This window comes from Sciurus carolinensis, chromosome 14, assembly GCF_902686445.1.
Source record: "Sciurus carolinensis chromosome 14, mSciCar1.2, whole genome shotgun sequence".
NCBI lineage: Eukaryota > Metazoa > Chordata > Mammalia > Rodentia > Sciuridae > Sciurus > Sciurus carolinensis.
Window position 1 is genome coordinate 54,596,672 of NC_062226.1, and position 491,490 is coordinate 55,088,161.

The 491,490-nt window shown below is 35.7% G+C and overlaps 1 protein-coding gene, 2 non-coding genes and 1 pseudogene across 3 annotated transcripts; 1 reads left to right on the top strand and 3 right to left on the bottom strand.

The window, feature by feature from the left end:
* Nucleotides 1-81,241: 81,241 nt before the first annotated feature.
* Ccdc171 (coiled-coil domain containing 171) lies at nucleotides 81,242-451,791 on the bottom strand. The gene is given in 29 exon segments (XM_047523648.1): nucleotides 81,242-83,650; nucleotides 144,189-144,341; nucleotides 176,626-176,757; nucleotides 199,967-200,021; nucleotides 202,488-202,633; nucleotides 244,921-245,106; nucleotides 250,745-250,927; nucleotides 251,535-251,761; nucleotides 287,518-287,634; nucleotides 288,367-288,871; nucleotides 301,631-301,819; nucleotides 303,374-303,541; nucleotides 306,764-306,964; nucleotides 307,887-307,976; nucleotides 309,703-309,809; nucleotides 343,968-344,070; nucleotides 355,538-355,676; nucleotides 372,334-372,494; nucleotides 381,491-381,583; nucleotides 400,722-400,868; nucleotides 423,193-423,255; nucleotides 423,257-423,325; nucleotides 425,388-425,428; nucleotides 425,431-425,505; nucleotides 425,508-425,576; nucleotides 433,654-433,828; nucleotides 436,660-436,795; nucleotides 443,769-443,928; nucleotides 451,596-451,791. Coding segments are annotated over 28 exon segments (4,005 nt in total). The 5' UTR covers nucleotides 443,813-443,928; nucleotides 451,596-451,791; the 3' UTR covers nucleotides 81,242-83,419.
* Nucleotides 385,467-385,540, top strand: Trnaa-cgc (transfer RNA alanine (anticodon CGC)). Its single transcript has one exon. It is a non-coding gene; the product is annotated as a tRNA-Ala (tRNA).
* LOC124963921 (rRNA-processing protein FCF1 homolog) lies at nucleotides 427,588-428,191 on the bottom strand (annotated as a pseudogene).
* On the bottom strand, nucleotides 435,437-435,510 carry Trnas-cga (transfer RNA serine (anticodon CGA)). Its single transcript has one exon. It is a non-coding gene; the product is annotated as a tRNA-Ser (tRNA).
* Nucleotides 451,792-491,490: the final 39,699 nt, after the last annotated feature.

Here is a 491,490-nt window from a genome sequence, read left to right on the forward strand (position 1 = left end):
ATGAGTTTCCACAGAGTTTGAAAAACTCGTTGCTTTTCTCAAAGAAGGATCCTGAATAAAGTTGTGGATGGATGGAAAGACAAAAAATCAGGGTGCTGAGGGGGATGGGATAAAAGAATCAGGGTGGTGGGCTTCAGTTGTGTGGGGTGTGCAGATTTAAGCCTGGGTGTTTACCCTGCCTCTCTTCTCAGAGTGGGGCTTGAGCCCCTCTGTTAATATCAATACCCTACCACAGTTGCTGCCACCCCTGAAGGAACCTGAGTTCACAGGCCAAAGGCCTGAATTGTTCAACCATCAGGAAGGAAAGATAAAATGAACAACTTGTATCACATGAAGCAGATTTAACATAACAGACAGATCAAGATTTACAAATAGGTATAAGAAATAGCCTCAAAGAGGAAATGTCAGTAATATGAAGAAGAAACAGGAAATCAAGAAAGAAAAGAGTAATGGTTTTAGTTATGAACAATACAACAGTTGATAGAAAGAAAAATAACAGGAAAGATATAGTCAAAGAATGAATTAGAGTGCAGTAATATGAGAATCTCTTTAGAAAGATGTAGGAAGAAACAAAGATGAAATATCAGAAAAAAACAAGGAGACATGCCAACACCTGGATAAAAGAAGTCTAAGAAGGAATAGAGGAAACAATCATGGAGGAGATATTTGGAGAAGTAATGGCAATGTATTTCTCATCATTAAAGATTAAAAGAGCTAAGAAAGCTTCAAACAAGACAGATGAGGAAATCAATACTTTAACACATTAAAATGAAATTGAAGAACGTCAATGATGAAGAAAAATTCTAGAAGCTTCCAGAGGGAAAGAACATATACCTGACTTCAGACTTCTTGACAGCAGCTATGAGTACAAGAGAATAAAGTGCAAAAGCCACAGAAATATGATGAGCACAGAAACAATGAAGAAAACAACTTTAACATAGAATTCTATATTCAACCAAATCATGATTTAAATTTGGGGGTTCAATAGATAACATTCCCAAGCAGGCAAAGCTTTAGCAAGTCTGCCATACAAATAACTATTTAGAAAGCTCAGGTAAGAAGTAAATCCTGGAGATTGCTAGAAGAACTATGGAAAATAAGTAGATTCAAATAAGTTAGTAGAGTTTATTATCATCTGGAAAATCGAGACACCAAGGGGTAAAAAACAAAACAAAATAAAACAAAACAAAAAAATCACCAGAACAGAAGCTGTAAACAGAATCAACAAGAGTGTGGGGAAGGATATCAAGGAGACATGAGAATGGGGCACTAGGTTGCCTTGTTCAGGGAAAGATTAGGGATGGATGACAGATAATGCATGATAGATGGATAGATGGATGAATGGGCAGATGGATGTGTGGATGGATGGATAGATAGGTGGATGACTGATCTAACGTACTATAGCATATATAAATATAAGCATAGTAGAAACAGTCTGCTAATCATTATTTTTACAAATATATGAACAATATGTGGTTTATGAGAGAAACAGAAAACAGAGACAAAATGATAAAAAAAAGAGTCAAGGTAATTATGAATCAAAGGATCTGATAAAATGGAATATAAAACAAATAAGAACATCAAGAATAATAAATAAGAACCTTATAGCCATCATTGGAATACATGAACCTCGAAATATAGATTCAATATGTATAAAATAAAAATAACAACAAATCTGGGAGAAATAGGAAACAAGTCAACACCCCCATCCGATCCCAGAAAGCACAAGTGATTCAGGCAATTTTGCATTTATAGCATCCAGTGGCTTCCTACTGCCCTGAGAATAAGGTCTAATATAGGGCTTTATATGTTGGGTCAATATTAGGCCCCAAATACTCTTGTCCCCTTTAACTTCCCCTCTCCATTTTTCAGGCTTTCAGAAACTTTTGGGAACTTATTTTTGTTCTTCATATATGCTATTTCTCTTTCCTCCAAACCTTAACAATTGTTCTTCTACCTAGAACATCTTTCTCCACCTCCTTACATGAAGAACTACTACATAACCAAAGCATCTTAGATTAGATGTTACTTCTTGCACAAAACCATGAATGTATTTGTCCTTTCCAACACCCCTCTTACTTGCAAATTTCCTATTCGATCAGCTGTCTCCCCAACTAGAGTTGTTGTGTACATGAAACAGACTTGACTAGATGCAATGCATTGTTTGGAGAGGTGAAATAACTGATCCAAAGCAATGTGAATAAGGACAAAGGCACTAAATGCTGAGTCTTCTGATACCTCTTATTTGTTTATTAATTTATTCACTTAAGAAACATAGAAGGAATGACAAAAATGTTCATTCCTGCATTTAAGGGCCTCCCTATCTGATGAGCAGAGAAGGAGGTGGGCAGAATTGTCCCAATCCGTGCAAAGATGGAGCTCAGGAGTGATGGCCAAGAAGAATTGTGCCTGAGCTGAGTCTTAATGGGTGAAGACAGGAGGAGAAGGGAATGGAGAGCACAAGACAGACATAAGAATGACCACCATGATTTGGGAGTGTTGCTATGTTTTAGGGACCTGTACAGCAAAGACCAAGGGGCAGTCACAGGAAGAGTTGAGGCTGCAGCATTAGGCAGGGACCAGATCATCAAAGAGCCAGTGTACCATGGCACGGAGCCTGGACCACATCCAACAGCAAGAGAAGAGGCAGAGTTTTGAGCAGGAGAGTGACTCTTGTCCAGTTTATAATCCATTTATTGATGCAGAATCCAAGGGCTACTCAAAGTATAGGGGAAAGGAGAGGGAGATCATCTGGAAAAGGAAATCACAGCGAGACTGGATTGGGAATGATAGCACTGAGTTTAAGGAATAGCTAGAAGAGCCCTTGACCTTCGGGAAATAACAGGAGTCAAGGAAGAAGGTAGGAACGATAGGACCAGTTGAGGCAGACACCAAATGGAGGAGCCTATACTGGACTCACAATGCCAGTGCTTCGCCACACTTTCTACCCAAAGTAAGAGGGAAGGAAATCCAGAACTCTTGGGTGGTAGTGAAAAAAGGATTTCTGCAACCTCAGAACTTCCTTCAAATCTGTGTAATTCATATCTTCAGAATTCATGAGTTTTGTGATCTGCTTTGTACAATTGGTCTGTTCTAACATAAATATACTGTTTAAAATTACTTCCTAGTGATTTCTAGTAAATATGCTAACTTTTCACACCTCAAGGAATCTTGCAGTCAACATCATTACTCTATATACCTGTATGATTACACGAATGGTATGAATCTACATCATGTACAACCATAGAAACAAAATGATGTACCCCATTTGTGTACAATGAATCAAAATGCAGTCTATAAAAAAATATAAATAAATAAATAATTTTCAAAAAATGTACTCCAGAAAGATGTTCTTTTGGCTTCCCATGCCTCATGAACCGCCATATAATGGGCATAGGAATGCACATTAGTAAAGAATCTGGTTTCTTTAGGCAAACTGTGGTGTGAAGGGAGTTTTTAGGGAAGTTAAATAAGCAGGAGATATGGTGGGTGGGAGAGTATGAAATAGGTATAAGGGGATTTGCAAATAATCATGATAAGATTATAGAGCAGAGGATGGCAACACATGGAGAAAAAAATACATAAATGTTTGAAGACTTGGCAGATGATTCAATGGAAGGGGCCAAAAGAAGAAGAAGGAAACAAAGATAATTCTGGCATTGAACTCTGGGGACCAGATGAGGGTTGAAGAGAAGAAAGTTGAGAAGAGGGGTGCTCCCCTCCCAAGGGATCAGGAGTAGCATGTTGGCGTCAGCCAGCTGTGCCTGTGCATGCGCATGATGCAGATGTGAAAATGTGTTTCAGATGACCGGATGCTGGTGGTGGACAAGGAACTCTTAGATACAAACACAAATGTGGAAGTGGGGGACATTCTCACAGAGGTCCTAGTTGACACCACAGGAACAGGCAGGAAGTCTGAGGGGGGCAGAGAAGAGGAAACTGAGAAGTTGGAAGCCTCAGCTTTGGAAGAAACACACAGATCATCAGTGGCAAGGGTTGGGGCACTCCATGCAATAAAGACAGAAAGGCATATTAACCTTACGCACAGATGTAGTGCAGTCAGTACAAGAAGAAGAAAAATTCAAACTTGAAGAAGAAAACAGGAGGGAAACTTCTTGAAGCACCCAGGGGTAGATCCTGACCACAGCATGATTAGATCCCAATGTTTAAATGACACCATCAGAAACCATCACTGCCCCCCATCTCCCTCAGCTTCTCTTTCCAGTGACTTCACCTGCAAACAGACTTTGTCATCATGATGGGCCCTGGAAGCTCTGGGCTTTTATCCTTTCATCTCATCAACCCCAGATGAAATAGAACTTCTCTGTTCAAAAGTTCCAAGGGAAAAAAAAAAAGTTCCAAGGAAGTTTCCAATAGAAGTTGTTCCAGGGCTGGCGTTGCAGCTCAGTAGTAAAGCACTTGCCTGGCACGTGTGAGGCACTGGGTTTGATTCTCAGCACCAAATAAAAACAAATAAATAAAATAAAGGTTAATTTTTTTTTTAAAAGAAGTTGTTCCAGATTTGGCTCTGATTGGAACAATTTGGCTCACAGGCCTATCAACCAATTTCTCAGGCCAGGCCTGGGTCATACGCCCCAAGTCTCCCCACCAGACTTGCCTTAACCAAGCATTTAGGGGTTTCCCTAAATCAAAGTTTAGGCAGCTTTCATGAGAAGAGGGAATGAGTGCTGTCGGAGAAGAAGAGAGAGAGGTCTAGGAAAAGAGGGTAACCTTCTGAGAAGGTGGAGTGGAGATAGGTTGTCCAAAGTTGTTAAATATCACACAAAAGCCAAAGTGGGGCTCAAAGAGGTTCCACTGCTCTTGGCTGGAGAGGAACAGGGCAGCTCCTGCTCCCTGCTCTGTGTCTCCCTCCTGCATTGGAAAGCGAGACCCAGGACAGTTATGGCCCCTCTGGGCTTCCCTCCCTCCTCATACCAGCCTGACATCCACAGCCTTGGCTCTCAGCCCTCACCACCACGCCCTTCCAGAGCCGTGCCTCTGGAAAGAGCCAATGCCTCTTTTGCTGGGGACCTCAGGCCCCTCACGCAATAAAAAGTCCCTCTGGCTTCTGAAAGCACCTGTAACATAGGAGCCAGGTCCTCCCTGCCTGGACTTCCCCACCACACACATCATACGATTCCTTCTTTCCCAGCAGGTAATTTTTCCAGTGAAAGAACCACCCCTCCCCTGTCCTTTGCCTCTGACCCAGCAACTGTTTGCTGAAACAGGACCAGTAACGTTCCTTGGCTGGACTTCAGAGTTCCAGTTCAGCCGGGGGTGCTAGGATGGGATTTAACCAAGGACCCCGAGGGGTTCATGTTATATGAATCATCTCCCCAGTGCACCAAGACATCAAACCAGACTGCACCCCCACTCTTTCTTTCCCAGCCGCTTCAGCTCATTGGAGTTTAAAGCAACATCGCTGGCAGCAGCTCATCTGGAACATCTTGGCGGCTTCCCTTTTCACAATAGCAAACACCATTTACCTTGGAGAGTGAGGTAGAGTCAGACAGACAGATGGACAGATGGACAGGGAAAGGGGAGTCTGGCAGAGAGACAGGATGAATATGGATTTCGTGCCGGTGCTCTGGGAGAGGAAGCCCAGCACTCGTATCCAATGTTAAAATCCATCCTGGGATGGATGGACAGCAACTCCCCCTAGGAATCTGAGAGGGTTCTTTTGTGTGCTGTTTTGAAGCACGTCAGCATTCCTGGGCACTGTCAGCCTCCTCCAAACGACCTGCATGGGGGTGTGACAAACTAGCTCACTGCCTTGGGCTGTGCAGAAGGAAAGACTGGGAATACCGTTCCAGAGGTTTCCTCTTGCTGTAAAAATCAAGGCAGAAATGCTTCATCCTCAGCTCCCCAAATACCCTTGAAGATCAAGGGGCAGATAAGCTAATCTATTATAAATTCTAATGTAGCACGGTTCCCTGACCAGAGCCTCTTCTCCTTCAGCGCCCCGAGCATTAGCCAATATTTCATCAAAACCAGCTCCCTTCCACGGCCCCCATCTGCTCCTCCTGCTCCACCCGTGAGGCTCCCACACTGACACCTCCGTGCATGTGCTCTCCACATGCACACACACATGCACGGGCACACTCACACATGCATGCACACGCGCATGGGTGGGCACACATATACACACAGTCACAGTACTAGACCCAGGTCTTCCTTCCTGCCCTCTGGAAGGAAAAGGCCCAGTGTGGTTTGAAATGGTCATTTTTCACTCTCAGCATGTTTGATCCTATAAAAGGGTACACATTCACATGGAGACTCCCAGTACCTTCCATGAGGGGCCTTTTTTCTGGGAATTTGTCTCTTTTCCTGATTTTACTTTTACTCCTCACTACACAGACCTAAATCTCCAGCATAATAAAGGCATATCCCAAGCCCAAGAGTGACTCAGTCACTTATATGGACTGGACCATTCTTTACTTGGCAGTCAGGATGTCTACCACACCTGTGTGGAGACTTCATGCAACCATGTCAGTACCTGCCGTCTTAATTCTCCTTTCTGTAAAATGAATTTAACAACCCTCTCCAGAATCAGCCTATTGGAATTTGTGGTTAATGTCTATCAAACCCTTCAGAAGATGAAGATGTGATTACCACCATTCAGCTCTAGCACGCTGAACTAAGGGGTGGCAGGGCTTCACCAGGCTTTGAGACCCTGTTTCGGGGCACAGTTCAAGAATGCATGTTGCTGTCCAGGCATACTGGCACATACCTGAAATCCCAGCAGCTCAGGAGGCTGAGGCAGGAGGATGGTAAGTTCAAAACCCGCCTCAGCAACTTAGTGAGGCCCTAAGCAACTTAGCAAAAGCAACTCAGCAACCCTGTCTCAAAATAAAAAATTAAAAGGACTGGGGATGTGGTTCAGTGGTTAAGTGCCCCTGGGTTCAATTCCTGGTGCCAAAAAAAAAAAAAAGAGAGAGAGAGAATGCATTATAGAGTAACAGCCCAGTGTTAGCGAAGAAGAAACTGGTCTCACCTTGAACAGAATATATCATATGATCCCAGGTTTCTACTGTATATAATAATAATCCAAAAGGAAAATCTTACATGGTGTTTGCGTGCCAGACACTGACTCTGCTCACTCGTCTGCTTGTCTTAACCTCCACTGAAGGTGCTATTATGAAGCCCACATTTACAGATGAGGAAACAGGATAGAAGAGTTAAATAACTTGCTGTAGTGGTGGAGCCAGAATGTGAACCCAGACTGGTTCCAGAGTCTGTGCCTTTGAACACTATAATATACTGCAGAGAGCAAGTGAGTCAACAGGGAGCATCAGCATACATCTGCAGAGCTGGGAGGAAAACACTGCACCTTATCTCAGTTACAGGTGGGGTTACAGATGACTTTTTCCTTTTTATTACAGGGTCTATGTTTTATCCAGATTTTCTAATGTTCACAATGAACCTGTATTGCTTTCATAACAATAATTTTAAAATATTCTCTTGAAAGAGCACCTCCTGTTTCTGCTTCTCTGACCGTCAAGCTTCATCGCCCACAGCAGCAGGCAGGTGAGGCAACATACACCGTCAGACCCAGCTCCTCACACGCGGCCCCCACACAAGGCAGAATGACCTGGAAGAGTTAGTCTGCGGTCAAGAAATCCTGTAATCAATAAAGCAGAAGTAGCCTTGTGCACCCCAAACCCACCCAAGCTCCCATGACCATGGAGAGAGACATCAAGGAGAAAATGGGAAGATTGGAAAGAGATCTGGATTGAGTTGGGATTCCAGAGACAAAGTTTCTAGACGTATCTCTTCCTGTTTCTTTCTCATCTTGGGGCATCCAGATGATTTCTCCACCCTCTGAACCAGGTTCTTCTGAACCAGTTTCCTCACTTTGGCCTCTGAGAACCTGCAGGATTCTAAGGCAGTGCAAGAGATGCTGTTGATGTGTCAGGTGTGCTCTAGGCTCGTTGTGTGTGTCGCTTCATTTAATCGTCATGGAAAGCCCACCAAGGAAGTCAGCATTGATATTCTCACTTCCCAGATGCTAAAAGTGAAGCTCTTAGACTCCATCTGGTCCAGTCCACAAAGCAGGTTAGCCACCAAGGTCAAATGCAGACCCAGGCACTTCTGACCCCAGATTCTGAATTTCTTTTTGAGTGAATAATATTTTCAGGTTTCTAAAGCCAATATTTCAGAGACAAATACCTGCCAAATCCTCTCACTCAAGCTGTGTCAGAGTGGTGTCAGCAGGATGTTCCTGCTTTTGGTGGTTATTTTGCTTTGTTTTGTTACCACAGAGGGGATTGAACCCAGGGGCACTTTACCACTTAACTACCTGCCCAGATCTTCTGAATTTTTTTTTTTTTTTTAATTTTGAGACAGGGTCTCACAATGCAAGACTGGCCTTGGACTTGCAATCATCCTGCCTCAGCTTATGTGTGCTGTTTTAAGTAAAGTGCTCTGTAACTCTCGCTCTACTTTGGCCTGCCCCTCGCTTCTTCCTCTCTCATTATTCTGCTCAACAACGTCCTTCAGAGCCCCAGAGCTTTCCACAGTGAAAGAGGGCCAGCTCATCAGGAAGAGAGTTCAGTTCCCAGGCACCCACAGAGAGACCATCTCCCATTAGCCCCTAGGTGCTGGCCCACAGGCTTTTCCCAGAACGGACCAGAAGTGGATGGGAGGGAGGGAGCAAGACTGCACCCAGTCAGTTAGCTCTTCGGGCAGGCAGCAATAATGGAGAATGTGATAAGCTGTCACTAGAAGCCAGCTCAGTTCTCCAAGACTTAATGGTAGAATAACACAATAGGGTCAGACTAAAAAGGTTCCCTTATGAAAATTTTATCAGCAACTTTGGTAAATGGCTATGGGAAAGGTGCTTTGCTCCCAGGCAGACCTGGGACCCGATTTTACAAGGTACAGGCGGCCTGCATTGCATCACCCCCACAAGATATTAAGGGCACTCAAATTGAATTAACACCAAATCAAGCCGGTGCACTTAACAATACAAATGCACTTAAGGGATGCCTCAGGATGATTTGTGACTAAAGAAAGCAAAGAAGAAAACGGACTGCAAGCCACAAGGGTGGTGTTGTGTGTCATATACAGGAAAGGCCATAAGTAGAACTTAGAATACCGGAAAACCATGAACTTCAGGGGCTCTCAAATACCTTAGACCCAGCCGTAAAGTAGAAGGCCGCTTTTGTGGTATGCAGAAACAATTGATAAATAAATTACAGCCAATTTTCTTAGTGGCATGGTCTCCATTACCTCTGACAGCGGCGTAACTACTCTACTGAGATGATAAGAGGCAAATAATGGTGTATCGGGTAGCGCCCCAGGAAATTCTTTACCAGTGGCTGGGTCTCTTCATGACAGTGATGACACGGAGATCCTCAGTGAGAGTCAAGTGATGAGAAATGACAGGTAGACCTTGACAGGCCCTACAAAGGCTCAGCGGAAAATGTCCCTGGCAGATGGGACCCCAGAGTCAGGCCCCGCCCTTTGGTTTCTTTCCTTCGTCCGTCAACATTTGTCTGCACATATTTTCTCCTCGTGTGTCTCACTCCTTGGATCTCCGTCTCCCTCAGCCTCTCCCCACATCTCTAGTCTGGCCCCCTCACCTTCTCTCTCTCACACGCCCTGCCTACTGAGCTGGAAGACAATTCGTCCATCTTCATAGATGAATGGCTCTTCTGAGACAATCTTGGAAACTTGGAGACATTCTGGAGTTGGGAGAATTCAGGGGGAAGAAATGGCCTCACTGGGGATTCCTTTCCATCAAGTGAAATACACACAAAAGCATGCTTTTGTTATCCTTTCAGGAAACGAGCTGCCTCCACGCAGGGTCTCACTCTGAAAACGGGCTCCATTAGGTTGAAGGTGGCCTAATTTTGTCAGAGTTAAAGCAATTGCTCGTCGAGTCATGAGGTGGCAGGGAAACTGGGGCAGGCAGATTCAGTTGTTCACTGCAGATAAAGAAGTTCTCAAATAGGACCGTTTCTGGCCCTGTTGTATCTCAGGAAAGACTTACTCGCTCCAGGAGGCAGGTATTATCATAAAGGGAAGGGAGGATCAGAAAGCCTCTACACTTAGATTTAACCATCTTGGACCTTCTCTGCTAGAAGTTAGCTGTCCGACTTCAGGTGAGTGACTTGTCTACCTTGAGATGCACTTTTTCCTTTGGTAAAATTGAGACATTTGCATCTCTTTTAACATCCCCAAGGGATTGTAGGAGGATGTAGCAAAGTAATTATGGAAAAAGTCCTTGGAAACTAGGAACCATTCACAAACATAAGACATTATCAGGAGGAAAATTGTATCCCAAATTCACCTGCAGATCCATTTCTTGTAGAAACAGTCTTAAGTGCCAGGGAGGAGTATTCAAATTATTCCTGATTTTCCTTAACAGCAACCTCCTCTCAGACAATGGAAAGAAGAGCAAATAAATGCAAATGAAATCCATTTAAACCCCAACTTCAGCCTGTACCGATTAGTTTTTAGCTTCTCCTATACTGAACATGTAAAGGAAAACAATGAATTATGTAATTCCTGGCATTCCCAAGCTCACTCTGACATGACTTGTCCCTTGTCAGTTGGAGTCTGAGAATCACCACTGGTGCTCATCCTTAGCAAGGTTATATCCTGCCCGCCAGTCAGGTGGCACCATTCCGGGACACCAACTAGAGTACTTTACCCAAGTCCAGGCATCAGGAGTCCCTGCCCATGTTCTGTCTTGCTCACTCAGAATCTTCCCTTGTATGCTTAGGGATCACAACTTAGATGACTTCTGTTCCTACTGTTGCCGGTCCCCTTGCCTCAAACAGCCTTCTCTGTAGTTCATAAGTCATTATTTATCAATGATTCATCTAGGCAACAAATATTTACTGACTGTCAAGCCTATGCCCAAGACAGGTATCAGGAATACAGGGGTGAGTCAGACAACATTCTTAACTCCAAGGAGACTACTTTCTGCATCATTGTCTCCTTCATGGCCCTATCTTTGATTTCTCTGCCTAGTTCTAAAATGTGGGAAGCTAAGCTGAACATACCTCTCTAGTGAAGAAAGCACCTCCACAAATTAGAAAGAAAGCAAAATGTGTGTTACCTGGAACTCAGTCCTTCAAGGGCCACCAGAATTAAGTCCTCCCTCACGGAGGTTCCCACAGACCCTTGTACATGCTTGTGTTACATGATGTGCTCTCTCACCCCAGCACTCTGGACTCTGTAGGCGTGGGCACCTGCTCATCTTTCTCATGTCTGCCTCCTGAGCACTTATCACAGGTGCTGGGCTTCACTGGTGCTCACTAAGCCCCTGGGAAATTAATGCGGGAGTGCTTGACTGAATGAATGAACACATGGATGGATTTGACGTCTCTGTACCTTCTCTGTCCAGGACCACCTCTCCTTTCTTATTTCTTTCTTCTCATCCCCATCCCTAGCCTATCATCCACAGAGGCAGGGGAGCCTAGGGGTGATCAACACAGGTTCTCTCTGGAATGTGTTGGGTTGGCTCCTACTGTTTTTCAAGAACAGATTGTTAAATACTCTGGAATTTTTTGAACTGGTTTTAAAGTTGGTAACTTCAGTATTCACATAGTGGAAATCAGTGAGTTCTTCAAATCAGGGATTTGGGAATTTGTTTTTGCTTTTGCCCACATACTACTGCTTTGAGTTAGCCAGACTTGAACATGTGGCTCAGCCCTGCCACTGATTAGTTGTGTGAGCTTGGACAAGTTGCTTGATACTCTAAGACTCAGTTTCCCCATCTATAAAATGGAGATCATAATTATGGCTTCTCAGGTTTACTAAGAGGATTGTATGACCTAATATAAAATGTTCGAAAAGGGCTCAGCACAGTTCTTTTCATACAGTAAGTATTTAATAAAAACAGTTATTGTGATTACTAGTAGTAATAGTGTTATCATTTTCTAGCTTTTCAACAAATGCATTCTTTCATCCAGCTAGTTATGTTCTTTTCTTTTTCCACAAAGAATTTGAGACAACTTGAACGAACAAAAGCCATATAATGGAAAATGTAAATTTAAAAATCAGGAAGACAAAAAAAAGTTATAATACAAAATCAAAATCACTATGCTATTATAATTGCATGGGATCTAATAGATCAAAACCCACTGGAGTGTCAAGATGCTGCCAATAGAATTGCATAGGGCTAGAAGGGACCTCAGAGATGGTCTAGCTCAGCCTCATCCTACAGAAGGAAGCGAAGGCAGGCAGGCGGAAACGTTTCTCAAGCACGATGGCTGGTACTTTGTCGTTTGGCATCCTTGTGGCATTCCTTTCTATAGGACCATTACTGAGACCTGGGAAATGAAAGGACTTGCCTAGAGTCACCCCACTGGTAATAGTAGAACTTAAATTGAGACCAGAGTCCCATCTCCTAGTCCACTCTGCTCCTCTGTTGGGGTACTCTGTGGTCTCAACCCCAGGAAGATCCATTTTGTGATAATAAAAATAAATATTTCAAGATTTAACAGAATCACACTCAAATGGAAAAACTGCAGGCGTTGTGATAGAGGGGATTTCCTGGGGAATTTCCTAGGTCTAACTGTGACACATGAAAGAATGACAAGCATAAGCCCAGTGGTGAGAATAGCTGCTCTGGCAAAACACACACACACATACACACACACACACACACACACACACACACACACACACATCTTCATTTTGTGTTGGCTTTTGAAAAGAGATCTCTGTTATTTATTCACATTCATTTGTGGTCCAGTCTAAAGTTCAGATCTTTTCAGCTGTTCTTACACCTAAAAAATTTTTTCTGAACCTCTACCAACATCTTGGACTTCTTCACAAAACTTTCTGTTGAAGTGATCAATAGGCACAGAAATCAAACTTCTTCATCTGAGAAATAGTACAAAGGAAAGTGGTTAAAAAGCAATCAATGGGACCTACACATAAGGGCAAGGAAGAGGCTATAATAACACAGAGGCTGAATGAATCCACCATTTACAGAGAGTTGACAGCAAGGTCTCATTTATTAGGCAGCAAGCAGGCGGGGTCCAGCCTGGGGGGTCTGTTTTATGGGGATCGTGTTATTGCTCTCAGAGCTGTAGCTGACCTCACACCAAATAAACACGTCAGCCAGTTCCAAAGTCACCATTCCCAGGTGTGGCATGGAGGCACCACACAGAGACCCTCCTGGCCATTGCTCCACTTTTCCTCACCTCCACTGAGCACTACTCTCAGGGTCCCAGCATCTGTGCTAACAATGCTTTCCCTGTCTCTTTCCCTAAATCATCTGTCACAATCATCTGTCAAGATCTCATGAACTGGACCCACAACTTAGTGGCAGGACCAGCCACTAAGCTTCAGAGAAACATTACTGAAAAGGAGGAAAACTACATATAATTAAATACGTATATCTAATACACACATACTCACACAAACAGGCATGCACACATGTGTATTTATATGTACATCTCCCTCAAAATTAGGGAAGGAGTTTGGGCACTGTTGTTGTTGTTTGTTTATTTGTTGTTTTGGTTCTGGGGATTGAACTCAGGGGCACTATACCACTGTTTTAGTCAGCTTTTTCATCACTGTGATCAAAAGACTTGACAACAATGTAGAGAAGGAAAAGTTTATTTGGGGTTTACAGTTTCAGAGGTCTCTTAGAGTTTCAGAGGTCTCTGTCCGTAGCTAACCAACTCCATTGCTCTGGGCTCCAGGTGAGGCAGAGCATCATAACAGAAGGGTGTGAAGGAGGAAAGCAGCTCAGGACATCAAAAGTTGAGAAAGACCTTTGCTCACCAGAAAGAAAATATAAATCCCAAAGGTATGCCCCAGTGACCTACCTCCTCCAGCTACAACCTACCTGCCTACAATTACCAACCAATTAATTCATCAGAGGATAATCCAGTGATTAGGTTCAGGTTCTCCTAATTTAACCTTTTTAAAAACATTTTTTAGATGTTGATGGACCTTTATTTTATTCATTTATTTATATCTGGAGCTAAGAACTGAACCCATTGCCTCACCCACACTAGGCAAGCACTCCACTACTGAGCCACATCCCAGCCACTCATAATTTAATCTCTGTACCTCTGAACTTTCTTGCATTGTCTCACATATGAGCTTTTGGGGGACACCACATACCCAAACCATAACACCACTGAGTTACATGCCCAGTCCTTTCATTTTTCATTTTGATACAGGGACTTGCTAAGTTACTGAGGCTTGCCTTGAACTTGCAATCCTCCTGCCTCTGTCTCCCAAGTTGCTGGGATTACAGATGTGCAACACCAGGCCCAGATGGACACATTTTTTAAAAAAATATTTCTTTTTCTCTTTTCTCTTTGAATTAAAAAAATACCTTTATTATTTGTTTTTCACACAGCGGAATTAGCTGTTACAAACACTTAATCCCAGTTTCCTCCACCAGATGCATAATTCTGACCTCTATCACTGTGCCACCTGTTTGAGTAAGCTTGGGTGATGCTGACTCACTTTTAAGTCTTTAAATGAGACAGACATGACAAAAAAAGAATCTGCTACCCCAAATCTTCCTCTCTTGACTCTGGTTGCTGATGTTCATTTAGGGAAATCCGTAGTTGGATGTGGTTCCTAGAGAAGATTCACGTGGATTCCAGCTCCACCATTCCCTCCTTTATGTGACCTAAGGTAAGCCATGTTGACCTTAGTCCTTTAAGTGTAAAACAGGAATAATAACACCTGTCTTATGCACTTTACCTCTGGACTACAAACACACTTTGGAAACAATAAAGTGGGGGAAAAATGGCAGCTGTTATTATTGTGAATGAGGTTAAAAGTAGGAGAAGTATATGTTTCATCTGGCAAAAATCTGGAATGCTTAGTTCTGAAAGCATTTCTTTTGGAGTCAGCAGTGAGAACACTGTGAAGAGAGAAACAAACTGACCTGCCTCCATGTTTGTGGATGAAGGCACCATCTTGGGATGGAGGACAGTGATGCATTGTGGGAAACCCCACAGTTTGACCACTGGAGAACAGAATTGAAAGCAAACGCCTCAGAAAGTACTGCCTGTACCCCCTGAACACAAAGAACTCAAACAGAGGCTCACACTGGGATTGTTTTCCCAAGGTCAATCCTGCCTTAGAACTTTGCTGAGGAATTTACTTTCCTTGTTACTTCAGGGAAATAAGAAGCTCAGTTGAGACAATTATAACTCTATTCTGGAGGCGAAACAACAGCTCCAGTTTGGCCTATGTTTTATTCCCACTCCTCCTTCAGGCTTTACCTGAAGCATCCCAAGGGAAACACAGCTGGGAATTGGTATCTTTGCGGGTCTATTACAAGGTCTTTCTGTGTTCTGTGTCTCAAGTTTCTGAATCTGTAACTTGTGAAATACAACTTGCAAAGTGCCTCTTTAGGCACAAGTACCACTGAAATTCATTACTTCTAAGAACCAGGGGGAGGAGCCCCCACACTTCTGGACACGTCTGGACGGGACTAGGGTGACTTGGACAGGCCAGTAAGGAACCTCGACATGCCAGGCTGTCACTGCAGGGCAACAGGCAAGGGGCTGAAAGATAAAGGGAGGCAAGAGGCAGACATGAGTTCTCATGGTGGATGGCGAGGGGAGAGTGGAAGGATGTGGTCACCGGGAGAGAGGAGAGAAAGATGAATGGGGCCTGAGTCAGTCATCAGGCTAAAGCAAACAGGAAGGTTTTAAAGTGAGATTTGAGGAGAGGAAGTGGTATTGAGCAAGGGAAGGAGTGAGTTCCAGAGATCTGTCTTGAAAAAGAGCTGCTCCTCACTTTTTTGGATGGTCTTGCCCATGTGAATATTTCTTGGCAATACTGACAGACGGGTGAACCAATTTATTATTATTATTTTTTTAATCACAACTGATTCCAACCTTTCCCTAGAACTTGAACCAAAAAAGATTCAGAGTTTAGGTTTGAAAACATTCAGGGGATTCAGTGGTGCGAAATGCGCTGCCGCCTGCTACTCCCAGCTCACACTCACGGCCACCCGGTGAAGGCCACCCAGCCCTGCTCAACATCAAGCGGTGTTCTGTGGCCGCCTCCCTAGTGCTGCGTCCACTGAGCCTCAGTGGAGCAGGGAACATCAGCAGCAGGGAGCTCAGCCCCTTTAAGTCTTCTAAATTGCCAGATGTGGAATTAGGGTTGGCCACCTCCCCACCTGACAAGAGGGGAGGACGGCAGTGGAGCTGTGGGGCCAGGGGCCCAGAGTGAGCTCACATGAAAAGACAAGGGGTTTTTGCTTGGCATTTCCAGGGAAAGCATAAAGACAGATCCAACCACATCAAGGGCAATCTTTGATAGATGCACAGTACCTCACCTTCTGAGGACTAAAGACTGTTCTAGAAGCCAAGAAAAAAAGAAGCAACAGCCTAGCAAAAGCAAACTGCGTTTAAAGGACTTAGCCAAAACCAGCAAATCTTAAATCATTCCAATTCCTTGGGGACATCCCCTTCCCATGACAGTCTGTCAGAAATTGCTCTTGCCACATTACAAAGGATGATTAAAATCCTCAAGGCATCAAGAACTAAGAGGTTTTGCTGTGTTCCTTGTTTTGTGACTGTGGGAATTGAATCTTCACCATGCTCATTTTTCTCCTCTATAAAATGGGCACAGTAAATTTTGTTCCTTCCTCAAAAGATATTACATGCTTCGAACCATTTGAATAAAGCTCAAGTCGCATGTGTAAAACAAGAGCACTCAGAATAGCATAATTTGTTACAGAACAACAACTAATAACATCAAGGTTATTGTCTATTTCTTTATAGTTTAAAATTGAACTCAGGCATGAACAAGCCTAATACCAGATCACTTTTTATTGCATCAGACTATAAGCTATTTAAATAAAAACTCCAATATTCTCTTGGACTGTGTCCATATTCTCTATTATAGTCCAAACTCACTCCCACATTACAAAGCCTGATACAGTGAACACACTTTTAATGCTTATATTATTTAAAGGTGATTCACATTCCTCTATATTGTTTTTTGCAATTTAAAACTCCATTGTCAAATATGATAGTCACTAGCATGATGTAGGTACTCAAATGTAAATTTATATAAACAATGATGGAGTACAACTAAAAACTCAGTGATATTAGTACATAACATTTTAAGTGCTCAATACCCACATGTGGCTAGTGGCTGTAGATTAAATAGTACAAATATGGATTATTACCAATATACACTATCATTCCAGATATAGACTATTGTAGAGAGTTTGCTTGCACAGTTCTAAAATAATATATACTCATTACAAATATTTAGAAAATACATAAGTTTAGGAAAAGGAAATTGCTTATTTTTCCACCACCCAATGAAAACCACTATTAATATTTGGCAGATTCTTAACCAGGTTTGTTGTTTTCCAATCTTATTTTGTTTAGATGACACAATTGTGATCTATTGAATATGCAGTGTTACAGTCTTCCTTTTTAACTTGAAAAACTAAACACTCTTGCATGTTATTACCTACTTTTTAGAAACATCAATTTTGATGGATGCAAAATATTTCATTATCACATTGTTAAGCACATAAAGAGGAGATACTTGAAATTTTTACAAAAGAAAATAAAGGTAAAACTTCTGTATGATTGCATTGGCTGGCTTAGGAAAGAGGCAAAGAAGTTGCCCCATTCCAGTGTAGCTCCTAGTCAACTGTATTTGGTGACTAGAAACATATACAAAAGCAGGATCCTCAGATTAATATCCCGGAAGGACCCACTTGAGCCAGTGGCGGCTCCCTCCCCATCCTGAGCTCCTGAACTTGGTGCTACACGTGTGTCATCATGCACCATAACACCCGTCTCCCGCCACTTTAGGGTTGTGCTCAGCAGATGCTAAGTAGGGACAGCATGCTGCAAAACGAGGATCATCATCATGAAATTACACATTCCATTTGCCAGAGCTTAAAGTAGGGGGATCATCTCTCGCAGAGCCTTCTTTCTGCAGCTCAGAAAGGAGCCTCCCAGGGTTGATGGAGTAGCTGATGGGGCACTTTGCTTGAAAGGGCCCCACACCAAGCTGGCACACTCTCAGCAGAAAGCTTCCAGAGCTGGTTCTCCTTGTGTGGCACTGGCTGCTCCTTCTGTCTCCTTTGCTGCACTTCCTCCCTTCATTCTGGGTGTTGAGACCCTCTCCGCCTTCACACTGGCTCTGGGCACATTCACTCCATCTCAGCCAGCCCCATGACTTTTACCGTCATGAGGACCCCCAAATCCCCCTGAGCTCTTTCTGAATTGCATATTCATATACCTGCCTGAACATTTCCTCCAGCTGTCTCAAAACTAAAAGGTAATTTAATTTTGTTCTCCCCATCAAAAAAAAAAAAAAACAGTAAAAAAACTTCACCCCTCTTAGATTCCCCATGTCTGTAAATAACACTGCCATTTTTCTAAATGCGCAAGTTAAAAACCTGGAATCCTTCTTGCCCTTCTCTTTTTCTAATTCCTCATTTATCATTAAACCACATAAATTGTACCTGCCTCTCCTCCATCACCCCAGCAAAGCACCTGTCCTCTCTTGCCAGGACCACTGCAGTAGACTCTAAACTGGTCTCAGCTTCCATTCTTGCCCATTGCCCGCCAGACCACTCCCGGTTCACTATATTCTCCCACACGGAAAACACTCGACAGCGCCACCAGGAAGCCAGGAGACGGAAACAAATGCACAATGCATCAAGAAGGTGCTGGGTGCTGCTTGGGGGTCTGTGAGTCTGGGCTCTGGTCCAGTTTCAAGTTGGTGGGTGGCTTTGGATGATTCCTCTGAGCTCTCGGGTTTTGGATTCCTCGTCTCTCTGGAGTGGAGCCGCCTATTGACCTTTCAGACGTCTTCCAGCTCTAACATTCTACAATCTTAGGAACTTACACCCAACGGGAAGGATTTGTCCAGGTACCACTCTGAAAAGAATTATTCTTAAGAATATGAGACTTGGAATGTTAAGGCTTTGCATAAGTTATCATTCCAGAAACAATGTGTGCATAGAATATTCTGGTCAGGAGAGTTACATTAGGAAAGAGTGGAAGTCCGTCTGTCAGCAATGGGCTTAAACGTGACTGAGTGGCAGGCTAGTGATGGCAGAAGGGAATCTGGAAAGGCTCATAGCCTGTTTGAAAAGAAGGGTTTTCAAGGGATACGCTGGCTCACACTGGATTTTAATGATTTCGCAAAGTGTAATGAGGGTGGTGAGTGGGAGAAGCAGGGAAGAGGATTTGTGGCATGAACAGAGTAAAGAAAGAGACAGTGATAAAAACAGCAGAGTCAGTGCAGGGGCCGCTGAAGTTATCAAATAGAGGGGAGCATTGACAATAGACCCAGCCCTGGGCAGGGTCCAGAGTTCACTCTTAAGGATTTTGAGCACCAGAAAGTAGGTTCAAGCAGCAAATTTCATTGTAAAAACTGAAAAGCTCTAATATATGTGATGCAGGTCGGTAAGTAAACTTGTTAGGTTGTTTCCTCATTTCTCTCGTATAGAAAAGTTCTTACCTCATAAGGATTTTGTGAGAATAAAATGAGACAGCACATGTACAGCCTAGTTGACTGTGCTGTCACTCATTCAGTGTCAGCAAACCGTCCTGATGAGCAGAAGCCTCCTGGCAGACAGAAGGCCTGCTGCCACATGCTGCAGAAACAGCCCTCCTTGGAGCCTCTCCTCCTCCTGTTGGGTGGCCTTTGGAAGCCCTTGTGCACTGAGACACAGTTCAGAGGGATGGAGGAGCTCCCACAGAAGCTCAGGGCTTCCCGCCACCGCAATATAGGGGGGGCTTGCCCCAGTCTCTTTGTGCTGTTATAACAAAACACTACAGACCAAGCAATTTACAAAGACAAGGAATTTAGTTTTTTACAGTTGCAGAGACTGAGAAGTCTAAGATCAAGATACCGCAGATTTGGTTGTCTGGTGAAAGCTGCTCTCTGCTTTCAAGATGGCAGAGAGCCATCTTTCTCTGCTTTGTTGTGCTGTTCTCACATGGCAGAAGGCAGAAGGGCAAGGGAACTGGGTTTAAGACCAAGAACAAGGAATGTGGCGGTTCCCAAAGCTGGTCACACCAGGGAGGTGTTCCCACTCTAGGCCCCAGGGGTCAAGTAGACCCCTGAGAGGCAGCTTTCTATAGAAGAGGGAACCAAAGAAAATGACTCTAAGTCTTTGGGAATGGAGGATGAAGACAGATGGCAGGGAGAGAAGGGACGGCAGCGTAGGATAGGCTACAAAACCCAGGCCTGGGAGGAAGTACATTATCCAAATCTGTTTGCTGGTAAAGAAACTAAGGTCAGAGGGCTAAGCAAGGTAGACCATTAGAGACGCAGTCGAGACCAGAACCATCACTTCTGTGTCTCAGCCTACAGCTGTGGTCTAAATGCCTCCTTGAAATCATTGCTGATTCTATCTGTCAGCAGCACTCACCATGTGCCCAGCACTGTTCTAACCACTCATTTAAATCCTCACGACAGTTCCACAAGGGGGGCACTATTATTATCATCCCTAATTTACAGATGAGGAAACTGAGCCACAGAGAGGTAGTCGTTTGCTTAAACTCACACTGGCTAGAAAATGGCAGAACTGGGATTCAAATCCTGAGAATTTTGCCCCCAAACCTAAACCTCTAAGGAATAAATATCAGAGTAAGACTCTTGAAAAAAACTAAGGGGGACTGTCATTGATACTGAAAGTGCTAACTTGATTGCTGTGATGTGGCATTCACTGTTCCCACCTCAACCAGGCCTCCAGCTCACTTATATTTTTTTCCAGTACTTGAGATCAAACCCAGGGCCTTCTGTATGCTAGGCAAGCACTCTACCACTGTGCTACATCCCTGTCCTTCCTTTAAATTTTATTTTGAGACAGGGTCTTGCTAAGTTGCTGATGCTGGCCTTGAACTTGGGATCCTCCTGCCTCAGCCTCCTAAGTAGCTGAGATTACAGGCGTGCCCACCACAGCCCACAGATTCCAGCTTACTCTTCAAGGTGGACCCCTCCAAGGGGACCTGCCACCCTCCCTCCCACAGTCACAGCTGCTCTCCTCTCTGAGAGAGGTCCACCACCCTCATCGTCCCTACCCAGTCCCACTGCCAAGTTGCATATAATAAAGGTTCTCACATTTCCCACCGATTCAGCCCTCAGGCAGCACACGCTGGGAACACTCTAGATGCCATAACTGTGTTCCCGAGGAGGTTCACAGGACAGTCATACATTCTTGGACAAGAGGCAATCTGAGCTCAGCAGTCAATTTCAAAACTGGGTAAGTCAAAAGGTGCTTTGAGCGACCTCAAGAGCTCATGGCCAGGCACAGCAGACTCAAACTGCTCCTCCTCAAACTCCCTCCTCCTATCCTTTTCCACTGGGGCCCCCACCTTGAAACAGGCTTGCCAATGCTGGCGATGTGCTAATCCTTCCTGTGTCCCTAGTCCGTACCCAGCCCAGAGCCAGCAAGTCTGTCACAGTCAAGGGAATGGGGTACAATACTGAGAGGACCTGTAGCAGACGGAGCTTTCCATATCACCCACCTTGAAAATCAGGCCACAGTGACAACAGAGGACATTCACTCATCTCTTAATGCAGTCCAGGCTCTGATCAAGTGCCTTTTATAGATTTTATACAGCAGTCTCCCCTTATCTGAGAAGGATATGTTCCCAGACCCCCAGGGGATGCTCAAAACCACAGAGAGTAGGGGCCCCATGTACATTCTGTGTTTTCCTATACAGCCTATGATGAGGTTTAATTTATTAAGACACTAAGAGATTAAAAATAATAACTGATAATAAAATAGAAGCAAAAATAATGTATTGTAATAAAAATGACGTGAATATGGTTTCTCAAAATATCTTGCTTTCTCATTGCAATATAGTGATATTTTCAGATCACGGTTGACCACAAGTAACTGAAACTTCAGAAAGTGAAGCAGTGGATAAAGGGAGACGACTGAACACAAGTACTGCAATCTCTATTTTAGTGTAGAGGAAATGGGCTGAGAGGGTGCAAGTCATTTCCCCAAGTTACCAGGATTTGAATCCAAGCAGTATTGACTCTTAACTGATATTGGAATTCCTCAGGTAGTGAAGGGTTTGGTATGTTTCATTAAACTCTGTGAATTTCATTCTGAAAATGATGGAACTTCTTTTTAAACTTTCAAATGAAATATGGCAATAGTCATATTTCTTAGAAAGAATGGCCAGAGGTGGATAATTGAGGAGTAGGAGGTCTAGAGACAAGAAAGGCCAGTTTGGAGGCTATGATGATAGCCAAGGATAAGTGACAAAGATCACTGAATGGAAGCAACAGCAAGGTGTAGTGAGGATGATGTAGAACTAAGAGATATTGGAGGTGGAATGAGACCTGTGGGGTGGCAGGTGGGTGAAAGAGTGCTCAATGAAAGGGGGAAGCTTAGTGTCACTTCCACATTTCTCAAGAAGCTATATAGGTAAATGTATCACCAGTGGGAAAGAGATTGTAGGAAGAGAGCAGAGTTAAGGACATTCGGAGGGACCTACTGAGTTCAAGATACCCATAGGACATTCAATTAAAAATGCACCCTTGGCAGGGCATGGCGATGCATGCCTGTAATCCCAGCAGCTCAAGATGCTGAGGCAGGAGGATCACAAGTTCAAAGTCATCCTCAGCAACTCAGCAAGGCTCTGCCCAAAATAAAATATATAAAAGGGCTGGGGATTTGGCTCAGTGGTTAAGTGCCCCTAGGTTCAATCTCTGGTACCAAAAAAAAAAAAAAAAAAAAAGGAAGAAAGAAAGAAAGGAAAAGTGTCCCCTCATCCCCAAAGTCTGATTTGGAGATCAGACTTGAAAGTGGTCAATCTTAAATTCAGGAACTAAACCTATAGGATCATCCAGGAAAACTGTGAGTGATGAAATAAATCAGACCAAGGTTGTAGTCTTTGGAGTCCATGCTTAAAGGTGAGCTGTGAGAGGAGAACAGCTGAAGAGACAAGAAAAAAGGTCAGAAAAAGGGAAAAGAAAAGAGAGTAAGGATGTCCACAGAACAAATGAAAATTATTTCCAGAAGGTCAAGTGGAGGAAGACCGGAATTTGTCCATTGGACTTGGCTACTTTGAGAATCTTTGCCAGAGCTCTGATAGAATAATATCAGTAGAGTGGTGAAGGAGAGAGATCACCCCACGGGAAGCTCCTGGGGTCTAACATATTCACAGCTCTGGGTGTGAGTAATGAATCCAGGCTTGGGCCTTGGAGGAGGCTGAAGGGCCACTGACGGCTCGCACACACCATGCTCCTGTGAAACCCTCAGTTCTCCAGAATGAAGACCCATTTCTCTTCTCAGTTGGCTTCCTCAGCATCCATCCATGCATGAGAGTCACCCTAAAACATTTCTCTTTCTAAAATATCACAGCCCCACCCTCACCAACCTGTTAGGAGAACAGAAAATCCACCCTTTTATTAGCTGCAGAGAGAGCACAGATCAAATCTGAACTTTGCCCCTCTCCAAGCTGTGTGTCTGTGGGCAGTGACCCAACCAGTGTGCAAAACAGGTTACTAAGAGCTTTGTTGCAGGGTTGATTTGAGAAATGAATAAGCTAGCCCATGGGGGAAACCGCCTCCTCCCAACAGGCTCAAGAAAGGCTGTTTTCCTTTAGCTCAAGTTCTCTCCAGGTCCTGAAACTGTCTCCAGCCCAGGGAAGGAGAGCTGGGTTTATCTAACCTTTGCTTGGAGAGGATTTTATGGGAGTGAAGGATGAGAGGACACCAGGTTAATGGGAGCTCACAGCCTTAGGAAGGAGTCACCCGAAACAACTATTTCTGTTGGTTTTAACCCAGCTCCGGAAGAGGATGCAGCAGACATGCCTGTGCTCACTTGGTCTTTACCATCTCTGTGCATGCCAGCCAGACTGCCACACCACAGTCCCCTGGCTCCCGTGGCTCTACACCATGGACAGTTTTGTGGCCTGGGAGTTTAAGGCAAGGTCTGGGGATATTTTTGTCTATCACAATTGATGAATTGGGAAGAGGTACCAGCACCGCGGGGGTAGAGGCCAGGAGTGCTACTAAACCTCCTGCAATTCACAGCACAGCATCCCCTCCAAAAAAGAACTATCTAGCTCTAACCAGCAAGAGTGCCAAGCACTATTAAGTTCCAGTTGCTCACAGTGGCCTCCATCCCTCCCCTGTCCCATAGTCCCGTAGCCCCACTGGAAACCTTCCCACATGAGCCATTTGCACTCAAATCATTGTCTCCAGCTGTGCTTCTCAGGACTCCCTAATAAGACACCACTCAAGCTGTTTCATGAGGTTAAATATGTTTTTTACATTTTTACAGAGAAAAGGTAAAAGTTCAAATGCATGTAACACTAACAGTAACCTCATAACACATACTGACAGCGAGCCCCAGCAAGAGCAGCGACTGCATTTGGACAGTCAACCTCAGCACGTGTCCTGAGGCTGGAAGCAATGTGGGGGGCCAAAGTGCTCCAGGAAGGAGAAAGAACTTTCTGAGATCCAACCCCAGATTCCAACCCCAGGCTGCCACACCCTGGGTTTCTTTCCCTTCCAAGGTCAAGCTCACAGGGTAGCATGGGAATTGTAAAAAGTGATTATGGAGCATGGCAGGGCATGCACATGGCCCAGAGTGGCCCCCTTTCTTCCTGTGCACTACCTCCAGGTGGGAGGGAACAAAATGGCTGCCGATGCCTCCAATGCAAAGGGAAATCTTTGCTGGTGTCACGGCTCAGGGATTACATCTGCCTACAGTTACAGGATGTATCACTTGCAGAGAATTCCTTCCACAACATACTCAAAGAACCAAAAAAAAAAAAAAAAAAAAAAAAAAGTATTAAATAACTGGCTATATTTGATCTATATTTTTCAATCTTTCTTTTTACTCCTGGGGTTTTTCACCATAGTCCACTTTGACATGCCATTAAAAGAAAACCCTATGTATATGAGCAATAGATTTAAAAAGAAAAAAAAAATCTAATATATTGAACAACGCAATGTATACAATTTGGAAGAAGTAACCGGATCCTCTGCTCTGGCAGGCTGTAAACTGGGCTAGGGAGGGACATTGTTTTTCTTTTGGTCATTCTGCCAAGTTAAAAAGGAAGTTGGAGATTAGAACAAAATATTTAAATCAAAAATGAATCCTTCAATGAAAGTTGCTTGATCCCCTTTACTACCACCCCCAACCCCCCTTCCCCCTTATTGGAAGCATATTTCTCTGTGAAAAGAAGTAGTGTATTGTTGCTGAATAGAAGGGGGACAGCCCACTGGGGAGGCACATCGATCTCATCATTTTAAAAGTGAGAGATAAATGACCTAAGGCCTCTTCCCAATCAAATGCTGTTTCTGCACATTCTCAGGATAAATGGCACCATTTTCCCTGGTGAGCAGTGAGCTCGCTCTCCTTGCCTAGCATTGCCCAGGCTGGCCATGCAGCCCAGATCCTGGAACAAAGGTAAGTACAACTAGAATGGACACATCTGCAATGCCAGGGCACCATATTGTTCTTTGAAACTCAAGCAAGATCTTGATTCTTCCTAATGTCCCCGAATTAAGATTCAGTATTTTAATTTATTGAAATTGCCTTCAAATTCACTATCAGAGATGGATTGATGGCTTATGTTCTACAAGTACTGTTGAACAAGAAGGTCTAAGAAAGGAGAAGAAGGAACAGAGCCACATCTGATGTCCATGGAGCTCCTCCCGCACGCAGTGCAAGCTACAAGGGTTCCATTTTGGCCTTTGAAGTGGCAGGAGTCGATGTGACCCTGTGATGCTGAGCCCACCTACTCCAAGCCTAAAAGAACAATGCAAAATAAGTAAATGGTGGGACTTTCTGACACCAGGTCCTGCTTCTTAGAAGCATGGTACAAGAATTCATGATGGAAAAATTCATGTGATCTTGGAAGAAATCAAGCAAACAGGGCAACCAAGAATGGTTTTATTAAACCTGCTCTCATCTTCATAGCTGGCCTGGTTCTACACGCTTCAGTAGCCATTCCCATGATTCTGTGGTTTTGCAAAGTCAATTCCTCTATCACTCTTTAACACCCTAAATAAATGTTTGGTAATATATCTCCCCAATATAAATCATACAGTCATAATAAATTAACGACAGAACCAGCCAAGATATAAAACATAAGGATACAGTGATGGCATTAATAATAGCACAGAAATACATAATAATGACTTCGTTCTCCAGAGGCAAGAATGAACTGTATTTCACAATGGATTTTACAGTAAACATTTGCAAATAATATGTATTTTGATAGTGAGCAATTACACAGAATCCATATGTATCCTGACTTTTCTCCCCAACTTCTCTGGCATTCCCACCTGTGAACTCAGACATATAACGCTGATCCGGTACCAGAAATGACTTGGGTCATAGTACTTCCCTGGCTTCATCTTCACCAATATCTGGGCAAACAACCTGGAAGTTTGGCATCCCTTTTGCAAACATAGTATATTTTAGGAGATTCTAAAAGGGGAAAATTGCATCAGCATCTAGTGATCTCTGATAGGCTCCCATGTGGACACCTGCCAGTGGGTGCCTTTTCTTGGGAGTACTTGGCTCACCTTCAACAGGAGGAAGCACCTCAGTTTTACTTGGGGTGTGTGTGTGTGTGTGTGTGTGTGTGTGTGTGTGTGTGTGTGTTTCTTCTCCACAATTCAAAATTATGACAAAAAAAGAGTTATTTTCTAAAACACTTGCCCTTGGAGCCTCTCTTTTATTCTTAGACATACACCCCATTCTCACCCTTACCTAGGGAATGTAGGTCTCCATATTATTGCTAACTCATCTGCTTGACAGTTCTTGATGGCCCTTATGCAAAACGTCTGTATTGAAGTCATACAAGGACCAGGCACTGGGATAAGTGATTCTCACTTAATCCCCTTAACACCTCACCCTCTGGGGGCCATAATTCACTTTATTTAACATAGAAAGAAACAAACTCAGAAAAATCCCTGGGCAGCTAAGAGTCTTCCACTCCTAGTGTCTCTGCCTTGTCCTGCCCAGAAACCCCACTGCCAGCTGGCCTGCAGAGGTTGTCATTTAAGTTCATGGTGCCCCTGCTCTTGGTCAGTACCCTCTGGACTCTCCATACCACAGTTTTCTCTTTCTTACCTCATTACCAGTCATCTTGTCACTACCTCACACCTGCAGGGCTGAGACAGGCTGTCTCATCCAATGTGGTTGCTTCCTTGACTTGCATATGTCTGTGCCTCTGATCATGGGAGCCTGCCCGCTGCCAGCTCACAGTTCCAAAGACATTGCCTGGACCCCTCCAGTCTCCCAAAAGCCCCGCTCCACCACAACTACCTAAGTGCGTCTGGGACCTTCATTAAATCACTTCAACAGTCACTTCACAATTATAGTAGGCATAACAATGGCATCTCTATCTCTGCAAGAAAGCTTAAGTTTTTAAAGATCAGATGAGACCCAGAAAATGAACTTTTGGAGAAAAAATTTTGTGCCTGAGTTTTTCTCTAAAATCACTCCAAATCAAATTTTCATCCTTACTTGCCCAAAATGTACTGTTTCTAAAACTGAATTCAATGCCAAATCTACCCCCTACCACCAAATTTTTCCTTCTGCTCACAAAGAGTAAAATTGGTTAATCAACTTCTCCCTGTGAAGCCTAAGTTCATATTCTTTTTTCTAGAAGATGTGGCCAAGAATTATGCCTCAATAATAAACTCTGCATTTCTCATTTGTGAAATCATCAATGAGGAAATTTCAATAAGGAGTCTTATTTTTAATACCCAAACATTATGTTTAATCCAATTTTGGTTTAAACATATCCACCAAAAGAGCCCAGCCGCTCAGCCTAACTTTCCCAGTCCACTCCAGCCTCAGTCTACCTTTCTCAAACAAATTCCTTTTCCTCCACATGAACCATTTGTTCTAGACAACCTGGATCATTTGCTTTCTTCTTGGCCTTTTCATTTTCTTTCCTCTGCATTTTCCCTCAGCCCTTTTCCTGGCACCCAGAATGCCTCCCCAGCTCCTGTTGACCTAGTTTGCCAAATCCGACCAGTTCAAATATCCACTTCTCCCACGACATCTGTTCTGAACACATCAATCGGAACAGGTTTCTCTTTCCTCCAAGTGCCCAAGGTGAGCTCAGGTGCTTACTTGCCATGTGCCGCCTTCTGATACTTCTAGTATCATCTTGAATGTCCATTAAGCTTCTTTCCTTGTCATATTATAACATTTGGTGCTCCATTCTGTCCCTGAACCCCAGGGCTAGCTACATGTACAGTGGCCACTCATTCAAAACTTGATACATAGATTTGACCCACACACTTTCAAACTACTCTCCTCACAAGAAATATTTCTCATACATAAAGCAATGGAATTGTATAAATTCATCCCCATCCAATATTTTTGGCTAAAAAGAAAGGAGTATCTTTCCACAGTCTCAACGGAAACTGTGCGTGCGATTATGTGTTTGGGGCACAGAAGTAGAGAGAGGCTTGTTAATTTTAAAGCCACATAGCATGTTTGGCTAAGACTGTGACTCCATTTGTGTATTTCAACCACGTAAAATACACCCTGGGATTCTGGACTGAGAAAAATAGCCATATAAGGAGAAAACAAGGCATTCCCTATAGCTGCTCTTGTAAAACACTCTATGATTTAACCCTCTGCTCGGACAGATCCAAGCTCCTGCACTTTACAACTGCAAACAATCAAATTCCCGGGAGGAGTTCTGCATGTGACCTGTAGCACTGGGCACAAATGATCACAAACAAAACCTGACAGGTCACACATGGGGCAGCATGACCAGAGCTTTGCAGCTGCCTGTCTTTCTCTTTGTGGTGGACCTTCCTGGCCAGAGCAGGCACCAAGATGAGCTCCAGCTCAGAGACAACTCTGAGGGCCTCATTAATCCTTTTCTCCTTCAAGAACATGGGGATTTGGGGTCTGCCTTCACGTTCCAGGTGACAGTCCATCAATCTACAAAATCCCTCCATTGGGGAGGAACAGGAGGGAGACTGGGAACTCAGGAGAAAGAGGGGCTCCAGAAACTGCAGCCAGAGGCAGAATCAGGCCAACTGTTGGCCCACCTCCAATACAGTTCCAGTGCCCCTGCAGTGAACTGAGGGTCTGGTCAGGGACCTCCGCTCTGTGCATAGGAGGGATTGCAGAGTAAGGGGCTAAAAGAGAACTCAGCTGGCCCACACTGTTCTCTCTTCATCTTGATTGCTATTAATAATAGTTCTGTGAAATACACTCTAAATGGTGAAACTGAAGTTCTGGGAGGTTCCAATGCCCCTAACTTGTAATGAGTCAAAGTTTATGCTGAGCAGATCCTGAGCATTTCCTCCTGACATAGTCTATGACACCTCCCCTACACACACACACACACACACACACACACACACACAAACCCTGAGGTACAAGGAAGATGGCTGTCCAGTTAGAGACAATATTTCCCAGACTCCCATGTGGCTCAGAGTGGTCATGTTATTGATTTCCAAAGAATGGACATAAGTGAAAGTAATGTGTGCAAATCCAGGTTCCTATCTTTTATAAAAGTAGCTGCTTACCCTTCTCATGGGCTGGAATGCAAATATGGGAATCAAGATGAGGACAGCCCTGGTGGACAGTGCAACAGAAGGAAACTGGATGGCTTTGTGGAACAGCGCCACCTACCTGCACTCTAGTACCAGCCAGCTACTGGACTGTTGGTGAAGAGAAATAAGCAACCTCATCTGAGTCACTGTATTTTTCAGTGTCATTGTGACAGCAGTTTAGCCTGCATCCTAACTAATGCATGTGACTTTCTGCTGCCTCAGCTGTGTGCAGAGAATCTTAAGGCCATACTAGCTTGCACTAATTTAAAAAGCAGAAGGAAAAAAACATCATAGCCAAGTTACATGGAGTCAGCAGTATTCCCACGCCAAAATCACCCCCTCCCTGAATCCTGAACAGGTGAGAGTGAAGGTCAGCGAATTCAGCTCCCTCCTCCCCACAAAAGAGCATCGTACAGGAAGTTTGCCTTTGCAAATGAATTTCAGATACAAGGACCCCAAATATCGCACTGCTGGAACCAGAAACACCATTTGAAAACACAATTGTTATCTTTTCTCAAATTGTTATCTTACTCAAATTGTCTTCTTCACTTATTTTTAAAATCTTGTTCTGCCTCCTGAAGATAGATGTGTTAAAACATCTGACACTGTGATTGCAATTTGACAGTTTCTCCTGGGAATTCAAATTTGCTTTTGATTTGAGGCTATGATATTGCATATATATTATTAGATTGTTATACTTTTATAACAATCTCTGTCCATAATCATGATATGCTTTAAGTCTGGTATATAGTCAGCCTTTTCTTCTTTTTTGTTGGGGGGGGGTTCGATAGGTCTTTTTCCCTTCTTATGTTTTGGGTTCTTTCCTCTGTCCTTATGTTTTACATGCTTCTACTATAAACCACATAGATTTTTATTTTTCATCAGAGTTAACAATTTCAATGTTTTAACTGGCACAGTCAGTCTACTTTTATCTAGGATTTATTTCTGGTATCGTACTTTAGGCTTTATATTTACCTTGCTATTTGAGCTTTGCTATCTCTTTTCCAAACTTTTAGTAAATTGATCAAGTTCATTATTTCATCTTTCCCTGTTTAAGTGAGTTGGTAATGATACATCTCATCTATACATTTGTATATACATAACGACCTTTTTAGATGTTGCCTTTACATTTTTGACACACATACTTTGAAAATTGTAACTCATTTCTGCTCACCTATCAATCTTCAGAATGCCAATCATTTCCCACCTCTCTTACACATTATTGCTATATAATATTTCATTTCTGCTTTGTTTTATACTCTTAAATTTTGTTGGCAGTATTATTATGTCCTACAGACAATGCTTTTTTATATTTAATTTTTCATCTTGAATCTCACTCATTCCTTTTTTAGTTCAATTTTCTAAATAAATCCTTTAACAATTCCTTCATGAGAGTCGTCACACATACACACCATCTTAATTTTATCTTTGTTGTTGAATAACAGCTTAGTTTTGCTATACACAGAATTGCAAGTTGGCATTGATTTCCTTTTAGTGTTTTGAATTTACTTGGCTTTTCATTTCCGTTGTTCCTATTGAGAAGTCTGCTGCCTGTCTAATAATATTTCCTACACAGAAAATTTTCTCTGTAGTTGTTTTAAGAAGCTTTTAGTTTTCTGGTTCTCCAATTTCATTATGGTGGAATTAAATTTTGAATTTGTGCTTATTTATTTAGTGCATATGCTGTGCTTTTGGAATCTTATGATCTTTATCTTTTAATGACTAAAAATTTCTTAGTCTTTTTCTCCTTGAACATTTCTTCTTCATTGTCTATTCTTCTTCATTCTATCTTTCACATCTTTATCTACCCACTCATAAGTTTTTGTGATAAATTCTGAATTGGAATTAGGTCTCTTCCAGTTCACTACTTTTTTCTTTAGCCATGTCTAATTCATTAAAATTGATGACTATAGTTATTACTTCTAGAAGTTTTATTTTATTTTGAATCTGTACTTTCTTTTGCATGGTATCTTATTCATTTATTCTGATTATGTTTTCAATTCCTTATTTTATGTTTCTAATCATTTTAAGCATACTAACAGTCTTTACATACTATAACTATCATCTGAAGTTCTTGGGGATCTGATCCTAATATGTGTTCTGTCTGTTGATTCTCATGCTTCCTATTGTGACTTTCTGCTGCCTCAGCATAATTTGGGAAGGTGAGCTCATCTTCAGCATGACTTTATCAAAAGGAATTTTGTGTGACCTCTGTTTGAAGCTTACTAGAGAATTTTGTGTTTAGTTCATGATTGTATGACATCATGACCTAGAATCACTTTTTAAATTTTAATAGCCCATCTCAGATATCCCCGAACCACCTATGTAGCATAAACTCAAATGGCAAACACAAATAAGGCAGTAGGCTCTAGGTTCAGAACTCTTAACTGATAGTTGAGAGACATTTTTGTTTGTACCTAAAACTCTAATTAAGGTAAAAATAATTTTGTTTTGTCTCTCTGTGATGATGAATTTCTTGGCCCACTTTTGGCTCATCATGGAGACTTCAAAAATGTAGATGTCAGTATTTATAATCACTTGCCTTTCCAATTCAAGTTCTCAAGAAAAATAATATAGTTTTTGTGTTTCTGGACTAAATGTGTCACCTTGGGGCAAGAATCCATGTCCAATGCAATCATCTGTAGACAGAGACAGGGTTTAATACCACTTAACAAAATCACTCTTGTTTGTGAAGAAAGATAGCTAGAGGGTCTAGAGAAAGAGAAGAAACGACCATTAGGGGAAATCATTAGTATATTAGAAAACAGTAATTTTTCTTGTTTACCTCTCTTATGTAGAGTTTTGCCCTTGGTGACTGTGTAGCCCCAACTGTGGGCATAAAATTATTAAAGTAGGAGTCAGCTAGTGTACCAGAAAGGGTGTTGATGGTGTCTCACAGCCAAGACCAAAGTGAGCATGTTTCTGTATAGTGGTAGAATTCATTCAAATCAAATTTGGAAGTTACTCTTCCACATGACATCTAGTCCAGTGACTGACCTAGTAGGTATTGAATAAATATTTGTTGAAAAAATATCAAACACTCCTCCAGCCTGCAGTAGGGGAGATTGCAGCACACAGAGATAGCAGACAGAAAACGTTCAAAAGCAGAGAGAAAGCCGCAAGGCTATGCCAAAAGAAAGAAATCCTCTCCAGAGAAATAAGAAACTCAAGGCAGGCAGGCAACAAAGAACACTGGAGGAAAGTGCCCTCTTTTAAAAGTCATCATAAAGTTTCAGAACTTGGATGAACTTTGAATTAGATAGACAATTTGGTTTATAAATAAGAGCCCTGTCACAGATGGTGACATCCCCCACAGACCCTCCTGGCAGGGCTCATCTGTGAACCTGGGTGTTGCATTAGATGAAACATACCCCCTGGGCACATATTAATGCCCATATTAATTGTGTGTTAAAATATATGAAGTTTAAGTCATCCTGTAGATTTTTCATAGTATGTCCTTTTTGTTTTTGCTTTTAAGACTTATGTCAAAGTGTTTTGGTTTGGATGTGTTGTCCCCCAAAAGCTCATTGTAAGACAATGCAAGAAGGTTTAGAGGACAAATGATCAGGTTATGAGAACCTTAACCCAATTAGTGAATGAATCCCCTGGTGGGATTAGCTGAGTGGTAACTGAAGGCAAGTAGGGTATGGTTGGAGGAGGGAGCATGGGGCTGTGCCTTTGGGGTACATATTTTGTTTCTGACAATTAGAGTCTCTTTCTGCTTTCTGATCAATATGTGAGCCACTTCCCTCTGCCACACTCCTCTGACATGATGTTCAGACTCACCATAGGCCCCCAGGAATGGAGTCAGCTATCTATAGACTGAGACCTCTGAAATTGTGAGCCCTCAAATAAACTTCCTCTTCTACAATTGTTCTGGATGGGTCTTCTAGTCACAGCAGTAAAAAAGCTCACTAAAACACAAAGGATCTCTCCAAATGCTATTATAAATTATCTGGATTAGCTGACAGCTGTAGTCAGAATTTGGGAACCAAGAAAGCAGTTTCCCTTACAAAATACTGTCTTGTCCAGGATTTCTTTATCGTAAATGTATAATTCATGAGATTCAGCCTTGGAATATCCAAAATTTCTTTAAAAAAAAGTCTTAAGAGTGGCCACCTAACTGAAAGATGGAGATCAGCAGACTTGATTTGGAACTGGGTTTGCATATCAAGTAAGCTATGTTTCTGCTCAAATTGTATATTTATGAAATCTGGCTTGGGCAAGGGGGAGGTTGCACTCCTTTTCCAAGCTAACCCTTGGCCCCATGGAACTTGGAAACTGATTGGAGAACTCCATTTGTAAAAACTCTGAAGAACAAAAAGCCAACATGAAAAAGATGATTGTAGAGTCAACCCGAGGTCTGGGGGAAGCTTTGTTAGGCAGAGTTTCAGGCTGTTTTTGGCTCTTCAAAACACTCAAGCTACCTGTCCCCCCAGGGTTGAGGTAGTCTCCATCATGGTGTCAGAATGCTGTTCCCTGCACATTTTGATGGGCAGAACTCTCGACAGGAGGCTTTCTTAATGAGTTCAAAAGAACTCAGCTCTATCATGGGCCCTGAGACATCTCATACCAAGAATGACCTCAACAGGGAACCTGAAGTTGCATTCTGAACAGTAGCTCCTGCAGTTGTTCTGAGACGAGGAAATCAAATTACTGTGGAAAAATGTGTGAGATCTCCCTTCCCAAGAAGAGGTTTAAAAAAAAAAAAGGGCAGTTTACCACCCATTCAAAACACCATCACCAGCTACAGGTGGTGTTATTCGAGCTCGAGTATGTGTGGAATGTGTCAAATGTGTGTGTCAAATGTGTGTCAAATTAGGTAGCCTCTCTCTTTAAACCGTTAAATCTTTGCCTCTCATCTTAATGGGGGCTCATCATCGGTGGGAACTCAGCAACTGAAGCTACCCATCTTGTTGCAGAAAACAAGGAGGCAGCCCACAGGGGCCCAAAGGGAGTGTCAGAGTCTAGCACCTGTTAGTGTACATTGTACCCTCCTTTCTACAGGTAATTCTTGCTGGAAATGCTACCAGTTGACACATTTCCCCTCTTCCACCATTGTTGAAAAGATCTAAGATATGGAATAAGCACTCATTTCATATTTATATTAATAAACTAAGTGGAAAAATTCCATTGTGCATATAGCAAGCATTCAAATGTCTGCAGCAGCATCAGGCTAGAAAATACCATGGCACTGCCCTCCATGCTTGGTCTCCCTGTGTGGGCACCACAGATAACCAGGAGGCACATTTGCTGTGGGCCCCATGGCAGATCATGAGAACCCAGACGATTTCCTGAGCCTTTCTGCCTGTCCTCATTTCTCAGGGTGTAAATGCAGTACTGCATACAGAGCAGCAGCAGCAGACACACACTAACCCCTTCCTGTCCACGATGCCATGACCCTGAGATAATGAATGCCTACTGGAGCTTTCTTTCTAACCTTGGGTAGCAAACACTGGTACTCTTGATTGTCCAGCTCCAGTTCCCTCTTTCTCTGATAACAGCACCTCAATTTTCTTCTGGGGAACCTCTCTTCTGTTGCTCAGGGTTTGGGTGCCCTCCTCTGGCCAACAGCTGGGAAGGTGACCCAAGTGAGGCCAACTGGAATTGCTCTTCTGAGAACGTGGACCTTGGGGCAGGGGTGGCATTAAGACAGAAAACTTTTGGAGCTGATTAAACTTGTAATCCAGGCCCTAAAAAGCCTGCTATCTGTTCTGTTTTGCCCTATCCCTGTAGATGTCCTGACTCTTACCTCTTGCTTGAGTTCTGATAGCTCCTCCTCACCTGACATTGAATACCCTGTCTGCTTTCTGGAGCCAGCATAGACTTCTATGCCTTTCAACAATGTGTCTCAGTTCCCCTTCTCTGCAGAGAGGAGAAAACCAATACCTAGGAACTAATGTGGAAGCCAAGCCCCCAGCCTGGCAGCCTGTGTTTTCTCCACTGCACTCTCCCTGGAACTTTCTGGGCCTCTCACTGATGACCAGTGGCCTTCTCCTCCCTGCCGCTTCTCCACATCATGCTCTCGTGTTCCGTGCCATCTGAACTTGTAAACCATCATCTACTTCAACTTTCAAATTCTTCCTATTCTTCTGGTACCAGAGTATTTTCATTTTAAAATAAATCTTGGTGTCACATTCACCACAACATTTCTAAAATTCATTCCTTTGCCCCATTCCTCTGCCAACATGTTCATTCCAGTGGAGGGCCCTTCCCACTTGAATGTTGGCAGCGTCCTGCCCTCTTGGCTGCTTCTCCTGCCACCTTCCTCTCTCCCAGAGAGAAAATGAGGTTTGGACTTGGGTGGGTTGAAAGTCCATCCATGCATGCCATGCATAACATTCCCTTCCTCAGCACTGATGCATTCCTAGACAAAAAGGTCTTTGAAAATGTTTCTCTTGGGGCCCATTTGACGCCATATTTTGAATTGAGTGGCACTGGCCATGCTGGAGAACAAGCAATGGTAACTGATGAGGGGTGAGCTCATTCCCTGCCTGCCCCTATGGGGCTGCCTTCCCAGCTCAGCCCTGTGAGCTGTCACATCCTCACAGAGCCCCCCGGATAAGGGCAAGCTTCTGGTGTATCATATCTGTTCCACCTCAACCTGTTCCACCTAGCTGAGCCTCATCAAAAATGCCATGCTGCCTGGGATTATGCTCAGCCTTCAGGAAGTGGTTAAATATTAGAATTCAGGGTATCTCTTCCAGCTGGGACACATTCTCTGTGCTGTCCTCAGGAGGCCCATAAGGAATTCACACCTGTGATTAACTTAACTGGCCATCCAATTTCCCTAAAGCCCTGTACAGATCCAGTTGAGAGAACAGCTCTCTGGCAATGAGAAAAATTGAGTTTTGAGAGAGAAATCAGGGTGCAACAGATTTCGGTAATTTAACATATAGACACTGTGACTATAGCTAGGATAGATTGCTCCTGACATCAACAATGAAGCCTGGGTCTGCTGGTCAGTATACACACATCATAACACATATTATTAAAGTTATACTGAAAATTTTTTAAAGTTTTTCTGGTGTGAAATATTAAATTTCTATGCACTGGAAATTTCCCATGCTACTTAAAATTAGATTAATAATTTACTTTTTTTGTGTGGTATTCAGAAGTAGCATTTATCCAATAGAATGACCACATATGTGGAACATGTGTTTGTGTTTCAGTTGGGAGGTTATTTTTATAAATGCAGACTGGAGAGCCTGTTTTTCAATGACTACAAATACTTTTAACTGCAGAATTCATTCTAAAACTAAATCCACGACCACTATCAAGAAAGAGAATGTGGACACAATTCAATGATTAATTTCATGGCCATTGCATAGGATGAATTCACTACTTGAGCGCTTAAGCCCACGGCTCTGGCCACAGAACTACCTTTGATTCTTCTGGTCCTCATCTCTGGTATCCTCTTGTGCCCTGGAAAGCTGAATCTTGGGCACAGGCTTCCGGTGTTTCCATTCTCTCCCTGCTTTGAGGTCCATTAATCTTCCTTTGATTTTCCTTCTTCCCTCTTGGGGGAAAAACAAAAAAAGTGTGTGTCCCACAACAGAAAGCTCAGAACTGGCATCTTGGTCAGAGATCACATGGAGTGGAGATGGTAGGAAAGTCGAGCCCCTGACCAGAGTGGTGAGCCACCACCACAAACCATGGCCGACAGCTCAGGAAGGGAAGTGAGTCAGGTCCTCTGGGTCCTGTGGTAACAAACTCAGAGCCTGTCACCCTCTTCCCTCTCGGTGGGTGCACACCAGATCAAGTGTGGAGTCCCTGGTGCGGGGCAAGGCCAGACTGATGTTCTTTGGTCTTCAGCACACCACACCAACTGCTAATCTCAGGTATCAAGTGTCATTCACATTCTTAGTCTAAACCCACTTAAATCAACACATTCTTTTCCCAGGAAAGATAAATTGAATCATGTACATCTATAGTAGACCATATAATGAAATTTTTGAAGTGCTGTAGAACAGATGAAACAGCTATATTCATTTTAAAATATGACAAATATGCTTAAGACAAACCACAAATTCATGCATTGATCCATTCGTCCAAATATCCCACCCATACAAAAACAGACATATTAGTAAAATGGCTGTAGAGAGTCATACTGACGATGGCCACTGCAGCTATTGGTATATAAAAAGTAACTCAAATGTCCACTCTGCTCTCCTCTGAACATTTGCGCCCAGCCTGTCTATCCCCACTTCATACATTGAACCCTAATCACTGAAGTGACGGGGTTAGAAGGTCAGGCCTTTGGGAGCTGTTTAGGTCAGGACGGCTCTGCCCTCCTCTAGTGCCCTTACAAAAGAGGCCCCAGAGAGCTGCTTTGCCCTATAGACAAATAAGGACACATAGATGGCACCACCCAGGAAGAATGGACCTCATCACATCTGCCCGCTCCTTGATCCTGGACTCGGCAACCTCGAGAACTGTGAGAAATACATTTTTGTCATTAATCAATTATCCAGTCCAGAATATTTTGTTATTGCAACCTGAGCTAAGATGTAGTCCTGGCTGGCAAGGAGCTTACAGTTTGATTAGTTGAAAACACACACGCACGCACACACATATACACACACACACACACACACACGCACACACACACGCTTCATTCACTGAAACCTCAGAATCTTATCTGACTATCTCACCTCCTGCTTTTTTCCCAGACTACACCAATAACCTTCCAGGCACAGGATGTTGGCTTTAAAGTCACCGACAAGGGCAGGGCTGACAAATACATAGCACTCGTACTACTACCCTATACTTTCTGAGCCGTAACAGACCCTGCTAATCAATCCCAGTGCTCTTTCCCCTGAACCCAGACATGGCCACACGGCTCTTCTCAGCACAGCCTTCCAAGATCATTACTATTTTATCAGAGTTCCCCTTGAAACAAATTGTATTTACCACTCCTGACTTAGCTACTTTAAAATGGTTTTTTAACCAGGAGTATCAGAATCACAGATACCTGGACTATGTCTAAGATCTGAATCAGAGTTTTTGTGGGCATGAAATATGGGCACTTTTAATACATTATGCATTATTTTATGTGCATTTTTCATTGAGGATTGATTAAGTAAAACCAACCCAAATTAGAAAATTTTGTCCTCTATAAATTGTCTCTTTTCTCTCCTTTTGCCACCTCCTGCCTTATTCCCCTCACTGGGTTCTATTCCACAACTAAAACTCTTAAATCTTCCTGACCAGCTCCTGACATCTTCTATTTGGATACCAGATACATTTGTCCAGGTTTACCAGAAGCAGACATTAAGTTGGGATTAGCCTTCACAAGGCCTTCCTAGCATGGGTGCTCAGAGGGAAAATGTGGATGGAGCCAGGGGAGGCTGGGAAAGCTGTCATTTGCAATGTGGGTCTAACCCCACGAAAAGGAGACAGGGCAGGAAGGAAGGTTCGGTAGAAGGATCTTAGCCGCAGTGCAATACTACGGCAGGTTCAGCAAGGCTGTTGGGAAATCTTGGAGCCAAAGTCACTCATGTTTAGCGTACCTGCCATGTGGAGTCACTCGGAGGAACAGTCAAGGGAAGAATGGGTTGGCACAGATGCGGTATCTCAGAGTACAGCTGGTGAGGCCTTGGGCAGCGAATGGTTCTCCCTGCAGCTGGGGATATGAGAGGTTCGTTCTAATGGCTGACAAACCACGTAACTCAAGACATCTAGGCTGCTGGATTGAACAAATAAAAATATTGGCAAGAAGTTATGGGCTGGGGAGATAGCTCAGTCAGTAGAGTGCTTGCCTTGCAAGCACAAGACCCTGGGTTCGATCCCCAGCACCGCAAAAAAAAAAAAAAAGAAGTTATTCCTGGGATTTCAGATAAACAACAAATAATTATTTGTATAACTATGTCCCAAATACAGGTGTTTCAAATATGGGTGTCCCAAATACAGGTGTACCCAATTGTAGTTTTCTTTGTGTCAGGCTTTATTCGAGTGACAACATTTTCTCCTTTGAAATGGGTAGGTTCTTTGGCTGCTGTTCTTTAGCACCCCATCACTGGCTACCATCTTAATGGGTAGGTCTCTCTCCTGGTTGGGCTCTCTCCACTTCCCCTCCCCACTCCTCCACATCAGCCTCCTGGGAACACTATGGGGGTCATGCCACCTACCCACCACTCAGACACTCCGTGGCTTTCAGATGAACCTCAAACCCTGGCATCCAGTCTTATCTTTGCATTCCCTCTGAATTTATAGTCCCTTGGGTCCGATCTGACCAAAACTCATGGTTACCAAGATACCTCCTACAGCCACAGGCATCCTGCCTTTGCTCATGCTGGGCCTCCTCCCTGGCATGCCCTTTCCAGAATGGCCTTCCCCAGATGCCAAATTTGACCTGTGCTTCAAGGCTAGCTCAAATGCTGCTTTCTCCTTGAAGAGATAAGCTATGCACATCATTGCCTTGCCCAGAATCCCTGACACCTAGTGACACTGGAGAAACTGAAATAATATAGAAAGACATAACTTGATATGCCCTGAATGCCAAGCTTGCCATACAGAGCAGATTTTAGCAAACAGCGTTTTCCCGTTCCACGTGTGGCATTAATATCAATAGCTCTTGTACAACCAACAGGGTAAGTCTTGCTTTTAGCCCCGGTACAGATGTTTAATTAATCAGGGCTGCCGTCCTTGTTTGCCCTTGACTGGGTTTCCCTGATGATTACCCACTGGAAAACTCAGCCCTTTAATGCAAACAATGTCCTGATTAATGTTTTGTGCCGCGCACCAGGTTTGGGGAGTAGGACCTTCATTAGCTAGTCAGCCGGTACTGCCACGTTCAGGCCAGGAACTCAAGCCTGATTTCACAGACAACTGGCTTTCCACTTTCTTGTGTGTCAAGCCTTCCCTTAACGCCTCTTCTTTTCTCCCAACTTTGATTTTGGGGAGGGAAGTTTGCATCCAGTGAATATAAAATATTAAATTATTCTGACTTCAGCACAGTTTGGAGCCTGCCTGGATTGTGCAAATGCCCTCCACCCAGCCCTCTACAGGCATCAGCTTAGCTTAGCCTTCCTTCCTCCTTCCATTCCTGCGTGGACGCAGGTTTTCATGCGGTCAGTCTCCTTCTCTCTCCCCTACTAGAGAAGGGGGGAGAGGGGGAATCAGATGATGAAATGAAAACCTTTAAATAAAATATCATTCACACAAAGGAAAAGAATTTTCCTCTGGGTCATTATCAGTGGAAGCCCAGTGAAAAGATAATAAGCACAAGATTCCTGATTAATTAAACATTTGTGCTCATTGTATGCAATTATTCTGGGGAAAATCAACTCCGGGACATCTGTTTACTCAACCTTGGGCTGAGAAACCACGAAACTACCTCTGCCCTGTATCTCCAGGCACAATGTCAAGGCATAGAACGGATAGCTCCGTAAGACTGGGAAATAGGCTCACTAATTTTCTAGACTGGAAACAGATGACCATGCTACACGGGCAATAAATTATGAAGGATGCATAAACTAGTAGAGAGTTAATTGGGGAAATCTAAAGTGACAATATACTAATATAATACATATTTACCAATATAAATAATCATTTTATACTATAGGGCAATTAAATAGAGATGATAAACTTTTTCACGAACTCATCAATTATGTTTTATTTTTACCCAGTGAAATCACATTTCTGACTCTTCCCTTTTTACCCAGTTAGGTCTAGTTTCAGTGATTTCTCTAATACCATTAACCCCTAAAATGCCATCCCTATCTCACGACCTTCCCCTGGCAATTTGGGTCAGGAAACATCAACACCCAGTTTGTGCAAGCCCAGAAATGAGCAGAAGTGGATGCTTTTCTCCTTGTCCCTTGATGAGCAGAGCCCAAGTTGCTTATTGAAGAGGATGAAGTCCCAAGAGCCCGTCAAACAGAAAATGAAACTGAGGTCCCCAAGGTCAAATGAGAAAAGGTACCAGGAAACAGAAGAGCAATTACTGAGGTGACTTGAAGACTCATAAACTGGAATCCAGTTGTTTGTGACAGCTTCCTGTGAATCTCCTACCTCAAACCTGGCGATCCCAGGGAGAGATAGTCTGAACTCTCAACCACAGAATTTTCATGATGTTTGAGGAATTGCTAATGACTGGTCAGTTCTCCCTGACTATCCAACACCACATGCATCTGTTGAGTCTCTGACTCCAGTGAGGTAGGGTTTTGATGTCCCCAGATCCACCACGTAGAGGACTTCAAACGTTTAGTTTCCATAAGAAGGGAGAGATGAGTTCCCACATGTACCCCCTCCGACCCAGGGTTTCTCTGAAAAAAACATGGAGCTTGGTCTCATGTCCCTGGGAATCCTGATCTCCCCTCACCACACAGGTGAGCCTGGCTGCCTGAGCTGCAGGTAGATGATAGCCACAGGGTGGCCAACTCTCCTCCCATGCTGCCTGGCACTTTCCTATGGTAATTTAATCTGGTGAAATTCACTGTTTTAACATTCACAATTCAGTACCTCTTAGTACATTTACAATGTTGTTTGAAGATCACCCTCATCTAGTTCCAGAACATTTTTATCACCCCTGAAAGAGATCCTGTACCTAGTAGCAATCATTCTCTACTCCCTCTCCACCAGATTCCAGGAACTACCAATCTGCTTTCTGTCTCTATGAATTTCCTGACACTGGAAATCTCATATACATGGAATCATACAATAAGTAACCTTTGGTGACTGGCTCCTTTCACTCAGCATATTGTCTTCAAGGTTCATCTATGTTGTAGTATTTATCAGTTCTTCATTCTTTGTTTTAAAATTGTTTAATATTTTTTAAAGGACACAATGCCTTTATTTATGTATTTTTATGTGGTGCTGAGGCTCAAACCCAGTGCCTCACACATGCTAGGCAAGTGCTCAACCACTGAACTACAACCCCAGCCCCTTCATTCTTTTTATGACTGAATAATATTCCATTGTATGGGCATACCACATTTTGTTTATCAACTTGGTGATATTGAGTTCCTTCCACCTTTTAGCCATTGCTAATAGTGATACTCTGAACATTTTGATTTGAGTTTTTAAGTAGATATATGTGTCCATTTCTTTTGGGTATATCCCTAGAAGTAGAATTGAGGGCTACATGGTAACTCTATGTTTAGCTTTTGAGGAACTGTCAAACTGTTCTCCAAAGTGTCTACATCATTTTACATTTTCACTAGAAATGTATGAAGGAACTATCTGGCCTTAAAGCTAAAAGTCCATAATCTGGAAATTGCCTTAGTCCCAAACATCTGGGATATTCAGTCATTATAATAGAGGTTCTCAGTGAGCTCAAAGCAATATAGAAAAACAAAAATCAAAACTAGGGAGCAATTGGCATGTGGATGCCATTGGGGGGTCAGCCTCCAATACTGTGCAGGCCCATGCAGATGGCATCCACCTGTCACAGGATCCGACCTCCCACATGGCTTTCTTCCCACTACATGATTCCAGATTAACGTTCTATATAAGTACTCCCCACACTTTAGTGTCTACACCTGTCACCTGAAAGTCTTATTAAAATCCAGATTCTCATTCAGTAGGTGTGAGGGGGGGCTAAGAGTCTACATTTCTTGGAAGCTCTTAGGTGATTCTGTTGATGCTGGTGAACCACATTTCACAAAACGAAATAAATGAATGAGTAACTCTGTCTTAGGAAGAACAGCAGCAAATATGTGGCTAGAACCTGCTTGAGGCTCTCTGATCATAAACTGTGGGAAGAAGAGGGTGGACAGGTAAACATTATTATAAAGGTTTTGAAAAGCATCTTCAAATACCAGAATGTCCATGAAGGGATGAAATGAAAAAAGCAAACAAAGCTCTCCTACTCTTGCCCAAAGGAATCTAACAAACAATAAGGAAACAAGAAGTAGCTTGGGAGTCCAGGAAGGTAAATGATTTTCTTTGAAAAGACTGTAACTGATACAGATGGACGGGGCGGAAATTAAAATTTTCATGAGGTTGTCTGTGAAGTGTCAAATTCTAAGGGGCGAGACATCCCAACCTGTGAGGCTTCTCAGGAATATCTGAGTGTTCCTAGATCTCAGGTGCCACCTACGTAGTTCTCCCCTCTGTGGAGATGGTCTTGTCATGTTTCTGTTTGTGGTGTCCAAGATGCATGGTCACAATTTTCAGTGGTCACACAACTTCCACTGGTCACATAACTTCCTCAAGTTACACAACTTTTCCATTCCTAGAATAAGGTCACCTCTTGACATGTGCTCTAGTTTTCAGGATAAGAGGAACTTCTTGGAGGTGCTGGCTACAAGGTCTGCAGCAGGAGGTAAAATCAAATCTATTAAGGAAAGTAGCCCCAGATCCCATTCCAGACCTACACTGTCAAGTCTCTCTCTTGCTTCTGGCATCGGGTGCATGCCTATGAAGTGTCCTTCTTTGCCTGGAGGCAGCCATGATAAAATTCTTACTCCCATTTGGCATAACTAGACAGGGAATCCAAACTCAGGGGGTGGACAGAAAGGACGAAATTTTAGCTCCTTCCAGATCAGAATAATCTCCCCTAAAATAGATGCTCTAAGTTTGATGACATGGGCTGGGGCAGGTTTGACATAAGACAGGATTAAGGCATTGTACCAGTTTCCTGTTGCTGCTGTAACCAATGACCAGAAAATTTCTGGCTTAAAACAACAAAAATTTATTGTCATATATTTATGAATGTCAGAAGTCCAAAGTAAGTTTTACAAGGTTAAAATCGAAGTACAGTCAGGGCTGTGCTCCTCCTGGAGGATCTAGGGAGAATCTTCAAAGTGTATCACTCCATCCTCTGCTTCCCTCATTACATCTCCTTTTACTATTTTTGACCCTCTTAGCTCCCTTCTATGAACCCGTGATTACATTAGACTCTCAGGTAATCCAGGATAATCTTCCCATCTCAAAATCCTTAATTTAACTACATTTGCAAAGTCTCTTTTACCATGTAAGGTGGCAGGTTCACAGATTCCAGGAAGAAGAATGTGAACAGATGGATTTGAACAAAATGAAACCTCAGTTGTGACAGTGACCAGGTGAATTCCTTATTGATCTTTAATCACTTATTAGAGTATTAGGGGTAAAATAATAAATGAATAATTAGCAAAGCCCAATGAACCTCATACATTTATGAACATTTTTGCTTATTTTGGAGGTCTCCCAGTTGAAAAGGGCTAACCCCTAAAGGAAATTCAGGCAAACATCTTGGATGGACCTAAGATGGTCCATGACTAGCCTCACAAACATTTCTTTGGACAAGGACAGAGGTAGTGCTTGCTGCTCCAAGTCAGTGTCAAGGCCCTAATTTCTCAGGTGGTTAATCATTGCACCCTTCACATAAATTTAAAATACATAGAGTCCAACCTCACTAAACCTATTTGAGTCAAAGAGATTTTGTACTTGAGGACCTGACAATATTTTTAATGTGCCACCTATCCATTCAAATTGCCAAAGGGAAAATAGAATACTATATACTCCCAAAGGCTGTGACCTCAGAACCCCTTAGTAACATGCTGTGTATGTATATCTTTCAGAACTTGGGTTTTGTGGAACAGAGTTTGGGAAACACTGAATCAGTATTGAACTATTTTGATGATGACATTCTGTCCAGGTTTTGATCAGGGTACTGATAATTCAATGTGTGGAAAGTTGTTTACTGCTTACTGACCTCAGGCTACTGACTCAGACAAGATGACTAAGGCAGACATTGCCCTCTATTAGAAGGACATCCCATTTCTCTTAAAAAAAAAAAAAAAAAAAAAAAATGGCCTGCAAAGTGAGATAAAGGGGGCAGTGAAGTTTACCACAAAGTTCATGTTTTTCTATTTGCAAAAAATCTCAATATCAGATTCACAAAATGGCACACCTAGAATACAAAGCAGACGGAGCTGGACATGGCGGACCATGCCTATAATCCCAGCAACTTGGAAGGCTGAGGCAGGAAGATTGCAAGATCAAGGCCAGCCTGTGCAACTCAGTGAAATCCTGTCTCAAAATAAAAAATAAAAAGAGGTAGGGATGTAGCTCAGTGGTAAAGCACCTCTGGGTACCAAAGAAAGAGAGAGACAGAGAGAGAGAGAGAATACAGAGCTGTTACTTTGTTTTGGGATCTGAAAATACCTCCCAAGAGACAACATATCTGTCCAGAGACTCAGACACAGGACAGCAGTAAGTGACCCTCTGGGGAATTTCTAGCTGAATCTAAAGGTCACGTAAAGTTAAGGGGTGAACATCTTCCACCAGCCACTTACCTCTCCATAGACAGGACAAAGGATCCTGATGGGCAGGAAACCTTTCCTGGGCCTCAGGGCACACAGTCACCTGACCTGTGGTCCCTTCTCCATAGACATTAATGTGACATTTCCATCCTATTTTGGCAGGGAAGGAAGACAGCAGCTATAAAAAAACATGTGGGAGGTCTCCAGACCTCTTTAACCTCCCTTGAGCCTTTCCTGGAACTGAGCCAGTAAATCCACTACCATTCCAACTGAACAATATTTTCCTTGTCTCTGCGTCAGGCAGGGTATGGAGGTCCCTGACACAGTACTCCAGTGCCCACTGCTGGAGTACCCATTGCCTCCCTTAAGGCACGGCCACTCCACTTGCCCCTGGCCCTGTGCATCTTCCTAAGCCTCCTGTCCTCTCCTGCATCAGTCAGGGGGAGCTGCTCGGCTGCAGTAACAAACAACTCCACATCTCCATGGCTTAGACAAGCAACAGCACACTTCTCAATCTGCATGTCCCTTGCTCAGCAGCAGGGGCCTCTACTTTGTCCTTCTAAAAGATCCTGTACCATCTCAAACACAGTCACATTGTAGGAGAAGCGGGAAAAGGCCAAATCTTGTACTGATTCTCAAAAAATTGGCTTACATTCTTTTATTAGTAGTAGTTTTCATAGTAGGTATCATTTGTTGAAGACCTACTCTGGGTCAATTCAGTTTATTGAATTCCAGTTCTGGGTTGAAAACCTTACAAACATTAGCTTATTTAATCTCCACAACAACAAAATTTAAGACATTTATTTTCCCCATTTTTGCAAGTAAGAGACCAGAGTCTTTGAGAGATTCAGTAATTTATTGCAAATCTGGCAAGTGGTAAATGGCCTTGATTCTTAAGCCCAGCTAACAACCAAGTCCCTGATTGACTTCCTCTCTTGATAACTTTCTCTGATTATCTGAACTTATTTGTGTGAAAAAAATCTTAGAAAAATACAGCAATTAAATTATAGTTTTATATTTTTAATTGTCTTATTGAAAGGAGAAATTAATTAAAAATTAAAAAGCAGTAAAAATCACATATCAGTGCATTATTTGCATTCATCTTCATTATTCCTCTGTTGGTGAAATTACCAGCATATTTTCCTACTGGTGAGAAGAACTTCATTTATCCAGTAATTGTTTATATTCCTTTTTTTCCCCAAACATCTTTTGACATGTTTCTGAATAATTAATTTACATTTTAAAAGAGAATTTTCAGTGCCAGAGTCCATTGATAACTTCGCTGCTGTCCAGAAGAGACTAATCAGTGACATCAGCTTTCTGTTTAAGATCCTTGAATTTGTGCTCAGAACCAACAGAATGAATTTACACCTTTGAAATACTCAATGATCCATTCACTTACCACTTGTCAAATTTTTGCACTTACAGAATATTTTAATGTTTTATAGGAATAATGAAAGCAAATATTTAAAATACAGACTGTTCTGGAAAATCTAGAATATATGGAAATTGTAAATTATAGACTTTTAAAACTACCCTAGTGCTAAAAATGAAGGGGACCGTCCCTGGGGTGTGGCTCGGTGGTAGAGTGCTTGCCTAGCACGCTAGCAGCCCTGCATTTGATCCCCGACACTGCTAAAGGGAAAAGAATAAAAAAGAAAGAAAGAAAATCTCTTCCCTTGTAAGTCAACCCTTGCCCTTGCATATGCCTATGGGAAAACCAGAAGCAATGACTGAAAACACCTCAAGTCTGGCATCCTTCTGTCTTTCTAACAACAGGATTTGAAAGTCTCTCCCACCAGGAATTAGACTTTCCCTGGAATGGCCCCTCATCCAGTCACTCACACAGGTCACCCAATTTAATTCCAGCAGACACTTGATGTTCCCATCAATTGTTTTAGATTTGTCCCCACCAGTCATGAATCAAGAACCACCTGGGTTCTCAATTGCATCTGAAGGCTATTAGCCTCTGGTTCTTGGGAGATGCTAGAAAAAAGTAGCTCAGAATGCTTTCTCTAGGGGCGTAAGGCTATATGGTACAAGTCCATTTCTTAAACATTTGTAAAAGTCATGGGTTCAATATCAGCTCCAAAGTCAAAGACTGGAAAGGGACTTTGAAAGGAAGCCATTAATGGTTTTCCTTTGCAACCAATCTGTTGCTGGTTTCTTAAATTAACCCACTACTTTTCTGAAATTAAAAACCTTATTATTCCAAGGCAAAATCCATTCAATCTTGGATGCTAATTTCAAATGACAGAAAAGCATGACTAGAAAGGGATTTCTTTGGAAAAAAAAATTGTTATGTTAGTGGGCATGGGTGATCCCTTCTGAGTTTATATCATCCTTTTAAAAAAGGGCATTCTAAGTTATCTAAGTTATCTCCATAATCCTCTGTAGTTCCCCTGGCTACCAGCATATAATATGTTTCTAAAAAGCATTCAAAGAAGAAAAAGTGGAATCAATCCTCCAATGAATTGAGGAAATTGACAAGATTACTGCATTGGGGCACAACTCCTGAGTGCCATTTATATTATAATCTAGATAAAGGGTGATCCCTGAAATTATACGACATGGCAGCCCTAGAAGGTGAACCAAAAGTGATGGAGGATTCTTTGGTTCATGTTGGTTATTCTAAAATGATCCTAATTTATTCAATAAAGACACAAATTGCTTAAGAAGTTAACGAATAAATAAGGTTCAGGTATTATCAGGAATGGAAAATTTGAATTACTATATTGCTGTATTAGACACAAAAATTATCTTTTTAATGCTTTTACTGAGATGTGTTCAAGGAAACCTACCTTAGACCTTGGGAATCCCCTGTTGAGAAAGAACCAAGGGAATAGTCTCCTGCCCTTTCTCACTTTCATCCAGCCTCCAGTTTTGCTAAGGACAATGCTATAAACTTCTTAGAACAATGACATCATGTCTTTCCCATAACTGGCAACTTCTTTTACAAGTTAGCCCAGAAAGGGTTAAAAATCGACAATTCATTTAAGAGGCAATACACCGGATCAGTAGCACATGAACTTACACTGCAAACGTGAACAAGGCTGTAGGCGGGGGAGATTAGCACCTAACATTCATTCCACCCACCTTCTGGTGGGTCTTAAACTGTAGAAGCTGAAATTCCCAAAACCACATTTATTGGATTCCCTTGCAGCAGGGTTCCAGATGTTTTTTAAACTGGAAGGTGGGAGTGAGATAAAGCCATGTTTTGTGCTTCCTCTGCCATTTCCACAGTAAACATTATGTGGGGCTTTCTGAGTTTTCCAGTAGTGGCTTCCCCATCTGTGGTGGCTTCATGAGGGACAAGCAGTTTCTTTCTGTGACCCAGTTCTGTGCAGCTCTCAAAGTCATATCTCTAAGCTCAACCTAGACCTGTTTCTTCTACAAAGCATATAATGAAATAAAATCTCCATAAACTAGATCAGGTGAATTCCATTCCCTGTTATTGAGCCTGACTGATTCCAAGTTCATTCAACCTCAGTTAAAATCAAAGAAATGAAATTTTACTCATAAGCTAGCAAACTGCTTTAATAATACTGAATAATTTTAGTCAGTGCTATTGCAATGAAACAGGTGTTTTCAGCATTGTAGGTTGAAAACAAAGTACAAGCTATTTGGAAAGCAATTAGGTAATGAGAATCAAGAATCTTGAAAAGTTTATTTCTCTTCTCCAGGAATTCTTTTTCTAAATCCTAATTTTGAAATATAGAAAAGATTTATATGGACTATGAAGTCCACCAAAATATTATTTTTAATAGTTAAAGAGTGGAAACAAACTAAAACTATAACCATAGGGAATTTAAAATAATTATGTGCTATCTAGGTGATTTGGTCATATCTTATTCATTTTAAAATCAAAATAGAAAAAGTTTTGTGCAGTGTGAACAAAACTATGATAAAACTTCTAAACACACATGGAAAATAAAGTTTGTACATCAAAATTTAAAAATAGCATTTTCTGGATGAAGAGTCTAGATAACATTTTTTATATCTTTCACTTTTCTGGGTTTCCCTGATGATTTCTTAAATTAAAATGTGCATTTTAAAATAGAATAACAAACTTTTTTTTTAAAAAAGTTATCTTTAACCCATCAGCATAAAAACTTCTGTGGTTAAGTTTCTACAGCTTAAATTCATCATTCACCCTCCCCCATCATCCAATATTTATGGAGCAGGCCCTTTAACGTCACAAGACTCTAGTGCCATGCATTGATTTTTACAATCTTACTGGAAAACTGCTAGGTGCATAGAAAGGTATTTGTGCATGATGTCTGCATGCACATCATATATCATTTTGAATTGCCAGACAGCCAAAGAAGAACACCATAAACACTAATTTTTACTCCTAGATGGCTTAGTAATTTGCTAAATTTCCTTGTAATTGCTTCTAATTATTCATTACATTAAAGTAGAAGGTGGCTGCTATAAATTTTCAATGAAAACAAAATTTAAATACAATGCATCCAAAATGTCTCCATAGACCCAAGTGGCAACCTGTTTTCTATACTAGCGAAACCTGACAGACGCTGGCAACACATGCTGCTTCTTAATGTGACAGAGGAGAGTGAGCCAGCAAGCTGTACTCAGAGTTTAATGCTAGCTTTGTGAGGATACTGCAGAAGTAACTCACCAACTCCTTCCTTGGATGAAAGCATTTTGGGAATTGACCCCTCCTGTGGTGGGAAGTTTTCAGAAATCCCTAACACCCTCTGCTGTGAGGTGTCAGTGTCTTCCAGTTAATCAGAACAAGGCTGGTCATTACTTCATGCAACCATTCTTTCTTTCACTAGATATTATTGCTTACATAGCTCTGAGGGAAGCAGCATGGGAAATAAAGATGACTCCCCTAAGAGACACTGAGAGAAGGTAATACACAGTGGAACTCCATAACCCCAGGCAATGGCTCATGCCTCTGAAGTGAATTTACACTGCAAACAGAAGCAAGGCATGGGCATGAGGGATTGGCATCTAGCATTCATTTTCCTTCTGGTGGGTCTTAAACTGTAGAAGCTGAAATTTTGTCTAGCTACCCGCTTCTAGATAGAAATCTCTTCCCAGAAGTTTGGTTTCATGATGATTGTGATATAACCAGACTTCTGCGAAGAGATTTCTATCTGGAAGGGCATCTAAAAAATTTCTGCATGGAAAAGGTAACAACAGAACTGGATCTTGAAGGACACTTAAAATTTGATAGTGTAAGCAGCCACTGTGGCTAACAGAATGGCAGCCACTCACTAAACTGAGCATAGAATGACCCTGTGATCCAGCAATCCCACTTCTAGGTATGTGCCCCAAAGAAGTGAATGCAGGGACACAAATGGATATATTTATACACCCATGCTCACATATAGTAGAATATTATTCACCTTTTAAAAGAAATGGAATTTGGATATATGCTACAACATAGGTGAACCTTGAACAAGTGAGGTAAGCTAAGTGAAATAAGCCAGACACAAAAGGATAAATAATGTGCAATTCCACTTGTTTGAAGTACCTAAAAGAGTAAAATACAGAGAGACAGAAAGAAGGAAGGTGGCTTCCAGGACCTTGGAAGACATTATGGGTGTTCGTATGGGCTGAATACAGAGTTTCCCTTGGGAAAAGTTCTGGAACTGGATGGTAGTTTTGGTTGCACAACAGTGTGAACATGCTTAATGTCACTTAATGACACACTTAAAAATGCTTAAGATTGTCTATTTTGTGTTGTGTATATATCACCACAACAAAAAAAGGATTAAACAAATTTGACAGTATTCAGAGAGGAGGAACAGTGCTGGAGGCAGAGAAACAGTCTGAGCCAGCACTCGGAAGCAGGAAATTATGGGCTCTAGTTAGAAAACAGGAAGGAGACCAGTTTGGCTGAAACATATTGGATTTGCGATGTGAATAACAATAATAATAACAATACTAATAACTGTAAATATAACCTTTAAGTAGTGTTTACTACATATCAGGACCTATGCTACTTCTTTTGAAAGTATTATCTCATTGTCTTAATAATTCCAAAACTAGGGACTTCCATTATCCTAAAGTCAGAGCTGACAAATCTATGGCTCAGAAAGGGCAGATAATTTGCATTGTCCATTTCAGATTCTGGACCTGACTGTGTCCACCTGCTCAGAGCCCACGCTGCTTGCTCCTGTTTCCTCTGAGCAAGGTGGGGGGGTGGGTTGGGCCTTGGAGTATCAGATTAAGAAGGTGAGCCTGCATGGGTAAGCGGAAGAGATCCAGGATAGGCTTGCACTGTAGAATGGTATGAGGAGAGTTCATTTAGGAAATGTACATCTGGCATCCTAGTGTGGAGGTTTTGGAGTCAGGAGGCTCCAGGGAAATACAGGATATTTCCAGGGAAAAATAATGATGGAGAGTCTGGGATAGGAAGAGGGAGAATGGACAGAGACAGGAGGCATCTTCAAGGACTCAGGAACAGATTAAATAATGAGAGTAATATCCATTCAGATATATTCTTCTGTGTTTTTTAGCATAGGAATCAGAAATAGGAATTTCAGAGAGAGAAATGGACTTGTGAAGTGAGAAAGTACATTGTATTGGGGACTCCGGACTTGGAAATGCTAGCAGATCAGATTAGTGAAAACATCCTGTGTCAGACTTCACCTTGAGGAGTCCAAGTACACAGGAAGGAGAACTATGGCATCCAGGGTGCCAGTTGCATTCCTGGGCAGAAATCCACAGACCTGAGATCTAGGAGTCCCCAGGATGCTGGCTGGTTCCCTGCCTGCTCATCCAGCCTGTCAACACACTCCTCCCAAGGACACCGATTCTACCAATCGTCCATGGAAGACAACAAAAGGACATCAGACATTTGAGGCCATCTCAAACAAATAAGAACAATCAAGGTGAACAGACAGACACAAATGACCCAAAGAACTAGAGATGGTACAATGAACCAAAATTATTCTCAGTCATTTTCTATAAGAGTTTGAGACAAAATTATATCCACAAAAGGAGAGAATGTTACTATTCTAAAAGAACAACTAGAAATTCCATAAGGAATTCTTCAAAACAAAAATTATCAGCATCCTAATAAAATTTCAATAGAAAACTTGGTGATAAAATCAGGGGATGATCCCAGAAACCTGACCCACTAGTAAACAAGATCTAAAACCCACTAAGAACAAAAGAGACCCATACAATAAATCCAGCAGGGCCAACTCCTGACCAATCAAAGAAATAAAACAAGAGCAAAAACTCATGCCTCACATGTTAAATGAATTCATCAGGTTCCAGCACAAGGAATTTAAAAAACCATAATCAAATTTATCCTTGCAAGACTTCCACACCAAAAATAAGGAAATCATAGAGACATCCAGAGTGTCCGTGGATGCTACAACCGTGGGATCAAAACAGACAGCAAGAGCCACATGAGAGATGCGCACACATAAAGGTTTTAGTTTCAAAGGGCCTTCCTTGGCAGTAAAGAGGAAATTCCTCCTGGAATCTATTTCCTCCTATGTTTGCCTTGACCTTCAAGAGAGAACTTCCTATTTGCAGATCAGCCCACAAGTGGCTGTCAGAAGGACAAAATGATGGAATGGAAGGAAGAGTCCGTTCCCCTCTCATTATTTCCTCAGGCCCCAAAGAGAATGGACACTTATTCGCTGGGGACAAGGCTCTGGGTCCCATAATATTTCAGTGCCATAATGTGGTGAGCAATCCTTAAGAAGGTAAGGTCCAAGACTCCTGATGGGCAGGAGGGGAGAATTTCCCCTCCTGAATTTCTCACATACTGCGGAAATTTCCTGCTGTCATTTCAACTAACTGCGTAAGTTCTGGGAGACTAAAGGCCTATATCTTAGCATTTTTATCCTGCACTTAACCACCCTAGTGTATAACAGGAGCTCAGTAAACATTGAATGACTGTACAGACAGATGGAGGAATGTGTGAATTTCCTCTTCTGTTACCTAGAAAGGGTGACAGTGGCTGCCGACCCTGACTCTGTAAAGTATGCACATTCTGCTCCATTATTAAAAGAAACTCTGCATAATTGGGCTCTGTTGTCACTCCTAACAACAGAGAAGACCATTTTGCCTGTCATTCTTCAAAAAAATTGTGAATAATAAGTTCATATGGATTATTAAAACTTCATCTCTAGGAGAATTACGCTGCAAAAAAATGTAAAACACAGCATTTTTCATACCACTACTGTTCCTCAGATTGCATCTCTCATTTCTGCTTCCAGAACTGTCTTTCTGCAATTGTTCCTCAATGTCTTTGTTAAAATTTGTCTTCCTTGCCTGTCACTTTTATAACACTGGTCTCCCATGAGGCTTCCTCATAGGTATGGGCCCTATGTCCCTGCTATAGAGGTCAGCAGGCTTTGCCTCTGAGGAACCCACTCCCATCATTGAGAGGGATCTGACCACCCCTCTTGCTCATCACTGATATGCTCTGGTTCTACCTCAGAACATGTCCTACACCAAATGGGCAGGGGTTTCCTCACATCAAGAGTTAGTTCTCCAAATCTCCAGGCACCAGCTAGGTGTCCTACCCCTCAATTCAATTCTGAGACTATCTACCAGAATTAGTGTCAGATCCCACAAGTTCAGAGCTCAGTCATACTAGACTGCTCTCACTTCAGATGCCACTCTCAAATCCCAAGTTGCTTCCCAGGCCTTTCCACCAACCAGCTATAAAGCAAGATCCCTTCTTCATGTTGGGTAATTTACTGAGAGCAGATCTTAGAATTCAGGAAAACAGTGTACTTACTATTACCAGTTTATTTTATAAAGGATAAAGCAAGAGCAGCCAAACCAAAGAGATGCAGAGAGCAAAGTATGATAGAAGAGACATGCAGCTTTCCTGCCCGCTCTGGGTGTACCACCCTGCCAGTACCTCCATGTGCCCCCCAATCTGGAAGTTTAACCATTTAAGATTTTATGGAGTTCCACCACGCACGCATGAAGGAATAAATCATAGACCACTGGTGGTTAACTCAATCTTTAACTCCTCTACTTTCCATGGAGGAGGGGAGGTGGGGTTGCAAGTTCCAACCCTCTCATCATATGGTTGGTTTCACAGTGGAACACCGTCTCAGTGTTTCCCTGAATAACATCTGCCTTGAGGTGAGGAGACCAAATGATTTCTAAAGTCCCTTCCAACTCTACAAGGATTGTATGCCTAAGATCAGTGTTCCTCTCTTTCAAAAAGAAAAATCAACTGATAATTTAACAATGGCTCCCTCTCATTTCCTGGGCACACAGAAAGTGAACATTTGCTCTGAAATTGTTTGGAGATGTTAGAAAAAGAGCAGTGAAGAAATGTGGAGGCATTAAGAAGAGTCCAGGAACAATTTCCTGGACTCAACTGCATGTCTTACTTAGGTCCCAAGTTGGTCTCCTTTGCCTACAAAGAAGCTATTAGTGGTGGTGGACAGAGGAGTATATTTTATGAATCTCAAAGGCGGCTTTTAATACTTGGTTGAAACACAGCTTTAAGAACTACATACTCTAGATGGGCCTTCACTGTCTCATTATTTGACAGTGAAACTATTGCTGCTGATCTCCAGATCTAGGTGAATTGAGAAAGAGTAGCAGGTTCAGATAAAACCCAAGCATTCACCCTTGACCATTAGGAGGTGTTGTGCATGCATATGAGAATTGAGGTGTCCTACTTTTCCTTTGCTGTGAAGTGTCCCCTTGGTGCTCATATTTCAACTCCCCAAATGCACTTTGCTAAAATGTTTACTGTGGAGCCAGGTGCTGTGGAGGGAGCTGAAGAGGCTGCGCTGTGTGCAAACACACCGCGGGGAGTCTGGATGGGTTTACAGTAAGCACAAGCGCCCCACTGGGACTCCAGCCTTTTACCTCTCACTGGGGGTGGGGGCATTGACCGGTGATGCAGCCTCAGAAATCGATTCAACACTAATGAGGACTGCCGCTGGGAACACAGAGGAGCAAGTGGGAACTTGTGGATGATACAGCCAGGTTATCTGGAGACACAATGGAAACCCAGCAATGGCTAGCCACCATATCTGTGCATGTTGCCTTTGCACACAGCACATTCAAAGGTGGGGTCACATGAGCCTATAGCCAAGGCCCAAAGCAGAAGTCTGGACACAAGAGGCTCTCCTGGTTGAAAAGGAAATTTTAACTAACTTGTTGGCCAAGGGCAAAACCAGCATCAGAGGTAACAAGTGAAAGAAAGATGATTTTTTTAAGACAACATGCTCTTGAGAAAGTTGAAAAATTCAACCAAGGAAAAGGAAAAGTTACAAACTTTCAGCTACTACTCATCTCTTCTAGACCAAAAGATCTTAACTGGAGATCCATGGGAGAAATCTTGTCAGTGACAAGCTTTCTTGCTTGAACTAGTATTAGTTTTCTGCAGTTTCCTTCTCCTTCGTTTTAATTTCAAATGTCTTTGGTGAGTCGTCAAGGCCCACACTTTGTGTGACTTCAGGTGCCTGTTCTAAAATGCAAAGCTGCCCAGTTCACCACTGACCCTGACAGAATCACAGCCACACATTTCTGATACCTACCTTGTCCCTATAAATGTCTCAATGTGAGAACTCTCATGTAGAATAAGATTCTTAGTAAAGTAAGCAAAGTGTCTAGGGAATAAAGAATTGCTATTTCTAGTTTTGAAGGACAAGCGTTGTACCTTCTGGGATGTTTGAAGCCAAGAGTTGCAAGACATGGTAGATCTCATTTACCTAGGTGCCCTTGACATTACCAGAGTCTGGCCTTAGAAAGATGAGCTACCCAATTATCTCTTAGGTGGAAGGAAAAATAGGTGTATTATAGAGATAGATAACATAATATCTGTAATTAATATAGGTTATATATTTAAGGTAATACATGATCTGTCATATATGCATACTGTTATACATTAAATATCTATTATGTATTTCAGCTTTATTGAGATATTAATAACTTTGGATAATTTGCCCATTTAATGTGTACAGTTCACTGGTGTCTGGTATATTCATGGATATATACAACTGTCATTACAATTTCAGAACTTTATCAATTCAAAAAAACCTTGTATCCTTCAGTAGACTCTGCCTTCCACTCACACTAGGCAGCCATTGTTCTGTGTTCTGTCTCCGCAGATTTGCCTATTTTGTATATCTCACACAAATAGAATCACAATTGTACAATCTTTGGTAAGTGGCTTCTTTCACTTAGCATAACGTTTTAAAGGTTCTTCCATGTTGTAGAATGAATCAATATTTCATTCCTTTTTGTGACCAAATAATATTTTGATAGGGATATACACCACATTTTGTTTATCTCTTAATCAGTTGATGGTCATTTGGGTTGCTTCTGTCTTTTGATCATTGTGAACGGTGTTACTATGAACATTTCTGTGGATGTTTTTGTGTGAACGTGCTTTCATTTGTCTTGGGTATACACTTAAGAGTGGAATTACTGGGTCATATAGTGACTATGTTTAACCATTTAAGAAACTGCCAAACTATTTTCAAAAGTGGTTATAACATCTCATATCCCCACTTGCAATGTGTGAGGTTCCAATTTCCCAAATCCTGTTTAACACTTGTTGCTATCCAACTTTCTGATTATATCTATACCTGTGTGTGGGAAGTGATATCTCAGTGGTTTGATTTGCATTTCCTTCTGTTGAACGATGTTGAACATCTTTTCATGCATTTATATGCCAGATAAAGGTCTATGCAGATCTTTTGCCCATTTTTTAATTGGGTTATTTCCCTTTTATTATGGAGTAGTAATAGTTCTTTATATATTCTGGGGATAAGACCTTTATCAGATATATGATTGCAAATTTTCTTCCATTCTGTGGATCCTCTTTTCTCTTTCTTGAGAGTATTCTTTGAATCACAGACATTTCCAATTATAACATCCAGTTGCTCATTTTTTTTTGATTCATCATACACAAATGGCATACAACTTTCATTTCTCTGGTTGTACACAAAGTAGAGTCACACCATTTGTGTAATCATACATGTACATAGGGTAATGATGTCATGTTTTGTGTCACATTTAATTGATCCACTTTGAGATACTTTTTCTATAAGGTTACATGAGGTAAGGATTCAGTTTCATTCCTTTGCACGTGGCTATCCAGTTGTTCCAACATTTTTTGTTGCTGTTTTTTTTTTTTTTTTTTTTTTTTTTTTTTGTGGTGCTGGGGATTAAACCCAGGGCCTTGTACTTGACAGGCAAGCACTCTACCAACTGAGCTATATCCCTAGCCCTGTCCCAGCATTTTTGTAAAAACTACTTTATTTCCCCCATTGAATGGTCTTGGCACCCTTACTAGGTCTCTATGTCAAAGAATATCACTTTTTTTGTTGTTTTTATTTTAACCAGGGTTTGAACCCAGGGGCACTTAATCCTGATCCACATCCCCAGCTTAGGGCCTCACTAAGTTGCTGAGGCTGGCTTTGAATTCATGATCCTCCTGCCTCAGCCTCCCCAGGTGCTGGGATTACAGGTGTGCCCCACAGGGTCCAGCTTATCTCCACATTTTTAACCTTGGGAACCATCACTCCTTTTAATCTCCTCTTCTATAGCCAGAGTTCCCACCTTTCCTTAGTACAGACATGTTCCTCTTTTGCCAGCTTCTCCAACTCTTCCTGAGAGTCCTAAGAAACATTTAGGTGTCTCACAGGTCTGTCCTAGTGGTCACTGGTCCTGAAATGCAGCCCCCACTCCCCACAGAGTCCCCTGCTGTTGATACAGACTGCTGCCTCTTTCCTCGGATGGCTAAGCCCCAAGCATGGTCGAAAACCTCACTCCCGATTCCCAGAACACACATAACTAAGACTATGCAGTTACTTCCAATACAATTTACTGAAGCACAGGGTAAGCAGAAGGGAATGACAGGAGACAATTACACAAAATTGAACCCAGGATCGCTGCTCTGGTTCTACCCTCCACATCCATTCTGCATAAGGCAGCAACTGGGTACTCCCACCTTAGTCCTCTGCTCATCCTCTCCTAGATGACCTTAACCAGTCCAGGGCCCCAACTCTCCCTTTGCCTGAGGGACAAAAAAATATCTTCTTTCCCTGACCATCACTATAATTTTGCAAAGATGTTACTGTGCTCATTGCAAGGATATATACATATATTTAATTATGAAGAACACTTTAAATCCTCTTTATCTTAAACACTTTATCCCAGAAATTGATCTGGATTTAACTTTGCAGAACTAAACATCTCATAGAAATGTCTTTCTCAAATCAAAAGAGTTGTCTGCCCAAAGGAGGAAAGTCATTGTCTACTTTTAGCTAAAAAGGAAATGTCTGGCCATTTTGAAATAGCAGATACTCATCCATCCCTATTCTGGACGTCAAAAAAGGCATCATATGTTGGGATTGGTCTTTGGGAACTCTGCTACTGAATCTGATGTTATCACAAGTGTTTTTGATTAGTTTTATTGTTGGTTCTCCAATTAGAAATAGTCTCACTAAAAGATTTTTTTTTTTTTTTTTTCCCAGAAGAAGAAGAAATATCTTATTTCCAATCTGGGCTTCAAGAAGATGTGTTCTTATCTTGGATGTGTTATCTTTATGCTTTAGATCATTTCCCTTATGGTTTTTTCTGGTAAGTAAATGAGAATCACTTAGTAGTTCTAATATTGCCCTACCAAAACAGAAAGACAACCACATACATCAATAGTCAACTTGGTAGAAAACTGAGAACACCCAAATGCCTTTAACAAGAATGATGTGAATATAAGCGGCATGCATTAGTTTTTTTCTTTAATTCAGATAAACTTCTGAGTTATTTAGTCCAATATTATTTGGAAAGGAAATGGAACTAATTTTTAACAAAACATATTTTATTTGGGCTGCTATAAAAATAAATTTGAGGAAAAAATAAATCACGAAAGCAGACAGTTAATGGTAATAATCTCTGAGATCTAAAAAATACATTACAGGCAAATTGAATGCTTGCAACTCTGTTAAAAATAAATAATGTTCTTTTTATTCCAAAACAAGAATTGATTCTCCTCAATTCTTCATTATTAAAATTCAGAAAAAAAAAACAGAACTATTTCCTAGTCTGAGTAATTTATATTCTTGTATCCCAAGTGCCTTAACAGTGTATCCAATGCAAAGTAGAAACTTAAACAAGATATTGTTGAATTAAGTGAAGTGGAAATGTGAATGTTCTCAAGTCCTTGTGTGTGTGTGTGTGTGTGTGTGTGTGTGTGTGTGTTTTGTGGAGTCAGGTTTTTGCCCCACACTATCTCATCCCACTCTTCTACAGAATAGACTTTACCCTCTTCCTGTTGATTTTATGTAAATGGTTCTCATCACCCAAACTTCATATTATCATTCTATAATTCTCAATAAAATAAAAAATTCTTGGACTGAATATTTTTAATACCCAGATTGCTCACAAGATTCCTCAGGCTAGCCAACATTTTGCAGGGATGTACATAACAGATGTGTAACTAGGGAATGAACAAGCTGACGCAGGGCCTGTGAAGACGACCATGTGTCTCTCCCTGGAATCGGTAAAGGAGATGGAAGCAGGGCAGCTCAGCCCACATCTGCCTCAGTGCTCCTACAGATCTCCAACACAGAGGCTGCATCACAGGAAATGACCACATGACCATCTTCCTTTGTATGCTTTCTCAGTTTCCTCAAAACTGACAGGAGTCTGATTCGAACATGATTTCCTGAACTCCAGGCTCTGCCCCAGATGAGGGATACACCTAGGTCCAAGTGCCACATCACAGTGTGGTGCTCATTCAGGAGGCCAAAACCAACAGTCTAATTAAATAAACAAACAAACCTTTTGGCCAAGGGAGCATGGAGTAGTGAAAAAAGATGGGTTTGAATGCAGTGGGAAATCATGATATTAAAAGCATAGACATGAGTTAGTTTCCCTAAAAAGAGAAAAAAAGGGTTTTTGGTTGAGGTCCCCAGGAACACCCATTATCTGATTGCCTAGAGAAAGCCTGATTAGCTGACCAATATCCATCCTCTCCTTCTTCTTTAGTAATGGGGTCCTGATATATTCAAAAGACACTATTTCTCAACATCTGTTACAGCTGGAAGGATAATGGAATGCAAAGCAAGGGGTCATATGGGTATATGGGTTTTACAAGTAGCCTTTTTAATGACTCATGTGAGAAGTACAACATTTTGCCATTCCTCCCTTCCTTTTGTATGATGCCATCTTTGACCATGAGGTGTCCATCAAGTGACCTTGAGAATGCTAGGATGCTGAAACAGAGAGTTATGGAGCCTTAGAGGGACTGCCTTCAGACTTCCTTGGTTCATTAGAGAATTACAATTTTATCTTATTTAAGCTACTATTATTTCTTCTTGTTGTTTTGTTCAATGTATCCAAACTCCATTCTATCTGAAAAACTAAGACAGAAAAGAACAAGCCAAGAGTGAAGAAAATGAAGGAACAGTTACTTAGGTAGGAGGGAAAACTATGAGAATTTTTTTTTTTTATTACAGAAATCAAAGTGGGTAGGGAGTATTCTACAGAAGAGTGAATAGTCAAAATTGACAAAATCTCTTGAGAAATTAAAAAGATAACACAAAAAAGTGTCCCAAAATATACACTGGACTTATAGCCTAGAAGTCACAGGTGATTTTTCTGAGACTGTACAGGCCACAAATGAGGCAGAATCCATTTTGAAGGGTTGAGGGGTGAGAGGTGAGGATATAGAGACCACAGGTATAGATAAACCTTTTGAGGAAGATTGCCTGTTAAGAGGCAAGAGATAGAGAAGCTAGGAGACATGAGTAGAGTCAAGAAAAAATTATTTGTAAGAGTGGAATGGCTTGAGCTAGTCTTAGGAGAAACCAGGTGACCAGGAGATCTTGAATATAGAAAGTGGAAAGAACATTAATCTTTGTCCAGACAAAGTGCTACAACTCTGCAATATAACCACCTCTCCACAAATGCCCTCAACTCCCTTTCCTGTCTCTCCTTTCCCCCTTGTGTTTGGGATAAACCCCATTCCTCAATGAACTCAACGCTCTCCACAGCTTCACCTGAGGAGCCCCTGGAGGTGCGCCCACAGCCAAGCTGACAGGCTCTATCCGGGAAGCTTCCTTCCACTCTCCCCCAGGAGTGTTTCACGTCTTCTCTCCTCCCATTTAGGCAATTCAGGAGACACAAATTGCCTCAAAGGGAGTTGTGGCAAAACATGGCAAGCCAAAAAGTCAATCCCTTGTTTTGAAACTTATTTTACAGAGAATAATCTGGAGAGCAAAGACTTTTGGTTTTTACTTTCATGCACTTCAGGGTTTTATAGGTTTTAGCCAGAAAATATGTGGAAATGTGTATGCTTATTTTATTTTTCCCAATGATGAGTCTTGGGAGGACATGGTGGGGTGGGGAGAGAGTCATGCAATGTGATTCTTACACCATGAGGAATTATCCTGCCTCCAAAGCCAACAGTGTCCAGTTAAGAAATGCTTCTTTGAAGTCTTAAAGGCCCCAGGGCATTATTAAGCTTCCACCACAAATATCAGATTTGGCAGCATAGTTGCAGATCTTGACTACCTTTCCTCAAAATTACATAATATAAAAATCTCATAGGATGGATGGATATAGAGAAAGAAGAGGAGAAGAGATTTTAGGTATCAGTGTCCTGAGAAAAAGCCTGGGGTCTTGTTCCCAGACTAATACTCAGGAGCAGAAAGCAGTATTAAGTTCCCTTACTCACCCCCAGATAAATGATGGGATCCAAGAGCAGAGAAGTAGACTGTGCCTCAGTCCAGGGTAGAGCCCAGGAGTGGGATGGAAAGACACAAGGAGGAGGAGATAGTGTAGGAGCAGGACTTGAAAATGACTGCATGGAGTCTCAGATGGGGACCTGGAAAAGACTCCCAGATGGAGTCTCTGTGCAGTCCTTGCTCTGGGTGCAACATCTGGTTGCTTTCACGTGCCGTGAGAACAATGGAGACCCTGCACGTGGGGCTAACAGACCTGGGAGGGCTTAGATAAAGACAAGGATGCTCAGACTGGCTAGCAGGGCCTGAACTGCAGGTGCCCCACCCCGTTCCAATGGTACCATATGAAATTTAAATACAAGCCTGGGCCCTGTAAACACAGAACCCTGAATAATGGAAATACATTATAAATACACTGGTGTTGAAATACAGGGTCAAAACAGAACTTAATTCTACTTTTAGAAAAGCAGTCATAGACTGGGGTTGTAACCCACTGGTAGAGCACTTGCCTAGCATGCCTGAGACACTGGGTTCAATCCTCAGCACCACATAAAATAAATAAATAAAATAAAGATATTGAGTCCATCTACAAGTAAAATATATTTTTTAAAAAAGAAAGAAAAGAATTAGTGCAGCCACTCTGGAAAGCAGTATGGAGATTTCTCAGAAAGCTTGGAATGGAACCACCATTTGACCCAGCTATCCCACTCCTTGGCCTATACCCAAAGGACTTAAAATCAGCATACTACAGAGATACAGCCACATCAACGTTCATTGCTGCTCAATTCACCATAGCCAGATTGTGGAACCAACCTAGATGCACTTCAGTTGATGAATGGATAAAGAAACTGTGGCATATACATACAATGGAATATTACTCCGCAATGAAGAATGATAAAATTATGGCAATTGCAGGCAAATGGATGAAATTGGAGAATATCATGCTGAGTGAGATAAGCCAATCTCAAAAAACTAAAGGACGAATGATCTCACTGATAAGCGGATGAGGACATATAATGGTGGGTGGGAGGGGTTAGCGTTAGGATTAGGGTTAGGTTTAGGGTTAGGGATAAGGAGGGTGGTAAGAATGGAGGAAAGAAGGACTGTATAGAGGGAAAAGAGGGGTAAGAGGGGTGGGGGGGAAGGGAAAAAAATAATGAATCAAACATCATTGCCCTATGTAAATTTATGATTACACAAATGGTGACTCCATGTACAAATAGAGAAACAACATGTATCCCATTTGTATACAATAATAAAAAAAAAAAAAAGAAAAGCAGTCATGTCTTCTGCACATGTGACTTTGGAGAATGAAAAATTCAAGCTTCTACAGTACAGACCCATCCAATCCACACCTTCTTTTCTTACTTTCCTGTTACAATAGAGGAGGACTTTAGTTCAGCAGTAGGGAGCACTGAATAACTTCCTCTCTTCATGTTTTCAAAGGGGGAAAGGAGCTGGCCACAGTAATGCACGCCTATAATTCCATCAACTTGGGAGGTTGAGGCAGGAGGGTCATGAGTTCAAGGTCTGCCTAGGCAACTTAGTGAAACTCCACCTCAAAATAAAAGTTAAAAGGAGTCAAATACTGGAGAATGATATTGGCAAAATTATAAGGTTATATTATGTGCATACATGAATATGTAACAATTCTCACCATTATATACAACTATAATGAAAAAATTAAAAATATGAAAAAAGGGGTCATGGTTTATCTCTCATTGGGTCTATGGGTCCTGCTGCAAAATCTTCTGTGTGTCCCCAAATTCCTTAAAATCAAAGCTAAACACTGCGCCCTGCTGGTATACAAGATCTGCATGAGCTCTCAGAATATCACATGTGTGGGTGAGGATGGCCCTTACGTGAGTCCCAGCCACATTGGTCCTCTATCAGCTCCTTGAACATGCAACCCCCTCCAAACAATTAGTTCCCCTTAGCCCTCCACGACACAGCTGAAATATGACATCCTCTGAGAAGCCTTCCCCAGTCACCTGTCTGAACGAGTCCCCTCTACTATTTTTGTTTCCTTTATTTCTTGCTGTCCCAACTTGTAATTACTCATTTACTTTTTTATTTGTATTCTCCAACAGAAGGTAATCTCCCTGAGAGTTGGGTCCCTTCTTGTCAGAAGGACAACGTGTCAGGTCACGTTTATATCCCCCCATGCCTCTTAAATAGTAGTCCCTCTATAAACAATTGATAAGTAAACGAACAGTAGGGCAACCACAGACAAGCACCATATGGACTGTCCATCAAGAAAGAATTTGCTATTATCAGTGGTTGAGTGCCCCTGAGTTCAATTCCTGGTATGAAAAAAAAAAAAAAAAAAAGAATTTACTATTATATATGAAGGGGACTTTAGTTGGCAGCTGTTGATTGTAGCACCTTTGCAAGCTGTTTCAGCTAAAGTTCTTCTGCCCTCTGGGGCAGCTCTCAGTTCCCAGTACTAGTAACTGTGCATGTTGGGGATATTGGGGCCTAACCATTGTGACCAGTATCACATTCAAGTAGGTAATTTCTACTCATATGTCCCCTGTTGAGTTTAGCAAGATGTCAGGTCATGGTCTAATAGAATTATGCCCATTCTATTAGACTTATGCAGCCATAAAGTTGGGTAGTCCCAGTCATGAAAAGGAAATTGTATATTGAGTACTGAACCTAAGACCAGAAAATAAGATCAATGTGAATAAGCAGGTAGCTATGTCCTTATAATACTGTGCACAGTCACACCAGTGTGTTTAGTTCATACTTAATAATCCTAAGAAGAAGGAGGAAAAACTCAGGACTTGGTCTGAGTATAGGTCAATTCAGCATGTGGATACATGCCTAAAATGAATGGTGGTTACATTCAGGTGTGGCCTTAACAGTCGGTGGTGATGGGAAAATCTTCTGAATAGGAGGAGTTTCGAAAAGAGTACCTGGGATTATAATCACCTTGTGCAGAAGAGAAAGTAGTCCAAAATACACATGTAGTAATGGATGGTGGTGAATGAACTGGCTGCATGTTGAGAGGTTTGAAGGGGAACATATGATACGGGAAGATTTTTGTATCACAAGCGAAATCCAAGAACCACCACATGGAGAGAGCACTGAACAACTGAACAGATGAAATAACTCAGTCAAATGACATTATTCCATTTTTATCACCAGCCACTGCAGAACTGGCACAGTGGCACATAGAGTGGCCATCGTAGCAGACAAGAAGGCTATGATTGGGCTCAATTGCATGAACTACCACTTGCCAAGACTCGTCTAGTTACCATAGCTTCTGAAGGTCCAATGTATCAGTAATGGAGACTACCAAAGAGGCACTAATTGCCACTTGGTGACAAATTGATTAGATTGGTCCCTGCTATTGGAAAAACTAGTGATTAGTCTGAAAAGAATCAGGGTGTGGATTTGACTTTCCTGCATCTTGCCTCAGCCAGTCTCATTTTCTGGGAACTAGTTAAATGTTAATCCACAGCCATTGAACTCCATACAACCCCAGCATCTAGCCAGGAGGCTCACTTTCCAGTGAAGGAGGGGTGGGATCTACTGGTTTTATCTCCCATTGTTCCATCCAGAAACAACCAGTCTGACTGTGATAGGAAAACCTGCTGATGATCAAGCTGAGAGGAAATACTTTGCAAGGATGAGGTACTACACTCTAGATGCAGTGTACACACACAATCAGAGGACTCTGTATGGCCCTGAGTCACAAAAGGAAGAACACATGGGTCGGGGAACCAAGGGGTGAAGCTGGTGTGGCTCATTTGTTATTAATCTGGGGACTCTGAGTTCTGCAATGTTAGAGACACTGGTTTCTGAAGGGAGCACACCTTGCCAAGGGATGTATTAAAGTCCCTATTGAACTAAAAGCTATAGCTACCACCTGAGCACTTTAAATTCCTTGTATCCACAGCAGCAGGCAAGAAGAGTCATCACCTTGACAAATTTTATACTCCTCTATGCAGTCCCAGCCAATGCTGTGTATGGTGGAGACACAAGCATGTGTCAATTTCTGTCCCTAACAGGACTCCCCTAATGGGTGATCTTTGCTCTAGAGTTCCATATTGGACTGGCTATGTCTCATCTACATTGTGGTTGGAAAGTATCTCCCTGACCTATTTTTTTTCTTTCTTTGTCTTTTATAGATGTCAATCAGCACAATAATCTGAAGACTTTTCCTCCCCAGACTTCATTTCTTCCCATTTATCTTTTATAGGCACTACTCCTTTTATACTTCTTGCACTCCTGTCTCAGCATCTGTTTTCCAAATGACCCAAACTGACACAGATGGTAAAATAATATGGGATCCAGGACACAAGGGACAACCCCTTACCTCATACAAATACAGGGCAAAGCCCTGTTGATTTTTCTTTCTCAATGCATGAGGCATCTGTCTTTATTGTCTTCATTGCCTAGTTTGAACCTTTACTATAACTTATCTTCATATTTACTTAACTAGCATTTTAAATAATTATGAAAATAATACACTGTAAAATTTGAATAGTACAGACCTAAAATCATACTTTAAGACTTTAGTCCCAATATACAGAGCTAATTATTAATAACCATAATTAATAATCATTAATAATAGTTTCTCATATATCCCTCCAGATTGCCAGGTATTTCTGTAGACAATGAGATAATATTGCTATGCAAACCTGCTGTATGTTTTTAACCTTTAAAAGTATTACTTTAGACATATGAACATCTTTCCATATCAATATATATTCTTTTTTAACAGCTGTTATAATTTGATTAACAAGTCATATCACTAAAAACATTTATTTCCAGGATTTGTCTACTATAAACGAAGCTACAGTGAATGTCCTTGAGAACTGGTGTTCCTTGATTTCATCTACTTTTTATTGGAATGTTTACCTTTTTCAGAGCAGTTCTTTAAATCTTAAAGAAATTAGTTCGTTTTCTGAGGTATATGTTTCAAATAGTTTACTGTTTCTTTTGACACTGGTATGTTTTTCTATAAAAGTTTAAAGTCTGTCTGTACCAAATTTATAAGTATTTTGTTAGGGATTTTAGGTTTGGAATGTTGCCTACAAACGCCTTCTCTATGCAATTGTTATAAAAAATAAATCATTTAGGTATATTTCTAGTACATTTGGAGTTTTCATCTTTAAGAACTTAAATCTCTTATTTTTTGGAGTTTATTTCAGTCTTTTAAATAAGATTTTTATTTATTTATTTTTGTATTCTTGAGAACTGAACTCAGGGCCTCACTCACACTAGGTAGGTGTTCTACCACTGAGAACCATGGAGTTTATTTCAGGATAAGCAATCTAGTTTAATTTTTTTCCCAAATGCTACCAGTAATACCAATGCCATGTATTAAGGGATTCATCTTTCCCCACTGATTTGAAATACCACACTTTGAATTCTGAGAGTATTTCTTAAATATTATGTTTTGCTGTCAGTTAGGATCTTATAGAACCTGTGAAAGACAAATGTGAAATGTGAAAGACAAATGTGAAAGACAAATGAAATAAACAATGGAATGGAAATATGCACTTAAATGTTTCCTAAGTAAGTAGGAAAGTTCATCAAAGTCCCAGTCACTTTTATAGGGTGCTTTGTACACAAGTTCAGTAAGATGGTCCACACCTCCATCAGTCACTGTGCAACCGAGAAGGCAAGGATCTGGGGCAATCTGGGGTTTTGTTGCCCTCTTAATATAAAATCCTTCCCATTAGAGTTCTTGGATTTTACGAGAACATGGTAGTTTTTAATGAGTGCATAACCAAAGGAAGGCTTTGCACTTCAAAGCCTGTTGCTACTACACCCGCTGCATTAGTAACATAAGTCAGGGGATCAGTTGCAAGGAGAACTTTAAGTGTCTTATGGCATCCCTCTGCAGCAAACAGTCTTTCTGAAGGTGATTGCAGAAAGACATTGTCCTACATCTTTGAAGTATACTCAATGCAGAATCAATTCAGGAACTTACAGATACTAGTTATCAACTTGTGTTTATTCACATCCCTGAGAAGGGTTTAATTAACGTAATACATATTGGTCAATTCTTTGCTTTTAAACTTTACCTTTTGCCCATCAGTGGATCAATATGTATTTTAATCTTCTCTGTTTTAGAACTAGTTTTAAGACTTATGGCAAAGAGGCACAGATTTCACAATCTTTAATTGCTATTATCAGACCCTTTCATTTCCTAAACATCAGCAGTTTCTTAAAATTCTGCTTTCATTCCTTCACTAAGTTATTCCTTCTTGTACAGCACTTGGTGCTGTTGTGTCTTTCAACCAAATACAGAGTTTACAACTAACCTATAATGGGAAGAAAAAGAATGCCCTGAAATTCTGTATTGATTAACCAATCTGACTTCATCAACAGCTACACACATACTGTAAATTGTCCACTTCTTGTTGAATGCTATCAAGTACTTCCAAAGCTCCAGGCAGGTCTGCCAAGGTAGATGACCCATATTATTTCTCTCTTTTATATTAATTATTATCTTTGAATGGCCAATTATTATACATATCACACACAAAAACCTTAGTCTATATTGCCAGTTATTTCCTCAGGAAAGAATTCTAGAAATTGAATCAAAGGTAATGAACTTCATTTAAGGATTATGAGATAGATAGACAGAGAGATACTATGAAATCTTCTGAAAAGATTCTCTCTATATATTAAAATCTTCTGCAGAGATTCTTTCTACATATGTGTATGTATGGGTATACACATGTGTGCATGTGTGTAATATGTATGTATATATACATATGTGTATGTGTACATATGTACATATGAGCATATATGCATAAGAAAGCTCCTCATTTTTCCTGATAATCAGGCTCTATGCAAAACGCATTGTTCAAATTATCTAATAATTTCCAAAAATGCCCTATTGTTATTTTATTTTACAGATAAGAATACTATAAAGATAGATAGATAGATAGATAGATAGATAGATAGATAGATAGATCTCCAAGTGCTTTCTGAAATTATATTTATTTATATACCTACCCACAGTGGCACTATTACGGACATAAAGTTATTATAATTTTAAGTACTCTCTAGATAGACATGAAACTGTATCTACCCACTATAAGGGGTTTTCTGTGCTGTTCTGGCTGGGAGAACTTTGGTCCCTTTTCAAATAATCCCAACTATTTAATCCATACCTTTAGGAAGTCATGCTGAGTATATGGAAAAGAGACAGACAGAGTCAGCAAAGTGGGATGGGGAAGAGAGAGGGTTAGCAAGAAGGGTTCAGTGTTCCTGAAAGTCTGTATGTTCTTATTGACCACAGGTCTTAGGGCCCATGGCTTAACTGACTTTGCCTTCTTTCTTGTCCTATTGCCACCTGGGATCTAATATTCCAAAGTCATTCTGACCAGTTTTGTTTGAGGTAAAACTATATTGCAGTCTAAACTAAATATACAGAGCCCTTTCTGTTGTATATTGATAAAGGATATTCAGTGACTCTGAACAGGAAGATGGTTTCTGAGCTAACTTTCTGGTTTCCCTCTTTGTATTTCCTCCTTATTTTCCAGTTGGAAGTAAAGCTGACACAATGGTACTTAGTTTCCAGTGGCCAGTATACATGTACACATACATTTCAGTTCTTGCCTCCCTACCTTGGGGTAAATAAACAAAGTGATTATTCTCTTCCAGACAATCAGATTCATCCCACCGAGTACATTATTACACGATTATCTGGTATCACACAAAGAGATTTCACACAAAGAGACACAACTATTTAACCTGGAACAATTTTCTGTGGGGTTTTGGAAACAGAACTGAGGACCCCTTAAAAAGGTGCTAAGAACCTACAAGTTGCTTTCCAAAATATTCTACATATACTTTAGAGAATCAATCAAGCAATCAATCTCATCCCTAATCACAAAATTCCTAATACAACTGCATAAAATATAGGAAATATTGTACATTTCCAAGTCTGAAACCATTTAGAAGAGAGTCTGGAAAATAAGCTAAAATAGTAATAATATCAAGTTATACACAAGATATATTACTAGAAAATGAAAGATAGGAAAAAAAAGAGAAACAAAGAGGATTGAATTTCCTCCTTATCTTCCAGTTGGAAGTAAAGCTGACACAATGGTGCTTAGTTTCCAATGTTCAGTATACATGTACACATACATTTTAGTTCTTGCCTCCCTACCTCGGGGTGACTGAACAAAGTGATTATTTTAGACTATTCTCATTGCAGACAATCAGAGTGGTTGAGATGACCAAGGGATAGAGAGCTGGGGGAAAGACAGTAGACAGGGAGGTGCAACCTGGAAAATTGTTTATTATTGAAGAGAACGATGGAAAATGAATCAGAAAAGCTCTAGAGAAGAATCTATCAAAGGAGAATCATATTTTTGTGGAAGCTAGAATAGGAGCTTCAACAAGTACATAGTTAAATGCTGCACAAGAATTCCAGGGTAAGAATTCCCATGATTAGGTGAGATGTATGTATAGGAGGTGACCTCTAAAAAAACATAGGAGTGAATGTCTCCTGAGTGACTCCTCTGTAGATTTCCACTATTTCCCTCTCAACCCATTATCACTCTCTTATAGAATTATGTCTCCTCAGTCTCTTCTCCATGTGTCTGCTGAGCAGGTAACAACCCATAAGTCCCTTTCTTATAGGGAAGTGGACCATGATGACTCAAGAGTCTAAAACTCCTTCAGGTTCTTGAACTGGAAATCCATGTGAGTAGGAGTAGGGGCCACGCCTGGGCCATGTGGAACTGGTGTTGAGAGAGCTGGTCAGTAGAGAAAGGAGACAGGAAGCAGAAGAAGTGAGAGCAAAAACCATGAGAAAAGAGGCAGCCTCAGAAACACAGAAGGCCATGTCACAAGAAAGAGACCCTTTGCTACAGCTGATGCTGGGCTGTACTCCTTGGCCTGAGGTTCCTTTAATTAACTCTCTTTTCTTCCAATAATTTTCAAGTGTGATTGGTGCCCGCTAACCAAATTACCCCTATCTGGGACAGTGACTACTGTGTGTCATTTAGCTCTCTCACATCATGCTCATGAGAACTCAGCAAAGAAAGCATCATTATCTCCCTTTCCCCTGAGAAGAATCTGAGGTTCATGAGGTTTAATAACTTGCCTAAGGTCACACAGCTGGTGAGTGAATTTGGTTCTAAATTCTCATACTCCCTTTCTGGGCTATAAACACTAAAGAAGCTCAATCACTGCTGATTGCTAAGAAGTCCTTAGAAGTGCAGGAAGGCTAGCCAGTCTCTTCCTTGACATTAAATTAAAAATGCGGCATGTTAATTTGCATTACTCATACATCAGTATTCAACGTGCTCCATAGGAGAGGAAGTGTGTCTGAGAAAGTCAGAATCTTCTCAAAAGAAGTTTGCATTCTCCCAGTTCATGGAATAAACTACAACTATAATATGAACTTTATCAGAAGTTCTTAGAGACTCTAACAGAAGTATAAGCCTTTTCAGTTATTAAAAGAATTGAAAGCTTTTTATTGTTCATGAAAAAGACAAACTCCTCCCTTTCAAATTATTCTACGTTTAAAGTACAATTCCTTCTGGCTGGGAGGAGAACTTCAGACACTTTTTCAAATAACCCCAACCATTTAATCTGTACCTTTAGGAAGTCATGCTGAGAGTATATGGAAAAGAGACAGACAGAGCCAGCAAAGGGGGGTGGGGAAGGGAGAGGGTTAGGGAGAAGAAAAGGTAAGACACTGTTTCTGAAGTAGTAAGAATCTCCCAGTTTTTCTGGCCTACTTTAAAATGAGCTAGGTATTTCTACCCACAAAGAACACCTAACATTGTTTAGGTGTTTACAATTCAAAAGCCTACATGCTTACTCCAAACAGGTCTTTCAACCTATGTTCATCCCCTCCTATACAAATCAGGACTTTTTGCATTAATAAGACACTTTCCCTGGAAATTAGGGTGCTATCTTAGTCACTTCGGGCCGCAATAACAAAACAACAGAGATTGGATGGCTTAAACAACAAACACTTTTTCTCACAGTTCTGGATACTGGGAAGTTCAAAACCAAGGTTCTAGCTGATTTTCTTTCTGACAAGAGCTCTCTTCCTGGCTTGAAGGTGTCTTCTCATCCTGTCCTTACATGGTGGCAGAAAGAGAGCATGTTAGTCAGATTTGTGTTTATAACAAATACCCTAGAGATACTTATAAGAAGAAAGGATTTATTCTGGCTCAAAGTTTTGTAGGTTTCATTCCATGATCAGTTGGTCTGGTTGCTTTTGCACCTATAGTGAGAGAGCACATAATTTCCTATGCCAGGAAGTAAAAGACAGAAAGGAAGGAACCAGGGTCTTATAGTCCCCTTTACAAGCATACCCAATGACCTAAGGACCTCCCACTAGGCCCCATATCTTACAGGTTTCACTGTCTCCCAATATTATCAAGGTAGGAACCAAAACTTTATTTAACACATAGGACTTTGGAGGACATTCCAGATCCAAACTATAGTAAAGATCAATTTCTTTTTCTGTCCCTTCTTATAAAGCTACTAGTCCCATCATTCGGGCCCCACCCTCATACTTTTTCCAAACAGCCTATCTCCACATGTCATTGCATTTTAACATAGGAATTTGTTAAAATGGACACAATTCAGTTAATAGAAAAAAGGTTTTGAACTATTCATTAAAACAATAATAACCACAATAACAACTATATGTACCACACCCAAGAATATCAACCATGACATTATAACAGGATGTCTACACACAAGTAGAATGGTAAATCTTGGACAAGTGTCAAGGAGCTTTTATAATTATAGAAGGCTGGGAAAATGTCCTTAGAGATGGTTTCAGACCATGAGAGATGGCTGGTAGGAAACAGTTTTGGAAGGTCTCCACTGAAAAAGAATCAGACTGGAAAACAGGGGAATGGGGGAGCAGAGAAAACTTACATGTAGGCCACTGGCTCAGGAATAGATATTGGATGCTCAGATCACTGAGGCGGAAGGTCCTGCTGAGCCCCTCCTTGAGCCATGTGCTGGTGAGACTGCTGGGGTTAGAGAAAGCTCAAGAACTTTGACTTGAAACCAGTTTAAGAATTGGTTCTAGAAACTTTGAACTCCTGAAAATAACATGTATTTTCAGAAACTGTTGCTTGAATTCACTTTTAGGGAGATGATTACTATGTTTTTGGAAAACAACCTCAATAAGCCTTTTGGTTCTATAAAACTAAACCCAAGGTTTAATTTAAAATTGAAAAGTCTCAGAAAATATTAGCTGTTTTGTATAGTTATTATCTAAAACTGTCCAAATTATGTGTGCAGTTTTCTGTCAGTAGACTATAGATAGGAAGTAAGTTAGAGGGAAAGGTGAGATTTTTCTACCACTGCTCCTTTTAGGACTTATAATATGAGTGTCCAGACTCTTAAGTAAAGAAGAGATACTACAGAGCATACCCACATGGGAAGGAAATTTGGCCTATGAAACATGGCAGTAGACCATAGAAGTTCACTTTGTGGAACAGCTTTGCCTGAGAACTTTAGAAGTCTATACATGTCTTTACATTCCAGTTTTATAATTTTTATCTTCTTGATAAAATTTCCTTTACTTACACTACAGTGCAATCTAAATAGACTGAATAAATTGAATAATTTTAAAATGGTAAATTTTATGCTATGTGTATTTTACTACAATTTAAAAAAACTTTAATAATACAAAAATTTGATGATTTCACTACCAAATTCTACTAATAGTTACCTTCAGTACCAATCTTCCAGAACAGAAGAGGGGGGGGGATTTTCCAATTCAATCTACGAACCCACTATTAGCATAATACTAGATAAGACATTACAAGAAAAGAAAACTTTAAACCAACATTCCTTATTAATGGAGATGTAAAATCTTCAATAAGAAAGCAAAACTGAACCCAGCAATATTAAAAAAAAAAAAAAGACTATATATCATTCCACAATCAAGTGGAATCTATCCCAGGAATGTTGGTAATGAGTGGAAAGAAACAAAAACAAAACGAAACCCCCCCCCAAAAAAAACCAGTGTAACACATACTAATATAATAAAGACAAAAATGCATGATCATCTCAAAAGATGAAGAAAAAGCATTTTACAAAAGCAAATACTCACCCACATTAAAAACACTCACCAAGTAGGAATACAAGGGAACTTCATCAACCTTATAAAGAGCACCTATGAAAACCTCACAGTTAAAATCATATTTACTGGTAGAACTCCTTATATCTCCCCCATAAAATCAATACAAGTGAAGTACATCCCTCTCTAACACTACTATTCTACACTGTACTGAAGGTTATAACTGAGGCAATCTGGCAAGAATAATTGGATAGGAATAGATAAAACTACCTCTATTTTCAGATGATACCACCTATGTTTAAAAAAAATCCAAAGGAATTCACATAAAAACTATCAGAATTTCTTAAAAGTAATTTTTAAAAAAGTTAAGAAAGGTTGCAGGAAATAAGACCAATACACAGAAATCAATTATATTTCTAGATACTTTGCAATGAGCAACCCAAAAAATAAAATTAGCAATTTCATGCACAACAGCATCAAAAAGAATAAAATGTTTGGGAATAAATTTAACAAAAGAAGTATAAGACTTGCACACTGAAAAATAAAAGAACATTTGTGAAAGAAATTAAAGAAGACCTAAGTAAATGATAAGATATCACTTGTCCATGACTTGAAAGACAAAATATTGTTAAGATGATAATTCTCTACCAATTGATCTACCAATTCAAAACAATATGCATCAAGATCTCAGTGGTGGCTTTTAGAGAAATTAACAAGCTGATTCTAAAATTCATATAGAAATGCAAATAATCCCCAATAGCCAAAACTAGATTGAGAAGAAAAAAAAAAAAGATTATGGGCCTCACACTACTCAAACTCTAATCTCACACTAATAATCAAGACAGTGTGTACTAGCTAATAATAGTTACATAGATAAACAAAATAGAATTGAGAGTCCAGAACAAAGTCCTTATTTACCTTTACAGTTTTGAAAAGGCACCAAGATAACTTAATGAGGGACAAACAATCTTTTAACAAATAGTATTTGGTCAACTGGATATCACAGGAAAAAAGAACAAAGTTAGATCTCTACTTTACACCATGTACAAAAATTTACTCAGAATGTATCATTGATCTAAATGTAAAAGCTAAAACTATCAAGGAAACCATCAATATCTGTGACCTTGGCTTAGGAAATGTTTTCTTAGATACTACACCAAAAGTATAAGTAACAAAAGGAAAAAAAATAGGTGAGTTAAACTTCATCAAAATTTAAAAATGTATGTGCTTCAAAGAATGCAATTAAATAAGTAAAAGGACAACCCACAGAATGGGAGAAAATGTTTGTAAATCTCATATATGATAAAGGTCTTGTATCTACAATACATAAAGAACTCTTAAAACCCAAGAACAAAAAGACAAATTGCCCAATTAAAAAACAGGCAAGGGACATAAACAGACATCCCTCCAAAGAAGATCTATAAATGCTCAGTTAATACATTCAGAGATGTTCAACATCATTATTCATTAGTAAAATGCAAATAAAAACCACAATAAGATGCCACTTCATACCTACTTGAATGGCTATTACTAAAGGTCTGGACAACAAAAGTGCTGTCAAGGATATGGAGAAATTAGAAATCTCATAAATTGCTGGTGGAAATTTTTAAGTGGGGTAGTCAATTTGGAAAATGGTCTGACAATTCCTCAAAAATTTACAGTTCCCATATGATCCAGTAATTCCACTAGGTATAGAGCCCAAGAGGAATGAAAAAATATGCCACAAAAACTATGCATGAATATTCTTGATACTGTTTTCAGAGCATATATTTAGAATATGTCTTCTCAGTATTCTTCATAATAATCTTCTTCCCAAATAGAAAAAAATCACATGTCAATCAACTGATCAATGGTTAAACAAGATGTGGTATAATGGGTTATTATTTCTTTTAAAAAGGAATGAAGCACTGATTGATGCATGGTGCAATATGACAAAACTTTGAATAAACTGTTCAGTCTGAATAAACTCACATTCAACAAAAGAAACCAGATACAAAAGGCAATATATATGATTCTATACATATATGAAATAGATTAGGCAAATCCAAGAAATAGGAATAGATTATGGTCCCTAGGGAATGGAGTAATGGGGAATGGAAAGTGACTGCCAATGGGTAGAGTTTCTTCCTCATTAGGGTAATGAAAATGTTCTGGAATTAGACAGTGATGATGGTTGTACATCCTTGTGAATATTCTAACAACTATGAATTGTAAATGTTAAAAGGGTGGGTTGTGTGTGAATTTATCTCAATAAAACTGCAAATTTTTTTGGAAAAAAGATACATATATGCTCTAGGTGTTTGAGCTTTTTTTGAATAGACCCAGTGAATGAGTGATTACCTATTGCAAAAATTATTTTAAAATAAAGTTATTTGGGGTTTTCTGCTCTGATTACCTTGATATTCAGAAAAGGCTGTGCAGGAATTCCTCAAGAGTATCTCTGAGGGAGAACCCAGATTCTGGTTCCCCACAGATGAAAGGAAGGATGAAGCCTGCAGATTATTAAATAGCACTGCTGCTGACCAGTCACAGACTGTGATGCATATGGCATCCTCCAGCCTCCACACACCTGTCAGTGAGGACACATCCTTGGTGATTCGTTTTCAGAAAGCATTTTAACTGTAGCTGGGAATGTGAACTCTGTTTCATAGTTTTTCTTGGTACTGTTTTCAGAGTGCATATTTAGAATGTTCTCCATAGGCCTGAGGAAGGCTGAAGTGTATTCACAGGTGGTACTGCTATAACCATAGGAGCTCTGACAATGAGTTCACTAGTGGGCTATATATATCAAGGTCACCAGAATGAACTGCTGCCTTTGAACGTCAGGTTCTAAACAGTTTGCAGGGAGTGTCCACATTCCAGAACTTTCCAAGGGCAGTTTTGTTGTGGAAGCCTCTTCCTTTTAGACCAGAAATGAGCTTAGAAAAAGTAAAACTATATTTTGCCCATTGTTTAAATAAAAGGGCATAAATAAGATATCCTATTATGCAAACTACATTTGTTTCTCTTATGGTTCTTTCTACTAGGCTTCCAATATGATTTCATTCATTCTGGATTGCATTTAAGAATTTTCCTTTTCCTTTATATTGATACCCAAAACAGAAGAGATCCATTGAAGACAGATAGCTCACCTTATATTCTTGTCATTAGTGAATATTTATGAATATCTGATAGCTCTTAACCTGTCAAATAAGTCTTCTTCAGATCTAAATAAGGCTTTGTTTCACTTAGTTTCCTACAGCAGCACAACATTTCTGGGGCTGCTTCACTAGTAGGACTCTGTCAACAATCAGCATTTCATTGGCATTAACATGTAATAAAAGACAATGAAGCATGACTCAATTAAATCACAAAAAGACTGTCTTCAGATAATATAAACCCAGTAGTTTTCAAAGCCTTAGGTGGGGAATCTGCTGCATGAGTAACATTAAGGTCAGTGCTTTGAAAACATTCACCTAAGCATCTAACCCATCTACCGAGAAGATGATTTAAAAGAAAGAGCAAAACTGTTTTATTTCCTTCTCATGCTGTATCCACAGATTTTACAACCTAGAGTATGCAATATCAATTAGGTATCAGTACTGCAAAAATGAAGAACAAATTCCCCCATTATGACGTCAATGGAAATGTAATTTGCACACAAGATACAGTTAGTTCTGTTTAAAACAACATCTAAAACAAGATTACACAGGGTGTGGTTCAGAAAAATTAGGTAAGCAATCATATTATGAACTCACAGGATGTCTGGCATCTGATTATGCCAATCAACACATTCCATAGCCAGAAAAAGAATCTTATAATAAAATTGCTAAGGTTTAAGAGAAAAAAATGGAGCTCTTCTACCAATATGTAAACTTACCCATTTATATGTGACTTAAGTCTCAACCAGGATTGGATGTGTTCCTTACAGAACCAGACACTTGTCTTTTCCGTCTCTCCCTCTTTTTTTTTTTTTTTTTTTTTTTTGGCTATACTTAAAATACTTAACATTTTAGGTTTAGATCTTCAATATTTAGGGTTTGGTTATTTTGAATGTAGTCATTTCAGTTAAAATAGCTTTCATTTCTCTCACCAATTGGGAAAAAATTATATGAATTCACCAAAGTAAGAACAAAATGGCTTCAAATATATACAATAAAAATTTCTAAATATCTCATTATTAGGGCATTAAAATTCTTTCACTTTAGTTGTAAAAAAAATGTATGAATAAATAGCCATGGATATGTGTAACTCATGGGCAAATACTAAAGGCAAATGCTCTGGCACACTTAAGATGTGCCCTCAAAATTCCAAACTGTTATATTAAGCTATAGTTAATATAAATTATTTCAATGTTAAATTTTTTGGAAGAAAACTATAAATATATGCCAACAAAACAGAATAAAATAAAAACAATCATTTAAGATAGATCTTCAAGATAAATTGAATACATAGCATGATACCTTTAAAAACTGTAGAAATTAAAATGCATATTAAAATCTCAGGTTAATTAAATTATCATCAAAAATGATGATCATAGAGTATGACTTTATATGTGGGTCCAATATAGACAGTAACTTTTTATATTCAGAAGCCAGGAACATAAAACAAACACTAAAAACAAATTTGGAAATTCAAGTTATAAAAACAACTGATCTGGATCATTTTAAAGGAGGAACAATTTTTGTTTACTAATATTGTCATTAATATATAATCTTTTTAAAAACATCCAAAATTTCTGATTGTATTAGTTTCCCATGATTTTTCTAATGAGTTACCATAAACTTGTGGCTTAACAAATCAAATGTAACCTCTTAAATTCTGGAGCCTCTCAGAGGAGAATTCGTCTCCTTTTCTTTTTCAGCTTCTAGCAGCTTCTGAATTCCTTAATCTTGGCCCCTTTCTCCATCTTCAAAGTATACACTTCCCTTTCAAACACCCCCACCTCCAGTCTTTGCATCCATGACCACATCACCTACTCCTCTCTTTAGTCAAACCATCTCTGCCTCCTTCTTTGAAAGATAATTTTTATTGCATTTTGGGGCTCACTCAGATAATCCAGGATAATTTCCCCATTCTTTTACTAAATAAGGTACTATTCACCAGTTCCATGGATTAGAATGTGGTTATCTTTTGGGCCATGATTCAGTCCAGAAAAAAAAATTTTCAAATCTTTATCATAGGAGTTTCATAGTGAATGCCCTCTTGATCAGCTATACTCAGCATATGTCATTATTTTCCATTGCAATGGAAGTGATAGACTGGTAGGCAGGCCAGGCACCTGCATCTTTTGAGAGGGTCTGTTTCTGGCAGTACATATGTGATCTCTGTCTCAGGCCAAGTTAGAGACACTGAGCAGCATATTGAGGGTGTTGGATCCTTTCAAAGATAGGCAGAAATTAACAAGATCCTATTTCAAAAGTAAAAATAAAAAAATTTTAAAAGGGCTGGAGATGTGGCTCAGTGGTTAAGCTCCTTTGGGTTCAATCCCCAGTACCAAAAAAAAAAAAAAAAGGTAGAAACTTCACTATTCTTTCAGTTATACACACATACACACACTATTTGCATGTATATGTTTTGTAGTGTCTAAATGGATAAGTCATCTGGATTTCAAACCAAAACATGCTTCTCAAAATTATTACTAATGGATCAGAACAATTCTTTTTTGTTCTTCTTTTCTTTAAAAGGTGTTCATTATTTTTGGAAGGCAGGCCTGACAAAGTAGAAATAATTTGGACTTTGGAGTTACAGATCAAGGCTTACTACTACTATTTTATATGTGACCTTAGGTTGCTTAACATTTTGAATTCTCAGTTATTCATGTATAAAATGATGATATAATAAATATCTATTCCAGATGTTTGTTGTGAGGGCATTAGTTTTGCTATAATAGCTGTAATACAGCAGTTGCTCAATAAGTATTAGTTACCTGTGAACTTCTTCTATTTTAGAAAACTTGTTTATAAAATGCACACAGTGAAATAGGATCAACTTACCACTGTTCAGTATGGTCTATAGACTGAATTAAGATATAACTGGTAAATAAAGTAATATGAAAATAGTAATTATTTCATTAAGTGTTCAATAATGCCATACATTATGTCAAATAAGAAATAGTTTCATAAGATATAAGATTAACAAAAGTCAGGGATTTCATAAAATAAAGTGGTCCTCTATGAGGTAAAAAGTTATTTACCTATGTTGTTAAGTTATCATCGAATTGGCAATTCTAGGAATTTCCTAAACCTCTTTGCTTTTGTGTTATGTCATTCCAAAACATTTATATTCAAAATAATAGCAAAACTTCAATAAATGTGGCTTAGATATCAGCACAATAACTTTAAGAATCCCTTTGATATGATGGGTGATAGAGGTATTTTTCTAGATCACAGAAGGTTAGTAAGAAAATCCACATACTGAGATGTAAAGTAAAACTTCCTTTCCCCTACAAAAATATTTGAAGTCATTCTCCTGAGAAATGTCTAGTCTATACATCATTCTTAAGGAGGTAAAGAAGCTCATAGAGCAACTGTCCTTGCCAATGCAACACAGATCTCAAATATGCAGCAATTGGCCACTGAGGCACTCAGACGCAGTCTAGAGTTTCTCAGATCTCCATAGGATATGTCATTAAATCTTCTCCTCCTGCTGGGTCTGACTTCTGGGAAAAAAGCATATGGTATAAATATTACTATATTCGGTAGTGAATACTAATGATCACTCAGGAAGCTCGTCCTTCAGCTTCTATGGCCTTTAGCATCGAGTTGCTTTAAAATGTAACATGCTTTGATTTGATTTAATAATCTTTTTGAATTTATGGTTCAGAATTTTCTGTAAGAAATCTATCTGTAAGATCAGAGACACATGTACATGGAAAGACATACACATTTATTTTGGGAGTTATCCCATTAATGGATTATAATATTAAGGCAAGAAGACCAAAACCTGTCCAAGGCACATTTTACAAAGGAGCTTACTCCTCTTAAATCAGTAGCATCTGGAAAAAAGATCCAACCCAAACATACACACATACACAGAGGCAAGTAAGTTACACAGGGTAACACTGCTTTTCTTTCATGAGAGAATTGGAAGTTCATTGATATCAAGAGAACTAAAAAACTATCAGTTTCTATATGGAGAATATTCTAATCATTGAATGGAATGACAGAACAAAGTGTTTTGAAGTGTGCAGATATTATTCTACGATCTACATAAAAACAATCAATAGCACATTCTGTGTTATAATACATTTCAAAGTTGAATTTCATAAGATTACAATACACAGGCTATATTAAAAGAATTCCAAGGACCCAATTAAAAGCAATTTGGTTAAAAATACAATTTTACTCCACATCAAAAGCTTTCTAAAGTTTTATTCAAAGCTAATTATACTAGCTCCCTAGTATAAGAGATGGTATTACACAGTATGACAGCATTGCTACCTAGGACAGCATAAATCACTTGGGTAATTTGGCTAATAACATTAATAGTGTACAAATTTTATTCATTGGGACCAATAAAAAATTCTCAGAAGTTGGATATATTTGAATCAAATGTCATTGTAAACACAATATAGATTCCACAATACATGCCATTATTTTCTATTGTGTCCATAATGAAAAATTCCATAATGAAAATTATATAAAATATAGATTTTGTATCAAAATTCTTTGTCAAAAACTACAGTTCACATCAGAAGTTAATATCACTGGGGAGTCAAATGATTAATACAAAAACAAATACATATTACAAATATTCTTTTGTTCTTCACTTACCATGATGCAAACTGCAAGGATTTAACCTTTAAGGGTTAAAGAGTTTAATCAATGTCAATGTCTGATCTTCTGAAGGCGATAAAGAACAGTCTGTCTAGCGATACCCAACAGAACATCACTTTGTCAAGCCACAAAGCGCCCAAAAGCTTGTCAAGTAAGTTACCAGAAACCTCTTTGTGGTTAGAACTCAGCTCCTTCCTGCTTGACCTATTATTTGATATTTGACCACTTGGTTGCAAGACACTTGCTCTTTCTAGCTGAAATGTCACTGGGGCATCTTGTCAGCTCCCCGACATCTCGGCCTGACATACAATTTTACTTTTGTGTGCTACAAGGCAGAAAATGCAGGGCAATGGCCTTGTTTTAAATTCTGTCAGCATCAAAGATGGGCGTCACTCCTGGGTCCTACCAACAACAAAAACAAAAAAGGAGTCTATTTTGAAGGTCAAAACAGCCATTACCTTGAAGTTTTTTAGCTTATACTAAATATATTACCTGCTATACTGTTGTGGGAACTGTCCTTATAAAGTGCCTAAACACACCACAGAAATCCTCTCAGTACAATTGCTCTACTCTCTTATCAAATGCAGACTTGATAAAAGGATGAGTTTTCAATGCCTGCAGGGACCAGATTCAGCAGTTAACTTAACTTGTTCAAATGGGCAAGTGGTATCATGTAGCTTTACAAGGAGCAACCTGACCTTCTCACATTGACCAGGAGTGACATTATTGTGCAGGAGGAGAAGCAGTCACATCATTTCTGTTTTGCACAACCTGCTTAAAGTTTGCAACTAAATGCTTGTCTTCAGTTGAGCTGACAAGAGAGAAGAGGGGCTCAGTGAACCATGGCAGGGCTGCCATGAAATGACAGGAATCATTGGCATACATTTCAAATAGCTCTCTCAATCCTATTAAAGTATTGCAGTCCTGCTTTAAAATAGACAAGTATGAAACAACTTTGATAGATAGAGACTAAAATGGCTTATTGATTTTTTAAGTCCGAGGGAAATTACCCAAAATGTGTCATTCTTTAACATTTAAAAATATGTTACATAAAAATGAGCATCTGTGATAATAAATAAAACTTAAGACAGAAAAAAGTGGGTTATTTCGTTATTCAAGGAGACAGATACCTGCACACATCATGATATCACACAATTTTTAAAAAACCCACCCCAACTTGTGCTGAAACAAAATTCCACTGTAAGAAAATTCCCCTTCAAAACAATTTAATTGTAGTTAATTCTTCCTCCATTTTTTTATTTCATAAAGTCATAATCCAATCTGAGGTGGTCTTTTGGCATTAGCAGACATAGCCACTGGAGAGGAATGAGATGATGGTACTAGAGCATGAGGCACAGTATTTGAAAATGCCTCCTTTAAGAAAGTATAAGTTGTATCAAGTTCAGCTTGCAATGGCAAAATATCCCTAACACCAACTGTGTCAGCAGGATAAGCAGCTCTTGAAGGAATGGAGAGATTTGAATGGTCTCGGGATCCCATCTGTGACACACAAAAGAAAAACATAATAAACATTGAGCTGAAAATTCTCAGAGTCTAAAACCATAAGCAAGAAAGTAGACTAATAATCACTGTAATGTAAAATGGGGAGGAAATTACCATTTTAAAAATCTGGATGACAATTTATAAATACTAAATTATTTTCCAAGTGTGGTTGAATCCATATATCCTATGTCATAAACTTTTAAGGACAATAGAAGAAACACCAAAACTTTTTATACAACTTTTTATAGAGTCACTGTTCATACATTCAAGCATTTTCTCCTCAGCATCAATGTATTGGCAATTTCCAGAAATCAATGCTAATAGTATTTATTTCATTATGCTTATAATATGTAATATATAATATGGAAGATTAGACTGCCAAGAAAATGAACTATAGGTATTTGTTTTATAAATCTATCATCTTAAGTGACAAATATATAGCACAAAGAAAAGTAAGTAAGAAAAGTAAGAAAAGAATTACTTTTTTTCCCTGTGACTTCTAAAACATACTGAGATATAAAATTCCAGTGAGAATTTTCTGTTTTTACGTTTAGTGATAATGCCACTACTCTTTTGATAGACTATTCTACTGTATTTGAAAAAGGGATTGCAACATGAAAACAATTCACAATATATTTTAAAAATTGCTAGTATCCATAGTCTAACTTGAGAAATGTCACATGCTCATGAAGTACTTGAAAACAAAATTAACATTTTAATAAAGCTATATATTTAAAACTTAAGTAACATTAGTAATTAGTAGATCATATTCAATGTGAATGAAGTCTTAGCAATAAAGCAGGTATTGTTTTATGACATTAAAAAAGAGTAGAAAAATAGCAATTTTTATGTCAGAATTTTCCAGATTCCCAGCAAATACATGAATGTTGCTGAGATAACGTCTAGTTACAAGTGTAATCATAAATATTTCTGTAAAAATCATATTCTATATTATAGAGTTTTTAAAATCACCTTTTTGGTAGATACTCTTAAGAGTTTTGATAACAAAATAATGAAAAATATGAGGGGCTTCTTTATTATGTCATGTTTTACAAAACTGTTTCTACATGTAGTAACAAGAAAGCAGCTATTTCTGGCTTTAGGAAGGTATTAGAAATTCAACTGTTGTATGCGTTACCATTTTTGTAGATTTTTTTAAAACTACAACTGGAGAAAAATCAATGTCTGCATCTAACACCTAGTTCAGCAATTTTCTTTGATCTCTGTTCTTTTGATTTCTTGATACTCCACTGCAAGCCTATCGCTGACGGAAATCATCTCCTTTTATGCTGGAAGTTAAAAAACACCTAAAATGGCCACTTGGACAGCTCTATGAAGGAGAGGGTTTATCTTATCTCTTGGAAGGCAAAGAATTTCCAAAATCATGTGTTGGCCCTCATTAGCAGCACTAATGAGGTTTTACTCACAGAGCCTCAATCCTGGGAGAGACAGAACCTGGACAGAGGTGCCCCTTTACCTCAGAGGCTGGCTGTGTGGAGTCCCGTACTCTTTCTGACTTAACCACGTTTTCTAATATCTTTCCAGCTGTTTGACTGAATTGACAGCATTATCTGATTGGTCTTGCTGCAAAGAATACTGTAATGCCATCTCCTAACTTCTCATTCTGCCTGGCCTAGGGGTAAGGAGAATGCTGGAAGAGCAAGAGATGGTGGGCTTGACATTCATTTTAGTAAAACAGTTATGGCAATAACTGATGGCAATAACACAATCTTCACTGTGATAAAAAAATATTGTTAGGCAAGGTCTCAAAAGTTTGTTTATACATCTTTTTTTGTATATTTCCAAATTAAAACTTTATATATTTATGGGCTATATAAAGTGATATCATTTTTAATACAATGTGGAATGATTAAATAAGTTAAGTAACCTATCCATCACCTCAAATATTTGACGTTGTGATGAGAACATGTGAGATTTACTCTATTAGCAATTTAAAAATGTACAGTACTCAATTATTAGTTCTATTCACTACACTAAAAAAAAAAAAAAAAAATAGACTTTAAAAAAGACAAATAGTCCTCCAATCTAACTGAGGCTTTGTATCCTTTGATTTTCATCTCTCCAATCCCCCGACTCCCAAGCCTCTGGTAAACACAATTCTACTTTCTGCTTTTATGAGTTCAATTGTTTTAGATTCCACATTGAGACCATATGGTATCTGTCTTTGTGTTTTCACTTAGCATAATTGTCTCTAATTCTATTAATGTCACAAATGACAGAACTTCTTCCTTTTTTAAAGGCTGAATTCTATGGTGCATATATTCCACATTATCTTTGTCTATGAATTCATTGATAGACACTGAGGTTAACTCCATAGATTGGCTACTATTAACAGTGCTACAATGAACATGGGCAGGCAGACATCTCTACCAACATACTGATTTCCAGTCTTTTGGGTAAAAGCCCAGATGTGGGACTGCTGGATCATGGGGTAATTCTAATTTTTCCATTTCTTTGAGGACATTTTTACATCTTTATACTTCAGTTTTGGTTTATGAAAACTATGTGTGAAAGGAGGTGGGTTCATAGACTCAGACGGAGGAAGATCAGGTATCTTTCAATGATACTTTCTTCTTGATGTTGTAGACTCGAGAAAGGTAACTGTGCAGCACTCCTGTTTTGTAACTATCAGTGATACACATAATTTCCTCAAACCTATAAACTATGCTTGAAGTTTCTCTTTTTCGTTCTTGTGAGTTCATCAACCTAACATATTACAGAATTGGAAGGTGTCCTTCAAGGAAGGTCTCTACAAATTGCTCATTTCTCTCTTATATTCTACAAATCTTGGCATTCTACAAAAAGACCTCTTGTATGCCTTTTCTCATCCTACTTTTCAACATTCCTATTTTCCACCATGTGTGAAACCGACCTTTTATCGAATATGACCTTTTTTTTAACTAAATAACCTTGAAATGGGGTGTTGAGTATTTCTCTAGTATTTCAACTCAATCTTAGTTTTTATACATTAGCTCTGGCTTTGTGTCCTAAATATGGAAAATAACTTAAAAACATTGAGGGTGAAGGGGTGGAGGAGAAACAGACAGATAAACAGAGAGAGATTGATTTCCTTAAAGATTTTTACACCCAAAAGGTATCATTTCCAGCAAGTAAACATGCTTATTTTTTTATAAATGAAGGAAGGACTGTATAGAGGGAAAAGAGGGGTGGGAGGGGTGGGAGTGGTGGGGGGGAAGGGAAAAAATAACAGAATGAATCAAACAACATTACCCTATGTAAATTTATGATTACACAAATGGTATGCCTTTACGCCATGTACAAACAGAGAAACAACATGTATCCCATTTGTTTACAATAAAAAAAAGAAAAAAAAAGAAAATAAATGATGCTAGTAGGATCAAATGTCATACTGCTAGTAAATAATTTTTCTAAGAATTAGGATAAAATCTGATTTTTAAATCATTTAACTTAAAAGAACCCAGCAAAAATTCTGGTGAGATTTTGAATTGAGAATGTGATGTTAAAATAACAAGTAAATGTTAATTATTTTTCTTGTACAAATTATACCCAGAAATATATCATAACATTTTAAAAATATAACACAGGGAGTAAAAAGACAGCTAAATAACTGTAAATAACTGTTTGGCAGAGACCATTAAAAGTTAATATTCACCACCTGATCTTACATTTTAAATCTGTTAAGTCCACGGTCATTTAAACTGCTTTTTAAACTGCTAAGGTGTTCTGGAAGTCTTTTATGTAAATCTTAATTTGGGCAATCTTTCAGAAAGAAATTAGTTACCTGAAATAAAAGCTAGGTGTCATGCGAATCTTTATGGAAACACTTTTATTTACTCAATAAGCTATAAATGATTCTATTTGAACTGTTATAGTCCATCAGCTAAATACATATTCACAATACAAAATGTGTCTGCTAAATTTCTCCATTTAAAAAATCTTAAGGAATACAGTAATTGGACGTATTCAGTAGTCATTTTTCAAGGCTTTAATATCTTTATTTTCTAAGACTGTTTTCCAAACAACAAAAATAAAGCATTAGTCTAATAATAAAATTATCACTCAACAAATTATCTGTAAATCAAAGCCATTTTGCCAACTGAGACTTCCGAAACAATGACACCAAGCCATTTGTCTCCTGTATAACATTTATGAGTGAGTTAAGTCTTCCAGATTTGATATTATAAGAATTGTGAGGGAAGGCATACTTTAGAAAGCTTGGGCAGTACTGTGTGGCAATTATGCTAAGCACATAGTGTGGTGAAGAGAATTCTAGACGGAAGTACCACAGACTGAAGTCCCTTCTCCCAGTTCTATTACAATCTAAATGGGACATTGTAAGGGGGTCAATTAATCACCCATGTCTCACTTTCTTTGCCTGGACTTTTTCCAGCTCTGAAATTGTACAAGTATACTCTAATACCATGTGTGATGACATATGAAATAATATTAACACCCAACTACTGTGGGTGACATTAACCTAGAAATCAGCTTCCTAAATATTATACGTAAGATTTGAAGAAGCTATACGTAGGCCATTTTAAGAAGAAATACATATTGCATGTGGTTCTTTAAAATAGCCAAAGAGATAAGAAGATTAGCCACAGGTGAGATGATGTGGCTTCATTCAATCACATTCTGTAATGCACTTTTCATCATTTTGACCTCCATATCCATGTCTTAAGCCCTACTGACTGGTTTGAAGTAGAGTGGGACAGCTCCACACAAACTGAAAAAGAAATCAAAGCAACCACAAGAGGGTGTCACAATTAGGCTGTCCTGCTATGTCTACTTTAGCTGCAGCATGTTCTTTCTACTAGAGTCTCAATACTTGGTAATATAGTTTTCTTCCTTCCTAATGCTATACTTTGAGCTAGCTAACTGAATTTCACCTGTCCATTCTCCAGTTTGGCCATGCTGTTTACACAGACAATCACAGTGGGCAATAATCACATATATAATTTTCCCCTTTGGAATACCTGATCACATCCCTCAGATAACATATACATGCACATATACATTCACCGTAAACACAAACACACATTCACACATATATATACACTTAATATGTGCTTCCACACATGTATGTGCTCACAACACATCTGATATTACACCATTAAATATTTTGTATAGTTACCAATTCTAATTTTTAGTTACCAGTACCAAACCTGTTGGGATATTTTATTCATTCCTGTCCCTATCAAGTCACTAAACCTTAGTACAAACTAGCTGTCTCTTTCACTCACTGATATCATGATGTGGGGTTAGAGGAATGTGAGTCAATGGAGCATTGTATCAATAGGAAACATCCTAAAAGTCCTGTGTACCTGGAGATTAAGAAGGAAGGACAATCACAAACTTAGAAATAAATCAGAAAATAAAGGTATAAGAAATAACAACAAATCTGATAATTTTCTCCTCAAGCAGAACCAGCTCTTGAACCAATCTATGTGGTTCAAATTCAACCTCTCCTGCTTGGTTGATAAGGAAGATTGACTGGATTACTGGTTTTGATTCTTTGTGCTTCCCTGTAGCCACACCTTTTGCCAGGTGACTTTGCAGCTCTTGACTTCCCTGTCCAGTCTCAACCCACTTCCTCACTGATACTGTGTAGTCCAGTCAGTCCCTAAATAGGTTCTCCGTAGTTCACACTAGCCTCCTGTCTACCCACTCTTGCCCTTTGTGGGTTGAATTCTCTACCTTTCAAATTTGGGTCAAGGATTAGCTTTTTGGTAAGACCTTTCCAGAACCTCTTCCCACCTTTCCCCAGTTACAACATCCAATCATACTCTTACATTCCCTCATTAGCATTTATTTTACTATTTTTACTTATTTGTATACCCTTATGTTCTTCCTATAAAATTCAGTATGATGAAATCATGACTGTACTCCTAGCACTTAGCAGCAGGGCGAGGATTAAGTAAGATTCCCAACGTATGAGTGACTGAACAAACCACTCACTATTACTTCATGGTTTTGGTCTTTTATTGCTGTTTGGTTATTTTATGCACATACAGATTACATTTCACATAGAAGTAGCATAGTTTAGTAGAAAGGACATGGACTTAGAAGCTATGGAGACCTCAGGTTTCAAATTTTGTTCTGCCATATATTAACTATGTGATCCTTGACAAGTTGCTTAGCCTACATGAGCCTGTATCCTTACCCATGAGATAGGAAGAATAATGTCATAGCGCTGTTATAAAGATTAAATGTAATAGCATACAAAAATGAATAATATATAATAACTCCCCTTCTTTGCTTCTCTTTCTGTTCTCAAGTGAAAGAAATTCCATTTTTATCATTACAGCTAATATGCATCGAGCATATATATCAGGCACTGTGCTAGGCTTAGCTTTATAAGCAATTACATGAATTCTCAGGACTCAAGAAGAAAGTACTGCTGTCACCCTCATTTTACAGTTGAAGAAACTGAGGCTCAGAAGAGTCTTGATTTGACTCTTGATCTGATTCACTTACTCACACATTTACCATGATCTATCTTCCCATGCCTCCCGAAAGAAGATGCAGTCTCAGGCTTGTTTTATTTCATTTTATTTTAATACTAGGGATTGAACCCAAGGGTGCTTTACCACTGAGTGAGCTACATTCCCAGTCATTTTTATTTTTTATTTTGAGATAGGGTTTTGCTAAGTTTCTGATGCTGGACTTGAACTTGCAATCTTCCTGATTCAGCCTCCTGAGTCATTGGGATTACAGGCATGAGCCACTGGGCCTGGCTCAGGCTTATTTTATATGTACAACTACTCCATAAATATAGCAAGGGTTCAACAAATCTTTGTGACTAGAAAATGAAAGTACAGAGATTGTACTAGAGGCTAAAAATAAATGTTTATATTTTTGACAGTATATTTTATTATAGTCCAACATTTGAATATCCATGGTATTAGAGTAAATAAATACATTTTATGGCACTTACATAAAAAGCCCCTTCACCAAAAGAGTTTATATGTTGCTATATTCAGAGGTAAAATTCAGCACTGAGGTTTTAAATTACACTAGAACATTTAAACTTTAATTTTAAATTACTTTAAAGATTTCTTGTGCCTGACAAGATAACAATTCCCATTTTCTTCTCTTGGATATTTAAGCATCCTGACGTGATTTAGATTGGAAGAAGAGATGAAGAATTTTCCCTGATGGCTTTTGTTCTTTCTTTTCCTAGTTTCCTTCACACGCTTGTGCTCCTAGCCTACTCCTATGCTGCCAATCCCAGCACACCTGATGATAGAGTGCCTGAGATGGACAGAAATGCAAAGGAAACATTCTTTCCCTGTGCTCTGGAAACATATGCTCTCAAAAAACTCAATGAATTTGAAATGTAAATATGTCCATATACTCAATTCTATAAAAATTGAACCAATAAATACTTGAGCATACTATATAAGAAAATGCCACTGAAAAATGGAAATGGTAAACTATTACTAATTACCTTATTACCTTATGACTAATCATAATGGTGACTTTATTTATTTATTTATTTTGGTACCAGGAATTGAACCCAGGCGCTCCCTAAACCACTGAGCCATATCCCCTCTCCTTTTTTTAATTTTTATTTTGAGACAGGGTCTCACTAAGTTGCTCAGGGCCTTGCTAAGTTGCTGAGGTGGGTTTTGAACCTGTGATCTTCCTGCCTTCACCTCCTGAACTGTTTAGAATTATAGTCGTGCATTACTGTGCCTGGCTATAATAGTGACTTTCTTAAAGTCTTAGGCAAATTAATTAGAAGAACCACCTAATTAGAAAATAGGCTAAGGGTAGTATAATTATTATGACTGAATTCACTTGTAACAGACACCCAAAATACCACTGGCTTAAATAAGGTATGAGTTTATTTCTAATAGGACTAAGTGAAATAACAGAAAAGGAGGCTGCTTCTACCTTGGGCTCTGCAGCTCAGTATGTAGTATCTACCTCATGACCAAAAATGGCTGCTCAAGTTCCAGCTATTATGTTTGCATTGTAGTCAGAAGAGGACAAAGAAAGAGGCATTGTTCCCTTTAAAGACACTTTCTAAAATGAAACATTTTTGCTTACACCCCAAGACCAGAACCCAAGCCAAATGACTAACTTAGTTTCAGAGGAGTGAAGAATGTAGCTTTTTTTTCCTCCCCAGAGCATCCCAGGTAATATTCAAAGTCTTTAGAACTAGGAAAGAAAGAACAAACACATACCAGAACCCTGACAGCATCTGTCTTAGGTACAAATTGCCTGTTTGGTTGGGGTAGGAGTCCAATACCTAATAAATACGTGAAAAGTTGCTAAACTTTATTGATAATTTTAAAAATGCAACACAAACATATCAAAGAAAGATTATTTTTCACCAATCAGACAGGAAAAAGAAGGTATCTGGTGATAGCCAGTGTGGAGAAGAGGGAAATAAGTAAACTCATGCCACATAGCTAGGGATGAAAGCTGGTGCTAATTTTCTGAATGACAAAATCTTATGCGTATTTACCTTCTGAATTTATCAATTCTATTGTCAGGCATATCTTCTGTGGGTATACAAACAAGGTAAGCACAGATCTGTGTTCATTGCAACATTTTGAAATAGACAAACATGTTTTAAATGAAACTAGAAATCTTTCAAGAGAGAACTCTAATACAATGCAATCATTTTAAGAAACTGAGGTAAATATGTAAATGCTGGTGTTGAAGTATATGCAAGGGTGGGAAAAAGTTCAAAAAGTATTATGTAGATACACACACATACATAAGCACAGATGCTCCTTGCTTTACAGTGGGGTTACATCCCAATACACCCATCATAAGTTGAAAATGCTGTTAAGTTGAAAATGCATTTAATCTATCTACTGATTATCACAGCTTGGCAACACAGCACACTCTACAATACCAGCTGTTTACCCTTATGATCACAGGGCTGACTGGGAGTTGTGGCTCGCTGCTACCACTCAACATCACAAGAGAGTATCACAGGGCATATGGCTAGCCCAGGAAAAGATCAAAATTCAAAATTTGAAGTATGATTTCTACTGCATGCATATCATTTTCGTGCCACTGTAAAATGGAAAAATCATAACAATGGAAACTTGAGGACTGACTGTACATATATATCTAGATATACATATACTATATATATATATTTGTATTTTTTAAAGAAGCATAAACATGCGTCTACTTATACATAGTCCTATTTTCTTCTGAAAAAAAGAATTATACAAAAATTATCTTTGGAAAAAGGGAGTGTAGGTTACGAATAGAAGCTTTGAAATTTAAATTTTTCTTCTAATGATGTTTTATCTTTAAAATTATTTGAATCATGAGAAAACATTATGAACTAACAGTTCACAAAAGTGGAAATACAACTGATTAACAAGTGAAGAAAAACAGTAATCTCCACTAGCAGTCAAAAATAAAACATAAATGAGATATTGCAAATGAAATCTGAACTTTAAAAATATGGTACTAAATGTCAGCAAAAGCCATTGTAAAACAAGCATTCATAAATTGCTACTAATTGTGTAAAATGATAGAACCATTTGGACTACAATTGGACAACTATCTTAAATGGTTAATACTGTTTAATCCAACAATTCCATTTATTATTAGGGTCCTTATATTAATAGCAGACAAAAATTGGAAACCATCCAATATTTAACCACAGAAGTAGGAATAAGTAAGCTACAACCACTTGATAGGATGTTATGAATCTATAAATTTATGGTTATACATTTTTTTTATAACATGGACAAATGCCTAGGCCTAACCAAGGGTCAGGAATTTTTTTCTGAAAATGACCAAATAATAAATATTTTATGCATTTTAGGCTATATATTCTCTGTTATAACTATTAAACCCTGCTGTTGTAGTACACAAGCATCCACATACAATATGTAAATGAATTATCATGGCTATGTTCCAGTAAAAGTTTACCTATAGACACAAATTTGAATTTCACGTAATTTTCATATGTCATGAAATATTAATCCTCTTTTGCTGTTTTTCCCAGCGACTTAAAATGTAAAACACATTCTTCGTTCATAAGCCACACAAAAACAGGCAGAAGGTGAATTTAGCCTAGAGGCAGTACTTGGCTATAGACTATGTAAAGGAAAAAGTGGTAATTATGTAGGGTACTTGTTTTGAGGTACAAGGAATTTCTGGAATTTTTTCCTCTATTCTTCTGTATTTTCCAAATTGTCTACACTAAAGTATATTTTACATTTATAACTAAAAATCTTTTATTAAAAAAGACTAAGTTTATATATATTGAAACTATATATTTTTATATATACTTAAAAATATATATGTATATATATATTAAATAGTTATGACTGAAATGTGTGGCCAAAATGAAAATGTAATTAGGTAAAGGTCTCAGAGGATAGGTTTTAAACAAAGTATTTTGCAAGTTTCAAAGGGATTTTGATTTAGTAGAGAAAATTCTTTTCAACATTTTCAGTTTCTAACTCATTCACAATCTAACATTGAGCAAATGCGTACATAAATAATTATACTGAATAACTGGTACCTCTACTCAGTACAAATGTGACTCCTTATGCAGAGTGGCTACTTACAACTTGTGAGCCTTCATTTTACTCCAAATACCACTTCCAGCTGCCAAATTACAACTTTTGTGGTCAAAATGTACACATGTCACACTCTCTCTGGGAACTATTAGGCAAAAGTTTTCTGACCACTTTTTCATTACTGAAGAATTTCCGCTTAAAGTTATAAACCCTTTTTAACTCAATGTCAAAAATTTAGCAATAATCTGAAAGCTATAAACTGGAACCTCTTAATAGTATGTTTTTCTCTGAATGGAATTACTGACCAGGCTCTCAGGTAAAGAGGAGCAGAGCAAGAAAAGAATCACCTACAATCAAAAGTTGTTCAAAAAAATATGACTTTCCTAAACCTTATGAGTCATATAAATTTCTGTCAATCATTCACCTCAACAAACTTAGCAATAAATTTACATTTTACAATTTGAAATCTGTTTTTTGTGCCCCTCCCTTCCATAGCTATTTTTAGGACACATTCCCTCATTATTTTATTATATCACATTCAAAATTCCTAGCCATTCTTCAGGGATGCTGCAAATGGTCTTTATTTCCCTGCTGGCCATTCACTGTTTAAGTTCTATATTCCCTAGTACTGTGGGTCTCTTGACTGGTCCTTTCCGGAGGAACTTCCTATCTTCTATTAAAAGGTGTGGTCTATTTATCAGTTAGAGAAAGGCACTTCAGATGTAAGATTAATCATGCAACTTGGGGGTTACATCTATGGAATGCCTTCAAATCACAATAAGCACTAGAGAGAATAATCAAAAAACAAAAAATCAGCTAGCAATGACATTTCTTTTACATGATACACAGGAATGTTGTTTCTGATAGAACCAGGCCATTTTCAGGAGTCTCAAACCTGAAAATGCAAGAAGGGGAGTGAGGGGGAAGTGCTGGAAAAGGATTTTGGCCATATTACATTGTTATATTGTATGCATATAGTAATATGTAACAACAAATCCCACATTATGTACAACCATAGTGCAATTTTTAAAAATACCCAGAAGTGGGATTGCTCGATCACGTGGTAATTCCGTTTTTGTTTCTTTGCAGAACCTCTATACTGTTTACCAAAATGGCCGTACTCATTTGCATTTCTACCAACAGGGTACAAAGGTTCCCTTTTCCCCACATTCTGGCCAACACTTATCTTTCATCTTCTTGGTAATAGCCATTCTAAATATGAAGTGATATCTTATTGTGATTTTAAATCACATTAAAATGCCAAGCATTTTTTCATATAAGTTAGACTTTTATATGTGTTAAAAAATATCTATTCAGGTCCTCCGTTCACTTTCAAATAGTTATTTTATTGTTATTATTTGAATTTCTTATATATTTTGGATGTGAGTTCCTTCTTTGATGTACAATTAATTTGCCAATATTTAGTTATAATCTCTGAGTTTTCTCTTTATTCTGTTGTTTCCTTTGCTGTGCAGAAGCTATCAAGTATCTATAATGTTTCAGATACTATGTTAGAAACTGAGATACAGCAGTAAATTGAACACACAAAAATCCCCTGTTCTTAGAATTAGTTACTATTCTTTAATCTACATCCTCAGTCAGTTTGCCTGCAATTACTATGTATCCACACAACTCCTCTCTTCATAGTATAAGCTTTGAGGCACAAAGACACTGAAAGCTTTCCAGACTCAGTTATGTGGATACAGACATGGTCCCAGGTTCTGGTTCTTTCCTGACCTGCTTACACCAGATTCCCCATGGTCCTGTGGAGTCCCCATAATGAGTTACTGGGTATCTGCAATCTCTCCACCAGGTCCTGGCTCCAATGCACTAGCAGGCTCACTGGGCTATATGGACAATATCTCCACCCAGTTTGGGCCATAAGCCCATCCTTCATTCTCTCACCTGGAAACTGTGGCAACTCCCACTAGAACCTATTGTCTAGCAGAGTCTGTCACAAAACATTTCTTTCAGCTTTACCTGTAGGCCCTTTGCACAAGAGCCCAGATGCCAATCCCTAGACATGGAGGAAAGCCACTAGGCAGGTCTCTCCATTTCCTCTCCTCTCACTACCTGTCCAGTAGTCTTTCTTCACCAATCATCTGAGCCCCTATTCAAATTAACTCCTCCCTAGAGTCTGCAAGCCAGTTTTTCAAAAATGTCTAGACTTGTTTGACATGTACTTTCAGAGTAGGGTGTACTCTAGACATTATCTTTGATGAAGGTTTCAAAGCTCTTCACTAAAATTTCTTCATCAGTTTTTCAAATGCCTCTTCATGCTCTCCAACCTATGTGCGCTTTTAAATTTTGGTAAATAAGTCATCCTTTTAGACTTTATTTCCTACTCCAACTTTTATTTATTGTATATTTGATTATTATTTGGAATACTCAACTTTTGTTAATGAAGACAAAAAAAAATTAGGGTGGATGAAACACAGAATTAGTGTTCAGCACAGATCATGAATCAGCAAGCAGTTTGCAAGACAGAAGAATCTATGTTAAGAATAGATAGTACCTATAAGACATAGTATTTTGTAGATAAAAAGGGATAGAAAGACCACAGGTAGAGAAGTGCCACCTCTAGGCTAATGGCACCCTTAAATTGGTCCTTAAAGCTGTTCAGCAGCCTAGGTAGCAAACGATAGCTGTTTGCCAGGCAGGTTTGTCCCTGTATCTGTCCTAGACAGCAAGTGTGTTTAAATAACCCCAGGCACTGTCTGTCTCCCAAGCTCTCTTTTTCAAACCTCAGCTCTGGTCCTGATAAAGAGTGGGAAAAGCTGATGCATGAAGGAACAACATATCCTATGAACAATGCATAGCCAAAAAGTCGAGTACTATGGTCCTTCTGCCTCCTCGCTCCCTACCATATCTCTCCTTCCTTTTCACCATACTTTAACTCATTCAATAAACCATGTGATTTGAGTATCTTATTTGGGCCTGTGAAGCCTTCTGTTTATGATGTCTGAGATCATCTGTTTGGTAGCTTACACAGCTGTGATAACTTCCCATAAAATATCTTTGCTCTCCAGTACTAATTCAAGTGCTGATCCTGAAGCATGCCCTGCTTTCCCTGTCTCAGAGCATATTTTGTACATTGCTTTTTCTGTTTAGAGAGGCTAGATTGTTAGGCTAAGTCCTACTGTTTTGTAAGACTCGCTTGGGTATCACTTTTCCCCAGGCTTTCCCTGCCATCCATCACTTCATATTAGGGTTAAATGTCTCTCCTCTGTGTTATAACACCTCTCAAACACTTTTATAATAGCACAGTATGACTGTCCTCTGTTTGCTTAGACCCACACTATCTCAATGTGGTAGTCACATGTAGTTAATATTTTTAAATTAATTAAAATTTAACTTAATATAACATTAAGGTTCAGTTCTTCCTCAGTCACACTAGCCACATTCCAAGTGCTCAAAAGCCACATTTCAATCATCACATTAAGTTCTATGGAAGAATGCTGGCTTACAGTGTTCATTTCTTGAAGGCGCAGGCTACTTTGTTTATTTCTGTATTACCAGTGACCTGCATAGTGACAGGTACTCTACCTGCCTGCCTACTGTTGGAAGAATGGACTTCTTCTAACCCATATTCTAAAGAAAGCCAACAAAGGGCATGTTTTGATATTAAATGCTTCTCTTTCTGAAAATATTTTTATTTCATGGAGTTTAATTTCATTTTCTTTAAATCCAACTTTCTTGAATTCCTCCTTTTTAAGTATCTAAAGTTTCAGAAGGGACCTAAATAGTCTTTTCTATGCTTATCTTTCTTGACCTTCAGGTGGTTATCATTATGGCATTTTTACACCTTAGGCAACTCAGAAAAAGAAGAAGCCTGTAACAAAGACAAGAGGAAAGTCATCTTGGCAAGTGTCCTTTCTCAAGACATGCAGCAGGAATCCTAACATTATAAAGCTAGATTTTCTGTATCAGAGAAAAAGGCACTGCTTATTCTACTGCTTTAATTGTAATTTTCATACTCTCTTGAGAAAAAGATTCTATTATAAGCTAAATTTGGAGGCAATCTAATTGTTTGATGTAAACCTTCAAAGTTTCCTTTGAGTTGAATGTCTATCTGCTTGGGCAGAAAAGGGGAAAAGAGGGAATTTACATTCACTTTGCTAAACATTAGCATCTTCTGTTCAATCATTTGAATGCAGGACAGTTAGGAGGAAATAGCTTAGAGAACAAGAGTTGACACATACAGTGTAAAATCTTTTAAGGTGCTTGGATTCAATGAGGGAGAAAGTGAGACGGAACCATATTTCAGCTTCCTAACTGTGTTCCAGTCAGCGGGAACTTTGTGACAGGTCTCTGTCTCTCAGCTACACTTGACTGGCTTTTGCTGACATTCAGCTGTCAGACAGCAACCCTTTACCAGGCCCCTAACATGCTCCACAGCTTCACCCAATTAACTCGCTTTCACTTGACACGGCAGCAAAAAGCTTCATAATAGGTGGTCAAGGTGCACGGTGTCTGCCTGCCCTCGAACTGCTCACACACAGCAAGATGTTTAACTACTTTTCTTCTTGCCTGTGTGCTCAGAGTGAGTATGACTACAATTTAGTCATTCCATGTATTGAATTGGACAGGAATCTAGGAAATACTATAGTGATACATTAAGTGCACAAAAATAGGACTCCAGATGACTAAAGTTAAATTTCAAGTCAGTTTTTTAAGCCAACTGAGAGGAAGATTTGATTTTTAGGTTACTAAAATTTAATATTGACTAACAATCAATTCATAGTTTTTCCACTAGGTCATTAATCACAGTATCGTATAAAGATTACCTGGCAAAGGAAAACAGCATTTGACAAGTAAGGGCAGAAAGGTCTAGGCACAATTCAAGAATATGGAATTCAGCCTTTGCCCATAAAAACTCACCAATTTTTCTGTAAATTTTTGTCATACTACTCAGCCTTTCAGATGAAATACTTAAAAATATGTCTGCCTAAGAAATAAAATTTTATACTAATTTTTTAAAAATTAGTATATCAGAAAAATATCAGAATAATTTTCATATTTTCTCTATGTCCCAATATATTCATATCTCAGCATATAATCAGTTTTCATTTGTTTGTACTTTGAAAATCTGGAAATTATGAAAAAACTCAGTGCTGTACAAAGAAAAAGAAAAGTGATATAAATTGTACTGCCTTACAAAACCTACTATATTTGTAAAGCTATATGTTGAAGGGGCCACAAATAAAAGTCTCTTTTAGATAGTAGTCCTTCTTATTGACATTCAAATGCAGGTCCTTAGAGTAATTAGATTAGAGTTATGATTTCAACTGTAAGTATCCTAAACACATTCAAACCTGTAAATCTAATCCAAGACAGGGAATTCTAGTCTCCTCCACTGGGAACTAATACCTGCAGAGATGTACTACTACTTCACACCCACAAAGCAGACTGACTATAACTTCCTGTCCAATGAGTTTGAGAAGACTCTAAGCTTCTGGAGGCAAGTCTTCAAGTAGGAATGTTTTTATGACATGCCTTCAAATTGAAGGAAACCTTCTGTACATAAAATGCAGATTTGTTGCACAAAACACAAAGAACACCAGAAGCTCAAGGCAGCACACAATCTTGAGTGGTTTACTAGGCAATTAAGAAACTACCCAGCATCTCTTTTATTCATTAAGTACAGCCAGATTTTCCATCTACATCTATCTATAATACAATCCTCCATCTCCACTTTTACTATCCCAACACAGATAATTCTCACTTCTCACATGTTCTTTAATACTACTTATCATCAGTAATTGTAAGTATTCATATACGTGTATCTCCTCCCCCAAACTATCAGATCCTTGAGAGAAAGCATCTAATCTCATCTTATTAATGATGTAATATAGTGCTTAAGAATAAAGATTTGAGAGGGTTCTGGAAAGAGGAGAGAGTATAAAGGGCCAGAAGAACCTAGATAACTACCACACTTGCACAGAAAATTGTGGTGAACTTCAATTTCAACTATTACAACAGAGGCAGCACACTGGCCTCCAAATACCAGGATCTGTGCTCTGCTGCTTCTGATCACAAAAGTCAGGACAAAGAGGCAGGTTGTTATTGCACCTTCCACAAGCCACCCACTTCAGGTGAAGTGAAAAGCAGGTGATTTAAAGGTTTGTTATCCTTTCTTCCCCATCCACTTCATTTTACTCTTTTTACACTTTTGATAGCCAGACATTAAGGACTAGGACAGTCAAAAACAACTTCATACATGTGATCACACAAGTGCAGAGAAAAATGCAGGCTCAGAATAGACTTAAGAAGATTACACATTTGCCCCTTAGGGTGATCCTTGACATAGCTACAAAAGTAAAATAAATAAAATAAAATAAAAACTGTGAATACCAGGGAAAAGAATGGCAGTCTAACTTCTACGGTTTACCACATTATTAAATTCAAATGTCCAGTTTTCTACAACAACAACAACAAAAAATCAAAAGGCATACAAAGTAACAGGAATATATGGCCCATTCAAAGGAAAAAAAAAATCAATAGAAAATGCCCCTAAAAAAGAGTTAATGGCAAGTCTATGAGATGAAGACTTTAAAACAGATATCTCAAAGATAATGCAAAAATTAAAGGAAGATGTGAAGAACTTCAAGAAAATGATGTCTGAACGAAATGGAAATATCAATAAAGAAAGAGAAAACCTAGTGGAATTTCCAGGTTCCTCTAAATATATAATCATGTCATCAGCGAACAGGGATAGTTTGAGTTCTTCTTTTCCTATTCGTATCCCTTTAATTTCTTTGGTTTGTCTGATTGCTCTGGCTAGAGTCTTTAGAACTCATAAGTGAATTCAGTAAAGTAGCAGATTACAAGATCAATGCTCATAAACCCAATGCATTTTTATACATAAGTGATGAATCTTCAGAAAGAGAAATTAGGAAAACTACCCCATTCACAATAGCATCGAAAAAAATAAAATACTTGGGAATCAATCTCACAAAAGAGGTGAAAGATCTCTACAATGAGAACTACAGAACACTAAAGAAAGAAATTAAAGAAAACCTTAGAAGATGGAAAGATCTCCCATGTTCCTGGATAGGCAGAATTAATATTGTCAAAATGGCTATACTACCTAAAGTGCTATACAGATTCAATGCAATTCCAATTAAAATCCCAATGATGTACCTTGCAGAAATAGAGCAAGCAATTATGAAATTCATCTGGAAGAATAAAAAACCTAGAATAGCTAAAGCAATCCTCAGTAGCAAGAGCGAAGCAGGGGGTATTGCAATACCAGATCTTCAACTCTACTACAAAGCAATAGTAACAAAAATGGCATGGTATTGGTACCAAAATAGACAGGTAGATCAATGGTACAGAATAGAGGACATGGACACAAACCCAAATAAATACAATTTTCTCATACTAGACAAAGGTTCCAAAAATATGCAATGGAGGAAAGATAGCCTCTTCAACAAATGGTGCTGGGAAAACTGGAAAACCATATGCAATAGAATGAAATTAAACCCCTATCTCTCACCCTACACAAAACTCAACTCAAAATGGATCAAGGACCTCGGAATCAGACCAGAGACCCTGCATCTTATAGAAGAAAAAGTAGGTCCAAATCTTCAACTTGTTGGCTTAGGATCAGACTTCCTTAACAGGACTCCCATAGCACAAGAAATAAAAGCAAGAATCAACAAGTGGGATAGATTCAAACTAAAAAGCTTTCTCTCAGCAAAGGAAACTATCAGAAATGTGAAGAGAGAGCCTACGGAGTGGGAGAATATCTTTGCCAACCATACCTCAGATAGAGCGCTAATTTCCAGAATCTATAAAGAACTCAAAAAACTCTACACGAAGAATACAAATAATCCAATCAACAAATGGTCTAAGGAATGAACAGACACTTCACAGAAGAAGATGTACAAGTAATCAACAGATATATGAAGAAATGTTCAACATCCCTAGTAATAAGGGAAATGCAAATCAAAACTACCCTAAGATTTCATCTCACCCCAATTAGAATGGCGATTATCAAGAACACAAGCAACAATAGGTGTTGGCGAGGATGTGGTGAAAAAGGAACACTCATACATTGCTGGTGGGGTTGCAAATTAGTGCAGCCACTCTGGAAAGCAGTGTGGAGATTCCTCAGAAAGCTTGGAATGGAAACACCATTTGACCCAGCTATCCCACTCCTTGGCCTATACCCAAAGGACTTAAAATCAGCATACTTCAGAGATACAGCCACATCAATGTTCATTGCTGCTCAATTCACCATAGCCAGATTGTGGAACCAACCTAGATGCCCTTCAGTTGATGAATGGATAAAGAAACTGTGGCATATTTATACAATGGAATATTACTCCGCAATGAAGAATGATAAAATTATGGCATTTGTAGGCAAATGGACGAAATTGGAGAATATCATGCTAAGTGAGATAAGCCAATCTCAAAAAACTAAAGGACTAATGATCTCGCTGATAAGCGGATGAGGACATATAATGGGGGGTGGGAGGGTTTAGCATTAGGTTTAGGGTTAGGGATAAGGAGAGCGGTAAGAATGAAGGAAAGAAGGACTGTATAGAGGGAAAAGAGGGGTGGGAGGGGTGGGGGGGAAGGGGAAAAAAAAATAAACATCATTGCCCTATGTAAACGTATGATTACACAAATGGTATGCCTTGACTCTATGTACAAATAGAGAAACAACATGTATCCCATTTGTATACAATTAAAAATAAAAAATAAAAAAAAAAGAAAGAGAAAACCTAAAAGGAAACAAAGAAAATCTGGAGCTGAAAAAGTATAATAACTGAAATGAAAAACTACAAATATTCAAAGGCATATGTGAGCAGGCAGAAGAAACATTGAACAAGAAGATAGGACAATGGAGATCACTGATCCTGAAGAATAGAAAGAAAAATGACTTAAGAAAATTGAACTGACTTAAGAGATCAGGGAGATATCAACAAGTGGACCAACATATAAACTGTGGAGTTGGAGGAGGGGAAGACAGAGAGAAAGCGACAGGGAGAACATTTGAAGAAATAATAGATGAAAACTTCCTGAATTTGATGAAATGCTTGAATATAAATGCCCAAGAAGCTCAACAAACTCCAAGTAGGTTGAATTCAAAGACTGCTACACCAAAACACATAATTAGACTGTCAAAAGACATACAGAGAATCTTGAAATCCGCAAAAATAACTGACTTGGCACATACAAGGCATCCTCAGTAAGACCATCAACAGATTTTTCATTAGAAACTTCCGAGGCCAGGGGAAGAGAGCCAATAAATTCAATGTCTAAAAGAAAAGAACCCTGTGAATTAAATATCCTAGATCTGGCAAAACTTTCCTTTAGAATTGTTGGAAAAATTAAGATATTCCCAGATAAACAGAAGGTGAAGAAGTCTGTTACTACTAGAACTTCCCTGAAAGAAATGTTCCAGGGAATCCTGGAGGATGCAGTAAAAGAATATTAAGTAGTGACAAAACTAGAAACTATAGAAATAAATAAAGATTTTAAGAAAGGTAAATACATGGGCAATTATAAATCCTCGTATTAAACTCAGTATGGTGACACTTGCCTATAATCCCAGCTACTCAGAGATGGTGGAAGGAAAATTGCTAGCCTCAGCAACTTAGCAAGACCCTGACACAAAGTAAAAAATTAAAAAGGGCTAGAGATGTGGCTTTATGGTAAAATGCCCCTGGATTCAATTCTAAATACTTAAAAAATAAAAATTAAGGGGCGATCCAAGATGGCGGCCTAGAGGGAGACTGCACCCCCGGTCGCTCCAGAACCCAGGAGTTAAGAAGGGGAGGCATTGAGAGACTCGGACTGAAGTGGAGCCACGGGTGAGTCTGCCCACTGGGTAAAGCTCGGCCCGGGGGGCAGGCCCAGATAGAGGTGGCTTATCGGAGCCGGGCAGGGCAGCTAGAGTCATCCACAGGCAGTCCTGCGCACTCCGGCGGTGGGCCCCACCCACACAGCCAGCTTCTCCAGGTTCTCGGAACGGAACTGGCCCGCTAGTGAGAGCCTGTCTGAACAGAGCACACTCCGAGTCCCGGAGCCCCTGCAGTGCAGTGTACTCCTGCAAAGAACCAGCGGAGAGGCTCGATCTGCAATCAGCCTCAGGGATAAGGACAGGGCAGCCGGAGACCTCTTCAGGCGGCTCTGCCCACTCCGGCTGCGGGCTCTCTTCACGGGGCGATCCAAGATGGCGGCCTAGAGGGAGACTGCACCCCCGGTCGCTCCAGAACCCAGGAGTTAAGAAGGGGAGGCATTGAGAGACTCGGACTGAAGTGGAGCCACGGGTGAGTCTGCCCACTGGGTAAAGCTCAGCCCGAGTGGCAGGCCCAGATAGAGGTGGCTTAGCAGAGCCGGGCAGGGCAGCTTGAGTCTTCCCAAGGTAGTCTTCCACACTCCGGCAGTGGGCTCTTCCCACACGGCCAGCTGCACGGTGCAGGCCCACAGTGAGAGCATTTCCGCACAGAGCCAGTTCCAAAACGTGGAACCAGTAGGGGGCTAGGGGCAGTATTCTTCGAATGAGCTGCTTTATCAGATTCCTCCAAGACATCAGGCTACTGAAGGCGGGGAGATGATACACTGGAAATCTACTGGGACACTATAAGCCAATAGTGGAAAACTGCAATATCTCAGGGTCCCACTGACAACTGACCATTATGAGAAAACAAGGGAAGAAAATGTCCCAAACAAACCTAGATACTACATCAATAAAACCCAATGACAGCAGAGCAGAAGAAATGTCAGAAAGGGAGTTCAGAATGTACGTAATTAAAACGATCAGGGAAGCTAATGAGGAGATGAAAGAGCAAATGCAGGCATTGAAGGAGGAGATGAAAGAGCAAATGCAGGCATTAAATGATCGCACCAATCAACAGTTAAAAGACCAAATACGGGAAGCAAGAGATCATTTCAATAAAGAGTTAGAGATACTGAAAAAAAACCAAACTGAAATCCTTGAAATGAAGGAAACAATAAACCAAGTTAAAAACTCCATAGAAAGCATAACCAATAGGATAGAACACCTGGAAGACAGAACCTCAGACATTGAAGACAAAATATTTAACCTTGAAAACAAAGTGGAACAAACAGAGAAGATGGTAAGAAATCATGAACAGAATCTCCAAGAACTATGGGATATCATGAAAAGGCCAAATTTGAGAATTATTGGGATTGAGGAAGGCTTAGAGAAACAAACCAAAGGAATGAACAATCTATTCAATGAAATAATAACAGAAAATTTCCCAAATCTGAAGAACGAAATGGAAAACCAAGTACAAGAGGCTTATAGAACTCCAAACATACAAAATTACAACAGACCCACACCAAGGCACATTATTATGAAAATACCTAACATACAAAATAAAGACAGAATTTTAAAGGCCGCGAGAGAAAAGAATCAAATTACATTCAGAGGGAAACCAATAAGAATATCAGCAGATTTTTCAATCCAGACCCTAAAAGCTAGAAGGGCCTGGAACAACATATACCAAGCCCTGAAAGAAAATGGATGCCAACCAAGAATCTTATACCCAGCAAAACTTACCTTCAAATTTGACGATGAAATAAGATCCTTCCATGATAAACAAAAGCTAAAGGAATTTACAAAAAGAAAGCCAGCATTACAGAACATTCTCAGCAAAATATTCCATGAGGAAGAGATGAAAAACAACGATGCAAATCAGCAACAGGAGGCGCTAGCCTAAAGGAATAGCCAAATAAAGGAGAAACCAAATCATGTCAAAAACAAATATGAGTCAATTGACTGGGAATACAAATCATATCACAATAATAACCCTGAATGTTAATGGCCTGAATTCATCAATCAAAAGACACAGACTGGCAGATTGGATTAAAAAGAAAAATCCAACAATATGCTGCCTGCAAGAGACACATCTCATAGAAAGAGACACCCATAGACTAAAGGTGAAAGGATGGGGAAAAACATACCATGCACACGGACACAGCAAAAAAGCTGGAGTATCCATCCTCATCTCAGATAATGTGGACTTCAAACCAAAACTAGTCAGAAGGGATAAAGAAGGACATTACATGCTGCTTAAGGGAAGCATAAATCAGCAAGACATAACAATCATAAATATCTATGCCCCGAACATTGGCTCATCCACGTACGTCAAAAAAATCCTTCTCAATTCCAGAAATCAAATAGACCACAACACAATAATACTAGGCGATTTTAACACACCTCTCTCACCACTGGATAGATCGTCCAAACAAAAATTGAATAAAGAAACTATAGATCTCAACAACACAATCAGCAATTTAGACTTAACGGACATATATAGAATATACCATCCAACAAAGAATGAATACACTTTCTTCTCAGCAGCACATGGATCCTTCTCTAAAATAGACCATATTTTATGCCACAAAGCTACTGTTAGTAAATACAAGAAGATAGAGATACTACCTTGTACTCTATCAGATCATAATGGATTGAAATTAGAAATAAATGACAGAATAAAAAACAGAAACTTCTCCAATACCTGGAGACTAAATAATACACTATTATATGATGAATGGATAACAGAAGACATCAGGAGGGAAATAAAAAAATTCTTAGAAGTAAACGAGAACAAAGACACATCATATCAAAATCTCTGGGACACTATGAAAGCAGTACTTAGAGGAAGATTTATTTCATGGGGTGCATTCAAAAAAAGAAGTAGAAATCAACAAATAAACGAGTTAACACTACAGCTCAAAGCACTAGAAAAAGAAGAGCAGACCAATACCAAAAGTAGTAGAAGACAGGAAATAGTTAAAATCAGAGCCGAAATCAATGAAATCGAAACAAAAGAAACAATCGGAAAAATTAATAAAATAAATAGTTGGTTCTTTGAAAAAATAAATAAAATTGATAAACCCTTAGCCACACTAACAAAGAGAAAGAGGGAGAAAACTCAAATTACTAAAATTCGGAATGAACAAGGAAACATCACAACAGACACGAGTGAAATACAAAACATAATTAGAAGCTATTTCGAAAATCTATACTCCAACAAAACAGAAAACCTTGAAGATATCAACAAATTTCTAGAGACATATGAACTACCTAAACTGAACGAGGAGGACATACACAACTTAAATAAACCAATTTCAAGCAATGAAATAGAAGAGGTCATCAAAAGCCTACCAACAAAGAAAAGTCCAGGACCAGATGGGTTCTCAGCCGAGTTCTATAAAACCTTTAAAGAAGAGCTCATTCCAATACTCCTCAAACTATTCCATGAAATAGAAGAGGAGGGAACCCTACCAAACTCGTTCTATGAAGCCATTATCACCCTGATACCTAAACCAGACAGAGACACATCAAGGAAAGAAAATTTCAGACCAATATCCTTAATGAACATCGATGCAAAAATTCTCAACAAAATTTTAGCAAATCGCATACAAATATATATTAAAAAGATAGTGCACCACGATCAAGTGGGTTTTATCCCAGGGATGCAAGGTTGGTTCAACATTCGGAAATCAATAAATGTCATTCACCATATCAACAGACTTAAAGTTAAGAATCACATGATTATTTCAATAGATGCAGAAAAAGCATTTGATAAAATACAGCATCCCTTCATGCTCAAAACACTAGAAAAAATTGGGGTAATGGGAACATTCCTAAACATTATAAAGGCCATCTACGCTAAGCCCATGGCTAATATCATTCTAAATGGTGAAAAACTGAAAGCGTTCCCCCTAAAAACTGGAACAAGGCAGGGATGCCCTCTTTCACCGCTTCTATTCAACATCGTCCTTGAGACTCTAGCCAGAGCAATCAGACAAACCAAAGAAATTAAAGGGATACGAATAGGAAAAGAAGAACTCAAACTATCCCTGTTCGCTGATGACATGATTATATATTTAGAGGAACCTGGAAATTCCACCAGAAAACTTTTAGAACTCATAAGTGAATTCAGTAAAGTAGCAGGTTACAAGATCAATGCTCATAAATCCAATGCATTTTTATACATAAGTGATGAATCTTCAGAAAGAGAAATTAGGAAAACTACTCCATTCACAATAGCATCGAAAAAAATAAAATACTTGGGAATCAATCTCACAAAAGAGGTGAAAGACCTCTACAATGAGAACTACAGAACACTAAAGAAAGAAATTCAAGAAAACCTTAGAAGATGGAAAGATCTCCCATGTTCCTGGATAGGCAGAATTAATATCGTCAAAATGGCTATACTACCTAAAGTTCTATACAGATTCAATGCAATTCCAATTAAAATCCCAATGATGTACCTCGCAGAAATAGAGCAAGCAATTATGAAATTCATCTGGAAGAATAAAAAACCTAGAATAGCTAAAGCAATCCTCAGTAGCAAGAGCGAAGCAGGGGGTATTGCAATACCAGATCTTCAACTCTACTACAAAGCAATAGTAACAAAAACGGCATGGTATTGGTACCAAAATAGACAGGTAGATCAATGGTACAGAATAGAGGACATGGACACAAACCCAAATAAATACAATTTTCTCATACTAGACAAAGGTTCCAACAATATGCAATGGAGAAAAGATAGCCTCTTCAACAAATGGTGCTGGGAAAACTGGAAAACTATATGCAATAGAATGAAACTAAACCCCTATCTCTCACCCTACACAAAACTCAACTCAAAATGGATCAAGGACCTCGGAATCAGACCAGAGACCCTGCATCTTATAGAAGAAAAAGTAGGTCCAAATCTTCAACTTGTTGGCTCAGGATCAGATTTCCTTAACAGGACTCCCATAGCACAAGAAATAAAAGCAAGAATAAACAACTGGGATAGATTCAAACTAAAAAGCTTTCTCTCAGCAAAGGAAACTATCAGAAATGTGAAGAGAGAGCCTACAGAGTGGGAGAATATCTTTGCCAACCATACCTCAGATAGAGCGCTAATTTCCAGAATCTATAAAGAACTCAAAAAACTCTACACGAAGAATACAAATAATCCAATCAACCAATGGGCTAAGGAAATGAACAGACACTTCACAGAAGAAGATGTACAAGTAATCACCAGATATATGAAAAAATGTTCAACATCCCTAGTAATAAGGGAAATGCAAATCAAAACCACCCTAAGATTTCATCTCACCCCAATTAGAATGGCGATTATCAAGAATACAAGCAACAATAGGTGTTGGCGAGGATGTGGTGAAAAAGGAACACTCATACATTGCTGGTGGGGCTGCAAATTAGTGCAACCACTCTGGAAAGCAGTGTGGAGATTCCTCAGAAAGCTTGGAATGGAAACACCATTTGACCCAGCTATCCCACTCCTTGGCCTATACCCAAAGGACTTAAAATCAGCATACTACAGAGATACAGCCACATCAATGTTCATTGCTGCTCAATTCACCATAGCCAGATTGTGGAACCAACCTAGATGCCCTTCAGTTGATGAATGGATAAAGAAACTGTGGCATATTTATGCAATGGAATATTACTCCGCAATGAAGAATGATAAAATTATGGCATTTGTAGGCAAATGGTCGAAATTGGAGAATATCATGCTAAGTGAGATAAGCCAATCTCAAAAAACTAAAGGACAAATGATCTCGCTGATAAGCGGATGAGGACATATAATGGGGGGTGGGAGGGGCTAGCATTAGGTTTAGGGTTAGGTTTAGAGTTAGGCTAAGGAGAGCAGTAAGAATGAAAGAAGGACTGTGTAGAGGGAAAAGAGGGGTGGGAGGGGTGGGAGGGGTGGGGGGGAGGGGAAAAATATAATAAACATCATTACCCTATGTAAACGTAAAAAAAATAAATAAATTAAAAAAAAAAAAAATAAAAATAAAAATTAAAAATAAGACCTGGAATTATTGATCCTGTAATTCCAGTTCTGGGCATATACCCAAAAGAATTGAAAACAAGGTCTGAGAATAGATATTTGTATCCCAATGTTATTCAGCAGCATTCTTCACAATAGCTAAAACAAGGAAACCCAAGCCCATCAATGAATAGAAAAGCAAAATGTGCTATACTTACACTGGAATACATTCAGCCTGGCATATGCTACAACATATATGAACTTTGAGGACATTATGCTAAGTCAGCCATGAAAAGACAAATACTACATGATTCCATTTTATAAGGTACTTAATAGTAGTCCAAATCATAGATACAGAAAATAGAATGGTGTTCAGAGGCTGGGGGATGGAGGGAAGGGAGAGTTGCAAAGTCATTGTTTGATGTGTATAGAGTTTCAGTTTTACAAAAGTAAAAGAGTTATGGAGATGGAGCATGGTAAGGGTTATACACATTATGAATGTGTCTAATACTGCTGAGCTATACACTTAAAATAGTTGATGATAAATTTTATGGTATGTGTTTTACCACAACTTAAAACATTGGAAAAAATATAAGAATTCAGGGTTTACAATGCCTCCTTCAAATCTTGAATAGTTTCTTCACCTGAAAGGAAGAAATAATTACCTGCCTGAGTAAAGATTAATGAGAATTAAATGAGTTATACTATATACCATACCTGGTATATAGTAAACATTCAATAAATATTTGTGGTGGTGGTTATTATCATTCCTACTATTATATTCTCAATACTTAACAGAGTATATAGTCCATAGTAGGTAGTAAATAAATGCTTAGAAAAGAAGTAATTAAGTACTTCTATGATTATTGCTTCATTTCAGGATAATAAAAATTATCCATGAAAAATATGAATGATGGACTAACATCATTGAGTTGATGTTCTGACAGCATTTTTATAGACAGATGATTTTAAAATACCATTGACATATGAATAGATTAAAACATGTAATAGGTAGATAGAAACTACTTAGCTTAAGAAAAGAAGAAACTTGCCATTTGTGACAACATAGATGAACTGTAAGATACTATGCTAAGGGAAATAAACAAGACACAGATAGTCAAAAACCATGATCTCACTTATATAGAGAACCTTAAAAAAAGTCAATCTCATAGAAATGGAGTGGAAAGTTGAATACTTGGGGTGGGTTGGGAGAAATGGCAATGTTGGTCAGAGGGTATAAACTTGTGGTTATAAGACAAATAAGCTCTGGGAGACCTAATGTACAGCATGGCAACATAGTTAATAATGTATTATATAGTTGAAATTTGCTAAGAGAGTAGATCTTAAGTATTTTATCACAAAGAAAAGGTAACTGAAGTGAGGGTTATGTTAATTAGCCTGATTGTAGTAAGCATTTCACAATGTATATCACATTGTACATCTGAAATATATATAATTTTTGTTAATTATATACTGATAAAAGTTGAAAAATATCAGGAAGAATTTGAGAAATTTCTTAGATTTTGGGTTTTTTTTTTTTTAACAGATAACAAAACAAGCATAAAGAAAAAACCCAAGTTCTTTATAGTTCCACAGGCATTTTTATGTATGCGTCCATTTTAAGGAGTCAAAGGCTTAATCTAATTTGAGAAATATTATTTTTACATAAGTAATGTTAATAAGTGGATCATTTGAAATGAAGATTCTACTTAAATATTATTCTCAAAAATTTTACTTACTTTTATCCCCTGAAAATTATTTTATATTTTTCTATCTCAAACAATTGAACACCTTAACCAGATGAAGAATTTGGACTGATAAAATACAGGAGTGCTTCCTGGGCTGAAATGCACCCAGAATGGAAGATCATGCTCAGTTTATACGTTGCATGTCCTAAAAATAAGGACAAATCAGAAAACCAAATTACACCTTAGAACTTAAAAAAAAATGAGTGAATTTTGGAATATGAATAAAAATCTGACAAAAATTTTCTATTTATAGTAATAATTGCCTTTTAAAAAAATAAATACTAAACGCATTCAACCATATTAGTTTCCTAATACTGCCATAACAGACAACAACAAACTGGGTGAGTAACCATCTACTTGTTATTTGTTCTGGAGGCTGGAAGTCTGAAATCGAGGTGCTGACAGGGCCATGCTCCCCTGCCTTACCAGGGCACTCCCCTCTCTACTTCTCCATGTCTCTATATTCTCCTCATAAGAATATCAATCTTCCTATATTCTAATCCAGTATAATTTAAACTTAATTTAATTAATTCCATCTGCAAAAACCCTGTTTCCAAATAAGATCATATTCTGAGTTCTAGGTAAACATGAATTTTCTGGGGCACTCTATTAAGCTTATTACATTGGTTATTAACATAAGAAGGAATGAGTTAAAGATATTATAATTTGGGGTTCAGAGCATCTATCAAGTTCTACTCCAGAATGATAGTTTAAATATTACTTAAGCAAAGCTTTGTGGACTTTCTAAGCCAAGTTAACTTTTAACACTTTTGCTAGTGAACATCATTTCTGGTGAAGTTACATATTTGACCCTTAAATGATACCAACAAAATAGAGTAAACATTCTTTTGATGCCTAGTTACATCTCAAAGTGAACTAACCACTTTTTCCTTCATTTCCATTTGCTGAATATTTTACTTTCATTATAAAGCAAGTATGTTCAGAAATAAGTAGGGTATTTTCAAAGTTTGATGCCATAATAGACATAAACTTTCATCCAAAATTTTCATAAACACCCTACAAAATTTTAATGTCTATAAATGTTAAAATATTAGAATTTCTAAAAATATATAGGCAACTATAATTTTCTAATAGGGATATGCATAAATGGTTTATAACAAGGGTTATTCACATCACTGATTGTTCCATTATCCTAATTCATGTTAAAGCAATTTGTTTTGTTTCCCAAATCCCAAAGTAGTTTGATTTGCTAGGATCACGCTTTTAGTTTTTAAATGATCATAATTTTATTATAATAGATTTTATTGATGTAATAAAATTGAGACAGATTAAGATGCTAATTGTACAACCTAAAAAAAAAAAAAAAAAAACCCAAATGCCAATCAGTATTCTAATTCAAAGCTATAAGAATTTTAACCCAACTAAAATGCTCTGCCTAGAAGAAAGGAGTTACTTTGAGGTCTTAGTAGTTCCTACTTTGAGAACAAATAAAAATTATAATTCTATCCTTAATTGATCAGAACATTCTGGAAATGGCATTAATAATAATAGGGACTTTACAGGCATCCTTTAATTTAATCTTCATAGAGGCCTAGAGAGAGGAGCTATTATTACCCTCAATTTTTACACATGAGGAAACTGCAGCAGTCTTGAAGAGACTATTAAGTGAACCAGGAGCACAAGTTAGTAGGCAAAACCAGATTTGAATAACAGCACTCCAGAGCCCACATGGCTGGCCACCATGAATTAGCTTTTGAGCTGGACCAACTGTGTTCAAATTCTTGCTTCATACCGGACAAGGGATATATAGGGCTAATAACAGTACTCGGGAGTAATACATTCCCATAGAGGTGTTGCAAGTACTGAATAAGTTAACATACGGAAGGTCATGACATCATTGCTTGATACAGGCGAAGCACCAGAAAAATTAATCCTCCTCATTCTCCTCTTCCTGCTCTTTACCCACCCTCTGGTTTGAAAATCATTTATATCAATAAGTTTGTTTCTGTTTCATGTTCAGAAGCATGTTCTGTTTCATGTTCATAAACTTACCTGGAAAATACTTTACCTCAATCACAGGGAGCTTTGAGAGGAATGTATAAATGACTTGGGCCAAACATAAGAGTGGTGGCCATAGTGGTTTGCAAAGAGACAAGAGACAAGTGTCTCAGTTCTTTGACTTACTAACTGGATGATACTGAGAAACCATCTGACTTTACTGAATTTCACAAACACCCTTATCACACACAACAAAAGTTATGAGGGTACATCCTGGGATATTTTTTAAAAACTGTAAAGAACTGCAGAAGCAAAGTAAAACGTCATATTACTGGGGACCAAAAAAAAAAAAAAAAAAAAAAGCAATTCATCATTTGACCTTAATTTCTTATAGGCCAGTGGCATTCTGTTTCTGTTCACATTATTCTTGCTACCTGGAATTCTACGTTCTAATCCTATCATTCCTTCAAAATCAAGCTCAAATACTTCTCAAAACTGTGGCCTAAACATCCCATTCCAAATTATCTTTTCAAACCCATGAGCATTTATCTCCTTATTACATTATATGAGTCTGTCCTGACTCACCAACCAGATTATAAATTCCATCAAATCAGCAACTCCTTAATATACCTCTTTGTATTCAACCCATGTGCTGATATAACTATCTTTTTTGCATAAAACATGGGAAGAGATAAAGCTCTAAAAGATTATAGAACTCTTCAAAAGGAAGTAGAATTCTCTGATTGCTAATACAAACTTTTGTTGGGTACTTAGTAATGAGTCAGGGACAGCACAATTGTCAAGGTTGTGAAGACAGATAAAACACAATACCTGACTTCTAGACCCTGAGCTTCACAAAAATCAAAACTGTACTTAGGACTGCAGGCCTTGATTTTCATCTTGTTCTAGATAAGCAGGTCTGATCTGAACAAATAGCAGTTATCTGTCAAATACTCTGAAGATGGTAAATTGATCTTTTTTATCCCTTTTCTACACTGAAGAATTACTAAAGAAGAGGATTGACTAAATCTTCCACCAACTCCTAAAAACCAAGAACAGTCTTTGGACCAAGTTGGAACCTCTGAAGAAACCAAAGTGGAAAAATGAATATTCTGAGAATTCCAAGATTGAGTTTTACTTCCAAATGCATAATAAATCTCATAAGAAATAATTTCGGATGAAAGCAGTACTTAGAGGAAAATTTATTTCATGGAGCACATTTAATAAAAGAAGTAAAACTCAACAAATAAACGACCTAACACTACAGCTCAAAGCCCTAGAAAAAGAAGAACAGACCAACACCAAAAGTAGTAGAAGACAGGAAATAGTTAAACTCAGAGCTGAAATCAACGAAATTGAAACAAAAGAAACAATACAAAAAATTCACAAAATAAATAGTTGGTTCTTCGAAAAAATAAACAAAATTGATAAACCTTTAGCCACACTAACAAAGAGAAGACCAGAGAAAACCCAAATCACTAAAATTCGGAATGAACAAGGAAATACCACAACAGACACGATTGAAATACAAAACATAATTAGAAGCTATTTTGAAAATCTATACTCCAACAAAATAGAAAATTTCGAAGACATCAACAGGTTTCTAGAGACATATGAATTGCCTAAACTGAACGAGGAGGACATACACAATTTAAATAGACCAATTTCAAGTAATGAAATAGAAGAAGTCATCAAAAGCCTACCAACAAAGAAAAGTCCAGGACCAGATGGGTTCTCAGCCGAGTTCTAAAAAACCTTTAAAGAAGAGCTCATTCCAATACTTCTCAAAGTATTCCACAAAATAGAAGAGGAGGGAACCCTCCCAAACTCATTCTATGAAGCCAATATTACCCTGATACCTAAACCAGACAGAGACACATGGAGGAAAGAAAATTTCAGAACAATATCCTTAATGAACATCGACGCAAAAATTCTCAACAAAATTTTAGCAAATCACATACAAAAATGTATTAATAAGATAGTGCACCATGATCAAGTGGGTTTCATCCCAGGGATGCAAGGTTGGTTCAACATCAGGAAATCAATAAATGTAATTCACCATATCAATAGACTTAAAGTCAAGAATCACATGATTATTTCAATAGATGCAGAGAAAGCATTTGATAAAATACAGCACCCCTTCATGCTCAAAACATAGAAAAAATTGGGGTAGTGGGAACATTCCTTAACATTGTAAAGGCCATCTATGCTAAGCGCATGGCTAATATCATTCTAAATGGTGAAAAACTGAAAGCATTCCCCCTAAAAACTGGAACAAGGCAGGGATGCCCTCTTTCACCTTGAAACTCTAGCCAGAGCAATTAGACAGACCAAAGAAATTAAAGGGATACGAATAGGAAAAGAAGAACTCAAACTATCCCTATTTGCTGATGATATGATTGTATACTTAGAGGAACCAGGAAATTCCACCAGAAAACTTTTAGATCTCATTAGTGAATTCAGTAAAGTAGCGGGATATAAGATCAATGCACATAAATCTAAGGCATTTTTATACATAAGTGATGAATCTTCAGAAAGAGAAATTAGGAAAACTACCCCATTCACAATAGCATCGAAAAAAATAAAATACTTGGGAATCAATCTCACAAAAGAGGTGAAAGACCTCTACAATGAGAACTACAGAACACTAAAGAAAAAAATTAAAGAAAACCTTAGAAGATAGAAAGATCTCCCATGTTCTTGGATAGGAAGAATTAATATTGTCAAAATGGCCATACTACCAAAAGTGCTATACAGATTCAATGCAATTCCAATTAAAATCCCAACGATGTACCTTACAGAAATAGAGCAAGCAATTATGAAATTCATCTGGAAGAATAAAAAACCCAGAATAGCTAAAGCAATCCTCAATAGAAAGAGTGAAGCAGGGGGTATCGCAATACCAGATCTTCAACTCTACTACAAAGAAATAGTAACAAAAACGGCATGGTTTTGGTACCAAAATAGAAAGGTGGATCAATGGTACAGAATAGAGGACACGGATACAAACCCAAATAAATACAATTTTCTCATACTAGACAAAGGGGCCAAAAATATGCAATGGAGAAAAGATAGCCTCTTCAACAAATGGTGCTGGGAGAATTGGAAATCCATATGCAACAGAATGAAACTAAACCCATATCTCTCACCACGAAACTAAACTGGAGATAAGCCAATCTCAAAAAACCAAAGGACGAATGATATCGCTAATAAGTGGATGATGACACATAATGGGGGGTGGGAGGGGTTAGTGTTAGGGTTAGAGTTAGGGTTAGGGAGGGGGGCAAGAATGGAGGAAGGAAGGACTGTATAGAGAGAAAAGAGGGGTGGGAGGGGTAGGGGGGAAGGGAAAAAATAACAGAATGAATCAAACATTACCCTATGTAAATTTATGATTACACAAATGGTATGCCTTTACGCCATGTACAAACAGAGAAACAACATGTATCCCATTTGTTTACAATAAAAAAAAAAGAAATAATTTCGGGGGCTGGGGATATAGCTCAGTTGGTAGAGTGCTTGCCTTGCATGTACTAAGGCCCTGGGATCGATCTCCAGCACCACCAAAAAAAAAAAAAAGTAATATTTCAGGAATATATGCTAATTCTTCTGTATGATCCCAAACTAAACGTTGATGCTTTTATCTTGGATTTATTCATTTAATAAATATTAATGCATTGCCATTGCATGATTGTTAAATGATTTCATATCAATAGGTTAGTCTTTCAAACATATAGTGCTTTCACCATTTACAAAAATGAAAGCAAACACAATTTCTTATCATCCTTTGTGTGATACACCCCCTATGTATCTCAAAATTTCTTAATTCATAAAAAAGAGTTTGCTTCTGGTACTGATCTAAAAGGTCTTTCTACATTCCTTTAAAATTTTTTTTCTGTTCTTCTCATCCTAACACTGATGATACTGCTAAACTGCCGTATGCTAACTAGGTTCACTGAATTAAATGCAACAATGACAACAGTGACAAAGCTGTTATCAGTGCAGAGAAACATATATGTAGTGCAGAATCTTTACTCTGCTGCCATGAACTTGATATGAAACAGGAAATTTTCAAAGGGAAAACTAACATCAAATAGAGATGACAAGGCAGCAGGGGTTTAACTCAGGATCCATCTCCAGCCATAATTTAGTTTGGGTTCACCAGCATAAGTTCAGGGTTCAGGGCTGCTCTCACGTGGGTTGACATTCCTACTACCAAACTCTTGAATTGCTTTTTTTTTTTTTTTAACTTACCGTCTACATTGTTATTAATGTAGGAGCCCATGATCCTAGTTTAAAATTTCTCTAATACCCTACATATCTTTTTTTACATTTTTCTGCTAAAGAATAATAAATCAACATTTTTCCTAAGGACATGGAATGTCAACACATAAGGGCTATTAGTTGCAGAAGTTATGATTTCTACTAAACTCCAAAACTTATCTTGAAGTACTCTCTTAACTTCACCTGAACTTAGAACTTAAAAGAATGTTTCTTCTATTCTTAGTGTATTTTTAAGGGCTACAGATGGTCTACTAGTATATTCCTCACCATTGCCATTATTACTTATTTATTGTACTCCAATAGGATACTGGGCACTGAATAAGATATAAACAAAGACACAATTTCTGATCTCAAGTGAACAACTCAAACATGACCTTGCATCAGTCATCTCTTTCCTTTTCTGCTTCCTACCCTTAAGAAAGGGGGTGGGGACACTATAGAAACATGACATTTTCAATAACAGCCTGACATAACAGATGACCTTGATAATAAAGAAATTCTAAACTCACAGTGACAGAGGACCAATATAGCCTTACGCTTTGCTTTTTTGATATCTAAATTACAAAGTAGGCTGATGAACTTTAAAACTCATAATTTTTAATTACATAAATTGGAATTTGTAATAGAATTTTTAACCAATGATTCTTAGGTACCTGTATCAGATATTATGATAACATCTAAAAATAGAGCAATCTCCTACTCACATTGCACTTCTATTCTAATGGAGTTAGTCAGTTAAGAATTAATTACAATATTGTATAACTAATGTCATAATAATATAATAAGAGATTTTGGGAAAAGAATGGGAAGAGTTGGGGGGGAAAATGAGGCAAAAGACTGAAAATAATATTCTAAGCAAAGGAAAGAGGGCCTGGTACATTTAAGAACAAAAAGAAATATGGCCAAACATGTTTAAAAAGAAGAGTGAGATTCATATGTGGTTTTCTTAAGCTTAAAAAAACCCACTAATTTAAGTAAGAACAAATTAATTTAAGTTAAAAAAATTAATAGCTTGGTAATCCTACAAATGCTATAAATGGTAAATTTATAGTAGGTCCTTACATTCTATTTTTTTAAAAAGGAATTGGCCTCTTTTACATGATACATGTGTATTTTGTTTCTAAATGATTAGTTAAAAGAGAACTTCAGGCTGCTATTGTTTAGCACTTCTTTCAAATTACACATTTAGGTCTTGATTTTCAATAAATGAACAGCCAATTTGAATAAAATTATCACAATTTTCTCTTCTTAACTCTAGCTTTGAAACATTAAAAATATCAAGTGTTGGTATAAGAACTTTGATCAGCTGAATGGAACTTCTGGATCTGATGAAGATTGTCTCAGGTAAATTTCCATAATTATTCTTCTTTTAGGATTTCTTATTTCCATTGTATTTCAACATCAGTGTTCTTTTTATGCTTCCTGTCTATCCAATGGTACATTTATGAGTACAAATTAAATGTGAATAAGAATAAGCTAAACTCTAAAACAGTTAAAATCACAATGGTCTCCAGAAGCACTGAACTAAGTAATGAGTATTGAAATGGTAACTGATTAAACTCTTTTGAATCACAGCTAAAAATCATCACTACACACCTGATGTCCTTTATTTTCAGTACCATTAAAATAATAAACTATGTAATCATAAAAGCTGAATTGTTTTAATAACTTTACTTCATATCCTGTTTTGTTTCTATTTTTAAACTGCTTAGGGAAAATACTAGCTATTTTAAATAATTGGAAGATTTTATTTGTAAATAAGCATGAGTCAAGAAATAAAAGTATATGAGACAAGATATTTTAAAAAGATGATTCTACAGTCAAAATATTACAAAACCAAAAATAATAAAAATATATAAATATATATATCACATATATTGTACATGATATATAATTATGTGTTATAAATATACAACATATGAACATATAAATTTATGTTCTTTGAAACTCCTTCTTAGGTCTTTCTCTTTTCTTAAAAAAATGATTTTATTATGAACAAAAGGTAAAACCAGATAGGATACACATAATTATAATAATCTAGAATATTCAATATGTTAGTCAATAAAATATCTTTTAAAATTAAGTCATAAGCCATCAGGAGGAATTGACAAAATGATATATCAAAACAACCATTTTATAATGGAAAAACATTATAATATACAGTCTATATTGTATATAATCTATAGGGCACATTTTTCAAACAAACTCATTATTTTTAGTTAGGACTCATCAGAAATAAAATGGTGGAGACTAGAAAAAGAAAGTCCTGTAACCTTCATGGGCCCCTGATATTCTGGAAGAGTATCTTTCCAACTGATGTCAGGGAAACATTTGAGAACAAAAGGATATCCAAAAGAATAACCTGAATTCAGAATTCATACAAGTATGCCCTAAGCCAAAGTTCTGGGAAATGAAGACTGCTATTTCTTCCCAATCTCTCATCTAATGCAGAATCTTAAGAACAAGCACAATATATCCAAACTTCAAACCAGCCTAACATGGAAGGATGTAACTTTCAGTTCTATGAGCAAAAAGCAACTTCAAAAAGAAAGAGGAATGTCCTTTTGTTCTAGGTAAGAGGGCTTAACTGTAGACCTAGTGAATCTGTCTGTCTCAATATAGTCATTTTTTATTGAAAGAAAAAAATACTAGGTATTTTTTTAACACAGAAAATCACAAAAACTTTTATTCAAGCTTAAATGTTCTCATCTTTTAATGACCTAAAGGCATATACGATGTAAACTTCATCATTCTTTGTTTCTCCACTATCTCAAAACTTGGGATCCTTTTTCCCAAAAATATCTCTTTCCATCTTAGTTTAGAGCATGAATTTTGCACACACACACAGAGTTTCTAATCTAGACTCCATGTTCTTAGGGAAATTACATATATTCTCAGGGATTGAGTTGCTTCATCAAAATATGGAAAAAATAGTGTAGAGGGAAATGAGGGGAGGGGAAAGGGAGGGGAAAGGAAAGTGGAATAAGACAAACGTCATTACCCTATGTACAATTACAGGAATGGTGTGAATCTACATTGTGTACCACCATAAAAATGAAAAGTTGTATCCCATTTGTGTAAAATGAATCAAAATACATTCTGTAAAAATAAAAATAAATAAATAAAGGATATGGAAAATATTTCCAAGATTGTTATGAGGATTAAATCAAATAATAGATGGACTAAATATAGTTGTGAAGTGTTTCTTTACAATTAAATGTCACTGATAATATTTTTAGGATTGCTAATTTAAACTTCACTTTAAATCAGCTGCCCAGCATTTTCTTTCAGGACATACAAACTGCATCACTGACCCAGCTATTGATGCATCCACTCCTCACAATTAATTGCCTATGTATTAACTCTTAATTCAACTTGCACAAAAGCTTCCTTGTACATACACAGTCCAGAGTTGGTCAGATAATTATTCCATGAGTCTGATCAGTAGAAAAAGATGTGCCTTGACCACCCACATCACTGAATTTAATGTCTTGGGTGTGGGATATTTCATTTTAAAGAAATCCCTTGGTTCTCTCCTGGGTATTCAGTTTGGCAAAAACCGCATTTTCAAGCAAGTTTCTTCCAAGATTATTATGAGAATTAGGATACTTTACATTTGTTGTTCAACTCATGCTTTTTGAGTAGTGCTTTCTTTTTAATGTCCACTTTTAAAATTACTGACAAATTAAAAATCATTCATAGCATACAATGGCAATTTTAGACATCTAAAATGCAATGGAACTGAAAGTACTTAAAATGTAGAGTTAAAACATTTATGATATCAATGACAATTATACTAAAAAGTCCAAAGTATTGGAACCATCTAATTGTTACAACTTTTACTTCCTATACAGGTGAAGGTACATGAGTCCAATAAACTTTCTCACCATGAAAAAAACATGCATGTTATATTAAAATATTAAAAACTATTAATGGGGTTCATTCCTTCCAAAAGTAAACAGGTTGTGTCTAAAACAGCTTGAGGCAAGGGAAGTTTCAAATATAACATTTTTAAACTAGCCATTATTTCCCATGTTGAAAAAAATTGCAATTTTATTTCCTAACAGCAAATGAAACTGTCAGGAAAATTTAGGTGTAATAAAATTGGGTGGTTAAACCAACATGCTGGATTTAAAATAAAACTGAATTAAAGGAATTAAAATTAATTCTTATGTCAGTCAACCCTTTCAAAATACTATGCAAAACTTACTGCTTTTACAAACAAATTCCTTGTTCTTGATAAAGTACAAAGTTAGTTATTGACCACTAATGGGACACAATTGAAATTGTGCATTGAACAATATTTTGCATAAAATGTATTGCCTCTGGCAACTTTTCTGCCTAAATAAAAAGTTGTCAAAAAGGGTGACTTTAGTGGTACAGAGTTTTAAAAATGGTGGATTCCGTCCAAGGTTAGCTAATAACGGCTGACATGCCCTGGAATCTTGAGGCCTAAATCAACATTGTTTTCACAGCTGTAATTAAGCCACCTAATCAGAAGCACATTTTGACGGGACAGTTTCTGGAAGCCAGACATTACAATTTCTTATGCCTGGAGCGCAGTGGCTCGTGAGAGGTCCTCGTTTAATTTTAGGTTAAGGGGAGTGGGGAGGTAGTAAAATAAAAAAGACTTTTTTTTTTTCCAAAGCAACATACAACTGTTGAAATGAAGCAGGCCTATGGGTTCATGCCTTGACTAGCCTTGCATCCCACCCTCCTCTGGCTCTCTGCTGAGTCCCCCCAACTCTCAAGTGGCAGCTGCACACTGTGAGATGAAGGGTCTCTGCCAAGATCAACAGATGAGCTGGTCTGAACTGGCTCTCTGTGTGTTCTGATTGTAAATTGTGCTGGTGATGATTAGAGAACTCTAACACAGGATGTCGACTCTTAAAACTGTCCAGAGAAAATAATTTTTTTTTAAGTTCAGGAAAAATTTTTAACTTTTTTTGTGGCTTGGTACATAGTGTTGTGTCTATAACTTTCATATGATTCAAGTGAATTCACCCAAATTAAGCAACTCTGCTATTAAAAAAGAAGCCTATGGCCTGGCTCATAGCAGCAACCCTCATCTTGGTCTGTTTGTACAACACTGCTGCACTGTGGTCTTCTACCAGTCATGTGTTTCTACCACCTGCCAATAGAAGATATTCTTAAATGATAAGAATCCAGGATGTGATGGTCACATCTCATCAAGTAGCTGTTTTGATAACATTAAAACTACAAAAGTGCCAGCCTAAGTTGTTTTCTGTAGTCCTATATATTCTGTAACATTTCAACTTTCAACCCCAGAGGCCATTGTAAAGCTATCAATATGAAGGCACTAGTCACTGGAATCTGATTACATTTAGTTCTGCATTTTAATTACATATGGATTCTATCAACTAAATTTTTTGCCTTATAGGCAACATTTTAATCAAATTACTATAATTTTCAAATATGTTACAATAGTTTGACAAGTTAAAAGTTCACATTCCTAACATATTAAATATCAAAAAACTGCATAAAAAAGGAAATACTCCTTACAAATACACTAATACATTTTCAGATTACTTTGGGGACTTTTTGAATACCTACCTACAAGTTCTACTGGGAGATTTGTATAACTGGTATACATTTGTAAATGGGTATACATTTGTAAATATAACCAAATTTAGGAACACATTCATTGTTGTAAATAGAAACAGGAATAAGATAAAACATAGAATCCAGTAGTCAAAATCAGTATTCACAACCTCAATTAAGAAATTTTAAAGCTAAGCAGGAAGTTAGACTTCATGTAGTCAAAACACTTCAGTTTACAGCCAGGAAAACCAAGACCCAGATTTACTTCCCAGAGCTTAGAGGTGAGTCAAAAGAAAAGTCTGCTCTAGAACCCAAGTTTCCTCTGGCTGTTATGCACTATACTTTCCAGTGTAATATATTTTTCATCCTACATAAGGAATAATCCCATACCACTCAAGAACTCAGTGAAATAATTTTTAATGTGGTAAAACTCACACAACATAAAATTTACCATCTTAGAATTTTGAAGCATAAAATTTAGTGGCATCAAGTGTGCTTGCAATATTGAGCAACCATTACCATCATCTAGTTCCAGAACTTTTTCATTGTGATTCATTAAGCAGTCACTATTTTGCCTCCTTACCTCAGCCTGTGTCAACCTCGGACCTACTTTGGATGGCTACAGATTTGACTATTCTGCATATTTCATATAAGTGGAATCATATAAGTTATGGCCTCTTGTGTTTGACTTTTGCTTAAAACACAGTGTTCTCAAGGTATATCCATATTGCAACATGTATCAGTAAGTCCTTACTCCTTAATAATATCCCATTGTCTGAAAATATCATATTTGTTTTGTTGTTGTTTTTTGTGGTGTTGGGAATTGAACCCAAGACCTTATGCTTGCGAGGCAAGCACTCTACCAACTGAGCTATATCGCCAGCCCAAAATACCATATTTGTTTACCCATTCATCAATGAATGAACATTTGGGCTATTTCTACTCTTTGGCCATTGTGAATAATACTGCTGTGAATGTTCACAAGTATCTCTTTTGAATACCTGCTTTCAATCCTTTGCGATATATACCTAGAAGTGGAATTGCTAGATAATATGCTAACTTCAAATTTAACTTACCAAGAAGTCATCAAACGATTTTCCACTGTGGGTGCACCATTTTAAGTCCCCACCAGCAATATATGAGGCTTCTAACTGTTCCACATCCTTGCAACACTTATATCTTACTTCTTTTATTATTGCAATCTCGGTTTGTGTAAAGTATTATTTCATTGTGGTTATGATCTGCATTTCCCTAATGACTAAGGATGTTAAATATCTTTGCATGTATTTGCTAAATATTTGTATATTTTCTTTAGAAACATGTCTATTCAAATCCTTTACCTATTTTAAAAATTAGGTTGTCCTAACCTTGTTGAGTCCTAAGAGTTCTTTGTATTCTTTATATTATACCTTCATTAGATATATGATTATAAATATGTCCTTCCACTCTGTGGATTGTCTTTTCACTCTGTTGATACTATCTTTTCATACACAAGAGTTTTTAACTTTGAAGAATTCCAATTTATCTATTTTTTCTCTTGTCTCTTATAATATTCAAGAATCCATTACTAAATCCAAGTTCATGAAGATTAAACTGATTGTTTTTTTGTTAAGAGTTTTTTTTTGTTTTTGCTCTTATATTCACATTTTTTTATCCATTTTTTTTGTTAAGGGTTCATAACAAAAAAAAGATAATATGAAAAAGATAATATGAAGTAAGAGGTAAATATCAAAGAAAATACATTTTTAAAAGTAAATTTTCTCCTGATTAATGTAAATTAGATATCTATTTCTGAAAATAACCTACATATACTCTCTTAGATTTTGTAAGGTCAAGGCATAGTTCTTGTTAATTTGGTACATCATTATCATTAACAAATATTTACTGAGTACTCACCATGTGAGTTAAAGATATGTGCTCTTCATTTTATGTTTATGTGAATATATGAACAGAGGCAGGGGTTCCCAAAACATCTGGTAAAGTTTAAAATTATTTAAATGATATGCTAAAAGAATGTTCTTCTTTGCCACAAACAATTTTTGAGGTTTTTCCCCCCTTTTTTTTTTCAGGAAGAGTAGTGAGAAAGAGAAATGTCTAATTTATATTATTTGAAAGTATGTACTTGAATTTTTACCACAGATATAATAATATATGAATTATTCTATTTGTTCTTACTAAGTGCTCACTAGAGAATATGAAACATAGCTTGATGGGAATTAATTTGAAAAAATTTTGTGTGGGAGAAATTGGGGGGAGGAACTATAGTTTGTGCAAAGCATGTGTTCAATAACAAGTATGTATTGAACAAATATGAAAGCAGTGCTCTTCCAACTAATATTAATTCAAATCAACCAGCATTTGTTAAAGTCAGATGATTATAATGGGCTACAAGTAAGAAATAAGACATCACCTTAAGAGTCACAATATAGCAATACATATACAACTAACTGATCATATAAATCAGACTACTATATGATGACTAGACAGGTAAATATAGTGGTAAATGAGAACAACAAAGTGAATCTTTGTTTATGCCAATTGGGAGATGATCTAAAATACCAGATGGAGTTAGAAAATGTTTGAATGCCAATGACAAAGAACTTTATTGTGAGGAAAATGTAGAGATAAAATATGTTTAGAGTAAACCTACTGGTAGATACAGTAAGACTTAGCAATGGATTAAATGTTGGTCATGGAGGGAAAATGCAATAAAATGATGAGGGTCTTACATGGGACTACAAGGTACACAGTGAAGGAGGATTTGGAGAGGCAAGACATGGAAGGGATGGATAACATGCTCAGTTTGGAACCACAGTGAATTTGAGATGTCTGTAGAAAATCAAAATTTTTGCTGTCTGCAAAAAATTGAACCCCCCCCCCAAATAACTCAATTTAGTAAGAAAAATAAAATATTAGACAAGATCCTCAGAAGCATATTTGGCTGCTACCACTCTGAACAATGGGTAGGAATAATAAAAACATTAGGTTGCCAAATTGCTATTTATATTTTGTGAGGCTTAATTAACAATTATTTATACTGATCAGAGGTTGAAATATTCATGCTTGTACTTTTTGATCCATCCTTATAACATTTCATCACTAAGAACAGAATTATAAATCACCATATTTATTATGTATAAATATACATATTCATATATAGTAAATATACTATAAATACATATTTATATATTACATGTATACTTCTATATAAAATATGTGATAGAATATATTAACATATTAGCATATGATCAATATAATTGATATGTAATATATTAATACATAATAATGTTTGTATATTGAATTATACAAATGTATGTTTATATAAATATAAAGTTTATAATATCAAGCCCTTCAAATTACTACCCAGATACCATTCATCATGAAAGGGCATATTTTAAATAGCATCATATAAAACAAATGACCAGAAAGAAGCTGTGAGGTCAGAGGAATATGCATTATTACCTCTGGACCTCTGTATACTATTCAAAAAGAGTTTGAGCTTCTGGAATACAAGAAACTTTTAGAAGTTTGGAAATATATGCCAAAGACCAAGGAAAATATTTGCATATTGACTGGACTCTTCTACCTTTCGATATTTCTTATTTTCTTTATTCAGTTCTATTAGTATCCAAAGCCAGATAAAACTAGGGGAGAATTTAACGAGCTTACTTGGAAAGTATGATTTCAAAAGAGTAAAAGGAGTGTCATCATGGCAAAATGTACATGTATTGGAGGATAGATAGAAAAATACAGAAATTCAGCGTAGGAAAAATAAAGAAAGCAAGGGCTTGGACACTTCATAACGTAGTTGTCAGAGAGACCTCAGTCAGAATGTTTCTTCAAAAAGTGAAACCTGACCCAGTGTACAGGCCACACTGATCTGACCCTCCTCCTTCCACTCCCCCGTGTCATCTCTCACAATTCTCCACATAATTCACTTGGCTCAAGTCATACAGGGCACTGTTCTATTCCTTGAGCTTGCCATACTTCCTCTATCCACTCCTTAATCTTCAGTTTCTCAACTAAGATTTCAGTTCCTTAAGTATGTATTTCCTCACCCCAAGTCCAAATTTGGTACCCCAGTTATGTGCTCTCCTAGCACCCATCTACTTCAACAGCACTCTTGATTATTTGTATAATGGTTGTATTCTGCATTATAGTTTCAGTGCCAAGATGGTAGAGATTTATTTTATCCCACACTTCAGGCTCATAAGAAAATAAAAGACAAGGAATCAGAGTAACCTTATTGGGTTCCACTTAAAAAGCAGGGAGCTGGGACTCCAGAACCTGTATTGGATACCAGTGAACAACACTGTACAGTTTTCTCTCAACACATGACATCACAGATAACAGCTGGTTTGTTGTTGTTGTTGTTGTTATTTGTATTTTAAATTTTTTGAAAGGCTAAAAACATCAATAATAAACATTATTAATCTACTGAGATAAAGTATTTGAAAGTTTATGAAAGCAACTTACCTGGAAAAAGTTCTGGGCCAGTTCCTCTATCTATCTACATAACACTAAAAAAAAAAAATGACCCTTTTTCTCTCAAGAAAATATAGTGAAAACAAATGTGACAAAATATTATTTGAGAATTTAAAAAATTTTTTATCTTAATCCAGTCAAAATATCCAAACCTTTTACCCTTTTTAACAACATAATACCATTTGACAAATACCAAACCTGACATAATCTGAACAATGATGCAAATATACCTCTTCTACAATGATACAGCTGTAATGCTCCTCTGACTTGTAATTTATTATTTTCTCATAAGTGAAGTCCCACGGTATTAAAAACATACTGTATAAATATATAGTGGAAATGAGGCAAATCAGTACTGTATTTTGCAGCAGCATCATAAGTCACAGCAAAGTATTTGGGTTTGGCATTTGGTTTCACAGATTGGAGTATCATGTTTCTCCTCAGCTGTGGGTGTGCCAGCCTCCAAACACCCACAAGTAATTGGTTCTGACTGTTGTACTGTTCTCTACTGGCCTGCATGGGACTCAAAAGTTCTTCACTTGAAGCCCTTTCTAAGTTATTATAACTCAAGATAAAAGCTCTAGAGTAGCCCTAAGTTAATGGGTCAAAGACCAACATGCCAGAAAAGTTAAAAGTCCTGGCAAGAGAACAAATGATGAGAAATCTGAGAGAACTCAAGCATTATTACTGCATATTGCTGAAGAAAATATTAACCTAAAGAAGGATGATTTTTTAAAGATAATTATTCATTTCTACAATATGATCAGTCTCCTTATAAGCAGTACAATAACATGATATATTAACTTTCGGGTTAGTAATGAATTTTTACTTTTTAGTTTTATCCAGTGAAATGAATGTATAAGATAATAATGAGATAGACAAAAGTATATGCTGGCTGTCCTTGATTTGTTGATTCATTAAAAAAATAAAACAATAATTAACATTAATATTGTATTGCTGCCAAAAGCAGTGATAAGGACTGAATTTTCTCTGTATATGTAAAAAAATTTCCTCATGTTAACATATTTCTTAAAGCTACACATATTACTTAGCTGTAGGATATATATGGAACTATCAGAAAAATCTGCTTATATCTAGGCAAGAAAAATAATATTTGAGCAGCTACTTACATGCCAGACATAGTATCTTTGTTGCATCCTCTCAACAACCCTTCATATAAACATTTTAACCTACATATTACAAATATAGAAATTGATGCTTTGAGTATCTGTATGGCTAATAAATAAGACTGCCAGAATACACACCCAGGCCCACCTGATTCTAAAGCCTTATATAAGGGGCCTGTGAGGAGATAATGACACAAGCAATGAGTATTAGAAGAGAGGGCTAGTTAATAGAGTTTCAAAGTGACTAAAATAAATACTAGAGAGACCAAAGACATCAATACCAAAATGACCAAAAGCAGACTCAAAGCAGATTGTAAAGTAAAAATCAGGGAATAGATGATGCAAGAAAAGATTGGAAACACATGAAGGGGGAGTTTGACGTTTTGGAATCCACTGAGCACAGCACTTTGGGTGAGTTGGATGGCTCTAACAGAAGGAATAGAACTAAAAGAAGAATACATTTCCTATTATGCAAAAGTTATTATATAATTTAATTAACTAAACGAATGCACTATCCATAAGGCTCATTCCTAAAAATGAAATAAAACATGCATTTTGATCATTCTTCCCCCTTAACAATTTGGTATCAAATTGCTGCAGAGTCTCCCACAAACATTTCTTTTCACTATACCTTCTTCTAACAATGTCAGGCAGAACAAATCCCTTCCACTTCTGCGCTCCCACAGGCTTATTATATGCCTAGTTTTGTGATTTGCTTATGTCTGTTTCCCCAGCTAGAGGAGGAACCCGAAGAGCAGAGATCATGTCTTATTCATCTTAATCCCCATGCTTCAAAAAATTCTAAGTATTTCTAAACTGTTAAATACGGGTACAAACTAGCCTGCGCAGTAAGAGGGAGAAGTACAACAGAAAGGAAGCTGACATACATTCAGTGCTTTTCAGATGTGGTGGTACAAAGCCCTGACTAAGCATGTCTGATGCCCAAAACATCAGTAGATATTAATATCACCAAATACTAGGTAAGGAAAAGCAACTCAATGAGGTCAAAATCTTAGCCAAGAGTACAAAGGAGTTAGAATCTAGGATGCTAATTGAAGTCAGTGTCACTCACAATACATATCCACCAAGACAGAATAAGCCCCCTAGAGCCTCTTTCTCCTACTGATTATAACCAAAATCTCTTGGGAAAATGCAAAAAGGAACTGCCTGAGGACTCTGAAAAGTATAGGCAAATGGGTAGAACTAGAAAGGAGTGAAGAACTAGGGAAGTGAACCACAGAGCTATCAAAAGCCATCCAACAAAGAGAAGCCCAGGCTGGATGGATTCTCAGTCAAGTTCTATCAGACGTTTAAACAAAAAATTATACCAATTCTCCTCAAATTATTCCATGAAATAGAAAAGGGAACTCTGCCAAACTCATTATATGAGGCCAGTATCGCCCTGATTCCAAAACTAGAAAAGACACATCAAGAAAAGAAAACATCAGGCCAATATCCTTGATGAACATAGATGCAAAAATTCTTAATTAAATACTGGAAAGTCACATACAAAAACACTTTAAAAAGACAGTGCACTACAATCAAGTGGGTTTCGTTGTGGGGGTGCAAGTTTGATTCAACATACAGAAATCAATACATGTAATTCACCACATAAATAAAGCCAAGAATCAAATAATTATCTCATTAGATGCAGAAAAAGCATTTGACAAAGTACAGTACCCACTCATGTTTAAAACACTGGAAAAACTAGAGATAGAAGGAACATACCTCAACATTGTAAAGATTATCTATGACAAACCCAAGGCCAACATTACTGTGGAGAAAAACTGAAAGAATATCCTCTAAAAACAGACACAAGACAATGATGCCACTCTCACCACTCCTATTAAACATAGTCCCTGAAACTCTATCCAGAGAAATCAGGCAAGAGAAGAAAATTAATGGAATATGAATAGGGATAGAAGAGCTCAAAGTATTTCTGTTTACCAATGACATAATCCTATCTTCAGAAAGCTAAAAAACTCTACCAGAAGACTTCTAGAGTTCATGAATGAATTCAGCAAAGTAGCAGGATTCAAAATCAGCACCCATAAATCAATCACATTCCTATACTCCAAAGATCCATCTGCTTAAGAAGAAATTAGGAAAACTATCCCATTCATAATAGCCATTAAAAAAAAAAAAGCGGGAATCAATCTAACAAAAAAGGTGAAGGACATCTACGATGAAAACTACAGAACACTAAGGGATAAAATTGAAGGCCTTAGAAGATGGAAAGACCACCCTGTTCTTGGATAAGCAGAATTAATATTGTCAGAATGGCCATACTACCAAAAGCACGATACAGATTCAATGCAATTCCCATCAAAATTCCCATGACGTCCTTCATAGAACTAGAAAAAGCAGTCATGAAATTCAACTGGAAAAACCCCAGAATAATCAAGGCAATCCTTAGTAAGAAAAGCAAAGCAGGAGGCATCATAATACTGGAACTGAAATCATACTACAGAGCTATAGTAACAAAAATAGCATGGTACTGGCACAAAAACAGGCATGAAGATCAGAGGAATAGAAGACACAGAGATGAACCCACATAAATATAGTTATCTCATACTAGACAAAGGTGTATATGTTGGAGAAAAGATAGCCCTTTAAACAAATGGTGCTGGGGAAACTGAAAATCCAAATGTAGTGAAATGAAATTGAACTTCTCTCACCCTGCACAAAATTCAAAGTGGATCAAAGACCTAGGAATCAGACCAGAAACCCTGCACCTCCTAGAAGAAAATGGAGGCCCAACACTCCCAACATGTCAGCTCAGGAACTGACTTCTTCAGCAAGATTCTTCAAGCAGAGGAAATAAAATAAAAAATCAATAAATGGGATGGCATCAGATTAATAAGTCTCTTCACAGCAAAGAAGATAATCAAGAGCATGAAGAGAACAAAATTATTGACACCTGCTCCTTTGACAGGGCATTATTATCCAGGATACACAAAGAACTGAAAATACTTAACACCAAAAAAAAAAAAAAAAAACAAAACAGATGACCCAATCAATAAATGGGCAAAGGAACTAACCAAATACTTCTCAAAAGAAGAAATACAAATGCTCAACAAACACATGAAAAAATATTCAACATCTCTAGCATTTAGAGAAATGCAAACTAAAACCACACTGAGATTCCATCTCAGAATGGCAATTATCAAAAGAATACAAGTAACAATAAAAGTTGGAAAGGATGTGGGGAAAAGGGTACACTCATACATTGCTGGTGGGATTCATGTACTCATAAACACTCATAAACTGGTGCAACCACTCTGGAAGGCAGTATGGAGATTCCTCAAAAAACTAAGAATTTAAGAGCCAGTTATCCCACTCCTCAGTATATATCCAAAGGATTTAAAATCAGGATACTACAGTTAAACAGCCACATCAATGCTTATTGAAGCACAATTCACAATAGCTAAACTATGGAGTCAACCTAGGTGCCCTTCGACAGATGAATGGGTAAAGAAAATGTGAGATATGTACACAAAGGAGTATTACACAGCCATAAAGAGGACTGATTTTATGACATTTGATGATAAATGGATGGAACAGGAGAATAACATGCTAAGTGAAATAAGCCAGTTCCAAAAAGTCAAAGGTCAAATGTTTTCTCTGATATGCAGAAGCTAATCCAAAATAAGAAGGGAGGGGATAAAAAATAGAAGAAATGTCAATGTAGTAAACAAAGGGGAATAAAGGGAAGGGAGGGGAATAGGGTAGGGAAAGACAGTGGAATAAACTGACCTAACTTTCCTATGTAAATATATGAATATACCACAGTGAATCTCACCATCATGCACATCTACAAGACACTAATTTTTAAAAAACTTTAAGTAAATAGTAGAAAGATCAATAGAGTACCTTTTTCCTTGTTCTTCAACCTCTAAGTGATTCACCACACTGCTGCCAAAGTATTCTTTGTATTAAAAATGCAAATCTGACATATTACTCCTTTAAAATTTTTCAATAACTTTTCCCCTGCTCACAAGACAAAGAAAACAATCTGGTCTCTTTCTTTTGCTCCAAACCAGTCTTTTTTCAAACCTCTCAAGCCTTCGTTATCTTTCTTCCAGCTATACTACTCTTCCTTAGTTTCTTCTTTCTATCACAGTCTTTGTAGATGTTGTCACTTCTCTCACCTGATCCGGGTGCTATTCTCTTTCACTGCTGGCTAATTCTTACCTAGTTTTCAGATATTAACTCAAGCATCACTGACCCTAAAAAGGTTCTTACTCATACATACCATAGTCTATGTTAGCTCCTTCATTTCAAAACATAAAAACAAAAAACCTTATCCTTCTAAGCTCTTTCCTTACACAATCTTGGTTAGTAATTATACATTAATTAGTGTGATGATATAAACAATTATTACTTCCACTACTTGATATTAAGTAACCTGAATAAGGATTGTCTATTATTTTGGTTCACATGCTGTCCCCTAGACTTGAATTGTGCCCACCATAGAGTAGATGCTCAATAAATTCTGAATTAATGGATAAAGAATTAAACAAAAGATAAGAAGTGTATGGAAGGTTCAAGATGGCGGACTAGAGGGCGGCTGCATTTCATGTTGCTCCAGGACTCAAGATTCAAAAGAGGAGATAGTAACTTGGGACCAACTCAAAGCCGCCGGGTGAGTTTCTCCCATAGGGGAGGCGTCCCCGATGGGGCAGTAGCCCCGGAACGCAGAGAACTTTGTGAAGTAGAGTGACTCGGTGGGTCGCCCCTCCCCCGCCAGAGCGGTAAACACGGACAGCGAAGCAGAGCGAAAAATGGCGGATTGAAGTTTCCAGGACCGCGGGCAGATTCTCTAACCTAAGGAGACTCGTCTGCGAAGGGTGAGGCTCCCAAGCCCAGGAGGGAGGTCCGGGCCCCTGGGAACGTTGCCTGCGAAGGCTGCCCTGCCCAGGCGGCAAGACACACCTCCCCCGCTGGAGCAGTGAACTCAGAAAGCGGGGAACTTTGCAAAGGAGGTTGTGCGACACACCGCTTGGTTTTGAAGCGATCTGCCAGGGCTCCAGCGGCTGCCAGAGAAAGAGTGGCTGCCAGAGAAAGAGAACGTTGCCTGCGAAGGCTGCCCTGCCCAGGCGGCGAGTATTTGGATCCAGCAACCGCCTGAGCACGGGGAGGGGACTGCCCAGAGGAGGTGGAGGTACGCAGTGAGTGGCTTGGTCTCCAAGCGCCCACACAGAGCACCGGGTGGCTGTCTGGAGGAAGAGACGAGCAACGGGTCAGTGGGGCTTGGAACATATGTACGAGGCTCCAAGTGACTGGTCAGAGGGCGGGTCGCATAGCCAGGCGATTAGGTACATAGCAAGGTCCGGTCCAGGGACCTAGGCACCTTTTCTTGAATGAACTACACAGAGACAAGCTGAGGGGCGAAGTGAAGGTTCCAGGACTTCGGGCAGCTTCTCTAAGAAGGGACAACCTAAGGAGACTCGTCTACGAAGGGTGAGGCTCCCAGGCCCAGGAGAGCTACACAGAGACCAGCTGAGGGGTGGAGCGAAGGTTCCAGGACTTTGGGCAGCTTCTCTGAGGAGGGGCCACCTAAGGAGACTCGTCTGCAAAGGGCAGGGCTCCCAAGCCCAGGAGGTAGGTCCAGGCCCCTGGAAACGTTGCTTGGGAAGGCTGCCCTGCCCAGGCGGTAGTTGTGGACTGAGGGGAACCTCTAGGAGGGGAACGGACTAGTGAGACCTCCCCACTGGGTGGGTCTTCCCCGCCGAGTGAGGTTTTCCCACAAAGACGGTAAAACCAGAGACACAGGCCCAAACAGGCATTGCCTCAGCCCGCAGTCTAGTTCCCCTTTGGATGACCATTGGTCAACAAGTAGAGGCACCTCTGCCCTCTAGCAGGGAATATACCCCACCTGAAGACCACCACCCCTGGAGAGGCAGCTACCTAGGGGAACACCGAAGTATCAACTTCCTCTAAGACTTCAGGCTACTGAAGGATAAAAGGGGATACACTAGCAATCTTCAGGGACATTATAAGTCAATAGAGGAAATTTGCAACATCTCTGCAGTCCACTGATACCTGAACAATATGAGAAAACAAGGGAAGAAAATGCCTCAAACAAATCTGGATGTTATATCAATGAAATCCAATGACAGCATGGCAGAAGAAATGTCAGAAAGGGAGTTCAGAATGTACATAATCAACATGATAAGGGAAGCAAACGATGAAATGAAAGAGCAAATGCAGGCATTGAATGAACGCACCAATAGACAGTTAAAAGAGCAAATACAGGAAGCAAAAGACTATTTCAATAAAGAGTTAGAGATATTGAAAAAAAAACAAACAGAAATCCTTGAAATGAAGGAAACAATAAACCAAATTAAGAACTCCACAGAAAGCACAACCAATAGGATAGAACACCTGGAAGACAGAACCTCAGATATTGAAGACAAAATATTTAACCTCGAAAACAAAGTCGAACAAACAGAGAAGATGGTAAGAAATCATGAACAGAATCTCCAAGAACTATGGGATATCGTGAAAAGGCCAAATTTGAGAATTATTGGGATTGAGGAAGGCTTAGAGAAACAAACCAAAGGAATGAACAACCTATTCAATGAGATAATTTCAGAAAATTTCCCAAATCTGAAGAACGAAATGGAAAATCAAGTTCAAGAGGCTTACAGGACTCCAAATACACAAAATTACAACAGACCCACACCAAGGCACATTATAATGAAAATACCTAACATACAAAATAAAGACAGAATCTTAAAGGCTGTGAGAGAAAAGAACCAAATTACATTCAGGGGGAAGCCAATACAGATATCAGCAGATTTTTCAATCCAGACCCTAAAAGCTAGAAGGGCCTGGAATAACATTTTTCAAGCCCTAAAAGAAAATGGATGCCAACCAAGAATCTTATACCTAGCAAAACTTACCTTCAGATTTGACGATGAAATAAAATCCTTCCATGATAAACAAAAGCTAAAAGAATATACAAAAAGAAAGCCAGCATTACAGAACATTCTCAGCAAAATATTCCATGAAGAAGATATGAAAAACAAAGAAGCAAATCAGCAAAGGGAGGAGATATCCTAAAGGAACTCTCAAATAAAGAGGAACCAAGTTGTGTCAAAAATAAGCAAATAAATGAATAAAATGAGTCAAAAGACCGGGAATACAAATCATATCTCAATAATAACCCTGAATATTAACGGCCTGAATTCATCAATCAAAAGACATAGACTGGCAGATTGGATAAAAAAGAAAGATCCAACAATATATTGCCTGCAAGAGACTCATCTCTTAGAAAGAGATACTCATAGACTAAAGGTGAAAGGATGGGAAAAAACTTACCATGCACATGGACCCAGCAAAAAAGCTGGGGTATCCATCCTCATTTCAGATAAAGTGGACTTCAAGCCAAAGTTAATCAGAAGGAATAAAGAAGGACATTTCATAATGCTTAGGGGAACCATAAATCAGCAAGACATAACAATCATAAATATCTATGCCCCAAACAGTGGCTCACCCATGTATGTCAAACAAATCCTTCTCAATCTCAGAAACCAACTAGACCACAATACAATAATACTAGGTGATTTTAACACGCCTCTCTCACCACTGGACAGATCTTCCAAACAAAAATTGAACAAAGAAACCATAGATCTCAATAACACAATCAATAATTTAGACTTAACAGACATTTATAGAATATACCATCCAACACAGAGTGAATACACTTTCTTCTCAGCAGCACATGGATCCTTCTCTAAAATAGACCATATATTATGCCACAAAGCTAATGTTAGCAAATACAAGAAGACAGAGACACTTCCTTGTATTTTATCAGACCATAATGGATTGAAACTAGAAATAAATGAAAGAGCAAAAAACAGAAATTACTCCAACACCTGGAGATTAAACAATATGCTATTACATGAGGAATCGATAACAGAAGATATTAGGAAGGAAATTAAAAAATTCTTAGAGGTAAACGAGAACAAAGAAACATCGTATCAAAATCTCTGGGACACTATGAAAGCGGTACTTAGAGGAAGATTTATTTCATGGAGCGCATTTAATAAAAGAAGTAAAACTCAAAAAATAAATGACCTAACACTACAGCTCAAAGCCCTAGAAAAAGAAGAACAGACCAACACCAAAAGTAGTAGAAGACAGGAAATAGTTAAACTCAGAGCTGAAATCAACGAAATTGAAACAAAAGAAACAATACAAAAAATTGACAAAATAAATAGTTGGTTCTTCGAAAAAATAAACAAAATTGATAAACCTTTAGCAACACTAACAAAGAGAAGATGAGAGAAAACCCAAATCACCAAAATTCGGAATGAACAAGGAAATATCACAACAGACACGACTGAAATACAAAACATAATTAGAAGCTATTTTGAAAATCTATATTCCAACAAAATAGAAAATTTCGAAGATATCAACAAGTTTCTAGAGACCTATGAATTGCCTAAACTAAACGAGGAGGACATACACAATTTAAATAGACCAATTTCAAGTAATGAAATAGAAGAAGTCATCAAAAGCCTACCAACAAAGAAAAGTCCAGGACCTGATGGTTTCTCAGCCGAGTTCTACAAAACCTTTAAAGAAGAGCTCATTCCAATACTTTTCAAAGTATTCCATGAAATAGAAGAGGAGGGAACCCTCCCAAACTCATTCTATGAAGCCAATATCACCCTGATACCTAAACCAGACAGAGACACATCGAGGAAAGAAAATTTCAGACCAATATCCTTAATGAACATCGACGCAAAAATTCTCAACAAAATTTTAGCAAATCGCATACAAAAATGTATTAATAAGATAGTGCACCATGATCAAGTGGGTTTCATCCCAGGGATGCAAGGTTGGTTCAACATCAGGAAATCAATAAATGTAATTCACCATATCAACAGACTTAAAGTCAAGAATCACATGATTATTTCAATAGATGCAGAAAAAGCATTTGATAAAATACAGCACCCCTTCATGCTCAAAACACTAGAAAAAATAGGGATAGTGGGAACGTTCCTTAACATTGTAAAGGCCATCTATGCTAAGCCCATGGCTAATATTATTCTTAATGGTGAAAAACTGAAAGCATTCCCCCTAAAATCTGGAACAAGGCAGGGATGCCCTCTCTCACCACTCCTATTCAATATCGTCCTTGAAACTCTAGCCAGAGCAATTAGACAGACCAAAGAAATTAAAGGGATACGAATTGGAAAAGAAGAACTCAAACTATCCCTATTTGCTGATGATATGATTGTATACTTAGAGGAACCAGGAAATTCCACCAGAAAACTCTTAGAACTCATAAGTGAATTCAGTAAAGTAGCAGGATACAAGATCAATGCTCATAAATCCAATGCATTTTTATACATAAGTGATGAATCTTCAGAAAGAGAAGTTAGGAAAACTACTCCATTCACAATAGCCTCAAAAAAAATAAAATACTTGGGAATCAATCTCACAAAAGAGGTGAAAGACCTCTACAATGAGAACTACAGAACACTAAAGAAAGAAATTAAGGAACACCTTAGAAGATGGAAAGATCTCCCATGTTCCTGGATAGGCAGAATTAATATTGTCAAAATGGCCATACTACCAAAAGTGCTATACAGATTCAATGCAATTCCAATTAAAATCCCAACGATGTACCTTACAGAAGTAGAACAAGCAATCATGAAATTCATCTGGAAGAATAAGAAACCCAGAATTGCTAAAGCAATCCTTCGCAGGAAAAATGAAGCAGGGGGTATTGCAATACCTGAACTTCAACTGTACTACAAAGCAATAGTAACAAAAACGGCATGGTATTGGTACCAAAATAGACAGGTAGATCAATGGTACAGAATAGAGGACACGGACACAAACCCAAACAAATATAATTTCCTCATACTAGACAAAGGGGCCAAAAATATGCAATGGAGAAAAGATAGCCTCTTCAATAAATGGTGCTGGGAAAATTGGAAATCCATATGCAACAAAATGAAAATAAACCTATATCTCTCACCGTGCACAAAACTAAACTCAAAATGGATTAAGGACCTCGGAATCAGACCAGAGACCCTGCATCTTATAGAAGAAAAAGTAGGTCCAGATCTTCAACATGTCGGCTTAGGACCAGACTTTCTCAACAGGACTCCCATAGCACAAGAAATAAAAGCAAGAATCAACAACTGGGATAGATTCAAACTAAAAAGCTTTCTCTCAGCAAAGGAAACTATCAGCAATGTGAAGAAAGAGCCTACAGAGTGGGAGAAAATCTTTGCCAATCATACTTCAGATAGAGCACTAATCTCCAGAATCTATAAAGAACTCAAAAAACTCAACACCAAGACTACAAATAATCCAATCGACAAATGGTCTAAGGAAATGAACAGACACTTCACAGAAGAAGACCTACAAACAATCAACAAACATATGGAAAAATGTTCAACATCTCTAGTAATAAAAGAAATGCAAATCAAAACCACCCTAAGATTCCATCTCACCCCAATCAGAATGGCGATTATCAAGAACACAAGCAACAACAGGTGTTGGTGAGGATGTGGGGAAAAAGGTACACTCATACATTGCTGGTGGGGTTGCAAATTAGTGCAACCACTCTGGAAGGCAGTGTGGAGATTCCTTAAAAAACTTGGAATGGAACTACCATTTGACCCAGCTATCCCACTCCTTGGCCTATATCCAAAGGACTTAAAATCAGCATACTACAGAGATACAGCCACATCAATATTCATTGCTGCTCAATTCACCATAGCCAGATTGTGGAACCAACCTAGATGCCCTTCAGTTGATGAATGGATAAAGAAACTGTGGCATATATATACAATGGAATATTACTCAGCCATAAAGAATGATAAAATTATGGCATTTGCAAGCAAATGGACGAAATTGGAGAATATCATGCTAAGTGAGATAAGCCAATCTCAAAAAACCAAAGGAAGAATGATCTCGCTGATAAGTGGATGATGATACATAATGGGGCGTGGGAGGGGTTAGTTTTAGGGTTAGAGTGAGGGTTAGGGAGGGGGGCAAGAATGGGGGAAGGAAGGACTGTATAGAGGGAAAAGAGGGATGGGAGGGGTGGGGGGAAGGGGAAAAAAATAACAGAATGAATCAACCAACATCACCCTATGTAAACGTATGATTACACAAATGGTATGCCTTTACTCTATGTACAAACAGAGAAAGAACATGTATCCCATTTGTTCACAATAAAAAAAAAATGAATTAAACAAAAACACAAAGAAGACAGACTATAAGTCAGCAGAAGTCTGAAAGTCAAAAAAGGGAAAGTGGATAACAAATGAAACAAAAGAGGTAAGTATTTAAAGAGTGTACAGCTAAAAGCCTCCTATGTTACAGAAAGATTGAAAGAGATAAGAAGGAACTAATGCATAGAGCAAGTATAAAACTTTGGTACCTTTGAGAAAATTCAGCAAAAAGACTCAAACACCATATGGCAGTAAAGCTCAGGAGCAAATGGAAGGTTAGCATATAGAAGCAGCAAGGAGGGACTACTTTTTAATAATGTGTTAATGAAGGCACAGGAAAATTGGTCACAGAAAGAGCAGAGAGCTCCGTCACTGGACTATACTGATGGTGATAGAGAGAAGGAGTTACACGCTCAAGGCTACAGGAGGAAGCAGAAAAAAACAACAAAGCTTGCGGCTGAAAGTGTTAGCTTATAAATAATCTTTTCCGGTGGTGATGATGTAATTCAATTACTATAAAGATAACAGTGATTAAAATAATAGCTGACTTTTCTTGGACTACTCACTAAAAGCAAGGCAAAAGTCCAAAGCACTTCAACACTTCTCATTAGATCTCCCAACATCTGTATGAGATAGCAGTATCATTGTGCCCATTTTACAGATGAAAATCCTGAGACTATAGAATCTAGGTTAGCAACTGAAAGAACTGAAATTTGAATTCAAACCTTTGTAACTTGCATGGCACACAGTATAAGTGAGTTAACCTAACATCCACTCACTGCTAACTCCCTTGTCCCTTGATTCTTTATAGCCAGAGGTAACCCCATGACCTTTTTGAAACTAATGGAACATAAATAGAAATCTACTTGGAGTTTCTTTAGAAGTTCTTCTCTCCTTTAAAAGTAGATAAATCTTTAAATGTATGAAAAATCTGTCCTCCATGACAGATAAATGAATACACTGAAGGTATTTATGGATCATATGTTGCTGCACCATTCCATTCTTCTGATTTGAATGTTATTCAAAACTAGAGCTGGAGTGGCAGAGAAATCACATAAAAAATTGAGCCAGTAAACTAATGAAACAGTCATCCACAACTTCTAGACTTCCTGCTATGTGATAAAACAATTCTCCACTTTTTAAAGTCATGTTAGTTAGGTTTTCAGTGGTTTGCACTCAAGAGTATTCCTAGTGAGGTGTTGGTGAGGATGTGGGGAAAAAGGTACACTCATACATTGCTGGTGGGGTTGCAAATTAGTACAGCCACTCTGGAAAGCAGTGTGGAGATTACTCAGAAAGCTTGGAAAGGAACCACCATTTGACCCAGCTATCCCACTCCTCGGCCTATACCCAAAGGACTTAAAATCAGCATACTACAGAGATACAGCCACATCAATGTTCACTGCTGCTCAATTCACCATAGCCAGATTGTGGAACCAACTTAGATGCCCTTCAGTTGATGAATGGATAAAGAAACTGTGGCATATACATACAATGGAATATTACTCCGCAATGAAGAATGATAAAATTATGGTATTTGCAGGCAAATGGATGAAATTGGAGAATATCATGCTAAGTGAGATAAGCTAATCTCAAAAAACTAAAGGACGAATGATCTCACTGATAAGCGGATGAGGACATATAATGGGGGGTGGGAGGGGTTAGCATTAGGTTTAGGGTTAGGGATAAGGAGGGTGGTAAGAATGGAGGAAGGAAGGACTGTATAGAGGGAAAAGAGGGATGGGAGGGATGGGGGGAAGGGAAAAAATAACAGAATGAATCAAACAACATTGCCCTATGTAAATTTATGATTACACAAATGGTATGCCTTGACTCCATGTACAAATAGAGAAACAACATGTATCCCATTTGTTTACAATAATAAAAAAAAAAGAAGAGTATTCCTAGTGGATGCAACCCCACAGCCAAATACTGCCTGCCCCTCATCTATGAAATTCAGAATAAGGTCTGATCTTCTCCCTTCCTCATAGACTTTTTAAGACATTCAAGACAGAAAATACATATACAAACATCTCAAAAAATAAAAATTATCATACAAATTTATGATTACTTTAGAAATAGTGGCTCTCAGCTAAGGGAAGAGAGGAGAGCCCACGTCCTGTAGACAGGGCAGCATTCTCCTAGGAGGATACACCAGAACCTCCAGGGGGATTTTTCACATCACATGTGGCCTCTCTTGAGAATCACTGCCAGGATGGACCACCTCTTACAAATAAGATAACGAGCATATCCTACAGACTTATTCAGAATGGAAGAATGGTTGAAAAGTAGAGTTTTGTTATGATATGTTAATATACCTATATTAAACACACTTTCATTAAGACAGTAACACATTTATAGGTAAAAAAAAATTAACTGATGAGAAACAATTTCTGTCAAGTTTTACCTTTCTTGAAATACAAGTAATTATTATTTACATGAATAATAATAACAAGGAATGAACAACAGTACAATGCAACAAAGCTGACAAAATCTAAACAGTACAACATAATATTAACCAATGGGATCAGACAATTAGCAGGAATAAATATGTAATATTTCAGAGAGAAGCTAGAATAAATTCAAAATAATCAAGTTTTTTAGTTTCTTCTTTATTTTAATTTCTCTCGGTGAACTTCAAATTTACTAATCTCTCACTGGGAAATTAATAAAGTCATTTAAAAGTGGAGCTTGGTGGGCCAGATTGCTTTTGGCACTAATGCACCTTCACAGCCATGAAGAAAACACTCCAAACTACTTGTCTTCATGGAACTTATCTGATATTCTATTGAGGGTAGAAGACAAACGGATAATAAGCAAATAAAATATGGAGGGTAGATGGGCATCACAGAGCAAAAGAGAGACAGAAAAAGAGAGAGAGAGAGAGAGAGAGAGAGAGAGAGAGAGAGAGAGAGAGAGAGAGAGAGTTTGTGAGGCAGTTGGTGGCTGCAATTTTAAATACTGTGATCACAAAGGCTTCCTTGGGATGCTGATACTTGAACTAAGATCTGCTGCAGGTAAAGAATCAAATCAAAGTTATACATCTATTTGGAACTAGGGAGACTGACTCCTTTCCTCTTGGATGTTATCATTTGAAATAGGTCAACAGTTACATGGTAAAATGATAACTGTTTTTTCTTACAAGTCACCCTGAGCCATTGTAATCAAACCTAAAAAGGAAAAGAGACATTCTAATTATTAGTAAACCTCTAAATCTCACTGTTGACATATCTGCCTTTTGAGAAAAAAAGTTTAAATGTTTATTTCATTCCTTTATGTTACAAATGTATTCATTTTTTTAAAACTCCCCAAACACATATTTCAAGTGTTGAAATTTTTTTTAGTCTTAAATGAGTCCAAATTTCATCATGGACTAAAATTTTAAGACATAAAATGAGTGCTGAAACTGAATTTTAATCATATAGATGAATCACAACATGCATCTTTAGCTAGGCATGTATTATGGATAAGTCTAGTTTTCTACAGAGAATAATCACATGTTCTAATTACCATTTTGGTTATACGCATAATTAATAATATTCTGTCTTAATGGGACACACTGAATCTTCAGACAGTTGCATGCTTTAACTATGCATACTGCCAAATCCAACTGTCAGCTGTACTGGCAAACACAAAGGAATCTTGATGTGGTGTTTTAGCATTGATAACAATATGCATATCTTTAAAGACGATACAATGAGAAAATTAATTGCTTTTCTTCCCTCAAATTTTTCTCCACACTAATTTTATGTCACTTGATCGATCATTTAACTTAAATTATACATATTGGCAAGTGATCTTCTAAGCAATAAAAACATAAATGTAAATGTGATACATATCCAAAGAAGAGAAAAATATTGTTATACAAGGACTTACTACTGATTGTAAATTTTCATTTTCACGTAAACAAGCCGTGTGAAGCTCTGATTTCAAGGTTGCAATGTGACTTCGATGAGATGTCATTTCCTTCTCTAATGTAGTGATTCTGGCACTTGCAAGCTGGTACACATCCATGAAACTTTTAATCATAGCCTTAAGAAATAAAAATAATGTCACACAGAATTCAAATAAAGCTGTCCCCAAAGGATAATTTCCATAATTTGAAAGAAAAATCATTAAAATTTTAAAATAAACAACTTTTCATCTTTCTTGAAAATAATAAAGCTAAATCTCACATTTTATGTTGAAAACAGTGACTATTTAAGAAAGTTTGGGAGAAAATAATTGAGACTTCATTCCAAGGTACTTATTTAAATAAGATGTACTTTGATCTATTGTACTTAAAATTTAGAATGCAGTTTTTAAAGATGGCACACTTATTTTCTGTAGTAAAGTTAAATTCACTTGTAATTTGACCTAAATTTCAATCTTAAGAGAGACACAATACATGGGTATACAAACAAGATATTTCAAAATGAGCTGAGTTAATAAAACTTTCATTCCACCTAAAAAATAAACGTTTTGAACCAAAAGAGGTAAACTAATTCTGTTACTTTTTAAAGAGTAATATGACTCCTATATTGAAAGAAAAGCATAATTATATTCACTCATAGAACACAGGAATGTCTTCACATTATGCTATATAGAATAAGATAAATACACAAGCGAGTGCTGGTAACATTATTTTCCCTAAATTGCGCAATATTTGGAGGATTGGTGAACACCTCTGTATCATCTTTCTAAAGCAACCTGCAATGATTTTTAAGCCCAAGGGATACTGTTATGCTTTTTCAAAAAGTGTATTTCAAAATATCTCAAATATATCAAAATAAAGTCAAACATTTCAAAGATAATTTCAAAATGAAAATGAAAATATGTTCCTACTTCTATCACAATTTCATAGATTAAATTTGCAAATTACTTTCCATCTGAAGATTTGAATTGGGAAAGTTTTGACAAACTATATATTAAGCAATTTTAAATGCATGTGAAAAAATAATTTAGCAATTCTGAATGCATGTGAACAAATAGCAATAGTATATAAAATGTCTGAGAAACAAAAGTAGGTTAGTACTTGTAGGTAATAGTTTTAAAAAAACTTAAGACCTTTTTACCTAATAAATTCCTATTTGCCCTAAAAATTCCAGCTCAGATACCATCTCTTTCAAGAACTCTCTTTAGAGCCCCCCAAAAGCAGAGTTTATTTCTCTTCGGGTTCTCTGTGGGTCCTTCATGTTTGCTTTTACCATTGCATTTATTGCTTTGGCAGAAATTTATTAGTTTACATAGATATGCAAACTTTACCAGGCTGAAGAGCTCCTTTAGGCCAGATACTGTGACTACACATTTCTATATCTTCAGATAAGAGTGGCTGACAGTGAGTGCTTGTTTGAATGAAGGCCTGGATTGATGAATGTTTTAAAGAATGGATGAATGAATGAATGAATGAATGAATGAATGAATGAATGAAAAACTGGAAAAGATGAAAAACTGCAAGTCACATAATGGCATAAAACACCTGTGAAAAAGGATGAATGTATCTGGGAAAACATATTAACACTTGATCTAATGAATAAATTATTAATCATACTTTGTTCAAGTTGAAAAAAAAGTAGACTATGAGCATAAAAAAAGGATCAAGTCCACAAATGTGAATTCTACTGTTAAACACTAAATAAGCACAGTACAACCTCATGCTTGCAGCATCTCACATGTCCTAACCTACCTTACTTCAAATCACTTCAAGGTAAATTTATAGCTAATATTAACACAAAGTATTTCTCTGGGTCTCAAAAGTATGTAAAAATAAAAAACTATCCAATCACATCTGCTTCTTTTCTAAATCAGTTCTCTCTCCATTCGATACTGGACCAGGAATACAAGCCCTGATTTTTTTAATTTTCTGGTCTTCACTCTGTCACATTCATAGCTCTGTGTTGCTAATCAATCTCTCTGAGCCTCCATCTCCTCCCTCAACAAGAAGAAAGGTCACTTTCTTACCAATTTCCAAAACTCTTATAAGGCTCAATAATTAAAAGTCAATGTTTGTTAGGTCCAAATGGACTGTTACTTTAGTCCAGTAACTGCATAATCATATACATGCCTTAGTTCATTCATCTGTGTGGCAGTCATATTAAAGTGGATATTTTTAACCTAGTTTTTTCAGAATAAAACAAAGGAGATTATCCAGGGTCACAATTAGTCACATGGTGGTCAGGATTCAAATCCAAATATATATACTTTCTTTTAACCCTTCAACTATATTGCATCCAAGAAAGCCCTCTAAAAGTGATTGCTGTGTTTCATTGCATTATTATTATATTTTTAAATTCTCCAGTAAAATCTTAATAAGACAATCTGTGATAGGTGATTCTCATACATATACTCTTGTTGGATAAGTACATAATATATATATATAAGTGGCTGAAAGCATGCATAAATGCTTATTGAATGAAAATCAGGAAGTACCCACCTATCAGTAATAGGCTCTGGATTACTAATTCACTTTAAGTGACAAGAGAATAGGCATTTAATATATTAGTTTAAAACAGTTTAATATTTTAAAAGTTAACCATTTTCTAAATTTGTGGAAACACATTTCCTGAATTCTTGTGTACATGATATTCTAAAAGGAATAAATAATATAATATTCCCTCAGAACTCTTTTTTAAGAAATATTTTTTGAGAAATAACATCAGAATGTCATTTGGTGGGCAGAACAAAAGTGATAATTATTTTGGCTCCTTCCTTGTTCTTCTTTTAATAACTAAATTGGAATATTGTTTGGTTAGTAGAAACCATGTTACTTCCTTAAATCCATTTTTTTTGCTTCGGATTTAGAACCTTAAATACCTAAAATCTTTTAAAGCGGTATTTCATTTGAAAGACAAAAACAGTTTTATATAATGCATACTGTATGGTATTTTCTCAAAACAGCAGTCCAGGAACCACTCCAAAAAGCATGTTTCATGGTACTTCTTTAGTCAGCTTTTTTTTTTGTCACTGTGACTAAAACACCTGATAAAGAATAATTAGTGGAGGAAAAGTTTATTTTGGGGCTCATGGTTTCAGAGGTCTCAGTCCATAGAAGGGCAAACCATTTCTCAGGACTTAGGGGAGGCAGAACATCAGAGCATATGAGTATGGTGAAGGAAAGCAGCTGGCAACATGGCATCAGGAAACAGAGACAGCTCTGCTCAAACAGGACAAAATATATACCTCAAGGGTACACCCCCCACCTTCTCTAGCCTCACCCTATCTACCTAGAGTTACTATTCAGTTAATCCCTATCAGGGGATTAACACACTGATTGGACTAAGGCTGTCATAACTCAATTGTTTTACCTCTAAACCTTGCATTGTCTCACACATGAACTTTTGGGGGACACCTCACATCTAAACCATAATGGTACTAATGTGTATAAAACACATCACATTTTTCTAGCACTTAATAAGTAGACAGTATGAAAGATCACTGAAATGGCAATGTCATTCAAAAAAGCCACAAACCCTGTGAGGAATTAAGAATGCTAACTTCCAGTATTAAAAAGTGATTCAAACTATGTAGTAAAGAATGATGGTAAAAAATTCAACTCTTTAATAATTGAAGAAAGGTACTAAGTTGGTAGAAGAAATGGAAATAACAGTATGAATCAAGTAAAGGGGTGTGAGGAAGAGAGAGTAAGCATCTAATGACTCCTATATTGATCTCTCACCCTTTACAATCTAACCTCTCCATGTTAAAATATCACGTTTTATATCAGGAAATGGCTACAAAAAAGTATGAGATTGTGTATAGCATACCCAGAACTTGAGAACTTATCCTGTGTCATCTTTGTCCCTAGGGATTTTGATTATGCCCTTCAGTGAGATCTAGTTATGTGAGAAACAGGACAAGAGAGAGTTTCTGGACAAGAGCAGTCTTCAGAGAGAATCCAAAATATTTATCATTGATAGTAACAAGATGAGAGAATCCAAACACATAAAATTCCACACCTATCCATTTTAAGGAAAAGCATATGTGCTTTTAGAATTTAAAAAATTCTGAAATTAAAAACAAGTGTAAGTCACTTGAGTACTAGAATATTATTTACCTAACTTATTATGTATATATTATGATGTAGTTTAGACTGACTTCAAAATTGAACATCAGAGAAAATAGAATCATTGAGAACCTGATGTTAGGAGAAGGAGGAATTAGTGAAAAATATAATGTCTAGATACCAAAATATTAAATCTTTTATCAACATTGTTGAATAAATAACTGGAAAGTAAAAACCTCTGAATTTTCACTTTAACATAAATTATAGACATATTTCATTTCTGCATAATCTATGAAAACGTTGGATAAAACATGTCAAATACAGTTAATATGTAAAAAGAATAAATTTGCATTAAATGGAGATAATAATCTCTACCTTATAAAGATTTTATAGAAATTAAATGAGTATTAATATATAAAAAGTCCTTGAACTACATGGTGCACAGTAAACACTCAGGTAAATGTTAGCTATGATAGTAACACCAAATTAGGAAAATTAGTATTTAAATTCACAGAAGAAAGATTCAAAGATCGAGGGCTATGATTATTAGACATAATGCAAAATGTTTTAAATATAATACTTTTTGTAGATAGTAAATAAGTCCTTTCAGAAAAAAACTGTTTAGGGTCTAATGAAGAGCAATTTGCTGCAAAAAAATTCTCATTGATAATGAAACAGTTACTATTTAGATGTCATTCCTAAGCAAGAAAGTCTCAAAATGGTAACAGATATAGTTTTTAGTATAAAATTTCATTCCCTGGCATCTGGAATTTAAAAGGAAAATTCATTATTTCATTAGTTATCAAATGTTATTCTGATAAGTTTACTCATTTGGTAGAATTAATTTCATTCCAATATTTCTATTAAATTTTATAAATGTAGGAATACAGCAGAATATGAGACTTTATTTATTTATTTATTTATTTATTTATTTATTTTTGCGGTACTGGGGATCGAACTCAGGGCCTTGTGCTTTCGAGGCAAGCACTCTACCAACTGAGCTATCTCCCCAGCCCAGAATATGAGACTTAAGGAACTTATTACTAGTGGTCTGTAAGCAGCAACAGTGACCCCCATCACCTTCCAGTCTAAGATCTGGAATGGGGGCTCTAATTTGATATTTGTTTTCTGATTCCACCCATGAATAGTTCTTGATGCACCATGACATTCCATTCTGGTTCAAAGTTGTGTAGGAAAGAATATATCAGGATGGCACACTGCCATTCACCTCCTTTGTCACATAAAACACTCCGTGATGTGGAATTGTGTGAATAGTGTATAATGTGTTTAAAAAAGCTACAAGAAATACCATCAGTGGTACAGTGTTGGCTTAGTGTGAGTAAGGCCTTGGGTGTGATCTCCAGCATCACATGTGTGCAAACACACACACACACACACACACACACACGCACATAATAAATAAAATTATTTCCATAAAGAATTCTAAGGAATTAATTAATAAGGAATAGAAACTGGAAGGTAGCACATTTTATGGACACTTGGGGGAAAAATATCCAAAATTTTGGAAATATTTCCAGACAACTATTCCATAATGCTTTCTCTATAAAACTTCTTCAATACAGTGGTCAGTTCTTGTTGTTAACAAATGTCACTTTACAGTGAAGTGACAAAGTAAGTGTACTGTCTTAGTCTGTTTTCCGCTGCCACAACAAAATGCCAAAGACCAAGTGATGTATGAAGAACAGAAATTTATTTTCAGATCTGGAGCTGCAGAGGGCAAGACGAAGGGGCCACAACCAGTGAAGGCCTTCTTGCTGCACCATAACATGGTGGATGGGCAAGAAAACACTCACAAGACAGAAAGAGAAATCACTGGAACTTATACTCAGAAGCCCACTACCACAGTAACTGATCCCCTGAGATAATAGCTTTAATCCACTCGTGAAGGCTATGCCCTCATGACCTAATCACTTCCTAAAGTTCCCACCTCTTATATCCATCACAAAGGAAATTAAATTTCAATATGAGTTTTGGAGGGGACATTCAAGCTGTAACAATAATTTTGGATTTTTAAAATATTGAGATCCTAGAAATTGAACCCAGGAGCTCCCACACTGAGTTCCACCTCCAGCACTTTTTAATTATTTTGAGACAAGATCTGGCTAATTTGCTCAGGCTGGCCTTGAACTTATGATCCTTCTACCTCAGCCTCCAAACTAGCTGGGATTATAGGTATGTGCCACTATGCCTGACTTAAAATGTTTTTTAGATAAAAATGCTTCTAATAGTTGCCATCAAAGAAAAATTCCACAGATTTTTAACTTACCTCTTTTTATAAAAGAAAATCACATAATTCATACTCAAGTTCAAGAGTACTATGAAGAAGCACTTTGCCACAAAAGAACCAGTAAATCTAATACAGAGGATTTTAAAGACTACTTCTTATCTCATTATAAACTATTATAAAGACTACTTTATATAAGATAATTTAATCTATAAATCCACTTAACCATACAGAGTATATAAAATAATTTATGCTTAAATACAAAAAAAAGTAAATAAATTGAGTGGGGATGCCATTCTCAGTTCTTCTTCCTTGCAAAATCCTTTCATTCTTCCCTTAATATAACTTATAGGACTCATTAATATCTAAAACATGGACCAGGTGAAGATACCAATGCCAACCCATTGAAAAGAATTAAGATTTTATTTCTTACTTTATAAGTAAAGGAGCATCTACCATCTTGCATACCCATTGAGATACATAAATGCTCCCCAAAATAAGTTAAAATGGGGGGAAAATGCAGAACTTCCATATATATTTTATTGTATCTATTTTTTAATAGACTGTTTTTAGAGTAGTTTTAGTTTCACAGAAAGATGAGCAGATGGTATGGAGTTACCAGACAACTCAGTCCCTACATGCACAAAGCCTCCTACACTACCAACATGCCCTACTAGAGTGGTGGTACATTTATTGTAATCAATGAACGTTCACGGATACATCATTATCACCCAAAGTCCATATTAAACTAGGGATCACTCTTGCTGTTATCCATTTTACCAGTTGGACAAAAGGATGAGGGCAAGTATTCACCATTACAGTATCATACAGAATAGTCTCACTGCCCTAAAAATTCTCTGTGTTTTGCAGATTCACCCCTCCCTCTCCTCTAATTCCTAGCAACTACTGGTCTTTTTACTCTCTCCATAAATCTCATATTTACTTTTTAATCTTTATCTTAAAATTTTTAAAAATCATATCTTTTAAGTTTGTTTTCTGTTATAGAATTTATTGAACAAAAATACATATATCAGGAATAAATATGTGCATATTGGGGATGCTAGCTCAAAAAAAGAGTGCACAATCAAAAACAGTTTAGAGAGCACCCCTTTGTAGCATCTGGTTACTAAATGAAAAAACACACAGGAAGCAACTGAGCTAGTTGGCTCTTCCCCTTCTGAGGTTGTGCAGGGCAGCAGCAACTATATTTGTCCCTAGAGACCAAAACAATGAACAAGGACCATGGAGTCAGAAGAGCAGAGCAGAGTCTCAGGAAGCCTGCCCAGAAGACAATCAACCAACATGCTGGGCCTGGCAGCCCCTATGTTCCACCTCTTTCCCTCATACCCAGAGATAATAGTGACAACAGTCAAAATCTCCATCTACATATAAGCACAAAAGTAGCACCCCACCCTAGTGTATCATATCTGTACTGCAGCATAAAAAAATTACCACAAACGTAACTGCTTAAAACAACACAAACTTTACTATTTCCTAGTCTCCCTGGGTCAGGAGTCAGCATATGCTAGCTGGATTCTTTGGTTGGGGTCCTACCAGGCTGAAATCAAGGTATCAAGTGGAGGTGCAATCTCACCTGAGATTTATGACCCTCTTCAAGCTCATTCAAGTTGAAAAATGCAGTTCCTTGTGGTTATAGAAAAGCTTACACTTTCTTGCTGGCTGTCAGCAGGGTCACTCTCAGGTTCTACAGGTATCCCTCAGATACTTGACCTTTCTGAAAGGGCTCATTTGATTAGGTAAGGCCCATGCAGGAAAATCTTTTGATTAGTAATATAATCACAGGAGCATTGTCATTGGTAGAGTATTAAACTTAGAAAAAAATATAAAGGAATAAATAGACTCTAAAGCTTGGAGAAGAGTTCTTAGACATGATACCAAAAGCATTATTCATAAAAGAAAAAAAATCAACAAAAAGAACTTAAAATTAAGAACTTGCTTTGAAAAAAATACTATTACAAAGATTAAACACAAGCTATAAATGGGGGAAATATTTGCACACCACGTATCTGCTAAAAAAAACTAGTTTCTAGAAAAGATAACAACTCTCAAACTCCAATGGTAAAGAGACAAATGATCCTACTAGAAAATAAGCAAAAGACAAGATACATTCTACCTTCACATTTTACCAAAGAGAACATACAAATGGCAAATTTTACAAAAGAGAATACACTTGTAGCAGATAAACACATAAAAAGATTTCCACAATTACTAGCCATTAAAGTATGCAAATCAAATCCACAGTGAAATATCACCACACATCCATCAGAACAGTTAACAGAAAAATTGTTATGATATCAAACACTGGAAAGAAAACCAGATGGACTTTGTATGCATTGCTAGTAAGAATGAAAAGTTACACAGTCACTCTGGAAAATAGTTTTACAAAATGAAAACACACTTACCTATGGTCCAGCATAGGTAAGTAAGCGTTCCTGAGCATTTATCCTAGAGAAATAAAAATTCACGCCCACACAAAAACTTGCATACTAGTATTCAAAGCAGCTTTATGTGTAATAATCAAAAACTAGAATCCTGGCAGCTCAGGAGGTTGAGGCAGGAGGATCACAAGTTTGAGGCCAGCCTCAGCAATTTAGCAAGGCCCTAAGCAACTTAGTGAGACTTTGTCTCAAAAATTTTTTAAAAAGTGGGGTGGGGATGGGGATGTGGCTTAGTGGTTAAGTACCTGAGTTCAATTTCTGGTATAAAAAAACTAGAAACAACAAAAATATCCTTGAATGAATGAATGGCTAAACAAACTGGTACACCCAACCTAGGAATACTAGTCTCCAATATAAATATAAAAGGGCAAACTACTGGATGGATTTCAAGGGCATTATACTTAGCAGAAAAAGCCAATCAAATGGGTCACATTCCATATGGTTGAATTTATATACATGACACAATTTTAGAGACAGAAAATATTCAATGGTTTCCAGGGGCTGGAGAGGGGTTATATATATATATAGGGGATGTTTGTAGTGATTGTAGTGGTTGCAACACATGATAAAATATCATAGAAGTATATACAAACATTGTACCCATGTCCATTTTCCAGATTTGATATTTCCCTAAAGTTCTGTAAGATGTAACACTGGGGAAAATTAGATAAAAGGTACACAGGGACCTCTGAGTACTATTTTTACAACTTCCTGTGAAACTATAATTATTTCAAAATAAAAATGTAAAAAAATAAAAGCATGAGTATAGTGTTCCAATATTTAATTAAAAAAGGAGAATATGTACAAATTTACAGACTATATATATTTTGGAAACAAGAAAGAAAAGTATAAAACTTTTTTTTAAATTTTGTAATAGTACTTATTCATCTTGCAAAGGCCTGGACTAGACTAACCAGTCTTCTGTCCATAATTAAGACTCCCTTATAGGATCCTTGAATAAAACCACCTAGCATCTTGCTCATCACATTCAACACGGAAGTGGATCAGAAACCTGTCTGTATTTGCTGGCTGCAACAAACAATCCAACAACATGAGCTACTGAGACTATAGCACAGCCTCAAAGGCACTGATATTATCTGAAAGGCATATGCACTCAGCTCAACTCTCAAAGTCAAACCCATACCTATCCCAAAGTAGATAGAGGAGCAAGGTGCATCCCACACTCTGCCACCAGAAAACACCAATGAGTTAGAATCAGTGGTAACCTATGCTTCACCAAATCTCTTCTCAAAGATATTCTAGCTTCCATTATAGTTCTGATGCCACAGGTCTTGCCTGGGCCCCAGTTCTAACTAGTTACTATGTATCAGATATGACATTTGCATAATTTTGCATATTTTTCTAATTCTCTCCAAATTCTAAAAGACTAATATTATCTATATTTTGGCAAAATAAGAATCTAAGGTTTAGTGATGCCAAGTATCTTGTCCAAGATCACCTAGCTCATAAAGACTGGAATTGGAACTCAAATCCTTGTCTTTCCAACTCCAAAACCCATGCTCACTTTTGTGTGGCAAGTTTCCTGGTTTGGTTTATATTGGTTAGTGTTTTTTTGTTTGTTTGGGGTCATACTGTATAGGTTTTCTCAGTGAACTGAGCAGCATTAATCCAGGCTCTCCAAGTTTCATAAAGTTGTGCAGATAGTGTATCACAATTTTAGCATAATATCAATTGAATCCATGTTATTGACTGAAAAAAACACAAAACAAACCTCTCTTGAATTTTGCTATGAAATCAGGATTTTCAAATCTCAAACCCACTAATAACAATTACACTACATTGACTCTTAGGTTGCCAATTTTTGTTTATTTAATAGAAACAAATATTTCAAATAAAAGAACTTCAGATGATATTTTCCTAGGAATGTCATTCATTCTGTAGAAGGTTGTTCAATAAACATTTGTAATGAACAAATGAATCACTATTTTATCCAAACACACTGCATAATTTCTACCCTTTCCACAAACATCTTTTGATTCTAGGAAAAAATGTAATTTGAAAGAAGACTGTTAGATTTGTTTAATGGGAAAAATAAGCTTAGACATTATAGCAAATCATATGTTATCCACACAATAGAAAACTACTTTGAGGGAAAGAAAAACAAGGTCAAGTATGTTTGATTGACTTAAACATGTAAACTGACAGCATCCATCAGCAGTCTACCAAGACCTAGTATCTTTAGTAAAGGACAATACAGCAGAAACAAAGACCAATATGCCAAATCATGGCCAGAGAGAATTAGTTCACCAATCTAACTCATAAATCCCTATTCTGAATGAGATTCATGCACGTTGAGTATATACACCTACAGAAGGAAGGTGGCTTAGAGAAGTTGTATTCCACTTCCATTTTACCTATTAAGACTAGTTAGTCTTTTATCTTTCCATACCTGGAAAACTGCCAAAAGGAAAATGACCTTTTTTTCAGACAGAAACTAGAATTTTGGTAAATCAAGGGTTTTCCTCTCTATCTGCAAGAATGTTTTTCATCCCTAGACAGCTCACTCTGAGTGCTACACGTACAGGGTTGTTTTAGGGTACATGATCTAAAATTTTACTCCTGTATAGACTGGCCACTTCTGTCCATTTAAGACTGTATTCCTATATAAAGTCTGTTTAAAACTATGTGTAGCTAGATATTTAAGGCAGTGTGTGTACACAGAAGGGAAAGACTTTTTAGTGGTGATGGTGATAATAAGGATAAAATGTTTCAGATTATTAGAAGAAAATTGTTGCAAATGCACAGTCTCCTTAGTCAAGAAAATTGAAAACAAAATAGTAAACTGACTTGATGTGAAATTGCATGGAGTTAGCTATGTTTTTTGTTGATGCTGTTTTATATAAGAAAAAGGAAGAAAGAAACCAAGTTCATTTCCCCCTTTTTGGCATTTGAAATGGCCCCAGACTTGACTTATCCTATCACTCAAAATTTTTACAGGCACTATTTTTGAAGGATGTAAATATAGTAGCTTTTCAGGTATGAGAAGGAGCCTCATGGGAAACCATATTCAGCAGAGTTGCAGAATACTTTTGCAGCAGACTTTTTAAAAATAATGTTTTCTTTTTATCTTGTTTAGACTCTAAACTTTTTTCTGGCCTCCACTCAACCATGGCATATACAACTTAAATGTGCCAAAAATAAGACCAACTCTTTTTCAAATATGTTACTTCCAACCGGAATTGAATCAAAGCCAATTTTAAGGTTAAGTGCAGCTACTACATTGACGGTGATTACTGCTCCTACTATGCTACAGGTTACCATAACAAAAGACCAAAGGGATGATGTGTAGAAAAGAAATAACATGCTGATTTTCTGCAGGAATATGGAAAAGGGATCAACAGAATAATTGGAGACTGGGAAACCACTGTATATGGACACAAAAACCATAAAAAGCAAGAATAATCTGAGAAAAATTCAAAGAGCAATGAGTTTCTCAGAGAATAATGCTAGATCAATAACAGCAGCAGCAACAACAATAATAATAAATTACCTTGCTTTAGGGACCTAAAAACTTAAGACATCTACAAAATGCTTGTTATATAAATTACAGAATCGCCACTGGGTTTATTGCAAAATATGACTTGATAAAATGAGATTAGTTACTTGAATAACAGAGTTAATTGTGAGTCAGGAAAAGGTGAAGAAGCATTATTTTGTTCCTTTAGCTCTTTATTACAACAAAATACAATATCATAGTTACCATTTCATGAGCAACTGCTATGCTTTGACACCATTACAAGTTTTACAATGAAGATTATTAGAGCTGCTTTGGATTCTACTGACAACAGAGACAAGATATCCTATACTTGGTACAAGTACACAGATGAATTTATTTAATTTTAATGGTGTTAGTTGGAATTCAATCTATGTCTGTCCAAATATCAAAATCATAATATATAACACTGATATGTTATATGTTCAAAAGTTCATGTGAACTTGTGACACCTAATAGTAGACTCCTTGGAGGTCACAGTTGCTTTGTATTTTAACTCTTATTAAGCAATGGATACACCTTACTCAAAGGGAAGTCTCTTTTATACTAAACAAAACATGCAAATCTGAGCATATTTTGGTCTTCTGTAGAAGCATGCATAATCTCTTACCTTCACACAATCTTTGAAAAGTAGGAAATATTTAGCAACTGAGGCTCAGAGTCCATAAATAACACTTAAGGGCATACTGCTAATAAGTGGTACAACTAGAAATCAGGAGTTCATCTGGTTCTAACCCCCTTACTCTTTTCCTCAACATTCCTTTCTAAAAGGCAACAGCAGGGGAAAAACCTTAGTATATTCATTAATTTATTCAACCAAAATTACTGATTACCTATTATGTTCTAGGTGCTGAGAATACAATGATAAGGAAGACAAAACCCTGACCTCCTGGGTCTCACATCCCTGGGAGGGACAGATTAATAACAAATATATCATGTCATATGCTGTGAAGGAAAGCAAAACAGAGTTAGGGCTACAGAGTACAAAGGGAGAAAGGAAGCTGTTTTACAGAGTGATGAGCAAAGGCTTCTATGAGGTGACGATGAAGTGAAGACATGCATGACTGGAAGGATGGAGTCTCAGGAAAACCTGCGACAAAGGCTTACCAAGTAAAGGAACAAGCAAGCACAGAGCCTCTGAAATGGGACTGTGCTTGCTATGTTCAAGTTACAGCCAAAATCAGTGTTGCTCTAGCTCAGGGAGCAAGGTGAAGAGGGTTAGGAAATGAAGCTGGAGTACAGCAAGACCCAGGTCATAAAGAGCCCAAGACCAACATGAAAAGTTTGGGGCTTATTTTAAAGGTAATGAAAAGTCACACAGCTGTAAATGAAGAGAGGAATGGCAACTTGTGATTTACATTTTTTAATCTGGGGAAATAATACATTTTAAAATTTATATTAAAAGTGGGTGGATAAATCACCAATAGTAGAATATGTCCTGAAAAAAAGGCCAATGCCAATTATTTAGAAAAGAAACAGTTTTGTCAGAGGAGGACGTGAAACAAGGTTTATGATATTCAGGCCCTATCCCAATCTTCTGCTTCCTGAAGGCACACAGCATGTTAGTGCCTATTTTGTTCCTCCTGTTGTAGGAATGTTAACATTGAGGTTTTTTTTTTTTTTTTTTTAATTCCTCCTCCCTGCATGCTCATTCATCCTCTGTCATCCCAGTCCATCATATATTCACATAGGGCTAAAGGAGGAGTTCCACAGATACTTGTTCACTTGATTAAATTAATAACAGTATTGCTATGGTTCTTCATTTTAGAGCTGGGGAGACTTTCAATTTCAGTAACAGACTACTTTTAGAGTGCCTATTTGACCCCTTTAACAGACATCTGGGGCTTAATAAAGGACACTTTAAATCTCTGCATCTCTTTCTGATTTATACCTTTTGTGAACTAAACAAAGTGATAACCAGTACTTCCCAGGTGCCTCTTTCATAATCAACCTACGAAGGTCCAACTGCTTTTCTCAAATTTGATAGCATACTAAAGATAGATTCTAATTTTGATCTTCTGGGGGTTCAGTAAATAAATCTGGTGTTAATGAAAGAGAAATGTTATAGAAATAAAGAGTTTATGGGGAGCCAAGAGCTAGTTGTTCACTATCAAAGAAAAACTGCTCAGTCCATTATCTCAAAACAAACTTTTCATAAAATGCACTTAATCTAAGCTACTGACACAGTAAATAAATCCACACATACACACAATATTGACTCCTCCATCTGTTTTCTTTTACATCAAACTGTTTACTTAGGAATCTCAGCAAAAGACATGCATAATTGGTTTCTTTACATTAATTTAGACAAAAGTGCTAAAGGACATTAACGTGGAATTATAAGAATTTGATGCATTTATGATTTACTTGAATCTAATGCAAATAAGTTTCAAAATCCTGAAAGAAAAGCAAATTGGTAAAGAAACAGAGGAAATTTTTTATGTCTTTATTAAGAACCAATCATTTTGGGCTGGGGAGATAGCTCAGTTGGTAGAGTGCCTACCTTGCAAGCACCAAGGCCCTGGGTTCAATCCCCAGCACCCAAAAAAAAAAAAAAAAGAACCAATCATTTTATCACTAGTTCCATTCTGATTCTGATATAATAGAGCAAACTGACTTGGGAATCTGCATGCTTCTGTCAGGGTTGTCATCTACTTCAATAATCTCTGTAATTCCTATTCTACAGCAAAATTAATTAAAGTATGATCAACCATATCACCCTGAAACAATATTGTTACCATTTTGGTTTTTGAAATAGATTTACTGAGGTATAGTTGATATACAAAGAATTGCACATATTTAATGTATAGCCATTTTGGGGTTTGTTTTTGCTTTTGTTTTTTGCTTTTGCTTTTTTAATTTTACCATTTCAAGGACAAATCGATTCCAAGGTACTTTCTGATATTCAACTAAAGCAACTAATTTATTTTCTATCTGTTATTAAGGAATAAATAGTATGACTGCCATGAAACCTTACCAAGACCATAATTTATTTGCAATATCAGAGCTTAAGTAGCCAAACAGAACATTACCAATCCTCTAGCTCAAAAACAAACCAAAAAACTTACATTGAAATAATAGTATGTCATTTGTGTGGAACCTGTTTTAAAATGCTAGTTCATTTCCCACAATTCCTTATCTGAAATCCTTGGAACCAGATGTGATTCACAGTTCAGGGCTTTTTAGTTTGGAAATATGAGGAATATACCATATATTAAATAACACTTTCATCAGGAAATAGGCAGCACACTCTAATCAAAGACATTCTACAGCAAAATGTTTGAGTAATTACACTGAGGGGGATAAACTGAAACTGTAAAGCGCCTTATAATAAGTTCTCACCTTTTGCCACAAAATTAGTGCAGGTCTGATTTAGCATCCACTTTATCGGTTTTCAGAGTATTTGGAATTTTAGGTGTGGGACTGTAGGCTGATAAAAACAACTCCTGCGTTACAACAAAATTTTATCATTTGAAGTTTGATGGTATATATATTTATGTTTACAGGGTCATGTTTCACTGGAGTATATAAAAATCCATATAACAAGCAAAAGAATTTTACTAAATTATTTAATTCAGTGTATAAATTTCTGGTGTGATATTCTGAAAGTTTCAAAGGAGCGAGAAATCAACATATACAAAGAAATGTGTATTATTTCCAAATAACTGGCTAATTATTGCCATTGAAAAAATTAGTCAGAATGTCAAAATCAAATCCTTTTTTTTTTTTTTTTTGGTACCGAGGATTGAATCCACAGTTACTTAAGCACTAAGCACTAAGCCACACCCCCAGCCCTTTTTCATATTTTATGTAGGGACAGGGTCTCACTAAGTTGCTTAGGGCCTTGCTAAGTTGCTGAGGCTGGCTTTGAATTTCACAATCCTCCTGCGTCAGCCTCCCAAGCTGCTGGGATTACAGAAATGTGCCACTGTGCCATGTTTCAAATCCAATTTTAAAAATTAAGTAGCATTCCCTAAAAAGTTCTTTTTTTTTTTTTTAAGTTCACTCGAGTAATCAGAAAGAAAAGGAACAAGTTCTTCAGAATATATATATATATAAAAGAACCTGGAATAAAATAAGGGGTCAATCATTCTGCATAGTCTCCCAGGTCACCTCAGGAAGAACTTCTTGGACTTGAGGGAATATACTACTGCTACCCTTAAAGGGACCTGTCCCATGCACCCAAATATCCTGATCATGGGCACTGAATGAACTTGGAAAGACAGAGAATAGAGGAGGCAGACATAGTAAACAGGTTCAAAAGTTGTCTCAGCTTTGCTTACATGAAATTCCCCTTCTCTGAAATTGAAAGATCTTATGGCTAGCATTGGTTAGTCCTTGGAGTTTTTTTAAAAAAAAAAAAAAAAAAAAAAAGGGACTGTTAAGAGAAATGTATTTTTAAAGGAAATTATTTAGAAAATAATTTAAGTTTTTTTAACTTCTACCTTTTCTTTGAAAATAAATGAATTAAGTACAATCTCCTATTTCAGATTAAGAGAGTTGATTTGGAATTTGAATGTGTTTATTATAATGAAATGCTTATAATGAATGTTGTTATATGTACTGTGCTTTTTATAGTAACAGTGATAAGTTTATATGTATGTATAAAATTTGGTGTCAGACAATAACCTATTAGTTCTATTATAATAATTGTTTATTAAAACCCTCATTTAGCAAGACTGAAAATTTGAATTTTATGCTTAGTTAATTATTCAGATTGGTATATATGTAAGCCAGCTTTTCATTGCTGTGACCAATACACCTGACAAGAACAATTAAGAGGAGGAAAAGTTTATTTTGGCTAATGGTTTAAGAGGTTTAGTTCATGATTGGCTGAGTACATTGCTCTGGGCCTGAGGAGAGCAGACTGTCATGGGGGAAGGGCATGGCTGAAGGGTTCTGTTGCATTTACAGAGGCCAGGAAGCAGAGGAGAGTAGGGGCCACAAGAAAATTGAAACCTCCCAGGGCATACCTTCTGTTGACCTACCTCCTCTGCCCATACCCTATCTGCCTACAGTTAGCACCCAGTTAGTCCAAAGTAGGATGGACTGATTAAATTACAGCACTCATACTCCAAACATTTCACCTCTAACTATTTCTGCACTAACACAGGAACTTTGCGGGGATACCTCACATCCAAACCATAGCATTCCATCCTGGTCCCCAAAGGCTCAAGTCTATCTCACAATGCAAAATCCATTTAATCCCTTTCAAAGAGTTCCCATAATCTGTACAGTTTCAACATTCCGAAGTCTCATCTGAGACTCAAGGCAAATCTTGGCTGTGAGCCCCTGTAAAAATCAAAAGTTACATATGTGCAATATACAAAGGCATGGAGTAAACAATCCCATTCCATAAAGAGGAATAGGGGAATAGAAATAAGGGATGGGACCAATGCAGGACTGAAACCCAGCCAGGTAGACATCAGGTCTTATAGTTGCATGTACAGGATCTGGGGTACATAGTGGTGAGACGTTCTCTCCAAAGAACTTGGGCAGCCCTGTCCCTTTGGTCTTGTTGGTTGCAGCCCTCATGGGCTCTCTTTTAGCCTGGCTCTCCCTGCAGCTATTAGCTTTTCTTGGTTGACAATCTGTATTATTAACATCTTTTAATTCTTAGGGTCTCCATTCCAGCTTCCACTTCACCATGGTTTCATGTATTGCCCTCTTAGGGGCATTCTTGGGGATTCCAACCCTGCTGCACTTTTCCTAACCTCTCAGGCCTTCCTTTGAAATTTCAGTGGAAGTCTCTATGACCTCTTAACTCCAGCATCCTGAATTCCTGTAGACTCAGCACCAAGTGGCTGATGCCAAGGTCTGCCAGCTTATGCAATAACTAGACCTTCTGGGATCACAGCTATAGTGGCCTCTGGGTGCTTAGGCAGATGAGTGTGGTGAAGTAACTTCCTAGGTCCCCTGTGTAAGAAGGGTGCCCCCAAGAACTCTTATCAAAAGAATTTTTCCTTATACTTTTGAACTTGCTATGGGTATGGTCTTGCAAATTCCTGAGATGCCCATAAGCCATCTTTCCTAGTATCCCTGTGCAACCTACTCAGCATCTCTTTAGAGACTGCAATCTCTTCAGCAGTTACACCTATTTGGCCTCAGTTTTACAAGCACTTTTCTAGTCAAACTGTCAAGTTTTTAACATCATTCCACTCATGATTCTCAGAGTAAATCTGGTTGAAAACCATCAGCAAAATCCATGCCACTGAATGCTGTGCTGCCTTGAAATTTCCTCCATCAAATTAATAAGTTCATCACTTTTAAATTCAGCCTCATACAAAATCTCAGAACATGGACAAAACAGGTAAGTTCTTTGCCAGAATGTAATACAAATGACCTGGTCCAATTAACAAAAGTCCTCATTTCCTTCTCATACCTCATGAGCAGTCTTTATGGTTCACATTCTGACCTTCTGTGTTCCCACCAGAATGACCCCATTAAGCTTCACTTAACAAAATTCAAAGGATTCTCTAGGCTGCATTTCCGAACTTTTCCAAACTCCTCCTGTAAATCAGTTTCAAAAGCTTCTGAACTATATGGTCAAGTCAATCACAGCAACACTTCTTGGTACCAGGTTTCTGTGTTAGTTTTTTGGCATTATGACCAAAATACCTGACAAGAACAACTTAGAGGAAGAAAAGTTTATTTTGGCTCATAATTTCAAAGGTTTAGTCCATGACTGGCTAAGCCCACTGCTCTAAACCCACTGAGCTGAAGCAAAACATTGTAGGGAAAGGATGTGGCAGAGGAGCACTGCTCCATTCATGGTGGCCAGGAAGTAGAGGGGAGTGCCAGAGGGAAGACAAACTTCCCAGCGTATGCCCCAGTGATCCATCTCCTACACCCACACCCCACCTGTCAGTTAGCTCATTTAGTCATTCAAACTAGGATGGACTGATTAGGTTACAGTTCTCATAACTAATCATTTCATCTCTGAAAATTTCTGCATTAACATATGAGCTTTTGGGGGACGACTCATATCCAAATCATAACAGTATGAATTTATGATGCAGAGAAATTTGAAGGACATGACCATCTTCTGTTTTCTGTGCTCTAAAGGCAGTCTAAGTAATATTCATGCTGCATAGTAAACTGGTGACTTATCTATTAACAAATCCTTGCAATACTTCTAACTACTTGTTGACTAATTATGGGTTTTAACATCCAGGACTCACTGAGTATATATTAAAACAAAAATATAATAAGAAAAAATTTTTCATAGCCCTAAAATGTATTCCTATCACTGAGTACCTTCATCAGTTACAATGGTACCTCCTGTTCAATACTAACAAGAAGTCATTTAACCTCTTAATAACCAGTAATTTAAAAAGCTGGCCAGGTGTGGTGGTTCATGCCTGTAATTGTAGTGACTCAGGAGGCTGACACAGAAGAATTGCAAACTTGAGGCTAGCCTCAGCAACTCAGTGAGACCTGGTATCAAAATAAAAAATAAAAAAGGCTGGAGGAAGAAGCTCAATAGTAGAGACCTTGCCTAACACATGTGAGGTTCTGGGTTCAACCTCCAGTACCACCAACCAACAACAACAACTTGGTGATGACATTGACACACCTCAAATTTTCAGTGAATCCCTTTTCACTTTCTAAAGAATCACAATATACCTCCTCAACTTCTTCATATATACTGTCACAATAATTATCATCATAGTAGCTATCTGTTGAGGGCTTTACATAAGACCCTTTGTTAAAGATTTCATAAAGATTATTTTTTTCTATTTCATCCCAAGACATAATTTAATAACATAGAAGGTTAAATACATTAAGTCATAATTCCCTTCAATTTTATAAAAATTAAAAACAAGGTTTTTTTAGATTTTATGTTTTGTGAGGAAATCACACTGCAAGACAATCATTCTACCAAAGATCTGAGGTCCAAGAATTTTCTAAACCTTATTTGCAAATAGAACTCGTGCCTCTTCTAAATAAGTCACAGATATCACATAAGGCTTATTCAGTATGATTTGCCCCCACCCCCAAACAGAATTCAAGCATTTTCTCCACTTTGGTGCTCTTCTAAGCTCTCCTTTTAATTTAATGAAGATATACCAGGAAAAGTTTTGATTAAAATACATTATAACATGTACTAGAGAAAAAAATACTACCCCTCAACACTGAAGTAATACATACTCCACAGAGAAAAACTATCTGCTGGGTGTGAGCTAAAAAGCCATCACTTAGAAATTAAGACAGTAATATTAAATTTACATGGAGACAAGACCTGAAAAATTCCTGAGCAGACAAAGCCAGTTAGGCTTCATAAGTGACTTTAACTTTTAATATAAGCAAAACTTAAACTGAGATATTTCTTATAAATGCCTATTAAAAGAAAATGAAATAACCCCAGCTAATAAGAAGTCATTATTCTGATGTATATAACAAGGGACTTTGCAGCAAGGATAAACCAAATAAGGCAATTGTATACTGTAACTCATCAAATATTCTCTTTGCTTTACTTCTGTGGTCACTCTATAAAAAATTCTTTCCCTGTGTTCCCTGAACACAACCTCTGAATTACTTCTGGTTTGGAGCTGCCTGATTCACGAATCGCTGTTGGCCCAAATAAACTCTTTGTTTTATTGTGCCACAGTCTATGTTAAACAAATATTTCCTATTTTTCTTCAGTGAGCTACTGATTAGTCTTCCCCCCAAAAGCTATGTCTAATTTTAGCCAGTACCATGAGAATCATTCAAGGCTTTAAAACCAAAAAGCACTTTCTGAAATCTTCAAAATTACCCTACATCCATCCCACTGGTTATTTAATATACAGCAGTACACAATCTCAAAGTTTTTTGATATAAATTATATATAAGGTATACAACATAATTTGATACACATCTACACTGGTAACTATTACAATCAAACTAACAGCTATCATCTCACATAGACTTTTTGTACATTTGTTGAAAATACTTAAGATCTGTTAGCCAATTTCAAGTATACCATACCTAATGTTGTACGATGATCTCCAGAAATCACTCATCTTATAAAGCAAAGTGTGTACATTTTGACCAACATCTCCCATTTCCTTACTCCCTAACCCTTGGTAACCACCATTCTACTGTTTATATGATTTTGACTTTTTTAGATTCTACAGTATTTGTCTTTATGTGGCTAGTTTATTTCACTTAGCATAATGTCCTCTGGGTTCATCCATGTTGTTATATATTCATAATTTCCTTCTTTAAGGCAGCAAATAATATATATATATTTTTTTCCACTCCACATTCTTTTATGTCTATCATCATCTGTTGATATAAATTTAGGTTGACTTCATTATCCTGGTTATTGTGAATAATATTGCAATGAACATAGGAGTATAGATATCTCTTCAAGAAAGTGATTTCATTTCCTTAGTATATATACCTAGAAGCAGAACTGCTGGATCATATGAGAGTTTTATTTTCAATTTTTTGAGGAACTTTCATACTGCTTTCCAAAATGGCTATATCAATTTATTTTCCTACAAATAATATACAAGGGTTCCCCCTTCTCTACAATCCCAACATTTGTTAAGAGTTTTTGTTTTGCTGCTAAAATAGAATACCAGAGACTAATTTATAAAGAACAGAAGTCTATTTTTTACAGTTCTCAAGGCTGGGAAGTCAAGATAGATCAAGGAGTCAGCATCTGGTAAGAGTCTACTTGTTGTACCAACCATAACATGGCAAAAAACTTCACATGGGCAAGGGAAAGGGAAGGAGGGAGGGAGTGGGAGAGAGAAGGAGAGGGAGACGAAGGGGAAAGGGGGGGAAGGGAGGGAGAGGGAGAGGGGAAGGGAGAGAGAGAGAAGAGAGAGAGAGAGAGAGAGAGAGAGAGAGAGAGAGAGAGAGAGAGAGAGAGAGGAGAAAGATGCCCAAACTCATTCTTTTATAAGTGATAATGGACTCGTTCCCACAATAATGGTATTAATCCCCTTATGAAGGCAGAGCCCTGATGACCTAATCACCTCTTAATGATCCCACCACTTATCACATATCACTGTAGATTAAGTTTCCAACACATGGACTTTGGGGGACACATTCAAACCACATAGCATTATCTTTTTAATTTTATAATAGACATCCTGACAGTTGTGAGGTGATGCCTCACTGTAGTTTAGATTTTCATTTCCCTGGTGATTAATGATGTTGAGCACCTTTTCATATACCTCTTAGCCACTTGTATATGTTCTTTGGAAAAACATCCATTAAGGTCCTTTGTCCATTTCTTAATAGAGATATTTGGGGAGTTTTGCTACTGAATTTGTATATTTTGGATATTAGTATATTGCACATAGGATTTGCAAATATTTTATCATTTCAAAGATTGCCTTTTTATTGTTGACTGTTTCCTTTTCTGGGCAGTTTTTTAAATTTTATGTAGTTCCCCTTGTTTATTTTTGCTTTTGTTGCCTATGTTTTTGGTAGGTGTCCAAAAAAATCACTGCCTGGACCAATACCAAGGAGCTTGTCGTCTCTGATTTCTTCTAGAATTTTTAAGGTTTAAGGTCTTATTAACGTCTTTAATCCATTTTCAGTTGATTTTTGTAGATGAAATAAGATAAAGGTCTGATCTTATTCATTTGAATGTGAATATCCAAATAAAATACTTTTAAAACTATGATTCTGTCAACTCTAGGTTTAAATAAGTGAGGAGAGAAAGCTTTATCAAAATTCCAGAAGATTTAGGATCACTTTTAGTTCTCTTCTTCAGAAAGAACTACTCATATATACATATTTACTATGTATATGTAGTATACATATTAAAACAAAATGTCTGAGTAATAGTCTGTTTAATAAAACTTAAGGTATCTATGGAATTATTATTAAAAATTACTTTTGTACCTAGCTTTAGACTGAATGATTTACTGCAACTCCCTTAATCCTTAAGTTGCATATTCATTGCTGATTTTCCTTTAACTGCTGTCACTTAAATTGCCATGCAGAATAGGGCAAATCAGGGTCAGTTTATATAAGCGGCATCAATCTGAAGAACTTCATCAGCCTTTATTTCAAGGCATTATGCAAAGAAAACTGACATTAAGAGAGCCTTAACTGACAGCAAATGAAATCAATCAGCAAATCACTAAGCCATAATAAACTCACTCAATTTGTAGATAACCCTTCCTTTTCCAGGTCTTCACCTAGGCAGTCCATCAAAAACTCTTTTTTGTCCAAGTAGCTAAAATGAATAGCAATTCTGGTTGTAGTACTTGAAAGTTCAAGTGCTCACAGGCTTTAGTCTCTCAATAATAAGCATTAAAAGGTATTATCTAGTAAGGTTACACTTTACTTAAAAACAGGCTTCAAAATGAAAAAAAGACAAAGGGTTAAGTTTAGGATTTAGTTTTTGCCTCTTAATATTAATGAAAAAAATTATATTCATAAAATGCAGCAGCTCTTCTACTTAGGGTCACCTGGAACTGAAAGTTATAAAAAAAAATCTGTACTGCATTATGTTTTGTCATTTTTGTGTTTTCCAAATGCACTAAAGTGCATCTCAAACATTTTATACATAGGCAAATACTGTCACATTTCACTGAGTCGGATTTGAAGCACAATGCCCCCATTATAGGGCATAAATGAAGGTGACAAAATGGTTTAAAATAAGAAAACATTATATGCATTGCTTCATATAATAATTAAAAATAGAAGTATTTGGTGAACATTAGCTACCTACATTTTGGCAATGCCTTTACATTGAACTGGAAGAAAATACTGAAACTGTTGAATATTTGATTCTTTTGAAGGCATATGTTGAATGCATCATCAGTCAAAAGCCACCAAGAGTCAAAACACTAAAACATTCTTCAATGTACCTGGGTCACTATTCCTGAACCCAGACCTTTTGTAGTTCAGTTCAATGTGGCTCATGTTAATACAGCATTTTCTAATGTAAAAAACACCTTCATAAGCACATCATTTCACCTGATCTCACCACAATTCTGTGAGCCAAAGCAAGACAGCCTTCACTGTCACCATTTACAGATAAGGAAATGGCAGCTCAGTGCCGTAAAGTGACTTGCCAAGGTGGTTAAATTACAGAGCCAGGACTTCAATCCAGGCATTCTGACTCTACACATTTTCTCAAATACTACCTTACTGCCAGAAAATGTAATTATTTTTCCAAATACTATGCTGTTAAGAAAGTAATTCCTATTCTGATCCACATGATGTTTCCAGCAAACTCAGTGACATACAGAAAACTGTGCAGATTCATGGTTGCCAACTTCCCTATAATCTGATTTACTTGCTTGTCTTTTAGAAGGGCAAAAACTCAACTTGGATATTGAAAACTAAGCAATCTTACACCTGACAAAGGAATATTTATATGCCAATTATTTAAAGGGAAACGATTGTAAAAAAATATTTGTGTGCTATTTATTTTTCAAAGTTCTTTCATACATGTCACATAATCTTCCTAGTCACCCCCAAGATGCACCAGAGCAAGTATTATTCTATCCATTTTACAGAAAAGGAAACTGACATACTGAAAAAATAAAGGACTAAAAGCTCATAGAAAATAGTGATTCTAGGATAGAACTCCTTATAGCATTTTTGGCACCCTAAGGATAACAATTCATACTCATCCTTAACAAGAAAGGACAATGTTATATTCCTCAAGAAAAAGATCAACATTGTATAAAATAACATGAACTCATTCTACCTGTGTAATTTGTATCTAGAGGAAGGATTTCATCTGTGCTATAGACAATCTTATGACTTTCTAGCAAAGTTGCACAATCTTTTCAACCTTCTATAATACTGGTTGTGATTTAATTTTCCTAATTCTTTGTTATAATAAACAAAGGAAGAAATAATAAACAAAAAAAACAGAAGAACTTTATGAATCAATCACATTTCTGAAGAATTATTACCAGATTATACTTGGTATCAGTTCAGATCACTAATAAGAGATCACTCCCACAGGATGTAATTCAGTGTGTAAGTTAAGAAATTGGAAGTTATAAGATTCTTCAAATCTGTAGTGAAAGTTTTAAAAAGATGCAATTCCTTGCCCCCATAAGTCCTCTTTTCCTTTTCAAAAGGCAAAGAGAGATGAAAGCCCAGGGTGGGGTGGGGAGTAACACAGCACTGGTCTGAAATAAAAGCCATGATTCAAAATATAAAATGTTTCACCTGTTAAATTTTTTAAAATAACTTTATAGAACTAATAGCTTTAACAAATATGTTTTCAGCTATCGGCACCAATACTATGTTTTAACAATGAGGTTAAAGAAAAAATACCTTATTACAATAAATCTTTTAAAATAAAATGTGGAGACTGATGCTGGGGTTGTGGCTCAGTGGTAGAGTGCTTGCCTAGCATGTGTGAGTCACTGGGTTCCATCCTCAGCATCACATAAAAAATAAATAAATAAATAGATACAATAAACTCATTTTTTAAATGTGGGGACTAAGAAAAGAATGGTAGTATGTATCATCTGGTAAAAATCTGTATTTATTGACAAGAAAGATATCCATGATATGTTATTAGGTTTACATTGTTTAAGGCTTACAAAACTGTATGGCCCAATTACTCTTCAAATACAAATAAAAAGTGCACATGAGGTATATTTGTGGTTGAAAAATAACCAGAAGAATATATATTAAATGTTAACACTGGTTGTCTCTAATTGGCAAAATCTCAAATGAACTTACTCTCCACTCTTCTAAAGAGTATGATTTTTTTATTGTCAAGATCATGTATAATTTTTGAAAGTTGATAAGTTGATTAATATTAGCGAATTTCATGTTAAATTAAGGCAAATGCCATTATACACTTGAGTATATTATACTATCACTATATTACAATTTATATGTATAATACTAATGATAAGAGTAACAAAATTTTTTAATCAGGCATATTATATTCTTTTATTTATAAAGTAGTATTTGTTATATTTAACAATATTTTCATTCAAAATTCCTCATTTTCATGTTTAAAAAGATGATCAGCTCTCTGAAATTTCACTATATAGATGGGATGTAGAAGAAAAATAACTAGATGAAATAATCTTTTAAATAAAATTGCATAATGTCTCTTTAATTTCTAAGTATGCCAAAAATGTAGAAATTTCTTGCAGAACAATTAGAAGGTTGTTGCCTTAAGGACTGCAACAGAGAACACATGTTATATTTATTAACGATAATCTTGATATTTTCATTCTCTGACAGTTTAGGTACAGATATCATTTATTTCATCCCTTTGTACACAAAAAATTATAACAAAATTCCCTGCAAGATGCTCTTTATCTATATAGATACCAAAAAAAAAAAACACTCAAAGAAATTATACACCTGAAAAATAAGAAGAAAGTCTACCAAAAGTCATGAATACAACACACAGCTAAAAACCATTCTAAATAAGGACCATGTAATGACACTGTGGGTTAGGAGTGATTAAAGGATTACTGTATTTACAGGGAAGACTCTGTTGTTTAAATCTTTATAAATAAATGGTTTCACAATGAAGACTCTAATGAAGTGTTTATAAACATACCCTTACAAAATATACTACATTTCCAGAGGTATTGATATTATGCACTAAGCCTTAAACACTTCAATGAGATGGTCTGGGAGACTCTTTTTAAGTGATGTGGGTCTAGAAATAAAAAAAAAAAAAAAAAAAAGTATAGATATAGATATAGATATATATAACAAGTTTCTTGAGCATGGATGGCTTAGATAAAAGCAGCTTTTTAAGTCATCTTGCCAAGTGTCTGAAATCAAGAATTTCATTCACCCATATATACAGAGGGCCTCAGGGCCTCCTCTGCGAGGGATGGTTCTGAGCTCTGAGGATGATGCAGTGAACAAGGCCACATTCCTGATCGCAGGAAGCTTTCATACTAGTGAAGCAATCAAATACTAAGTATTTACACTGTATCTTTAGTAACAGATTATAAGCATTTCCAATGGAATAATCCATTCATCAACACACTAATATTATGAGTTAAGGAACTTTCATTATCTTTATTTTAGAAATGAAGAGCCCAAACAGAAAAGTTAAGTAACTTGCCCAGTTAATCCTCTTTTGGATTTCTGTTCTTTCCATTATTTCTATACAACTGAAACTGTAGTCTACAGAAAGACAATATCTTTATTCTTTTCTTCTCAGCCATCTTAAAAAAACAAACAAAGCCAGGCATGGTGGCACAAGCCTTTAATTCCAGCTACTCCAAAGGCTGAACCAGGAGAATAACAAGTTCAAGGCCAGTCTCGGCAACTTATCAAGACACTGTCTTGAAACGAAAAAATATAATAAAAAGGACTGGGTATCTCAGTGGTAAAGTGCCTCTAGGTTCAATTTCCAGTACCAAAATCAAACAAAAACCAGTAAACCATAGTTAGCAGAAGACAGAATGGCATGATTAAAAGCATGAATGGATGTGTTACCCTGCTCATTGGATCTGTGACTTTGGTGTTTTACTTCATCTTAATAAACTTTGGTTTCTTCCTTTGTAAAATGAATAAAAGCAGAGTACCGATCATTCACAAAATTATTTAAATGATTAATGAGATTATAATACAAGTTCTTAAAGTAACAAGCATAAAGCACTCAATAAAAGTTAGTTATCATTAGTTTTTTAAAATATTTTTTTAGTTGTAGATGGACACAATACCTTTATTTTTTTCATTTTTATGTACTGCTGCAGATGGAACCCAGTGCCTCACAGGTGCTACGCAAGCGTTCTACCACTGAGTTACAACCTCAGCTCTTGTTATTTTTATTTAATGATTATTTGCTTTTTATCAGTGATGGGGATGAAGATACATTTATTGATTGCCTGCCAATATTTGCCAATTATTACCAGCCTTCTAGAGCATAATTGTCATCAGTTAGATTTTTATTGCTGTGATCAAAATAGTGACAAGAACAACTTAGAGGAGAAAAAGTTTGTTTTGGCTCATGGTTTCAGAAGTTCAGTTCACGGCAGGCTGACTTTATTGCTTTGGGCCCAGGGTGAGGGAGAGCATCATGGTGAAAGAGCATGGTGGAGAAGAGATACTCCATTAGTCATGGTGAACAAGAAGCACATGGCGAAGGGAAGACGCCACAGGGAAGAGCAATCCTTCCAGGGCACACCCCCAGACACCCAACTCCTCTGCCCATGCCCGACCTGCATACAGTTACCACCCAGTTAGCCTATTCAAACAATAATGGACTGATATTATAGTTCTTGTAATCTAATCATTTCACCTGTAAATATTCCTGCATTAACACAGGAATTTTAGGGAGACACCTCATATTCAAACCACAATAATTATTGTGAAATACTTATTATTCCAATAAGTATTAAGAAAAAGGCAATTTAGAGTATATGGTAATGAAAACGAGACATTACCTTTATAAATATTTTTTATTAAAAAGTCTTGCTTTCTTAGCATACTGGCCTTTTCAGTTAAAGCTATGTGATCTAATCTGGGTATTTTCATTTTTATCAATATTGTAGTGAAAGTCTAACATACTATTATTTGGGACATGAAAACATTAATATAATAGTACTAAACCTGCCAGAGGAGCTTAGACATTGAAGACAGGCCTCACTGGAAAATCATATGACATTAAAAAGTAAATAGGAAGCTAAAAGAGATTATATTTAATAAAATTATTCAAAGCTTTTTGAAAAAAAAATAGGAAAGAGTAAAGGAACTAAATGGAAAAGTGTTGAGAAAAAGGTTCCTAAATAACCCTTCCTGGAAATATAAAACAGCCACACACATCCTTAAAAGTAACAAAAACAAGTTACTTTTGCTTCCTGGTCTTTACCAGGGGCCTCTGTGCTAGGCACAGGGCTCTACTTAGCATGCCTTGCTTCATTCCATCCTACCACAAGTCTGAGACACTGGAAGCAACACACTTTTTGTAACTGGGAAACTGAGGCAAAATGCTAGCAGATCTGAGAGACAAGTTGAACTGAATTTTCTCCTGTAGGAAAGCATTAGTTATGTGCTTTTCTAGGTTCAAAGAGAATAGGTAATCCATGTACCTTTTTCACCTCTCAATAGTGCTCACCAGTTTTCCTTCCATCCAAGATTATACCTTAATAAAGCTTGCCGCAGTAGAAAAAAGAAAACTCCAACTCCTACTCTTCTGAATGACAGCTGTGCAGGGTGGGAAATGGTTCCTACATTGCCACACCTACACAGTGATTCTCTTTTCATCATCAGAGGTCACACACACAGCACAGAGTCCATCAGCACAGAGTCAGAGTACAAAGCTAAACAAATACTGAATTTCTCTATCAGAATGTCAAAAAGACATCTGCAGTCTCATATTTCTTATAGCACTACTCACAAAAACCAAGATATGGAATCAACCTAGGTTTCCATCCATGAATGAATAAAGAAAACGTGGTATAGATACATAATGGAATATTATTCAGCAATAAAAATGAATAATACCTTGTCATCTACAGCAGCATAGATGAGCCTGGAGGACATTCTCTTAAGTGAAATAAATCAGGCACAGAAAGATAAATACCACATGTTCTCACTCATGTGTGTAAATTAAATGAGTTGGTCACACAGAAATAGAGAATAGAATAGTGATTGCCAGAAGGTGGGGGCAGGGGTGTGAACAGAAAGAGGCTGATTATCAGATACAAAAATACAGTTAGGTGGAATAAGTTCTACTGTTCTATAGCACAGTACAGTGATTCTAGTTAATTCTAATTAATTTATTGTATATTTCAAAATAGCTAGAATAAAGGATTTTCAATGTTCTCAACACAGAAAGGATGTTTGAGGTGTGCATGCGCGTTATGAATTACCCTGATTTGATCATGATGAAGTGCATACATGTATCAAAATATCTGTGTCTCATAAATATGTACAATATTTACATGATAAATAAATTTTTAAATACTGATTTCCTGAATAAGTAGCCACAGTTAGCATAAATACACACATTTTTATACTGTAAAAGGTAAAACATACACTTTCATAGTATTAGGTTATCAAATGGAAACATTTTTATCTGTAAATGTCTACAACACAACACAAAACTTGACCTACATCACATATAGATGTATAATTAATATTTTACAAATGGAAGAAAAACTATTACAGATTTCCAAGCTTTAATGCTTAGCATTTACCATAGGTGTCTAAATTCTTTAGTGTCAGATTTACTAGTTCAGCTTTGCAGTCAACTACTTTTATACTTAGATCCAGGCTCTGGGGTCTGCCATTTACTTGTGCTGATTTGAAGAGAGTTACCTGTTGTGGTTGTTGCTTATCCACTGTAAAATGTAGACAGAGACAACTATTTTATAGCCCAGTATAAAAATTAAATGACATTATGGTACCTGGTACATATTAAGTTTTTACTGAAATGGTAGCTATTATTACTATGACTGTCATCTAATTTTCTAACTACAATATATATTACAGCATGTTATTGAAAAACTTAACGAGCATTTAGGTAACAGAAGATTTTTGTTAGAACCTGGAAAAGATAGTAGTTTAAACTGCAGGTCTCTTACATTTCCTTCTTGCTATTCTTAGGCATCAGAACCATAAACAGTTCATGCTCTGCCCCACAAAATAGCATTCCTAGGAATCAGTTTCCTTTCAAATTATAAGATCTAGTTTGAGAGAAGTCTTCATTTGTGAATTATGACAAATACTACACCCCATGAAATTCTGAATCAAGATAGACAAGTAAAGAACTATTTTACAACCTCTGGAAAAATCTCAAATCACATTGTATTAATGGTCTCAATGAATTCTTCTTTTAATATTTTTATTTGTAGATAGACACAATACCTTTAATTTATTTATATGTGTTGCTAAGGATGGAACCCAGTGCCTCACACCTGCTAGGCAAGCGCTCTAACACTGACCTGCAACCCCAGCCTTCAATGAATTCTTATAAACACCAGTAATCAAATTTAAACACACATTTTAATTTTGTCCTAAATAACAGTATAGGATTCTAGTCTATAAAATAAAATAAAAATATTTTATGCTTAATTATATAATTTTATATATGTATATATATATTTAGATATATTGATAGGCATAATGAAAGAAACAATAGTATTTATTTCTTTGTAGAGCACTAGTTTGGGGACTAATAAGATAAAATTAGGGTATGGAGCATGTACAAAGTAAACATAGATCCACATGGACTCACATTAATTTTGTAAAAAAAAAATTAAAATTCCACAGGGCCATAAACTGAAGAATGAAAAAGATTATTTTAAAATTCAAAAAAGAGACTGAATTTTAAGAGATATTTCTCTTTAAAACACATTGGAAAATCTAGAGTGCTGATGAATGAGAACAACTCTGTTGGAATATCAGTTTTCTTGTAATTTACATAACTTCATCTAATGAAGGTTTTAGATATTAAAAGGAGGATAACACATACTGAATTTTGTCTTGTCTGATTAAAAGGGAGTTTAACCTTAAGGAAAGTTATTTTCACAAGAATACAGTAATGACATAAAACAGGATATCTAAACATTTGAAAACGAATGTTTCTGAAAATAAATTTCTTTATTTAGTCAATTTTAAAGTTATTTGAGGTTTTACAATTTGGTGTTTTGAGTTTCTAAATAAAATGACCTGGTTTGCACATATTATAATACTTAATAAAACTAAATGGTAAAGGCTAAAGTTTTCTTCAATACAATATACAGTTAGGTTCTAGTTTTGCTGAAATTAAATTACCACATTAAAATGTTGAACATGTTTTGGATTTAACATTGAAAAAATTCAGGTATTTCTCTTAGTAATTTTAATCTAAGTGATTTAAAACAGCAAGAGCAACAAATAAAGACTAGCTAAAAGAGATAACTGTCTCGTGTCTTATTGTCCTCCACTGATAGTAAAGTATGTTCTTTTAACACCATACTTTGCTGCAAAATACACATTTTTTCCTTTGTAAAAATACTTTTCTGGATTATTTTAATAGGCTAGTTCTAGGCTTTAAAATAATCTATGTGTGAACTATACTGCTACATGATAGAAGAAAATGCAGAAAAATTCATTTGCATCTCCTTTAAATTATTCACAATACTTCGAGGCTTTCATTCTCTCCAGTTAGTGCAATCTCTTTTGCTATATGTCTCAGTAGCAAACAATGTTATTTAGACTCTAACCTGGCATGCTACAACCTCTGGCCCGCCCTTGAGCCCCTCCATTGCAAAGGTCTCCAGGTGCAGTTTGGGTAGCTGCAGGGTGAAGTCATTCCTACTTGCTGCAGTCCGTGACAGCGAGATCTGATCTCTGACCTAAAGGGAAAAAAACAGCATCAATGGTAATTCCCCTTCAGACACATTAACTGGGATGAACTGGGTCCCCTTGAGCCCACTGAGTGGACTTGCATTGATCGCTGGACCTGAAATCCATGAATAAATTTAGGACTAATTGATTTTTCGTTGCAAATAAATCTCTAATTCAGAGTGCTGGGGGAGAATGTTAAGAAGAAAAAGCATCCTCCTGCTTGAAATGAAGAAGGGGAAGAAGAGTCACTGGAGCTCTTCTGATCAAGAGGTTTTGAATTATTTTTTCACAGTTCCACCCTGAAAATAAAAAGGAAAGAAAAAAAACCACGTTCAAAAAATCAAAAACAAACAGCATTTTCCTAATTATTGTCATTCTTAATAATATGTTTAATTGATATTAACTAATACATTAAACCAACAGTTATGAGGTTTCTTTGAAAAAAAACTTCACTGGTATGTACTCAGGAATAAAAACAAATATACTCAACACAAAAGGATACTTAAAAATATACAAATAAGAGGTTTGTTTACCCATTTTACTCTTCTAAAATTGTAGGATTTTATTAAATCTGAGTTTTAACAATTAAATACATGTAAATAAACTTGGTTACACAACTCCCATGAAAGGTAAATGAGATAAAATCAGTAGTATTTGTACTATATTTTAAGTATTCAGAAAGGTAACAATACAAGCACATCACAGATATAGGAGAAACACCAATTCTCCAGCCAGAATGAAATCAGAGGCAGTTGGTATCACACTGCCACCTACTGGACAAATGAGAAAATGTTCATTAGACATAGAGAAATGCTCAGAAACAGATATTTTGGATTTTAATTTCCAAATTTAGGGAAAGCCTTAAGATTTCCACTGTCTAGCTTGCAATTAGGATAGTTAAACCTTAATTTTTAATCATACAGTTTAATGATACTATTTTTTATACATAGCATGTTTTCTAGCTTCAAATGCTTGAATCAGTTTTTAAATATTTAGCACTTTGCTATCATATTTGATAAATATTATACAATTAGCTTATAGATAAAGGAGAAAACAGTTTTTATGAGATAGCAAAGATCAAGAATGGGGGTAACTAAAAAAATAACATTAATTGCCCAAATAAATTTTGGGATATTTATATCTCATTTTATCTGAGCAACTTCAAATGTAACTTGGCAATAATGTAAGCGGTTTTTTAATTTCCATTTTTCTATTATACTTGAGCAGCTTATAAAACTGCTTGAATTATTTTTTACTACATGAATTAATTACATAATATAAACATCTCACAAAACTATCATACTCCATAGCATGTCCCTAAACCAGCAAACACAAACGTTGAGATTTTTAATTGTTCATGCTATCTATGGGTATAAGAATCTTTATATTTCCCAAGTTGATCTCAATACTTCCTGTCAATACATGAATGTGAAAGCGTATACTGCAAAATATATTACAATGAAATTATTATAATTTATAGAGTGAGTACTATGTGCACACTAGAGTTCCAATTCAGAGTATATATTTATCTGTAACATTTTCCAGAGTTTTCAACCAGGATACAAATGCTATAAAACTCGCTTAGCATAACAAAGTTAATCATATTTTACAAATATATGTGGCTTTAGATTTCACATTTTATATGTATGGATACTTTCTTGCTTTTTTGTCACCAATGTGCACTCAGATAAAAGAAAACATTAATGTGGATTAAGGTACTGAGAATTTATCAACATCAAACCACTAGTGTTTTGCCTTCTACCCTTCTGAACCATAGTCAATAGATCTAAATATTTTACTGCACCCTGGCCAATTCATTGTTTGATGTTTAAAAACTCACCCAGAATCAAAGAAAATTTATTAAATTTGAGCCCCCAAATGAGATACTATTAGCTTTGAAAGTCAAGTTTAACTGCGATATTGATGATTCTCTTTTTTCTGTGACAAAATTCACTAGGGAAATCCTGGATGTCAAAGTACAAAAGCAGATTGCTAATACGGGCAAAGGAGGGGGGAACACCATAAGCAATGTAGGTATAACCCACTACACAGTTCATGCACTGGAGGTCTTTTAACCTGATTAAAATCAGGCACCATACTTCACCCAAGAAGCTTGACATACAGTGAACAGTAAGCCACATTTTATATTCTCTAAATAAACTTTGAGCAATATTAGCAGGGACACTGGGCACTTAAAATTATGATTTTTGTCATTTTAATGTTTTTATTCTGACATTACTTAATTTATATTAGATTTTTAAAACCTTTAAATACAGCTGTTTTTTTTTAATATACCTAGTGATGGACATTGCAATTAAGCTATTTGAATAATATGCATGCATTTAAGGTTTCTCTGGTTGTTTTGAGGTGGGGTTTCACCAAAGTTACTAAGGCCAACCTTCAACTCCTAGTCTCATGATCCCCCTGCAGCCACCTCTTGAGTAACTAGGACAAGGAGTAGCTGGGACTGTAGGTATGTGCCACCATGGCTGGCTTAAGGTGCATGTGTTAATGCTTTCATTTAGTTACAAATTATCTGTTGAATGTTGGCAGTGCCATCAAGAGACAGTGATCTAGGATAAATAACAGATGAAGGAAGTATCACAAATATTTCTATAAAAACTATAAGAGTTTTTCTCCACTTTAAATGAAACGAATCTTGAGAGAAGGCTTCTAAAATGTCCTCCAAATATTTCTAGAAAATGTTTTTTTAAAAGTCTTGAAAAAGGATTATCTAGGACTTCTTTTATTTTGATGAAAAAAGAGAATGAAAGCATCATATTGAAAGAATACAAATAACTGACAATAGGACAAGCAAAAATATAACAGGGCAGGCAAGAAAGATGGCAAGGAAGAGAAAAAGGTAGGGTGAAAAGGAGACACTGTTCAGAAAGAATGCAGAAGGCAAGTCTGAATTTCAGGGTGTGAACAAGAACAACCAGGGAACAAATCAACACAGAACAGGAAGAAAGGACTCTTATCTTGCTGCATTAAGTTTGTTTACGAAAAGATAGAACCACAAGGCTTCTAACCTGAGCAACTAAAATATTTTCTGAAAAAAGAGAATGTGGAATTTCTTTAGGAAATACTGCCCATTAGATTAAAAAAAAATTATTCTTTTCAAGAATGAGAATCTAAAGCAAATTCCTTATTGCTAGAATTTTTTGGAATAATATTAGAAGAGTAAAATTATATTTCCTAAAAGGAAATGTAAGTTCATCTTTTAAAGCTTGTATTTCATATGAATTAGAATTAAACAACTAAAAGTCATCTATCCATGAATTAAATCATAATCTGAAAAGCCAGCCTTTAATTCTGCTTACAATACATCATTATTCATCTTAAAAATAAGATTCTATATCCTTTCACTCATATTCATTTATAGATGTCAGTAATAAAAACATTTTCTACTTCAAAATGTCACATATAAAATCTCAACTTATCAATTTTATATATTCTTAAAACATCCTATAAAACTGCATAATTTCTTAATATTTGTAAAAAGAATAATAGCTACATTACTTCTCTGACTTTTTTATTTTTAGAAAGAGCAGTTTAGTTTCATCCTTTCTTGTTACTTTCTTTTAAAGGACAGATTTTTCTAATAGGTCATAAGAAACGAGAGATGTAAAGAGAAAAATAAATGAAATTTGCTCAAAACTCACAACACTGTCATGAAAAATAAGTATTTCAAAAGAGGTATATCTTTTAAAATATACTGTTTTATAATAATTCAGTTCTACAAGACCCATAAGATACATGTTTATGAATCTATTCCTATTCCTCTGATTAACCTTTACTAACAAGTCATCAATCTGTTTTCTAATTTTCTGTACTTGTACCTTACTACAAAAAAGAGATTTTTGCTATAAATAACAACTATGAAATTAGTTATTTCTGGAAAAATTACTCAGTTCTTAAAATGTGATCCTCCATCTTTTATCATGAACAGTTATAAATCCCCCTGAACTCAATGTTCTGATTTTTTAAAAAAATCACACAACAGATGGCAAGAACGATGAAGTAAAGATTGTAACATAAAAACTGAAATAGACCTAAGAACACATGTAAAAATATGTATACTTTGCCTGAGTCCTGAATGCCTTAGAAAAGCAACTGATAACAGGACTTTACATCATATTTTTAATTTGCCTAAAATTTTATTTACTTCAATCTAGTATGACCTCAGGGACTTGAAAATAAACTGTTTACCAGAGATAGTCCAATACAAAGGGACTTCTACAAGATTTCCTACAATCATCCTGTGTACACCATTTACTTTGCCTCCATTTGCCTTCCTTCCTTTGTCCTACCCCCATTTTGGGGCATTCTTTTACTTCCATTGATCCTTATTGCTTTCCCTTCTCCTTTTTATTTTATTTTCATCCTACTAGAGCAGACTGGGGGCTACTTTTCAACCTGCACAATAGAGAGCAGTGGGCAGCAGGCATTACAACCCAGGTACAAAATCAGCCCCCAACTATTATTGTACATAAAATTTCACTGGAGCACAACTACACCCATTTGTTTACCTATCACACGTGAAGGCTTTCCTGCTGCAATGGCAGAGTTGAGCAGTTGAGATAAACACCATATGGGTCACAAACCTAAAATATTTATTGTCTGGACCACTATAGAAAAAGTTGTTCATCTACTACCCTAAAGGTATAGAAGCAAACACTATTTGTCATCACCCAAAAAGCATTTTTAAGTTATTATTATCTCTTACTAGAGACTCTACAAATAATTTCTAAGTCAGTCAATCTTGTGTCACCAACACAGGGTGCCATCTCAAAGACACTTTCTGGATCCTTTTATCCAAGTGTTTTATGACATGAGTGTACCATCTCTGACATATTTTCAAATTTTACATGGTCTAGTATGCAACTTGACTGAGATTAACTTTTCTGGCACAGCTACTGACCACCTATTCTAATAACTAATTAACAGATAATCTGATTAAACAATCATAACAGGCACACTAGAGAGGCTTATAAAAATACAAAGAGAAGGGAGCCAGTCAGAGTTAACCACTTTGTAATAATATTGTAAGAAAGACATTATGCATAGAGAGGCTCTTAAGAATGTAATCAGGCAAAAACATCATTCCAAGCTCATGGAGTCTTCAGTGAAGAAGAACAAGAAAATAATTTTTAAAAAATATTCAGACAGTTCCAAGATTCTGATATGTACCCAGTGATAGAAGGAGGGATCAAAGTATGGCAATGCAATGAAAATGACATCAGGAATTGTACAGTTATATTTAGATGGATATTTCCCTTCTTTTACCTTTTTCTTAAGTATTTAATATATAAAATGAACAGATAACTGTACTATTTCTGTTTGTAATACTACCACTAGTACTCCTCACAGTATTTCATACTTATCAAAGTACACTCCACATAACCCCACTTGATTCTGTTATCCATCTTGTGAATAGCTATTGCCATCCTAATATGAGAATACTGAGTCCAGTGCTTTTAGAATCAAATAATAACATCTCTTAATGTCTACACATGGACAGTTTATAGCTTAAGAAATTACTTAAGATTTTGGTCCTTATTCCACTTCCCTACCTACAAACCATTATTTTCCCACTCTATCTCTGGTGTTTCTCTCTCTCTCTCTCTCTCTCTCTCTCTCTCTCTCTCTCACACACACACACACACACACACACACACAAATTATGCTGAGAAACTAGTTACCTGTGTAGCAGTCATCCATATACAACAGTCACAATTTCACATGGAAGATCCCCAAACCATGATTTCCCAGGATGCATGCAACAGTTCCTGCTGTGCTCCACACCCATTAGAAGGAGACCTTGGTACTCTCTCGGCAGAGGTGGGTACTGTAGTAAGCAGAAAAACTCAAAATTGGAAAATCAGGAGTGAGAAACTAGTCCTTTTTTGCTGGCAGATTATTGAACTTAACCAACTCTGGAGCAGGGCCAGCTCCAGAATGCCAGTTGCTATCATCAGAAAAGAAGGCAAAATCTGCCACCACAACCACCCCACACATTACAGTTACATCCCAATTATGGAACTAAAAAAACAGATCTCTTGGATCAAATTATGAAGCTGGCCACATACCAATTAAAGATCTGAAACACTGACCACTCAAATCAAATTATCAAGCTGGAAAATAAGGTGATTTAATCATGACCATCTTATAAAGACACTAGACAGACATGATAAATCTATGGTGTAGCTACATACCAAGAACGCCCCTCACAAACAGATTATCATGACCTTGGACTACTTTAACAAACACAAAAACCCATACCTAAGTATAGAGAAATTTATTTATAAATTGTTACAGTCTTCCATATAGAGATATTTCCTTTCCTACAGCAAATTATTCCAAAAAAAAAAGACAGATGCACAGCGAAATTAGTTATTTAGATCTGTTAAAGCTAAAAGCTGTTAAGCATATGTACATGACACTCTGCAGTCTCTTATCTTTAGTTGTCAAGGTTTTTAAATCCCTCTTGAGCTGGAGTACCATTTCTTTCTTGTCTAGGTCAGAACGACACTGAACAAAATGAATGATGGCACACGAGAAGGCGATATGGACTGAGTTGCCATCATCAAGCCAGCTGTGTTAACACCTGTGTGTCCTGCATAGCTGATCTTCAGGAAACAGGATCAAAAAAATGAGAATGGAAAGAAGTTCAAAGATCACAAGTAACATTTAGAGAATCATTGATGAGCCACTAATTATTAGATTTTTAGAAGCAGAAGATCATATTTCAACTTCTAAAATACTGTCAGTTTCATAAATTAAAAATTATTCTGTGGTCTTTTTACTCCTTATAAATGCACTGAAAGCTAAAAGTCAAAGATAATTATGTATTATTATATATTCTGTTCAACCATTTTTAAAATAAAATTATAAAATCATATTTAAATATTTGTCTATATGGTATCTTCATCTGTCATATCCTGTTTGACTCTATTCCATTCCACAATCCACTTTAAAATAGAAGTAACCATTTTTCTATTTCATAGAAGTCAAACTAGCTGGTACCTATAAATTCATTGTTACCATATTTCTCTTTCCTATAGATACTCTTACAATTGAATTTAGGCTTTTTCCTCTAGCTTTTGACTAGGCAAAGTAAATACAGATGCTATTTTAGCCATCAAAGTATGTAACAATAGCAGCAGGACTTCCATTGGAATCTGAAAATGGCTTTAGTTATGTTTAGAGACCATATGATGGTAAAGTTTGACTCATTCAACAAATATCCATTAAGTACCTACTGGGTACCAGACATGGTAATAGATTCTGAGGATATAAAAATTAAGGAGACAGAATTCCATCCCTCAAATACTTCAAATTGGAGCAGCATAATTAATCTCTCAAAGTACATTTCCAAGCCTTCCATTTATCAATAATATTTTGTTCCTCATGTCAATTGCTATACCACCTTCTTTCCTTGCTAGAGTACTGTTAATCAATCTCAGATACTTATCTTTAGCCCTGACTTTTACCCTGAGGTTCAAACTTACATAGCCTGATGATTACTCCACATTACCTTAAACGCAGCAGTTTTAAAGCAAAACTCATCATTGCCTCCCTTCTACACCCTACATTAAAAAAAAAAAAAAAAGCCCGCTTTTTGTATTACTAGCATTAATGGCAGGGTGCCATAATAGGAATCATCTTTCCCTCTTTCTCATCCCCCTTTTCTCATCCCTGTCATTTTACTAAGTTTCACATCCTTTCTTCAAACATCACCTGCCATGACTGTCCTAGTTCAAACCTTCATCAGCCCTCACTAGTCTTCACATTAGAGAACTCCCCCTAAAAGAGTTCTCTATTCACAGACTCACAGTTCTTAAACCCATCTTCATTACTTCTTGTATCCAGTCTACAGAATATGCTCTCCAGAGCTCAAAATTCAATAAGGAAATTTAACCACATCACTCCCTAGCTTAAACCCTGGTTTACTCCCTACTGCCTCTGCAATAGCATTCAAGGTTTTTAGCATGTCAAACAAGTTCTTCCATGACCTAGATAGATAATTTTAAGTTAGTACAGTTCCTAACATATTACATACACTAAAAATATTGTAGAATTAAGCCATTATATTGTATTTTATTATGGGTAAAGGTTTTAAGTAACTTTACCAAAGAAGCAAATTCAAAAGGATATCAGCAAAAACTCCCAGGACTTCCAAATTATTGTTCCAGTGTCATTTCAGCTTGATAAACTTAAAGCATTAATGTATGTCAGGTCTTATGAAGTTTTTCAGGTTTCCAGATGTGATTTCCTGTTTTATCTTTTAGATTATTGTCTTAAGTCAGCTTTTTGGTAATATGACAAAATATCAGGAAAATTGACTTAAAAGGAGGAAAGATGTATTTTGGCTCATGGCTTCAGAGGTTTCAGTCCCTGGTCACTTGGACCCATTGTTTTGGGACTGTGATGGCACACTATATTACAGCAGAGGAAGCCATGAGTTTACCACATGGTGCCTGGAATGCAGAGAGAGCCAGGAAGGGGCTAGTGTCTCAATTTCCCCTTCAAGGGCACATTCCCAATGACTTGACTTCCTTCCACTAGATCCCACTCCCAAAGGTTCCTCACCTTCCAGTAGCACTCCAGGCTAGCAACCAATCCTTTAGCATACGGGCTCTGAGGGGACATTTAAGATGCAAACCATAGCAATGATTTACAGAAGTAGCAACTGACACTTCTCACTGGTACCTTTAAAGTTCATAGTATACTATGATCATGCATAGGGAAGTATATGATATAGTTAGTCCTTCCAAATTTGTAGAACTCAAGCAATTTCTAAAAACATCAAGAATCTAGACATTCTGCTAATTTAATGATGTATATAATCTCTACAAAAATAGTTTCAGATTCCTCTTCACATCCCAATTTTACCAATATTCTCTTACTTTCATTCTTAGGTGAACTGAGATACCTATTAAGGACTTTTTCATACCCAATAAATACTTATTTAATTTTATCATACCTAACTCTAAATAATCCTGACATTATTCTACCAATGTGGACATCATAGTATCCTTAAAATTATTATAATACAATCACTCTACTTTCCTTTTCCCCCTATAAAACAGAAATACTTGAGCATATTTGGAGATGCTCTTAATTTTTAAAAAACAAAGAAATAAGCAATACCTGTATTATCAGTAATACTGGAAGCCTGCTGGTAAAGTTATTAGGAAAATAAAAAATATATATTCTTTTAAGGATTGATGTTGAAAAAATAGAATAAGGAATTCTAAAGGTAAGTCCCTCCAAAAAGCAGGAAAGTGATAAAATTTATCAGAATCATTTTTTTTTTTCAGAATCTGGAAACTCATTCAAAGTTTACAGTACCCAGATGAAAGCTCAATCAGGAAAAACCTGAATCTTGGTATTTAAAGAAACTTCTATATATTATTTGACCACTAACCTAACAGAACAGACACTCAAGAGGCCCCACATGAAAGAATATATGGACTTTATAAAATTGGTTTTAAAATGCCACTAAACAAAGAAACAACTAGAATAGCAACAACAACCCTGGGAATGGGGAAGAATCTAATTTCTGAGGTTGCTAGATTATAATATTCAAAATATCTACTTTTCAACAAAAAGTTAAGTATGCTAAAAAGAGAGTGTGGTTCATAGACAAGAAAAACAGAAACGGGAACTGCTCCTGAGGAATCTTAGATATTAAACTCATTATACAACAACTTTAAACAAATCATTTTAAATATATCTAAAAAGTTAAAGAAAACCATCTATGAAGAACTAAAGGAAACCATGAAAACAATGACTTTCAAAATAGAAAATAAAGAAAGTATACAAAGGAACCAAACAGAAATTTTAGAGTTCATATATTTAAAATTCTGAAAAAAAAAAAAAAAAAAAAAAAAAAGGAAAAACCCTTCAACCAAGAATTCAATATCTGACAAAAGTATCCTTCCCAAATAAAAGAGAGGACAGGTGTAGTGGTATAGGCCAATGATTCCAGCTACTAGAGATCCTGAGGCAGGAGAACTGCAAGTAAATTCAAGACAGTCTCGGCAACTTAGGGAGACAGTCTCAAAATAAAAATATTTATTATTAACATTATTATTATTATTATTATTATTTTAATGTTTCAACTTTTCTGGGTATTATTTAAGGGACTCTTTTTTGGCTTGCCTATCCTGAAGTACTACTAGGGGGGCCCAGTATACGGCAGAACTCTGGGGACTTTAAGAACAAAAAAGCAGTTTGACTAACATGAAGGTTAGAAACTCTAACCAGAGTTTCTTGATGAAAGGTTTTCTGTATAAAGACGATCCTCAAACACCATTACCCTATGTAAATGTATGATTACCCAAATGGTATGCCTCTACTTCATGTACAGAGAAACAAGTTATACCCCATTTGTTTTCAATAAAAATAAATTTTAAAAAAAGACAATCCTTAAATACTAGGAGAGGTGGTGTTTTGTTGTTCTGTTTTATTTTTTTCTAATGCATAGATACCAGCACAGAGTCAAGGAAAATGGTGAAACAAAGAAATACAATCCAAAAGAGAAACAAGATGAAACTCCAAATCCCAGCCCTAATAAGATGGAGATACATTAATTACCTGAAATAACTGAAAATACTGTCATAGAAGGAACAAATAAACTCAGGAGAAAAATAGGTGAACAAAGTGAGAGTTTCAACAATGAAACAAAAATTAAAAATAAATCAAACAAAAATTCTAAATCAGAAGAATGACTGAACTAAAATTTTAATAGAAGAGTTCGACAGGAGACTAGAACCAGAAGAAGAAAGAATCAATGAACTCAAAGATGGATCATCTGAAATTATCCAGTTAGAGGAAAGAAAAAAGGTTGAAAGGAATGAAGATAACTTAAGGGACTTAGAGGACATCACAAAGTAGACCAACAAACACATTATAAGAGTCAAAGAAGGAGAAGAGAGAGAAAAAGGACCAGAAAATTTATTCAAAGAAATAATGGTTTAATAACTTCCCAAATCTGAAGAAGGAAATAGGTGTTAAGATTCAGGAATTCCAAAGAGGCTTAATAAAATAAAACAGATAAATCCACACTGAAATTCATTATAACAAATTGTCGAAGGTCAAAAGACAAAGAATTTTGAAAGCTGCAAGAGAAAACAAGTCATCATGATCAGAAAGTAGCAGTAGATTTTCCAGCCAAAACTTTGCAGGTCAGAAGGAAGTAGAATGATGTATTTAAAAAGCTAAAAGAAAAAATTCCAGCCAAGAATATTGTACTTGATAAAACTGTCCTTTAAAAATTGAAAAGACACAAAGACTTCTCTGATAAACAAAAGTTGAAGTAATTCATCACCAGTAGACTTGCCTTACAAGAAGTGCTAAAGGGAGTTGTTCCAGCTAAAACAAAGGATGTATAATAGCAACACAAAGCATGAGAGAGTTTAAGACTCATAAGCAAAAACAAATACATTATACTGTATTTCACTCTAAGATTAGGAGATAAATCTTTAATTCTAGAGTAAAAAAATCATAAAAATAATTACGACAAAGAAAAATGTTAATTATACAATATAAATAGGAGTAAATTGGGAAAGTAATAATATAAAAGTTATAGAGTTTTATATGCAATTAAAATTAAATTATTAGCTTAAAACAGATTGCTATTATCTTATGAAAGTCCTGTGATAACCACAAACAAAATACCTACAAGTTACATGAAAGAAAAAGATTAAAAAAAAAAAACAATGAAACACAATGGAAGAGAACAAGGGAGAAAGAAAACAATGAATTAAAAGACAGACAAAACAACTAACAAAGTAGCAATAGCAAATTTTTCTTTACCAATAATTACTGTAAATGCAAGTGGATTAAACATCCAATCAAAAGAACATAGAATGAATGAATGGATTAAAAACAAGTTCTAACATATATACTGTCAACAAGATACTCACTGTAGGTTTAAGGACACATATAGGCTGAAAGTAAAGGAATGGGAAGAGATATTTTATGTGAATGTTAACCAAAAGAGAGCAGGAGTGGCTACATTTTTATCATACAAAACAGACTTTAAGACAGATCTGGTGGCACATACCTATAATCCCAGAGACTTGGGAGGCTGAGGTAAAAGGATTGCAAATTTGAAGACAGTTTCAACAACTTAGTGAGACCCTGTCTTAAAATAAAAAATAAAAAAAGGGCTAGGGATGTATCTCAGTGGTAAAGTGCCCCTAGATTCAAATCTGAGTACCTCCTCCATCCCTGAAAAAGTAGACTTTAAGTCAAACACTGTCAGAAGAAATAAAATAGGACCCAATAATATATAATAATTTAAGGGCCCAATCATCAGAAAGATATAGCAATTTCATATGCATCTAACATCACAGCACCTACAAAACAAATGTTGACAGAGCTAAAGGGAAAAATAGGTAGCAAAACAATAATACTAGATTTCAATACCTCATTTGCAATAAAGAACAATCAGACAGAAATCCAACAAAAAACAGAAAACACAAACTATACTACAAAAAAATGAACCTAACAGAAACATGCAGAACAGCAGAATACACATTCTACACTACTGCACATGGTAGGATAGGATGTATCACAAATTAGATCACAAATAAGTCTTTAAAATTTAAGAATATTAAAATCATGCCAAGTATCTTTTCCAACTATAATGGAATGAAACCAGAAATAAAGAACAAAAGAAAAACCAAACAATTCACAAATATGTGAAAATTTTTTAAAAAACTATTTTAAGAAAGAAATCAAAAGGAAAGCTATAAAATATTTTCTGGCACATGAAAATGAAGTACAGACTTATGGGACTCAAAGAAGCTAAGAGGAAACTTAAACCAATAAGCACTTATCTTAAAAAAGAAAAAAGGAACAAGGCAAAAATGTCCTTCTGCCATTTTTGTTCAACATAGCCATGGAAGTGCCCATGAGAGTACTGGGCAAAAAATAAATAATTTCCAAATTGGAAATGGATAAAGTAAAATTGTTCCTGTTTGTATATAGAAATCCCTGTAGAAAAAGTAGTCTAGTCTGTATTCTCATATATATAACATTCTAGTCTGACATTAGTTCAAACTAAGTTGTTAAGATTTAAGATGGTAATTATAATCTCCAAAGCAAACACTAAGAAAATAATTGCATTTACAATAGCATCAAAAGGAATAAAACGCTTAGGAATAAATATAACAAAGGCAGTGGTGAAGCACTTATACACTGAAAACTATCAAATAACTATGAAAGATACTAAAGAAGACATTAACAAATGAAAAGATATCCTGTGTTTATACAATGAAGACTTAATATTGTTAAAATGTTCATATTACTCAAAGTAATGTACAGATTCAATGCAAACCCTATCAAAATTCCAATGGTATGGCTGAGGGATGTAGCTCAGTAGAAGAGCATGTGCTTAAAAAAGTACAAGGCCCTTGTTTCAATCCTCAGCACCAAAAAAGAAAATAAAATTCTTTTTAAAATATATTTTTGCAGAAATAAAAAAAGAAGAATCCCAAACTCATATGGAACCAAAAATGGCCCCAAGTAACCAAAATAAGCTAGAGAAAAAAAGAATCAAAACTAGAGGTATCACATTTTCTGATTTCAAAATACACTACAAAGCTACAGTAATTAAAACAGTATAGAACTGGCAGAAAGACAGACCAATTAAACAAAATAGAAAGCTCAGAAATAAATCCACACAGTTGGGCACTGTGGTGAAAGCCTGTAATCCCAGTGGCTCAGAAGGCTAAGGCAGGAGGATTGCAAGTTTGAAGCCAGCCTCAGCAAAAGTGAGGTGCTAAGCAATTCAGTGAGATCCTTTCTCTAAATAAAATACAAAATAGGGCTGGGGATGTGGCTCAGTGGTGGAGTGCCCCTGAGTTCAATCCCTGGTATGCATCCCCACAAAAAAAGAAAAGAAATAAATTCACACATGTATGGTCAACCAATCTTCAACAAAGGTGCCAAAAATACACAATGAGGAAAAGACAGTCTTCTTCAAACAACAGAATTCAGAAAATTTGATATTCTTTGCAAAAGAATGAAACTGAAGCCTATTTTAAACCATAAACAAAAGTAAACTCAAAATAAAGGGGATGTGGGTATAGCTCAGTGGTAGAGTACTTGCCTAGCATGCACAAGGTCCTGGGGGTTTAATCCCCAACACTGTGGGGGAAAAAATCTATAAAGCCTCAAATGTAAAACTTAAAACTGTAAAACTACCAGAAGAAAATATACAATTATGGGAAAAGCTTAATGACATTGGTGTCAGCAATAAATTGATGGATATGATATCCAAAGGAGAAACAGAAAGGTGGGACAACATCAAAGTCTTAGAAAAGCTCTGCACAAAGAAAATAATGAACATAGTGAAAAGGTTACCTATAAGATGGAAGAAAATATCTGCAAGTCGTCTATCTGAGAGGGGCTTAATTTCTAAAATATATACAACTTAATAGCAAACTATCCAATGAAAAGTTAGAGACTAGCAAATTTTATTTTAAAATCATTATTAATTTCTATAATAGACTCATTTTAGATATGAAGACACAAATAGGTTAAAAGTGAAAAGGTAAAAAAAAAATCTGCATTCAAACAGTAACCAAAAAAGAGTTGGAGTCTTTATACTAATATCAGACAAAATAAACTTTAAGACAAAAATTGTTGTGAGACAAAAACACTAATGATAAAAGGATGAATCCACTAAGAAGATGCAACAATTTCCACATATGTATGCAAACAATCCTAAAATACATAAAGCCAAAAGTGTCAAAATTGAAGGAAGAAAGGATTCAACAATAATATTTGGAGATTTCAACATCATACTTTCATTAATGTGTAGGACAACTAGACAAAAGAAAATCAAGGAATTAGAAAACATGAAAAACATTGTAAAGCAACTAGACATACAGAAATATATAGAACACTCTAATGAAAGCAGAATACATTCTTTTAAACATACTTTTAACATGAACCAAGACAGACCATATTCTATACCACAAAACAAGCTAACAAATTTGAAAGACTTAAAACCAATGAATCTAATCAAGTCATACAGAATGAAATTAGAATTTAACAACAAAAAGATATGTGGAATATTCCCAAATACCTAGAAATTAAATAATATACTAAAAACAAGAAATAGGTAAAAAAATAAGTCACAGAGAAATTAGAAAATACTGTTATATAAATGAACACAAAAAACACAACATATCAAAACTTACAGGATTCACTGAAAGCAGTGCTTAGATAGAAATTGATAGCTGTAAATACCAACCTTAAAGAAGAAAGACCTCAAATTAATAACCTAACCTTCCATCTTAGAAAAGTAGAAAAAAGGAGAGCAAAGTAAACCCAAAGTAAACAGAACAAAGGAAATAAAATTGAGAGCAAAAAATAGAGTAAGAAAGACAATGGAACCCATCAAGAAAACCAAAAGTTGGCTCCTTGAAAAAACCAACAATACTGACAAACCTGAAATATACTTACTGAGAAAAAAAAAATTGTTACTAAAATTAGGAACAAAAATGAAACATGACCACCAATATTAAAGAAACAAAAATAATTTGAGGATAAACAATTAAATATCAACAAATCATACACCCTGGATAAAATAAATTCCTATAAACACACAATCTTCCAAACTTGACTCAAAAAGAAACAGAAAATCCAAATAAGTCTCTAAGAAAGAGAATGAATCAGTAATCAAAAAACAAAAGTCTAGGACCAGAAAACTTCACTGGCAAATTCTACCAAATGTTTATTTAATACCAATCTCTTTCAAGTTCCTCTCAGAAATTAAAGAGGAGGAAACACTTCCTAACTTATCCTATGTGGCCAATATTACTCGAATTCCAAAGCCATGCATATATCAGAAGAAAACTATAGACCAATATGCCTTGTGAAGTTAGATGCAAAAATCCTCAAACAAATAAGCAAACCAAACACAGCTGCACATTCAAAAGATTATGTATCTTAACCAAGTAGTATTTATCCCAGGAGTGGGTGTTCAACATACTCAAATCAAACCATGTCGTACAAAACATTGATAATGAAAGTGAGGAGAAACAACATGATCCTAGTAATTAATGCAAAGAAAGCATTTGATAAAATCCCTTTCATGATAAAAAAAAAAAAAGAACTCTCAAAACACTAGGACTGGAATAGAACTTCCTCAACCTGATAAAGGGCATCTAAGAAAAATTCACAGCTAATGAATGGTATGCTTAATAATATAAAAGCATTCCCCATAAAATTAGGAACAACATAAGAATGTTCTCAACATGTCTATCCAACACTGTACTGGATATTCTAACCACACAATTAGACAAGATCTAAAAGGCATCCAAATTAGAAAGATGTGAAACTAAATGACATGATCTTTTTTAGAGAACATCCTAAAAAAGTGACACACATACACACCCAACCATTAGAAATAATTCAGTAATGTTGCAGCACACAAGAGCAACATGTGAAATCAGTTTTATTTCTATATACCAGCAACTGAGAATCAAAAATGAATTTTTGAAGACAATTCTATATACAACAGTAGCACAAAGAATAAAATAGTTGGGAATATATTTAACCAAGAAAATGCAAAACTTTCACACTGAAAATTATGAAATATTATAGAAAGAAATCAGAGAACTAAATAAGTTGAAAGATTTACCATATTCATGGATTGTAAGCCTTAATATTAAGATGGTAGTTCACCCCAACTTGATCTAAAAATTCAATGTCATCCCTATAAAAATTCTATTTGTTGCCTTTTATATAAACAAACAAGCTGATCTTAAAACTTACATGAAATTTAAAAGGTACTCAATAATCAAAACAATCTTGAAAAAAAATTAAATGTAGGGTTCACAGTTTTCAGTTTCAAAACTTAATACAAAACACAGTAATCAAACAATGTGATACTGGTATGGGGATAGACAAATCAATCTATAGAACAGAAATGAGAATCCCAAAATAAAGCCATACATCTATGGGCAATTGATCAACAAGAGTGGAAAGATGGTTCAATGAGTGGAAAAACAGCCTTTTCAACAAACGGTGCTAGAATGACAAAATAGTCATGTACAGGAATGAAGGTGCATATTTACATCATAAAAATTATAAGTTTAACTCAATGCAGGAAAAAAAGTCTAAATATAAGAGCTAAAACTAAAAAAATTTAAACAAAGCTACAAGGGGAGATCTTTATGACTTTGGATTTGGTAATGCATTGTTAAGATATGGAGAAAACTCACAAGAAACAAAAGGAAAAATCAGACTATAAAAATTTAAAACTTTTGTGTACCAAATGACACTATCTAGTTAGAGGTAAAAACATAACATTTTTAAGTTATATATATGAAAAGATCCTAGTATGCAGAATATATTTTTTAAACTCTTAAAATTAAAAGACAATTAAGGCAATTTTAAAAAGTGCAAAGGATTTGAATAGCTTTTTCTCCAAACACATAAAATAAGTCAATAATCATGTGAAAAGGTGCTCGACATCATTAGTCATTAAGGAAATGCAAAACAAAACCACAGTAAGGATCAGCTTAATAAGATGCAGAGATAGTCTTAAGAAAATTCAATATCCCTTCATGATAAAAGCCCTGAGAAACTACAGTTTCACACATAAGGGTTCTACATAAGGGCTATACAAAACAAACCCATAGCCAACATCACCCTGAATGGGGGAAAATTAAAAACATTTCCTCTAAAATCAGGAAGGAGACAAGGATGTCTGTTCTCACCACTCTTACTCAATATAGCACTTAAAATTTTAGCCAAAGCAATGAGGCAAGATAAAAAATAAAAGGGACACAAATAGAGAAAGAAAGAAGTCAAATTATCCATTTGCAGGTAACATGATTCTATACATAGAAGATTAAGGATTCCACCAAAGACTCTTAGAACTGATAACTGAACTCAGCAAAGTAGCAGAATACAAAGTAAATATACAGAAATCAGCAGTGTTTTATACACCAATAATTAACTCATTGAGAAAGAAATCAAGAAAACAATCTCATTCACAATAGCCTTAAAAAAAAAAAAAAAAAACTAGGAATAAACCGCAAACCAGGAAGTGGAAGACCTCTACAATGACAATTATAAAACAAGGAAGACAGAAATTAAAGAGGACACTAGGATTGGGAGAATTAATATTATTTAATTGTTTACATTTCCAAAATCAAAGTACCAACAACATTCTTCACAGAACTTATAAAAAATAAATCCTAAAATTCATGTGGAAAAACAAAGGTCCCCAAATAATCAAAGCAGTCTTGAGAAAAATGAGCAACTGTGGAGGTATCATGATATCTAATTTCAAATATACTACAGAGTCATAGTTACAAAAACAGCATGGCAATGGCATAAAAACAGACAGTGATCAATGGAATAAAATAGACCCAGAAATAAACATGCACATCTACAGCTATCTGATTCTTGACAGAAGTGCCAAAAATAAACACTGGAGATATGACAGCTTCTTCAACAAATAGTGCAGGGAAAACTGAATAACCACATGTAGAAGATTGAAAATAGTCACTATCTTTCACCTTTACAAAAAATAAACCCAAATGGATCGAAGACCTTAATGTAAAATCTGAAACTTTGAAACCACTAGACAAAAACATAAAGGAAACACTTCAAGGTATTGGCACAGGTACTGATTTCCTAAATAGTACTCCAATAACTCAAGAAATAAAAGTAAGAATTGATGAATGGTATTATGTCAAATTAAAAACAAAGAAAACATAGCAAATAAAGCAATCAACACAGTAAAGAGACAATCTACAGAATGAAAGAAAATCTTTTCCAGCTCTTCATATAAAAGAGAACCAATATCCAGAATATATAAAGAACTCAAAAATCAACCAAAGAACAAGTAATAAGATCTAAACAGATACTAAGATCTAAAATGATACTTCTCAAAAGTAAATAAATGACCAATAAATATATTTTAAAATATTCAACATCTTTAGCTATCAGGGAAATACAAATCAAAACTACATTGAAATTCCTTCTCACCCCAGTCAGAATAGCTATTATAAAAAAAAAATTAACAAATGCTAGTGAGGAAGTGAAGAAAAAAAGAACGGTTATATACTGTTAATGGTAATGTAAATTAGTACAGCCGCTATGGAAAACAGTATGGAGTTTCCCCAAAAAACCATTTTTAGAAAATAGATCTATCATATAATCCAGATATACCACTCCTGGATATATATATACCTCTCCTAGAAAGGAAAAATGAGTCAGCATACAAAAGAGATACCTGAATACCCATGTTTACTGCAGCCCTATTCACAATAGCCATGATATGGATTCAGCCTGGGTGCCCACTGAAAGATGAATGAATTTTTTTAAATGGTATATATACAAAATGGGGTTTTATTCAACTATAAAGAATAATGAAATCATATTATTTGCAGGAAAATGGTTATCATGTTAGCAAAATTAGCCAGACACGGCAGTTATCTCATGTTTTTCTCATATGTGGAAACAAACAAACAAACAAAAGATAACTGGAAAATAGAAGAGAAGCTATTAGGGAAAGGGAAAGGAATGCAGCAGGAGGGTGAGAAGAGAGAAGAGGAGAAGGTAGCAGAGAGGATGGATAGAAACAAAGCATAATATATACATGTATGGAAAAGTCACAGTAAAACCCATTAATATGATTGAATAATTACAAAAAAAGGGAAACTCCACAGTGAGTTACTGTTTCGTATCCATCAGGATGGCCATTTTAAAAAATGGAAATAGCAAGTATGGGTAATGATGTGGAGAAACTGGAACACTTATACATACTGGTGGGAATTTAAAATGGCACAGTCACTGTGAAAAACTGTTTGGTCATTCCTCAAAAAGTTAAGCATAGTATTATCATATGATCCAGTAAGTCCTCTCCTAGATACATACCCAAGAGAACTAAAAAGAGGCATTCAAACAAGTTTGTATGTCAGTATTCACAGCAGCACTATTCATGGTAACCAAGAAGTGGAAACAATGCCCATGCTGACATGTTCATAAATAAAATGTGATATATCCTTACAATGGAATATCATTCAGAGACAAAAAGAAATGAAGTATCAATACATGCCACAAAATGAATGAACTTTGAACAAATTATACTAAATGAAAAAAACCTGGCAACAAAGGCCACATAGTGCATGATTCTATCTATACAAAATGTCCAGAATAGGAAAATCCATAGAGATAGATGCAGATCAATGTTTGTCAGGAGGTAGGGGAAAGATATATAAGAAGTAACTGCTTAATGGGTGTAGGGTTTTTTTTAGGGTAATGTTAACATTCCAGAGTAAGATATTTGTGATGGTTACACAACATTGTGAATGTAAAGAAGGTCACTGAATTGAGCACTTTAACATTGTTTAAATGGTGAATTGTTTCTCAGAAAGTTCTGTAGTTATGGATTTTCTGAAAAAATAAAAATCAGCCAGAGTCAACTCAATAGAGAAGTGAGTGTATTTTTAAAATGCCCATCAGCTGGGCACAGTGGCACACACCTGTAATTCCCGTGTCTTGGGAGACTGAGGCAGGAGGATCACAAGTTCAAAGCCAGTCTCAGCAACTTTGTGAGACTCTGTCTCAAAATAAAATATAAAAGGAGTTGAGGATGTGGCTTCATGGTTGAGAGTCCCTGGGTTCAATCCCTAATACCATTCAATCAATCAATAATAAAAAATGCATGTCATAAAAAGTTGTAATGATTCTGTTTTCTCTTATTTTTCTTAAGCCCTGAACCAGAAACTGACTCCCCAAAAAGAGTATCTTAGTGAAAAATTAACCTCTGACCTACATTAAAAACTGACATAAATAAAATATTATTTAAGTATAATCATCTCTCAGTGTCTACAGGAGATTGATTCAAGTCAAGGCTCCCTGTCTGGCTAAGTTAAAAAATCCAAGGATGCTCATGGTATTTGCATATAACCTACACACACCCTCCCACATATTTTATTTTGATTTTGGTGCTGGAGATTGAACCCAGTACCTCATGCATGCTAAGCACATGCTTTATCACCTGAGCCATAACCCCAGGTCCTCCTGTATATCTTAAATCATCTTTAGGTTACTTATAATACTTATAATACAATGTAAATGCTATATAAATAGCATTATAGTTGTACTTTATTGTGTTGGGACCAACGACAAGAAAAAAAAAGTCTGTATGTGTTCAGTACAGATGCAATTTTTGTTTCAAATATTTTCAATCTGTGGTTGGTTGAATCCACACATGCAAAAATGGAAAGAACCTGAGCCCTCTTTCTCTACTCCTCTTTTTTTCTCTAAGACAATGACATGACAAAGGAAAGTTCAAGATGGCTAGAAAAATAAACCTGCAAACTCAGGCAAAAAGACAGGTGGGTCTGTACCTCTTAGAGAGCTTCTATCTACTTCCTTATCACCCATTCTCACCTACACTTCAAAGAAAATTTGCCCTAATAATCTATTAGCCTTTCCTAAATTTTTAGTTCAAGTTTTAAAGTATTTGCTTACTTAAAAACCACTACATAAACAAATTCCCAAAGACATGAACCAAAATAATTAACTAATAAATATGAAGGAGAAAAAAGCTATAAAGCAAAAATAAGTCTATAGAGGCTATAGGCCAGTTGTGCAGACATTTTCCATCTGACAGAAAGGCCAACAGTTGTACTACAACTGAAAAACTGTGTGATTATAATCGTCCTGTAGCAACCGGCCTTTATCATTTTCAAAACATCTACTTTGCCATCCTCATAAGGAAAGGAGCAGATACAATTATATATCATACTAATGATGGTTTTTTCCCTTGACCTCAAAGCCCATTCTCCAAGTTAGTTGCTACCTAACATTCTTGATTCTTTCAGTTAGAAAGATGAATAATTGGATTTCAAAGTCAACATTAACTGCATATATATGACATAATAGACTTTTTCACCCTATATTTATTGAGTACAAAAAAAATCTAACCAAAGATGTCTCTTTCACTGAAAATTCAAATTTTATATTTGTAGCATACATGGATTTGATGAGAATATATTTAAACTATACTAACTGGCTAAATATTTTTAAATGGGGAGAGGGATAAACCAAGGCTTCAAAGAAACTTAAAATAGAACTCAAAATATTAGATTTGTTTCCAAATGCCTTTAGTGATAAGACATAATGTTGATCATTTTCATAATGTAAAATAGAGAGGCCCACTGTATTAAAAAATGGTAAGATGTGGCCCAGGGTGTGGCACAGTGGTAAAGTGATTACCTAGAATGCACAAGGTGCTAGGTTTTATCCCCAGCACCACACATGCACGCACAGTGCGCATATAGGGGAAAAAAAGTGTTCTAAAGTGTCAAAATGTATTAAATATTAGCTTGATAATGTTTATTTAATATCTCCTTAAAAAGATTAGTTTCAAGGTATTGTAAATGATTTATAAAACTACAGAATCTGATATTTGATTCACAAACTGTTCTAATTGTGATTTATTCATAAATTCCATATATCTTAATAGTATTAGATGTTTTCATTTCCAACAAATTGTCTATTAGATGATATCGGAAATACATAAATATCATTTCTCTTTTTTAAATAATAAATAAATCTTTGAATTCAATAGAGTGCTAACAAAATATGTAGTCAGTTAATATCTTGAGTTTTCACCATTACAATACCCTCATGCTGCTCATCACCACAAATTAAAAGTAACAGTTTATCATACACAAGTCATCAAATTTGAAAGTAATAGATAAAATATATTTTTTCACTTTAATAACATTCTTATATGTAGAAGGTAAATTTCATTTTGAATAATATTACTGCCTAGTTGCAGATATATGAATATTATGAAATAAAATACATTATGTCTCTACATATTCATAAAAAGGACAGTTAGAAATGGTAAAGTTAGATGGTATGGTCAAACATTATATCATTATGAAACATGTCAGAATCTTAATGACCTCCGGTTCATTCAACAAAAACCACAAAAAATGTAAGTGCAATATACCAGTTTGGGGAAAACACTATTTCAAGTGAATTCTGAAAAAAAATATTACAATATGGCATTCTATAATGCAAAATTCCTGTCATTTCCAAAGTATCTTTTGTTAATTGGTTTTCAAAGACAGGTACAAAATGAATTGCTTTGCAATTAATAATGATTAAAAGTATCACAGTACAAATTGAACAATATTAAAAATATTACAGTACCTTATGAAGCATATTTTCTACCGTTCTCATGTGATTAGCAACACATTCTTTGTCTCTAGAAAAAAAGAAAGAAAAGATTAGGTGTTGGTAAAAACCTAAGTCTTCCTACAACATTCTATACATTTCAGTATACGTCACAATTTTTGAAAAATAAGAGTTGGCTATATTTGTGCCCCTTTTAAAGATATAAAACCTAACCATATTCACTGATAAACCTTCATACTTAACTCTTTATTCCCTTATTTTGCCTGTCCTAAGTGGCAGCAGAGGTGGGGGACAGGGGTAGACACAATTAAGAAAATGAAAACAAAAGTTATGATTATATTTTATAGATAATTTTTTGAAAGTTCTGGAAAAAGTCTAATTCTTTTTATTTATAATGAAAAAAACTTTTAAAATCTCAGTGGTGGAAAAATATATCTATGGTCCTACTATGCAAAATAATATTTTATTTTCTACAGTCTTTTGTGCTATAATTGTTATGGTTTAGATATGATGTGTACCCCATAAGCTCATGTTTGAGACAATACAAGGTTTAGAGATGAAATGATCAGGTTATGAGAGCTTTAACCCAATCAGTGAATTAATCCCCTGGTAGGGATTAAGTGGGTGGTAAATGAAAGGCAGATATGGTGTAGCTGGAGGAGATAAGTCATTGGGGACATGCCTTTAGGGTACGTATTTTGTCCCTGGTGAGTGAAGTAAGTCTGTCTGTCTGTCTCTTACTCTCTCTCTCTCTCCTTCCCTCCACCACACACTTCCACCATGACTATCTGCCTCACCTCTGGCCCAGAGCAAGAGAATCAGCTATCTATGGATTAGTAACTCTGAGACCAGAATCCAAAAAAAAACTTTTCCTCCTCTAATTGTTCTCATCAGGTCTTTTGGTCATAGCAGCAAAAGACTGATTAAAACAATAATTGTACAAAGAATCCTCTATGACCTGACTAGGAATATACAAAATTACTAGTTTTTCCTATTGACCCTGTATATTCCATCTAGCCCTCATAATGAAATAAAAAGTTTGAGTGAAACTGCTGAAGCAAAAAATTTAATAATAAATTATAAACTAAAAACTGTAAATAATGTATTAGCTCTCCAAATTTCAAATTAGCCTTCTTTGGTTTTATAAGAACATATGCCCATGGTCACAGACCATAGGAACATCAAAGTCATGAATTAACAGCAATGTAGTAAAAACACAATATAAATCTGGAGGTTTTATTATCCTGTTTTCATTAATCTCAGAATTTACTCAGTTATAAGACTTATTATCTAGGCTAAGCCTCTTCACTGGAATGAGAAAACTGAGACTGAACAGGACAATAAAAACTGATTAAGCCAAACATATTTTTTTAAAAAAACAATTACATACACCTAACGAGGTGGTGCACAGCTTTACCAATGTCAAAAAGCCTACTGGTGGATATTCAAACATGCCAAATTTGGATCTTGTGTCAATTCACCTCGCAATGCCTGAAGCCCAAAGGCAAAGCTTATGGATATTCTAAGAGTACAGATTCCCTATTCTGAGATTTACAGACTATATTCTGTAGTGTACAGACTACATTCCTATTTCATAACATTTTATGCTTACAAGTTTATCTCTAAAACTTTTAATTATCATGTATTTTTGTGTAGGAATTAATTCCAAATTGACATTAAATTTATTAAAATTAGATGTTTCTTTAATTCTCAGGCTATCCTATTTTAATGTTTGAAAGGGTTTAATTTTTTTCACTTTTTCATTGGCTTGTTATAATTGTACATATTGATGGGATTTATTGTTACATATTCATACATGCACATCTCAAATAGACTTTCTTTAATTCATGGTGTTATACAAAGGGTACTACATTAAATTTGTTGTGGGAAAACAAATAAAAATGCCCAAGAGAACTGTTCAATTTGAACTTCACAGTGTATGTCAACCTGATTACCTGGTAAAGGAAAAACACACTCACCACATTTACACAGTCGTTTACTAGAAAACTATTTTTTCTATTTACATGGAATATAGTTATAAAACTAAATGAATTTTTCCAAGATCAATAATGTCTTGGTGCATTTTTTTAAATGGTATGGTACACATGTTGATTATACACTAACATTTCCTTATGCAAATATTACATGCAATATTAATATAATAAGAGCAAAATGGGGGAGCAGAAGGAGATAAGGAATATGTGACAGAAGCCATTATGCAAAACTTTTAACTAAAAAGTCTTACATTTCACATTACTGAAAACATGATTTCAAGCATGTAACACTGCAACAGAGCTCAAAACATGCACAGAGGTTATACAGAACTTATACTTTTCTTAGGCTTCTCAATAAAATATACATTTATTATGTTGAGTTAAGAGTTTTCTCTTCAAGGATATATCAGAGAATTTCAAAGAAAGACAGCTGTACTTTTGTTTTCTAACACTGTATTATCCAGGGCTAAAACCCAGAGCATGAAAGTAAGAATTGATCTTTTGTCTGTTTTAAGTGATCTCCCCAAGGTCCAAATGCTCACTTGGCTGCCATGCGGAGGGCACTCTCTGCATCATGGATGTTCTCCTCCAGTCGACGCTTGTCCTGCTCCAGCTGGGTAAGATGTCTATTGAGCTGACGCAGAGATTGATCTTTTCTTCTCAGTTCCATCTTTGCCTCGGAGAGACTCTGCAAACAGACAGAAAACAGAGTTACTTGTCAGCCCTGATAATTAACTTCAATTTATGCCATAGGCTATTAAACAAAGGAGAATACAGACTGAGAAGTACGCTTGGGTCATTACACACCAAGGGTTAACAAATTTTCTACAAAAAAATTTTTTACACTTGCTAATTAGAAATGACAGAACTGATAAGAGTTTGAAAAATATTTGCCTATAAAATATAACTTATTTTTTAAAGTCCTGCAAGATAAATAAAAACTGTATTCATACTAAAACTACCTGATTATAGAAATCTCAAGTTGTGTTTTCTTTTAATAATAAAAAAAATCAATATTTCAGGGGATAAAGCATATTAAATTTAGAGTCTATTTAACTCTAAATAGAGCTAAAAAGCTATCATATGCCCAGAGTTGAGTGTATAATTGAAAAGTAGACTAGGAGACACCTAGAAAAGGAAGGTGAACTACTACTTTTTTTATGTATTTGTCCATAATAGGTTGCTACAGATATCTCAGTGGATAAACTGGACTCCAAAAGAAATTCACTTGCTTCTTTCATGTAAGAATAGTAATATAAATGTAATCAGCATGCTTCAACTAGTAGAGAAAGTTAAAAATAATACTTACACTAAGAATTATTTGTGGCCCATAAATCTCTTCCTCAGAAATATTTTATATTTCAAAAAATGTTTATATTTAAATATAAGACCTGTTAACTGCTGTTTTAATCTGAAATATTCACTTAGGACAAAAATTTCAAGATTCATTCATGCAACAGTATTTGGAAAGTTTAGGGCCAATGGCCTTAGAACCACAAACAATTTTAAAAAGAACTTTCTAGACCTCACTTAAAATTCTAGGATGCAAAATAGTATAAGAATCGGAAGAGCTCTTAACACTAAACATCTGTTTATTACTTTGCCTATAAAATCCTAAAATAAGCACATTTAAAAGTGTTCAATTTATTGTACAATGAATTAAACTACTACATACACATAATGTTTTTTTCTTTTTCCTCAGTTTATCTACACATGAATATCCACAACTGTGCTCCACAAATCCAGTGAAGAATAAACCATGTGCTATAATTTCATGTTTAAAGTTCTTTTAAAAGTATTCTTTTTTAATGCATTCACAATGAATAGTATAAAATATCAAGCTGTCTACCTGGAGCTAACACAATTAATTCACTCTAAATGCTGGTGAATTGAAAGAAACCATCAGTCAAAATCAGGTATTTTAAAATGTTACAAGATTTTAAATTCAGTAGTTCATTTTTAAGCAGACAAATTGCTGCTAGACAAATAGTATTCAAAATATTAAAAGTAAGTAAGGTTGGATTATTTCTTAGACACTGAATTTTATTTTAAACCTTTAGTATTAACACATCTTCAAGAACAGTCCCAGTTTGACCTATAATAACTAAGTTACAATTAGACAGAAGTAAGAAGTTTCTGCTGTTGTACAATAAGGTGACTATAAATAACAGTAATGTGCCATACATGTCAAAAAACTAGAAGAAAGAACTTCAAATAGTTCCATCATAAAAAAGGTATATATTTAAGGAGATAGATATGCTTAACCTGATTTAAACATCATATAATGTATACATGTAATGAAACATTACATATACTTCATAAGTTGGTACCATTTTTATGGTTTTAGTATTAGTTAAAAATTAAATTTACTTTAAATTAAAAAAAAGAATACTCTACCATGCAAATAATCACTGATTCAAATAAACTTTTATAAAACAATAAAAAACAGATTTTTTAAAAATTCTAAATCTACTAATTTTGTGCCAATGTTAAGATAGTTAAAGTCACTGAAGTATCATGAGATTTCTTTATTTAAAAAAATAAAACTCATTTGAATCCTTTTAAAATCAGTGTTTCTAACATCTTTCTGGCAATAAAAAAAAATACTAGTTTTCAGTTATGAAGATAAAACTAATGATCCACCATCAGTTATGCATAAAACTTGAACTCTTTTTCCAACTGAAAATTTGTGCCAATCTATTCAAATTCTCTTGCTCAGTAATTCTCATGACTAGAGGTGCATACTTGTGAAGGGACTCTCCAGGGTTCAGTATATCGATTCCAGGCTTATACAGGTTGAAGCTCACTGGTCTAATCTGAGAGAATCCATGAACTTGGACCACTGTAAACCCACACTTTCAGCCATCTTACATTATACTTTCAAACAGGATACAAGTCACAGCATTAGAACTTCTACTTTATATCTAAATCTTGTTTCTATTCTTTCATTTTCAACTCTCAAGAGCAATGACAGGAAGTCATCACATTTTTCTAAAGCTGACACCAGAGAGGGGCACAGAAAAGGAAAAAAAAGCAGTACAAACAAAGTAATATAAATCATACTTCCTCAAATGTAAAGATGAAGAGATGATACAGTTCTTATTTTAAAATCACAGTTATATAACTTATAAGCACACAATTCTCATCTTAGAGAGTTGAGGGATATCATCAAGGAATCTGTATACATCAGTGGGTCCCAAGGTTCATGGGATGTATACAAAACATAAACATATAAAAAGTGGCTCAAAAAATTGTCTTCTTAACCAGTGGTGGTGGTGCACACCTGTAATCCCAGCAACTCAGGAGGCTGAGATAGGAGGATCACAAGTTCAAACCAGCCTCAGCAAAAGTGAGGTACTAAGCTACTCAGTGAGAATCTGTCTCTAAATAAAATAAAAAATAGGACTGGGGATGTGGCTCAGTGATTAAGTGCCTCTGCGGTCAATCCCCAGTATCAAAAAAAAAAAAAAGTCTTCTGTCTGATATTCATCTTTTTTTTAATGGTAAAAACTGAATCTTTAAAAAACCTAACACCAAGCTCTAAAGAAAACAATATTTTTTATTTAAAGTGATTATAAATATATTTTGAGATCTTTTTGTACAATAAGGCATAAAACAGGGCACATCAACAGTCTAGGCTATAAATAATAAAGGATTGAATTGTGAGGTGTATGTTTGATTAGAACCAAATATTTTTAATACTATGTAGGACTCTTCAGTTTGCCTTGGAAGTTTATAACTTTTTAAGAAAAATATGTGTGTGTATATGCTTACATGTATATATATATATATATATATATATATATATATCAAAAATACCATACATATCAAAAATTAAGTTCAGTTTTTTTCCTCTCCTGTTCAGATTCATCTAATTAAAACCCATGATAAACTTTATGGACTCTAATATTTCCAACCAAATGACTGAAACCAAGAGGGTGTGCCTCTAGGCAGCAAGGCAACAATGATAAGCAGCAGGTTAGCCACTAATTTCTCAACCAGGGTAGATTGTGAAAGTGTGATGTTCTGATATCCAAGAAACTGTTCAGGAGAGAATAGGATAAATCAAGTTTAATAACTCTGCTCCTAATTGTTCCCCCAATGCTCAACTCTAATTACTTGGAGAACTCTCCTGACTGTCACCTGATATTAAGTTGTTGGAGGCTGAGCCTGGAACAGCGAGATAATCAATAAACATTTAGTGGGGAGAAGAATGAAGATCCTGTTAAGCAGTGGGAACCTGCAGCACCCAAAGCCCTTCTGCTCATGAGAAAACCTATGGGACAGCCATAGTGATTGCAAAGCAATAATCCAAAGCACTGTTTTTAGGCCTTGAGGCCTTTAGGCAACAGTACATTTGAGGAAAAAAGGTTAACACGGTCACCCTAATTACAGCCCACTTTCACATACTTCATATATAAGCGAAGACAAGCCAATTAGGTAGAAAGGAAGATAAGGGAAGTTTTATTTGTATACTAATTAAACCCCTGATGAAATTAAAGGAAAAACATACAGCTCTGTAATTGTGTCTGAGAAAGGTCACTTCAGGTTCAGTTATCAGAACAGCACAGCCTTGAGATATTTCACTTAATCCACAATACAGCCCTCATTTTGTACTCAGGTCTTAATATTTACAAAAAAAAAAAAAATCAAAGTCTGATACTGAATTTATCTTTAAACAGTGTTATGAACAATTTTAGCTGTTAGAAAGTTAATGCTAAATATTATAACAGTAGTCTTTTAAAAAGCAGAAAGATATTCTACCTACAGAAGAATCAATGTGTCAATATAATTTATCAAAGATTTCAGCTTTAATTTTAAATCCAAAATGTTTTATAGCAAATTTTTATAATATTCCAGACTGATTGTAGTTCAAAAGCTATCATATCTTTATTGTATTTCTTTTTTAGATAATACTATAGCCTACCCTCATATACAGTTCTCTTGGTCCAAGGAAAAAAAGCTAATGCTTTCACTAGACTACTCCTGTAACAAAATATTTACATCTGATTGTTTTCCTAAAATGATCCTGAAGAGCTATTTGCTCATGAAAGCTGGCAAAGTATGGATACAAAGAAAATAGTTCAGGAAAAAATAGGAAATGTTTAGGAATAAAATGCATGGTAGGTGTAAATGTTACTCACATATTTTTAAGTATCTTTTTTTTCTTTATAGTTTCTGAAATTTCTAAAATAAACATGAATTACTATTGAATAGAAATACAAATTATTTTAAGTCATACATAATTTTGTTTCTAAAGCTTTGACTGTTTATTAGGGCTAATAATTTGAGACAGGGTCTTGCTATATTACTCAGTCAAACCTTGAACAAGTGATTCTCTTGCCTCAGTTTCCAAAGTAGCAGGAATTACAGGCATTCACCACCATGCCCAGCTGTTAGGGTTAATAATTTTTTATTGTGAATATAAATGAAAATTCAATTACTTTGCACCTATGAAAACACTTTATGAAGTGGAAATTTTTAAATTAATAGTAGTTTTATTAAGATATAACACATATACCACACAATTTACTCTTTGTATAATTCAGAGAATTTTAGTAAATTCACAAAGTTGTGCAACCATCACTAGTGGAAGTCTTTTTTGAAGTGAAGTTACTTAAAAAAAAAAAAAAAAAAAAAAAACTTTTCAAAATGGCATGGATTTCTAAGTATATAGTATGTCTCATTATTTCAGCAAGGTCTAGTTTAAAACTACACAAGATATACAAGGTTTATAATTTTGTTCAGTAATAGTTTTAAAAATGAAAAATTCATAAAATGAATTCCCTGAATCAGAATATTTGATTAATAAATGTGGTATAGTACAAAAGTAAAGACATCTGAAAGGATGTGCACATCTCTCCAATTAGTATTTCTGGATGTCAAGGGAATCACCCAACATAGTTCTCTCTCATAAGGGTACAGTCTAGCAGTGCTTTAGACCATTAGGCCGCTAGGAAGACCAAGCCCCAGGGGATATCACTTTTATAGATTTTCTTTTGTCTAATGGGAAATATCTATGGATCCACATTCCTACAGACTAAAAGCTAATGGCTTATTCAATTTGGTATAAAAAGTTAGTCATACGAAATGAAAGGCAAGACAACACAAGTGTTATAAAGAACTAAGCTACATCTCTTAGGCCAGAGGGGAAAATATCTGTAACTTTTTTTAAAATTTAATGTTGTCTCACTGTAACTTCTGAATAAACATTCCTGGGTTACAATAAATTGGGTAAAAAAATCTCAGGACACAAAAATTAATTTTGGAAAGGGAAATAATGCCATATTCAGCCTTCAAATTGTGATAAAAATTATAGTAGTCAAGAATTGAGTGACTGCTGGGTACACCAAACTATGCAGGTTGCCACAGAAAATATAAAGATAAAATGATACAACCACCAAATTTACAAAAGCATTGTGTAAACAAGGAACAAAACTACAGAAAAATATATTTTATAAGCAAGTTCAAAAAATCTGAGTTAAGTAATTAGATAAGTTACAATAAATATGCAACATAAGATATTGTTATGTAGTATAATTAACATATAAATACATACATATCAATTTTGTTTTCCTATATTTTATATGGGAAATTAAATATAACATGTGATAACCTAAAGGTTATCTTCCCTAGGGACTCTGTTTTCTAGTAATAACCTCACACAGAAAGTAGATGACATAATTATAAACTGAAACTGAAGACTGGATAATTTATCTGCCTTCATGACTAAATGAATGGCAGTACTAGTTAGAACTTACATGGCTAGTAAGACAACAGATGTGAAAGTATCCTATAACCATAGAAAACTATATCCATTTAAAAGGCATAATTACTATAATAATTACACTTCTAGATGTAGTGTAGTGACATTGCATATTCTTTAAATAAACCCCACCTATATGTGGCAACTTAGTTAAAATGTTATTTCTGCTTCTGTATACATATATATGGACACACACACACACATATATATATATATAGGTGCATGTATATGTACATACATACATATGTGTGCTCAAATACATAGTTTTTAAAAATAAGTATTTTATCACACTTGCAAAAGATAAAAGGAAATTAACAAATTACTTTTATAAATAAGCCATAGAATAGAAAATTAACAAAAAATTAGCAAATAAGCAAGAAAAATCCATGCTTAAAATTCCAACATATGCTATAAGATTTTGTTGTAAAATCCCATATGATTATTGGTACCATATTCTCACATATTTCTTTCAAAATGTCCCTCTTAATTCTGTCAGTGTGAAAAGAAAAGGTTACTCCTTCCCAGTAAATTAACTGAAAGTGAGCAACAGTAAAATGTAATGGAATAAGAAGGAACTCATAAAAGTGTTCAAATATATTGAATGCTGTTTGTTCTAGGCCTCACAAAAAACTGCAAAACTCTTTCTGGTTCAATAACAGTGATAATAATGAGGTAAAGTTGAGAGAGAAATAGTTAAAATGCACTTTGAATGCCAAAGAAAGAGGATAGAAAAGAGAATCATGAGAGCCCTCTCAACTGGAAAATATCCTCAGAAAAGTACAAAATGGACAAGAAGTAGCTAAATTTCTTGTGACACATGGCATGTAAGCAATAATGTGGCAGTAGTGTTTTCTCAGAGTGTAACGGAAACTGCATTTGGCGGCACTGCAGACCTCAAGAGACAGAAACTATCTGCAGGTGGCAATCTCATGATGCTATAACAAAATGAGCAGGTGCATGACCTCTGTGTAAGAAATGCAAGGGGACAGAATGCACATAGGGTCTTCTGCTGGACTTCATCAGCTAGACTATTCAGCAGACTCCAAAAACTTTACACAATTAAAAATTCTAGCTAAATAGAAATCCAAGAAGTTGAATTTAGGCTGAATGTTCTCATATGCAGATGCTAACTCACAATTAGTGGCAGGGTTGGGGAACAGAAGTTCATTGGATTAGACAAAGGGGAATGAAGGGAAGGGGATAAGAACAGAAGACAGTAGAATGAATCAGACATAACTTTCCTATGTTCACATATGAATACACAACCAGTGTAACTCCACATTTCTACAACCACAAGAACGGGAAGTTATACTGCATGTATTTTTTTATTTGCTTTCATTAGTTATACATGACAGTAGAATGCATTTTGACACATCATACATAAATGCAGTATAACTTCTCATTCTTCTGGTTCCATTTGTGTTTCATATGTCAAAATACATTCTACTGTCATGCAGAACTAAAAAGAACAAATAAAAATTAAAAAATAAAAAACTAATATTACCAGAAAAAAAGTTGAATTTCCTGGCAATATTTTAAATGAGTCAGCTATGAATTAAGTTATAGAAAACTATCATTTATAGTTTAAGTGCTATTTTAATATTATTTTAAGAATTACCTAAAACTGTCTAAGAAGAATGTGAAAAATAAGTAATTTTAAAGGCATTCATATTTTGTGTTCTTAACAATGAAAAGAAATTATGGTTGACAGAATCTTCCCATTTCAAAAATTCTGGTGATATGATTAAATAATAGGTAAGTACACCTATTAATAATTAAAATACACTCACATTAATATTGTCATTGTTTCCACAGAATTTCAATGACTATTACTCAACTTGAATATACTATATATTAACTAGTTTTAATATAAGTAAATCAAATTCCAGATGAGTAAAAGTTGAGTAAACTAAACCCTTTTTCTTTTCTTTACACCACAATGATATCAGTAACCATCTCTCCAGATTTGCCATTATTTAAGGGAATCAAAGTAAAATTTAGAACTGGAATAAAAAGCTTACATTATTTCAAACTTAAATGTAAATATTTTCATAAAAATTGTGCATTTGTATGAATTTTTGTACATTAAGTATTTTTCCACTAATTTCTTTTTTTTTGTCAATCCTTTATTTAGCACATTTATTAAGTATTCACATTTTTTTTATTGTAAACAAATGGGATACATGTTGTTTCTCTGTTTGTACATGGCATAAAGGCATACCATTTGTGTAATCATAAATTTAGATAGAGTAATGCTGTTTGATTCATTTTGTTATTTTTTCCTTTCCCCCCACCCCTCCCACCCCTCTTTTCCATCTATACAGTCCTTCCTTCCTCCATTCTTGCCCCCCTCCCTAACCCTAACTCTAACCCTAACACTAATCCCTCCCACCCCCCATTATGTGTCATCATCCACTTATTAGCGATATCATTCGTCCTTTGTTTTTTGAGATTGGCTTATCTCACTTAGCATGATATTCTCCAATTTCATCCATTTGCCTGCAAATGCCATAATTTTATCATTCTTTATGGCTGAGTAATATTCCATTGTATATATATACCACAGATTCTTTATCCATTCATCAATTGAAGGACATCTAGGTTGGTTCCACAATCTGGCTATTGTGAACTGAGCAGCTATGAACATTGATGTGATTTCTGTAATATGCTGATTTTAAGTCCTTTGGGTATAGGCCAAGGAGTGGGATAGCTGGGTCAAATGGTGTTTCCATTCCAAGTTTTCTAAGGAGTCTCCACACTGCTTTCCAGAGTTTTTCCACGAATTTCTGTCTTAATTTTAGAGGCATATTCGCAGGGGGGAAAAAAGGTTCTGAACAGTAAACATTTACAAATTCTCACTATGTTAAGCACTCTGCTGTTACATAAGGGTATTAGGCCTACACTTCTACAACCCTTATAATAATGCCTTTAATAACTGTAAGCAAATGTTTGCCATTATAACTGTTGCTAACCCCAGGGGGAAAATTACTTCAAGACAACTGTATATCATATCATCATCATCATCATCATCATCATGGTCATGCAAGCATTTCACAATTACACTAATTCGTTTGGTTCTTCATAATCCAGTGAGGTAGTCAGCATTATCATTCCTATTTTACACATGAGGAAACTAAGAATCAGAGAAGTAACTTGTCCAAGATCATGTATCTAGTAATTAAGTTTATGCCAAAAATCTGAGCCCAAGTCTTCCAAACTAAACCCTTTTTCTTTACCTTACACCACCAGTGATATCAATAACCATCTCTCCAGATTTGCCATAAAATCCACTAAGTAGGAAATCCCCACAGAAATGTAAAACTAATATTTCACTTATTTATCAAATTCCATAATCTTGGTAAAGTATTTCAATCTATGTAAATGACTGCTATTTGCATTTAAATTAAGTCCAATAAGCTTTAATGTTATTTAATTATAAACTTTCAACATCAAAAATCAAAGAATGCACAACTTAAGATTCCTTGTGTGAACACAGGGTCACTGTTATCATTTATTAAATGTAATCATAAAACACATATTTGCAAAGTAAAGGTGAATTGTATAGCACTTGCTGTGATTTGGATGTGTCCCCCCAAAAGTCCATATGTTAAAGGCTTGGTCACCAGTCTGTGGCACTATTGGAAGGTAGTACAACCTCTAGGAGTAGGAGGAAGTTAGGTCATATACCCTGGAGATATACCCTTGAAGTGGGCACTGGGACCCTGGATCCTTCCTCTTACTCTTTGCTTCTCAGCAGCCATGGGGTGCCCCCCACCATGTAGCCCTGACACAATGCTAAGCAACAGGCCCAAAAAAACATGAACCAAAACCTCTGAAACCATGGACAAAATAAACCTTTCCTTCTTTTATGTTGATTATCTTAGGTATTTTGTCACCATAATGGAAAGCTGACTAACACAGAACTCCATTTATTAATATAGAATTTTGTATAATTAAAGACATATTGGGCTGTTGTTTTTTGTTTTTTTATCCTTTCAAAAAGCAATGAGGGCTGGGGATGTAGCTCAGTGGTAGAGCACTTGCCTAGCATGCACAAGGTCCAGGGTTCAATCCCCAACACCACACACACACACACACACACACACACACACACACACCAAAAAAAAAAAAAAAAAAAAAAGCAATGAATTTCTCTCTGTATCTCTTTCCTTCACAAGTTAGCAATAATAGGATTAAACTTTCACTGTAGATCTTAAAATTCGGCTGCCTAGTGTAATCCCATCTTTTAAAAATATAATGGGAACACCACACTACTACAACAGTATATCAAAATATCGAGCTGTATAATGGAGAACCTAACACTGCCCCCTATTAAGGAGATTGAGCTACTATGTACATTTATGTGCCTAAATTAATTCAAGAGGGCACCCTTAATCCATTAAATACCAAGTTTTCAATTCTGTTAATATTTCAATGAAATTGACACAGGTATATTAAATTAGGCTGGAAATCATTATGTAGAGTTTATTATATAATTTATTATAATTAATAATATTAATGTCATTAATATTAATGAATATTATCATTAATCATTCACTTATTTTTTTAAAAGAACAGAAAAACTTTTTTTTTTTTTTTTTTTTTGTGGTGCTGGGGATCGAACCCAGGGCCTTGTGCTTGCAAGGCAAGAACTCTACCGATGGAGCTATCTCCCCAGCCCAACATATTCATTTTGAAGTTATCATAAGTGGTCAATTTGCAGTTTTTTAAGTGTTCCATAAATGAAACAACAGAACATAAAGGGTTAAATAACTAATGTCAAGCAGACTATCTTATAATCATTAGCACACAGGTTTGTGATTCACAGATATAAAGTAGAGGTACATTTGATTTAAAAGAATTCCATTATATTTACTCTAAAGAGATGAAGGTGAGAGGATGGGGCAGGGAAGGGAATACAAAGAGAGACCAACAACTGAAATACAGTAGTTCTGCTCCTCCAGGTCATAAGCATTTGCCTGCAGTAAGCCTGTAACTGGTGACACAAACGAAACAAACAGCAACAAGATGACCTGCTGTTTCATATGGATGCTCTCATTTCCCACATATCTCTGATAGGGCAAATGCTAATAAGGAGGTGAAAGTGAGGATTATTCTCCTATACAAAAAAATTTTCATTCAACTTGATGACTGAGTGTAAACTAACCTCTTTATTTGGTGCCTAACAGAAGAAATGGCCACATATTCCAATATCAAAGAAAACCTGCCTGTTTTGCATTTGTTCAGAATATGTTGTCTCTAATTTTGTCCCTCCAAAGGGACATTTTAAAAGAATAAAAGGAAATATAAACAGTTTGCTGAATTGGGTAGATTGAAAGGATTACCAACAAAAGGATTTAATCATTTTTTACTAATAACTTTACCTATTCTGTGTTATATCTCCTTAAGGATATAAAAAGATACTTTTAACTATCCAAAGATTTTTGTTTTATATGTTGATCTTAAAACCTAACCTCAACATCAGATGTGACTCTACTGTACTTAGTCATTCAACAAACATACATGTTGGTCTTTGTCAGTCAAAATCATAAAGAATAATAATAATAGCTAATACTTCCTGAGTTCCTACTTTATGCCAAACTAATGTAATTAATACTCATAAAAATTCCAATAAGTAAGCACTCCTATTATTCTCATTTGACAAATGAGGAAACTGAGTCACAGAGTTCTAGTAACTTGCCCAAGATTGTGGAGTCAGAGTTCAAAGTAGGCAGACTAACATAAAAAAATGCATACTTAAATACAAACAACAAACTCTTCTTGAAAATGATTTCTTACCTGGAAAAAATGAGAAGCTTAAAAAGCAGATGGTATTGAATCTAAGTGTTCAAAGCTATAAAGAATCTCAGCAGAATAAAATGGCATGTTCAGTAAAATACAAGAGGTTAAGATGTGGCTAGAAGATAAGATGTCATTGAGAATAACAGAAGGGTTCAGAATAATATACATAGGCCAGATATAAAGACTTGCATATGGCACTTCATGAAGTTGAATAAGTTAATATGGGGGAAAGTGCTTGAGAGAGATGCTTGAATAAATGGACTCCCAAGCTCTGTCTCTCTCTCAATCAGAATTTGCTTTAACATTTTCTATGAGCTTTTGTGTATGATTTTGTTCTACAGCTAAATATGCCATGGGAAACTGCTGAAGGATTCTGGGTTGTGCAGCAGCATTCTCCAATCTGTCTCAGGGATCATAAATACAAACTAACAGCCAAATCAGAGTAAACAAGAGAGATCATTCCGGACATAAGGCAACAGTTCATCTAAATTTTTAGTAGAACTCTACCCAGTGTTTAATATTATTTCATCTTTGAGCAAAATGATTCAATTATACTAAATTTTAAAAGATTTTAAAAAGAACTAGGTTGTAACAGTTTTCCATAATATGCTAGAGAGAATTACCACAAATTTTACTTTTATATACTCAAGCAGAGTGTACATTTAATATTTACTTTCTATAAAGGCAGCATTCTACCCATATATTTTCTATTTCTACTAATTACTAAAAGAAATTCTACAAATTATTTGAATTACATAACAGACAGCAATAGCCCTGAGTCAGCAGAAATATGTGATGAAAAGAATATATTATTTTAGGTACACCAAAATGTAGATTAATATTTGACCTCAGTGATGGTTTTCTAAGGAGAACAACACTGTTTGGCATACACTGCTTCCCATTACATGATAACCATGAAAGTTATTTTTTAAATACATCTGAGTGAAATATATAATTTCTAATCCCTCTTCATTTCTATTAATAGAAAAGAAGCTGGGGATATAGTAGAATATATTCTCAGCATGCATGAACTCTTGGGTTTAATCTCCATCACAAAAAGAAATGAAGGGAGGGGAGGAAAAGAAAAGAGTGAAAGCTCACGCCTAAAACAACCAGTTTCAGCAACAATTAACAAATTCAAATATTGTGCCAAGAAAAGGAAAAGACATGCACCTAAGTCTTATTACAATTTCTTGAGAAACTCTGGGTAGGAAAACTCCTATATTTGTTCAGGGAGTAACAGTTGGGAGTGGAGGGGAATTACCTATATTCTGGGAAAGTAACAAATAACGAACATTATACTGTAGGATGGCTTTAAGTAGAATTTGTGCATGTGTCTACATATATACACATACTCCATAAATAGCACTATTTTTGTCATAAAGAGCTTACCATAAAATTAATCTGTTTTATATTTCTGATCCCTCTATAACCAACCCATTCACCTGAAGAAAAACCACTGTTGTTCTATCCTTCTAAATGAGCAAGATCACCATCTAGTGGTATATTCCTTGAAATGTCAAGAGTACGACTTCTAGAGCCTAGAAAATGCTCAATGGAATGTGGTTGGTTATCCTTGAGTACATTTCTAGAACATTCAAACTTAAAGAAATATACAACATACCGGATAATCTTTTTTTAAGACTAATAAATACTTTAGAGTAAGAGGGAAAAAGTATCAACTAAACATTGGCTTCCTGAGATAACTGTTTTCAACTCTACCAACAAACAAAGGAATAGAGTTTTAGATTTTAAAATGTAGTTACAATAAATTTGGCCAATATTAGCTAACCAGAAAACAGATTCATTTTTCTGTCCATTACAAAGAAAATGATTAGTTATTTCGGTAGTTTCTATTACTAGTCAAATTATTTGTTCCTCTCCCTGAGGGTAAAGTACACTTCCTTGTCCCACTGAGCTAAAGCCTAACCAATATAAACTGGTGATGCCTCTTCTGGAAAGATCTTATATTCCTTGTCCTGCCAAAATTAGGAGTGACCGAGCTACCTGCTTTGTTCAATAAATGGTGGCTAGAAGTAAAATGTCAATTCCTAGCAGATATAACATCAGCAATGTGCCCATACAGTAACCTTTACCATGAAATCAACAGAGTCACAGATAGAGAATGCCCTGTCAGCCTAGAGTGTGGAACACATGAAGCAGAAGCACAGCTGACCTGTGACAAATATGTATATGACACATAAGAAATCACTTGTTATTGTAAGGCCACTGAAACTTTGGAGTATTTTATTACTGCAACATAACACAGGGAATCGTGACTCAGATTTTTACACTTGGCAATTTTACTGTGGAATTTATATACCTATAAAAATCAGGAGATTCTTTAGAAAATCAGTTTCTAGCTTCATTTAATATTGAATCATCAGGAGTAAAAATGGGTTTTAATTAAATATTAAAAATCATGGTCATTCGAGACTCAATTCAGTACAAAGATATGATAAGAGGATATTGCTATCTTACAGAAAAATATTGAATTTCCATACTACAAATTAAAATAAAGACATCTACCCAGCTATAAGGCATAAAGAACATTTTCAAAATCTTTCCCTAACATATTAAACAAACACATATTTTAGTAAACTATTTTTCAGTAAAGAAGATTCAAAAAGGAGAAAACACACATAAGAAATTCTATATTCTTTCTTTGCCTTCTTGAAAACAAATTATATTTCATAACATTTAAAACTCACTATATTTTTAAATTTTTAAAAAAGGTTATAACACTGTACTATAAAACTGTAAAGCATGGTATCATATTTTAAATACAAGTTATATATTACTAATATGCATGTAGCTATATAAATAGATGCATTTAAAAATGAGAGGTATACACAAAAATAGTCATAGAAACATTCTCTTTTTTCTTACTAGTATTTTTCCTTGTTAATATAATATGCATAAGCTTTATATAACCACAAAATAAAATTGACACAATTTTCATAAGCTCAAACTTCATCACAAAATTTTAGTTTAAATTCACATACAGGATATCAAAACAATAACAAAAAATTAAAATTGATTTTTTGTGCTCTACTAAACAAAGGTAGGAAATTACTCAGTTACACAACCTCTTATCAAATGGTGAATAAATGCATGCGCACATGTGCACACATATACCCAAAAACTCATAAATAACATGCAGCTAAATTTAATCAACCATTCACCTACTGCATTGGAGGCGTGGGGGGGGCGGGTGTCAATTATCTGTTTCCCTTCCAGCAAATAAGCAGCCTAAATATTTCGTAGGCTAATAGTCACATCATAATATATATCCATCTGATTCAGGGATTTTGTCAAATCCCATCTCCAGTTAAAGTTGCCTGTTTTTAAGACATTTAACCATGACACAGCATAGAAACCCTAAAACCACATCCTTTACCAAAAAAAAAAAAAAAATTTTTTTTTCTAAATACCACAGAGACTCTGTTCTGTGTCACAGAACCCAGATCAGCAAAACAGATTAATTCTATCTCCATCATAGAAGCACTCTTGATGATTTTGGTATGCTTTGATACTCTGACTTTATTTCTGAAATGAGATAAAACCACTATGAAGTGTTTCCTATTTCATCTATCACACTGAGTTTCCTTGCTGGTACTTACTCTTAAGAGTAATCCTAATACAGTGCATATACCTTTTTAACTACATTTTGGCAGTCGGACAGGATTTTGATTTCAAAAGACACTGCAAATATACTTTACACTTTGCAGTTTCAGGCATTATAATTGTATCAAGGTTAATACTACTTTATTACTGTATACATTTTCTAGAACTAAAATAGAAAATCATACCTGCCAGCATTCCATTAGATCAAAGCACTACAAAGTCATACTGGATTAACTACTTAGTTGTGAAAACACTAAAATAAAATTCAACTAATTAAGCTTGGTAAATACTGTTGTTTTCTGAAATAGAATGTTAAGTAGTGATATAAAAATGCAATATTACTAAACTTCCAAATAAAACAGGAGCATGTCAATTAAACGTTTTCTATAAACATGTACAATGATTGAGAATATACAGTACATATAGGGGTAAAATGAATTAAACATTGCCATTTAATCATGCTAGAATTATGACCATATAATTATTCCCAAAGTCTTAGACATTTAAATTTACATTCATTTCACTAAAAAATGTTACATTCTAAAGTTGGTTACTATAATGAACTAAAATTAAATAAATATTTCTAAAACAAAATCATTACTGAGAACTAAAACAATCATATTCAGAGAGTAAATAACTTTCAATTAGCCCTTTAAATTATAATGTAGTATTTCCTCATCTTAAATTGGGCCCATTAGCAGTGGCACAGGCCTATAACCGCCCGCTACTGGGGAGGCTGAGGCAGGAGGATCATACGTTGGAAGCCAGCCTTGGCAAGTTCAAGGTCAGACTTTGCAACTCAGTGAGCTCCTATCTCAAAATAAAAAGAGCTGGGAATGTAGTCACTGCTCAATTACCCCTATGTTCCATTCCCTTGTGACACACACATACACACACACACACACACACACACACATACACTCACACCCCACTGGTCCCATTAAAACAACAAATAAAAGTATTTTCATACTTAACAATGGGATATTTTAATTAAACTATACAATTTAGGTCATGCATTCAAAAGAATTTTTCTACTAGAAAAAATGTTACCATTATCTTCCTTAATAAACATTTTGGGTTCAACTCCTTTCTCCATCATTTACTAGCTCTGCAACCTGGGATTAGCTGAATTCTCTGTACCTTGGTTTCTTCATCTACAAATAATAAGTACTAATATTTATCTCAAAATTATTTTAAATATTAGATAATATCTGTAAATTATTTATCAAAGTGTTGAAAAAAATAAATGCTAGCCATTTTTAGGTAATATAAAGACATGTTAACAGAATTTACATAGTAACTGAAGCCTCCACACTGGAGGTTTATAAATTCACAAAGAATAAAACAAACCACCAGGCACAGTGGCACACACCTGTAATCCCAACAGCTCTGGAGGCTGATAGGAGGATCTCAAGTTCAAAGTCTCAGCAAAGGCAAGGTGCTAAGCAAATCAGTGAGACACTGTCTCTAAATAAAAAATACAAAATAGGGCTAGGGATGTGGCTCAGTGGTCAAGTGCCCCTGAGTTCAATCCCCAGTACCATGTCCCCAAAAATCATAAAAATAGAACAAACCACTAAGCAATTATAAGACATAACAAAATTACTTATCCATAGTATGCATTTTTAGCATATTATCAAGTCAATTAATCACAGAATAAATTCTTTTTTAAAGAAATTAAAGACATAAAATCAACTTCAGTCTGACACATTCTGAGTGGCATAGAATCTGTATCATTTATAGAAATTCCAAATAATATATGTAAATGTACAGAAATTCTGAATAATTTACATACACTTGAAAACTGGTTTTCAAGCTGAAATGTATATTTCATATGAAAATAAAACTTCATTGAAAAATAGTTGGTGCATCAAGTGAGCAAATGTCAACCACAACTAAATAAGGTCAAATTAATGAAGAAAAGGAATTTGACTTATGTATCACTGAGAAATGGATTCAACGTTTGAATACCCTTGTAGAATTATTTGGTCTTTCTATTGCATTTTATAATCAAAAGTTTAAAAAGTAAAAATTTTTCTAGACCTAAACTTTAGTGAAAAGGAAAAGAAGATGATGGAAAAAGTGGGTTAAGATGAAGAGTAAAGACACCCTAAGGAAAGTTCCTTATTAAGTAGAACTTCCTTACAAAAAGCAAGACAAACAAATGGAAGCCAGGGCAAGGGACAAAAAAGAAATCAAAGTCAAAATACCCAAATACCCTCTAGCTGTAAAGGACTTTAATACCTCAACAGAAACAAAAGAAAGAAAGAAACCAAGGAAAGTCACATATACATTGATATTCAAGCTACCAGGAAAAATGTGATTTCAAACATTTTTTTAAAAGGCAGTTTTGTAGGCCTATTGATTCCTTTTGTACATTTCAAGGTAAAATAGTTACTTTGTAGTTGACTCAATAATATAACAAAGATCTCTCAAGAATCTGGATTCAACAAGAATCCTCTCTATTTTTTAAAGAAAACCAGAAGAGAAGTTAAAGCTTAAAACTAACTGGAATAAATGGTATCCAGGTACATGTGTTTAACATGCAACCTACTTAGGCAATAATCCCATTTTTCTTTCAAAACATAAGTCAATAAATCTTTCCTACTGCACTATAAATTCCAAGGTCATGGCCAAAGATGATGATTAGCATAATTATAATGTAGAAATAATACCATTAAGCCTCCAGTTCCCAGTTTCATAAATTAATAGGAGTAGAAGATTAAGAAAAACTGTTGTCTTTTAATTCTCAGACATTAAAAAAATTCCTAGCATAGTCCTCTTCTTTTACATAATCCAACTTTTTTTTAGTTTTGTTTCCATTTGAACTTCAAAGTTGCTAACATTTTTTAAAAGTATTTGCCAAGTACATTTCTGTAATTAAAATTAAGATATGGCCTTAAGTAGGGAGAAGAAAAAAGCAAAATTAGTAAACACCTGAAAAGAATTCATTTAAAATATAATCAATTACTCAACTTTAATGGAATTGTTCAACAGGTCACATCAATTTCTAAATATTTTATATCCTACACAAATTCTTAGGCAGTATCTGTTCTTTCAAACTATAAAAATATACAGTATCAATAAATTATTGAATGCCTTCCCATATTCAATGACTTTATATTTTACTCCAAATAATGAGTAGAGACATAGTACTTCAGAGAAAAAAAATTTCTTCTTCCTTTTTGATATTATCAAAGGCCCTGATGCATTGTTCCCCATGAGAAAGAGAATGGTGTCAAATGTGAATATCGAATTCCCAATGTCTGAATTTCCTTTAATTGGGGTCTTTACTATCAGAACTGACTAGAATGGCAAGGCAGCTATTTAGGGGTTTTATTTAGGGAAGAGTTTCTTTTTTAATGTGCCTTCCTTTAAATAAGCAGCAAACAGTAATGCAGAACTCATAAAATAAATACCCTACTCCTTCTTTTGTCACCAAAATAATATAATGAATTATAATATAATTAAGGTTGTTTATGAATCCTCTACTGGTTATAGCATAACTGGCCTGTTTAAAGCTAAAGTAAATTTTAACAAGTCAACAAGTGCTGATGGATCTTTCATGTCTTACTTCTTAGAACTTTTCACCACCATAGAAGCAAACAGCAAAGACACTTTTTTGTAATGATATTTACTTTAAACTAGGTATTCAGTTAATGCCTTAGCAATTTATGAAAATACAAAAACTGTCCAAAGAGCATTCCAGCAAGGGGTTTTCCAGGTACTATAAACTGGATCACTGCTTGAGAACCACAGATGTAGAAAATCACAAGACTATAGGAATGTCTACTTCTCAACCAAAGACAGATTATTTTTCTTATCTCTATAGATTTCCCCAATCTCACTCACTCAGTAGAGCATGTTTCGTTTTTGATATTGCTATCACTGTTACACAGAGCTCTTGTTGAAGCATCCATAACATGAATCTTTTGCATAACAAGTTTTGTAGTTTATTCTTTTTTAGATTCTTTATATATGTGTATATACATGTTATATGTATATAATATATACATTAGTTGTAGGTGGACACAACACCTTTATTTTTTTATTTTTATGTGGTGCTGAGGATTGAACCAAGGGTCTCATGCATGCTAGGTGAGCATACTATCACTGAGCCACAACCCCAGCCCTGTAACTTATTCTTACTGAAGAGAGAAAACACATGGTAAACATGTTTATAGCACTTTGAATTTCAGATGCTTCAGTTCTCCTCCTGTTTATTTGAGGCAAAATCTTCAAATCTTTGTTCACATCTCTCTCATCCCATCTTTGTGCACTTTCAGAATCATGACTTTCACTTCAAGCACACTTATATGGTCCTAATTTCTTTAAATTTCACTTAACTATAGTCTTCCTTCAGGCTATAATGTCATCACTTTTCTTACTGTCTTTATTACTCTATCATAGTTAAAATCTATATCTACTATTTTCACTTCCCCCCTACACACCAGATGTAACAGAAGTAGGAACTTTTAAGTTCATGATCTAAATGCGAATTCTTACTCTAATATTTACTAGCTGAAGGAACTTTGTCAAATTAGTACCATTTCACACTCTTAACTTCCTAGTCTGGGAAAGAAAATTATGTTGTCTATATCATAGGTTTCTGTGAATACTGAAAGCAATGACATACTTGAAGAGTCTATTAGAGAATCAGATACACAGTATACACTCAATAAACATTTGCCAGTGTTTGCCATGTGAAATCTGGCTTTTGGTCCCACCATTCTCCTCGCAGAAATAGGACTCCACATGCCAGTGTATAGTTCTGTCTCTTGAATATGCGAATCAAGAAGAAAGCTTACTTATGAGCTAAGGATATATAAAGATTGGTGGTCATTTTTTCCTATCAATATAAACAAATTTTCTGACCTGTTCTCCATTTTTAGAAAAAAGAGAAATATTACAGAGAAAAAAAAACATATTAATATAAAACTTGAGCACCTGACAACCTACAATTTGTACAAATAATATCCAGGCTTCTGTAGCACCCTTTACAATGAATTCCTTTATTCTGTATCACACTTATGTACACAAATATTTGTTTCTCCCAACAAGAGATGAGAGCAAGAAATAGCTATTTGTTGAATAACTCTTTCCTTTGAAACCCATCTTCTTTTAAAAGAGATGCTAGAGGGCTGGGCATGAAGCTCAGTGGTAGAGCACTTGCCTAGCACTGGCTCAATCCCCTGTACCCACCCCACACACACACACAGTGTTTCTACATATTAAACTAAGAATATATTATAAGCAAAAATATTTTTAAAAATTTTTCAACATGGACTCAAACTAACCACATAATATTTCTGGGTGTAAGATTTCTCTGAACACTCTCTCAATGGACTTCTTCACATATGACTTCTCTAGGTCCTCTTTTCTTCCTTCTCTTTACCCACCCAGGCTTCCAAATTTATATCTTTCCTTCACTTGTATGACCTTTTCTTTCATGTCTCTAAGATAGTTCATCTACTCCTTACATCTTTAACACTTTCCTATAATCACTTACACATTTCCTCACACAAATTTATAATCATCTCAAACAAAATGAAAAACAGAAATCATAATCTTTCACACATTCCCCAAACTGATTCTTCTACTCTGTCTTTGTAGTTACCCATGTTAATTCCACAGAATAAACTATTTAGTCGTCTTTTACTCATTTTATATTCCTATTTCCTCTATATTTACTATGACATGAACTTCTACTATTGAAGACTTCTAAGAAGGAAAAGTTCTCACATAAGATTTTTTAAATAACTTATTAAAAAAAGATGAATCCTTCTCTCATTCAGAGGAAAGCAAGTTAGATATAGAGGATTTTAACATTAATTGATCAGACACAAAGAAAAGATGACTTGGAAACCAAAAGGCTTTTTCAGTCACAACAAACTATAGGTTCAAGAACCACAAGGTCTATGAACTAAGTGCATATTCAATCTAAAAGGAACAAAACTTACGGTACTCTCACCCAACTAGCTTAATCAGACTAAAAGGACAAAAACACAAAATGAAGAATAAAAAAAGAGGTGAAAATATCAGATATGGCTTACCCTAATACATATGAAGCTTTCCAAACCAAAATGAAAGATTTCTATGAAAATAAACATAGTCAGGCAACTGATTCAAAAAGGTCCAAAGTTTGGTTCCAGATGATACTTCCTCTTTCTACCAAAACTCTATTTTAGGAACCAGTGAGAGTTCAATGTATAGGGTAAAGATGTATACACAAGAGTGATGCTCTACAACCTAAAACAGTCTCAAGCTAGAAAACACAGGTACAGTATGGGACAGGAGTAAATCAACTGCAGAAGACAAAAATGAACTTAAAGACTATACTCAGAATGACCAACCACATCCACATGCCCTTCCCCACAGCATGAAGAACCTACTATAAGCAGTCACTTACCTGCAAGAGAGAAAAAAGAAGAAATTCATTCCATTAAACAAATCAAAACAAAACAAAACAAAAAATTGGATGAGTTCTCGAAGTGAGAAATGGGCAAATAGCTATGAGTAGAGGTACCAAAGAGTTAAGACCTACATATTCATTTAGAGTTACACAGCCTAAAAGCAACCTCACGACTCATTAGGAAAGTGAATAAATCTGATGAAAGTCTTTGTTCTAGTTACTAGGGCTACATAACAAATTACTCTAAAATTTAGTGGTATCACACTACTGTTTATTAGGGTCATGGGTTCCCTCCATCAGAAAACAGGGCAGGGCAGAGCAGGGACTGTGCTAGTTTCTGCTCCCTCCTATCTGTACCCTCAGCTGGAGGCTGGAGCGTGAGATCATCTGATGGCTTATTTACACATGTCTGACAGTTGCTGCTAACTTGCTGCTTTAGACCTTAGCTGGGCCATTAGCTGAACACATGAATCCATAGTTCACCATGTGACCTGAACCTCCTCAAAGAATGATAGCTGTATTCCAACAAAGAACAGAAAGAATATGAACAAGACAGAAGCTACATTGTGTTTTATGAAGTAGTCTCCAAAATTATACAGTGTTATTATCAATTTTAAAGAGAGGGAAATAGATTCCACCTATGTTGTGTGAACTGCAAGGTTCCAGAAGCATTTGCAGACTAGAAATGTTGTGGACAGTTTTGCAAAATATAATCTTTCACAGCCTCCAACATGAAAAAAGAGAATCAACAGAAATAAATGGGAAAAAACAAAGACCTCAAAAGAGAAAGAGAGAGTTCAAGGAACTGAAGAGAACTTAAATATTTGCTTACTCTTTGTTACACGTTATAAAAACTATAATTTAAGAATATTCAGAAACTAGTTTTTGTTAAAGAATATTATGAAAAAAGAACAGGAAATTAAAGGTTATTCTTAGAAATTAAAATACAATTACTATGTCAATTGAAAGATAACATAACTTGCTATTATGGTTTAGATGTAGTGTCCCCCCAAAAGCTCACGTGTAAGACAATGCAAGAAGGTTCAGAGGAGAAATGACTGGGTTGTAAGAATCTTAACACAATCCATGAATTAATCATCCGATAGGGATTAACTGAGTGGTAATGAAGTGGTAGGGTGTGACTGGAGGAAGTGGGAATTAGGGGCAGAGGGTATATATTATATCTGGCCAGTGGAGTCTCTTTTCTGCTTCCTGATCATCATGTGAGCTGTTTCCCTCGGCCACACTCTTTTACATCAAGAACTGAGGAATGGAGCCTGCTGTCTATGGATTGAGACCTCTGAAACCATGAACCCCTAAATAAACCTTTCCTCCTCTACAGTTTTCTGGTCAGATCTTTTAGTCACAGAAGTGAAAAAGTTGACTAAAACACTTGCACATTAAGATATTTCAGAATTGCTCCAATTTCTACTTCTAAATATTTAAACCAAGTTTTAAAAAAGTCTCAAAAAGAAAAAATAAAATATACCAAATTTTGAAAGAATATTGTATTGAAATAGGAAGGGTCAAAAAGTTGGGCAGATTCTGAGTTAAAATTCTGACTCCAAAACCCACTAATATGTGACTTCGAACAAATTTATTATTGTGATCCTACTTTCTATTTATATCTTATGGTTGTTGAAGGGACAATGGTTTAAAAAGGTTACAGTCATTTCTCCCCTGCTATTTTGTTGCTGCCTTTATTCTGCCTCCCCCCACACCATTTTACATCCTAGATTGCTAGCCCTCGAACTTCCTAATCAGTCATTGGTCCAAATTGTTAGTAGCCCACAACATTCCACTTCTTAAGAACAGCTCCCCCACCATTTTCTCTCTCTCTCTCTCTCTCTCTCTCTCTCTCTCTCTCACTGCGGGCAGACACTGTCCACTTAATAAAATCTCTTGCGTGAGTTCCCACGTCCAGAGTGGTTTTCTGGGTGCTTTCAGTTATTATTATGTGTATCTTTCCATGTAATTGTGAGGATTATAAAGAATATATGTAAAGCATCTCATTCATAGTGAGATCATATTAGCATGATTCAAGATCCTCGTTAGATTTCAAAGGTATAACAGCCACTTTGCCACTCTACCTACATCATTAAAGAAACATTCTCCCCCAAAATGGTAGGATAACTAATCTACCCACTATGTGATCTCATCTACTCCTTATCTATGTTTTCAGTTACCAATCCTGTGATTGGTGGTTTTAACACAGGAGGCTTTAACAACTTGAATTCTGCAAATGGAAGGCAAATCATAGGTTCCATTTCTAATAGCATAAGCTGAGAAAAGCATTATCATACAAAATTCAGTCACCGATTGAGGAAGAAGAAACGATGAAATTAATTCTTTGTCTTTTCTGCTTCCATATCACAAGAGAAAACCTGAGAGTTGAACAAAAGTAAATTCCTTCCATTTCTTCAGTTAATATGAATTGTACTTTATATTAGTGTATAAACATACAAATTATAATCTATTTGTATAAAATGTAAAATTGTATAATGTGTATATATATCCATATAACTGAGTGTATACATGTGTAGATAGATACATACATATGTGTATATGATGTGAAAACTGAATGTCATATTTTTTCATTCAATAAAATAATTTTGATTATAAATTATAAAATTTATTTTTGTAAAGCTCAGAGAAGACTTTTCTCTACTGTGTAAACTGATTAATTCTGAATATGATTAAGAGGGTTGACAGGGGAAAATCATATTCATTACTATGAAGTTTTCTTTAAATAGGCAACATATGACAGGTAGCAGGATATGCATATTTTCAAGTCTAGAAATGCCTGCTTGAAAACTAATGTAAGAATGATTTTGTTAAAAGGCAAATAATTTTTACTGTCATAAACTATTCCTATGACACGCAATGAAAACATATCATGTTTATCAACTTTCCCTTTAAATAGGTGTAAAGCAGTTTGCTTTATTTAAATATAAAATATGAAAATCTGCAGGCATAACAAATCAAAATTACAAATTTTCAACAATAACACTCCTAAAAACTAAAGATAACCCCAATAGAATCAAGTCTTTTAAATAATGTTGCAAAGGTATTTAGCTTCTGTATAAAGCAACTTCATTATGTATATTGTCCAGTTCTTTGTTATTATTTCTGTTTCTTCATTTGTACAATGTAAGCAATAATACTTATCTCCTAACCTGTTGTGACTGTTTACTAAAATAAAACAAAGTGCCCTGCAATGTGTCTAACCAAAATATATGTGTTCAGTAATGTTAGTTCTCTTTTGTCAAATGATCCTACAAATAACAAATTAACTTTACATAAAATTATATGAACAGGGGGGCCAAGATGGCGGACTAGAGGGCGGCTGCATTTCACGCTGCTCCAGGACGCAAGATTCAAAAGAGGAGATAGTGAGAGACTTGGGACCAACTCAAAGCTGCCGGGTGAGTCTCTCCTGTTGGGGAGGCATCCCGGATGGGGCGGTAGCCCCGGAACGCAGGGAATTTGTGAAGTGGAGTTGCTCGGCAAGACGCCCCTCCCCCCCGCTGGAGCGGTAAACACGGACAACTGGGATCATCGTAGAGGAGGCGGCTCAGCATAGCGCTTGGACTCGAGCAGCCGCTGGGGCTCCGGGTGGCTGCCTGGGGAGGAGCTGCGTGGCGAGCTGTTTGGACCCAGAGTGACCGCTTCCGAACACCAGGGGGTTGCCCGGAGGAGGAGGAGAGGCCCGGCGGGTCGCTTGGGTCTAGGAGTGACTGCATCAGAGCCACGGGCGGTTGCCAGAGGAGGAGCTGCGTGGTGAGCTGTTTGAACTCAGAGTGGGCGCTCCTGAGCGCCGGGGGACTGCCCGGAGGAAGAGGAGCGCGGCGGGACGCTTGGTCTGGGAGTGACTGCATCAGAACCACGGGCGGTTGCCAGAAGAGGAGCTGCGTGGTGAACTGTTTGAACCCAGAGCGAGCGCTCCTGAGTGCAGGGAGGTTGCCCGGAGGAGGAGGAGGAGCGCGGCGTGTTGCTTGACCTGGGAGTGGCTGCATCAGAGCTGCGGGCGGTTGCCAAAGGAGGAGCTGCGTGACGAGCTGTTTGAACTCGGAGCAGCTGCTCCAGAACACTGGTGGCCTGCCTGGAGGAGGAGAGCGGTGGGACGCTTAGCCTGGGAGTGACTGCATCAGAACCACAGGCGGTTGCCAGAGGAGGAGGCGAGTGGTGAGCTGATTGGACTAAAAGCAACCGCTCCTGAACACTGGTGGCCTGCCTGGAGGAGGAGCGTGGTGAGTCACCTGGTCTCGGAGCCACCGTTCCTGAACACCTGGGGGGCTACCCCAAGGAGGAGGAGGAGGAACAGGGTGGGTCACTTGGACTTGGAGTGACTGCCTAGGGCTACGGGTGGTTGGCGGGAGGAGGAGACCCGAAGTGAGTTGTTTGGATTCCTAGTGACTGCGTCGGAAACCGGGCAACTGTCCGGAGGAGGAGGTGTGTGGCGGGTCTCTGTGTCTCGGAGCTATTGTACGGGGCTCCAGGTGGTGGCTCAGGGGAGGGGCTGCATAGCCAGGCGATTGGTGCAGAGCAGGGTCCCAGGAGCTAGGTGGCTTCTTGCTGGAAGAGCCGCACAGAGACACGCCTAGGGGCGGAGCGAAGTTTCCAGGGCGGCGGGCAGATTCTCTGGGAGAGGCAGCCTAAGGAGACTCGCCTTCGAAGGGTGAGGCTCCCAGGCCCAGGACGTAGGTCCGGGTCCCTGGGATCGTTGCAGAAGAAGACAGCCCAGCCCAGGTGGTAGTTGTAGATTGAGGGGAACCTCTAGGAGGGCAACTGACTAGCGAGACGTCCCCACCGAGTGACTCTTCCCGGCCGGGGGAGGTTTTCCCACAGGGACGGTAAAGCCAGAGACATAGGCACAAACAGGCCTTGCCTTAGCCCACAGTCTACTTCCCCATTGGATGACCATTGGTCAACAAGTGGAGGCACCTCCGCCCACTAGCAGGGAATATACGCCACCTGAGGGTTACCACACCTAGAGAGGCAGCTTCTTCGTGGAGCTCTGCATTATCAACCTCCTCCAAGACTTCAGGCTACTGAAGGATAAGAGGGGATATACTAGCAATCTTCAGGGACATTATAAGTTGATAGAGGAAATCTGCAATATCTTAATGACCCACTGATCCCTGAACAATATGAGAAAACAAGGGAAGAAAATGCCCCAAACAAATCTAGATGTTACATCAATAAAATCCAACGACAGCATGGCAGAAGAAATGACAGAAAGGGAGTTCAGAATGTACATAATTAAAATGATTAGGGAAGCAAACGATGAGATGAAAGAGCAAATGCAGGCATTGAACGATCGCACCAATCGACAGTTAACAGAGCAAATTCAGGAAGCAAAAGATCATTTCAATAAAGAGTTAGAGATATTGAAAAAAAACCAAACAGAAATCCTTGAAATGAAGGAAACAATAAACCAAATTAAGAACTCCATAGAAAGCATAACCAATAGGATAGAACAGCTGGAAGACAGAACTTCAGATATTGAAGACAAAATATTTAACCTCGAAAACAAAGTTGAACAAACAGAGAAGATGGTGAGAAATCATGAACAGAACCGCCAAGAACTATGGGATATCATGAAAAGGCCAAATTTGAGAATTATTGGGATTCAGGAAGGCTTAGAGAAACAAACCAAAGGAATGAACAATCTATTTGAAGAAATAATATCAGAAAATTTCCCAAATCTGAAGAATGAAATGGAAAATCAAGTCCAAGAGGCTTATAGGACTCCAAATACACAAAATTACAACAGACCCACACCAAGGCACATTATAATGAAAATACCTAACATACAAAATAAAGACAGAATTTTAAAGGCTGTGAGAGAAAAGAACCAAATTACATTCAGGGGGAAGCCAATACGGATATCAGCAGATTTTTCAATCCAGACCCTAAAAGCTAGAAGGGCCTGGAACAACATTTTTCAAGCTCTGAAAGAAAATGGATGCCAACCAAGAATCTTATACCCAGCAAAACTTACCTTCAAATTTGACGATGAAATAAGATCATTCCACGATAAACAAAAGCTAAAAGAATTTACAAAAAGAAAGCCAGCATTACAGAACATTCTCAGCAAAATATTTCATGAGGAAGAGATAAAAAACAAAGAAGCAAATCAGCAAAGGGAGGAATTATCCTAAAGGAACTGTCAAATAAAGGAGGAACCAAGATGTGTCAAAAATTTTAAATATGAACCAAATGACTGGGAATACAAATCATATCTCAATAATAACCCTGAATGTTAATGGCCTGAATTCATCAATCAAAAGACATAGACTGGCAGATTGGATTAAAAAGAAAGATCCAACAATATGTTGCCTGCAAGAGACTCACCTCATAGAAAGAGATACCCATAGACTAAAGGTGAAAGGATGGGGAAAAACATACCATGCACATGGGCTCAGCAAAAAAGCTGGAGTATCCATCCTCATTTCAGATAATGTGGACTTCAAGCCAATGTTAGTTAGAAGGGATAAAGAAGGACATTTCATACTGCTTAAGGGAAGCATAAATCAGCAAGATATAACAATCATAAACATCTATGCCCCAAACAGTGGCTCATCCATGTATGTTAAACAAATCCTTCTCAATTTTAGAAACCAAATAGACCATAACACAATAATACTAGGTGATTTTAACACGCCTCTTTCACCACTGGACAGATCTTCCAAACAAAAATTGAACAAAGAAACCATAGATCTCAATAACACAATCAATAATTTAGACTTAACAGACATTTATAGAATATACCATCCAACCAAGAGCGAATATACTTTCTTCTCAGCAGCACATGGATCCTTCTCTAAAATAGACCATATATTATGCCACAAAGCTAATGTCAGCAAATACAAGAAGATAGAGACACTACCTTGTATTCTATCAGATCATAATGGATTGAAGTTACAAATTAATGAAAAAGTAAAAAACAGAAACTACTCCAACACCTGGAGATTAAACAATATGCTACTATATGATGAATGGATAACAGAAGATATCAGGAAGGAAATTAAAAAATTCTTAGAGGTAAACGAGAACAAAGAAACAACATATCAAAATCTCTGGGACACTATGAAAGCGGTACTTAGAGGAAGATTTATTTCATGGAGCGCATTTAATAAAAGAAGTAAAACTCAAAAAATAAATGACCTAACACTACAACTCAAAGCCCTAGAAAAAGAAGAACAGACCAACACCAAAAGTAGTAGGAGACAGGAAATAGTTAAACTGAGAGCTGAAATCAACAAAATTGAAACGAAAGAAACAATACAAAAAATTGACAAAATAAATAGTTGGTTCTTCGAAAAAATAAACAAAATTGATAAACCTTTAGCCACACTAACAAAGAGAAGACGAGAGAAAACCCAAATCACTAAAATTCGGAATGAACAAGGAAATATCACAACAGACACGACCGAAATACAAAACATAATTAGAAGCTATTTTGAAAATCTATACTCCAACAAAATAGAAAATTTCGAAGACATCAACAGGTTTCTAGAGACATATGAATTGCCTAAACTGAACGAGGAGGACATACACAATTTAAATAGACCAATTTCAAGTAATGAAATAGAAGAAGTCATCAAAAGCCTACCAACAAAGAAAAGTCCAGGACCAGATGGGTTCTCAGCCGAGTTCTACAAAACTTTTAAAGAAGAACTCATTCCAATACTTCTCAAACTATTCCAGAAAATAGAAGAGGAGGGAACTCTCCCAAACTCATTCTATGAAGCCAATATTACCCTGATTCCTAAACCAGACAGAGACACATCGAGGAAAGAAAATTTCAGACCAATATCCTTAATGAACATCGACGCAAAAATTCTAAACAAAATTTTAGCAAATCGCATACAAAAACATATTAAAAAGATAGTGCACCATGATCAAGTGGGTTTCATCCCAGGGATGCAAGGTTGGTTCAACATCAGAAAATCAATAAATGTCATTCACCATATCAATAGACTTAAAGTCAAGAATCACATGATTATTTCGATAGATGCAGAAAAAGCATTTGATAAAATACAGCACCCCTTCATGCTCAAAACACTAGAAAAAATAGGGATAGTGGGAACATTCCTTAACATTGTAAAGGCCATCTACGCTAAACCCATTGCTAATATCATTCTAAATGGTGAAAAACTGAAAGCATTCCCTCTAAAAACTGGAACAAGGCAGGGATGCCCTCTTTCACCACTTCTATTCAATATCGTCCTTGAAACTCTAGCCAGAGCAATTAGACAGACCAAAGAAATTAAAGGGATACAAATAGGAAAAGAAGAACTCAAACTATCCCTATTTGCTGATGATATGATGGTATACTTAGAGGAACCAGGAAATTCCACAAGAAAACTTTTAGATCTCATAAGTGAATTCAGTAAAGTAGCAGGATATAAGATCAATGCACATAAATCGAAGGCATTTTTATATATAAGCGATGAATCTTCAGAAAGAGAAATTAGGAAAACTACCCCATTCACAATAGCTTCGAAAAAAATAAAGTATTTGGGAATCAATCTCACAAAAGAGGTGAAAGACCTCTACAATGAGAACTACAGAACACTAAAGAAAGAAATTCAAGAAAACCTTAGAAGATGGAAAGATCTCCCTTGTTCTTGGATAGGAAGAATTAATATTGTCAAAATGGCCATACTACCAAAAGTGCTATACAGATTCAATGCAATTCCAATTAAAATCCCAATGATGTACCTTACAGAAATAGAGCAAGCAATTATGAAATTCATCTGGAAGAATAAAAAACCCAGAATAGCTAAAGCAATCCTTGGCAGAAAGAGTGAAGCAGGGGGTATCGCAATACCAGATCTTCAACTCTACTACAAAGCAATAGTAACAAAAACGGCATGGTATTGGTACCAAAATAGAAAGGTGGATCAATGGTACAGAATAGAGGACACGGACACAAACCCAAATAAATACAATTTTCTCATACTAGACAAAGGTTCCAACAATATGCAATGGAGAAAAGATAGCCTCTTCAACAAATGGTGCTGGGAGAATTGGAAATCCATATGCAACAGAATGAAACTAAACCCATATCTCTCACCATGCACGAAACTAAACTCAAAATGGATTAAGGATCTCGGAATCAGACCAGAGACCTTGCATCTTATAGAAGAAAAAGTAGGTCCAGAGCTTCAACATGTCGGCTTAGGACCAGACTTCCTCAACAGGACTCCCATAGCACAAGAAATAAAAGCAAGAATTAATAACTGGGATAGATTCAAACTAAAAAGCTTTCTCTCAGCAAAGGAAACTATCAGCAATGCAAAGAAAGAGCCTACAGAGTGGGAGAAAATCTTTGCCAATCATACTTCAGATAGAGCGCTAATCTCCAGAATCTATAAAGAACTCAAAAAACTCTACACCAAGAATGTAAATAATCCAATCGACAAATGGGCTAAGGAAATGAATAGACACTTCACAGAAGAAGATATACAAGCAATCAACAAACATATGGAAAAATGTTCAACATCTCTAGTAATAAGAGAAATGCAAATCAAAACCACCCTAAGATTCCATCTCACCCCAATTAGAATGGCAATTATCAAGAATACAAGCAACAACAGGTGTTGGCGAGGATGTGGGGAGAAAGGTACACTCTTACATTGCTGGTGGGGCTGCAAATTAGTGCAGCCACTCTGGAAAGCAGTGTGGAGATTCCTTAGAAAACTTGGAATGGAAACACCATTTGACCCAGCTGTCCCACTCCTTGGCCTATACCCAAAGGACTTAAAATCAGCATATTACAGAGATACAGCCACATCAATGTTCATAGCTGCTCAGTTCACAATAGCCAGATTGTGGAACCAACCTAGATGTCCTTCAATTGATGAATGGATAAAGAAACTGGTATATATATACAATGGAATATTACTCAGCCATAAAGAACGATAAAATTATGGCATTTGCAGGCAAATGGATGAAACTGGAGAATATCATGCTAAGTGAGATAAGCCAATCTCAAAAAACCAAAGGAAGAATGATATCGCTAATAAGTGGATGATGACACATAGTGGGGGTGGGAAGGGTTAGTGTTGGGGTTGGAGTTGGGTTTAGGGAGGGGGGCAGGAATGGAGGAAGGAAGGACTGTATAGATGGAGGGGAAGGGTGGGAGGGGAGGGGGGGAAGGGAAAAAATGGCAGAATGAATCAAACATCATTACCCTATGTAGATTTATGATTACACAAATGGTATGCCTTTACGCCATGTACAAACAGAGAAACAACATGTATCCCACTTGTTTACAATTTTATAATAAAAAAAAAAAAATTATATGAACAAAAAACACCCATGGGGGGGGAACCTTGCTCTTCTTTATGCTTAATGCAAAACAAAACAACATACCTTTTCCTCCTGTCACATTCACAAAGGTTCTTGGTTTTGATTTGTTGTTATTGGTATTTTAATGACAACACCTAATAATAATACCCACTGCTGATGAGAATGGAATTAGACAAGTGCTCTTTTAACATCCACCAGAAAACCCTTGGATCTGAAAAAATTATCCACTGCCTTAAAAGTAAAAATTAAAAAAAAAAAAAAAAAAACTTCAAAATACCTGTATTTTTTTTACTCTAAATCTGTTTCTTCACCTCTATTCTGAGTATATAATCAATTATAGTCAGTTATATGATGTTCATCTTAAGTTTTAACAGTGAAAAATAAATAAATCTGAAGAATCAATATTAGGAAAATAGTTAAATACATTTTAGCACATTCATGAAATGGAATATTATATGGCTCATTAAAATAAGTTTTAAATAATCTTAATAATTGTAACTAAATAGTAATCCCATTCACCCAGCTGCTAAGGATCATTCTTTTTTAAAATATTTTAGTTGTTGATGGACCTTTATTTATTTATTTACTTATTTATTTGTGGGGCTGAGAATCGAACCCAGTGCCTCACATGCTAGGCAATCACCCTGCCACTGAGCCACAACCCCAGTCCCTAAGGATCATTTTTAATTCCTCTCTTTCACATTTATATCTAGTCCCAACAGAAAATTCTTACCATCCTTCTCTAAGCCAGCATTCTATGTAATCTGGATTATACTGTTAGCTTCCTAACTGATCTGTTTCCACTTCTGCATACCTACAGTCTATATTCTGATAGATTCCAGAATAATTCCTTGGGAATATAAATGAAAATAATGTTGCTCCTCTGCCCAAAAAATAGAATACAAAGTTATATGTCATGCTTAGGTTTATTTACCAAAATATTAATTATGGTTATATATGAATAATGGGATTGAACATGTTATTTTTTTCAACTTTTTTCTTCTAATGAGCATGGTTAGTCAGAAAAATTAAATTGAGATGTTTGTAAAAAACTTTATACAAAGCTAAACTGTATAATTAAAAATATTTTAAGTAATTTTTAAAACATCAAAAATCAAAGGTTAGTACTTAATTAAGAAGCATAATAATTCTAGTTTCAAATTAGTACTCATTAAGAACAAAGTTGAACATGGAAAAAGTATTTTAAAAATTACATATGAGAACATGCACCCTGAAAACAGGAAATTATCATGTCATAAGTTTAAACAAGAAAGTTTCCTATCTTATTACACTCTTCTGTTGTTCAGCTAAAAAAATTAAAATGACAAGTTTTTATGAATCTTCTAGCCTCTAGCTTGAAACTTCACTGTTAAATTATTATTTATAAAAAGGGATATAAGAGCTTTTGTTTTCTTAATTCTTTTTCCCTGACCTTGAAATATAATTGACTACCCTATAGGTCTCAATGGTGTAAGTCATTAGGAAGATAAAAATATATGGGATTAAGGTAAAATTGATAAGACTTTTAAATTAAGTAATGATGTTAATAATCCTACTTTGTGAAAATGGATTATGTGGGAGATGTTAATTATTATTGTAATCAGGCTCTGGCAACTAAAAGATCTTTAAATTTCTTAAAGAAAATGAACTTTATTTTGTTTAGAAGTTTACTAGAGAAAATATGGCTATTTATTCCAAATTAGATAAATGAATTATTTCACAAAACACTCATATTCTAAATCCTCAGAGTATGGCAAATAATTTTATCAGTAATATAAAAAAGTTAAGACATTATCAAAATAAAAAGGTAAATATTCATAAAATGCAACCCTTTGCTACAATTACTACAAAGACTTCAAAAAATCTTTGTAAATTACTCCATTTAAAATTTGAGAACTATATTCTTTTTACTTCTTCCCCAGCTGTAGTCTAAGTGTAATTAAGTTTTAAAATGGAAAACAATAAAGCACAGAATCTATTTTGTATTAAAATTGAGACATGGTTAAGAAAAAAGTCAAAGCAACTGCAGGAAGGTCAAGAATGATACTGGGAGGTAGGAAGAGGCATAAGTAAAACTGCCAGGCTGCAGCGTGATGGGATGAAAGACAACACAGCAGAAATACATAAAGGACAGAAAAGTATGATGAAAAGGGCATGTGCATAAAGGCCAGAACAGGGTTAAACAAAAGAACTATTTGGTAGACTTAGGTGAATAAATCTTTATTATTTCCTCCCAAGCCAATCTCTCTCAAGAAAAGATTATGATTTTTCATCAACAGAATTACAAATCTGTGATAATTCAGAGAATGTAATATTTATTAATAATTTTGAAAGTTCTCATCCATAATCATATCAAAAATCTCACCAATCATTGGGATATAGGTATTCTTACAACTAAATTCAATACATATTTTTCACAAGTCAAGTACTGCCCTTTCCACACAGTAGGGGCTCAAATACTACTATTAATTAATTAGATGACCAGAATTTATTTTTAAGAAAGATAAACTAGAATATAACTTATAACTTTACTAAAAGATTCTTTACCTGATGATCCTATAAATACAAAAATATTTTAAATCTTCTATAAATAAGAAACACATCTAGTGCATTGAAGATGAAATTGAAAGTTATAAGGATTATGTACATATATAACTTTTCCCAGGAAAAATAAAAAAAACTAAAATTACAGTTTTACTCTAATCCTAAATTATTTAGTCATTCTTAATCTTAAACTTACTAGAGAGCAAAATGAAAACAATCTCATTTCACATGATCAATGTCATTTCAAAAACATCATTACATCACTCAGTGTCTATAGTGTTCCCATTGTTTGTTACAATTCATAAATTTATGTCATTTTCTAAATTTTTATGTATAGGAATCTAATTTATCCTGTACCCCAACCCCACCAGCATATTATCTATGAGTCTTGGTTCATCTTTAACAGATTATGCAGATTGTTATAATATACACTAAGTCAAAGATGTATATTATCAAATTATTATTTGTAGTCTAACAGAGAGGAATCAACTCACTTCAAAACAATGGAATAGATATTTCAGAAAATGGGTCCAATCCAAGACCGATAACAACTACAAATACCAAAATTATTTGGGGAGGTCCAGAGGCTATTTCAGATGCTTTATTTTCCTATATACCTCTGTGGATGACAGAAATCAATACTAGGAAAATTATCTCTTGGAATATTAAATTTTTTTTATTTTAAAGTACCCGATTTCAACATCTCTAGTATTCCTACCACCCCTAGTGGAAATTTTCTTATTTGATGTACAATTCCTTTCTTCATATGTTTATAAAACAAATGAAATCCAGTTGGATTTCCCATTGAAAGTCTGTGTGTATTCCCTGAAATACAGGAACACCTCTACTGAATATTTTCAAGTTTCCTTAAAATCAAACTGGTTCTATAAGAACTGGACAATTTTTAAGACAATTTCTAGCTAAACAGACCTTGGATCATAATGGTAGTGTAAACCAAAGACCCTACATTCATGTGTCACCTAGACTGGGGGTTCCAATTCTTTAGTAACTTTTTTCCTACCCACTGTCCATAGTAGATATCATATTTGACATAGGTAGCTGATAGACAGGGATTTTCTAGTCTCCATTTCACAGTAAGACAGCCATTCCTGACTCAGCTTCATGCAGGTAGATTTTCTTCAGTTTATAAAGTTTAAAGCCGAGATTTATTATCAACTCTACCCACCAGCCAGGTGCACATTCCAATGAGCTATTTGACTTCAGCTCTTTCTCACGTCTGGTTTTTAATATCCTCTTTAGTGCTCTCTTTAGGCTTAGATATATGTCCCAAAATTCACCTGTTACATTTTGTCTACTTTTCACTCACTATAATTTCCATGTGTACCACAAAGCTCATGTGTTGGAAACTTAATCCCCAGTGCTGGAGTATTGAAAACTGGAACCCTCAAGAGGTGGTTAAGTCATAAGAGCTCTGCTCCCACGAATGGAATAATGCCGTTATGGAAATGGGCTAGCTATTCTGGAGGTGAGTTCCTCATAAAAACGTAAGTTCCTCTACCTTCCCTCTCATACACATGTGGCTTTCCTGCCCTTCTGCCTCTGTAGCAAGAAGGCCTTCAGCAGATGCTAGCAACTTGACATTGAACTCCCTAGCCTCTGGAACTGTGAAAAATAAATTTCTGTTGTTTATGAATTACCTAGTCTGTAGTATCATTAAAACAGAAACAAACAAAAAATGATGTCACTCCATATGTTTAAAATGAGAAGTTCTTTCATGTTTCGTGCTAGCAAAATCTTGGTACCACAAAATGACAGTATGAGAGATAAATTACAAGACAGTCCCAATTAAGACTATGATCTGGTGTTGGAGAGGATGTGGGGAAAAAGGTACACTCATACAATGCTGGTGGGGCTGCAAATTAGTGCAGCCACTCTGGAAGGCAGTGTGGAGATTTGACCCAGCAATCCCACTCCTCGGCCTATACCCAAAGGACTTAAAATCAGCATACTACAGAGATACAGCCACATCAATGTTTATAGCTGCTCAATTCACAATAGCCAGACTGTGGAACCAACCTAGATGCCCTTCAATTGATGAATGGATAAAGAAACTGTGGTATATATATACAATGGAATATTACTCAGCTATAAAGAATAATAAAATTAGGGCATTTGCAGGCAAATGGATGAAATTGGAGAATATCATGTTAAGTGAGACAAGCCAATCTCAAAAATCCAAAAGACGAATGATCTCACTGATAAGCGGATGATGACACATAATGGGGGGTGGTAGGGGGGCAAGAATGGAGGAAGGAGGGACTGTGTATAGAGGGAAAAGAGAGGTGGGAGGGGTGGGGGGGAGGGAAAAATAACAGAATGAATCAAACATCATTACCCTATGTAAATGTATGAATATGCAAATGGTATGCCTTTACTCCATGTACAAACAGAAACATGTATCCCATTTGTTTACAATAAAAATAAATTAAAAAAAAAAGACTATGATCTGAAAGTCCTAAATGAAAAATTAAGAAATTAAGTACAGTACTGTATTTTTTTAAAATCATCTCAACTACGTTGGGTTTATTTAGAAATGTAGGGTTGGTTTAACATTAGAAAACTGAATAATGTCACCCTAGGGTCAGCAAACTTTAGACAGGTAATACATGAGGCTTTGTTAGCAATATACATTACATTTTCTCTGATACATATTCTTCTTTCTTTATTTGGCTTTTTTGCTGCTTTTATTGTTGTTTATAATCCTTTAAAAATGTGAAAACCAAGTCAGGTATGGTGGGCACACTGTAATCTCAGTGACTGGGGAGGCTGAGGCAGGAGGATTACAAGGCCAGCCTTAGCTACTTAGTGAGGCCCTAAGCAACTTGGTGAAATCATATCTTGAAATTTAAAAAAATAAATAAAAAGGACTTGGGATGTAGTTCAGTAATTAAGCACTCCTGGGTTCAATCCCCAGTACCATAAATAACCATTCTTAGTTCACAGGCCATAGTTTGCCAACAGCTGATGCTAACAGAATAAGAGAAGAAAATCATGTTTATCTCAATAGATCCATTAAAATATATTTTATAAAAATATGCAACATCCATTCATGATTTTTAAATATGCATAATTTAGGAAGATAATTCTTTTCACTCAATAAGGATCACCAACTAAAATCATAATGAACTTCTTTCTTAATGGAGAAATTGTATATTCTGTTTAAGATTGGGAATGAGATAAGGATGCCCAATGTTTCTACTTATATTCCACACCGTACTGTGCCAGTGTAGTAAGGTGTGTGGGAGCTGGGGGAAGAGTGACTAAAGGCATAAGGTTTGGAAAGGAAAACCAAAACTGTCAGTATAAATAAATGTGTCTCTCTGCAGAAAGTCTTAGAAAGTAGAGATAAAGTACTCAGAATGACAAAAGTGGCTGCATAGAAGATTAATATGATTAATACATCTATCTGTTCACATATCAGTTACTTGGTTGATCTTACTCTGCAGGGTTACCTGCAGGAACTAAATTAGACAAGATTTCTTCCAAAGAGAATTTTGCATTAGCTTCCGCCTAGAGCAACTGGACACTACTGACCTAGGATTATCCCTTTCAGGTTAATAGGCAGTTCCTTAATGTGGGAGTCTCAGGTTCAAGCTCCTATCTACTGGTGAAACCAAGAGCTTAGTCTCCTACTCTCAAACACAGCTATTGGTATTTGCCTCCAGGGCAAACCTACCATCTGTTCACAGTGCTAACTTTGATTTCTACACATTGGGGTCCCTCGGTGGAGCTGTTTATTATATTTTTGTCCTAGAAGATTTCCTTTACTTCTTAATGCACTAATGTTATTACAGCAAGAGTCTTATCCAAGATCTAGCTGTGTTATAATGGAAGGCCATTTTCAGCATCTGGTCTAAAGTTCATTTTATAAAAATTATCATATATAAAAAATGATTAAAAACAAAATTCCCTAAATGTTAACAGTGGTTGTTTTCAGATAACAAATCATAGGAAACTTCTTTTCTCTTCTGTATTTTCCATTGATGATCTTATTTCATTTCATAAAGAAGAAACAATACACTCTAATTTTTAAAAGATGCTATATACAGAACATGATTAAAAGAAAGAACTACTGTTTAAAGTATTATCAAAAACACAAAAGAACAGGGCATGGTGGTACATGCCTATAATCCCAGTGCCCCAGGAGGCTGAGGCAGGAGGATTATGAGTTCAAAGTCACCCTCAGCAAAAGTGAGGCACTGAGCAACTCAGTGAGATTCTGTCTTTAAATAAAAAAGGGAAAAGGGCAGAGAATGTGGCTCAGTGGTTAAGTGCCCCTGAGTTAAATCCCCAGTACCAAACACACACACACACACACACACACACACACACACACACACACACACAGAATATTTATCAAGTGTATAATTGCTTTTCAAATAGTATCTTAATTCATTCTCATAAAAATCCTGTAACTTAAGTATCATTATCCATATTTTTGTAAAAGAGGAAACAAAGGTTCAGAAAGTTTAAGTAATTTGCTCAAGTGAAAGAACTGGAATTTGAGTTCAAGAATACTTGTTCCAAGGCCAGTGCTTTTTCCACTGAACAATGCTGCCTCCCACAAGAGAGCATTTTCACATTACCACCTGCTAATTCTTTTTTTTTTTTTACCACCAGCTAATTCTAATTAAGAGATAGTAATTAAACAATTTTCCACTCCTGACAACAGTATTTAAGCTACTGGTACTTTAAAGAAATTAATATGAAGAGCTCTTTATCTGCTGGAAGATATGATACCTAAACATAAACTACAAACTATTACAGGAAGAAAAGACTCCAGTATGAAGTTACACGCTTTTTCAAAGCATAGTTAATCGCACTATATATTAATAGGAAATGAAGCATTAAAATCTTGTTTAATTATCAATACACATAAAAATGTTCAACTTGACTAATAAAGAAATACAAATAAAAGTAACAATGATGTATCTATCGCGTTATCAAGTTCAGCAAAAAAAATTTTTTTAAGTATTAATAGCCGGGTTGGGCAAAATGTACACATCCCATACACCTAAGGGGATACTATAATTAATGAAAACTTGCTGTAAGCTGATCAATAATATATACCCTTTAAAAATGTTTGTGGCTTTTGACCTAGTAATTCCTCATCTAGGAATTTATCCTGATGAAATAATCACAGATGTGTATAAAGATTATAGGGGTGATCTTTTAACACCAAAAAAGAAGGAGGAGGGGAGATTTATTGAATGAATCTAAACCCATAATAATAAATTAAGCTAATAAATTATGTAATTTCTAGAGGTTGCTAGAAGCTGAAGTGGAGGGTGGGGGGGTTGGTCAAATGGTACAAAGTTGCAAAGTAGGAAGGAGGAATAAATTCTGTTAAGCTATTGCAAGGAAACATTGTTAAGAATGTATAATTTGAAATTTCTAATAGTGGATATTAGATGTTCTCACCAAAAATAAATGATAAGTCTGTGAGGTGACAGATTTGTCAATTAACCTGGTCATCCCACAATACATACATGTATCAAAACATTACATCATACCCCAGAAATACATGCAATTTTGTCAATTAAAAGAAAAAAGAAAAACGGGGAATTATATGCATTCAAAAGAATCCAAACAGCCATTAGAGATGATGACACTTAATTAGCATGATATTTACCAGCATGGAAAGAAATTCTTGACATTCTCGACATGATTTTTATCTAAAAAGTAAGTAAAATTCCAATATGTATGACTGTATTTTTATTAACCTATATTTGGTTATATTTCTGTGTTTTCAAAATACAAACTGCAACATAATATACATCAAAATTTTAGCAATAGATATATCTAGTGATGACTTGGGATTATTTTCATTTTGGTTTTTTTATCTATATTTTATTTTTCCACAATAAATATTGATTACTCATGTTTTAAAAAAAAGTAAAAACTAAAGATTGATATCATTTAATTATTGGTTGGTAAGCCAGAATGCTCACAGTCTACTATTATGTGATACAAATAAGTTACAAAACAATATATAAGTACATTCTCATTTATGTAACAAATTTTATATGTATATAATATAATAATATATAAGTTATATATATTACTTTAAATCATTTGAAATTGCTGCCATGTGCCTGTTTTTCATTTTAAAATCAGCAATTTCAAAAATAAATTCTAAAATATTAATAGTACTCTATGAGTTTTTTTCCCTTCTTTAAGAGCATCTATATTTCCCTTTTAAATTCATTTGTATTTACTTCTTTTAGATTTTAATATTTTCTAATTTTTCTAAAAACTAAATCTCAGTTTCAATATTATAGGCACGCGACTTTGGGTAAGTCAACTGTCCTCAAAAAACAATAGAAATACTGTCCTCAAAAAACAATAGAAATAATTATAACAGTCCCTATTTCCCAGGGTTAGTTGAAGAATGAATAGTGGCACAGAGCCTGGCACATGTGTGCTATAAATCTATATAATGTGGTGGTCAGGAAGGTAGATTTGAAATAGGACTTCTTGGATCTTTCGCTTATTAATGGTTGTCCCAGTTATGTAACCTCTCTGTATCTCAGTTTTCTCATCAACAAAATGGAAATAACCCCACAGTTTGTGTGATATTTACATACATAATGAAGTATTTAGCATAGCATTCCTGCCAAATAGGGATTTCTTAATGAATTTTGGCTATTTTATTATTAGTAGTAATAGTATTTAAGTATTAGAATAAACATACATCATATGTTTAGTTATTTACCAACTCTGAATTAGTATTAGTTATATACCAACTCTGAGTTATATATCAACTCTAAGTTGATTGACTGCATTACTAGTTTGATATCTGAAATAGAGGCTATACCATTTTTATTTTCCTAGATTCAGTTCTATTCTAGTATGTATAACCTCACTAGCAAAAAAATCCTCAAGTAATAAAATCAAAAACAAGAATTATCTTATACCATATAACCAATTTAAAAAAAAAATACTGCAGTCCTAAATCTAGTAATGAAATTCTTTAAATGACGAGTAATAGATTATAACTTCCCTTTTCCTTCTGAACACAATTGCAAGGAATATATGACAAAGAGAATAAATCTTCCTAACCAAATCTCCCTCCTATCCAAGTGTTCATTTACTATATATGAATCAGACAGACCTAGATCCAAACCCTCCAGAATCCAAAAGATATGTGGAGTCTCCAAAATCCAGAAGGCACAAAACAAGAATAGGAAAAGAATGAGAGGAGGAAACAAGGAAGATAAAACAAACAAACAAAAAATTATTATTGGAAAAATCTCCACTTTGTTTTCAACCAGTCAGTAAAGACTACTTTCACATTTTCAATACATCTGAATACATTTTTGTAACTGATAATGAAATGAGAGTTCATGCATTCCATTCTCATAAGCTCTTATACAATGAAATTTCACACCTTGGGACCTAGTCCCTATTCAAGAAGTATACATGATCCCCCCTAAGATCCAAATAGGAAATAAGCGGTACAGGAGAGATGCTCTCCTACCTTAACAGCTTCTCCCAGAGTTTGGTTTTTGTCAGCTTCCTCACTGGAGTGCAATTCAAGTCTGTAATTCAGCTCCTGTAGTTGTTGTGCCTGTTCATTCAACAGCATTTGTGCCTGCTGCTCCCGAAGCAATGCATTATTTAGTTCTTCACAGGCACTTTCAAACTTCTCATGGGTGATCAATTTCTTTCAAAAGAGGGGAAAAAATCAGTTCCAATCTAACTGCACTGCTATATCATTGAATCTTCAGAATTATATTTGCTAACATAACACAAACATTTCTAAGTATTTGATACAAGACAAAAATGTTTTAATAAGTCAAGATAAAAATATGACTGGTTTTTAAAGCACAAAGTCATACTTTCAAAGTAAGCATTTTTAGTCAAAAAAAAAAACTTAGAAAACATTCCAATTCTAAATTAACCCATAATGCCCAGTTTAAATCTTAATCCATAAACATTTTTTATAAAGATTATGATTGTGGGAATTAAAGCCTTTAACTAATTTCTAGGCTTTCGAATGATAACCTTAAAATTTTCCCTAGTCAAATGTCCTTTCCTTGGAAAGTTCTCACCAGACCATACCTCACTCGCTCCCTCTGCCATTCACACTATCATACTATCTTGTTTTATTTTCCTCATAGCAACTCTCATTTTCATATTAACCACACTGTTTTTCTTTTTTTTTGTTTTGAATTCTTTTATTACAAAGACACCATCAACATTGTTGTCCTATATAGATGAGGAAAACACTACATGAAAACATTTATCTTAACATTTTATTTATTTATTTATTTATTTATTTATTTATTTATTTATTTATTTATTTTGATTCATTGTACACAAATGGGGTACAACTGTTGTTTCTCTAGTTATACATGAGGTACAGTCCCATACCCAAAGGACTTAAAATCAGCATACTACAGTGATGCAGCTACCTCAATGTTCATAGCTGCTCAATTCACAACAGCTAGAAGGTGGAACCAACCTAGATGCCCTTCAATTGATGAATGGATAACGAAACTGTGGTATATATACACAATGGAATATTATTCAGCCATACAGAAGAATAAAATTATGGCATTTGCAGGTAAATGAATGGAGTTGGAGAATATCATGCTAAGTGAGATAAGCCAATCCCAAAAAACCAAAGGCTGAATGATCTCTCTGATAAGAGGATGATAATACATAACAGGGGGTGGGAGGAAGGCAAGAATGGAGGAAGGATGGATTGTATAGAGGAAAAAGAGGGGTGGGGGAAAGGAAAAATAACAGAATGAGATAAACATCATTACCCTATGTATATATATGACCACACTGTTTTTCTAATTGCCTATCCATTCCCTGCCACCAACCTCACATGTAAGGATATAACTCCACTGAGCTTTCTCACCCAACACACAGAAGAAGGTCTGGTGCTAAGCAAGGGTTTATCACTGTTTGAATGAAAAAATATTCATATACAACCATCTGCCAATGAAACTATATGCTATAACATGCAACATGATTTTTCTAACATCATAACTACATTGGAGGGCAGAGCACCATGCTGTGAAATAGACTAATGACAGTACTAGAGAGGGGTCACCCCTGAAAACACATGAGGTCCAGAGTAAGACGCACTTGAACATCTTCTCTTCAAAACATTTAAACAAGTAACTAGCTACAACAAGCAAGACACATCTTGATCTTGAAGTACAAATGAGAATGTTTCACAAAGGGTAGGTAACTAGGAAATGTAGTTGGAAAACAAAAGGGAAACATGCAGGCCACTTAATCATACTAAGTTAACTTATGAATTTATTTAAGATTTACAACTTTCTCATTGTTAAAAGGGATTTGAAGTAGATTAATATAACTAACCACAAATACAAAGTAAATTGATTTGAACTTTTAAAAAATCTAGGGAGTGCAGAAAAAGATCATATTAATTCTATGCATCTAGAATGTGTGATTATCGCAGTTGAATGTAAACTTTCTCTCTTAAGTTTTCTGATAAATGAGAGAAAAAATAGAAACGTACAGTTACAATTTCCTCATGACCCAAAAAAAAAAAAAAACAAGTATGCAGTTAATACGCAGAGAAAAACTTGCCAGAACTAAATTTGAGAATATATAGGATGGATCCTTCTATATTATAACATATAAGCACACAGTTTTGTTCTTAAAGCAATTGACTTTTACTTCCTTCTTCAAGGATATATAAAATGCATTCCTCAACACTGATGAAATTTTAGAAGGGAATATTATAGTGTAAAAATAAATGCCTAATGTTTTACCTAAGCTAATTTAAAGTAAAAAGAATGAGGACAAGATATAAGGGGAAGATGCCTCGTTTCCTAGAGTCACCTAGTAAAGGTTTATCTATGTATCACTGACACTTATCTGTGTTTATATCTTACAAAACACTCATCTTTTCACTCCCTCTTAACAGCTGTCTTACTTCTCCATATTATCCTACTATAACCAAACTCTGCTTCACTACATCAGGGCTAACACCCTCCTCTCAGAACTCCAGCTCTATTCTACTTCTTAACATCTCTCTGTTCTCCAGGTCTTGAAAATGGGTATTTTTGTATCTCTTCTCTCTTTTATTTGTGTTGTTTTAAATTATGCCTCCTTGCCATCAAATCCTTCTGTACTTTTCAATCCATATATCTGTAAATCAGGATCCCCACCATTTTGTAAGATTTCCTTTATTTTGACAGAACGTGTGTTCCCTTCCCACTCCTCCAAAATGTCTCCTTTACTAAAAAAGGGTTAATTTTAGCCTCTCTTGTACCCATCCATCACTCTCACAGACTGACTCAACTCTGTTTACAATTCTGGAATTAAGCAGTATCAAACAAGTACTATAATGTAGAATAAGAAAAAGATGGTGTGTGAAAGGAGTTTTAAGGCAACTAATAAACAATACGAAACAAAAAAAAACTTGGAATTTAGCTGTTAGAGAACAACTGCCAGAAGATGAACATAGTATTCCAAAACAATGAAAGCTCTGAATAGCTTTTGGCAGGCAGGATGTTTCCTTTTAGATCAACCATAAAGAAGTTCTTTCTTTTTTTTTTTTTTTAATATACTTTGCCTGAAATCAGTGAAAGATGAGTGGTTACAAGGATACTTCCTGATTTTTTGAGTAGAAAAAAGCATCTTTTTTCCATCTGTTTTTAATAAAATAATTCTTTGTTTACACAGGTATATTTGTTAACCATTATAGTGAGGTGGTCAAAAGTATGAATTTAGGAGTTAGCTAGACTACCCAGGTTCAAATCCTGTCATTTCCACCCCCTGTGTGAATTTGGACAAGTTACATAGCTCTGTGACCCATACTCTCTCTTCATCTGTAAAATATGGATAATAATATTATTTAACTATTAAATTATATGACATTACTATGGGGATAAAATGAATCAGCAACTGTAAAATAACGAGGTCAGTGCTTGATACGTGATCTTAAATGTTAGAAATCATTACTTTATTACTTCATAACTTAAAATAGTATTCCAAAATATAAAAATTATAGACCTCATTCCCTCAGTTATTACTCTAATTAATCCAATTTTTATTCCTACACTTCAGAGGAATTAATTCACATTAAACATTTCCTAAAACATATTCTTAGGCTTTGCTGCAAGTCAGTTAATTAGAAGAAAAACCTTACAAGAGGATTTTGTCACCTCCCACCAAATTTTCTTCAAATTCTAAACTTTTTCTCTAGACTCTGGAAATTGAGCCCTGACTATTAATCAAAAAAAAAAAAAAAAAAAAATGGTGCCAGGCACAATGGCACATGCCTATAATCCCAGCAGTTTGGGAGGCTGAGGCAAGAGTATGACAAGTTCAAAGCCAGCTTCCACAATTTAGTGTGACCCTAAACAACTCAGTGAGACCCTGTCTCAAAATTAAAAAAATTTTTAAAATAACCTGAGGATGTGGCTCAGTGGTTAAATGCCCCTAGGTTCAATCCCTGGTATCAAAAATAAAATGTAAAAAATGTTATATTGTCAAAGAGAAGTTGCTAAATTATTTTCTCAATAAAGAAATAAGAACCAGGAAATGAAATTATATGTAATATCTACAATGCTTCATACATAGTCTACAACATAAAGAGTCTTCCAATTTTCAGGAAAGTTGCTATCATCTAAACCTAAATTTTGTTGACTATATTCTAGACCTCAAATTGCATCAAGAGCTATCTCTATCCATTTTGGCAAACTATCTCAAGATTCCAAATTTCATTTGTATATATGATTGGAAGTAAATCAAAATAGAGATACAATTCAAAAGAACTGGTTTTAATTTTTTTTTAGTTGTAGATGGACACAATAGCTTTATTTTATTTATTTATTTTTATGTCGTGCTGAGGATTGAACCCAGTGCCTCACATGTGCTAGGTAAGCGCTCTACCACTAAGCCCCCCCATCCCAGTCCCTGGCTTTAATTTTTATTAGAGTTACTTTAATTATATAGAATAATGGGTTCCATTGAGGAACTGGTCTTTAAAAGCATAAATAGCTCTTTACTATTTAAGTACAATGTCAAAAAATTGCATGTCTACGAATAGGGGAACAAAATTTTGACACATATATATTTCAGAATTGTGTTCCTTTATCCAAAATAAAATTAATAATGGCTCAGGAAAATACCATACTCTAAGTAAAATATTTATTTATTAATATAAATCAGGGGGCAAATTGTACATACATTTCTATACTATGTCTATCCACAAAGGCACACATACACACAAAGAAAACTATGGTCAACAAAATGCATACACATTTCAATAGTGACTGATTCTGGAAGGGTAAGATTAGAGTGACTTAAACTTTCTTCTCAAACATGTTACTTGACTGTCATTTATGGTCAACATGAATTGCTTCCTTACTTGGATAAATTGTTGAAGCACCTCATACATTTTTCTTTTATGAGCAAAAAAACTAAGAAAATGAGTGGAAAATTGTGGTATCTTTAAGACAGTTGATTGAAAGAAAACTAGGGCTTAATTCATGATTACTTGGTTCTGTCAATTCATAGGAACCCTCTGCCCTTTGAAGGTATAACTATTTGGAGAAATAATTAATATCAGAAATTTATATTATCATAGGATTAATAACTACTCCTTGCCACTGCCTCTGTTGCCACAAATGTTAAAACAGCAAATTCCAAATTAACTGAAAGATACATTTAAAAAGTATATTTAAACTGAATTATGCCTACAAAACTTGGGTGTCCCGAAGAAAGAGGTCTAAAAGTAGTGCATTGCTAGGTTTAAGAACAAATTTCACGTTCATATTTGTATTTGTTGTCGTCAGTTATGTAACCATTGGAGATTTCAGGGAAATCTTTTAACTGTTTCTCTATTTGCATTTCGAAACAGCACCATAGTAGTTCTAATGGGCAAAACACTAACTCAACTATAAATAGAACATGTGGATACCTGTGTTTTTATTGTACTCATCCATTTACATATTGATCTAATGTTATTTGTCACACAGCCTTTCTTTTTCAACTATCCACTGCTTTTAGAAATACATACAAATCTTTATGGCAAGTTAGACAAAATGAGTCTTTCTTTGGAAAAGTCACTTGATTTTATACTAAAAAATCTAATTCATTCAAAATATTCAATATAAGGAGAGAAGAAAGGAAATCCCCCTCCCCAAACATCAGGCTCCTCAACTGTAGGTATTTTAAAAGGAAAGTTACGTGAAGAAATTCTATTAATGGGACTTTGAATTATTTTTTTAAACCAAACAATAAAAGGGGGAAAAAAGACATAGAGATAGATATCACCAAAACCAGTTTTCTAAATCACATATACTTACAGAGTGCTTAAATTCATTTAACTGCATTTGGAGGCCCTGGGCTTTGTCAAGCTCCTTTTTCATTTCATTCACGTTTCGTTTGAATTCTGTAACCTCCAGGCGCAGTGAGCGGCGTTCTACTTCTGCTGCATGCAGTCTTTGTGTAAATCCAAATATTTGCTTTTGTAATGATGCTGTGCTTTTCTGTTATTAAACAAGAGCGATTTTACAAGCAGTAGCTACAGATTTACTAATAAATCAATAGCACTGACCATTTTACTAAGTTAAATGTAATTTAGATTATACAAAACAAAATACTTAGCTATTACTGAAACTTGGAGGTAAAAGCTTCTTTTCATGTGATCAATAATTTGGCTTATATGAAATGAACACCTGAAGAAATTATCTAGGTGGCTAGAAAATTGAATTGTTGGGTCTGATACAAATCTGTGACACTGTACACATAGAGAACAATATACTTAGAACTAATGCCAGGATTATTCAGAAGTACTTTTTTAAAAATTGGAGCTTTACAGTTATACATAGTAGTTGGGTTTATCCTGACAAATGCACTTGCATGAAATTCAATTTCAGTTCATCATCCTACACCTTTTCCCTTGTGTCCTCTCTCCATTCTCTTTCCTCTACTCTACTAGACTTCCTTTCACTCATCTATTTATATTTATTTGTTGCATTAAAAGTTTACATGAAATCTAAAGACAATCTAAATACATTATATACAAATGATTTAAACTATAAGTCTGATTTAAAATTAAATCTACAGTACTAAAGTCAGTGTTAAATGACATACCATAATGGGCACATGGCCACGCAAACCATATTTCAGGGCCAATGTGTTTACTTTGTGAAGTCCGCGGGCCAGCCTCTGAACCAGGGAATCTTTTTCTACATATGATATACTCCTGCCATTATGCAGAGGTATACTCTCCATTGCCAGACTAATTTTATCCATGAGTTTTGCAAAAGAACTTTTCGCTGTACCTATGAGTAAATGTCCACAAATTCTGGAATTTGGATCTTCAAAGGAAAAAGAAAGGGGGAAAAAAAAAAAAGCACAGTATTCAATGAAATTACGTATGTACCATAATGGGCACATGGCCACTGCTAATCACAATATGAAAAAAAAGAATATTTTTAATAATAATTCATGCAAAAAGTCACCTTTCACATTAATTTTCTCTGTGGAAAGGTGTACACAGAAAACAGCTTACCTACTCAACAATATATCTGAAGAAAATCTGCATGTATTTATAATATGTCATTCACATGGAACACTATGACACTAAAAATTCATTACTCTTTTCTTTCTTTTAAAACCTTACATAAAATCATTTTCTATTTACAACTACTACAGTTTGTTACCAAAATGCCATACTATTTATATTCCTGGACAAGAAACTATAATTTGCCTTATTCCAAGGCAATCAACATTTTACGAGTACAATTACTTATTTCCCCACAGGATTTCAGTAATCATCCCTCTCATATAATGGACTTGAGGTCCCAGCATATCCAACATGGTCTGCTTACTGCTAGATTCATCAGGTCTGTAATTAATAATTGTGTTTAATGTTGATAAATAAAATTGTCAGTGCTCTTTCTACTAATTGGTATTCCAGATAATGGTTAATAGGTTTATTTATGCCTTCATAAAAGTCGTGTAATTTAGTTTTCCCTCTGCTAGGCAGGTCTTAATCTGTCATTACTTGTCTTCTGACACTATCAGTATAAAATGACAAGCATGCAGAGATTATTTAAATTCAGTAGTATACCATTCTACATTTCAAGAGCCTCTGCTGTTGGAGTTAATTTAAATCTTGCCTTACATCATAAGTAGAAAAAGAAAATTTAGCCAGTTTTACCCAACGAAAATGTCTTTTATAATTGTTGGATTATGTATGGTTCAACACTAAAGAGCAACACTGACTGAGGTGACTGATCAGTGATTCTCCATGGCATAGAGAACTGCCTCACAGAGACCCTATATTCTCAAATTTGAGCTTTATTCCATTTCATTTATTCCTCAATGTATAAAAGATAATTTTTAAAATTTATATAGCAGTCAAAATTTGAAAAACATTTCTATAGGTTTACACACCAAAATCAAAATCATTAATTGGCTAAAAGTATAATATACTCCATATAAAATTTATTTCTATCAATTATCGATTCATTGACTTCTAAGAATATAAATACAAGGTAATGTAAGTTCAATTCTATATGCCACTCATTGTAAACAATGAGAATCCCACGGACAAAAGGCATACAAAGTACAATTAAAATAATTCTTCTGTTAATAGATTCCTTAAATAATGAATGGAAAAGAATTTAGTAACTTTTTATAACAATCAACATATAATGCAGAACACTGATTTGATGAATTACTGAACACCAACATGAATTAAGTAGTTCACTGTTGAATGAACAGTATTTGTCTATAACATTCAATATAATATACCATTTCAATACCAAATATATGCATTTCCTGTTTCTCCAACTATCTTCTAATTCTTTGTGTCATTTTTCAACTTAAAATTTTGTGCCAGTTTACCATACATGGATATTTTTATGTTTATTGATATAATCATATTTCATTTTACTTCCATAGCAACTGCAACAATACTGAACACAAGAATGTATTCAATAATAACAAGAGAAATTAATTAACTTTAATGGTATGCCACAAGTATTTTTAAATAAAAAATATAAAAGTTTATTGTTTTTAGAAATATTTAAGGGATATAACCAGGCATGGTAGCACCTGTCTGTTATCCCAGCGTGGTTCCAGAAACTAAGTCAGAAGGATCACAAGTTCAAGCCAGCCTCAGCAACTTAGTGAGACTCTGACTCAAAAAAAAAAAAAAAAAAAAAAAAAAAGGTCGTGGGATATAAAACATAAAAAGAGTTCAGTGGTAAACTGCCCCTGGGTTAATTCCTCAGTACCTCCCCATGCCCCCACAAATTAAGGAATATAAAAACGAAAAACATTTTCAAAATCAAGAGCCTTAAAAGCAAAATCAACTGGGACTGGAGTCATGGCTCAATGGTAGAGCACTTGCCTAGCATGTGTGAGACACTGGGTTCGATTCTCAGTACCACGTATAAATAAATAAATAAATAAATATATAAATAAATAAATAAGTTCATTGACAACTAAAAAAATATTTAAAAAAAAAGCAAAATCAACTATGATTAAATTTTAATAAATAGTGTTTTTCTGCTACATCACAGAAATATGTTGTATAGACTCTGACCACTCTGAAAAGTTAAATGAAATAATAATTCCACAAGACCTTCTTCTGAATTTTTAAGAAGTGGGAAAGAGAAATACACTCTGAGTTCCTGACTGTTGACTCTCAAGTGAATTACAGTAAGAGTACTAAATAATTTATGATTTAATAAAGAAGAAATGTTTTTACAAAATAGTTCACATTGTACAGTATGGAGTACAATTAATTATATATTAAATAAAGAAAATATCCTCTAGTGACATAGTTGTAAAATTATTTGTATAATGATAAAGAGAAAAAAAATAAGGTCAATAAAATTCCTCACATTTCTTGTCTAGACTGTTTTAAATTTTTCACTTGTTATATTTAACAAATTCTTCTTTATGTTAAATCCATTTATCAGTCACTTTTTCCCATTTAGTAAAGTGTTTCATTAAGAAACAGACCTCAGGGCTAAGGTTGCAACTGAGCGGTTGCAACCTTCTAGCACACATGAAGACACCAGGCTTGATCCCTAGCAATACAAAAAGAAAGAGAAAGAAAAAGCAGATACTATATTCTGAAATTATTTTTTCCAATAGAAAGGGTAAAACTACAAAACTTCAGTTAAACTCTTCAAAGAAAATTCATAAAGAACTGTTATCAACCACTATTTTTAAACCTGAGGATTACAGATTTCATGGCGGAGACAGTGGGGAATTTGAAAAGTTATTTACTATAACTTAATGTGAGTTCCTTCACATTAACTTGCAATACCATTGCCATTTTTATCTTTAGCCTTAACAAAACAGAGACATAAATAATATATGCTCATGATGTTGTGAGTAATAAAATTAAGTCTTTTGATAATATTATAGAAGTCAATTGCTACTAAAAATACAACTAACATGGGAAAAGAGCAGTCTATGATATTTTTTCCTAATTAAAATGGATCACCACAGACACTACTGGATACCATAGGATCATCAGAAACTATTTTGAAAATTTATACATCAATAAACTAGAAAATCTTGAAGATATTCACAAATTCCTAGAGACATATGACCTAACCAAATTGAACCAGGAGGATACAGAAAACTTAAACGTATCAATTTCAAGTAATGAAATTGAAGCCACTATAAAAAGCCTTCCAAAAAGAAAAGTCAAGGACTAGATATATTCTCAGTGGAGTTCTACCAAACCTTTAAGGAAAAATTAATGCCTATCCTCCTCAAATGATTCCATGAATTAGAAGAGGAGGGAACACTGCCAAATTCATTCTACGAAGCCAGTATCACCCTGATACCAAAACCAAAGACACATTAAAGAAAGAAAACCTCAGATCAATATCCTTGATGAACATAGGCAAAAATTCTTAAAGTTGTATACCATTTGCATACAATGAATCAAAATGCAGTCTTTAAAAATTAAAAAAAAATTGGCAAACCACATATAAAACACATTTAAAAGATAGTGCACCACGGACTGGGGATATAGCTCAGTGGGTAGAGTGCCTGCCTCATGTGCACAAGGCCCTGGGTTCAATTCTCAGTACAACATAAAAAGAAGAAGAAGAAGATAGTGCACCATGATCAAGTGGATTTCATCCCGGGATGTAAGTTTAGCTCAACGTACCAAAATCAATAAATGTCATTCACCACATAAATGGACTTAAAGACAAGAATCCCATGATTCTTGATCAATGCAGAAAAAGCATTTGACAAAGTACAGCACCCATTCATGTTTAAAACACTAGAAAAACTAGGGATTGAAGGAATTTACCTCAACACTGTAAAGGTTATATATCATAAACCCCAGGCCAACATTATTCTGAATGAAGAAACTGAAAGCATTTCCTCTACAAACAGGAACAAGACAACACTGCCTACTTTTACCACTCATATTCAACATACTCCTTGAAACTCTAGCCAAATCACAATTAGGCAAGAGAAGGACATTAAAGGGATACAACTAGGAAAAGAAGAGCTCAAATTATCTTTGCTTGCTGATGACATGATCTTATATTTAGAAGACCAAAATAAATAAATAAATAAAACCACCAGAAGACCTCTAGAACTGATAAATGAATTTAGCTAAGTAGCAAGGTACAAGATCAACACCCATGATCAATTACATTCCTATAGTTCAATGATAAATATGCCAAGAAGAAATTATGAAAATTATCCCATTCATAATAGCCTCAAAAAGAAAGAAAGAAAATAAATAAATAATTGGGAATCAATCTAACAAAAGTGGTGAAGAACATTTACTATGAAAACTATAGAAAAAAAATTCTAAAGAAAGAAATTGAAGAAGACCATATCCATATTCTTGGATAGGCAGAATTAATATTTTCAAAATGGTGATAGTACCAAAAGCACTAAACAGATTCAACAAAATTTCCATCAAAATTCCAATGATGTTCTTCACAGAAATAGAAAATGCAGCTATAAAATTTGTTTGTAGGTTTTCAAGATGGCGAACTAGAGGGTGACTGCTCTTCATGTCACTCCAGGACTCAGGATTCAAGAAGAGGAGGTATTGAGAGACTCGGGACCAACTCAGAGCCACCAGGGGAGTCTTTCCCACTGGGTGAGGCTACCCGGATGTGGCAGTAGTCCCAGAACACAGGGAACTTTGTGGAGTAGAGTTGTCCAGCAAGACTCCCCCACTGGAGCTGTGAACCTGGACAAACGGGAACATTGTAGAGGAGAGGCTGCTCGGTGAGAGGCTTCAGAACAGAGTGAGAGTCCCAGGACTAGCGGCAGGACCCAGCCGCAGGCGGCATCTCAGAGGAGGGCAGCCCAGCGAGAGACTTCAGTGCAGGGCGAGGCTCCCCAGTCCAGGCGGTAGTTCCGGACCCCAGGGAATGATGCAAGGAGGGCTACCCAGTGAGAGTCTCACTCGCAGGGCAAGGCTCCCTGGCCCAGGAGGTAGACCCGACCCCTGGGACCGTCACAGAGGAGGGCTGCCCAGCCCAGGTGGTAGTTCTGGACTCAAAGAAACTTTTCGGAGGACAGCTGCCCAGTAAGACTTCCCCACCGGGTGAGTCTTCCCCGCCAGGGGAGGCTTTCCCACCAGGGCAGTAGAACCAAAGACACAGGGCCAGACCAGCCATGCCCCAGTCCCCCGTCTAGTCCTCCTTTTGACTGACTATCAGTCAACAAGTGGAGGCACCTCTGCCACTAGCAGGGAATATACCCCACCTGAAGGCCACCACCCCTAGAGAGGCAGCTTCCTTGTGGAGCACTACATTATCAAGTTCCTCCAAGACTTCAGCCTACTGAAGGCTAGGAGGTGAGTTATTAGAAATCTACAGAGACAATATTAGTCAATAGAGGAAATCTGCAATATCTCAGAGTTTCACTACTAGAGGGGTAGATGCCTGACCAATATGAGAAAACAAGGGGAAAAAATGTCCCAAACAAACCTAGATGCTACATCAATAAAATCCAATGACAGCATGGCAGAAGAAATGTCAGAAAGAGTGTTCAGAATGTACATAATTAAAATGATCTGAGAAGCAAACAATGAGATGAAAATGCAAATGCAGGCTTTGAATGATCGTACCAATCAACAGTTAAAAGAGCAAATGTGGGAAGCAAAAGATCATTTCAATAAAGAGTTAGAGATACTGAAATAAAAAACAAACAGAAATCCTTGAAATGAAGGAAACAACAAACCAAATTAAAAACTCCATAGAAAGTATAACCAATAGGATAGAACACCTGGAAGACAGAACCTCAGACATTGAAGACAAAATATTTAACCTTGAAAACAAAGTTGAACAGAGAAGAAGGTAAGAAATCATGAACAGAATCTACAAGAATTATGGGTTATCATGAAAAGGCCAAATTTAAGAATTATTGGGATTGAGGAAGGCTTAGAAAAACAAACCAAAGGAACAATCTAGTCAATGAAACAATATCAGAAAATTTCCCAAATCTGAAGAATGAAATGGAAAATCAAGTACAAGAGGCTTATAGGACTCCAAATACACAAAATTACAACAGACCCACACCAAGGCACATTATAATGAAAATAGCTAACATACAAAATAAAGACAGAATGTTAAAGGCTGCGAGCGAAAAGAATCAAATTACATTCAGGGGGAAACCAATATGGATATCAGCAGATTTTTCAACCCAGACCCTAAAAGCTAGAAGGCCTGGAACAACACTTTTCAAGCCCTGAAAGAAAATGGATTCCAACCAAGAATCTTATACCCAGCAAAACTTACCTTCAGATTTGACGACAAAATAAAATCCTTCCATGATAAACAAAAGCTAAAAGAATTTACGAAAAGAAAGCTGGCACTATAGAACATTCTCAGCAAAATATTCCATGAAGAAGAGATGAAAAACAATGATGTAAATCAGCAAAAGGAGGAACTACCCTAAAGGAATAGCCAAATAAAGAAGAAACCAAGTCGTGTCAAAAAAAAAAAAAGTGAGCCAAATGACCGGGAATACAAATCATATCTCAATAATAACCTTGAATGTTAATGACCTGAACTCATCAATCAAAAGACACAGACTGGCAGATTGGATTAAAAAGAAAGATCCAACAATATGCTGCCTGCAAGAGACTCATCTCATAGAAAGAGATACCTATAGACTAAAGGTGAAAGGATGGGGAAAAAACATACCACACACAAGAACAGAGCAAAAAAGCTGGAGTATCCATCCACATATCAGATAATGTGGACTTCAAGGCAAAGTTAGAAGGGATAAGGAAGGACATTTCATACTGCTTAAGGGAAGCATATATCAGCAAGACATAATAATCATAAATATCTATTACCCAAACAGTGGCTCATCCATGTACATCAAACAAATCCTTCTCAATTCTAGGAATCAAATAGACCACAACACAATAATACTAGGTAAGTTTAACACACCTCTCTCCCCACTGGACACATCTTCCAAACAAAAACTAAACAAAGAAACCATAGATCTTAATAACACAATCAATAATTTAGACTTAACAGACATTTATAGAATATACCATCCAACAAAGAGCAGATACACTATTTCTCAGAAGCACACGGATCCTTCTCTAAAACAGATCATATATTATGCCACAAAGCTACTGTTAGCAAATACAAGAAGATAGAGATACTACCTTGTATTCTATCAGATCATAATGCATTTAAATTAGAAATAAATGACAAAATAAAAAACAGAAACTACTCCAACAACTGGAGATTAAGCAATACGCTATTGAATGATGAATGGATAACAGAAGACATTGGGGGGGGATAAAAAAAATTCTTAAAGGTAAACGAGAACAAAGATACATCATATCAAAATCTCTGGAACACTATGAAAGCAGTTCTTAGAGGAAAATTTATTTCATGGAGCGCATTCAGTAAAAGAAGAAAAAAATCAACAAATAAACGACCTAACACTACAGCTCACAGCCCTAGAAAAGGAAGAACAGAGCAACACCAAAAGTAGTAGAAGATAGGAAATAGTTAAAATCAGAGCTGAAATCAACAAAATTGAAACAAAAGAAACAATAGAAAAAATCGACAAAATAAATAGTTGGTTCTTTGAAAAAATAAACAAAATTGATAAACCCTTAGCCACACTAACAAAGAGGAGAGAGAAAATTCAAATTACTAAAATTTGGAATGAACAAGGAAATATCACAACAGACACGAGTGAAATACAAAACATAATTAGAAGCTATTTTGAAAATCTATACTCAAACAAAATAGAAAATCTCGAAGACATCAACAGGTTTCTAGAGACATATGAATTACCTAAACTGAATGAGGAGGACATACACAAATTAAATACATCAATTTAAAGTAATGAAATAGAAGAAGTCATCAAAAGCCTACCAACAAAGAAACATCCTGGACCAGATGGGTTCTCAGCTGAGTTCTACAAAACCTTTAAAGAAGAGCTCATTCCAATACTTCTCAAAGATTTCCAAGAAATAGAAGAGGAGGGAACCCTTCCAAACTCATTCTATGAAACCAATATCACCCTGATATCTAAACCAGACAGAGACACATCGAGGAAAGAAAATTTCAGACCAATATCCTTAATGAACATCAACTCAAAAATACATAACAAAATTTTAGCAAATCGCATACAAAAATATATTAAAAAGATAGTGCACCACGATCAAGTGGGTTTTATCCCAGGGATGCAAGGTTGGTTCAACATCCAGAAATCAATAAATGTAATTCACCATATCAATAGATTTAAAGTCAAGAATCACATGATTATTTCGATAGATGCAGAAAAAGTATTTGATAAAATATGGCATCCCTTCATGCTCAAAACACTAGAAAAAATAGGGATAGTGGGAACATTCCTTAACATTGTAAAGGCCATCTATGATAAGCCCATGGCCAATATCATTCTAAATGGTGAAAAACTGAAAGCATTCCCCCTAAAAACTGGAACAAGGCAGGGATGCCCTCTTTCACCACTTCTATTCAACATTATCCTTGAAACTCTAACCAGAGCAATTAGACAAACCAAAGAAATTAAAGGGATATGAATAGGAAAAGAAGAACTCAAACTATCCCTATTTGCTGATGACATGATTATATATTTAGAGGAACCTGGAAATTCCACCAGAAAACTTTTAGAACTCATAAGTGAATTCAGTAAAGTAGCAGGATATAAGATCAATGCTCATAAATCTAATGCATTTTTATACATAAGTGATAAATCTTCAGAAAGAGAAGTTAGGAAAACTACGCCATTCACAATAACCTCGAAAAAATAAAATACTTGGGAATCAATCTAACAAGAGGTGAAAGACCTCTACAATGAGAACTACAGAATACTAAAGAAAGAAATTAAAGAAAACCTTAGAAGATGGAAAGATCTCCCATGTTCTTGGATAGGCAGATTTAATACTGTCAAAATGGCCATACTACCAAAAGCACTATACAAATTCAATGCAATTCCAACTAAAATCCCAATGACATACCTTACAGAAATAGAGCAAGTAATCATGAAATTCATCTGGAAGAATAAGAAACCCAGAATAGCTAAAGCAATCCTTAGCAGGAAGAGTGAAGCAGGGGGTATCGCAATACCAGAACTTCAACTATACTACAAAGCAACAGTAACAAAAACGGCATGGTACTGGCACCAAAATAGGCAGGTAGATCAATGGTACAGAATAGAGGACAAGGACACAAACCCAAATAAATACAATTTTCTCATACTAGACAAAGGGGCCAAAAAAATGCAATGGAGAAAAGATAGCCTCTTCAACAAATGGTGCTGGGAAAACTGGAAATTTATATGCAACAGAATGAAAATAAACCCCTATCTCTCACCCTCCACAAAAATCAACTCACAATGTATCAAGGACCTTGGAATCAGACCAGAGACCCTACATCTTATAGAAGAATAAGTCGGGTCAAATCTTCAACATGTCGACTTAGGATCAGACTTCCTTAACAGGACTCCCATAGCACAAGAAATAAAAGCCAGAATCAATAACTGGGATAGATTCAAACTAAAAAGCTTTCTCTCAGCAAAGGAAACTGCCAGCAATGTGAAGACAGAGCCTACAGAGTGGGAGAAAATCTTTGCCACTCATAGTTCAGATAGAGCACTAAATTCCAGAATATATAAAGAACTCAAAAAACTCTACACCAAGAATACAAATAACCCAATCAACAAATGGGCTAAGGAAATGAACGGACACTTCACAGAAGATCTACAAGCAATCGACAGATATATGAAAAAATGTTCAACATCCCTAGTAATAAGAGAAATGCAAATCAAAACTACCCTAAGATTCCATCTCACCCCAATTAGAATGGTGATTATCAAGAATACAAGCAACAATAGGTATTGGCGAGGATGTGGGGGAAAAGGTACATTTTCATATTTTTTTTCTCATTTCTAGCATTTTTGAAGCCAGTTATTTTTCATGCAATAGTTTTCTGTGAACTAGGATATTTGATTGGTATATTTTAGTTTCATTTTGTATTTATTTTTATTTTTTTTTTTAAATTTTTACTTTATACATATTTTTTCTTCTGTTTCCTTGATTCTCTTTTCCTCCACTAATAGTCAATCTCTATTGTTCTCTTTCACTCATCCTTTAATTCTTCTCTCCTCTCTCATAATCATCACATCCTATATCACTTCTGTTCACTCCCTATCCACCACTTAAAATTGTAAACCCTTTTGCAGACTTGCTGTATTCATTACAGGCAAAAACTGATCATATCATTTGTTTATTGATAATTAACACTGTAGACATCATAGTAGGAACTATTTGCTTTAATGCTATATAGTGCTTGCATTGGTTGTTATTTTTTGTCTCCCCCTAAACAGTGAGGTACTGGAAACTTTTAAGGACAGTATAAGCCCACAGGGTAGGAACTCTACTGCCTCAGATCTGTAGTGTTAGATGGGTAGACACACAAACAACAGGAAAAAGCAAGGGAATAAAATCACCCTAAGCAAACCAAGATACTCCAATAACAGAATCCATTCACAACACAATGGAAGAATGTCAGAGAAGGAGTTTAGAATGTACACAGTTAAACTGATCTGTGAAGTAAAGGACAGTTTAAGGAATGAAATCAGAAAGAAAATACAGGAAGTGAGAGATCACTTCAATAAAAAGGCAGAGATTCTGAAGGAAAAGAAAGAAGAAATGCTCAAAACGAAGAAAACAATAAGCCAAATTAAAAAGTCAATAGCATAACCAACAGACTAGACCACTTGGAAGACAGAACCTCAGGAAATGAAATGGAGATAAAATATAATCTTGAAAATAGAGTTGACCATAGAGAGAAGATGTTAAGAAACCATGAAAAAACTTCCAAGAATTATGGGATAATGTGAAAAAACCAAAGTTAAGATTTATCGGGATAGATGAAGGTGTGGAGATACAAATCAAAGGAGTGCACAATCTTTTCAATGAAATAATATCAGAAAAATTCCCAAGTCTAAAGAATGAATGGAAAATCAAATACAAAAGGTTTACAGGACCCCAAATATACAAAATTACAACAGAACCACATCAAGGCATATTATAATGAAAATGCCTAGCATATAGAATAAGGATAGAATTTTAAAGGCTGTGAGAGAAAAATATCAGATTATGTATAGGGAGAAACCAATTCAGATCTCAGCTGTGTTCAACCCAGACCCTAAAAACTAGGAGGTCATGGAATAACACATACTGAGCTGTGAAAGAAAATGGATGGCAACCAAGAATTCTATATCCATCAAAATTAAGCTTCAGATTTGAAGATGAAATAAAAACCTTCCAGAATAAACAAGTTAAAAGAATTCACAACTAGAAAGTCTGCACTACAGAACATTCTCAACAAAATATTCAATGAAGATGAAATTTAAAAAAAAAAAGTAAAAACAAGCAAAGGGAGGAACTAGATTAAAGGAATAGTCAATCTAAGGAGAAATTAATCAAATTAAAAACTGGAAATAAGCCAAAATGACCAAGAATACAAATTATATCTTAATAATAACCTTGAACATTAATGGTCTAAACTCATCAATCAAAAGACAGCAACTGGCAGAATGGATTAAATAGCAAGAATCAACAATATACACTTCTCAAAGAGACTCACCTTATAGGCAAAGACAACTACAGAGTGAAGGTGAAAGGATGGGAAAAACACCTCACTCACATGGATAGTATGAACAAGAAGGAGTTTCTAACTTTATATCAGATAAAGTATACTTCAAGCCAAAGTTAATCAGAAGGGACAATGAAGGACATTTTATACTGCTTAAGGGAATTATAAATCAAAAAGACATAACAATCATAAATATTTATGCCCCAAACAATAGAGCATCTACATTCATCAAACAAACCCTTCTCAATTTCAAGAATTGAATAGACCACGACACAATAGTACTGGGTGAATTTAGCACACTTCTCTCACCACTGGATAGATCCTCCAAACAAAAACTAAACAAAGAAACTATAGAACTAAAGAATACAATCAAAATTTAGACTTAACAGACATAAATAGAATATTTCATCCATCAATGAGTGAATATACTTTCCTCTCTGCAGCACATAGAGCCTTCTCTAACATATACCATATCTTAGGCCACAAAGCAACTCTAGCAAACACAAAAACATGGAGATAATACCCTGAATTCTATTAGATCATAAAGGAATGAAATTAGAAATCAATGATAGAATAAAAAGTAGAAGCTACTCTAACATCTGGAGACTAAATAATATGCTATTGAATGATGAATGGATAGCAGAAGAAAGCAGGGATTAAAATAAAAAAAATACTTAGAGGTAAATGAGAGTAGTGATAAAATATATCAAAATCTCTGAGACACTATAAAGGCAGTGCTAAGAGGAAAGTTCATTGCATTGAGCTCTTTCATTAAAAGAACAGAAAAATCAATGAATAAATGACCTAACATTACATCTCAAAACCCTAGAAAAAGAAGAACAAATCAACACCAAAAGCAGTAGAAGACAGGAAATAATTAAAATCAGAGCTGAAATCCATGAAATTGAAACAAAAGAAACATTCAAAAAAATTGTCAAAAGAGTGGTTCTTTTAAAAAACAAAATTTATAAACCCTTAGGCACACTAAGGAAAAGAGAGAGAAAACTCAAATTACTAAATATCATAATGAAAAAGGAAATACTGAAATACAGATGATAATCAGAAACTATTTTGAAAATTAACACTCCAATAAAATAGAAAATCATGAGGTCATCGATAAATTTCTAGAGACGTATGACCTACTCACATTGACTCAGGAAGACATGCACAATTTAAACAGATCAATTCAAGCAATGAAATAGAAGAAGCCATCAAAAGCCTACCAACTAAGCAAAGTTCAGATCCAGACATACTCTCATCCAAGTTCTACACAACCTTCAAAGAAGAATAACACCAATATTTCTCAAATTATTCCATGATATAGAAAAGGAGGGAACCCTTCCAAACTCATTCCATGAAGCTAGTATCACCCTGCCACCAAAAGCAGACAAAGACACATCAAGGAAAGAAAACTTCAGACTAACATCCCTGATGAACATAGATGCAAAAATTTTCAATAAAATTCTGGCAAATCCCATATAAAAGCATATTAAAAAGATAATGCACAACAATCAAATGGGGTTCATCCCAGGGATGCAAGGTTGGTTCAACATACAAAAATCAATAAATGTAATTCATCACATCAATAGACTTAAAGACAAGAATTATATAATCATCTCAGTAGATGTAGAGAAAGCATTTGACAAAAGAGCACTGCCATGTTCAGAACACTAGAAAAGCTAGGATAGTAGGAGCATACCTCAACACTGTAAAAACTATAAACTATTTATGCTAAACCCAAGGCCAACATCATTCTAACTGGAGAAAAACTAAAAGCATTCCCTCTAAAAACCACTTTTATTCAACATCATCCTTGAAACTCTAGCCACAGCAATTAGAGAGAAGAAACAAATTAAAGGGAAACAAACAGGAAAAGAAAAACTCAAACTACCACTATTTGCCAACAACATTCTATATTTAGAAGATCCAAAAAAATCCATCAGAAAACTTCTAGAACTAATAAATGAATTCAGCAAAATAGCAGGATATAAAATCAATACCCATAAATCAAATGCATTCCTATATATCCGTGAAGAATTCACTGAAAGAGAAATTAGGAAAACTATCCCATTTACAATAGCCTCAGAAAAACAAAATACCTAGGAATCAAACTAACAAAAGAGGTGAAAGACCCCTATGATGAAAACTACAGAACACTAAAGAAAGAAACTGAAGAAAACCTTAGAAGAATAGAAAGATCTCCCATGCTCTTGGATAGGTAAAATTAGCATTGTCAAAATGGCCATATTATATACTGCACTAAAAGTACTATACAGATTTAATGCAGCAATTCCTATTAAAATCGCAATGACATTCTTCATAGAACAGAAAAAGCTGTCATGAAATTCACGTGAAAAAATAAGAGACCCAGAATAGCCAAAGTACTTCTTAGCAAGAAAAGCAAAGCAAGAGGCATCACAATACCAGACCTTAAATTATACTACAGAGCTATATTACAAAAACAGCATGGTATTAGCACCAAAACAGATATATAGACTAATGGTACAGAATCGAGGACACAGAGACAAATCCACATAAATACAGCTATCTCAAACCACACAAAGGCACCAAAAACATACACTGGAGAAATGATAGCCTCTTCAACAAATGGTGCTGAAATCCATATGTAGAAAAATAAAATTAAACCCCTATTTCTCACCCTGCACAAAAATCAGCTCAAAGTGGACCAAGGACTCAGTAGGCACTAGAACAAATCCTGTATCTACTAGAATAAAAAGTAGGCCCAACTTTCTACCATGGCAGTTTAGGAACTGACTTCCTTAACAAGACTCCAAAAGTGCAAGAAGTAAAATCAAAAATCAATAAATGGGATGGAATCAAACTAAAAAGATTGTTCACAGCAAAGGAAACAATCAATAATGTGAAGAGAGAGCCTACAGAATGGGAGAAAATCTTTACCACCAGCACCTCAGATAGAGCATTAATCTCCAGGATATAAAAAGAGCTTAAAAAACTTAACACTAAAAAAAAAAAAAAAAAACCCAAACAATAAATGGGCAAAGGAACTAAACAGACACTTCTCAAAAGAAGAAATACAAATGTTCAACAAATATATGAAGAATGTTCAATATCTCTAGCAATTAGAAAAATGCAAATTAAAACTATACAGAGATTTCATCTCACTCCAATCAGAATGGCAATTTTCAAGAAAACAACAATAAATGTTGGTGAGGAAGTGGGGAAAAAGATACGCTCACACATTGTTGGTGGAACTTCAAATGGGTGCAACTACTCTGGAAAGCAGTATGAAGATTCCTCAAAAAACTAGGAATGCAGCCATCATTTGACACAGCTATACCACTCCTCATTATATATCCAAAGGATTTTTTTTTTTATCCAAAGGATTTTAAATCAGCATACTCAATAAAAAGTAAGATCAGGAAGAAAAAAAAAAATCAGCCTACTACAGAGATGCAGCCACATCAAATTTTATAGCAGTACAATTCACAATAGCTAAGCTATGGAGTCAACCTAGGTGCCCTTCAACAGATGAATGGATAAAACAATAAAGTATTACTCAGCTATAAAAAAGAATGACTTTATGGCATTTGTTGGCAAATAGAACTGAAGACTATCATGCTAAGTGAAATCAGCTAATCCCCAAAAGTCAAAGGTTTAATGTTTTCTTTGATATGCAGAAGCTAATCCAAAATAAAGGAGGGAATAAAAGAATAGAAGAAAAATCAGTGGAGTAGACAAAGTGGAATAAAGTGAAGAGAGAAGGTATGGGCTAGGGAAAGACAGTTTAATGAATCTGACCTAACTTTCCTACATACATATATGAATATACCACAGTGCATCTCACCATCATGTACATCCACAAGACATTAATCTTAAAAAACAAACAACAACAACAACAAAACAGATCAGTAGAGTAGAGGGAAGGGAACAGGGCAAGGGAGCCCAGAAGGGAAAGGGGAAGTACTGGGGACTAAATTAGAACGAACTAAATTTCATGCATTTATGATTATGTCAGAATGGATTCTATTGTCATGTATAACTAAAAAGAATCAACAAAAAAATAAAATAGAGTTCTCATATTCAGAAAGATTGGAAATCATTCCTTTGACAAAAAAAGTAATGTTAATAATGAGTATATTAATAATAGATAATAATGAGTAATTTCATAATGTTAGTAATAAGAGCACTGTATATTGTTAACTGTATTAAATTCTGACTCACTTCTGGTAACATATGGTAATATTTTATATCTCCATCTCCCTTGCCACTGTTCCCACATTCTGTCCTTAGCATTTCTTTATCCTATTCCATTTTCCTTGTGCTCAAGGTCACATCTCATCTACATTATTGCAAGAGTCTTTCTACTCTTCTCCAGTATTTCCCTCTTCATTCCATCCTCCACATTGTGGACAGAATGACTTAGAACACACAAATAAGATCTTGTCAGACCCCCTGATTTTAAGCCTTAGTGACTCTCTTCAGATTCAGAAATAAATTTCAAGGGGCTGGAGTTGTGACCCAGTGGTAGAGCATTTGCCTAACATGTGTGAGGCACTGGGTTCAATCCTCAGTACCACATATAAAAATAAATAAATAAAATAAAGATATTGTGTTCATCTACAACTAAAAAAAATTTTTTAAAGAAATAAATTTCAAACTCCTTAAACATAACCGAAAAGGCCTATAAATCTAGTTAGTCCCTGCTTACTTTCCCAGGAATATCTTTCACTATTATTTCTTATTTACATGCAATACCTTCCTAGTGACCCCAACACATCACAACCTTAAAGAAATTCTTGTGATCAAAAACTATGCTTGTGTCTCTAGATGGCTAAAAATTTGAGAAATGTGAATATGGAGATCAGTTTCAAACTTGGGAGCCAATCACTGCAATGTTTGCTTCAAAGCAGTGATCTATTTTTCAAAAAATCAAAAAACTGCAAAAAAAAAAAAAAAAAACCACCATAAAAATACATAAAGATTTACACTCATGGAGCTGGGCGTGGTGGCGCACTCCTGTAATCCCAGTGACTCAGGAGACTGAGGCAGGAGGATCTCAAGTTCAAAGCCAAACCCAGCAATGACAAGGTGCTAAGCAACTCAATGAGACCCTGTCTCTAAATAAAATACAAAAAAGGGCTGGGGATGAGCTATTCCATTCCTTAGCTTATACCCAAAGGACTTAAAATCAGCATACTACAGTGACGCAGCCATATAATGTTTACAGCAGCTCAATTCACAACAGCTAGACTGTGAACCAAACTAGATGTCCTTCAATAGATGAATGGATAAAGAAACTGTGGTATATATACATAATGGAATATCACTCAAGCATAAAAAAGAATAAAATTATGGCATTTATAGGTAAATGAGTAGAACTAGAGAATATAATGCTAAGTAAAATAAGCCAGTCCCAAAAAAACTGAAGGCCAAATGTTTTCTCTGATAAGTAGATGCCGATTCATAATGGGGGTGGAGGGTAAGGGAAGAATGGAGGAACACTGGATTGTGTAGAGGGAAATGAGGGGAGGGAAAGGGGTGGTGGGAAGGAAAAATGATGGAATGAGACAAACATCATTACCCTATGTACATGTATGATTACACTAATAGTGTGACTCTACATTGTGTACAACCAGAGAAATGAAAAGTTGTACACCATTTGTGTACAGTGAATCAAAATGCATTCTGCTGTCATGTATAACTAAATATAACAAACAATAAAAAAAAAAAAAGGCTGGGGATGTGGTGATGTGCTTCAGTGATTAAGTGCCCCCAGTACCAAATCTCCAGTACCAAAATAAAAAGCTAGCCTCACCATAAAAAATCATAAATACATGATTAATAATTTTAACTATATAAAAATACCATAAACAAAATTAAAACACAAACTAGAAAAATTATCTGTTACAAATGGCAAAGTGACAATATACATGACAATACCTTATAATTCTATAAGAAACAAACACATGACTAAATATGAACATAATGGTATAATTTTTTAAAAATATGAATGAGCTGAAAACAAATAAAAAGATATGCAACCTAACAATAAAATCATGGAAATAAGTAATAATATAGTGTCTGTTGCTTTTCACATTAATAAAGATGAAAAGACTATTAAAACTTTGTTAAAGATATTATGGGAAATTTAGAACTCTCAATACTGTTCATGTGTAGTATTAAGCAACTTCTATGAAAGAGAATACTTTGTCAAATGTAAAATATGCAATCCTATTCTTAAGAATTAAGTCAAGGGAATAACTGCACAAGTCTAAAACTGATTTATTGTTGGGGGTTTTGCCAGCCACAACGGCGCCTGATCACATCAGCAGTGAGGAGGTTAATTGACATAAGCGCACTCAGGTGATTTATCACTGGCCATATTCAGTTAAGTCCACCCACACAACGTGTGGACACGTGCGCCTGCTCGGGCCTGCTCGTTTTAACACTTGCTGTGATAGGGCAGCTGGCTCCTCGCCTGATTGCAACTGGCGTGGCCCCGCCCTCCGCCTCCTGGAGGGAATATAAGTGGGCAGTGGGTGGGGGTGCCACAGTAAGGAGCAGCAGCAGTAAGAGCAGCAGCTAGCAGAAAGAAGCGGAGTAGAAGCCACTAGCAGAAAGGAAGAAGAAGAAGCGGCAAGCAGATAGAAAGCACCTCTGAAAAGAAGCACCTCAGATAAACGCACCCTTAGTTCACAGGATGCAGGACACACCTTTAAGAAGAAGCAGCAGAACTAAAGAAGAAATAGATCTCTGATAAGCGTAGAAGCCTTTCTTTCTCTAAAACTTTCTCTCTAAGCAAAGTTTCTCTTCCTCTAAGCAAAGTTTCTCTTCCTCTAAGCAAAATCTCTCTTCTTGATAAGCAAAGTTTCTCTTCCTCTAAGCAAAGCCTATCTTTCTCTCAGGGTCTCTCTTCCTCTATGAATTAGTGAATATAGGAAAAATAGTTTATTTCCAGGCCCCTCCGATAAATACCTGCGCAATTGTTGCCATGGGCGGCGACGATTTATGAATAAACGTGTTAACTATAGCATTGTTTTTTATGGTATTGCTTAGAAGAGTTAAAAATAAAAAAAAAAATCAACAGATTTGCTGATATGTATAGTACGTATATACAGCACAATATCTAACTATATATAATTAATGACATAGATTTATTTTATTGACATGGAAAGACATTCATTATCCATTAACTGGGGGGAAAAAACTACAATGAAGCATGATGGCATGTAAATTTCGTGTTTGTGTATGTATGTTTGCACACAGGTATATACAATATTTGTAGAAATCATGGAAATGTTAAGAATAAGGATAACTCTTTGGGTGATTTTCATTTCTTCTGTACAAATTTCTGTATTCTGTGAAGGATTTACATTAAGAACAAACACTTTTTATAGAAATAAAACTATTTCCAAAAGTTCTATGTAAACCAAGTACAGAAGCACAGGCTTGTAATCCCAGTGGCTCAGAAGGCTGAGGCAGAAAGATCCCAAGTCTGAGGCCAGACTGAGCAAATTAGCAAGGTCTTGCCTCAAAGTAAAATGAAAAGTGCTAGAGATGTAACTCAGTGGTAGAGTGTCCTGGGTTAATTCTGAGTACCACCAAATAATAATAACAATGAGTTAAATGAAAATTAAATAAAGCACTATGTAGTACCTTCTTCATTAATTCATTAAACAGGTAACTACTAACTAAGTATCTCATACATAGAAAGACACTGTGTTAGGCAATGGGGAAAGGGGAACCCGTAATACTGATTAAGACTCAATAGTTCTTATTTCTATCAGACAATTTATATGTATAAGTATCTAAACAGGACCATCTGAAAACAAATCTTGACAACTGATATTTGGGACAATGATCAGAGAAAGCAGTTCTTAATCATTTTTGTGCTGTGAACACCTCTGGTAGTCTGGTGGAATGTAGGCTTCCCTTCTCAAAATAATCATTCTGAAGCCATAAATCAAAATATGTGGAATACAAATGAAAAAAATTTTACTAAAATATGGCTATAAAAATAGTTTACATTTGAAAACATGGTAAACATACACAATGGAATACTCAGCCTTAAAGAAGAATGAAATTATGGCATTTCCCCATAAATGAATGGAGCTGGAGAATATCATGCTAAGCATAATAAGCCAATCCCAAAAAAAAACCAAAGGCTGAATGTTTTCTCTGATATTCAGATGCTAATTCACAATAAGAAAGGGGTGGGTAGGGAAGAATAGAGGTACTCTGGATTAGATAAAAGGAAGTGAAGGGAGGGCAGGGGAGGAGATAAGGGGATATGAAGGATAGAATGAATTGGACATTATGACCCTAAGTGCATATATGATTACACAACTGGTTTAATCCTACATCATGTACAACCAGAAAAATGAGAATTTATACTCCATTTATGTATGATGTGTCAAATGCATTCTATTGTCATGTATAACTAATTAGAACAAATAAAAATATTTTACATTTGATTATTGATCCTATAAATGTAAGATGATATATAAAAGGTGAATGAAGGTTGATTTTTAAAAAACATAGCATGGTGAATTTGTTGCTTGGACAAAATAAGAACATTAAACCTATGGAGTAGTCTTCAACAGGTATCATATACATCACACTGGAAACCAGAGTAGCTCTTACTTTTTAATATTGAAAATGATAAAAATCCTGATTTACACTCTTATACTACTCAAAATTTACACTCTCATACTCTCAAATACAATTAAAGCTTCCATAGTTCACTTTATAAAGTTGTAGGTATCTCTCAAAAAAATACCATAATTCTCCAATACTTTTCAATTCAAAACCTATTGCAGTTAAGATTTTTGTCCTCAAGTCAATGAATTCACCTTTGCCTAGATGAATATATTCAATACAATTTGCAATGGAAAGAAAAGGGTCGTGAATATATGGTTCAAATTTGATCCTATGAAGGTAAAAGTAACTTCAGTAACTCTTTTGAAATAGTTCTGAACTATTTCTAGTTTTCCTATAGGTTGCTCTTTCAAGGAAAATAACAAGAGAATTTTGTTTTTATGGAATACTGGAAAGCAACAGACAGAAAAAACATATAACTTTCCTTTTAGCAGTTGAACAACTACTAGGTGCAGACTTGTTCTTTAACTTGACTCACTATACTGCACAGCATCCATACATGGGAACACTGTAATAATTTGCTGTGTATGTAATGGGTCTCATGTTACTGATTCTACTGATTAATAAAGGTCAGTTTAAACTCTGAGCTGCAACTATTATACAATATGAAAATATCTGTGATTTCTACCAGTAACAACATCATTATGTTGATAACACTATCATGGTCTGTCATCACCATTCATAATTGAAGGAAATGCCAAAGTTGAGTTAGTGGTTTGTGAAATAAGATATAATTTTTTTTTCCATTCAAAAGTCCACACTGTCCTTTTCTTCTTTAATTCCATCCTTGAACTCCTTTGAGAAGAGTTCTATGAACCCCCAGTTGGGAGACCCCTTGTCTAAGGAATATAACTACCCACTCATAGGTCCATATTCTTAAGCCTCTGCCTCAATGTCAAATTTAATAACAAGAAAACTACATACTTAGACTACTTTAGTCAAAGAACTACAAATACAATGTCATGCTCTCAATTTTTACTAAAGATCAATGTAAGCAAGACTGACAAGAAAAAATTTCATCTTCTATGAAGTCACTTTTAAAGATAGAAACTATGATGTTTTTCAATATTTCCAATATAATAATTTCCTCTTCAAGTTTAGTAGCAGAAAAGAGTTTGTTCCATATGCTTGGAGACATATGGGATTATCTCACATCTAGAACAATGAGCAGTTCAGTTTGGTTGAGTTGTGGGTTGTTATTGAGAGCACTGAGAGGTGCTAAAGAGTTAATTCACACAGTAAGAAATGGGGACCAATACTGATATGAGGACAAAAATAAGCAACAGACCATGGCACTGCTTAAATGCATTAACTAATTCAACCTTCAACAAAACCCAATAAGGTTTAACTATAGTCATTTAAAAGCATAAGTGAGAGAAGCAATAAAAAAAATTATATGTATATAGCCAATTACATTAAAATATCCACAAAACAACTCGATATAATATTAATCATCTTCTTAAATAGGGAAATTAAATGAGATTTAAATTAACTCTTATACTCTTCAATGCTTTCAAATGTGCTATATGCTACTTTGTTGTAACTTCTATATGCTCCTCCAAATTATTTCTTTGCAGAAACAAAGAGAGGAGAATGAAGGGGGAAAAAAGGAAGTGGCATCTAAGAGTGAAAGTGTGAATGTCACACACACAGGAAAAAAAATGGAGGTAAGACAACAGCAATAGGGCTGGGATAGAAAGTAGACCAATAAAAATGAAAAATACAGAGATTATGAGTAAGAATAAAAGTTATAGCAACTCCTAGTTTTCTATTTTTGGTACTACTTGGTGGATGGTCATGTCAATTACAAAGAACATTTTCAAGGGGAAGTTTTGGGATTAAAACGTTGAGTAAAATTTTGAACAAGTTGAATTTGAGGTCTTTTTAGGATGCCCATAACAGCTAGGTACATAGTCTTTAAGTTTAAGAATGAGATCTGGGTTAAAGACAAGATTTGGGAGTCATCAGTATACGGATGACAAATAAAGCACTAAATATATGCATGGGTTCTCTCAGGAATATAAGGAGTAAAAAGATGGCTTAGGAAAGAATCACTGGGCACACACATGTTGGAGAGACAGGTTCAAAAAGAGTCCATGAAGGATAGACTCTGAATGGAAAGGGGAGAAAAGGGCATGATATCAAAAGAGGCCAAAAAAGGAAGTGATTAGTAATGTCAAATGCCAAAGAAAGAACAAGTCAGTTACTGGTCTTCAAACCTATTCACTGATATACAACATTTTTTAAAGCTATGTATATTGTAGTGGGCAGAAGAATGGCCTCTCCAAAGAGGTCTACATTCTAATCCCTGGAACCTGTGAAAATGTTTTAATATATAGTGAGAGGGAATTAAGGTTGCTAATCTGCTGACTTTAAAATAGGAGATTCTTCTGTATTATGACAATAGACCCAATGTAATCATCAGAGTCATTTAAGGTGGAAAGGGGAAGCAGAACAGGTTGGAGTCAGAGAAAGATCTGATACTATGCTGCTCACTAAGAAGATGGACTAAGGGCCACAAACAAGCTAAGGAATGCAAATGGCCACCATGTGCTAAAAAAGTAAACAGACTCATCCGTTCAGCCTCACAGAGGAATGTGGCCCTGACAACCCTTTCACTTTAGCCCATTAAGACCTACTTCAATCTTGTGCTAACCAGAACTGTAAGATAATAAATTTGTGTTATGTTAAGCAAAGACTATGGAAATTTGTTACCCCAGTAATAGAAATCTAATATGTAAGACCTCATACATTTTTAAGTTGATATCTAAAAATTTTTATCATATGTTTAACTAGTTATAAAACATATTATTACTGGTATGTTGTAAATATTGGCATTTTTTAAAACTTAATTTATCCCTCCTCTAAAAATACAGAATCTAAATGTCATGAAGATTTTCCCCTTATCATCGTCCATTTTTTAAAAATATAAACAGGTTCTTTAACAATCAGAAATTTTATCTCATTTGTCTTCTCCAAGATTTCATAATTCTACCCCTCGTCTGTCACATAATTTTATTGCAACATAGACTCTATTACCTATCATAATTATCTATAATTTAAATATGTATGTAAGTTAAAATTGAAAATATTTTAATTTTCTGTCACTGTGAGAAGAGCTATGTGATAAAGCTGTTATTAGTTGCATACAATTTATCTAAAAATATTTTTTATAATTAAGTATTCTAAATTCTTTTAAAATAATGCATCTTTTTTTACTTATTTGAGCAACCATGGATCACTATTACTACTGGAAAAGTAACATCATTTCAATATCAATTCCCTTTCTATTTTTATTTTATGAGTATAAGCAAATAAATATGCTGTTTACATGAAAAATAGAAGAATTGTTATAACAATGCAATTCAACTTCTTAAACTCCAGTTACATGCTAACATTCATGCAATCTATTATCAAAAACTATTTTATTGCTTTCTCTGCTGATACCTCAGTCAGGTTCTTCTCAATTTTGTTGGAAGAAAAGACTGAAACTATCACATTTCCAAAAAAATTTTTTAATTATCATTTGTTAATTATTCATTTCCTCAATACCATATTTAAAACTGGCCAGATCAGTGAGGGTTCCAGTAGAAAACATATAGAACATACAAATTAGGATAATATGAAAAGGATTTAATAAAAAGAACATTTATAAAAGTGGAGGGATGCAGAAAACCCACAATGAACAATGCAGTACCACTATTACAATCCCTAGACCTGAAGCAGGAAGACAGGAAATCACTCTGGAAAGAGAAGAAGGAATCACAAGAAGACTGCTTTAAAGGCAATCCTGCAAGGACAGAGCCAGGAAATAAGTAACCCCAGTATCACTTGCATCCTTCATTCTAATCTCCTGGAAGCCAGAAGGGCATTGGACTCACTGATGTGGTTTATGCAAGTTAGTTTCTCCAAGGCTGGATAAAAGTGGAGAGTGGACCTGGAGACACAAAGGAAAGACATCTGACCCTGTTTAGTGACATAGGAATTTTTACATGTTACAAAAGCAGCACTGTAAGAAGAACTGACTTTAGGACCAGTCTGTCTGGATTCAAATTCTCATGTGTGCCCCTAGGCAAATTACTTAAGTTATTTGTGATTCATATTCCGCCTCTATAAAATGGGGGTTAATAATAATATATTTATAAAGTTGTTAAAAGTTTCCACTCCATTACCCTACATTCCATTGGCCTGGCTCTGTTCACTTTTCAAGATCTCTCATCGTTCATGTTCTTACCTCTTCCCTTACCTAGCTTAGAGTACAAGTTGTCAAGAACTGTGAAGGGTGTGAGATTTCACTGTTTTCAAGATAACAAATTCTATGGATGCTGACAGAAGACACAGACTTGTGAGTGACAGACCAGGGACTATGACTCACACAGAAAAGGAAGTGCACGTGAGCTTCCTGTTCACATCAGTTCCTCTTATCCCCTAAGTCCCAGGCCAATACAGAGTACCCCAGGCTGATGTTCTGCATGTAGTGGATCTGTGTCACAGACAGGAATACAGATATAGGAAAACCAAATTTTTTATCATGGACTGCAAACAAACATGCAAAAAAAAAAATTTTGTCTGAGGAAAACGTTATTTTTTATTATATTAGACAGTAAACAAACTTTTCCTCTGTTTGGTGGGGGGTACCATTTTTATCTTCCAAAACTGTTTACTACATAAACTGCCTTGAAAAGACAGTTTGCTGCAACAAAAGCTTCCAGTGTCTCCACTCACAAGAGATACAGAAACACTGGAGACCCCATGAAGAATTTTCGCCCAGTAATTACAACTATATTTTTTTGCAGATACTCTCAAGTTTCTTGCTGATCTTTCTTTCCACTGTACTTACTGGCAAAACACTAACCTAATTAAATAAAAACTTCTCTTGTGCTGACATCCAAGAGCCTGGATACCTAATGAACTTACTCTACCACTCTCCTGAGTGACTTTCTCACTTTCTCCTCTCTTCTCACATTTCTAATATCCTCCCCTCTTCTCCTATCTCAACTGGTAGTTTTATATATTTCACTAAATGAAATAGCTCACAATAGAATTTTCAAATCCATCAACCTACCTGCATCTGTACTTGTATACACTACCTGTGCTTCTTTCACAATGTCTGAACTGTTCATGCCAATCTTCCTTCTACTTTTTGGGCAATGAATCTCATCCCTTCAACAACTCAAAGACTTTCTTCTAAAGTTGTGCCTACTCTCCTGTATCATTTTGTTCTCATTCTATTGATCATTATTCACAAAATAAAAATGTTCAATTATTTCTGATCTTAAAACAAAAACCTCTTTAGAACCCTTAATACTCTTGCTATAATCCAATCTACCTGACTCCCTTTACATCAAAACTCACTGCTTTTATACTACTCAATTTCTCTTTAACAGATGAAAGTCAGACTTGACTTAAATCACTACACCAAAACAGTTCTATCAAGGTCAACAACTCCCCAATCTGACAAGATCTGAAGTGAACCCTCATCATCCTCATATTAGCAGCTGCATTCCATGTGGTTAATTACACTCTCAGCAAACAGGTACATGAATATTCCCATCAGTTTTATTCATAGTATCTAGAAGTAGATACAACTCTAATGCTCATTAATAAGTAATGAATAAACAAGTTTTAGTATAGCCATAGAATGAAATATTACTCAACTTTGAACAAAAAGAAACTACAGTCACAGGGAACATAGATAAATCTCACAAACATGCTAAGCAAAGAATCCAGACATTAAAGAACACATACTGTAGGTACAGTAAGGAATTTGGCTTTACCTAGAGAAGTCTGGACCTTTTCTCAGCTCCTTGGGAGGTAATTTCTAAAACCTTGGAATTTCTGGAGCATTTGGGGTATCTTTATTACTTGTGGCAGGTGCCTCATAAGTTACAACAAATAGTGTAAACTAATGAGACGACTAACACTAGACATCTGATAGTTTATGCTAATGAGATGACACAGGATAGGAAAACCAATCATATGATTAGAGGGCTTGGGGCTTAAACCATATGATATCAACTCAACCTCCAGAGAGAAGGGAGCTGAAGATCAAGTTCAACAGTGTAGCACATGAACTAATCAATTAAAACTACATAATGAAGCTTCAGTTAAAAATCTCTGGACACTGAAGCTCCAATGAGCTTTCTGGTTTGGTAAAACTCCATGTGTATTATCATATATCACAGTAACTCCTTCAGTCAACAATGGAAGCTCATGATTAGAGCCCTCCCAGTTGTTGCCCCAAACAATCTCTTCTTTAGACTGTTTTTTTTTTATTTGTTCCCTTTTGCTATAGTAAAACTATGATATTAAATATAGTACTTTCCTGAGTTCTCATTATTCTAGCAAATTATCTAACTTGATGAAGTCTTTGTGAATCCCCAACTTGTAGCCAGCTGAACTGAAGTGAGGTAGTTCTGAAAACCCCAGAAATTGCACTATCTGAAGTGAAAGAATTTCGGCAGAACTAACTATTCCCTCAACCTTTGCAGTTTGGTTAAACTCCTTTGCAGGTATGACTTCAATTTTATGAAAATTAAGAAGTTCTTGAGGAGACAAAATGGAAGTAACAGTAAAGAGATCAGTGGTTGTGCTGAGTTAGGGGTAGTGGGTAACTGACTGTGAAACAGGTGAAGAACATGTTCTATATATTTTCTGGTATACATTCTAACATACACAAGTTTAAAATTTAGCGAGTTTTATAATTAAATAAGTTTCATTACACGTAAATTATATCCCAAAGTATTTGACTTTAAAAAAAAAGAAAAAGAGTTCTTTGTCTATTATTGAGGATGTTGTTCACTCTATCATAATATCCCTTTTTAATTAAGAGCTGCAAGCTGGGTGCTGTCCTGCAGTCCTGTAATCCCAGCAACTCAGAAGACTGAGGCAGGAGGATTGCAAGTTCAAGGTCAGCCTCAGCAATCTAGCAAGATGCTGCTAATAAATAAATAAGTAAATAATAAGTAACAGCTGGGGCTATAGCTCAGTGGAGTCCCTGAATTCAATCCACAGAACTGCAACAACAACAAAAATCACTGACAACTGAATCCTCAGACTCAAATTTGAACACACATCTTTAAGCCATCATAATTGACATTTTCAATGTCATTCCTGGCTTGAATTTGTTTCCAACTTTTTTTCTTAAATTTAATGAATATTATATAGTCATGTTTTCCACAGATTGTAAGCTGCCATATTTTTCTTTCTGGAAAAAGGTAGTAGCAAATTTATTTTTCTAAATACTTATGTGACATTTTTTGCATAGATTTGAGGGGAAATGCTTTCTTTCATTCTTTTATTAAAACCTGAAAAGATAAATATGTTGCTATGATAGCTAGCATCTGGATTCAACTTAACCTTTCTAAAAAATGGCTTCAGGCTCTTAAAAGATACACAGAAACTACAATACATTTTGGATTTGTACATTATTTTGTAACTGCGTTAAAAAATATATTCTATAAAAGATATGAAAATGAAACTTCAAATAGAAGCAATATCAAGGATGAATTATCCCCTCAAAATTCTTAAAAATTATCAGAGGCAAAAAATTTAATATTTGTTCATTGTAAAATTCTTTCAAGTTCTCCATATATTTGAAATTTTTCACAATGAAATTTTCAAATAAATACAAAAATTCAAAAGTCATAATAAAAAAGAAATGAATAATTTTTTAAAGTTTAGTAGATTAAGTGTGGCTTCTCAGTATAGATACTAGGAGCTCAACTAGCAAAAATAATAACTGTGCTTATTTCTATTTCAGATAGAGGGAAGTTAAGTAAATGACAAAATTCTCTAAGTCACTTCTCAAACTGCACTGTACATACAAATCACCTAAGGATTTTGCAAAAATGCAGATTCTGATTGAGTAAGTCTGAAGTGGGGTCTGAGATTATGCATTTATAACACATTCCCAGTTGACATAGATGCTGTTGTACCATGGACCACGCTAGTGAGTAGCAAGGATATATTTGTAATTTTTTAAGTTTCAATAAAGCTTTAAATCTTTTAACTATATACCAGTAATTGCCTATTAATACAAATATTCTTTCTTACTGCTTTGAACCTCCTGATTATGAAACCTCCCTCTTAAACTGAACACAACATAGGCTTCTGGGCTTAGCTTGAAAGAATAGCTATGACCTCTAGAAAGCTAAAGTATTCAATGAAAGAAAGTTCTGAATAGTACTAACAAGGGTATATTTGGGTTATTTATCTTCTATATAATTCAGATTCAATTATAGAAGAAATGTGTAACAAAATGTATTAATATTCTACTTTATCCACTTTTCTTCAGAGATAGTTCAAGCAAATTTGCACATTTGTTTCTATCTTTAAAATTTTAGTTTGGACCAGTCATATGAAAAAGTTCGGCTATTCAAAGGGTTCTTTATTCCCATAATGATTGATATCTCAGACCTTCTGTGGAAGTAACTTCTCCCCTGTTTGAGGTAAATGATCTCTTGCAGGCACACCATTTGGATACCTAGAAGAGGTAATTTATCTCAAGTGGGCAAACACTATAATGAAAGCAAGAAGGTTGCCACCTGTCCAGTATTTACAGTGGCAACATGGAAACTGGGGTCTCTGCCCACTGCCTATAAATACATCATCAAAGTTTAAGAAGGTAACAGGGGCAACCACCTTTAGCACTTTCTGAGCAATGAATTCAAGCTACCATTATAGAACTTCTACTTTCATGAAAAGGTAAAAAGTAATATCCTAGTTCCAAATAGATATAAGCACAAGAAAGAGATTAAGGCATGGACACTTATAGTACATTTATAAATACAAAGGGCTTGGCTAAGCAGGTTACATTTATTCCTAGGATTCCATTAGCCAGGAACTTTTATTAGCCAAATTATACAGATGGGGGTATTGAGTCTGTAAAAGAATTTAGTAAAGGCTGGGGGTGTGACTCAGTGGTGGAGTGCTTGCCTGGCACGTGTGAGGCACTGGGTTCAATCCTCAGCATCACATAAAAATAAATAGTATTGTTTCCATCTACAACTAAAAAAAATTTTTTTTAATTAAGTAATTTGCCAATGTTAGGAAAATAGTAAGCAATGAAGCTCAGACTCAACTCTAAAGACTAAGTTCCTAATTACTACTCTGCTGCATATCCAACATGTTTAAATTTCCTCTCCTAGAGAATAACATGCATATAATTCAGAATTTACACTAAATAAATACACACCTATTTTTTTCAGCTTTAGCTAATGAAGAAAAATGCTCTCATGGCTATAAAGTACTGCCCTTCTGCTTGTGAAAGGATAAGAACTAGTTTTTCTTAAAAAAGAATTACTTGCTGAATTTTTTTAATCTTAGAATAAAAATTATATAAGTAATGTAGTTATTTATTTTTTTATTTTGCAGTTTTTCTTTAGTATATTTAAAAAACTATTACATGGTATTGCCATACATACATCACAATTTTCCTAAGGCTAAAATAACTAAAAATCACAGTGATGTTTATCAATATGTAGTCTTGACATTTAAAGTGGTTTAAAAGGAAGAAGGGACGAGAGGGAAGAAAGGAGGAAAGAAGTAAAGACAGACTGGAAGAACACATAAGAAAATATATGTTAAGAGTAACTATTTGATTGATTTCAATGATAAAAAATACTTTTTGGTTTTGTTATGTTGTTCTTTTGTGATTTTTTTCAAGTTTTCTGAATTGACCAGTTTTCTTTTATAATGGGGAGAAGGTAATAAATAATGGAGGTAATAGGTGAGGTTTGCATTTTAGAAACATAAATCCTCTCTATTGCAGACATTGTTGATTAACTGATATGATCAAACCACAAAACTTTCCCTTTTCTTTTGCCAATTTATAGCTAGCCATCTAAGAATAATCATATGACCCAGTTCAGGTCAAAGAAACAAAATCCTACTAGGTAAACTTTTGGGAAGGTTTTTGCCTTCCAGATACAAAAAGATAAGATTCGGCAACCACATGCCTTCATATTTTTAACAGTTTTCTTGAAATATAATTAACTCACTATACAGTTTATCCATTTAAAGTGTACAAATCAATGGTTTTAGTACATTTACAGAGTTATGTAATCATCATTCTACAATCAATTTTATAACATTTTATCACCCACAAAAATTTCCATTTCCATTAGCTGTTACTTCCCATGCTCCCTTAGCACCCTTCCTAGCCTTAGACAACTACTAGTTTACTTTCTCTTTTAAAATTTGCCTATTCTGGACATATCAAAACAAATGAAATCATATAATGTATGATCTACTGTGACTGGCTTCTTTCTTTTAGTTTAATGTTTCCAAGGTTCATCCATATCGTAGCACATATCAATAATTTCATCCCTTTTTATGACCTAATAAAATATCATCATTTGGATATCTGTCCTTTCATCAGTTCAGGAACATTTGGATTTATTTTCATTTTTTAAGCTATTAGTATGTTACTGCTATGAACATTTGTGCTCAAGTTTTTGTGTGGATGTATGTCTTCATTTCTCTTGGATATATACCAGGATTGGAACTGTTAGCTCATATGATAAGTCCCTGTTTAACATTCTGAGGACAAGTCAGACTTTTTTCCAAAGTAGCTGCATCACTCTCCCTCCCACCAATAATTTATGAATGTGTTTGCATTTTACCTTTACCTTTTTCCTTCCTGCCCAAACACAATTCTGATGCCTGAAAGTAGAGCAGACAGCTTAAAACTAGAAGGCACAAATACAAAGATGCTAAGGATTGCAGAGACGAAAGACAGTCTGGATTCTTATATACCTCTAGACTTCCTATTACTTAGAAGTGGAAAAAAACGATTTGACTAAGCTATTTTAAGTGGAATATTCTATTAATTAATAAAGAAGACAAAGCTATGACACCTCCCCAAACAAACATTACTCTATCAGAGAAAGAAATTTCTTCATCTTCATATAGTTAATTGACAACAAAGATCTTTTTAAAAGTTAGAGCTATATGTAATATGTAAAATGTCTTGAAATCTTGATTTGATTTACTCCAAATTTTTTTGAAAGTTCTTTATTATTTAGTTGATGCATTAATAATGACCAACATTTTAAAGTAAGCACACTTGGTAAACAAAGACTATTCAAAGCTGTATACAAATTAATTCTGTCTTCTAAACAACTGTATTAGACAGGTGATACGCCTGTGTTACAGATAAAGAAACTGAGGAACAGATCATTCAAAAAACTTGTCCAAGGTCACATAAGATAGTGTCGGAATCAATAATCGAGGTCAGGCAAATTCCTGCTTACCCCTAAAGAGATGCCTTCCTCATAAAGAATTAGAGCAATTTTAGGATAGAAAATAAATAATTAGTAGCCCAAATGTGTGTGCATGTGTGTGTTCATTAATGTTAAATGCTATTTTCATGATGCATCATGCTATTTGCATGATGTAGTACAGGAGCAATATTGTTTCAGTAACCACTATATTTCAGGTATTATACAACATGTTCAATAAGCATTATTTCATTGAACAGCCAGGGAGAAGACCCTATCTTCATTCACAAGTAAAAAATCTGAAACATAGTAAATCTCTAAATAACTTGCCCAGTTTCACAGAACTGCTAACTACCAAAATTGGATACAAAATCAAATCTTTGTTCAAAGCTAATGCTCTTTACACTGTCAATAATGTTTACCTATTTAGGTTATTCATACACTTAAATTGTAAACAACATAATTATATAAGCTATTATGACTTTACTTACATTTATTACTCTCATTATCCACTGATAACTACTCATTTATCTTTAACTGTCTGAAAATATGTTCCCATCCTTTCTACTAAAATATATGAAATTTCTACTGCTAGAATACACTTAAAAATGAAAACTAATGACCTGGAAAATATAATATATAAGTCCCTCATCATGTTTGACCAATTAGTCTATAATCCCAAATGGTCAAGTAAGGTCCATACTGATAGTTTTTGTACTGGTTCAATAATATCCAGTTATCTACCTGTCCAGACCATATTCTTTCCAATATTCCTTAGGACTGTGATACATCAATTATTCCTTCCCTCTGAGTGACAATCACTTCTCCCCTTAAGTAGTGCTTCTTAGCCAACAAACATTTTAAAACCTTTCCTAAAAATAAGTTTCTCTGAACTTGCTATATCCTCGAGCCAGTAGAGGCATGACTACACCTAACATCAAAGCAGCTGTTCCTGGAGGCAGGCAAGCACTAAAAGACATTATTCTTACTCTATCTTCTACTTGATAGGTCTTGCCTATACATATTGGTCTTGATAATCATTGCACCAAGATTTTAATTTTAAAAATGTTTCAAGGAACCACTTTTGGAATGTACTCAGGGGGAATTACTGCCCAATTTTATAAAGCCCCTAAAAGCTGATTCTGAGCTAATGATATACTCCCCACCCTGATAGGGATATTATAAAAATATCCTTTGTTAATCATTATCTATAAATTAGGCCTGCTAAGTATGGATTTCCATTCTGATTAGACTCAGCTAAATCACTTGTTCCTTCCTGAAGTTCTTCCTATATTCACAACCCACACTAAGCTGCATCTCATATGGATTCTTACAACATTTAAAGCCTGCACTTCCTTGTCCATGCCTTGATTATATTCTACCTAAAGTTATGCATGAGTTGTCATTTTTGCTCCATAATCATTTGTATATTTTCTAGAGGACCTAAACAATTCACTTATTTTTCATTTATCTCCTAAAGTATATATAGGACAATAATAAAAAAAAACAACAAATAAATTAATAACATAAAGAGATTATAACTTTATAAAACAATCTACTTTTTATGTGTGTGTGGTGCTGGGGATTGAACCCAGGGTCTTACGCTTGCAAGGCAAGCACTCTACCAACTGAGCTATATCCCCAGTCCCTACAATCTACTTTTAAGCATCTACATATGTATAAAAATGTGGTTAATACAAACCATTCGTTAATTAAGCTAAATCCAAAACTATTAAGTCCTTTCAAGAATGCTAGTGTTGGGCTGGGGTTGTGGCTCAGTGGTAGAGTGCTACTTGCCTAGAATATATGTGAGGCACTGGGTTTGATCCTCAACGCCACACAAAAATAAATAAATTTTAAAAAGGTATTGTGTCCATCTACAACCAAAAATAATTTTCAAAAAGAATGCTAGTATTTTGCTTTGAACTTATAATACATACATTGTTAAAATAATTTAGATTTTTATTTCAGACCCCAAACCCAGTATGTTAAGGTTTTAACAATACATTAAATATGAACATAGCTTACCAACATCAATGGCCACACTTAAAAATGATCTGTGAGTCATAAGTTTCCTACTAGAAGAACCTAGGTTTAGACACTTGTCAGAAGAAGATATACAAGTGATCAACAAATAAATGAAAAAGTGTTTAACATCTCTAGTAATTAGAGAAATGCAAATCAAAACTACCTAAGATTTCACCTCGCTCCAATTAGAATGACTGTTTTCCAAGAATACAAGCAATGACAGGTGTTGGTGAGGATGTGGAGGAAAAGGCACACTCAAACATTACTGGTGAGGTTGCAAATTGGTGCAGCCACTCTGGAAAGCAGTATGGAGTTTCCTCAGAAAATATGGAATGGACTCATCATTTGATCCTGTTATCCCACTCCTTAGTTTATACCCAAAGGACTTAAAATCAGCATACTACAGTGATGTAGCCACATCAATGTTTATAGCAACTCAAATCACAATAGCTGGATTGTGGAACCAACCTAGATGCCCTTCAATAGATGAATAAATAAAGAAACTGTGGTATATATATATATATATATATATATATACAATGGAATATTATTCAGTCATAAAGAAGAATAAAACTATGTCATTTGCAGGTTAATGGATGGAGTTGGAGAATATCATGCTGAGTGAAATAAGCCAATCTCAAAAAACCAAAGGCCAAATGTTTTCTCCAATAAGTAGATATGGATACATAATGGAGGAGGAGGGTAAGGGAAGAATGGAAGAGCGCTGGATTGTGTGGAGGGAAATGTGGGAAGGGGAGGGGGCCAGGGAAGAAAAGACAGGGTAATATTATTTGTCTCATTCCACTATGTACATGTATGATTACACAAATGATATGAATCTACAATGTGCACAGCCATACAAATGAAAAGTTGTACCCCATTTGTGTAATGAATCAAAATGTAGTCTGTAAAAAGAAAAATAAATAAAAAATAGATACTTGAAATCACAATGAGTGCCAGAACCAGGATTCCAACCCAGCAGACCAACTCCAGAATCCATGTTTATGTTTATGTTTTTGTGTTTTTTCCAGTATTGGGGATTGAACCTAAGGCCTTGCACATGCTAGACAAGTGCTCTCCCAATGAACTACATCCCTAGCCCTTGAAATTACAATGAATGATTCATAATTACATAGAACTGTCTCAAGAATTAAATTACACCCCCATTATCATTTAATTGATGCTTACATTTTATGAAGCAGGAAAGTCCCAAACAAGATGATATTATTTTTTACTATTAATGCATCTGAAATTATCGTAATTAGTCCAATGACACAGCTTAACCAGTAACTGTATGTCAACATTAACTTCCAGAGCAGAGAAGCTAGTTTTCATTGAACCCTTCATACAAACATATCATACAATCTGAGCTATGAAAAAAATAAACTTGAATTTTAGACCTTTGGAAATCACTGATTCTTGGTGGTTCCATACCTAGTAGAAAGGCACAGAATATTCCAAATAACTCTATCTAAAATAAATTAGGGAAAATGAAAACATCACCAAACAAGACCGAAAATTTTTCTACTGGCTCAATTACTATTCAAGCTTCCAAAATTTATGGCCAGAAGTAGAAAAGAATAAAGATCAAAACAATTTAAAGAACACTGTTGTATTACTTAATAAAAAAAAAATTGGCTGGGCCTCTAGCTCAGTGGTAGAGCACTTGCCTCACACGTGTGAGGTACTGGGTTCAATCCTCAGTACCATATAAAAAAAAATAAAGGTATTGTGTCCATCTACAACTAAAAAAATTAAATTTTTTAATTTTTTTAAAAATCAGTGATTAGATTTACATAGAAAAGCCAGATCACAAAGGGAAAAATACGAGGTAGAAATATTTGCCAAGAAATGTCAATTTCCTCCATAAATAAAGACAAAATTAACCATTTAAACTTACATTAATTTATTATATCATTAAATATAGATTTAACAATCTCTCTGTGACTGAATAAAAGAAAGATAAAAACAAATATATTTTCTTCCTAGATGGTTTACTAGAAATTGTACCATAAAGAATTTCTTGACATTTGCTTTTAAGTATATTTCGCAAGGACATAAAAGAGGAAATCACACCTGTTTTACTAATGACTTCTTGTAACTCGGCCATAGAACTGATTATTGCAGCAAGAAGGTCAGAACTGGTAAGCCAGCTAAGTGCTTGTAAACAACGTAACTGTTCCCTTTGATGTTCTACAAAAATAGAAAATATCCATTATGAATTGCTCCAAGAATTTCACTAAAACTCATATTTAAAATTCATGGCAGGGTTCAGTGATTTAAGAAACAAATCAAACTTTGTACACAGAGCACTGCCTAGTGCAGAAAAAAATCTACAAGATATATTACATTTGATTGATCTAATTTACTAATTTATAGATAACTGTTAACTGAAACTAAAAAGAAACTTTAATTGTATTTATATTATTTAGTAGACTACTTTTTAAAAAAGTTAATTGAATACAGTGCTTCCTCAGAATAATCCAGCATTTAAATATATATGTATAGTAGCTGGAATATTTACATTTTTGTCATTCAATAGATTTTTAACTCTTATCATTTTATATTGATTCACAGAAAGTGAAAGTAAAGTATAATTAATTCTAAATCATGTTGTTTTAGATTTTCTTATTTGAAAAATCACCATACAAATCCTTTACTGCAAAAAGAGGATTCAAACATAATTAAGCTACATAATGTTAAAATTATATATATTTGCTTCTTTAAATTTTAATCAGTCTATAACCAAAAAATGTGTATTTATATAAAATGTACATTTATCCATACACCACATATGTACTTACACATATTCAGGACTAAGTTACATAATTTGATACATTGCATGACTTTTGTAGAATAGTCAACTACATTCCCAGTTACTTTATTTATATGCAACTTAGATTTTAAAAACACAAATTATCTTACTTGGAAATTTATGCTTGTCTTTGGGCTCTCCTGTACACACTAATATGCCTATGCCTTCTTTGAAACTTTCCATCCAGGTAAAAAGAGAAGCACATGACTGGCCCAAAATCTTGAGTCTGTTTGCTGCCAAAATTGCAATAACACCTTTCCGGAATATACGTATCAATCCTTTGAATGGTCTTTTCTTCATCTTCACTTCCTCTTGCTTCTTTTCCTCTACTGTTGACAAGGCTTGGGCTAGAGTTCGAATTTCCAATTTGAACAATTCAAAGGTATTGACCTGCTCCTGGAGAAAATCTCTCTGTGTAGATAAGGCACATGATCTGCTGTAGAGGGGATATAATGCCCCAGTCATCAAAGCACAGGCTGCCAGCAAGGATGCTTGTTCTCTTTGAGTCTTTGACAACATGTTTTTGAGGTGTGAATTTTCAATAGCCAACTGTTCATGTGACTTCTCAATATGGTTTAATTTTTCCATATTTTTTTCTGCGATTTCTTGAAATTTCTATAAAAGAAGTCAAATATTTGATCATGAAACAACTGAGCATTTTACTAATTTCTCTTTATACAAAGAAAATAATCTTTTGCTGACACTACTTCTTTCCCTTCAAAAGAGTCACGTTCTAAAATATCAAAAAAATATATAAGATATAGGTCAAATGTGCACATTGATCTCTAAATCCTCTGACATAGAAACTTTACGTAGAATGCCACACATAAATTTGAGTACTTCTTGACTTTCCTGTATATTTGTGCATAAATACACATATTTAGAAAATGTACTTTGTCTAATTTTTTTCTCTTCTCTTCTTCAATAACTTTTATTTCCTGCTTTAAAACATAAATTATACCATCAATAAAGGCTCTGCTATATGTAAAAAGACATTAATTTTTGCAAAAATAAACAAAGGGTCAAATCAATGATGCAAGAAATATCATTTAATTGCCTACCACTTAGGGATGAGAAGGGGTTGACTCAGAAACTCATATCAGTTTCTTTTTTCTTACCTCTCCAAAATAGAAGGCTGGATATAGAGCAGTTTCAGTGGTGGGAGAAAATACTAATTGTGAGCTGGGCCTCAGCAGCTCTCTAATTTTTTTCTAAGGTTCTTACAATTCAAATTTTAATTAAAAAAAAAAACTAACTATAATAACCATATTATAATAAGCATTTTGAGCTGCTCCTAGAGAAAATTCACAAGAAAACAAACTGGGCTCTCTATGAAATCTTAAATGTAATGATTAAGATATTGCTAAGGTAGAGAGCAATTTTACTTATATGTGTGTGTGTTTATTTATTTATTTATACATATATACATATGTACCAGGGATTGAACCCAGTAGTGCTTAACCACTGGACCACAACTCCAGTCCATTTTTTAATTTTTTTTATTTTGAGACAGGGTCTTTGTGTTGTGTCTGTGTATGTGTATGTGTGTGTGCTCACGCGTGCACACACCAGGGATTAAACTCAGGGGCATTGACCACTGAGCAACACCCCCAGTATTTTATTTAGATACAGAGTCTCAATGAGTTGCTTAGTGCCTCGCTTTTGCTGAAGTTGGCTTTGAACTCCCTATCCTCCTGCCTCAGCCTCTGGAGCCGCTGGGATTGCATCCAGCACACCCAGAAAGAGCAAATTTAAAAGATAACAGATCCCAGTTTCTTTTACTATTCATTTATCATTCAATAAACATTACTGACCACTAATCATTATTGATTACTAAGTTCCATGTGCAGGACAACAAACAAGTAGGTCAATTATTATGTTATAATATCATGATAGAGATATGCCAGATTGCCAGAGGATCACCAAAGGGATTTTAACAAAAATAATGTTCACAGGCTTTGGGAAGGATATAATAATTAAAGGACAAGTGGGAGCAAGGTATGTAATAGAAATAACAACAAAAAAAGCCTTCCACTAATAAGGAAGCTAGGCAATAACTACTCTTTAACAATCTAATTTAACCCTTGCAAACTACAGTGACTTAACAGCTTCGACTGGATTTTTATTTGCCCAGTGAGTTGCCATAACTTAGCCATGGGCCTATTTCTTTTGAAAAGCACACTGAGGGAGTTCAATTTTAATAAGGTGGTCATTTGGAGGGAGAAATATTAGACTCTCTAACTGTATGAATAAGTGAAGTGCTATCTTCATTATGAAAGAATCCTTTGGAGACATTAAGGAAACCATCCGTGTATTATTTGATTAGACTATACTATGCATAAAATTTAATGTTAAACTTTGGAAGAGGTATGTGATGAGTGTGACTGATTCAAGAGCTACCCTCTGAAAGCCTAGAAGAAACAAAAGGCTAAAATTGTCATTAGCAGGAAGACCTAAAAGGAGATCAACTTGGGGCAAACCATATAAATTCTTGACCACTCTGCAAAATTTGGGTGTCAAAGACTTTCATGGATAATGCTGACAGGTAGTAGTCAAAAAATTTCACACTTGTAGAAAGGTACTAGTGAGGAAAATAAATTCAAAGAAATGAGGTTTCCCTAAGGTGGACAGTGGACAGAAGCACTTCTTAGAGATGTAGTTCTCAAGATTAGAGTACCAGAAGTATATAAGAAGTTGCTCTCTGAACACTTCAGTTTCTTGGATGCTTTTCCCTGGCAGAGAGAAAACTGTATTTTAGACATGGTTTTCATGTTTGTATACCATACCTTAACTGCTTTACTTGTTCCAACTCTTCTCTAATGCCTAATCCAGCCACCATACCTAGGGTGGTACTGTGAGAAATGAAGAAAAGGGAAAATAAAGGCATTGGAATTTGCCCCCAACCACATCTCCACTGATGGCCAAGCTGTGGCAGAAATGGTCTACCAACAGAACTGTGTTCCAGGGGCTAGAGTTATGGCTCAGTGGTAGAGCATTTGCCTGGCATGTGAGAGACCCTGGGTTTGAAACTCAGCACCACATATAAATAAAATAAGAGATCCATTGACAATTAAAAAAAATTTAAAGGAAAAAAAAAAAAGAACTGTGTTCTAGAACTCCAGGAAAACACCACTAGCAAAGCAAGTAATGTTCCAGAAGGACCAAGAAAGGACCAAGAAAGTCTGAGAAGCAATAGCAAGGGTGAATTACTTTGAAGCAAATGTAAAGACAACCCTCTTAAGGTGGTGACCTTTAAGAAAAAAGGGACACTCAGGCTGTAATAGATAAAGAAGAAAGAAAGGCATTTTAAAGTAAGAGCCAGAAAACAGGATAATGTTCCAAGAAGTACAAATAATTCAGAATGCCTGAAGGAAAGAAAGAAGATGGAAATTTGAGAAGTATGGAGATAACAGAGAATTGAGAGCCCTATGTGCTAAGCTAAGGAATTTAACTTTATCTGGAAAGCTATAAAAAGACATAAAATCCTGGAAGAGTAACATACTTGGCAAATGAATATAAGAATTGGAAATACTAATAGAGTCTTCTAAGGAGCAGTAAAGTTTCAGGGTATGTAGGTAGTATGTGGAAAGCAAATGGAATCACAAAGGTTAATTCCATAGTCTCTCCAAAATCAATTCCACCTGTTCAATTAAAGGAAAACTATAGAAAACCTGAAAAGATAAAGAAGCAGACTAAATAGTTGGGTAAATGGAAATAAAAGTGAACCTCTGTATCTCAGGCAGAGGTGTGTTTTCAATAACTTTTTTTGAATAAAAAATCTTTGAAAGAATGGATTTGTTAATGATATTTTATATATTTCAAAACAATATGCAAACTCATTAGTCAATACCAAATGGATTGCTGAAGGAAAGCTAAAAGTAAATAGGTCCCTTATGGAAAAGATTTAGTCCATTTTTGCACATGACAGATCTCAAACTCCTTCACAATATACAGTTATTACTTTCAACTAGACTCTGAGGTTGATAGTTTTTCAGATAATGAAACTGAGGTTTTAGTGAGGTTAAATAATTTGCCCAAGGTCTTTCATCTGGGTTTAACTAATCCTCTTAGCTCACCTTGCTGTCTTTACCACCAAGGTTTTCCTCTGGAGTCACATTTCACATGCCTTCCCCATAAAGACTTCACCTTTTCCCACTATCCTCAAGTTGATGAAAAAGGAGAGGTCAGTCTGCTTTTCCACTATCCAGACATTAATATTACTACTTCTCTTCACAATTTAACATTTTCTCTAGCACTCCCAAGTCATTTTTCTTCCTTCTCCTCTATACCATTCAAATTCTAACAATATTTCAGCTCCTATCTATTATATGACACTTTCTACTACTATCCTTCTCATTCACACTGACCTTGACTTTTGGTGAACTGAAGCATATAATTTCTACACTGCTACTTACTAATTTCATATGTATATATCTACTCTCTCTCAAATACAATAGATTGCTAGTTCCTAGAGGGCAGGAACTATTTATTGTGGGGTCTGTCCTCATGCTCTAAACCCTATAGGTATTTAGTAAATATTGAATGAATTAAATAACTCTTTATAAAATCATCCCTGGTGCTTAGCACAGAGTTTTGTCCATAATAAGCACTGAATAAATACCTGAAGAAAGAAAAAAGCTTTAAAATATGAAGAAAACTATGATAAAAAAGAGAATTCCAAATATAATTTGGAACTTATCAGCATGTCAAAATTCTGTTTTAAATTAATTGTGACTTTCCACAGGGACTTTCAGAGGTATTACATTATTTACTGTGAATTATTCTTGAAGAACAAAGCCTGTTTGATGGTGAGGCTGGAAACCACTACAGAGCAAATTTGCCTTAAAAAAAAAATCCAGTGTTCTCCACCCAAGGAGATTAAAGGACAATATTTTTTAAGCAAACATAAGGAACATCACTTTCATATGGCACAAAAGCATTCCTAGTACTGAAATAACCTGCATCTTAGTGTATTTAACATCAAAAAATAATATTCTCAAATTCCTCCCCCAAAAAAGCATTCTTATCTTGAAATATTTTAAATTTAAAGTATAGGATGCATATCTTTTACACAGATCTTCTTAGCGTATCAAAAATACTATATAATTTCATTAGTTTTTCTTTTCTTGCTGATAAATTCAAAACGCATCCAAAATGATGATAAAGGATAGCTTCTTTCCTTAGTGAAACACCTACCTACTTCCTGAAATACAAGCTTTCAGGGACACCTTATTAGTTTCCAGAACTCCATGAACTCTGAGACTTTTGGCCCAAAATTAATTACTTCCCTAGGAGTAAAATTATTTTTTAAACCACTCAAGCTTGGTAAAAACTGCAAACTGGACATGCAATGACACGTATACATCAAAGAACTTCATTTAAAATGTTGTATTTGTACAAATTATTTGTCTTTTTATATAATAGCAATATTGGAAAATATAACACATATTCACCTATTTTTCCTATGATGTGAATGTTTCTCTATTAAAAATAAAGAACATTTTGTGGAGAAACTGGAACCCTCATACATTGCTGATGGGATGCAAAATGGTGCAGCCACTTGCAAGAATGGTTTGGCAGTTTCTCAAAAAGTTAAACATAAAATTGTCATATGATCTAGTGGTCCCACCATCTGTGTAGATACACACTATATATGTGTCTATTTGTGTATAACCACGCATACAAACACATGCATTTACACAAACTCAGTAGTGATATTTAACTTAACACTATTTTTATTATGTAAATTTTAGCAAGTCAAAAATATATGCTAGCCAAACATGCCTATAATGCAAGCAGCTCAGGAGACTGAAGCAAGAGGATCAGGAGTTCAAAGCCAGCCTCATCAATGGTGAAGTGCTAAAGCAATTCAGTGAGACCTTATCTCTAAATAAAAATACGAAATAGGGCTGGGGATGTGGCTCAGTGATTGAGTGCTCCGAGTTCAATCTCTGGTACCCAAAAGAGGAAAAATATATATAAATATAGATGTAGATATAGATATAGACATGGATACAGATTTATACTAAAAATGATATGTCTGCTTTTACTCTCATTTCTAATGCAATACAAATTATAAATTTCCTTTGAATAAGCCGTGCCCTTAGAAAATCAGTTTTCTTTATCATTAGATAGAATAAATGTATTGATCCAGGAAAGATGCTTAATTTGTGTACTGTTATAAGATATTATCTCAGACTACTTGGAAGGTTAGCAATATTATCCCTGAATTCTGATCCATTCCATGTCTTCCTTCTTTCTGGAGTTTCAGATCCTGGAGAAGACATAGGTTGGCTCCAGTCTCCTCCAGGAAGTCTTCTCAAACTTTGACAACTTCCTCTTCTAAATTTGTAGCATTCTTTTCTCTTCTAAATTTATAGCATTCTTTTGGCAATTAATTATGCACAGCCTTCTGGTAAACTTTATATAATGCGATTGCTCACAATTGCTCATGTGTCTCTCCAACTTAATATTATACTTGTTGAGGAAAGAATTATGTTTTATACCTCTTTGTTGGTATCACAGTATGAAACACACGTCATATATATATGATATATAACATTTTAATAATAATTAAAGAATTTTCTTAATATTCTTACCTACAGTAGCTACTTTAAAATCAAGTCTACTGTACTAAACTTCAGTTTCTCAGAAATACAAATTTGTGTGGATAGCTAACAATGTGGAAATAGTTTTTTCATACATTATCATGTTTAATTATTAATTAATCAAGAATTACTTGGAAATATGAGTTACAGGAATAAGAAACTGAAATGTCATTAGACCTATTTTCAGATATTCCTTTAAATTCAAAAATAGCATATATTTCTAAGAGAAATAGTGCTACAGTATAATGCAAAAATGATTACAAGTTAAAGATGGTAGTAATGTATTAAAATAGTCCATACATTCACTTTGTAATTTCTAAATGCCAAACAATGTGCTCAACATTTAACATTGGTTATCACCATTCTAATGCAGTCCCTAGAATTTCCTTGGTGCACAAACGTGTTATCAGTTGTCTGAACCATAGTTTCCTCACTTGTGAAATAGAGATGATGCTTAAATGACCTATCTCCTATGGCTGTGATAGGGCTTAAAAACTAAGTTATGCAAAAGCATTGAAAAGTCTATTGAACATTGTGCAAACTCAACTGACAGCACCATATTAACAAAAATAATTTCTCAGGCAATTATGTGAAAAATAGAAGAATTTTCTAGAATTTCATTAGAGGTACCTACTCACATTGATTCAATCCGTCAAAATGTCCTTTGCATACAACTGTATCTAACTCTCTGTGAAGCCAGCATGTGTACCTTAAGGAACAACAACCCTCAAAAATATCAACAAGCTCCACTTTACCTCTGAATATTTTTTTAATTCAATTATTAAAACTTTTAAATGAGTAAGCCAGATTTCTTGCCAAATGCACTCTCAATAACAACATGAATAAAATGCAATGTACTATGATAAACATAAATTTCTTTCATTTTTTTTAATCTCCATTCTAAACTCACCTGATTTTACAAAAATGTCAAGTAAAGCTAAAGGGTTTACACAATACATCGTGTTACTCTTACTTAACTGATAGTGAAAAACCTTTACTTCTAGAAAGGAAATTCTTGTTTCAGTAATTTAATCTTCTTCAGATAGAAAAGAAACAACAACATAAATACTAATATGACCAAAAAAAGTTAACAAATGGAATGGAGTGTGGCATTTGGCCCAGAAGTTTCAATAAACATAGACACTTAAGATTTATTTACATGATGGCTCAATTGTATTTAAATTTAAGAACTACCCTACCATGTGGCTGGCAAACTTAACCTAAAGTAAAAACAAGCTATGATACAAAAAGCAGGTTATTAGCTCTACAAGTTTCATTTATCTAATAGCATTTAACTATTTAAAAACTTATTTATTCAAAAGTCTTACATGTAACTTTATTACTTTTTTTCAAATAAAAGTAATTTGAATCCAATTTTTTTTAATTTAACCATCTGTCTTTCACTGATATCCTTACAATAACAAACATTAGACTCAGGAGTCTATAGGTAAGTCATTTGTTTTGCAGCAAATGATCTCTACTAATGGCTATGTTCATTCTGACATGAAACATCCCTACAACCCCCAATTCTAAGAAATAACTATGAATTTTTCCCACTCATGTTCTTATCAATATAATTTTTAAGTGCATCAAGTAATATAAAAGGACAATATTTTTATTTCCATTGCAGTTTTTTTGAGGGCAGATCTGTAGAATTATAAAAAATTTCTGAAATGAAATTTAGAAGTCTTATGTATAATACCACTTTATCAAATATAAAACCAAAATGATTTTCTGCTGTGTATCATATTATATTTGATGAAAATTCAAATATATACATGATAAAGAATATGTGCCACATTATAATATTAAGGTACTTTGAGTGAATAATAAAATGATAACTTTAACTTGCAGTCACATGAATCAAAGCCTAGGGTGTAACAAATTCTTCAGAGAAAAGTCTTCAGTAAGCACTTCTAAAACACTAGTATTTGTGATGACAGATTGATTCCCTTACTTCAAAAGAGAATTGCTATACATTCCTACAAATACAGAGTAAACTAAATGTGTTCAAGACACTCATAGGCAAAGGAGAAAGTTAGAAAACTCATAACTACCTGAATTAAGAATTTACAAAAGGTTACAGTAATTCAACCACTTCAGGACTGAAAAAAGGACAGAATATAAATAGACTTCATTATAGAAAAGCCAGTCTTTTCAACAAATGGTACTGGAAAAACTAGGTATCCGTACAACAGGAGGGGAAAAAAAAAAAAAAAAAAAAAAGCACAGCAATGCAAATCTCAGATATTTATAAAAATTAACTTGAAATTCATCCTAGGCCTATGTATAAAACCTAAAATTATAAAATTGCAAGAAGAAAAAACAGTACAAAATCTGATGACCATGCACTTAAGCAAAGAATTCTTATATGCCACACCAAAAACAACCTATAAAAGGAAATATTGAAAAGATGGTCATCTGTTTTATCAAAACTGAAATGCTCCTTTGCTCTACAAAAATACTACTAAAAGGATGGCAGAAAATTTTTACAAATAACATAGCTGACAAATGACAAATTCAAAATATGTAAACAATCCTCAATGTTCAGCAATAAAAGAACACATAATCCAATTAAAAATAGGGCAAAAGATCTAAACTGATAATTCACCAAAGAATACATATAACAAAATAAGCATATAAATAAATGTTCAATTTTTACTGCTCTTTAGGGAAAATGTAAATGAAAACACCAATGACACTCCACTACACACCTACTAGAATGACTAAAATTAAAAATAAAAAATGATGAAAATATGCTGGCACAAATGCAGAGCAAATAGAACATTTACACTGCTAGGGAGAATTTAAGATGTTACAGCTACTTTGGAAAATGATTTGACAGTTTAAGTTAAATATACACTTACCATTTACATAAGAGAAATGAAAACTTAGGATCACATAAAAAATTCTCCATGACTGTTTAATGCATCTTTAGTGATAATTGTCCCCAAATTTCAAAACAACCCAAAGGTCTGTCAAGTATCTGGATAAACATTTCTACAGGTACACAACAGAATATTACCCAGAAATAAAAGGAATTAACTACTGATACATGCAGAACATAAATAAATCCCAAATATATCTTTCTTTCTTTCCTTTCTTCCTCCCTCCCTTCCTTCCTTCCTTTCTTTCTAGTACTGGGAATTGAACCCAGGAATACTCTATCACTGAGCTACATCCCTATCCCTTTTTATTTTGAAATAGGATCTCACTAACTTGCCTAGGCTGACCTCAAACTTGCAATTCTCCTGTTTCAGCCTTCCAAATAGCTGGGATTACAGGTGGGCACCACCATGCTCAGCCCAAATATATATTTTTTAAGTGAAAGAAGCCTAACTCCAAAGGCTACATGCTATATGATTCCATTTATACAACTTTCTGGAAAGAGTCACAACTATATAGATAGACAAAAAAAAAAAAATCTATGCTTCACATACACGGTCAAATGTTTTTTTCACAAATATACAATGGCTATTCATGAGGAAAGAAAAGTATTGAACTAATTATGTGAGAACAGTAAGTGTAGGGGGAAAGTGAACCTTAGCCTCTACCCCTCTACCTAAGATCACATACTTCATTGCAACTGACCTCAGACCTACATATAAAGATTAAAACTATAAAACTTCTAGAGGAAAACCTTGTAGTACTGAAAATTTGTGGAGAACATAAAAATAACCAAAAGAGAAAATATACATAAGTTTGACTTTGTAAAAATTTTAAAATTTGTTATCACCAAAAGAAACATTAAAATGAAAAAATGAATGAGAGGAAAAAATATCTGAGATACATAGGCAGATCCTCCTTAACTTAAGATGGGGTTATAGCCCAATAAACCCATCATCAATTGAAAATGCATTTAATATACTGAACCTATGAAACATCATAGCTTAGCAACACAGTACATTATTAAGAGCATGGTCATTTACCCTTGTGATCATGACTGGGAGCTATACCTTGCTGCCACTGTCCAACATTGCAAATGTATTATACTGCATCTCACTAGCCCAGGAGCAGATCAAAACCCTACTATCTGAATATCACTTTCATATCATGGTAAATTCAAAAACTCATATGTAAAACCATAACTTGAGAACCATCTGCATACAACAAAGGGTATGTACACAGGATATATAAGAACTCTTTCAATTCAATATGAAAAACACAAACATCTCAACTTTTTAAATGGACACACACTTGAAGAGATATTTTATAAATTAAGACATTCAAACAGCAAGAAAATGTATTAAAAGTGTTCAACCATCATTAATCACCACGAAAATGTAAATTAAAACCATAACGAAATGTAATTTTTTTTTTTTTTTTTGGCACTGGGGATTGAATGCAGGGGCACTTAACCACTAAGCCACATTCCCCAGGCTTTTTTTGTTTGTTTGTTTGTTTTGAGACAGGGTCTCGCTGAGTTGCTTAGGTCCCCACTAAGTTTCTGAGGTTGGTTTTGAACTTGCAATCCTCCTAACTCAGCCTCCTAAGCCGCTGGGATTACAGGCATGTACCACTGCACCAGCATAAAATGTCATTTTAAAACTACTACAATGCCTCAATTACAAAGACTGACAAAACTAAATGCTGCAGTGGATGTGGAACAATGGGAACTCTCATATGTTACCAATGAGAATATGAAGAAATAAAAGCATTTTGGAAAAAAATTTTTGGCAATTTCTTATAAAAATACCCCTACGTCATGATCTAACAATTGTACTCTTGGGTGAAGAGTTAACCAAGAGAAATGAAAACATATGTTGATAAAAGACTTGTATAAGCCAGGCATGGAGGCACACACCTGTAATCCAATGACTCAGATGGTCACAAATTCAAAGCTAGCCTCAATAATTTAGCAAGACCCTGTCTCAAATAAAAAGGACAAAGGACTAGGGATGTGTCTCAGTGATTAAGCATCCCTGGGGTCAATCCCTAGTACCAAAAAAAAAAAAAAAAAAAAAAAAAAAAAAAGGCTATATTACAATGTTAGTAGCATGTTTATTTACAAAGCCAAAACCAAAAACTGGAAACAACTCAAATATATATCTACTCACTATCAATCGAATTGTGATGTAGTGGGGCTCAGAGTGATTTAGTGTTTGAGCACTTGCCTAGCATGCATGAGGCTCTGGGTTCAATCCCCAGCACTGGAAAAAAAAATGCAGCGTAGCTCAAAAACAGAATAGTATCCAAGCATAAAGAAAACTGAAACTACTGAAAAAATGCAAGTAACATTATATTCAAAATCTTAATATTGAGTAAAATATGCCAACTACCAAAGACTAAATAAATACTGAATGATTTCATTTATATGCAATTCAAAAACTAGTGAAACTAACCCATGATGACAGGCATCAGAACAATGGTTGCCTATGAGGAGTGAAAACTGACTTGGAGATAGAACGAAAGAATTTTCTGGAATAATGAAAATGTTTCAAGTCTTAAGTAGGATGATGATTACATGAGTCTTTAATCAAAACATCAAATTACATACTTAAGATCCAAGTACTTTAAAGTTACATGACCAGTGTAACTCCACATCATGTATAACCACAAGAATGGGAAGTTATACTCCATGTATGTATGATATGTCAAAATACATTCTACTGTCATGTACAACTTAAAAGAACAAATTAAAAAAAAAAAAGAAAAAAATCCATGTATTTCATTCACTGTATGTCAGTGTTACCTCTAAAAAGATAAATTGTTTGGGTCTTTTATTTTAATAGTAGACAATGTATCATATAATAGTCTGCATACAATGAATAAATGATGACTTTTAGAAAGCATATTTATTGATTCATTCAAACTCATACAGAAAGGTGTAAGTTCATGTGGAGTCCTTAAGTTTGGGAATATAGAAAAGTCTGATTTCAAGCACAATGAAACCAGTTAATGGCAAATAAAAACTAAATACATACATGTGTAAATGTACATGTGTGTATATGTGTGTGTGCATGTGTAGATGGATTTTTTTTTTAAATAAGTCTTGCTGGTATAACCCTGAATGGACCAAATTGAGACATTAAATACTGAATGAATCATGGGAAGAATCAACATCTTTCTGGCTCCTAAGTAACCTATCATCGAAACAAAAGTGGCCTATTAATAAATACAAACCAAAAATATAAATATATACATAATTATTATGATTCCTGATGAGCAGGAATGATAGTTAACAATATAAGTAAAGTTAACAATAATTTATATGGGAAAACCATGGTTATATCAACTACCAATAATTTCTATTCTCAGCGAAATCCAACACAGTATATATATTTAACAGTCAATTATCTTGCAGTAGGGCCTATAACTGTAACCCTAGCTCTTACATATTGTTAGTAGATATAACAATAACACCAAATGAATAAAACAATAGTTCTTATGAGAACCCCCATAAATGCGGCAAACTGGATAAAAGGATAATACTAACACTGACAATATTAAACAAATCTCTTAACCTTTAATTTTTAAAATAAAAGATATATAATTTTAGCATGTAATTGAACAATGCATCCTGAGATGTTTTAACCAAAAACTCATCTTTCCAAACTTAAGTGAAAATAATCCTTAATACATACACATAATACCTATCTGTGGGTATATTTATGTTTATATGATCGTGTGTGTGTGTGTGTGTGTGTGTGTGTGTGTTTCTAAACAAGTTCTGTGGGGTTCTCATAAAGTTTTAAATTGATTTGGAATTGGTATGAAAAAAATCTGGTCAAACCCACTTTTTAAAGCTTTTTGTACAGTAGCATACCTGTGCCCTCTTCTGTACCTCGAGGAGAAGTTCAGAATACTGCAGTTCCAGTTCCTTCTTTTGTTTATGCCAGCAGCTCTCTTGGGCTTTGATCTGTTCTGCCACTTTGTTAAAGGTGTCTTCCTGAGTCTGTTGAAGCTCTCTCATTGTGTCAGACTTGTTTTTACAGATGTACTCTAGATGGCTTATCTATAAGGAGAAATGAAACAGAGTGAGATATACTAACAAATCACTTCCATCACAAAACAATCCAAATCTTCTACTATATTTTATTAGTTAAGATCATCTGAAATTTTTAAGTTAAAATATAAATATACTAATAGGAATTAGCAAGATAAATTATGATATTTTAGCAGAAATAGTAACATTTGTAGACTTAGACAACAAACTTTTATTCTTCTCTTTATGATAAAGTTACTCATTCTATAATCAATTTTAATGAGATGATTAAGAAGATATTCTTACTTCAGGAACCAAAATTCTATCTATTCAGCTATCGAGAGGAGAAAGGAAGAATTCAAATGAGAATTACAAATCTTGGCAATTACACATTACCAAGCCAAATGTTTCAATCATTTTTAAATCTAACAAACATCAAAAAGAAAAATATTATCTTCTAAAATGTATGACAATAAATGATGTTCTGAAACTATGAAAAATTTAACTGATACCATTCTCAGAGGGTTAAAACACACTCATTTTAATTATCAGTAATTTTAAACCCATTATATACACATTCTCAATCACAAACAGCATCTGTACTTCTTACACTTTAGTCTCTCATTTCTCAGTACTTCTCAATGCCTCTGGTTGTATTTGCCAATAGAATCAAGGTAAAATGTTCAACAATAAGAAATCTCACCCTGAAATTGGGCTGTTTTATTTGTTCAACAGATTTTTTTTTAAACTTACAAAACAGTTTTTCCCTTCCTGTCTCTTAAGAGCAAATGTCATTTTTAACTAAGACTGAGATTAAAAAAAAAAAAAAAAGAAAATAAAGAAATAAATAAATAAAAAACTGAGACTGCATAAACACGGTTCTAACCAGTTCAACAGACTCAGGATAAAATACCTTCAACATTGACATGTTGATCTTCTAAACCATGTAAATTTTCTGTAACCAAAAGCAATTATTGGAAAAATTCCTAGGCTTGTGAAATGGTAAAGTGACCATAAAAGTTTACTGTTTTGTTCTATAAAATATACATCTTACCTTCTAAAACATGGATTGGGCTTTCTTATATACAGTTTGTTGTATTTCAAGAAACAAGTCATAAGCATATAATTTAAAATTTTCTAAGTGCTTTTAAAATAACACCTCATATTTCCTAAGCAAAGAATTTTAAGATCATGTTTTTGAATAACTGTATCCTGTTTCTATTTTATGCTAACATAAAGAGTTGGTTTATTAATGTAAATGACTAAGTTCTTTGAATTGCTTCATCAGTAAGATTAATTTATTTTCTTTTAATTAGGTCCCTGTGGCTAATACTGGCTAGTAGTATTAGCATGTCCTGCTCAGAAAGTGGAGCTTAGAGACTTCATACAGACTTCAGTCACATTTACATGCCCACAGCAATGGCATCAAACTGAGTTGTAGACAAGCCATAATTAATGGTATTGAATTATTAACATCCAAATTCTTTTTGAAATAAGATGAATGTCAGCCCCTCTTAATGATACTGTGATGTGGACAAATGTCACTGAATTTAATAGAGGTATCTAGTGCCTGAGGACAGTTACCTTCTCATTAGCCCTGGTGAGGTCTGCAATGAGGGCATCAACATTCTCCTGCAAGACTGCACAAAGCTCAGACCAAGAGAATTTATCCAACATGCCTTCTGGTTGTTTTATGAGCACACAGCCTGCTACCAAGTGCTGATACAAGGTATGAAGGAAGGTTAGCTTCTCCTGCAAGAAAAAAAGACAAATTAATTTGTTTGTAAACATTATAAAGAGGTAAGACACATAATACACTAGTGAAGAATTTATTTTTAAAACTTAGAAATTAAAATACTCAAGTTTCAGATACTGTCATTTAATGACTTTTTAACATTCAAAACCAAGCATTAGATAGACTACTTGGAATTGCTTATGCTTGGTATTCAAAACCAAACTCTGATATCGAGAAGCCAATAGATCAGGGTTCAACCCCAGCTTTGCTGCTCATAAGGATGTGGTCTGAGTAAGCACCTATTCGACTCCCTTGATGTAACATGAGGTGTTCAGACTTCTTATTTATGAACCTTTCTAATTGGAAGTCAATATGTCAAGTCTATAATTTCATGTTTACATTTTCTAAAACGAATAAGTCAAATAATACAGAGAAGAGTGTTATTCAATTCTGATGAAGAAAAAGTTATACCAATATCTGTACTTTACACATACACAATTACTCAGCTTTCTTCCTACTCCAGAGACTCCAGTTTCCTTACCACTTATAGGAAATCTATCCCAAGCCCCTTAGGCAAAGTAGAGAGTGATATGAAAGATATGGAAGAAGGACTCATTTGTTTTCCCCACTTATAAGTTTATATAGTATGTGCCACACTGGGCATTTATAGGTATTTAAGCATTATAGGCAAAAAAAAAAAAAGTGTTGATATAGCTGCGTAAGAAATATTTTCAGAAATGTCCAATTAGAAATATGCTTCTTTAAAGGTCCTTTAAAAGTACATTATTATTATTACAATAACTAAACTATCTATTGTTGAATGACCCAAAAATGTTTACTGTAACCTAAAATTTGGAAAAATCTGATCCTATCTTGAACACACAAGAATTTACTTACTGTAGAGTTAAATAGCCCCCTTAATAAGGTATTTCATCTATAAAGTCCCAAAGCATGGAACTCAAAGACAAGGTAATTGTTAAGTTGCAAAATGAATATCCTATATGGATAAAATAAGTTCCCTCAGGATGCTTTTGTAGATCAGTAAGAAAACTTTTTTAAAAAGAAACTTTAAAATGAGAAGTCTAATCTGCTAGATTAAAAAAAAAAAACACTACAGTATGTAAAAAGGTTTTGGATTGGAAACTGTAGAAATTGTTTTCCTGAATATTTCAAAATGTGTATAATCAATTCATTCTATATGCCACCTTACTTTTTCCAAATACAATAATTTTAAAACCAAAGATTTTAAAATGTGGTTAAAACCACAAATTTGAGTCAAGAAATCCGAAAAAAAAGGAATTTGTAAATGTGCTATGCTTTTTTTTTTTTTTTTTTTTTTTTTTTTTTTGTAGTGCTAGGAATTGAACCCAAGACCTCACACATGCCAGGAAAGCGCTCTGCCACTAAACTGTGTCCGCAGCCCTGCACTGTCCTTTAAAAAGCAGTGAAAGATGGCTTTGCGTTAGGTTAAGATGTATAAATATATTAAAAACTATAAATACCCAAAGGTAATATTCAGGCACTAAAATCTTTCTCCTCTACATTTGTGCCAAGGGATCACATTCATCCTTAAGAAACATTCTTTGTCATCCTTTAGCTTGGGCTATGATAAACCAAGCATGATAATCATCCATTCGGCGTGAAAAGAGAATCACAAGATCCAAAATCAATTCACACATTTTGAACCCAACCACAATGCTGTAGACATGCTGACTTTACAATATAGTCAGGCTTCTAGTTTCCTTTACTCTAATCATTATCTGATGTGTAGAACAATTTCAATCCCTTCATGTGGACACAATTTAAATCCCAGACTGTAAGAAGAGTGGAAAGAATGTTTCCTTTTGCTCTCTTGGCATTCCTGTTCCTATTTGTTAGAGTAATGAACTCAATATGCAGGATAACTTTAGATAAACCAATTCCACTCACTACACTAGAGCAATATCTCATGGGTTAAAGAAAATATAAGATAATAATTCCATTCACACAGGCTCATACAGAATATGAAATTTTTATATTTTAAGTCATTAATAAATAAAAATGGGCAGACAACTCTCCAAGTCATCCCAAGGAAGTTTTAATTCTATAGAACTTTTATTTTTCTAAATTTTTGTTAATACCCTACAATTATAAACAGTAAGGACACAGTCTACTAACATAGATATTATTCCTACTTTACAAACAAGAATACTGAGATGTGAAGAGACTAGCTATGTGGCTTGGTCACAATTACATTGTTAGTAAACAGAAATACCAAGTATCCAAGTTCAGGTTAGGTCTATCTGATTACAAAAATCATACTTTTTCCACCATACCAAGCTGCAGAATTACTGAAATAAAAAATAATTTTGTCATTGGCAAACAGACGAACCTTAAAAGAACAGTTAAGAACTCAGCAGCTTGAGATATGATGATCTAAATAGTCAAGGAAAATTGATGGTCCAAGTGATAGAAGGGTTGAACTATATTACTTTTCTCACAAAACAGGATGACACCCCTGTAACGGAATAACTGATTTTATAGCTGTCATGAAGACTGCAAAATACTTAGCTCAGAATAAATTTTTTTCTGTTTTTTAGGGACTTTTTTTCTTTTTTTGTGGTACTAGGGATTGAACCCAGGGGTGTTGTCACACTGAGCCACATCTTACCCCTTTGTATTTACTTTTTTATTTTGGGACAGGGTCTCCCTAAATTGCTTAGGGACTCACTAAGTTGCTGAGGCTGGCCTCAAACTTGCAATCCTGTTTAAGTCTCCTGAATTACTAGGATTACAGCATGCACCACCACATCTAGCTCAAATTAACAATTTAAAAAAAAAATTTTTGGACATAATAACTTATTTATTTATTTATCTATCTATCTATCTATCTATCTATCTATTTATTTATTTATTTATTTTACATGGTGCTGAGGATTGAACCCAGTGCCTCAACGTGCTAGGCAAGTGCTCTACCACTGAGCTACAATCCCAACCCTCAGAACAATTTTTTAAAAATATTTTTTTAGTTGGCAATGGACCTTTATTTTATTTACTTATATGCAGTGCTGAGAATCAAATCCAATGCTTCCCACATGCTAGGCAAGCGCTCTGCCACTGAGTCACAATCCTAGCCCCAATTTTTTAAATAAATCATATATGAGTAAAGGTAGTCACGTGGTACATATAAACACATAAAAAAATATAAAACTGAGATTAGTGAAAATCTTCCCTAGCCATCTTCCAGTTTCAGGCAATACCTCCGTGTCTTTATGGAAAGCCTGGGAAAGTTTCTGCAGTTCACTTTCACACTGAGCTGCTCGAGACTTTTCTTTCTCCCAACAGTGCAGCACATTTTGTAGCTCCATTTTTAAAGTGCTTATTAAAGCCTCCCGGTCTGCACATTTAGTGCGTAAATGACTTAATTCTTTATGAACATCAGTGAGTTTATCTTGAAGTTCCTGTCAAAGACACAATTAGACTGTAGACCATACAGGAGAGAATCAGGACAGCAAGCATACAAATACAAAATATGAAACGTTCAAAGCTAATACAAAAGAATCAAGCAGTTACTTAGATATATTTTCCAAGAATAATATTTTAGCTCAAAAGTTAGAAAATCTGTTGTGTTTCAGCATTTACATAAAATGTGAATAAAATGGCTTATTCCAAAAGCTCTTTGAAGGAGGCTTTATTTTCAACTCATTACAAGAAAATAACCTGGTGATTCAAAAAATTTTAATAACATTTTATGTAATAAAGTAAATCTTTTTACATTTAATATAAGGACATTTACTTTCCTATGAATTCCATACTAATACAAATCTCAAATATGTGGCATAAAACCCTGCTGAACTATTAGTTTCTTAACCTTAACAAATTCTATTGAAATGTCTCCATGACAAACTCAACGTGAACCAATATAATAAACAAGACTCAGAAACTCAAATTTTGTAAAGATAAAAAACCAGCATAAAACCAGCACAGAAAATAAACTTTTTCTGGACCTTAGCCAGCTGTGGCCTTAGCCCATTACCAGACATGATGTACTAAAAACAATGGTTCTGCCCTAAAAAGATGAGAAGTGATTCCAAATACAGATGTGTTTAAGCAAAATATGATTAACATAGATCAAAGGTAGGACATTAAATCTCAAATTATTTTTTGAATCTATGATATTACAGCAATCTGTTTCTTCTTTAACCAAAATAATTTCCAACCAAGTTTTTTTTAAAGAAAAACATTGTTGTTACTGTGATCAACAAAAACTTAAAAATGTATCCAAATATACTTAAAACAAAGAAGATATTTTTTCAGATATCTCTTCTTTAAAACAGTCCCTAAATAATTATATTTGCTTCTTAATGTAAGAAATCCTAATACCTTTATATTTTTAGTGTGATATTCAATCTTCTGTTTGGTAGAATCAAGTTCATTAGATGCCTTTTCCTTAGCATCATTCATGCTGTTTATCTGATGAAAGAAAAGTAACTTTTTAACATTTTTCAGGGATAATTAACTCGAAAGCTAACCTTTAAGTGATTTTTTTATACTACTTAAATCAAAATTTTTGATAGTAATTAAGAGTTTTAATAAAAATACCTCTTTTGGTTAAATCATGTGTAGTTTCTGTCACAAGCTCACATGGCTAAAAACTATTCAACCTTAAAATGTCAGTGATGTTATTATTGTATTTTTACTAGATGTCTGGATAAAGGATTTCATTCTTACTGTAAACAATATAACTTTATTCTTAAAATCCTACTGGACCAAAATGCCAGAAGCAGTGGTATCTATAAAGAAAGAAAAAAGAACAGAGCAGAAGACTGTTTTTCTATACATCATGAGGGTATTCACAGGTCTCTCACTCCATATGACAACTTCAGGGTCGGTCACATGCAGTCCTACTGGGAAGGCTTGTGGCAGGTCATCAGTTGGTCCTGCACCGCTTGTGATTTATTTTCTTTGACAGTTCATTCTTCTTTCTGTCAGACTGCTCTTTTTGCTTTCTTTGCAGCCACCCCTTTGGTCTCCCCACTGCTGTCTCTGGCACTGGTTCACAACAAAGCACATTACTAAGCCAAAGCCTGCTGAGTCGACTTTTCAACTGTGCTGAGGATCATGTGACATTCATCCTCCCAAATAACAATTCGCTGTGGGTAATATGTTCTTAGTTACCCTGCAGCTTCCAGACCTAGGCCTCAGAAGAGTTTCATAAACTACTAACAATACAGGTCATCTTGTCTCACTGGGAAAGACTTAGCAATATTTGCTCTTCATAGAAATTTAATTACTTGATTGGTCACTTTCTTTTTTTCCTTTTGAACAATTACAGAGGATATTAAGTTGACTCATTTTTCCTCCTTTGTTTACCTTAGCTAACTAAAATTAAATCAGCCTCTACCATATAAATATAATGGTTTTATGGCCTTTGTATTATATAAAAGAAAGAGAAAAACAATAAATTGTATGCTATGTGACTTGTCTTAGGCTGAACAATCTGTTGTTTTGCCAACTAATTGTATTTAATGTAATTACTTCATATGCTAATTTGACAAGATGTAACTAGAAAAACTCTTCAATTTTTAAAGCATGAATTCATAAAACATTTTAATACCCAAGAAAATTATCAACTCACACATTAAACAATACAAATGAGATGATAAATAGAAGCATGAGCTTTTTCAATCAGCAAACTAAAAGCTTCCAGGCTACATCAAACGGATATTTGTTTTTAGAAACTTCTAACAACACTTTACTCCCTTTAGAGAATGAAAACTAATTTCTTTTTTATTACATTTTCCATAGCTTGTAGAATTCTTAAACTAAAATACTGACAAAACCTAAATTCCCATTACCTAATTCACATGTCATAAAACAATTACATTTAAATACAACACCTATTAACGTTAATGGCTTGCACAACTGTTTTATGAAATTAAAACAGATTATGAAGTCCAAGAAGTATTTATAACTTTGAAAATAAAAATTAGCCTGATGAGTTATAAAACCATACATGAGACACTACACTTTAGGCCACACTTAAAGAAGGAACACTGACAGACAATTTATTATTTTTTATATCTGTGAGGCTGTCAATTCAACATTCCCAATCTTTTTGACCTTTGTAATAAGCCAGGGACACGTACTGGTATGAGCTGAAGGCTATATGTGTGGAGCCAAACAGTGCAAGTGTTACCTCATTAGATGCATCTTCCAGCTTGTTCTGGTAATCTGTCAAGGTACGCCTCAAAGTCTCAAGGACAACAGGGAAGCTGGGAGGTTTATCTTTGTCCTTGTGGATACCTAGAGAAAAATATAGGATGAAAATATACCCTTAAAGTCACATAGGCACAAAAGCTAAGCAAACAGTAACAGAGATATTACAATTAGAGGTGAAAGACGTTATAAAACATTGAGCAAAATTTTATTCTCTACATACTGCTGTATAACCAAGGAGTAACAGCCTCTCTAAACAAGTTAACTGAAGTTAATGATATACCAAGTTCAAATTTATGGCTATTTTCTATCTTATCAATCCATATAATATTAGTTCTTTTTTTTTTCCTCCATTATCTCCTAATTGCAGTGTTCATATGTACCTGTTACCCAACAATTAAACGAATATAATACCATTGTTTTGGGAAATTGAATAAATGTACTTTGGTCCTTGTGTTTCTGATCAGTCAAACTTTTTATAACATACTATTTTGCTTAAATAACAACTTCTGAACCCAAGAGTATATACTCTTCTATTATGCTTGGAAATATTCTTCAATCCTTAAAATTCTTAAGATACAAGTTGAAATAAACAATAAAAATGTCATTATCTACATGACCACATCATGTTTCAATTAAAACACTTAAGACTGATATTCATTGTAAAAATATGAGTATTTCCATATTATACCCTCAAACTACTTTAATTCAGTTGGGCTCTAAGTTAAATTAGTAAATTAATCAAGTTCATGTGGTCAAATATAATTTCAAATATTAACTCAAAATAATCAAAAGTTGAGTTTTAAAAACCACTTTAAATTGATTTTTTTTATTTTACTATTCTTTAAATGTCAAAAAATAAGTACCAAAATTTAGTTTAAAACCATTCATACTAAAAATATTTTCATTTCCTGTTATAACTTTCCCCATATTTATAATCTAAATATTTCAATATATTAGATAACTTTAAAAAGAAGTATTCATAATATGTTTTATTATTCAGTCATTCCTTCAACTTATTTACTGAATTCCTATTGTTTACTAATCTTAGGCATTATGCATACAGAGGTGAGCAAAGTCAGTGTAGTTTCTGTCCATATACAATTTACAATCTAATAAGAGGGAGAGACTGTAAGTAGATCGCTTCATAAGATCATTCAACTTTCTTTTACGTGTTCAAAGACTGGAACTTGTAAAAGATGGGAGAAGGCGGTAATGAAGGAAAAAAAAAACAGAAAAGGGGAAAATTGCTGTTAACAATAGATTATGTAATTCATCTCAGAGTACTGGTAATATATATTGTTTTAATCTCAGGGAAAGGACCAACGAATTTATGACATTTATTAAGGTATACTTAAACACTATCTTAAGTATGGATACACCTTAAATATTCTTAAACATAAGAATAATATTTAACTTAAAAACTAAAAGTAATATGAAAACAACATTTATTACAGCTAGGAAAAAAAATACACAGTTTTGAGCCATGGAAATGGTTGTGACTATGAGTTGGAAAGACAACTCACTAAAAATTTCATTAAAGGTCTTACCAAAAAAAAAAAAAAGTTTTAAATTACTCCCTTGCACAAGATAAAATATGTAATATAAAATTCTTTTCTTTTGCCACTACACAAAGTAGTCCATGAATAAATTATTCAAGGACACTCAGGAAATCTGCTAGTTTTTACAATAAGGAAGAAAACTTCCTCTCAGAAATTCAGAATAAAATGACCTTGAGTGTTCAGGAGTAAAGGGACAAAATGCCCTGTCCTTACTGACCTATGCACATTTTTTATAATCTTCATAAAATAAAGTTTTCTTGCCTGAAAATGTTTATAAATAAAGTTTAGCTGAGGTACAGAGTATGCTTTATGTCCCACCAATATCTATAATAAAAAGAAGTACTTACTGGTCCCTTTGCATGGCAAAATGCTTACAAATAAAATAAATGTCCACAAATAAAAGAAACTTATTCACTGATTTGGTTTAAGCTAAAAATATTTTAATCACTACACTATGGCCCAAAAAACATTGGACTATTAAAACTATCCTATCAGAGGGAGGTTTAAAAACTCATGTACAAAGAGCACTAAAAAAGATTTGAACAGTGGTCATAATTGGCTTTTCAAAGATCAAATACCAGTTAAGGACAGATACGTCAGAACACTTTATATCTCAATAATAGCAACTCAGAATCTTTTGTTTTCCTCTCTCCTCCTCTCTACCCACGTCTCTGAACATAGGTACCAGCCCAAAATTTCACAAAATTATTCCCTACTTCAATTTCTCCCCCTCAATTTTAAGTAGGTTTCAACTCTAGCTAAACTTTGGCAATCTTTCCTTTAATTAGTAGCCCACAAAAAGGGACAGGGAAGAAGAAAAGGTTCTAAAACCCTTCATTTAAATGTTTCCTTTCAGACAATCTCAAAAAGTAAATGTTTTTACTTTTTGAAAAACAGAAATGGTTTTTCTTTTTGATTTTTTATTGGTACATTAGATTATACATAATAGTGGAACTCTTTATACATATTCGTATATTCACATGATATAACTCACACTGCTGTTATTACCTCAGTAAAAACAGTAAGTAGTAATGAATGAGGTAAATTCATCTCCTCTACCTTCTCAGTCATTCTCTTACCTATATCCTGCAAGACTCCCAAAGGGAGAATTAAGAAATAACAAAATTTAAGACAAAGACTGAGCTTCTTTAAAAAGATAAGAGGAAAAAACATGAAGGAGGGGGGATCCTGTTGTTTGATACTGATTTTTTATCATATAGTAGAAAACAGAAAACATCATTCAAATGGATTTTATTTTCACTCAATAAAAAAATAAACATTCACTACATAATGCATTGATTAAAAAAATGCCTTCTTATTCTAAAAGCACTAAAACATAAACATATTTTGCTGGCAGCTATACTTTTCAAGCTCAGACTACATTCTGCATATTAACTCATCTTAATCACTGAGGTCATAAACATCTTCATTATCTTGGAAAAACTGGTGCTCATTCTGGAGTATTTAAGGAAAAAGGCTCATAACTTTGCTAACATATGGAAAGTATTTATTATGTAAGTCCTACTCATCCACTCTCTATGTCCCTTGGGAGACTCCAGAAAACATTTCCTTCTCCAAGCCTTGAGAAACCTGCTGGTGAAGGGAGCCAAAGCCTTCCGGAACACTGTGTGGCTTTCAAGACAAGAATAAACCAGTCATGGTGGGGCATGCCTGTAATCCCAGGTACTCAGGAGGCTGAGGCAACAGGATTGAAAGTTCAAGGCCAGCTTCAGCAACTTAAAAAGGTCCTAAGCAACTTAGTGAGACCCTGTCTCAAAAAATAAAAAGGGCTGGGGATGTGGCTCAGTGAGTGATTAAATACTAGGTTCATTCCTCAGGACAAAAAAAAAAAAAAAAAAAAATCCAAGAATAATTATAGGAAATGGTAAAATCAAATGGGTTCCCTAAATTGAATGGGAGTGATGGGATCTTGGGGAATACAGCTCAAGTGGTAACTATTAATTTTCAGAGATAAAGTGAACATGGTTACCATAATGGATGGAGTCAAAGCAATAAACAAAAAGGCTTGACCCATGAAGATCACTAGCATCAGATAGTTAACTGATGATCATGGTGTCAACTGATCATAATTAGCTGATCATCATGTTCTTAGAACTAATGCCTACTTAAGGTCTTATTTTATTTGTATAAGTAGAAACTCTCTGGGTCTAATTACCAGAAGTAGGACTAAAAAGAGAGTACTGACCCTCAATGACTTCTCAGATTTGAGCTAGTTCACAGACCAAAATACCCTTGAATAAAGAGGACAGGTCCCTGTAGGAACCCTGACATACTGTTAAAAAGGTACAATGTAAATCCCCAGCACCACAAAAAAAAGAAAAAAAAAAGGTACAGTGTAAATCTTCCTCCTACCCTTCCTCAAGAAAACAAGCAACCATTTGCCAGGGTGACAATATGCAAGGGTAGTAACCTAATCATACTTCCAAGGAGCATCTTAACGATGGATCTAAGACACTAATTCAGGAAGATCTAAGATGCTATTGTGGTTCAAAAAAGTCAGGGTAGGCACTTACAGAAGTCAAGTTAACTCAATTTTGGCTAAGGTCTCTTTCTAGTAGGTTCAGTAGATCCCTGGACCCACCTCATAGTTATTTCCCCAGTTTGGAATACATACTTAGAAAACACAAAAGCAAAAACTCACACAATGCCCATTCTGGACACTGGTATGAGGAATATTATAGAGGAAAACTAAGTTTAAAAAGTCAAGTGGAACTACTCTTGGTGGCACACACCTATAAATCCAGAAGCTCAGCAGGGTGAGACAGGAAGATTGCAAGTTCAAGCCAGCCTCAGCAACTTAGTGAGATCCTGTCTCAAAATTAAAAAAAAAAAAAAAATTGAGGGGGTTTCAAGATGGCAGAATAGAGGTCACTTTCCTGACTGCTCCATGGTGTGAAACCAAGAAATCAGACACGCAGCTTCTTAACAACGTGGGTGAACAAAAAAATAAATAAATAAATAAAGGGAGGACTTTACTAGAATTTAAAACTGGACACTCAAAATAGTTCGGGAACTGAGGAGGGTGAATATAATAAGATAAGGAAGAAATCCCCAGCACCCCAGCCTCTGATGTGTCCAGAGGCACTAGCCAGAGCAGTCCCTCCATGAGTAAAGTGGAGGGATTAGGGAATTAAAGGAACCCACATTTGGGGGAAGCCTGAGGCATATCTGGTATGAAGAGTTTACAGATCAAAGACACTGCCCAACTAAGCTGAAAAGTATAGTGCACAATATTCTTATGCAGGAAAGAAGCCACCTTCTCTCCTGGCAGTGTGTGGAGGAGAGAGGAAGAAACCATTTTGCAGTGGTAGCACCAGGGTTGACTGCTACAGAAGCTGACTGCTGACAAACCCAAGTTTGGCCAGAAATATAGGCCTGGCAAACCCACACCACACAACATAGAGTATGCCTAAGTGACCAGGAGAAAATCAAACGTGGAGAGAGGTTTACATAGGGGAATATTGGTCATGGAAACCCAACTGGCTCTCCCCTTCACCCACCAATCTGGCTGCTTACTGGACCACCTGGGACAGATGCACCTGGCCAGGAATTTGAAAGGGCAAGGTCAGGAGAGATTGACTTTGGAGACTGAACCCAAGACCAGGGCCCCTAGAGATGCACCAATTTAAAAATCTCCAGACCAATTGGCATTCAGGGAAGAGCCTTGAGTCCACCTAAGCCTAAACTATGTGCCTCTAGGAATTTGGACTATGGGATTAACTCATTCACTCCAGGAATCTGGAGGGTAGAATATCACACTACAAACAACCTCATCTAACACTGTTGAGAAGAGAAGCTGAGAATCTTTTGAACTCCAACAGAAATAATTCTCTAACTTTTCATTGAAATTTTTTTCTCTCTTTCTCTTTTTTATTTTCTCTGTTTAATGGTGACCTTAATTGTTCATGGACATTTATACATACACATATTTGTTGTTCTTCTCATTTCTAGCATTTTTGAAACCAGTGATTTTTCATGGATCCATTTTCTGAGGACTAGGATACTTGATTAGCGTATTTCAGTTTTATTTTGTATTCTTTTATTTTTATTTTTCAAAATTTTTACTTTATATATTTTTTCTCTCACCTGTATCCCTTGATTCTTTCTTGTTTTTCTTCTGCTAACGGCCAATCTCTATTGTTCTTTCTTTCACTCATCCTCTTTTACTTCTATCTTCTCTCCTCCCCACTCATAATCATCACATCCTATATCACTTCTCTTCCTGTTCACCATTCAAAATTGTGAACCTTTTGCAAACTTACCATTTTTATTGTAGGCAATAACTATCATATCATTTCTGTTTATTATGATAATTAACATTGTAGTTGTCATAGCAGGAACTTTTTGTTTTAATGCTATATATTGTTTGCATTCTTTGTTGTCATTGTTTGTCTCCCACTAAACAATGGGGTACTGGAAACCTTCAGGGATCCTAGAAGTTCACAGGGTAGAAATTCTACTGCCTCAGATTCATAGTTTTAGATGAGTAAAGCACAAATAACATGAAAAAGCAAGGGAACAAATCACCCCAAATAAACCAATAATAGAATCCATCCATACCACGGTGGAAGAAATGTCACAGGAGGAGTTGAACTGATTAGCAAGGTAAAGGACAATATAAGGAGTGAAATCTGAGAGAAAATACAGAAAATAAAAGATCAGTTTATTAAAGAGATAGAGATTCTGAAAGAAATCAAGCAGAAACCCTCGAAATGAAGGAATCAACAAAGTGAATTAAAAATTTAACTGAAAGCATTAACAACACTCTAGATCACTTGAAAGATGAAATTTCAGTCAATCATGGAGATCCAAGATGGCGGACTAGAGGGAGGCTGCGTTCCTTGTTGCTCTGTAACTCCGGTTTCAAGCAGAGGATATCTGTTTCTTGGTGAGGCAGTTTTTGCTGCTTATCGATCCCCTGCTGTTTACCCCATTTGTCTGCTGTGATCACCTGCAGTCTGCCAGCATATCGATGCCCTTTTTGAGTGCAGATTGCTCACTGTCAGGCGCCTATCATCCTCCATTTGCCTGCCTCTCGCCTGCCTTACCCAACGCACGAGGTTCACCTCCCGATCATCCAACAACAGTCAGCAAACTGATCGCTGACCACCAGTGGAGCACCAACTGCCTGGGGTTGCCTGGAAGTTCACTGTTATAATACCTGCAGGTTGATTACACGTGACTGCTGCCATTTTGAGACAACAGCCAGGCCTCGTAGGACCCCTGGCCGGACTGACTGAGCCCCGTCTCCAGGATCCCTCAGCCCAACCGATCACTCCCTGCCTCTGGGGCCCTCACATCAACTGACTGCTCCCTGCCACCAGGACCCCAGACCAACTGACTGCACCCTATCACCGGAACCCCAGACCGACTGATTGCACCCAGCTTCCAGGATCCCACAACCACACCAAACACACCCGACTTCCAGGACCCCTGCCTGACCAATGGCACTCCACCTCCAGGTCCTCCAGCTGACCACGTCCACACCCTGAGCTGCAGCTCCCCATTTGCCAACACATTTCGAAGCCAGAGCAGCCATCTTAGACAATCCTGGAAGCCATAGCTCTGATCTTTAGGTGGGGCAAAACCCATCCTGAGACGCCTGTTGGAGACTTGAAGTTCATTGTCATGTACCTCTCATGCGTCAGGCTACTGAAGACTGGGAGGTTTCATTACTATATGACTGTTACACTGTAGATTTTCTTTTCTCTCCTGATTGAAAAATTTTGTGTTTTTATTTCTTTACTTTTCTTGCTCTCTTTTCCTTCTGTTTACCTGTTCTCTCAGAGTCTCTTTCTCCCTTTTTTGCATGCTAACATCCAATTTCTTTTGATTACACTCTCACCCTATTATCTAGAACTTCTGTATATTCTTTTCTTATCCCATTAACAGTTACATTCTACATCTCTCTGCATCCTCTGTCCTCCATTTGAAACTGCAGACCTTATTGCAAACCTGTTTGTTTTACTGAAGATAATATTTGAACTCATTCTGTTTATTATGACAATTTTGTTATTGTCCTCATAGGGGCTATTTGGTCTAGGATTGCCTAGTGTCTGAATTGGGCACTGCTAATATTGATCTCCCCTTAAAGAAAAGGTTTTGGAAGCCTACAGGGCCACTATAAGCCTATAGGGGGAAATCTGCAATACCCCAGATCTGCACTGCTAGAGGGGAAGAGACATGAACAACATGAAAAAACAAGGGAAGAAAATGATTCAAACAAATCTAGATCCTATATTAATAGAATCAAATGACAGTAAGTTAGAAGAAATGTCAGAAAAGGACTTCAGATTATACATGAGGACTTCAGATTATACATGATTAAGATGATTCACGAAGCAAAGGATGAGATAAGGGAGCAAATGCAGGCAATGAATGATAATACCAATAAGCTGAAAGAGCACCTGCAGGAAGCAAAAGATCATTTCAACAAAGAGAAAGAGATTCTCAAACAAAAAAAACAAACAGAAATCCTTGAAATGAAGGAAACAATAAACTAAATAAAAAACACAATGGAAAGCATCACCAAAAGACTAGACCACTTGGAAGACAGAACCTCAGACAATGAAGACAAAATATTGAATCTTGAAAATAAAGTTGCCCAAACAGAGAAGATGGTAAGAAATCATGAACAGAATCTCCAAGAACTATGGGACATCATAAAAAGATCAAATTTAAGAATTATTGGGATTGAGGAAGGCACAGAGATACAAACCAAAGGAATGAACAACCTATTCAATGAAATAATAGCAGAAAATTTACCAAACCTGAAGAATGAAAAGGAAAATCAAATACAAGAGGCTTAAAGAACAACAAATGCACAAAATCACAACAGATCCACACCAAGGCACATTATAATGAAAATGCCTAACATTCAAAATAAAGATAGAATTTTGAAGGCCGTGAGAGAAAAGCATCAGACTACATATAGGGGGAAACCAATATGGATAGCAGTCAACTTCTCAACTCAGACTCTAAAAGCTAGAAGGGCCAGGAACAATATATTTCAAGCTCTGAAAGAATATGGTTGCCAACCAAGAATCCTAAACCCAGCAAAACTAACCTTCAGATTTGAAGATGAAATAAAATCCTTCCATGTTAAAAAAAAAGTTAAAAGAATTTACAAATAGAAAGCCTGCACTACAGAATGTTCTCAACAAAATATTCCATGAGGAGGAAATGAAAAACAACAATGGAGGTCAGCAAAGGAAGGAACTACCTTAGAGAAAAACCACTCAAAGGAGAAACCAAGCCAACTTAAAAACCAAAAATAAGCCAAATGACTGGGAATACAAATCATTTCTCAATAATAGCCCTGAATGTTAATGTCCTAAACTCATCAATCAAAAGACACAGACTGGCAGAATGGATTAAAAAGAAAGACCCAGCAATATGCTGCCTGCAAGAGACTCATCTCATAGAAAAAGATATCCACAGACTAAAGGTGAAATGATGGGAAAAAACCTACCACACACATGGACTCAGTAAAAAAGCAGGGGTTTCCATCCTTATATCAGATAAAGTGGACTTCATGCCAAAGTTAATCAGAAGGGATAAAGAAGAACATTTCATGCTTAAGGGAACCATAAATCAGGAAGACATAACGATAGTAAATATTTATGCTCCAAACAATGGTGCATCCCTATACATCAAACGAATCCTTCTCAATTTCAGGAATCAAATAGACCACAACACAATAATAGTGGGTGACTTTAACGTACTGCTGTCACCACTAGACAGATCTTCCAAACCAAAACCAACCAAAGAAACCATAGAACTCAATAACACAATCAATAACCTAGACTTAATAGACATATATAGAATATTCCATCCATCAACAAGCAGATTCACTTTCTTCTCAGCAGCACATGGAACATTCTCAAAAATAGACCATATGTTATGTCACAAAGCAGCCCTTAGGAAATCCAAAAAAATAGAGATACTGCCTTGTGTTCTATCAGATCATAATGGACTGAGAGTAGAAATCAATGACAAAATAAAAAACAGAAATTACTCCAACAGCTGGAGACTAAATAATATGCTATTGAATGAAACATGGATAACAGAAAACATCAGGGAGGAGATAAAAAAATTCTCAGAGGTCAATGAGAACGATGATACAACATATCAAAATCTCTGGGACACTATGAAAGCAGTACTAAGAGGAAAATTCATTGCATGGAGCTCATTCCAGAAAAGAATGAGAAGTCAACAACTAAATGACCTAACATTACAGCTCAAAGCCCTAGAAAAAGAACAATAGAATAACAGAAAAATTAGTAGAAGACAGGAAATAATTAAAATCAGAGACGAAATCAATGAAATTGAAACAATGGAAACAATTCAAAAACTTGACAAAACAAAAAGTTGGTTCTTTGAAAAAGTAAACAAAATAGACAAACCCTTAGCCACACTAACAAAGAGAAGGAGAGAGAAAACTCAAATTACTAAAATTCATGATGAAAAAGGAAATATCATGACAGACACCACTGAGATACATAACATAATGAGAAGCTACTTCAAAAATCTGTATTCCAACAAAATAGAAACTACGAAGACATCAACAAATTTCTAGAGACATATGCTCCTCCCAAACTGAACCAGGAGGACATACACAATTTAAACAGATCAATATCAAGCAAAGAAATAGCAGAAGCCATTAAAAACCTACCATCCAAGAAAAGCCCAGGACCAGACAGATTCTCAGCCAAGTTCTACAAGACCTTCAAAGAAGAACTCATTCAATACTTCTCAAAGTATTCCAGGAAATAGAAAAGGAGGGTACCTTACCAAACTCATTCTATGAAGCTAACATCACCCTCACACCCAAACCAGGAAAAGACACATCAAGGAAAGAAAATTTTAGACCAATATCCTTGATGAATATAGATGCAAAGATCCTTAACAAAATATTGGCAAACTGTATCCAAAAACATATTAAGAAAATCATGCACCATGATCAAGTGGGGTTCATCCCTGGAATGCAAGGATGGTTTAACATTGGTAAATCAATAAACGTAATCCATCATGTCAATAGACTTAAGGATAAGAATCATATGGTATTTCAATTGACACAGAAAAAGCATTTGACAAAATACAACACCTCTTCATGCTCAAAACACTAGAAATAATAGAGATAGTAGGAACATACCTGAACATTGTAAAGGCTACTTATGCTAAGCCCATGACCAACATCATTCTTTTTTCTTTTTTTTTGTGGTACTGGGGATTGAACTCAGGGCCTTGTGCTTGCAAGGCAAGCACTCTACCAGTTGAGCTATCTCCCCAGTCCACCAACATCATTCTTAATGGAGAAAAACTGAAACCATTCCCTTTAAAAATGGGAACAAGACAGGGATGTCCTCTTTCACCACTTCTATTCAACATTGTCCTCGAAACTCTAGCCAGAGCAATTAGACAGACTAAAGAAATTAAAGGGATACAAATAGGAAAAGAGGAACTTAAGCTGTCACTATTTGCTGATGACATGATTCTATATTTAGAGGATCCAAAAAACTCCTCCAGAAAATTTCTAGACCTCATCAATGAATTCAGCAAAACAGCAGGCTATAAAATCAACACACATAAATCTAAATTTTTTTTATATGCAAGCGATGAAACATCTGAAAGGGAAATGAGGAAAACAACTCCATTTGCAATAGCCTCAAAAAAAAAAAAAAAAAAAAAAAACTTGGGAATCAATCTAACCAAAGAGGTAAAAGATCTCTACAATTAAAACTACAAAACATTGAAGAAAGAAATTGAGGAAGACCTTAGAATATGGAAAGATCTCCCATGTTCTTGGATAGGCAGAATTAATATTGTCAATATGGTCAAACTACCAAAAGTGCTATTCAGATTCAATGCAATTCCAATTAAAATCCCAATGACATACCTTACAGAAATAGAGCAAGGAATCATGAAATTCATCTGGAAGAATAAGAAACCCAGAATAGCTAAAGCAATCCTTAGCAGGAAGAATGAAACAGGGGGTATCGCAATACCAGAACTTCAACTATACTACAAAGCAATAGTAACAAAAACGGCATGGTACTGGCACCAAAATAGACAGGTAGATCAATGGTACAGAATAGAGGACACGGGCACAAACCCAAATAAATACAATTTTCTCATATTAGACAAAGGTGCCAAAAATATGCAATGGAGAAAAGATAGCCTCTTCAACAAATGGTGCTGGGAAAACTGGAAATCCATATGCAATAGAATGAAACTAAACCCCTATCTCTCACCCTGCACAAAAATCAATTCACAATAGAACAAGGACCTTGGAATCAGACCAGAGACCCTGCATCTTATAGAAGAAAAAGTCGGGCCAAATCTTCAACACATTGGCTTAGGATCAGACTTTCTTAACAGGACTCCCATAGCACAAGAAATAAAAGCAAGAATCAATAACTGGGATACATTCAAACTAAATAGCTTTCTCTCAGCAAAGGAAACTATCAGCAATGCAAAGAGAGAGCCTACAGAGTGGGAGAAAATCTTTGCCACTCATAGTTCAGATAGAGCACTAATTTCCAGAATATATAAAGAACTCAAAAAACTCAAAAAAAGAATACAAATAACCCAATCAACAAATGGGCTAAGGATATGAACAGACACTTCACAGAAGATCTACAAGCAATCAACAAACATATGAAAAAATGTTCATCATCTTTAGTAATAAGAGAAATGCAAATCAAAACTACCCTAAGATTCCATCTCACCCCAATTAGAATGGCGATTATCAAGAATACAAGCAACAATAGGAGTTGGTGAGGATGTAGGGAAAAAGGTACACTCATACATTGCTGGTGGGGCTGCAAATTAGTGCAGCCACTCTGGAAAGCAGTGTGGAGATTCCTTAGAAAACTTGGAATGAACCCACCATTTGAACCAGCTATCCCACTCATCAGCCTATACCCAAAGGACTTAAAATCAGCATACTACAGAGATACAGCCATATCAATGTTCATAGCTGCTCAATTCACAATAGCCAGGTTGTGGAACCAACCTAGATGACCTTCAATTGATGAATGGATAAAGAAACTGTGGTATATATATATATATATATATACCATAAAGAATGATAAAAATATGGCATTTGCAGGCAAATGGATGAAATTGGAGAATATCATGCTACATGAGATAAGCCAATCTAACAAAACCAAAGGACGAATGATCTCACTGATAAGCAGATAGTGACACATAATGGGGGATGTGAAGGGGGCAATAATGGAGGAAGGAGGGACTGTATAGAGGGAAAAGAGGGGTGGGAGGGGTAGGGGGGAAGGAAAAAATAAAAGAATGAATCAAACGTCATTACCCTATGTAAATGCATGATTACACCAATGGTATGCTGTTATTCCATGTACAAACAGAAACAACATGCATTCCATTTGTTTACAATAAAAATAAATTAAAATAAGTTAAAAAAAAGAAAGAAATAAAAAGAACATTTCCACATCACAAAAGCAGGAAAAGTACCTGATTTCAAAACCAGAATTTACCACCAGTTTCCTCTCTTCTCCTGGTCAAAGGAAGAACTGAGGAATGCTTTCTCATATCTCTTGCTCAAACACCACAAGAGGAAGTCCACCTGTATTCCTCCTTCTTTGTGAAAATGACAGGGTCACTCCCCTAGCAGTTAAAGGACTTCTTCTGGTGTTGTAGTAATTGTCATGTGATTGTATTTGTGGAGGAAGCATTAGAACTCACTGGTATTACATTAACATTTCACCTTAAATATTTTATTCATCTATCTTAAAATACTTAAAATTCAAATTTTTCTTAGAAATAGCTGGAAATGTTATATGTATCATAACAAACATGATGCTTCATGAACAAATCTGGTTATACAGTACAGGAACTGAGACTTGAGATCAGACTAACCTAGACTTTCAGGAAAGACCCTCCCCTGATCTTCCATTGCTGTTAACTATGTACTTTAGGCAAGTCACTTGATGTCTCTTAGGTTTAGTTTCTATATCTGTAAAATGAAGTCACAATACCTATCAAATAGCATGATTGTGAGAATTAAATGAGATAATATATAAAATAGATAAAACATGCCTGGCATATAATAAAAATCAATAAATGGTGAAAAAAAAAGAAATTTCAGTCAATGAAGACAAAATATATAATCTTGAAAGCAAAGTTGAACATGGAAAAAACATGTTAAAAAACCATGAATAGAACTTCCAAGAAATACAGGATAACCAAAAATGACCAAATTTACAATTTATCAGGACAGATGAAGGCAAGGAGATACAAATCAAAGGAATGCACAATCTTTTCAATGTAATAATATCAGGAAATTTCCCAATCTTAAAGAGTGATATGGAAAAATCAAGTACAGGAGGTTTACAGGACCCCAAATATACAAAAGTACAAGAAAACTATATCAAGACACATTACTATGAAAATGGCCAACATACAGAATAAGGACAGAATTTTAAAGGCTGTGAGAGAAAAATGACAGATTACTTTCAGAGGGAAACCAATCAAAATCTCAGCAGCTTTCTCAACCCAGATCCTCAAAGTTAGGAGGTCATGGAATAATATATAACAAGCTCTACAAGAAAACGAATGCCAGCAAAGAATACTATACCTAGCAAAATTAAGTTCAGATTTGAAGATGAAATGAAAACCTTCCATGATAAACAAAAGTTAAAATAATTCACAACTAGAAAGCCTGCACTACAAAACACACTCAACAAAATATTTCATGAAGAAGAAATACAAAATAAAATTGAAAAGCAGCAAATGAAGGAACTACACTAGAAGAAGAGTCAATCAAAGGAGAAACTAATTCAAATTAAAAAGCATAAATAAATCAAAATGACAGGGAATAAAAATCACATCTCAATAATTAACACTGACTGTAAATGGCCTAAACTCATCAAACTCAACATTGGATTAAATAACAAGACCCAACAATATGCTCTCTCCAAGAGACTTACCTCACAGGCAAAGACATCCACAGACTGAAAGTAAAAGGATGGGAATCAACATTTCACTTACATGGACTGTGTAAACAAGCAGGGTTTCCATCCTCATATCAGACAAAGTGGACTTCAAGTTACAGTCAGAAGGGATAATGAAGGATATTTCATGCTGCTTAAGGGAATCATAACTCAACAAGACATAACAATCATAAATATTTATGCCCCAAACAATGGAGTATCTATGTACATCAAACAAACCCTTCTCAATTTCAAGAATCAAACAGATCACAACACAATAATACTGGGTGACTTTAACATGCCTCTCCCACCACTGGACAAATCCTCCAAACAAAAACTAAAGGAAAAAGCTATAGATAAATTTTAAAAATTAAAAATTTTTTTAAATTTAATAAATGCCATTTGACCTAGTTATCCCACTTCTCAGTTTATACCCAAAGGACTTAAAATCAGCATACTACAATAACACACCCACATGAATGTTTATAACAACGTGATTCACAATAGCTGGATTTTTAGAATCAACCTAGATGCCCTTCAATAGATGAATGGATAAAGAAACTGTGATATATATACATAATGGAATACTACTCAGTCACAAAGAAGAATAAAATTACGACATTTGCAGGTAAATGGATGGAGATGGAGAATATCATGCTAAGTGAAATAAGCCAATCCAAAAAAACCAAAGGTCAAAAGTTTTCACTGATAAGTGGATGATGATATATAATGTTGGGGGGAGAAGAATGAAGGAACATTGGATTGTGAAGAGGGAAATGAGTGGGGGAGTGGAGAGGGGAAGATAGTAGAATGAGTCAGACATCATTACCCTATGGTACATGCATGATTACACAAATGGTGTGAATCTACATTGTGTACAACCATAGAAATGAAAAGTTGTACCCCATTTGTGTGCAATGAATCAAAATGCAGTTTGTAAAAAAAAAAATAAATTAAAAAGACATACACTATAGAACTAAAAAAGTACAATTAATAATTTAGAGTAACATATATATATAGAATATTTCATCTATCAAGGACTGAAAACACTTTCTTCTCAGCAGCACATGGATCCTTCTCTAAAACAGACCATATCTTAGGCCACAAAGCAACTCTATGCAAATATAAAAAAATAAGAGATAATTCCTTGCATTCTATCATATCATAATGGAATGAAACGAGAAACCAATGATAAAATAAAAAATAGAAGCTACTCTAACACCTGGAGACTAAATAATACACTGCCAAATGACCAATAGATAGTTGAAGAAATCAGGGATGAAATAAAAAAATACTTAGGGTAAATGAGAATAGTGATACAACATATTAAAATCTCTGGGACACTATGAAGGCAATGCTAAGAGGAAAGTTCACTGCACTGAGCTCATTCATTAAAAGAATAGGAGGTTGAAAAATAAATAACCAGGGCTGGAGAGAGAGCTCAGTCGGTAGAGTACGTGCCTTGCAAGCATGAGGCCCTGGGTTCGATCCCCAGCACCCCCAAAAAATAAATAAATAAATAAATAAATAACTGTCTTAGCCAGATTTCACTTCTGTGATCAAACGACCCAACCAGAAAAAACTGTGGAGGAGAAAAAGCTTATTAGCGGGTTCATGGTTTCAGAGTTCTCAATCCATATACAGCTAGCTCCATTCTCTAGGGCTCCACATGAGGCTAACATCAAAGCAGAAGAGTGTGGCAGAGGGATGTAGCTCACATGATTTCAGGAAATAGAGAGTCTCCACTTGCCAGATACAAATATATTCCACAAAGCTATGCCCACAATCAGGAAATAGTCTCCACTTGCCAGATACAAATATATTCCACAAAGCTATGCCCACAATGTCCTACCTTCTTTGGCTACACCCCACCTGCCTTCAGTTACCATTCAATTAATCCCATCAGATGATTAATCCACTGATTGCATTAAGGTTCTTGTAACCCAATCATTTCTCCTCTAAATCTTCTTGCATTTTCTCACATATGAGCTTTTGGGGGACACCTCACACCCAAACCATAACACTAACATTGCATATCAAAATCCTAGAAAAAAAAAAGAACAAATCAACACCAAAAGCAGAAGATGGGAAATAATTAAAATCAGCTGAAATCAATGAAATTAAATAATTTTAAAATTCCAAAATCAATAATTGACAAAACAGAAAGTTGGCTCTTTGAAAAAATAAATAAAATTGATAAACCCTTAGTCACATTAATGAAGAGAAAGAGAGAGAAAACTCAAATTACTAAGATTCATGATGAAAATATAAACATCACCATAGACACTACTAAAATAAGAAAATAATCAGAAACGATTTTTAAAATTTATACTCTACTAAAATAGAAAATCTTGAAGACATTGACAAATTTCCAGAGACATATGACCTACCCAAATTGAATCAGGAGAACACACACAATTTAAACAGATGAATTTCAAGCAATGAAATTGAAAAAACCATCAAAAGCCTACCAACAAAGGAAAGCCCAGGACCAGACAGATTCTCAGTCAACTTCAACAAGACATTCAAAAAAGAACTAAACACCAATCATTCTGTTATTCCATGAAATACAAAAGGATGGAACCCTTCCAAACTCATTCTATGAAGCTAGTATTACCCCTGACACCAAAACCAGACAAAGACACAGCAAGGAAAGAAAATTTCAGACCAATATCCCTGATGAACATAGAAGCAAAAATTTTCAATAAAATTCTGGCAAATCACATATAAAAACATATTAAAAGATAGTGTACCATGATCAAGTGGTGTTCACTCCAGGAATGCAAGGTTGGTTCAGCATACAGAAATTAATAAACATAATTCATTACGTCAACAGACTTAAAGACAAGATTCACATGGTTATCTCAAAAGATGCAGAAAAGGCATTTGGACAAAATACAGCATCCACTCATATTCAAACCACTAGAAAAACTAGGGATAGTAGGAACATACCTCAACATTGTAAAAGCCATATATGCTCAACCTAAGGTCAACATCATTCTAAATGGAGAAAATTGGAAGCATTCCCTCTAAAAACTGGAAGAAGACACAGATGCCCTCTTTCATCACTTCTATTCAACATAGTCATGAAAACTGTAGCAAGAGAAAGAAATTAACTGGATACAGATAGGAAAAGAAGAACTCAAACTATCACTATCATGCTGGCAACTATCATGCTGACAACATGATTCTATATTTAGAAAAACCCAAAAACCTCAAATAGAAAACCTCTAGAAATCATAAATGAATTCAGCAAAGTAGAAGGATATAAAATTAAAACAAATAAATCAATTGCATTCCTATATACTAGGAATGAATCAACTGAAAGAGAAATCAGAAGAACTATTCCATTCACGATAAACTCAAAAAAATAAAATAAGATATTCAGGAATCAATCTAACGAAAGAGTGCAGTGCAAGACCTCTACAAATGAAAACTACAGAACTCAAAAGGAAGGAATTGAAGACAACCTTAGAACAAGGAAAGATCTCCTATGCTCTTGGATAGACAGAATTAACATTGTTAAAACGGCCACACTACCAAAAGTGCTTACAGGTTTAATGCAATTCCTATGAAAATTCCAAAGACATTCTTCTTAGAAATAGCAAAAGCATTATGAAATTCATTTGGAAAAATAAAGAGAACCAAAATAACCAAAGCAATCCTCACTGAGAAAAATGAACCAGGAAGCATAATCATCCAGACCTTAAATTATGCTAAAGAGCTATAGTAACAAAAATGACACCAAAGTAGGCATGAAGACCAATGGGACAGAATAGAAGACACAGAGACAAACCCACATAAATACAGTTATCTCATACTAGACAAAGGTGCCAAAAACATACATTAGAGAAAAAATAGCCTCTTCAACAAATAATACTGGGAAAACTAGAAATCCATATGTAGCAAAATGAAATTAACACCCCTATCTCTCACCCTGCACAAAACTCAAATCAAAGTAGATCAAGAACACAGGCATTATGCCAGAGACCCTGCACTTGCTAGAAGAAAAAATAGGCCCAACTCTCCACCATGTCAGCTTAGGAACCAACTTCCTCAATAAGACTCCTAAAGTGCAAGCAGAAAAATCAAGAATCAATAAACAGGACGGTATCAAACTAAAAAGCTACTTCAGCAAAGGACACAATCAAGAAAAACAGAGAGCCTAAAGAATGGAGAAAATCCTATACATGAGGTAGAGCATTACTCTCCAGGATATACAAAAAACTTAACACTAAAAATAAAAACAAGTAACCCAATCAATAAATGGGCAAAGGAGCTGAACTGAGAGTGCACAGAAGAAGAAATAACAATTGGTCAACAAATATATGAAAAAACGTTCAACATCTAGCAATTAGAGAAATGCAAATTAAAACTACACTGAGATTTCATTTCACTCCAGTCAGAATGGCAATTATCAAGAATACAAGCAATAATAAATGTTGATGAAGATGTGGGGAAAAAGGTACACTCATGCATTGCTCGTAGGACTGCCAATTGATGTAACCACTCTGGAAAGCACTACAGAGATTCCTCAGAAAACTAGGAATGGGAACCACCATTTGACCCAGTTATTCCACTCCTTGGCATATACCCAAAGGACTTAAAATCAGCCTACTATAGTGACACAGTCATATCAATGTATATAGCAGCTCAATTCACAATAGCCAAGCTATGGAACCAACATAGGTGCCCTTCAACAGATGAATGGATAAAGAAAACATGGTACATATACACAATGGAATATTACTCAGCCATAAAGAATCATGAAATTATGGCATTTGCCGGTAAATGGATGGATCTGGAGACTATTATGCTAAATAAAATAAGCCAATCCCAAAAAGTCAAAGGCTGAATGTTCTCCTTGATATGCAGATGCTAACTCACAACAGGCAGGGGGAGATAGGAGCAGAGGTTCATCAGACTGGACAAGGGTGAGTGGGGGGAAGGAAGGGAGGATGGGAATGGTAAAGACAGTAGAATGAGTTGCACATAACATTCCTATGTTCATATATGAATACATGACCACTGTAACTCCACATCATGTATAACTACAAAAATGGGAAGTTATACTCCATGTATGTATAATATGTTAAAATATTTTGTCATGTATAACTAAAAAGAACGAATTGAAAAAAACATTGAAAATAAATAAATGCTAATACAAATAAATTTTTATTTTTTTAATTTGTTCTCATTAGTTATACATGACAGTAGAATGCACTTTGACACATTGTACACAAATGGAGCACAACTTCTCCCTTCTCTAGTTGTACATGGTGCAGTCACACCAGTAGTTAAATCATACATGTATATGGGGTAATAATGTCCATCTCATTCCACCACCTTTCCCTTCCCTGTACCTCCTCCCCTCCTCTCACTCCCCTCTGCACAATCCAAAGTTCCTTCATTTTTCCCTACCCACCTCCCACTATGGATCAGCATCTGCTTATCAAAGAAAACATTCAGCCTTTGGTTTTCTGGGTTTGGTTTATTTTGCTTAGCATGATATTCTCCAACTCCATCCATTTACCTGCAAATACCATGATTTCATTCTTCTTTAAGGCTGAGTAATATTCCATTGGGTATATATACCATATTTTCTTTATCCATTCATATACTGAAAGGTACCTAGGTTGGTTCCATAGCTTGGTTATTGTGAATTGAGCTGCTATAAACATTGATGTGACTCCATCACTGTAATATGCTGATTTTAAGTTCTTTGGAAATCTGGGGATGTGGATCAATGGTTAAGCACCCCGGGTTCAATTCCTAGTAGAAAAAAAAAAAAAGCCAAGTGAAAGTTACTAGAGTTTTCACCTACCAAAATTATGTCACATTCCTGGAGAAATTATAAAACTTGGTGCCTTCCACAGATGTGGCAAACAAAAGGATGGTAATTTCTACCACATAAGCATTCAACTGGCCTGTAAGAACCACTGCAGAACACATATGGATCTCAGGAACTGATAGTGAAGTACCTTACTCATAATCGTGTGTGACTCCAATTGTAGCAGCTGGCAAAGATGCAGTGTAATTGCTGGAGTAAATAAACCCATTGCCTAGCAACTGAAATGAAACTATTTGTTTTATTCTTTTACAAAAGACCACCAAAAAATTTCTTTCAGCTGGCAAGGTCAATAAATATGCTTTTTCTGCTGCCCTATCTCAAGACAAATCTACCCTAGTCCCTATCATAATCTACTCTGTAAAAATCTTGATCAACTCTCCATTCCAGAAGGTACCACATGCTGTACTACTAAGCTGATACTACTTTGACTGAACCTGGTGAATAGAAAGTAAACTTTTAGGATTTTGCAGAAAAGCAAGCCGTTCTCTAAAGATAATTATTCTCCTTTTTAAAAACTGGCTTTGGACTTGATACTGACCCTCAACAGACACTGAATTCATGGCCTCAGGCCATCATAAAATGGTTAGTGGCTGATCCACACCAACCCATATATTTGGGCATACAAAACATCATTCCATCATCAAGTCAAAGTGGTATATACAAGACTGGATTCAACCACACCTTGCAGGTACAACTAAGTGGCATAATCAAGTAGCCATAAGCCCTACTCTTGCTCACTCTCTTAATTCATATATTGGATACTTAAAATGTACCCTATAGCCACCTGACTACTGGGGAAAAACAGAGTTTGTTTACAGCTTATTTTGTATGAAATACTGATATCACTTCAAAGTAGACAACTACAGCAAGGGTGGCTCTGAAAAACAGTGGTGCAGAGAAATCCTCCCAGTCAGCAGAACTTCAAGTAATGGAGCTGACTGACATTTGGTCTGGAATGAGATAGCTAACGGCACAAATTAACACCAGTTTATGAGTAGTGTATAACAGCTTCACTGAGTAGGCAGAGACAAGGAAAGAACATGAATAGAAAATTAACAAACTTTAGATTATGTAGAAGGAAATGAGAAGGGGTATGAAAAATCATGGAATGAGACAGACATCATTACCCTATGTACATGTATGATTACACAAATAGTATGAATCTACAATGTGTACAACCATAGAAACAAAATGATATACCCCATTTGTGTACAACGAGTCAAAATGCAGTCTATAAAAATAAAGAAATAAAGAAAAAAGGGACAAAAGGATACTTTCTGAGGGAAAAAAAAAAAAGTTGCTCAGGAGAATATGTGAACAGACCTCTCCAAACGGGCAGTATGTCCAGATAAACTTCAGTAATAGACAATCTTAATCCTGAGAACAAGACGAAGCATTTTAGAGATATCAGCCATCATTTGTCCATACCTGATTAAACAAAGGAGTCATGGAAGCAACAATGGGGATAATAAACTAGGCCCAGCAACACACTCCCATTCACCAAGAATGACTAGATCATGACCCCTGCTGAGTGGCAAATTCACCAATAACCAAGACAAACAGTGGGCCCATCATTTGCACTATTCTTTGGGGGGAATGAACGATGGCAGATTGCTCACACGAGTCATTTACATTATGAAACCAGGAATACTTTGCTTTATTTTTCTTTTTTCCCTTACAATACAGAGGATTGAATCCAGGGGCACTCTATTGTGAACAGCGGTGATTTGAATCATGGCCTCTGACTCTCTTGTAGTTACATTCGCAAGAGAGCTCCCTATGCAAAGTGCAGGTCCACTGGCCCCAGGTGCTTAAGTGATGTTGGCCTGAGAAGGCTCCATGCCAAAGTACAGAGCTATTACCAGTCAAGGCCTTGAGTTCAGCATTTCCTCCCAGGGATAGAGGATTCTTGCTCCTAATGTCTTGCCATTCCTGCATCCTTCAGATTGCCTGCTTTGCTGAATCTTTCCCACAAATAACCTTTTGATGAAATCTATATGATAAACTTGCTGAGCTAGCTCAGGGTCAGTCAAGCCTCACCAGGGCTTGGCTTTCCCACTGGGCCCCAGCATTTTCTCCCTATGTGTGTCTGTTTGTCTTTTCTTTATCCCCCCATGGCCCTTCATCTGGTGTCGCTTAATTAATGACTGCAGCTTTGAGAGACATGAGAGGGTTATGGCACACTATCATTGAGTCATTGAGTTATATCCCCAGCCCTTTAGTCCATTTTTTTTTTTTTTTTGGGGGGGGGGTTGTTTGTTTTGTTTGTTTATTAGTTTTTGAGATAGGGTCTTGCTAATCTGCTGAGGTTATCCTCAAATTTGTAATCCTCCTGCCTCAGCTACCCAAATCACTATTTCAAATGCAATTTTTTATTCTAAGATAGACACTTGGATATAAATTTTCCTTCCCTGATCACAATTTTCTGATGAAATTACTATCTATGAATTTACAAAATACCTTATTCACCATCATGTATTCTAAATAGCTTTACTTCTAATCACAGAATTCATTCTGCAGAATGGGCTCATTTTCATAGAATTCACTAGTCTTAACTATGTTTCCATAACTCTGAAGAAGCTGACATAAATAACACTGGAATGACCTTTTGAAGCTTCTTGGTACCAGCTGCATGGTAACATTTTGTGGTATGAGGATAATATCCTCCAGGATACAGAATGTACTCTGAGTCAGCAATCGATATGTGGTGCTGTTTCTTCCCTAACAAGGATTCACAGGTCCTGGAATCAAATGTTGGAAATGGAGTGGCTCATCCCTCTATTACCCCTAATGGTCCACTAGTGAAATGTTCTGCTTCCCCTATCAGAAACTAAGTGTGGTTCATAGAACCAATGAGTGCAATTCCTTATCAGTGAGATTTTTTAAGTAGATTTACAACTTGCATTTTGGAAGATTAGAAAGAATGCACAAAATCGAATTATGAAAACATGAGTACAAAAATTGAATATTTTCATATGCTTTGAAAATATCTTCAGACAGAGTGTGCTAATAAATGTCAATTTTCATGCTGCAAAAGAATTTTTTTAATAAATTACAAAAAAAAAAAAAGAGAGAGAGAGAAAGGATGAGAATGCTACCAGGTCATTATGAAGTTTCTCATAACAGGAAACCAAAGAGCAAGGAAGACTGGCTCTCATTATCAAGGGGAAATTGGCAGTTAAGAAAGAGCAATTTTAGAATGCAGGATATTCCACAGGGAGTCTATTAATACACTCATATGTGACAAAATGGAATGGCAATCTCACATTTTAGAATATATCCAAAAGAATTGAGGTAATATTTGCACATCCATGTTTGTATTAGCACTATTCACAACAGAAGAGTTGGCAACCCAAAGGTCATCATTAGGTGAATGGATAAACAAAATATAGTAAATGTAAACACTGAAATATTATTCAGAATTAAAACGTAAGAAATCCATATCACATGCTACAATATGACTGAACCTTGAAGACATTATTCTAAGTACAATAAGCCTATCACAAAAAGACAAATATTGTATGATCCCACTTATATGAGGTATCTAAAGAAGTCAAATCTATAGAAACAAAACAGGCTGAGGAATTCCAGAGATTGGGAGGAGGATAACTAATTTTATGTCAACTTGACTGAGCCATGGGGTGCCCAAATATTTGGTTAACATTGTTCCTGGGTGTGTCTCTGCAGGCATTTCTGAATGATATTAACATCTGAACTAGCAGACTGAGAAGACTGCCTTCCACAATGTAACTGAGCTTCATCTAATCTGCTGAAGGTCTGAATAGAATAGTCTACATAAGAAAGAATTCTTTCTCTCTGCAAATTTTCACCTGGAACATCAGTCTTCTCCTGCCTTCAGACTCAGAACAGAGCTTACACCATCAGCTCTCCTAGTTCTTAGGCCTTCAGACTCAAACTGAACTATACAATCGGCCCTCCTGGGTCTCTAGCATGCCAAGTGCAGATCTTGAACTTTTCAGCCTCCATAATCACATAAGATAATACATTAGGAAAAGAAAGAGCTACTTCATGTGAGTCATAGCATAATTTTGTTATTGCCCCTATTTGGAAGTGAAATACAGTTTTAAAAGGTATAATAGGGTCACCAAGTTGACAAAGAGTGGACTATGATGGTTCTGCATCAGCCTCACTGAAGTGGAACTGTTTCACAGAATTCCCTTCTCTGTATATTCATATGATAATAAGTCCAAAACAAAAGTTGGGACAAGACTTAAAAGAAGTAAAATAGAAGCCATAATCCTCTAAAAGTTATAGTAATTACATGCAATGAAAGATAAATATAGAAATACTGATTAATTCCTGCTCATCTTCACTCAATCCTCATTAAGAGGCAAAGGTCGAGGGCCAGTCAGCTATCTTCATTTGATCAGTTCTAGGTATACCTTTCTTTCTATAAGTCCTGTTTATGAACAGTGATCTCAGGTCAAGAAAAAAGCCTCACACAGTTTTTATCAGCAGCTCTAACAGCAAGATTGGATTCCTAGATTTGCTTTAGCTTTAACCCTAATCATGACAGTATTTAAATATGACTGGTTAGCCATTTTTCTTTGAACCTCCAACTTCCTTTTCTAGACCTCACTTCCTCAAATCCTCTCACAATTGCATAAGGTATAATTCTTACAATACATTTCTTAACTCATAGTATTCACAGTAGTTCTGATTCCCCAAATTCTAGCTTTACATGTTCCTACCTTATAATGCACACTTAATCTTCACTTACTTTCTATACTACACAATTCATAGTATTCTATGACTAAAACAAAGAATTTCTACAATTTCTCCTAAAGAGTAACTATATAAGCAACCTAAGGCAGAAATGTAATTAAACCTATCATAACAAGTATGATGGTGTTAACAGATTTTAACTGAAAATCCAAATTAACATAGGTCAAAGACATATATCCCAGTATGGTGGCATACACTTGTAAACCCACCAATTCCTAAGACTGAGGCAGGAGAATCCTGAGTTTGAGGCCAACCTGGACAACTCAGTGAGACTCTGTCTCAAAATTTAAAAAGTAAAAAAGGGTTGGGAATTTGTGTCATTGGAGGTGCACTCTTGGGTTTAATCCACAGTACTGCAAAGAAGAAGGAAAAAAAAAAGACTCAAAAAGAAGCGTGCAAGATAAAGAATATTAAAAGTACTTAAGAAATGCAACTTAAAGGAAAATCAGAGGCCAAGTCTTAACCAAGTCTCTAGTTTTGTAATGTTTAATACAGTAGCCAAGTGACAAGTGGAATTATTTAAACTGACTTAACTGTGATTATTTAAACTCATATTTAAATTAAGTAAAGTTAAATAGTCTGTTCCTTAGACACAATAACTATATTTCAAGCTCTCAATAGCCACTGTGGCTAATAAGACAGCACAGATAAAGAACATTTCATTACTATAGATTCAATGACCAATTTACAGGAAGTTTGTGAGATAAGAGCAGAGAGAAGCAAAGACTGAAACTCTGAGAATACATGACAAAGTTTTTTAACAACAAAACTTTAGAAAAAAATTCTAAACGAACAAGAGACAGGAGAGGAACTTACAAATTTGTAATATTACTTAAAAGACCCATTAGCCAACCATAATAACATTCTTTGAATGCTCTTTTAAACAAATTGACATAAAATACACACACACACACACACACACCTATACATATATATACACACATATACATATATATATATGGAAATTGGAAATTTATGATCCTGAAAATTATTTTTATTTATTTAGATGTGATAATGATCTCATATATCGTCATCCTACTGTATATGCATGGGTTCACACATTCAACCAAGCACAGATCAATCATACTGGAGGGGTGGGAATTATGTCTGTACTGTACACATACAGACTTATTTTCTTGTTATTACTTTCTAAATAATACAACATAAATATTTTTATAGCATTTACATTATATTAGGTATTAAAAGTAATCTAGATATGTTTTAAAGTATAAATATTTGGGGTTGTGGCTCAGTGGTAGAGCACTTGCCTCACATGTGTTAGGCACTGCATTCAATTCTCAGCACCACATAAAAATAAATAAATGAAATAAGTTTCCTCCATAACCAAAAAAATATATATATTAAAAAAAATTTTTAAGCATAAATACTCATCTTTTAGAAAATTAAATATTTATAAATGAAATCAAATTATATCTGGACTATGCTTCAACATAATCTAAGAGGGGAAATAGGTGGGGTAATGAATGAAGCTGGTCATAAATTTTGATCTGAGTGGTAAGTACAAGGGATTTTGTTACACTCTTCTACCTTCTTTTGTATATGTTTGAAATTTTGCATTAAAAAGTAACATATAGGCAACTAATTACTGGATGAATTTGAAGGAAAACATCACAGGAGAATCTTGTCTTTTTAAAAAAGAAAACCTTATTGAAGTTTTTCTTGGTAGAAAAATATGGGTTCACTATTCAGACTTCTGTTCTTCTTATAGGAAATACTGTGTCTTTCCTTCATCCTTAAAATAAAAAAATTTTTAAGAACACATCTAAATAAAAGCCTTAATTATTTTTCCTTGGAAAGTAGTGATTCCATCCTAATACTAAAATCTTTTTATCTCAAAGACATGTCTTTAAATTATGTCTTGAATTATTACATGTGTTTCATTTATTCTAGTTTCTGCCTTAAGAAAACCTATAATCTTTATTAATACTACAAATTAATCAACTTTTCACTTTGCTTTACCTCCTTTATCTGTTTCCTTTGTTCTTCTCCTCTGCATTTTATCTGTGTTCTTTTCCTCTACATTCTTTCCTCCAAATCAAACTGACTTTCCAGTGTCAATTCTGACATGCATCTCACAAATTTTAAATCTACTATCCTATTTTATTTTCCTTACTATCCTTCTTATCTTACTTTCTTACCTTTTAATCTTATGTTGGGTTTTCTTGGAAGGGAACATTAATCTTTCTCTATTTCTGCTTTTTGCTTATTACTACTACTTAATAATGGTCATTTCTTTTGGTATCCTACTGTATATGCCAAACAGTCTCTAAATTTTATTCTGATTTCTACAGTAACTCATTTCACAATTCTATTGTGTATATTTCAGGTACTGTTATTTTCCCCTTATTTTGCGGTATTTAGTTTTGCATAAATTCCATTTGGTTTTCCTTTTCTTAATCTTCAAATGAAAAGAAGAAAATAACCATATATATAAAAATGTATGACTCATCCTTGGTTCTACTCTGAAACCATTAAATACTGATCACATTTCCCTTGAAGATCACTTTCTGAGGTCTACCTGGATGTGCATAGTTCCAACTGTATCTTTCAGTAAGTAGCAAACTATTATAATTACCTCTGCCATATAGATTATAGGGAAAATTTTATCTCTAGTATGAACTGCAACCAAGATTCTTTCATCTTGATCCCTAGTTAGGAATGTAAAGGGAACTTGGAACTTTATCTCTAGTCCCTGGATCATTCCTATCTGGCTATATTCTGGGAATTATAAGATGTACATGAGAATGAGAGAGAAAAGATGGGGAAATTTTTCTAATTGCCTCAAAAAGCAGCAACCATAGAAAAGAAAGATAGTTTCCTAAATTTAAAACTAATATCCATGAGTAGAAAAATAGTTTCTAAATTTAAAGTTAATATAGACCTTCCATTTCTGAAGTAGGGAAGGTACACTGACAAGAAAACAAAACATATACTGTTAGATAGGATAACATAAATGGGAAGTTGTGTTTCATTCCAGTGTGTGTATTCTCCCCAACACTGGTTAGAAAAAAAATAAACACACACACATACACACACATACACACACAGAGAGAGAGAGTACTTCCAGTATTGCTGTGTATTCAAAACTTGATTATGCATTCAAATGTATAAAAGTTTGTGTTCATTTTATTGGCAGCCATTATTTTAAAAACTCATTATTTTACAAATCACAAATGACCTCATGATTGTTCTATATTTAATAAATTACAATGGAGGCATGAAGTGATGCTCAATAATCAGAATTTTTAAATTATGTGAATGTTTTCTTTAAACAATACTCTCTACAAACTACTTAAGATTTAAAGGGAATCAGGTTTAATAAAAAAATCAAGATAAAACATATATTGTTTCACTTCAATCGTTTAAAATTTACATTTCTGGAAAAAGGGAGAAAATAGTCTATTTTAAAATTTTCAGATAAACGAGAATCTAGGGAAGCCCATCAAATCTATGTTTAACTATAAGGTAAAAGATGGAAAAAGTTGGTAAATAAAAAGACAAAAAATGCAAAAAGAACAAGCATATAGAAGATGGTTGGAAATTAATAGTAAATCAGCACAAAGTTGAGCTTAGAATCACTTTATTACTACTACAGGCTATCTTTTACATACTGTGAGTAAGATGAAGCAAAACAGAAAAAGGCTTCTTGTTCTGGCCAACTTTTAACCAAAGTAAAAATGCCTGAAACAAAATACTCTGACATTAATAGGTATTCTTCACATTAGGAAAAGTCAATAAACAACACATCTTGGCATATATTTCTGATCCCTTTACAGAATGTTATGTGAACTCTTAGTGAAATCAACTCTCTAGGATTTCATAAACGGAATCTACCAGCATGATGAAGGATGGCAGGTTTGGTTTGTAAATCTCCATGAATTGTGAGATATGGGAACAAAGAGAGGAGAAATTGGTAAAGGACACCGAAGAACCCCTGTCAACTGCTCTTACAGCTATCCTCAGCTTCTCAGTTACCCATGAATCTCTAGCTAAAAGGCACTAGCTACAAAGTTCATATGAAAAATTAAAATTCTCAAGAGAACACCAAGTGTAGGCAATATTCCTTTATGAAAAAGTATAGAAAGAAGAGAGAAAAAGTCCAATTTGCTATCCTGGTTTTCCTAAGAGCACTTCCTAAGAATGCACCATTCCTAGGGGACATACACACACCTGAAAACATCCAACTCTGTTGTTATCATCTCCCAGGATCCTTCAGCTTCTTCAAGCAGAAGGAACAAGATCATCTCTAGAGTATCACAAATGATTTCCTCAAGAAGAACAAGTTGAAGAAGGTTGAAGTCTTGGTTTAGATGAAAGTCAACCACCCTGAGGAGGAATCAAGACTGAGTCACAAGAAAAACTTTCTTGAACTTAATGAAGAAAAAGTCATATTCCAGATGTCTGATAATACCCTCAGGCATAGGACAAACTGTATTAGAAGAAACACTTGGAAAAGACTAACTACATGGGTTCAAAGTAGGAAAGGATTTCCTCAAACACACACCCTACTGTAATGATTTCCACCAAGAAAAAAATAAAATATGAGCATCTGTAGTGCTTCAATTTTAATGGAAGTAGAAAGCAGAAATAGGAAACAAATGTCCCTGATCAAGTAAATTAAGGCTGTCTTGTCTAATGATAATAAGCAATAAAGGTGAGATTTCTATCATGTACAAAAGACTGCACTTCTTTTCCACTGAAGGTCAATTTTTCTACCCAATAGCTGCTATAACTTGGAAAGAGATTCCATGAATACCCTTATAACTTCAAACATTAAAATGTGAAACAGACTTCAACCAATGGATTTGAATATTCATGCTTTCATTCATTCAGTCAACAATATATTTTTTGCACAACTGCTTTGTGCCAAGTATTACTGTTCAGGCTGCGTAAAACACATTGATGAATAAAAGAGAGAGAGAGACTTAACTTCATGGAGCTTAGATATAAGAAGAAATGTACTATATAGTATGTTATGAATGTTTGAAAGCAATGAGTGCCCAGGGGAGAAAAAAAGTAGAGCAGGAAAAGGAGAGAGGTAGTGAGGTAAAGGGCATGGTAATGTACAGAGGGTAAGCTTCATGAAGAAGTTGACACTTAGATTTGAAGAAGAAAGGAAAGCTAGTCAGACATACCAGATTCTTTTTTTTTTTTTTTTTTTTTTTTTTTTTTTTTTTTTTTTTTGCGGTGCTGGGGATCGAACCCAGGGCTTTGTGCTTGCATGGCAAGCACTCTACTGACTGAACTATCTCCCCAGCCCCAGACATACCAGATTTAAAAAAAAAAAAAAAAAAAAAAAACACAGATAGCAGGAATGGCCATCACGAAGGCCCCTAATGGAAGTGCAAGCTTGTTCAAAAAATGGCAGGAGGCCAGAGTAGCCCAAGCCCAGAAAAGGAGGGGAGATTAGTAACAAATGAGGTCAATGAGTAATAAAGGAAGAGGTAATGAAGGGTCCTGTAAGCCATTACTAGCACTTTGTCTTCTAAGTAAAATGCAGGGCCCTAAAGGTTTAGATCAAAGGAAAGCCATGCTCTAACAGGGTTTTGTTGCTGGGTTTTTTTTTTTTTTTTTTTTTCCTTCTGGCTTTATTGAAGCATAATTAACAAATAAAAATTGTATAAATTCAAGGTGTACAATGTGAGGATTTATTATACATTGTGAAATGATTATCACAATCAAGTTAATTAACACATCCATCTTTACACATAATTACCACAGGGAGAAGAGGGCAGTAAGGACATTTAAGATCAACTCTCTTAGCCAATTTCAAGTACACAGTAGAGTATCATTAACTAGAGCTGCCATGAGATTCCCCAGAACTCCCACAAATTAAAATGAAAACCTAGGTTTTTAAATGATCATTCGGTGGCCATCAGGAAAGCAGACAAAGGGGCTAGAGGTGTAACTCAGTGGTACAGCACTTGCCTAGCAGCATGCATATGCCCTGGGTTTGATCCCCAGCACCACAAAAAAATAAGAAAGCAAACTAAAAAGAAGCAAAGGTGGAAGCAGAAACCCATTGGCATCCAGGGCAGAGGTGTTAGAGGCAATAGATAAAGAGGTATACACTGTCATGCTGACCTTGATAAAGAGATCAAGTTAAATTCTCTAAGTAAACAAAATACTGAACAATCTTGGACTAAAGTAAACTTATCTGCTACCTGAAGATAAGCTAATATGTTACACATGCTTCAGAAAAGTTCTTTATGTATAAGTCCATAAAATCTGAAGATAGATAACAGAATACCTAGCAACTACTATCAATTCTGGACTAAGATTAATTCAAAGAATGATTTATATTCATTTTATTTTAAAGAGCAAGTCAAAAACCAATTTTGTTTCAGACTCTGTAAATTTCAACCATGGATTACTTTTCCTTAAAGAGCAGATAGATACAGGGTAGGTACTGAATTGAAAGGTATATAGAGGTAATAAAAGGGTTGGTAACACATTGGCAAGTATTGCCTACATGCCATATCTACAAAACAGAAGCTCTCTGGAAAACTTTTTCCAAGATAACTCAATTAATTTTATTACAAATTCTAAGAATATGCTACTATCACCAAGTAAGAGTATGTTTCCATTTGAAGTAGACATTCTCTCCTGTTTTTATGTATGTCACACATATATCCTCAAATTAGTGTAGGATAAGTTTTTCAAATGATCTAGTTCTTCAATAAAATATTAAGCAATAGAATTTATTAGTCACATCCCTCATGGTTAAGTAACAAAAAATCAACCTGAGCTAGTGTAAGCAGAAACAATGTTCATTATAGTTAACTTAGGTCTATTCAAGGAAGCAAGAGCAGAAATGAAGTCAAATTCCAAGCAGGTATGTGAATTAACAAGAAATTAGATGACATAGAACAGTTCAGCAGAAGAATATCTAATAGACTATTTACAGAAATGTGGACAGATTAACAGAATCAATAAGATATGAGGAAGAACCAAGAACTGGCAAGAGTAAAAAACCAATACCATGCCTAAGTCTTAAAGGTCTAGTGGAGGGAACCATGTCACCAACAGTAGTCTAACAAGAGCCACATCAATGAAAGAGGACCCACCTGATAGGAGCTGAAAACTGAAGCCACTTCCAGGAATGCACTGGAGTAGAGGAACCAGCAGAAACAAATACCCTGAACTTTTTTCTTCTTCCAGCCTCTTAATTTCCTGCTAGTGCACCCTACAGTCCAAATTCAACCAGAAGCCAGAGGGCAAAGGAGCCCAAGATCCATAGATGTTAGCCCACAAGGCACCATGCAAAACAGACACCAGAGGAGAATGGCTCCAGGAGGGTGAAAAAGGGAATAACTAGGTATGGAAAGAAAGACTCCTCCATAACAATCGAAAGTCATTAATTCAGTGCACAGTCCTTCTCCAGGAACATATTCTCTGAAATACATAGGGTACACATGTATATAGGAAACTAGGTAGTTTAAAACCATGGTTATTAAAAGATAAGAATAAAAAGGAAAATTTCAGTAAATGACTCCTTTTCTACAGGCTTTGTGAAAACTTGTGAGTAGCTTCGTTATCAACTATTTCATTTTAAAATTCAAAGGAGACATGATCTCTTAGTTTTACTTTTATAATTAGAAAAAAATATTTAAAATAATATTGAAGCATAAGATATGCTATGATAATATTTAACAATTTGTAAAGATCCTAACCCCATTAAACACCATGGATACATCTCAATAATAAAAGATTATCATTGCAAAAGCAAATTTTATCCTCCAATGTTATTTTAAAATGTAATTAAAAAACTGGATACCTATTATCTGTATTTTTAATGTCATTTTTATGCACTTCAGCTTTTCCACAGTAACAAACCATAAAACACTAATGCTTTGGGGAAACATTTAAATAAAGACAAAGTTACACATTCAGTAAAATTACAGCTAAAAATATATGAAGAATAAAAGCAAAATTTAAAAATTAAATAAACAATAGCAAAGCAAACTAATTTTTTTAAAAAACTTTTTAGTTGTAGAAGGACACAATACCTTTATTTATTTATTTTTATGTGGTGCTATGGATCGAATCCAGTGCCTCACCTGTGCTAGGCAAGTGTTCTTCCACTGAGCTACAACCCCAGCTCCTAAATTTCTCTTGGTTCACTGAGAAATCTGCAGATCCATAAGGTGAAATACAGGCCTTAATCAGATCTTTTCAGTTTTTCAAGGACAACTTTTCTGAACTTAAGGATTTTCTACAGAATTTACTTTTTGTTTCCTTTAAAAATAAAGTCTTACAGCTCAACTTTTAAGTGAAAGAATTTTATATGCTTTTAGAAGAATATAATGGCCATAAAACAACTAAATAATCCAAGGTTGATGGTATGGTAAAAGAAAACAGGCAGAAAAGTAAAAGCATTTAAGTCAAAGCTACTAGGGCATACACAATGATATAATCGAAAAATTAAGAAAGTGGAAATTGTGACTAGCATTCATTAGCCAACTAATGTTTGCTAGTTCCCAAAATATTTCTACCTAATATAAGACTTTTACTGTTCTTAATCATATTAAATAGATTAATACTAAAACCAAAATATTCTACATAAGCACTCTCATCTGGAGATTGTGTGTGTGTATACACACACACAGTAGTAGGAAATGAAGGCAAGAACCAGCATAGAAAGCAACAGTATAGAACATGCACTCTGTTACAGTCTGTGTCCTACATAACCTTTTGAATGCATGACCTTTAAGTTGCTGAAGGTTGCCTCAGAATTTGGCTCAGTTTGATCGAAACATCTGTTCCCCTTGCAGGTATACTTTAAGGACTTTTTTCTCAGTTGGATTCAGAACACAGCAAGTGAGCCCTTGTCTGTCCAATCATACAGACCCCAACACTTGTAAATCAAGTTCTGGGAGGACAACAGCAGGTCCACATTCCATCACCCTTTCTCAGCCAGCTAGGCCAACTGACTGCTGTGAGAACTCCTCTTATCATGTCATCAAATCAAAACATGTTGAGATGAGGGACTATAAGAGGCATCTGCAGAATTCCCAAAATGTAGTGACTTTGGAACATTGACAGATGCATCTGTCATTTTATACCTTCAACTAACCTGATGTCCACTGGCCCGACACAGTAAAGCTGTCCAAGATCGATTCCAATTCTTTCACGTTATTTTCACATGTCTCTACTAGGAAGGCCTGGTGCTTCTTAGCCTTTTAATTAAGAAAAAAATTACACATAATAAGATCACGTATTATAAGAGTGGCAGATTTTAGGATGAACATATATAGCACAATTAATATAAGATTAATTACTCCATTCAAATCTATTATTAATAAATCTGTCTTAATCACACCTTTTGCTTGGCCTAATGTAATACTATACAAGGTCTCATTAATAATTTACTGAGGATTTAGTACCAGCATTATTCTATTTATATACAGAAAATATTTTTACCCTTATAGCAATTCTATGATGGATGGTAAGAATTTTATAGATAAGAAAATTGAGACAGATTAAGGAATCCTTTTAAAAATCATGCTTGCAGTCATGTGGCAAATTGCCAAATGGCAATCAAAGTGAACGCAGTTAGGACTGATTACAAGCTAATGCTGAAGTCAAGTGATGATAGCTTGGTCTAGGGTACTCAGTGAAAAGCAGGATAGTGGATGCATTGGAAAAACACCCAGAAGGCGAAATGGACAAACCTTAGTAACACTGCATTGAGTAAGACTACACTGATTGGACTCAACTGTACTGGATGATGATAGAGAAAATGTTCAGATAAAGATAGGAGTCAAGACGAATCCCAAGGTTTCAAACTAAAAGAAGATAGATTTCAGCAGTTGAATGAAAATAACAGAGAGAAAAGGTCTTGTTTGGGCTGTTATTGGGTTTTTGAACTTGCTTATTTTTAGCAGACTTCAAATGAATTCTCTTTTCATCAATTCCACTGGAGATACATAAGATACTCTTAGCACTAGCACAATGCCTGGTAATTATCAGGTCCTAAATAAATATATTTGAATGAGCAAAGAACAAATAAAATAGAACAATATGGGAAGTGCCTGAACACACTGGTGGAAAGCTCAGAAGAGAGCTCAAGTACAGCTTTGGGAATCATCTACATAGGATGTCTGAAGTTTGCCTTCAGAGTGCCTGAGTCGGGCTGGGGATATAGCTCAGTTGGTAGAGTGTTTGCTTCACAAGCACAAGACCCTGGGTTCAATTCCCAGCACCACAAAAAAAAAAAAAAAAAAAAGAGTGCCTGAGTCAGGTGCAGCGGCACACACTTACAATCCCAGCAACTTGGGAGGTTGAGGCAGGAGGATCACAAGTTTGAAGCAACTTAGTGAGACCTTGTCTCAAAATAAAAATAATAAAAAGAGCTAGAAATGTATCTCAGTGGTAAAACAACCCTGGGTCCAATTCCAAGTAACCACTCCCCACCAAAAAAAAAGTGCCTGAAGGAAAGTGAAAAAAAACCTAGGACAAAGTCTTAAAGAACTCCTATATTTCTTAGGAAAGCAACCAACTAAGAAGACCAAAAAAGAAGGAAAACAGAAGGGTATATTGTCATGAAAAACAAGAAATTGTTTCAAGGTGAGTGTTGTAAATATTATGTCTAATGCCACAGAAACATCAAGCAAAATGATGATTAAAAAGTGTTTACTTTGTTTGGAGGTCATGGGTGACTGATGAAATCTTCACTGTAGTATAGATATAACCCAGCCTGGAACATATGGAAGGAGTAAGTCTGATTTTTTTTCCTAATTGAGTAAAAGATGAACAAATGGAAACAAAGTTGAGACAACATTTCTTAGTAAGAAGGGAAGGAGAAATAAAGGGCAGTAATTGAAAAGGACAACCGTGGGGTCAAAGAAGAGCTGTTTTTTTAAATATGTAAAAAATCTGTTTAAAAGCTTGACAAGATAAAGGCACTATTGAAAGATTGCTTATAGATAAAAAAGAAATGGGAAAACAGATATTATAGAGCAAAATGACATCGTTAAAATATAACAGTCCCTTCTTATCCAAAGGGAAATATTCCAAGACCCCTAAAGATGACTTAAGGCACAGATGATACTGATATACTCTTTTCTGAAATGTTTTCCTATGCATATGTACTTATGAGAAAGTTTAATTTATAAATTAGATACAGTTAAAGACAACAACGATAATCAAATAAGACAATTTTTTAAATGTACTATAAAAAAAGTTATGTAAATTTGGTCCCCTTTCTCTCTGAAAATATATTATTCTTTCACCTTTTTTCACTTAAAGGAAGCACTTTAAGCCTTCTCCATGGCAGGAAAATTGCCAGCATCAGTACTCTATGGAGTAATTACTAAGTAAAATAAGGCTTGCCTGAACACAAACACTGTGACACTGTGACAGTGATCCGATACCAAGATTGCTACTAAGTGATTAACAGGCAGGTAGTATATATATCCTGGATGCACTGGACAAAAGGATGATTAATGCCCTAGAGAGAATGATATGAGATTTTACCATACCACTCAGGTGAATTCTTTATTATTTATTTTTTAATTCTTTATTTAAACTTATGAATTTTTATTTATGAAATTTTCCACTAAATATTTTTGGACTACAGTTGACCACAGGTAACTGAAACCACAGAAAGTGAAACCTAGATAAGAGATGATTTGACTGTACATAAAATTAATAATTCTTTATTCAGATGTTGACTCAATTATCACCTCTTTAGAAAAAAAGGGCTTCACATCTTACTGTATCAAATCCCTTGATCTCATCCTTCTCAGCACTTAGCACAATAATGCTCTATTACCACTAGGTGGGAAATATTTTTTTTCATTCTCAAAATGGTGTACCTAGAACCTATAAAATACCTTGTATTTAAAATCACAGTTAAAGTACATGTTATCAACAGAATACTGTCACATCAATTAGGGTTCTCCCACTTTAGACATTAGATAGGAGGAAGAAACTCTTTGTTGCATCCTGATACAGAAAGATCTCTAAGCTATATTGTGTATTGTGCCAATCTTACCTTCCTGTAATAAATCCCACCTGATCATGCCATGAAATCTTTTTTATATCTTGCCAAAAACTCAATTTGCTAGTATCATGTGGGAATCTTAGCATCTGTATTCAAAAGAGACATTGGTCTGTGATTTTCTGTTCCTGTGGTGTCTTTGGTTTTGGTATAAGGGTAACACTACTAGCTTCACAGAATGAGACGGGAAGTGTTAACCTCCTTTTTCATGTTTTGAAAGGACTTGGGAAGAATCTGTATGAATTCTTCTTAAACAGAATTTACCAGGAAAGTGACCCAGGCCTATGCTTTTCTTTGTGGGAAGTTTTTGATTACTAATTCAATCTCTTAGTTTTCTAATCCTTTTTAATTAGTTCTAATAGTTTGAGTCTGTTATGCTTTGGATGTGAGATGTTCCCCAAAAGCTCATGTGTGAGACAATGCAAGGTTTAGAGGAAAAATGACTGTGTTATTAGAGTTTTAACCCAATCAGTGAATCAATTCCCTGATGGGATTAACTGAGTGGTAGCTGAAGGCAGGTAGAGTGAGGCTGAAGGAGGCAGGTCCCCAGGAGCATGTGTTTGGGGTATATATTTTGTATCTGGTGAGTAAACTCTCTTTCTGCTTCTGATCATCATGTGAACCTCTTCTCTCCACTACACTCTTCCACCATGATGTTCAGCCTCACTTCATCCTGGAGGAATGGAGCTGGCTCTCTCTGAACTGAGACCTCTGAAACTGTGAACCCGCAAATAAACTTTTCCTTCTCTAAAATGGTTCTTGTCAGGTTTTTTAGTCACCACTGCAAAAGATCTGAATAGAACAGTGTCTTTCTATAAATTTGTCCATTTCATCTAAATTATTCAATTTGTTGTTGGATTTTGCTTCTCATTTTTGGAGTTCTGTTGTTAAGTGTTATATTTATAATTGTTAGATCTTGCTGGTAAACTGACTCTTTTTTTAAGATATCCCTCTTTAGTAAAATTTTTATTCCAAAAATCTATTTTGTCTGATATCAGTATATCCACTCCATTTCTTTTAATTTGTTATATGCCTAACATATTTTCACATCCACTATTGATTCCTGTATTCTCTTTTTTAGGGGGATACCAAGGATTGAACCCAGGGGTGCTTAACCACTAAGTTACATCCCCAACCCTTTTTACATTTTATTTAGAGTTAAGTGTCTTGCTTAATTACCTAGGGCCTCGCTAAATTGCAGAGGCTGGTTTTGAACTCAAGATCTTCCTGCCTCAGCCTCCCAAGTTACTGGGATTACAGGTGTGTGCCACTACACCCAGCCCTGTATTATTTTTAATACTCCAAAAGTTGTACATGATAAAAATTATTAGCACCATTTAACAAATGAGCAAACAGCTTTCAAGGGATATCACTAAATGTTACAAAACTACTAAGAGACAGGACTGAACCAGGCACACCTGTAATCCAAGCAACTCGGAGGCTGAGGCAGGAGGATCAGAAGTTCAAGGCCAGCTTTGGCAATTTATGGAGGCCCTAAGCAACTTAGTGAGAGACCCTGTCTGTCTCACAAAATAAAAGGGAAGGGAATATGGTTCAATCCCAAGAATGAGGGTGGAGGGAGAGAAATAGGGCTGGAATTAAAATAGATGTCCCAAAGTATACGTCCTTTATATTATTTCATGTTAACCGAAGCTAAGTCCCCATCAATATCAAAGTATAAAAGTTTATAGGAATTAGAAATGGAGAAAGCCTGACAAATTACATACTCGGAGAGAGCTTAACATAAAAAGTTTTGATTAAATTCCTAATACACCAGTAATCTCTTTAATGGTAAGGGTTCAATCCCAATTAAAATATGAGCTAAAACTTCAATACCATTACAATTTAAGGTCAAATTATCCATAACATACTGACTAGTATAAAATTATTCAAAGAGCAAAGAAAAGATTTGATCACTAGCCAGACTTTATAAGAGACTAACCATACCTGAAAATTACTATAACTTTTTTGGATTAATAATTTTCATACCATTCTACTGAGATATCAGGCTAATAGTCTAATAATATATTAACTTGCAATAAAAAACATGACTCAGCTAATATGAAAAAACTGCTTATTTTATAATTGGCAGTTTTTCTAATAAATTGTTCTGGATTTACAAATGAAGCTTTCATTCTTTATTCATATAATAAAACTCTTTGATTTAAGTGCTTGATTATGCTTATATTTAAAATTTGTTTCCAAAGCTATGAGTTCTTTTAATAGCCTTTAGTGTGAGAATTCTAGAACTAACGTATAGTCTATCAGTTAAATAAATAAAACCACTGGGGAGAAAATAAAGTACAAAAAATAAAATGTTGTTTCTAATATCTTAATGTGTGACCTAAAGAATAAGTTTAGGTTAAATGTTAAATCATTAATTCAACAAATTCTATAATTCTAAATATCCCTAGAAATTTAAAAGATAGACCAGGTGTGGTGGCACATGCCTGTAATCCCAGTGGCTCAGAAGGCTAAGGTAGGAGGATCTCAAGTTCAAAGTCAGCCTCAGCAAAAGTGAAGCACTAAGCAGCTCAGTGACGCTGTTTCTAAATAAAATACAAAATAGGACTGGGGATGTGGTTCAGTGGTCAAGTGCCCCTGATTTCAATCTCGGGTACCCAAAATAAGAAAAAGAAAAAAAGAAATTTAAAAGATAGAACTGTAGAATGAAAGGACTCATTATTTTGCCTCACACATAATTCACATGAAGCATTTGCTTCCTCACTAGAAGTCCCTTAATGTTATGGCTACCAGATGATGTTTAGGTGAACACTTACTAATCACCTACCCTGAACCAAGGACTACTTTAGATGCTGTGTTCAATCTACAAACAATGAGTACACAGAGGACTAAAAACATCAAAATATTCAAAGGTCAGAAAACTGTGTGACTGCCAGATCTTAATGTATTACTAACAAGGAGTCAAGGTAGGTTATAAAATATCCTCAACCAGGAAGATCAATAGATAACAAAAAAGAACTCCCTGTATTTCTGTCAGGGGCAGGCTCTGAGGGCCCCAGAGCCATACCGTGGCCTGATCTCTAAGATGGCGCCTGGCAGCTTGCCAGACATAGCTGCACTCATATACAAGTTTTAGGAAGTAACTCTGGTTGGCTGTTGTACATGAGGCAATCCTGGTATCTGCCTGGAGACTGTTCCTTGATAGGCTGACTTTCCTGGTAGTCTACTCTCTGATAGGCTGATGTTCTCAATATAAGTCTGAGACTTGTGGAATAAACTCCTTTTGGTTCCTGTGATCAAGAAGAGCGTACACATTGTGATTGTCCCTGCGGGTGGTGGGCGATCATATATTTCCACCTTGATACACTACATTTTCATATTGCTGAACTGAATGAATGTCTGGATTAAACACAATAAGCCATTTATTAAGTTTCATAATCATCTTGAGTTTGAAAAAACTCATCTCTCATTTTGTTTTTGCTCATACTTCCCTAGTATCACAAGCAGAAAAGTTTATAAATAAAAATTTTAATGCAAGAAACATACAAAAAAGCATATGCAAATACATATTTACACCTAAAAACTGGCAAATGGGCCTTACTGATCTATAATCAAAAAAGCTACCTTGAGTGACATATAACAATAAAAGCTATGAAGGACAATTCTAATAAGGTTAAAATACTAGGAAAAACACCTAGGTTAAAAATAAATACCTTTATTTAGTCACTGGGGTTTTTAAAATGAAATTAGCATTTTAAACAGGTTGAACTTTTGAAACAGTGATACATAATACTTATAATTTCTGAACATTTCTGAATTCAAGTAAGCTTCAAGTTTTTAATTTGAATATATGTTAAGCAATTATGAAAAAATCTAAATAAAAAAGGAAGCATTAAAACCTATAAACAATATCACATCCTTTTGCTTCCATGGCTCACCTTTTCATCATATCTTATACCTACTTACCATTACACACACAGTGCATTTGAAAGGCTCAAGAACAGCTTGCTGAGCTGACCTGAATTTGGTCTAGTCAGTTTTCATAATAATAACCATCTGCAGCTTTTACTTGATCATATTAATTATAGCTAGTATCTCTTAGTTCTTTCCTTGCCTGTGAGCATCCTACGATCCCACTTGCTTATCTCTCATAATGAAATGTCACCTCCCTCACTTGGCTTTAACAATTCATTTATTTTTCAGTAAATACTACCTTTCAATATGAATATGGGCCATAACATAAACACACACACACACACACATTTATTACCATTTTATTTTTTTCCCTAGTCAAAAACAGGATTTGAATTTTTAAAATTTTACTAGTTTACATAAGAATAAATTTCAACAAGTTTAATAAAAAAGCATTAAACCATATCATAAATTTAGAAAACTGGACCCATATAATGAACACTAAAATACACAAAGACACACAATTCATGAATACTATTTAATAGTATTAAATTTTAAAGGCCATTAAGAATCAGCAAAAACAATGCTTAGTACTACTCTGAGTGCCAAACACAATCAACAATTTTTTAATAAAAATTCAGAATAGACTATTTATCTACCCATTAGCTTGAACACCTGCAAATCAGAAACATGTTCTAAAGCAAATCTAACAGATCATTGGAAGAAAAATTATTATTAAGAAACATTAAAATCAACACAAAGCATAACAACCAAAGCACTTTTCAAAAATCCTATATTATACTAGCAATCACTATTATTATATAATCAGTTAAACCCCTACAATATAGGGGGAAAATATATACTTGACCATTTTCAATCACAAGTTCTTTAGAGAATAAAACATTCTAAGCAAATCTCATGTGAACTAGAATTCCCTTTTCAATATATGGTCTCTCCTAGAGCTGTAGCTAAATATTACTGAGTGGCAGAAAAACAAATCTCAAGAAATGATGGACTTAAGAAAATTTCATTGAATAAAGCACAAAGCAAGTTCTAATAATACCAATTTGAAAATGAAAGCTCCCCTGATTCAAGAGAAGCAGATATCAAAACTCACAGTTATGTCTAAAAGACCCAAGTGGATCTATTAAGCCTCTAATAGACTTCAATACATATGATCAGTAGGCAGCTTCTACTAGAGATTCAGTTTTATTTAATAGTTGATTAAACATTATTAATAAATTCATAGACTTTTAAATGATGAAGTGAATTTTTATTCAAAACTTTTTACAGTCAAACTCTGTCAAATTTCATGTACTGTGTTCACCTGTTTGTGTACATCATGTGCATGTACAAATGTGTAACAACAAAACCCATCAATATGTACAACTATAATGCACTCAAAAAAATGTGGAAAAAATATTAACTATATATCATTAATTTATAAATCCTATCTTTTAAATCCAGACATTAATTAGGAAGAATTTCACTGTAATTAAAGTCAAAGTCAACTTAATTTGTATTTGTTAAATGCTCCCAAAAGACCTGGGATTTATTTTAACACTTTGTGTATCCTGGGCTAGATTATTACTAAAGGCCATTTCAGCTAAGTCTATGCTATATCAAATTATACAGTGCTCTTTTTAAGTGTCAAAATGTCCTGAAGTCTTTTTATTTTATTAGTAACGCCTTGATCTCAGTAGAAAACCCATGAGGAAAGTGGCTTTAATTTTCTCTTCCAATGCAACAAGAAAATAAAGACCAAGATTTGAATAAGGGCCCTGAGCATGACCTAAACTAGAAACAAGCTGTTAGCTCAAAGGGAGAAAAAAATTACCCATAGGTAATTTATGCTTCCTAACTATATTCTACAATATACCAAAACTATTATGCTCAAAAATATATATAACTAGGGTCCCACAGGATAATGGGATGTCATTAAAACAATTTCATTCCAAAATGAAAACAAAGCAAAAGGTAAGTCAATTTTTCTTTACTCAACGAAAATTATGAAGTCAAAGCACCAGTCAGACTTTAAGGCTATGAAACTAGAAAACTCCATTTTTATGGCTTTAAAACTTCAATGGACTGTTACTCAACCTGAGGTCACAGACTGTCCTGCAGGCAATGTAGGCAACCTCTGTGCCTACCCAGCAGATCCCTACCAAATACAGTGCCCAGCCAGCCACTTAAGACTGGTCTGCATCCCACTGCTTAAACCACTGAGTGGGTAAGAACAACCACAGAGTAGTCTTAAGCTGTTCTTTGGCAGATGCTAAAGAAAAATGGAAATAAGATTATGAAAAATAAATATGAGTTTCCAAAAAATAAAGTAAAATTTAAAACATTTTCCCCTAAAGGCCACTAATCTATGGGGAAAATCAATAAAGAAATATGTACATGAAAAAATGTACTTAAGAAAAGAGAAACATCATACTTACTAAAGTAACAGCATTTTATTCAATAAATTTTCATTAAATGCTTTTCTAATTTCATATTATGGTCAAGAAATAACTGCAATTCTAATAAGCATCAAACAAAAAAGAAAGAAAGCTAAAGGCAAAAAAAATAGAAAGATGGATGAAAATAAGACACAAAACTAGGAGTTTAAAAAAGATGAAAGAAATAGAAACATATGAATAATTAGTTTGAACCACATAAACTGTACATCACTTAGGTTGTAACCTGAATAAGCTTTTTAACATCCCATAGCTCTACAGCAAGTAACTATTATTCATAGATCTGCAACTGCAGATCTGTTTATCAATCTATCCAGCTTTGAAAAAACAATTAGTCCCCAATTTTCAGCACCATTACAAAAAACAAGTGCTGAGTAGAAAAAGTAACAAGCAAACAAAGGTTGCTGGCAAGCTGCAACTAGCCTTATTTTAGACCATCCATCCAACTCTGAGAGTTAAATAAAAAAGCAATCTGTTGGCACCAAGTAAAAAATTTTAGTCACAAAATGCCCATATGCTCTGTGATAAATTTTAATAGTCTCATTTTATTTTGCATCCACTCACTAGAGTTCTAGAAAGGTGGAATTAGGAAAAGTCATTCAACTTATATTGGTGATGATTATTAGTTTTTACACTCTTAGTTATAATTCTAGGAAACTTTCCAAACTATTAAGTATGGTGTCCAATAAGCAAGTTGACCAAATTCAGTACTCGACTCAATAAGCCTAACATATTTTTCTCCACCATTGATTCATCCTCTTGTTAAGAAGTAGGACAGGGACTGGAGATGTCACTCAGTGATACAGTGTTTGACTAGTATGCACAAGACCCTGGGTTCAAACTCCAGCACCGCAAAGGGAAAAAAAAAAAAAAAAAGGCAAGGCAGCCCATGAAGTTTAGAGTAACACATAACACTGACTATACACTAGAGTATACTACAAAGAGCTCTTTACTTTCTAAAACGCCACATTTAAAACACTCCAACTATAACCGAACCAACCACAGAAGGAGCATATCAATCCCTGAGTGCAAACACACTGAACATCTTAAGATGAATGGAGATTATATACAATATTGGACCGTTTGAAAATGCTAAAGAGTTTTTAATTTAATCCCATCATTAACTTTCCATCTGGGCAGCACTGATTTGGCCAATTCTTAGTATAACCCAGAGTTTCCAACTCTTTTGAGAAGGAAAAATCATGTTTATTTTCCTCAATAACTGAAATCACTAAGAGCTGTGGGACATAATTGAAAGTGAAGTGCCTGAGTCTCTGTGGAGAATAAGACATTAGGGTACTAACATAAATTTTATGTTCTCCCTGCTGAGGACCCCAGCAAACTGAAGAGTTGGGAGCATTCTGCATCAACTAATAAATCAATTAAACAATTTATTGAGGTAAGTACTATAGTAAAATTGGAATAAGTAAAATTAGTAAGCTAATCTCACTCCATTCAGAGCCTCTGAGAAGAAATAATACACAGCAGAGTCTGGTGAGTGTTACGATAAAGATGATAAATGAGTACTAAAGAAATGGGGAAGGGCAGAATTCTGACATAGATGGGTGCATTAAGAAAAATAGAAAAGTTTCACAGATCACAAGATATCAGAGCTGGTATTATAGGATGTATGGGACTTTGTTAATGGAAAAGAAGGAACATTTTAGTGAACATGGGTCAAAACAATTACAGCCTGAATAAATGTAAGAAATGAAAATCTTTACAAACCTAGGAGCACTCTGACTGAACCAAGACAGAAAGAGGGCAAACACAAAAGCAGCAACTAGAAAAGTTAACATAAAGCCAAAAGGAAAAAGGCCTTCAACTCTATAACAAGAAGCGGGACATCATTCTGAAAGCAGCAGAAGACACTGTTTTTTAATAAAAGGAAGGTTGATAAGAACAGATCAAAGAGGTGGAATGATCAGGTATAAAATGTTTATAAAAGGAAGTCTTTAAAATCATCAAATTTATTGATTATAAACCCAGACCCTCCTCTACTTAGGTAATACTGTTTTAGTCATTCAAGTAAAAATGAAAAAACCCTAAATATGTTTTTAAATATTCTGTAATTCAAAATTTTTACTACTTTGGTTAATTTCCCCAATTATTCCACATCAGAGAGGTTTTATTATGTATATCTTTGATGTAATAAGCATTTCCAGTTTTGAAATTTCATATCAATGTCACTAAAATTACTTTCATATTATTATCCCATGGTATGTAGTAAGGGATGGGGAGAACCTGCTATACATCAAATATGACCCAATAAAGTAATTGCCATAGGGTTTTCTTTTATATCCTTACCATTACAAGTTCTTCCTGTAATTCACTGCAACTTTTTTCATTATACTGGAGTCTCTTTGAAAGGTCTATAATTACTTTCTTCTGTTCTTCGATCTCTTCATTTAGATTCTTGGTTTTGGAGAAATACTCTCTCTCTAATCTGAAAAGTCAAGAGTGTCAGAGCAGGTTTTTCCAATATGATTTCATCAACTGCTATTATACACCTTTAACACAAGTGGCTGATGTACTACTATATATCATGCTTTCATGCCAAAAGGCTTTTTAAAGCCCACCTTTTTTTTTTTTTTTCAAATGTAAAGGACTGAACATTCTTAAATGAAAAACTTTAAAGAAATAATACTTCCCCTTTGATAGCAGGTATTTGTGCAATGTCTAATGTTCTAAGCAAAGTAGATTTGGTTGATATGCTTTTGGGGGGTTTTGTTTTGTCAGTAATGAGGATTAAGCCAAGGGCCTCACACCTATTAGGCAAGCACTTTACCACGGGCTACATTTCCAGCCATTTTTAATTTTTTATTGTGAGACAGGTTCTAAAAGGCTAAGACTGTACTCAAACTTGCATCCTCCTGCTTCAACATAAATAGTTGAGGATTACAAGGTGTGCACCACACGCCCAACTCAACTTTTTTTTTGCGGGGGGCAGGGGTAGGGGTACCCAGGATTAAACCAAGGGATGGCTGACCACCAAGCCACATACACAACCCTTTTTTTTATTTTATTTTGAGACTGTCTCACTAAATTGCTCAGATCCTCAATAAGTTGCTGAGGCTGACCTTGAACTCACTCTCCTCCTGCTTCTGGGATTACAGGCATGTGCCACAATGCCTGGCCCAACTCACCATGAAATAAAATCCACCTACCACAGTTTAGTTAGCTCAGATTCAGCCTCAAGACTGAGAAAAAAGTCCTAACAAATCATTTTAAAATTGGTGTACAACAAAAGAAATGAAACAAATGTCTTATTTCTGAATGTCCACACAGGTAGAACCAATGTGGTATCATTAAAATCCCAAAGGAAGAATGATAAAAAGCATTCATATTCACTTTGAAGACAAATGAATTTCTTTTCAAAGAATTTCCTTCCTATTAAAATATTGCTCAGGCTGGTTTCTTTTTGTTGTTGTTTGAGACAGTCTCACTAAATTGTTGAGGGTGGCCTTGAACTTGCAATCCTCCTGCCTCAGGCTCCTGAACTGCTGGAATTTATAGGCATGTGCCACATCCTACAGTTCAAGCCAATATTAAACTGTTTACATTCTTGTATGGAGAAAAAATGAAAAGCAGCTTGGAAGTATTGTATTTAAAAAAATTTACTGAGATAATCCCTCAAATGAATAATTTGAACTCAAATTAAATTGCTGTCACTATTGTGAGGGGTACTGAGGATTGAACCCAGGGACATTTAACCACTGAGCCACATCCTCAACCCTTTTTGTTTTTTATTTTGAGACAGGGTCTCACTAAGTTGTTGAGGGCCTCACTAAATTGCTGAGGCTGGTCAAACTTGTGATCTACCTGCCTCAGCCTCCCAAGTCTTATCAATATTTTTAATCTGAGATCTTCCTGATAAATGCAGTAGACCCATCTCTGATTTTTAAGCTAGATTGCAGGAGATAGGATGAATCAGTGTAACCACACTGAGTTCAGACTATCATTAAACAAAGAGCTAACTTTTTGAGTGACACATACAACCTTACCCTATCTGAACAATAAACTTCTTTCTCCAGAATAGAACAGAGACAATGGGCTAGGGTTGTGGCTCAGTGGTAGAGTGCTTGCCTAGCATGTGTGGAGCACTAGGTTCCATCCTCAGCACCACATAAAAATAAATAAATAAAATAAAGGTATTGCATCCATCTATAACTAAAAACATTAAAAAAAAAAGAACAGAGACAATTATAGTGTTAATCTTTTGTAAATTTTCTTTTGGATCAAGGATATTCCAAGATAAAATAGCTAAAGTTAAAATAAACATATATAGAAGGATTGAATACTATAGTTAAGTAAATCTGTCAGAAAGTCGAACAAAACAATAAAAACGAATCAAAGTATTATTATCTTTTCAATAAGAAAATAAGAAAATCAAATCCAGGAATCCCAACATATGAATAATGGAAGTTCCAGAAAGAAAGTATAGAAAAACATAAAGGAAGAAATCAATGAGACAATAATATAAAACAAAATCCCCAGAAAGGAATTACTTACAAATCAAAAACTGAAAAATCTCAATAACTGCCCTGCAAAATTAATGAAAAGCAACTCATACCAGGATCATCACCACAAAATTTCAAAACACTGAAAATGAAGAAAAGATTCTACAGTGTCCACAGAGTATGGAAAAACATATGTTATTATTTTACCAGGTGTTACAATGTAACATCAGTGAATCATTTTGTATATTTGCCTCTAACTTCAAACTTGGGGATGCTCTCTGTGTTTTCAGAGGAAATCATAGACCACATACAAAAGGTTAAGAATCAAACGCCTTCAGACTTCCCAGATATTAGTACTGAATGAATAGCTATGTAATCAGGAAAAAGTTTGAAGATCAAAAAAACATTTTCAGAATGCAAGTTTTAAATTTTCCTCTGATATATAACTTCTAAGAAGCTATTTTACAATGGAGTAAATCAAAAGAGAAAAAAGGCAACAGATTAGCAAAAAAGGAATTCAAGATAGAACAGAAGTAGTAAGAATCCCAAGGATGATGTTAAAGGACATACTAGGGGATGACTAAGTACAGAAAATCTAAAAAATAATTTCTTTAGCATGGGAAAGATAGAGAGAGGCATCTTAGAAAAAAGGGATGCCCCTTAGAAAAGAATAATGAAATTCCTAACTTATAAGAACATAATAAGAGATTTTCAGTTCTGGTAGAACTTAATAACTTAGTTGGTTAATTCCATAAAGTCATCATACTAGCTAAGCATTGGCTAATCCAATTTATGTGGTGATTATTAACTATTTTTTCATTTGTTAATTCAGCAAATCTTCATTTAGCAGCTTCTATATTCTAGGCAGTGGGAGGCAGTAATGAAAGAAACAAAATTCCTCTCCATGTAAGACAGACAATAAACAACAAAGAATATAATAAAATGAGCCATAAAGAAAAATGAGGATCAGTTACCAAAAAAAGCTGTAGAAAAATAAGTATGTTGAACCCAAAAGAATAGAAAAGGGGAAGGAATAAGTGTATGCTGTATTGGAAAAGCATACAACAGAAATAAATAAGTAGAGGCCAGTATATTATATTTAAAGGTGAAGACTGAAAACATTGAAGAATATTCATGTTATTTAGAAACATAAAGTTAAATATCAAAGGAAACAGCAATAATAGTTAAAAGTAGTGACCTCAGAGGAATGGAAACTGACAATGTTGAACGAAGGAGGCATGAAACTGCTATTTTTAATGAGCTTAACAGTACTATTTTACTCTCCAAACTATGAACGAGTATTAGTTTGATAAAAATTAAAATTTTAATTAAAAATACTATTAACAGGGCTGGGGAGATAGCTCAGTCGGTAGAGTGCTTGCCTTGTAAGCACAAGGCCCTGGGTTCAATCCCCAGCACCAAAAAAAAAAAAAAAAAAAAACTATTAACAAATATATATTCTATGCATCTATCATTTTGTACTGTTTTATAAATTCAAACTGGGTCCCCTGAAATGAGGGACCAACCCTTGCTGTTAGCAAGTTGACGTACAACCCAAAGATGCTGGCCCCTGCACTTCTGCTAACAGCCCCACCCAGGAGGGAGTAAGTAGGACGAGAGTAGAGCAATTAAGGGGAGACTCTTCTTAGAAGTCAAAAGAGAGGACTCAGGACTTAAAGGCAGGGAATTTAAGCAAGAAAGAGAGAAGGAACCCTGTAGCTAGGATGCCTTTTTAGTAGATTCCATCTTCCCTCCTCTGGAACTCAGCTAACAGCTGGGCATGGTGGCACTTGCCTATAATCTCACTGACTGGGGAGGCCAAAGCAGGAAGACTGCAAGTTCCAGGTCAGTCTCATCAACTTAGCAAGGCCCTATGTAACTCAGCAAGACCGTGTCTCAAAAAATAAAAAGGATTGGGGATGTAGCTCAGTAGTAAAGTACTCCTGCATTAAATCCCAATTAAAAAAAAAAACTGAATTTAGCTAACAATTAAACATTAATAACAAGCTCTTTCAACAAATAACCATCTTTGAGCTAGCTTTCACCAAGAATGTAAATAATAGTAATGCTACTAAATTACAGTATTTCAATTATTTTTATATTTTGGGTGGATTATTTGGGGAAAAAAAGAAGTTTAAATATTGAGTATAATAAAATAAATAAAATTTGGATGTAGTCTATCCAGTATATCTTTGACTGTTATTCTAAATTAAATCTCAGCTAGATTTGAGGATCACTGGGATCTCCTTTTCCCTCCTACTGCCCAGAAATCAGTTACCATACTTAATGAGGACTGACCTGTATTTGAAAACTCTAAAGAAACACATTATTAAAGAGTTTTAATTTCATTCTGGAAGTTGTAGATGGAGAAAATTATAACTAAGAAAACGATTCAGAATTATAGAATATATATACTTGATATAAAATTATTATTATATCAAATAGTAATTCAATATTATAATTTGATATAAAATAATTTCATAAAAGTATGTTCATGATTACAAAACTGTGTACCAAATCATAACTCTCAAATGTACACACAGCTTTTTTTCTCCTGCCTTTCAGTGAGATCCTACCTAGATCCACCTGGAAAGAAACAGAAGCTTAAGAACCTTAGCCAGGGTAGAAGCAAAGAATAACTTTAACAAAATTAGCACAGTGACTATGGAAACTAGTGCTCCTGGGCCCCACCTGGGCAGCCCTGACCATGAGAACTCTGGGCCTGGAGCTGCCCTTGTCATGCCCAGAGGTCCTAGGGCCATTATCCACCTAATGCAGGTGTCTGCCCACTGCTATGCACTGGGCACTGTGGCCACTTTCACAACTAGGAGCAAACCACCCTTTCAGCTGCATAGTCAGATCTAGAAGGCCTGAGTCAACAGAGCCTCAGAGATCTTTGCTTCTAACACCCTCCCAGATCCTGCCTGGACAACCCTCCCTCCCGTTCTCCATTAAAGAACAAGATATTTTCTAAAACATAAAAATCTTTTAACTGCTGACAAGTTTCCAGCAGTATTTATCTATAACCTCATATTACCAACTGCTTCATCAGTTCTTCCCAATAGATAAAACAATGTCCTACCCTAAAACTCCCTACCCTCGAAGTTGTAAATTAAAGACCTTAGACCTTAAAGACCTAAAAGTCTATAGGGTCTCCTTTTGAAACACATTAATCAAAACTTAGAACTACTTTGAAAAATTGGTGTTTGAGTTTATGACTCTAAAAGGTATTAAAATATTTTTATATAGTCAGAAGTACAGGTAGAAAAAGAAATAACTTATCCCATCATCCCTCGAGTCATATCATTCCTTCTTGTACCACAGATGATTGGAATAGAAGCAGCTTTCATATGAGGAAAGGAATGCTGGGATGAGAGAAATGAAGTCATAAGAACTATCAGTGACAATAGGGCTTTAAATAGTTTTTAAATTTTATTATTATTAACTTTTTATATCACAATTATATGAAGATGAAAAGATAGTGACACCTGTTAAGGCTTTAAACACTGTTGAATAGTGCTTAAATGGAATATTTGACCAGTATTTTGAATCATCAGTCAGTGCTTATCAGAACACAAAATTTGAGTACAAATTGTTAAGTACAAAATACAAATAATAGCAAAACAAAACTTAGGAACAAACTTGCTTTGGAGTCCAATTAGAAAAGTGCATACATTAGACTCTTAGAGCTTAAGCAGGTAATTTATTAATTCCCCAAATATGCCTACTATTTCATTTTGAGAAAGCTCTGGATTATTGGGAGTTCAACATACTTCTTACGGTTACTTGTAGGTATTAATCATCACTTTAAAGCAACAGTAAAGAAGCCCTACTATAGTCTCATAATAGCCCATCAAATAAATGTGTATGCTGACTATTATTTGAACACATTTAAATATTATTTGAATACATTAATCTATAAATTATGTCAGTAATAATATATTAGAATTTAATACACATGAATATATATATTACATATTCAAATATTCATATGTATTAAATGTTAATATCAAAGAAAATAAAGGCAAGTAAGTCCTTAGACTGACATACACCAAATGTCATTTAAATCATACTAATGGAAAAAAGAAAATTAAGTTAAACATTCCTGTTTTCACAAGCAATATGAATAAACAAGAGAATAAACAACCCCAAACAGTCCATAACACTTCAACAACTCACTCCATTAACAACACAGTGGAGGAAATGTCAGAGAAAGAACTTAGAAAATTCATAGTTAAAATGTTCAATGAGCTAAAAGAAGATGTAAGGAGTGAAATTACAGAGAAAATAAAGGAAATGAAAGATCACCTCAATAAAGACATAAGAGATCTTGAAAAAGAACCAAATAGAAATCTTGGAAAGACTCAATAAACCAAATCAAAAATTCAATGGAAAGCATCACCAATAGATTAGATGACTGTGAAAACAGATTTTTCAGGCCTTGAAGACAAAGTATAAAATCTTGAAAATAAGTTAACAATAAAGAAAAGATGTTAAGAGATCATGACCAGAATATTCAAAAAATCTGGGATAACATCAAAACAACAAATTTAAAAATTATCAGGGTGGTTGAAAGTTCCAAAAAAAACTAAAAGGATGAATAATCTTTTCAATGAAATAAAATTATAAAATTTTCCAAATCACAGAAATGAGATGAAAAGTCAAATACAAGAGACACATAGAACTCCAAATAGACAAAATGAGAATAGGTATTCTTCTCCAAGACACATTATAATGAAAATGCCTAATATTTAGAATAAGGATAGAATTTTTTAAGCTGCAAGAGAAAAACACTGGTGACATTCAGAGGTAAAGCAATTCAGATTTCAACTGATTTCTCAACCCAGACCCTAAAAGCCCAGAAGGCTTGGAATAATGTATACCAAGTTCTGAAAGAAAATGGGTACCAACCATGATTACTACCCAGAAAAATTATCCTCCAGAATTGAAAATGAAATGAAAACCTTCCAGGGTAAGCAGAAACTGAACAAATTCACAAAGTTTGCACTACAAAACCTACTCAGTGAAATACTTCATGAAGAAGAAATGAAGAATAAAAATGAAAACCATCATAGGAATGAATTGCACTATAATAGTCAATTAAAGAGAATGGAGTCTGAATTAAATAAATAAATCAAAATGGCAAGAAATAAAAATTATATTTCTGTAATAACACTGGATATAAATTATCTAAACTCTTTAATCAAAAGACACAGACAGACTGATTGGATTAAAAAACAGGACCCAACAGTGTGTTGTTTACAAGAGACTCACCTTACAGAGAAGAAAGTCACAGACTGAAGATGAAAGGATGGGAAATGATATACTATGCAAAAGGTAGCCTTAAGCAAGTAGGGGTAGCTTTCTCATATCAGACAAAGAGGACTTCAAGCCAAATTAACCAGAAGAGAAAAAGAAGGTCGCTTCATTCTAGCTAAGGGAATCATGCTAAGTGAGATAAGACAATCCCAAAAAACCAAAGGCTGAATATGTTCTCTCTGATTTGTGGATGCTAACCAAAACAAGGGAAGTTGGGGAAGAGAATAATAGAAATTCATCGGACTAGACAAAGGGAAATGAAAGGAAGGGAGTGGGAAGAGGAATAGGAAAGACAGTAGAATTAACTGGACATAACTTGCCTAGCCTTGTACTTGTATACACAACCAGGATAACTCCACATCATGTATGAACACAAGAGTGGGAACCTAAATAGAATGAGTTATACTTTATGTATGTATATTCTGCCAAAATGCATTCAACTGTCATGTATAACTAAAAATAAAAATAAAAATAAAAAAAAAGAAATTAATAATGGTTGTAAATATCTGGCCCCAAACAATGGTGCATCTACATACATAAACCCTTCTCAATATTAAAAATCAAACAGACCACAATACAGTAATACTGGGTGATTTCAACACATCTCTCCTCTCAACACTAGATGGATTATCCAGATAAAAATTAAGATTCTTCTGAACTAAAAAGTACTATTCCTTAAATGAACCTAAAAGCCATCTATAGAACATTTCATCCATCAACAACTAAATTCACTTTCTTCTCAGCAGCATACAGAACATTTTCTAAAACATACCATTTTCTAAAACATACCAAACCAAGTCTTAGCAAATACAAAAAAAATAAATAAATAAATAAGAATTCCTTGCACCCTATCAGGTCATAATGGAATGAAATCAGAAATCAACGAGAAGATAAAAAACAAAAACCATTCTAACACCTGGAGATTAAATAATGTACTTTTGAATGATGAAGTGACAGCAGAAGAAAACAGGGGATAAATTTAAAAATTCTTAGAAACAAATGAGAACAGTAATATAACATATCAAAACTTCTGGGACAGGGCCTCAGGTTGTAGCTCAGTGGTAGAGTGCTTGCCTAGCATGTGTGAAGCACTAGGTTTGATCCTCAGCACCACATAAAAATAATAAATAAAATAAAAAGGTTTATGTCCATCTATAATTTTTAAAAATTAAAAAAAAAAACCTCTGGGAAAGTACGAAGGCAATTCTAAGAGAAAAGTTCACAGCATTGAGTTCACATATTAAAAAAAATACAAAGATATCAAAGAAATAATATACCTCAAAGCCCTAGAAAAACATACACCAAAATCAGCAAAAAACAGGAAATTATTAAAGTCAGAGACAAAATCAATGAAATTGAGAATAAAAAAAGTATAAATGATCAAGAAACAAAAAGTTGGTTTTCTGAAGGTATAAATTAGATTGATAAACCCTTAGCCAAACTAGCTGAGAGAGAGAGAGAGAGAGAGAGAGAGAGAAAGGCCCAAACTAAAAAATTAGAGACGAAAAAGGAAATCTGGGCTGGGATTGTGGCTCAGTGGTAGAGTGCTCACCTAGCATGTGTGAGGTACTGGGTTTGATCATTAGCACCACATAAAAATAAATAAAATAAATGTATTGTGTCCATCTACAACAAATATATATATATATATATAGAGAGAGAGAGAGAGAGAGAGAGATATAAATATAAAAGGAACTATTACCAAAGATATTACTGAATCCTAGAATTATTAGAAACTATTTGGAAAATCTATACTCCAACAAGCTAGAAAATCTTGAAGATATTCATAAATTCCTAGAGATATATGCCCTACCCAAATTGAACTAGGAGGATACAGAAAACTTAAAACAGATCAATGTAAAGTAATGAAATTGAAGCAACTATCAAAAGTTTTCCAACAAAGAAAAGCCCAAGACCAGATGAATTCTCAGCCAAGTTCTATCAGAACCTTAAAGAAAAACTAATACCAATCCTCCTCAAATTATTCCATAAAACAGAAATGAAGGGAACAGGGGCTGGAGTGTGGCTTAGTGGTAAAGCACTTTCCTAGTATGTGTGAGGCACTGGGTTCGATTCTCAGCACCACATATAAACAAATAAATTAAATAAAGGTATTGTGTCCATCTACAACCAAAAAAATTTTTTTTAAAGAAAGGAAGTGAACACTGCCAAATTCATTCTATGAAGCCACTATCACCCTGGTACCAAAACCAGACAAAGAAACATCAAGAAAAGAAAACTTCAGGTCAATACCCTTGGTGAACATAGCTGCAAAAATTCATAGTAAAATATTGGCAAATTGAATACAAAAACACTTTTAAAAGACAGTGCACCATGATCAAGTGGGTTTCATCTCAGCAATGCAAGGTAGATTCAATATACAGAAATCAATAAATGTAATTCACCACATAATCAGACTTAAAGACAAGAAAGAATCACATGATTCTTAATAGATGCAGAAAAAGCATTTGCCAAATTACAGCCCCATTCATGTTTAAAACACTAGAAAAACCAGGGATAAAAGGAATTTACCTCAATATCATAAAGGCAGTATATGACAAACCAAAGGCCAAAAATCATACTGAAGGGAAAAAAAACAAAGTATTTCCTCTAAAATCAAGAACAAGACAAGAATGCCCATTCTCACCACTCCTATTCAACACAGACATTGAAATTCTAGCCAGAGCAATCAGGCAAGAGAAGGAAACTAAAAGGATACAAATAGGAAAAGAAGAGCTCAAATTATCTTTATTTACTGATGACATAATCCTGTATTTAAAAGACCCCCCCAAAAAAAAACTCCACCAGAAGACTTCTAGAGTTGATAAACAAATTTAGTAAAGTAGCAGGATACAAGATCATCACACAAAAATCAATCACTTCCCTATACTCCAATGAATCTGCTGAAAAAGAAATTAGTCAAACTATCTCATTCAAAATAATCTCAAAATAAAATATCTGGGAATTAATCTAATGAAAGAGGTAAAAAAAAAAAAACCTCTACAATGAAAATTACAGAACACTGAAGAAAGAAATGGAAGAAGACCTTAAAAGACAGAAAGACCTTCCATATTCTTGCATAGGCAAAATTAATAGTCAAAATGGTCATACTACCAAAAGTGCTATACAAATTCAATGCAGTTCCCAATAAAATTTCAAAGATGTTTCTCACAGAACTAAAAAAAGCAGTGCCAAAATTCATTTAGAAAAATAAGACACCTAGAATAATCAAAGCAATCCTGAGCAAAAAGAGTGATGCTGGAGGCATCACAATACCAGACTGAAATTATACTACAGAGAAACAGTAACAAAAACAGCATGGTACTGGCATCAAAACAGGCATGAAGCCCAGTGGAATAGAAGATAGGGACAAACCCACAAAATACGGTTATCTGATACCAGACAAACATGTCAAAAACATATCTTGGAGAAAAGATTTTTTTTTTTTTTTTAACAAACAGTACTAGGAAAACTGGTGTATTAGGATTCTCTAGAGGAGCAGAATCAATAGGAAGTATGATTATAAAAGGAAATTTATTCAATTGGCTTACACACAACCATAGACTGGATAGTCCATAATGGCCGTCTGCAGACTGGTAAGCTGGAGGAACCAGTAGCTGCACAGTCCAAAAAAGCTGAAGCCTCAGAACAAGAGGATCAAACCTGCTACCCTAGTCCCAGACCAAAGTCTTCTGGAAACTCCATGGAGAATCACTAGTAGAGCAGAGTCCAATATCCTCAGGCAATGGCAGCAGCAATCAAGAATGATTCAAGGAGAATACAGCTTGCATCTGTTGCTGCTTCCTTTTTCTTCCACCTTTATCCCATCCAAACCACCATACTATTCGACAGTGCTGCCCACACTTAGGGAGGGTCTCCACTTCAGTTTGCTATCCCACATGTCAATCATTCCTAGACACACCCTTACATACCCAGAAGCCTCTTAATCTTTGGGATATCTCTTAATTCAAACAAGTTGGCAATTCAAATTAGCCATTACAACTTGAAATCCATATGTAGAAGAATGCAACTGGACCCTTATCTCACCCTGCACAAAACTCAAACTGGATCAAAGACCTAAGCATTAGACTACAAACTCTGCAACAGCTAGAAGAAAATATAGGACAAACACTAACATATTGGCACAAGAACCAAATTCCTTAACAAGACTCCTGAAGTGCAAGAAATAAAACCAAGAATCAATAAATGGGATGGTATCAAATTAAAAAGCTTCTCCAAAGGAAATAATTAATAAAATGAAGCAAGAGCTATAGAATGATTAGAAAAGATCTTTGAACTGTTCCTCAGACAAGGCATTAATATCCAGTATTAATGTATACTTAAAACCAAAAATCTTAACACCAAAAAAATAAATCCAATTTATAAATGGGCAAAAGAACTAAACAGACACTTCTCAAAGAAGAAATACAAATGGCCAACAAATACATGAAAAAATGTTCAACATTGCTAGTAATTAGGGAAATGCAAATCAAAACACATTGAGATTTCATCTCACTCTAGTCAGAATGGCAATTATCAAGAATAAAAAGATTAAAGGGATATGAATAAGAAAAGAAGAACTGAGATTATCACTATTTTCCAGTGACATGATTCTGTATTTAGAGGATTCAAAAAATTCTATCAGAAAACTGAATTCAGCAAAGTAGTAGTATATAAAATCAATACTCACAAAGCTAATGCATTTCCATTCATAAGTGATAAATCCTCTGAAAGAGAAATTAGGAAAACTACCCCTACTCACAATAACCTCAAAAAAATACAATAAAATACTTGAGAATCAATCTAACAAAAGAGGTGAAAGACTCTACAATGAAAACTACAGAACACGAAAGAAAACCTTAGAAGATGGAAAGACCTCCCATGTTCTTGGATACACAGAATTAATATTGTCAAAATGGCCATACTACCAAAAGCACTATACAGATTCAATATAATTCCAATTCAATTATAATTCCAATGACAGACCTCATAGAAATAGAGAAAGCAATCATGAAATTCATTTGGAAGAATAAGAAATGGATAAGAGACCCAGAATAGCTAAAGTAATCCTTAGCAGGAAGAGTAAAGCAGGAGATATCACAATACCAGACCTTAAACTACACTACAGAGCAATAGTAACAAAAACGGCATGGTACTGGCACCAAAACAGGTAGATCAATGGTACAGAATAGAAGACATAGAGACAAACCCACATAAATACATTTATCTCATAGTAGACAAAAGTGCCAATAACATACAATGGAGAAAAGATAGTTTCTTCAACAAATGGTGCTGGGAAAACGAAATCCACATGCAGCAAAATGAAATAAACCCCTATCTCTCACTCTGCACAAAACTCAACTGGAAATGAATCAAGGACCTAGGAATTAGACCAGAGACCCTGCACCAAATAGAAGACAAAGTAGGCCCCAATCTTCATCATGTTGGCTTAGGATCAGACTCCCAAAGCACAAGAAATCAAAGCAAGAATCAATAAATGGCATGGACTCTAAAAAGCTTTTTCTGAGCAAAGGAAACAATCAGTAATGTGAAAAGAGAGTTTACAGAGTGGGAGAAAATCTTTTCCACAATGCACTTCAGATAGAGCACTAATCTCCAGAATTTATAAAGAACTCAAAAAATTTAAATAACTCAAAAATACAAATAACCCAATCAATAAATGGGTTAAGGACCTGAGTAGGCACTTCACTGAAAAAATACAATTGATCAACGAACATATGAAAAAAGGTTCAACATCTCTAGTAATTAGAGAAATGCAAATCAAAACTACCTAAAATTTCATCTCACTCTAATTATAATGGTTATTATGAATACAAGCAACAACAGGTGTTGGCAAGGATGTGGGGGAAAAGGCACACTCATACATTGCTGGTGGGATTGCAAATTGGTGCAGCCACTCTGGAAAGCAGTTTGGAGATTCCTCAGAAAACTTGGAATGGACCCACCATTTGACCCAGCTATCCCACTTCTCAGTTTATACCCAAAGAACTTAAAATCAGCATACTACAGTGACACAGCCATATCAATGCTTATAGCAGCTCAATTCACAATAGTTAGATTGTGGAACCAACCTAGATGCCCTCCAAAAGATGAATGGACAAAGAAACTGTGATATATATACACAATGGAATATTAGCCATAAAAAAGAATTAAATTATGGCATCTGCAGGTAAATGGATGGAGTTGGAGAATATCATGCAAAGTGAAATAAGTCAATCCCAAAAAACCAAAGGCCAAATGTTTTCTCTGATAATTGGATGCTGATACATAACTTGGGGGTGGGGATGAGGAAAGAATGAAGGAACATTGAATTGTGTAGAGGGAAATGAGGGAAGGGGAGGGGGTGGCAGGAAGGAAAGAAGGTGGAAAGAGACAAACATTACCGTATGTACATGTATGATTATACTAATGGTGTGAATCTACATTGTGTACAACCAAAGAAATGAAAAGTTGTACTCTGTGTACAATGAATCAAAATGCATTCTGCTCTCATGTATAACCAAATAGAACAAACAATAAAAATAATAGTAAGTGTTGGCAAGGATGTGGAGGAAAAGGTACACTCACACATTGTTGGTGGGACTGCAAATTAGTGCAACCACTCTGGAAGGAGGTATGAAGATTCCTCAAAAAACTAGGAATGGAACCTCCATATGACCCAGTTATTCCACTCCTTGGTATATATCTAAAAGATCTAAAATCAGCACACTATAGGGATACAGTCACATCAATGTTCATAACAGCTCAATTCACAATAGCAAAGCTAGGCAACCAAACTAGGTGCCCTTCAACAGACGAATAGATAAAGAAAACATGGTACATATACACAATGGAGTATTTACTCCGTCATAAAGAAGAATGAAATTATATTATTTGTCAATAAATGAATGGAAGTGGAGATCACCATGCTAAGTGAAATCAGCCAGACCCAGAAAGTCAAAGGTCAAAGTTTTCTCTGATATGCAGAAGCTAGTCTAAAATAAATGTGAAGAAAAAAGAAAGAAAAGAAACAGGGGGCTAGGGTGTTACCATCAAAATAGAAGAAAGATCAGTGGAATAGAAGAAGGGGATTGAGAGGGAGGAAGAAGGAATGGAATAAGGGGGAAACAATGGAATGAATCTGACCTAACTTTCATATGTACTTATATGAATATACTACAGTGAATCTCATCATTATGTATACCCATAAGAAACTAATTTTAAATGTTTTTTCTTTTTGCTATGTAAATAGCAGAAAGGCTAGTAGAGTAGAAGGGAAAAGGGAAGGGGGTGGGGGAGGACAAAGGGGAGGGTAATGAGAAGTACTAGGGACTAAATTCTAGTAAATTATATTCTATGCATTTATTAGTATGTCAAAATGAATCATAATGTTATATATAATTAATACAAGCCAGTGAAAAATGAAAAAAAAAAAAAAGAATTCCTGTTTTAAAATTTTGTATTACAAGCACTAGGGGTATAGTTTAGTGGTAGAATATGTGCTTAGCAAACACAAGACCCTGAATTCAATTCCCAGCACCATAACAAAACCAAACAAAAGAAGTAATAAGCGTTACTAATAAAAGGCAATCACAGCTGGGCGCGGTGGCACACGCCTGTGGCCTCCTGAGACAGGAGGATCTCCAGTTCAGTCAGCCTCAGCAACAGCAGAGGTGCTGAGCAACTCCATGAGACCCTGTCTCTAAATAAAATACAAAACAGGGCTGGGGATATGGCTCAGTGGGTGAGTGCCCCTGAGTTCAGTCCCCAATACCTGTCCCCAAAAAAAGGCAATCACAATTTTATAAGGTTTTTTTGTTTTTGTTTTTTTGTTTTTTTTTTTTTTTGGCGGGGGCAGGGGTATGGGGGATTGAACTCAGGGGCACTCAACCACTGAGCCACATCCCCAGTCCTTTTTTGTATTTTATTTAGAGACAGGGTCTCAAGGAGTTGCTTAGCGCCTTGCTTTGGCTGAGGCTGGCTTTGAACTCTTGATCTCCCTGCCTCCCGAGCCACTGGGATTACAGATGGTGCCACTGTGCCCAGCCTTAACTCACTTCCTATATTAAAGTATTTTTAAAATAATCTTTTTATATTACCACTGTAAACAGATAACCACTATCTACTTCTCATAAGTAGAAACTAGGATTAAAAATAAATATATAACTCTAATAATGTTCCAACCTATTACCATGTCACATACCAAAGGCAGTATGAATTCTACCCTGTCAGGGGAAATGGTTCCAAAAGTCTACCACTGACTGATTTTTGGATACATGTTAGACAATTACAAACTTCTTAAGACATTTCAAAGAGCTTTGAGATCAAGTTTTCTAAATTGAAAAAGGTTAAAATCAGGAGTCAGAAAGATTTTGACACGGCCCCTTATTCAATGTGTCTTTACCTGCATGAAACCTCAGTTTTCACATACGTAAAACAGGGATAAGGAAAAAAGTAGCTTCCTCCTACAGTGTTAATTAATCTATGCAATGTTACGTAGGTAGTAAGCTGCAATGCACATCAGCCACTTGTAGTAGTGTTACTATTATTTCTGTACTTCAAGAAAATCTCAAACATTATTTCCACATGTAGCCTAGAAATCAAAGATTTTTAAAATACTGCATTACATTAATAAATATAAAGTAAAATACATTAATATATTCACTTTCTAGCATATAATGCATTTCTGGGACTACAAATCCAAAGGAGCATTTCCATATTACCTATACTGGAAAGTATACTTACATTTCAAGAAGTTTTACCCCTAAGTCTACCACTGACATTAATGGCAGATGTATCTAAAATATTACATATTCACTTTTTTTTTTTTTTTTGGTACTGGGGATTGAACTCAGGGACATTTAACCACTAATCCACACCCCAGCCCAAATTATTTTGAGAGAGGGTCTCACAAAGTTGCATAGGTCCTCACTAAATTGCTGAGGCTGGCCTCAAACTTTCAATCCTCCTGCCTCAGCCTCCTGAGTTGCTGGGATTACAAGGCATATGCCACTGCACCCAGGTACATATTTACATCTAAATAATTAAATATTTTTTGTAGCCTGGGATTCAGTCCAGGGCTTTGGGGATGCTAGGCAAACATTCTACCACTGAGCCACACTCCTATAACTTTTGATTTTTTCATTTTGAGACAGGGTTTTGCTAAACTGCCCAGGTCAACCTCTAATTTGCAATACAAATTAGCCTCCTGCCTTAGCCTACTTAGTAGCTGGGATTACAGGTGTGTGCCACCATATCCAGCATTTAAACAGCTTTCATAAAACCTTCAAATTAATTTAGAGAATTTTACACTAAAATACTTACAAATTTAGCTTTGCAAAGCTCTCCTGTGCATTATGCTTTTCTCGCTCATATGCACTTTCGACTTCTTTGAATTCATTCTTGATAATTTCCAAATCAGCAACAGCTTCTGCTTGACTGGCCTTTTCTACCTGCAAAGCTCCTTCAAGGTCTCGAATCCGTAACTACCAAATGACAGAGAAGCAATTAAAATAAGCTAAGAAGCCTTTTCTGTGGTGATTGTTTTTGCAGTTATGGGGATTGAACCCAGGCATATACTATCACTGAGCTACATCCCTGTCCCTTTTTATTTTAGAGACAGGGTCTCACTAAACTGCCATAGCTGGCCTCAAACTTGCAATCCTCTGGGCTCTGTCTCTCAAGGATCTTCAATCTTAAATTGAGTAGAACACTTTATCAACACCAGATTATCATTCATCCAAACACTTCTTTCTTTCTGCTTTGGTTTGAAAAAGAGAATAAATATGTGTTTTTCTTAACACATTTAGTGGAAGAAAAGAAAGAAGTGGACAATTGTGCTATGTAAAAGGACAATATAACATAATCTGGCCCATCAAAATGCTTGATTTTGAGAACTTGTAATCCATTCAGCTATTTCCTTTATTAAGTGGATTTTTTAAACATAAAAGGAATTATTCTTCCTCACTTATTAGGAACATTATCTCATGAATATCTTTATAAGCTTAAGCAACTTTGAACAGATCTGTTTATTCCTAGAGATTTCTTACTATAGAAGAGTGAAACTTTATTACCAAACAACACAATTTGAAATATTTCTTATGGGAAGCCATCTTTATTTAGCAGAATCAGACTAGGTTGAGGCATGTGACGCAGAGGCCTGCCTTCTTGGAACTGCTGGGAAGTATGTGGCACTGTGTGGGAGTGGTTCCCTGTCTCATTCTGGAATTTTCCCCCTAAGAGGATGGCTCCCCTAACTCCACCCTATCCTGTCCATCCCAGAAGAAGCTCCTCCCAGCCCTTGCCCTCTTTACCTGTATATTATAAATAAAGGAGTGTTGGGTGACTCAGTTGTTATAAAGAGGCCAGACCTGGTATGGCTGGACCCGTCACAACCCCTCTAATAAAAAAGTATTGACTCTTGTGTGTTCATTGAGTAGATAAGTATTTTGAGTAATACATTGAAAAACTGCCAACATCCTCCTCTGGCAGTTAACCCCTTCCTCCTCCACATGGAAAATGGCAGAGAGGAACCTGACAATTTATGGCTGTAGATACTTGATATCCTGAATTTGCTTCAATATAATCTGGAGGTGGGAAAGTTTGGAGGGTAATGGATAAAGCACAATTGGCCTAAAGTAGGTGTTAAAACAGGGAAATGGGTATATAGGAGTGTTCATTTTAATATTCTCTCTACTTTTGCCTGCACTTCAAATTCTACATAATGTTTTTAAAAATAGATTCCCTGTGCTCACCAATAGTAGAATGAATTTTAAAAGTTCATTCCCACAAAAGAATCATATCTAAGTGTAAAAAGACCACAAAGCAACTTTAGAAAAAAAGTTCTCTGTGTAGTGTTACAGAACAACACACCATTAACATATATTGAAAATAACTAAGTCCACATCAATATATACAGTACTTGAAACTTGTGGAAAACAAGGGAAAAGAACAAGAATAAGCAGGCAAGGGCAAAAGGAGCAGAGACAGGAATAAAAGGAAGAATTTTCACTCCTTAAATCTTGTTTTAAGTTTTTAACTATGTAGCTATTTTATCTTTGCAGAAAACTGATTGAAAAATAAAAGTACTGCCAGGCACATTGGTGCATGCCCGTAATCCCAGCAGCTCGGGAGGCTGAGGCAGGAGGATTGTGAGTTCAAAGCCAGTCTCAGCAATTCAGCTAGGCCCTAAGCAACTCAGTGAGACCTTGTCTCTAAATAAAATACAAAAAAGGGCTAGGTACACTGATGTAGCTCAGTGGTTAAGCACCCCTGGGTTCAATCCCTGGTACCAAAATAAAATAAAATAAAAATTATTTGCTAAAGTTTAAAAAGGGAGAGAGAGGAAAAAATGTTTTACACTAGATAGAAAATGGTTTTGTACATAAAATTCAGGTTTCAAATTCAGCTCAACAAACTAACTTATCTTGGGCCTATTACTAAAACTTCAAGCACGTGAGGTCCATAAGCTGTGAAGAAGAAAAATATCTAGAACATCTACTTTATATGACTCCTACAAGGATCTACTGAGACAATATTTAGCAAATATTTATTGCGCATTTAATATTTGCTAGACAATGTGCTAATGCTCAACAGATATAAAATAACTGAGGGAAAACTGTGTACTCTCTGTGGAACAAGCCTCACAGAGATGGCAACAATCATCTAAAGTAAGGAAAGATAAACCCAAGAAGAAATGAAACCTATGTCAATATCAAGAGGTTTCATGAATTAATCCACACAAATGATAACAGAATCATTTCTAATTGTATAAAAACATTCTGAAATAGTTGAAGCATTTATTCTTACACTTGAAGGAAGTAAAATAGATATGTAAATATAACTCAATTTAAATTTCCAACTTTTGATTTTTAAACTCTATTGTTCTTTGTTGTTTTATCTAAATACAATGTTTACAAGTCAAACAATTAATCTAGGAAACATCTTTTCAGCATTTCTTATCAGCATTATCTTCTTTCAGAAAATAAGAGTACTCAAATGGTAAACCAATCCAACTGAAAAAAAGTAGACTTCAAATTCACAATTTTAAGTTGATACTTCTGCATTTCACTCTACAGTGAAAAGTCACTGCATACAAATACAGAAGACTTCAAATATATATTTAACAACATTTTATAAGATTACAGCTACTTACTATCTCATTTGCATTTAAATTAATCTGAAACTGAATGTTACTAGATGAATCTCACTGAAAATACTTGTCAATATTTATAGACTTATGATTCAAATATAACTTTTGTTTTTTATGTCACAGCACCAGGTTAGATAACAAATATTAATTTTAAACCATATGGCTAAAATATACAGTTTTATAGTAATTAACTACATTTTCCCAGTGATAAAACTACAAAGAAAACCCTAATTTTAAATTATTGATGCCACTTTGGGTGATCCTATCATTTTTTAAAAACTTAATAAAATAAATATTGCTTTAAAAGTCACAAATACATGGGTCTGAGAATTTTATAAAAAGAGGTATTTTATTAAAGATAAAAGTAAAAGAAACTCTAATATAAAATCCTCATAAATATAGTTGCATCTTACACTAAGAGCTATTTAAACAAGGTAAATTATATTAAAATTTAATATGGGGGAAAGTCTAAGTATTTTAAAAGTATAAATTAACTCATGGAACTCAATACTTACTTTAAAAGCAGTAGACAGTCACTGCAGCTTCAGAGCATATATCAAATTTACTAGTTTTAGAAAAATAACTCTGGTAATATTCGTGAATAAAGACAGTCAAGATAGGAGGTTGAAACCAGGCATGGTGGCACAAGCCTATAATCCCAGCAACTCAGGAGGCTGAGGCAAAAGGAGTGCAAGTTCAAAGCCAGCCTCAGCAACTTAGCAAGACATTAAGCAACTTGGCAACAAGGCCCTGTCTCTAAATAAAATATAAAAAAATGGCTGCAGATGTACCTCAGTGGTTAAGCACCCCTGGGATCAATCCCTGGTACCAAAAAAAAAAAAAAAAAAAAAAAAAAAAAGAAAGCAAGAAAGAAAGAAAGAAGATAGGAGGTTGGATGGAAAGACAAACACTTGAATCAAAAGTGTATTGATGGGGCTGGGGTGGGGCTCAGTGGTAGAGCGCTCACATGTGAGGCCCCAGGTTCAATCCTCAGCATCACACAAAAATAGAGAACAAAATACTTAGTACGCTGTGACTTTGTTAAATGTAAATCTGAAAATTTATTTGGACATTTTCTTTCATATTCAAACACAACTGAATTTCCAAGTTCCTCCATCTGAACCTGTATTTCTTATAGTGGTACCTGTAAGCAAGGAAGTGCTAAAGATCTATGGATTGAAGAACTGAAGTTATTTTATGTCAATTAAAACAAGCACTATTATGAAATGCAAGATCTAAAGCAGAAGTCTAACAGAAGAATTTCTGGGTAGTTTCTCTGCTTTAAAGTTACCCAAGTTGCAAAGGGGTACTGATAAAAACAAAGCTCCAAAGGATTTCATTGACAATTATGTTTATACAATCTTTTTTTCTCTCTCTTACTCTCATAGAGATATGGTTGGTTGTCATGCCTCTTCTTGGTAGTTATAGGACATTAGATAAGACAAAGGGGAATGAAGAGAGCAGGGATGGGAACAGGAAAGACAGTAGAATGAATCAGACATAACTTTCCTATGTTCATATATGAATCACCAGTGGACCAGTGGAACTCCACATCATGTATGACCATAAGAATGGGATCCAAATTTGAAAGGGTGGCACTCCATGTATGTATGTATAATATGATAAAACACACATTAGTGTCATGTATATAAAAATAAAAATGCGAAACCCAAATTATCAGTGACTGAATTTTTTCTAATATCAGCATCAGTGCATAGTAAAATAATGTGTGTATTTAGTCACTGAACTACCTATTCAAAAATGCTTAAAAATGGTGACATCAAAGTCTTTCCTCAGACCCAAAAGTGAGTTTTGAGTAGACTAAGCCAATCATGGTATTTCCATTTTCCTTGTCCGTAATTCATTTAGACATAAATAATTTTATCACAATGGGGAAATATAAAATATAAATTATTGAGAAATATAAACATTTAAAATTTTGAGGGAAATTAAATAATAAATTCTATTTTATGTATGTGTAATGTGTGTGATGGTAAGATATCTAGAAAGGTATCCACCAGGAAATTAGAAATATGGGACTGGAACATGAGAGAAAGATCAAATCATGCCCATCTACAACTAAAAATATATTTTTTAAAAAAGTTAATTTGTTTGTTTGTTTTTGGCAGTCCTAGGATCAAACCCAAGGGTTCACACATGCTAAACAAACACTCTGCCACCGAGCTGCACATCTAACCCCAAGACAACTTTTTAATATAAATTAGTTTTAATCTGTTCATAGTTACTTTTCATTTACTAATTTGAAGAATCCTAACATCCAACTTGATGAGAAATTAAGGAGCACAAATAAAGCAGCAGGATTTTTCAGACGTGCTAAAGCCAAAGAAGTTTAAATCACATTTTCTTTTAGAAATAAGTACATAGTAATTTATTTCCATACACTCTATTACATTCACTCACAAAGCAATGTTCAAATTACTCACCAGATGTACAGCAATATTTAGAACATCTTAACAATATATACAATACAAATTTTTTAAAACACAATATAAGTATATAATCTTCATTAAAAATAATTTCTTTGCTGGGTGAGGTGGCACACACCTGTAATCCCAGCAGCTCAAGAGGCTGAGGCAGGAGGATCTCAAGTTCAAAGTCAGCCTCAGCAACAGCAAGACGCTATGCAACTTAGTGAGAACCTGTCTCTAAATAAAATATAAAATACGGCTAGGGATGTGCCTCAGTGGTGAAGTGCCCCTGAGTTCAATCCCCAGTACCAAAAAAATATATAAATAAATAATTTCTTCAACAGAAGCATGAATTTTAAATACCTTATGTATTAGATTTTAAGACCCAATCAAAGTGCCAAGAAAACACTTAAAAGTCATAATTGTCTACAAAATATTAAATTAGAAAAGGTATAAGACCCAACAAATATCCTCCTGAGTGATTTAACTCTCCTGACACCTGGGAAACTGGTTGATCAAAATTAATCTAGAGGGGCTGTGCCTGGGGCTCAGTGGTAAAGCACTTACCCAGCATGTGTGAGGCACTGGATTTCATCCTCAGCACCACATAAAGATAAATAAAAGTTTTTAAAAAATTAAACTAGAGGCAGGTGCTTGAGAGAAAAGAGGGAAGGGAATTGTTCACTTAATTGACAAGAATATAACATATTGTTTAAGTGACTTAACATGACCATTTTCTCAAATATGCTAAAGAACACTGACCCTCTAAACTGCACCTCAAATTCAAAATGTTCAAACTTATATCATCTTCTCTCTTGAGAATTCCGAGTCTGAAGGTCAGCTGCATACGCCCATTTTTACACAGTACAAACCTTGGTATTGTCTTGTTGCTTTCTGTCCCTCTACACTGCAAACTAGTTATCTGTAATTGTAGAATCTAGTGTAGTTTCAGTTTTTTGTGCATTTGTTGCCTATGGCTGCTAGTATTACAAGTTAACACAAAATAGTGGCTTAAAACAACATATATTTCTTATCTTTTGGAGGCCAAAAGTCTGAAACAGGACTTTGGGGCTTCAGAGTCAGCAGGGCTGCATTCCTTCTGCAGACTGTGGTGGAATCCACTCCTAGCCTTCTTCAGCTTCCAGAGTTCACTCACCTTCTTAGCTCATGGCAGCATCAGTCTGGCTTCTGCTTTTGTTGTCACAGCTCTGTATCTGACTCTGATCCTCATGCTTCCCTTTATAAGAACCCATGTGAATATATTGGCCCAACTAGATAAATGAAGACATCTCAAGATCATCAACTTAATCACATCTGCAAAGTCTCTTTTGCCCTATGTGGACAGATATTCACAGGTTCTGAGGATTAGGACAGACATGGACATCTTTGAAGAGCCATTATTCTGACTACACTCCTCCTTTCCACTTCCATGGCATTGCCTTGACTCAGGCATCCATCTTTTCCTTGCTCAGCCACCAGTCTTCACTCTATTTTATTCACTAGTAAGTTACCAGAGTTATTTTTCTGAAACTCAGACTTGATATCTGCCCCAAAACTTTAGCAGCTTCCCACCACATTCAAAATAAGTCTTAGTATGAAAAAGAACTTTCAGTAAGTCTTCATCAAACATTTCCCCTAAGCTCTACCACACCACATTCTGTGAATGATGGGGAATTATGGAAGAAACCACTGTACAGTATTCCTCAAAATAACAAGCACACTCTTATTTAATGGCTTTACCCATGCCGTTCTTTTTAGAACAGTGGATACACTTATTCTGCAAAGAGCCAAGAGTAAATATTTTAGATTTTGTGGGCCATAGGGGCTGTGTCTTGAAAAGCAGCTACAGACAATAATGGAACAAAGGACATGGCTATCTTCCAATAAAACTTTATTTACAAAAACAGGCTGCAGTCAGAACTGGTTCACAGACAGTAGTTTGCCAATCCCTAGTTAAAATGCTGGGTTCTCTCTTCTCTTAAAAATTCCTTCTTATGGGCTGGGGAGATAGCTCAGTTGGTAGAGTGCTTTCCTTGTAAGTACAAGGCCCTGGGTTCAATCCCCAGCACCACAAAAAAAAAAAAAAAAAAAAAAAAAAAAATTCCTTCTTATTTCCTAAGACCAAAAGAAAAGGATGCTTTCCTGTGGATACTTCCATTTAATTCCCCTCCTAGATTTTATCCTTGCCTTTATTATGTGTCCACAGTATTTTAGTATTCTACACTTCTTTTTCTACACAAGTATAAATATATAGATATACAGAAGTATATATATAGAGAGATATATAGATATAGATACATATATGTAGGTATGCAGTACCTCTAATAATGGAGCATAAACTCCAAAATGAATTCATTTACCTTTATACCTTCAGCTCTTACTATAGGTGATGTGCACAAGCTATGCACTTAATAAGTAAGATGCATATTTTTTAAATGTTTTCAAGAACAAATTCATCCTATGGCTGCTGGCAAAAAAGAATAGTAATCAACAAATTTTTCTGCAAAGGGCCAAATGGTAAATATTTTATGCTCCACAGGCTGCTATAGTTTAGATGTTAAATGTCCCACAAAGGATCAAGTGTTAAAGGTTTGGTCCCCAGGATGGCACTACTGGGAGATGCTATGAACCTTAAGAAAGTGGGGCCTTATGAGAGGTCCTTATGTCACTGGGAGTGTATCCTCAAAGCAGATTGTGAGACTCTGCCCCATCCTTTCTCTTGCTCTGCTTCCTGGTTCATGAAGTTTTCTCCACTATGTGTCCCCATTGTGATGTTTTGTCTCACCAAAAACCCAAAGAAATGGGACTACTAGATCACAGATCAAAACCTCTAGAACTATAAGTCAAAACAACCTTTTTCTCTTTTAAAGTAATCACCTCAGGTATTCAATTATATTGGTAGAAAACTGATTAATGCAGACTATTAGGTCTCTGTCACAATTCCACTCTGCCACTGTAGCACAAAAGTAGCCATACATGTGACAAAATCTCCTAAAAACAGCAGGTAAGATCTAGTGAAGGATGTAGTGTGCCAACTCAACAAATATAATATATCCTTAATTGTATCCTTACCTTAAATACAATAACAAAAGTTACATTGTGGATCAGCAATATTACCCAAAGACTTATTTGTTAAAGGCTTGGTTCCCAATGCAGCAAAGTTCAGAGGTAAGGTGAGTGATTAGATCATGAAGGCTCTGACCTCATCAGTGGATTAATCCAACCATAGCTGAATGGATTACCAGGAAGTGGTGGAAAGTGGAGGCAATGGGGCATGGTTGGAGGAAATAGGTGACTGGGGAATACATGTGTGTGCATGTGTGTGTGTGTGCATGCGTGCGTGTATGCCTGTGTTTGAGAGAGAGAGATACTGGGGATAGAATTCAGGAGTCCTTTATGCCTTAGCTATATTCCTGTCCCCTCTTTTATTTTAAAACATAAAATAAGTAAGTTGCTAACACTGGCTCCACACTTGCCATCCTCCTGCCTCCTCCTCCTGAGCCACTGGTATTTCAGGCATGGGCTGTCACGCCTGGAAGAAGGTTATTTCTTATTCCTGGTCCCTTCTCCTTTCTCTCTCTAGTTCCTAACTGCTGTGAGCTCAGCAGACTTTTCTCCATGCCCTTCTTCCATAATGTTCTGCCTTACCTCAGACCCAAAGCAATGATGCCAGTCAACTATGAACTGAAATCTCTGAAACCACAAGCCAAAATAAAACTGTCCTTCTCTAAATTGTGATTCTCAAGTGTTTGTCACATTAACAAAAAGTTGACTAACATAATGAGTATCACAATATATTACCCTTCCTAAATGCACATAAAGTTCTCCAAAACCATGCTGTTTTCCTAGCTGTTATAACAGAATTTAAGAAAGAAAAAAAAATTATTTGTTTACATTTTACCTGAATAATTTCAGAATTAAATTTTGATTCCAAATGTGCGGCTCTTTCTGCTTCAATATTTTCTTCCAATTTCCTTACTCTTAGAGTAGTTGCCTAAAAACAAATTAAAAGTTTAAACTCATAAACCTTGGCATTTAAAGTAGATATGGATCACTATATTCCAAAACTATAATTAACACTTTAGATTACTTTAGCTGTATCTTCAGTTTCTGTACTTTGCAAAAGTGAGGCATGAAAATCAAGATCAGGAAGAATGCCCCAGAGCCAGTTTTTTCTGTTTTAAGCTTTATTAAGGTACAATTTCCACACAATAATCTACACATATCGAAAGCATACACCCATATCCAAGTAACCAATAGACAGCTTTCTGTCACTATAAAGTAGTTTGTATTTTCTGGAACATTCTGTGAATCATACAATGTATATTCTATTGCCTGGCTTCTTTCCCCTGCATAAGCATTCTGAGATTTTACTCTTGCTGTTGGTTGCATGTAGAAATAATTCAATCTTTTTCATTAATGAACAGTGTTCCACTGTGTCAATGTATCATAACTGGTTTCCCTGTTCATCTATTGATAGACATTTGTTTTCAGTCTTGGTTATCACAAATGAAGCTGCTATATTTATACATAAGTCCCTCTAGGAACATATACTATCAATTCTCTGGAGTAAACAGGTTAGAGTAGATGACTGGGTCAAATGATAGGTATATACTGAATATCTTAAGAAACTGACAGAGTTTTCCTAAGTGGTGGTACCAATTTACACTCTTAACAGGAATGTATGAAATTTTCTGTGGTCCCACATCTTCATCAATATTTATTATCACTCTTTGGGGTTTTTCAAACATTTAAATAGATATGTAATGGTATCACATTTTAGTTTTAATTTGAATTTCCCTAATGACATTGAGAATCTTCTCAAGTATTTAATATTTATCTATATATCTCCTTTGATGACATACCTACTCAAATATTTTCTTTTTTTGTGCTGGAGACTGAACTCAGGGCCTCATGTATGCTAAGCAAGCACTCTACCATGAAGCTACATCCTCAGTTCTCCTTTTTAATTGGGCTATTTTCATATTAGTTTAATATTCTAATACAACATTTCATATTATTTTAAAAGTTCACTATATGATCTAGACATGTCTTTGTTAGATATATGATTTGCAAAAATTTTCTCCATACTATATCTTGTCTTGATTTTTTTAACAGTATCTTTCACAAAAAAAAAAAAAATTCTTTATGATGAAATCTAACATCAATTTTTCAGGCAAGATTCAGTTTCTGGCCAGAAACAAATCAAGAGAGAGAGTTTTTTAATGCTATTTTTGTTGAGAAAATGCAACCCTGGAAAACACTGGATTCCTACTCTCAAAGAGGGAACTGGTCATGACCAAAGCCTGTCATGAGGTCATTGACAGAGAAAGTAGAACTAAGAGAACACCCAGCATGTCTTAGGATAATAGCAAAGAAAACCATGCCTAGAGTTCTCTGTCAAATACAGAGATTTCAATAAGAGTAGAGAAATGCATTACTATTGTTATTTTCCTTACTAGAGAAAATCTTGGTAAGAGATAATATCAAAACTTTAGGGTAATCCAAGGTAGGGTGTTTTTTGTTATTTTTTTATGTTCAACTTGATTAATTTTTCCTCTATTCTCCCACCATTTCTTTTTGTTTGCAGATAGCCAGTAATGGGTCACAATGAAAGAAGAAGCATAAATTAAAGCCTGGATAATCCACTAACAAATCAAACTGTCTGTGAATAATTAAGAAATAACTATACTTATTTTAGGACAAAGAACATCCCTGTAATGATTGTTATCATGCACAGCCTAAGTACAAATGCCCCCTCTTCTTCAGAGGCCTGTTTAGATGTACTTGCTACAGATGGCCCTCATAGTCAAGGGGTCATTCTGCTTGGGGGTACAATCACTCTTTGTTTCACAAACACAAGTTAAAAATATTTTTTACATTGAACTATTTGATCTATTTAGATTTTACAACCCCATCAATAATATTTTCTTAATAATTTATTATATTAGGAAATAGTTTTTGTTCAGGGAGCTGAAAGCAGTAAATTCAAATATGATCTTTTCAGTCTAAAGGTAATTTAAATTCAAAATGATAAACTTATACTGATAATATAATCTCTTGGGAGATAAAAACCTGACATTTATGCCCTATACTACTAGATTATTTTCAAATAACAGGCATTCCACTGGAAGATAAAACTAGTAAATTCATAGCTCAAAACACCCCCAAAAAAATGGAAATGAAGAAATTTGGATATTTGATAAAACTAAGAAATTATTATTTTTAGTATAATAATGATTTATATATTTTTTTAAATTCTACATTCATATGTATATAGATATACATATATACATAAAAGTATACAAGAATAAAATTATATGATAACTGAATTTGCTTTAAAATAATCAACCTGGAGTTTGGGTATCATAAGCTGATAATTATTGAAGTTGAACAATGGGCACATGGGGATTTGTTACAGTATTTTTTCTACTTTCATATGAGATTGAAATACTGAAATTTTTTAAAAAACAACAACAAAAGCAAAGGCATTAAGGGATAAAAGGCAAATATGGTACAGGTATTATCATTTACCTAACATTATCATGTTTTGATAATGACAACAAAAAAATCATTAGAACAAATTAAACTTCATGACTAAATATAAAATATATGGAAAAGGAAGAATTTAACTCAATTTCTATTCATATTATTGACATATTAAGATAAATTGGGAGTATAGCCCAATGGTAGAGGACTTGCCTAGAATACCTAAGTCCCTGCATTTGATCCCCAGCACTGCAAAACATAAATGTTTTAAATAAGTAAGTCAAAGAAAACATTCCCTCCAGCCAGGCAGACCTGTAATCCCAGCAATTTGAGAGGCTGAGGCAGGAGGATCTCAAGTTCAAGGCCAGATTCAGCAGCTTAAGTAAGCCCTAAGCAACTTAGTGAGACACTGTCTCAAAATAAAAATAAAAAAGGCCAGGGATGTAGTTCAGTGGCAAAGCATCCCTAGGTTAAATCCCCAGTACTAAAAAGAAAATATTCCCTCTGTACTCACTTCTTTTCACCCTTCTCAAAATATATTTCACTTACAAATGAAAAAATAAAAACAAAAACACACAGAATGCTAGGCCCACAGCATATTATTAATAAGCAATTTCATCATCAGATGCATTTGAGAGACATGAGATTACAGTCATACAATATTTTTTACTAAAAAAATGTCTCAAAACTGGATCTGGTTGTAAAAAAAAAAATCTCAGAAAGCTTTCACTTTGAAAAATCTTGAAAAAAACAAAATTGAAAGACACATTTCACAATTGCAAAAATTACTACAAAGCGACAGGATCCAACAGGCGTGGATAAACGTCTAGGGAAAAAAACTAAATGCCTGTAAACAAACCCATAATTAGTAGTCAACTGATTTTCAACAAGGGTGCCAAGTCCATTACATGGAAAATAATCATCTTTTTATTAAATGATGCTGAAACAATTGCATATGCACATGCAAACAATGAGGCTGGACCCCCTACCTTAGATCATATATAAAAATAAATTCGAAACCAGATCGATGTCCTAAATATAAGAGCTAAAACCAAAAAATTCTTACAAGAAAACATAGGAGTAAATCTTCTTGACCTCAGACGTGGTAATGAATTCTCAGTTATGACACCAAGAACAAATTAAAAACTTACGTGTATCAAAGGATCTTATTTTAAAAGTGAAAAGACAATCTAAATAAGGGGAGAAAATATAAATCCTATATCTGACAATGATCTAGTATCCAGAATACATAAAGAACTCATACAACAAAAAGTCAAAAAATTCAGTGTAGGGTGTAGCTTAGTATGGAAAAAAAATGTTTTTCAATTAAAATATTAATTAAAACCTTGAATAGGTATTTATCCAAATAAGAAATGCAAATGGCGGACTGAGGATATAGCTCAGTTGGTAGAGTGTTTGCCTCGCAAGCACAAGGCCCTGGGTTCAATCCCCAGTACCACAAAAAAAAAGAAATGCAAATGATAAAAAAGTACATGAAATGATGCTCAATGTTATTAACCATTGGGGAAATGTAAATCAAAACCACAAAGAGATATCACTTCATATCCACTATGGCTATGATTTTAAAAACAGAAAATAACTACTATTGCAAAAATGTGAATACACTGGAAACTTCATATATTATGGGTGAAAATGTCAAATGGTTAAGCTGCTGTAGAAAAGTTTGGTAGCTCCTCAAAAGTTAAACACAGTGTTACCATATGGCCCAGCAATTTCAAGCTTACATAAATCCCAAAAGAAATGAAAACATGTTCAAATAAAAACTATACATGAGGGCTAGAGTTCTGGCTCAGTGGCAGAAAGCTTGCCTGACATGTGCAAAGTCCTGGGTTCGATACCAGCACCACATATAAATAAATAAAATAAAAAGATACTTTGACAACTAAAAAATATATACAAAAAAATTAAAAAATAATTTTAAAAAAAAACTACACAAGAAAGTTCACAGCAGCATTTTTCTTAACAAAGGTGTAAAGAACCCAAATGTCCATCAACAGATGAATGGATAAACAAGATGTGGAGTGTCCATAAAACACAATACTACCCAGTCTACATGCTGCTATATGGATGGACCTTGAAAATATACATAAAGAGAGATCAGATACAAACTACTACATCCTATATGATTTCATTTATATGAAATGTCTATAACAGACAAATCCATAGACACATAGTATATTAGTGGCTACCAAAGACTTGAGGGAGAAGAGAGGAGAATGGGCACTAGTTGCTAATGGATACTAGGCTTCTTACTGGGTAACAAAAACATTCTGGGATTAGTGGTGACAGTTACAAAACCTTCTGAATATTTTAAAAACCACTGAACTGTGCTCTTTGTAAGGATGAATTTTGACATATGAGATACATATCAATAAAAAACAAAAAAATCCCTAAGTGAAAGAATCAAGATAATGTCAAAGAACTATCAACCAACTCTGATTCCCCTTGATAAAAAAAAAAAAAAAAAACCTTCCTTCTGAATGCTGACTTTACATCCTTAGAACAAGGGACCCCCCCAGAGGTTGTAGTTATATAAAGCATGGCATACACTATAGCAGTGACATTCTGTGTTTAGCCCAGACTAGAACAAACATTAACCTAGGTGACCCAAAACTAAAAAATATTAGGTAAACCCTACAGAATAAAGCTCCAATCTTAAAGAATTAATGTCAGTTTTATCAGTATCCAGTATGCTCATTTTAGATTCTATAAATCAGGAGTCATACCAGTCACAGGAAATAGTGTATAGGCACTGAAACCAAAATATTTTAAAAGCTAATAAAGAGGAAATGGAGGAAATAAACCAGTCTAACAAGGTTAAAATACTTTTCTGAATTCCAAAAAGCATATATGTAAGTTTCTCTACCAAAATGATAGTTACATATTTCATTAAAAACAAAGAGTCCATGATTTTGTGATAAAAGAACCAACAATTCAAATTGTCTTTTCATTTCTTATGTATATACTATAATGTTTTAATTAATTATCTGGTTTCCATTCAAAAAGTCAAGAAGAGGTTCTGTTTTTCCTGACTAAATCAAAACTAAAATGGCTGAAATAATAAGCCAGAGATCACACCTTTATTTTCGTACCTTCCTTTTTTTGAATCAAATGTACAAATGAAAACAAAGTCATAAGATATTTATCATTACTAAAACTATCAGTAAATAAGTAAAGATAGTTAAAAAAAAAAACTTCAAATCTTTAAACTAATTCTTTCCAAGAGTGGGTTTTGTTGACAGACACAATTAAAGCACTCCTAATAATACATATTTTTTCTCTTCCAATCTGTTGAATTAATTCTCATACCCAGCAGAGGGTGCTAGAGAAATACCAACGTGCTATTCACAAGCACAATAAATAAATAAATAAACAAACAAACCTTTCAGTAACACCACAGAAAAGAACTACAAGATTCATTTAATCCTAATATAATCAATGTAACAGCATAAAATATAACAGACTTCTGATTAAAATTCAAAATCCAAAACAAATTCATATATTTAACTACATACAGATCAGTTAACTATATATAGTCTTACATTCTATGTACAGTATTATATTCTATTACACTGTTTCCTAATGCTAGGAACAGACTTCTTTATATAATACAAAATAATTACGTATTTTCTCATATATTATCTGGTTGCTATATTCCTTCCTACTGCAATATACTGCCAAGACATTTTTATTTCAGTGAATACTATGGGTTATCCTACTTTTTCTTCATCTGATTTGTATCTCTTTAAATAAGCCCAATTAGACATTCCAGTACACTTAAGAAAAGTGAGGGGCTGGAGTTGCGGCTCAGTAGTAGAACGCTCACCTAGCATGCAAGAGGCCCTGGGTTCGATCCTCAGCACCACATAAAAATAAAATTAATAAAGGTATTTGTCCACCTACAACTAAAAAATATATATTAAAAAAAAAAAGTGAGTTTTCATTTTATGTAGAGAAGGATGCTTGCTACTCAACCCTTTGGTACAAATTACTTCATCATAAACCAGACAAGAGCTGACAACTCCAGTTCAGCAGCACAACTAATCAAACATATCCAGAGGTTCTCTACACCACATTTACTCCTACAACTTCCATGGACCTATTCCAAAATTTCACAAAAGTTATGAAAGCATACATGTACAATGAATGTGCTAAAAGACAAAAGCAAAAAAACAGCTCCCACAATATTCTTTCCTCTTCAAATACTATATATTCAACTTAAAAGGATATATATGAACGTAAAAGAATTGGTCAAGCAGAAAAACCTTTAAATATGAAATTTAGCCTGCTAAAATAGACATCAAGAAAAATAGGAGAGTAAATATCACAAAAACACATACTAGCTGGTGATTTCTCAGACATGTGCTATGCACTGTTCGCCAAACAGTTGCACAAAGTTTGCTCCAGAAATGTCCAAAAACTCATATAAGTAGAAATTGATTTTTATTTAACTATTTTTCCAAAAATTTTTTCTTCTTTTGGTACTAGGGATTGAACCCAGGAGCACTTTACATCCTCAGTCCTTTCAAATATTTATTTTTCATTTTGAGACAGAATCTCACTAAGTTGCTGAGGCTGGCCTCCAACTTGTGATCCTCCTGCCTCAGCTGCTGAGATTATGGGATGCTGGGATGCTGGGATTATGCTTACTCCAGGGCAAAATTAATGCTGTTTTGTGACTGAGAACACCAGAACTTCTGTGTAAAAGTTCAAACATGTTTTATTTATATTCAATTCCTTTAAGCAAATGCTTCCATACAAAAAAAACTTAAGAGTATTAAAAACTAATGAATAGGTTCATACCTTTCCATGATAATCTTATTTATATTTATTATGTGCATCACCAAAAAGGAGAACCGCATATTCAAAGAGTAGCCACTACATGCCAGATACTATACTGGGTCATTATCTTTTTTTTTTTTAATTTATTTTTATTGTAAACAAATGGGATACATGTTGTTTCTGTTTGTACATGGAGTAACAGCTTACCATTTGCATAATCATACATTTACATAGGGTAATGATGTTTGATTCATTCCGTTATTTTTTTCTTCCCCCCCACCCCACCTCTCTTTTCCATCTACACAGTCCCTCCTTCCTCCATTCTTGCCCCCCTCCCACCCCCCAGGGTCATTATCTTAAAGGCCAAAATGGGGTGGGGCACAGTGGCCCACACCTACGATCCCAGCAGCTCAGGAGACTGAGACAGAAAAAAAGCAAAAGCAAGGCACCAAGCAACTCAGTGAGACCCTGTCTTTAAATACAACATAGGGCTGGGATTTGGCTCAGTGATTTGAGTACCCCTGAGTTCAATTCCTCATACCAAAAAAAAGAAGGCCAAAATGGGTGCTAACACTTCTACAAGCATTTCCATTTTGAGTAAGCAAAAGGCCTGGGATATAGATGAAAATTCATTTGTCTCTAAAAGAAAATCCTTATAATTCCCTATTGTGAATTATAATTCATTTATAACTGTTTTATTAATAGCCAAAGAAGATTTGTTTTCCAGAATCTTCTATTTCACATAAACAGTTCCCTTAAAGCAATCCTTACTCTAAAAGTCAAAGTGGTTTCAAAAAATAATCAAACAAACAAATATTCAGAACTCTTTGTGCCAGTCATCATGACTGTGGTTAACTGTGCAGTTTGTTTTTTGTTTTTTTAAAGTAGGAAACAAAATTAAAGTCACCAAGGATTGCAATGATCAAAGCCTTGACAGTTTCAGAAAGGGCATATGCAAGCAGGGTGACAACAAGAAGAATCAACTAGAGAAGATGCCAACTTTCTTATTCAGTAAGAAATGAACAAGAAAATACATAGCTCAGCTTATGAGACAGCTTAATAGAAAAAAGTTATAAGGCTTTTATGTGTAATATAAGAAACTGAAGATAGTAAAAATAGGTAATATCAGGAACAGATTTTGTGGGATCACAGATTCTGATTAGCACAGTAATAAAACAAATTTAACTTTTACATATTGCCTTTGCCTTTTCTGATAACAAAAACATCAGTATTTAACAAATTCTTAAATGAACTTCCAATTTCAAAGACTATTACAAACATACAATATTGTATCTAAATGTATAATATTTATAAGTATGACAGTTTAATCCACATGATTTCATCATTTACCTACTTCATAGTCAGTAATGATTCCTACAAACACATAATGGCTTTAAAAAGATGAATTACACAAGGTTGCTTTCATGGACAATTATGAAAAGTGAGATACATTTTTCTTTTCCTTTTTCACTAAAGTACACATTTAGATATAAAAATTGCCTCCTACTCTTCTTTTACTATAGTATATAGCACATGACTGACAGAAGCAATTCAGAATTTATTTACAAAGACGGTTCTCTCTCCATCGTAATCTTCAGGAGACTCTTCAGTTCTCTTGGAATTAGGTTTGCATCTTCTCTTTTCTCTTTTCTTATTGAGTTAAGCTTATTTCCCATGATAATAAACTCCCCTAGTTGTAAAGAGGTTTATAAAAGCCATAGATATTTCTTTTTCCAGTTCATTTTTCCCCTGATTCTGTGGTATCCAGCACCACATTTATAAAATTGGATTGGGAGTTTGTTTTTTTTTAATCTAAGAAACTACTGATCCATGTTACAATGATTAAGCCACAAAATGGCATTTGGCTTATCAGATAAGATATATTTACTTATCATATATATATTACTATATATGTTTATATATTATATATAAATAACTTCCGCCCAGGCATATAAAGAAAACATCTTTCAAGAAATGCAACTGTTAAAAAGCCTCACTAAAATTCAGAACATTTATTAGGCTAAATGTCTATTATATGTGTTTATTACTGATACAAAAATACGTTCTATTAGATTAAAATTTTAACAATTTTCCTCTCTATTATCCCACGTAAGTATAATTATTTTTAAATACCACTTGTAATTATTTACCTAGAATTACTGGTAGCTGATGAATCCAAAATTGAATACCAAACTAGCATAAAATGTTCTCTAGAAATTTAAGTTCCTATTCATCATGTCACCATGTGGGAAAACAGCTAATAAAAAAATATTAAGTATAAAGAAAAATTTTTAAAGGTATCTAAATATCTAAATAAGTATCATAGTCTAAGATAATTGTAACTGCTCACTTATAATCAGAGTAAAAATTGAGACCATCTGGACTACCTTCAAAGCTTCAAAGTCTCTAACAGCAGAAACCTAGTACTATGAAAAACACTTATCAAGTAGCTAAGAAAATCATACAATAAAAATAAAACTATGGGCTGGGGATATAGCTCAGTTGGTAGAGTGCTTGCCTCAAAAGCACAAGGCCCTGGGTTCAATCCCCAGCACTGAAAATAAATAAATAAATAAATAAAACTAGTCTAAAATAATTTTGCATTTATAACATTAACCAATAAAAAGGATAAAAGAGCAATTAAGTGGGGCTGGAGTTGTAGCTCAGTGGTAGCGTACTTACCTAGCCTGTGTAAGGCACTTGGTTCGATCCTCAGCACCACATAAAAATAAATAAATAAAACAAAGGTATTGTGTCCATCTATAACTAAGAAAAAGTTTTTAAAAAAGAAATCATAGCCTTTAAAAAAAAAAAAAAGAGCAATTAAGTATTAATGAAAAAAATCAATTTTGAGTTATTCACAAACTCAAAAGTTTAAACTCTTAAAGTTTAGACATTAAAAATTTTTTTCAAATGACTCAAAATTACCTTAACAAAAATTCTATCAACAAAAAAGAAATCACTATTATTCAGTACTTCTTCACAACTATAAGGAAATTAAAATGTTTTTAGTGATGAGTAGAGGACTTGATAGCCTGCTAAAGTGACTGTTTTTATTCTATATTCAAAACAAACATTACACTAATCATTGTAAAGCCACAAACCACATAGTACTAAAAATGATGTAAGATGTGATCATGAATTCCTGAATTTATTAACCTGAAAAGATGTTCGATACAAGTGAAAAATAAGTTAGAAATATTACTTAGAATATAATCACTTTTTTAAGATGCATTCTCTAACCTTATTAAAATTAGACGGTGTATGGTAATAATAAAATTTTATCTTTACCAACTCTATACTAGACATAGAATTCCTAATACCCTACACCCAGTTTCCTCCAATATTAACATCATATATTAGTATGACATAAATAACCCATTCTAAAGCTGGAAGGGGGATCTAAATAAATGTTTCTCTGAATAAATATTTCTCCAAAGAGGATATGCAAATGGCAATCAGCACATGAAATGATATTTAACATCATTAGTCATTAGTGAAACAAAAATAAAAACAATACCATTTCACACCCACCATGGTGGTTATAACAAATCATAGTGACATTAACAAGTGTTGGTAAAGATGTGGAAAAACTTGAGCCTTCATAGATTGCTTATGGGATGTAAAATGGTACAAAACAACAGTTTCTCAAAAAGCTAAACAGAATTACCACATGTCTCAGCAATTCCATTCCTAGATATGGGATAACCTATTCACATAAAAACCTGTACACAAAAAATTGAAACTGTTGTAGCTCAGTAGTAGAGCACTTTCCTAGCATGTGTGAGTCATGCACCACATACAAGTAAATGAATAAAATAAAGGCCCACAACTAAAAGAAATATTAAAAAAACTTAAAACATCAGACCACTCTTTGCAAAGACTAAAAAATTACAGAAAAAAGACACATAGACATTTCCAAATTTCCCAATAAAATAGTTATTACATTTCCATATCACCCTACAGTAAGGTTCCCCAAGCCCAATACTCATATGTTCATAGCCAAAAAAGTAGAAACAACATAAATGTACATCAACTGTTGGATGCCTACACTAAATATGGTATATAAGACAATGGAATGTCATTCAGTGATAAGTGGTAATGAATACTGACACATGCCACAACATGGATGAAACTTGAAAACATTGTGCTAAGTGAAAAAAGTCAGTCACAAACTACCACCTATTGTAACTCCATGTATATGAAATGTCTATAATAGGCAAATCTATAGAGATGTAAAGTAGATTAATGGTTGCTTAGGGATCAGAGGGATGGAAGAACAGGGCAATGATGGCTAATAAGCATAAGGTTTCTAATCAGAGTGATGAAAATGTTCTAAAATTGATCTTAATTATGGTTGCACTATGCTGTGACTATACTAAAAACCAATGAATGCACACTTTAAATGAATCGATTTATAGCATGCAAATTAAATCTTAATGATTTTTTAATCATCAGTATGAGAAGTTAGACTTCTAGCATCTACTTCTACCCAAGTAGCCAAACAACTACCCCTGACAACTCTCTTACAAAACGAAGGTTTATTATCTGGAGAACAAATATGAACAAGAGGTTGGACACAGGGAAGTGGGAAGGCAACAAGTGCATGAGCCTGAAAAGTCTGCACATTAAAAAGTATGATACCTAGGTTCCATTTTCTTCTTGTATTTTATAAGCACAAATCAGAAACTAGCAGATTACTCATTGTGGAAACTAGATAGAGAAAAGACCTATAGATGGTAGTATTTCAAAATTTCCCAGTGAAACATTTGTTACCTTTCTTTATCTCTTAGGTGTCTTAACACCTATGTCAAATTTAACATATCTAAAACCTGACCTCTCTCAAACCTACTCCAGCTGTATTCTTTACCAGTCAGTAAATGGAAATGCTGTTCACCCATTTGCTCAAGCCAAAATCTTTGGCATTACCCTTTACTCCCAATCTCCTCTTCTCTTACAACCCAGGTCTAATGAATCACAAAATCCCATTAATTCTATCTTCCAAAATATATCCAGAGCTGACCACCTCCCCTACCATTACCTTAATCTAAAACACCATAATTAGGCTGGGGGTGTAGTCTGTGATAGAGTGGTTGCCAAGCATGTTCAAGGCCTGGGGTTGGATCCCTAGTACCACAAAAATAAAAAATAAATAATAACCATAATCTCTCATCAAGAGTACTTTAAGAATCTCCTAAATGGTCTCTTATAGCCTATTTTCCTAAAAGTATCTAGAATGATATTTTCAAAACATAAAGAAGGCATGCAACACCTCTGCTCAAAATTTCCCAATGGATTTCTATATCCCTAAACACACACACACACACACACACACACAAAGTTATAATGGACTACAAAAGACCTTCAAGAGTTCATACCATTCAGCTACTACTAATCTATGAGGCTCTTACTCATTCCACTCCATCCACATGACCCATTTGCTGTTGGTCTATAAGCACACTTAAATCTCATGGCCTTTCCACTTTCTATTTCTTCTGCCTACAATGCTCTTCTTCAATCTATCCACATGGCTCTTTCCCAGATCTTCCTTCAGATCTCAATCTAATGCCATCTCACCAGATTAGTCTTCCATGACCAAAGGTATAAAAGGATAACCACAGGTATAAAAGGGTAACCATCCTGTTCCATCATTTGTTACTTTCCCATGTCTATTACTCTCCACAGCACTTATTACCAACTAACACACTAACATTTGTTCCACTTAACATGCAATTCCCCTGACTGGAACGCCAACTTCTCTTGAAGAAGCTGTTTTGTCTACACCAAGAATACAAATAATCCAATCAACAAATGGGCTAAGGAAATGAACAGACTTCACAGAAGATGTACAAGCAATCAACAGATATATGAAAAAATGTTCAACATCTCTAGTAATAAGAGAAATGCAAATCAAAACTACCCTAAGATTCCATCTCACCCCAATTAGAATGGCGATTATCAAGAACACAAGCAACAATAGGTGTTGGCGAGGATGTGCAGAAAAAGGTACACTCATACATTGCTGGTGGGGATGCAAATTAGTGCAGCCACTCTGGAAAGCAGCATGGAGATTCCTCAGAAAGCTTGGAATAGAACCACCATTTGACCCAGCTATCCCACTCCTTGGCCTATACCCAAAGGACTTAAAATCAGCATACTACAGAGATACAGCCACATCAATGTTCATAGCTGCTCAATTCACCATAGCCAGATTGTGGAACCAACCTAGATGTCCTTCAGTTGATGAATGGATAAAGAAACTGTGGCATATACATATATATATATATATATATATATATATATATATATATAATGGAATATTACTCTGCAATGAAGAATGATAAAATTATGGCATTTGCAGGCAAATGGATGAAACTGGAGAATATCATGCTAAGCGAGATAAACCAATCTCAAAAAACTAAAGGATGAATGATCTCACTGATAAGCGGATGAGGACATATAATGGGGGGTGGGAGGGGTTAGCGTTAGGGTGAGGATTAGGTTTAGAATTAGGGTTAAGGAGGGTGGTAAGAATGGAGGAAGGAAGGACTGTATAGAGGGAAAAGAGAGGTGGGGTGGGGTGGGGGGGAGGGAAAAAAATAATAGAATGAATCAAACAACATTACCCTATGTAAATTTATGATTACACAAATGGTATGCCTTGACTCCATGTACAAATAGAGAAACAACATGTATCCCATTTGTTTACAATAAAAAAAAATAATAATAATAATAATAAAGAAGCTATGTTTTGTTCTCTCCTGTGGCTTAAGCACCCAGAAACATGCCTGACACTCCCAGCAAATATTTACTAACTTAAAAAAAAAAAAAATACAGGAAGCAAAACATAGGAACAGGGTACTAACAAAATGTCAAAGAGAGGAGTCATCAAAAATGAAAAAGAAAATATTCAATTAGAAAATTGGAATGTAAATTCAAGTAAGTCTCCCCAGAAGCAGCAACAACAACAACAAAACAACAAACACAACAAAGGTAAGCAAAGTAAAGCAAATATCATTTGAAATATCAATATCATTGAAGAGTAAAAGCCCCAAATATACAGAACAGAAAAATACTGAAGAAGTTGTACTAAAATAACACAAGGGAATTCCTCAGAATGAAAGATATGAGTCTCCTGACTAAAATGGCCACCAAATGTCTCTGTACACTGAATAAAAAAACATTCATACTGAGAAACATTGTTTGTCTGTGATGTTCTGAAATTTCACAACCAGTGGAAACTGTATAGCACAAATAACCTGGTGTCTTCCAAAGTCCATTTTAAGGAAAAAAGAAGGCTATAAATGGACTCTGTGGTAGGAGATTGAAAAGTTCAAGGAAAGCCTGAGCAACTTATAGCAAGACCTCTGTCTCAAGATAAAATAAATAAATAAAAAGGCTGGGATGTAGCTTAGTGGTAGAGCACCAGTACTAAAAAAAAGAGAGAGAGAGAGAGACTTAAGAAACATATCAATTATAATATGTAGACATAACTGGGATTCAGATTTAAACAAACTGAAAAATACATGTTTTGCCATTTATGAAACAAATTAAAATTTGAATAATGCCTAGATTCTTGATTAATTACTATTAAATAATTTAGATATGATATTAATACTGCGGTTTTAAATAAAAGACCCCATTATTTTTACAAATATTTATGGTTAAAATAATGTGATATCTGGGGAGGTTTTTTAATATAATATCGGAAGAGGGAAAGTGAGTATAAAAGATACAAGACTTCCCATAATCCAGACATGGTAGTGCAAGCCTGTATCCCAGCAATTCCAGAGGCTGAGGCAGGAGGATTACAAGTTCACATGTTCAAGGCCAGTCTCAGCAATTTGACAATGCCCTAAGCAACTTAGCAGAACTCTGTCTCAAAACAAAAAAATTAAAAGGGTTGGAGGTATAGCTTGGTGGTAAAGTACCCCTGAGATCAATCTCTAGTACAAAAAAAAAAATTGCACATAAATTGATAATTGTTGAAGCTCCTGAAGAGTGTTATTATATTCATTATACTATTCTGTCTACTTTACAGATGTTTAAAATTCCCATGACAAAAAGCTGGGATAGGGGAAAGGATCTAGAAAACTTTCACAGAGGAAAAGAGAAAAAGGTCACAAACAAAGGAACCCAAACCGAATAACATGGGCCCTCAACCGCATAAAAAGAACCAGTTGAACAAGGCCTTCAAATTCCAAGATTAATGGTTTCTGATCTAAAATTTAATTTTAGCCAAGTTATACCTACCTGAATAATTTACTGATAAAAACATGCTCAAACATAAAAAACCGCATATAATTTAGCTCCCATATACCTTTCTTTAGAGACTACTGGACTGTGTGCTTTACTGAAATAAAAGCAACACAGAATGTAGGAAACCAGATCCAACAGAAGAGGATATTGAAGACGTCCCAGGATGACAGGTTTGCCATACAGCAATAAAAGAGAGATGGATGGTACAGGAGAGAACAAGCCCCAGAAGGATATGACAATTTTCTGAGTATAAACACCCAAACGTTCCCTAGTGGGCATCCTTCAAAGTTTCATAAATTTCCACCTGCACCAGCAAGGTATGGGAATTTTTAACACTACACTGACCGACCATAATGGGGTAGTACCATCATTAATTTTTATGTTGGTATCATTGGTATTACAGCCTTTCTTACCTTATGGTGAGGTTAAGCATTTTTCATGTATCTCATTCATCTGAATTTCTTCTTTCATATTTGGTGGGTTTTTTTGTTTGTTTGTTTGTTTGTTTGTTTGTTTGGTGGTGCTGGGGATTGAACCTAGGGCCTCATGCATGCTAAGTAAGCACTCTAAGACAAAGCTACATCCCCAGTCCCTGTTTGATGTTCTTAATAAGAGTTTCCCCACAAGGATTTTTCCTTTTTCTTATTGAATAGTAGGAATTTAGATATAAGTGGAGATAGAGATATTTACCATTTGTGGTATATAGTCTTCCTTTTTTTTTGTCTTTATTTTGTTAGAAGTAAGGGATTTGCTTATATATGACTACCTTTTCAAAGTCACATCTATAAATCTATTCTTATATGATTTTGTTCCTTTGCATTATAATTAATATAAGTGCTATTGTACTTATATTTATTAACAGAAAATTAATAATCTAAATTTTCTTCTCTTGTTGCCATGGTGGCACACACCTGTAATTCCAGCAACTGGGGAGGAGGAGGCAAGGAGGATCACAAGTTCAAGTCTAGCTTCAGCAACTTAGCAAGACCCTCAGTAACTCAGGGAAACCCTCTCTCATTGGGGATGTGACTCAATGGTTAAGCACCAGTGGGTTCAATCTCCAGTATCAAATAATAAATACATTTTCTTCCTCTTAGCTTATCTTCATTTTTAACATCTTATTTCAATCAACTGAAATATATTTTAGAATATAATACAAAGTAGGGATTTTATGTTACTTTGTCCCAATAGTTAATCAATTGTTTCAACATGATTTGCTGAATAATCTTTCCCAGTCTCAGTGATTTTCTAAAAAATACCTTACTATGCTAAATTGTTAAATAATATCTACAAGTCTATTCCTGGTCTCTTAATTATGTTCCACTGAAACTCTAATCTTAAGAGTTATTGCATTTTGGTCTTTCAACAATTTTTCCCTTTCTTTGGATACCACCAAACTGATTCTCCTTATAGAATTATTTTCTAGGGAGTGTACTTCTCCTATATCATAGGCATACAATAAATTTGTGTATTCATTTTCCTATTTAGAAAAGAAGAAGACTGAGGATATGGCTCAGAGTTAGAGCATGCATGAGGCCCTGGGAGGGGAGTCAGGCGGAGGAAGAGGAGAGGCCTGGCATAGGGGCACACCCCTGTAATCCCAGGAGGTGAGGCAGGAGGATTGCAGGTTCAAAGTCAGCCTCAGTAACTTAATGAGGCCCTAAACAACTTAGTGAGACCCTGCCTCAAAATTTAAAAAAGAAAAAGAAAAAAGAAAAAGAACTGGGGATGTGGCTCAGTGGTTAAGTGCCCCTGGGTTTAATCCCTGGTTCCTCCAAAAAACAGAGGAGGAGGAGGAAAAATTAGGAGGAAGGAGGAGGATTTTCTTGTATGTGTTTTAATTTTGGTTAGTATCAGGAGGAATTTATTTGGGGTGATTACCCTCTTTCAATCAAATGTCCACTTCAGGACTTGAATCCTCAATAAAGTAACAAAAGAAGGAAAATTACTGGTGCCAATTCATCCCAACTTTATCCATAATTTCTGCTCCTAAGACCTTTCTGAGATTTCTTAGTTTGATTCCTTAGCCTTCTTTCTGATTCTGTGAAGATGATTCCTTTACTGAATTCCCCACTTAAGTTAACCAAAGTTGTTTTCTGTTGCAATGTAAACAAAAACCACAAGTGACACCTTACTGAAGCTTTATAGCAACCATTAACTTGTGGTAGAGCTAAGTCTCTACCCATTACTATTCTCTTATTAAAGGTTTTAGATACTTTCATCTAGTCTCCTTAGTTTTCCACATGAATTTTAGATTCTCATTCCAAAAATTTAATTGATGTTGAACTGAACTGCTCTAACACATAACATAATGTAAAAAGGATACATATCTTTTGTTCCCAAAATGTCTACCTTCTCTTTTAAGATACTTAAATTTTGTATTTTCTAAGTATTTGTTGTTAATTTTATTCCTATATTATCACTGTGATAAAGGAACAATATTTTCAGGGCTGGGGTTGTGGCTCAGTGGTAGAGTGCTTGCCTAGTGTGTGTTCGATTCTCAGAATCACATATAAAATAAATAAATAAAGGTCCACGGACAACTAAAAAGTATTTTAAAAAAGAAACCCTTTCAATAGTATATTCTCTGATTATTGGTGGTATGTAAGAATATAAGTAATTATTATATATGCTATTTCTGCCAAAGCTACTTATTAAAATTTTTATAGGTGTCAATTTTAAAGTTGATTTTAAAATTAAAGATGATTCAGAGGCATAAAAATATCATTTGAAAATAATAAGAATCATACCTCCTTTCTAAAAGATTTATATTTGTTTATTTATTTGTGTATTTTTGTGTGGTATACTGGGGATCAAACCCAGGGACTTGTGCATGCTAGGCAAGCATCCTACCACTGGGCTACATCCCCAGCTTACCAGAAGTTAAAATTCTTATTGCTATTCTGGCCTTTATACATTTCTTTGGTTAAAATTCCCAGAGCAATGTTAAAGGATATTAGTAAGTTTAACAAATGTACCTCTTGCACTCATCATTAAATTCTCTTTATAAATTATGTATCTAACAAGGATTACAAATTATGTTTAGGACAAAATCTTCTTTATCTACTCAAATACTTCATTTCCCAGAAACCATGAAAGTTTTTTAAAAAGAAATTATTAATTAGATTTCTCTCAAGATTAAAGTTATTTTCAGCATCATTCACTTGAAAGATCATATTTTTCATTATAAATTTGATGCTCCTTTCTCCTCTAAAGTCTCACCTTAAAAAATCCCACAATACCAGCCAGTACAAATGATTTGAACTACAAAATTAGAATTTATTATTACTTTTGTCATTTAAGACCTATGTATACCACGTCTTATCCTATGCTGCTTCCTCAACCTTATAATGTAAACAATTACTCTCAAACTTCCAAAATATTGCATGAGAACTCTTACAAATGAGCATATTTTTTAAATTAGGGGCAAATTTTAAAACATTCAGATATAAAAGTTTTTTAAAAAGCCAAATATACACTATAAATGCTCCCCCAAATTAGTTTTTTTATAGAGTAAAATTTTCTCTAACAAATCACTACATGAATAACATTTCTACATTAAAAAGAATGATATAACATACCTCAAATTCTTTTCTAAGACATTCTTCTCTTTGAGTACTAAATTCAAGTTCACTTGTTTGTCGTTGTAAAAGGTCAGAGCATTCCATATGTTCTGTTTCTAACTGTTCTACTTTCTTGTGCATATTTTGTACAGCACTATCTTGCTCCTGGAAAATAATTAATTTTTGCATCAGTAAAGTTTGTAAGCAATCAATGACTAAAATTTACTCTATGGAAAACAGTAAGTAACAAAATCTGTGCTTCAATCATAATAATAGGTTAATTTATGTAGACAAGATACGCCTTGATATTTCCAGCAATGTTTCAGAATATACATGTATTTTAAAAGTACAACTAGAGTTTTAAAAGTTTAAAAATTCAATTGACATGTTACAAATGAAAATGTGTATAGTATAACAGAATATTAGGCTAGCTCAATTGATCATGAGATTATTTACATAATGCTGTCACTAAACTGTCATTTATAATGTTTATCCCTTGTTAAAATTTTAAAGCAATTAGTAATACAAATGTATGTAGATCCTTTATGTGGTAAGGGATGATTAGCTTGAATGTGTAATAACAACCCTTGAGAGATTCTCATGTGAACCCATGATACTTAAACTATATATTTACAGCTCTTAAAGCTGTATCCACTAGATGGCTGTGTTTCATTGAGAAAACTTCAATTTTCAAAAAGTCTCCAAATCTTTATGTACTATTGAAAGAAAATAATTAAAGATAGTATGCTTTAATCTCTCCATCTCCTTTTCCAACTAAATTCAGAAATCAGAGTTGAATTTTATTGATGTTCAAATATAAAGTTTAACATATGTATCAAAGGTATTTCCACTTAACTAATCTAGATCTATCATTCTCACTTCAGGCCTTTAACAGAGTACTCTTTCTCACCTTTCCTCACTAGCAAACTCTTATTCGTAGACATTCACATGTACATATCTATACATGCCTTCAAGAATTCTTAGTCATTCAAAAAATATCATCAGAATCTGGGCATATAATTCCTATCAGAGACTGTAGTTTGGAAAGTAACACTTTCACATTAAAAAAAGCTCTTTAAAGAATATTAAGGGGCTGGAGAGATAGCTCAGTCGGTAGAGTGCTTGCCTTGCAAGCACAAGGCCCTGGGTCCGATCCCCAGCACCGCAAAAAAAAAAGAATATTAAGCACTAAACAACATGACAAGTCTCTCTCCTGAAGCAGTCAAAAACACCAACATTAATTCAACACTACCATGAAGTTATATGCCTTAATTTACAAATATGTAATCTCCAACTTTGATTCATACACTTAAATACTATATATACTTCAATATAAATATACAGCAATTTATAAAGTTAATCACAAGGTAAGCCAATCTGAAATAAAAACAAAATAGCGTCTATAACCAAAAGATGCTTGTATCCTAGTTGATGGAAAATTACTTCATAAATGTATTAAACAAAGTAAAAGAAATTACTCAGGATGGACTGGGAGTACAATTCAGTGGTAGAACACTTGCCTGGCAAGCATAAAGTCCTGGGTTAGATCCCCAGCACCACAAAAATAATATGGAGGGGGTGAGATCCCCGTACCACGAAAAAAAAAAAAAAATATATATATATATATTCATATAGATAGATAAAGTATAGATATATATCAAGATAGATAGATGATAGATATACACACATATTCTACAGTAAGACCACAATGGAAAGACCCCTGAGTCACTTAAACATGACTAATCATGACATTTGAAAAAATTCCCCAACATGAGAGATAAAGTCTAAATCCAAAATATATGTTCCCCAAATAATGTGGGGGGCCTGGGGATGTAGGTGTGTGTGTGAGAGAGAGAAGTCTCATGAGACTTACTTATAAAATTCAGGTGACAGTTTGGCAAGATAGAGCTTGGTACAGGGAAGTTGGGCAGAGAAAAGAAAAAAAAAGTGACTTGCGAGTCCTGCTTTACTGATAAATAGTATAGAAAGACAAACTTTAATCATACATGTTGATGCATATACCATTCATACAATCATTCCATTATTCTAAACAAAGAACATGCCCATTATCCCATGTGAGTTTGAATTTAATCCACTGTTTTAAAACCTAGAAAATCAAGGCCAATCGGTTCAAACTTATTATGTTAATTTTGGTGAGATTTTACCTTTATGATATCTGACCCATATTAAACTTACCAAATAGCCTAAAGTATTTAAAGATATAGATGAAACTGACTTAACAATCACAACTTCCATATAGAGGTCAAGAAGTCCCTTAATATTATGTAATAGTTACTATTCATTTTTGATACAGATATAAACACACACACTTTTTTATTAATTTTTTATTTGTTCTAATTAGTTGTACATGACAGCAGAATGCATTTATACATTTTGATAAATCATACATAAATGAAATATAATTTCTCATTTTTCTGATTATACATATTGTAGGAGCACATCAGTCATGCAGTCATATATGTACACACTTTTTATAGAAAAATATACCTTCTCCAAAAAAATTTTTTTAGGGATTCTCTATCAAAACACATAAACTAAGTTAACTGATTATACAGAGTTAAATTACACTGATTTTTCTAAAGTTAAACTGCCTAACATTTATTGTAAAAAGTATTTTATATTTTTACCTTTTTATGGGGGGGTGGGTACCAGGGATTAAACCCAGGGATGCTTAACCGCTCAGTCACATCCCCAATCCTTCTCACTTTTTTTATTTTGAGACAAGGTCTCACTAAGTTGCTTAGGGCCCTGCTAAATTGCTGAGGCTGGCTTTGAACTTGTGATCATCCTACCTTAGCCTCCCAAGTCACTGGGATTATAGGCATGCGCCACCACACAGGGCTTATTTGACCTTTTAAAATATTGCTATGTTTGGCTGGCTAATGTGTGTATATGTATTATATACATGTAATATGTATAATATTTTTGAATGTGTATTCATGAGTGAGATTAACTAATATTACCTTTTCTTACATCCTTGTCAGCTTGATATCAAATAACGTTATCAAGATTCTTCCAGGACTGGGGTTGTAGCTCAGTGGTAAAAGAACTTGCCTAGCATGTGTGAGGTATGGGTTTGATTCTCAGCACCACGTATAAATAAATAAATAAATAAATAAATAAATAAATAAATAAATAAAAAGTCTATCGACAACAAAAATAATATTAAAAAATAAATAATTTTTACAAAAATTTTTTCCATTCTCTGGAGGAGTTTATTTGTTCCTTAAATGTTTCTTTTTAGTCACTAATAAATAAATTAATATGGGTCTGCAGTTTTGGTATTGATTCAACCCATTTAATGGTTTCAGGACTAATTTTTACTTTCTACTTTTTCTTAAGTTAGTTTGGGGAATAGGAATGATCATATATGTATATATCTGCTTCCAATACCCAGTCACATATCCTCTAGTGAAACCACAATGGAAAGGTCCCTTAGTCCCTCATTCTCAAACATAACATGATATTTGAAAAAAATTCCCCAACATGAGAGATGAAGTCTAAATCAAATGCAGTGAAGGTAAGGGACAATTTAGGATAATAGATGTGTAAGTAGGAAAATAATTTCAGAACATCCTCAGAGAACCAAAGTCAATCTGGAATTACAAAGAAAAGACAGTCAAAAATCCTTTCCTCCATAAAAGCAGAAACAATGCTGGCAAAATTGTCCAAATCAAATTTTCTCATAATTCTAGAAATAACCAAAGAAGCATTTATCAAGAAAATAAAAAAATTATAATGCACCAATAAAAAATATACAAAGATAGGGGAAAAAAAATCAACCAAATCTCAGTAAGAATAGGGATATTTGTGGCATTTTAACTTGCAATTGCCAACCTCTCCCTCACTCAGCTCTTGATAACTCTGAAATCAACAGCCTCAGAACAATAGTAGCTATAAAATCCAGCAGCCTAGCTACTCTGGGAGAAGGAAGGAGTTTGGTGTTCCCAAAAGCTCCATTCACAAAGAACTGGTATGACTTCACCTGTCTGGAAGCTCCCTAGGAAGTTCCCTTCTCAAGATTTGCTTTATTTGACCTCACTCTGTGTGAACAATTGTGTGGCAATTGTTTGTGATCACATCTGTCTGGGACAAAGATACCAGATGGGGCTAACAAAATGTGACCAGAAACCTTAAAATAAAAAATTGAGTAATAACATGTCCATAGGGGTTTTGGAAAGTACTAACATATTCCTGGAATCCAGAAAGCAATGCCAAATACAGGGCTTGTGTATGCCTAGGAAAGATCTGAGAGAGCCCCAAGTTCTCATCTCTCTTTAGCTGACTTGAGGCTTTATGCAAGCAAGAAGTAAAAGTTAAAGCAGGGCTTTAATCTGCATACAAAAAACACTGAATACACACTCCAACAGAAAGAGCACTCCAGCAAAGGCTAGATTTAGTTGTGCAAACCACTAACAGAAGAAAACTCTGCCCAATCATTAGCTAACCATTTATAAAACCAAGCAGGTGCTTTACTGAATACATATGACAAATACAGACTTTAAAAAGTTTAGAGCCATAAAAGTCAAAAATAATCAACAATGTGAAGAAATGTTCAATATCATTCATCATTAGGTAAATCAAAATCAAATAGAATGCCATTTCATACCCACTAAGATGGCTATCATCAACAAGACTTCTAATAACAAGTGATAGCAAGGATGTAGAGAAATTAGAATTCTCATGCATAATACCTGGATAAGTTATAGTGTTCGAAAACAGTCTGTAAATTCCCCAAAAGTCATACATGAAGTTACCATATGATCCAGAAATTATACCCCAGGGTATACACCCAAGAAAACTGAAAAACCTATGTCACTTTAAGATCTGTACACAAATGTTCATAGAACTATTTACAGTACTCAAAAAGTAGAAATAACACAAATACCTATCATCTGATGAATAATGTCATATCTATACAATATTATCTGAACATGAAGAAATGAAATATTAGTACATGTTACAACATTAATGAATCTTGAAAACATGATACTAAGCTAAGAAAAAACAGCCAAGCACAAAAGTCTACCTAATAAATTATTCCATTTGAATAAAATGTTCAGAATAGAAAAATGCACAGAGAAGGAAAAATGGTTTAGTGATTGGCATGGCTGAAATGAGGGTGTTAATAAATATGAGGGATTCTTGGGATCCACCTCTGGTCTCCCTCTCTTATTCTCAGGAGTTCCAAATTGCTCTGCCATTCAAGTGCTGGAAGATCCATAGGGAGAACACTAGACATCCTGAAAGTCAGCAAATGTACTAGAAATAAGGAATCGAAATGGCAGATTAGAGAAGGTCACTTTCCTGGTCACTCTGCGGGGCAAAACCAATAATTCAGACACACAGCTTCTCAGCAAGGCAATGCAAACCTTCAGAGACATTATAAGTCCACAGGGTAGAAATTTTACTGCTTCAAAACCATACTGTCAAATGGGTAGACACACAAACAACATGAAAAAGCAAGGAACAAAGTGCCTCAAACAAATCAATTTAATTAAAAACAGAATCTATCACCACCATAGTGGAAGAAATGAGAAGGAATTTAGAATGTTCATAGTTAAGCTGATCTGCAAGGTAAAAGATGATGTAAGGGAGAAAATATAGAAACCAAAATAAATAAATTCAATAAATAAACTCAATAAATAGAGATTCTGAAAAAAAAAAAAAGCAGATAGCCTTGAAATGAAGAGATCAATAAAGCAAATTAAAAATTCATTGGAAGGCATCACCAGCAGACTAGACCACTTGGAAAACAGAGGTTCAGGCAATGAAGACAAAATATATAATCTAGAAAATAAAGTTGACCATGGAGAAAATATGTTAAGAGGCCATAAACAAAACTTTCAAGAAATACAGGATAACCTGAAAAGACCTAATTTAAGGTTTATCAGGATAAAGGAAAGTGTGAAGACACAAAGCAAAGGAATGCACCATCTTTTCAATAAAATAATATCAGGAAATGTCCCAAACCTTAAGAATGAAATGGAAAATCAACTACAGGAAGCATACAGGACCACAGATATATAAAATTACAACAGGTACATTATTATAAAAATGCCCAACATATAGAATAAGGATAGAATTTTAAAGGTAGCCAGAGAAAAATGACTAGTTACATTTGGAGGAAGCCAATCCAGATCACAGCTGATTTTTTAACGCAGACCCTTAAAGCTAGGAGATCTTGGAAAAATATATACCAAGCTCTGAAAGAAAATGGATGCCAACTGAGAATACCACACCCTACAAAATTAAGCTTCAGAATTGATGATGAAATAAAAATCTTCCATGATGAACAAAAATTAAAAGAACTCACAACAGAAAGCCTGCACTACAAAACATACTCACCAAAATATTTCATGAAGAAGAAATAAAAAATAAAAGTGAAAACCTGCAAACAAAGGAACTATACTGAAGGAATAGTCAATCAAAGGAGAAACTAATTGAAATTAAAATCAGAAATAAATTTAACTGACAGGGAACAAAAATCACATCTCAATAATAACACTGAATGTAAATGACCTAAAATTATCAATTGAAAGACACAGATTGGCAGGTTGGATTAAAAAACAAGACCCAACAATATGCTGACTCCAAGAGACACACCTCAGGAAAAGGAAAAGACATCCACAGACTGATGGTAAAAGGATGGGAAAAATACTTATCATTCACAGGGATCTCATAAACAAGCAGAAGTTTCTATCCTTATACCTGACAATGTGGAATTCAAGTCAAAATTAATCAGAAGGGACAAAGGCCATTTCATACTGTTTAAGGAAATATAAGTCAACAAGACATAACAATCATATTTATGCCCCAATGACAATCTATACACATCAAATAAACCCTTCTCAATTTCAAGAATCAAAGAGATCACAACACAATAATACTGGGTGACTTTAAAATGCTTCTCTCACCAAATCTTCCAAACAAAACTAAATAAGAAGCTACAGAATTAAAAAAATACAATTAATAATTTAGACTTCAAAGATATATAGAATGTTTCATCCATCAATGACTGCATACACTTTTTTCTCAACAGCACTTGGATCCTTCTCTAAAACAAACCATATCTTAAGCAACAAAGCAACTCTATGCAAATACAAAAAAGAGAGATAATACCTTGCATTATATCAGATCATAATGGAATGGATTAGAAATCAATGATAAAATAAAAAATAGAAGCTACTCTAACACCTGGAAACTAAATAATACACTATTGAATAACCAATAGATAGCTGAAGAAATCAGGGATGAACTAAAAATAAATGAGAACAGCAATACTACAAATCAAAATCTCTGGGACACTATGAAGGTGGTTCTAAGAGGAAAGTTCATTGCATTGAGCTCATTGATTAAAAGAATAGAAAGGCACCAAATAAATAACCTAACTTTATATCTCAAAACCATAGAAAGAGAAGAACAAATCAAGACCAAAAGCAGAAGACAGGAAATAATTAAAATATGAGCCAAAATTAATGAAATTGAAACAAAAAAATGTTTTCAAAAAAAATTGATGAAACAGTTGGGCATGGTGATACACAGCTATAATCCCAGCAATTCGGGAGGCTTTGGCAGGAAGATCGTGAGTTCAAAGTCAGCCTCGGTAAAAGCAAGGTGCTAAGCAACTCAGTGAAACCTGTCTTTAAATAAAATACAAAACAGGGCTGGGGATGTGGCTCAGTGGCCGAGTGCCCCTGAACTCAGTCCCCAGTACCAAAAATAAAAAAATAATAAAACAGAATTAATGAAACAAAAAGTTGGTTCTTTGAAGAAATAAATAAAATTGATAGACACTTAGCCAAGCTAACAAGAGAGAGAGAGAAATCTCGAATTACTAAAATTCATGATGAAAGATGAAATATCACCAGGGACACCACTGAAAAGCAGACAATAATCAGAAACTACTTTAAAAATCTATACTTCAGGGCTGGGGATATAGCTCAGTAGGCAGAGTACTTGCCTTGCAAGCATAAGGCTCTGGGTTCAATCCCCAGCTTAGGGAAAAAAATAAAATCTATACTTCAATAAAATAGAAAATCTTGAAGAAATTGACAAATTTCTAAAGACATATGACCTACCCAAAATGAATCAGGAGGACATACACAACTTAAACAGATCAATTTCAAGCAATGGAATTGAAGACACCATTAAAAGTCTACCAACAAAGGAAAGTCCAGGACCAGATGGATTCTCAGCCAAGTCCTACAAGACATTCAAAGAAGAACTAAACACCAATCCTCCTCAAATTATTCCATGAAACAGAAAAGGAGGGAACCCTTGCAAAGTCATTCTATGAAGCTAGTATCACTCTGATACCAAAACCAGACAAAGACACATCAAGCAAAGAAAAATTCAGACCAATATCTCTGATGAACAAAAATGCAAAAGTCCTTAATCAAATACTGACAAATCACATACAAAAATATATTAAAGAGAGAGTGCACCCGATCAAGTGGTGTTCATCCCAGGGATGCAATGTTGGTTCAACATACAAAAATGAATAAATGTGATTCATTACATCAGTAGACTTAAAGACAAGAATCACATGATTATCTCAATAGGTGCAGAAAAAGCATTTGACAAAATTCAGCATCCATTCATGCTCAAAACACTAGAAAAAACAGGAAAAGTAGGAACATATCTCAACATTGTAAAAGCTATATGTGCTAAACCCAAGGCCAACTTCATTCTAAATGGAAAAAAAAAAAAATTGAAAGCATTCCCTCAAAACTGAAACAAGACAGGAATGCCCACTTTCATCACTCCTACTCAACAAAATCCTGAAACCCTAGCCAGAGCAATCAGACAAAGGAAAGAAATTAAAGGGATACAAATAGGAAAAGAAGAGCTCAAACCTTTCTTATTTGCCGACATGATTCTGTATTTAGAAGAACCCTCAAACTTCACCAGAAAGCTTCTAGAACTCAAAAACAAATTCAGTAAAGTAGCAGGATATAAAATCAAAACTCATAAATTTGCTGCTTTCCCATACACCAAGGACAAATCAGCTGAAAGAGAAATCAGGAAAACTATCCAATTCACAATAGCCTCAAAAAAATAAAATATCTGGGAGTCAATCTAACAAAAGAAGTGAAATACCTCTACAATAAAAACTACAGAACACTAAAGAAAGAAATTGAAGAAGACCTTAGAAGATGGAAAGATCTCCCATGTTCTTGGACAGGCAGATTTAATATTGTCAAAATGGCCATACGCTATACATATTTAATGCAATTCCTATTAAAATTAAATGATGGTCTTCATAGAAATAGAAAAAGCAGTCATGAAATTCATTTGGAAAAATAAGAGACCCAAAATAGCCAAAGCAATCCTCAGTGAGAAAAGTGAACCAGGAACCATCACAATATCAGACCTTAAATTATGCTAAAGAACTATAGTAACAAAAAGGGGATGGTATTTGCACCAAAGCAGGCACGAAGACCAATAGTACAGAATAGAAGACACAGAGACAAACCCACATAAATACAGTTATATTTCATAATAGACAAAGGAGCCATAAACATACACTGGAGAAAAGATAGCCTCTTCAACAAATGGTGCTGGGAAAACTGGAAATCCATATGTAGCAAAATGAAATTAACACCCTATCTCTCATCCTACATAAAACTCAACTCAAAGTGGATCAAGGACATAGGCATTAGACCAGATATCCTACTCCTACTAGAACAAAAAGTAGGCCCAACTCTCCACCATGTCGGCTTAGGAACCAACTTCCTCAATAAGACTCCTAAAGTGCAAGCAGAAAAATCAAGAATCGATAAATGGGATGGTATCAAACCAAAAAGCTTCTTCACAGGTAAGGACACAATCAAGAATGTGAACGGAGAGCCTATAGAAAGGGAGAAAATCTTTACCATCTGTACCTCAGATAGAGCATTAATCTCCAGGGTACACAAAGAACTCAAAAAACTTAATACCAAAAAACAAAACAAAAAACAAACAAAAAAAAAAAAACCCAAGTAATCCAATCAATAAATGGGCAAAGGAACTGAACAGGCACTTCACAGAAAAAGAAATACAATCGATCAACAAACACATAAAAAAATGTTCAACATCTCTAGCAATTAGAGAAATGCAAATTAAAACTACACTGAGATTTCATCTCACTCCAATCAGAATGCCAATTATCAAGAATACAAGTAACAATAAATGTTGGTGGAAAAAGGTTCACTTATACATTGCTGGTGGGACTTCAAATTGGTGCAACCACACTGGAAAGCAGTATGCAGATTCCTCAGAAAACTAGGAATGGAACCACCATTTGACTCAGTTATGCCACTCCTTGGCCTAAACCCAGAGGACTTAAAATCAGCATACTATAGTGACACAGCCACATCAATGTTTATAGCAGCTCAATTCGTAATAGTCAAGCTATAGAATTAATCTAGGTACCCTTCAACAGATAAATAGATAAAGAAACTGTGGTGTGTATATATGTATATATACAATGGAATTTTTTTTATTACTCAGTCATAAAAAAGAATGAAATTATGGCATTTGCCAGTAAACGTATAGAACTAGAGAATATCATGCTAAGTGAATTAAGCCAGTCCCCAAAACCCAAAGGCCAAATGTTCTGTCTGATATGTGGATGCTAACCCACAATGAGGGAAGGTAGGGAGGGGGAAGAATAGAAGCTCACTGGATTAGACAAAGGAGAATGAAGGAAAGGGAGGGGGCGGGAATAGGAAAAACAGTAGATGAATTGCACATAACTTTCCTATTCTTATATATGAATACATGACCACTGTTAATTCCACATCATGTACAACCACAAGAATGGGATCCTAATTAGAATTAAGTTGTACTCCATGGATGTATAATATGTCAAAATGCACTCTACTGTTATGTATATTTAAAAAGTACTAAAAAATAATAAAAATTTTAAAAATAATATTAGAAATAAATGGGTATAACTAGTTAAAAAAATTGATATGAGGGCTTTCTTGGGATAACAAAAATGTCCTGAAATGAAAAAATTATGATTATTCTGAATATGCTAAAAACTACTGAATTGTACACTTTAAAATGATGAATTTTGTAGTATGTAAACTATATCTCCATATATTCTCAAAGAGATCAAGCAAAATCATCATGCTATAAAAGGGAAACTTTTAGAAAACAAAAAGTAACTCCCAGCAATCAAAAACATGATAGGATGACCAGGTGCAGTGGCACACACCTGTAATCCTAACTACTCGGGAGGCTGAGGCAAGAAAAATCACAAGTTTGAGGTCAGACTCAGCAACTTAGCAAGACACTGTATGAAATAAAAAATAAAAAGGTCTGGTGAAATGTAGCCCAGTGGTGGAGTAACCCTGAGTTCAATCCCAAGTACCATTAAAAAAATATTTTTTAAGGAAAAAAAGAAAGGATAAGTAGAAAAAATTTAAAAGATTAAAATATAAAATTTAGAAAATACCCAAGAAAATCAAGAAAAACATGTGATGAGATGAAAAACAGAATATATAATATAACTCATGGATCAGTTCAGAGAGTTCAACATTCAACTGATTTAAGGAAACCTACAGAAAAACAATGAAAACACAAGAGAAATCACTAATGAAATAAATCAAGGTAATCTCTAAGACTTTGCAGCATAAATTCTGCCCACAAATTTAAAATAAAAAATTATAACCATACACGAAGTATACAGGATCAGAATGGCTTCAGACCTCTCAACAGCAACACTGTTAGATAAAAGGAAGCAGAAAAATCCTGTCAGTATGCCAGAGGAAAATTATTTCCAATCCAGAATTCATACTGTCTTAGTCCATTTTCCGTTGTTATTAACACAAAACCACAGACTGGATAAGTTGTAAAGAAAAGAGGTTTATTTTGGCTCACAATTTTGATTCAAGGTTGAGGGAACACATCTGGTATAGCCTTCTTGTGGTGGAGTCCTGAGATGGCACAAAGCATCATCACATGGCAAGAGAAAGAGTGTGTGTGTGTTGGTCTTTCTCTCTTATAAAGTCCCCAATAGTCATGGGGCTCTACCCTGATGACCTTATCCATCCAGTCACCTCACAAAGGTATCTGTAAGCAACATAGTCAGACTGTTTCCACCCTCTTACTACCTCATGATGGGGATTAAATTTCAACATGATTTTTCAAAGAGGGCAAACCATATTTAAATGATAGCATACAGCCCACAAAAATGTCAATTAGATATGAAAATCAAATAAAGGCCTAGCAGACATTCATGGTCTGAAAGAATTTACTTCTCATTAAGGCTGGGGTGGTTCAATTCTAAAATAAGAAGAAAGAAAGAGACAGATGGAGGAAGGAAGGAAATTGGAAGGGAATTTACTTCTCACTCACCATTTATTATGAAACTACTAGAGAATGTACTCCACCAAAATGAGAAAACGAAGAGAAAAAAAGAAAAACAGAATTTGGGTGAAAGGATATACAATACAGGAGAAAAGCAAAATAAATTCCCAGGATAACAGAAAATGAAGACTCCAGGATGACAGGCTTATATCACGCTTAGAAAGAACTTGCTGTCTACATTCGCATATAAAAACTTATATTACAGACATATTAAGGATTAAATCCTTCAAATACACTGTGCTATCTGTACCAACTGAACAATGCTAGGAGGGCCCAGTCTACCTTAAATGTTGACTTGGCTTGCATCAACCATGTACTAAGTTTCTCTTCTCCTTTCTATGCTCTAATGCTTTGATTAGCTGCAGACATATTATTCTCATTTGACCTACTCAATAGAGCTGGAAGCTGGCTACAGTGAGTTTATTTTGGGGGTTATTATTTCCACCAACTACAATTTTCCTGGAACCAAATTTTACAGACCTAAATTTTATAAACTTTAATGCTTCTGTCATTGTATAGTAGACATTAAATTTTATCCTGTGCAGATCTGACAACTATCAGTTTTTATCATAATTATTGGTTTTAGCACAGTTAATTTTTCTGTTATAAATTTTTTTTCTATTTTTTTACTCAACAAATTATATTCATATAATTTTTGCTAGTTTTAGTTTACCGTTGGAATCTGTTTTCAACATTTGATATAATACAACTTTATTTACATATTGTACATTAAAAATTTATAAAAGGATACATACACATTTCCATATATTCAATGAGGTAAATGCACATAGATATATCAGTTGGTTCTTTAATGTGATGATGAATACCTTCAGTTAAATTTCTTCCCCTAGGGACAATGCTGACTAATCTTTCATATTTGGCCAGACCTATAGGGGGAGACCAAAATAGTTGCCAATTTCCACAGTGGTATGAGTACTCAAATATGTATCTTCAAATCCATTTAAAATAAATTTCATTATTTTGCTCTATTTAAGTGGAGTCACACTTCCTTGGTATCAAAATGGTAGTCAAAATGTCATGTTTGTCCTGTTTTATATAAAGCTGATATTTTCTTAAATTTATTCTATAAATCACACATTTTATATCATTTTTAAAAATCTAAATATATTCCAATTTTAAAGATATAAAAACATATTTTTTCTAGGAACCCTGTAGCTCTAGGAATAAACTTCTTGTCCCAGTAAGTCCCATTTCTATAGCCAATTCAGTCTCACCCCTCATTCTTCTTCAACATTGTCAGTAAAAACATATTAAAAAGATAGTGCACCATGATCAAGTGGGGTTTATCCCAGGGATGCAAGGTTGGTTCAACATCTGGAAATCAATAAATGTAATTCATCACATCAATAGACTTAAAGTTAAGAATAATAAGATTATTTTCAATAGATGCTGAGAAAGCATTTGATAAAATACAGCAAGACTTTATGCTTAAAACACTAGGAAAAAACAGGAATAGTAGGAACATTCCTCAACAGTGTAAAGGCTATCTATGCTAAGCCCATGGCCAACATCATCCTTAATGAAGAAAAACTGAAAGCATTCCCACTTAAAACTAGAACAAGACAGGGATGCCCCCTTTCACTACTCAAAAAAAAATAAAATATGTGGGGATCAGTCTAACAAAAGAGGTGAAAGACCTCTACAATGAAAACTACAGAACACTAAAAAAAGAAATTGAAGAAAACCTTAGAAGATGGAAAAATCTCCCATATTCTTGGATAGGCAGAATTAATATTGTCAAAATGGCCATTCTACCAAAGGTGCTACACAGATTCAATGCAATTCCAATTAAAATCCCAATGACATTCCTCATAGAAATAGAGAAAGCAATCACGAACTTCATCTGAAAGAATAAGAGACCACAAATAGACAAAACGATCCTGAGCAGGAAAAGTGAAGCAGGAGGTATCACAATACCAGACCTTAAACTAAACTACAAAGCAATGGTAACAAAAACAGCATGGAATTGGCACCAAAATAGACAGACAGACCAATGGTACAGAATAGAAGACACAGAGACAAACCCACATAAATACAGTCACCTCACACTAGACAAAGGAGTCAAAAACATACAATGGAGAAAAGATAGCTTCTTCAACAAATGGTGCTGGGAAAACTGGAAATCCATATTCAATAAAATGAAATTAAACCTCCATCTCTCACCCTGCACAAAATTCAACTCAAAATGGATCGAGGACTTAGGAATTAGACCAGAGACCCTGCACCAAATAGAAGACAAAGTAGGCCTGAATCTTCATCATGTTGGTTTAGGATCAGACTTCCTTAACAAGACTCCCAAAGTACAAGAAATCAAAGCAAGAATCAATAAATGGCATGGACTCAAACTAAAAAGCTTTTTCTCAGCAAAGGATAAAATCAATAATGTGAAAAGAGAGCCCACAGAGTGGGAGAAAATCTTTTCCACATGCACTTCAGATAGAGCACTTATCTCCAAAATTTATAAAGAACTTACAAAACTTTACACCAAAATACAAAGAACCCAATCAATAAATGGACCAAGGAACTGGACAGACATTTTACAGAAGAAGACATACGGGCAATTAATAAATATGAAAAAATGTTTGACAACTCTAGTTATTAGAGAAATGCAAATTAAAACAACTCTAAGATTTCATCTTACTCCAATAAGAATGGCTATTATCAAGAACACAAACAATAGAAGATGATGGCATGGATGAGGGAAAAAAGGCACACTTTTACATTGCTGGTGGACTTGCAAAATGGTGCAGTCACTCTGGAAAGCTGTGTGGAGAATTCTCAGAAAACTTGGAATGGACCCACCTTTTGACTCAGTTATCCCACTCATCAGTTTATACCCAAAGGATTTAAAATTAGCAAACTATAGTAACACAGCCACTTCAATGTTTATAGCAGCTCAATTCACAATAGCTAGATTGTGGAACCAACTAGATGCCCTTCATAAGATGAATGAATAAAGAAACTGTGGTATATATATACACAATGGAATATTATTCAGCCATAAAGAGTAATAATATTATGGCATTTGCAGATAAATGGATGGAATTGGAGAATATCATGCTAAGTGAAATAAGCCAATCCCAAAAACCAAAAACCAAATGTTTTCCCTGATAAGTGGATGATGATATATAAAGGGGGTGAGGGGTGAGGGGAGTGAGAGAAGAAGGTAGGAACTTTAGAATATGTAGAAGGAAATGAGAGGGAGCAGGGGTATGAAAAATGGAAGGAGACAGACATCATTACCCCATGTACATGTATGATTACACGAATGGTATGAATCTACCTTGTGTACAACCACAGAAACGAAATGATGTACCCCATTTGTGTACAATGAATCAAAATGCAGTCTATAAAAAATACCTTTTTAAAAAAAGAAAAATATGAATAATTTTAAGTATTAGAGAAAGGTGCTGAAAATTCATTATTATCTAAATAAAATTGTTCCTCTCTAGTTGGCAGGTTAACTTCAAAAGTTCAAAAAGATTACTGAAGAAGTGAGCAGACGTCCAAATAACATTTTGGGGGTTTCTTTTTTGTTTTTATTTTGGGGTTTTGGTTTTGTTTTGGTTTTTTGTTTGTTTGTTTTGGGGTTTTTTTTGGTTTTTGTTTGTTTGTTTGTTTTGCTGTGCAGAAGTTGTTTAGTTTGATCTAATACCATTATACCTTCTATTTTTTACTTTTGTTTCCTTTGATTTTGGGGTCTTATTCAAACAATCCTGTGCCAGTTCCAATGTCCTGAAGCATTTATCCTGTTTTCTTCAAGTAGTTTCATAGCTTTGGGTCTTATCTTCAAGTCTTGAATCCACTTTGAACTGATTTTCATAACAGGTGATAGGGGTCTAGTTTCTTTCTTCCAATTTCCCCAGCACCATTTACTGAAAAAACTCTTCTTTCTCCAGTATGTTTTTAGTTCCTTTGTCAAAATCAGGCTATACATACATGGGTTTACTTCTAGGCTCTATATTCTCCTATGGTCTATGTGTCTAATTTTATACCACTACCATGCTGTTTTGATTGCTATAGCTTTGTAATGTATTTTGAAGCCAAACAGGGTAATGTTTCTTGCTTTGCTGTTCTTGCTCAGAATTGCTTTGGATGGGTTTTTTGTGGTTCCATACAAATTTTAGGAACTTTTTCTTCTGTGAAGAATATCATTGGTATATTGATAAGGACTACTTCATAGATCACTTGCTTGTACACTAAACATATACCTACATATACAAAACATATGATATTCACAAAAGCACTATAATAATTTAAACTTGGGGACTGGGATTTTAACTCAATAGTAGAGTACTTGAATAGCACATGTGAGGCACTGGGTTCAATCCTCGGCCACCACATAAATAAATAAATGTACTGTGTTTATTTAAGTTTATTAAATAAGTTAAGTTTAGTTCAATAAGTTTCCAAGTTTATTAAACTTGGAAAGTACTTAAAACTCAATCCAAGGTAGAAGGATCACAAGTTCCAGGTCAGCTGGGCAACTCAAGATCCTATTTCAAAAAAGAAGGGGCTGGTGATATAACTCAGTGGTAAAGTGTCCCTGGGTTCAATCCTCATTACCACACACACACACACACACACACACACACACACTCACACACACACACCAAAAAAATAAAAATAAAAACCATCTCAATCAGTTATTAGATAATGGTTAAATTAATAATAATGGTACACACACAGGATAAAATAAAATAGTCAAATTGAATGAATAATTTTACTAACTTGGATAAATCTCAAAAACATAAATAAAAAGGATAAACTGGACAAAGATGAGTACTGTATAATACTTTTTGTAAAAGACACAAATGCTAAAATAATATGACTGTCAATATATCCAGACAGAAAATCAAACACCAACTTCAAAGTGGTGGCAGGATGGAGAAGTGATTCACAATAGTTACTCTAAATGATATAAAAATGTGTTGTTCATTGGTTTTGTTGGGTTTTTTGTTTTGTTTTGTTGATACCAGGTATTGAACCCAGGGGAACTTAACCACTGAGCCACATCCCCAACCTCTTATGTTTTATTTTGAGACAGGGTCTCACTAAGTTGCTTAGGGCCTCACCAAGTTGCTGAGGCGGGCTCTGAACTTGCAAACCTCCTGCCTCAGCCTCCTGAGTTGCGAGGATTACAGGTGAGCACCACCACACCCAGCTTGTTGCTTTTAATTCTGAAGCAATATGACAAATACATGATCTAGGTGATGGGTAATAGTTATACTGATGACATTGGTTGGTTATATTGGTCATATTTATCCCTCGATTTTTTATATGCTCAAGAATTTGCTTTAAGTTTATGGTTTTAGCAATATAATCTAAGCCTGATAAAACTGATTAGTTTGCCTCCCCTCATATAAATTTAACGTTAAAAGTCTTGTCATGGAATTTCTTTTCTAACCAAATCAAAAGCTACTTGGATCCTTGAAGAATCCTATTAAGAACATCTGAAATTGGGGATTTTTTCCTTCTTCCACTAGAGGGAGTTGTTGAACCTAAAATATTTTTAAATGTTTGTTTTTGAATTGACATTTAACATCACAGGAAACCACATTGTGCTGTTAAAAAATATACTTGTTTTCTTTCCACATGGTTCAGAAACATAAACCATAAAGTATGATTCTGTGTATGTACTTACATAAACATTTCTCAGAATCCAAAATTGTAACATTCTGAAGAATTCTGACTATACTTAGTTAGAAAAGTACCAGAGTATTCTATTCTTGCTTACAAAGCCTATCAATATAGCTGACTATAACCTTGATTTAGTATGAATTTATCTCCTCCAAGAACCAGAACAAGTTACTCCTCCATAAATCCCCAATGCCAGAACAGTTCTATAATCAAAAATAGTTTGTTGCAGATTATAAATAGGTACTTGCTTTTTATCATACTTATCATAATCATAAATCCATAAGCTTGCAGACTCAACAATTATAATTATAGTTCTAGGTATTTATACAACAGAATCACCTGTACAATTCCCTGAAGATATGGACAAGGATGTCGATTTTATTTGGCTTTTTTTGGTTTTTTGTTTTGTTTTGGTTTGGTTTGGTTTTTTCCAGGAGACAGGGAGCTGGATATCTAGGGATTGAACCCCGGACTTCAAACCTGCTAGGCAAGAAGTCTACCACTGAATGCATCCCTAGCATCCTTAGTGCAATATATAATTTTTAATTGGAGAAAAATTTTTTGAAAGAAAGAAAATGTCCATCTACAAGAAATTGTCAAAATATATTAGGAATATTCACATGACAGAAAAATTAAAATAATAAGGCAGAGACAGCACAAGATGAATGCAAAAATAGTATTGAGATATATAATTTCACTTATGAAAATACACAGTACACATTTATACATCCTTAAAGAGTGGAATTAAGGGGAGGGGTGGGGAGGGGAGGGGGGAAGGGAAAAAATGGCAGAATGAATCAAACAACATTACCCTATGTAAATTTATGATTACACAAATGGTATGCCTTTACGCCAAGTACAGACAGAGAAACACATGTATCCCATTTGTTTACAATAAAAAGAAAAAAAAAAAGAAAAAAAAAAAAGAGTGGACTTAAGGGGAAGGGAGAAAACCTTTACTTTAAAGCTTGTAAATCTCCCTAAATTAGGGATATTTTTTACAACACACACAACATAATAATTTTATAATTAAATATTAAGATATTTCCTGTTTGGGGGAAAAAAGGGAGGGAGCAAAACCAATACCAAGATGATTTACCATGCCTTTTTCTAACAGGACACCAGCAGACAGTTTTCCAAGAAATTACAAAGAAATGCTCCTTGCTACCTTAATCGTTTAAGACAAACTTCTTAAACGCTTCCATTTCATGTAACTTCCTCCAAGTTGTTCCTTGAACACTGGGTCAGTCTTTGACATATTGCACCTCAATCCCTAACAGCTGTCTTACCATACAAACCACAGATGCCTAAGCCTGGTGGGAATATTTTCTTCAGTACCCCACACCCCACTCTTCCTCCTTTCTTTAGTTCATGGTATTATTTTCAATCTACATTTCCCAGTCATCACAAACTCCCCCTTAATCATTAGACTAATCATTACATACAAACGCCAAATTTAGTCAAGGATATAGAAAAGATAATTCCCAATTGAGCTATAGAATTTTGGAAATGCAATAAACACATACACACACACATACACATACACACAAACCCTATGTGCTGTACATCTTCTCAATGTTTTCAATCCTACTAATAAATTATATGTTGAAATGAACTGAAAAAATTACAAAGGAAGAGCATGGCAGCTTAAAAATAAAAAGTACTGGGGGCTGGTAATATCAGTGGTAAAGCATTTGCCTACCACACGCAAGGTCCTAGGTTCCATCCCAGCAACCCAAAATAAATAAAGCTTTCCCACTGCCTGTCCACGCTGCCTTCAATGGAAAAGCTTGTGGCAGATAAGCATCCTCAAAATTCACATTGCAATTGTAGGAACAAAGAAAAATAAGTAAAACAAATGTCAATTTTTAAACGCAATTTAAGATAAATAAAATTATAAAACTTTTTTCAATACCAACACATTGTGTTCTAAAATTACCAAGACTTTACTTATTTGAAACTTCAAGTCATATTAAAGACAAACAGAATTTTTATGTTTATTCAAAAGAGGGCATGGGTTTTACAAAATGAGAAACACAATCTTAAAATGAGGTAACTTCTAAGGTAACTCTGTAAGAATTTGCATTAATATTCTGAAGAAGTAAGCCTCTATTTAAGCACTCCAAATCCTGGGAAAGAAAAGGGACATGGCATAAATTTTTCTTTTTAGAGTGAGTTTGAAATCTAAAGCCCAGATGAAAGAAATATTATACTAGCTTTGTCTGTTAAGGATAGGATTTCACTAAGGTTGTTGCTTTTTTTTCCCACTGATTTAAAAACTAAATTCCCTTAGAGAGTTACACAAAGAGAGCACTATGTGATACCAACACCTAATTATAGGATGAAAAACTAAACCCATCAACAGCCAGCAGAGAGAGAATGAAATTTTACTGTCCTTCAAGTTGTGTTTAAAAAGACTTTTTTAGAATATAAAGTCAGGTGATGGATGGTATCAAGCTTCATTTGTAAAATGAAAAGTTCTCTTATGTTAATATAAAAAAGACAAGAAATTGAAAAACAAAGCTTTAAACATGTCAATTACCAAATACAATCAAATTTCTCTTACAATAGCAGTAAAGCAAGCCACTGGTGGTAGTCACCAGGGAATACAATCCCCCATACTTCTCTACCACATCATAATTACCACAGACTGACATAGAATTTGAAATTCTTTTTGGTACTTCATAATATAAAGTTTGGTATAAACCACATTTATTTCATTTGTGATTTATGGGATTGACAAAGAAACTGGACCAAAATCATATCACCCACATATTTAAATACATGTCTCTGAACCCTATTTATAAGCTTAGGACTCTGGCTGGTAGCCCTACAGATTTCCAAATGTTTAGAAATGAAGGGGTTATTTTCCTTAAGTTTGTTTGCATTTGTTCAGGCAGCCTTCAAGACAAGTATCAAAAAGCTCAAATATCATCTGCTCTCTGTGAAGGCTGTCCCAGTCTCTAAGGCAATTATCAATTTCTCTTTAATGTCCACAGCATTCTGATCAAAAAATGTTATTATATTACTGTATTATTTTTCACTTTTTAAGTCTGTGTTGAAAGATTTTCCAAGACAGAAAACCCATTTTACTTGGCATTATATCCTCAATACCCTCGTAGTAACTGAGTAAGTACCTTGGAAATGAATGAAGAAATGAATCAGTGAACCAGATATGCAAATTACAAACACTTAGAATACTAAAGATTCTAAAGAGTGATTAGGGTGGGAAATATATCTCAGTGGTCTGAACACTATAGCCCATCATGCATGATGCCCTGGGTTCCAACTCCAGCGCCACAAAACATAAATAATGAGTGGTGGCACTGCCCTTTCCAGATTTTACAGTCGGAGTGACTAGGAAGAAAAGCATTTTGCAAAGACCAAAGGTCTAGGAAGTTGTGGTTTTGTGGGTATTCTGAATACTTACACATACAACAAATTCAGTATTTCCACTGTTGACTGCCAGTTTTACTTTTTTTTTTTTTTCAGCTTCACTCTTAAAGGAATAAGGTGCCTCATATTCTCTGCATATTTTTGGACAGTTTCTGTCTTGCAAAATTGTTTCTAACACAAAGTGACTCCAAAACTAGTTTTAGGTAAATATTTTTCATTCTTGTAAAAACACATATCTTTGATATCTACAGAAAGGTTATTTAAATTTGTCTTGTACAGAAAAAAATTACTTAAGATACATGTCTGATCACAAAGTAAAAAACAGAAGAAATGATGGAAATTTATTTACAATTTTGAGTTATTTGGTTTATGGAGTTTTTCTTCAAAAGGATAACCATTCACAAATTTCATTTAAATACACAATAATACTTTTAACAGAATGAGTTTCTCCTATCTCTCCTTCAAATAAAAACACATATCTGGAAAAAAAAAAAAAAAAAGAACACTGGAATGAGAATCAGGAGACTACACGCTATAATCTTTTCCCATATTAATCACTTAGTCTACAGTCTAAGTAAATCAGGGTTAGATGAAATCAGTAATTTTCGAACTGGATTATTTGAAGTCTTGGGGATTTGCGTTTTTAGGGGAAGGAAAATAGGAGATAATTAAGAATTTATACTTTTTTAAAACAGTAAAAAAAATCACTATACTTTGTCACTAAAATTGGTAAGGATCCTTTAGTGTACAAAATCCTGGTTAGTCTATTTCTTTATCCTGTTTAAGACTACTTTAGTCCTCACATCTTAATTGGAAAAACAAAATGCCAAATGTATATATTGTCCTTCTCAAAAATCACATAATTTATGCAATGTACCATACCCAACTCTATTTGTAACAGTTGCCCTAACTGCAAATGAAACATGGCCTTCCGAGATCAAAGACTAGGAGTTATTTTCCCCTTGAGTGAGCTAGTGAACTTTCCTAATAAAAATTTTAATATCATAAGCTTTAAAAAGACATCTAAGGAACTGAATTATTTTTAAAATACCTGTACTATAAATTGTAACTCTCTTCTTTCTGCTTCCCATTGTTCTGCTTGTAATCTAAACTCCTCCAATGCCTGTCTCCCTGATATGAGACTCCATCTCATTCTTCTCCTGCTGTTGTTTTTCCAATGCTTCCTTTATATAAATAAAATCTTACTTTACTGTTACATCAATAAAGGTTATCTTTCATCCTTCAACCCAGTTTAAATGTACAAAGGGGCTCTCCTTACCTATATAACAGTTAAAACTCTTAATTCATGTTAAAATCTTAATAAAACTATCATTTTGATCATTAGAACATAAATCTCAGTAAGAAGGTGGAGTTACCCATTTAATTTAAGCAACATAATATATACTTTTTAATTTTTATTTGTAATGTATACTTACGTGCAGAAATATTTGACTCAATTTTTCTGAAAAAATTTAACTTCAGAGATTGGAACAAAATGCAAAAAAAGCAGATTCCAGGTTCATATGGAAATCTCAACCACTGAATAAATTATTTGAATTATCCCCAATATTAATATACAACTATATTTCCAAAAGGAGAGAAGGAAAGAAATTTGTGCAAAGAATCAGGATAAGGAAATTCCTGAATGTTAAAAATCTAAGTTATGTTTAGACCCTAATTTCTAGTTCTACAGATAAATGATATTTTTAAAAGCTTTTCCTTTTGGGTTTACCTAGGTATACTACATTTACAAGATCTAATTTGGTTCAAACCCTTAAAGATATAAAATACAGGTTTCCTGAAAAGACCAATTTTCCAACTTATAAACTTTAAAACTAAGTCCCATTGAGGAGAAAATTCTGTTTTATATAAGAAGTCTCCATGTTCACATGAATCTGTTCGATAAATATTATCCTCAAAACTTGCACTAATAGTAAGTCCGTACAAGAGGCTTGAGGCTTTTCCTCCACTATGCACCTACATAGTGACTCCTACTCCACTCCAAACTCCCCGAAAGGTCTCGTGCAGATGGGTTCAAAGTCAATAGCCTAAACTCAAAGCAGAGTTCCATGAAGTAGCTACAGAGATCCTATCAAGATCTTATATCTTGAGGTGCAGCCTGACTGTAAGAAATGCCGCCACCATCACCCCTCCTACCCCATAGCTTCAATACATTTTATGTGGGCCTACCTAAAGATTTGTAGCATCAGCCACCACCTACACTTCCACCATTCCAATACTAATGGAGCCCTTGGATAGACCAGCACTATTCCAGAATCTAGGAACATAGCAGTAAACAGGAAACAAAGTAGGATTACTAACACAAAGGAAATCAAAAGTAGACCTGTTGACAATGTCTGGGAATGCTTGTGCCAAAACTCTTACATTTAGTAAATATTTTTGTAAAATTAATCTTTAGTGAAGATACATTTCCAGAATTCAAAATATATAATTAATAACATTATATATAAATTATAATTTGAATTATAATAATTATAATTTTAATAATATAATTCATAATAATATAATTCAATTAATATATGTATATTTACACCAATGGTCTCTATAAAGCGTTTTTATCTTTTCTTTCTTCTAATTTAACTGTTACTTCAAAAACATGTCAAATACAAACAATTTAAAATCTACCATCTAAGTGCTAGCAACTTTAAACTACACTTGTACTTGAAGGGATAAAAATGAATTTAAAAAGACAGAATAGAGCTGGGGATATAGCTCAGTTGGTAGAGTGCTTGTCTCGCAAGCTCAAGGTCCTGGGTTCAATCCCCAGCACCGCAAAAAAAAAAAAAAAAAAAAAAAAGACTAATTCACAGTAGTTTTAGTAAAAGTTAAATATTTTATACTTCATAAGTACTTAGAATGTGCTCTATATAGATACTGAAGTTTAAATCAAACAAACATTTTTCTACATTTAACTTATATTCAAAACAAGACCTAGGTTCCACACTTCTAAAATTCCAAATTTTCATATTGCTAAACCAAAAGGGGCTTTTGCAATTTGCCTGTTTTCTTTTTAATTTTTATCAGGGATCTAAAACTTTTTCACAAAACAAATACTATACATATTAATATTGCTAAAGCATATTATTAAAAAAGACCAACAAAAATGCATCTAAAAAGAAAGAGGGAAGGAGATGGAAGAAAGGAAGGAAACCCAAGGATAATTTCCATATACAACACATCTCAATGCATATCATATATATATATAAATTACTTTATAAAAAATACCTGTAGAGTTTTTTCAAGTCTGCTTTTTTCCTTCAAAAGTAATCATATTCTTTATTGCAATTTTGAATTATATTGTCTCTTTCCTCCAAATCATGTTCAAATCTTCTACATTCTTCTTCCATTTCTGCTGGGAACCCTGAAATACTTTCTCGATCTCATTTACCTTTCCTTGAAGTTCTGAATTCTGAGCTATTAAAACACAACAAAACAGTAGGTATATTTATAACCATGAATTAAGTCACAAGGAGTCTACAAATCTAAGCATTGAAGATGATTCTACTTACAGCTTGATCTCAGGACAAAACATTTAATCTTTCACTTTAGTAAACTCTTGAAAAGCTCATTGTCCCTGAACCAATCTATTAATAGTTTCTCACTCTCTTCCTTCTCCCTGATCAAAGGTGACTTTTCTATGAAAAAGTGTAGCATACTCTTGAAGGGAAGCCCATGTTACACCTTTAGAACTAGCAACTCTACTGCTTTTTCTCTTATTCAAGAAAATAACTAAAAAAAAAAATTTTTTTTAAAGACCATGACACACAGCACTACTTTTTTTAAAAGACTCAATTGATCACAAATTTTGGTATTTGACTATTGTTAACAAACTGGTTGTACCATACCTTACATATGAAACTGTCTCAAAAGAGGGTGGGAACCACTGTTCCAGCCCTTAGAAGTGTAGCTCTTTACTCATCCAAATTTGGGCACTACTCATCTCTAACCCTATTACCTCAACAATAAACAATATTTCTCAACATACCACCATTGCTATGTTTCAGCATCTGGAAAAGGAAAAGCTTCCAGGTCTAGCTCTACCACCTACTAACAGAATAAACGTCTCTGATTCTCTGATCCTCAGTAGGAATAAAAAGATCTAGTTAAATTGCTGTGAATATATAATGAGGACATATGTACAATGGTTAAACAAAAAAAAAATGTCAGCTATATTAGTAGTATGATTTTAAAATTATATTTGTGTTGTTCTTTGTTTTTGGTACTGGGGATTGAACCCAGGGGTGCTTAATCACTGAGCCACATCCCCAGCTCTTTCAATATTTTATTTTGAGACAGGGTCTTACTAAGTTGCTTAGGACCTCACTAAATTGCTGAGGCTAACTTTTAACTTGTGATCCTCCTGCCTCAGCCTCCTGAGCCACCAGGATTACAGGTATATGCCACCACAATGATTTTGTGTTTTGAAAGATTCATTCAAAAGATTCAAAATTCAAAGGAGCTGGGGATATAGCTCAGTTGGTAGAGTGCCTGCCTCGCAAGCACAAGACCTTGGGTTCAATCGCTAGCACTGCGGGGAAAAAATATATATATATTTAAAGGAATAAGAGATATAAAAGGATATATATGTAAAAAAATCTCCCTCCCCTTTTATTGCAGTCTCAGAGAAGACACGATCCCATGGTTGAGCATGCAGTGTTTCAGGTAAAAAGTTTGGGGCCATTTTGATACCTATCCTTTGCAATTGGCCTAATTTACTTTTCTCTTTGAAAGCCTTTAGGATCTTCTTTTGCTTTATTTTTTCTAAAATTTTATACTACTTCATCTTCAAGTGGGTCTATTTTTTTCCACAATGGTGATCATTCAATGGGTTCTTTCAACCTGACAACCCAGATTTTTAGTTCTGAGATGTTTTCTTGAGCAATCTCATTGACAATATTTATCCTTGTTTTGTTGTTGTTGTTCGATCAAACTCAGTAGCACTCTACCACTGAGCTACATCTCCAGCCCTATTTCATATTTTATTTAGAGACAGGGTCTCACTGAGTTGCTTAGTGTCTCACTTTTGCTGAGGCTGGCTTTGAACTCGAGATCCTCTGGACTCAGCCTCCCCAGCCACTAGGATTACAGGCATTTTCTCTTATCTCTTTCTTTCACTGTTTCCTATTATTTGAATTGGTCCTTAATTTTCTTTTCTCTCCCACTTTTCCACCTGTCTTTTTACCCTAAATTTTTGTGTATGTGAATAATGATTGGAGCATCTGATTTATTTAAAAAATGCAAATTTTTAAATGAGACAAAATATCACTTTCAAAAAGCATCAAGGAGTATATTTAACCATACTCAGCTCATAATAGAGCAAATAATTCATGCTATATGAATTATTCTATATGCTATAATGTATTTACTGAACTGGCAACTGAGAAAGTTGGTCAAAGGAAGGTAGAAGAACTTTGTCTTGTAAGAATCAGAACAGAGGGGCTCCATAATCATCAGGCATACACTCGATGTTCTATGATTAGAAATGTACATGATAGGAACTCCAGGGATCTTCCAGATTCTTCATTTAAGGTCACAGTCAATTGTGGCCACAATGTAACACTTGTGCTGAGTTACTCTTTGTACTAAGCAGTCATCTGTATAGGTTCCTTTGTGTGTGCACGATAATCGATAATCATTCAAATTGTGGATCCTTTGCAATCCTTAAAGTCACTTGATACTTGTGTCCCAATTTCTCAATTTCAGCCATTATACAATCAATTATACAAGGGATATACACTTGGCATACAGACAGTCCATCGTTGATTGCACTAACTCCAGTTTGGCTTTGATGGAAAAACTGGTAAAGTTGGTATCAACCAGGATATAAGGTGGGCCCAGTTGTGTATTATATTGGAAGAATAAAAAGGAAGGGTGTTGGGGGACTTCTCTTTCCTTCAGTGCAGTGGGATCTTTTTTTTTTTTTTTTTTTTTTTAGGTTTTAATCCATCCCTTTCCTTAAGCCTCTCATATCTGAGACTAGGCATTCACTTCATGGTCGCATACCTCCTTGTTTTCTTTTTCTTTCCCATGTTCAAGCTGCACATCCGTTTCTTCTGGATACACCAATCCTTTTTACCCTAATTGCTGAGAGATTTCTCCTATCTTCATCTTCAATGCTCCTATTAACATTTTTTCATTTCTATTTTCATGTTTTTAATATTTTTTGCAGTAGTGGTAATTGAATCCAGGAACACACTACCACTGAGCTATATATCCTCAGCACTTATTATCTTCTATTTTGAGACAGTGTCTAAATTTCCCAGGCTGTGATCCTCCTGCCTAAACCTCTCAAGAAGTTGGGATTATAAGTAGGCACCACCACACCCAGATCTACATACATGGGTTTTTTGGGTTTTTTTTAATTTCTAAGAACTTTCCTTTTTCATAGCATCTAGATCTTGCCTCATGGATATAAAATATTCTCTTTCAACTCTGAGGATATTAATATTGCTTGTTTGTTAAATTTTCTTTTTCCTACAGAGTTTTGGTTTCTTCCAAGTTGATTTTTCTCTCTCCCCTTTTTAAAGACTTCCCTCAAATATCTGGTAATCCTCAATTGTCTACTTCCAAGAGTAATGAAGTATTACTATAATACATTATATACACCAACATACCACCACCTAGATTTTTTTTTTCCTATTCTGGAAATTAAACCCAGGACCTTGCACATACCTTGCCCTATCACTGATCTACATTCTGAGCCCCCCACTACATAGTTTCTGAGCTTAAGTATGGAGATTGACAACTATAGCTCACTTGAGGAGGGATTTGCTGGGTCACATGTTCATGTAACCCTAACATTAGTATCAGGTGTTTCCTCTTGGTTTGGTCAGGTGACCCAAAGAAAAGTTCCATGATTCTCTACAAGGAGTATAAGAATCTTGGTACTAGAATTTGGGGAAGCCAGCAGAAAAAAGAAACTAGAAGAAATGGTCCCTCAATATTCAGTCTTGGGTAAGGCTATTTTCTATTTTTGCTGATCGAAAGACCCTCTATTTTACCATCACCAGAGCTTAACCTCCTGACTTTCTCTAGGAAGGGGGTGCATTCCCAGAGTGGCATGATCTTAGGAAGAAGCTCTGAAAATATAACTGCTTATCAAGCAGTTTTCATCTAGCCCTCATTTTACACCCTACTGTTACTCCTATTCCCAATTCAAAATTATCTGGTGCTTTCAGACCCAGAGGCTTTTGACTATCTAAGAAATTATGTGTCAGCTTTTTCCACTCCTGGTTGAGGATTCTGATGTCTGGAGTATACTAAATCACTTATTCCTGATCATTTGCTTTCTAGTTTCCAATTTTTTTTCACTTGTCACATCTTCTATTCTCTTAATTGTCACAGGAGTATCTTTTTAATATCCCACTCTATCTGCAACATTTTATTCTTTGAAAATCCAAAAAATAAAGTTGGAAGTATTATACAATGAAACCAAGGTCCAAAACCCAGACTCTATAGTTGTTAACATTTTGATATTTTGCTTTATCAAACCATTCATTCATCTACCCATGCATCCATTCATATATCCATCAAATTTCTTTTGGCATTTCAAAACAAGAAGCAAACATTAGCACATTTCACTCCTAAATAACTGAGCATGTATATCATTAAACAATGCAATATAGTTTTGCTTTTTGAGGGTGAAATTTGCATACAGTGAAATGCACAATTCTTTAGTACACCATACAGAGATTTTACAAATATATGGAACTGTTCCTTCAACACAAAGAGATTCCTCATATTTTTTTCCAGTCAACCCTCACTGTCAACTCACCCCAGAGGCAACCATTGTTCATATTTTTTCTTATCCTTTTATATAAATTATTTTGTTGGGGGTGGGGTACTGGGTATTGAACCCAGGGCTGTTTTTCTTTTTTTTTAATAGTTTTACTTGTCAATGGACCTTTATTTTATTTATATGTGGTGCTAAGGATCAAACCCAGTGCTTCACATATGCTAGGCAAGTGCTCTTCCACTGAGCCACAACCCCAGTCCCCAGAGGTGTTCTAACACTGAGCTTTCTTCTTTATTATTACCAGTGGGTTTTTTGGTTTTTTTGTTTTTTTTGTTTTTTGAGACAAGTTTTCATTAAGTTGCTCAGGGCCTGAATTGCCTAGCCTAGTCTCAAACTTGCAATCCTTTTGCCTCAGTCTCCCAAATTGCTGGAATTACAGGCTTGCACCACACCCCTGGGCTAACATTCCTTTTATAAATAGGATGTCCTCATGTTCTTTAACTCAGTATAATGTTTTTGAGATTAATTCACATTATTGTACATATTAGTAGTTTGGTACTTTTATTGCTGAGTAATATTTCATTGTATGAATATAATGCAAATTGTCTCTTCATTCTCGAGTCAGTAAGGGTTGTTGGGGTTGTTTTCCAATTTTTGACTGCTATGAAATAAAAGTCTTGTGAACGAATATTTTCCTCAATGAGAAATACTAAAGAATTAAATTTCTGGGGCATAGGATAAATGCATATTTTTTTAATTGCCAGACTCTTTTCCAAAATGGTTGTACCATCCCACACTCCCCTAAAACAGCATAAAAGTTCCACATCTTTACCAACATGTGGTACTGACGGTCTTTTCAATTACATCCATTTGATGATGAATATGTAGTAATAACCACTGTAGTTTTAATTTGCTGTTCTCTGATTGAGATGAAGTATTTTTCCTGTGATTAATTGCCATTTTCCTCTGTAAAGTATCTGCTGAAATTTTTTACTTAGGGCAAGTAATTTCCCATCTGCCCTGGACTTCAATTTCCTGATTCTTAAATGAAAATCATTGATTTTTTTTTTTTTTTTTTTTTTTTTTTTTTTTTTTTTTTTTGCTGTTCTTTTTGGTAATATTGGGGATTTAACCCAGAGCCTCAGGGATACTAGGCAAGTACTGTACCACTCAGGTACACCCTCATCCCTTTGTCTTCATTTTACTTTGAGTCAAGGTCTCATTAAGTCACCCAGGCTGGCCTTGAACTTGCAATTCTCCTACCTTAACCCCAGAGTAGCTGGGATTACAGAGGTATACCACCACACCAGTTCAAAGTCATTAACTTTTTTTTTTTTTAATGCTAATGATTGAACCCAGGGCCTTGTACATGCCAGGAAAGTGCTCTGCCACTGAGCTATATCCCCGGCCCTAAATTTTACATCTATTTTTTTCTAATTCTTATATTCCCAAAGTCAAGTAGTGATATAGCTATTAAATACCAGAGGTAATTGTCAGAACTCAAAACACAATATCCCAAAGTATGGCACGTTAGCATACTGGTATTTGTGAGCTAAAGGAAACAAGAAGGTCTCAGAAGTGAGAAGGTCTCTCCAACCTTATCCTGCCATCCTATCTTCCACTCTTTTACCCCACCCCCAAAGCAAGCCATAAAACCTAGAAATGTCACTCTGAGTTGCCTCCCCTGAAAGTAGGTCATACAACCCTCTGAGTCAAGTGTACTGCACTATGCCCAGAAGAAAGGAATGCTATTACAAGTCCTGCTGTGCTCACACCTCAACTTATTACCATTAGATCATACCCTTTTTGTCTATTTCTCCACAGCTATCCACTTATTTCAACAGACTTAGCATAAAAGTAGTTTTCCCCAAGTCTTTGGATCTTAATTTCTGAAGGCTCCTATGACACATAAAACTGTTAAATAAATTTGTTTTCTTGGATTAGTCTGTGTTTTGTTTTAAGAGTGTCAACCATAAAACTTGCAAAGGGTGAGAAAAAGATTATTTTCCTCCCATACATAATCAAAAATATGGCCAATAACCAAATCGATGCTAAATATATAACCACTATGATAATTATAACATTTGTTTAGCCCTATTCAGTTAATAAAGCAGCTTCATGTTCTCATTTCATTCTTAAAACAAGCTACATTCAAAAAAAATCAGTAAGGAAGTAGTAGAACCAAGTCTTTTGACCTCACATTCCATGTTTACTTAAAGCTTCTGTGTACAAGAATTGTCAGGATAATATTATTATGTGGGGACTTTTGGGAGGTTGTTTTTAGTTTTTTTGTTGTTTTGTTTTTTTTTTTTTTAAGATAGGTTCTTGCTAGACTGCCTAGCTAGCCTCAAACTACAAGTCTCCTGCCTTTGCCTCCCAAGTAGCTGGGATTACAGATGTGCACCACCTAAACCAGTTAGCAATATTATTCTTTTTTTTTTTGTGTGTGTGTGTGTGTGTGTGTGTGTGTCAGTGGGCCTTTATTTTTTATTTATTTATATGTGGTGCTAAGAATCTAACCTAGTGCCTCACACATGCTAGGCAAGTGCTCTCCCACTGAGTCACAACCCCAGCCCAACATTTTTTTTAATAGACAAAAACTGGATGTTACCCAAAATGTCCATCAACAATAAGCAGATAAATTTAAGTATGATCCACATTAAACATCAAAACAAGTACACATAGCAGTATGGATGAGCCTGTCAAACACAATGTTGAGGGAAAGAAGGAAGATACAAATGAATATATACTACAAGATTTCATTCTCAAAAAGTACAAGAAAAGAAGCAAAATTAATCCATGCTATTTAAAACTAAGGATAGTAGTTATCCCAATAAAAGGGTTTTTCATAATTTTCTGTTGCATGATCTGGATGTTTGTGATGAGTTATACAGTTATCCAGGTAAATTTATGTATACATATACACACACACACACATTTTTTAAATAAAAAGGTTTTTAATTAGGTTCAAGTGCAATATAACAGTTAACTTCTTCTTTTCCAGATACCACACTCTAACCCAGTGATTCCTAAACCTAACTCATCAATAAAATTGATTAGTGTTTCTTTTATTTTTTTTAACCTCCACAGTAACAGAAGATTAAACCCAGGGGTGCTCTCCCACTGGGCTATATTCTCAACCTTTTTAATTTTTATTTGAGACAGGGTCTCCTTAACTTGCCCAAGCTGGCCTCAGTCTCCCAAGTTGCTGGAATGTAGGCATGCACAGCAACACCCAACTTAATGATTATGTGGGGGCCTTTGTGTTTCTTAAACGTATAGATTACAGGATTTTTTTGAACATATAGATTCAAGCTAGAAATTCTGATTCAGTGTATGTGTGACAAGGTGGATTAAAATATATGCTTTAAAGAAAATGAAAAATTTCTTTGTGATTTTGACTACTCATGAGCAAGTGCTCTAAAAGTGATTAATAGAATTTTGAACCTCTTTTTCCATATATGTAACAACATAAAAAAAATTATCCTAGGACTGGGGGTGTTGCTTAGTGGTACAATACTTGCCTAGCATATTTACAAGGCCCCACACTCAATCCCCAGCACCATAAAAAAAATTAATCTAAAGTAGATGAATGCTCACATAATTGCCAGAAGACTTTACAAATGCTCAGTGAAGTCTTTCCACCAAACCAGTGTACCAAAACCCTACCTATGATCCCATGTGGATACACAAGTAAGCAATAATATAGAATGAAATTACAATCCTAAACACAGGAAGAAATAGAAATGGTCTTACCACAGAGATTTTCTTGGATCCTATGTGCCTCAGCTAATCTTTCCTCAGCAGCCCGTCTTCCAAGACCAGCTTCCTGTCTAGCGACAGCCAGGTCATATTCTAGACTTTGTCGCAATGCTTCTCCTTTTTCGACCTCAGAGCGGAGCTTGGCAATCTGGCTCTCATAGCTTAACAGCTAAAAACAGATTTCTGAGATCATGCACCAATATTAAAACATGTCTGTGAAATTATGCTCATGAGCTCAAACATTTAAATTTCTTAGAGAAACTTGGTTCTAAGATATTTGTTGGATAAGAATAAATAAATCTGTTTTTGGAAACACCAGAAAAGAAGCACTACCTTACTAAATGACACTCATGAAGTTTCTTATTTTTAAAGAATCTACTAAAAAAATAAATTCTTAAGAGAAGTCACACCTAAAAAAAATTTTTTTTTTAATGCATGACACACAGTAAAGAGTTAAAAACTCATTTCCTCCTCTACTCCTTCTCTTCCCTAAATGTAATCCAGAAGCACATTGCATAAAATTACAGTTTGGTAAATACTGTCTATTTTATTTTTCTTGACTATGACATCATTGATAGAACATAAAGGAAAAAAAGCACTAATTTTACAAAAATGTTATCAAACTGATATTTAATTTGTGACCTTCCATGAAGTATTATGACAGAGAGAGGTCAGAGTTAGAACTAGATAATTTATAAGGTCCTTCCTCACTCTAAAACTGTATGATCTAATGAAGGATTCATTAATAATATTAAATACTTGCTATGTGGCAAGTACAGTGAAAGATACAAAAACAAATGGGACAGTGCCCTGACTCAAGGGATTAAATGTTGTAGAAAAGTATATGGGCTAAGTTTTGTAAAATAAGTAAAAATAAAACACTGTTAAAAGAAAAGCAAAATTATTTACTGCTACTAGGACAGACATGGCGGAAGAGAGAAAACTAAAGAAAGGTACCTTATAAGAACATCAGGTTAGAAATAAATAGTCTAATTACCAAAAACAAAAGGATTTCTGAAGGGTAAGATCAGAAATTACTACTAATAAAACAAAAAACAAAAAGAGACAGAAATACAAGAAACTACCACTAGTACACATTAATAAAGTGTGACAAAAGCTATATTTCTTCTCATATAAAGAATAAGAATTTACAAAAATCCATTCATAGTTAAAAGAAAAAAAACGTAGAACCACATTAATTATAAAAGTTAAAGTTAAGTCCAGTATTTGTTTCAGATTCATTCCATCCCTCCCTGCTCACTCCTTCTCCTAATAAAGGTATAAACATCTGGGTATTCATAGTGGATCAATCACTTACCTGTTACCTCTCAGATTCCTACAATCTTTCTCCAGTTTTAACCTCTGTCATAGGAACTACACTTCCCAGGGTCCTTTGGGAACTGTCTTCCCAACACATTTGGCCAATGAGAGACCTTTGAGCACTTTGGGGCAGAAGAAGTAAAGAACCAAAATATTTCTTCCCATCTAGATCTAACTCAATCATGTTTTCTAAAAGTGCAAATCCTTCTGAATAGTACCTACTTCCCTGGCCTTTGCTCTCTTCTAAGAGTTCTGGCTTCTATCAACTTTCACAGTGGAAGTCGCTTCCTAATGTTGCTACCATCCAGGTTAATTTAACACCTGTTATTTGTCTCTTCAGGTCTCATAGTACCTGTATAACCAATACCCTCTACTAATGTCCCTTTGATGAGAGACTCAGTATGGTTTCTATTCTTATGACTGGACACCCATTAATCTTGCCTTTTTTTTTTTTTTTTTTTGGTACTGGGGATTGAACCCAGGGCCTTGTGCTTTCGAAGCAAACACTCTACCAACTGAGCTATATCCCCAGCCCTAATCTTGCTCTTGGTAGATGAAATGGTCTCAAGATGGTTTCTGACAGTGAGTAGCTAATTTGTTTGAGTCTTAACAAGTGAGGACCTCCTTGCAAGTAGAAGTGGGGTACACAGAATACCATGTGGTTACTAGTCTTCTGAAGCTGAGCTTTAAGAATGAATAAGACTTGAGACTAGGAATGTAGCTCAGTGGTACAACACTTGCCAAGCATGGGAATGCACTGGATTTGACCCCCAGCACCTCAACACAACAAAATAAATAAAATAGACCTAACAGACTGAAGAAACAAACATATAAATCATGAATTATCTTAGAAGGGAAAGAAAACTATTGTTCTTGAAATATAAATGTACATACACACACAACTCAAAACAAAAATGCACATACACACTAAGATAATAATATAATAAAACAGAAATTCGTAACTTATGAATTAATCACTATGATTAAACATTCTTTATGCAAATCTAATTTAAGAGATTGTTCAATGATTGAAACAGTAACCTATATTATTTCAAAAATGTCTAATTTATAAATCCTTTAGTCATCACATTGAAATTTAAAAAAATTTTTTTAGTTGTAGATGAACACGATGCCTCTATTTTATTTATTTATTTTTATGTGGTGCTGTGGATCCACACATCCACCCAGTGCCTCACACATGCTAGGCAAGCGCTCTACCACTGAGCCACAACTCCAGCCCCTACATTCGAATTTTTGATCAAGTCAAACCATTAATAAGAATAAATATAAGACAACATAGAAATATAATTCATTAAATTTTATTACTACATTATTCCACTGTATAAAAAAATCATGTTTTCTTTATTATAGTTTCCTGTTAAGCAAAAGAATGTTTAACATGGAGTTTGTAATATCAATCTAAAATATCAAACTCGACTTTTTTTAAACTTTTTATTTTTTTCATACATGTATATAGGGTAATAAAGTCTGTCTCATTCTACCATTCTTCCCATCCCCACGGCCCCACTCCTCCCCTTACTCCTCTCTGCACAATTCAAAGTTCCTTCATTCTTCCCTACCTACCCCCCACTAGAGATCAGCATCTGCTTATCAGAGAACACATTCAGCCTTTGGTCAAACTCAACTTTTAACATCACTTGAGAGGAAAATAAATTCTACCTCTGCATTGTGCTTAGTTGTCATTTCTAATTTTTCTTTCTTAGCCCGATGTAGTTTCTTTCTGAGATCAGCAGTAATATCCGAATCTGCTTCATTTTTAAGCATTTGTTTTACATCTGATGAGGCATTCTTCAACCTACAAAATAAGAACACAATAAAATATTATTCTTATAAAATATATTTCACAGCATTTGACATTTCTGTTAACTTAATTTTCAAAAAAACATAGGGAAGATAATAAGGTTATTGACTTAAAGAAATCTATAATCTAGTAAAAGATGTCCACTACAAAAGTTGGGTAAAAATGCAAAGCAGTGTATCACTCATAGCAAACCACTGGCAACTGGGCATCTACTACATTGTTCAAGACTGGTATTTAACTGGGCTTGGTAGACCATGATGATTATCCCAGCAACTCAAGAAGCAGAGGCAGGAGGATGGCATATCTGAGGCCTGACTGGACAACTTATGGAGACACTCTCAAAATAAACATAAGAAAATGGGCTGTGAATGTACCTCAATAGTAGAGTGCTAGCCTAGCATGTACAAGCTTCTAGATTCAATTCCCAGTACAGAAAAAATAAAATAAAAAATTGGTTTTTAAACTGTCTAATCATATCACAAGCTGGGTAGTCGTAAAAAACAGAATTCCTCCTTTTTCTTTTTTCTGCTTTGGTACTGGGGATTGGGCCCAGGGGCACTTCACCACTGAGCCACATCCCCAGACCTTTTTATTTTTTGTTTTGAGTCAGTTTCTCGCTAAATTATTGAGGCTGGCTTTGAACTTGCATCCTCCTGCCTCCGTCTGGGATTAGAGGCATGCACCACCACCACGCCCAGTTTTTGTTTTTGTTTTGTTTTTTTTTTAATGATACATTTTATTTACTGCAAATGTAATACATATTACAAAAAGAAAAGGCATAAATAAGACAATACAGATTTAGTCTGTTTTAAAACAGTAAATTAAAGCACTCTACTCTCTTGCTGCTGAAAGGAAAGAGGAAGGAAGGAAGGAAGGAAGGAAGGAAGGAAGGAAGGAAGGAAGGAAGGGCAAACAGAATTTAGAGGTAGAAACCACCTAGAAAAAGAGCATAGAAGATGAAACAATATCAATAAAATACTGGAAACTGGAAAGTTGATATGTAACTGATTTACTTAAGAAAGTTAAATTCAATGCAAGCAGTGGGAAAAGCAATGTGTTTATATCAGAGCCTCAAGAAGCTAAGTCACTGGTAATACTTTGGAAAATGGGAGTGAAATAGGGCAGAAAACAAGAAAATTTGTTAAAAGTCTAACAACAAAATAAAATAATTAGATCCTCGGACCTTCTTTTCCATACACAATACAAGTACTTATCTCTTCCCCAGTCTGGCAGAACCCTAGGTTTCATTCCCTGGAGAGGATGAAAAAGAGGATCCCTGACCAAGGGGTGGGAGGCAGGGAGAGAGTGGAAAATGATGCGGTGTGATATTGGCCAAAATGTATTGTTATACTATGCATGCACAAATATGTAACAACAAACCTCATCAATATGTACAACTACATTGCAGCAATTTTTTTTTAAAAGTAGGGAATAAAAGAGAGTTCCTGGATTATAGAACATTAAATACAACGGGGTAAGAGTTCCCTACTAAAAACAAGAGACTTGAGTAAATTACAGATGCTTCTTAACTTACAATAGGATAATATCCCAATAAAACCACTGAAATTGAAAATTCTTAAGTTGAAATGTATTCAATACACCTAATCTACCCAACCTCACAGTTTAGCAACACAGTACACTAAATTCATTATTTACCCTCATGATTACATGGCTGGCTGGGAGTTGCAGGTTGTCCCCACTGCTTGGCATCACAGGAGAGTATTGTACCACATTATGCTAGCACAGGAAGAGATCAAAACTCAAAATACGGTTTCAGCTGCATGTATATTGTTTCCATACCACCATAAATCACAAGTTGGACCATCCTAAGTCAAGGACCATCTTATAAAAAATGAGAGCCCGGTCTTTTAATACTACTTGTCTGCCAGAATAAAGGTAGCCAAGCAGGGATTGGAAGTATCTTCCCTAGATCCCTGGATAATCTAACTAGCCAAGTGAAAAGGACCTAAAGATGCTGATACCTGCCAGCAAAAGAGCTTAACCAGATCACCCTATAATGAATGCCACAATCACAAAGCCTCATACACTGAGCTTCCAGTCATCTTTTTAGAGTAGGTCCCTACTTTTAAATATGAGTATGCAGCCAAGGATAAACAGATTGCATCAAACCCAAAAGACGGAGATCAAAAATAAAGGGAGAGGAAAGGAGCTTTTTTAAAAACTATACAGAAAGATGGAGAAAAACTAAAAGTAATATCCTTAGAAAAATAGGAGAAGATATGACAAACAAAATCATATCATACAATAAGAAATGAAATATTCTGAGCTGGGGATATATGCTCAGTAGGTAAAGTGTTTGCCTTGCAAGCACAAGGCCCTGGGTTCAATCTCCAGCACTGCGAAAAAAAAAGAAATGAAATATTCTGAGAACAAAAAAATAGAGCTTTTGGGAAATAAAAACAAACAGAAAGGGAAACTAAATAAATAAATGTAAAGGAAAAGTCTTTCAAAAAATAAAGGATGATGAACATTTTTTAAAAATTTAAAAATTAGAGAACTAAGAAGTTCAAAATTTAGAGTGAAAAAATACAAATTGTAACAAAAAAACCTTATTATTTTTCAAATACTGTGCTAAACATTTTGCACATACAACTTACTTGATCTTCACAACAAACATATTAAATAGGTACCATTATGACCCTTATTTTACAGATAAGGAAACTGAGTCATGGAGAGGCTGTCCAAATTCATAAGGCTATTAAGGAACAGGAGTGGAATTCATACTCTGGCAACTTGGCTCCAAGATATATATGTCCTCTTTACAGCTACACTATTACTCTCTGGATGGCAGGAAATTATTAAATAGTAAAATTTTTTTAAAAAATCTAAACTCTGAAGGATATGAGTTTCAATCCATGAAATTTGAATGTATGCAATTTCAGAAAACAAAGGACAAAAAAAAGAGTTCCTCCAAAATTCAAGAGAGAAATGAATGTGTTTTACACAAAGGATTAAAAAATCTGTTTGGCATCCTTTCTCAACAGAAACACCAGAAATTAGAAGACAATGCTGCAATGCCTGACAAAATTCCAACAGAAAATAATTTCCAACTTAGATTTTGCCCAAAAAGTTATCATGCAAAGACAAGGCCACAAGAAAGACTATAATTCAAATCTGCAAGGCTTCACAGTATTTACCTCCCATGAACTGAGATTTCTCAGAAGGCTAATGAAGGACTTGTTTGGACCTAAACTGAGGAAGCCATGAGATAGTACAAGCATTCAACAAAGGAAAAAAGGGATTTCCAGGATAGGGAAAAAAGGAAATGCTAACATGACACCTGAGCAGCAAGACACTTAAAAGGAAATATGTTCCAAGTGGACAGCCCAGAGCCTCTAGGAGTAACTTCTTTAAAAAGATGATGACAGGGGCTGGGGTCACAGCTCAGTGGCAGAGCAATTGCCTGGCATGTGTGAGGTACTGGGTTCGATTCTCAGCACCACATATAAATAAAATAAAGGTCCATTGACAACTAAAAAAATATTTAAAAAAAAGATGATGACAGACAATACAGAATACTCCAAGTATCTAAGTACATTGAAAGGAGATTTAAACAATTCATTGGGAGCAAGAAATTGAATTCATGTTAAATTCACAGAAACTAAGCAAACAAACCAAATGGGAACCAAGACAACTATTAAATCTAAGAAAAACAAAACGTACAAGTAAGAAAATTGTTAGTGAACAGCTTTACACGGGTCAACTCAAATTTTTCAAAATTATAACACTGATAATTTAACCAAGGTTGTAACATCACTAAATGCAGAGAAAATAAGAAAAGAGATACAACAGATAAGGATATTGAATTATTAAATACTTAGCCACAAAAAAGCCAAGCCCAGATACCTTCACTAATAAATTGTTTTTTCTTTCTTTTCTTTCTTTTTTTTTTTTTTTTTTTCCTTCCCTTGCATGCAAGAAGACTGAATCTGGGACCTAGCTCATGTTGGACAAGCACTCTACATTGAGCTGCAATTCCCAGCCCTTCACTAGTAAATTCTACCAAACATGTATTAAATAAATCATATCAATCCACACAATAAAGGAGGAAGTAAAATTCCCACCCATTTTGAGTCCAAAATTACCCTGATACCAAAACCAAACATGAGAAAAACTACATACTGATATATTTTATGAATACATATACAAAAATCCTCAACAAAATAAAATCCAAACAACTATAGTAAACCAAATCCAACAACATCATAACAGGACTACTCAATGGGACCACGTGTAATTTATCCCAAAAATATAAAAACCGGTATAAAGTCTGAATATCAACACACCATTTTAATGAAATAAAGGATAACTAAAAGATCATATCAATATTCACAAAACAATTGATAAAATCTAATCCTATTCAAGATAAAAACTAGCAATAAATTAAATAGAAGGAAATGTCCACACTAGATAAAGAGCATCTACAAATAAGTACAGCTAGCATCATACCTGATAAACATAAAAGCTTCCTCTAAGATACAGAGCAAAGCAAAGATGAATGCTATTAACATTTCTATTCAAGACCCAATCTAAATGATACAATCAGGTTAAAAAAAAGAGAAAGGTAAGAAAAAAAAATCATGCATATTGGAAAGGATAAGATTCCACAAGAAAATTATAAGAAATCCATTTTTAATAAAAAAGAACTAGAACTAGCCAGGCGTGGTGGCACATGCCTGTAATCCCAGTGGCTGGGGAGGCTGAGACAGGAGGATCTTGAGTTCAAAGCCAGCCTCAGCAACGTGAGGTACTAAGCAACTCAGTGAGACCCTGTCTCTAAATAAAATACAAAACAGGGCTGCGGATGTGGCTCAGTGATTGAGTACCCCTGAGTTCAATCCCCAGGACCTACCACCTCCCCCGGAAAAAGAAAACCTGGAAAAAACAATTTCAGCACAGTCATAAGATTAATATACAAAAAACAATTATATTTCTACTTTCAATAGTGAAAAAATCCAACAATAAAAAAAAAAAAATTCTATGTACAGTAGCACAAAAAAGAATAAAATAAGTTAAGGAATAAATTAAACAAAAGCACAAGGCTTCTAACTTAAAAAATATAAAATATTATTGAAAGAAATTGAAGACCTAAATAAATTAAAAGACATTCCATACTCATGTTTAAAACATTCAAATTATTAAAATGGTAATTCTCCCCAAATTGACCTACAAATTTGATATAATCCCTATCAAAACCCCAGAAGACTGTTTTGTACAAATTGACTAGCTGATCCTAAAATTTATATGGAAAGGCAAAGGATTCTGAATAGCCAAAACAATCTTGAAGACTAAATGGTAGAACTTTCACTTCCTAATTTCAAAATTTATTAAAAAACTACATCATCAAAGACTATACCACTTCACACTCACTAGAAGATGGCTATAATCAGATATGTTGGTAAGGATGTGGTGAAACAAACTCTCAGATATTACTAGTGGGAATGTAAAATGGCCCAGTCACCTTGGAACATAATTTGGCAGCTTCTTAAAATTTTTAACATAAATTTACTATATGATAGAGTAATGCTACTCCTAAGAATTACCCCAAAAGAGAAGCAAAAATGTTCACCAACACAAAGATTTATATGCAAATATTCATAGCAGCATTATTCATAGTAGCCAAAAAGTGGAATCAACACAAATGCCCAACGATTGGTGAATAGGTAACCAAAACATACTCTATCCATAAAATGGATTATTATTCATCAATAAAACAAAACAAAGTACTAATATTTGCTTCCACATGATAGACCTCAAGAATGTGCCCAAAAAACTACATGCTGCATGAGTCCATTGATATGAGTTGTTCAGAAAGACAAATCTACATATTTAGAAAGTAGACTTGTAGTAAATAGAGTTCAAATAACTTTATTTGGACTCTAGAATTGTGATGAATAATTTAGCCATTAAAAACAAAACAGGAGTCTACTGAGAGTTCCTCTCCAAATTGAAAAGAATGATATTAAATAATGTGAAATACTATAATTTTAATCCAAAATATAGGTTTATATAAATAGATATTGCCATTAAAAAAAATCTAAGCAAATATTTACTAAAATATTATGAATAGTTAACTCTAAGAGGTTAGATTACATGCATATATATAAACATGTATACCTTCTCAAACTGAGCAAGGACCCCTTTCTATCCCCACAATGTTTTTTTTTTTTAAATATACTTCAAATGCATTATTTTAAAAGTAGACCTATATCAGATAGAATATAACCTCAAATGTTTTAGTTTTAAATTCATAGAGAATATTACTGATATGTGACTATAAAAGTTCTAAACATTTACTTTCTATGATTATTTATTTGTAAACCACTTGTGGTAGAGAGTTTCACTCTCCTAAATGGTCCAGTTTTGTATTATGGACTTTACCTACCAGAGATAAATGAATAAAAGATAAGCCCCTTACCCAAAGGCAGAAAGAAATCCATGGTACAAAAAAGATGAACAAAAGCAATTAGATGCTTCTTGAAATGTAAACTGAGAGATATCAAGTAAAAGAGTAGTTAGCAAAGGGAGCCTGAAACTAAAAAAATGCTTAAGCAGAAGCCATGAAGCAGAGCTGCAGCAATGAAGAAGAGTAATAAGAGCCACAGAGTTTATGGCAAAACAAAGCCATGACCAAACACAAATGTAAATAAGCAGAAATACAAGAAAAAGATTTAGAGCAGTGGAAAAGAATAATAAATAAAAGGAAGTTTAGATACATGGACTCTTGTAGTCCAAGTTAACAAAGGAACACAACAGTCCCCATAGACTCTCTAGCTCCAATACTATCCCTATGAGGCATCATTCCTGCTCTTCCAGTCCCAAGAAACTTCTATGTCCTTTACCATCCCATGAGAATTCTTACAATTAGCTCCATCAACCACTTCATTCACCCTGTTCCTTACAACCAAAAGCATTTTTCAACTAAAGGAAGAGACTGGAGGCTTACCTTTGGGTCTCACCAGTGGCATTATTTGAAGTGTTTAAACTCATGGTAAATCTTCCAACTTCCTTTCAAAATACCCCACTGTTTCTTAATGATATACCTCTTTATGGATGACTGAAATTGTCCAAGATGTCTGTGACTTACAGGTTAGATGGACTGAAGTCTGTTAACATAATAAACAATACAACAGCAGTTTTATATTGAATCCTGAGAGTATGGGTGACTTTTCTTTTGATCTATGGTCTATTTGTTAACTTTTAAATTACTGCATAACAAATATGGAATTCTAAGATGTTGTAATATTTTATTTCTTTCAAAAAGCACTTGAAGCAAAAGTGACAAAATGTTAAAAACAACATGTTCCTTTTTGTGAGAACAAGGTAATGATTAACTTTTAGATTTTAATTTCTCAAATGAAAAGAAAAATTATAGTAAGTAACAAAATACTGTTGAACTCAGAAAAGGAACACAGAGTGCCTAACTCTAGAGCATAAAATTCAATTTGAAAGAAAGTAAAATCCAGGAGCATGTGTGGGTCCCTAAAGCCTTTCCCATAAATGAGATACTTTTAATGCAATGTTACAACCCAAGAGGCCAAAGTACTCCCAAATAAGGGATACTATGGTACTTTTTTTTAAATTTCAGATGATTTTCATTCAAAAGTTCTCAAAAGAAATCAAACAGAAAAGTTAACAATTCACTCAAATTTACAATCCAAAAATGTCTTTTGAGCTGGGCATGGTGGTGTGCACCTGTAGTCCCAGCGCTCAAGAATCTAAGGCAATAGGCTCACTTGAGATCCAGAGTTCAAGACTAGGATTAGTTGAGACCCAGAGTTCAAGACTAGGATCACTTGAGACCCAGAGTTCAAGACAAGGCTAAGAAATATCACAAGACCCATCTAAAAAAACAATTTGATTAATTAATCAAAATTTTTTTAAATTTTAAATTAGTCTCTTGTCATTTAACAACTTCTGGTAAAGAAAACTAGAGTTATTTTGAACCAGTAACTACCAGCAAGACTGCAGTACTAGTAAACCAAAAGTTTAAAATTAACTCTGTTGCCAGGTGTAATGGCACACACTTATAATCCCAGTGATTCAGGAGGTTGAGACAGGATTGCCAAATTTGAGGTCAGCCTCAGAAACTTAGTAAGACCCTACATAAAAACAAAAACTAAAGGGAAGGGATGTGTCTCAGTAGTTGAGCACTCCTGGGTTCAATTCCCAGGACTACACACGCAAAAAAATTAACTCTCTTGCCAGGTACAATAGCACACATCTGTAATCCCAGTGACTCAGGAGTCTGGGGCAAGATTTCGAGTTCAAAGCCAACATCAGCAACTTAATGAGGTCCTAAACAATACAGTGAGACCCTGCCTCTAAATAAAATATGAAAAAAGGGCTAGGGATGTTGCTCGATGGTTAAGTGTCCCTGGGTTCAATCCTGATGCCAAAAAAAAAAAAAAAATTAACTCTTGATCATGTAGATAACTCTAAGAAAAACTGCTTTTACTAGTCTATACAAAAGATCTTCCTTCATAAATTGATCTTTTAATGATTTATTTTAATAATTAATCCACAGTAATTTTCAAAGGTCAAAGAGACCAAGGAGGAAGAAAGAAAGAGAAGAATATTTATCATGTACTTTGGCCTACTTTCTGAAACCCTCTTCTATGGGAGCTACTTCAAATTATACAGTGAGGGGCTGGGGTTGTAGCTCAGTGGTAAAGCACTTGCCTAGCACATGTGAGATACTGGGTTCGATCCTCAGCACCACATACAAAGAAATAAATAAAACAAAGGTATTGTGTCCTAAAAAGAAATTATACAGTCAACCGTTTAAAACCACTTTACTACAGTGTTAAGCAATCTCTGGGTAACCATTTTAAACCAAAAGATAACAATAATGAATTTGGTCCAAATATATACAAATATCAACATCCCACAAGTACCTCTTCGTATTCCCAGAAATTCCATACCCAAAGAAAGACCATGAGTTTTTAACTCAGAAAGATTTAAAGTAGAATTCCAATAAGTTATCTTAAAGTATGTGGTCTTGGGCAAGTCACTTAAACACTTTGAACCTGTTTCCTCAACCATAAAAAGGGGATAATTATACCAACCTCATATATTTAAGATTTAAATAATATATACCATGATTATATAGTACCATGCACTATCAGTTTTTATTTCTGAACATGGAGCTCTCCAAAAAACAGCAGAATTCAATAAAGGAAGGTAGTAGATGATATTTGGGGTCATCTGGTCTGGTGAAAAAAATGTAATGAGAGAATTATTTAGTGAAATTGTGGGTGTGCAAAGATATACAAAAGGCCTAAAAAAGAGAAAAAGGTGGTAACCTGTTCTATCTCTGCTCCGACTAACCATGCCTCAGAAGAGGGACCACTCACTGAAAGAAAAGGGATTCAAATAAGCAGTCTGAGTCTGTCTCAGTTACAGTGCTGAAAACTAATGGCTCCTATAGATACAAAAGCTCTTTAAAACAGTCAGAGGTTCATGTAGCTCATAGTTCATGTAGAACAGATATCGATGTAGAACAATCTGGCCTAGGGCAAGTACAAAGGAATTTGGGGCAAGATCAGGAATAAAAACCTATTTCTGGTCTGGGGATGCAGCTCAGTGGTTGAGCTCATACAAGGCCCCAGGTTGGATTGCGTTCCTATATTACAAAAAAAAAAAAAAAAAAAAAAAAAAAAACCATTTCTCCAGGACCAAATAACTTTGAGAATAGTGATAAACAAATACAACTATTGTTAATCTATTGAACATCTTACTACAGTACCAAGGCACTGTACTTGGTTCCTTTATCTAGGACTTTGCTGCCCACAACACTACAATCTACAATTGTCCCATTTTTCAAAGGAAAAAACTAAGGCTCAAAGAGTAGAAATAGCTTGACAAATGTCACATACTTGCAGGATCAAAAATCCCAACTCACAACTGACTCGAAGGCCCAAATTCTTTCTGCAAGAAACTTTATGATTCCCAAAATTCGACTCTGTAAGTTATCACAGGTTTATTATCCTTACTTCAATTAAGGAAATTTATCTGATTCAGAGAAGATAAATGATTTGTGCAATACCAGTCAGTTATTTAGGGGAGGCACTGGGCTTCAATGAAGCTCCTCAGATACTGAATCCCAAAATCCTTTACATCTTACCCCGTGCTCCCAAAAGTCAGAACTCCGGGGAACTGAATTCAGAATGGAAGAAGAGTTAGAACCTTAAAGAAATGAACTTTACTGTACTAAAGAGTAATGTAAATGTTAAAAGTACATATTTTAAATCTGTTTTTATTATTTAAAAAAAACTTTTACTGCACACACGTGTGTGCATATGTGGCACAAGAAGGACCAACAGACCTCTATTTACCCTGTAGGAAAAGAACTTAAGATGGGCTGAGGATGTAGCTCAGTGGTAGAGCAGAATGAATACTAAAAAACACTAATTAAAGAAAATTTTCCTGAAATAGGAAAAAAAGTTTAATGTATATTTTGAAAAAGCAAACTGAGTATTTAACAAGATTGACCCAGCACAACTGATATCAAGACACATTCAAAGATAAATTACTGGACTTTAAAGAAAACTTGTACACAAATATTCATGTTCATAATCACCAAAAGTGAAAATAATCCAAATGTTCACCTACTAATCAATGTGGAAATACAACATGGGATATTATTCAATCATAAAAAGGAATTACTGATACATGTCACAACATGGATGAACCCTGAAAACATGCTAAGAAGCCAGACACAAAAAGCCAGATATAGTTTGATTATAGTAATATAAAATGTTCACAATAGGTAAATGCACAGAAATCAAAAGTAGGCTCATGATTGCCAGACAATAGGGAAAGGGTGAACTGCATCTGATTTCTAATAGGTTTTTACTGGAGGGATGAAAGAAATGTTCTGGCATTAGATAGTGGTAATGGTTGTACTTTATAGTGAATTAGCTAAAAACCATTGAATTCTACACTTTAAAGTAGTAAATTTAATGTGAATTATATCTCAATTTTAAAAACTCACCAACACTGGAGGTGTAGTTCAGTGGTACAGCACATGCTCAGTATCTGTGAGACCCTAAATTCAATTCTCAGCACCAAAATATAAGTAAATTCATCATTTAAAAAATCCGAAAATAGCCGGGAACGGTGGCACACACCTGTAATCCTACCAACTCAGTGGGGGCGCTGAGGCAGGAGAATCACAAGTTCAAAACCAGACTCAGGTACTTAACAAGACCCTGTCTCAAAATAAAAAAATAACTAAAGGGCTGGGGATGAGGCTCAATGGCAAAGTGCCCCTAGGTTCATTCCCTAGTACCTTAAATGAATAAATAAATACTAAAATAAAGTCTTCTTTAACTAACTCTTATTTTCTTTCTCTTTCAAGCTCTAATATTAGCTCCTGATGACATCTGAGAGCAATGGCCTACCTCCATGTTGTTTTAGGAAGACAATTCATGAAAGGCCAAACTTAGGTTTGTAGCTAAACTTAAACTCTCATGGGATTTCTGTGCTATTCAACACGGCAAAGAAGGTAAAATAAAATATATCTCTTCTTCCAAAAGACTAAAAAATAAGGGAATAATGAGGACAGTCGAGTAGGTAGTAACTAATAAAAATACCAATGAGTTAGGAAGCTAAATTAAAGAATGCAGTGTGCTCATGATTTATCTCTAACTTTACTTAAAATTTCCCTGTGAAACACAACAAAATTAAAATAAACAATAATTTGGCCAAACTACATGAGTAATTAAAAATTCCTTATAACAGGCAATTAACATCAGCCTTTCTCTTCTTCAATATCTATGTAACTTTTTATTTTTTTGGTACTGGGGATTGAACCCAGGGGCTTAACCACTAGGCCACATCTCTGGCCCTTTTTAATTTTTATTTTATTCTGTTGCTAAGTTGCTTAGGCCCTCCCTAAGTTGCTAAGGTGGGTTTCGAATTTGCAATCCTACTGCCTTATCCTCCCAAGTCGCTAGATTATAGGCATGCACCACTATGCCTAGTCTGTTTAACTTTTTAAAAATTACTTTCCATTTGAAAATAATCAATCATTATCTGTGAACAAATTGTGTGATTCATCAAAGTCACTCCCTATTATCATCATTCCAACTATGAAAAATCCCTTCTCCAAACAATGTGCTAAAAACTTTGGACAGACTATCTGATTACACTCTATACCAACACCAAGGGGAAGACACTGTTAATATTCCTACTTTATACCTGAGGAAACCAGAGCTAAAAAATATCCAGTTACTTGCCCAAAGTCACATATCTAGTAAGAGACAGAGTCAGTATTCCCACTCAGGTTGCTGATAGCAGACTCTGCTGTGTGCCCTGCTATCAACCTTCAAAACATGACTCAAACCAGTGAGACCTCATTTATCAAGAAAGCACTTCTGCTCCCTGCTACAGATTTCTCCAATTTAAATCATTCTTTCCCACATTCAAACTAACAAGAAGTCATCTCTTACAAAAGATGACTCTGACCTTCAATGGATTTTATATCCAGAAGGCACTTTCACAGGCTCGAGACAAAACCGAGTCATACTGTAGCAGTGATGAATAAAGGCAAGGTTTAAATCAGTTTTTATGTTAATGCTTTAATAGATGAAACTTCTCTTGGTTTTACAGGTGAACTATTCTCACCATTCCTACTAAAACAGATGATATTATGCATATAATTCTTCAATAAGAAGTTTTTTAAAAAATTGATAATGGGGCAATTGCAGTCAAGGACGAATGATCTAGACATCAAGAGGTAGTACCAGCCAGAAAGATTCTACTCTGGGTGTCAGAATCAGTTCTGATACAAGTTCTCCTACCTTACATGTGAGTCCTTCAGTTGCTCATCCAGAACGTACTTACTTAAGCGTGTCTGCACAGAGCAGAGGAAAAGGGAGAATGGATGAAAAGACAGGAGCTAATATTACTGTGGGGGTGGGGGACAACCACCCCACAACCTCCATGTTGTAATTATCCTTAACTAGAAAAAGCCACTGCTTCTCTGAGCTCACAGCCCTTGTTAATCATTTAAATTAGCAGCACAAATTTGGTTTACCAGTGATTTACCTAATCTCGCCCTTCAAGATATTCATCAAATCAACACATTACCAGCCACCAGGTTTCAGCAATCATCTCAACCCACCTCCTTATGGTCTTAAGGGACATTAGTCTACCATCTTCTCAGTCTTACTTTTCCAGGCAGTGCTGGGGATCAAACTCAGGGCTTTGAGTATGCCAAATCCTCAAGCCTCCTCCCCTATCTTCTCAGTTTTGCTGACTTATCAAATAGTTTTCCTTGCCCCCCAAAATATGTCCTTGAGTCAGTGGACCTTCATCAGGTGGCAAATAAACAGACTTGGGTTCAGTAACAAAATAAGTCCATCTTTTTCCCCCATATGCAACGATGCCTTCATTAGTCACCATATCTATGTTGGGAGTCTCTTATCAACAGTTATATATTTCACCTTTAAAGGGGAGGTCTGGTTCTTTCTACAAAACAACAAAGGCAACGGGGTTCAGACTAAGAATTTTTAAAATCAGGGCTGGAGTTGTGGCTCAGTTGCAGAACGCTTGCCTGGCATGTGCGAGGCACTGGGTTCAATTCTCAGCATCACATATAAATAAGTAAAATAAAGGTCCATTGACAACTAAAAACATATTTTTTAAAAAAAAAGCTCATTCTCCAATGCCAGAGAAGTTGGGTGGTTTGCCCAGGATCACACAGCTAACAAATGGCTGAGGTAAGGCTACCACATAAAGTTCCAGTCTTAGACTACTTTGTTCACTTTTCCTCTTAGCAGGTTGCACTACCTTTGTTTCTTTTGCATTTTATGAAAAACCACGTTCATTCCCTGCTCTACCACTGTTTTGTTGTTACTGGGCACAAATTGTTAGGTAAGTGACAAAATGGTAGGTTCTTTTCTCGCAAGATTGTAAGAGCTTTGTAAAATATCAATATATAAGATATTAGTAAAAGCTGAACACCAGCGCTAATAAAAATACGTATTTGTCTAGTGTAAGCGTCAAAAAGAAATAAATATTCAAAAATAGGCACCACTTCTGCAGAAAATTTACAGCTTCTGAAAAACTCACAACTGACTTTTCTAAGAGTCCTGGGGTGTAGGCAGGAGACGCTACAGATGCCAGTCTACCACAATTCGTTCCTTCCTTTATTAAACAGTTGTAAGGTGTGTAATGTGTGGGTGGCATTTTTTTTTTTTTTTTTTTTTTTTTTTTTTTAACAAACATCGTAGTGGTGCACATCCAACTACTCCTACTCGGGAGAATCGGGTAGTAGGATATTATGTTCAAGGCCAGACTGGGCAACTTAGTGAGACTCTATCTCAAAATAAAAAAAATAAGAAGGGCTGGGGACGTACTCAGTGATAGCCTCACTTGCCTAGTGTGCGTTGAGGCCCTGAGTTCAAGAGAATAAAAGAGAAGGAAAAAGGCATAGTCCTTGTCCTGAAGGTAAAGAATCCCGCAGTCTGGAGTTGTAAACCTAACCAGCTCCAAACCGTGGCCACCTGGGTCCTCCCCTCTGGTCCCCCACCCCACTCCCATCCTCTGCGTAGTGTAGCAGTGGTCTCAGTCTAGGATGCTCCACGACCTTCATCCAGGTGGGCGGTGAGACTCAGCCCAGGTAACTGGAGGCGTAGCCCTACAAGGGAGCAGAGCCCAGGACAACCCCAAACTCTGTCGGGGCAGTCCACAGCATTCACTGCAGACGCCCATAACCTCCTATCAACACCTCTCGACCCTCGAAGCCCCCACGACCCACGGTTACCTCGGGGGTCTCTCGTGGTCCAAACTGCACACCCAAGACCCCAGGGGCAGCTTCTCATGGGCAGAAGGAGGCCCAGGTAACTCTCGAGGGAAGAGTAAAAACTGTTGGAACCCGATGGACTCTAGGACCCGGGGTGGGGGGAACAAATAGCAAAGAGGGACAGAAGGAGAAAAACCCCAGAGAGGTGAAGTTTACAACTGCCACTTCCGGAGGGTGGCGGGACTCGACGCCTCTCACAGCCCTCCGAAGACTTTCTCAGACCGCCCCAGCCCCGCCCCACCAGGCCCACCCCTTTCGGCCCCGCCTTCCGCGCCCTCGCCCGCAGCTCCAGGATACGTACACGGAGAACGCCGGGCTCGGATTGGAAGAGCCCTCCCGCGAAGCTGCGCGCCTTCTCCGGCCGGGCGAGCAGGCGCATGCGCCGTTGCTGGGGAGCGGCGCGCGCTCTCCCACACCCGGAGCTCCTCCTCCCGGCGCGAACATTCGCCCTGCCCCCTCTCCTGTGCGGTGTCCTCTGTGCGGTCCCCTTGTCCCGGCCTCAGAATCTCCAGAGCTGACTTGAAATGCGCATTTCCAGCCTCTAAATCCTTTTCAGTCAGAATAAAAATCTGAGATCATATCCCAGCTCCTGCATCTTTAAACTAGCTTCTGTGCTGATTCTTAGGGTCAGGGAACCAACCCCACTCCGAGTCCTGGAGGGGGAACTTGGTGGCCGTGGTTCTGCACAAGTGGCAGCTTTCCCCCTGGACCGCTGCCCAGTTGCACAGAGTTTATTGTCCCCTCCTCCCATCCTCACTGCATCCCAGCTTGGGGTGGTAAACAGGGTTGGAAGAATGCAAGTCAATGCGTTGATGTGTTGATGTTGTTAGGCGCCTTTTACTATAAATATTACATAACCAGGTTCATAGCAAAAAAAAAAAAAAAAAAAAAACCTTGGAGCCATAGCCCGCACTCCATCTCTCTTTACTCGCTTTTCTTTTTCCTCCCCATCCCCCCACCCCACACACACAAACACCCTTTCCCCTCGATAATTTATACAGTACTCTGGTTTCTCCGGATAGATGCTTCACAATCTGCCGCCAGCTCGGGAAGATTGGAAAATCAAATCCTCTTTTGTTCCTTGCCTTTTGAAGGCCTACTCCCCAAAGAACAAAGCAAATTGGTGAGATTTTGATTAAGGATTTTTATCTTCTCCCACCGCGCCCACGACCCCCCCCCAAAAGGTGTTCAATACAAAAAGCCTTTTATGCTAAACTCGCCCCATGTTGATTGTAATAAACCTGAAACCAGGTGTAGTGGTGGTTTTTTTCCCCAGCTCTCCCTTGGGAGAGCCAACGGTCATAAATAAAAATATAAATTGAGATTAAAACCTCCTTGATTCTTGCAGCGCTGAAATCTTAATTAGCTGGAGTTGAGTCATTTAGATTTAAAAAGGAGGTTGCCCTGCTTCCTAATACTATAGCTAGGAAGGATAATTGCTTCGAAAGAAGGTGCTTAAAGAAAAAAAAAAAACAATAGCTCACTCCATAATTTAGAAAATAAAATGGAAAATTACAGCAAATGAAATTAGAGCTTTATTTTATAAGTCAAATGCAATTTTTAATTTTTTTAAATTTATGTTTTAATACCACAAAAGTGAGTATTGCCTGGCAAGGATAAATGCCAAAGGTACTGTATTGCACACTCTAAGTAGTGCAACGTGAGAATTTACAATCTTCATTTATCCCATCATTCAACATTTATAGAATATAGACTATGTACCCAGCATTGAGCTAGGTTATAGAAATGTGTAGTGTATGCAGGACCCAGTGGCACATACCTGTAATCCTAGCTACCCAAGTGACTGGGGCAGGAGAATAGTATATTTGAAGCCAGTCTGGGCAATTTAGCCACGTCTGTCTCCAAATAAAATTTAAAAGGGCTGGGGGTACCTTAAATTATACTACAGAGCTATAGTAACAAAAACAGTATGGTATTAGCACCAAAACAGATACGTAGACCAAATGGTACAGAATGCAAGACACAAAGACAAACCCACATAAATAGTTATCTCATACCGCACCAAGATACCATAAACATACATTGGAGAAAAGATAGCCTCTTCAACACATGGTGCTGGGAAAATTGGAAATCCATATATAACAAATGAAATTAGACCTCCTCACCCTGCACAAAACTCAACCCAAAGTGGATCAAGGACCTTGGCATTAGACCAAAGACCCTACACCTACAAGAAGAAAAAGCAGGCCCAGCTCTCCACCATGTCAGTTTAGGAATCCCATTCCTCAACAAGACTCCTAAGGTGCAAAAAATAAACTCCAGAATCAATAAGTGGCTGGGCACAGTGGTGCTTGCCTATAATCCCAGCAGCTGGGGAAGCTGAAGCCCAAGGACTGGGAGTTCAAAGCCAGACTCAGCAAAAGCAAGGCACTAAGCAACTCAGTGAGACCCTGTCTGTAAATTAAAAAAAAAAAAAAAAAAAAAAAGAATCAATAAATAGGATGGTATCAAACTAAAAAGTTTCTTCACAGCAAAGGATAGAAGAACACAGAGCACCTACAGAATGGGAGAAAATCTTTGCCACATACACCTCAAATAGAGCATTAATCTCCAGGATATATAAAGAATTCAAAAAACTTAACACCAAATAAATGACCCAATAAATAAATGAGCAAAAGAATTGAACAGACAGTTCACAGAAGAAATATGATTGGTCAACAAATATATGAAAAAATGTTCAGCATCTCTAGCGATTAAAGAAATGCAAATAAAAACTACATTGAGATTTCACCTCATTCACCTCAGAATGGCAATTATCAAGAATATTAGGGGCTGGTGTTGTAGCTCAGTGAGAGAGCCCTTGCCTTGCATGTGTGAGGTATTGGGTTCGATCTTCAGCACCACATAAATAAATAAATAATGGGTATTGTGTCCACCTACAACTAAAATTTAAATTAAAAAAAAAGAATACAAGTAACAATAAATGTTGGCGAGGATATGGGGGAAAAGGTACACTCATATATTGTTGGTGGGTCTGTAAATTGGTACAACCGCTCTGAAAAGCAGTATGGAGATTCCTTAGAAAACTTGGAATGGAACCACCATTTGACCCAATTATCCCACTTCTTGGCATATACCCAAAGGATTTAAAATCAGCATGCTATAGTGATGCTGCCACATCAATGTTTATAACAACTCAATTCACAATAACTAAACTATGGAAGCAAACTAGGTGCCCTTCAACAGTTGAATGGATAATGAAAATGTGGTACATATCTTCATTAACATTCAACAGTACACAGTGGAACATTACTCAACCATAAAGAAGAATGAAATTATGGCACTTGCCAGTAAATGGATGGAACTGAAGACTATCATGTTAAGTGAAATAAGCCAATGCCAAAACACCAAAAGTTGAATGTTCTCTGTGATATACAGATGCTAACTTACAAAGATGGGGTAGGTTCACTGGATTGGACAGGGGAAAGTTGGGGAGAAAGAAAGTGGGATGGGAATGGGAAAGACAGTAGAATGCATCAGACATAACTTTCCTATGTTCAATGAATACACGACCAATGTAATCACACATCATGTACAACCACAAAAATGGGAAGTTATATGCCATGTATGATATGTCAAAATATGCTGTACTGTCATGTATAACTAAAAAGAACAATAAAAAATTTTTAACAATAAAAATAAAAGGACTGAGGGTGTAAACTCATCTACAAGGAACTTGCCTAACATGCACCAGACCCTATGTTCAACTCCCAGTACCTCCAAACAAGAAAGGAAAGAAAGAAATATGGAGTATATAGCACAAGTTCAGTGGGGATCAACAAAGAGAAATGTTAAAATCAACCCTGAACACCTGGAAAGGATTTATAGAAAAGAATTTTGAATTTAGTATGGGAAGATATAGGTTCACCAAATTAAGTGAAAATTGAAAGGAAAACTTGGAAACTGCAAACACCAGCACAAGAAATAGCAGAGAGCGGACTGGGGATATAGCTCAGTTGGTAGGGTGCTTGCCTTGCAAGCACAAGGCCCTGGGTTCAATCCCCAGCAACAACAACAACAACAACAACAAATGCAGGGAGGTATTTGAACAAGTGGAAGAAGCTGGAGCTCTGTGTGCAGGGGAGGGAGATGGAGAGACCAGACTGGACAAATATGCCAAGCCTAAGTCACAGAGAACCTTCTATGTCATACTTAGGAGTTTATCAAGCTAGGAAACTAATGAAGGGTTTTAAGCAGGAAAAATTACAACAATTGCACAATAAATCAAATCATTCCAAAGTACTTGAAAGATTTTCTTTCTAGTAGTTACAAGGTCCATTCTTTGTTATCTATTGTCTATTATCTATTGCTACTTAAGAAAAACCACAGGGGCTGGGGTTGCGGTTCAGTGGTAGAGCACTTGCCTCGCAGGTGTGAGGGACTGGGTTCAATCCTCAGTGCCACATATAAAATAAATTAAAGGTATTGCGTCCATCTACAACTAAAAATATTTAAAATGCAAAGAAAAACCATGGAGACACTCTCCAACTGACTGCCTTTTTGCTTCACTTCATTCCCTCTCTTCTTTCTACCAATGCTTTTCAGATATAATTAGATTTATTCCCACTACTCTACCTAAACAGCTGAGATCCCTGACTTGGCTGGCTTTAGACCCTCCTCAGATTTCTCTCCAGCATAGTGAGAGTCTACACTCTTAGTTTCTCCAACTCTGATCATTTTGCTGCTGCTCAAAGAAATGTTATCCCTTTCTATTTTTTTTGGGGGGGGGGTGTGCTGGGGATCGAACCCAGGGCCTTGTGTTTACAAGGAAAGCACTCTACCAACTGAGCTATCTCCCCAGCCCCTGTTATCCCCTTCTTGCCCCTCAACATATTTTCTGTTTTTTTCTCCAGCCTTGACTTTGTGCCAGATAAGCTTTCTAGATGGTATCATCCATTCCTGCATGTATGAACTCTAGGTCCAGATATCGAAGTCTTTATGTCTACCTCTGACCTTTCCTGAGCTCTAATTTTGAACTTTTAACTCCTATTTGAACAATGCCATTTAAAAAAAAAAAAAAATTTAAAAATGGACACAACACCTTTATTTATTTCTTCTTATATGGTGCTGAGGATTGAACCCAGTGCCTCACATATGCTAGAGCATCACTCTACCACTGAGCTACAACCCTAGCCCTGAATAGTGCTGTTTTAATGTCCAGCATTATTGAGTTCAGAATACCTAAAATGATTACCTTTCTCAACTTACCATAGGAGTCTCCCAAAGTACTCTTCTGCCTGTTTTCAAAACTACTTCTTCTTCTTTTTCTTTTTTTTTTTTTTCACTACTGGGGGTTGAACTCAGGGACACTCTATCACTGAGCTACATCTCCAGTCTTTTTTTCTTTTTTTTTTTTTAGTCAGAGTCTCTCTAAGTTGAAGTTGGCCTTAAACTTGTGATCCTCCTGAGTCAGCCTCCTGAGTTGCTGGGATTACAAGCGTACACCTCCATGCCCAGTTGTTTACAAAACCTCTAATTTCCTAGACACTCAGGCAATAAAAACTCATTTTTTTTCCTTCTCTCCCAGGCTTTCAATTCCTACATCCACGAATCCTACCTTTCTTCTAGGCCTGCTGTCTTCTTCCTTTTTCGACGACTAAGCAGTTCCATTTGTTTGTTTCTGTATTACTTTCTACCCAGACACTTGTAGTCAGGACCTTCCTTGTGGCCTGATGCAAGTCCTCCATGTCCCTGTTCTATGCAGTTGGCAGTTAACAACTAGGGTATTTTTAAACTGACAAATATGAGAGGAGAGGATCAAAAAACATAAAAAATCAAAAGCAGGCCTAGGGGCACATGTGTATGTTTGTGACACTGGGGGGTGTTAGGAGCTGGTTGTTCATGTGTGAGCCTCAGGGCTTCTTAAGCACCAGATGAAGCACATCCTTTTGACCCTTCCATAACCTCCCCCAGAAGGCTCAAACGCCAGGTGCTTGATTATTATGCTGTTTTGATATCAGCTTAGAATTGAGAGGCCTTGGCATAATTGTTGCCCTTGGTGGCTCTGGTCCTTTGTTCCTTGAGTATGCTACAACAGAAATGATCTTTTTAAAACATAACTCTGATGACGCTCTCATCATGTTACTGTTTTGATTTCTAGTGACTCCTCATTGCTTACAGGATAAAACTCAAACTTTTCCACCATCAATCAAGGGCCCCTAATTGCCTTCCTAACTGCCTTTCCTACTTGCCTCCTCCTATCTCACACTAAATCTTACTTCTCATTCATATTAGCAACACAAAACACAAATATGGTATTAATGTAATAAAATGTAAGCATGGGTTTATATTAAAAACCTTAATATAAAAGTTAACATAAAAGATGTAAACTCAGGTAACATTAACCATATATGCCAGGGGCTGGGACTGTAGCTCAGTAGTGGAGCGCTTGCCTGGCACGTGTAAGGCCCTGGGTTAGAACCTCAGCACCACATAAAAATGACTAAAAATAAAACATATATCCCAACCTCTTAGGAGCTGCGATTGTGGCTCAGTGGTAGAGCGCTTGCCTAGCACTGAGTTTGATCCTCAACACCAAGTAAAAATAAATGAAATAAAGGTATTGTGTCCATATACAACTAAAAACTTTAAAAATATGTGTATTTTTAAATATTTGGTTCTCAGCACCACATAAAAATAAATTTAAATAAATATATATATATATATATATACATACACACACATATATATATATATATGTCAAGTTCTATGCTAAGTGACTTCCCATTTATTTTAATTTCTTTCCAGCAATGCAAATATCTTTATAATTTATTCTGATAATAGATGGTGAGTTTAAAAATTGGGACAAATTAGCATGTGCAAGTCCCTGGGTCCAATCCCTAGTACTGCAAATAAATTTAATTAAATGAATTACAGCAACTACAGAAGAGCAAAAGGCTCCCCAAACTTACAAAACATACAAAACACTTCAACAATAAGAAAGCAAACAACTTAGTGAAAAAATGGACCAAAGGTTTTAAAAGATGCCTCACTTATGTAAATAAGTATATGAAAAGTAATTCCACATTACATGTCACCAGAGAAATGCAAATTAAAGCAACGACATACCAATACACACCTATTAGAATGGCCAAAATCCAGAACACTGACACCACGGAATGCTGACAAAGATGGGAAGCAATAGAAAATCTCATTGCTGGAGGGAGTGCAAAGTGGCAGAGCCACTGTAAATGGTTTATCAGTTCTTATAAGACTAAACACACTTTTTTTCCCCCACTACTAGGGATTGAACCCAGGATCTGACATTTGCTAGGCAAGCATTCTACCATTGAACTGAGCTATGTTCCATCATTTTTTATTTTTACTCTGAGACAAAGTCTCATTAAGTTACCCAGGCTGACCTTGAAAATGAGATCTTCCTGGCTCAGCCTCCCAAATAGCTGGGATTACAGCCATGTGAACCACGATTTCCAGCAAAACTAAACATACTCCAGCACTCAGGCTCTTTGGAAAACTTAATGTCTACATAAACCCTGTCACATAGATGTTTACATCTTTACAGCAACTTTATTCATAATTACCAAAACTTGGAAGCAACTAAGATATCCTTTATTAAGTGAATGGATGAATTGGTACATCCATAAAATGGAATATTATTCAACACTAAAAAGAAATGAATTCTCAAGCCATGAAAAGAAATGGAGGACACATAAGTGTATATTACTAAATGAAAGAAGCCAAGCTGAAAAGGCTACATACTGTACAGTTTCAACTAAATAGGGATGGGAATGTAGCTCAGAAGTAGAGGACTTGCCTAGCATATGCAAGGCCCTGGGTTCAAGCCCCCATACCACAAAAACTAAACTGAAATACAATCAACTACATGACATTCTGGAAAAGGCAAAACTGTGAAGACAATAAAAAGATGTGTGTAGAAATGAATAAATAGAACACCAGAAATTTTTAGGCAGTGAAAACCCCCTATAAAGCTATTGTAATGGTAGATACATGATACAAATTTGTCCAAACCCATAGAATATACAACACCAAGAGTGATCCCAATCTAAACTATGGACTTTGAGCAATAATTCAAGGGAAAATGGGTGTTAACAAGGTTACAGCCATTTCTCCCCTGCCATTTTGCAGCCACCATTATTCTGCCCCCCCCCCCCACACACACACACCATTTTACAACCTCAGTTGTTAAGCTGCAAACTTCCTCGTCAGTTATTGGTCAGATGGTTAGCCCACAAATTCCACTACTTAAGAATAGCTCCCCCACCAGCCATTCTTTCTCCTCCTCTTCTCTTTTCTTCTCTTCTCTTCTCTCCCCTTCTCTTCTCTTCTCTTTTCTCCTTCTTCTTCTTCTTCTTCCTCCTCCTCCTCCTCCTCCTCCTCCTCCTCCTCCTCCTCCTCCTCCTCTTCTTCTTCTTCTTCTTCTTCTTCTCCTTCTTCTTCTTCTTCTTCTTCTTCTTCTTCTTCTTCTTCTTCTTCTTCTTCTTCTCTCTCTCTCTCTCTCTCTCTCTCTCTCTCTCTCTCTCTCTCTCTCTCTCTTGTGTGTTCCCATGTCAGGAGTGGTTTCTGGGTACTTTCATTGGTGCTGTGACTCGAATGGGATTTTCTACCACCACTTACGTGAGTGGAATCCCATCTGATGCCCCAGAGCCCTGGACACTGGTCTCGCCTTCCATTTGCCTGAAAACTCAGTTCCACATCCACCACCGGCTTCAGATTAATGAATTTCCCCCTAGGTTCACTTAAACACTCCTCTGCTGACCTGACATTGGCTGTTGATCGTCCAGCGCCCTCGAGGCAGTTGAGGAGTGGGGTTTCTCCCAGCCACGATTTTTACAGTTATGGCTGGCCCCCTTAGTTGACCTTATCTGACGGGTGGATCCCCGATCTTTATGGTGGAGATTCCCTCTCTGGGTTGAGGTTCCTCTTCACTTTTCCTCTCAAAAATCCTGGTGCCAGGTCTTCAACCTCCTTGACTTTTGTCCAGTACACACTGACGGGGGTGACGACTCCCATCATTGTACTGCCTCCTCGTCTCCAGTCAACTAGTCTGTGACCTTGGGACACCTTGGACACTGACTTGGCTGTTTATCAGTCTCCACCACGGGATCTGGGTCCTCCATTCCAGCAGATTCACCCCTGGGGTGTTGTCTACTAGACAAACTTAAACCTTTCATCTGACCCCCGGCCTAAAGCCACCAAAACTTATTCGCTTGTGTACTGATAATTGGCCACAGTTTCCTTTAGATAATCAATCCAAAATGGCCACTTAATGGCACCCTGGATCCCAATGTTCTACAGAACTTATACAACTTCTGTGAGCGAGTGGGAAAATGGAAAGGGATTTCTCTACATTCAAGCTTTCTCTTTCTTCTGCACTAAACCTGATCTTTGTTCTTCCTGCAAACCTGACCACCTCTTTTGGCAATGAAACCTTCACTTTCCCCCGCTTCTTCTCCCCCTCCTAGTTCCTCTCCTCCTCCAACTTTGACCTGGCTGATGAACCACCCCCACGCCAGTCTCCTGCATCAGAGGCCCCTCCGGCCCCTGCTCCTCCATCTCCTTTGTCCTGTTCTGTTTCTGCTTCTGTGCCCACCCCTCCCGGCCCAGTCCACCCAATCCTCCCATCACTCCATCCCACACACATGTTGTAACCCCCCTACTAGGTGGCCTGTGTAGAGGGAGTGATCAGAGTCCATGTTCCTTTCTCAATCTCCAATCTTTCCCAGATGGAGAAGCAGCTAGGTTCCCTCACCTCCAACTCCACAAAAAATTAAGGAATTTCCGTATCTTACCCAGGCTTATGACCTTACCTGGTATGACATTTATATGATCATGTCCAACACCTTGACCCCTGGAGCACAGAAGAGTCTGGGAACAGGCGCGCAAAAATTATGCAGATGAGGTTCACCAATTGACCCCAGCCCACCCCATTGGGGCTGAAGCAGTACCAGATAGGGAGCCTCGGTGGGACTGTAACACAGGGACCAGGCATCTGTGGCAGGACGAGGTCCAAACCTGCGTTCTTGCAGTCTCCGAAAGGCTGCCATTAAATCTGTTAATTATGATAAACTTCAGGAAGTAATACAGGACAAAACTGAAAACCCATCTGCCTTTCTGAGTCACCTCACAGACACCATCCTCAAAAATACTAATCAGGACCCTAAAACTCCGGAGGGACGACAGCTACTCATGACTTATTATTTTTCCGAAAGCTACCCAGACATAAAGGCTAAATTGAAGTGGTTGGACAGGGGGCCCCTTACCCCACAGCCAGAGGTTCTAGCAGTGGCATTCAGGGTTTATAACAGAAGGGAAGAAAAAAAACTAAAACTAAAATACCAAAAACTAACCAAAGCCTTTCAGCCAGCTGGACCTGCCCAGCCGGCCACTACTAGGGGCACTCTAGCTCCCAGAAGACCTCCAGGCCCATACTTCAAGTGCAGAAAAGAGGGCCACTGGGCACAAGCCTGCCCCAACCCCCAGCAACCCCCAGGTCCTTGTCCAAAATGCCACCAACTGGGACATTGGGCACTGGATTGCCCTGATCCTCAGAGAGGTGCCAGGTCACCCTCCTCTCCTCCCCTGAGTGACTTACTGGGATTAGCAATGGATGACCGAAGGAGCCTGGGACACCTATACCTGAAGACCATCACTGCTCAGGAGCCCCAGGTGACCTTTATGGTGGCAGGCAAGCAGCTCCCTTTCCTTATAGATACTGGAGCCACCTTTTCAGTGCTGTGGAAGTTTTGGGGACCCACTTCCCCTGCCAAATCCTCTATTGTCGGGGTAGAGAGAAAACCATACCACCCTCAACGAACCCCTCCAATAAGTTGCCATATTGGACAAATCTGCTTCACTCATTCCTTTTTGATAATTCCTATGTGTCCCACTTCCCTCCTGGGAAGGGACAGCCTAATCAAATTGAGTGCCTCTATTTCCTTCTCACCCACCATGCACCTCCACCAAGCCTCCTCTGCTCTTCCTTTCCTCATGATCTTGCAGGAATATACAACTCAACCTGAGTCTTCATATCCCCTTCCTCCCTCCCTTGTTGACCCCAAGGTCTGGGACACCCACACACCCTCTATAGCCACATGCTCTACTGTACTCATTTGCCTGCAGGACCCAACATCCTACCCAGCCCAGGTCCAATACCCACTTCCCCAAAGGAGCCTCTTAGGGCTTCAACCATCATCCAGGATTTAAGGCAACTAACCTTTTAACACTCCCATTCTGACTGTTTAAAAACCTAATGGATCTTACCATTTGGTGCAAGATCTCCACATCATCAACTTGGCAGTTGTCCCCTCCTCCCCATTGTGCCCAGTCCCTACACCTTGCTTTCCTCTATCCCCTCCTCCACCACATACTTCTCTGCGTTGGATTTGAAGGATGCCTTTTTCACTGTCCCTCTTCATCCTGACTTGCAGGATCTCTTTGCTTTCACCTGGACTGACCCTCTCACTCAAGTTTCTTCTCAGCTGACCTGGACAGGTCTCCCACAGGAATTTCAGGATAGCCCTCACCTCTTTGGCCAAACACTGTCTCATGATCTCACCTCTCTTACTTTCATTTCCTTCTTCCATTTACAGTATGTTGATGATCTTCTTCTAGATAGTCCCTCTCTCAAGGACCCCCAAGGAGACACTATTAAGCTTCTAAATATTCTGACTGACAGAGGGTATAGGGTCTCTCCAGCAAAGGTACAGTTTTCCCAATCTCAGGTTATTTTTTTAGGAGTCAGCCCCTCACCTCAATTTATTGCCATCACTGTAGAGAGAAAAGCATTGTCGCAGGACATGCCCACTCCATCTACCAAGGAAGAAATACTTTCCTTTCTAGGGCTGGCAGGCTATTTATGATCCTGGATCCCAAATTTTTCCATCCTGGTGGCCCCCTTGTATGAAACTTCAAAGGGTACTCTCACTGAATCTCTCCTTAACTTGGTGGAAGCCCCTTTCCAGACCCTAAGGAAAGCCCTTCATCAAGCCTCCCTGACATCACCAGACTATTCTAGCTGAGAAAAGTGGGTTCGCCCTGGGGGTTTTAGGATACATGTCCAGTCCCACCTTCGGCCCAGTGTCATACCTATCAAAAAGGCTAGACCCCACCATAAAAGGCTGGGCACCATGTTTAAGGGTATTGGCCACAGCATTTGTCTTAACCCAGGAATCAAAATAACTTTCCTTTGGGGCTCCCACTGAAGTGCTCTCACCTCATCATCTATCCAAGATTCTTACTTATAAGCATCTGCAAACTCTACCACCCTGTTTGGTGTTAGCTTTGCAAACTGCTCTTATTGAGGACTCTTTCATTTCCTTTAAGACATGCTCTCCTTTAAATCCAGCCACCCTCTTACCCCTTCCTTCCAACATACATGCTTCGCAACCCATAGCTGCCTGAGACTCTGGAAGAGTTACTCCTCTGCCTCTCCAATGTTCAAGAGGGGGCCTTACACAACCCTACTTTCACATGGTTCACAGATGGGAGGTCTTTTCTCCATGAAGGGATCTGATGGGCTGGATGTGCCATTGTCTCCCTGGAAAAGGTTGTAGAGTCAAGACCACTACCTAACAACACCAACCAACAGGCGGAACTAATCGCCCTCACCCGCACATTCACGCTTGCAAAGGGAGAATCCCTCACAATCTACACTGACTCCAAATATGCTTTTCACATTATTCTTTCCCATGCAGCTATTTGGAAAGAGAGGGGCCTTCTTACCACAAAAGGGAACTCCATCACCAAATCAAGCTATATCCTAAACCTCCTTGAGGTTCTTCACCTCCCGGTAACCATAGGCCTTGTACATTGCCAAATCCATCAGAAAGACCAATTATTCATCTCTTCAGGCAACTACAAGGCAGATGAGGAGGCTAGAAGAGCGGCCCTATAATCCACACCAGCCCCCATCGTGACTCTCCATGATCCCTTACCTCCACCACCCCCTGACAGGGAGATACTTTCCTACCTCCACCGTCTATTCCAACCCAACCTTTCTTCACTCTCACAATTCGCTAAGACTCATTTGCAGCTATCCTCCTCTGAAATCTCATTTCTGAACGAACTTTCCTCCACATGTGAAGTTTGCCTATAAACCAATCCTACAGCCATCAGACCCCCCCAAACACACTTTTCCGACTCACCAGGTCTGTGGTACCATTCCAGGGACAGACTGGCAACATGACTTCACTCACATGCCTACAGTAAGAAAATCTAAATGCCTTTTGGTCATGGTAGACACCTTCTCATGATGGGTTGAAGCCATCCCCACCTCCAACAAAAGGGCACTAACCATCTCTTCCTTCATCCTTCATGAAATCATTCCTCACTTTGGAGTGCCTACCTCCTTCCACTCAGATAATAGGTCTAAATTCATCTCCTGACTTTCCCAACAACTTGCCAAGGCTCTTGGAGTCCCAAGGCATTTCCACATTCCATTTCACCCAAATTGATTGGGTAAAGTAGAACGAACAAATCAAACTCTTAAAAATGTCATAACCAAACTTTCTTTAGAACTTCGCTTTGACTGGGTTAAACCACTGCCTCTTGCTCTTCTGTGTCTTCGCTTGCTCCCAAAGAAATCTGCCAATATCTCCCCTTTTGAGCTGATGTATGGTCATCCTGTCCTTCGTGCTGGGATAATGCCTCTTCCTTCCCCTCTTCCTTCTCATTCATTCCTCTCCTAAGCCACATTCAGGCATTCCTATGGGGTTACACCAACTTCTCCCTGCCTAGACCCTTGTCTGCTCCCCTGGCTCAACCTCTTCAAATAGGAGACCAAGTTCTTATCTCTCCTCCTCAGGATGCTACAGCCCCTCTATCTCCCAAATGGCAGGGACCCCACATGGTGATTCTGACTATGCCAATGGCTATCAAGGTGCAAGGTTTACCAGGATGGCTACTTTATTGGATTAAGCTCTACTCTCAATCCACAAACTCCTCTCCAGCTTCTAACCCTCAGGCTTCTTCCAACCAATGCTCAACCACCCCATTGGGACCTCTCTGCCTCAGGCTGAAGCCCATCAAGTCCCGCACCTTTCTTCCCATTCCAGAGGTGGAGGACCAGAACACAGAGGCACCAGACAACCACACCCAATCATGAGAACTGCCTCCCCTGCCATTTGCCCTGTCTGCTGTTTCCCTAACTATCAGATTTTTCTCCAATAGATCTGTCCAGGTGCCAGTCATTTCCTCCCTCCCAGATGGTCCGTGGGACTGCTGGAAGACCAACTCCTACTGTCCCCAGGGATATTTTACCCATTTTACATATGTTCACAGCCGATGCTCAGAGGACCCGCTCTTAACACAGATAGTCACCACCACATACTACATACTCAATTTAACTAACCCTTTCATGGCACAGGGATGTTGGATGTGCATGACAGCAGGGTTCTCTCATCTCCTGGCTAGCACTCTAGACTCTAACAGAGCTTTGACTTTCAATAGCACCCCCTCACAGCAGGCGGATATCACCCCAAAATTATCAGGAGTGCCTCTCTTCCAATTTGCTTCCAGGTGCATATCTTCCAATGGAAGTCACCCTGTGGGTTCACTAGAAAAAGGGAAGTGCTCACAGAAAGAGTGCTGCTTCTATGTCAACCCATCAGCTCGTATTACAGGGCTATCAGGACCTCATAAAGGAAGAATCAGAGCCTGAATACAAATGCACTACCCAGGGGAACTATCCAGCCCCCAACCTCCACCTACTGCAATGACATCTCCCTTCCCTGAATCAGCTCTATGCCCACACCCAGAAGGAAGCAGTTACTGAAGATGAATCTTCATTTATATGCCCCAAAGAGATCATCTTACAAAAACAAAAATGGGGGAGTGAAGGGACAATGGGTTAACAAGGCTGCAGCAATTTCTTCCCTGCCATTTTGCTGCTACATTATTCTGCCCCCCTACACACACACCATTTTACAACCTAAATTGTTAGCCCACGAACTTCCTTGTCAGTCATTGGTCAGAGTGTTAGCCCGCAAAATTCCACTACTTAAGAATAGCTCCCCCGCCATTCTCTCTCTCTCTCACCACCCCACGCTTAAGGGCAGACACTCTACTCGTCTGCTTAATAAAATCTCTTGTGTGAGTTCCTGCATTCAGAGTGGTTTTCTGGGTGCTTTCAATAATGATGCATCAGTTTAGGTTCATCACACATAAAAAAAAATGTACCACTCTGGTGGGGATGCTATGTATTTGTGGGGTAGGGGTATATAAGAAATCTCTGTACCTTTTGCTCAATTTTGCTGTGAACATAAAACTCTTCTTAAAGTTCTTTTAAATTTAAAATTCTAAAATGTACATAAAATATTCTCCTCAAAGTGCTGCCTCTCTACCCCAAATATAAAAACTGCTAAGAATATGTTACATTTCTTTTCAGATTTTTTGATGCATAAATGTATTTTTAAAGAATAAGCATTTAAGCCAGATGCAGTGGTGCATGCCTGTAATCCCAGTGGCTTGGGAGGCTGAAGCAGAAGGATCGTAAGTTCGCCAGCCTCAGGAACTTATCAAGGCCCTAAGCAACTCAGCAAGACCCTGTCTCAACATAAAATATAAAAAAGGGCTGAGGATGTGGTTCAGTGGTTGAGCACGCCTGGGTTCAATTTCTGGTACCAAAAAAAAAAAAAAAAAAAGAATAAGCATTTATATGTTTTTATATTTATGCATGTGCACCTGCACACACATTAGTTGCGGATATTGTTATTTGTTTATCCATTCCTATCTCACCTTGCTAATGAACCTGATGTGTTTGTAGCAGTAATAGGTCAATTCCAGAAGGTGAATGTTCTAGTCACAAGCATCCTGTTTCTCACTGTCAGTCACTGGCTCTCCCAAGGTCTCTTATAGCTAGGATTGGCTACATGACCATTTCTGAGCAATGAAATAGAAGGGTACATTTACCAAGATAAGAATGAAGAGTCTAAGTGGATGACATTGTTTAGTTGATGCCCCCATTTCTGGACTGCCTACTGTCTTTGACCTTCTTGTAAGTAAACAAATAGCCTTAGAGTTTAAGCCTCATGCTAACCATGTATTCTATCACTTGAAGCAAGTGTTGTACTGATAAACCAGTTCTGGGAGGGGGATTTGTAGTGTTTTCTGATTTTGTTGATGTGAGTATTCAAAATACTCTCACCATGGCCAATATTAAATAGTCCACATGAAGTCTGACTGCTGAGTTGGGAAGAAAAATGTGCATTTGGCTCTCAAAAGCCCTGAGTTCTCTCAAGCCTATGAGCCAACTCTAGCATAACTGCTTTAAGCCAAACCAGTGCTAACTGATGCGCTGTAATCCTATATATATATATATTTTTTGTATATATATATATATATATATATATATATGTATGTATTTTGTATATATATATATGTATTTTTTTTTACTTGACACATAGGCACATTTCTGTTAATATTAAGTATAATATACTTTTATGGCTATTTTGTGACCTATTTTATGAATACACATTATTTGTTTGTCTATTCAGATTATTACTAATTTGTTCCTTTTAGTTAAAAACAAAAACGATAAGGGGGCATGGTGGTGCACACTGAGTTATCCCAGTAACTCAGGAGGCTGAGGCAGGAGGATTGTGAGTTCAAGGCCAGCCTCAGCAACTTAGCCAGGTCCTAAGTAATTTGGTGGGACCCTGTCTCAAAATAAAAAATAAAAAGGGTTAAAACATCCCTGGGTTCAAATCCCTGCTACCATACAAGCAAAAACAAAACAATAAAACTCCATCTTTGTAGGCACACCCTACATATTTTTCTTTTTTAAATCCTGAAATGAAAATTGGTGAATAAAAGGAAAAACATGGATAACCAAATCCAGTATAATCACCTAGAAATTGGGCTTGGGATGTGGCTCAGTGGTAGAGCACTTGCCTAGCATGTGTGAGGCACTGGGTTTGATCCCCAGCATCACATAAAAAACTAATTAAACAAAATAAAGGCATTGTGTTCATCTATAACTAAGAATAAAAAAAAACTGGATATGAACATACTTTTAATTCCAGTATTCATCAATTATGGGACCAAGCAAAAATAACTTGGTTGCTTGCTCCAGGGAATACTTGTTTATAAAAGACTGTAAACTTACTAAAGAGATCACTTATAAGAATAGCTATAGTTTGGATCTTAAATGTCCCCCAAAGGCTCATGTGTTAAATAAAGGCTTAGTCCTCACTTTGGTACTATTAGGATGTAGTGAAAATTTCAAGAGGTAGGACTTAATGGGAGGTCGTCAAATCATTACGGGGATGCCCTTGAAGAGGACTCTGGGAGCCTAGTCCCTTCCTTTTCATCTTTCTTTCTTTTTGCCCTCAGGCAGCATTTGAGATGAGAGGTTTTGCTCTGCCACATGCTGCCAACATGAGGTACCACCTTGCCACAGGCCCAAAGCATCAGGACCAATCAATCATGGAGTGGAACCTCCAAAATTGAGCCAAATTGACCTTTTCTTTTTATAAATTGATTATCCCAAGTATTGTTTACAGTGACAGAAAGCTAAATAAGACTAACCATTTACTCATCAATAAATGCTTAAAATTACTACATTGTGCCAACCAATATAAAACTACTATTTTATAAAGTGCACCAATTTCAATCACTCCCTGACTTGCAAGATCTTCCCTAAAATTATTCAGCCTATGTACTACATAAAAATAACTGACTCTAGTTTTCCAACATTTTTTTTTTTTTGGTACTGGGACCCATGGACACTTTTTATTTATTTTTTATTTTGAGACTGGGTCTCACTAAGTTGCTTAGGGCCTCACTAAGTTCCTGAGGTTGGCTTTAAACTTGCCACCCTCCTGTCTCAGCCTCCCAAGTCAATGGAATTACAAGCATGTGCCACCATGCCCAGCTAGTTTTCCATCTTGAGACACTACTTGAGACACTCCAAGTGGTATGCTTTCTTATTTCAGTAAGTCTAATAAACTTAACTTTGCTTAATCAACAATTTTTGTGATGAATTTTTGAGGAGTAACTATTTGACAGAAAGTTTTAATTATTTATTCCTACTAGAAGTTTACCTTCCAGGAAGAGTGTTTAAAGTATCAACATTGTATGAGACTGTCTCCTTCCCTTGCTTTTGCTGGCACTAGATTATTTTCCCAGTATTGCAACTTTCAATTCAACGGGCAAAAAGTGATATATCATTGTTATAGTGTTCTTTTAATTTGCATTTACCTGATGATTAATGAAGTTTACCAACATACAAATGACACTTTTATGTAACTGCAAGTTCAAAACCACTATTACATCACCACTGCCAAGACAAATTAGAGAGGAGAATTGTGCCATGCCTAAGAATTTAACTTACAACCTTAAGAGGAATAATCATAATGCTCTAGCCAAGTCTTCCCTGATAAGGTAAGGTAGCGTCCTTTAAATAAGCATATTGTTAAGTATTGAGCCTAAATGTTATTATCCCTTGCAGACTTACAGAGAGTACAATTTGAAAACACCAAAGATAAGGAGTGAAACTGAGGGCAATGATGGAATGAAGGAATTAAAATTGGTATGTATAGCAACATAAAGTAATTACTCCAATATGGTGTTCTTGCAATTTATGGGCAATGGGAAAATGTCTCTCTTCTGATTTGTAAGTTTAGACTAACATGTGCCAATATTTATCCTTAAATGATGCAAATATGCATTTGTAATTCAGTAGCTGCCCACCCAGTGAACTTTCACCAAAATAAAAAATAGGAGCTAGGGATGTAGCTCAGTGGTACAGCACTAGCTTAACATGGGCAAGGCCCTGGGTTTGATTCTTAGTCCAGAAAAAAAAAAAAAAAAATTAAGGAATATCTACAATTATTTTGTGGGAAGATCTGACAAAGGTCCACATTTGGTGTTGACCTGTATAAAACTGCTAGACAGGATCTTACCTGCCAAAGCTTAACTTAGATTTCCCTGTTGAGGTTCTGAATTATTGTTCTAGTTGAAATAGCTCAAACTTATAGAACTATACTTTTAGGGAGGAGAATGATTACAACTGACCATCCTGATGGTTAGAAAGCAGAGTTTCCCCAAAAAGAAAAAGGGTCACTATTGCAGAGAGAATGGCAGACCTAAGGACTGAGGAGAAAAGTTAAGAAACAAGTGAGCCCACAGTGGATCCCTGAGAACTTCTTGCTCATCTTTGTTCCAAACCTTGTGAAAAACCATACACTGGTGTATAGTTTTAAATGTTTTAACTCCTGTCAGAGAAATTGACAACTTTATTGTTGGAGTTGTTGATGCAAGTGAGAACCAATTCATGAAGGGAAGCTAGGTGCCCTGTGTTCCTCCATAGAAACCCTGTGGCTATATCAGTACTGATATCTGAGTTTTAGGTGGTAACCAACATAATCAAAAGAATGCAGAAGTACTGGGGGCTTAGAGAAGCAGTGGTCCCTTTAGAGGCAACTGTGAGAAAAATCCCTACCCTTTAAACCAGGCATGGTCATGCACACCTGTAATCCCAGCAACTCATGGGGCTGAGCAGGAGAATCACAAGTTCCAAGCCAGCACTCTTTGTTCCATCCCCAGTACTGGAAAAAAAAAAAAAAAAAAAAAAACCTTTAGGAGATAACATTTTGAGTGTGTGTGTGTGTGTGTGTGTGCGTGCGTGCGCACGCACAAGTGCATATTTTTGGATTTTCTACTTGTTCAAAGGATCTGTTCATGTTCTAGTATCACATTGTCTTAATTTTTGTACATTTTTTGTACGTTTTTTAACTGCTAAGTAGTACTTTCTCCAAACTTTTCAAACTTTTCTTATTTTTCCATTTATTTTGATTGTAGCTTATTGGTGTATTATAATTATACATAATAGTGGGATTCATTGTGCCATATTCACACATACACATAACAATTTGATCGATTTAGTCCCCAGTATCTGCCCTTTCCTTCTCCTCCCTCTCCCTGATCTAATCCTATTCTACTGAGTTCCCTTTTATTATTATTATTATTATTCCCATTTTTATCATTGCATTTTATATATATATATGTACACATATATGTACACATATGTGTGTGTGTTTGTGGAATCATTGTGGCATATTTGTACGTGGACAGAGCATAATTTGGAAGATATCTTCCCCCAGTTCCTCCTCCCCACTTCTTGGTTCCTTTCCTCTACTTTCTACTTTTCAAACTTTTCTTAACTTTTACAACACACTAATTAATTCAGATGCATTCAAGAAGCATATGTTGAACATCTACTATTGGATAAATGTTGTAAGTGCTGGACATAAAAAAGGGAACACTACACACAAAAATCTCCACTCTCGGTGGAGCTTCCATTTCAGTGAGGGGACACAGGTAAGAAATGAAATCAGCTATACAAGTTCAAAAGTCTTATTTTAAATAAAAAGATAAAAGACAAATTTGAGGGCTAATATGTAATATGAATGGAAAACAAAACTGTAATGTAATATGAATGGAAAACAAAAAAATAATGAAATCAATATAATTCAATTGTGGGACGAAACATGATTTCTTATCCCCAAGTTAAATAATATTGATCTCAAGCAAAAATAACTAGTCTATTTGCTCCAGAAAATACCTATTCCTGGGACATAAGACTAAACTAACTAAACAATTCATTTATCAAGATCTACCAGCTTACTCTTTAAGATTTACTTGAGGGGCTGGGGTTGTGGCTCAGTGGTAGAATGCTTGCCTTGACTAGCACATGTGAGACACTGGTTTCAATCCTCAGCACCACATAAAATAAAGGCATTGTGTCCATTTAAAAAAAAAAAGAGTTACTTGACACCTTTCTCTTCATGGTTTCCTTGCTTGCAAAATCCACCTTAAAAATCACTATCAAGGGGTTGGGGGTGTGACTCAGTGGTAGAGCGCTTGTCTAGCATGTGTGAGGCACTGGGTTTGATTCTTAGCACCACATATAAACGGATGAATAGAATAAACAACTAAAAAATTTTTTAAAATCACTGTCAAAGACCTTTCCCTAACTTCCTCATTGTGAGGGACTACTGAGGTGAGTTAAGGTAGTAGCTTTGAAACTTAGATAGGAAGAAAAGCTAGATGCACAGAGATATTGGCACAAGTTTAAGAGTTCTTTTTTTTTTTAATGAATTTTATTTAAAAGTCCCTCAATAACATTACTGATAAATAGACAATTCTTTGGGCATAGCATAATAATATACAGACACACAGACACACACACACACACACACACACACATATTTTGTTTTCTGTGTTAGGAATTCAACCCAGAGCCTTGCCGATGCTAGAAAGCACTCTGCCACTGAATTACATCCCCAACCCTTATATTCACATAATTTTAACTTAAAGTCATCTACTTATGCCTTCTGCCATACTTCACTGCAAAAAGAAAACGTTAGGGCCATATTTGTGGCTAGTGGTAGAGTGCTTGCCTGGCATACATGAGGTACTGGGTTCGATCCTCAGCACCATACAAAGATCAAGGTATTGTGTCCATCTACGACTAAAAAAAAAAAATTTTTTTAAATGAAAATGTTAGCACAATATTTTATTTAATACAAGATAAGATAGGTTTAGTTTCTCATTATTTAAAATTTTAAATTTCTACCTTAATTTTATTGGCCCAGTAATTATTTCCATATATGATTCAAGATTAAAAACAGGGCTGGGGCTATAGCTCAGTTGGTTAAGTGCTTGCCTCACAAGCACAAGGCCCTGGGTTCAAATCTCCAGTACCCCAAAAAAAAAAAAGATTAAAAACAGAAAATTGTATTTAGCTCCATGTAACTGTAATAATGGATTCTAAAGAATTTAATCTCATGCATTCTTATAATCTTACAACAGAAAAGGGCTCAATGGACTCAAATTGCAATTTTCAGATTTTTTTCATCAACTTGAAGATCTTAAACTAATAGTAAAAATGAGTTAATTAGGGCTGGGGTTATAGCTCAGTGGTACAGCGCTTGCCTAGCATGTGTGAGGCAGTGGGTTCCATCTTCAGCACCACATAAAAATAAATAAAATAAAGGCATTTTGTCCATCAATGACTAAATATGTATATAACATATATATTTTTAAAAAATGAGTTAATTAACAAATACTGTGGTCACCCAACCAATTTTATGTTAAAAACAAAATAAAACATTGATCACTAAACATAACTTTAAATGATACTTGCTCCTTATTTTTATATATGGAATGACTATAGGTTAGCAAGTTGTGAAAATATTTTGTAATTATTTTATATGTGTATACAAATGTGCTATATTTGTGCATATATATTATTCTGCTAGTTTAAAGTGAATTAAGTAGTATAATATATTTGATCAATGAGAAAAGTAGCAAGGTAGTTCTTTTTTTTTTTAATGATTTTTTAATATTTCTTTTTAGTTGTCAATGGATCTTTTATTTTATTTATTTAGATGTGGTGCTGAGTATCGAACCCAGGGCCTCACACATGCTAGGCAAGCGCTCTACCACTGAGCCACAACTCCAGCCCAGCAAGGTAGTTCTTGGTTTCCTACTTTCTAATTTCTCTAGTGTCTGAAAAACACAAAATCAATTACTTTGGTTAATGTTTGTAAAAATAAGAATCACTAAATAGATATAGAAGTATATATTCAAAACAATAAATATGGTTTGCCTATTTGCTTTTTTTTTTGACAAAGAGTTGATTCTTTTTTTTTATTGCGAACAAATGGGATACATGTTGTTTCTCTATTTGTACATGGAGTCAAGGCATACCATTTGTGTAATCATAAATTTACATAGGGCAATGTTGTTTGATTCATTCTGTTATTTTTTTCCCTTCTCCCCCACCCCTCCCACCCCTCTTTTCCCTCTATACAGTCCTTCCTTCCTCCATTCTTACCACCCTCCTTATCCCTAACCCTAAACCTAAACCTAACCCTAACGCTAACCCCTCCCACCCCCCATTATATGTCCTCATCTGCTTATCAGCGAGATCATTTGTCCTTTAGTTTTTTGAGATTGGCTTATCTCACTTAGCATGATATTCTCCAATTTCATCCATTTGCCTGCAAATGCCATAATTTTATCATTCTTCATGGTGGAGTAATATTCCATTGTATATATATATGCCACAGTTTCTTTATCCATTCATCAACTGAAGGGCATCTAGGTTGGTTCCACAATCTGGCTATGGTGAATTGAGCAGCAATGAACATTGATGTGGCTGTATCTCTGTAGTATGCTGATTTTAAGTCTTTCGGGTATAGGCCAAGGAGTGGGATAGCTGGGTCAAATGGTGGTTCCATTCCAAGCTTTCTGAGGAATCTCCATACTGCTTTCCAGAGTGGCTGCACTCATTTGCAACCCCACCAGCAATGTATGAGTGTACCTTTTTCTGCACATCCTCGCCAACACCTATAGTTGCTTGTGTTCTTGATAATCGCCATTCTAATTGGGGTGAGATGGAATCTTAGGGTAGTTTTGATTTGCATTTCTCTTATTACTAGAGATCTTGAACATTTTTTCATATATCTGTTGATTTCTTGTACATTTTCGTCTGTGAAGTGTCTGTTCATTTCCTTAGCCCATTTGTTGATTGGATTATTTGTATTCTTGGTGTAGAGTTTTTTGAGTTCTTTATGGATTCTGGAAATTAGCGCTCTATCTGAAGCATGAGTGGCAAAGATATTCTCCCACTCTGTAGGCTCTCTCTTCACATTACTGATAGTTTCCTTTGCTGAGAGAAAACTTTTTAGTTTGAATCTATCCCAGTTGTTGATTCTTGCTTTTATTTCTTGTGCTATGGGAGTACTGTTAAGGAAGTCTGATCCTAAGCCAACAAGTTGAAGGTTTGGACCTACTTTTACTTCTATAAGATTTAGGGTCTCTGGTCTGATTCCGAGGTCCTTGATCCATTTTGAGTTGAGTTTTGTGTAGGGTGAGAGATAGGGGTTTAATTTCATTATGTTGCATATGGTTTTCCAGTTTTCCCAGCACCATTTGTTGAAGAGGCTATCTTTTCTCCATTGCATATTTTTGGACCCTTTGTCTAGTATGAGAAAATTGTATTTATTTGGGTTTGTGTCCATGTCCTCTATTCTGTACCATTGATCTACCTGTCTATTTTGGTACCAATACCATGCCGTTTTTGTTACTATTTCTTTGTAATAGAGTTGAAGATCTGGTATTGTGATACCCCTGCTTCGCTCTTGCTACTGAGGATTGCTTTAGCTATTCTGGGTTTTTTATTCTTCCAGATGAATTTCATAATTGCTTGCTCTATTTCTGTAAGGTACGTCATTGGGATTTTAATTGGAATTGCATTGAATCTGTATAGCACTTTAGGTAGTATGGCCATTTTGACAATATTAATTCTTCCTATCCAAGAACATGGGAGATCTTTCCATCTTCTAAGGTTTTCTTTAATTTCTTTCTTTAGTGTTCTGTAGTTCTCATTGTAGAGGTCTTTCACCTCTTTTGTGAGATTGATTCCCAAGTATTTTATTTTTTTTTTTTTGATGCTATTGTGAATGGGGTAGTTTTCCTAATTTCTCTTTCTGAAGATTCATCACTTATGTATAAAAATGCATTGGATTTATGAGCATTGATCTTGTAACCTGCTACTTTACTGAATTCGCTTATGAGTTCTAAAAGTTTTCTGGTGGAATTTCCAGGTTCCTCTAAATATATAATCATGTCATCAGTGAACAGGGATAGTTTGAGTTCTTCTTTTCCAATTTGTATCCCTTTAATTTCTTTGGTTTGTCTAATTGCTCTGGCTAGAGTTTCAAGGATGATGTTGAATAGAAGTGGTGAAAGAGGGCATCCCTGCCTTGTTGCAGTTTTTAGGGGGAAATGCTTTCAGTTTTTCACCATTTAGAATGGTATTAGCCATGGGCTTAGCGTAGATGGCCTTTATGATGTTAAGAAATGTTCCCACTACCCCAATTTTTTCTAGTGTTTTGAGCATGAAGGGATGCTGTATTTTATCGAATGCTTTTTCTGCATCTATTGAAATAATCATGTGATTCTTAACTTTAAGTCTGTTGATATGGTGAATGACATTTATTGATTTCCGGATGTTGAACCAACCTTGCATCCCTGGGATAAAACCCACTTGATCATGGTGCACTATCTTTTTAATATGTTTTTGTATGCAATTTGCTAAAATTTTGTTGAGAATTTTTGCGTTGATGTTCATTAAGGATATTGGTCTGAAATTTTCTTTCCTCGATGTGTCTCTGTCTGGTTTAGGTATCAGGGTGATATTGGCTTCATAGAACGAGTTTGGGAGGGTTCCCTCCTCTTCTATTTCATGGAATACTTTGAGGATTATTGGAATGAGCTCTTCTTTAAAGGTTTTGTAGAACTCAGCTGAGAACCTATCTGGTCCCGGACTTTTCTTTGTTGGTAGGCTTTTGATGTCTTCTTCTATTTCATTGCTTGAAATTGATTTATTTAAGTTGTGTATGTCCTCCTCGTTCAGTTTAGGTAATTCATATGTCTCTAGAAACTTGTTGATGTCTTCGAGGTTTTCTGTTTTGTTGGAGTATAGATTTTCAAAATAGTTTCTAATTATGTATTTCACTCGTGTCTGTTGTGATATTTCCTTATTCATTCTGAATTTTAGTAATTTGAGTTTTCTCCCTCTTTCTCTTTGTTTGTGTGCCTAAGGGCTTATCAATTTTGTTTATTTTTTCAAAGAACCAACTATTTATTTTGTTTCAATTTCGTTGATTTCGGCTCTGATTTTAACTGCCTATTTGCTTTTTAAGGATGTTGTGGCAGTTTATAAAGATGTTAAATTCAATACAATATAAAGATGTTAAATTCAGTAACATTACATTATATACATTGTTACATTTAATATACTGATAAAGGTAAATATATTTTAAAGATTTAGTTAAATAATCATCTACTGACATATTTATATATTGGTATATGTTTCAATGCATATTTATAAAGCTACATGAGTTCAAAGGGTTTATTTTAAATAAAAGATAAATGACATATTTGAGAGCTTATGTATCATTGTAATATGATTGGGAAAATAAAAAATAAAGTTAGAATCTGCATTTTGCATTTTCTTGCTGCAAAACAACTTGTTATTCTAGATTAGATAATTCTCCAAGTGTTCTCTTAACCCTCTAAACTCTTGGCATATTTCTGAATCATTTTTTACCAAAAAGTTTATTTTTTAAAGGGACAGGAGGGGCTGGGAGTGTAACTCAGTGGTAGAACACTTGCCTAGCATACACAGGCCCTGGGTTCAATCCCTGTGCACATACACACAAAAATTGTTTTATGGAGTTGAGTTACTGATAATAATTATTTATCATTGTGTTCCATTTTGTTACTTTTAACTATTTCTTGCCTTTAAATAAAATGATTTATGTTTGTATCTCATCTCCTCCAGCAACTTCTTGTTTATGTCTGAATAATCAGACTGCTAAGATTTCTTATAAATCGAGTTTCCGTAAATTTATGGGAATAGCCACCAGATTCAGCCAAGGACTTGGTCCCTCAACTTATTAAAGAAATAGAAAAATAAGACTTGACATTCTCCAAATTTTAATTAACTTAAAATTGTTGTGAGGACTCTATTAAGAATAAAATAAAATCGTTAACATTTTTAATGACTGCAAACTTCTAATATGCCAGTTATCAATTTAATATTATTGCTCTGTTCACAGCTACCCCTTTTGTCCTAACTGGTAATGCTAGCACTGGACCTCATTATTTATGTATTCATGTATTTATTTATTTATTTTCCAGCAGATGAAACATTATGGTTCATCAGCAGAGGGCACTAGAGTGACACTGCTTGGCACAGATGCAGGAAGACACTACTTTAAGGCTCCAGCTCTCTGTTTTTGTTCTTCAACACAGTAGCCCAACACCGAGGCTCTACCTGTGCTCTCTCTCCTGCAGTCTACTTTAGACCAAGTCCTGCCTACCTTCACCTCCTGGCTGTTTCTACAGACTAACCCAGGTTACTTCTTCCCTCTAGCATGTGTGAACCACACAGTTCTACAGAAGCTTCTAGCCAGTGTCTTCACCATTGAAGAAGTCTGCATGGCTGGGCAGTAAGCTTGTTTATTTGAAGAGGTCTGAATCTCAGCCTTAGGGTAGTGGTAGGTGAGAGGAACTCTTCGCTTCATTCTTAATTTCTTCATTGTTCATTCTTCCTTAGCCCAGAGGTAGTAGCTCTTTTCTGCACCTATTTCTAGATTCCTTAGAATTCTTGTTCATTTGCCCTCTTTTAAAGTTTATCCACTTCCTACTAATTAATAATTTCTTTAAACAATACTGGGATTGAGCCCAAGGGTATTCTAGCACTGAGTTATATACCCAGTTCTTATTTCATTTTTTAAATCTTGGAACAGCTTTGAACTTGTGATCCTCTGCCTCAGCATTCCAAATAGCTGGGATAACCAGCATGCTCATTATTCCACCAAATTTGACAATAATTCTTTATAATAATTTTCCCTATTCGAAAACCAATGTGACCAGGTATACTATGGTCCCAGCTACTCAGGATGTTGGAGCAAGAGCATTGCTTGAATCCAGAAGTTCAAGGTCAGTCTGGGCAACGTAGTGAGACCCTGTCCCAAAAACAAACAAAAACAAAACAAAACAAAAACACTGATGTGGTTTGTTTCCTGAGTGGTCCCTAAATGATGTATCTTAAAAATATACTTTTGTTCATGTACAAAGACTGGTACAATAACTATCTTTAAAAACATTTTGTTTCTAGGTTAAGTTGCAATGCCTTTGTCAATTAGGGACCATGGTAAGGTAATACACCCTCTGTGCAAATCATAGAATTTTGGAGTCTCCTTCTTGTTCAGATGTATTACATTCTTATATGTTAGTTTTAGACCGCATCCTTATACATTAATTTTTTGTTACATCTCAGGAAAGAGTTCTCCTGTCTTCTATTTGGATAGTGTCCTGAAATTTTTTATCTTAAAGGAGAAAACTCAGAGAAAAACAGCTTTCGAGCCTGATAAAAAAGACCCATATGGATACGGTCAACAGTAATACACAGCAAAACTCTAGGGTGTTGGTGTTTAGAACTGTTTTTTTTCAAGTGAAGATACTTAGTCATTCTTGAATTACTGGAAAACTCTACTAACTAGAAACCACAAGATCAGGAGGAGACGTTTTCCACCTATGACATACAGATCAAGAAGATGACTGAACTAAGTGGACAGCTTCCACTCAAGAAACAAGCTTTAGCTGATTGAAATCAGGAATTGTCATGCTTTAATCTGCATGTTTTTGTTCTTTATTTTACAAGCTATTTTTTTAAACTGGGGAATAAACCTAGAAGTACTTCACCACCTAGCTACAATCCCCAGTCATTTTTATTTTTGAGATATGGGCTCACTTAGTCACCCAGTGTGACCTCAAACTTGGAATATTCCCACGTCAGCCTCCCAAGTCACTGGGATTATAAGAGTGCACCACTATGCCTGGTTCCAGTCATTTTCTTTCCTCTTGGTTGTTTTAAAGTTTGAATTAACTCTGATTATCTATAAGTACCCTATCCTTAATAATGTTTTTTGCATCCTTAGCCACTCCTTGGCTAAAAGTTCAGTATTGGGCCATAGTTTTCTTGTGACATAACTGAAAAACAAAATTAAACCAACTGTTGAGTTTATATTCTTTCCAATGGGTGCTTGCATTTCCCTTGTCTTAGTTTCCTGTATTAAATCAGTGGTTTCCTGGGTAATTAGATTCATTCACTAAGTAAATTTTAAGAGGATAACACAGCAAACGGGTCAGATAGCTAGAAATATAAAATCTCCTGTCATGTTTCCCTCCAAAGAGACAATCCTCAGAGACTTTGTAATAAACATTTTTTTGATTGAACCTTGTCCCCCATTCCTGGGAGGCAATCTCTAAACCCTTAGAATTTTCTAAGTGATGGAAGTGTTTGTTATTTATGATGGTACCTCAAATGTACCTGATAGTTTCTGCTAGTAAAGTGATTGAGGTGGGAGCTGGCCATGCCTGGAAGACCAAATATGTGATTAGCGCATTAGAGCTGTGAGCCATGTGATCGCAACCTGACTTCTGAGGAGAAGGGGCTGGAGATTGAAGTCAACCATAGGTAATGATTGAGTCAATCTTGTCTATGTAGTGAAATCTCAATGCAAATGTGCACATTGAAGTTCAAGTGAGATTCCTTAACTGGCAATACTTTGATTATTTTCACACTTTGAAGATCCCCTGGCTTGAACCCAGGTACCAAAAAATTTTTTAAAAAATCAATAAATTGTATATATATTTTTGGGGGGGGTTGGGATTTTTTTCACAAAAACTTTATTTATTTGTTTTTATGTGATGCTGAAGTTCAAACCTAGTGTCTCACATGTGCTAGTCAAGCACTCTACCATTGAGCTACAACCCCAACCCTCTTTTTTATTTTGAAACAGGGTCTCAGTTGCTGAAGCTGGCCTCAAACTTGTGATCGTCCTATCTGGGCCTCCCAAGTCACTGGGATTAGAGGCATACACCACTGCTACTTTCTTCAATAATGTTTATAAAATATTGCCTAAATCCTGTGTACTATAAAACTAATTTTGTTGTGTATAGCTAAATTGTAATATAAATACTAAAACAATATTAAGATTTGGAAATTTTATGCAAGGCTTCCTGATTGAAAAAGGTACATACAGTGTTCATAAGGAGGGAGAATTCAGTTCTCTTGTATGAACTCAAAGAGTTGTTTATTCTGCCCTATGTTAGTACTTTTTACTTCCTTTTTTGTTTATAGATGCTTTGTACTTTGAGCTCCTGTGAAGGGTAAGGATAGTATCTTAGATGCTCAATCAATATCTGAAGTTGAATATATATTGATTAGTTAAAATAAAAATGGGAAAACTACATCACCCAAACATAAATTATTAGCTAGAAGTAATAGTTTATAAAAATGTTTAGGCAGGAAAAAACAAGATAAATATATTAAAGAACATATAAGAATTGCACCACAATAGAGAAATGAAAGGAGGGCCAACAGAAATATAAGAAACAAGCACGTGCACACACACGCACACACACACACACACACACACACATACACACACATCAATAAAAGTTAAAAGTCAAGATGCCTAGCAGCATGTTATGGCCTAAATCCAAAGAAGGAACTTTAATTTCTCTCTAGGAGGCAGGTGCCAGGCCAGAGAAAAACTAGTTTGCACAGTGAGATTAATGAGGACAATTTAAGAATCAGGCTATAGAATCACCCCAGCGGGGTGGCCCATGCCTGTGACTGGGGAGGCTGAGGCAGAAGGATCTCCACTTCAAAACCACCCTCATCAAGAGCAAGACACTAAGCAGCTCGGTGAGACCCAGTCTCTAAATAAAATATAAAATAGGGCTGGGGATGTGGCTCAGTGGCTGAGTGCCCCTGAGTTCAATCCCTAGTACCTAAAAAAAAAGTATGTGGGAGGCCCTGGATTCAGTGCCCAGCACCACAAAAACAAACTGCCAAACAAAGAATCAGGGTATTGGCCAGTTCAAAAGGGACAGAAGTGGACTAAGATTTAGTCCCAGCCCTCCAGGTAGTACAACTCCTTTAACTCCCTTGTGATCAGGAATCCAGCTTCCATTTCTACAGTCAACTTAGTGCAGTGCTTTGTTCTATGTGAACTTGATTATTCCGGAAATCATTTCCAAAATCTCCTTTCCTGCAGGATTCCAAGTTAGAGCTGTTCAAAAGATGAATCGGAATGAGATTTGAAAGATAGACATCAAGTAGTAGCCATTGTTCTCCAAAAGTCATTGTGGTTAGATGTAGATAGAGAGAGAGAGGACCAGCACTTTCCTGTTTATCCTTGATCCCCTTGGATTCACATGTGGCTCCTTCCCAACTCCTGACCCTGGTGATCAGCAGTGGTCCCAGATCCAACACTGGATGTTTGGCAGCTGCCCACAAAAGGGGCAGCTGAACAGCTTCCCATAGATCTTGCTATAAGCCTTCTCTTTAGTCCTATTTTGGCAGTGGAACATGCCTGGCTTCTCAGACTGACTTGTTAATTATTACTTCTCTAATCTTTTAGCATACCTCTGAGTTCCTTAACTTCTACGCCTCTTATCATGATTGTGCTGTCCACTTTCTATGTAAAAAAAAAAAGGAAAAAAGAAAAAGAAAACTCTAATCCCATAACTCCTAGTGGTTCAGCTTCTGTAACTGAAAAAATTATTTCCAGAAGAAACTGAGCTTACTGAATCATTCTCAAATAATTATTTTTGGTTTTTAAGTCCAGATGTGAAGAGGAGAACCCTTATAATTATCTAATGGGAAACATGAAATGACTCACTGTGACTGGATTGCTGATCTCAAAGATCTTCCAAAGTAGTTAGGGAGAAAGAAGATTTACCCAAATGGACTATACAGGTGTTTATGCAAATATATTCCTGTTCATGACCCCTTTTTCCTCCTTGCACATTGCAGCTAGGAGTGACTATGCAATGGAATTCTGTCCAATGAGTTATAATAAGAAGCCTCTTAGGTGAGACTTTGGGGACCTTCGGGTTTTGAATAAAAGGAGATGGCTTGCTAAGCCTATCCCTTCTTTCTGAGCCCTTTCTTTTTTCCTAAATTCATTTGTAGCTCCCAGATGAGCAGTCATCTTCTATCCATGAGTAGACCAGCTGGTAGGAGGACAAAATCAAGTGAATTAAAGAGACACTAGCTTTCAAGTTATCCAGCTGCAATGCCACCATCATCTGTCCACATTTTTCTCCTTTCCCCCCTTGTGTGTGTGTGTGTGTGTGTGTGTGTGTGTGTGTGTTTGCACGCGCTGAGGAATGAACTCAGGGCTTCAGTATGCTAAGCTTCTGCTTTATCACTGAGCTACACCACCAACCCCTTTATTTCTTTTGCATAAGCCATTATAGCAGGGTTTTCTATTAATTATAGCTAAAAGCAATTTTTGAAAAATTTTGAGACAGGGTCTCACTATATACTGCCCAGTCTTGCCTTGGACTCCTGGGCTCAAAGAACCTCTCACCTCAGCTCCCCAGAAGGCCTTTTTAACTAAGACCAGATGTTAATTTTAATATGATATTATGAAAGCAGTGAATATATGATTTTAAGATAGAATGACAAGGTTAAAAAAAGTGATATAAGAGGTACGACCAGGTTTGGACCGTTAAGAGAATAGAAAATTGATAAGCAGAAAGCAGTTGAAAGACATTTCTTTTTTTCTTTTGGTACTGGGGATTGAATCTAGGGGCACTTTACCACTCAGCTACATCCCCAGCCTTTTTTATTTTTTATTTTGAGACAAAGTTTCACTAAGTTATGAAGGGTTTCACTGAATTGCTTAGGCTGGCTTTGAATTGGGAATCCCCCTGCCTTAGCCTCTCAAATAGTTGGATTTATAGATGGGTGCCAACACACTCAGCAGCTGAGGGACATCTCAGAGGAAGATAATGGTATGGGGAAAGACACAAGAAGAAAAGCATAAATCAAAACCAGTATCTGGGTTGGGGGTGTAGATCATCTGCCTAGCATTCAAGAGGCCCTAGTTCAATCCTCAGCACTACAAAAAAGAGAAGAAAGAAAAATCCAAGACCAGTATTTTAATTTCTGTATGAGTTGAATTTCTCATACTAGGATGAAACAAACATGAAGTATGCAGAGAAAAGAAAATTACTAGGATAGTGCAGTAATAGAAAATACTTACCAAAGGCCTTTTATGTGCTAGGCATTTTAACTAAGGGATACAGTCATAAACAAAACAGAGTGCCCGCCCTCACAGAGTTAAATTCGTTTGCTGGACAAAGTGGCCCAATCCTGTTATCCCCAGGATTGGGGAGGTTGAGGCAGGAGGATCTCAAGTTTGAGGTTAGCCTCAGCAATTTAGTGAAACCATGTCTCAAAATTTAAAAAGTAAAAAAGGGCTGGGGATATAGTTCAATGGTACAATACCTCTGGGTTCAATCCCCAGTACTGAAATAAATACATAAATTTCTTGGACCAGGTTAAGCTGTGAATAATGTGTCTCAATGATAGTGGGCTTGCCTGGCATGCATGAGGCCCTGGGTTCAATCCCCAGCACTGGAGGAAAAAAAAAAAAAACCACAAACAGCAAACAAACAAAAAAGTGAATAATGAAATGGTGGCATATAATATAAACAATTTTACACTTTCCCCAGAAGGTTGGTGACAAAAGAAGGGAAAAAAATAGGTACAATGGACATTATAAATAAAACAAAAATAAGAATTCTCTGGAAAGTAGAGAAAAGAGAGATTTGGGGGTCAGAATGGCACAACAGTGAGTTCCCTGCTGGTTTTTCTTTTTGCCTCATATATCTTGGACTGGGTGCGGGAGTGACTAGCAACTGGAAACATCAACAGGCACTAACAGAAGAAGTCTCCAGAAAGTAGCATATGGTAGCACATGCCTGTGACCCCAGCTAGTCTGGAGACTGAAGTGGGAGGATCCCTTGAGCCCCGGCATTGGAGACCAACCTGGGCAACATAGAAATAGAAAGACCCTGTCAAGAAGAGGAAGAAAAGGAAGAAGGGGAGGAGGAGGAGAAGTAGTAGTCATCTCCAGGAAAGCCTGCTCCAGGAAAAGGTCAGTCTAATAAGACAAAAAACATTTTGACAATTATGGCCCTATTTTAACCAAACAGAATGGAAAAGTAACTGACCCTACCACCACGTTAAAAGAAGGAAACAGGGGCTGGGGTTGTGGCTCAGTGGTAGAGCACTTGCCTAGCATGTGTGAGGCAGTGGTTTCCGTCCTCAGCACCACATAAAAATAAATAAATAAAATAAAGGTATTGTATCCATCTGCAACTAAAAATTTTTAAAAAGGAAATGTGGAATGTTAGGATGACAGAAAGACAATGGAAATAGTATAAATACAACATATTTTACTTCTTCCCTTGAGTTTTATAAAGTAGGTCTGATGGTTGAAGCTCTCACTTGGCTATAACAAAGCAACTTTCCTTTTCTGGTGTGGAGGTATCAAGGGGGGTTCGGTGTAGAGCCAAGACTTTTTTTATTTTTAGTTGTAGATGGACACAACACCTTTATTTTATTTATTTATTTTTTTGTGGTGGTGAGGATCGAACCCAGTGCCTCACATGTGCCAGGCAAGTGCTCCACCACTGAGTTACAACCCCAGTCTGAGCCAGGACTTTTTTATCTTGCCAAATAGTAATGTCCCCAGCTGAGTCAGTGAAGCCCCATGCGCAGTGGTAATGAGACATGCTTCTCCTTCCTAGCCATGGTGTCAGCAGAGGCCTATTGGAGAGCCCAGATTCCCACCCGTGCTCAGGAGTAACAAGGCAACCAGTTACACCCACTCATCACCCACCCAACTCCGGAGGGGATCAAGTGGGGAACTGAACTTCCATCTCCACCTAACAGTCACAAGGTGGCACTTCCCTCACAGGTGCAGTGTCAGACAATTCTGAGGAAGGATAGCAGAGACTGAAAGAGAGGAAACCACTAAAAACAAAACAAAGAAACAACAACAAAAAACCCCCAAAACTATACAAAGAAATACATTAAAAAACACTATGGATAAACCAAAATTATAATAAAGATTCAAACAACCTGCAGGAATGTGAAAAAAAGTAAAGAAAACAAGGAATTGGGGTTGTATGTAGCTCAGTGGTGGAGCACTTGCCTGGCATGTGTGAGGCACTGGGTTCAATACTCAGCACCACATAAAAATAAATTAAAAAAAGGTCCATCAACAACTAAAAAAAAATTTTTTTTAATAAAGCAAGCAAAAACAAAGGGAACAAACAGAAGACAAAAAAAATTCCAGAATTAAGTCCCACATATCAACAGTTATATTAAATACAATTAGTCTAAATATACTAATTCAAAGACAGGTAGCATGGATAAAAAATATGACCCTGCTATCTATGAAAAATACAGTTCACTTTTACTTATTTATTTTTTAATATTATTATTTTTATTTTGGTGTTACAGTTTGAACCTGGGGTGTTTAACCACTGAGCTACACATCTTCAGCCCTCTTTTTATTTTTTAACTTTGAGACAGGGTCTTGCTAAGTTGCTTAGGGCCTCACTAACTTGCTGAGACTGTCTTTGAACTTGGGATCCTCCTGCCTCAGCCTTCCCAGCTGGTAGGATTATAGGCCAGCAGCACTTCAAACATAAAAACTGGTCATTTGAAGGTAAACAGCTGGAAAAGTCCTATCATGCAAATGCTTAAATAGCTATATTAACATAAATGTTAACATTAACATAAAGTAAAGTCAAAGGAAGAAAAAGACCAGAGACAGAGTAATATATCACATAATGACAAAAGGGTCCATATATCAAGAAGACATAGCAATACTAAAGGTCTATACACCGAACAGAAAGAAAAAAAAAAAAAGAAAACCAAAAAAAAAAAAAAAAAAAAAAAAGAAGAGGGGGGCTGGGGAGATTGCTCAGTCGGTAGAGTGCTTGCCTTGTAAGCACAAGGCCCTGGGTTCGATCCCCAGCACCCCCCCAAAAAAAAACAGAGAGAGAGAGAGAAAAGTCTTCTAAAACTTACAAATTCAGCAAGTCTTCAAGATATAAAACAAAGAAATAAAAATCAACTATGTCTATATACTAGCAATGAATACATGAACACTGAAATTAAAACTATAATCACTCCAAAAAATAATATATTTAGTTATAAAACTAATAAAATATGTATGGGACTTGTAGACTGAAAACTATAAAATATTAATCAAATAAATAAAAGAAAACTAATTTAATAGAAAGATTTCATGGCCTAGTAAAGATTTTAATTTTCCTCAAAGTGATGGATGTCTCATTTCTATCAAAATTGGAACAAGGAACTGGGATGTCACTAAGTGGTAGAGTCCTCCTGTAACATGCTCAAGGCCCTGGATTCAATCCTCAGTACCCATTCTCCCCAAAAAACCCAACAAGGTTTTTGTTGTTGTTTTTAATTCATAAAGACAAACTAATTATAAAATTTATAAGAAAAAGGAAAGGAACAATAATGTTCAGAACATTAAAACAACAACAACAACAACAAAAAAATAAGAATAGTTGGGCATGGTAGTGCAGGCCTGTAATCCCAGGGAGGCTGAGATAGGAGGATCAAGAGTTCAAAGCCAGCCTCAGCAACTTAATGAGGCCCTAAGCAACTCAGTGAGACATGGTTTCTAAATAAAATTTTAAAAAAGGGATGAGGATGTAGTTTGGTGGTCGAGTGCTCCTCAGTTCAATCCCTAGTACCCCCCCCAAAATAAAATAAAAATAAAATTAAAAAATAAAAAAGTGAGAGGAATTACTCTATCCACTTTTATGATTTATTTTATAGTTTGCATAATTCAGACTGTGGGAGTATGTCAGTAATTACTGACATAATCAAGACTGTAGAATAGAGAAAAAATCCTACACCAGTATTTTTGATTTTTGGCAAAGATAAAAAAGCAGTTCAAAAGAAACAAGAATAGTCTTTTAACAAAGGTGCCAGAGCATTTGGATAGCTATACCTCATACCATGTCCAAAATTTAAAATTGATCACGAGTTTAAACAGAAAATGTTAATTGGTGAAGCTTTAAGAAGAAACCATGGAAGGAAAATTTTGGGGAACTAGGACTTGGTGGAATGTTCCTAGACATAATAAAGGTAATCACACGCCACAAGGAAAAAAGGGTAAATTTGGTTTCATTGAAATGAAAAACTTTTAGTCTGTGAAAGACCCTGAAGAGAAGAAGAAAAGACAAACTCCAGATTAGTAAAAGTATTATAAATTACATATCTGACAAAGAACTCTTGTCTAGAATACAAAAAGAATACTTGAAACTCAATAGAAAGAAACCAAACTAATTAGAAAATGGGCAAAGGATATGAAAAGGCATTTCATCAGAAGGATATACAGGGTGGGTGGGAAGGGTTAGCATTAGGTTTAGGATTAGGGATAAGGAGTGTGGTAAGAATGAAGGAAAGAAGGACTGTATAGAGGGAAAAGAGGGGTGGGAGCCGTGGGGGGGAAGGGAAAAAAAATAATGAATCAAACATCATTGCCCTATGTAAACGTATGATTACACAAATGGTATGCCTTGACTCCATGTACAAATAGAGAAACAACATGTATCCCATTTGTATACAATAATAATAAAAAAAAAGGATATACAGGAAGTACATAAGCACATGGGCATTCAGGAAATGCAAATTAAGATCAGCCCTATTAGAATAGTGAAAAGAAAAAATAATGACAATACCAAATGATGGTGAAGATGAGAAGAAATACTTCTCAACCATTGTGGTGAAAGGGAGAATGTTACAGCCACTCTAGAAAATAGTTTGCCAGCTTTTTTTCTTTCTTTCTTTTTTTTTTTTTTTGTAGTGGTGGGAATTGAACCCAGGGCCTTGTGCTTGCAAGGCAAGCACTCTACCATCTGAGCTATATCCCCAGCCCAGCTTTTTAATTATTTTTATTTTTAAAGTTTTTGGTGGTACTGGGAATTGAACCTACAGGCACTCTACCACTGAGCTACATCCCCAGCCCTTCTTATTTTTTATTTTGAGACAGGAACTTGCTGAAATGCCCATGGTAGTCTCAAACCTGTAGTCTTTCTGCCTCTGCTTCCTGAGTAGCTGAGATTATAGGCATGAGTGTTTGGAAGCTTCTTAAAACAACAGCTTAGTGGTAATTTTCACTTGGCAAACTAAGCAAGGGAAACTGAGGCAGAAGGATCACATAAAACCAGAATTTGAGCGCAGCCTGGACAATATTGTGAGACACTGTCTCAAAAAACAAAAAAAGCAACAATTAAAAAAAAAAAAAAAAGTATGCAATTAGCATAAAGACCTACTAATTGCACTCCTGGGCATTTATCCCAGAAGGGTGAAAATGTACATCTACACAAAACTCTGCACAAATGTTCACAGAAGCTTTACTTGTAATAGCAAAAAATCTAGAAACTGAGGTGTCCTTCAATAGGTGAGTGGTTTAACAACCTTGTGCACACATACTATGAATTCCTACTCAGAAATAAAAAGCTAAGAGCTATTGATACCAAAAAACAAAACCAAAAACCAAAAAATTTGGATGAATTTAAAGAACATCAAGAGGAGTGAAAAAAGGCAATCTCAAAAGTTCACATACCTTATGTATGTCTTCTCAAATGACAAAAGTATAGAGATAGAGAAATGACTTGTAATTGCCAAGGGTTAGGAATTAGGAGAGGAGAGATAATGACTTTATAGGGGTGGCTCTGGGGATCATCCTGGTGATTGAATAGTTCTGAAGCTTGATTGCCATGGTGGTTGCAGGAATCTACACATGCGATAAGATGGCATAAAATATTTACACAGTGTATCAAGTTCAATTTTCTGGCTTTGTCATTGTCTATAGTTATGTAAAATGTAATGGTTGGGGGAAATCAGTGAAGGGTACAGAGTACCATTCTGTATTATTTTTGTAACTTCCTGCAAATCTACAATTATTTCAAAATACAAAGTGAAAAAAGAGCTGGGCATGTGATATATTCCTATAATTCCAGTTACTTGGGAGGCTGAGGCAGAAGGAACACAAGTTCAAGCCAGCCTTAGCAATTTAGCGAGGCCCTGAGTAACTTAGGGCCTCAAAATAAAAAATAAAAAGGGTTGGGGATGTGGCTTAGTGGTGAGGTGCCCCTGGGTTCAATACCCAAAGAAAGGAGAGGAAAAAGAAATCTGTGTAACTTTGACAGCATTTCTCAAGGCTGCCTGTTTGAACCCCCCTTTCCCCGATTTTGCTTTTAATTTCTCAAGTTATACTACTGTTCTCAGAAAACATGCTGAGAAAGCTGGCCTAGAAGAAGCAAAGGAATGAAGACAATAAAAGACATCATCTGGCCAAAATCAGGAAGTGAGACTATACAGGAAGAGGAGGAAGACTGTAGAAGAAAAGAATTAAGAGGTGAAGAAGGGAAAAAGGTACACAGTAAAGACAGAAGAGTAAAGAAGAATTGGTACATGGATATATGCGATAACCTTAACTGAAACTGGACACGGAGATGTAAGAAAGAAGCAAGCCAAAAGTCTGAGATGAGAAATGATCAGATTATGCAGTGATTAAAAAAAAAAAATTCTATTGGAGCTGAGCATGATGACACATGCCCCATAATCCCAGAGATGTGTGAGGCTTAGACAGGAGGATTGTAAATTGGAAACCAGCCTCAGCCATTTAGAGACCCTCAACAACATAGACTTTGTCTCAAAATAAAAAATTAGAGTTGGGGATGTAACTCAATAGTAGAGTTCTGCCTAGCATGCACGATGCCCTAGGTTCCCTTCCCAGCATGGTCAAAAATTTAAAATTAAAAATAAATGAAAGCGGGGCTGGGAAGATAGCTCAGTCGGTAGGGTGCTTGCCTTGCAAGCACAATGCCCTGGGTTCGATCCCCAGTACCGCAAAAAAAAAAAAAAAAAAAAAAAAAATGAAAGGACTGGGGATGTAGCTTAGTGATAAAGTACCCCTTGGTTCAGTCCCCAGTAGAACAACAACAACAAAATTCCACTGGAACAGCACACAGTCTAGGCAGCTTTTACAATATACACTCATAGGTCACCTGTCAATCCCTGTCCTTGCCCAGTTGCTTTCTGATCTATCCAGTGAGTCCAGATTCATTCATACTTTTCTTATCCTACGTGTCTGAAAACAACTCTTTCCTATCCCTTAGTAAACCTGGTCATTGATATGTCTAGTCACTATTTCACCAGTTAATACATCTTGGTTTCTCCCCACCTGAGAGCTCCAAATGCTTCTTGGTTTTCAGGGGGAGGAAGGCCCTGGGTGAGCTTATGATATCCCTGACTGAACTCATTCTTTGATTAATGCTCTTTATTTTTCCTATGTTCTTGCTAACTTCTCACTGGTTCCTTATCATGAGACTTAAAACATCACATGTAAGA